Raw genomic sequence first — 475,456 nt, forward strand, 5'->3', positions numbered from 1 at the left:
ACGTGGAGCCAGGTCGCCCTCTGCTGGAAGAAAAGGCCGGCAGCGGACCTGTGCCGACCGCGCAGGCGCAGTCCCAAGTGCCCGCGCGAACCGCCCGGTGCCCGGTGGGCACTCGCTGGCATCACGCATGGGATACCTAACAAGCTGGTAACCAGGTAGTCATTCAGACTAACCTGGTTGTTCGGAGACAACAAGGCGCTGTCAAAGCAAACTGTTACATCTAACGCACGTTATTTCACACTTAGCAGTAGTTCAGTGAAAACAACTGGGAATAACACTTGAATGGAAGTAGGTAAAGAGTGTTAAGAGTAGAGGGGAAAGTGAAGGACAGGTCTTTGGGAATATTAAATATGTCCGGAGGTGATAAAAGACAGAAGTCGTCGCCTTTAGCTGCTCATGCTGCACCGGAATACGTAAAGCTATCAACTGTTGAAATGCGAAGGGTTTAAAAAATTTTTAAATAATACATGTGCAATTTGGGAAAGATAACAGTAGGGGAAGAAAACTGGACTCAGTGGGTGGGAACTGCCTCAATGGGAGGCCTCCAGGGCTTCTGGGCTACCTGGGGCCTGCTGGGGGCCTCCCAGGACCCACAGCACCGGCCCCCCCACCTTCTCCTCCCATCCCTTAGGGGCCTTCCCCTGCCCCCTCAGCTCGAGCCGCACGGCCTCCTTGCTGTTCCTCGAACATTTCAGGACTCAGGATGGTCCAGCTCTTCCTTCCACTGGGAAAGCTTTGCCCTGACGCATAAGCAGTGTTCCCTTCGCTTCCAGCCGTGGCGCAGACATCATGCTCTCAAAGTGGTCTCCTGCACATTTAAAACTGCCCACGACATTGCTCCCCACCCCACGCCCACACCCACACCCATACTCCGTTCTCTTTCCATGCCTCATTTTCCCCACAGGCCCTCATCACCTTAAAATATTACATTTTATAGCAGCAGATTCAGAGACTCCAAGAAGGGACTAGCAGTTACAAAGGGGAGGCGGGTGTGGGAGGGCGGGTGGGGAGGGAGGGAGAAGGGGACTGAGGGGTGTTATGATTGGCACACATAGTGTGGGGGGTCATGGGGAAGACAGTGTAGCACAGAGAAGGCACACAGTGGATCTGCGGCATCTTGCTGCACTGATGGACAGTGACTGCAATGGGGTATGGGTGGGGACTTGATAATATGGGTAAATGCAGTAACCACATTGTTTTTTCATGTGAAACCTCCATAAGAGTGTATATCAATCATACCTTAATAAAAAATTTAAAAAATACATATTACATTTTACTTGCTACCTGTTCCCCCATCCCCAGGATGTAGGGGCCTAGAGGACATGGATTTTGTTTTGAGGTTTTGGTTTCTGTCTGCTGCTCTAGCCCCCACACCAAGAACACTGCTTGGCATCAGGCAGAAAATAAACCTTCGATGGGTCACAACGGGTCCTCGGCTCTGCGGTGACTGTGGTGGGCCTCAGGCTGGCTGGGCTGGGCGCGAGCTGGGGACCCTCTGCCGCCGTTAGCTTCCTCCCCTGATGGCTCCTGCTTTCCTCCTGGCCTGGGGAGTCGAGTGAGGGGGAGAGGGGAACGTCCTTTGCTTTTCACCTAGACAGGAATTTTAGATGGAAAACCAAGAGTTGGCTTCCTTGGGTTTTAGGTTTTGAAAACAGCTGAGGGAGGTGCCTGCCAGCTGTCGGCCTGGGGAGATGCAATCTGGGCGCAAGTAAAACTCCAGAGAGTGTGCTGAGCTGGACCAGGAGGAGGTCAAGAGCAGATGGATGGTTGCCCTTCCTCCGGGGTTGTCCCCTGACTGCCAGGTTCTGTCTCTTGCTGCCATTATGACTGTCTTAACCGAATCGCTGGATCCCTCCTGCACATCGCACATCAGATGCTTTCTCATCTGTACGTTTTCTTCACCTGTAAAAGCAGGTTAATGGTAGCAGTCTGGGGCAAATCGACTAAGATCTGACCTCTTTGGATTTCAAAGCATCAGGAAACAGCTGCCAAGGATGGCTGCTAGCACAGGGGAAAACGTAATATTCTGTCCAAATGGGTGGCACAGGCACTGTGTTTTGAAGGACCAACAAGACAACAGGAAGAGCTGGTAATGAAGTCATGACATTTGTCCTTTTCCTTTCTAACTGGAAAAAGAGAACCAGTTCTGTATTGGTTATGGAAAAACAAACAAGGCTGGAAGAAATGTAGGAAGGGAGCATTTGTAGCATCAGCAGGTCAGATTCTGGCTTCCTAATTTATAGAAAGGTGTTGCTGTGAAAACATATCCAACTAGGAATTGCCCGGTAGTATTAGCACTGGCTCAGGGCCAGGCTTAGGCAAACCTGGGAAATGGCTCCACTGAGTCTGCACTGTCTTCACCCCCTGCACCCACACTGTGCCCACCCCACTCCCAGAAGCCCAGGGACTGGAGTTTGCTACAGGCCATACATCCCAGGGAACATCTTAAGCCGAGAGGAGTAAATTTCTAGAACTTGGCTCTCTCCTCACCAAACCAGGCAGCCTCGTTCCCTTGGGCCAGTTTTCTAACCTGCGTGAATTCAGCAGCTGAAGGAACCTCCCCAGTTCCCCTCCCTGGGAGCTCAGACCTCCTCCTCTGCTGTTTCACCCACAGCAGCTCACCATGGCTGTCAGTCACCTAAAACTCAAGCCACCTTTAGGAACCTTTCCAGGGCTCTCCTTTGCTTATGGAAGGGAGTCTCAGCCTTGAAGCAGAGCTTTTTGTGCACACAAGTGAACAGTATCACTCAGCGCCCACTAATTCAGAGTGTCTGCTTCTGCGTCCTCCCTCAAGTGCACTGGCAGTTGGGACGCCAGCTCACAAGCCCCAGCCGCTCCCCCAGCAGACAAGGATCCCACCGGCACTTCCTCCTGCCTCGTCTTTCGCCGCTATCTGCACCAGCACCCCTGAACACACCTGATCATTCTGTGCCTTGATGGTTTTATTCATCCTCCTAAGGGTCTGGGACCTAACTACTCAAAGTGTGGTCTACAGACAGGCAGCATCCACCTCGCCTGGGAACCCAGAACCTCAGTTCGAGTCTGCCTTCAGCTAGATCCCCGACTGATCTGTATGAACATTCAAGTTTGAGTAATACTCCAGCTTCTTCCCCAGCTTGCACCTTATGACACCGAGCGAGTCACCAAGTCCAACCCACACTCAAGGAGAGGGGAATGAGGCTCCACCTTTCGAAAGATTGTCAATCTCTGGACATACTTTAAACCACCATATTTCTCCCTCATGTAAAATACTCGCATCCCTCCCGACATCCCCCCAAAGTCTCAGCCCCATAGAGCATCAGCTCAAAGTCCAGGATGTCAGCATTGAAATCAGGTCGCAGGGCAGGTGACTGACTCAGAAGCTTGTTCAAACTGCAGCGTGCTCAGAGGAGTGAGCTGAGGGGAGGGGAGGGAAGGAAGTAGCGCAGGCCAGTGGCTGTTCAGCAAGGCTGTGTCACTATCAGCTGAAGTTCTGAGAAGCAGAGGTCTGAGGGCATCAAACACGAGGGGGAGCAGAAGGAAATGCTGAGAGATCCTGAAGGCTGTGGTCAGGGAGAGGGTGAAAGGTGCTGAACCAATCTGTTTCAGTCCTACTTCCATAAATCAGATATGTCACACGCACACTCCTTTATAGGGCTGCTAGGAGGGTTAGTCCAATTAGTGTACGCGAAGTGCCCAGCGCACAAGAAAGATGTTACTATTAGCATGGCAAGATTTCACGGCTCAGGATCTAGAATTTCCCCAAAAGCGTTTAGCGGTGTAGGAATTCTTGATAGCTTTTAACATTCCATCTTAAACAATTCTTAAACATAGAACGTATGCCTTAACATTTCATGACTAATTTACATAATATAGGGAAGTCCGTCTGGACATCAGGTCAGAGTGGGGTTCATCATGAACGGAAAGCACTGGTAACAAACCCCAATGCCTTCAGGACCTAAGCGGGTAACCCCGGGAGAAGCGTGCAACCTGGAGAGCACAGCCCCACCTCCAGGGGGCAGCAGATGCCAGGCTCTCGGCTGCTCCTGAGGGACTGCACGCACACAAGGGCTGCCAGGGGATAGCTAGAGAGCGTTGTTTCAATGCTCATCAGATTGAATACCTATCCTGTTTCAGCAGGGTGATGCTCATAGGATGCTTTTGGAAATTTACGCACACACAAACAACAGTGGTTAGGTGACAGGGTTCCTACCTTAGGGAGAAGAGCACACTTTCCAGCCTGTCCCCAGCTATTGGGGGTTATTTGATTTTCATATTAAAATATTTTTCATTTGTAAATTAAGTAGAAAGTACGCATTGACATACAAAACGTTTCAAGAAGTCCTACTCTAGAGCCAAGAAACCCATTTAACTTTACTCAGCCCAGTGATTCGCATACTATGATCACCCATAATATGTATGGACACCCGTGCAGAGCAGACTTTGGGAAGTGTGCTGCCCAGCTTCAAAGGGAAGACCCGCACGGACCAATCAACAAAAAATCCATCTAATAGAAAGCCGTTCCCATGCCATGCCTGGGGCACCCCAGGCTGTTCATGCAAAGCATGCCGGTACCACCAGCCACCCTCACATCAGCAGCTGGGACATGGAGTTGCCCTTGAGTGCCTGACTCTACCTCTCTTCTGCACAAAAGAGCTCTGGGCACCACATCAGAGCTTAACAAACGTGAGCTTCCCCCTGAGTCCTTGGAAAATGCATTTTTAAAAACAACATCTAACGATCACCTTATGACAGCAGCTTAATGAGTATGTTAAAGATTGAGAAGTATCTGCTCTCTTGTGGCTTGAATACATCTGGCATTGTGGGACATGGCAAACTGCACTGCGCTGCACTCCACACTGCCCACGGTGTTAGGATGAATTACGATGCCAATAGTGTATGTCTCACGTGCTTCTCTTTTATCTACCTTACTAGTTTGTGAACACAGAGAGCAGGATGTAGTATGAGATTCCTTATCTGTAACATGAGTGTAATGATATTCACCTGGAAGAGTTTGGTCCGTCAGAATTTTTTTAAAGACTAAATAAAAAAAGCAAATGTGTGTAAAGTTCCTAAAACGATACCAGGGATACAGTGGTAACCAATAAGTGACAAGTATTGGTATTATTTCCACATCTCCTGTTAATAGGACACTCTGGGACGATGGAAAGAATCATGGATCCCAAGTATGAATAATCATAAGAATAAAGCACAGAAGGTTAAATTTGCAGCTGGTTGAAAGTTTTTAAAGGGTCAGAAGGGTTCTTATAAATTATTTTTTACAGATGAGGAAAAGAGAAACTGAGCCAGAGAACGATTAAGCAACTTGCTCACGTTTTTCAGAGGAGCATAAACAACACCCAGCGTGCGGATACTGTACTAGGATCACAAAAACCTCACTGGAAAGTTAAAAACTGAACCTGAGGCGTGTCTCAAGGGAACACACCCATCAATCTTCACTCTGCATGGCCCCAGGGATTCTGTCGTTTACATACTTTTGCATGGTTAATAACAAATTTGAACTTTAGGTATACTAAGTGATCTGCTGTCCATGCTCCCGGTATTTTAAATTCCGGTTTGCCTCTATTTCAGTCAACAGGTTTTTTCCATCAAGCCCTGCCGGCATCAGGCAGCAGGCATTAGCCCGTCTCATCACTAGATGGCGCTCGCCCCGCTCCGCAGGCTCCGGGAGGCCCGCCCAGGGTGGGTCAGCCTGTGCTTCAGGAAAACACGAGACGTTTAACGTCCTGGTTCCATTGTCAGTGTTCAAACTCGGACATGAAAGCAGATGAACTAAATTTGCCATTACCCTGCATACTAAATCTAATTGAATTTAATAAAAATAGAGCAGAGCTGGAGAAGTGGCAGCCAGCCCAGCGTCTGTGGGCTATATTACCGGCTGAGGGGAGGATCCTGACAAAATCCATCTCCAAGCCCCAGACAGCCCCCCAGCAGAACAGGAAGCCAACACATTCTGGATCTTCTTTCTAAGAAAAAGTCGACGGTTTGTCATACTATTTTAGGGACAATGGTAGCTGAACAGTAAGGGCTGGTGAAGGAGGACGACCATTTCTTGAAGAGCTTAAATATAAGAGGCTATAATGTAGGGATGATAAAGGGAGATAAAAGGCATCAAAGGACAAGTGGAAAGTAAAACCAGAAGAAAGAAAAACAAACGTTTCAGAACAACAAAAGGTGGGAAGTTGGAAAGTGAGACTTTGAGTAGAGCTCCGAGTCACAACATTTCAGAGCGGGAAGGAGCCTTATCAAGAGGCAGGACTGGACCTGAGAACTGAATGATTTTCTGAGAATTACACTGACAATTAGGGGCAGACAAGCACTGAACTTGCACTGGTGTTAACCACTAGTCCTTCCACAAAAACATGTGGCCCTCTGACTGTCCAGCTGAAAAGCCAAGGAACTCCATGTGAAAATATACCCCCCACCCTGTCTCTGCGTGCACATGTGCGCACACTACTGTCCAACAGGCCAGGAAATTGAAGGAAGCCATCTGAGACTTCAATGTCGGGCACGGCTGCCACAGATAACATATCAAACGACAAGCTGGCTGTTCGTATTCACACAGGAAGCCCAGCTCAAGCTGTTTGACCCTGTTTAGTAATCAGTTCCATGTTTACAAAAGAACCGTACAACGCAAACCAAAGGTGGCGGGGTGGGGGTGGGGAAACACAGCCTTTTTGCTTAGGAACAAGAATTATTCTAAAAAGTTTAAAGAGAGGCCCAGCTAGTTTATAGAGTTTTGAAGGAAATTTGGGAACTATTCTGTGATGTCATTATCTTTGCCAGCACAGGGGAGTGACGAGCCTATGCAGTCACTGGGACAATTTATATTTTACCCTTAGGTGTGCTTAGCATTTTAGGTGAAAGTATTTTGGACCTAAGTATTTCCGATAATTATTAGATGTACTGTGGTCTGATGGGACGTGCCAGGCAGACCTGTGAGATTTTGGGCAAGATACCTGACCTCTGAGCTTCCTCCTTCTTCTGTCAAAATGGGATCGAATAACTATGACCTTGCAGGATAGTTCTGAGGACACATGAGAGATGATGCCCTAGGACGCAAAGAAGCATCTGTAAGTATTAGCCTCCTCCTTTCAGTTTAAGTTTCTAATTCGCTTCCTTGGTGTGGATCTGGCTTCAAATGAAGAGAAACGTTGAGAACAACATGCCTCATTTTCTTTCAGGAGTGCCTACTGAGTCTTGTTCAGCCTAATCGAGGCTAGTGGCTGGCCAAGTACTTGGGTCTCAAAATTCACTTACACTCTTAAAAACTGGGGATCCTAAATGGCTTTTAAAAAAAAATGTGGGTTATCAATATTGACCGTGCTAGCAATTAATATTAAGAAATTTAAAAAATATTGAGAAGTGACAATAATAGCACATTATGTTAACACAGATCATGACAAATAACTATTTTTTAAAACAAAAGTTTACTGAGAAGAGTGATGTCACTTACGTTGTACAAACCTCTTTAGTGTCTGGCTTAATAGAAAACAGACAGATTCTCATATCTACTCTGCTTCTACATTCAGTGCTGTAATATTTTGTTTTGGTTGAAGTTCATGGGGAAAAATCAGCCTCTGTGTATGTGTGTGTGTGTGGCAGGGAGTATTTTGATAGTTTTTTAGTGGTAGTTGTACATATTCTTTGATATTACACCCAAATTCAATTAAGTGCTACTTTCTCAAAAGTTAATTTCAATGTGGAATCTGCAACCTTATCAGTAAACCTCGTAGACTTTCTTACATGAACTCCATCAATTTATTTTGTACTTTGAATGGCTCTTTTACCCATGGGTCATTTTGTAGCATTTGGAAAATAGTGGTCCCAAATTTTGCAATATTTCACTACAAGGCATCCAAAAATAACCTTCTTCATATGTTGCTTGTAGTGTCATCAGAATGGTCCAGAGGCTGTTCAGCTCACTATGATGCGCACGAGTTTTCCACCATCCTCATTTTCCCTTGAAAGTTAAAACGTTATCACTGGCAACTGATACCGCCAGCTGTTTGACTTGAGATGATCAAGTAACTATTCATTTTTGAGAAATTACCTGTCAAACTATCCAAGTCTAAGTAACTATAGTTCACCTTTCATTCTTTAAAGTAAAAAGCAGTGTTCCATGGGGTTAAAAAAAAAGGCTGGGTTAGCTCACAATTCAATTGCCAACTGCTTTTCCTCAGGAAAACCAACATCTTTCACCATTCAGCAGAAATGCTTTCTTGTGTATTTTCCATTGTATCACATGGAACATCAAAGGGATGTGTGCTCACAGGTAGAGATTTAATAAAATTAGTAATTTCTACTGATTTATCAAAGACGTTCTCAAATGGAACTGGAATCTGTTTTACTGTGAGTACGTGGAGGCAGTTTGGTACCACTACCTTGGTACATGTTGAGGGGTAGAAATGTCACTAGAGTGAAAAAGATAACATCTCGATATTACTACAAAAATATTTTGACCTTACAGACTCTCGTAAGGGCCTAAGACCCAGCCTGGCCCCAGACTTTCGTGGGCCACGCTCTGAGAACCAGTGCTCTAGGCCCCTCTCCCTATCTTAATGCTCCTCTCTCCTCAGTCCTCCAGCCCCACCTTGACCTCTGACTATAAATTCTCCTGCTGCAGCATTCCGTAGATTGTCCTATTTCCCCAACTCCTCTGATTTATAATTGGCTATATTCTACTTTCAACAATTCAAAAAAAAAATTATTACATACTTACTATATGCCAAACTCTGTTCTAAATACTGAAAATACAGGAGTCGACAGGACAAGTGGCATCCACGTTCTCATGGCCCTTACATTCTAGAGTGAAGCACGGACCATAAACTTGTAAATAAATTCACATGTAAGATCAGTTCAGACGAGTCCTGTGATAATCATAAAAAATAGGCCATGTGACCAACACTGACAAGCTGAGCCTGTAGTGAGATGTCCCCAGAATGAGTGTCACCTTCGTGCACCCAGGGTGAACACAAATTCAAGGGTGGAAATGGGCAGGGCAAGCCTCCTGCGGACGGCTGGGGAGGCTGTGATACTGCTGGGAAGGGGCCAGAGGAACAGGGGAGAAGGTGTGGCTTTTTCACTTGAAAGGAGTGCTACCTTCTCCCTTCTGGGGGGGACTGTGTCTCAGCAGCCTTCCCCAGCCAAGGGGAAGACATGGGAAATTACTGAAGACCATCAGCAGGCCGCAAGAAGCAGGGCCAAGAAGCCGCCCGCCCCACAAGGGCCAGTGTGCGAGAGCCAATGTTGCCAGTGGCTGTTTGTCCTGCCTGCACGCTGGTGGGAGGCTCAAAATGTGAACCATCTGCCTGTTCTAGAAATGCTCACCCAAGGCACTCCATTCAATCCCCCTGACCCATTAAATCAGAGAATATTCCTCTTCCATTCAATGGTAAAATTCGGGAGGGCAGGGGTTTTTCTTTATCATTAAATCCCTATGTCCCAGTCCTTGCACATGGTTGACAGCTTTTATTGTCAGGATGTTAGAAAGTGTGGTTCACTCTGCTACTAATTTTCTCTAAGATGTTCCCAGAGGCAGATGGCCAGGGGCCAGGGGGACATGGTGCGGAAAGGGTAGGGGGAGGTGGGTTCTTCTCTAATCTCTATTCCAAGAACGACAGTCCTTCTGCTCGAACCACCTGTTTCCCAATCATGTAGCTGATTGCACGGTCCCCTTTGGGGCGGGTTCTCAAATGTTTAAAGCCACATTTATATGCTACATTTAGCAACTCTCCAGGATCTTATCATAAGCATCCAAAGAATCAGATACAAGCTTCGTCTCGTGTTTCTCTGCTCGGTGACCCGGTGTCCCCACTACCGCATCTCCACCACTGTTGCTCCTTCTTCTCTTCTGACCTCTGACATGTGTCCTGGCTACCTTTTGTCTACTGAAAGCAGACCCCCACATAAACTTTAACAAGCAGGTTGCATTTCTCAGGCAGGGACATTTTTCACACTTCCAACATTGCATGAATCATAGTGAACCTTCACTTGGCCCTGGGGAACTTTGCAGGGGAACAACAGGTTTTAATAAGGAAAAGACCAGTCTGTCACCAGGGGGTCAGTAGGTTTTCACAGCTGCTTAAATCAGTTCTGTGCCACCAGCGTGCACTCTGACACATGAGAAACCAGCCTTGCCTGCCTACGGACTGGATTAGAAGGGGTTAGGTGGTAACTATCAGAGGGTGGTGGTAGCCAAGAGTGGGGGAAGCTAGCAGGAAATCATAAAGAAGGTCAGGAAAGCTGAAGAACTGTCCAGATTTCCTTTGTCCAATCTTCTGAAAGCCCTATACTTTCTAGCATAGATTCACACACTATAAAGGGAAGCTAAGAAGACCCGGGTACATTCTAGCCAGTCACTTTATCCCTGTTCATCCCAGATTCTTAGTTTTATATCCAGCTTTAATTCTCACCTCCGGCTCTTTGGTTTCTGCAAACATTTGATTCACCTCTGAGCTTCCTGAACTGGACTTTCTTTCTGTCTCCTTGAATCTGCTCAATTCTTGCTTTGAGAGACTCCTTTTCAGCCTGTGAGCATCCTGTTCAGCCACTGGCTCCATCGCCTCTGGCCTGGAGAAAGAGAAAAGACTGCAGTCAGCAAAATCTGCTCCACAACCTGCTGTTGCTTAAAATGAATATTAAGTGAATACAAGTTGTGTTTGTGGCCCCAATCTTAATTGTTCAAATATTTTCCTTCACCTTTCCCATTTAATTTTTTTCAATAAAACTAAGCTCATAGAGAAGAGAAATAAAAGGAGCTAAAACTATAACCAATTAATGATTTGCATTATGTAATATCAGCTCACTTATTTTTCAATAAAAACCTACCCTGTTTTGTAACCGACTACAGAACAAATACTCTGCGGTGTCCTCCCTCATCCATGGGGGATGCATCCCAAGGCCCTACTTGGGTGCCTGAAACCACAGATGGTACCAAACTCCATAATACTATGTATTTTTCTACACATACACGCCGATGATAATAGTTTAACTCACAAATTTAGGCACAGTAAGAGGTTATATATGTGAATATGGTCTCTCTCTCTCTTTAATATCTTACTGTATGTCCTCACATGATGATGTGAGATGATGAAATGCCCATGTGGGGAGACGCAGTGAAGTGCATGACATAGCTGTTGTGACATGGTGTTAGGCTACTTCTGATCTCCAATGATAAGTCAGAGGAGGATCATCTGTTTCTGGACCACGGGTGATGGAGGTAACTGAAAAATGCAGAAAGTTAGCCCGAGGATAAGGGGGGTGGGTATTGTATAAAGTTCTTCAAACCAATGTACCATCTTCACGCTATTCTGATTTCCTCTGGCCAATTCACACAAAGGGGCTGCACTCACCAAGCTGCTTATGGTGTCCAAGTCCCCAGCTCTCCACTGGAGAAGGCCTCCTACTCTAACAGTGAGCAGGCAGCTCAGGAATTTGGAATCCAGGAGTGAAGGAAATGCCTGTGAAATTGCAGGGAGCTCACAGAGAAGCTTCTAGAAAATGGACTCTAGTTCTATCTTTTACTCCTGGTTCTTTGTTGTTGTTGTTTTAATCAGTCCAAGAAGGAAACAATGCCATCTTTGGAAGATGCTCAGAAAAGGGTCACTGAGGAAGAATGAGAGGTGATACTTAGACCCTAGAGCAGTGTGTCCATAACACTAAATATTCATGGAATGGACCAGCTATCCTCTTTCCATCTCAATACATTTTCCTGAATCCCCACCCAGGGGATTTCCTTTGCTTTGTTCAATCTCAAGGCCTCAAGCAGACAAAACTCCTATGTAGGCAACTCTCAACACCCTGGCGATCCCTCAGCTCTGAATCCTTACATCAAACATATGGGTCTTTCTTTCAGCCAGTGTTCCGCAGGGAGAAAAAAGACAGATATTTAGTTCAGTTCTGATAACAGACAGATCTATTTCAATTTTCTGACTCCATGTATATGAGGACTTTCGACACAAGGAAGGCAATCTGCAATTGAAATATTTTCTTTCACTGAGGTCTTGTTTATTTTCTGCATTTGTAGCTCACTGGCTGAGCCAAAGAATTAAACATGAATCTGGCATTTTAGGCATCTAGATAACATCTTTTTAAAGTTGTTTTTATATGTGGAGTTTATTTGAAACAAATGCACAGTCAAGGATAAGTCCTTGGATTTACAGCCAATAGAACTGGGTTCTTATGAAATGCCAGATGTAATGTAATTTGTTTCTACCAATGTAGACTAGATGGATTCTTTTCTATGAGTCTTTGAGGGGTTCTGTGCCTTGATGACGTTAACATGGATATAGGTCTAGAAACTTTAAAGATTAATTCTGTTATGTTGGATCAAGGCCAGGAAAAACTGGCTTCCAAGTTGGGTAACTTTGAGAATTATATTCAGTGTCCTTCAGAGTTCAGAGTCATCCTTTTCTAACAAAGGGACATAACTCTCAAGCAAAAGAGATAATCACTTCCTGAGTAATATTAGGAAGTGATACTGTTTCCTAGGAAGCAAAGAAACTGGTATGTGGAGAGAGAATAAAGGGATGGAGGGCCCTTCACTGGTTGTGTAGAGGCAGATTTTTTAAGAAGGTAACTCATTTAAACTGACGTCCAAATAGTAAGAAGATGCCAGAATTTACAGACTTAGTGACAGATAAGATGGAGGCAGGGGTGGGTGCAGATGGAGAAGTCACGTGCGACTCCCAGACATCTGCTTTGCGCCCCTGGCCTGCTGATGCTAATCTTCACAGAGACAGCAGAGCGTGGGGAGAAGGAGAGGTATGCGGCCAAGCCGAGAGCTGTTTCAGACATGGCATGTTTGGGATAACTGCAGAATTCCAAGGGGAGATGTCAAGTAGGTATGTATGAGTCAGAGCCCTGGCAGGAAACCAGGGTGATATGAGGAGAGTTTAAGGAAAGAACTAGGTGTGGGCAGAGTTGAGGAAACGGTAAGAGAGATGGTGCAGTACCCTGAGGCTGGTAACATGGGGAGGCATTACCATGCCTGGGCCTGAAAGTGGCAATAATGAGTTGGAGAGCAGCTGGAGGTGGATGGAGAGAGTCTCCTGATAGGGTCTGTGGCCTTCAGTAGAGAGCCAGGGTCAACCTGAGGGAACGCCAGAGAGGGAGATAGGGTAGTAAATTCACTGGCCTTACTCGCCTCCTGTCTTTCAGGCTTCTGCTGTAAACTTCTATTGGCCAAGCCCCCCTGGAGCCAGAGAGCCTGTTGATGTCACTGACAAAGGTCAATGTACCAGGGCAGAGAGGAGAGTCAATAAAAGTAGAAAGTGGATTTAGAAGGACAGAGAACACATAGCACAACACAGTTGGGTATACAAGTCTGGAGCTCTAAGGAGACACACGGGCCTGTAAGAAATAGTTGGTATACAGGTAGGAATTAAAGCTTTGGAAATAAATGAGGTCACAGAAGGAGAGAGAATGAGAAGGGACTGTGTACTAAAGATATTAGAGCTTAGCTAAAGGATAAAGAGGACTTTGCAAAGGAGATTACAAAGGAGTAGCCAGAGAAAAAACAAGATAAGAGTGGTGCCCCAGAAAGATGCCCACAGAAAGCAGTGGCCGGTGGATTGCCTTGAGTCACATATTCCTGAGAAGTTGAGTGACAGAAATGTGGCTTTGGATCTGGCAACGTTATTCAAAAAGTATGCCAAGCACCGGGCTCGTGGGCATTACAAAGATGAGTAAGCCCTTGATTTTGAGGACTTCTCGATCTAGATGGTACCAGACTCCACATTGTGGCATGACCACTCCAGCAGAAATAGGAACAAGTACCTTTTGAGAGAGAGAAGGAGAGAGGCCTGGGGAGTTTCCTAAGGATCACCAGTTCTACACATGCTGTGTAAATTCTTCAGAGTACAGAATGCCAGTCTTGAAAAGTCTTGCATTTTAAAGAAGAGGGAAATGAAACGCAGAAAAGTAACACAATTCGGCCCTCCTTGACTCAGTGCTCCAGTGGGAGCATGCTGACAATCTGAACACTCCCTTGATGTCAGACTTTCTTGATCAGACCTTCAGAAAAGAGATCTGTAACCTATGCTTTATCAGAATGACCATGTTATTCATTAAAAAATTTTCTCTGGAAGTCTGTTTGTGCCAGAAAAATTTAACAATATAAGATAAATAATAAAATTAAAACCACTCATAATTTCCTAATCCATACGCCTAGTTTTGTAGTGCTTCTCCAATTTTTTCCCAAGTGCATCTATGTATGTATAAATGTTTCTCTTTAAAAAAATGTTGTACACACAATCCAGAGTGAAAAGGCAACTGTGGAATGGGATAAAATACTCTCAAATCTTGTATCTGATGAGGGTTTAATATCCAGAATACATAAAGGCCTCCTACAACTTCCCTGGCCATCCTCTGGGGGGAATGCTCCTGCCCCCACACGACACACATTCCCTAGCCCCCTTCCCCGCTCTCTTTGGGGCTGATCCCTCTAAAGGCCAGGTCTTCTACTTGTTTCTCTCGCCCACTGCGTCTCCCCTTCTCTAGCATGGCGATTCCATGAGGCTAGTGCATCTCTCAGTTCCATCCCCGGAACCTAGCACTCAAGAACAAGGGACTCCTGACCCCGTGGCAGGAGCTGACCCCAAACGACAAAGTGACAGGGCTTCACTGGAGGCGCACACATCAAGTGCTGGAGAAAGTGCCCCTGGGGAAGGGACAGCCAGGAGGTAAGATCTGAACAGAGAATCCAGAGCAGGGGAAGTGGACCCCGGAAAGGGACATCATATCCTGGTGAAGTCTGCACGGTGGGATGGGGGTGAAGCGGGGGACGGTTGACTCAGGAGGTAACAAAGGAGAGCATACTCACGAGCTGTAACTGGCACCTGTAGGACAGTGGTTTACAAACTGTGCCCTGAAGAGCCCCAGCCAGCTGCCCGAGGGGGTAGGGTGGGAGGAGGCCAAGTGGAGTCTAGTCTCCCCATCCTCCCTCTGCCTCACACAGGGCAGGCCAGACTGCTTTGCTTCTGTTCATCTTTCTTTGGAAGAGTGTGTGTATTCCAAGGCCAGAATTTTGACAACCGTCTCTATTGGCAGTGGAATCCGTGGCCTTAAGAACCACCAAGTCCTGGTAGAATCGGTCCTTTCCTTTCACTACACGGAGGGCAGGCAAGGCCCCGGGGGGGCTCCTGTAAAGACGCGCAGGTGTTCTGGGTCGTGCAGTAGCAGCGGGGATAGAAACCTACCTTGGGCTCATCCTTATGGAGGCCCAGCAAGGCCTGCAGAACAGCCCTGCTGCTCTCCACCGGGACAGCCAGGCCGCGTCCTCGCGGCACCACACCCGTGATTAGATCCCATTGCAATCCCGGGCTTCCCAACAGATAAGGAGCGCGCTGGAGACACACCTTCCCCTGGAGGGGGGCGTGAGGTGAGCTCCACTGACTCTGCAGTTTCCGGTGCTTTGTTTCAAGTCCTAAACCAGCAGTTAAAGGAGTGGAACCGCAGGGCCGTGCGAGGCCACCGCACAGAGCGGGGTGCAGGGCCGAGGCGCGCAGGCAGCCCCGCCAGGTCCCTTCGGGCTAAATCTGTTTCGCCTCCGCGAGACCAGAGGCGCTCGCGCTCCCCGAGCCCCCTGCCCAGCCCTTCCTAGGGAGGCAGCCTGCGGCCCGGCAGGGGAGCGCGCCTTAGGCGCAGCGCTACGTGCCTGCGCGCTCGTGCTCCGACGGGCCGCGCGCCGACCCCAGCGGGCGGGGGCGCCCCGGGCTGGCCGGGTCGGGGCCGCCGCTCCTCCCGCCGTCCTGCAGCCGCCCTGTCTTCGCTCCGGGACCTCGGCCGTGGGAGGCCCTTCGCCCTCTGGGCTCTGAGGCTGTGGTTTCCTGGACGTCGCTCTTCAACTCTGCAAAAATGAATGAGGCCTTTCTTCTAAAGGGTCGTGAGTTCTTTGGGATAAAAGTGCCGACTTAATTTTGTCACCCATCGCTTATAAACTCCACTAAGATGGCATTTTTAAAATCACTTTTTATCCAGACGTAATAATCATTCCTGTACAATCGCGATCACTTTGAACATTAGGCTGGGCTCGAAGCATTACTTCCATTTTACAGATGAGGGAAAATAACAGCGTTTCTTGTAATAGTAATCATTATTACTAAAAGTTCTATCTTTTCAATGAAAAGCATATATTGATATATATAGACAGATATTCTGAGAATATTCCCAAGACACAAATATTCGAGAAACTCCTTCTGGACCTACTTTTAAGGAATGCTCCTGATCTGACCTTAAACAAAAGGAAAGGGCAAGGCGATGTTATCTTCTAGGTCAGGAAAACAAACAGAGTTTTCTGTTTTCTTCCCTCTTTGGTAAGCAGTGACATTTGAGAGGTTTCTCACCAGCAGGTTTCTGCCGGTTCCTGAAAATTATCTGACTGACAGGGGCCTAAACAAGGTGGGGGCGATCCTGGGGCACCTCTCTTGTGCTCTAAACCGTATGTTGTCAGACAACAGAAATAGGGGCTACGGGGAAATAATCTTCCTGCTCATTTATTGGTTGCACGGTCGTCTTGCCCCCTGGGAATGGAGAGGAAGGTAAACAGGAATGAGGTTGTAGGCAGCAGCTTGAGAGGCTTGGATGATGTCTGAGGAACCCCAGCGCTGGCGTGGAGCTGCTTAGCTGGCCTGGGTGGGAGGATGGGTGGTGTAGGAGTTGCATGTGCAGCGCTTGCTGTGCACTTGACCCGGTGTTGCAAACCTAGGGGACTGACACAGTTCTCCCTGTCTACGTAAGGCTCAGAAAAGTTGCCTCAAGTGAAAGAGTTTGGAAGTGATACAACTTGGCTTTCCGTGCCAGCTGTCTGAACGTCATCTTTAGCGCGTCCCCTTCTGTTCCAAAGACGCGGACATCATGCATGTTCTCAGGCTCCGTCAGAGTCGGGGTCCTGGGATGGCAGAGACTTCCAGGGGAAAGAGATTGTGGGTTTCTCTAATCTACCACGACCTGGCTCCGCAGTGGTGGGATTCGTAGGAAACAAGTCACCCAGTAAGAGCTGGCAATTCCCGTGGTCTGAGGGCATAATCAAGCCCATGGAAGGCCAGCAAGTTAAGACTGGTTTTATATTTTTAAACAGTTGAGGAAAAAATTTCGAAAAGTTGTTTCATGACATAAAAATTTATGAAATTCAAGCTTCCATATCTGTAAGTGGAGGTTCATTGGAACTCAGCCATGCTCACTGCTGACATATTGTCTAAGGCTGCTTTCACATGACGAATGCAGAATTGAATGCACATGATTATCATTATTTGCAGTAATTGTGTTCTATAAAGTCACGGGGAATACTAAATTAGCAAATCCTGAACTATAATTGCTCCAAGGCAAATGCAGGCTTAGGTTCCTGCAAGCCTTGGGTCACAACCCATTTTTGCCAACAGATCAATACATAACCTTATTTTATGTGTGTTCCTGTTTCAAGAAACTTTGCACGATTTTATCTTGTTTATTCATTAATATTGAACTCGTGGTCAACTGCACTGTAACTCATGCTTGGGGAAAACTTACACGAAGTTTCCCCTTTTAAGATCCATCACAGCCTTTGGGTGTGTAGGAACATTAGCACTTCAGCACTATGCTTGGGGGCCATTGTGAACAGCAAACCACTCATAAAATGCGAAAAACATGACACCAAAGAGATGACAAAAGGACACTGTGTACAGTATGAGGGCTGAAACGAGGCACACTGTCTCCTTGTTCCTCCTCACAACTGGAAACACAGGCTGATGTCAGCTGACTCACAATTTCTGCTGCTCTGCACATGTCCATGAATGACCTCAAAGGCACAAGTATTGCTTTTAATAAATTTTAGTGAATAGGTGAATTTGTAAATACAGAACCCAAGAAAAGTGAAGATCGACTGCGCTTGTAATGGAGACCATGTGGACTGCAAAACCTAAAATATTTACCATGCAGCCCTTTAAAAACTGTTTGCCAGCCCCTCCTGTACAATATTCTCAGTGCTCCCCCAAGGACAGTGGAACAGTCACGAAGGGGCTGACCTCTCCATAACAGTGTCCCAATTAGAAGGAACGTATCTAAAAGCACAAAACTACGTCAACTATGAAGTCGGGAGACTGGGAGCTTGTGTAATTCAATGTGGACAGACTTTCCAACCTGTAGAGGTAACTTCTGGTTTTCATTCAACAAACATTTATTCTGTTTCTTCTGATTTGCAAGGGGCTGTGCTGAGCTTCACCAGCCATTCTGAGTTACTGTTGACCGGTGTGCTGAGAAGTGAAGCAGTGAAGGGTAGGTAGAAGATGTGAAACAAGATTCACAACTTGGATTATCGGTCTTGGAGACGGATTATTTAAAACACATTGTTTGCTTGTTATGACTTTTCTCATTTCCAGGAAAGGGTTGAGACAGTTCACACCCCAAGCACATGCTGAAGTCAGGAGGAGGGAGAATACTGGGGTAGAGCAGGCAGCCATGGGGCCATGGAATTGTTACATGGAGTTTCAGATTAGATTCTGAGGTTTCCATCTCACCAAGCAAGGTCGGGGGAGCAGATACAGTCAATTCTGAGAGCAAACTTGGCGGCTGGGGGGAAGGCTTTCTGCAGCCTGGAGGAGTAACAGGTTTCCTGATGTGAGGTTTCTAGGTGGACACAGGAGGCGGAGGGGCCCCGGCTCCACAGCTAAGCAGATCCAAGCCAAACCCTCATCTGCCTCTTACCCTGGCTCTGTGGAGCATCCCCAATGAAAATGCAACTCTGTATTTTCTTTGGAAGTAAATATTCCATGTGGAATTGTTTACTTTTCTGATGTCTGGCTGTACCCAAAGAAAGATCCTAAACTACCATGAAGAGTGGCGAACTGAATAATTTTGAAATAGCCCTTTACCAGGAACTCTTTCTCAGCAGCCTTCGGATAAGGGTAGGAAGCCCTCAGCTCAAGGGCTTACAGAGACCGTATTTTGTGTTGTTAACTGATGGGCACTCCATAGGTTTCAGAAATCTGAGATTGCTGTGGAGAATTACATCCAGGGAATGGCAGGCAAAAGCCAGGAATTTTCTTCAGGAAACAGTTTGGGGTCCACCCTAGCCATGAACAAGTCACAGCTTTAGTCTACAGAGAGGGCTAGAGGTGATTTCATCCTGGAAGATTTTCAAAGTCCACCACCCTGTGAAAAAATTCCAGCAATGCTTACACTTGTATGGACAGAAAAATCGTGTTTTTCCTAAGCCCTGCGTGGAGAAAACCTGGTGTACTTGTAAGTCCCTTTATGCTCACCTTGACCCTTAGTCTAGGTGACATGCTTCTATTTCTTGGCAAAGAGGCAGAGGCTCAGACAGATTAAGAGCTAGAGCCCTAGAATTCTGATCCCACTTGATTTTTCCATTAATCACACTGTACTACTCCCAGCTACCAGCGCTCAGTGATATCAGAAAGGCAGCCATGTGTGCAATATTAAGTTACAGGCTGCGAGCTGGAGAATAGCGGCAGAAGCTCGCTCACCCTGCACGTCACAAACACACCCACCACAGACCTGTCAGCTCAGCCTGCACATAAGCTCAAGTAATTCTCACGCGCTGTAGTATGGGCTTGAAAATCCTTGCAGGGGATCAGAATTCACCCTAGCCAAGGAAGAGCTAACAGTCCACCTCAGCGTTTGATCTCAGGAAGCGGATTTCACTCGAGGGGTCTCATACAGTGAGCCACAGAACTGGTCAGCTGTGCATTGAAATCCACACCTCCCTGCTTCCTTTCCACCCCACACTCCATCAGGAGGCTCTGCATGTTTCTAAATGGCTCCATATACCTGAGACCAACCAGTTGCTAAAGAGAATGCTAAGAAAACAGTCAGATGGGTAGACTGCAAGCCCTTTTGTGGCGAAGATTCATTTGAAGGCATTTGTCAAGCGCAGAGGTCTGGCTTGGAGGCATCCCAGACACCCCCTCTGGGGAATGCTAGTCAGAAATCACATCTTTGAACCAAGGTGCAGCCGCCCTCCCATGGTCCTCGCAGTTTACATTTCGAAGCACTTAAAAGGTGTACGCAGCAGCTCAGAGCCTGGAAGTAAAGCCTCAGCCTTTAGCCTCACTTATATCTTTTTTTTTTTCTCCCCAGATTGTTGCAACCCAGTTGTCTCTCTTCTTGGTTCCTAGTTGCTTCTCCCAGAGGTGAGGCTTTAGGCGAAGATAAGAGGTATAAGGAGAGGCTCTTTATCTGGGAAGAGAAATGGAGGCTGGAAAACAGAGAGTGGTGATTAAATTACATACAGTGTGTTTCTATCCACGACAGACGGTTCTCTGACAGTTCAAAGATTTCAAAGGTAGCCTTCCCCCACCAATGCTCTTTTAAGCCTGGATTTCTATTTGTGAGCTCTTTGTGCTGAGTGAAAGGAATATCTTTTAAGATTTTGTTGCTTGTCAGTTTTTAAAAGGTAGGGTGTTTGGATCTGTGAGCAGGGAAATTAATTGGGGAGTCAGCTGAGATCCAATCACACTCCCCCATGACACATGTAAAACAGAGTCAGTCCCAAAGAAAGTGTCAGAGTAATTTGAAGCCAAGGTGTGGAATGCACTCTCATACAGCTCTGGTGAAGCCGCAGACAGTTGAGATCTTAATTCCAAAGGGGGAGAAACATACCTTGTGATCATTTGGACTTGAATGGTACTCATGCCATTTTCTGGAAAGAGAGGGAAGGTATTGCACCCAATACAAATGCTTTTGTCCACCCTCACTCTCATTGGAATTTCCTCCTTGCCCCGCTAGTCCTCCCTCTGAGGATACATGCTTTAGATCGATTGTGTCACACAATTCCAACCGATAATGAGGACAAGAAAGATACCGCACTCCAGGTCCCCCTCCCCTTCCGGCACGTCTCAGGAAGGGGGCATTCACAGGGCCCTGCAGATATGACCCATGGATTGTTAGATTTCTGATTCCCCAACCAGATGGAGGCTCCAGGTCAGCAGGAACCACGGCTGGTATGTATTGTGTTGCCCTAGAGCCTTGCTGCTGTCAGGCACTGGGGAATGTCTGCTGGGCGCTGCATGCATGTTCCAGAGGACGATTTCAATCCAGCAGACCCAGACACAAGGTGGCCCTCCTTCCCCACCATTTTCCTGAGCCTGAAGCAGGGGCTTTCATGGTAGGAAATACATGTTCTTCATCCTCTGTCTTCAAAGGAATGTCTTGTAAAGCAGACCGTTCTGTTCCATATGGTTTCGGAGCTCTGGAAATATGCCTGGCACTGCGTTAGGAGGTGGAGACAGAGTAGGGAGTTTGGTGCTGTTTCTCCCCAAAAGAGGCTAGTAGCAGACACAGGGCAAAACCACAACAGATCAAAACAAAACAGACCCAGACAAGGACAAAACGGAAGCCAGAGGAAGGACCCTGTGCACACCCGCGGGGAGTTTCTTAGGGTCCAGCGAAGGATGAAATAGGGTTCGCTAGGTGGAATCTAAAGTTTTCCACTCATCTCTTCCATGGAAGGGTTTGGGAATATAACCAGGTGGAACCCTTTGGCCACCTCCCGGGATGCCTGTGGCACTGCGGGTGGCACTTAGCTCACTAACAAGGCTGGCAAGGAAGGGGCACAACACTAGCTGTAGGCTCCCATGCTCTCCACCTGCCAGGATATCATTTTACTTTGTTTTGTTCATTCTTTCATCCCCAGAGACTTCACATTTTAAAAATCAGTGCCTGTCAATTGAAGTACACCGATTAAGCAAGCCTAATTAATTTTCTCATTATAATTTATCAAAAACCTATGTAACTGCCAATTGAAGCTTTTGATTATCACCAGACAGCAAATACCACCATATTGGGGAGGATGGAATTCCTGAGAAAATCACACAAGTGTTCAATTAGTTGCATAGGCTAATTGTGCTAAAACATGATTGCATTAGCCTTTATTGGCATTTTCTTTTTTTGTTTTTTAAAGAGATTAAAGCAGCAAGCAGTTCTCAGTAGTAAACACTAACAGTGTGAATCAGGGACTCTGTCTGAATGTCAGATAGTCTAGGGCAATTTCTGACCTTTTCATTGGTGTGCACCCTTACTCTATGTAATTAAGGTTTTGGTTGGTGACAGTTGCTCTCCATTCTACCTCTCCAAGAAGCCTCCAGCCCCTACAGAAGGCACTCATAAACAAACTCATTGTCTCCAATAAGCTGGGGTATTCAGGAACCTAAAACAAGTTGAGAAAAAACAAACAAACCCTTAGGTTCCTGCTGATTATTGAGAAACCTATCTGCCTACCCCGTGGCCCTGGATACTTTTATAAGGTGACCCCCAGGCAGGTGGCCAGCATTCCAGGGCAGGGACAGGTGGGCGGGGCCTCTCAGTTTTTCCTGAGGCCAGGGCTTCTGCGTATCATCCACGGATGCGGCTACTATTTACCTTTCTAAATCCACGCTTTAGGCCAGGCTTCCCTCCAGATCTCCTGTCCGGTATTCCCGGGGCCCATGGGACAATGCCCCTCAGATGCCCTGCAGGCCGCCGGCACCCAGTTTCTCTCACCACACCTTTCCATCCCATCTCAGATCTGCCATTGCTCCCGAGGGGCTCTCTCAGCAGCCGCTGCCCCCTCCACCCAGGCTGTAGGGCTGGTCCTTCTCTGTCATCTCTCATTCCAAAAAGCCTGTCACTGCATCCTGCTGATCCCACCTCCTCCTGAACTGTCTCCAGTGGCTCTCCGTGTGCCCAGGGCCTTCTCAGGTCTGGTGCATGTGGCCCTCCGTGGGTCCCACTGGCAGTGACTCGGCGTGCTCTCCCTCAGGCCTCCCTACCGAATCTGCCCAAATCACCACCTGCAGACTTTTCCTCAGAACAGTCAGTTCTAATTCTATCGCTCACTTCCTTAACAGCTTTCCCATGCTTCCCATGGCCCACAGGGAGCCCTTCAAACCCCTTAGAACGCCAGGCAAGGTGCTTCTCAATCTCACAGCGGCCAGCCCCACCAGGCCCTGCTCCTGCCACCCCATCCCCAACAGAACACCTTCTCCGACCTCGGCCAATGTTCCCCGCCCACCGGGAGCTGGGCTCAGGTGTCATCGCCTTCTCTGGGCCTCTGGGCCGAGTCTCCACTATAGCTCGTTTTATTGAAATGATTTCTCCACCCCCTTGAAAAGATTCTAAGCACCTGCAAGTCTGAAGGGGTGACATACTTCTGTGGCTTCCCTTTGCTGGTTCATAGCAGGGATCCATCAAATATTTATGGATTAATGACCCAAGTAAAAATCTAGGTCAATGCTGCTCAATTCTGGAGACTCCATAAGGAAAGGAAGGCCTTTGCCACCTTGTGATGGGTCTGGCCACCCAGGCTGGATGGTATTACTCTTAGTTAATATTAGTCTTATGAGTGTGTAGTTTATTTTATGCACATGTATAAAGAACAGGAAACAGACATTTACAAGTGATAATACTTACATAATGGTGACTGTGCGTTGGGCACGGTCCCAGTTTCTTTCCTGTGATCATCTTTGTTTTACAGATATGAAGGCTGGGATTAAGTGCCGATTTCCCTGAGATGGTACAGTTAGTGTAAATGGTGGTTTGACCTCTGAGAATCTGTCCAGAGACAGTGCTCCCACCTGCTACATAATGGGACCTCTTGTAAATAATAAAAAGGTCAAGAGCGGGCAGACCTTGAGGACTTGCCACGTATCAGGGTCTGTTCCCAAGTGCATTATATGGCTTATCTGATGGGAACCCTGACAGCTGCACCTGGTGATGCCTTTTTCCCTCATCTATGTCAAGTGGGATAATAATGCCTCCCCACCTCATAGGTTTGTGGAGAGGATTAAATGAGATAATACATGGAAAAATGAGAATGGTACAGACCTACCTGCTTAAATGAACAATTTCTCATGCAGCTCAGTGGTGACTCACAGCTTGAGGGGATAATGATGACCAGGTGGACATGACACCACTGGCTGGCAGGGGACAGTGCCCCAGCTCCCAGGGAGTCAGAGGTGGGATGCAAGTCCCGCCAGGCCACCTGCATGGAGGTAAGTTCAGAGAAATGGCTACTGCGGGGCTGCTCATCTGCCCTTTCACTGGGGAAGAAAACCTACGCCCCTCCATGGGGACAGCTCTCATCCCAATGTGGGGGTCTAGGCCATTCATTGCTGTCATTTAAAGTCCAACTCTGCTTCTGCTTCTGGAAAATTAAATATGTGGGTTTGGCCATCTCGAAAATCCCACCCAGTTCAGCCTTCTCTCTGTGGCCCGGAGGCTCTGGTTCACCAAGATACGTATTAGCCTGTCCTTCTTCGTGTCCCCGAGGAGGGCATACTCCTTCCTTTTTGAAAGCCACGCTTCCTCCTGTGAGCCCATTCTTTCCCTATCACAGAGGGCCTTTGATGCTGTGTGCATCCTCTCCATCCCACCAGCAAATTTCCTTTGTCTTCAAACGTATGCCTGCGTGCACCCAGAGTTAAGCAAATTTGGCCCAAATCTGCTTTCTCTGACTACCACCTTGCAGCTGTGTCCTTAACCTATCTAACCTACCGAGTGACCATTAGCTCTCCCCAGGGCCTGACCACCTCCCATAATATTCCTCTTGTAACAACTTTAGAGAGCTGTCCTTGCCCAAAGGGGGAAAAGGATAAAGAATCCCTCAATTATCTAGCAGAGATAGGCCAAACACATGTAACCCAATAGAAGCAAAATAAACACACAGTGAATTCAAACAGCTATACCTTTATCATGACGTACCAGCCAGGTTGCTTTGCGTCTGGAAATTTCGCTTCTCCTTTCCTCTCCTAGGGTGGCAGGAAAACATAGTCCATTTTCAGTATTCTGGGTCTCAAGGTGAGATATGCTTGAGCTCTTTGAGATACTGCAGCATTTCACATGGTCCCAGGGGATTCACACTTCTTCCTGCTCTAATAATCTCTACAAAGTGTGCGAACTTTTAGTTTCCTGCCTTCTTGGAATGAGGTTAGTCATCTATTCATATTTTTACATTTTGAAATGCTGCAACAAAATAGAGCGCAGCTTATCTTTGTTATTGGAAAAAAATACATCCTTTCAGCCTGGCCTAGAATTAAGGAAAACTAGTTTCTTTGGAGCATGACATAAGTCCCTCATTTCCTTGATTAATTATCTCCTGTATTAAGTGCTTGAGTGAGGAACCTTCAGTGAACCCCAGACTAGGGATTCTTTCTGAGTTTCCATGGGTGGAGCTGATGGCCTTGGGCTTCAGCTTTAAAAGCCTTTCTAGGCTGCTTTTCACCGAGAACACTTTCAAATCATGTTCCAACACAAGTTATTTCACACTTCTTTCTAAGAGGCTTATAGCCTTGATTAGCAGTCTTAAAGCACATGTGCCAACGGAAAATAAGAAATGCATTACTTCTTAGTAATTTATAGTGTTTAATATGATAAATCTTTAACAACTTTGAAAAAGGATGGAGCATGTTAAAAGAGAGCAAATGCTTTGGAGCAAAAAGCAAGGAACCTCTGCTGAAGACACGTTGGTCTTAGAGAGTGGTCACCACTGACCTCTGGGTTGGGGTGTCTCACTGTCAGCAAACCCAGATTGAGAACCCCTAGCCGTGAAAGTCAAGCATTCGCTTGATAGTTGGTGCCCAGTGGCCAGTCTCAGCAACATGAAAGGAAGCCTGGGCACGAGAGTCAAAGACACTGAAGGCACAGGTACAGATCTGGAAGGGACAACTGTGGTTTAGAGCAGCAACATCTGTGAGGGGCCCTCTCACAGCAAGCGGAGAACATTCTGAGTCATTGCACATTCTTTCAGATCAGCTACATTGTTACCTCTGGTTTGCTGATGTGCAAATACTCGTTGAAAGAGGAAGAGGTCACCCAGCTGGAGCTTGAGATACGCAGAAGCTGGCCATAGGCTCAGGGAGATGCAGGCTGCATCTTGCCGTGGGTAGAATGTTGAGTGAGTTATCTGACCTGAAATGCAGCCAGTTTGATTTTTATAAATATTTACCATATTTCTTTCTTCTTTTTCTTTTTTGTATTTTTTTTAAAAGTACTATCATAGGTGAAGAGAGAGCTAGGAATTGGACTGCTTGGAAATATTCTTTGATTCTTGAAAGAAAACTTATACTAATACAGTAGCCAATAGCTACATGCAGATATTTAAATGTAAACTAATCTAGATGAAATAAAACTGAACATTCAGTTCCTCAGTCTGAAGGAGGACACATTCTGAATTAGGGACATTTTGAGCACCCCATGGCCACATATGCTAATGGCCACCCTAGTAGAGCAGAGACGGAACATTTCCATTGGGGCGGAATGTGTTGCTCTAGACTTTGAGTCCCTTTGCAAATGTTACATAGCTACTTTTTTTTTCTTTAAGCCTCCCCACCTCTTTAAAGTTTACATTTATAAAAGGAGGCAATAAGGTCTTCTTCAGAGGACTGTTATGAAATTCAAATGCAGCATTAATTGTATGTAAAGCATACATCCCAGGACCTTGCATAGTTTAAATGGTAGCTCAATGAGTCCATTCCAACTTGAGCCAAACACATTTATATTTTAAAATACCTGTAACCTACAAAGCTTCTGGAAACAATTTCCTTAGGAATTAAACTATTTTTTCAGGAACAAGTCACTCATGGTTGATGAGAGCCATTCTTACGAGTCATACGGGGAGTAAGCCTTTCACTTTCCACAGCGTTTTGTATCTTAATAGGAAAGAGAAAGAAATGAAAATTCCCTGTGAGGAGCAACATTTCTAGCTCTGAACTCATCTTTCTTTTTAAGTACAATGAGATGAAAAATCTCTGCAAAGGGGTGTTTACACTATAGGTGTCAATACAGCCTTGGGCGCAGACAGGCAAACCGGCTGCTCTAATGCGACCTGTGTATACACAGCAAGGGTAATTACTTTCGGGCTACAGCTGCCAACATGATTTAGCAAACTCCCTGCTTGCAAAGGACTGAGAATGGGCCTAGATTCATTGCAACTGTACAGACCTACCTGAGCTTCGCCTGCCACAGGCTCTTTGAGGTCTTCTGTAATTTGCATTCCTTAGGCAAATGGAATTTAAATTCCTTAGGCAAATTTCATCCTGATGGAACACCAAAGTGACATGCATGCATGATCTCATGGTTCAGGATTTCGGCTTTATAATCATTAATGTATGCTTCAACAGGCAGGCCAGGTAAAGCATCCGGGCTACGTTCCCCTTGGCCTGCGTGAATGCTGCTTCACCTTTCGGGAGCCCTTGCTTTTCAAAGCACCTTCACAAGTCTCTCAGTTGTACTTTGTGCTATTCCTGTGGGGTGGGAAGGGCATGAGGTATTGTTGAAAGTCACAAGCCCAGCGTCCTGGTCCTGGGCTGCAAGGTAAGAGGCTTCTAAACAGATGTCCCCCCTTGTACCCATGAAGCAATGCAGCTGGATCAGAGGTGTTGGGTGGATTATAATTAGACCGCATGTCTAATGGTTCTGTGCTTGCAAATGTGAAGAATCATGTTCTGTTTCATGGGAGGCCTAAGGAGTGTCTTTCCACATTTCAAGTCTGTATATATTCAACTTGCAAACAGAATTAAACGTTCTTTCAACCCTTATTCTGAGCAAAACTTTTGCCTCATATTAATTTTGACCCATTTAATTTGTCCTTAAGCATCTCAGTCCTGGGGTGGCACAATAATTTGAGACTTTGCCTAATGTGGTTATTTTGCTATGGACCTTCATTTCCCTAGAGTTCTTCTCAATTCTGATGCTGAGGCCGTGTGGATTGGTTGTTACTATGAGAAATCTTCCCAGTTAGGGAAAGATCAGCAAAAAGGAGATAGTCAGAGGTAGTGGACCTGGGCTGGAATCTCAACTCCTTCTGACTCCGGGTACCTTAATTCCTTACTACCTCGCTAAGCCACATCCTCACCTTAGAACAATAATACCTAGGCTTCTCGAGGTATGTGTGAGGCTTAAATGTGTGTGCAAAATGCTTAGAACTAGAATAAGGACCCATGAATGTAGCTATAGAATCCCACACACTTGTATAGCCTTTGTCCGCTGCACACACCACCCAACTGGTGATGTTAGAATGCATCCATTTGGATCACCTGAATTTTTCCTCAGATTTTACTTTCCAAAAATCTCACTTGTCTATGTCAGTCCTGGAAAAAAAACTTCTTAAAGAACCATTTAATTTTACTAGAATTTCCCAAGTTATTCCATCTACAACTTGGCAGGCAGGAGGATGCATTGAGTCTAGCAGTAGCCTTGAGTTTTGTTAAGATCTTAGCTACCCCTCCTGGATGCACAGGAACCTGTCCTAATGGTCATTACAGGGCATTATCATTTTTATTTTAACATCTGTGAGAATAGATCTTAATTCCATGAGGGTAGGGTGATGTCAGCCTTATTCACCATTGTATCTTCAGTAGTGAGCATGTTGTGAAGTAAATAGGTGTTGAAAAACTGAGTTGGATGTGCAAATGGGTGGTGTGAAAAGCTATGTAGACCCACAGTAGGTGTCTGTGAGAACCTCCCCTCCACGGTGGTGACCTTTCACATAGCCTGGTAGTAACGCACGACTTCAGAACGATGTGAGCAACTAAAGTAGTAACTATTCAGGCCTAGGACATTTTGATCTTTATTTCATACAGCTCTGAGGAAACCAGATCTGGAGGCAAATAAAAAAGCCTTTGGTCTGTGTGTGTCCTAAAAAATTATAAAGGGGTTAGGCTTTTCCTCTTTCTCTGCCCAGAGAGTGAATAATGTTCTGAAATAAAAACCTATTTTGAGATCAATATCATGTTGTATCCAAGAAATGAGATGGGTTAAGTTCCATCACAAAGAACTCTTCAATTATCATCAGCATCCATAGCGTCTACATAGAACATCTACCTAAGCATTTCTACCAGTTTAAACTTTAAGATTCCAGTAGGTTTGACCATTTCTAGTTTCCACAATCTCAAAATGGGCAGTGGTGAGACAAAGGGAGGTGTAAGACAGATGGCATCCTAGATTCTCATCCTTTCAAATAACAGAAGCTAATTCAACCAAGTCCTTTCGGCAAATTATAAATTTATTAGGTGCCTACAAGTATAAAACACTGAAAGCAGCTGGAGGGGATTATAAAGATGTGTAGGAAAGAAGCCCTGCCCTCAAAGAGCTTACAATGTAGGCAATTAGTCACAATTAGTAAATTGCAGCAAAATCATGTTAGATGACTTGAGCAGAGTTTTTGAAAATGTTCACATCCTTTGACCTCTCCTCTTGTCAAATATGTAAGGAATCCTTTCCACAGGAAGGCTGAGCAGTGGGAAAGAGACCTTTTGTGGAATTCATCGGTGACCTCGGCTTTGCTTATGAGCATCCTTCTGCTGCTTATTCTTGTAACTTTCTCAGCATCGTTTCCTAACGACCTTTGTTAGGAGAATCTCTGTGCTTCCTGAACCTTCACCAGGGTTTCCTGTTTGTGAGTAAGTGGCTCAGTTGCAGTTGGGCCTTGGAATGATTTGTAGTCTGCTTTTTCCTTCGGCAAATCTGCATTTTCATTTCAGCTGAGGCAAGCTGTGGTCCTCGGGGTGCGGGTGAGAGGCGCAGCAAGGGAAAGCAGGCCAGACTTTTCCTAACGTTTAATAGTGCACTTACGGATTATATTCTGTACAGATACAGAGCAAGTTATAAACCTCTTCTTTCATTTTAATTTTTTCACTTAGGCTGTATTCATGTAAAGTGTATTTACATTAGGAAAAAAAAAAAGGTTGAGGTACAAAACCCAAAAGAATATCTGAGGTATAAATACAAGTATATTTTAAATAACAATCTTTATCATGCTTAATCTATATTTGAAAGCACAGTGAACACGTGGACATGTTTTATCTTAATAGTAATGTATATACAACATACAATCTTACAAATCTGAAAGCCATTCAAACTGAATATATAAGTGTATCTCCACGAGGAACACTAATATGCAAAATACTCAAATTTTAAAACTCTAATCTGCCCCCCACAAATTCTTCAAAGAACCTTTGAAATAACACTGAAAATGGTAACTAAATATGTTATAACAAAATAAAAATCCTTCTTACAATTCTCATTCATACATTATTCACTTTTGATCCATACAAAATAGATTCGCTAATACTGTCTCTTGAGTTGATCTTTAACTATTACAGTAAAACCTGTATAAAGACTTTCCTTCCAAAAAATCATGCTGGTGTTTTTTCTTTTTGGCTTTTACTACAATATTTTCATTACCACTAAAATACATTCCAAGGGCATCTTTATAAAGGAGAAGAAAAAGAAATGTAGGAAAAACAAACCAAAAAAAAAAAAGCCACAAAACCAGAAAACCTTCGTGTTGATAAGGACAAATCCAATGAACAAACGTGTATTTCAGAAATGCTGTTAATAACAACAAGAAACCACTTGTGCAGCTGGGTTAAATCTACAGGGATTTCTTGGGCCACACATAGTTCCATGTTCCCACACATAGTATCTTAATGACATTGTTTCTGTTATAAACATGAAAATGCAAATACTTCTAAAAGGCAAAAAGTTTTGATGTTTGTTTCAGGAGTAAATGTTAGGGAGAGTGTTCAGGTTTTACATCTCTGCTTAAAATGAAACAAAACAATGCTTTGGAGCTAGTAAGGGATGGGGTTTCATTTTTGAGCTAATCTACACTGGTCAAAAACCATATTGCTATTTGCAATCAGGTCTAAAGGCAAACTGCACTTCGCGTGGGACACCACAGTACATTTACTACAGTTACTTTTAAGGTAAAGAAGAGGTTTTCAAGAAGGAATACACTTAATAACTTGGAAAAAATTAAGAAATGGACAAGGGTGTTGGTTGGGTTCCCTTTCTGGATGGATCCATAGGTAGTCAGATATTCCAGGTTAAACTGGATCACAAGCATTGCTATCCATCTTGGAGGCATCTCAGTGTGCCAGACACTGTGTATCCCTACCTACACATCTAAGCCATTCAGCCGACAACAAACACACGTACACACACTCCTCTGTGCAAACCTTTCTGTGCTCATCTCAGTGAGGAAACATGTCAGAGTACCAACTATTCCAGTGGCTACACCAGTCCCTTAACACACTGCAAATAAAATGACACAGGTACACATACACCAACATCTTCATTATCTTCCCTACTGTATTTTATAGAGTTTTGCTTCTCAGAAGCAATTCGAATAAGAATACCTTTTTCTGCACAGTCTTATATTCCAGTCAAGGTCTACAATATAGGCCTTAAACAAACAGGAAGCAGCTTTAAAAATGTGTCAAATTGCTACAGTCAATTCCTACACTCCAACTTGTTAGTTTTGTTTCAGCATTAGACGCACAACTCCCACGGACTGGCAAGGTTCTAAAAACAAGTGCCTGGATGGTGAACACAGTTATTTTGTTTCATAATCACCTAGATTTGGTGTCTTTGGTTTCAGTGTTCTGATTACTGAAAGAGTCTCGGATCTTCACAACTTCAGCTGCACACAAATGTCCAAAAGATTTTGTGTACCACTCTGGCATGTGGCCTCTGTAACAGAAAAGAAGCGCAGATGAATTATTCAAGTTGGAAGGGCTCTGAGGTATCTAAGGGAGCTCTGAATGCACTTCTGCTTAGCAAAATGAGGAATTAAAGGTTACTGTCCCTATCCCCAGGTAATCTCTGGGCACACCCATTACACTTCTGGAATCAGAAGTTTGTCAAGGAATAACATACTGAGTACAGAACTGAGTGAAATTGTTCAGAGAAAACTTTGGCACATTTAACAAAAACAGATTGCACAGATAGTAGAAAAAGTACCAAGATGTAGACATTGCAGATGAGAATTTATTTGACATGAGAGCCACTTTGGAAAGTTTTCAAAGGTTCATGTTTTTGGTCTGTATTGCTGCATTTCACTAATTTTCCTTTATAAATACACATTCATGTATGGCACGGAGTCTAGGCCTAATTAATGAAAGGGCATGTCACATTATTCAAACACCTTTGAGTATAAAATGGGAAACATCTGCTTGCCAGGTCAAACTCCCACTTCCTATGGCTTTATATTTGTGGCGGAACTGCTACACCCACATTGCTTTAGTACCACATTCTCTAAGGGATCAGCATTGGAAGCAGTACCCAAAAGCCCAAGAAACATGAAGGTGTTACTTTGTGAGTACCGCTCTCCATAAAGAATAAAAGACACAACAGTGTAGTCTTTTAAGCTACTCTTTGTATCAGACAAAAAGTCTCAATATTCTTTGGGACCATCACCATGTCAAGAAATCACTTTCAGCACATACCTTAGGTCGGCTCTGCACATGTAGGTGAGTTTGGACTTCCCTGACCCGCAGGGTTCGATCAGGTACCTGCACAGGAGCACATTGACCCTCACACCCACCACAGGGGCCCGGTCATGATCCACGGAGGTGAGTAAAAGGGCACACGCCCCCTTGGGCAGATTAGTCCTCCATGTCCTGTAGACACAAAACCAGAGGGGAAAAAGATGGAATTTCCTGGAAGCCAAGTTTACAATGGGGCCTCACTCTGCGAGGAGACAGCTGTGGAGCAGGGTCAGTGGCTATGGGAGGCCCTGCCCTGTGCAGACAGCATCCTCTGAGCTTTGTGCAAGGCCTCCTGAATGAATAGTTCTGTACAGAGCCACTTTTGCAGCCGGTACATAGACTCTCAAAGTCAGTTCTGTGACAGAGAACGAATTTGAAGTGTGACTGAAAACCATTTTTATATGTCACAAATGTATTAGAATATGGACATCCAAATGAATGTTGCTCTGTTGGAAAAGTTCTGGACAAATGATGTGACATTTACTCAAACATTTTTGGAATTCCTCTTTCAATAACGTCTCCAGAGAGAATTTGTGAATTATATCTGAATAAGCTTTACACAGAGCTCACACGTGGGCCCCGAATGTTATTTCCTGGCTTAGGTGCTCACTAGCTGTTTCTAACGAGAAAATCTATCCTAAATGGGGCAAGAATACACTATGCCTGAGCATATTCCATCGATGGTGCCTCTATTTCTGAGTTCAATTCCAAAAGAATTCAAACTTTTGGGGTTGAACACACTGTTTGAGTAAACATAGATATATTCTCCGTATTTGGAAAGGTTAAACCCTTTTCCAGAGGCACCCGCTCCACTTTAAATGACAGTCACCATCTTATAACTGTCAGTGACAGACACACGCCTCCCTGCCTCGGTGGAGCTCTCACCTCAGAACGACGCAGTCCCGGGCAGGGTGGGGCGCCATGCTGTTCTGGACGTACTGGTAAATGTCAGTTTGGCTGTCCAGGATTTCAATCACTTTTGAATCCAGCAAGTCTACGTCCCAGAGGTGCTGCTCTTTAAGTAGGCGCTTTAAGACTTCCTCAGGCAGAGCAGGGACTTCGATGGTTGACCTCCAGAGCCTCAGAGGGGGTCCCTCACTAACCTGAAAAGAGCATGTCTTTTCAGTGCTCAGATAATTCACACACACCGAGGCTTTGAAGGCAAATTGCTGAGTACATGGGCCTATGTTTAGAGGTCAGTGATTGGCTCTAGACTTAATAGCCTGCTGTCCCCAAGGACATTCAAGAGCAGGCCAGAATGCCTGGCCTTTGGCTGATTTTTCTGGTCAAAATGATTACATCTGTTTTCCTGGGATCGATATTAGGGCCCATGCAATAAAGTAAGATTATTTATTTGTACCCCAAAGCCTGCATGGGCATCCAGATGCTCTGTTTCTTCCCTTCCACAATGGGAAAGGTAGTATCAAACAAACACCGCCTCTGGCCTGTCATGCTAAGCCACATTAGATGCCTTCAAGAGGTTTCAGGTTAATTTTCCCCCCAAACACTCCCTGCTCACGACAGGGCCAAAAGAAGAGTGATGAGAACAGAGGTGAGTACAGGAGGATTCTGATCAACTTATGAAAAAATGTAAGCACATCATAAAATGCCCTAAAACTCAACACCTCTAGTAAAGCATCCCAAGAACTCAGGTGCGAGTCCGTGGCACCAAGATCCACTAGCTAGTTGGACTCCTCTGGGGAGTGTTAGATGAGTGTCACTTTCCGCTGGATGGCTTTCCTCTCCTACTTGGGGAATGTGGACCACCTGTCTGCCCAGCTCGATAAGGAAATGAGCGGGTGACAGATCCCCATGGACAGCTGTGTTGGCAAAAGGCTCTCGTCCCTGCTGAAGCCAAGTCCTGGCCACTGGAACTCATGCGGCTGACGACAGGGAGAAGACGTACCTTCTTGTAGGAGAGCTCGGCTTGCTCAGATGTAGAGTAGCTGACCCAGCCTTTAAACTTGTCTTTGACCTCTTTATACAGGCTATCCACGCAGTCCCGGAGGAAGTGCTGATAGTCAGCTGGTTCGTCATTATGCAGGCGTCCCAACGCTTCTAGCGTGAGGGGCTTCAGCTCCTGTTCGGTATAGGAGTTCCGACATCGGCTCATTTCCTCCGGAACCTGGAAGGGACAGGAGAGGCCACAAGGAGGTTTGCTTGCCTGTATTCATTCTCGCTGACTGTCAAAGGACGTGGGGGCAGAAACAACAGACAGGGTTCTCGAAGCAGGGTGGGCAATGCAATGCCTATTCCCAACAGAAGGAGGGGCATCCCTGTCCACTGCGAATGGCAGTGTGAGGACACACACATCACCTTCATAAAAGCCTCTATAAAGCTTATTCTTGTGTAACATGTTCATCACTGGGAAGTCACAGTAGGAGGGCAAATGACTATTTACCCTTAACAAATAACCAGTTTTCCAAATTCCTTACCTGGAAAAGCTTCTTGCACTCAGCAATCATATGGGCCAGTCCTTGAGTGGCAGCAAGATTTTCATTCAAATCCTTCTGATCTGGTTTGCCCAGACTTTGTTTTCTTTGCATTACCCTAGATGGAAGAAGCACGGGAGGAAAAATATTCAAATATTTATACATTTTTAACCAATGCGTTGAGGAAACCCGAAGGAGAGAAAAAACTGTTTCAAGGGAGCCTATTTGTCATAATGGTTCAAGAAAGCTTTACTTAGGTCACTAGAATTTCTCAGGTTTAACAACGATGCACAAAAAACATGAAAGAGATTGTTTTCAGTGAAATCCAGCTATTTAAAGTCATCAGTTAAACAGACTCCTGTTTAAATAGGATGGCTTGTAAAGTCTACGCACGTGTGGTGGAGAGGAAGACAGCTTCAAGGGGGTGTGGGTGGGAAGCCCTGGATGGTGGGATAAACAGTGTCACTATTCTCTCGTTTAAATAAATAGGAGCCCCTCCTGAAGGTGAGGGAGAAATCTATTGTCTCCTAGAGGTTTTGTCTTAATCTTATCTGATCTCTCTCTTCTGCTCACCCTTAGTTCTCTACCCATTAAAGCTGGAATGCACCAGCCAATGACTAGAACTAGTTAAAAAGGATATTTAAGCATTGTATGGTTGTTAGAAGCAAAGCTAACTTCACCTAGTACCACTAGGCCCCATGCCTCTAGCTAAAAAATATTGGTACGGTCCCTTTATTGCTCAGGAAAGGAGTCGGCTGGATGGATCTGGTACGTGGGGTGAAGTACAGTTAATGACACCTCTTACACGCACTCCACGAGGTGGTCTTGTGAATGTTCACAGAGGTAAGAGGCTCCAGCTGGCTCTGCCGTTTCCTCCTATCAGACATGTACTTAGTATAACTGACCTTCCCTGCAGCCTCACTTTCATCCTGTGGTGCAAAATCGATACTATCTTCCCCTCTCACGATTTTTATGAAGATTAAAAGAGATACTGAATGTCAAGGGTGTAGTCCTGTGCTTGGGACGGACTTAAGGGCAGAGCAAACATTAGCCTTTGCTATCTTACACATTCCTTGATTTCTTTTGCAACCACTCCCATCTTGTCTACATCTAAGGAGAAACTGCGGACAACTGGCTTAGGCCAGGTCCTAACTTTGAGGCTCAACGTTATACCCACCTACTTCCTCTCACCTTCTGGCGAGGCCAAGGGCATGGCTTCGCTGACTGCTGCGCAGAAGCCAAGGCAGCAGGGCCCTTGTCCCCAGCCCAGTGTTTTAGGTGAGCAAATCCACTGAGTCTCGGCTGGCAGCAAGTGTAATCATGACAGTGTTGCCAAGGGCATGGGGAGGATGGGGGTAAACACTTTTTTTTACAATCATGCCATGGCAAAGCATGATTCTAAATCTCTCTCTCAAAACCTGGTGACTACAGACTATCTAGGAAGTCACACCCCAGGGCTGTGAAGGGAGGAGGTCAAACTGCTTTCTGCTGGATTCAGGAATGGATAGCTGGAAAGGCAGGCTGCCTGGGTCCGAAGGAGAGAACATGCATGTGCACATCTCAGCGGACCGCACCTTGGAGAAGAATTCTCTCTCTTCAGGGTGTTGAGGTGGAAGAGGGAAGGTGCTAAGCACACGGCCAGGTTGGTGGGAGTCATCTGGTTTTCCTTCACAGCTGCTGTGACATCGCTCAAGAAGTAAAGGAGCGTCTGTAGGACTTCGCGGTTCTCATCAGGCAGGAGCATAATGGCGGCCTTGATCGCCTGGAGGCGCTGGTCCTTGGGCACATCTACACAAAACCAGAATTTCCCCCATCAACTCAGTGATTTTCCACGTACATTGCAGGGAAGGGACCCAAAGCAAATATCAACATTAAAGACCTCAGCCCATACTGAACAAGCACTTGGAGAAAGTGTACTTGAGGTTAATGGAAGAAATCAGGGATTGCTACCAGCGTCACTACCCTCAAGTATTTCCTGCCTGTGGAAGAGGTAAAAATTGTTAAACACCTACAATGCCAGTATACTCCTAAATCCCACTCAGGGTTCCACTCCCGAGGATGCCTGCTCTTTTGGTTTACAGAACAGTGTTTCTTTCCTAAGCACTTTTTAGAAATCCCTGGCTGACTGTTCTCAATTACTGAAAAGATTATACACTTAAGTTTTTAAGTTTCAATGAAACATCTTATTTAAAATATGTACAAGAGGATACGGATGGAGATTTCTTAGCCTTCCTATAAAATATCCAGTATCTCTGGGGAATTCCATAATTTTAACTGTGCACTCCATTCTTAAAACGGGAAAAACAAGCTGCTAAAATATTCAACTTTCACAGCAGATATATTTAATGTGTAATTTAAGTTTCAGAAAACATACTGAGGGGTAGTATAAAACTGCATGCTTGAGAAATAAGTCCATAGAATAATTTACGTGTAGAGAATGCTGACCCGAACCTGCAGGTCTCTTCACTAGGCAAATCTTTCTTTTAAGAGGCAACGTGGTGGAAAAATCATGTCACTCAGATGCAGCTCCATAGGACAAACTGATTAAACAGCTCTGTGGTTACAATACATAACAAATACCTTGGTAGGGGAAAAAGTGACCTGTGTTTTCATAAAATCTGAAAGGATGAAACAAATACTGAAATAATCCAGACCAGCTCCACTTCTCATAAAACAAAGTCCAATGTGCCAGTTCTAAAGACAATTTGAGCACGAAGAGAAGCTGCTGTTATATTCCTCTGCGGTAATACCGCACGGGGCCAAGAAAAACACAGGCTGTAAAAGCCTTAATCCTGATCTTGATCATTAATTTAGACAACTGTTTGCTTTAAGCTTTACTTAAAAGTGAGAAGGGCCTGGGCATTGTTTTCCCAAGTATTTCTGGCAGAAGCTGAGATGAACAACAGAAAAAGATGATTTATTCATTTTACAGAGAGATAAAACACACAGGCACCTGTGACATTTTAAACACAACAGTCCCTGCTGGAAAGCTGCGGGGCAACTGAAATCTCCATAGAAGAGGTGGAGAGAGATCTTGGTACCGGCTCTTTTAAGCATCTTAAGTAACACTGTTCTAGAAACGTACGTACGAAGGAGCTCCTGGGTCAGAAGATAAAAACATACAACTGCTTCAGTAATTAGAGAATGATGAAAGGGAAACGTATTTTTGTGTTCTTCAACAGATACACAGAAACCTGTTCCACAAATAAGGAGTCAGGAAGAAATTTAGGACATGAGTTTCCAAGAGGTTGTCCTGTGGGTCCTGAAGGCAGAGGTCAGAGGAAGCTACAGTCTTCAGTTGGCACCCCTTTTCCCCACCACCAATGATAAGATCAAAGAGCACTTACACTGGTAGATCTGGAGAAAGGTTTCTGAGAGTTTGTTTGTCATTAATGGCTCAGGAAGGTCTCTGAAGTACTGCTTCAGCATGTCTGCCACATCATAAGCAGACTGCCCTTCATAGTTGACACAGTCTATGGCACTTTCATTCATATGGCGCAGAGCCTGGATCCGGGATTTGACGCCTGATTTTCTGAAGAGCCCAACCTGTCAGAAGAAAAACGCTAAGTGTCAAGATGGAATAGACATTTTCCCTATAGAACTGTAGGAAGCAGCATGCATCTGAGTTCCCATGACTAAGTGGGACTCTTACCTGGTCCAAACAATGGTTGCGAAGGTAGCGCATGGCCTGCTGGATGCTTTGGGGCAAGGGCTGTCCGGTGCGCTGCACATTGACCGTCAGAGGGACCCCAAACACATTTCGGTCCTTGTAGTCTGGAACCTTGATCCTTTTCATGAACTTGGGCACAGCCCTATTTAAAGATATTGAGAGTGGGAGATACATTTACTTGTCTGTAGGTCAACCCTTCAGGCTCTAGTTCCATGCTAATAAGGTGGTTATTTAAATTAAATTAAATACAATTGCAAATTTAGTCCCTCAGTTGTATTAGCCACAGTTCAAGATCTTACTAGCCACCTGTGGCCAGCAGCTACCATCTTGGACTGTTCAAATACAAACCACTTCCGTGATCACAGACCGTTCCACTCTACCACACTATTCTAGATCTCCCAGGCTGGAGATTCTCCTTCCACTGTGAACTCTGAGAATTGCGTCTGTATGCTTAAGGGAGCTGATGCGTTTTCTTATAAAATGATGATATAGGAAGGAAGAGACACAGAATACAAGATTCAAGACCCTAACTAAGTGTTTCATGACAGAGTTCGAAAAACAAGTCCCTATTTGAACTGAAAATGGACATGAATCATTTCTGAGTTCTCCATGAGATCCCAAGTATTTAGGGTAAAAAGCTCAGGTCGTGCTGGATGAGAAAACAGCAAATACATGATGTCAGCCTAGCACAATGAGAACCACCCCCAGGACCCAATGGTGGGGGCCATGCTAATGACCTCAAGTCAAAAAAAAAAAATTCTCCTGCTGGTGACCCTGGAGAATGAAACAATCTTTAAGTTTCTAAAGGGAGATGGAAAGAACAATGACGGTTTTGTGAGCCTACCCAGGCTCCCTGGAGTCCTAAAACCAGGTCCAGACCCAGCAGTATACGCAGCAGCAGGAAACCAATGTCAGGCGCTGAACGCTGTCAAGCAGAAATTTCAGCTCTGCAAGTGACCTCTGAATGTGACAAGAAAGGGCAAGGCCGAACAGGAAAAGAACTTTGTGCAGAATTGCCCCTTACTCCATGGATCCCACAATGAGAGGCTTTTATGTTTGGTTTTGACTCACTGGAAAAACTGACCAGAACTCAAGAAGTATTATGGACTTTCAGATTCTTGAGAGTTTGGTGGCAAGGGGGAAGGCAACTCAGAAAAGGGAATTCAAAATATGTACTTTTAAATAGCCATCAGGGAAAATATGATGCTAAGCACAGAGGAACACTGCAGAAGACAGACCATCTTGACCTTTGAGAGCTTACCAACAGCCATGAAATGTTACTGTTTATAGCTCCAGGAAAGGTAAAACTGAAGTGCAGAGCCAAATTTGTATTTCTATACAGTTAAGTATATGGTATTACGGCTGTAAGTGTGCATAATACTTGCTTTGTTGGGGGAGAGAGCCCAGTGGTGGAATATGCAAAGAACACATTACGACCTCCACCGAGAATCTGAAGCATGTGGGATAAACCGGTCAATACTTATTTCTGTCATCCAGAACAAACAACTTCTGTATTTAGCAGGGATCACATAATAACAGCTTTGAACAGGAGGTGCTTTGATGCTGAAGTTAAACTCACTCTGAGTCCTGAGCAGAGGAGCTAAAGAGAGGATGCTACGCTGCTTTGCTGATGACGTCGAGCATCTCTGGTTGGCTAGCGCACTCCTAATGAAATGGGCTGCTTTTGTAAAAGGCACTAGTTGTACAACTGGATAATTAACACTCAGATTAGTGAAAAGACCTAAGGATACCCACTGCAAAATGGGCAGGATGTCAATCTGTAGACATGTTTCTGCTGTGCGGAGACAGTAGACAAACCAAGGTCATGTCCATGACCCAGGCCGCCCAGTTGTCTACATCTTATGTTACACACATCAAGGGCTGTATTTTCTAAAGTAATTGTGAACAGTTCATCCAATGAGTGTTTTCTTTACATATATTTTAGCATAGTGAATTCCTTAGGTTTATTATTCACTGCTTAAGTCTGTTGGAAAAAAACATAATCGAAACTCTCTATCTAGCACAGGTAGATTTTTAAGTGATGCTGAAAATATGCACATCAAACATGATTTCCAAAACATACTTGGAGAGGGTTATGAGGCCAGATGCTGTACATCAAGCACTTTGGAGTTGTTCTCCTAACATCGTAGGATCTAAACATTTTCCCTCCTTCCTTCCTTCCATATATATGACCTGAGACGGTACACACATTTACCTATGGTGGGCTGTTCCTGCCGCTGCAAGGAGGTGCCTGTATGATGCACTGGGAGAGTGATGCATTATCCCCACTGTGATGCATTATCCCCACTGACCAGCAACTTGTCACTCGGTGAGCTGAAAACTCACTCAACCAATCCTGCTGGTTGTTCCCTAAAACTAGATTGGCTTATTTAATGAATAGGCGGGATTCAATATGGCTCCAAGAATGCAGGGATGGACTGCATTAGGATGACAGACTACAGATACTCATAAAGGATAGAACTGTCCTATTCTCCATGCTGGGACAGCCTCTGGAGCTGACCGAAACCGTTTTCATTTAGTTCACCAAGCGGCGTGACCCCTCACCAGCTAAAGCCATGCTTGTTGGATGGCGTGTGCTTCTCCAGTAGGGCAGTCAGCTTGAGCAGTGAGTACTTCTGCAGCAGGTTCATCTGAGCCACAGACTGGCAGCTGGTCTGCAGGGACACCGAGTTCAGGCTTGGCCGATGGGAGCTCTGGAAACTGTGCCATCGCAGCCTGTGCCTGCGGGGGAAGAGAGGGGAAGAGCGTGGGTACAAAAGCTTTGCAGGAAGTACTCGCAAAATCGGCAGCAGGCTGCCCACTGGCTTCTTAGCAGAAGCACTGGAGGACTCAACTTCCATTCCACGCTATTTTCTCTCCCTGTGGTAAATATACATACCATAAAATTTACCGTCTTACCCATCTTTAAGCGTACAGTGGAGCGGCATTAAGTATGTTCGTGTTGTACAACCATCACCACCATCTATCCACGGAACTTATTTCATCTTCCCAAACTATTACTCTGTTCCCATTAATCAATATCCATTCTTGTTTGTATGGTAGGATTTTCCTGGTTTGTCACTTAGGAACTCACATGGCGCTGAATGCCGGACTTCATCTGGCTTCCCCCGCACTTTCTGGCCCCCACTCCCACCCCCCAGTCTGGAGGTGGAAGACCAGCTCTTACCTATTGGGCCTTGTCAGGGAGGCCCCGACCCCAGAATCCCTCCGTTCCGGGATGTCCGAGGGCTCTTCGGGTTCGTTCAGCGAGTTGCCCGTGCTGTCCAGGTCACTGGGTGTGGCTCGGTCATTGTCCACATCCAGGTGGATGTGTTTGGGAGAAGATGGGCACGGAGAGACCGAGTCCAGGGCTGAGTCGGAGTCCCCCTCGTCGGAAAACTTCTCCGACCACTGGTTGACGATCCTCTGCATCCCCTTCACGTGGTCGAGGATGTCATCCAGCTCAGGGAAGATGTCCTCGTTCTCTAGGTCGGCCAGGTCACCCGAGCTGGAGTAGAGGATGGAGCCCGGCACGTTGTCGTAGATGCTCAGGCGGCTGCTTACGGAGCTGGACGAATTGCGTCTCTGAAGCTCCTTGGGGCTGCCGCTGCTATTGTCCCTGCTCAGGCTGATACGGCTGGGGCCGTGGAAGCTTCCAGTCCTCCAGTTCACAGAGCTGTTGTTCCCTGCGGGGGAGAAACTGCCGTTGGAGAGGGCCTTGGGGAACGTGCCGGGCTTGTGATCTTCCGGGATGTAGAACACAGTGTCCTCCGGGCAGCTCTCGCGGTTTTTAAAGTTCTGTTCCATGACACTGCTGATAGTCGACTGACTGAATGGGTCAAAGCCCTCTAGGTACATGCCCACCCGCTTGTTGCAGGCACTGAGGCTGCGGGTCCTCGTCACGGGGCTGGGCGTGCTGACGGCACTGCTGGTCTCAGACTGGCTGCTGCTGCTGGTCTGCGTGGAGTTGGACACACTCCTCTTTCGTACCATGGGGACGTTAATGTGATTGCCGTTGAGGGCGGAGATCTCCACGCAGTTCAGCTGCTTCAGCCTCTCCTCGTCCATCCCCTCCTGCAGGATGGGCCCGCTGATGATCAGCCCCAGCTTGGACGGCGCCGTGTGCTTGCTGCGGTGCGAGCCCTTGAGCTTCAAGCTCTCCATGCGCTTCAGCAGACTGCGCGCTTTGGACTTGGGGTTCTTCTCGTGCCCTTTCATGCTGAAGCTGAAGCTGGACAGCTCCTTGGGAGAGGGCAGGCTGCAGAAGGAGTCCTCGGCACCCACGAAGTTGCTGGAGGAGCAGACGCTGATGACTGAGTTAGTCCGGGGCGTGGCAGCATCCCCGCCATGGGGCGCGTGGCTGGGCAGGCTGCCGGTGCTGCTGAGGCTGCGGACGGAAGCCACCTCCTGGCGCTCGCTGAGATCCGTCAGCATGCTTTCGTGGCTCGTGGCGTTCTGCAGGTGGGCATCATCTGGGGACCCGGGCACTGGGTCTTGCTTTGGAAAAAAGACATCAAACTCTTCAAGGCGGGACCACCTCTTGCTGTCCCTCTGGAAAGTCCATTTGCCGCTTATTGCACAAGGCTCATCCTCATCTGAATCCTCACTCTGCAAAGACAGAACGGAGGCATTAATCCATTGGTCTGGGCAGAGGGCAGTGAGTGGGGCAGCACTGAGGGCCAGAGGCCCAGGGCATTGCTCATAATATGCCATGGATGGTGCGCATTTGCCCTTTACATCTCTATTTTATTATTTTTTTAAATTACAAAGATGTATGTACAGACTTCAACAAGAAGCCTGACCAAGTGTTTTGAGCTAAAAAAGAGTTATTTTCTGAAAACTCTGGGATCTATAGGCTGCCCTTTAATTGCTCACAGAGGGATCCTCTGCAATCTGTGAAAATTCCAGGCATGCAAAATATTCCAAACTGGACTCAGCAATAGGTAGGACTCTCTCTGGTCTGCCTCTGACTCTGCTGTCTGTTGATAGAATGTGTTTGTATTCCTTTTTGCAATTAGAAAGGTAATTTTCAAACACTAGGTAGTGTGGTAACTAAAATCTCTAGCTGCCCTAAAGGTTTATAAGACCTAACAGCCTAATGGGGAAGCAAGCCAGGTAAGCCCTCCCATCTCTTCAGCCAGATACTCTTTAGCCGCTTACCTGCTCTATTTCAATGGCTCCCCTACCAGACATGACGTCTAGAGTGAAGGCCACAAATGTCCTGTGAAGTTTCAACCTGAGACACGCTCCAGGCAATTTAACAAGGCTTCACGGATACCTAGTCCTGGCAGCAAACAGCATTTGCAGATGCTACGGATCATCTTTGCTGATTGTGCATGAGTTACGGGCAGGACACAAACTACTGCATCTGAGCCTTTTAGGCAGGATATCAAAAGACATGATTCAGTACGATGCATATGTTTCCCAGTGGTGTGGAAAATATCATATGACCCGTGTTTCACAGGACAATGAGTTGAGAGCTTTGGTGCTGACTGGTGGACTCCTCTCCACAGCTCAGTGGGTGCTGAGGTTCCAGTTCATTTGTTTAAAAGGTTTAACTCCCCCAAGAAGGCAACTTGTTGCAGGCCAGGGACTGTAGGATAATTAAAATTGGTACTCTGAACAGTCAGAAATATGTTCTTTGACCAAACTTATTCCTGTTTACTCTAATTTGTGACACTCACTCCCAGCACTACACCCACCTCTTCTCCTAAGGTCTCATAAAAAGGTCTTTGCATTTCATACACAGAAGAAAACACCATCCAATTCAGTTATGTGCCACCATTTCACTAGAATGTGTGGGATTTCTTGCCCTCCCCCTTCTCTCCCCCAATTCCTTTCCTCCCTCCAAATCTCTTATTATTCTTCAATATCTCACAAAAGCCAGCCTTCCCTGCCATCTCTGCAGCTTGGAAACATAGTTACTGCTATATATGGGAAGGCAGAGAGCTCCTACAATTTCAGCTTTAATTTCTATAGGGAGCAATGCAAAATCCCCTAGGATTCCCCAAACCTCATCTTTTCGTTATGTAGTAGGCAAAATAATAGATGATTTGTTCAGATTGAAAACAGTAGGAAAACTCATAGATACAGAGAACAGACTGGTGGTTGCCAGAAGCAGGCGTGAGGGGTGGATAAAATGGTGAAGGGGTCAAAAGGTACAAAAGTCCAGTTATAAAATAAGTAAGTCTGGGGATGTAATGTACAGCAGGGTGACTACAGTTAATACTGATTTGTATATGTGACAGTTGCTAAGAGAGAGATTTTAGAAGTTCTCAGCACACAAGAAAAAAGATTTTGTAACTATGTAAGTGGTGGATGTTACTAGATTTACTGTGGTGATCATTTTGCAATATATACAAATATTGAATCATGCTGTATATCTGAAACTAATATTATGTTAATGTCATTTCTATCTCAGTTAATAAAACCAGGGAAAACACAATTTATTACCTGGCTGAAACTTTTGGTTTCAACTATATAAGGCTACATGGGCTTTGGTAAATTTGACTGGATTATAGCATTAAAAATTCAGATGTTTTTCGAATAATCATATCTGACTTGATTGTTTATAGTTCATATGTGTGATCAAAACCGAAAGTTTCTGTAATATGACCGCCCTTGCACTGTTCACCATGTAAGAACTTATTCACTATGTAAGAACTTGTTCACCATGTAAGAACTTGTTCGTTACGCTTCAGAAGATTGGAGACTGATGAGAATTAGGCTTGGGGTTGATTAATGATTGTGCATTGAGTCCCCTATACAGAATTTTATTGTTGTTAACAACCATTTGATCAGTAAATATGAGAGATGCCCTCTCAAAAAGAAAAAAAAAAAAGAATAAACAAGATTGGTAGGAAAAAAAAAAATTCAGATGTTTTTGGAACAAGCACTGAGCATTTGGGAAACAAAACCTCTTCCAAAACACACGGCCCAGCTTTCGTTCTGCCCCTTTCTCCCCCATCCCTCTCATGCATTATATACTCACTCTCTTCCGATGAGGACTAATTTCCAGCTTCATTACCGCACATTTGTTCAAAGTATTTAGACGCCTACAGAGCAAAGGAATAACATTAGCAAAGTACGGAACCACTGCTGGATGGATAAATATTTTTTTCCAAACAGCTGACACGTTTAATGAGTTTCTCGGAATCCATTAACATAGGTAATTGAGAAGAGTATTAGAAACCTCTTTAAAACATGAATAGCTTAAAAATATCTTTATATTTCTTAAGTTTTTTCAATTAATTTAGTATAACTATTTTATAGTAACATGACACATGGCCCTGGCACGGCCAGGTGCCTGTTCTTCAGAGAACAAACAACTCCCAGTGCGGACATGTCTTGTGCCAACAGTCCTAGGATGAGCCGCTAGGTAACTGCGCACAGTACCAAGAAATAAAAGCTGGTGACCTCTCCTTTCACAGAAAAAGAAACAGCGACAAGGAGCCAGAGTGGTTGGTGAAATACACTGTATTTGATCTCAAATCACAATTCAAATACCAAAAGAAAACAAATTTTAGTTGTCTCCTACAAATAATACACAGCCTTCTAAAAAACTGAGGTTGTTCTTGTACAGAAAGGAAATTAAGAGCTTTAATACACAGTTCTTTTTACAACTTTCTGTACAGGACAGAATAATGTTTGGTAAAGTCACAGCAGTAATGCAAATGAACGTTTTAAAAAAGTGTATACTGTAGCTCCAAGGGTCGAGATCTTTAGGCTTCAAACACAAGCATGAAAATCAGATTCTTTTTTGGAACAGGAGTCAAATTTTCACTCCCCCGCCCCACCCCTGTGAAAAAGTAATGTGAATTTTAAATCAGGGAAATAATTTAGTTTTGTTGAACATGAAATACTTAAAAAAACAAAAACAGAAAAACAATCTCTCTGGGAAATAAATAACTGAAAAAAGAAACCCTTTATACATGCAGGAATATATATAAAAATATACAAAAGTGGGAATTGATAGCCCTTCAGGCCCTGGGTCTTTCTAACATCTTCTAAGTGATTATCTCTCAGTCTTCTGCTAGTGAACCTTTAGCGTATCTACTGTCTTCCGCCATCGGTGTTCTGGTTTTTCCTGTAAGTGTAATTCTTCCTTTCTTATAGGATAAGCACATTTAATTCACACAAATTCAAACTGACGGTGAGACCTCCTCCAGGCTTTATCTTTCTGATCCTGTTTCTTGTGACTTGTCTATCAACTCTGATGCATAGGGATAGAAAGTATTTTTGCCTGTTGATAAGCCTGCCTTTGATTTCATAGATTATGTGGTAGCCTGTTTATAGAATAAACAAAGATAACCCAGAGCGCCTATGTTCAGGAAAATTCTCCCTGTGGATGGGGTGGGGAAGAAAACAAATAACTAAGAAAAAGTTCAGACTTTAAAATGAGTGGGTGTCAGTCCCCCTCTGAGAGGCATACTTGAGTCATTACTTTAATGACTTATACCCACAGTGTTTTAGTTCTCAAATCTTCTCAATATTCAAAGACTGTTAGTCTTAGGTCTGGGTTTCATGAATCAAACCTGTAATCAAATACCCACTGGGCTTCATTTGGGCTGTAATGGTTGAATGGTGTTTATAACCAAGTTTACTAGGCAGGAGGCCTACGGAGGAGGGGGAGGGGCTTACCTTACAGACTCTAGATTTGAGTCAAACACAAAAGACCCAGGAGACCAGTTTTATGAAGGTCAGTGTTATCTTTTTATGTCGGCAGCACCAAGCTAAAGGCATTTCTATTTTAAAGCCCTAAAGTTGCTCCCTGGGGTTTCCGTGGGACTCATTTGTCCTCAGGACCTCCAAAGCATGCCTGCCAGTGGGACCTTACTCACTTAGAGAGGGACAGTACTGAAATGGAGTAATAAATGCTCCTCGCCAGACCTCACATGTATTATTTCACCGTAGTGTGGCTATTGCTCCCAGCAACCCTATGGTGTAGGGATCACTATTTACCTTTATTTTGTAGATGAAGAAATGGGGGCTTAAAAAGGTCACTGATCCTGTCCAAGCCCACATGAGTAAACCATGGGGGACCTGGTATTCAAACACAAGTATCTTCTGCCCTCTTTCCTAAAATACATGGTAATGATGTAATAAATAGGAGCAGCTAATGTCCTGAGTAAGGCTTGTCCAGTGACAGGCAAAACCCTGGTATCATACGCCATCTGCCCAGAAGCCACAGACATCCCACCCCCCCAGGCCCCTCACAGGGCTCAGCTCCACAGGAGCTTATCTGTGGGCAACTTGTACCCGGCTTAGGTGGGGGACGGAGCCCAAGGGTGGGCCATCAGCAATCCAAGGTTTGCTGCAGGGAGTCAGAGGTGCCCTGTTAAACGCAAAGTGGGCAGGCCTCTGGGCCTATATTCAAGATGAAAACAGGGAAGAAGTATGAGGGGGTGACGAGAAAAAGGAACAATTTCCAAGTAAGTCAAAAACTGTCTCAATTCTAATGATATTTTCTTGAAATTAGTTCAATTGCTTTAAAACATCACTTGCTTCCCTTTTACTAGAACAGACATAGTAACAAAGCCGAAATCTTACTATATACTGTAGGTGCTTGACATGGCTTAGACATTTCACGGGCTGTCTGACAATAGGCGTAGACTGGAAAGGATAGCATGGATACATATTTATCACTATACGATTATCACCTTATTTATGTAATACTTTGGTGTGTTTATAGGGAGAGTCAGTTGTAATCCCAAAGGAAAACAGCAACACAGAATATTTTTCAGAAGCTACAGGGAGACCAAGAACATTTTAGAAGAGGCATTCTATCTGCAGATGAGGTCACAGTTGGCAGTATTATCTGTATATCCTTCAAGACAAGCAGATCACTCCTGCAGCATTAATACTGAATGTGACTATCATCTTGGCCTTCTCGTCAGGGCTGGATTACATAGCAAAGCCAGCAAGACTGGGACAAAAGCCAACCTCTCCAAGGAAACGAATACATAAACCCCTTATGAATGTGCGTGTAGGAATGTTGGTTAGCAATCCGAATCCCAAAAACCTGGTAGTCCCATAATTGTAACTTTGGGTCATTACCAAACCTCCTGTTTAAGATAGCAGCATGACCATTCCCAAGGGAACATTAGCCCTAGAAGTCTCCCGCCTCAAGCAGACTATGTTCAAAGATCTGTTCCTACCCGATTTCTGACCGAAGGAGCTATAAATAAGATCTGCAAAGGTTATAGGTATACGAACATTTAATAAATCTTCAAGCAGAACACTAGTGTGTACATGGGGGTATCTGTAACATCTGTGTGTGTGTTTGGGGAGGGGGGGCACAGGGAGGAAAGAGCAACCATGTAAGAATTATTTTATTTAAAATAAATTCATTAAAGTTTTATTTTTAGTAAAAATATTAAGTATTTAATAATACTTCACTGAAGTGAAAGTCCTTTCAACTGAGTTTTTGTAACTATATTATCATATATATATTTAAAATCAGCTGCTTAAAATATTTCAACAGAACAAAAGACGGAATTCTACAAGAAGTCTGTCAGTCTGGAGAGAATCTGACAAATCACAAGGCAAGATTTCAAACAACATTTCAGCTTCATGATTTCCTGGCCCTTCCTGGGAAGAGGCCAGACAAGCAGATGAGAGGAACATCCCATAATCAGTAAACCACACAGCCCCAGCTACTCTGCTGACAGTCCGGGGCCCATAGAGCATTTCAAAGGAAGATGCTTCCAATATACTGTAGATGCCCCCATCTTTTCCTTCAGGAATTTGTTTGGGCCTCTCAAAAGGAGAATCATTTGCCATGAGAACTGGATATGAAGATGTGGATGATGTGGACAAGAACCTTCGGGTTTCCTGTGACCACTGAGTTGATAACCATTAGTGTGATTTCAGAAGAATTTCTCTTTTGAAAAGAAAACGCACTCGAAGCCTTTCTTCACATACGCCAATCTGGGAGTCACATTTGGGCCTCATAATTTTTAAAGCACACTGACGTCTAACCCCTGCGTTTCCTGCTCCGACCGCACCTGTGAGATGTCATTCTGTGCTTCAGAGAGCATTGAAGCTCAGTGAGCAAACACTGCAGGGTCCACACACAGATCACGGTCTAGTTGTTCCTGAGGCTTTTGTTTTTCACAAAAGATTCAAGAGCACACATTTATTACCTTTAAAGGGAGGTAGCTTCTCAAACTAAGTTTTGAACTGATATTATTAAAAAAACCAAAGTGTTCAAGAATCTAATAATGACCTCCTGGGCTGCAGTGTTGCAGTGATGTTCCTATGACCCAGGAATTCCTAAGCTGTAGCTGCTGTCCCGACAGCCCACTCACTAAGTGGCTTAAGATGTGTGAAATGGATCATCTGAGGCAATGCATCAAAAGTTCCTAGGACACATCTTATGAGTGAGCTCATTTATATGCATTATCACCAGAGAAGGATTGAAAAATAAATTAATTCTGCAATGCAGTTAAGCATTCAAGCATTTAAAAAATGTCTGGAGCAGTTTATATCCCAGATGCTGACTTCTTCCCTTCCTAAACTGCATTCGTGACATTTTTTCACTCCAGATGACATAGTTATGATATTACGCATGCAGTGAGGGGCTTGGAATTAGGTTTCTTTTCAGAAAACGTGGACATACCCTGGGCATGTCTAAGCAGCCATTTAAGTGGGTTTGAAAAGTGACAGTGTTTCTGTGGCTAATATGGCTTTTATTTCTCCTTACACCACGCGAACTCATCTATTTCAGACTCCATTCTAAACATCCTACGTACCTTTCCCTACAACTATTACTTAACTTAGTTGATTCAAAAAAACACTGTAGTCCATAAGAAAGGCAAAAAAGCAGTACTTTCACAGAGCTACCACTGTTTTCTTTGTCTAAAACTGTGTCATTCTACCTTAACGATGTTTTTCCAAGTTACAATAAATGCTGAAATTAAAATGAAATTTATTTCAACTTTGCAATTAAATCAACATATGAATGTTGTTTCTGTATACTTTTCCCCCCAGCATGTAGCCTTTATGGCTTACAGGTGTTGAGAGAAATTACAATGGATGAATAACTTAAAGATGAATAAAATGTCATGAAGAATTTGGAAGGATTATCAGTGTTCCATTACTGTCTGCCACATGTTTTATTATTTTTGCTTCACAAAAAACCTACCAGCTACTCCTAAGCCCAAAGACCTACTAGCACAGTGAACAAGAAATTCTGACAGTTTATTCACATGCCACACCAATGCTCATTTACCGCATGTCCACGGTATGTTAGTGGCTGTGCTGAGTTATTTTATAACCTTATTTAAGCATACTGTTACTATTTTGTACCTGGAGAAGTGAAGAGGTTGAGAGAAACTTTTCTGAGTTCAAACAATGGTCTCCTGACTCCAGAATGCTGGGACTCCTCTGCACCCCACTTAGTCCTCCGAACGTGTCGTTTGCATTTAATGGAACAGCAGCTTTGACTCTGTTAGGGGACCTGGCTAGGGCTGTGCAATTACAACGTCTTTAAAAATAAAAACCCGGTTCCAAGTTCCCAAACCATCTGAATGTTATCTGTTTCACAGGCATATGGCATAAAATACAGAATGTTACTCCTTGAGTACCTCCTAGGACAGTGCTATTTTAATGGCAATACTAAATATCAGGATTTTACCTTTTTTAATTAAAAGGCTTAAATCACTATGCCCATTTGTTAACAAAGACCTGACATAATTAGTTTGAACAAAAGTAAATAAAACCATCTTGGTGATAAGTACTGTTCTCTTAAAAAAGGACAGAGAAAAAAAAAGAAAACACTCAAAATATTTCCACTTACCTGCATAAGGCCTCAATGGCATCTCTGTCCAAAAAATCATGTTCTCTCTTGACCAAAGAAATATCAATGGGGAACAGGAGATCTATAAGAAAAATAAGAACAATGACATTTATTGAGTACCTAAGTTTTTTTGGTCGATCTAGCCTAGTTTAGCAGAGGGAAACAAAGTAATGTGTTGAATACCTACTGTGTGCAGGACACCTCATTCCCTATCAAGTGCTACGGGAGAATGAAGTAGCTGAAGACAATTCCATTGGAGTCTTAAAGGAACTTAGATTTAAAGTAGTCTGCAGACTCAAATATTTGTTCCTGTCAAAGATAAGTGGTTCAAAACACCGTTCTACCTTTAAACAAAGTAATAGACCTCTGCTATAAATTATAATTTAAACATGAATGAATATCAGAAGGTGCTCCCTTTTAATGTGACTGGTTTTTCCCCCCTCCCGTGCATGTCTTTGCCTACATTTAATCAGAGAAGAAGGTCATGGAAAACTGGGCGAGGAAAGATCCACAGAACAATGCCAAGTGGTAGTGAAGAGAATCTAACCGTCTGCATGACATGAAGTGCTGAAGAGAATTCAGGATACATTATTTTAAAACAAATATTAGCACTTGCATATGGCTTTTCAGGAGTTTATATAACTCCCCCTAGCACAAAAGGCCAGCTATCAAGCCACTGTGGAACAATAGAATCCCAAATCCCCTATCAGTAGAAGAGGTCAAGACTCTTAGAACACTTAAGAGTTATATCAGAACAGAGAAGAGGTGGGTGGGGAAAGTCAATTCACTGGAAGAATTCCCTTTTCTATCTATTGTTGATAAATACATCCAAGAAGAGTAGGGAGGCGGGCAGCCAGCGCTACCACTGTGGAGGTTTACAGCAGCTCTGGAATGGCCACCAGATAAAGCAAGTTGTTCCCCTTTGGAGTTCCAGCTATTAGGGTAAATAATGGACCTTTTCACAGAATACTTATATGAGTAAGAGTCCTTCCGTGCAACTCTGTGGGTCATGAATGGGTGAGATAAAACAGCACAGAAGGAAACGAATGTTACCATAACCAAAACAAACAAACAAAAAGACATCTCTTTGGCTTTTGAATTGGCTAACATTGCATCCTGGAAGAGACAGTAGTTATTGGTAGTTCTGGAAATCTGAGTAATTAGTAATGCTCTGGTTCTCTGGTTGACAAGGGAGTACATGGATGTTTGTTCTTATTTTTTAGTAGTAATCTATTTCTAGAGATAATACTTATGAGCACTTTTTTTTTTACAGTGTTGAAAACTAACATGAGCATTGTAGTCTGTTCATTTTTCTGAAGACCAGAGGTAGGTTACTGATACTGTTCCCTGAAGGAGAACACAGGCAGACCAGTAAAGTAGCAGCAACCCAAGGATTTATGAAGAAATACAGGAAATTCAGTACTGCGGGATCACATCTCTTTATCAAGTTATAGACCAGTTTCCTAGGCAAATGATTAGTGGAAATCCATTAGTGCAGATGAGAGGCTTAAGGTGAACGTAGACTATTAATACAAACAAGGCAAGCTGTAAGGCTGTTTGAAGGTGGTGGCGCTGTATTTCACTGTAACAGACATCAAGAACTCCAAGTATTCAGTAATAGAGTTGACCATTTTCTCATACTTGCCTAGACTCTTTCTGAAGGGACTGGCTTTTAAAAGATGATGGTTTATTGATGTATAGAAGTTCTCAGCATTCTTCAGGATAGGATTTAAATTTCCAGCTTGTGTTTAAGGGCAGGAAGTATAAACTGCCAGGGACCAAAATAATACTAAACAGGAAGACAAGGAAATGTGTGGGTTGGTGTGGTGTGTACGCTCACACTGCATGGAGTGGCGGATGAAAGGGGGGAAATCATAGCCAGAACAATATACAGCATACCTCAAAAGCAGGCTTACGCTTTGAAATACTTAATAAATGTGAAGAGATCCTCAAACATGATGTATGAAAATGCAACCTGCATTTTAGGATTTGGAAAGAAGTAAGACAGAGACAGGAACTGGCTCTAAGCAAACATAGCATCCCAAGAAAGGGCTGCTTGGCAGCAAGCGAACACCAAAAATGGACATAATTGAAGGAAACTTAATTCCTAAACAGGAGAACAAAGGGAACAAAAGAACAGCCATGTTACTGCCACTGCAAAAGCAATTATCTCTCCCCATCTCCAGGAGAGCTGTAAATTGAAAATTCAACAGAATGCTGGTCTCTCATCTCCTGCCTCCTGCCCCCACCACAGTCCTACTGAAAGACAGAGATACACTAAATGTTAATAGGTCAAAATTCTCTCCTTAGAGAAGATAAGCAACTCTACCATAGTAAGTATGCAAATTAACCAAATGCCTGTAAAAAAAAAAAAAAGAAAGAAAAAGGAACTGGAGATGTTCTCTGAAATGGAAGAATAGTAAAATATTTTTCATAGTCTACCAATAAAGTAATTCTGAATCCATCTTCATGGGAAAATATCACAACAGTCAATCTGGGCTGCAATAAGGAAGATCAGATATAGTAAAGGAGGTAATGAATTAATTAAGCTCAGTGACCTAGGGAAATTAAAAGACCTCTATGATTTCTGGGGAGCCCAGTTTGCTTTGGGGCGTATCCCCCCATTGGCTTCATATCCTTCAAGGCTACCTGCTGGTCACGTCTAGCACCTCCAGGCTTACATATGTAAACATTCTTAGCATGGGCTCATGAGATTTCACTCACGTTTTATAAGGTTGGTAATGACCTCTAGCTACAACAGAGAGCCTAGTGCCATTGCTTCAGGACACAGTCTGATGGTCATTATCCTAGAAGGACCGAAGAGTAAAAGACATGTCTTAAAATCTTTATTTGCTGTGAAAAATGTTGAACATCCATGGTAAAAATATTTAAGTGCTATCATTTCAACTGGATCTTCTAGAGATTTAGTCATATGGTGGCTAGCCATCTCTTAGCATCTCCTTTCTTCTTAAGTGATGAAAAGATGTATTTTTAAAATGTACATCAACCAAAATTATGCTTGCTTTTCAGATTTTGGCAATCCCTTAAAGGTCTTCTTTGAGGTTTGAACTAGGTTTTATTTTATAAACTATGAAGTGGCTACTATACTGTGGGGCGTCCTGTTGGTACAGATTTAACAGTGGCTTGTTTTGAATTGGATGGATGAATGAATGAATTAGTGAGAGACACCATGTAGAGCCCACATCTCAGTAGAGTTGAAGAAAGAAAAAATGCTCAGGTGTGAGGAAGCCCTGGAAGTAATTTAGTTTATCCAAATTTAGGAATCACTTCACTATTCACCCAACCTTTGCTTGAAAAAATTACCCATAAAATGGAGTTCACTGGCTCATAACTGTAACTTTTTTATAAATGATTTCAGGTGGCATATAATGAAACTCCTGTGTAAACAAACAGCCTGTTCATCTCACGGTGCACGGCCAAGCCCGACCCACACCCAGCCAAGGCACAGAGAAGGAGCAAGACCCCAGGAGCTCTTCATCTTTGGCCTCGGCATCCAAGCGGATCCTGGGGCACTGATGATAAATGATGGAGTAAAAATTCAGCCTGGATCTTGATTTTTTTAAAAAGGTCCATTTTCCTTAACTAAAAAATTGTTTGCCACAGAAAACATAATATTCATCAAATGACAACCTAAACAAAGTGGGAAGCCTAATTACAAACCCAAAGAAGGTATCTGTAACGCATGGCCAACAAGGGCTTCGTACTTAGAATAAAGAGCTCTTACAGATCATTATGAAAAGCACTGTCAACTCAGGAGAAAAATGGGCATGAGACATGTCACAGAAGGGCAAACACATATGGCCAGATGATAGGAAGAAACGTGCATTATCATTAATGATTAGGGAAATGGAAGTCAAAATCTGTAAGATACCATTTTATAACCATTTGGCAAAAACTAAAGTCTGACAATATCAAGTTTTAAGAGCCTGTGGACAGACAGGATCTTTATATATTACTGGTAGGAGTGAAAAGTGGTACAGACACTTGAAAAATTTGCATTGTAAAATGGAAAAAATATATATATTTTTTGTTACCCAGTAATTCTACTCCTAGGTATACATTCAAGATAAAATTATTGCACATGGACCACAAAAGTACAAGAATGTACAAGAATGTCTGTAAAGCTCAGTGTACAAAAAACAGCCAAAGAACCCCCAGTCAGGTGTGGATGTGAATAAACTGGTTTATCCACACAATGCGGAATCACGCAGCAGTGAAAGTGGGTGAACTACAAGGACACACAGTGTAGAAGAATCTTAGTAACATAACCAGTGAAAAAGTAAAATCATACAAGACTACATAGGGCATAATACCTTTTCACATAAAGGTAAAAACAGTTTTATAAAAATACGTATTTTAGGACAATGCAATAAAACTATAGACTGGAAAAGCAAGGAAATGATAAGCAGAGGTTTCAGGATGACAATTACTTTGGGCAGGGGTGACAGAGGGCACCGAATGTGAGAGCTCGTGGGTGCACTGTCATCAAGGTCCTGGCCTTGGTTCTGGTGGGGGGTCTCAGCACCTTGCTATGCTGCTTCTTTAATGAGATATTCAGATAAATAATAAAATGTCTGAAAATGAATCATAGATCAATAATATCATGAGCCAAGGATATAATTAATTATGCCATCTAATCTACCAACCAATCGAATGGCCTTCTAGGCTCACCTTCGTAAAGCTGTGCGTACTGAGGGAAACCTGTTGCCCGTAGCCAATCGCAAGCTTCTTTGGCTTCAATTTCTAGAACAGACCAGAAGAAAGACAGGAGTGTTAGTAATATGTACCTCAGCATGTTTCTTCTTTTGTAATAAACCCTGGTTTTGTTATACAGGGAAAGCATGATGTCTGTCGAAAACAGGTAAGTCAGAAAAACAAAACAAAACTAAAAAGCTCTAAAAAACCCCACTTAACCCAAATGCTTTAAAGTGGTGTGCACTTTTCCTGCCTTTTAAAAATGCAAATAATTATCCACGTTTCCTTTAGAGGACAAAACAAACAAGGGGTCCCAGCAGTAAGTTACTCTGTCTTCTGGTTCTGGTTACAAGTGATTACGAAAACAGGGTATAATGAGAAAGCTGAAGAGGGATTAAATAATTAATTTTAAGCCTGGATGGTCTAACTTGGTTTACTTTTCACATCAATAAAAGGCCATGAAGTACATCTGCCCCCATGGAGGAGAACTAACCTGACCCACGGAACAGGCCCCCTGCCACTCAGGAATGCGGGAAAAAGCCCCAGGGCCTGAGACCCTGGGCCCTTAGGTGCACCCAGCAGCGGAGAGGCCAGGCTGTCAGGTGACCTGGAGGGCATTAAGTCAATAAAGCCCACAATCTTGGCAGGCTGAAACGCCTGATAAAGCTCTACTTCCCTGTGGTTAACATTTTGTAGATGGTATTGATAAACAGAAAGGCCAAGGGCAACTGGACTCACTGTGTTCAAACTCACTCAAGCACATATTTACAATCCCGTTAAAACTGCCTCCCAGAGGAGGTGGGGCCCATTCATTACTTTCTCTGTTTGCCCAAAGAATATCCTTTCAACTGTCTTCCCACCTCCCTCAGGCTCTTAGAGTACTGAGGCAGGTAAGGCTATTCACTCATTTACAAATGTCTCAAGATTGCCTAATTTATTCCAGATTAAAACCTTCCTTAAACATCTCTCCTCTGAGCCAGACGGGAGGCAGATAATCCACAATGTAAGTATACATATCTTACTTTTGTCTAGTAACTTTATGGTATCAATGCTTTTTTTTTTTTTGTACCTATTAGTTCATGAGTTTCTTGGCCTTGGAGAAAAGGTGGTTAAGAACACAAACTCATTAAAGCAAGTGGGTATGTCCTTATGCAGTGTGCCAAAGAGAAAACAGCGTGCTATCTCCCCAGGAGCCCGTTAATACCCCCACTAATGAGAGCGCAAATAAACAGCATGGCGAAGTTTATTTCCATGAATTTTTTTCAGTGTCACAATACAAGTAGCCCTATTAAATAGAAGTATACAAGGTGCAGGACTGAATTCAGGGCTGAAAGATCAAGTTGACATCAATGTGTAGAATCTCAATGTTAGCACTGAATAAAAGAATATGTAGAATTGTCCAATGTGAATTATTTGTGTTTAACCTTTTTTCATGTAGTTATATTCAAACCTTGTCTCAGAAAGGAACTAAGGAAACTAAATAAAATCATAAAAGAAACATTATTAGAGAAAAAAATATCTAAAAGCTCAACATGTTAAAGAACTATTTTTCTTCTAAGCTCTGTGGCCCCTGCTCAAAGAGAGATAGGGAAAGAAAAAGGCTGTGTGTTTTCAAAAAATATTATAAACAACTCACTTCTGTCTATTTAGAGGTTATTTCCACTGAACAGACTGTTAGACAATGAAAAGCAGATTGTTAAAAGCACATGTGCCTGCTTTCCTAGTATCTCACTTAACAAGTGGTGACTAACTAACTACTCACAGTCCACCCTTTTTGGACACCTTTTTTTGACCCCATTCAGACATAACAGGTCAGCACAGGCACAAAAGCTGCAATCAGAGACACCTCACTAGCCAGGGCCACCTTTTTACAGCATGTTCCAGATTTTCTTATTGCCATGGCTTCATGCCAGGAGGCACAAAGGTGGTAGGGTATCATTTTTTGAAAAAAAACCTTTACATTTATTTACAAAATACAAAGGGTGGTCACATACATTACCCGCTTAAGGCCACATGGGACTTCACGGACACTCAAATGCCTGCTTTTGTCACTCTCTTACTCACTTTCCACCACTAAGAAAGTGAAATGCCCCCAAATGACCAAAAGTTGATCTAAGAAGCTGTGACCCAGCAGTCACTCTTCTTAGGGCCACTTGGTTGGAAAGAAATGACATAAGCATGTGAAGTCTTGCTTCATCAGCAGGTAATTTACTTAAAGGTTTACTGGCTCCAAAGCTCTACCTAAGGACTGCAGAGATCCAGTAATTTACCCTTCCTCTCCCTTACCCTAAAATAGATGAGGATTACTTTCATTTAGGAATGAAACCATGGGAAACAGACAAGCCTGTATCTATTTTACATTTAAAAATGCCCACTCATGGAAACTTAGGTTCACAAAAACTGATGTTTCTGTAGAAATTAGAAAATTGCAAAACCTTTAAAAAAGTCGTTGGTCACTGATTTTTTAATAAATGGAATAGTTACTGATTTCATTCCCACCCCTTTCTAATCACCAAGAGAAAATGGTAACAATGTGACAGAGGTACTGGTTTAAAAAAATCAGTATTTCCATTTTCTTTAATATGAAATGCACCTGAGAACCTACATCTACAACCAAGTCCTGGTGGGAATCCCCTTTCTAGTTTCATCCCCTGGTCCAAGCCACTCCTTCCACCCTTAACCTCTTACTTCTGAGCTAACACTCTGCGTCTCCTATTTTCTCCTTCCTCAGAATCCATCTGCCACCTGCTCATCAATCTTCCAGAGTTACAGTTGAGATCTTGTCTCTGCCTCTCCAATTCCACTGGTGTTCTGCTGCTTAGAAAATCAAGTCTGAACACTTCTGCATGGTTTCTAAGGCCTTCATGTGGCACCAACCTCCCATTCCAGCTCCCTGTATGCCTGCTATGTCCCAGCCAAAGTAAACTTGCTGCTCATCTCCCCATGTAGATGGCCATGACTTTGCTAGCCTGAAATGCTCCCCCATCCTCTCACTTTTGAATTTCACTCATCCTTTAAGTCCTAGCACCATGCCACCTCCGCTAGGCAGTCTTCCCTGATGCCTCCCAACAATCCTATCCACAACTTCCGTTCATTGTGTGTGCCACATGTGTAAGCTCTGTCTAAGCTCTTACTGCCTTTCAGTTCACTTATTCCCTATACCAATCCTGGAACATGGACTACTAATATCATTCCCAAGATACACAAATAAGGAAACATGCAGAGAAATAACCACTTCTCTTGAAAAATGAGCCTTCTTTACATTCAAATGTCACAGGAAGGTGAGAGAGAAAACTAAGACTCATGGCGATGAGCAAGGTAGGTTCTTCCCTTAAAATAAGTATGTAACAATGGACATTTAAAATATTAAAGAACACCATGTACACAGGGCAATACTCCAGTCACTGCCTGCCCATGACCATTTTTGGAGGCCTCTCACTGGCTCAGGGGTACGACTTTTCCTTCAGTGTAGGTGAGGGGTAACGTGAAAACTGGGAGCACAGTTGTCAAAAAACAGTCCCCACTGGGCAAAAAATGCCATCAGAAACTAAAAATACAATGGAAATACAATGACACCTTTTATACTTGGGTTTTCTCTAAGCAAACAACAGACATATGTATTAAGGAGGAAACAGGAAATTTTTATTGGAAAGAGCTGTAAGGGTTGGTGGTAGTAGATGAATGAGGTCCAGGAGACCCTTTGTGTCTGGCTGGGAACCATTAGGCCATATCTGCATGTTTCCTGGCACGAAGTGATGACTCCTATCTTCCCCTTTCCCCTCAAGAGGGAGTTAAGCAGAAATTCCCCATCAAGTCACATTCTGTTGAACTTGCTGATCTTAGCTGGTTGAGCAAGAGTAATTTGGGTGAAAGCCGGAGGTGGTGACTTCCGCCTTCTGTTTGCACTGTGTGCACACTGGAAACCCTCAGGTTCCCTGTCTTCTGGGATAACATGCTACCCAAAGCAGGACTCGGATGGATGCTACAGCTACACGGAATTACCTCTTAAATAGAATTCTAAGGAAAGGGAGCCATGTAAGAAAATTCAAGCCATCTTCTAGATTCCTTGGATTCCCACAAACACGACAGCCTTGTGGCCAAAGATTCATGGAACTGTTGATGGTTTTACAGCCACCGAGAGGCACGCTAGCTGTGTGAAAGGCAGGCAGTCTTTCTGATCCAAATCAAGATTCATTCCCCTTCCCTGAACACTCAGATTCCTTCACAAGCAAGAAGATCCTCTTGGGTTCTCCTGCCTCCATCAAGGTGGCCAATTTTACAGGACTGTGGGCAGCTGGCCACCAACAGCCCATCTTTACCTGGCAGGTGGGTTTCACAGGGCAGCCACTGGAGAAGCAAACCCGAGCCTTAAAAGCTTGATCTCAGCAGGCTCTCAGCCCTGATGCAGGGAGGGGAGTTTTCTAAAACCATCAACACCACCCACTCCCAAGGACTCTGATTTTTTCAGTCTAGACAGCTTATTTTTAAAGAGGCTTCCCAAGTATATTTAAGGGAAGCCAGGATTGAGAGCCACTGAGCCAGACAACATTCTTCATATCCATTTTCCTGGGCTCTTCCCCGGATGACCCTAACAGCCTCCCAACTGAACTCTGGTTAGTCTTGTCCTCCCCTGAGCCCCTAGATTCATTTTTATAAATCACATCATTCATTAAGTCACTCTTGTGCTTACAATTCTTCAGTGACTCTCTACTGCCCTTCAGACATGATCCAAACTCTTCAGCAGACCCATATATTTAAGGAAAAGAAAGAATTCACTAATATTTTTCTTTTTTAAAAAACAAACTAAGCACAATGACTTGATCCCTTTCTCTCTACAATTAATAAAAATAAGTGTTAAACCCACACAACTGCTGAAGACTGGTTGCCAGGAGTTACCTATGTAAAATGACGATTCCTAATTGGGCTCAGTCAGATAGCAGAAGGTATATATTGGTATTTATTAAGCTCTTATGTTATCTGTTCATAGCAAAGATTTTGACTAGCAACATTCATTCCTTCAGGTGCTTAAAAAAATTCTAAACATCTGCTGTGCATATTCTGAAAGAAACCAGTTAGGAGCCTTCTGGAAGAGCAGTCCATGATATTTCAATTTCTAAGGATGTTTGGCCGAACAGTAGCTGGCCCAAACCCATCCTTAGGTATATTCTAGTACAGTCATGCATTTAAGTGAAGCTGATCATCCTTCAATTTTCCCTTCACTCAATATTTATTTATTGAACATCTACTCCGTGTGTTGCCAGTGTGCTCAGGGATGGTCAAAGACACGGGTTCCTGCACAGAATCAGGAGGCCACACGGAAGGGTACTTGGTGTCCGATGGTCCTCTACTTAGGAAACATCCGGTTCCCTACGGGCTAGTCTAAGGTCCTCAGGTTGAGTTCCCAGTGACCTGGGCCGGCCAGCACTGATGAGTCCCTGTTTCTTAGGTGAGAACCAAGGGCAACACACCGCAGCTCCCAGCTGCACCCCGTCTGCCACCCCCACTCCCTCAGGCTGACCAATCCAGTCCTGCAGGTCCCCTTTCACTGCTCCAGACCCCTTTTCCTGCTTTGTTTTCTCATCTTTCAAAACACTTATTTATTACGTGTACTTTCTGTCTCTGCCCTCTGGAGGCTCCCAAAGGGCAAGTTTCTTCGTCTCTTCTGCTCTCTGATACATCATCCCAAGCACCTACCATAGAGTGGGGTATACAGCTTTTCAGTAAATAAAATTACATAAAGACATAAACCACAATGTGATTTCTGTTCTGGTGAAGTGGTCTTAATTTTTCTGACCAGGATCCACAATAAGAAATACATTTTACATTGTAACCTGGTACACACATGAATGTATGCACGTATAAATGTGTGTATATATGCACACATTCATGTACACAAATACGTGTATATATTAGCATGTGCCTTAGCATATGAAACATTTCACCAAATTAACACTTACAGGAGGGAATTCAGGCTTACAGTTTTCTGTTCCATTGTAAAAATGTTACTCGTTACCTACCAAAGCCACCAGTTTAAAATGCATTATTATCACACATAGCTTTTTCTTGGAGAGAGAGAAAGAGAGAGAAAGAGAAAGGAAGGAAGGAAGAAAGAAAAGGAAAGGAAATTAAGAATTTCTGCACAGTACAGAGGAAATGTGATGCATGAATTCAGAGGTAGGAGTGGGAGGGAGGGAGGAGGTGCTTGAGCACGTTTTATGCTTGGTGTTTGTTTAAAGAGGAGTTATAATCTTTATAATTTTGTATAAGACTGGATGACGGGAGAGGAGGTTTGGAATAAAAAAGACAGAAATGCTAGGTGGAGAGATGCCAGAGCACATGTGTTTTTGAGAGCGAGGCAAACAGTCTGCATTCGCTGTAACTTGAAATAAAGGAAGGGAAGTCAGGAAGTGGAAAGCAGGTAACCCCACCAAGCCACCAATGAGCAGCCACGTCATTTCCTCAGATGTAAAATAGCTTTCCATCTGAGTGTCCCCACTCTTCCCAAGGATCCTTGCCAGAAAGGGGGCAAAGTGTCCCCTGTGACAGGTCAGGAAAACAGTTCCAGAAAGAACCCACTGCTTACTTAAGTAGTAGTAAGAATATGCATGTTCCTGGACCTATTTCCTCATCCATAAAAGCTGGGATTTCCACAGGCTTTGTAATTCCACAAGTTTCTGACTCAGATTTCCTTTATGCCCATTCGCCCTTCTTCCTAAAATGACTGTTAAGAATAGGTTCCATTTCTATTCTTATTTTTCCACATTTGTCATCAGTTATATGAGGACATTCTTCTTCCCTCAAACAATCAGAACAACAGTAACTGCTTTGAATTCCCAATTCTATAAACTCACAGACATTTATTGTTAAAATTTCTAATTTGTTTTTTAACGGATCAGTTCCTTAATTTGTCCTTTGACGCCTATGTTCCTATTACAGGGAATTCAAAACGCGAAATGTTTTTGCTTATGTGTGGGTTTACATCCCTCAAAGCAAAATTAATCTTTATAGGAAGAAAACACTGCAAATCCAAAGAAAACTCTTGGCTTACTGACCTTTTATACTTCTGGTTTGGTTATGGCCACTGCCTCCTACAGCATCGGTGAGCTAGCTGGGGGCTGAAATGCATCCTGGAGCAACCTCTTTACCCTTTACAAAGGAGAAAGCTGCTGAAAGTTCCGGGTAATCTGTTTAGCGTTCCAGAGCTATTCTGCTCTATCAGGTTAGAGCACTTCCTGTAAACCTCTGTAGTATTACCTCCCTTTTAGAGGTTTGAAAGTTACCCTCCCTTTTAAGGCACCAGACGCTTTTCAGTACAAGGTGAGAAACTGGAAGATTTGGGGAATTTTCTTTTTTAAGTGTTTTTTTTTTTCTTTTTCTCCTGCTTGAGTTTTGGGGGAAGATAGGTTGCTTTCTAGTAAAGAACATTCCTAGAAATAATATAAAGGGGGAAAAAAGGAGCTATTTTCCCCAGTGATGTGATGACAACTTAATAAATGGCCTTTGCTTTGAAAGAAGGAAACCTTGGGAGACACACCCTGCAGGCCTGTACTGGGATCACGTGCATGACAATCGGGCAGGGCAGAAATGAAACCAACTGAAATTCCCTTTGGGGTCATTTAGATCTCATCTTCGCAAAATACTGTTATTTCACCTAAAAAAAAAAGTGTGTTCTTTCCTTGCAGAGGCAAAGAGCTCTGTATTAATTTGAGCCCACAGCTGTCATGGCTCTATCAGGCACTCCAGACTTAAACTGAAACACTAATTTCCAGGAACAGAAACTATCTCCCAACTAATCAAAAATCAGCACTCATTACACCCAGCACCAAGTAGCAAACAGAAATGAAAATAGACTATTAAGGAAATGGATACTGCATCATCATATTTTTCTATTTCATTTCAATCTGGGGTGTGTACGATAAAAAACCTTGGTTTACACCCATATACACACATAATTCTAGTATCCTATACCAAATATTTATGCATTTCAAACCACGCATGGCTAAGAAACATGATTTGAAATAGCTCTTAAAATACCAAGCCCTTTAAAGATGACAATTGCATAGGTGAAGAAAACAATTTCAAGAAAGGAAACAATCTAAATGTACTTTTAAGGGACCTTATTTGTCTGAGTCCCATTTTTTCACAAAGTGAAGCAGATGTTTTAAGATTATATAATCCACTTCCTTTATAACTTATTATTCAAGGCAAAATACCTTGGTCACAAACCTAAAATAACTCCCCCCCCCCATAATTAAATATTGGCAGGCACCTCAGTTCTTTCTTTTCTGTATGTTAGCAAAGCTTATTAGACTAAGCCCCCTCCCTGCCCTCAAGTTTGTTTGTCTCTTGCTGTAAGTCCTACGGTGCTATAGCAAAGAAAACAAAAATACTGGGCAAATTGTAGTGCTACAAAACCTTAGATTAGAAATGAAGGGAATAGTGAGGAATTCTAAAGAAACTCTTCACTCAAATTTTAGTCCATTCTGACAGAGAAAAGAAAATCAATATAGAGTGAAATACCAGGTTGCCTTATCAAAGATCAAAGAAAATAAAACGTGACAGATACTGGTTCATATAAGTTGCCTCCAGCTATTCCAATGTTTAACCTCAAACAGGAAACACTATTCAATTTGATTTTCTCAGTTTTGTGCCAGGAAGTGTAAGAAAAAATAAGGTTTATTGTCTTCCCGGTGAGCTAAAGAATTATTTTCATGGAAATTGCTTGTGGCACCCAGCCCCCCAAAAACACATACAATCTGATGGTCAAAATTTGATTCACGTGTATCTATTTAGTTTTGGAAGGTTTCTCATTTTAAAACTGATAAATTTTTCCTACCAACACATTAAGATCCTCATTTTGTTTACACATGTGGGCAGGAAGGGGTCTGAGGTTCCATTCAACTCACATATGACCTTGGGCTAGTCACTGAACTTCCAGGCATCTCAGCTGTTCCTCAGCAGGGAAGAGGCGATGTTTTTCCAGGCTTCCTTTGCCAAGTTCTGGAATTTCCTATGAAATTACTTTTACAAATGTACAAGTGTTACATAAGATCCTTTTTCATGCTATACAGTTTGAAAAAGGGAGCTCTATAGAGATGGTCTCTTACAAGTCTGTGCTTTCTCTAGACTCAGGAGGTGAAGATGATTTCAGAATTTCAGCATCTTCTATCTACTTTGTCACCAGAGTGTGACAAAGGGCTAGGCATGGCTATAGTTGCCGCCCAGTGCACGGGCCACAGGCCATTTCACCTCCAAGGTCCCTTGCTCTATGGCTCTCTAAGTGCTGCAGCCTGGGAAATGCTCCAACCTTAGGGTGTGGAAAACTTTTGTCCCTCAGACATCCTCCAGAGGCTCCTGCCAGGAGGAGGAAGGCGCCTTTCTGACAAGCTCCAGGAAGCAGCCTCCAATCCTCTCTGCAGGACACTCAAAGGTGGGGCAGGGAACAGAACAAAATGTGGATGGGAGGTGTCAAAGGCATCTGAGGACTCGGGCTTCACTGACCTCAGCCTCCAGTTAGTTTTTGATTTTTCTCTTGGGGATGGGCAGGGGTAAGACAGGAAAGGCCCCCAAGCGGAAGGACGTGTGAATAGAGAAGGAGCATATACTTTCCACTATGAAACTCAGTCTAGTAGCGGAATAAAAAAACAACGATGAATGATGGATAGAGAGTGATTTCCACTTCAGCAATGTATACTATTGACTTTTGCAAGGTATAATTTTCTTCCTTTTGGAAAATAATTTTCCACCTTTTAGGAAATAATGTCCTAATAGGCAGGCATTTTCAAGATGCCGTTTCAATATTTTCAGGGACATTGGGAGAACACTTTCCCTTAGAAATACTATTTTAATATACTTACACTGAAGAAGGCATTATTTGGCACGGTCAAAAGAAGCTAGAATACGTAAAGACAGCCCCCTCCCCCAAATGTTAAAGACAGAGGCTCCAGAGAGGGGATACAGAAACCATGAATTTGTCAATCCTGGACTCTAACATTATAGCTACTCAGTGAGCATGAGCTTCCTGGGAAACCACGATGTAAGTATAAGGCTCTATCTGGCCACCAGATAGTGTTTCCTAAATTGAATCAACTGCCAGATTAATCTCCATAAACTGTATTCTATAGCCACACACGCCAGGCTGAGATCCTTGCTCCTGCACCTATAGTGGGTGATGTTAGGCAGGGATTCAACCCCCTAAGCCTGAGATTCCTCATCTGTAAAATGGGAACACTTACATCTGCTTTGAGGAGTTGCTGTGAAGATGAAATGTGACAAAGAAAGCAGATTACATGAAAGATTTTATCTTCTGCAGTATTATTACTATGCCACTAATAGCTTCTGGATTTTTTATAAAAATAAAAAAAAAGGTATCTTAAAGAGAAGACTTAACTTGCTTGTGACGGACTCTAAAACTACAGAGGACAGGCTTTCTTCCTGTCCACCATTAATTATGATAGCAAGGAGGGAATAGCTAGTGAGAAAAAAGTTAAGACCCAGGAGCCTTAATTAAAAAGTCCTCAGCAGGACTATTCCCAACTCCTTATCACTGATCATGAATAATCCTTAACAATAACACCGGATCCCACAAGGAAAGAACAGGGAGAGCCCTTCTCAGCTGGGAATCTTACCCCTTTTACATTAATTAGGTTTCTGACTAATTTGAGGTTGAAAGAAAACACCACTGACCACACTCATACCAGAGACCCATCCCTACGAAACACTTTTTAGTCCTACAGCACTTTCTTTCTTAGAGGAATTACCCTCGAGTCTCCAAATTCCTTCATATGCAATGGACACAGGGCCAGATAAAAAGACAGTCGTGAAGTCTGCTCCATACAAGGTTTTTCCTTCTCATTTCACGGTCATGGAAAAGAGGAACTTGAAACTTCACTTTTTAGGACACAGTGTTTTATCTACCCTTTCTGTGGTTGGGCATTAATTCACTTTGACCATCACAGCGAGGAAAATTTTTTATGTCCTGAATGCTGTACAGATCATTCCTTTGTATTACAGCCCTACAACTTCAAAGTTACATATCTTAGGGGTAAATTCTGCTACAACAAGCACTCACAGACACCGAGAGGAATGACTAAGTTTAGAAATTAAATTCTCTCTCCTCCACTTGATCCCAACTCTTATCATTCTAATCACTGGACTCTGCAAACATTAAAAATGAAAGGCTGGTTTGCTTTGTAATGTCAAGAACAGGCTTGGCATGATGGGAGCCTCAGGCCAGTCACCCAATGGGGCCGGGTTTTGCTATAATGTTCTGAAGCACTGAGAGCTCGGTCTTTAGTGCTTTGCAATACCCAGGGCGGAAGGGGAAACATCTGAAGTTATTTTTATTTTTGCAAGTCTTCTGGTTGTACAGGGTAAATGCAGGGTGGGTCAAGTATTGTCTGCAGCCCTTCAGGGGTCTGTTTTTTTTTCTTTTTTGGAATGGTCTCATTTCCGTCTTCCTGTTGCTAGGAAGGAGAGTTAAGCATGAGGAACTTGTGTTTAGAATACTGGACCATCCTGTCCAGCACAAGGCTCTCTTAAAAAAATGTACAATTCGCTTCACCCACTGTACTTTGGATGCCCCCATTCTTCTGGACCAAATCACCCTTCCCTGAATATTTTCAAGTTGCATATTTACTTGCCTAAGTCATAAAAATACCACTCTCATTTGAACATTGCATCACAGCTTAAAATCTCCATGGGGATACCAAGGGAAACCCAAGTACTTATTTTTGTATTTGAAACCACCTCTTGGAATCCCACCAAGCCTCTGACTGGAGGGCATCTCATGAGGGCCTCCCATAGCCCCTTCAAATTGCATGCTAGTTCGACAAATAAAGAGTTTCCGTAACATACACATTTTTCACTCACTTCACAGTAACTTGTTTAAAATCATAACATGGTTTTCTCTTCATCTGGTATATTTTCCAGAAGCAACCAGACACCCCTTTGTAATGTGAAAACAGTCTTAAACTTTGCTTGGTCTTTGCTCTTTGAACTATAGTATAGAACAACTACATCAAAATAAACAAACCAAAAAAGACCTTAGGTTAAAGCGCCACTGGCCTTTCACCTTTGCTCTACAGGAAAACAGTTTGGTGGGTCCAGTGTATTAAAACCTGGAACACTGCCTTCAATTAGCGATGGTCAATTGCTTAACTGTTCAACCTTTTCACTCTTTAAGGAGTAAGTGGTGTTTCTCATAAGATCTACAGTTGGGAAGTTAAGACACAGGTAAGGAACTGAGCTCCTCATTCATTCTAGGGGAAGATTTAAGTGGGAAGCTACTTGTTCTGACTTTTCAGAGTCAGGAAACCAAGTCAGTCCTTGTTCTTGACCTCCTAACAGGTTTGGTGTAAAGGTGTCACTCTGCTTGAATTAAAATCTGTTTTTGTCAACAGCAAACTTTTAAAAGCAGCTGGGAGACAAAGTCAGTCTGCTGTGCTTCATATTTAACTCTAAACAGTAGTGCTAATGAAAAAAATATGCACCCAGTCTTGGGCCACGCTGTAAATCTGGCATGCCACAGTAACAGTCAACACACACAATCGCCAATATTTTCTCAAAAAAAAAAGTCTCGAAATAACTTCTGAATGCACATCTGCTAACTATTTGACACTCATTCCTTAAGACTTTAGTTCTTCTATTAGGGGGGCTGTTGACTTACAGGGTACCCCTCCAGCCATCTGCAGCAGTCTGCAAGCCAAGATGGCACTGGGTGCCTCCATTAATTCCACACTTATGGTCTGCAAATGATCTCTGCTGAGGACCAGCCTGCAGTCCAGATGGATGCTGAATTCGTCAACCTCTTGGAGCTGCTGATAGATTTACATTCAGAGTTCTACTGGGCTATTATTTTCCCTCATCCCTTCAGCAAACAGAGTTGGAAAAAAAAATGTAATCTGAGACTCAATTTTCTGCTTTCTCCAGAGCTGTGATTTTTTTTCTATCCAAATGCATCATATAAGCTACCCTCATGAATCTTTCCGTACTAGAGGCTGTGCCTCCGCTGTATTCCTCCACTTCACCAACAGTGTCTCAAACAGCCTCTGAACCCTGAGCAGAAGCCCATGTGCCTACATGGTGGTTGTAAAGAGCCTCACTCAAGCTGGGCTAAGGCAAGCTTTTCTTCTTTGCACTTCAATGACGACATGCAGGGGTTTCCTTCTACGGTAATTAGCATAAATTGGGCTTTTGTGGAACGTCAGTACTAGACACTGTGCTAAGCACTTGTATTAACTCCTTTGATCCTCAACCTCCCCACGCGGTGGATACAGTCATTAACCCCGCGTTGCAGGTGAAGGAGGTACAGAGAGGTCTTAGCACTTCCCAGATTCGCCCAACTAGCAGGCTGCAGCCCCAGGAATCTGAGCCCTCCAGCCTCACCCGGGTCCCCACTTGTGCCTCTTTCAACAAGCGCTGTGAGCTGGAAAGACCCGCGGAGACTCGGTAAATTACACGTGGCAGGGCTGGTGTGCTGCGGCCAGGCGGTAGCTCCTGCCCAAGGATCAAAGGCTCAGTCCGTGACATTGGGATGGGGACAGGGACACAGAGCGGGGCAGGCTTCCAAGAGACTGTTGCCTCGCTACGAAAAAGGTCGGGCTGGGCGGCGTGCGTCCTTCCTTTTGCCCGCCCAAGGACTTGCGCCACCTGGGCGTTCCCTAGGAGCCAAGGGCATCTCCACGGGGCATTTTAGGGAACCCCACTCAGCACCCCAGCACGTGAAGGCACATTGCAGCGCCCCCAGCAGAGCCCATCACGTGCAAGCCACAGGCTTGCTAAATAGCCAGCAGCCACCACACGGAGGGCTTAGATTTAAATCAGAGTTATTTTTCCAACATTTAAAATATTGGTGGTGGTGGGGAATGGTTTGAAATTAAAATGATTCTTTCGGTGAATTTACTTTCAAGCAGTTCTAAAAACACAAGTGTCACTATGGTCTAAACGCCCCTAAATAATAAATTCTCAGGGAGTCCGTGCTGATTGTGGACTTGTATGGTAAAGGCCAGCAAGTCCGAGCGCTGCACTCTCTCTAAGTGCAGAGACGCAGAGGGGCGGTCGCGCCGCGCCCCTGGGAGCCAGAGGCCACCGCCTGGGATTCAGGGTAAGAAGAGCAGGGCCTCCTGTGCAGCGGGCTGGAAGCCGCCAGGCCCAGCGCCCCACGCCCCACCCCGCACCCCCAGCTCCAGCGGCACGTTACCGTGGGCTTCACTTAGCTCGTTGCTGTCATCCCCCAGCCCACAGCCCTTCCCGCACCCCGAGCAATGAGTAGCCAGGGGTCATTACCCAGGATTAAGTCCTCCCTCCCCAGACTGTCCCATTTTCCCCAAACTCCACCTCCTCCACTCCGAGAAACTTGGGCGACTCGGTCCCGAGCCTCCTCGGAAAGGCTTTCAAAAGCACAGAACGCCAGGCACCGACTTGACAAGGCAGGGTGACATTTCCTCCGCGGCGGGTCCCCTCCGCAGCTGGCTCCCGCTGCTGGCCTGACGGCAAGGCACAAGTCTAGCTTACGTGTTAGGATCATGATGTCCGGCTTCTCTCTGCACATCAAGTGCGGCGGGGGGCGCCAGGCGCGCAGCGGGGAAGTCGAGGCAGCCCGAGGCAGCTCGCCTCCTGCGCGGGGACCCACGGCGGCACCCGAGACACGCGCCCTCGCGGTCCTCAGCGCATCCTTGCTCGCCGTTCCGAGTGCCTGGCCAGGGCCCCAGAAAGAACGCGGTGTTTCCAGCGGTCGAAAAGGGAGCGCGCTCAGGGAGAAGGGAGGAAAGCCCGGGCGCGGAGGCTCCTGCTGCGGAGAAGTTCGGCCATGGCCCGGACGGGAGCTAAGCGCCCTCGCTCGGGCGGCGGGACCCCACTGCCTGCCGCGCGCTCCGCCGGCCGCGCCCTCCCGCAGGACCCGCCCCCCGGGGGAGGACCCGGCCGGGCGCACCGGCCCCTTCCCGCCGCCGGGGGCCTCCGGCCCCGCCCCGCGCCGCGGGCGCCCAGCCTCCTCCGCCCGGGGCTGGCGGGTTCGCCTCTGGCCTCCTTGTCCGCCGCGGGAAGCGCCCCGAGGTCTCCAACATTGGCCTCGGGGGCGAGGGCAGAAACTGTGCGCGCACGAGACGTCTCAGCCGGACTCCAGGACACCGCACATTTCCCTCTTATCTTTTTCTAGGAAGCCTGGCACACTTCTCTTTCTTAAATCTCTGATTCTTCCCTTCATCCTGGTGGGGACCGCATACATTCGGGGGACCGGAAGGAAGAGGGGATGAATCAGTGTATCCTCATAGGGGAACACGGTACCTGTCCCTTGGACACTCATCCTTCATTGCTAAAGCCCACAGGGTACAGAACGCAGGCAAATAATAGCACTGCCTTAGAGCGGGATGGACCCTTTACTCTGCAGGAGTTGAGGTTCACCTCTCCGCACAGTGACAGCGTGTGTTTTCCTATGGCCTGAGCCACAACCCAATGAATGCAGTTCCTGCAACTGGCAGGACCCGCCCCTAGAGTGCAGAATTAGAAGCTCTGCTAGTGAGAGAATCTGCATGTTTACAAGCCTTCAGGTGATTCTGATATTGTGCAATTTGAGGGCCCCTCATATAATAGGAAGACTCATTTTTAAATATCACAATGCAGTACAATCTCTGTAAGATTTTTAAAAACCTGGACTGGAGGTTCCAACGAAATTTATTTTGGGGCTAACTGATGCTTTCTGCCTATTACTTCTGGGCAGAGAAAACTACTCAAACCTATTTGTTCAACAAGAGCATTTACTATGTGTCCAAAACTGTTTTAAGCTCTAGAGAGATGCAGCAGTGAGAAGAAAGGACAAACGTCCCTCCCCTCCTAGTGGGGACGAGGTACAATAAACAAAATAGACAAGCGAAATACATTTGGTCGTGTCTTAGATGGAGATACCTGAAGTGGGGCAGGTGACAGGGAAGATGAGGGCAGAATCCGTTTTAAAATAGTGTTATGCAAACAGAAGAATTTAGCCTCTCTTAATGATCGTGTAAAATGTATTGATTTCATAGCCATGTGTTAGTTTACATACACCAGACTCTTGGTCACCTCAGTTTTCCAAAAAGAAAATAAAAATGCTAACTCCACCACTGGCTCTCTAATTTACCCAAAACAGAATTTGACTCTCAAGAGTGGCATCTCACACCTGGGGCTCTGCTATTTAACAGATGTTCCCGGTGCTTTTACCTACTTACAAGTGCTGGGGGCACCCAGGTAAGAAGGGCACGTCAGCCTCTGCCTGCATGATGTTTAGTTTGGTGAGGAGGCAACACGGTGCAGATGGAACGGGGATGCTGTGAGCACCCAGGAAGTGGTGGCCTGACCTGGCCCAAGAGGATAGGAGGCCTGGGCCCTCTGAAGTCTGGATCCTGGAGGAACTGTCAAAATGCTCGCAGTTGCCAGCAAGGAGAAGTGTGATTCAAAGGGAGGCTGGAAAAGGGCGGGCAAGGACTCTCACTTCCCTCCCTGCCTGACTGTGTTAAGGACTGTTTTATCCTTAACAGTGATGAAACAGTGAGAAGCCATTTTCATGGACAAAGGTATTGCGTGAACAGATCTGCATTTTGAAAAGATCACTCAGGTTGCAGTGTGTACTTCAAACTTAGAAAATAGGAATATACCTCCTACACATTCTGATTTCCCTTATTTATTAAAAATGCAAACTTAAAAATATAGATATTCTTAGCATTTCCTCCAAAGCATATAGATTCTGAGAATAAGTTCTTAATGTGTATTATTAGCTGGGTGAAGCTATATTTTAATTAGGCTTCCAGGAGTCTGTGTAATCCTGAGATATTACCCCCCCACCCCCCACAGTATTCATTTTTCCAGAATAATACATGCTAATCTTGTTGTCTCTTCTTGTTCCAGCCCCATTCCTGTCTCCTTCATTATTGATGTTGTCATCTCTGGATCCTAAGTTCATTACATCTCCCTGGAGATTTCTGTTGTGTGGATTGCTCATCATCTAATCAGACTAACTACTCTAACAGCATTTTCCTTGGTGATGTATTGGTTTGCATTTCACTGAATCTCATCGTCTTCCTCCATTCTTTGGCTTACTGACACAGCCTGTGTCCTTGGCCAAACCTCAGTTTTCAGTTTTAATTCTTACGCCTGTTAGCAATGGCTGTGCTACATTTTGAAGGTTGCTGTACTTGCAGAATATTGGTTAGAGCAGGACTTTGGAGCAGGCCACTTACTAGCTGTGATGAGCACATGATGTAGACCCTCAAACTTCGGTTTCTTCATCTTTAAAAAAGGCGGTTTAAATAATGCATATCTCATGGGGTTTTTAATGAGGATTGAACAAGCTAATGCACACAAGTGCCCAGCCCATAATAAGCACTCATTAAAAGTAGCCATTACTGCTATATATTACTAAGTGGGTGCATCAACAGAAGCATTCGATTCCTATTTAAATAATTATCCAGGAGAAGATTAAAACAAAACAAAACAAGACTTTGACCTTAACCTTTGTGAGTCTGGGGAGCCTTTACAAATGGGGGCAGAAAGGAGTGAAGTCATCAAAAGTATCAACCAACATGGTGCATTAGCAGATGAAAGAGGGTCCCCGAGACAGCCCGGAGTCCTTCCTCTTCATTTAACCTTCAACTCGTCATCTAGGGCTTCATCTTTCTGTCATAGGCAGGTGACGTTAGCCTGGGCTTGTTAGCTGCTGTGCATTAAGTGAGATCTGGGTATCGAAACGCTGGACTCTAAGAGGCAGTGATCAATGTGGCCCTTTTCCCCGCCAGCAGTCTTTGGTCCCCCAAAACCCCTTCAGTACGGAGAATAAAAACCACCCCAAATTATATCAGGTCTTGTTGCTATGTAAAGATCTGACACATGCCCTGTGCTGTTTACTTCCTGCCACGCACTTGACGGTTTCCACGCTCTTCCTGGAAGCTTTGCGCAGGGGTATCCAAAGCCTGTCTATTTGGATGTTTTCATATTCAACTGTGGTACTTACTAAGGCAAAAAAGATCACATAGCTAACTCCCCAACCGCACAACAGAAGGCAGAGTGGTTAAGCTCAGAAAGGCTACTCTCTGGTTCCTACTCTATTTTAATGACTGCTATTACATATCAGTGATACTGGCCAAGGATATCAATGTGCATTTTTTTTCCCCCACACACAAAAGAGTAAAATTCCAGTGTCTACAAGCACTCAAGCAGGTGATGCTGATGAGGAAAGCAAGGCGCAGTGGGATGGCGAGGACTGGGGAGCCAGGACCCCTCCAAGCGGGAAGTCAAGTCAGGCTCACCTGATTATAGGCATGTGTTAAAACACAGCAAGCTGTTGTTCTGGGTTCAAAGATTTTTCAAAGGACCCTAGATTACTATATTTTTACATTGACCCTCCCAATTTTTAGATGCTGGCAACTACTTAAAAAAAAATTTAAACCCATTCCAAGTAATTTCAACTTTGGGCCCTATTTAGCCCCAGGGCAGTGAGTTGAAACCTCTGCTCTAGTGATGTGAGCCAAGCAATTTCTTTGGAAATTTATTTCTCTCCCACAGGAACCAAAAGACTCCTGCACCAGGAAAATGTTGTAATATGATTTGTGGTCAATGGCGCATTGTGAAATCACTGCGGCAAATAATTTTTATTTGTAATGTTTAGAAGAAATAGGACAAATAGAAAGTTTTGAGAACAATTTTTAAACAATATTCAATTAAGAGAAATAATTAAATTTGAAATGTAATGGTTGGCCTCAAAACATTAGTTTATGTTTAAGCTCCAGTGACTCAAATCTGGATTCTTCCCTCTTTGTCTGTCATGGTATCTAGTCTTTTCAGAAATGTTTAAAACCTAAATGTTGGGGGCGTGGGATGGGAAAAGAGGAGAAAAAGAGAGGCCTTAAGCCATAAAATAAATCTGCCCCCTTTTCATTTTACCTAGGTTAGCTTTCTTGTTTGGTGTGAACTTTTCTGATTACATCTTTTAAGTTTAAAATATGAGAAAGGTTAATTAGTCTTCCAGTGATATTTTTAGTTAAGAGGGGAGGAGTCCCTTGTTGCTGTATAAATGTGATATAAATTGGCTTTTTGGATAATCACTTATGCCCCAAATATGAACCTGCCTGGCATAGAACTTTTATCATTCAACAGTTATTCATCAAGCACTAGAAAAGGCAGTGTGCTGGTGAAACAAAAATGAACAAGAATAAATAAGTCCTGGGAATATAATGTACAGAGGGGTGACTACAGTTCATCAAACTGTATTGTATAATTGAAAGCTGCTAAGAAAGCAGATCTTAAAAGTTCTCACACAAGAAAAAAATATGTAACTATGTGTGGGGATGGATGTTAACTAGACTTACTGTGGTGGTCATTTTGCAATATATACATATATTGAACCATTGCATTTTATACTTGAAACTAATGCAATGTTACATATCAACTATATGTCAATAAAAAAGTACTTCAGTAAATGACAAAAAAAAAATGCAGAGAGAACTTGGAAGAAAAAGCTCTTAGATGGAAAGCAGCCACAGACACAGTTTTGGAATATTTAGTAGAGGGTTTGAACATACTGAAATCTCAGTCTTGATTTACTTAATCAATGATCTTGCTTTCATGAGATAATTACAGTATGTGTGGTAGTCTTCTTTTAAGGGCTATTTGATTTAACAGCTTGGACAGCTGATTAGCCCCAGGCCTTACTGCTCAAAATGACAGAGAAGTGACCTCAGGCGAGCTGGCCCCTAAGCCTTGGTTCTGCAGCCCTCACTTCCGTCTCATCTCCACCAGTGACCGCTCTGCTTCTTTCCTGTGGCCTCTGATGACACACAAATAAAGCCGGTGAAAAGTAAAAATTGCGATCATTTTTCACTCTAAGAAAGCCTGGGCCCCTTTCCCGCTGGATCAGCCACTTTTAATGGCATGCTTTGATTCGTTGTCTCTTAGGACATTTTCTATATATAAAACATATATAGGTAAAATAGTTATTTTTTGAGCTTGTAGCACACAATTCATTGAAAGCTGAGAGTGGATAACATTATTTTACAAGTTCTAGTAATATTTAATCTCTTGCTTTTTTATTTAAATTTTTGACTATAAACTACGTGTTGTACACAAAAGACAAATACGACATGATTTCACTTATATGTGGAATCCAACAAAACAAAACAAAACAAAACAAAACAGAAACAGACCCATAAAAACAGAGAACAAACTGACAGTTGCCAGAGGGGAGGGAGGTGGAGGGATGGACAAAGTAGGTGTAGGGGATTAAGAAGTAAGATCTTCCAGTTATAAAATAAATAGATTATGGAGATATAATGTACAGAATAAGGAATATAGCCAATAATATTGCAGCAATTTTATGGTGACAAATGGTAATTAAACTTACTATACTGAGCATTTCATAATGTATACAAATAATAATCACTATGCTGTACACCTGAAACTAATACAATATTATTTTTCTCCAATTAAAAAAAATATTCACTGTTAAAAGTTTAGAAAATCTGGAAAAAGCATAAAGAAAAAAATAAAACCTTTTCATAAGCACACTGCCAGAGATGATTGTAGATATATTTTCATGTCTATCCTTCCCATTCAGTTTTTTTAATCACAGACACTTTATTGCATAAAACTGGAATCGTAGTGTATGTATTCTTTTGTAAATCTTATTTCACTTAATATACCTGAAGAATATGATTTTTTATAGTTGCCTCATATTCCATCTTACAGATACACCATGATTTATTTAATCAGTGTTGAACTTTGGTTAAAAATTTTCACCATTCTCTATAATAAGCATTCTTATATAATAAATTTTAAAGATTTAGTTTGATTTAAGAGGTCAAAGGGTATGAGGACATATGATATACTTATTTCTAAACTGTCATCTAGGAAGTTTGTACTTATTCTACATTTTCACAGTGTTTGAATGTACTCATTTCTCTTCACATTAAGTATTGCCAGCATTATAATTTCCATTTCTATTGCTAATATAATAAGCAAAAAATATTCTCATTACTGCTGAAGTCTACATTTGTTTGCATACTATACTGGTTGAATTTTTTTTTATTGTAGTAAAATACACAAAACAAAATTTACCATTTCACCAATTTTTAAATGTATGATTCAGTGGCATTAAGTATATTCACACTGTTGTGCAACCATCACCACTATCCATCTCCAGAATGTTTCCATCTTCCCCAACTTAAGCCCTGTGTTTACCAGTAATTCCCCCTCCCCCCCTCAGCACCTTGTAACCACTGTTCTTACTGTCTCTAGGAATTTGACTATTCCAAGTGCCTCATATACGTGGAATCATACAGTATTTGTTCTTTTGTGTGGGTCCTTTTGTTATACTGGTTGAATATTTTCATCTTATTAATATTAACCAGTTGTATTTTTAAAAACTGCCTACTTAATCTGATAGCTCTTTTTTTTAAATGATGCATTTTGTCTTTTCTTAGTGATTTTTAATATACTAGGGATATTAACTGTTTGTCACTTATTATGAAAATATTTTTTACTAGTTTGTCATCTGCCTTATGAACTAGTTTACTTATGCTATTAAAAATTAGTAAGATTCAAACACGATTCAAAGGTCTTACTTATTTGTTCTTTTCAATTATTAACTAGGAGTTTACGTAAGTAGTTTTCCCTATACAGTTTGAAGCCAGAAATGCTAAGACACAAAATCAATTTACAAAACAAGGTCACTTAACTGTGTGGGATGTTTTGCCTTATTTTAGCTAGAGGTCCCATTAATTACTCAAAGAAATATTCTATCTGTCTTACTTGATTTTTTTCTCCCCTACCAATGCATATAGGTGCCTTTCGCCTTGCGGCAAAACACTTTTTTTTGGAATTGCTCTCCACCACTCGTTTAAAAGAGCCATTTATGTGATTTCTCTTAAACTCTGACATTTAATTCAATATCCAGATGTTGTTCTAAAGCATCTGCTCAAAGAAAATTTTCTACCATTGCTTTGAAAATCTGAGTGAAATCACTCAATGAGTTTGTTTTTACTAAAGGAGATGTTTTATATTCATTTGTGTTGTAACGTGTTGCTGTTCTTCATAGTAGATTGGGTCCCAACACAAAGGTACTAGGGCATGGGTTAGGACAAATGCCTGAAGAGATACATAGTTCTTTTTCTTAGCTGCTAACTACAGCATGTTGGCCATTAGAGTGTTATTTCTGGAAACCCCTCCACGGCTCCAGATCATTAACTTGCTTTAATAGCCAAGAGGAGAAGGGAGTTGCAGTGTGTCAAGCTTGGCTTCTCATGCATAACCAACTTAGTCAATTATCTCTTACAGGTTCAGTTGAATTAAACTGTATTTTGGGAAACTGCAAGGCAACATATTATATATTTTTAATAGTGTACTTGGCAATTAGAATCAAGACTGATGTTGGAAGATTTCTCGGGGGTGAACAGACTAGATGGATCTCTCCTATACAAACATTCTGTTGTTGAACAAAAAACGATTTCTGTACTAATTGTTGTCATCTTTTTGATGGGTCAATAAAACAAATATATAAAAAAGGAGAAAAAATAATTAGAAAATCCCGCTGATTTTCCTGAGTTCTGTGATTCTGAATAAGAAAAATGAATCTGTGAAGGTCCGTAAGTCCATGCATGTGTAGACGAAACAGATCTGATATAAATCGAGTTTCTGATTTTTAGAATGGACTGCTTCTTTCATTATTTGTGTGATTTCTTCACACTCTCACTAAGAGTAGTTTTCTACTTTTCATACACTTAATCTCCCTTCTAAGTTTATTCTCTTATTTATATATCCCTCCCAAGAAACTCTCCATGATTATTAGAAAAGAATACTCAACCGTCTTCCCAAAGTATTACTGACAGAACACTTTGGACCCAAGCCTTTCCTTGCATTCACACAAACACTTTTAAAAACAACTACCAAACTAATAAAAAGATGACAATATGCATGCTGGCTGTCTTGTCTTCCTGTACGACAACCTTCTATATCTGAACCATTATGTAGTCTGTCTGGCATGTACCAATACTCTACTTTAGATAGGGCTCTTAAATATAAATTTTATTTCCCATAACATTAAATAATTGAACAAAATATTTTATTTTCTTCTTATCTTTTTATTTTCTCACCTCCCTTCTCCTACCTCCTAAATGGATTTTTTTGCCTCTTATATTAAAACAATTTTATATTCTAGAAAAGGTGAAACTGTAGAGATAGTAAAAAGATAAATGATTTCTAGGGGTTAGGAGGGAGGGAGGAATGAATATGTGGAGCACAGTGAAAATACTCTGTATGATAGTATAATGGTGGATATATGCCATTATTCATTTGTCCAGACCCATAGAATGTACAGCACCAAGATGAGCCCTAATGCAAACTGTGGACTGGGTGACAATGATATGTCAATGTATGTCCATCAACTGTAATAAATGTGCCACTCTGGTGGGTGATGTTTATAATGGAGGAGGCTGTGCATATGTGGGGTCAAGGGCTAAATGGGAAACACCTGTACCTTCCTCTTAATTTTGCTGTTCCCTTAAATCTCCTAGAAAATATAAAGGCTACTTAAAAAAATGTGAGAGAGGGTTTAGAACTTGGAATATCAGATGGTAAGATCAAACATAAATGTTCTTGTGTCCCAGAAGGAGTTAATATAGAATAAGGAGCAAAGAGGCAACATGTGAGTTCGTGGTGGCTGAGGAGGTTTCAGAACTGATGAAAGACATGAATCCACAAGCATAGGCAGCACGGAGTATACCAAGCAGAATAAACAGAAAGAAATCCACACCTAGGTATTCGGCTTACCTGCAGAGTACTTTAAAAAGAAAAGGAATCCTAAAATCACTAGAGCAAGAAGAGAGGTCAACAGCAAAAAGTAGCATTTTGATTAATGGCATAATTCTCAAGAGCAAAAATACAAACCAGAGAACACTGAGATATCTGCAAATTGAGAGTGAGAGAGAGTGAGAGAAATTTTGAATATGTGTCCAGAAAAACAAATGTTTGAGAGTGAAGGTGAAAGATATTTTCAGATAAATAAGAATAGAGGGAGCTAACAAACAATACCATTATACAGCTGGAGATTTTGAAGAATGTACTTAAAGAAAAGGGAACATGACCTCAAAGGTCTCAGATTCAAGAATGAATGGAGAGCAAAGAAACTGTGAAATGCAGGTAAGTTGCAGGGAAAAAAGTCTATGGAAAACAAAAATATTAAGAACGGGTCTAATTTGCTGGGTTTAAACCACAGAGACAATAATTAGGAGTGAGTAATTGGAGTAGAGTATTCTAAGGCCTTTATATTTATTTGTTGAGTATGCATAACAAAATTTCAATAATAATTTCCAAAAGAACAGAAGTAACGTATTACTTCTAAATTAGCATGGGGAAAACTGGAATAAGAAAACAAAGAGATTGAAAATTTTGGGTGCAAAAAGGGAAGAGGTTAAAGGCATAGCAGAGAGCAGGTCAAATAAAAAAACACAGAATAAAGGGACATACAAGTCAAAATAGATCAGTATTTATCATTAATAATAATACATATAAATGGTCACAAGTTGCCACTTAATAGCTGGAACTGATAGATTCTATTGGTCTCCAATAAAAATAAAAATAGAAATCCAGCTATATATTGTTTACTTGTGCTACATAAAAACATTTGGATCTGGAAAGGTAGAAAGTAAAAGGTGAGAGAAGATACACTAGGTAAATATTAAGCAAAAGAAAATTAGGGTAGCTACAGAGATAGAAATAAAAGGCTTTAATTCAGAGAGGACTGTAAGTGGTGAGAAGGTTTACTCCATATAACACTAAACAGTTCATTTTATGAGGAAAACAAAACAATTCTGAAGCCTATCCTTTTCCTTTAATTTTCCCGCAATTCTAAAATAGTGCAACTCAGCTGCCTCGTTATATTCTGAGCACTAATAACATGCTCATTTCTTATTCCCAGAACTCTCTCTGAGACAGTCGCTTTCCTAGGGACTGTCTGCTTAACTCTCTTGTCATGCTCAGCCCTGTACTGAGGCAATGCCCTGCTCACTGTCAATTCACCTAATCTTAACATGTGTCCTCTCTCCGTCTGCTCCTCACCTCATTCAGCAAGTCTGATCCAGGTCCTTCTTGCTGGCTGTACACAGGCCCACCTGAACCTTCACTCTTCCCAGACAATCAGAGACAACATTAATATTTCTCAATCTCTCTTTAAGCCCTGATTACTTCTCCCTCCTTTCAGAAAGGCAAAGAGATTCCATATGCGCAGCCAGCCTTTCCACCAGTCGGAAGAACATCTGTACATCGGAAGGAATGAGATATAAGCAAACCTAAGTCCCAGCTCCCTGGGGCTGCAAGAAAACAGGTGATATGGAAACAAAAGACACCATTAACAGCCACCAGGGTCTCCAGGCCTCTTGTTTGCACTTGGTTCGGCAAGTCTTGTCTAGGTGAATTACTCTCCAAGTCTGACATGGAGACTTCATTCTGCTGGTAACCTCAACACTTGTTTATAGAGCTCTGCCAGAGCATATAACAGGCATTTCCCAAGACCTGCCAGCTCTGGGCCCGTGTTAAATCAGCCATTTGTCTCTGAAGGGTGTAGTATTGCCCATAAAACCAACCCCACCTGAATGTCTTCTGTGGTCTGGGATGTACAGACGTATGTGTGTGTGAATGCAGACACCCCCTCTGCCCCCCGGGCAGCTGAAGAGGAACATGGGAGACCCAGGAAGACAGGAGGACTATGGGTTGGGTTGGGGAAGCTTTTATATATATAATACTTCTTTTATTACATGCGTCTATTTTTTAATAACCTTTTTGTAATTAGAAAAAGTTTATGAGTGTTTTCTTCTCAAATTTGTCTCACCTTTACTATAGTCAAGGAGTCAAAACGCAGGCGAGCTGACAGAATAAGAATTGTGATGGCTTGCCCAGAAGGCTCAGCCCTTCCTCTAAAGGCATTTTTTTTTCTCCTTACTACATTAGGCAGTGATTGGGAGGATGGTCACTAATAATAAGGGTTTCATTGTCTCTTTTTTTCCTCATCACTGATCCTCTAATTACTCACTATACTGCACTTCACAAGGAGCTCTGGAGGAGCCGTGGGGTGGAGCCCCGATCACGGGGCTTGCTGGGACAGACGAGGGGTTGTGAGACACAGGACTGGCTGTAAAAGAAAGGGGCCCGGATGGCTTTAATATCCTGTTAGACAGAAGCATGACAGATTCGTGGGGGACTCCTTCCTTCTCAGGAAACCAGGCCTCTGGCTACAGTTTTGTCTTTAGCTCAGTCTTAGGTTAGATCTTTATAAACACCTTCCCCCTGAACTTTGAAGGACCCATGCTTTTCAGCAATAGCTTAATATGCATGAAATAAAAACTCAGATAAAGGGTTCAAACTTACAATCTCACTGAAGGGTCTGATTTCTCAAGATGCTTTCTACAAACTCCAACTTCACAACCAAGGAAATATTTCAACAGAGGACTTTTTTTTTTGCCAGAGAAAACAGCAGCCTTAAAAAAATGCATGAGTCTTTAGACATAGTATTGAATCTCACTGTTTTGAAGAAATACAACTACTGGCTACACTCCATTAGCAACTACAGGTTGTAGTCAAGGCTCTCAGTAAGGGCCTTGGGTAAGAGATGTCTAAGTGCAGAAGGGTGGTCGGGAGGCAATAACTCAGAATTACAGGGATTGAACCATACGATAGTGAAATATTTGCAGAAGATGAATTATAGAGAGGGGAATGTGGATCCTTATAAAACATGGATAAAGGTCTATGGCAGATAGATGTCTAAAGAAAGTGGACACAAAAGAAGACTCAGATACATAAGAATGCATGTGATATTTACTTGGGAAGACTCCATATTTACATGTCAGTTCTCTCTTAATTAATCTGTCCATTTAACAAAATACCAATAAAAGCAACCACAGTATGCTTTAAGAGAAATGACCACTAATATGTATTGAGTGCTACTTATGTCATGTCATACACTTTGAGTGTTTTCATCTCTTAATTCCCACAATAATATTATGATTATTCATATCCCCACATTATAAATGAGGAATTTGGGCAGAGTTGAAGCAAATTGCCTAAGGTCACACAGCTAGTAAACCGCAGAAGAGAGATTCGAACCCAAGGACTTAGATTCTAGAGCTTAAGCATTATCTGTATTTTCAAGTCAGTGGAACTGAATAGTGAGTCTAGACATTGACTCAAATAAAGGAACTAAGATCTTATTAAATGTAGCACTGCATATCTGGGGAGGAAGAGAGAGATGATTACTCAATACTTAGTAGCCATCTGGAAATGATGAACCCTAGCCCACTCTGCACTAAAGTATTTTTCATGTGTATCAAAGATTAAAAAGTATAAAATGAAACAAACACCATCTAAAGAAACCCTGGGTAACTGAATGACAGGTGTTGGAAAGACACTTAATTTTTATACTATTTGTATTTACTGTCTCTTAAAATTATTTTAAAAGAAGAAGAAAAGAAGGTGGTAGAGCTGCCTATACTGTGTGGTGTGTTTGTGTGTGTGTGTGGTGTGTGTATGTGCATGTGTGTGTTATGAACATATGTTCATGCCATTCAGACCTGTTCCTGAAGGACTAGATCTCAGGGGTTAACTAACCCAGAAAAGTGTGGCTGTCCATTTCTATGTGATATTATTGATGGTTCACTTTTTATAGTCTCTTATTAACTGAGCAGTATGAACGTTCCCACCAGGTTCATAAATATTGTGGCTGAGTTGTTTTGAGTGAAAAGACTATGCTAGAATCTGAGGTATGCTTCGTGGGGCAGAGGCTGAGCTTTTGGAGAAGTTCAGTGCCTCTAAAAAGTGGCAATTATGCCAGATTTTCTGCAGTTTACATATCCTGGTCCTTAAGAAGTGTTCTGAAATGGCATAGAAGATAGTAGACAATCATCATCAAGATTGACAAGTTTGTATCCTTTTCCTGACAGGTACAAATCATTCACTCAGGTTCACTGCGAGTTTTTGGATAGAACCCAGTAATTCTGAGTTTATAAATATGTATCCAAAAGAAAGGATTCAATATATTCGATTAGTTTCAACAATATCTCCAGTAAGCTTTAACTAAAGTATCTTCGTTCAGTGAAGTTTCAGATTATTCTTACTAAATAAAGCAAGGGTTTTAGGTTCAATGGACTGTTGAGGCAACTGTTGGAAATAAGTCAAACTATATCTAGTCATATGTATATCAGGGTTTAGAAATCTGACTGATTTGATATGAATATTCTATTTTCATAATGTTTAAGAAATGGCCATATGCAACCACCTGGCACTTCATCAATTATCTGAGAAGCTGATGCCATTTTTGCCTTGGGGAATTAGCTGGTGAGAGGAATTCATTTTAAGCTTATGATTTAATAAAGCTTGGTAATATTTTGCCCTATACAGTTTTAGGCATATTGCTTCCCTGTATGTCACCTCTGTACAATTTTCCCGCTCTAGACAATGTTCTATTCTCTGCTTTAAATTTTTAAAATTCATTCTTTCTGTTACAGAGTATGTTACACAGTAAGCTATCTAGTGTAGAAAAAATAGATAATACAGATGCTCAAGGAAGAAAAAAAGAGAAACCATTTTACCTTCCATCAAGAAAAAAGCACTATTAATATTTTGATATGTAGATAGGGAACCTTATTATATTAATCACTGTTTTTTACAAATTTAAAAATATATACATAGAATATCCATACTTACATTTAGAAAATGAAACAGAGAATTTAGTGAACTCAAAAGTGAAACTCCCTCACCCATTCAGATAGCTAGTTTGATTATTCAAATTATTTATATCTATGTAAACTGTTCTACAACTTGCTTTAAAAATATATATAATGTAATGTCTTCATGTCAATGTAAATAGATGTACGCAATTTTTAAAAAAGCTTGAACAGAATTCTGTTTTATGGCTAAATACCCAAATTTATTGAATGAACCCTCTGCTGCGGGACATCTATAATGTATCCAGGCTTTACCGCTATAACCGCTTCAGTGAATATCCTGGCACCTGCAGGCTTTACAGAATAAGCACATGATAAAACCACCTCCTTCAAAAAACAAACTAAAAGAAAAGGAGTTTATTTTTGTTGGGCATCAACATTTTGAGTCTTTGAATCTTAAATACTGTAATTACAGGGAATGTTCTAGTTTGTCATTTTTTTTAGATTTTAAACTTTTAACTTACTTATCCTTTATAGTAAAAGCATATTCACCAAAATCAAATGTTTTCAATGCCTCGGGAAGTTCACTAATAAAACACTAAGATATATACTTCAAGTTAAATAAAACTTAAACATTCTAACAGCTGTTTTCTAAGTTCTCATATATTATAAATTACATTTTTACTATATTAATTTTTAATTTGAAGGCCCTTATTGTGACTTTGTCAAAAACCTTGCTACTTCAGAGTCACCCCCAAATTGAGGTGTCCTGGTAAATAATACTTATTGATGGAAACACAATAAAGATATCATTGAAGAGTTCACATGACAGATAAAAGAACCCAGGGCTTCAGGTCAATAGTAACTTTAACTGAATATATTAACTATAAGCCAAAATCCTATCCAATGGGATAAGAAACGTTCTAACTAGTTTTTATTTTATAAAATTGAAACATTTTAAAGTGTATTTTAAAATTATAGTTGCTATACAATATTATATTGGCTTCAAGTATACTACACAGTGATTCAACAGTAAAAATACATGAAATAGAGACTAGTTCTATTTAATTTTTCATTCTGACTCCTAATTTTTTAGATGTTTTAAACAATGTGCTCTTTAGATTTATTCTGAATATGGCATCCCCCTTTTTCTGACTTAAAAAAATTGAAGTATAGTTGACATACTATATTAGTTTCAAGTGTATAACTTGGTGACTCAACATTTATATACACTATGGAGTGATCATCACAATAAATCTAGTTACTATCTGTCACCATACAAAGTTGTTACATATTATTAACTATGCATGATACCCTTGACTTTGGTAGTTTATAACTGGAAGTTTGTAACTTTTAATCCCTTTACCCTATTTTGCCATCCCTCCACCTCCCTGCCCTCTGGCAACCATCAGATTGTTCTCCGTATCTATGGGTCCATTTCTGTTTTGTTATTTTGTTCGTTTGTTTTAATATTCCACATATAAGTAAAATCATATGGTATTGTTCTTCTCTGACTTATTTCAGTTAGCATTAACACTCTCTAGGTCCATCTACTTTGTTGCAAATTGCAAGATCTCATTCTTTCTTATGGCTGAGCAATACTCCATTGTATATACAAAACATACCTTTTATCCATTCATCTAGCAATGGACACTGATTACGCTCATTCTTGGCTACTGTAAATAATATTGCGATGAACATAGGGGTGCATATATCTTTTTGAATTAGTGTCCTCCTTTTATGGCTTTTAAAATTTGTGAAAATGTGATCATTTCTTTTGTTGCTTTGCTTAATGGGCAAGGAGAATCAACCCAGCAATCTAGCAAAGATGTGGCTACAGTATTCAGGATTAATAATTTATAAAATGCAATACTATTCTTTTCTACTGGGAAGTTAGTTTCTATTAACTTATTATTAAGCTCATTGTTAACCAGCTGCTCCAACCCTTACCTCAAGCTGTGTCCTAGAGCAATTTCCTATCATCAGTATAAATGGCCATAATGCTCTTCTAAAAGATACAAGTTAGAGTCACATAACTTGTCACATATGAGTACATAGTTTTGCCCTGTTTAGAATTCCTTCCCCATTGAAAAGGTCACAAGGTTATGAGGTTCGAGTGTGTGCTGGATGCACAGATGTGTTTTATATATTAGCTCTAACTTTGCCTTACATTGTTCTGTCTCGTGAACCGCCCTGAGGAAAACTCTGCTCTTCCTTCCCACCAAAGCCTAGAGAAACTCATTAAATATTTTCTCTCGGAAATTCTGATTATTGAGTCATTGGTGGGCTATGTATGCACATGCTTCCCATCCCTTCCTTCCAGGGCTTAATCATGGTTGTTGGTAAGGAGAAGGAAAGGGTGGGTTCCTACATTTATAAACTCTAGAATGAAAGGTTATGAAAAGTCCAAATGTTCCTGTATCTGATCTGGCTAAAGAGAATGTGTGCAACTCAGAGGTCTGGGATCTTAGGGGAAAGGCTTGCTGAGAGCATCCCCAGGTATGAGGCAGCCACCATGTAGTAAGTGTTGCAAAATCAACTCCGGAGTAACCTGATGCCTCAGCCCCTCTGAAAGTGGAAACCACACTGAAGTCAATGTGTATTTTCTGAGAATTCATTAGGGATAGAAAGAATTGCTGCCTTCTATTGCTTTTGTGAGGGAATATGCTCTCTCTTCAGGTACGAAGGTTAGACGAAAATGTCAGCCTTCACTGCAGTGACTGGAATCTGATCCCCAGGCAGGAAGTGTAAACACTTGTGTGAATGGTGTTCACAGAGAACCTTCAGACTGATTTACCGGGAGCCCTGTGGAACTTGTCATGTGTGTTGCACTGACCTTGCAAACTCAATTACCTAAGTCAGAGAAGGCAAGATATTTCTCCGTTCCATACTTACAAATCAAGTCCAGGTACCCAATGTCACTATCCTTTTCCCTTTTTGGTAGAAATGATCAACTAAGTTTGCAAAATCTGAGACATTCAAAACTCAGAGACATTAAGGATCTTTGGTGGTAAAAGAAAAACAAAACTTACATGCAATTTGAGGAGGTGGATTTGGAGAAAATGCAAGAATGGAAAATGAAATTGAGTCTGGAGGAGTGTGGGAAGAGAAGAAAACCTACCACAGAGAAGAGAAGACGGGCTTTTGCAAGAGAGAGGCTGCTGGCAGTTAGCTCCTGAGGGAATAGGAGTTAGTAGGGCGATGAATAAAAACAACAACAGAAAAAGAAGGGAACAGCGATTAAAGGTAATTTAGCATTTGGAAAATAACAAAGCTTCAGTAATCACCAGGTAGCTATTTATTGGCTTCCAAATCACAGACTAATTGAGCTTAATCTCACCAGATTGAGTGAAGAAAGGTCCGACAGTCTGTCCCCTCTCAAAAATAATACATGTACTATGGGTGCAGTCATCTAAAGGGGTAATTCTTCAAAGATGCTGTTCCGGGTTCTTGAATTTAAATGTGTGACAATGTGAACATACTTAAATTCTATTGAAATATACAGCTCCTTAGAGATTCTCTGGTATACTTTTGCTAAGTGGGAACTCGGTTTTTATAATTCTTCTTACATTTGGATCACAATTATGTTATTTTTCCATTCCCACCAGATCAATTTACATTTTTCCTCTGAATTTTTATTTATCACACATAATACTTGATAACAAAAATAAGCAAAATTTAAAAAGAGAAAACATCTCTTACCAGTTTCATTTACTCACTAGTTTATAGTAGTAGAATTCTTTGAAACTAGATATCTTGGGAATATTTCAGTTTGGAACTTGGGCATATAAACCAGCTGGGCTTTGTTTAAAATTTTAAAGCCTTCAAATATTTCACTGAAAGAAACCCAAGATATCTTTTTTTTAATAGATGCCAAGAGGTCACATTTTTATTGGTTCATCTGTGTGTCATATAAAAAGTCCTTAATCTTTTTAACCATAGTAGGTCTTTAGATTCCCCAGCCCATCACCTCATGCCATCAGGAGGGGTTAATTTGAGCCTAATTTTTGTAAAGTACGGCACTTATTTATGGGAGCCATGTTTAGACAAACTTGTTCACCTTTCTTTGAAAAGGAATGAAATAAACAAAAGAAGCAAGATTTTACAATGCACTTGCTCTTCATGGCGTAGCCAGGTTATTAAGTTTTAATTGAGAAACAGCTGCGCTGAAATAATTTGTGTATTTGGGGAAAATTCTTGATTACTCTGCTGTATCTTTCCTCTAATTTCTTTATTCTCAATGAAAGCAGAGGTAAAAGTTGTCAGACAAGGGTGGTGAGGTTCTGGGACCGGTAAGAGAGGGGGAAACGCAGCCCATAACATCTGCTTGTTCTTCCCCAGGACAAACACTGTCTCAGGGGGATATCTGTGAAGGTTGAGGATTCTTTCCAGAGTGAAATCTGGAACATCCTATCCTTATTTGCTGCTATAGGCTTGTTGGTCTCCCAGTGATCTCTCCATAAGGTCTCTGCACATAATCTCTATTAACTAATTAGTGTTCACAACCAGCATGCACACGTGCACACACACACACACCCCTGTCTTTCCATGTCTCATCTTTCTTTGGCCTCTCTCCTTCACAGCGCAGTTGTTTAGCTGCATTTGGTGAAGGTATGACATAAATCCAGGGTCACCCAGCATGGTCAACAGAAACAGGACTAGCACTTAAAAGAGTCTGAGTTCCAGACCAGGCACCAGTGCCCAGACCCCTGTGTGGAGAGGTGCCACTTCTGGGAACCAGAGAACTGTGTTCATATAAACAGCTGCAGAATCTAGCAAGGAAATTTATGTAATTAGCGAAGCAGGCAGAGATAGGATTTTTGGCTTCAGATTCAAATTCCAGTCCATGATTCCAAGGTGGAGAGTGTTTTGTTATCTACCCACGTGGGGCTGATTTCCCTCTTAGGCCTCTAAATCAAATACCAGGACTGTGGCAGGAGCCCAAGAAACTTGAAGAGATTGAGGCAGAAAATTCTAATGTGTCCACTCCCCACAGCTCTGGGTCCCCAGTTCCTAGTGAAATTCGAACAGGAGAAGCAAAGCTGGGTGCTTCATGTTACTCCCCCTGTTAGGTAGTGGTGTCAGCCACCCCAGAGGCCCAGCACTGGGTCGCTCAGACTGACTCCGGAGCACTGTCTTTATCAAGGGATCGGGAGACAGCTGCACATTCCTGCTCTGAGGTCTTTCTCTGGGTGGAGAAGGGACTTAGCTGGCTCTCCTCACTCTGTGCCCCAGCATGAAGCTTTAGATCCATCTCCCTTGCTTGAGGCACTGTCTCATTCAACAGCCCTTTTGTTTACTTATTGTGCAACCTGTAGGTGTATCACCTCAATTACAAACCCAGACAGGGGCTTCACCTCCGCAACCCCCATCCCTGTGGTCTAATGACTCCCCTCGGGTGAGCGGGCACTGCTCTTATGGCATGGGTCGCACACGGCCACTGTCACTGCAGGCAGCATCTAGGGCAACGTTTACCTCCCACCCGGAGTCTGGTGGCTCAGCTTGCGCACGGTCTTCTAGTTGTTGTGTGAATCTCAAGGGCAAATGGCAAAGAGGGAGGAAGGAGGGGACAGAGGGCAGGAGTGGGAACCTAGCACAAAAAGGGGAGGGTGGACTGCAAGCCTTCTAGCACCAGCTTTACGCTTTAAACCTTGAGTCATAAAGGATGGCTCTGATGAGCACCGAATGCTGTTTGGCTCAGACAGCATTGGCTGTTTGGCTCCAGTGCCTGTCCTGGCTTGATTTAAACCCGGGACATGTTCCTCATCATCTGCAAGGTGCTGCCCTCCTGGATTTGGCAGCTAGGTGATCCCGTTTCCATGGCACCTCACTCAGAGGGCAAGGGCCTTGGAAATGTCCCCCTTTGTCCCTCTATCCCTCTCTCACTTGACATCAGTTAAACCTCCAGAATGATTTGACTCTGAAACCACAGAAAGCTTAATGCTAACTCTGTTAAAGGAAGAGGTTTTTAACCAGGGAGGGAGAAGAACAGGGAATAATAGTCAATGTCCTATAATGTTTTGGGGAAATACCACGCAGAGGAGGAATGTTTGGTAGATATAGAGAAAGGATGAGGGGTTGGGCAGTGGGGGAGATGCATCACTCCATAACAAAAGGTTATTCTATATCTAACTACTCTGGCCTCTTTCCTCACACAAAAAATACCACCTCCATGTGCATGAGACAGAACTGAAACCTAGATGAACACATTTATTAACAGTGCTAGCATAAAAGCTGCAACAATAGAGGTACAAATTCTAAGAGTAGTTTTCGGTGGAGTGAAAAAATGGGTGATCTTGCAGCATAATCTCAGAGGGCTTTTGCAAAAAATTCTTCCCTCTGATTCTGATGCCAACTTAACCCACATGCCCCGCCCCTGCCCCTCCTGGAACGAGACTGACTGGTTTACGGGCCTCTGTTGCTTATGGACATGTACTGCAGCCCTGAGAGAGAACACCCCCTGGCCAGCACCCCTTCTGAGACAGAGGACATGTAGAACAGATTGAGCGATACAGTGCTATTTAACCTGTGGACTGTGTTAGGAGCTTTGCACTTCTTGTAAAAGATCCATGTATCAGTATCTGTAGTATCTGCGGACTGGAGGAGCAAACTAGTTCACTCAGCTATGCACTGTTATGAAAAGAGAGGTATGAATAAAACACAAATTCACCTCAAAGGGTACTAAACTTAGAGGGGCTTTTTTGGTACCCTATTTCAATCAATCAAGAATAAAAGTACATACAGTTCTGTGGGGATTTATAAGAGGTTTTTCCTTTAATAAAGAATTTACCCCTGAAAGGTGGAGAACCGCTGCTGAAGGCCTGCCTAGGGATGGACACGTTTGATTAGCACTGCAGTTATTGTGGCTGGAACAGCTTTACTACTTGACAGAAACAGTATCAGAAAGCATTCAGGAAAAGATAAACAGGTGTGTGACTCTGGCAGAGGAACTGAAACAATTTTGGAGCTTGAAGAATATCAAAGTAAAAGCGATTACTGTCTTGGCAGCTAAATGGTGGTAGGCTATAGTTTTAATCAACTGGGTTGGGGGATTCTTAGATACTTATCAAATCTCTCCCTAAGTCATCATCTGCATTCCTGTATGAGATTGACACCATGCGGCCTCCTTAAACAAGACTTTGAGATTCCTCATGCAATAATCAGATCTTATTTTTATTTCAGGCATACCTCCCACATGAATGCATGAATAGCTGAAGGACAGCCACATAGCCTGTGTTTTTAGCATCAACCCTATATGCTACCTGGCTAGTAGTCAGCTAGAGCCCAGCCCTGTATTGTATCATCACACTTTAATATAAGTTAAAATTGCAATGTAAGACAAATATTATCTCATACATTTATGGCACATTTCCCCCGCATTCCGTCACTACTGGATTGATTGGTAAATTGCATGGTTAGCTGATTGGAGCTGGGAGAAAGGAACAGAATTCATTTAGTGTTGAGCATGGCCTTTAAGAACTGTGAAAGAGTACTCAGGACAAGAAATGACTTTGAAAATGGACAGCCATCTCCTGCTCTAGGGTTGGAGGACATGAAGGTGGAGGGGGGATGGCTCCTCCAAACCTCCCTGGAGGGATGAATTGGCTAGATGAACTTGGTGTGAGTGGCAGCACCCGCTGGGGTGGCTGGCCCCTTGGGGCTGTGAGTGGGTCAGGGATGGCGGGCAGCAATGCACTGTGGTGGGTGAAACGGTGGGAGACAGGAGGGAGGGTGCTTACTGCTGCTAGAGCAAGGGGACAAAAGCTATTTGCTAGGCAGTCTGGGGAGAAGGAGCTGGCGGGGCTGAGATGGCCTCCTGGCCCAAAGTGGTGCAATGTTATTCACCCGGTCAAAGGAAGCGGGCTGGTTGTCAGGCAGCAGGGCCTGGTTTCTTTCCTTGGTTTCCTAACGTCTGTCTGTGACCTTCCACCTCTTGGTGCTTCCTTGGAAGGCTTCCTGTGACACTGACTTTAACTGGGTCTTATCTATATGAAAATATTAACTGGGGACCATCAGTATGGGGCACAGACTGCGACTTGGTCTGGACACTTCTTCCCTCTGGAGCCAGCAAGGTGTAACCAGAGCAGATGGTCACCCCTGTACATCAGGAGAAAACTCTTGTCGTAATTATATTTTAATCCAGACACTTGTCCTTCAGAGCTTTAGCAAATGTTCCTCACAGGTCTTGAGCATTTTGCAGATGTAAGTGCACGTGCGTGTGACAGGCCTGGAGGCCAGTGCGGGGAGCACCATCAGAACAGCAGGGTCGCAGAGTGAATATGGATCTGGCTCTGCGACTGGTTCTCAGCCGTTTCCTCTTCGTGCTTGGGTTGCCAGATAAAATGCAGGGTGCCCGGTGATTTCTGAATCTCAAATGACAAGTACTATTTCAGTGTGAGTATGTCCCATGTGATATCTGGGACATATTTATACTAAAAAAAAGTTATTGTTTATCTGACACCCAAATTTATTGGGTGCTTTGTATTTTTAATTGCTAGATCTAGCGACCCTACATTATACTGTGATCTTAATGGATTCTTACTGTTATGTTAAAAAAAAAAAGCAGATGAAAGAAAGATAGGTGGCTTACTTCAAAAAGGGAGTAAGTAGGCAGAGAGTTTGGGGGCTTTGGGCCTGATGCACTGAAAGTGTAGCTGGGAGATGAATGGCACATGGACTCAGGAGCAGTGATGCTGTATCTCCAGGGATAGTCTGACCTCGTCACAAAGTGCTCCAAGTCCTGAGCACTTAGTTTCCATGGCCAGCTGGTGGTCTCTACTTGAAGGGTCTGTTGGACCCTCTAATGCAGCACCGATGGTGGTAAAGGGGGATGCATGGCCAGGATATCTGTTTGCCGTGGGTCTTTTGGAAAGAGAAGATTTGACCAGGATCCTTGAAACTTAAACAGCTGCTACTTCAGCAACGCTTTCTTGACGAGGACAGCCAATGTAGTGGAGGCTCCGAGAAAAATATTAGCCTCCACCTTCACATGTTCCCCTATTGTGGGGAAACGGGCTGCCCACACACGAGTGACAATGATTCTCTTCCCACTCACTTTTGTGGCCTCCTTGGATCCATTTCCTTAAGAAGGCATGGTTATCCCGGCTTATCTGGGTCACCCAGATGGCCAGATTAGCCTAGAAAGAAACCCAGGAAAGAGCCTGACCTATGGGCCCACTGATGCTATGCTCCCCAGCCGCAGAGCCTGACGCTCTCACAGGTTATGCCCCGGAGTCAAGGCCAATTTCCTCAGAGGTGGGAGGGAGGCCATGGTGGTAGGGGAGGGGCTGTATCTCTGCATCTCAAAGTACACGGCCAAAAAACATATTCTCAACTAATCTCACCGTCTTCTCTGACATCCTGCCCTTAATGGCATGATGGCGTCTCGTCACGCAGGCTCAGAACCCTGGCACCTTCTTTGACAACCCCCTCCCTCATGTTACTCTCTCCTGCAGCTGATGAGTTATGAAGCCCAACACATCTTACCTCTGCAGTGTTTCTCCCACTTCCCTTGCTACTACCTTCATCCAAGCCATCAGGACTTTTCATCCAGACTCTGGACCATTACCCAGTCTCCCTGTACTTGATTTCTCTGCTCTTTAAAGCCATCACATTTAAACTGATTAAATAAGCCAATTTACTGAGATGGCTGACTCACTTTTCTCAAACACATCTCTGATTGTGTACTTGGCTATTTAAAATCCTCCAAAGAAGTATCATAATTCCTCCAGGTGGTAAAGATACCTCGAGACAAGTGCTGGGCATAGAAGCCACAGGGCATAAATCTGCAAAGAAGTAAAAAGCTAACCTTTGCAAACAATATGGCTTCTCTCTCACTTACCAACTTTACATTTCCCTGTATGGCCCCGGAAGATGACTGGTTAGCCAGAGACGGGTAAGATTCCTCAAGGGAGGAACAACCTAAGACAGGCACAGTTGCAGGGGGGCCATCAGGTGAGAAATTGGGGATCAACAGAGGTGAGGTTCTGAGCCTGCTTTGAGAGAAATCGTCTGCATCCGTGGATGTCTTGCTGCCCTTGTCTAGCCTGGATTAATACTTGGTCCATAGGCACACACCTCATCATCTGATCATCTACATTTGCCCTCTTACAGCACTAAACTATGTTTTCTACCTTTATCTTGCATCTACCTACCACTTCAGCATTTTATTAAAAATAAAAATAATAATAATAATAAAGGGAGAAATGTGGTATCCACATATAAATCAAGTATAAAAATCAAATGAATATTCATATTTGACCTGATTGTTTATAGTTCATAATGCGTGATCAAAAACAAAAGTTTCTGTGATGACTGCCCCTGTACTGTTCACCATGTAAGAATTTATTCACTATGTAAGAATTCGTTCACCATGTAAGAATTTGTTCGTTATACTTCAGAAGATTGGAGACTGACGAGAATTAGGCTTGAGATGGATTAATGATTGTGCATTGAGCATTGACCCCCCTATACAGAATTTTATTGTTGTTAACAACCATTTGATCAATAAATATGAGAGATACCCTCTCAAAAAAAAAAATCCTCCAAAGACTCCCCATGTCATCCCACATCCAGCTAGGGGAGCCAGGTGGGGGCTGACGGGTGAGTCTGGGGGCTTCTAGAAACCTGCTGCCCTGTGGCCCTGGAGAAAACTGCTTATTTGTTGAGCTGGTGGGAAAGCAGGCAGGCTTCCTGAGCCATGAACCCACTTCCATAGGATGAAAATGAACAAGTGAGAGAAATTTTGTTCAATTCATCCCCTTTCAGAGGAAACAAACCCCTGCAAGTGGACTGAATTCTCAACGAACAATAAAACGTCTCCAAGAGGGCCGAACTCCACGCCTCAGGAAACGAACAAAAGGCCTTTCCTAGTGGAAGGAATCTGTGTACATTCTAGGGCAAACACTCGGAAAGAAGATAATTCAAGAAATGGTTACAAAGGGAGTTAAGGGGTAAAAGGTACAAAGCTAACTGAAGGAGACTGCTAAGCCTCTGTTTGTCTTAACATTTTCTATATTCTTAAATCTAATTGATCAAGACTTTTTCTGAAAGGTTGTGAGGGAATTTAATCTTTACGTTAGGGATTTGGGGACTCTTTAGTAAGCAACTCTGATTACAGAGAATTACATACATTATGTGTGTGATCTGGACCATCCTTCCCCTTGGTTTTATCGGAGGTTCTTAGACTCATTCCCCGGAGGATTATAGATTAAAGCTGAATGGCTCCCCAGTAGGGCAAGGTGGGTATTTTATCTCCTGGGTCTTGACACTGTTATTTCTTACTGGATTGATGATGCCTGAAATCAGAGTCCAGCTCCCAGGGGAGCATAGCTTTTCCCATGAGTCTTGCTATGTGTTAAGTTACCCTGGCAGCTCTGAAATGAATTTCTAATAACAGCTGCCATTGGATCCGTGACTTAACTCCAGGAAGAGCCCCATAAAGGCAGTATTTATTTGATCCATACAATCCTGCAAATGGCATCACCTGCATGGATTATTTTAGCCATAAAGTCTGCCACTGGGTAGTCTACCTTACATTTATCATTTCATGAAACCATGACTTAAAACAAAGGCAAAAAGGAAACCTTTTAGTTTTACACCAATCAACCAATTTGGCTTTCCATGACTGACAGTATACACCGACTACCGTTTACCTAGTCTGTGTAGAAGGTTACTTTGTTTCCTAAGAAAAATGACAAATACACATGTTCTCTTCATTTTCTGAGCTCTAAGGGAAATTCAGGTTTTGAAAATGAGGAGGAGGCTAGAGGTTGACTCCTGTAAGGTCTGTCTAGGCCACACGACAACATCTCTAATAATGCCGTCACACCGAACACACTCTCCAGTTCTTATTTCTTTATCTTTCTTAGAAGGCTGCTTCTAAGACCAAAAAGGAAAAAAAGAAAATGAAAGTGTCTTTAACGCTTTTCGGGAATGAACAAAGCAGCATAGTTTCTAGATTAGAGTTGCCTCTCTGAAAAGAAATTTATTCATTTGAATATTAGATAGCTTTCCAACATTTTAATGCTTGGATGAGCCAGTATTATTTCCTAGAAGGAGTCCTTCCCAGAGCTCCAGGGCTGCATCCAGATTTATCCCAGTACGTCTCAGTTCATCCTAACATTAGGTGTCAGAAAGGAAACCTAATAAAAGGGTCTTTTAAATCTCTTTTACCCGAATGGCAATTTGATGCTATTTCTATTGCTCCTGTCATGAAAATAAATGAGCCACGTCCCAGAAATTGATTTTTATGCTTAAAATACATAGATTAATGGTCAGGATATTATTGCCAATCAGGAAAGGGAGTGGAAAGGAACAGACACAGGAAACCTCAAAGGAAAGGAAAAGACACAGTATTTTTTGTCTTTTGTTCTGAGTTGGAAATAAACTGTCTCCAGTCCTGGTAAGCCCCTTTTTGATCTTCCTTGGAATAAGGAGAGATAAACAACTGGCTGTTTTACATTTGCTTTCAAAATTCAGTGTGAAGTCCACACCAAACCAATTATTGATGGACATCATTTCGGTCAGAGAACCACATAAGTGATCCCCTTGTTATTTTACCCATCTGCTTTCCTACGGAGGCCCCGAAATCCCCCGCAGCAGTCAGGAAATGACCTTGATGGTTAGAGTTCTGTGTTTCCTGATGGTGACCCTGTGGTTATGACTGTTGGTTAGAAGAGTCTGATTTATTATCATAATGTTGTGGGCGGTGGGGGGGGGCACATACTCCTCTTTGCATTGTAGAGAAGGTCATGGGTATAGGAAATGGGATTTAGAATTTTCTGTGAAGTTTATTTTTAGTCCATAAATAGTATATAGGCATGTATCTTTATCTTCACTATGTTATGGGTTAAGGAAATGTGTAATATTTGGAAATTTGGGGGCTTTACTACTAGATAGCTCAAGGTTAGGGCCTAACTCAGCACTATTCATTTTTAAGTTTTGATCTGTTTGTGTCTCATAGATTGACTATGTCTGAAAAAACACTATTTTCAGAATGTTTATATTTTAATACCTGAGAAGTAAAAAGAAGCAATGGACTGTAACACCTTTTTTTGTGGGGGAAATTCAGGGATTTAATTAAACCTTTGCTCTATTATTGAATTATCTATGAGAATTTGGGCAAATTACTTAATCCCTTAAACTTGAATGTTTTGTAAAATGGAGAAATAATTCCTACCTTGTAGGGTTTTATTGCTTTTAAACTTAAAGCTAATATGTGTAAAATATCTTAAAATATTGCCTGGCTTTTAGAAGAAACTCAGTAAAGAACAGCTCTTCTTACTAATAAAAGTCAACACTGGTCAGGTGTTAGGGGACCTGAGGTTCAGCACACAGTTGGGTCCCAGAAGTTGCTTTGTGGCTGCAGCCAACTCTTAATCTTTGGAACCTCACTTGCCTTCTCTGAACGATTAAAGAGGTGGTGTAAATCAGGTTAACAACAGCAAAAAAGCCTGATGTTTTTACTACCTTTCACCAAATTCTCCGAGCATTAAGAATATGGAAGATCGTTTCATGAGTCAGGTCCTTAAAGCTCTAAAATTCGATCATTTATGAAATAAAGCTGACTTACAGCTTATTTAGCATAAAAATTTTATTTTTTGCTAATTGTTACTAGAACATGCTATGCTAGAGAAAGCAACTGATGTGTACTAAAATTCTTTAGGGATAAAGGATAGGATGGATACATTTTTAAATGTTCTTTAATATTTGAAGAACCAAAAGTCCTTGTACGATGAGACAAACACAGTAGAATGTCTCATTTAAAATGCAGTCATAGTCACTGAGAAGAAAATTCATCAAACAGTCTTGCACACTAATTAGAAATTAATAGAAGTCTTATGAATTGAGTTAGTAAGACGGAGATGGACACTCATTATTGATTCTAGACTGCTTAAAAAATACACTTCTATACATCACAGAAAGTATGAGCTAACATTATTTTGCAGGCATCTAATGCTGGAGGAGTAAGAGTCACATAGGGTGCCTGGAGAGAAAAATGAAAGAGGTGGTCTCAATCTTGGGTGTCACTGGGGGGTGTAGTGTAAGGATCTAACCTTCCATATGCTGCTCAAAATGATAAAGATCCGCGGGCACCGCTCTGTGGCTGAGGGCTCCCAAAGCGCTGAGGTTCAGTGGCTTATGAAACAGGACGCATTGCACATTTATTAAATACATTAATTTCACTTTTATTTACTGGTTATTAGAACATGCTATGGTGGCATCTCAGAGGCTGCTGAAGCAGGGAGAGGAAGTAGTAAATTGCTAAGATTATCAAAGATTTCAAAACACTTCAAAGATGCAGGAGAAAAACGAGAACCCCCCCACCCCCAGTTACAACTGGGGACTTGGGCAAGAAAGAGACCTCAGGAGCTGCCAGTAAGTTAGTGTCTCCTCCCAATAAAGTGTCAAGGTGTTTTACAAGGGACAAAGTAAAACTTTCAGGAGTGGTACAATTCATGCCATTTAGGCAAAACAATAATTTTGTTATTATACAAAAGGATAAACTGATCTGTTTATTCTTATTCTCAATTTAAAAAATTTCTTACAGATTTGTAAAGTCAGTGACGAATGAAAGAGTTTGCTGAACTTCCACAGATGGTCCACTTCCTTTTAAATAGTAGTTTACACACAGGAGAATGTAAATTTCTATGTGAGGTTTCTAACTTATATTATTAATTAAGGCATTGCAAAGGGTACTGCTAAAGACCACTCTGCCATTCGTGCCCCTTAGGGGAGGTCACTGAGGCTAGTGTGGGGGATGTCTCGGGTGAGGGCCTGTTTGGGGGGAAGTTTGGGTCCAACTGCCACAGACACAAGAATGCCTGCTCCTGGGAGCAGGCTTACGTCCACGGGAGGGCAGAACTCAGGATTAGTTCACAGGCTTAGAAGTCAGTCCAAGAAGATCAGCCAAGTCTACATGTGATCACCCCCATAAAAACGTTGATCATAGTAACATCAACTCAACAGGAACAACAATTATGCTTCATCAATATGGCGCCATCCTCTTGAGAAAAATGTATTTTTATAGACATCATTTGCTATCTTTTATAGACATCATTTTTATAACAAATTTATAGAGCCTAGGAAGTTAACGAGGCAATTATTTATTTTAAGAGTAAGGTTCCTAGCCTCGTACAGTGCTTAGGCAAATATTTCAGTGATACCCTTTCATTCTCCCCAGCAGAGACCCCTGACAGGGTGTGGCCAGCGGATCCCCAAACCACAGTCACTGCTGGGGCCACATTTGAACATGAGAAACTGGAGGAAGGAAATTGATAGCCGCTTAGTACCTGGTGTGTTCCAAACACACAGTGCTGGGAATGTTAACGCTTTTCAGCTCTTTTATTCCTTACGTTTAACTATTTCCTGTGAGATAAGTGGTAGTATATTTCAGTAAGGGCTCTTGTTGAGGCCATATGTCTAAAGCATCTAGATCAGAGCTTGGAAAACAGCCCTCCCTCCATAAATATCAGTCATTAGAATAATTCCCTTTTACAGATGATGCAATTTAGACTGTTTTTTTAAAAGAGACTTCCCCAACCTATAGTTAGCAAGTGACAAAAATAAAGATTTGAACTTGCCAGACTTCCGTTTGTCAGGAACATGCATTCTTTTTTTAAAAATTGAAGTTTTGTTGATATACAATCTTATGTTGATTTCAAATATACAACACAGTGGTTCAACAGTTGCCCATATTATTAAATCCTCACCCCCTCAAGTGTGGCCACTATCTATCAATGTAGTAAGATGTTACAGAATCATTTACTGTATTCTCCATGCTGTACTACCATCCCCATGACGAACTTGTATTGTGATTGTGAATTATTGTGCCCTTTTATCCTCTTATCCCCACCCTCACCCAGCCTCTCCCACTTACAACCACTAGTCCCTTCTTGGTGTCTATGGGTCTAGCGCTATTTTGAGGAACGCATATTCTTTTGAGTAAACTTCTGATATAGATTTGTATGGTTGTTGAAATATCAGAAAATGGAAGTTCTATTCCTCAGCAGCTTAACTGATGCAGTAAGAGCTTACTAAATCCCATGTCAAAAGGAACACAGGAATCAGCCGCCAGAATCTTCCAGATACTGCAAGATGCAATTTAACAAACCCCAGATTACTCTCATCCTGAGCTCCTGTCCCTTGGTAATTTTTTTCTTTTTCTCCAACTTTCTCAAATTCACTGTTGCTGCTTCTCTGATTTCAGTCCCCAACTAAGTAACAAAAATATGTTAGTAGTTCATACAAAATGGTTTCTTTTCTCTGTATGTTTAATGGTTATTAATACTACAGTTCTTCTTAGCAGTTATGATGATTGTTTTGAAATGTCTTGAATTTGGAGTAAACACATTTAAAAAATCAACACAGTTTTGAAAGGGGCTTTCTGGGATTGTCTTTTGAGTATGTAGAAGTGAATAAATAAATTTGAGCCCTATTTGTAAAGTTCACCGACAGAGGTCTGGCTGCTTGCAAACCGGTGGAGGAGAGCCTCTGAGACATAGTCCAGGTCTCCCCAGAGCTGACGCGGGATGCGAAGTCAAGCTCTCCATGTGTTCTGCTTTTTCAGACCAATCTTTTCTTAACTTTCGGTGCTTTTAAAGACACCAAATGACATTTCTTCATTTGTTCTGCCTCTTTTTCTCAGCTACTAGAGTAAGGCTAAAACTATTAGACTTATTAAATTTAAAGTACATATGAGACTAGAGATTTGGAATAGTTTGAGAATTAGGATGCATTTTTGGAACTGGTATTAATGTAGCTGGTCCATATCTCCACCAAATGTTAAGTAAGCTATAAATAAAATCCACTTTTTCTACCTCAAACATTGCTGACAGCTGTATAAGTGCTCAACTCCAACTTCTGACCATCTGCCCACATTCTCATTTTCCCCTTGTTTTTTTAAACAGACATTAAAAAGCAACATATTTTTAAAATAATTATAGACTCACAAGAAGTTCCCAAAATAGTCACACCCACCCATCATTCTCCTTTTCCCAGTGTGCATTATCAAAACCAGGAAATTGACTAGCATAATACAACTATCTAGATGATAAACTTTAGTTAGGTTTTACAATTTTTGCATGCCCTTATTTTTTAAAATGTGTTTGTGGATAATTCTATGACCCTTCATTACATGCATGTATAGATTTCTATAACCTCACCACAATCAAGATACAGACATGTCTGTCTCTTTCCTAACTCCTGCAATCGCTTATCTGTTCTCCATTTCTTTAATTTTGTCTTTCACAGACTGTTATACAAATGGAGGCATACAATATGTATTGCTTTTTTATTGTGAATGGAGAATAAACATCCACTTAGTAGACATGAATCTCTAAAATTCAAACTTCATAACATCTTGTTTTGTTCAATTATATGTCTAGTTTCCCACTTTGCTTTTCTGGATATACACTTTCTTACGTTGTTTCATAAAAATAAAATAGGTGACAATCAGGACAGCACACCTGGTTTGGTTTTATGGCTTCTGAAGCAAACTTTTAATATGCTTCTCATTTGTTCTCCATTTCCTCTAGGGAAAACAATTAACCAAGAAGTTTTAAATGGCTAACAGAGGGATGAAAATTGCCTACAAATAACTTTCTTCCTTGTAGAAAAGATGGTTGTAGCAGGCAGACTAATAGCCCCCTCTCCCCTAATGTCCATGTCCTCATCCCAGGAACCCGGGAACATGTTGTGTTCCAGGGCAGTGGAGTAGACAGAATCGTTTGCTATTCAGCTGACCTGCAAATCAGGAGATTCTCCTGGATTATCCAGGAGGCCCCACTGTAACCACAGGGCTCTTACAGGTAGATGAGGGAGAGAGAAGAGGAGGCTGGCATGATCACCGCACGAGAAGCACTGGATGACTGTTGCTGGTTTTGAAGAGGGAGAAAGGGGCCTGGAGCTAAAGACTGTGGGCAGCCTCTAGACGCCGGGAAGGGCGAGCAATCCGTTCTCTGCTGGAGCCTCCAGAAGGAATGCAGCCTGCTGACACCCGGGTCACACCCAGGGAGACTTGTTTTGGACTTCTGACTTCCAGAACGGTAAGGTATACATTTGTGTTTTTAAAACTGTGTGGTAATATTTTACACAGATAATAAATTCATGCAGTTTTAAGTCACAGAAACATGAAGTCAGGTGAAGTCATAGAAAATGAACACAAAGGTCAACACTAAAGCAATTAGAGGAGACATTTTGTAGGAATATTTTTCCATGATCTTTAAGAACAGAACTAATTTCTCCTGTCTAGACTGGTGGTGAGTTGGCAGGAGGATCTGATAGGAGGTAGATATATTATTTTAAAATCAAATTGTTCAGTTAGATGAAGGGGCCTACTTTGAAAAGAGGTTTTGTTGCAAATGATACTTTCACAATGTAAACTATTTCCATAATCACCTTTCCTGTACACAAATGATACAGAATGCCAAGTAGTAGGAAACACAGTTTTAAATAATCTCTATTAAATGCAAAATAAAGAATATGTCATGCTGTTTTCATTAAAATTTAAAATATATCATAAACTTAGTTTTGGCATATCATCCATTAATAAGGTTTTGTTTAGCAACCAATACTTTGTATATGAATTAGCTGTGCACTAGGCCTGTGAGAGATACAGAAAAACTTTGCATGCAGTTTACATTCTGTTTCCAAAGGTAATATTCACTTGCAGAACATGCCATAATTAACGATTCCTCCAGTAAATAGGTAAGGATTCTAGTTTATGATCACCTAAACTCTGTAGCAGTGATGGGGCTGATCTGAGAAGGCAGGGAGATCATGGAGGGCTTCATGGAGATGGAGGACATACACTGGGCCAAGAAGGACTAATAGGACTCGTACCCAGCAGCAGCAGAAACAGTATCCTTGCAGAGTGCTTACTTTGGCTCCTGGCACTGTTCTGAGTACATTACATTACGTAATCTCATAGGAGGCAGGTATTGGGAATTATTATTCCCATTTTACAGATGAAGGAACAGAGGCCCTGAGAATGAGTTAATAGCCAGTTTAAATTAAGTGGTCTTGAGGACGTCACTGGGTTCTACATGGCCCGAGATGGTTTCAAGCAAAGCCGTTAGCTTGTTTCTCGGGGACCCCTGGCTCTCTGACTGACACGGGTTTTCTGCGTGTCCACCTGATCATCGAGTACCTCTTGACTAACAGCTGCCAGTGACCATGCCTGAGCCAGCAGCCGAGAAACAGGGAACACAGGCAACTCCACACTGTGTGCTCTTGAGAGGAGATAAAACCCTGTAAAGTCAAAATTGTGTGGTAGAAGAAACAATGCTTTTTTGCTTTTATTAAAGAAGTAAAGGCAACCAGCTTTGCTAAAGGTTTAAAGATTTGTGGTAACACGAAGAAAACAGAGTAAGATGGAGAGCTTACTTGTGAAGAAAACCTATGGGTAACAGTAAGAGTGAATTGTGTTCAGAGGCTAATGGTGGCGACCCCTAAGAACAAAAGATCATACTAGAAAGAGGATCAGTTATTGGTCATGGAGAGAAAGAAGAGTGTCAGGAGGGTGGTGAGTCCTGAAATGTGTCCAGGAACCCTGGCCTTCCTTACCTTGGGTCCCCAGGCTTTTGAAAGAATGCTTACAATGAATGCTCAATAAGGTGTTCCCCAGAGGGGTATAATTGCGTATGCATACAAACTACGCTTATGTATCTCCTGTAGTATGCATTTACCTCATTACCTGGATCATGCTTCTTTAAAGACATAGTTTAAATTAAACTGTATCTTCAAAATGGAAAGAATCCTCTTTGAATAAGTAAAGTGGCTTTTCTCTGAACCATTAGAGTGATGAGTGCCCTCAACGAAAGTGGACCAGATAAAGACAAGTAAATGGGGAACCATCCTGAAATGTTACTGAACGAGGTGTTTTTGTTTTGTTCCCCCCTTGGAGTAGAAGTAGGCCTCACATAAGTATGGCAAATAAGACTCTTTGTAGCACGTATGTATTTACTTACTCGATCTGTATGTTCAAAGGACGTATGCACAATGCTCTCAAAACTGAAAAAACAAACCCTATTTGAACCACTAAAGTCATTAACGTTTCCACTGTTCATGAGTCTCAGTTGTGTTTGTGCATGCATATATAATGAGTATGTGATTTCAATATGTAATATATGCATACATGTATAAGTAATGCATACATTGTTTATATTTTTAAATTAGATAGAAGAAAAAATTTCCAAGGGGAAACAACTCAGGCAATTTTAAGTATGTACACGAGAGCCACTGAAAGAGCTCAGGAGCAGCAGTAAATGGTAGCTCAACAAAGATGCAAAAAAACGGGGAAGTGTTACTGCCCCATAATATGCATATTAATATGTATCTGAAATGAGATATTTTTGACATTTTTGTTCAGGAGAATTTCAAACATACACAAAAACAGAGAAAAGTAATGTAATCAGTTTCCATGTACCAACTACTCAATCTCAAGAATGCTCAGTTCATTGTGAACATTGTTTTGTCCATATTCTACATTTCACCCGTTCCATCCCAACCTGAGTGGCTTATTATGAAGTCAACCACAGACACCATATCATTTCATCTGTAAATGCTTCAGAATGTATCTCTAAAAGCTAAATTTAAATTTAAAAAAATCAACAACCACACAGAAAAAATTGGTAGTTTCTTATAGTAACTACCAAGCATCCAAATTTCTTAACTCTCCCACAGTTTTTGAATTTTTGCTTTTTTATAATACCAGAGTATTTTTATGTGACAATAATATATCAACCATTGAGTCTACTGACTGAGGGATGTGAAGTTAAATTTTGTTTTAGGGACAAATTTTGCTGGTTATTTGCATTGCGTAAAACTTCATAATGTAATATTTCTCATCATTATCTAAAAGTGTTTTTTAAAATAAAAGCTGGATATTGGATGATATGCCAACAGTCTTCCATATGTCATCTATTCACTTTGAGAAATGAAAATTCTCATTGTTTTCATAATTACAGGAACTGGAAAGAACTAAAGAGCACATTTAAATTATTTAAACACAGCAGCTTTCCATAAACAGAGTGTATTTATAGAAATGTTATAAATGCAACAGTCTCCGACTGCCCTCAGATTCCTGCATAAGAGAGGGGGAAACACATTCAAGGCCTAGCGGCTGACTGGTACATAAGTCATTAAGCAATCACTCTTCAAATGGAACTTGGAGGAAGTAAGGGGTAGTGACAGCAAGGGCAGCCAGTGAAATCGCAGCAACCTTGGGTAAGAGTGCCAACATTCCTACCCATTCGCTATTTGATGTTTCAGATGCTGTTTCAATCGTTAGTGTAACCAGGAGCAACGTGGGTTCTTGGACTGGGAGTCACGGAGAAACCAGCATTATTTCTGGACAGAATAGAAAATGCTGAATCACAGTGAAACTGCTCCAATCTAGTATCTGTAGAATAGATTTGTAGTAATGAAATTAACATTTCTTCTCTAATTTCCTACTATTTGCTAGAAATTTGAGTAAGTCACACACACACACACACACACACACACACACACACACAAATAGTGCTGACAATTTAGGATTTCAGATAGAATGTATTAAGGATGATGATATATTTGATTCTTATTTTAGTGGATATGTTTTAACTGAATTAAAATCAATAAAATAGATTTCTGTATAGGAAAAAACTGCTAACCTTGTATGAGATTTAGAACAACAGATTTCATGAACTGCAGCTCTAGATGTGAAAAGTAAAAGATAACAGCTTTTAGAGAAAAAGTAGAAGTCCTTCCTGACCAAGAAGTGGACAAGAACTTCACAGATAACCCCAGAAAGCCCTAAGAATAATAGAAAAATGATAGATGTTCTGTGTTATAATTAAGAACTTTCATTGATTGGAAGACACCATTAAGAGAGTGGGAGAAAATTTTTATCCAATGGTGGTTATGAATCCAGAATATATAAAGAATATATAAAGAATGCCTAAAAACCAATAAAAGACAGACAATATTCTACACATTCACCAGAATGGCAAATGAAACTCTCATAAACTGCTGGTAGGAGCATAAATTGCTAAGTGTGGAAAACTATTCAGAAGTGTTTATCAACTGTGATACAACAATTCTACCAAATATGCACCAAATAAAAATAGCAAATAGAAATGTATATGTTTGTCCATTAAAATACAAGCATTGGAATGTTCATAGCAGCATTATCTGTAATAGCTCCAACCTGGAAACCTTCCAAACACATGTCAACAGTAGACTGGATAAATAAATTGCAGCCTGTCGATACAATAGAAAGCTCCAGAGCAATGAGAAGCAACTCTACAACTACACACAGCAATGATGGATGAATCTCATGAGCATTATTCTGAGAGAAGCCAGACACAAAATGGGGCATCCTGTGTGACTGTATTTATGTGGAAGCAGAACGAAGCCCTACTGTTAGAAATTAGGAACCTTGGGGGTGTTCAGGGGGGCTGCCTGGAAGGGGGCAAGAGGGGACTCCTACAAATCTGGCAATGTTCTGTTTCTTGATGTGGGTTCCGGTTAAACAGGTGTTCTCAGTTTTTAAATTTTACCAAGCTGTACACTTATACATGCACTTTTCTGTATGTATTCTATTTTTTGTTAAAAAGTTAAAAAGGCAATTACTTAGCAAGCATGCTTGGTATGCCTATGTGGTCAGTTCTCTTTAAACTATGAATACATCATTGGCTTTGCAACACTGGATTTGCTGTGGCTTACTGAGTATTAGTGGCAGCCCTAGATGCAAACCTTGAATGTGCAGTGAATCCATATTGCTTATTAGGATTATTAGTAATCAGGTACTTATCAAATATAGTTTGTGTTTGTAGACATCCCTTCACTTCCTTAATTCATATTTCAAGGTTCCCACTAAAAGTTATCTTTCCTGAAGCCCACCCATGGTATAACTTAGTCCAAATTCCTTGCCTGTTTTTCTGCACTTCTGTAGTGTTTTGTACCTCTGTCTTAGCATTTACTCCATTACCTATGAAGTTTTACTCAGTTGTTTATGTATCTATCTTATCCACGAGGTTGTTAGCCCCACCAAGGGCAAGCATCTTTTCTGTGCCATAGAGCACGATGGCTAATAAATACCGTTTATGAAATAAATGTTAAGTTGTCTTTAGTACTCGAGAATGTGTAGCCTTTGGAAGCCAAATATTGCTAAACACCAAACCTAAGCATACCATCAGGTATGTTGCACTGTACTTTTTTACACACTCAACTGCCTTCAAGTTCATTCCTTCCTTCCTCTTTTGAACCCACTCCAATCAGGCTTTTCACTTCAGCCACTCCCCCAGAACTATTCACCTGGGTCACTACTGACTCACGTTACCAAATCCAGCGCTGCTTCTCAAGCCTTCATCTTCTTGGCCTGGCAGCAGTATTTGATGTTAATCACTGTCTATCATCCCTGAAAAGCTTTTTTTCTTAGGTTCCAGAGCATTACACTCCCCTAGTTTTCCTCTTATCTCATTGGCCATGCCTTTTGGGTCTCTAGCTGGGTTCTACTGTCCTCTAGACCTTCCGTGTTGGAGTGCCCGAGGGCTCAGACACTGTGACATCCTCTCTGGAGCTCCCTCTTTGGTGAGCTCATCTAGTCTCGGGGCCTTAATACTATCTGGATGCTGATACTTTCAAATTTATATCACTGCTGCAAACTTCTCCCCTGAATTCTACTCAATGGCACATACACTCAGAGGCCCAACAGGCATTTAAAACTTAATCACTGAGCCAGAAATGAACTCCTGATCTCCTCCTCAAAACCTGCTTCTCCCTCAGTCTTGTCCATATTGTCCATTTTTTTCAAAATATCTTCTCATCATCCTTATTTCCTCTCGCTCATGCCCCACACCTGACCCGTAGCAAGTCCTATTGGCTCAGTCTTCAAAATATACCTGCAGCTGACCCCGTTCTCATCACCTCCACTGCTATCAACCATTCTAACCTAGTTCATCTCTTGCCTGAATTATTCCAGTAGCTTCCCAGTTTCCTTGCTCTGTTCTTGTCTCTTTTGAATCTAATTTCAGTGTAGCAGTCAGAACGATCCTATTAAAACATAAGTCAACTAGTATCACTCCTCCACTGGCTTTCTTACTCAAAGTAAAAATCCAAGTCTTTCCAAAATCCTACCAGCTCCTGCCTTCCCTCACCTCTCTGACCTTTTTGTCCACTGTCCTTCCCTTATTCACTCCTGCTCCCATATTGACCTTCTTAGTGTTTCTTGAAAAGGAACCACAGCACTTATTACCTTCCAACAGACTAATAAATACATCACCTATAATTTAACTTCCTTATTTTCTCTATTGTTTGCCTCTCCCCAGTACAGTGTAAGCTCCATTACACCAGGTTTGTCTGTTTTAGTCATTGCTGTGTCCCTGGAGCCTTAGGGTATTTGGCACGTATAATAGGTGCTCAATAAATATTTGCTGAGTGAGAGAGCCTCTTTAACATCTCTGCTTTTCTCACTAGAATATAAATGCCTTTGGGGCAAGTCAAATTCATCTTTCTGTCTTAAGAGTTTAATATGGTACTTGGCAAAGAGTAGGTGGTCATTAATATTTGTTGAAGTAAACTATTGAAGAAAAACACTCCATGATTCTTTGAGTATTGCATTCCAAGATGGACAGAAGGATGGTACAGGACTGGAGAGATGATACAGAGGAGAGTCAGAGAAAGTCGGTTAACCAACAAACACACAGGCATTGAATTTTATGTTATGTAAAGATGTAGACAGAATTTGGGAGATAAATTGAGGCTAGGGAGATTCTGGACTTTTACTATAGAGAGGAGTGAAGATGTTCATCATAATTGCCTGGGAATATTTGAGGCATTCAACATTGCTACCTCTTCAGGAAAGCCACTAACATTTGTTATTATGTGTCAGAGTTTTTGATGCAATTTCCAGCAGTGTCTCATAGTGTTTTCTTGGCTCCTAAACCCTCTAGCTCCAGCTTGAATAATTGTGTTTCTCTACGCGGTGACACTTTCTTATATAAGAAGTAAAGTCATACCACTTAATAATAATCTTTTCTCTTGCTCTCCTTCTCCTTAATGGAGACATTATTTGCAAATATAAAACAGCTGCTTTGGGACTTTAAGTTGCTATAAAGAATCCAGGATAATTATTTTTAGTAGGTCTATATAACAGAGGCAGTTTTAAATGGCTAAACCAGCTTTTAAAGCAGTTCCTTTGGTAGTAAAATTCTTACTAGAAGGAAGGTAATGATAAGCATGAAGTTTAGACCAGTGGTTACCTCTGGGAGGAGGGCGGGACTTTCTAAGGTATCAGAGATGCTTAATTTCTTAAACTAGATGGTAAGTACAATGGTTGTGCTCATTTTGTTACTTTTTATATGTTTCTGTGAAATATATTTTTATGAAATATAAAAAAAGAAACTGCTCCTTTGGACCAAGACTCTTCTTAAACGATTATTTAAAGAACTTTAAAGTACATTAGACTTACACTCACCATAGTCACTTCAAGAGCAGAAACATTTCCCATGATAAAATAATCGTGAGCATTTCAGCTATCCCTGTGGAAAGCTTACATGTAAGAGTCATTCAACAATAGCAGCTAAAATGGCCTCTTCCTGTGAATGTCTATATACACAGATTCATTTTGTTTTGTTTTTGTCATTGCTGTTGTTTATAAGTCCTTTGTTTTAAACTCTGAATATTCTTCCCTGAGTACCAACATAATTGGGATTCCAGCCGAGAAAGAAAAAGCCTACTTAGCTCAAGAAACGTGAGTATGATATTCGGGCCCTAACCACTAAATGAAACTATAATTAAATAGAAATGCATTCAGATCCAAATGAGGAACACGATTAGCCTGGAGTCAAAGGAAGACGGGCCTCGTGGCCTTTGCTTCCCTACAAGCTCTGGGCTTCAACAGGGCAGGAGGGAAGCACTTGGCCTGGAACAGGGGTGTTAAAGAGAGTTTGGAGCAATGGCTGTACAAAAGAAATGTGATATAACCTTACCTTTGCAATTTCAAATTTTCTATAAGTCACTTTCACAAAGAAGCGGGTGCAATAATCCTAATAATATAGTTTATTTAGCCCAATATATCCAAAGTATCATTTTAATAGGTAATCAATACGAAGAGTATCGATGAGAGATTTTATCATCTTTATCTCACAATAAGTTTGAAACCTGGTATGTACTTTATACTCAAGGAATGTTTGATCCAGGTTTTGTGAAACATAATGCTATGAATTTGTGGGTGATGCCCTCTTTAAGAAAAAGACACCAACATTATGAATACAAAATTGGGTATGAAAGTGAATACTGGGTGATGGTTATAGGAGTGCAGACACATGTCAAAACTCATTAAGCATCACTCGAAGATTTATGCATTTTATTGTATGTACCTCAATATAAAAAAATCTAAAAAAGTATTTAAAAAAAAGATGAATACTGATTTAGAATGAAAAAAGCACAAGGAAATTAGAGTTTTGGAGATTCAAGTCTTTCTTTTGACATATCTCGGCAGTTTACCAGATACGCTGCCGTAGAAGTGTTTCCTGATTCCAAACTAGCTTTCTTCCTTGTCTTGAGCACTACTCCCCTGGCACTGTACGGGGCCCATCTAAGTGAGGCTCCCAGAAGTGTAAGTCTCACTAATGTTACCGGGCCGAATTGTGTCTCCCCGAACTGATATATTGAAGTCCCAAACCCTAGCACTCCAGAATGTCACCATATTTGGAGATAAGGCTTTAAAGAGGAGGCTAAGTAAAATGAGCAGATACAGGTGGGGCCCTAATCCGATATGACTGATGTCCCTGTAAGAACAAGAAGAGAGTCCAGGGGCACAGTGCAGAGAGGTGATAAGGCCACGGGAGGACAAAGCAGTGGGAAGGCAGCTGCGAGCTCAGGAGAGAGACTTCAGGAGACATCAGCTCTGCCAGCTCCTTGATCTTGGATTCCCAGCCTCCAGAATCATGAGAAAATAAATTTCTATTGTTCAAGCCACCCAGTCTGTGTCGTTCTGTTACGGCAGCCCAGGCAAACTAATACAGTTAGCTTCTTGACAAAAACCAAGTTCCTCTGCTTATGGACTTTGCTCTTTCCTGCCTCCTAACACCCTCCTCTTCTCTGTCTGCTCCAATCCAACCCAACGAGAGCCTTCCCTCCTTCTTCAGGGCTCCCTGGGGGACACACCCCTTGGCTCAGAGCGCTTTAACACTTACTGACCATCAGTCACTTGGTGCGTGGGTCTGAGTCTCCTTGTCACTACTTATATCATTATCATTTAGTATTGACTTCTCAACAGATGGCATCTTTCCTCCCTCAGTAGGTGGAGTCCTTGGAAGACAACATCTTATATCAAATTTGAGCATTAGAAACATTTCTTGAGTGATTTTTTTTTTGAATTAGAAAGGAGGAGGCCATTTAGAGGTGTGGGTGGGGTGGGAAAAAAGAAAAGAAAGGCTTTCAAAAAATGTTATTTCCAAAGTTATTTCCAAAGTATTTACAGATACAGACACACCAGATAGAAACAGCTCCATAGTTTTGGGTGAAGTCCCCTACTCCCTCCCTCGGCTTCCTACTAAGCTGTGGGTCAAAGGCATTTCTCTTTGTTTCTGCTGTTGCAACCCAATCCTGGTTGTTGCTTTCTGGTTTTCTACAGCTTACACCAGCAGAGGAAGTACACAAGAATATCTTCCAAAAAGCTTTGGCCACAACTGAAGGAAGTGAGTACATGCGAGGGTGAAAGGATGATTCAATCTCTTTAATTCTTGGTATCCCTTCTGAAGTTGCCGAAAAGAATGCCAACAAGTTGTAATTTCCCAGGTGCACCCTGGGAGGTGGAAGTCTGCCAGTACTCATTGGATTCCCACCAACAACCCATTTTAAGTAAGTCATCGAAGGAAATGAGCATCTATTTTGGTCACTTATAGGGAATATGTGCAGCTCCTAAAAGTCCACCAGCAAAGCTTGATCCACAGTTTCATAAAACTATGCTTTTTAGCAGCATTTTTTGGGCAGACTTTCATATGCACTAAATATAATATGGTCATTCATTAGAGGGTTGATGACAGAGCCTGGCCAACACTTGATATCAAAATAAGAGTAAACTTCTTAGCTCACAAAAATCAGCACTAGTTACCCACAGAGGAATGCACACTTACTCTCTGAGTACAAAAGCATACCTGGATTCAAAATATTTATCAAGAGCCATATTTTTCCAGTGAACCAAGGTTCTCTAGGGGAACACCCATCACCATCCTCAGGAAAGTGAGAGGGTTGCTTTTGCAATCAGAGCAGCTTCCAAGGAGCTCCTGCCAGTGGCTGTGTGGAATGATTCAACATTAACTTTGGAGACTTCCTTGGGAGCTGAGTGGGCAGCCATGAATCATCTCTTGCCCTTTGCACATATTGTGACTGATCTCCTTGGAATATTGCTATGAAAATAATACCTTGCATTTTTTGTAAAGAATGCTTTCCCTGATGGCATCAGACAGTCCTGGAGTAAAAGCAGGCCTCGGTGAGCTGTGTACACTGGAATTGGGTATGTACCAAAAATGTTGGCAATTGCTGTTTAGAGTCTGAGTCAACACACCTGATCTGGAAGGCTGTCCTGGGTAGAGACCACAGTGTTGGCAAAATCACAAAGACTCCATTTTGGGGATGAAAAAAACCCAGTGATTTTATCCCCTTCGTCGTCAACTTGAAGGAGCATTATGATCTTGAATTACTCTGTTTTCTTTTGGATAAGAAAGTAAACCTAAGAGAATCAACCTCTCCTTTAAAAAAATGCTACACATACCACATGCTGAGAAAAATACGGGGTGTGGTTTTCCCCTTTGATAAACTATTTCTCATTTGGTCAAAGCTGATACTGTAGTATTCTATCATGTGGTTAGGAATAGCTGGAACCTCAAAGTCTTTGGTTTCTAATCCCAAACTTATTATCAATCTGCCAGGTAGTTCTGGAGTTGCCCAGACACCCCAGGACACCGGGTGAAGTTGACTAACATATTTTTGTCAGCAACTAGAGATGGCAATCATTGTGTTGCAAGATCAAAAGCAGATGAGTCGTCTCATCAAACACGTTCTTACAAGTAGCAACAGCTGCAATGGCATTTTTGAGCCTTCATATGTAAATAAATAGCTCCTGTCAATGGTGAACAATCAAGCTGAGGTGACTGTGAAGGCAGCTTGTTGTTACTAGAACCACATTCCATGAAGAATAGATGATGGCAATGAGGATACTTAATTTGTAGGAAAGAAGAAAAAAATTTAGTAGTTTCTCTGTGTGACTTAAGGACTCTGTGACAGAGAATTAGATGTGTTACTGCTTATGTGACCCCAAAGAATAGAATATGGCTAATAGAAGAAGCCACTGGGAAAGAGATTTCAGACCAACTCAGGGGGTGATTCTGTAACAAAGCTCCTTAAAGGTGATGCCACAGTACTAAATATCACCCTTACCCAGAGCTGTCCAGTGGGCTGCCTGATGGCCATGGGGCAGAAACGCTGACTTGACTATGGCAGTATCCCCCTTACCCTAGATTTCAAGGATTGCTAAAAGAAGTTAGCAAGGGGATCATAGTAGAAATATAGGATGTGACTTTAAAATTTTTCCAGTAAAGGATATTTTAACTGCCATTTATTATTACCATCACTTAACAAAATAAAGGATATCTGAAGGCAAGAAGAATAGAAGTAATGCAAGAATGAAGGATTAATTCTTGAATAGTAAATAAATTCTGCTCTACGAAAGATACATCATTTATGTAAACTAAGACATACAGAAACCAATATTTTACCTCCTACATTGATACACACAAAGGCGCACAAGTATCAACTTATGAGAAGAAGAAATATCACCTTACAAGAGTGGTCACCTCTGAATAGGGAGAGTAGAATGGGATGACAGTGGAGTTTAAAAAGGACTCCAACTTCATCCACAATGTATTATTGCTTTATGTAAAACATGATAATGCAAACGTGATAAAATGTCCACATTTGTCAATTCTGGGTACAGAAAGCAAGGATGTTTATTACTATTTTGTACTTTTCTGTATATCATTGCCCTCTCATTTCAAACAAAACAAAACACCAAGGCACTGTTGTTTGTTTCCCATTTTAACAACCACTAATGTCAACTATATTGCTCATTCCGGCTGATCCATTCTTTGGGAGATAGGAGACTCTTTTTTATCCACTGTATTTCCTAGGCTTCCTATGGGCCATGTATCATGTTTGTGCTTCTTTCCGTCCTGTGATTGTGTGGTTCTATGATCCTTAATTTTCAGCAGATAGGCGTTTTACAGTTTCTTTCAGATCTTACATTACCTCTAAGGCCAGAAAGAAATTCTTCTCCAGGGAGCCTTTGATAATCTGTGCTGATTATCCTTTGGGGCTCAGAGCCCCCCCCCCCCACTTGGCAGTCGTGGCATACTGCTGCGTGGATCAGCAGTTGATGTCAAAGCATCTTAAACACTTCTGTGAAGCCACTTAGAACCATGGCTTGAAATGAGACGGAACTATTTCTAGTAGTGGGTGTTTGGGAGTGAGGGTACAGGTGAAGCTTTATCCACTACTTCAGAGAAATTACAAACCATTCTAGAATTTTCTGCAGTTTTTTTTTCTCAACTTACTCTTTTTTTTGTCTCCTTGCAAAGTACCTGGCCTATGATATGTACTCAGAAGTTATTTTCTTGATGAATGGATGAGTACTTATAAAATACTTCAGTCCTAGTTCTTATCTGTTTCACACTTTTTGTCTAATCCAGGAAAGAGTTTCCAACCTAGGGTCCAAGGATATCTAGCGGAGTAACAAGGTCACTGAGTCATTTTCAGAAAGCGTCAAGAGATCTAACTACAAATGCCCAGCTTACTTGCTCTTGGATGCAATTATATCAACACAGTTTGCTAATGGTTGCTAAACTAAGCTGACCAGACTCCTTAATTGGTAGCTATTTAAGCCCTTGATTTATTATAAAAAGAGGAAGTGAGATTGAACAAAAAATTCTTTTCAAGAAAACAAAGATCTCTTGGAAGCATATATCAGTCTTGGAAGAAATTCACAATCAGGAATAGGATCTAAGTTAATTAATCTAAGATCTAAGATAATTTTTAAAATAGTGTTGGCAAAATACGGATGGTGCTAGAGGGTATTATGCTCAGTGAAATAAGCCAGGCAGAGAAAGACAAGTACCAAATGATTTCCCTGATTTGTGGAGTATAACAATGAAGCAAAACTGAAGGAACAAAACAGCAGCAGACTCACAGACTCCAAGAAGGGACTAGCGGTTACCAAAGAGGAGGGGTGTGGGAGGGTGGGCGGGGAGGGAAAGAGAAGGGGATTACGGGGTACCATCATTGGTGCACACGGTGTGTGTGGGGTCACAGGGAAGACAGTGTAGCTCAGAGAAGATGAATAGGGACTTTGTGGCATCTTACTTCACTGATGGACAGTGACTGCAATGGGGCATGGGGGAGACCTGATAATATGGGTGAATGTAGTAACCACATTGTTTTTCATGTGAAACCTTCATAAGAGTGTGTATCAATGATACCTTAATTAAAAAAATAGTGTTGGCAAGGGGACAAAGCAAAAAAAAGTTCACTCTCCAAATAAACAACAGCAATTCTTGCTTTCAAGTCTCTGCCATTTGTTTTGAATTGGTATTCTGAAAAGCAGAATAGAGATATTGTGCTGGTTTTAGATGTTACCTCCCAATATATCAAACACCCAGATAAAGCTGCAGATAAAGCTGCAATCCTTGGCATGGCACTTAGGTATGAAGTTCAACCAACATTTACACCTAAGGGTGATTTATCGCTGATGACATAATTTCACATATAATCTCATTTCTAGCCACTGATATATAAAACACGCCTTTTTTATGCCTCTGAAGAGAGGCATAAACATTTCCCCTCATTCTCCAGAACACCCCTGAAATATCACTTCTCCTGGGAGCTCCTCTTCTTGCTCCACTAACCCAGAGTTATTCCTGTCTTGTCTGCCTTCTCATGGCATTTTATATATGCCTTTATAAAATATTTCTTATTTTATGTTACAAATAGTTCTTGATTTACATTAAATTTATTTTTATATATGTCTTACACCCAAGACAGTGGGGAAGATATAGTTTCTATGTATTTACGGCTAACACCACAGAGGTTAGGGATATGGGTAAACTCATAGGGTTGGTCAATTTAAGAGCTTTTTTGGGGACCAGGTCTTCTGTCTTCAGCTGATGCTCTTTCTACTCGGCAGCACTACTTCACAGCATGTTGTGATGCTCAGTTTTTGCTAAATATGACAGGAGTCACCATTGTTCTAGTGACTAAAATTATGGTAACTGAAAATTTTAAGAGATGTAACACGGATTCTCACAGCTTGCATCTACTGAGTGTTTATAGTACAGCAGGCAATGCTCTCTGAGGTTTAGATGTATTAATTCATTTACTGCTCAGAGCAATCCCGTCAGTGCTGTTATTATCTTTATTTGACAGGTAAGGAAATTGAGGTGCTGAATGGTCACATAACTTACTTGCAGTCACCCAGCTGACTCGCAGCACTGAGATCCATACCCATGTGGTTGCAAGATTTATACCTTGCAACGATTCATGAAAGTGGGTGTAAATACTGATGTTTTCTTCCTCAGTGGAAATCTGGACATGAACACTGTCTGCACAATTGGTTTCAATTTTGCCACCTTACGTACTATGGAACCAGAATTAGGCTCTGGGTCTCCATGTGTAGCCTCGAGTATAATTACATAGTGCAAAAGAGAGATGGAGTTGATTCAGATACAGACTACACTGGGTTTCATGTGCATAGTTATTATGCATCAGGTAGGGTATTTATTTTTGGGTTTTCTCCCCATCCTACACATCATATAATAAAGCAAACTGATAATTGAGAGAGCAAAAGAGAAAAAGAAGCCAAACAACCTGTTTCTGATTTGTTTGGGACGGCATTCAAGGCTTTAGGAAGCATTCAGGGCTGCATTTCACAGGATTCACAGAAGCCATTCTCTTTTGAAATCAGTGAGATGAAAAAACAAAACTGTAAAATATGTTACATCAGACTCCTATGTTAAGGACTTTTCAAGTATAAAACAAACAAAAAAACCCAAAACATTCACTACAGTTTGCATTGTAAAGATCACCCAAGTATAAAACTCAACAAAGTATGAATAAGAACAAATACTTTATAAGTATTTTCTGTCTTGTGATAATAATCAATCAAGAACTTACTTTATTAAAATAAGAAAGCAAATTTAAGAAGGCAGTATTTAACAACTACAAGAACCTTAAATACAGCTGAGAATGTATCCAAGAAGAAAAATGTCTGATTTCTAACATATTACAATGAAATTCACTGTCACTATTATAGTTAGTTAAATAGTATTATAGTTCAGTAATTGAAAAGAAAAAGGAATTTATGTCATTGAGATTTTTGGACTCTCCAAAGTCCCTAGAATAGATTCTGGGCATTTTTCCCTATCTTCTTATGATGCTAACTCCTCGTGGCTGATAGGTTCCCTTAAATACATCTTGATCGTTACATGTAAAGTTTTTATTCCTGGACACTTAGGCCAAGTGACCTATGTCATTATTATCCAGACTTCCTTAAATTAGCCTTCTTTGTGGACTTCTTTATCTTTTCACCCCTTTTTAATTCATGAATTCATTCATTCAATATTGATTCCACTTCTCTCACCATAACTTCCCTCTTACCAAACTTGAAGTTTCCTCCTTTTAACACATTACATTTCCTCTCTTTATCAAGGAGAGCTTGAGATAGCTTTGGAGTCAGTCATTCATGAAAAGTCAATATTAGGAGAGTGAGATTCACTCATAGGCAGCACACTTCACACACTGTACCCCTCTTTACCCTTTTGTAAACTTGAGACGGTGTTGACTTCATGGTGATTCGGTGGTGTTCACTCACATACTGTTCAATGACTAGTTTCTGTATTTTCTATTTTAGGTTGTAGGATACCAGAGGGAACTGAGCATCAGGTGTCAATAATCACCATACTTCTTTTTAAATTTTTATTTGGATTTTTTTTCTTTTTTCAAATACTACCTGGGCTCTCCTTAGCCAAGATAATCAATAGGGAATTTCACTAGGAACTTAGAAACAGGGGAGGGAAATAAGAGGTGACCGGAAGCGTCCAGATTCCTTCTATCATTGTGGATTACTATTTCTAACTTTGGATAATTCCTGAAAGTGACATGAAGATTGAATTTTCTATGAAAAGGAAGAAGCTGAGCAAAGCTGGGGGTTGTGCACATTCCTGTGTAAGTGATGAGTCAGCTGTTCGTAGGCGAACAACAGCAGCTTGAGAGAGCAGAGTGGGATCCCACCCTCTCCTGGCCAGTTCTACACTAAGAGTATCTTTCCCTTGCTTCTGTACTAGTTGTAAACACAGGCTTCTACTTTTTAAGGCAAGTGTTCCTCAGGGTTATGGACAGAAGAGGAAATTCCTTTCAAAATAGCTTTGCGATAGGACTCTTGTCCCTTACATGAAATAAACCTTCTGGGAAACAAAACAGAATGGATGGGAAATAACATGATAAGAAAACAGCTCTGGAGCTGTGTGTTAATTTTAAATGCCGTCTCTTTGCTCGGGGAGTCGTTAACGGCTTGGGCTGACTCACTTCCCTGCTGCTGCTGCTATTACCCTGGAGGGAGACACCATTACAGTCTTGCACATACTTAGAAGTGTTAGTAACGTGTTGGGTCTTTGATGTGTTTTGGGTCAACAGGATCACTGTAGCATGCCTATCACGGGAATGGTTTTGAAGACAGTCTTGAGGCTCCGAGAGACAAAAATGCTTAGGGGAAAGGACTCCTGTTAAAGAAAATACTGCTGGGAAGCCAGAAATATTTCTGAAGTCTTCATTTGGCCCAGTGAATGTAAGGATGATTACAAATGGGTCTGTAGACTAATAAACTCTGCCGAGTGTGCTAACATACAGTGTCTGTTTGGGCTGGGAGACTGGAAAACAGAAGCCTGTGGCCAGTGCTAACGCGGATGGGAGTGACTGTCCTTACTGGCCTCACTTACTCTGTTATTTCAAAGTCAAAGTAATGAGAACCCCCAGCACAGGTGAAGGTTAAGTACACTATTTCCCTCAGACTTTAAAGATAGCTTTGGTATTCTGTTGATAACTGTTGACATGGGTAAAGCTCAAATTCCAGATTTTTAAAAAACTTTTCACCTAGCAATAAAGAAATTACCGTAGAAGCAGACAGTTTCAGAATAATTTTAACTCTTTTACTCAGTCTTGCATATATGTGTATATGGACACATATAGATGCACAGGTTTTAGAAGCAATGAAATATCTTAAGCTGAAGTCATGGTTATGTCATTTCATTATGCATAGGATACTTTACAGACGAAATAAATCATTGGCAAACAAAATGCTGCACTTGAATAATCCAAAAATGTAACATCTTCTAAAATGGTCCCTGGATATTTTGCCTATTTCACCAATTACTTGTCTCACACACTGGTTGGAAATTCTGAACCATTCTGTTCATTTATTAACTGAGGCAGGGAACTGTTTTTAAAAATTTATGAGAATGCTTGCGGTCAAATTCCTTCACTGCCTGTACATCTGACTAAGTGGAGAGGTGGCTTTTCCTTCGGTTCATGGCACAAGCACCTGTCCTGTGTTTTGCACCATAACTATAACTATGATGCTAATTGGATTACTCCTCAGCACCTTCTGCATCACACTGCCTGAATTCAGCCAGTTTTGCAATGGAACATTCTGTGATCACGTGTTAAAATGAAGCTGCTTAGAGCAGATGGCATGATTGGGTGGTCACATAGGAAAAAATCAAACTGCACTGCAAGGTACTGATTTCAGGTAGGAAAATAAGAGTTCATTTCAGTCTGCAATGCAATCTAACATGCATCAGTTGCACCTCGAAGAATAGCTAGTACCTACCATAAGGCAGAAGCCCTGAAAGTGGGGTCTTGCAACCCCAGCCAGTGTGCAAGATGATCTTTTGGGGTCTGGGAAGATGATGTGATTTTAACTTCTATTTATAGGTTATTTATTTATTAACAGATAATGAAATTAGGTTTTGCTAATATTTAATATGTAGATGGATGTTGACATACACATCCACTGCCATGTGTCACAGACCTGGGTCCACTGAGGGTAGAAGTGGATCCCAGGGCGTGGATGCATCGGCAGGCTCCTCTACTTGGCTTTCAGGGGACACGTGTCTGTTTTAGTTTGCCTGTGGATGGACACAGGTGAACTGAAGAAATCTAAGAGATACATTATCTCATTTGCAAAGAAATTTGACTGAAGATCATGCTGATAAGTAGCTACAAAGTGAAGGGCAAGAGAAAGCTGGTATTTTTTCTGCTTCTAATTATGAACTCTTGTTGTGTGGACAACCTTATCAGATTTGGCAAAACGTCTGCCTTTGTCCGCCTCTGCCATGAAATAATCAAGAAGATATCGATGTACATTTGCTATTTTTCAGAGGGAAGCTTGGCCTAGGGGGATACTGTGCCTTGAAATGTCAGATAAGGATAGAACAAAGTCAGCATGATTAGCAAGAAATTTTTAACTTGTGCATCCAAAACACATATTCTGTTGATTTCTTCCCATGACGTTTGGCTATGTGATCTTGAAGCTAATGTTTAATGATAAATGTGTGGAAGCCATACTTGAAAAATTTCACTTAATAGCCAATGACTTAAAGACACAATAAGGAGACACTTGGTCTCCTTGCTGTGATAAAATTCATTAAAAGAATCCTTGAACCACAGTAGGATGTCAAGCTAGAATACATTCCTTTGATAGTAAACACTGATAGAAAATGCTCAGCAAACACTATTAAAAATTTGAAGAAGAAATTTTATAACAAATTATGTAGTATGAGAGGTTTGGTATATACAATTAAGAGAAAGTTCAGATGTTTCTAATAGGTCTTGTGGGATTTGCTAAATTTTGTTTCAATGATGGAGTAAGAATGTTTACCTTCCCTCTTTTACTATAAGTCACAAAAGGAAACAAAAAACAATGAGCTGATATTCTCAATAATAAATGACTCCTGTAATAGAAATAATAGTTTTCAGAAAAACTATTAACAGATGAGCTATTTTAGCAAAGGTTTCAATTCAACAGCAAGGTTACAGCTGTTGACCACAAAAATGTGTAAGTTTACTGGTTATCTCATAGCCAAGGACTTGAACCTGAAGATGAGTTACTTATTTACCTTTAAAAAAACCAAATGTTTCAAATTTACTGACATTTCTGTGATGACACATAGCTGTCACTTATGTTAGCTGAACATGTATTTTTAAAAGACCTACATAATTTTTTTTCTTCAAGATAAAGATGACATTGAAACAATGAGTGAGGAAGTAACTGATTTATAAAACAAATAAACAACAATTTGTGTTATGTACAAAGTATTCTGAAAATATTTTGGAAATGTGTGCATTGTTATGTGAATTTATTATGGGAAATGATGTGTATGTATTACCTGTTAAAACTCACATAAGCAACATTAAAAAAAACCAAATACAGTTTTCTCACCAGCTAAACATTTTTCTAAATGAAGGGTTGTAGTAATTTCAAACATACATGTTAAAAGTATAAACATGCAATTCTTGTTTTCAAGACATCAAAGCAGAAATATTTATTAGCAAAATTTCAGCAAAGTCTCTTGGGTAAATGTTAGACTGGATGGAAAATTCTATACCATGATTTAGTAAAAAAGTTGCATTTTGTCCATCTGGCATGACATCTTTTTCTATCCTCATGGACATTAAAATCAAGGATTGAAAGGAAATGAAGTTTGAATCAAGATGCCAACTCTTGTTAAATCAAGATTTAAGAAAATACTTTAAGTATATTCTACCTCATATCTTCTCTTAAAAATTATTAATGACAGTATTTATAGAGAAAGCAAAAATTTTTTTTGGCACTACTAAAATGTAAAATAAACTCAACCTCAAAAATATACATTTTCATGTTTGCTTTATATAATATGTTAGTATAGTATTACATGTAAATGGTTTAGAGGAGTGGTTCTCAAATGGGGCCATTTTGCTCCCTGGCAGTGTCTAGAGATATTTTGGGCAAGGTACTGCTGATCTAATCAGTAGAGGCCAGCAATGCCCCCCAGTATTCTATAATGCATAGAACAGCCCCCCTTGACAAACAATGATCTGACTCCAAATACCAATAGGGCAGAGATTGAAAAATTCTGCTTTAGAGATATAAAAAAATACATGTATATATAGTGTGTGTAACTCAAAAAAATTTTACTCTTGTGTGTACATAGTTTTAAAAGTTTAGAGACTGCTATAAAGTTATGATTTCTAATTATCAGTGTTACTTGGTTCAAAGTATAAAACTGGTATTTTTTTCAACTTATCCTAGCATTTTTGTTCAAAATTCACCTCATTTTTACCCCTGTGAATTATAAATCGTGGGTTGACAAGAGGACTTCTCAGTAATCAAGGCCACATTTGTGTAATACCTTTAGAGCTGTTTCGTTATTGCTGTTTTTCTAAAGCACCAAAATGTTTAAAGCAAAGATTTCATGAGGCTAAATAAACATCTGCATACAGAATTCAAGAAAGTTAATTTCAGAGTATGGGCACTAAAATGGAGTTCATAAAACTTACTCTATCTTATCACCTATGAGTTTCTAGGCAGAGAAGAACTGAATTTACAAATATAGCTAAACATTTTTTGTTATTAGGCTCCTTCTCTCTATTTTGGTCATTTTGGTCAGTTTTCAAAAGAACAGTATAAGGATAAGCACAATTTTTAGTATTTATCAACCACTTTTTTCAGTAAAAAAGTAAATCTTGCAAAAAAGTTGTAGATTCACAGTTTCAGTTGATACTATTAGTTTACCGTCTTTGGTGCAGGGTTTTGGGATTACATGTTGCCTAAAGGTATAATAATTATTCCCCAACTTTAAATTCTTATCTGATATTCTATCAAACTTCTCTTTCCTTTCTGCAATGGCCAGACTTTCAGATCAGTCATGAGTTATGACTTTGGAATAGAGATACAGGGACTGGGTTATAAACTGAAAAGGCATTTGAATATAGAAACACACACACACACACACACACACACACACACACACACACACACACACACACACACACACTGTTTAGTATGCCTAATAAATGCAAAGAAGCAAGCTAGTTTTACAAGTTATTCCTGATCAGTCATGAGTTATGACTTTGGAATAGAGATACAGGGACTGGGTTATAAACTGAAAAGGCATTTGAATATAGAAACACACACACACACAAACACACACACACACTGTTTAGTATGCCTAATAAATGCAAAGAAGCAAGATAGTTTTACAGGTTTTCCTGAAAAGCTGGAGGAATTGATGATGGGGGGAAGGAGATCATAAAAACCTTCTATCAAAAAAGAAAAAAATTAATTGTCCAATATTCATTATTTGCAGCTCAAGTTGTAAGAAGTCATTTATTTTGTCTGAGTTACTTATAGCCCATATATTATTTTAGTTGATGTTAAAGGATATGAGGAATGTTAAAGCATAAGAAAATAAAAGGAGTGTTAAGGCTTTGACTGATGGCTTGGATTTATGTCCTTATATTTCTTAAAGACTGTAAATTCTAGAAAGAAATAATACTCTGTTGAAAAAAAAATTGGATAGTAGTTGGGGAAGGGGGGGACCTGCCTACTTAGAAAGGCTGTAAGTTTAGTAGATATATTTGATGTATATTGCTGTATGCATGTGTATCTGTGAATATCAGTCAGTCTTTCTAGATACAAATGTAGACGTATTTATAAAGAGCATCTAAAGATTTCTGAGAGTCCAGGCAGTCTTACTTTGTATAATTGTATAATTTTCCCCATTAAACAGCATAGTTCTTCATGAAAGTTACCGCATATGCAACTCTAAGTAGAGAACAATAAACTCATGATGAGGCAGACATGGAGGGTGCACAGTTGGCTAATTCACAGGCTGGATAATTTCTGCTCTGACAACAAAATTAGAGGTTATTTGAAATTATAGAATATGCTATTGCTCATAGAAATACCATTAGAGAAGATAGAAAAAATAATAAAATCCTGTAAATGTTAAATATGTATATGGCAAATGTAGGCAATAAACTAAAATCAATTATGGGTTTTCAAATGCAAAGATGATAGCTGATAAATTTCAGTGTCTTCTGGGGGTGGAGGGTAGAGAAAAAATGTTTTTTATCTTCCTTTCAAGTTTCTATAGTTCAATGCCACAGGAAGGGCAGGGGAGGAATGACTTGTTCCCTATTTGCCCTTATTGACTGCTTGATAATTTCTTACTTTTATTTTTTCTTTACATATATTTAACAAAACACAGCACATTCATATAGTTTTCTCCTGTCTTTTGAGCTAAGTAAATGTTTTTTTCCCCTAATTCTGGCTATTTTTAAATACTGTTTTAGTAATACAAAAGTAGTCATTAAAGGAGAAGATCAAAGTTACATCACTGAAATATATCAAGGATTACAGTATTTATTGGAGGCAAAACTTCAGAAGAAGAAATCAATCAAAATACACTAAGCCTGCTAATAAATTATAAAATTAGGACACAAAGTGAATAGCAACAATAGGATTTGATCTGCAATAAAGATCCATTATATCAAAAACTTTTTTGCAAATTCATTTACCATATTAAATCAGTTTTGGAAATACTCTTTCTCTGACTTTCGGAAAGAAGGAAATTGAGACCGTGGTATTGTAAGGCAGGTGGTCCTCATTTGTTATTTGGTACCATCTCTGTTGAATAACAAAATGGCATTCTTTTTTTTTGGTCATATGAGATGACCAGCCATGCTGGCCTTCCAGGCTTCCAGAGTTGCCTCTACCCTGGTCTGTATTCCTGATCCTCCCCTGGACTACGTTAGGTCACTCTGTTCATACACAATTCAATAACCCTTTGCTTTCCTTTGGAACACTCTGGAATTGTTGTTTCTTCTGTTGTGCTCTCAGTCCCATGAGGGCAGGGAGATGTCTGCATTGCTTGTTATGTCTCTAGTGCCTAGCACAATGTGGGACATGAATGAAGACTGACTGACTGACTGAATGAATGAATGAATGAATGAATCGCTGTTTGTTCCTTCCAAAGATCATATGTTCTGCTTTTCTTGGTTTATGAGGGTTTGGTTTTGGTATTGATTTTTGCACTCATTTTACCAAAGAAGACTGATTTAGAAAATGTTCATTATAATGTGATATTTTAATGTCCAAGAACATGAGAGAAAGATTGGATGAAAAGTGATTGCCTGGTTTTAGTGATGGTCTGCGTGGTATTATTGACAGCACTTGTGTTTTCTCTAGTAGCTTTCTCAGAATAGTTCCAAGAACTTCAAACATGCCTTTCATCCTCGGTTTATCTCTGTGATACGTGAAGTATTTTCAATATCACCATATAACAGCTTGGGAGGCAGGCAGGTCTGATCTGAAAGGCAGAAGTCCAGAAATGTTTTCCATTTGACTAAATATTTGTTTCTAGTTCTGGACTTGACTCATTTTTGTCTGACCTAATCAAAGTTTGCTTTACTACAGGGCACTGTTTTAATTTTTATTTGTCTAACTTTTCTGTTTGCTATCATAGAGATAAAAAATGGCTTTTTCTTTCTTTTTGAATCTTTAAGTTTCAAGAAGAAATGTTTTATGTAGTGGGAGTTTAACAACTACAAGTTACTTTTAATTTCATGATTACAAATAACATTTATTTACATTAATTTGATTAATTTATTGCCCTTCTCTGTAGTCACACTCAGAGAAAAAGTAAAAGACTTTTAATCAAAATTCTGCATGATAATACCAACATTAAAAATACCCCCAGAAGGAATTTAAAAGCACTGAGAAAACAGAATTTTCCTTGGGAATTATTACTGCTTACTGGTAGTTCAAGAAGGCAAAATAACCACACATACACACGTGTGTTCACTCATACCCACTGTGTATAGGCTTACAGTTGTGCACTGCATACTTTCAAAGATACCATTCCAATCTATGATACATTTCATATTCTTGAAATATGCAGACCTAACAACATATATGTCTGTATTTCTATATACAGACTGAAAAAAAAGTCTCACTGAATTTATCAGAAGTCTACAGATTTTCAGAAAACATGTTAAGTTACAATTGGGAAGATAACGGGAAATTATTGTTTTTAAAACCCAAGGAGATCCTGTTTCAAAGAACATGATATTAACAAAGAAAACTAATAAAGTTGGCTTTTCCCAGGAATCAAATCTGAAACTAGAGAGACTTCCATGTCCACTGAAGAAAAAGGCCGTGAGAGATGCCTTTCTCCACCCTAGCTCCTTTCCAATAATGAAATTTCATCCTTTAGGAGTCTCAGCTATGTCTGCAGTAAGGCTTCGACGGCACAACAAAATCTCAGATCACTGTTTAATGAGAATTTACTCATTTAATGCATTTCAGAGTAAGTACCTTTTTGTTTACTGGTTTTCCTTTATAAGTAGATACATTCTGAGTAAGATATCCTTGGGTGTTCCACCCCCCCACCCCCCAACCAAATGAAGATTTCAAGTATCTTCAAGAGCAACTTGGAAGCTGGTGTGGAAACCAAGGAAACATTATTAATGACTGCGGGGGATTCAAAATGGTGGAAGAGAATGGAAACTACGCAAATAAGAATCCTAACTGTGGAGAGCATCCTTAAAAGATCAGTCTAGTGTCTTGCGTTGGTTTAATGGTTCTCTAGGAAAGCCACTTTTTACCCTTGCGGAACTCCGCTGGCAAGCCCTGGAGGTAGCTCCGTGTGCTCTGTCTGATGGCCTTGCACCACTGCGCTGGGAAACGTGGACTGTGGCCGTGGTCATGGCTGGTGTGCAGGCTTCTCCTATCACTGTGGAACTGGCACACTGTCAAGTCTTGTTGAAGAGCCCTGATTTCTGCAGCAGCTGAGGAGACTGGAGTGTAACGGCCCTGCCAGGCGCACACCCGCCCAGGCGATGTTTTCTTCTTCAGGAACATGGGAAGGCCACTCGTGGGGAAAGGTGTAAGGAGACAAACCAATTGCCACTTCCGAGGGGGGGAATCTGATCCCTTTGTGCTCTTATCTTTATACACTTCCAACTTCACTGACTTAACCTCTGCTGGGATCCAGAGGAGGAAAAAGGAGGAGAAAACTCTTGATTTGAGTGCTTGTGGCAATGAATGAGTGACGACAGATGAGTCTCAGGGAGACGACATTGATAACAGCCTTAGCTCATGACAGGGGTCAGACACTGTCACACCCAGCACTACAGATGCACGCAGCACCTGATGGATCCCACAGCCCTCTGGGAGGAGGGCACAAACAGCCTATGCTCGTTCATTCCTGTGTTCTCTCATTCATCCGACAAATCATTTATTGAGCACTACCATGTGCTGGGCACTGTTTTAAGCACTATGGTTGTACAATTAACAAAACAGCCCCAAATCCATGCCCTTTGGAAGCCTGCATCCTAATGAAGCCTACATTCTACATTTTCTACACTCTTTTGACATAGTAAAGCTGCTAGGCCATTTCTCAAATAAAAAATAAGTTATTTTAACTAAAAAGAATTCTTATGGGAAATTTTCTGTCTTAGTGCCTTGCTGGGAGAACTTGAATTTATGTATTAAATGTAGGAAAATTAACCCTTGAAGAGCTATAAAAATACACTGCATCATGTATGCTTCAAGAAATATTACCATTATAGGGCTGTTGAAGGTGGGACACAATTCAAGGAATATTCAGAATTCACATTTTCTTAGAATTCTGTGTTGGTTACAAAACATTACTCGGGCTTAGAAACCACATGCAGTTTTCCACTTGTACTCTCGCATTGCATAGGACTAGTGTGCAAGCTTATGGAGTAATCGGCCTATTTTTCTGTGCCCCCTCTCTGCAGGGCTGTAACTCATCCCCGAGTATGTCCCCAGAAGAGCTGCTTGGGCCAGTTTTCTGCCAGCGGGTCGCTGATGTGCATCCTCAGGGCAGGGCAGGGGCTCACCCAGCTGCCCCCAGTGGGGCCCCTCTCATTCACTCACCATGTTTCCGTGGGAGTAGAGGTGCCTAGAGGATTTTCCTCGCTGCACTCTCTCCTCCCACCCATATTTTCTCCACACTGCCAGGGAGACCTCCCCACAGCATCATTCCCCTCCAGTGGCTTCCTGCTCCAGAGGGTCCCACCGAACCCCACCTCCTCTCCCTGCTGGGCTTCAAGGCCCTCACACTTCAGAACCAATGCAATCCAGTAACAACCACAATGATAAGGTTAATGACGGTACTTTCTATTTCCACTTATAGGAAGGGGATCTCATTTGATTAAAATGATGCTCACTGACAGAGGGTTACACTGAATTTCAGGGAAGTCAAGTGATCTGCTCAAAGCTGCCTCGCTAAGGAGGAGGAGAAGCAGGGCTGGAGCCCAATTCTCCTGACGTCCACACCACTTCTCGGGGCGCTGCTTCTCCTTTTCACAACACTCTTTGTTGCAGTTGGCTCAGATCCATCTCCAGTCCCCAACTCTGGCTATGCTCCTCCCGACTGGCCATGCCCTCCTGCTTGCTTCACCCCACTCCTGGACCCAGCGGGACCTTCCAGGATGCCCAGGCCCACCTCAGGGCCCCTCCCTTCCTGTCGGCTGCCTCAGAGCTCCAGCGGGGTTACCTTGTCTTTCTCTGAAATATTTTCCCCAGTAAAGGTTCAGCCTAGGGTTTCTCAACCTCAGAATTGCGGACCTATTGAACTGAGCCATTCTTTATTGTGTCTGTGTGTGTGGGGCTATCCTGTGCAATGTACAATATTATCAGCATCTCTGCCCCCTACCCACTAGATGGTAGTAGCATCTCCAGCTGTGACAACCAAAGATGTTTCCAGACATTGCCAAATGTCCCCTGAAGACCCAAATTACCCCAGCTGAGAATCACTGGCTTAGCCCACAGTTATTCTCTAGCTGAATGGTGTGGGTCACGTGTGTCTCCCTGTGAAATCTGCAGTGTGGGCGGAATGTCTGTATTTTGTTTGTATTCCTTAAAGATGTTCGGTGCTCAGTATGTCTTAATGGATCCTTGCCTCACTTTACAGTTTCAAGTTTGAGCCACCAGTCAGATCTTCACACTCCTGGTTGATCTGGGGTTGTTACAGCACAGTAATTAGGAGCCTAAGTTATAGAATTTTAAGAAATGGATATAAATACAATTTCTATCACTGCTTAGATGTGTATCCATGAGTCATTTTAAGCTTGATTTTCTATTTGTCTATGTCAGTATTTTCCAATGGAAATAAACATCATGCAAACCACATTAAAAGAGTAAAAAAGTAAGTGAAATTAATTTTAGAATATATTTTATGTAATCCAATATACCAAAAATAGTTATTTCAAAATGTAATTAATGTCAGAGGCATTCATGAGACATTTGACACTCTTCTTTTTGTACTAAGCCTTTGAAATCCAGCATATATTTTACTCTTTCAGCAAATCTCAACTAAAATTAGCCACATTTCAGGCACTCAGTAGTCATGTGCATCCACTGGCTATGGGACAGCTTCCCCCAATAGGCTGTGAACATCGTGAAGGCAGAGACTGATTTTCAATCCTATGTTTAAAAACATTACAAACTGACTTTTAAATAAATTATCCTGATTTTCTTGGTCACAAACTGATTCCTCTTTGGCTGCTTCTCCCCCCATCTCCCCCCACCCCCACTTTGGAAACTATTTTAGCCCTTAGGTAAAATATAGGAAACATTTAAGAAGTAAGTCTCCTTCCTCCTGTCTACGTACAGAGAGAAAATATACATGTATGAACAACTAAAAAAAAAACCCCAAAATACAATTATTAAGTAAAATGCTTCCAATCAGACACTTTCACAGTTGGATGGCTGATAGAAAGAAAAGTCTGTACAACAAATGTTACTGGGATAACTGTATATCCACATGCAAAAGAATGAAGTTGGATCCTTACCTCATGCGATATACAAAAATTAACTAAAAATGGGTCAACGATGCATATTTACAAGTAAAAACTATAAAATTCTTAGAAGAAAACATAGGCTTAAATGTCCATGATTTTGGATTTGGCAATGGATTCTTAGACCTGACACATGACATCAAAAGCATGAGCAACAAAGAAAAGCTAGATAAACTGCACTTAGTCAAAGTTAAAACTTTGGTGCACTATTGTGAGAGGAAAAAGGACAACCCAGACAATGGGAAAAAATACTTGCAAATCAATAGACATTTCACCAAAGCAGATAAACACATAGCAGCAAATATATGAAAAGATGCACCAGGTCACTAGCTATCAGGGAAATGCAAATCAAAACCACAGTGAGATACCATGTCACACTGACTAGGGTAACTGTAATAGCAAAATGGAAAATAAAAAATGTCAGCAAGGATGGGAGAGAAATTGGAACCCTCGTACATTTTTGGTGGAAATGGAAAATGCTTCAGCCTTTGTGGAAAAGTTTTGCAGTTCCTTATTGAGCTAAAAAGATATTATCACATGACTCATCAATTCAACTCCATATATATATACAAAAGAACTGAAAATGAGTGTTCAAATAGATACTTTTATAAGAATGTTCACAACAGCTGAACAATAGCTAACTATTAAATCTATTTTACAATAGATCTATTTTCACAATAGCTGAAAAATGTAAATAATGCAAATGTCCGTCAATGGATAGATGCATAAATAAAATGTAGTATAATCACACAATGGAATATTATTCAGCCCTAGGAAGGAATGAAATGCTGATACATGCTACACCATGGATTAACCTTGAAAACAGGATAAACGAAAGAAGCCAGATGCAAAAGGCCATGTATTATTTAATTCCACTTACATGAAATACCCAGAATAGGCACACCCATGAGAGAGAGAGTGGTATCCAGGTGGCCTGTTGGTGGGTATGTGGGTTTCCTTTTTGGGTGATTAAAAAGTTTTGGAACTAGATACTGATGATGGTTGCATAACATAGTGAATATACTAAATGCTCCTGAATTGTACACTTTAAATCGGTTAAAATGATGAATTTTATGTTTTTCATATTTTACCACAATAAATAAAATGGAATGGTTGTTAATGGTTCAGAAGTTGTACCAATGAGGACTTTTTTGACCAAGGTGAGCTTCTGAGCAGAAAGTAGATGCAAAATTTGCATTTTTAGCAAAGAAGGATGAGGGTGACTCACAGATAACGATGGAAGCTTTACTTTCTACAGTGTTTATCCAAACAGGAACTGCTTTAAAGTATAAGTGTATTTTCATCAGAGATGAAATGTTCCCAAACTGTTAAATACCATGATCAATAAGTGAACACATAAAACAGGATGGTATATTCACTGGACTTCATAATCAGATATTATTTCCTTATTAGTCTTAACAAAAGAGTCAAACATTCCTTGGAATCACTCACAGTTCATCAATTTTTATAACATTTGTTTTACAAATAATGTGTTCTTATGGAGGAGAGAGGCTAGGACACACAGAGCATTATTATTTATTTATTTATTATTTATTTATTATTTATTTATTTATTTATTCATTCATTCATTCATTCATTCATTCATTCACTCATTTATTTACTTACTTACTTACTTACTTACTTATTTATTTATTTATTTATTTATTTATTTATTTATTTATTTATTTATTTATTATATCCAGAGTGACTCCAAGTGTCACTGGGTTAGGAACTAAATATAGGCAACTGGTCTTTGATGTACGATTGCATTAAAGGGCACCCTGCAGTATACAGAGTTTAAAACAGTTTGTTAACTGTTCACATGGAGAGCAACAGTCTCTGGAAATACGACTGTGTGCTCTGCATGGGAAGCTCAGGGATGGCCGTGCAGTCACAGCCGACAACGCCAGCAAGACAGGCTGCGTGCTGAGTGATGAAAGGCTGCCCCACATGAGGAGGTGTTAGGTGATCACTTCAAACCTCACGGTGTAGACTCGGGCCCCAGCAGCCCTGGAAGTTATTCCCATGTGCCGGATGGGGAAGGGAATATCTTCTGAGTCTTTAGTTCTTAGCCACTTACAACTCACTGGATTTTCTCAGCCCTCAAGTAAGTTCATCACCTTTCACACGTTTTCCCTACAAACTAAACAAGCACTGTTGTGTCGCCACCTCTGTCTCTCTGTTGGGGATGTTGGACCCCCCGGACTGGGATGACAGCTGCTGGCAGCACACCCAAACAGAGACATCTAGACTGGAAAGAGGACTCGGACCCTGGCTGGCAACCAGAATCCTGACTCAGGCACCCATTCTGCTCCCTGGGAAACACTGCCTCCGAAGGCCCTCCGTTTCATCATGTCAAGGAAAGCACTGCCAAGTAGAAGCTAAACGTAGCTTCTAAGAGAAAACAAAGAAGGTTGTAATTCTGGTATCCAAGAAGGCCTTTTTGTTATTTTCATCAATTACTATTTATTTGGCAATCTTTGGAATTCATGGTATGTGCAGCAGAATATATCACAGAGGGTTGTATTACATCAAGAAATTTAGGGACACCCTCCAAAACACATATTTTATTAAATCTTTTAATCACCTTTGCTATCATAAATAACAGGGAGACAGAGGAAGTCCCTCATCTTAAACTCCATCAGTTTATAGAGGAAAAGTAAACCTTAAAAGGTGGTTGGTGTAAATTATCCTACAATGGATTTTGAGCTATTATACTAAAAGTGTTTTGAGAAAGGAAACTCACATTCTGCATCAGTATTTTGTTGAGTATACCAATGATGTTTTATGTAGGCTAGGCACACCTTTTAAAGGCAAATAAGATATTAAATTTTCTTCTCTTTATTATCCCTTTGGACCCTGCCATCCGATTGCTCCTTCATCAGAAGAACCTAAATTCTTCCTGCTAAATTTTCAAACTGTGTCTGAAATCTGCACACTGCCTGATGACCCTACAACTCTTGCTTCTCACCATGATTTCCCTCCAGATTCTGTCGCTTTATTTCCTGCGAGGCTGTTCTTCCACACCATTCTGTGTTCTAGGAACTGATTCTTCTTTCCCCATTAGGAGAAAAGCTCAGGATTTGGAATCAAACAGTACCGCTTGAAACCCTCCTTCTGTCAGTTACTGGTTGTGTGATCTGAAGTCTTCCCAAGTCTTTTCCTCAATTTCTTCATTTGCAGAATGGGAGAGTGCATGTTTGTTAAAGGATAATATGAAAGACTATATATAAACCACTTCTTACAGAGAAGCACACCTCGCAGGAATGCAATGATCCCTTCCCCCGCCCATCAGACTAGAACTGTCCCTGTCACCCACCCCCCAGTCCTTCAGTTAGTGCCTGATACTTTGTAGCATCTCTTCATATAAACCAGCTGTGCTTTCTTTAAGTAACAGCAAATGCTCATGTAAAATAACACAATAATCTGTTTTACCTCTGTAAAGTCTTGCTTTTTTGTGATGTCTATTTCTGATCATCCCTCTCCTATTTTTCTGCAATGCAATAGACATTAAAAATTCTAGAAGAAAAACATTGGCTGCCAAATGATATTCATTAAATACGGTAAAAAGAACATAAAACTAACTTCAGTTTAAAGTAATGTTCCCAACAAAAGTATCAACATTAATTGGTATAGAAACATTCTTTGTACACATTTTTTGCACAGGAAACTTTAAAAAAGAATTATTTGGTTGGCTAACACCAATGGAATGTCAATTTCCAATAAACAACAAGCATGCCGTTTTATTGGTCTGCTAGGAATACATACATATGAAAGTAGAGCATTATAATTTGAAAAATTTATTATAGTCTGAAAGTCTTTAAAATGGGCTTCAATGGTTCCTACTTTTATTTTGCTTTTATTTTTTCAGTGGTTAATACATTTCAGTAAAAGGTGGAGAATTTTAAATTACACAGTAAAATAGAAACAAATCAGAAGATTTCCTAAAAAATGTGAAGAATGTCTGAAAACAGCTCTAGTAAAAAGAAAAATGTACTGGAGAGTATGTTTAAGAAGCTGTTTCTTTTTGCATTTATTTTGCCCTCAATTGCCATGATCAGATTTTGTAATTTTTGGAATTGACTGTAAGCACTGAGAGCATATAAAAAATCTGACACACAGAAATAGTTTTTCTTTTTGGATAGCAACATTTGCATCTTTTGATAAGAAGTTGCTTAGTGTTTCTCATAAAACATTTCTATATAATACCTGACGATTTTAGACAGTGGTGGCCATCAGAGATGCTCACCTGTCTCCAGTTGTCCTTTTATTGGACATCAAATTTGTCCTTCATATCTCCTTGAAGAGAGATGTGTCCATATGGCTTATTTTGGCTAAGAGAATATTTCTAAGCAGAAGTCTGTAAGGGCTAGTGGCCAATTCACCTGTCTCCTTGCCCCATCACCATGGAAAAATTGTAGCAAAAAATATGTGTGTGCCAGGATAAGTGGAATGTAGTGTATAAGAAATGTGAGGAGACCTGGAAAAGTAGTGGTCAAAATTATGGAGTCATTCAGTGCCAAGCAAAAGTGTTTGAACTTTATTTCAAAAGCAATGGAGGGACTTCTGAAGGTCTGTGAGCAGAGGAATGAAGTGCGCAGAGCCGGGTTACACTAGAGGCTAGAAAACATTTGAGATGCATGTTGGAAAAAGCCCAAGGAAGTCGTGGATGGACCGTTAAGGGCGATTCTGGTGAGAGACCAGAAAGAAGGGTGGAGAAATGGGGTCACACCACACAGTGAATCTACCATCATCTTGATCTTGGACTGTCCAGCCTTTAGGACTGTGAAAAATAAATGTCGTTTAAGCCAAAAAAAATAAGTCACTTACATCTAGGTGAACATAAAGAGAACTACTCATTTATTCTTCCAGGGCTGCTGAGAGTCTTTGGGGAAATAAATCTGTTTGCTCTACAAAGCAACTGTAAAACTTTTATGAAACAGTGAACCTTCTATAAAAATAGTGAATCTATTGGTTGTTCGAGACATGTACACTGAACTGGAGTCGATTTTCCAGAGGATCTCATTGCCTGTGAGAAGATTTCAGTCTCATTGGTCAAAAGGGCTTATCCATGAAATAAATGGCCACTAAATCTCATCAAGGTTTTGCTTCTTGGCTGCAAATGTGAAATTCTTTGCAAAGTGAGAACAAATGGCAGAGACTCATCTGTTTAGGAAGGACTTTAGAGCTTAAGTAGTATCTGAGAGCTACGAATGCCAGTGACATTAATTTCAGAAGAGTATTTGACTGTTTAGGGGCAAGGGCAGGCTTAGACAGGTTTTGATACGTGTATTCCTGTCAGGCAGGACAAGGACATGGGGTGGGAGCTTTGAGTGGTGGTCAAAGGCCAGTTCTATTCTGGGAAGGTTCTGATTTGTTTTTCCTGCACTGCCCACTTCCTTCCTCAAGGAGCTACTTCCTCCTAAACAATATTCCTCAGGGCCTGATATTAGCCTAGGACAAGGTGCACGTAAGGACGGGACAGGGCAGTCCCACAGCAGTGAGCACTGCCCGATCTTCTCTCTCTACTACCTCTACTGGGGTCGCTCCTCTGGAGGCCAAAGGCCAAGTTTCTCATCCCACCACAGTTTTATACATTAAGTTAACAGCCAAGGACAAAGCCAAAACACGGAAAGTTGGAAGCTCCTTTAGGAATTTCTAGGCAATTGCAGAAGATAGGCTCTGGGGTTAGGGGCTCTGTCGTTCTTTGCTCTTGTTAGGTTTTCAGTGGGTTTTTCTATGTACATCAGGAAATGAAAGGCCAGTCGGAAGAATTCTAGGAGAGCTCAGTCACTTAATCTCCACAAAAATACATAGCACAGGGCGGAAATACCTGTTTCTTCTATACCTCAGTGTGATTTTCAACAGAAAGCAATGCTTATGTGAAGGCGAGAGTTTGGTCTTTAAGAATATCATACTTATTTTGCAAAGTGGCTCTTGACTGAGAGCAAGGTTCCCTGGATTGCAGGAGCGGTCTCAGGCTGCTCTCAGAGGTTTAGTTTTCCAGGTACTCCAACCAATGTCATCATCCCAGTCACTTCTGAAGACTTCCCCAACTGGGCAAGTCCGGAGACTGTCTGACAGAGTTCAGGAAGGAATGCGAACATGCAGGCTGCCACTTAGACCCAGAGAGGGCGCACATCTCTTTGCCTCCCTTTCCCCTGCCCAGGAAATTTCTGACCTCACCCCTGGGAAGAAAGGAGCTAAGAACTCTAAACTGAATGCACAGAACTGGAGGTGCCCATGTTCAAGAGTCCATTTTTGGCAAGAAGACAGTAGAGATTTTTCTTTCTTTCCGCAGTTGGAATTTCTGTCCCCTCCCCCTCAAGTTGATTCATCAATTTACATGTAACACTCTTGATTAGTATTATTTTTGATTTATATTTTGAGTTTGCTCCAGGAAATTAATACTTTCCCAGATGCTTCCATATTCTCATAGAAACAGAGAAATTAGTGCTGCTTACATGATAGTGAATAACATGAGCATTTATACAGCACTTTGCAATCTGTAGAAGCCTGTTTCATTTAAAATTAACAAATGCTGATGGACTGACTAAAATTGACTCAGAGAGCAGTTACCCTTTCCCAGAGTTGACCCCATGGGCAACTTGCAAGATCCAAGCTTGGAACTTAAATTCTAGAAGTGTGAACTTCTCTTTCCAGGCCAATAGTCTTTCCTTGGGGGAAGGATGCTAATGGCATCTCCTGGCAGTCACAAGAAAAAGGAAATCGTAGGTCTTAGACTTTCCAGAATGACCTGTATATACAGTATTCTCTATTGTTAGACCATATGACTGGGATTTTGCTTCAAAAAATATTTTTCTCAGTGTAGGGATAGATGCTACTCTGATTTTCTGTCACTAATGTAACTTTAAGTCTCCCTGAGTCTTTGTAGCTTTGGGAACCTTGGAAAATGCTTAGACTTTGATCTGAGAAGATGCTGGTCTACTTTAGTTGATTTTTCTGGATATAGACTTGATGCTCCTGAGCTTAAAGTGATTTGAATCAAAGCTGGGGTACAGACTAAACAGGAACCTCATGGACTAATACTGTGAGGTGGTAGTCTCCTTGAACAACTGTGGCAAATAATTGGGTATAAATGAGAAATAATCTATCAGTACTCTGGGTTTGGGGAACTACTGACCTTACTTGGAAGTCCCTGCTTGCTTAGTGATAGTATTAATAAAACCCATCATCCTAGTCCTACATAAATTCTCACATGGTGATTAGCCAACGAGACCTACATGCACCACCACATCGTTACTGCTGCTTCTCTCCTGTTCAGATACCAGGAGGCCACACCTTCTCTGATGCCCCCCACTCCCTTTTACTTAAGCCCTAACCCATACTGTCTCAGAGACCATGCAGCAGAAACCTACAGGTGTGGGAAGCCAGGAACAGGAATCTTAGCAGATTTGCTAGATGCTGAAGTTGAAGCTGGGAGAGGTTTACCTGATGTTCCACAGTGAGTTAATGGCAGGGTGGCGTGTACCAGTCTCTCAAGTACACACGTCATTGTTAGACTAAAAACGCAAGATACAGACTCGACAGTCATACTGGATTCCTCAACTGTCATGGATACTCTTGGGAGGATAGACTTATGTATTACAAGACACAGCAAAAGAGAAGTTTTTTGGGTGTTTCCTATCTTGTGGTTGTAACTACAGCTAATTTATTGTGACATAGGCAATTATTGTGCTTCTTATCTCACATGTAGGCATCACATACAATGGATAAATTGTAAAAAAAAAAAATCATTTTACACAACTGGTTTGATGGTTTTGGTGTTTCACTGAATGAACTTTGGCCTGAGTATTGTGGTATTTATGCAGCTGACATTTAGGCTGAACTTAGTCTTAAGTGTGACAATGTTTCCACCCCTGTTCCATCCTCCCGTTTTTTCATAAGTAAATGAGATAATTGTAGTATTTCATAAAGCTGGTTAAGGAGATCATGTTTAGCACGGTACTCTGTAAACTCTATAAACTGAAGCGCCCATGATAACTTTACTTATTAAGCTTTGTTTCAATATTATTATTAGTTTTTTTCTCTTAGAGTTTGCGTATTTGGCAAGAAGAGGGTTCTGAAACAGGCTTGTTTCCTTTATTGTAACTCATGATTCTTTTTTCAGGAGTTGCCTGCTCACATAAATAGGAGATGCACAACTGCCAGAGACCATCTAAATAATATCAAAAAGAAAAGTTTTGAAAATTATGTGTTTGGTAGAGGATATGTATCTAGAATATATGAAGGACTCCTAACTCAATAACAGAAAGACAAATAGCTCTATTAAAAATGGGCAAAGGATGTGGATGGATGTTTCTTCAGGGAAGACATACAAATGGCCAGTGATCATGAAAAGCTGGTCAACGCACGAGTCACGAATACAGATGGGGATGCAAATAAAAACCACAAAAATATACTGCTTCATGCCTGCTGGACAGACAGTAACAAGTGTTGGGGAGGACTTGGAGTAACTGGAACTCTCATGCATTGCAGGCGGGAATATAAAATGGTGCAATTCCTTTGGTAAATGGCCAGGCAGCCCCTCAGAGGGTTGAAGAGTAAAGTTACCATATGACCCTGCAACTCCCCATTTAGGCACATACTGAACAGGATGACAAACATACACACATAGCAACTTGTACATGAATGTCCACAGCAGCATTATTCATAACAGCTAAAGAGTGGAAACAGCCTAAATGCTCATCAACTGACAAATGGATAAATAAAATGTGGTCTATATATACAATGGGAAATTATTTGGCAATAAAAATAATAAAGTACTGACACATGCTATGACAATATGAACCTAGAAAACATCATACTGAATGGTAGATGCCAGTCATAAAGGACCATATATTGCATATTCCATTTATATGAAATATTCAAAAGAGGCAAATCCACAGAAACAGAAAGTATGTTAGTGGTTGCCTAGGACTAGAGTGGGGGAGTGTGGGGATAGGGAGGGTGACAGCTGATGGCTATGGTGTTTCTTCTCTTCTTTTTCTCTATTGCTTTTCTATCTGTTCTTCTCTTCCACCCTCCCCACCAGCTTTACCTAGATATAATTCACTTGTAACATTGTGTAAGCTTAAGGCATTGATGTAAGGTTTTTTTGAGGAGTGATGAAATGTGCTAAAATCGCACAACTCTGTGAATATACTGAAAAATGTTAAATTTACACTTTAAATGGGTGAATTGTATTGTACATGAGTTATATCTCAATGAAGATGTTGAGAGGATGAGAGATGGGGAAAGAGAGAGAGCAACAGAGAGAATTCTTTTTTCCACATTCTAAATTTTACATGACATTCCCTCAGTGAAAAGGGGTAACTTCCCAAAAGGCATGAGTTAAGCAGCTCTCTACTTGCAAATGATGAAGGCGACTCTGGCTCCTAAAAACAAGTGATAAATTCTGAAAGTGTTCATTTCAGTCAAATTGGTGACCTCCAGTTATTGGGAACCTTTATATCTTAGCAGATGGATTAGTCAAATGAATTTGGTCCCACGTGGACCAAAAAACCTAATGGCCAAAAGCTTTGATGTTGTCAAACAAGTGACCAAATAACACGCTGGATGAAAAGAAAACAGATGTACAGACCGCGCCGACTGGGGCTTTGATCTCTTCTGTGGTGGCCGCGCGGTCACAGAGGACATTGGGAGACTTTGTTGCCCTTCCTAACGAGCCTTCCTGCTTTATTAGGTCCACTGATTTCATGCACACCAAACAGGCGGGAAACGGCACTGCTTTCTAAGGAAGGACTTTGATGTTTTACTAATATTAGCCAATAAACCATTTCTTGCATTCTCAGCCAGCAAACAGTGATTATAGGACATATTTAAAAATACTACAGTCAGTCTCTGATGGTGTGAACAGACAGCACACCAGAAAGGGTTGCAGCCAAGAGTCAGGAACGCCTTGGAAGTCCTAATCAGACTCATGCAGCAATTTGCATTTTCTAGTTTATACATTTTTTTTTTAACTGAAAAGTCACTGTTTATCTCATGATTCTGGTCATTTAAAGGGTAAACTGTAAGGTAAGATTAGGTTGCAATGCATGTAGGAGAACTAATGTCAGTCTTCAGTTTGGACACTTGGGAGCAGAGAGGAGATAGGCTGCTCACATGGAGGATGTGTATAGGTGTACAGGTGGCCTCAATCTAGAAAGAGAAAGCATTTTGAAGATTACTCTGTGAAGAAATACCATGCCAAAGGGTTTTAGGCATTGCCACTTTGCTGTGGTATGGAGAAGGGCACGGTGGGTCACTGTGTCACAAACAGGCATGGGTAACTGGGAAAAGGGACCTGCAGAATCTGGGCCAGTACAGGAGCAAGTGGGGTTCCCTGTTGCAGATATATGTGCTTTACAAGTGAGTGCCTGGTCTTCAAGTCCTTTAAATTCTAAATAAAAAATAAAATAAGTTTTATTGCTAGTCCTCAGTGTCTTTTAAATCCTGATAGGAAATGAAAAAAATCAAGTGGAGGATTTTATTCTTGTTAACTGATGGAGATGACTGCCATTTTATGTTTTATGTTGATCACCAAAAACCACCAGCCTTGGGGTAAAAGGAATTATTTGGTCAGGGTCCTAGATTCATCACTGACCGCTGTGCACATTTGTGCATATTACGTAACCACCTTACTCTTCCGTGACCTCATTTATCAAATGTTTCTATTAGTTTCTATAACGTTTCTAGAGTTTCTATTCCTATATATGTTAAATAAAAAAGATATCAATCAGTTATTCCTTCTTTATTTACAAAAGGACTCTGTGTTCCTTGTAGAACATTATCACAGATAAGTAAGGAGTTGGAAATTTCACGATTCTTCATAATCCTGTACAAGTCTGATCCCCTTAGTGAACAGAAAGGAGACTAACGTATGACTTGTTCAGTGTCGTATAACATACTTCATCGAGTGCATCGCTGAGCTCCAATTAGTTTAAATTGTCTTGACCTCTAGTTGTTTGCGAATGGGATTTTTTGATCTTCACTTTGAAAGCTCTTAAAAAATGTGACCTTTGAACCATGATTTTAAATATGCAGATACGCTTGGTTCTATTTTCTTTAACAAAGTGTATCTTTGTGGATCTTTTTAATAGGTTTGCTGTGTTCAGCTGTTGGTGTCTTCAGAAAACAAAAATAACTCAAGAATCCCTGCAGATCTGGCATGTCCAATTTAGCCTGCTGTTTGCTCTTGCTCATTCTAAGACTGTCTCAATGGCCCTTCATGGGTGCTTAGCTCTTTGGTCCATCTGGTGTCAGCTGTTCGCCTAAATAAAGAGGTGGTCCCCTTTCACTGGGTCATTGGCATCTGCAGCAGACACAGTACTGGGTCAGGGGCAAAGCAATATCATGAGAGGAAACAGCTAAGTGTACGGGGTGGGGCAACACAGATAGTTGTGGGCCAGTGATTGCTGACGCCATGGTGGGGGCTGATGTGTGGACAGCTTAGGACAGTCAGTCTCACATGCACAATGTAAACATGTGCCATTCCAACCTGATGATGCAACTATAGTCTTGGAGTGTGAAGAGAGCCACGGCTGAAAGCTGTCCTTCAGTACCCACATTCATCTCAAGTGACACGATGTTGCCTTGGCATTTGCAAGAGACATGTCTCCCTCATCGTTTCTGGAATTTGCGATTCAAGTGCAAGTTAGTACTTGCATCAGATACCATACTGTATTAAACAGAGTTCTTGGAAATAGCTATTTGTATCATAATGTTCTCTTATTCTATAATAGGTGGAAATTTTTTTAATGTAAAGGAGATGAAGATTTTTCATTTATTGGTTCTGTTTACTTGTTTGCTTTTCCTGAAGGTGCAACAGTATTTTTGAAAAAAATAATGGCATATTAAGCAAAATGAAATAGTAAAAATATAGCCTTTATTCACACTTTCAACTACTGCTACATAGATGTTTTACGACTCTGGTTTATATTTGTTTATGGCCCTTGGCTACTGTTACCCTCATTTCAGACAGATGCTTAAGTTTATCTGAGATAAATTTCAATACCTTCTTAGTATGTTTTTTTTCCTGACAGTTAAGTTTTTTTTTCTCAAAAATTAAGATATTTTAAAGACTAAAAATGATTTTAATATTTTATTTGGGTCATGGAATATATTCTATAGAGGTAAACTTGCAAAGGAATGTATAAAAATGTAAACTTGCATAAGAATGTACATCATAGGAATTTCAAATACATCATAGGAAAGTCAAATACAAGCTCACAATGGGTATGTACCTCATTTGTATCACATTGTTTCAGTTCCAATAACATATTTAAACACATGAGTGAAAGTGGAATAATTTGGCCTGTTGTTAGATATTTTGTCCACACAATGTTCTGATACTTGGATATGCCTGAATTGTTCATTTTCATCCAGTTATTTGGTATTAAATAAATATAACCTTCATAAGCTATAAATCCTTAAAGCGTCTTGAGTTGAAGATCTGGTTGCAGGGAGATGAATTCTACTGGTTTATCTTCTCTCTGAAGCTAGCATAATAACAACGAATACTTCAGAAATCTTAACCACTCACACGCTTTAACAAGTAAACATTTACATCATTCCTTTTTACTTTACAAAATAATAGGTTGTATTCAAATCAGTGGAAAATCTTGGATCATGCTGTAATTATTTTTCATATAACAGTTCATATTAAAAAAAATATGATAACATGCTGTTAACTCTCAACATGATACTGGGCCCTCATCCATTCTGTGGAGGTAACTGCGGGTTCCAATAAGACATTTAGTAAGCGGCTGGGTAATTCGGGACAGGTCTATTTCAAGCCTATTTCCTGTAAACATGAGCATTCTAGTCTAATTCTAATCAGCATCCTGATCAGCTCTAATTAGTACTTATATTTTGACTATGTAGTTAATTTAAGACAACATACTTAGCCTATGAAGAAAAGTTCTGTATATTTGGAAATCTGGAGACAGTATCAAAAATGAAAATTGTTTCTTAGCGCTACCATCTTAGAGCAAAGAAGTCTAGCGGGGAGAACATCTGTTGAGTGGTAGAATGCCGCCGCTCAGTTTCTTTTCTAAACATGTCTCAGGTTCCACTTAAAACAACAGTGCAACACAGGTTACACTTGTCAAATGAACGCTGGGGAGGTGTATGGATTAAGGTCTGAAGCCACACTAAATCCGATAAGGCACACAGTGCTTGAAGTGAAAAGCTGAACTTTGTGGGGCTGTTTTGACATGGGATTCTGGCAAAGAAAAGAGAGATTTGTCTTAAGAAATAAAACCCTAAACAATTGGCTTGTAAATAATATTATTTTAAAAGAAGACAAAATAGAAAAACCTTGAGCCCCTCGACAAAGGTGTGGGTAATCAGGACTGAATTTGGGATTTGTGGCCTTAACTTGCCTTCTCTGCTGAGTCTTATTCTTATGCTGCTTCTTTCAGAAAAGAAGACAAGGAAAAAAGTGGATTTCCGGCTTGTGACTGTGTTACAGCCACTATAGTCAGTAGTTTACTGAGTTGTCTCATTTAAATATCGTTACCGTTCTATAAATAGACATTATTGTGCCTGTGAGGTGAGCAACGAAGTTAAGATTCTGAAAAGTTAAGCACCTTGCCTAGGCTACTCATCCATTAAACTACTGAGAATTTGAACCCCACTCTTTTTTATTCCAAAGCCCACAGTCTTTGCCCTACAGCAAGATGCCTTTACACATTTTTCAGCTCCTGGAAGTTAGTCTGAATCCATAAGGTAAAGGTTGAAATATAAGGTTCTGAGTGGAGGTCAGGAGCTTGTGAGACAGTGAGGCAAGACCACAGGGAGGGGCCGTCACGGAGGGCAAGTGGGGTGGTGTCTGTCCCCCACAGGCCCCGGGCTGCAGGGGTGCCACTGTCATGCTCCTGCTACTGAGGATCACCGACCTGGAACACTCTGAGTCGTGTGCTCTACTCAAAGTGCCAATTACCAAGGTATATTCATTTAAAGGGAAGGGAAGGTTTAGACAATTTATGGCAATCAAAAGAGCCATGGAGGGATATGAAGACTTCTAACATTTACTGTATCATATCAGCCCGATGTTTCCCCAAAGACAAACCAAGTTGTTTAGAGCATGTAAGTTGTGTAGAGATGGATAATATATCTCATCCACAGCCAGTTTATTGATGACAGCTGCTATCTTCTGGTCATTTGTATTATGAAAGAGTCTTACTCAGTTATTTAATAATGAGAGCATGTTCGAATTTGCTTGCACTTTTATAACATACCCATTTAGTAATGAAAAGCTGGGAGGGAGTCAGTAAAAGGAACAGGTATATTTTATCTTTTACTCCAGTTTTACGGATGAAACAAAGTGTGTAATTTCTTTTTTCTATGGAATGCCATTCAATAGGCCAAGACAGTGGCCTTATTTACGCTTACAATGTAATTTACTTACAGCTAAAAGCTGGGTCTAAAGCTGGGACCGTTTTTTCATTTGGAATACACAAAGAAAATGTGGAGAGAAAGCACTGCATTCCCCTCAAGGCTTAAGGCCCAAGGAAATATTTCTTTTCTCAGTATCTCTAACTCATCATATTTCATCTTTGCAGACTGACAGATTTCTTCAATGTGTGATATTCTAAGTCTGTGTAAAAGTAGCTATTCTGGGGCTAATTTGTATCATTTTTTTTTTTTTGCAGAAGACAGAGATGTTAAAGGACAGACTCTCTTAAAATTTAACAATAATTAATGTATAGGTTTAATCCATAGGCTAGACTATTGTAGGTGACAGATAAGTAAATATCCTTCCAGAAATCACTCTCATGGAGGATATTTCCTAGGAAATGGAGCCAGCTGGCCGCTCAGCAGCCTGGTGCACCAGGCCATGGTAATAAGTTAATTTGGACAAATTGCCACATACACATTCTGCCTTGGCAACCTTTAATTTCTAACAGCTTTAAAAGCACCCATTAGAGCAAAATGGAGGAGAAAGGCCTATAAGTACCTGACAGTTTTCAGAAGGATTGTTTGAAGATGAACCTTCAATACTTACACAAAGCACTAATAGAAGGAAGCAGGAAACAGCAGTAAAAGGCCAAGAGAAAGTAAAAAAAAAAACAAACCCTGCTACTATGGTATTACCCATTTTTTAACGTTAATATGGAGTCAGCCCACTTTTGAAATTCTGGATAATTCACTTATGGTAAGTCTCAAATATATTCTGTGAACATAAAATATTTAAAACCATGTAAAATAGAAGAAATTTTTAATTTACTTAAGGATTAAAATAATGCTAAAAGCAGAATCTATTGTTTCCAGCAGTGTGAAATGTTACAAGGTGTATCAATCTTTCTTTGGGTATAATCTTTTTAAGTTTCATTCATTTTTCCAACATTTATTGTTACAGATTCATGATTTTATGTATATTTCAAGGATTGTTACTGGTTTAATTCTTTTTAAAAATCTTAGAGTTACTTGTTTCACATCATGAATGGTGTTACTATACCTTAACTAACAGGAGATGTAATTAAAAGATTCTGTCTGCTCTTCTTTGTAAATTGATATTAAAAACAGAATTAAAACTTAAAATCCCTAACCCACTAATTAGCCTGTCAACCTCGTCATACAGTCATTTTTCCCGTTATCAATAGAATTCCCTACAATAACGTCTACAGTGAACAAAAGAAAAACAGGAATTCACTTGAGTGTGTTAAACCAGAGATTCTTGGATTCTTAAAAAAAGTTAAACTCTGACAATATTTCTGTACAACTGAGACAGATAAATCTTACTATACTTGCTTTGGACATGATCCAAAAGAATAAATTAGGCATAATTAGGGTAAATGGTATTCAGGGCAATAATTATCACTTTTATTATAAGGTTATTGAAATAAATACAACTTGAGATCAATAGTATGAGATCATCTCTGTCTAAAAGGGTTTTTACTACTTGCCCAGGTGAACTGTCTGGATGTCCCTGGCTTCTAGGAGTCAGGGGGAAAGAGGGGACATGCTTGCTCTGAAAAATAATTTGACATTTCTAACATAAGAAATGAAATACAAAAATCATTGAACCTTTTGTAATTCCAATTGCAGATTTCAAAGAGACTGGTGGCTTAGAGGCTTCAAGGTCCCTGGCAATCCTCATCTTTTGGGATTATATAAAAATTATTCTCACATACAAGGCCTCCCTTTAGGTGTTTTGCTTGTTCTTCTGAAGACCAGCCATGCAGAGGACAAACCCACATGCAGTGATCCAGGCCTGGATCCCAGGGTGGATCTACAAGGACGGGACACAGCTTTCTGTGGCTCAGTTTTTCTACTAATTTGCTGGCCTTTCTGACTGCAATGGAGAAATATTTGTACAGCATACAAAGTTGCACATTTCTTCCCAATTTTCCCCAAAGCTAGATATTAATCTCTATATGTAGACTCTGGGATAATATAAGACTAAGATCTATCAGCTCACAAGACTAATTCTGATCATCTTTCCTCCCCCTACATTATACTGGAACCTTTGCTCACCCACATGAAACCCTGAGGTAAACTAGGAAAAGGGGCCCTCTCAGAAGACCCTGCGCCACAGGAGTGTGGTGTGGGTATCAGTACCTTCTAGCAAACTAGGATATGGCCTCCCTTCACCCCGGGGGAGCTGCTCCCCTGCAGGGCACGGAGACCTGAGGACAGGCTGGACTTCAGCTCCCAGGTGTCCTCTTGGCCCGGAGCCCTTGTTCAGGGCAGACCCTGCCCATCAGGGCCCTGGGTCACCCAGTCAGCAACTGAAATCAGCCATTCCAGGAAGCTCATAAAAGTCATTTCTTCCCAGTGATGTGTATGCTCTTTGAGATGTACTTCCAGAAGGGCATGCACTCCCCTTAGAACAATCAGAAGCTGGATGCGCATTCGCTGAGCCCACTGTGCGCCCTGAGCTCTGCTGGGTGGTGTGGGGTGCACGGTGAGGTGGATGGGTCCCTGTTTCAGGGCACACAGTCTAGTTGGAACGTCAAAACAAACCAGGCAATGTGGTGTGAATTGGAAGTCAGATTCTGAATCTACAGCCACTGGATTTTTTTTCTTTCTTGTTTTACACAAAAAGGAAATTAGGTGGGGGAATTTTGAGTATATCTACCTAGGGTAATAGGCTTCTTATCTCTCATCTACAAAGAACAACTTGCACAATGTTAGAGCTAGTGCCCACTGGGAAGAAATGGACTTAAAAGGCTTCTTGATTCAGGACTGAATGTCACTTCACATGGCAGTAAAAATCACTGGAGAAGACCAGGGTGAATAATCTGTTAGAAGGACGCTGTGTAGGCAAAGGCACAAAGATGGGAGTGCTGTAAGATGTGTGCAATAGTGAGAAGCCCAAGGTTACTGGTAAGGGTGAATTATACTGAGGGAGGGAAGCGAGGAAGACCAGATTGGGGTCTGTCACTCCATCCTCTCCACCTAATCACAGGCACGCAATTACCAAACAATCTGATGGCATCTGGGGACCCAAGTTGGACCTGAAGCTCCAGAGCAGCCTTCCTCAGTATGGAATCCAGGAACCCGGCCAACATTATGCCATACTCTAAGCATGAAACAATTAGCCAGCTCAACCACGCACGCACACACTCGCACATGGCACAGACCTCAAGAGGGAAACAACCCTGATATGTAATCTCAGGCCTGTGCCGCGTTCTCCTACTTCAAAGGAAAACGCAACGAGGTAAGTATTAGAAATGGGCAGTTTTCCAGAAGAAGAGTGTTAAAAATATTGACTCCTGCAGAATGGTAACCCAGAGAGAAATGTTCTCAAACGACAACACAATTTACAAAGCGGCCTAAGTCGGTCGGAGAGAAAGCAGAGCGTGCGGGGTGAGCCAAGGAGCCTGCATGTCTGTGATGCTTGTTTCGGTGCCAGTGATAAACACTGGTGCAGCCCTGCAGCCCTGCAGCCCTCTGTGCGCGGCAGAGCTCTCCGAGCGGCCACAGCGCTCCCTAAACACAAACAGTCTTAATCTTCAAATGAACAGTAGATATGTGGGAACAAGATTCAGGAGACTTTTTTTTTTTTCCTCAGCCCTTTATGGGCTCTCCCAAAGGAACAAACTTCAGCTGACTATGGAGTTTCACGTTAAAGAGTGACTCTGAAGACCCGGGCCCTTCTCCGTGCAGTTTACTAGACTGGCTTTGCTCTTCTCCCGTAATAATGTTCTCTAAGCTTTAGAAGGAAAAGGCTGCACCAGATTCAGAGGTGCGGAAAGGACTGGTAGCTCAAAGGAACATGAAAACGACCTTCCTCTGAGTCATGTGATGGTCACATGGACTGTTCATGTACTCGTCCTTGAGATGCTTTTAATTTTGGTGGAGGAAAAAGGATGCAATAATCACTGGGATATATATATATATATATATATATATATATATATATATATGTATGTTTTTTCTTTAGCAACTTTGGATAACCAAGCCAATAATGACCAGTTCTCTTCATTTTGAAAACATCTTCAATCTGCATGGGGTCAATCCCTAAATGTGTAAGATCTGAAACCTTCCCGGAGACACAGGTTACCAGCGCAGATAAGGCCGCTGAACACCGTCACACTGGCAACAGAGTGTGGTGCGGCATGCTACACGTTAAATTATGAATAGTTTTGAATGGTATGAGACTCTCCTAAGCAGATTCAGGAGGCTGAGAAAGAGAGGACACGAAGGGTCAAAGAACAGGCTGAGAGAAAAGGGAAATAAATCCCTGATGAGAGAGGGAGGGGGCAGCTAGGCAGGAAAGGAGAGAAGCAGAGGTTTTCTACATTTGAGTTATTCTTGCATAGGTTCAGTGTCTAGTCGAGAAATATTGCCCTTCAATATCGAGGCTTTGGGAGGTCAGACTGTGGATTTATATTATCCCTTCGTGCACACCTTAAACTGCTCTTCACCTGACCTAGAAGTAGATGCTTAGAAATTATCCAAAAAGGGGAGAAGTGCTTTCAATTAAGAGTTAAGAAAAGGCCACTTTGGAAGGTATTATCATGCAAATAGCTACTGTAAACACCTTCAGTGTGACCGAGAGCCAATATCACACATGCACACAAGTTTTCCTGTGCTAAAATTCCCAACCTGACTTGGGGCACATCGCTCTTTTTTTCTGTGGTGTCGTTTTTCTCAGTTTCTGGGTTTCAAACTCATGATAACTCATGTATGTTTTTATATTCTAGATCAATTGCAACTGTGGAGCATTAAAGGAAGATACCTCAACAATTAATATTCTAGTAAGCATCTCTATGAATGCAGCAGAGGAAACACAAAGAGAGCTTTTCCCCTTTTCTTCTTCTCCAGCCACCTCCTCCCAAGTCCTGTAAGTGGCAGATAACACTGAAGAGAAGTTTGTGGTTCTTTCAACAGGGACAAAGGACACTGGTGGCCCGTCTCCCGTTTGTGGAGCCCCCAGGTGGTATTCTTGCTGGGGGACCCTGCCGAGCTGTTAGGAAGTCAGGCATTAGCACACCACTCAGTATCTTTCAGGAGCCAATTAGCCAGTTTGGAATATCCAGACCCTGGGATCCTTTCATTTCTCTTTTTACAACTTGCCTTTTGGTCATTTACTGTGCTTCATTACGAGGGGCAAACTGCAGCTCTGTCTATTTGGCTGACCCTTAGGAGCTCTGATGGGAGCTTTCCTGGGAAGGGCAATTGAAGCCATTTATGGGAGATGTGGGGCGCACCGTGGATTAGGATTGTCTAAACCAGTGGTTTTCAACCCACTGAACTAAGAGTCCTTTCACAGGTAAAAAAAAAAAAAAATGCATTCCCTGACATGACAGTAATTACACTGTTAGTATCTGTGGAGTAAGGCAAGTATGTGCTCCTGTGAGGGAAAGGCTTGGTCATCTTGTCTACTTGGTCTTTAAGCACGTTCTGTTCTCCTGTCAGTTTCTCTTGGGAAGACTTCTTTCCTAAGGCATCCATACTCTGAATTCCTTGCAGTTTAGACTCAAGGAATGAAGGTTCACAGAAGAAACCTGGTATCTATCATCTGTAGGAAACTCTTACAGATACACACATACAGATTGTTGAGATGTTTTGGAGTAATGCGTGCTAAACACCAAGAGAAAAGAAAAAAAAATCCCTTTCCATTTAATTATAGGTGCGGCCCATTTGTGAAGGCTTAAATTTGAAGACGGCTAATCATTTTCTTCCTTAGCGATCATTTCATATGTGTGTGCATCAGAAGAATTGCAATCGACTGTGAGGGTGTGGGGACTATGAAGAGTATGACCCTAACAAGTTTAGTGACACTTTCGGCTATTTAGTGTACGGGCTCACGGTCAGAACACCAGAGTGCATGTACAGGGCATGCTAAATTCGGGGATGACTGCAAGGACCAGCACGCTACTAATAGAGCAAACTTATTTTTTCCTGTGCTGTGATGCACATTTGTTGTTTCTTTATGTTCATTGTGTTAAAAACTGTCCTATTTGGGCTCCACTTTCTCTCAGCAGCAAACTTTGTTTTAATCATCAAGAAAATTGAGGTGATCAGGTCTGAACTAGATTAGGTTGCCAGCAACATCTGCTTTCTTGGAGCCAGAAAAGCTACTCCTGTCTTTCCATGCATTCTTCTTAGGCGTCCTCATTCTTCTCCACTCACTGAGGACTCCAAATTGGTGTCTGCTTTTTTCTCCAAGTTTTGACTCAGATGCACAGATGACCACAGGCCATATGCACCTGCCCGGCCACGGGTGACTCATGCTCACCATTTTCTCCCTCTAACCCACTTCTCTTCCAAAATTCATCTCAGTGGAGCCACAATTCCTCCAAGTATCCAGGGTAGGCAGCCGGTTAATCTCTAGGCATTCATTATTTCACTTTCTAAATATTTCTCAGATCCATCCCCTACCATTTAGCTCAGCTCTACTTCCTTCATTCAAGCTCTCAAAGCCTCTCCCCTGGATGCTTACAATTACTCTTAATGACTCTCCACTGCCTAAATGTAAAGTCCCTGCCTGTCAAGATGCCTTTCAAGCCTTTGCATGGCCTCCCGTTTCCACTTTCATCTGCACTCTCCATGTTCCCCTTCACTGAGCCGCACATACCGGGCCACAGCTTGGCCTCCTTCTCCTTGAGATGCCCCGGCCTTTCCTCAGCTGACTGACTTGAATCCACCTTCTCTGGACCTTGTGGCCAAGCGGAGTGCCTCTCCTCCGTGATCCTTCTACCTGGCACATACCTGTTTCTCATCACCTGTATGTCACATCATATTGTTATTATCTGTTAATTCACATTTCTTTCCACATCTTTGCCCTCCCTTTGAGGCCTCCATTCAAGAAGGAAGACGGCTGCTTACACTGTGATGGATTTGTTTTTGTTTTAAGAAGAAGTGCAGGAAACTCTTTGACATACTTCCGTTGAGAGCTTACCTTCCTTCTTCCTCTCCCTTGAATTAGGGCCGGATTATTCCTCGCTTATAGCCAGAAGCATGTGGGTATGTGACTCCTAAGGAGAGACGAGGTGATGCCACTTTGCTCTGCTTTCTGGGGCATTCCTGCCCTGCCTTGTAAGCAGACTGACGGCCCTAAGGTTGCCAGGCTGGGGGGAGCCCGGCCGCATGAAGAGACCATGGGTAGATGCTACATGGAGCCCCCGACAAGATACCAGCTGACGGCTGGCATCCACTGCTAGACCCAGATGAAGAAGGTTCTAGGTGATTCCAGCCCCAGCTGCCGGGTCACCCCAGCCTTTGGGGAGCAGAGGATGCTGAGCCCACTCTCTGTTCAGACCTACACACTCTGTGACCATCATGAATGGTTGCTCTGCACCTCAGAGTTTTGCAACAGCGGGAATCAGAGCACACGCCCAGGGCAGTAAGCTGCCCATAAAGCCTTGATTGGCTTTCCTCCCATACTGGTCTCTCCCCCTCGTTCTTTCATTGTGCTTTTGGTAGGGGTCACATCCTAAGTAAGCTACCTGCACCCAGATCATTCTCTTGGGGACTTTTTAAAAAAGAGAAATCCAAGTTCAAATACTGTCCTGCCCCCGTCACCAGAAGTTATTCAGGTATGGGTAAAACATTATACATGCTTTAAATAACACTTTAAGCAGGCTGCAGAAGGGGCTAGAACTTGGAGCAGGGATGGTGTCCTGAGAAAGCATGACTCTTAGAGAAGGCAGCTGGCAGGCTTGCAGAGTCCTTTTGCCTGGAACTGACGAGAGTTTTAGAGGCCACTTATAATGATGGCAAATTAATGGAAGAACTGAGGCTGAGGACATGTTTTCACTGATGGAAAAGGTTTCATTTGGAGAAAAAAAAAACACTTGTTTCCAAAAATCTGAAAGCTCGCCTTTTAATTATATTACACTTGCTTCTTGTATAGAATTTCCAAGTAACTATTTAGAAAGGACTGATTGGACCAGAAGATAATTAGGAATTAAGAGGGCAATAGGGGTACCATTAGTGTAAAGTTACTGGTGTTTTAACATGTACTGTGCTCTTCCTTCCGTTGGGTAGATTCAGTCCCACGGCAGCATTCTGAATTGTGTACGTACGTGTGTGTGTCTCATCTGAAATAGAAGAATCTGATGCTCCAAATTTGAAATTTGAAAATGAAAACCACTCAGAAATCTCACTGACCAAAGAGTACAGGCATAGTAGTCCACCTCAATTTAGTTTCCAACTGTGTTTGCAATAAAAATACCTGCAAAGTACAGTAAGCCAAAAGACTTCAGTTTCTCACATGACCACCTTCCATCACGCACTGGCATACCTCTACCTCACTCGTTTCTCCATCACATCTATCTGAGTTTGTATTTAGATATCTGGAGAGAGTCTAGGGAGCAGGGCTATGTGCCAAGGTCCAGCACAGTGCCTGAGACATATTTACGGTATTTGTTAAATGCATAAAGCAGTGTGGAAAGCCAACGCAGCCCGTCATGGAGATCGTAAATACTCTTCATTCCTGCTTTGTCAGTACAGTGCCCCACCTAGAAGTGACCTGTGATTGCAAAACTCTAATGAACAAAACCCAGACTGAGTGTCTCTCCTAAATACAGGCAGAAACAGACTCCTCTGCTAACAAGCATACCGTCCTGATAGCCCATGTCCTTAACCGTGCATAAGGAGTTTCACCTATTGCCCCCACGAAGTAAGTTGCTTTTTACAGGTACTTGATGCATGACCACTGAAAACAGAAAGACAAGAGGCAAACCGCCTGCTGAAATGATGGCAAGGAGGTTGGTGCCAAGAAAATGTCAGCTCCAGTTGTTCCATTAACAGTCAAAACTTCAGGCATTGCCAGACATTACTATCTGCTTGTGCAATTTGGCACAGTTGTTACTAGGTCAGGATTACAACTGGGAAGGTAGTACAGCCAATGCTTTACCCAGCAGGATTGACTAGAGAAGATACCATACCTTGCAAAGAGTGACACATTATAAGCAATTCTGGTAATGGTGAACACTTAGTTAGCATTTACAAGGTGCCAGAGTTTCTAAGTGCTTTGCTTATAGGGACTCATTTGTTCTTCACAGCAGCCTGATGTGGTAGATGTGTTAACATCATGCCCATTTTCAAAGGAGGATACCGAGGTTCAGAGAGGTGAAGGGACCTGCCCACAGTCGCCCACACTGTAGGGGGCAGAATGGGAACTCATACCGCAGGAGTTTGTTGTCAAGCTCCACGTGCTTAACTGCCACCCGGTGCTGCTTCTCACAACTGCTCTGCCTGACAGCTCCAGAGCGGTGCGAATGCCTGACTTTGAAGACATGTTACAGGTATGTGCAAAGGAGCAAAAAGGAGAGACCTCACCAGTGTAAGGCTAACAGTGGTGCTAGAAAAACTTTCCAACCAAACTGTGCACAATTTTACTGCTATTGTAACTGGTCCCATACTACCACCTGGAACTGCTCAGCGCTAAAAGCACTTTCTGGTCAGCATTCACTTTAGCGGGGTATTGTTAATGGCAAATCTGGTAAATAACAAGGCATGAGCATGCTTAGCTGCAGCTCTGCAGTCACTCTGGCAGTCTCTATAAAGACCATGCCTCGGCTCTCTATCATTTTTAACTGTGGAATGAAAAGGCAGACCGTCTGATCCCAAAGCTCCAGGAAGGCAGGGCACCTGGTGCGTCTTGGGCGCCGGTTGTATCTGCGCACAGCAGGAGCTCAGAGGTAACTGAGACCCTCTTCCCTCGTGCTGCCTGGCACTTGCTCCTGCCTCCGGGTTCTCTTTCCTGGATCATCGGGCTCCTCCCTGGATTTCTCATATACTCTTCTCTCCCCACCTGCAGCAGGTTCCACTCCTCCTGTCTTGAGGGGGACCTGGGCCTCCCTGTAGCCCCCCTCTTCTCTTGCCTCCATCTCCATCCCATTACCCAAGTTGAGGGAAGAAAAGTTCCCTCTGGGGTGCTGTGTGCCAATTCTTATTCTCCCATCTCTTGTGAAGTCAAGATCATCGGTTCTGTGATGGTACCGATCGGACCTCCTGCTGCCCGTCCTTCACTGAAGACGCTGAACCCTGGGTCACACGCTCCCCTTTCACTCCGGCTCTGACAGCCACGCCCATGGAGACAGGGTCCCTGCAGACAGCATGTACACTGTCACCGGGCAGCTCCAAGGCCATGGCCAGGCTGCAGTCTGTGTCATTTCAGTCACTGGAAATCCTTCACTCTGACAACTGCCTCGTGATCTCAGCCTCCCATCTTATCTCGCCTCCACGGCTGGTCTCTGGTTCTGCCAGTCATTCATTCCTGACGCGCTCCCTCAGTTCCCTGGAATCCTGACTTCTCATTGCCTTCAAAGAGGAAAACCTCCACGCTGAATTAGAGCTGCAATTCTCCCTTTCTTTTTCCTGAACTGGCACCAATCTGTAGGCCAGGACCTGGGAGATACAGTCTTAAACACTGTAAATGCCACATGCACGGCCTCTATAGAAATGACCTATTTTCTTTATTTACAGGTTTAGTTCTTGTGTTGCTGTACTTGGTGGTAGTAGAGTACTTAACTTGTGTTCTTGCAGAAATTTGCCATCATTGTAAAATGGAAAAATGTTTTGAGACAAAGTCCTTGCATACAAGGACCTTTTGGGCAAATTTACATCCATTCAAAAATATCCACTGAGCAGCCAACTTTGGAATACAATCGACTCCTATCAGCTTTGCTGTCATGGAAAGAAAACTATGCTTAAAATAATAAGATCTGGATTCTAGCCACCTCGTTGGACTTGTTTCTTTATTTTTAAAATGGAGATAATCACATATGTTTTGTTAATCTGTTAGAAAAGATTTCATGAGGGTGATTTACGTTGAAGTTTTCTCTTTGATGTGTAAAGCACTATACAAATAAAGGTACATAATAATTAAAAGACAGGACATACTTGTGTCAAAAATATGGAAACATGCAAGAATCAGATGAAACTGAAATTCCTCATAATACACAGTTCAATTTTTAAAGGAATTAGACTAGTAGATGAGGGAAATGACATGTATTAGCAAAACAGTTTACAACGATTCGGGGATGTTCCTTCAGACGGACAGGTGCTGGAACAGCCGGAGAGAGTTGCAGTTAGGCTGAACCACTGCCTTTTAAGAATACTGATAAAGGGATGAGTGTGGAGAGAGATGTCTGTTTGGTCACTGATCTTGTAACGTTTTCAGTAAATTAAGTTAAAAGTCCTTGATTGAAAGTTCCGAGTGGCATGCTTGTAAAGTCTATGGGTGTCAAAAGGCTGAAATAAAGAGCTTACAGAGTAAGGGGCAGAGACTCAGATTCAACTCAGTACTGGGAATGGTGAATAAGGAGAGGTCTGTGTAAGAAAAATGGACAAGAGCAGATTTAACTGGGACATAAGCCAACCCTATATTCAGGCTTTAAACAAAAAAACCACTCCCCCAAACAAACAAAAAACCCCGAAATCCGTGCTGCACAAGAGAAAAGGCCCGAGGATTCTAGTTCACTAAAAAGACCTTTTGCTTATAGGTGGTCATAAGCTTAATATGAATCATCAATATGGTATAAGTGATAAACAAAGACTAAATGGACTGCAATCAGAGATGACATTTATATAGTCATATGGCCTACAGTAAGGGGGGAAGGAGCCCTCCGCACCCTAGGCCACCTTGCTCAGAGCAGGCGCAGGGTATCCTGTTTACTAAAGAAGGCTATTAAAACTAGAAAACATCTAGAAGAGACTCTTTAAAGACCTTGAAACCTTTCCCAGTGAGAAAATGCTGAAATAACTAAGGAGATATGTTCTGGAGATAAGAGGATCTCTTTCTCGCTTGCCTTTAAATATCTGAAGGTTTGTTATGCAGAAAAGAGGGCAAACATTTCATGTGATGCTCCAAGAACATTCCCATTGCAACGGTCCTGTTAAGGTCTCTAACTAAACGGTAGCAGCACCAGAAGCAGAGGAAGAAGAGTGCCTTGACCTGCAGACGCACTTCTGAGACTGTGGAGTTATTTATAGGAAATGCTAAGTGGATCAAGAACTGAAAGAAAGGCAATCGCACTCGGGTATAGACCACATACGTTCACTGTTAAACTACCATGTATATCTGAAAGTACATTACAATGGAGCTGTAAAATGTTCCCACAAAGTCATCCAGAGGACTGAAGGAAATGGGGAGCTATCATGGGATCTGTTCCCCAAACCTTGAAACAACAGGACAGAACTTGGGGTGACTCAGGTTAAACCAAACCCGGGCTTCTAACACCAAGTAAGAAACTGTTCGGAATGCACATGGAATTCATTAGTGTAAGAGGTGAAGTCAGTTAAAATGGCCATGTGAGTGAGTTAGATAAATTAATGGATATGGGACTAAAATCGGTTTTGAAGGAAGGAATTGTTAATGGGGTTTTTCCTAACTTCTTGGCATGGATGTCAGAGAGTAGCAATGCCCTTTTCTCAAGCTGTCCTGGGATGTTCACTGCGACACGGACTTGTTCCTGTGTGGCTGCTCTTGTGTGAGTGGTGTTCTCCTCCCTAGAACAATAAATAGTGTGTGTGTGTGTGTGTGTGTGTGTGTGTGTGTGGTGTTTATATAGATATATGTGTATGTATGTGTATCTATATAACTAAAATCAGATAAAAAGAAAACAAGTATGAAAAATTTGGACTATTATCAATTTTTTTTCCTTTTCCTGTTTCCTTACTACATGATATTAAATCTAAAAAGACTTTTAGTACATCACATGGTCTGTTTTAACTGAAAAAAGCACCTGAATGGAATCAGCCTTTTCTGAGCAGGCCCTGGAGCCCGCCTTCCCACAGGCTGCACATCCTGAGATGGCCTGAAACGGTGTTTAGAAAGAGGAAGAATTCAGTTACTCTGGGTCCCTGCCATATGCTAATTTGATCTTCCCCTCTTCTCTAATACCTTCATGTATTAAGAAGTTAGAGGCTGAAACACAGAAAAACCAAAGGCAGCAAATGCTTAGGAGTAACAAAAACATTGCTAAGTTCTAACATCTGGACTCCATCCCTACAACTCTGACGTCAGGACATAGCCCAGATGTTAACTATAGTAACCATCCAAAGTTTGCGTGAATGTGGTCTTCCCTTTAATTTGCAAAATCCTTTTTGTGAAAATCCTTGAAAACCTAACAGCTTAGGGATATAAAGTAGTCTACCAAATATTTAGGAGACCAGTTTTGGGATTGAACACATACACCAGCTTTCTAGGTGAAATTCCTCTCCTCGGAATATTGTGGCCACCTACTCCCTCCCCTAAAAGAAAGAGAAAAAAAAAAAAGCACTTGGAAAGAATAGCAAGAAAAGAAAAGTGTGACCACAAACATGAGAACAAGCCCTGAGCCTTAACATACATGTGGCCATAGGATGCTCTTCTCATCCATTCAGAAGCAGAAGATGATGGATAAACATCCAGATCTCTACATTTTACACGCCTCCCACCACATTGTCCAGGCAGCTGAAGAACAAGACTTATCAGAATGTAGGTGGAAAATAAAACTATATACTGTATCTTAAATTTCTTTCCACTTTCAATCAGTACACTGAACTAATAATGGGTAACTGTACAGCTTTCACAGTCAGTCAATGAGGCTATGCTACATGGACTTGGCTTTAGGAAAATGCAACAAATTTTCATTCGCTGTCTCCCAATCCACCCACACCCCCAATTATCAAATATTGGAAAAACTACTGACTGGAGAAAGACCAAACTACAGCTAAGAAAAACTGGGTCTCTGGGAGGATGGAAAGGGATATAGATGGAAGTTCTGAATAGGATATATATTCCTTTTTGTGATTTCATATGCGGGGGTTGTGACATGACTAAACATCACTTCACATTTCACAAACTATTTAGAGTTCATTCAACAAATAACTTAGAAGGCAGACAGTGCCGGCCAAGGGCACAGGACCTGGAGACAGATGGTCTGGATTCAAATGCTGACGCCCTCACTTACTATCATCTTGGAAAAGTTACAGCCTGCTGGATGAGTTTAAAATATCATCATGTGCCAGTTTTGTTTATTATAAAATGGGGAAAGTGACACCTAACTCATTTTATATATATATATATATATATATATACACATATATTTTTTTAACTCATTATATTTTTGTGAGAATTAGTGATTAAAGTATGAAAAGCCTACATCAGTAGCTGCTCTGTAGAAGCTCAGTAAATGACTATTAATTATACTAAAGGCAAAGGTGAGTTCTGTCCATCTTTGCATCCCAATACACAGTGACTTAATAAGTATTCAGCAAATATATGGATATATGATGAATGAAAAAGGAAATAGGAAATGAACAGATTTGGGGGTTGAAACTGCAGCCTTCGATGTTAGCCAAGTGAGTTTACTCACGGTTTCCTGAACTGGTCTGGCCTTGTTTCATCATCTCTGTGCCGTTCACCAGGTTTCACAATGTTCTGGTCTCTCCTTGCACCTTGCCTGCCTTTGCCTGAATTGATTAACCCAGTCCCATCCTCCCCTGTCACGACCATGTTCCAGACAGCTCCAGCACTGGGCATTAATGCCATCCACGTCATCTCTGTAGAATGCCTAACCTACAGGAAGTAATTAATACTCATTAATGAAAAAATACTGCATTTTGTTGTTTAGTGTCTGATGTGCCTGTCTTGAGAGAGAGCCTGAGTCCTGCACCTTTTCACAACATCACAGCACAGCAATGAACAAACACTTACACACATAGCATATTCTGGGTTTGAAGGACATTTAGAGAGAACATAATTTAACCTCATCTCTCCAGACAAACATGAGGGCCACCTAGGTCATAGAGTGGGTTTAGTCCTAGAGAGGAGAATATATATCAGACTCTTGACTCATCTTGTTGGGTTGAATGGATAGGGAAAAAAAGTAGTGAAGGAGGTGTTTAAGTGATCACATGTATTTATTACCATGTCACTCGAGCTTTCAAACTTCGTAAGAACTCGAAGTCTTAGACTGAATTTGTGATGCCAATGGCTTTTCTTGTCACAGAGTTCTAAAATAGTTTAGACAGGAGACAAGGGCAGGCTCTTTGGAGATGGCAATAGGTGACTTGGGATAAACAGGGATCACCACTAACACGCGGATTCCGGTGCAGAACACAGGAAGTTCTTTAAGCATCCTTTACAGCCTCTGACCCTCCTTATTTGTGGCCTATGCACTGGCTTGCCTGTCTTGAAAACATGATCAGGCATCAAGTCACGCCCTAAACTTCTGTAGCACTGCCATCGCGATGTCACAGGACAACTGTCCACGGAGGTCATCATCTGTGACACAAAGCCAAGTTCTCTGATGAGAGTTTTCAATCTCATCTTGCCATGTAGTTCCCAGGCCTGCAAGTGCTGACCTTAAAAAAATAAAAATAAAAGCAAAAGCAAAATGTCTGACATGCCCATGGAGCAAGTGAATAGCATTTATGCTATTGGTAGGGATGATCTTGTGTGATAAAATCTTCTGTATGTTTTCATCATCATGTGAATGCATGCTCTGGTTAAAACACAGATTCCTGAATAATGGAATGTTTGCATTAAAAATTGTTTAGTGGAATATCCTGATTATATAAAAAATGTTAACTGTATACAGGATATGATGCTGACTTTGTTTATGTCAGCTACATAAAAAAAGGAAAAAGGACTAGACACTGTGGGAAAGCTGTGTGCTGAAAGTAGAATGCTCTCCTAATCCTAACCAGCTGTCCTTGCTTGAATGCATGAGAACTTAACAGCAATCTCTCTCTCTTTCTCTCTCTCTCTCTCTCATAATGCGTTCAGTGAGTGGCAAGCTCTGAAGTAATGACAAAGCTGTTTCCTAGCTTCAAAAGTGTCTAAAAACATACAAGAGGGAAATAAAAAACAAAGTCAACTTGAACTAAAATGTGTGTTACGTACTCACAATAGATTTCTTCCCAAGGCTGTGAAATGGCAGGGAGCCAAAATCAAGTCATTACTTAAATACAACAAATTTCAATTTACTTATATTGCCTGGGAGCAGCTACCATCTCAACTTGATTGCCCAGTGAACTCCAAGTGCGAGCGCAGTAAGACCGCAGCCTTCCAGCACCTGAAGATAAACAGCCTGTGCGTCACACGCCAAATCCTTCAGATCTTTCAACTCCTCCTCCACATTTTTCTTTAGGGACTGACAAATTATAAATCCTTGACTTCACAGAGGAAACTGAAGCTTTACTCCGAATCTCTTGAAGTAATAGATCAAGAGGACACAGAGAAGTGCAGGAAAGAAAGAACATTTGTATAGTTGTTTACAAAAATCTGCTATGGAAAAAAATAGCTAGGAGGCGATTTAGATTTTTGTTAGTTTCTAAAAGATGGCTGCCCATTTATGTCCTCTGTTACTGAAAATATCTACTTCCTTGTTTTTGCTTCAGTCCTAAAAGGTTCCAGGAACATCATGGATTCTGGATTCAGGAGAACTGAGTTCACATCCAAATTTAAACTCTTAATAGTTACGTGACTTTTGATAAGGTACCTAGCATGTTGAGTTGAGTTTTCTCCATTGTCAATGGGGGAAATGGTATCATCCTTACAAGGCTGTTGCAGCACTGAAAGAAGTCACTGACTTATGTAAACTGTTGGAATATAGCAGATCCTCAATGAAAATTAGTTTCCATCTCTTCTGATGTTTCATTTTCTGTTTGCCCAGGGTTCTGTCATTTCTCATATGGTCAGGAGACAGTCTAGAGCTAGCCTTTGCCAATACTCAATTATATTTTGCAACTAAAGAAACAACAAAAAAAATATAGTTAAAAAATGCCCACTCAGTCACTTCAGTGGTACTTGGCAGGAAAAAATATGGATACAAAAGGTCTTGGCTACCTCAGTCCGCCCACCATGAGAAATTATGAATAAATACATAATGCTCACAGACAATCCAGTATGTGGATCATAATGAGCCAAGAAGATCTCAGTTAAGTGCAGTTAGAATATCTTAATTTTATGAATTTACAAGAACATGTGAACACAGAGCTAGGGTTCCCTTAGGGCCTTAGAAGGGCATGGGGAAGGAAGTGAGGAACTCGGAAAATTCATTAGCTTCATCATAAATATGCCTCCCTGCAATCTAAGGAATCGGTGCTTTATTATTATTTAAAAAGTACAGACACTACATTTTTTGAAAATTTCACATTTTTCCAAACCCATGACATTTCCTTAATTTTCTTTCCCACCTGCCCTGCTTGAACTGGCATGTAAATTTGTTTCTTCTGGGTTAGTGATGAAAATGTTGACTTACTTGAACTGGTATGTGTGTCTATGCTGCCTGAAAAAAAAAAAAAAGAACTGGTATGCTATGTGGGTTCAGACCAGTGATATGCACAAGTACGAGGGATGTTTCTTCTGTTCAACTAGATTCCTACCTAACTGGGTGGAGAAGACTAACATATGAAATAGCAACAAAGAGATGAAATAAATAAGGCATATAATTAATTACATTCGTTTTAACAGTTGGTACATGCTACAAGACCTCAGACAAACTGGATATCAACAAAGCTTAACATTGTTCTAAATGTCATAAAAGCAAGATAACTGAAAGGCAGAGAAGATTTGGATTAAGGGGGTCATACTACATTTGTTCAAGAACAGGACAAATGATAGAGGAGGAATGAACACAGTGCTTTAGCGCAACAGCAAGAAGACTAATATGATACAAAGCAGCCAGATGGCAGAGGGTATTCACCAACAGGCAAAGACGTTTTGATTCTATGTGCCTGGAGATTGCATGACACTGAAGATATCTGAGCAAAAATAGTGATGCAATGAAGATGGCAGGGGCACATGTGATGCACTGAAGTGGCAGATGCTGGAGTCATAGACGCAAGCTTAGAAGCCCTTGGCTTTATCCACGTAAGAATAATGGCAGTCTGCGCCATGGTGAATGGGGGGCAGGAAAGGAAGGGACAGACATGGAGGTACACAGAAGGCAGAACTGACAGGATTTGGTGATTGACTTGGTATGAGAGATGGAGGGGAAGGGAGGCAACCTGTAGAACAGGAATGGACTCTGAGGAATAGACAGTGAAGTTACCCTTAGAACTGGTGACATTAATTTGATGTTACAAGATGTCCAATGTTTACTGAGCATGTCCAGTAGATGGCGGGAGAAATAGAATTGGAGTTCAAAGGTGAGGATAGGACAGAGAAAGATAGATAGATAGATAGATAGATAGATAGATAGATAGATAGATAGATAGATAGATAGATGTATAATTAGGTGAGTAGGTAATTAGATGAAGGAGACAGACACAGTGCAGATACAAGTAAAACTATCATATCATTTGAGCTTTAGGAATTATCAACATCGAAGCAAGAATATAACCTGGAAATAATTAATGAAAAGCAATATTTGTGATGTATAAGGCAGCGGTTACAGATTCAAGTAACTTCTAACTATTTTGATTGATTCAGAATGAATGTCAAGTAGACATTTGCCTCAACTTGCTTGCATCTATTTTTTCTCTTAGTCCTATACAAACATACTTCTTTATTCTAAGATACAATATACTCATTTTTTCATTTGACAGTATTATGCATGTGTATCTTGGTTTATACAACTATCTCTTGATAAATCGTACTACAGATGCTGTGTGTCAGGCACTGTTCTAAGCACTAAGACTACCTAGATATGCAATAGTAGGTTCCTGATCTCAAAGAAGAACTTAGATTCCAGAGGGGAAGAGAGAGAGGGAAACAATAAACAAGCATATGTAACATTCTGGGATAAAAGGATTGCAACTGGTTGATAGGAGAATGTGATTTTAATAGAGTGATTCCAAATGGCCTCTTGGTAGAGGTAACATTTTAGCAGAGAGCTGAATGAAGGAAGGCAGAGAGCCATGTGACTCTCTGTGAACGGAGTTTTTCAGGATCAGGAACAGCAAAGAGAGCGGAGTGCATGGAGTGGAGTAAACTGGGGACAGAATGCAGGGAAGGGAAGTAGGAAGGCAGGCAGGCCCCAGGTGAGGGAAGGGCTTCTTGGCCATTGAAGGGATTTGACTGTAGGTGTAAGGGAAAGACACTGGAGTGTGAGGAGTGAAAGGACAAGATCTATGTTTAAACCTATCACTCTGGGTGCATGTTCGGAATGAATTACGGGAGTGGGGCGAGGGTAGAAGTAGGGAGGCCAGTCAAGAGGTGAGGGTAGGAACACAGGTTCGGGATGGCGGTGGCTTGGCCCGGGGTGCTATCAGTGGGGTGGTGACAAGTGGTTGGATTCTCCATGCGTTCTGCAGGTAGCGCTGATATGACTGGCTGATGGAAAGAATGTACGGTATGAAAGGGGAGAGGAGTCAAAAAGGACTGCCATGAACTGAGATGAAGAAGTCGGGGTTTGTGGGAAAGTGGAGAAGCTCAAATCTTATACATGTTAAGTGATTTCTGGCAAGTTACTAACCCCTCTGGACACGTTTCCTCATTTGTAAAACAGTGGTAATAACAGAATCTACTTCATAGGGTTATGCAAGCTTTAAATAACCATGCTAGAAAAGCTCTGAGCAGAGGCTAGCAGTGAGTGTTAGGTGTCTTCCTAAAATTAGACATCAGGAAGTGGAGGAAAAACTTCATTCTCATATTCTTGCTGGAACATAACAAAAAGACTTAAAAACACTTGCTACAGGGCCTAGAGACTCCTGTTGTCACAGGAGAGTGTTAGTTTGACATGTCAGTTATATCACGTGTGCTAAAAATAATAATAAAGTTGATGGTGATTGTGATTAAGTAAGTAACTGAAGTATAAAAAATGATGGTTATTTGAGGGGAGTTCTAATTGAAATTAGGAGACTTCAAAAAAGAACTAGGGGTTTATATAGTTTGAAAAAAAGAAGAGAAAAAATTTAAAGATTGCTTGAGGGGAGCAATTATTGAGAAATGATAAAAGGCAGTAAGTTAGGAGGAAAACGGATAACCATGTGGTTATGAAGAAAATCAACACATTTTACAGAATATGGCTTGTTTCCTTTTGGATTTTTACATTTTAAAGAATTGACTTATAATCAACTTCGTAAGATGGAAAGAGATCATTTAGCTACAGAAACTATAAATCCACCAATACTGCCAGGCAACTATGAGAACTGGATGATGTGCCCATTTTTATTTATTTATTTGTTTGTTTGTTTGTTTACAACAATAAAATTCTGTATAGGGGACTCAATGCACAATCATTAATCAATCCCAAGCCTAATTCTCAACAGTCTCCAATCTTCTGAAGCATAACGAACAAGTTCTTACATAGTGAATAAGGTCTTACATGGTGAACAGTGCAAGGGCGGTCATATCACACAAATTTTCAGTTTTGATCATGCATTATGAACTATAAACAATCAAGTCAGATATGATTATTCATTTCATTTTTATACTTGATTTATATGTGAATCCCACATTTCTCCCTTATTATTATTTTTATTTTTAAATAAAATGCTGAAGTGGTAGGTAGACGCAAGATAAAGATAGAAAGCATAGATGTGCCCATTTTTAAGATGACATCTGAGACTTTCACAGCACAATGTAGTCCATTGCTCCCAACTTACCAATATGAGAAGAAGCAAGATTTCTAAATAAGTAAATCTCAAAAATATAATTCTGAGCAAAAGTGACTTGCAGAAGGATATCTGCCATATGGCAACACTTTAAAAAGAAATTTAAAGACAAAACAGTAATTAATATTGTTTTGGGGTAATTAAATTTGTAATGAGAGTATAAAACCAGTGTGAGAATGATTCAAGTGCAAGTTCATGACTGGAGAACTTCAGGGGCAGTTGGGGAAGAGGAGGGAAGGAGATGTGATTCAGGAGGGGCACACAGTAATTTAAAATTTTTAAATGTTCATTTTAATGTGTTATTATTTAACTTAATGCTTTATGCATGGGTTTCTGATATGACTAAAATAAGTAATGAAGATAATCTTGCTATTAGTTACTAATAATTGTATGAAGATATTTTTGGGGAAGGGGTTTTAGGAAAGTAAAGATACCAATTTCAAATGTTACCCAAATGTTACGACTGAATAGAATCAGAAAACAATGAGTATGTTATGGAAACAGAAACTTAGGCCCCATGACACTGGGATCAAGTGTCCCAGGGTACGGCTGCATGGCCCATTAGCTACGGCAACATTGCCTTCATTTTACAAAAGCAATTAGTACATGCTTCAGTCTTCAAAGTGGGCAAGGATTACTTACTTTAAAAAGTTATTAAAAGTACTTGGCTTTTGACCCTTAGGACTCAACTGGTACAAGGTACTGGGGTCAGCTTTTTGTTATCATAATAAAAGTTGCCAAATGTCATTTTATTAGACTCCATTTAAAAATGGAGACATTACATCAGTTATGATTTAAAAACATGGGTTTTTATGTAGAGACAAGTGGATAGCTCCAGTCATCGTCTTTTATTAATCAGTTAAAATATTTAAAGTCCAAATAGGGAGGGAAACATGGAACAAAGGAAATAAAGCATATATACACAAGGAAAAAAATTATGCATTAGCAACTTATTAAACTCAGTATCTCAATTTACATACAAAATAGGTAAAGCAAAGGAGCAGACAATTGCAAAAGAAATTTGGGAGTCAGTGTATGTGTGGGTTGGTGGTTCACTCAGGGAATACTTAATGCAGCAAAGTGGGAGTCAGGCTCAGGGTCACAGAAATAAAAACATTTTCTGCGAACTGGCCTCACAGAATGAGAGCTCAGAATATGTGTGGTGGTGGCTGAGAGGTGGGTGCCTGGTTTCGACCCATTTGCCCTAGTCTCTGGGAGGGTAGCATCAGCTAGCGGTGGCTTACCTGCACCTCCCTGCTAATGCCCTTCCCAGACTACATTTTCTTTTTCTTTCTCTTTTTAAATTAAATGTTTATTTTATTCCCCTTTCCCAGCCTATTTACACCTGGCTCTGATGCATGGCTAATCCTTGGGGTATGCATGGAGGGGCTGGTCATAGACTGTTGTTATTGTCTTAAATGGTACAAAGGGCATTTAGAATGGATTTTCAGGCACTGCTTTAAAATAATTTTTCTGGAGTTTACCCTCTGTGTTTATCTTCAGTTGTGCAATAACTACGCTGTGCCAAAGAGCTTCGGCTGGAAACACAGTCTTGGATTTTAAGTCATCAATTACCCAAATGATCATTGAAGGATAGAAGGAAACCTTTCTCTATCTTCCTTTCTCACCCTAACAGAACGAAAAAACAAAAAAACAAACAAAGAAAGGAAGATGGAAAGCAGCTTATATTATGCACGAACTGTTACACAGAAATTGGAATTAATTACTGAATGTACATTTTATAAATTTATAATATCCTAAATGTAAAATATCCAGCGGTATTTTCACAGTATTGCTGTATGTGCCATTTGCAAACAAAAGACATGAGGGAGGCATCCCTCTACATTCTCCAACCTGGAGCTCCTGGATACGAACGTGTTTTGTTGGTGTCTAGCTAGATGTGGTCTGTAGCCCCAGCATAAAGCAAAAGACCTCAGTTTCCCCCTGAGACCCAGTGGCACTCTACTTTGCTGGGTTCTGCTTTTTTAATAAGCTTTCCACACAGTTCCAATACAATTAGTAACTCTTAGACTATGAAAATCAACCCATGTAAAATAACACTGGTGTCACACTCACCCCCACATTGCTGTGGGCTTGGACCCATCATCTCCCTTCCCTGCCCTCACTGGTTGTTATCCCATTTGTCCCTCCATGAGCTACACATGAGTCAATATGTACATGCTAATTTCATTTGGCTGGAAGTCACTAGATGAAATTCTAGCTTGTAATAGCATAAAAGGAAGATATTTCTATTGCAGTCTGAAATTACATGTTCAAACTTGTTTTCATCAGCAAAATATTATAGTCCAAAGACCGTCTTATCAGTTGAAAAACAGTAAGTTTGATGGAATCGTTTTCAACCTAAGATGGGGCTTCATTGTAAAACATTTTATTTTAAATATTGCATATTGTAAAGGTAAATAAGGAATGTTCTTACTCATCTAGTTTAGTTTTTTTTTTTTTTTGCCAGATGTTTATGTTGGTGAGAAACCAATAATACTGTCTAGACCTCTAGGATATAGTAATCAAGTATGAATGGAAAACATTCAGAGGTCACACTTCAATCTGGACCTACAACATCCTGCTATTCAAAACCAGATTAGAGATCATGGATCATGATAAACTGAACCGCACCGAATGCTGAGTCAGTGATTTGAGAGTTGTTGGCGGAAAGCTAAATATGTCACGAAGAATCTACAAGATGAAACAAAGTCTAGACATCATTAAATGTGCTGAACCCCTCCCCCACTCCAAGTTGTCAACAACCAGATGTTACTTTTGACTTTCACATCAGCATCCCCTAAATCAGGAATCCTCAATCTTTGATGAAGAGAGGTTCCTTGAAGCATGTGTGCATGTGCATGTGTGTGTGTGTGTGTGTGTGTGTGTGTGTGTGTGTGTGTGTGTGCACAACTGCCTAGATACGCTTGTGCTAATGATAAATACCTTAAAGGGACAGAGAAAATAGAGAGAAAAGTGACATAGTGACATGTGGTGCCAGGACGTTCAGAGATCACCAACGAAGACTTCACTGTGGAACAAATACCATGTACTTTTTCTGTGGCTTGGAGATTTTGTCTGCAAGTCATAATTTGTTTTTATTAAAGTTCTTCACTGAAATAATTTACTGATTGGAGATTACTGCTATGAAGGTCAGTACTGACCCCCTCTGTCATGACACTGAATTCAACACGAAGACATTTGGCTTGCTTCTCACTCGGTACTTCTTGGAAGGGAGTCAGGAAGGGGCATATATTGGTTGGCTCAGCAAGTAGCTATGGTACCTGTCGGATCAGGCCTCAGAATCTTATTTCCTCTGCATATTACTTTTTCTTGCCAAATAGACTCTAAACAACAGAAGTCCAGAGACGATTTTTAATTTATCTCTGTATCCTTTCTACTACCTACCAGTGTGTCTTTCTCATAGTTGGGACACAATCAATACTAGTTAATTTATAGTTAATAAAAGATTATGCTCACCCAGTACAAAACCTGTCTTTGTTACTCTTTGCTTCAGTGGAAGTTCCGTCTGCCTCCTTGACTGTACAGTTCTGAGCCATGTCCCAACTGTCCCCTGTTTCAAAGCCCCATATTTGAAGGTGTAATGTTACTTTAAAAACTTCCCTGATTTCTTCTGTCCTATAGTCTCGCCTACCTGGTCAGAGTAAGAAGCCATAATTAAGTAGAGTCCTTGGAATTACTAGTGAAATCACTTCTAAGAGAAAGTGAGGCCATGATACATGAACATACTGTCAATATTCAACACTTTCACTGAAAATGTGAAAACTGATACAAGGAATATCAATACAAACTAATATCTTCTTTGGCAAGTTTCTTGTTTATTTCACTGATCTCTGTATTGGGTATATGATACTTTTCAAACTATTAAAAGTAATCCAAACTATTAAAAGGATGTCCTTGATCTGAACAGCCTGGAATATTCTGAGATCATTTTATCTATGGAGCTGTAGTTCTGCTTCACTATGATTGTATATGTAATTCTTAAATTCTATTATTGCAGATATTTTTCTGTTCAGAGTATGACATAACTTGGTGATTGGCGAACAATTAGTAAATAAAAATTATGCCACAATTTTTAAATTGAGATGTAATAATTAAATACAACTCACCCATCATTATTTTTCTTATCTTTCAGAAATACAAAATAAGAATTTCTCTCTTAATTTTTATGGGAAGAAAGGATGTCCCGATTTCCAGTTCGGTTCCATATGAAATTCCGTGGAATCACAGAAGACTTAGGACAATCTACTTCAGTTTTATAGCCCATGTATGCTGAAATCTGAGAGTAATCTCACCTATAAATTGAAATTTTTAAAGGGTAACTTACAATTTTAGTTCATTCTAATTTCTGAATCAGTCAAGAGCACCATATTTTAGACCTTAGGTCACTTAAGCTTTGAAAAAAAGGTCAGCATCTCATATTTAAAAAATGATGAAAGATATGACTTCACAGCTCTTAGGAAGTATGAGTCTCTGTCCCCTGGAGAGGGGAACGGCCAGTTCACTAGGGAACACACACTAATTTGCCTGACTGTTCTTTGTAGAGAGGCTCTCCCTTGGCTCTTAGGGGGCATCCCGCTGATGGCCTGATTTATTTATTTAGTTCACAGGTTACTCTCTGCTCATGAGGGGAGTTGGGCCCACAAGGATCTACAGAGCAATTTAAACTGGTGTTTCTCAACCTCTGCATTCACATCCCATCCCTTTCACATGCCCATGTTCTTTCTCTGACTTCAGCATTTTGTAAGAAGCTGTTTGTGCTGTAAAACAATACATGGATCAGGTTCAAAAATCTATATATGTTCTTTCTGATAATGCCTCTACAAACGCGTCTTCTCCCATCTTCTTGAGCATCATGGGTTTAAAGAACAGATCAGTGATGAGTTTCAGACATCCCTCCATGTCCAGGAGACACTGTATACAGTTCTTCCTTAATAAAATGGAGCTCACTTTACCCATGCCGGTCCCCTGTTGAGTTCAAAGGCAGAATTTAGGTGTCATATTCATGGCTGGCAGGCAAGGACTGTGTCCGTCTTGTTTGTCATTCAATGCCTTGCATGGTGTTTTGCACATAATAGGTTTTCAATAAATATTTGTGGAATTAATGAATAATGACTGTCAGATTTGAATGTTTCTGAATTTTGTCCCTTGATATTCACTAATGAACTTTTAAGATATTACTAAAAAATACCCTACCTTAAATGAGAATAGAAATAGTAGTATATACCTCTCAGTATCACTTTGAAAATTAAATAGAGCTCTGACCACAGGTTTTGGAACTTAGTAGGCACTCAAACAACACCTTAATTACTGTTTTTTGTCATAAAGAATACACCCACATGATGATAACCATCTTTTACTAGGTGTCATATTTAATTCATATTACAAAAAATTTAGTTTATATTACATGTCTAGCCTTTGGCTGAGCCTGAGAACAATAGCATTACTGTCATGAATTCGCTTATTAAGGTGATAGATAACTTTGGCCTTTGCTTAACTTTCATAAGACTTCATCAATAATTCCAAGCAAATGCTTCAAACATATCAGTGGTTGTTCACAAGCAATGGGGGAAGGGCACAGAAAGATCAATGCAAACTCATCATCCTCACAAAGAAACTAGCACATGCCCTCTGGATGGTGTGTCCTCTTTCTTCAGGAATGACAGATCACGGAAGACATACAGATGGCCAACAGGTACATGAATAAAAGATGCTCAACATCACTACTCATCAGGGGAATGCAACTCAAAACGACGATGAGACCACCTGACACCTGCCAGGTTGGTTATTATCAAAAAGATGTTGAGGATGTGGAGAAAAGTGAACCCTTGTGAACTGCTGGTGGGAATGTAAATTGGTGCACCTATGGTAGAAAACAGTATGGAGGTTCCACAAGAAATTAGAAATAAAACCATATGATCCAGCAATTCCACTTTAGGGTATTTGAAAAAGATGAAAACACTAACTTGAAAAGATTATATGTGTGTATATATATATATATATATATATATGCCTTTATAACACACACACACACACACACACACATACACACATATACCTTATATACCTTATACCTTAATAATTTCTCCAAAACAGAGAACTTAGAATGTTTTTTTTAGATCTAGCTTTGGCTTTATAATATAGTTTTAGACCCTTAAGCAGACCTGTGACTAATGTTCATTGCAGCATTATTATAATAGCCAAGGTATGGAAACAACCTAAGTGACCATCTATGCATAAATGGACAAAGAAAATGGGGTGTGTATATAATATATATATATATATACACACACACACACATACACACATACATACATACACAATGGAATATCATTCAGCTATACAAAAGAATGAAATTTTGTCATTTGTGATTACTGGGTGGACCCTCAGGGAATTTTACTAAGTGAAGTAAGTCAGAGAAAGACAAATACCACATGATATCATTTATAAGTGGAATCTAAAAAAAACAAGAACGAAAACAAAAATCCAAGCTCATAGATACAGAGAATAGATTGGTAGTTATCAGAAACAAGAGTAAGGGAGTTAAAAGGCACAAACTTCCAGTTATGAACTAAATAAATCATGTGGATATAATGTCCAGTATGGTGGCTATAGTTAACAACACTGTATTGCACATCTGAAAGTTGCTAAGAGTACATCTTAAAAATTCTCATCACAAGAAAAAAAAGTCTGTAACTATGTATGGTGATGCGTTAACTGGACTCATAGTGGTGATCATTTTGCAAGATACAGACACTGAATGATTATGCTGTTTACCCAGAACTGATGTAAACTTGCTTGTGAAATATACCTCACTTATAAAATGACAGACTATTACTGAAAATAAGTGACTAGAATCAGAGACCGAAAAACACACACAATGACAAGTTAAAGCTTAACTTGCCTATATATCTGGATACTTCCTTTGAAATAGAGAACTTCCAGTGGAATGTTCTTCCAGATCCAGTTTTGGCTTTACAATAGAATGTCAGATCCTTAAGCAGACCTGTGACTAATTAATATACCCTTCCTACCATGCTTTAACTTTGGATACATCTTGTTATTGCAATTATAATGACCTCTGGCAAAACATGCCGACTGCTCATACATCCTATTTTAAATGAAGAAAGTTACAGAAGTCTTGCTCCAGAGAGGGAGGCACAAAATATCCCTTTCAAGTGACAGCCTTGACATTTAACATACTTCATCCCATACCAGAGCTGGGCCATGTGCTGTCCTGTTGCTCTTTCCCATGTTTAGCTCCATCTATATAGCAATTTTCAAAGCAGGTTCCAACTCGCTTTGAAGACTTTCAGATACAGTATATCTAGCCTAACAAACTCATATGCAGGGATTGATTTCCTCATCAATATGTGAAAACAGTTATTCTCAAGTCATTTCATTTTGGGATTTACAAGGTCTGCATAATAAAAGTTGCCTCCATTAGACTTTTCTTTGTTTCTCTCCAGAGGTACAGAAATAAATTCCATTTGCCAATGTGATTTTACATTTTTGTTTCTACTTGTGGACTGGTTGAACTACTTTTGCCCAAAAGGCTCAGACAAATCATAGTGGTGCCATGCGAATAGGGTGAAGCCTTTAGGGAAGCAGGACATAAGGAAAAGAGAAGAGGGATAATAATAACCCAAACTGATAGCGAGCCTTACCAAATGACATGACTTCTCTAAGCACATTGCTCAGGAGCTCCCTGAATCCTTAAAAAAATGTTATGACATAGGTACTATTATCATCCTCTTTATTAGTGAGAAGCTAACCGATTTGCCCAAAGCTATCCAGTACAAGAGCCAAGGGGCAAACCCAGTCTGATGTCACAGCCAACATTCTTAGCTACTATATTATATTTTCTCTCATCAAAGCTTGACATCAGCATGCTCCTCTTTTATTGAAACAGTAATATGTAATTGAACAGATACATGCTTACATCTCCCCGCCAGAAATGTGGCAGTGTCTCATGAAGCATCATTTATGGTTGCCTCCCAGACCCTTTAAAATGTTGCACAGTGTTGCATATGTCCAGGGAAGTCTTTGTTTACAGAGGCGCCTGCATAGTTTGAGGCATACATCACTCTTGGTTAAAAGGCATTATATATGCCCTTACTTGCTTTTCGCTGTGAGCCAATGAGCAGAGGACAGTTCTCAGGAGTCAGTGTGTGTGGTTGCCAGTCACGGGAAGGGGGCCAGAATTCTCGTTGCCCCACCAAGCTGAGAGCCAGCGCGCTGCAGGACATGCCAAGCATTCGTTTTGCTAGTGAACTGGAGACCTGCTCAGCTGAAATGTAAGCCTCGATTTCGCAAGAGACAGACAATGCTAGACACCCCACAAACCTCCCCCAGGGCAGCCAACCTAATGTAGATAATTGAAGAATTTATTTTATGCCCATTGAATCTCATCTAGATTGAAATTTGTCTACATTTCTTTGCCTTCTTCACAGGGAATTCAGTTTTCCTTCCTTCTTTTTAATATTTAGAGATGGAAGGTGGGCCGCATGTCTCATAACAGGTTGAGGCATTTAGATTTTTTTCCCTTTGATATGTCATGTCTCTCTAATAGAAAAAATAGATTGAGTATTTAAAAAAAAATTTTTTTTGGTAATCAGTGTGTTTTTCCCTATACAAGTTGTTCTTATTTCATTAGATGTTAAATTAAGACTGACATCTAATTTCCTTTTAGTTTATTTATTCATTCCACTTGCCAAATTGCTGAAAGCTACTCTACCTGTGTATCTGGATCTCACCTTACTTTCAGTCTGTTTCTTTCTAGTCTGAATTTTATTTTCCTTTATTTTTCCTTAGAGGGAGCGTTATCGGCGCATCAGTCCAAACTTGTCTATGGAGCTTTTGTCAAATATACATCCAGGAATTCCAGCCATCTCATGTATGAGAGCCCAGGATCTGTCTCTGAGAATTTCTGACTATAAATATTTGAAAGGCGCAGTAAGTATTAAGCAGTGACTCTTAATCTATGGTCTGTGGATAGAATTCAAGGTGTCCACCAACCAGGATGAAGAAAAATTTCATGTATTTTTTTTCATTAAACTAGCTGAAATTTAGCATTTCTCCTATTGAATGTTGACAAACTGCCATCCCTCCCTCAACACACAATGGTATTCGCTGCCCCTGTGTCTTGGTCACCGACAGAAGTCAGACTTTTCCATATTGTATTACAGTTGTTGCAGATATCACAACATCCGCTGTGATGGCAGGCATCAAACCCGCTCCAGATCACACAGGACTGCAGTTTTTCTGGCCCCAGATGTTCACGTGACATTGCTTGTCCCATTCAGCCACCAAACAGTAAAGTTGAAGGTTTGCACATTGGTGACCTAGATATAGATGTTCCCCCCTGTATCTATAATGGTTGGTGACAAGGGGGTAAATAGAAGACTACTATATAGTTTAATGCTCTTTATTCTAGCCAAGCAGGAATAATATGCACAATGCTATTTTTAGGAAATAATTTATGTTTACTCCCCTATATTTGAAACACATTAGTCTATTATACAATTCATTCATGTTTTATTACTACATTGCGATTTTATGTTTTGCATACCTTGATAACTATTTCACTGTAACTGGCTTCCTTTATAATTCTATGTATTTTATTCACACATTAAAAAAAATACTGTTCTGAGAAGTGATCCACAGGCTTCGCCAGAATGCTGAAGGGATCAATTAGCACAAAAAAGACTAAGAAGCCCTATATAAAAGGGGACCAGGTTTTCAGGAATGAAATGTTCCCTGAAGCCAAGGTGCCCACGTACCCAAGGGGAGAAGGAGGCGGTAAGGAGGGGTGAGGGCATAGAAGAGATTTGAGAGGGGTGCACAGTTCATCCAGAGAAGGGCTGCCTACCCGCTCCGTCACCCACTGTGAACCTCCAAGTCTGAACTCCCTGCAAACTCGATGCCATCCTCTGCTCTCAGGAGCACGACAGTATGCGTGTGGGCTGGGGACATGAGTCATAGAGAGGACAGGGGCAAGGGAACCCGTGCGCTGTGGTTGGGCAGAAAATGGTGCTCAGGCATTAGGAGGCCACCAGCAAGACAGCCTGTTCTGTCACTCCTCGTGACATGAAAGCCTTTTCCTAGCAGCCAATTCTGGGTTTTATATAAGGCTGTGAATCTTCAAAAATAACAGGCAGAAGTCCTGTTTTATATATAAGGGAGTTCAGGGCAAGGATGGCTGGATGAAGGCTTTTGTACATGACATCATTTGGAGTAGGAGAACTAGGAACTGTTACATTATGGGGTGGGGGGGAGAGAGAAGGAGAGTGAGAGGGTGGGTTGGGTAAGAGAAAGAAAGAGAAAGAGAGAGAAAATACCTAATGTGTAAATGTAAAACTTTGTCCCAGGGCCACCTCTGGGGGGACCTGAAATCTCACATTAGTTTTTGAGAAACTTGATGAAATCGAGACAATGATTGTCATGGGAATAACATTTCAGATACAATAACAGAAGTATTTTCCTCCAGAGGCGCCCAAACGCTTTTTCACTGTCACCTCATTAATTTCACAACGTAAAAGTGAATTGGCAGGTCTGCACTTTCTACCGCCCTGCATTCCTGCGATGGAGGGCAAAGCAGTGTGGTGCATAATGAAGACTGCAACTGGTGTTCAGAGAAGTGACTTGTGGTGGATAATTAAAAGCTATTATTTAGCCTTCAGTCAGTGGGAGGGTTGGGCACAGAGAAGTTTGAGAGGAAGGATAGAAGTCAGTGCTCTTGGGGTTCGGATGTTCACCCACTTGGTGGCCACTGGACTGACCCTGAGCAGTGAGCCCCGGGCGAGCACACAGGAGGCGCCAGAAGGATCTAAGTCCACAGTAATCAGTCAGTCATGGTAGCCAAAGTCCTTTGTTTTCAAGTAGAGCACCTGGATTCTCTACTGTGTGAATTACCTAAGAGGTCATTCATACTCATCTGAGAAAAACCAGGCAATATAAAGAATTTCTTCCTTCAGTGGACCTGGAGCAGCTAAAATCCTATTTGCTATTGTAGCTATGGAAATGTTTAATTTGTCATCACACAGAAAGAAACTGTTTTTCTCAAAGTGCTTTTAACTTGATGCTGTATTTTGACTCCATATAGACCAGTGATAAATAACAGAGAATTACCAAGGCACAGCAGCAACTTTCCAGGTATAATGTTCTCAGTCTAAGAGGTCAACAACTGTCAAAAGCTCTACACTTATGAAACCATATGAGGAATTCTCAGAAGCAGGAATGTTTGATTCAGTCTTGCTTTCAAATTAAAACACTAAACCACAATAAGGTATTTTTGAGTTACCTTTAATAAGACATTATTTGTGGAACCTTCCCATTTATGCCAACAGATCAGTGGATTTGTCAAGACAATAATAAAGGAACTACCCCCTTTTATTTTTACAAATGTCAACCAATCCAGACGTGGATTTTATACTCCAATATCTTATTTCTTAAACTTCCTCTGGCCAATTGCAAATTGTTATTACTAGATAATTCAGCTTAAAATAACTTATGGGAAAGTTGGATTTCTATAAGGTATCACATTTTACTCTAAAGCCACGTAAAATGGTGAAATTTAAAATATTTCTCTCTCTCTGCTACCTTATGGTTAGACTTGACATCGTTTACTCTCTTCCAGTCTTGGGCAATTTTGTTTAGTTTAACAGAGAGAAGAATTTTCATGAGCACTTTGGACAAACTTACAGCCTGTGATCAGAATGCAATTAGCATGCTGTCTTCAGAATCTCCTTTATCACCAGCACAAACGGTACATTTCCCCTCTTCAAGTCATGTCAGGACAATCATGTGAAAGTCAAATGACTTTTTATCAAGAACACACAGCACAGAAATATAGAATGACACTTGGAGGCCTCTTCTAATATTTTTAACAATTCAGAACTTCATTCAGTATTTGAAAAACAGCTAGATTAGCCAAAAAGGCTAAGAAAACATAATCTTTGACCCTTCCACGTAGATGACATAAGTGTAGAGCCTTAAAGAGCAAACAAGGAGGAGCCATTAAACACTACTGGGATACCTTCCCCGGATGTGGAGAGGCTGTTTTACTACGAGGTTCTATTTTATGTCAGGTTATGAATATTTTTAATACCAGAATCAGACAGAAGTTTCTGTTTCCTTAGTGCACCCCTTGAAACACAGCCTGCACTGGGTGGCTGGCACTTGAGTCCCAGAACGTTTCAATTGTACCACTGTATTTATGTTTTATTGTATTTCAAATGCCTGCCTCTAGCATACCTGACTCTCTCTTGGAACTCAGAGCAACCCAGGCAGCCAGAGGAAATACCAGCAGCTTTCCGTGGCCAGCACAGATTACTCCACTGACACACAGCCCTTCCAGGCCCCTCTCCTGCACCCAGGCCAGGCCGCCTCAGGCCAGATCAGCCCCACAGCTGCCCATCCCCTCCCCCCACTCCAGCAGCAGCAGATGGTAGGTCGGCCTGCAGTCATTTGTCACCACTGATTTCCTGATACCCAAAAGGACCGTGCTTCTCTTCTCAAGGTTAAAAAAAAAAAAACTCTCATAAAACCGTATCTAGAAATAACTAGATCAGAAACCAGAGAGGCAATAAAGAAAATTATAAAAAAAACCAGCAACGTTAAACACCAGAGGAAGGAAGACTGAAATCACTGCCGCGACAGTGATGACCTTTGCCCAGCCGATGAGATCAGTAATTATCCGAGTTAATAGCTGCGCCCGTGCATTTAACTGTTTTCCTTGTCGCGCCTCTCGCCCCTCCCTCCCCGCTCGCCCCTCACCTGCCAGCCGTCTGTCTCTGGTGTTCTTCCAGATCACGTCCAGGGCTCTGGCCGTGGAGTCTCGGATGTGATCGCTGAAGGACCTCCGCAGAGGCGCTCGCAGGGGCCGAGCCATCGCGGGGGCCTCGGGGTCCCCCATGCACCCGCCCGGACTCAGCGCGGCCCTGGCGCCGCGACCATCGTGCTGCGCTCCCCCTGCGGCCGGCCTTCCCGGCGGCGGCGGCTCGGCCGGCCCTGCGCCGTCAGGACCCCGGCATCGCCGCCCGCACTGCGGCCCGGGAAGCGCCGGCTGCAGGCGGCCTCCTGGACAGCCGCCAGCTCGCGGGCTGCCACATCTGGAAAGGCTTACAAATGAGCCAGCGACAGCTCGCGCTGCCTTCCTAGCTCCCTGGGTGATTCTAGCTGCCCGGGTAATCCAATAACTTCACTGGGTACATGCCTGGCTGCTTGTCTATAAAACAGATATCTCTCCTCTCCTGGCATGTCAGGTTACCTTGATTTTTGAAGGAAAGGCAGGGCAGGAGGCAAATAAGAGAAGGAGGGGGGCGGGGGTTGCAGGTACGCATCCCTTTAATTTCAAGGTTAATTCCCCTTCACATTTGCATTGGATTAACTCTTGGTCACAGATAGGCTGTTTCTGAAATAGTTCAACCTTTAGTTGTAGTTGTGGGAAGAAGGATACAGCTGTAATGAGCACCCTACAGCTCAGGCTGGATCTTCTAGGAACCAGATAACAGGTTTAAATGAAACATGAATCATCTCCTCATATTGCCTCTCTACTTACCTAACATTCCCTCCTACATTGCCCCTCTAAGCTTCTACTTAACATTCAGGGGTTTAATAAAATAATTCAAGGTTTTGCCTCTAAAGAAGGTTCAACTGTTCCCTGGTTTTATGAATCTGCCAGTTTCAAATAAGCAAACTTCATCATTATAATTACATATCACAAACTCTCCCCTAAACAATAAGAAAAGTGCCAAGCACTGTGAAATCAAAATTTGGGCCAACTGTTTCTCTTACATGTTTTTGAGTTTCTAAAATGCCAAGTAAATCTGTTCCTCAGCCAATGAATTTGGCCTTTCTGCCTTTTAGTGCATTTGTTAATCCTCTCCTTTCTTACTGTGCCCTAAATTTCATCTTACAATTTTCACGGTTTGGCATGGAGGTTTAATACTGGCATCAGATAGAATCTAAGGGCCAGCTCATAACCTTTGCGAAATTAGATAATGCTGTAAAAGCACTTTGTAAATGGTGAGGTACCATGCAAATGCTAATTATTATCCTAATGACTTTTATATATGAAATCATTTTCAACCCACAATGATTTCCTGAGTCTCCAAATTTCTATAGCATGCATCTTCTTTCCCAGCAACTTTGACAACTTAATTATTCAAAGGATGGTAATTAAAATAGTGCAATTGTGCTCCTGAGTTATAACTAACACTGGTACCACTGCTTATTAGGAACCCACGTGTCCTAAACTGTATTGTTCCCACATTGTCAAAGCTCATAAGTCTCTCTGACTGAGAATGTGCTTCTTGGTAGATATTTACTTCTTTGCCTTATCATTGGGCTGGGCATAGATCGGGAGGCAATAAACACTAACTGCTGAGGTATGTAGGCCTCCTGTCGGTGGGAGCCAATTTCAAGGGAAAATTCTCCATTAAAAAAAGATGAAAACATAATATCGGTAAATGTAGTGACCACATTGTTTTTTCATGTGAAACTGACCACATTGTTTTTTCATGTGAAACCTTCATAAGAGTGTATATCAATAATACCTTAATAAAAAATTTTAAAAAAAAGAAAAGATCAAAACATTTCATTGCTTAATTCCTGGATTCATTTTAAAACAAAGTGTGGGTGTGCGAGGGTGTGCGTGTGTGTGTTTCTCCTTCAATGAGGTCTGGGTACCCTGATGCACGCTAACTCATTTCCTGGTCAGGTTAAACAAGACAGGTCTATGTGGACCCGTTTTGCAGAGGAGCAGCATGATGTAACCACAGCACAGGCAGCGGGCCACAACCGGTGCGAGCATCGGGGAGCTGAGGATGACAAGACATCTACTCTCTCTTTGAGGAAGAGAAAGCACTTTGATCCCAAGTAATTTCAAAATCGTATCATAAGTTCTATGATAGATGCATGTGCAAAGGGTTATGGGAGCACAAAGGAGGAAATGGTAGTATACGTCTTCTTAGGCATTGACCTCACCTAAGTTTCCGTCTAGATCAATGACACACAATCATTCCCAGCATGAACCACAGCAGCTGACTGTCTGACTCATGCAAAGGGACTGACTATAATGGCATGAAGGTTCCTAATACCTGAAGGAAGTGGGAGCAATCCAGGAGAAATTGCATTTATTGAGGACCCATGTTGTACCACATATCCTCCCAGCACGTCATATGGACCCATGTGTACAGACCACTATAGGCAATATTATCTCCTCTTTAAAGATGAGGAAGTGGAAGCACAGACAGGAGAGATTTGAGAAGGGTCAGACAGTAAGTGACAGATGTAGGATTCACACCCCGAGCTGCCTGCATCCTTGCTCATTAGCCCCCCAATCAACTTGATTGGTTGTGAATTCATGTTAATGGTGATAATGACCCATTTATGTTATCCAGGCTCAGGTGATACTGGCCAAACCTCAATAATCTCAGCTAAGAAAAAAAAATTTGCCACTGGTCTCACCATACAGAAGAAGCCTGAGTCTCAGGTGGGTTTTAGCTGACCCCAGCTAAGGAAGCAGGACAGTGGGTCCAGAGCACCAGGCCTAGTTCTTGCAAGGCCTAGAGAATGCATACTGTTTAAGGATAGGGTGCTCAGGTCTGGTCTTCAAAGTATTCCAAAATGACCCCCCTCTTCTATAACACTCTCTTTCCAGCACAATACCCCTAGTGCTTTGTTGTAGCTCATGTTATTGGAAAAACCTGCTTATAAGGACAGGTCCCATTAGGTGGAACAATCCAGACACCTCACTTATATAAGAGGTTTTTATGTTTGGAAAAAAAAAAAAAGGAAATTTACCAACATAAATGGAACTTTTACTGACAAGACTATTGGAGAGGGAGAGCAGTTAAATGTTTTCAGACAAGGTGGGCTTTAATTATTGATTTTTATCATAGTCCAATGTAGGGCTGGCAACTTGACCCCTTATTTCTGAAAACTGATTAAATCCAAATTTCATTGTGAGGATATTTCAACTCATTATGGAGGAATCTCAGCCACATATCATGGGTCTGGGGTAAAAAGCATTCTAACACAAAGGCAATTTTAGATTATTTTTATTTTTTGCTTTCTGTCTCCATTTATTGGCCATGAGACCTGTTCCACACAGAAAAAGGGCTTTTCCCAATCAACTGTTTATAGAATAACTTCTCAAGTTTTAGTTCTACAGATTTCAAATGATCCAACTCTCTTGTGACTGAGAAGTGAGGACAGTATGTGATAATTAGTGTTGTCTCAGCTTGGCAGATGGGCAAAGTGGGAATATGATAAGTCCATTGGTTTTTTTTCAAGATCCCACTGGGAATTATGAGAAAAATGAGAATAGCGACATTCTGCTTTGATTGCTTCTCAGTCCCTTATTTTTATGATAACAGGCTAGTTTCAGCCACTGGTGGAGCTGCTCTCTGAACTGAGAAAGCTTTGCAAACTCTTGCACATCCCTGGAGAGTACAGATTCTTGTCTGTATATTAAGCTAGAGATTCTGGCTCAAGTACACCCCTAATAGTTTCCATCTAAAAAAACCATCCCATTTTGGTAAATGCACTATAGAGGTTTATCTGATTTTGTCTAATTAATAAATTTTGCCTTCCTCCTGCAAACAAAAAATGTAATTTTATAGAGTTTCCAGTTCCCATGTGCTTTGATATGTTAGGGATATCTATCTTCTTTCCCAAGGCCAGAGGGGGAGATGGAAGTGGACGGTATCAGAATCACACGGGGTCAGGGGGGCTCTCCTACTGAAGTGGAACACAAAGCTTAAAAGATTCTGCTGGGCTAGATGGTCTCATTCCATTTCTAAAAAATACTTCAACGGAATCTGAACTATAGTAAATTAACTGGCTATTTTCATACTTCCCTAAAGCTACTTTCAAGTTGCTTTGAATATGTTTCCTTGGAGTTGTTCACTTGTTTTGGTTTACGCCTCCCTCAATTATTTCGTTTCTATTTTCTGTAGTTGGATCTAGTTTCTGAACTGGAATTTTTGGCAGAGAGACAGGAAATAAAAGATACTAGAGGAAGTAGTGATATCCCCAGGATTTGTTTTTAATGTAATAATTTCAGATTTTTTCTATGTCATGACTTCAGAAAGTTAAAATATTTTTAATTTCTACAAAAAAATCAACAAGGGCACCTCACCCTTACTAGTGCTAAAGAAATAATATATTGATACTCTATATTGCCTTAGCAAAGACAAGGATATCTAATGGTAAAGTAAATTTTAGATACAGTTATAACCTTAGGAACAAATAATTTTCTTTCTCTTCATTTTCTTTGATTCCTTTTATCCTTTCATTCTGCTATCCTTTATTCTTCACAGTGAAAAATTCCAGCATATTAAGGAGTCCATCTTATAATAGATTACAGTGATGTAATTTTTCTGCTCACTCAGATTTAGTATATGACCACTAGAATTGTTTTGAAATTGTTTCAATTCATACTAGCTATTTTATGTATGTTTATATCAATATTGGCACCAAAAATAATCAACCTCTTACTGATTTTGAATTATAGACTTCCTTCTGAGAAACAAACAAAACATTCAAATGCTTTATTTTACCTTCATGTAGTCACTGCCACAAATCTCTGTAAAGAGTGCCAGATGTGATTATCCTTTGGATTATAACAATTATCAATAACCTCAAGTAACATACTACAGTAATAATAGAATTAAAAACAACTTTTGGATAATGGCTGAATGGTATATATACTCAAGCATACATATTCAGGGGTGATTTCAAGTTCAGACCAAACAAGAGCCCAGATATTTTTCTATGTTAATATGACCTATTTGTTAGACCTTTTCAACCATACTGTTAATATATGTCATATACTGTGACAAAACCCAGACACTGCCAGTACCAACAGGCTTGAATGTTTGTGAAAAGCTATTTTACAGGTTGACTTAGCTTTTGTCTATGAAGAGATCCTGCTGATATACCCCCACAAACATACAAAAAATACATAACCATGTTTTTCAGATTGCACAATAGGTAATGCAGGATTGTGATTTCTGGAAGGAGGTTGAAAAAAAGAAAAATAGATGAGCTCCACCACCGCCCCATTTACTGTCGTGGAATAGCTTGTGGGCCACAGAGCAGAGAAAGGAAAACCAAACATAACCTGGCTATCCTGAGGTGACAGAGAGCTGAGTTTACGGAGACTGAGACCGCTAGAATCCGCAGGCCCGATTAGCAAAGAGGAGGGGGCAGCTTGGCGAGCAGCCTACAGAGGGCGCTCTTCCCAGCCTTCGACTGAACACTGACCTGCGCAGGTGTGAGAAAGAGCTCTCCTAAATTGGGGAAAGAAGTACTGGAGGTCAAGGGGCGGATAATTTCTAGCGCTCATACAGGGCTGGGATTAACTTCTGTTCCCAACAGCCAGCAGGAAGAGACCTCATGCAATACAGGGCATTGGGGAGAATTCCTAGGACAGTCATGCCTCAGTAGTGGGGCTAAATTATTCCTAGAATAATAGCTGTTCTCAACCTGCCAGTAGAAGAAAGGAAATCATAAAGAGCAGAAATCATTAATATTGTAAACAGACAAACAACAGAGAAGATCAAAACCTGGTTCTTAACAACCACATCCACTCCTAGATGTTACTCAAGAGAAATAATAACATACGTTCATACAAACACTTGTTTGAGAATACTTGTAGCACTTTTTCCCACTTATAGATAATTTTACAAAAGGCACAACTGTTGTGACAGAAACTAGCTCAGTGCCTGCTAGAGGCTGGGGTTGAGGGGTGAGAATCACTATAAAGTGCAAGAGGGATTTTTTTTGAGGGTGATGAGAAAAGCAAAATGGGAAATGGGAATATGTTTGCAACATAAATAGCCAACATAGGGTATAAATATTGGTAATAAATAAAGCACTTCTACAAATCAAGCAAAATAGAAACATCCCAATTGAAAAAAAATCAATGGATTTTATGAATAAGCATTTTATAGAACACATGGAGGTAACATAATTGGGAAACAGAAGCCAGTGTTCAAATTTTGATATCACTGAAAAACCTATGATAAAAGCAAATCATCAAAACTCTGAATCTCTGAGAATCAGACAGATGTCTTCACAGAGAAGTGGGAGGCACTGTTGCTCACAGAATGACCACTGGCTTGGAGTATGTTTATATGGAAGTGACACATACAGTCCTGTGTTACTGGATCGACTAAGCACTTCAGATATGATCAATTATACAATTTTGAATGACATCATGACTCATTCTACATTGAATAATTACTAGTATCATTTCATGCAATGTTATTAGAATTGGCATGCTATTAAGCAAGACAATAAAAACATTTACCTCAATAAATGATAGGTTATTATTGGATTGGATTATTATATTAGGATACATTATTTATGTGGAAATATATTCTTTTTCAGGGCACCTAATGAAACCTTAAACAAATTCTTATATAAGTGAACAGGCATCTTGCTAATATTAGCAGTAAAGAAGTCCCTTCCCATGTATTTTTAAAAAGAAAAAAAGTGAAACTTTTACTATTCTGACCAGCATACAAAAAGCTGAAGAAAGACAAGTGAGGAGAAGAAAGTGAAAAAGATTCTGACCCTAATTTTCCCTCCCACTCATTACTGACTTGGGCTTCCTGGCTTCTGAGACTATTTAAGGTGAGGCCAACGGCCGCTCAGGGTCCGGAGGGGGGATCAGAGATGAGCATAGAAATCAAGAGGGGGCATTTAGAAACTTCTTGTACTAGTTTGACAATGTAATTTTGTATCTGTTGAATCTAATGATATAGGAAACCGTCCTCTAAATGTATGTATAAAACACCTAGAGAGAATGACTGCTTGAGTATTTCAATGCGGGGTACTTAGCTCCCCTGTGCCTAGTTGGAGAGAAAAGGTAAAATGCTGCTTTTTGTGAAGTACAGTTGAACAATGTGGGGGTTAGGAGCACTGGTCTCTGCACAAAAATCCATGTGTGACTTTTGGCTTCCCCAAAACTTAATTACTAATAGCCTACTGTTGACCGGAAGCCTTACCTATAACATGAACCATTGATTAACACATATTTTGTATGTCGTATGTATTAGATACTGTATTCTTACAATAAAGTAAGTTAGAGAAAAGAAAATTTTATTAATAAAATTGTAAGAGAAGAGAAAATTTATTTACAGGACTTTATAGTGTTTATTGAAAAACACCTGAATGTAAGTGGACCTATGCCATTCAAACCCTTGTTTGAGGGTCAGCTGTATTTAATCAGCCTCTGAATTAAACAGTTGCTGGTATTTGGACATTTGTCGATACTTGCTATTTATGTGTAAGAGCAACATAGTAAGCATTTTAATATCATGAATAGGAAATTGAGAAAAAACATCTTTAAAGGTAATGAAAGTGTTTCTGCTTTTGGAATTTCATGTACAATGAGTGGTTCACATCTGGCTCCAAGACTAGAGATAATCAGTGATGCAAGAACATTGAAAACAACTATTTGAAGAAAAGCAAACGATGGATGGTGACAGGAAACAGATTGGGCAATTCTGTCATTTTAGTGAAAAATACGATTATTCTAAAGTAAACCTTTTTATCTATCTAGTTTTAAGGAAATGGTAGGCATTTCTTAGGAGAATGATTTGCTCTCATGCCATTCTAAAAAATTTGAGATCTTTAGAAGGCATTATTTTCTGTAGCTCTCTAAATTTATATGTTATTTCTTTTTTTTCTTAATGGTGTCACTTGTTATTTTTTATGAGTAATGGCTGAATTATAATGAAGCTGAAGTCAGTTTTTAAAACTGTATCACTAAAAGCCAAAGCTTAACTCAAGAGTCTTTTGACTTTTTTCTAAGTCCTTTGTGATGTGTGCCTATTAAAAGTCCTTTACCAATAGTGATTATAGCTGCTGTCTAATGGATTTCGGTATTGTAGTTCCTCATTAAAAAAATGCTTATCCCTCTTTTTTCACTACTACTGCATAAAGAGTTAAGAATAAGGATGTTTATATCTTTGCAGATAGGGTAATATCACTGATTGATTTAATATGATTTCCTATTCGCAGTAAAAATTATAATCACGCTCCAAGTCCTGGTGGAGTCCAGACACAACCCATTTTTCCAATTGTCTCTCCTCCCAAACAAGCGCCATGTTCCAGCTGGCTGGGCTGCCAAATTGCATCACCATGCCTTGTACATTCCCACTGTCCTAACTTTGCCAACACCATTTGCCTTGCCTAGAAATATCTCAGATGTTCCCTTACAGTTTTTCAAGGCCTTCCTTTTCCCCAGATCCTTTCTGGACCACCCTGGCCCAGGTGCCCTCTCTCAGCTCAGTGTCTAGTCTTGAGCATCTTACTGCTCATCTTGCTCCACGGCTGGAAACATTCTCAGGAATGTGTTCTCGAGGTCCAGAATGGGGACCTCCTGAGACAACTATCAGGAAGGCAGGAAAAGCAGCACAAACAACCTCATTCGTTCCCAGTCCCCTTCCCCTTGTCACTGGCCCTCAGCTCTCTAGCAGGGGAGAGAGGAAGTGGGAGAGAAGGTGGGAGAACTGGGTGGGCTCACATTTGGCTGGACTTGGATTAATGTGGAGTTGGAATAATACGTTCCGCTGAGGGGAAGCTGAAGGTTGTAGTCTCACTAGAGAATGGTGACATTCATATTCATTTTCAGCAATACATGGTAGTAATATTTCGGCGTCACTTGGGTTTCCTGTTTCTAGTGTTATAAAATTACAAATTACATAATGTCTGTGTGGCTCCCGCACTGCCCTCTCTGAACACCTTCACTTATGAGGGCTCCTCCTTTTCTCTAAGGCAGTCTGTCTGTCTGCCACCCGACTGTCCAGAGTCCATTGCACAGTGGTTCACTCTTCCCCAAGATGTCCCCCATCTTACAGAAACCAGGACTCCTGCGACATGGGTGCTGGATAATGCTTGCTGGGCTATTCCAGGGGGAAGTTCAGCCCTGGGAGAGGAAGAGGGGGTGTAGGCTGTAGAGAAATTGATATCAAGCAAGAACCTGGTCCAAATAAACATCTATTTATTGAATGTGAGTGGATCTGCTTACTGCCATTATGATTGCATGGTCTCTGTTGTCTTTTTCTCTCCCTAGCATGTCTGCATATGGAATCATTTAAGCTGCTTTATTTTTTAAAAATTCAATTTACTTAAACTAAAAAAATCTCCAAAACAATTCAATGATTTCTCCTCCTTTCCAATTCAGCATGTCTGGAGGCGTCCAAGGATCTGAATTTTAAAACAGGTACTCTAGAAAATTACAAGCTACATTTAAACAAACCATGCATTAAAAGGGTATGGATTTATTTTGAATTAAAAATGCCACTTTTCCTTTAATCAAAAATTATTGCATCCTTTATGTACAAGATATTCAAAGATAAACTAGACAAGGATTTTAGTATTTAATAGGGAAAATAAACCTTCACAATAATAATAGAGGGCATAAAGGGATAATAATCTTATGAAAACTTCAATTAGGGTATTCAAGTGTTCTGGAGAAAAGGGCTGGTTTCAGAGTAGTGGAGATTATGGCAGGCTTCAAAGAGGAGGTAAATATGGAAATGTGGAGATAGTATGAAAGGAAATTTTAGGAAAAGGTCACGGTATTGGCAAAGACACTGAGGCAGAAGGTGCGGAATGTGGGGAATGCAGGCATTCCTGTGATGGAGTCTCAGGGTCGGTTCGAAATGAGGTAGGTAGCTTGGCTGAGTGATCACAGCTGGAGATTATGTAGACATATCTTTAGCTGGGTGAGATTCCCAAGAGAAAGGACAGAGAAGAAAAGAAAACCTAAACATCAATGCCATGTAACATATTTAAGGCTTGAGGAGGGGATTCAGTGGGATAAAGATTCACAGTAAACATATTCCTTAATTATATTAAATGTGATCTAAATAGATAACTTTATGTGTTCTATGATACTCTTATTATTTGAGACAAACAAAATAAGACTCTTAAACTGGAAGATGAAGACCAATATGAAATCCATTACAATAAAAACCAAAGCATTATCTAAGGTATTGCTGAAATATAATTCCATAGAATAGATTGGATACATATATTTTTACTGTCTACATCACCTATGTAGACACTTAAAGAAAGACCAATAAGGCTAAGTTCTAGAGGGTCATACAAGCACTGTGATGTGTTCCCTTGCTTTCTTTCCTTTTAAAAACAAAACAAAATAGAACACTCAACCCCCTCAGAGTTACCTAATTTCACTAGAGAAAACAAAAGCGAGGTAAGCTGAAGTCATGGGAAATGGTAGAGAAAGAGCAAGAGGCTGAAGAGCTACCCCGGATGGAGCAAAGATTTTCCAGATGTGGAATTCCTTCTGCGGATCAGTGCTGTTGGTTTGGCCCCCTTAGGTTCTACCAGGAAAAAAAACCAAAAACTTGAGAACTATGGATTCTTCTAACTTCTATCTGTAATCTAACTAAACCTGCTTTGCTGCAATTTTATATTTTGTTTCCTTTAGGAAAGTATCTTGGTATCTGTGATCTGCAGTTATTTTTCAAAAACTGTCTTATATTCTAGAGGGGAATATTCTTGGAACTCTTGGAGATATTTGTATGTGTGTTGTAATATCTCCATGTGGAAAGACGTGCCTAACATCCCTGTGTCACGGTGCTCTTGTCTGCCTCACAGGAAGGCCAGCGTGCTCCCTGAATGTGAGGGTGACGGAGGTCACTTCTCTGTTTACAGTCGCTGTCATGGACCATCTGGGAGAACGGCTCCTGATTAGCTGCAGAACGATGAGCACCATCTCCGAGTTAGGGTTACAAGACAGACTGAGATGACGTTTTTTTTTTTTGCAGACCCCCAAATTTGGTGCTCAAAAATATTACAAACGAATGGAAGTTTTCATGATATAATAAATTAACTAGTTTACTGCTTGACTAAAGTCATAAAATAAGAAAAGCCTATGTCCCCCTTTGTACCACCTGGCTGCTTTTTGTTTTGCATAGATTTGAAAGTTACTGTCTTCATCTTTACAGCTGGAATGCAGCCATTAAAGGTTTTAGGGGAAAAAAAATCATGCAAATGCCCCCACATATGTCATTTTTTAAAGTAAAAAAAATAATGCTAAGTCATAGAACACAGATAAGTCCTTTTAGGTATGGAAGTTAAGATGCACAATGGAATCTACTTGATTCAAAGGAAGAGTTCACTGAAGACTAAAGCAGTTGGAAGAGGGTTTGTACAAAAAAGGTGGCACTCCAGTAAATTCTTGAAGGAAGAGTGTGATGTGGGGGGAAAAGAAAGCAGAATTTGGGGGACAGGAAACTTCAGGAGCAAAGGCATAAGGACAGAAATAAACCATATAAACTGTACTAACACTTAGTTATACTGATTTTGGCCATACTTTTATTAGAACACTTGGAGGTGACGAGAAATGGTGATTTTAGGCATGAAGAAGTAGAAAAATCATCTGCTCTGGAGCAAGAGAGATTCAGGTACTGTGTAGCTTAGTGTGTATTAAAGATAATGTAGAGGAAGCACTTAGCTCTCTTCTCAGAGACTACATGGTAGGTACACAATAAATAATAGCTGCTGCTAATATATTTTGCTAATTTTTTTTTGAAAACTTGAAATTCCAAAGGAGAGAAATGAAGTCATCAAAATTAATGGCCAAGAGAGTTATTTTGCCCAAAGAAGAAAGGATAAAAGTTACATAAATGGAGTACGTGATGTATTGTATGATCAATGAGTTTTTAAAAAATTTCCATTAAAATGTACTAATAATCTCTTTTAACCATGGAATACCCAAATAATAGGGCATTATTCAGCACTAAAAAGAAATGAGCTATCAAGTCATGAAAAGACATAGAGGACCTTAAATACATATTGCCAAGTAAAGACACCAGTCTGAAAAGCCTGCACGCTGCACCACTACCACACCACACAGAAGAGTTTCCCTGTCCTGAAAATCCTCTGTGTTCCACCAATTCATGCTTCATTTTCCCAATCTATGGCAACCCCTGACCTTTTTACTATATCCACAGTTTAGCATTTAAAAGAATGTCATATAGTTTGATCTGTACTTTCCATGCAGTTTTTCTATGAATCTAAAACAACTCTAAAAAACAACTTATTAAATAAATAAACTCCTGTTAGGTGCATAGCACCATGCTAAGCGACTATGGGGAGGCAAGGCTGAGACAAAACGCTCAACAGACAGTGGGATCCACATACGGTTAACATATGAAAATGACCAGGACACATTCTATATGGACACAGATGTATCATATGTACACAGATCTGTATGATACACAGATGTATCATTTCAAAAAGTATGAAGTTAATCTGAGCAAGAGCTGTCATGAAGATCGCAAGGAGAAGGTGGGAGCCGAGTGAGACCTTGGGGGCTGGGAGATTAATTTTTGGAAGGGAAATAGGAGGAGCAAAGGTCAAGTTGTGCAGAAGCAAATTCAGGAGAAAAGTGAGGCTGCTACCATGGCTAAGTGGGAGGGGTGAGCCAGAGGAGGATGGGAGACAAGGTTGGAAAGGAAGGGAATTCAGATTACGGAAGAATTTGTCAGCTTGCCGAGTCTTAGTATTTAACCATCTCATACAGCTTAGTGAGTAAGACCATGCATTTTATCTATATTGCTTGTTTTGAATCCCACAGTATGACTTTGGGATTTAGGACACATCTCTGAGTCTCAGTTCCTCATCTCTATAATGTGGAAAACAATAACCCCTGCCTTATAGGGTTGCTAGAGGACTACGTGAGTTCATATCTATAAAGTGCTTATAAAAGTGCAGGCACAGAGTAAATGCTTGCTATTATTATCCATTCAATCCACAAAAATCAAGTCAAAAACCTTCAAGGAGGCTGGCATTACACAGGTGCAAGGAAAACAACTGCCTTTCAGGAAATCACAGCACAGCAGGAAAAGTATTTGGATAAATGTATCCGAGAAGACCATAGACTCACATTAAGGGAGGTAAATTAAAGATGTGATGATTTATTACTGTTATCTTCCATTTATTTATTTCCTTAAATCCTCAGGAGAGAACTGATCGAACATTAAGAAGAAGTTTATAATATTCACATTCAGGAGCCACTGCAATGTGTTTTCTGGGAGGCCCAATGGTTAGAAAATTCTATGAGATATTTACAGTTTTTAGGACAAATAGCTTCTTAAATCCACGTTCCACTCCCCTGAAACAGCCAGACTGGTGTTCTTTACAGCCTTTACACAACAAGATGGGCACTGGCCTTTTCTTGAGCATCAGTACATTTGTTATGGTTGGTAATATCTGTCTGAGACTTCCCATTTAGATAAGCCATATCTCAAAATGATATTTTAATTCTATAATAGAAATGTTTATGGATCCATGTGGAAGAGTTACTGCTCTCAAGTTTTTGCCTATAGAAAAATAAGTCAAAGTCTTTCAAATCAGTGGAAGCAAAAAAGTGTAATTATCCCAGCAGAGTTGTAGGTCACTTCATACTCAGACAAGTCAAAGAAATACCTTGTTTTATGTACCTTTCCGAGGTAAATGCACATCTCCACAGAAATTAGATTCAACGTACAATTATCTTGTGGGTACATACTTATGTATATCTTCATATTACTAAGAAAAGTAACTGAGCTGCAAACTGCACTGGGAAATCATGATTTATGTACTTATTTTTAAAATATCTCTGTCCAGCCATTTCATATAGGAGGAAGACAAATAAATCCTCCCTCTTCAGATCTTGGCAATTTTCATTTATCCTATAAGCATTGCCATTACAATCTATTATTAGAAGAAAATGTGGTAGTCAAATGGGAACTCTTTAAAGGCAAATATGTGAAGGCATCTAAGAAATGATCAGATATGATTTTCATCCTACCGGAAAGTTCTCCTATTGCTTTGTAAATCAAATTGGTAGAAAGGAACCTTTTAATAAACCATCTTTCTTTCAGGAAGACTGAAAGTGACTAATTTTTCTACTGACAAGAGGTCAATGTCAAGTAAAATACTGAAATGCAAAACTGTCTCCTTTAACCTTCACTGGCAGTTCATAGCCACCTCTTCATATGCAAAGTATGCACAAGACTTTTTGGAGGAAGAAATTTCAAGTTTGTCAAATATTGTGAAAAATTATGTCCATTGTTAGACTGGAGATTAAATAGGTGCCTGTATGAGTTGTTTGGTATGTCAAACAAATGGATTGATTCATAACTATGTCTTGGGTATCTGCTTATGTAACATACCACACTGAGTGTGGGCTGACAAAGACGAAATGGGAGGTTCACACTTTCAAGGGGCTCAGAGCCTGATACGGAAGATAATTCATGAACAGAGACACATCATGAGTGTCACTAAATGCCTCAGAAAGGTACAGCCACCTTCAGCGATTCAGACCTGGGAAGGACACTACAAGCGTAGGAGGTAACATTTGAGTTGGAGGTTGTTAAAAGAGAACTTATCACGTACCCATGTTGCTTGAAATATAACTGAGAAGAAAAGGAAATATGTTTGCTTGGTTCTGGTGGTAGAGTAGATTTGCTTTACGAACTTGGTTATAAATGAAATCCCAATCGAATACTTAGAAATAGATTAAAAAATTATCTGTATTGAAAAATGTCCTACGAAGTCAAGATCTTTGGCATTTAATAGCTTACTTATATTTTTCATGAATTCCTTGTTACCTGAAAGCTAATGTATTTCGTCCCAAAAGCCCAGTCAACCACAGCCAGCTTTTCATGGATTAGTTTACATTAGGTTTCGGAGAAACTGAGAGGTTATATGTGGGCATACCCCAAATTCCTTTCTTATAAAAAAGCAGGCAAATTGGAGACCATAATATGAAGAAAAGTGAAGCAAGTGAGTATTTACAAGTCATTAATATAAAAATAATGAAATTCATTTTCTGAGACTGAAAGGGAATAAGAATTTGGAATGTTGGCCAAAGCCCAGCCTGGCCAGATAAAGACAAAATTTTCAGATCCTGCTGGACCCTGTAGAACAGCTGGGGGTCTTTGCAGTTACAGAAAGTGTTGCACTTAGAAGACAATGATAAGATTCTACATTTGGCTTTGGGAGTATTATATGTATAGAGTAAAGCATTTGCCGAGTTTTAAAAGATTGCATTTCTTCATTCATTTACCAAACATCAAACAACTACCATAATGTTGGCCTCAGGAGTGGTGCTGAACGAAATAAAATTCTATCTTTTAAAGTGCTTCCAGTCTAGGCAGTGAGCAGACTAAATCTGGTCTGATCTGTACTAAAAAGGAAACATAACAGGGCAGAGTCTTTCAAAGGAGAACTCTGAAAGAAAATACAGCAGCCTTATTTTTGTTTTTCTTTTTCATTCAATCTTCTTGGATCCATCGATATTGGAACATGACTCAGAGTGGAATAGATTTCAACTGTATTGAAGCAATAGTGATCACTCTGGAAAAGAGGAGAGTTTCTTTGCAACACAGTTTTATTTTTTTCATCTGTATTTCACTTCCCAGTGATCAAAGGCAGCCAAGAAAATGAATACCAAAAGGCAGCACGTCTGGGCTTTGTTATTTAGTGTGTTTACAAGGGGCTTGGAATGAAATTATGAAAACCCTGATTTTTCCCCTCACACATTTGTCACAAAGGAGTGTTTGATTTCTAGGTTCTGCCTTTAGCTACAACACAAAGCTGCAGAGACTGTGAGTCTGTTATATGCTTCTGAAAGCTATCTTTCACAAGCATTTCAGGCTATAATTATTCATTATCTTGATTTTTAACATTTTCTGCCAACTAAATAACCTAGAGGCAGGACAACAAACATTTAAGGAAATGACCAAGGAATGCAACCAAAGACAGATTCTAAATCATCTTTCTCAATGGTGTCCTTTAAGCATTTGCACGGGATGGTTTCCCAAATAACACCATTAATTAATTATCTAACTGGGATATTTGGCAGTCATGGGGAAAGCAGGAGTGATGGAGGGAGTTTGGGAGGTGGGGGGAAGTTGAATAAAGTTTTAGAACCATATAAACTCTAAATCATTAAGATTGAAGCCAAAGCATCTGTGTAATTATAATTTATTGGTTAACATGTATTTATAGAACACTTACTATGTGCTAATAACTGTTTTAATTATAGGGCGTACAAAGACAGTATTCCTGATCTAGAAAAGCTTACGGACACAGAGCAAAAGAGGATAGTAAGACTATAATGGAAACACAAAGAATCTTCCAGGAGCACAGAAAAATCTACGCCTAACACTGCCTGGAAAGTAATTCATTAAGGAGGCAGTACTGGGGGATCTAATAAAACACGGAAATGGCAAAACAAAGCCATTTTTGGCTAATGATAATGGTCTATTTTCCATGCACTGCCACCTAGCCTGGGAAAATTTGCAGGGCGTTCTATGACTTAATTTTAGAATGAGCTATTTCATATGACTATATCACTTTTTAAATATGCTCTGGGAGTCACATTTTCATGCCTGATACGCAATGCTCATTTTCTAATTTACATGCTTCTATGCAATGGAGAACACATTCTAAATCATAAGGGTAGACAGCTTTCTCCCCCATGCAATTAAATGAAGTTATATTCATTAAAGAGGAAGAAAAACATGGTTCATATATTTTTTGTCCTGAATAAGCCATTTCTTTCTTTCTTCTCCTATCTGTGTCTGTATCATCTATATTTTTAAAAAGGCAGTTGCCTAATCTAGATAGAAGTAGAAAGATATAGAGTTAGAAGGGGTTTTGGGTTAAGGCTGCCCAAATCAAAACACAAAGGAACAGAAAGAAGAAAAAATATTGATAGGTATTTATCAGAGAGAATCCTAACAGGAAACAAATGGCACCCTGGGTAAATTGAGGGGACTTTAGTAACAGAATTATCTGTAAAGGTGTAGGGAAATTACAAGGGTAAGAGGGGAGAGTGACTGTCCGAACCTGAAAACTTGTGTGGACCTAGCCAGGGTCAACAGTGACTCCTAGGATGGTGGCGGGTGGCACAAATCACCCCTCGCAGCCCACCCGCTCTCCCCAACCCCCCCGTGCCCCAGGATCCTGCTTGGCTCCTCTCGGAGAGACAGGGAAGACAGGAGGGTGGCCCACTGATTCTGCCCATACTGGTCAGCCTCCAGGACACACTGCTGGGGAGGAGTAGGGAGGAGGGTGGATCTGAGAGGTAATAGGGACATACCCAGTACAGAAAGTTCTACCACATCTAGACTACAAATGTCCAGGTATGTCAGGCAGGAAGGTTTGACCCCATCTCATAGACAGTAGGGAGACAAAGAAAATGCTGAAGCAGGCATTGATAGGATCGCGTGGTCCTTTCAAAGATAACTCTGGTGACAGCGCAGAACGCGGATGGATGTAATGATAAGTTAAGGCAGGCAAACCAGTTCTGGGCACTGTTGGGAAAGTGCAGTGGAAAGTGGAGGGCTGCACTGCAGCGAAGGCAGGGAGTGTATAAGGGACAGTTACAAGGCGGTGGTGACAGGGTGTGCAGGAGGGGAGGGAGGCAGGCTGGGAGCTGGGTGGACAGGATCCAGTTCCCCAGGGACTAGGGATATAGGGCATAATGGAGTTCTAGGAAAATGGGATGCAAGGTATACATTGCTCAGGGATCAATCTTTTGGAGAAATATCTCAGAGAATTTCACCCCGAGACAAGCATTTCTAATGAGAGGTTAAAATATGACAATCTCTGCCTATCCTGTGATGACCTCCATCTGAATTAACTCACTCGGAGGCTTATGGGGAGAGCAATCTGTTTCCTCCACATGGGCAGCTGCTCAGCTGTTACTTGGTGCCCTGAGGAAGCACGGAGGAGCCCTCGGAGCAGACAAGGTGGCTCTAACATGCTCGCTTCTATGTGGCTTGTACCTGTGGTGGGTACAGGCACCAGTAATTAACGGTAAAAGACAGCTACTATTTTTAGGGCCTGCTCTGTGCCGAGCACAGCTGCCTTGCGACCTTCATTATTTATTCTCTAGAAATGGGAAAATGAGGAGCTGAAGTGACTTGCTCAAGGCTGCACAGTTAGGAAGCACAGCTGTGGGAGAATGTACTGTGCACATCCGGCCCACTCGTCTGAGGCCTGCACACGCTGGTGGCGTGAGGGATGAGATGTGAAAATACTCTGTGTTGGATATAATTACACAAATTGAAACTTGGGCGACTAATTTCAATTTTTAAGAAAAACAAGTTAATGGGATTCTATTTAAGATCTTGAGAATGCACCTGCTTGATACAGAGGCTCTTGGAAATAATAGTTTTTATTTGATTCTTTTTCTGGAAAGCTTTCTGAGTATGGTGGTTAAGAAATCCTCAGTTGAGAGGAGGAGAAAGAGGATGCTTGCCTAATGGAATATTCTCAGCTGGAGTCTGGGTCCCGTCTGGGCGAGGACAATGACCTCTTCTTAACTGCCTTCTTGGCAGGACCTAGGATGATGCCTAGGGTATGCTGCTGGGGAGGAAGCATTTGGGATGAATGAGCCGACGGGGGGCTGTTTGAGAAGGGCCTCCCCTTGGAGTTTCTGTCATCACAAGTGGGGAGAACAGCAGCAGAACTGATTCCGCCCAGCTGTGCTCATACACCAACCTGGATCGGAATAGAAAGGGGCTACTTAAAGCCCACACAGGACAACCACACAATGGCGACTCAAGAATTATTAATGGAATGTGTCCCACATGATTTTGTTTGGAGCTTCACAGCCTGCTGGACTTGGTTCCAGTTGGCTTGGATGAGAGGTCACACAGATTAAAAATAGACTTTCTTAATAAGGAACAATAGGCTACTTCACTTAGCAAGACAGAAAAAAAATGACAGGCCTTAGGGGTGGGACTGAAGCTTAATCCTATTTAAGAGGTCAATTAACCCCCAGAAGATTGAGTCGGGTCCCTGATCTTCCTTGTCAGTCCTTTGTCTAGCAGAGTTTAAAAATAGAGATTCAAAAAGAAGAATAAAGAGATTCCTATTTGTATATAAAACTCAAAATACTTCTTATATTTTAAATAGGGTATATTAAAGCTTAGAAATATAAGAATTAGACTGCTTGGACTATTATGGTCCCTGAAAACTTTGGAAATGAATCATATTCTTTTATGAATTTTCAAATCTGTTACCATTACTCATAAAATATTCAATATAGGCTTTATCTCAATATATAAATTCACTGATTTAAAAAGAAAGTATTTGTCTCTTGTATTTATTTTATCAAACAAAATTATATTTCCTCCTGAACAAATCAAAACATTCAAGAAATCTAAATTAAAATCCATTCTGGAGTAAATTCCTATGATTCTAATATTTTAATATACAGAAGCCAGGTTCTGCTCAGATCAGGGCATCCTGAGTTAAGCAGAGGGGATGGCGCTCTCCGGGGCCTGGGTAGGTCATCTGTCCATTGGTGGATCCTACTTCATGGATCATCCTGCAAAACCTCTATGAATGGAATTGATCAACTCTTTTCATTTGTGCTCCAGCTATAGAGATACGATCCAAAGAGATCATTACACAGTCACAATTATTTTCATGGTTTTTTGTTTTGTTTTCTCCAGATGGAAAATTCCCAAGAGTATGATAACAAGTGGTGGTTACATTATACCCATGCTCTCTCTTTAATTTGTTTTTTAAAATAATAATATCTTTAAAATCTTTGAGAGGCCTGATAAACCGATGGGATTTTCCCTATCAAAGTCAAGTCACTGAAGCGGCCAAGGGAGAAGAGAACTCGGTCTCTCAATTCCCTTACACGCTGGCATTTCCAGGCTTTCTTACACTTTCCCACCAGCTAAGAATTCACATCCTGTTTTCTCATTGGGGTATGTGAGAATTTGCTGATATTCTAGAATAAGATGACAACTTTGCTCTGTTATATACTTTGTTTAAATTGCAGATAATCTTGGGAATGACGGAAAATGTCACAACCCAAGATAAAAGCATGAGTTTGGCTAAGTTTCTTTTTCTTTGTGATGCAAATGTTCACTTAACTATTTACTTCTTGTCCTAACTAGACAGTAAACACAACCATTTATGGCATTAGAGCTATGGGACTATAACTTGGATTCCATTAGTACCTGCTATTAATCCATGTCTTACTACTGCATTGTTAAACTGAGCGGGTGTTCTCTTTAACTGATACATGATGCTTGTTCAATACTTTCCTTCACTTCTAAAGGGTTACCTTTCAACATATTAGAGTGAGAAAATCAGACACAGCATAAACACAACAGAAAAGTTTAGCTCATGGAAGAATACAAGCTATGAAAACCTTTCTGTGAAAAAAATCTAGCAGCAAAATTAAGATAACTAACTTAGAAAGAGAACATCTCCCATATAAAAATCGTGTCAAACTTTAATGCTTTTGTGTCAAATCAGCTGAAGTCAGGATATCACCTTTAGATGATACTATAAACTTTTAATATGGCTCTTAAAAATCACAAATGTCTAAGAGCTAAGTGATGTGCTTCCAGTTTGTTAATGCACCCTTAAACTGTTTTTTAAAATATTAATATTATTACCTAGAAAGTATAAAAAGATGTTGAGCAAGATCAGAAGATATTTTAGAAGCACATATAATCTCTCAATCCAAGTCTAATTTTTCATATTCCCAGGTTTCTCTTCAGTCCTAGCTCATTTCTCATGATACTGTTATGTAGTTATAGCACAGAGCATAAAAATATGACTTTTTTCTCCAATACAATTATTCATATTGGTTCATGACTATATTTTTGATGACATAGTGTCAGTTTTAAACAAAGACATCTTTTTCTATGCCTGCTAAATATGCTACATAAGATTAAAAATTCAATCTTGATAATTATCAACAACTGATTTCCAAAGACCCCATCCTGATACACTGAATCGCACAGTTTTCTTCCTCAAGATAAAAGGTGTGGTTACTGTTATATGTGAGGCTACAAGCAGCACACTTGTTATTCGGACACAATGTCATCTTATGTCAGAAAACCATTTTTTCTTATATTTTGAGCAAAACACTTTTTTTCAGGGAGTCAACATTTGTCCAAAGTAACGAGATTTATGCATTTTAGGTATTTCATGAAGTGTCTACATGAAGATGGAATTTTATTCTAAACTAGATAGGAAGGAAAACACAATCAAATGCCAACTTACCAGCCTTTTCCTTCTCTGAAATACCTGGAACAGCCTGAAAAAGAAAGCAAAAGCCTCAAAATTCTGCTATTACTGGAAAGAAATCTCAAACAACATTATTGGGAATAAAATGAAGTACTATAATTGGAGCAAAAGTTAAATGGAACCTGACAAATAGAAAAATGAGAGCTCAGAGGACCTGAAGAGACATCTTTCCAAGGAGACATACAGATGGCCGACAGACACATGAAAAGATGCTCCACATCACCAATCACCAGGGAAATGCAAAGCTAAACCACAGTGAGATAGTACCTCATACCTGTTAGAATGGCTATCATCAAAAAGATAAGAGATAACAAACGAGGTGGAGGAAAGGGAGCCCTTGTGCACTGTTGGTGGGAATGTAAACTGGTGCAGCCACTGTGGGAAAGACTATGGAGGCTCCTCAAAAAAAGTAAAAGTATGATCCACCAACCCCACTTCTGGACATATATTCAAAGGAAATGAAAAGAGGATCTCAAGGGGTATCTGTAGTCTCATGCTCACTGCAGCATTATTCACAATAGCCAGGGTATGGCAATGACTTGTGTGCCCATCAACAGATAAATGAGGAAAAATGTGAGACACACACACACACACACACACACACACACACACACACACACACACACACTGGAATATTATTATTCAGGCATCAGAAAAAAGGAAATCCTGCCATTTGCAATAATATTTAGGAACTTGAAGGTATTTGCCAAGTGAAATAAGCCAAAGACAAATATTGCATTGGTATCATTTTTATGTGCAAATCCAAAAAAAAAGAAGGTGCAACTCAGAATCAGAGCAGAGAAGTGGTTGCTAGGGATGGGAGAGTAGGGGAAAAGGGAGAGATTGATAAAAGGGCACAAACTTTCAGCTGTAAGATGGAAGATGAAAGACAATCACAATGACCCCATTGCTAACACTGTATTATATAACTGCTATTTGCTAAGAGAGTAGAACTTAAATATTCTTGCTTAAAATGATAAATATGAGATGATGGATATGTTAATTAACTAGATGGTGGGAATGCTTTCATAATGTACATCACATACATATATCAAATCATCACAATGTACACTTCAAATGTCTTACAACTTTATTTACTAATTATACCTCAATGAAGCTGAAAAAAAAAAAAAAAGAAAAATCAGAGTGTGGAACTCTCGGGAAAGTTACTAGTTCCAGCTGTCATAACTGTAAATCATCAAGTAATTGTTTTCTTCTCTGAAGACAGACTCCTATTATCCTTAAAACACACTGGCAATAAATAAGACAAAAACCACTCTGGATTGGGGTAGAATTTTTGTAGTTCAATTTCTTTGTCCTGATTTAGAAGGTAGGACAAGTAAATTGTGCGGTCTGTTTCTGGACATTCCCAATCTCTACCCGGTCCCTTCAAGTCTCAGATTCCCATTTTGTAAGAGCTCAGAATGAGATGCCAAGAGACTTTAAAGTGTGAATGCCTTGTTCTACTCTTCATGGACACTCCCAAATAATTAAGGATGTTGAATTTCTGGTTCCCATTTACTTCAGTTATTCATGTGTTACATGGTTAGCAGGAGGGTACTGATACTGACTTGTACTGACTGCAGGCCTTAAATCCATCTGACCCAAAGATTTGTGACACCTTCTGTCCCACAGCCAGTGACCAAACAAGATATCTACTAGGGATGACTTTCCCCTCTTCTGGGGACAAAGTCTGCAGAGTTTGGATAAGAGACATGGGCTCGAATGGGTAGTTGATTTTGTTGGGTGAGTGTGTGTGTGTGTGACAGAGGGGGCAGGGGAGAGGAGAGCTTATGTGTACCTCCACTGTTGGTCACCCTAAGGAAGTAGCTTCAGTCTTCATTTCCACAAATATCAAATATCAAGATAACTGATCACTTTGTGACTTACTGATTCCAGCCGAGACCCATGCCTTTGGATTTTACAGGATTTGGAGATTGATACAGTTTTCAAATAGGAAAAAATCTTCTTATGGATAAAAAATAGAGGGGTTTTGTTTTGGCAAGATTGGTCTATAGTAGAAGCACAGTTTGACTTAATCTCTACCTACATTAAGTTGTTCACTTCTTGGCCTCTGGGTATGAACATTGACTCTGCACCCTGGAAAAGATGCAGTGTGAAGAGACTACCAGGTGGCAGGGCGGAGCATCATGCCCAGAGACCAGGCTGCAGAGGGATTGTGTGGGCTTAGCCAGGTTCCTAAGCATCTTTTCATGTAAAGCAGGGGCATCCAATTTTCCCTTTGCTTCAAGAAGAGCTCTGATTCTACAGGAAAGCCATCTCCTCCCTTTATAAGTTATACAGTTTTGGAGATGTTTGTTTACTTTCTATGTGTCTTTTCTTGGAAAGACCTTAAAAATGGAATGAAATCCATACTATGTATTATATGTTAAGCCTAGCCCCTGGATTTTCCCCCCTGACTGGAGATCACGGCTTTTAAATCAAATTTTCTGTTTTGTGACAAGCATACAAAACAACAAAACAAATCAAAACAGAAACCCTTTCATTGATAAGATTGTAAAGGTTGGTGATAGTCAATTCAAAGATGTTCATGGAGAAAATACCTCAGTACAAGAATAGCTAACACATACTAAGTTCTCAGTATTTACAAGGTATTGTTATAAGCTTTTTCCTGCATAAACTCACTCAGTTGTTAGAATAACCTCATGACATCCTGGAGAGTCAAGTAACTCTTGCAAGGCCACGGTTGGTAACGGAAGCCAGAACACAGCCACTGCCATGTTGGCCTCTGGGGTCACTAACACTCACTTCAAAATACTAATCAGTTTTGAAACGAAGGAGAAGAAGGGTTTGGAGAGGTCCCAGGATGAGACATGGATTTACGCCATTAAGTTTCAGTGTGGCAGTATCTGCTCAGGATATTTAAAAGGTACCTAAGTAAGGTCTCTCTTCTTTTAGCTAGGGCATTTAAGACAAACTGCATGTCTTGCCCCAAATCACAAGGTGACCAGTGACAGGCCTTTTCCATATTTGTTCTATTTGATTGCAAAGTGTATAAACAACCATGCACACGAATCCATGAGCTGTACTAGGAAGCAGACATGTTTTAGCCTCCATACAGCCAACGTCAAGACTTTATGTACCCAATGCCGATTACTTTAGAATCTCACCATATTCTGCATGATTCTTTAAGCTTCCAAAGCTCACTTCCATCAGATAACTTCAATAGCCATGTTATGATGTACAGAAAGGAAAGTCAAAGTTTAATACACCCATAATTCTATAACTTCTTTTTTAAAGTAAAACCACACAGTAATAACCGCTGGACATCCCTCAGCTGATTTACCTTTGAATTTGAGGGAGAAGTGTCTCTCTACAAATGGTTTATGAATACATTTTCTAAAATGCTGATACTTCATTTTCAATTAAATAAAGTTATTTGTTGACTCTTCATTACATGCCTCTCATTATCCTACATTCAAAAACCCTTGGCAAGGTTTCCTTTGTGGAATTCACAATCCAGCTGAAGAAGATATGGGAAAGACAAAGGCTAGTTCCACGCAGTGGATGCTAGATGACAACGATTAGCACCGCCACTGGGGTGGCATCAAAAGGAGCAGGGAAGATGGTAGATAGTCAAGTATCACCCAGGTGGAAATGGAATGGTTTTCTTGGGCACTGAATGCTGGGGAAGGAGGTATTGGTCAGGAGATTCTCCTGGCTTTTGACTTCTGAGAAGAGGCATGGCTACATACGGGGTCCCACAGTGTTATATCTGTTCCTGGGCTCAGAAGAAAACATTCCATGCAGGCTGGCTGCATGGTCTGGTACAGAATAGGTGTTCACGAAATCTTTGCAGAATTAAAACACCAAATGCATACAGTTTAAATAACATGTATGACTGTTGCTTTTGAGAAAGCTCCCATAAAAAGCATATTTTTGAATTCATTAGGGGTTTTTGTTAATAGCTGCCATGTGTTTCATTTGAACTGTATCCTCAGGAAGTGATTGAACATTTCTGGCAATAAAGCAATTAAATAGGATTTTCCGGCTGGCCATATGGGTTCGCTGTAACCTCATATTTTCTTCTCTCATTTCTCAATGCAACAAAGGGAAGTCTACTAATAATTTCCAAATGAGAGAAAAAAAAATCATTCATAGTCTTGTTATTCTTCTCTGTGATATTCAAATGATAGGATAACAACCTTTTCTATGGCTAAACTGACCCTCCGATAATTCCCCACATGTAAAGATTTCCATTTGAGTTGATTTGTTAAGGCGTTTTAGGATTGAATTTAAAAAGCCGTTAAAGAGAAACTCTTATAGTAAAAGTCTTATAGTAAAAGGGGAGGGAACAATTTACTCTCTCTTAATGAGATCTTTTAAAGCTGTGTGTGTGTCTGTTTATGTTTTTGATGTGAAACGTGGTTGGGGAAGTACTGACTTTGACATGCCTTGTGGAAATGTTGTAGACGTATGTTGATGCTTTGGTCTGCTGCTAGAATGGCTTTATACACTTACAGGAGGACACCTTTTAGGAACTTACACCAACTACACAGAAGCTGCTGACATAATGGTTAACATGATGAATCGATGTCATATCTCAATCTATTTTAGTGCGATGACAGCTGAAACATTCTAATCAATTCAATTTCCTATTGATAATTTGAGGTGAAAATGGAGTATGATTTTTTCCTCTTTAATGTGTTATTTTTTTATTAATACTCCATGTCTCTCAGCTATATAAGTTATTTTCTTCTTAGTTCTTTAGAATCAGAACCAAGAACACGACCATTAAGAAGACCCTTGGAAAGCCAACCCTTTCAAACAATGGGCAGCTGTGAGGCCCTGCAAGATGACAGTCATAGGTTTAATGAAGGGATTGCTTTTGTCCTGCAGTAAACAACATAGTGCTACCACTTATTTTATTCTTTCTCTTTATAGGTCGTGCTCGTTTCATATGTTTTCAAATATTAGAGTTGTTCACACAGAAATGTCTGGAATATTGTTTTGTTCTATAGAAATTTCTTCCATTTGCCTTTTTAAAAGTGGCAAGAATCAGTGGCAGAGTTATTTATCCTTTTCCCTTAAAAAATACTCACTTTTGTTCCCACAAGAATATTTTACAGGGGAATTTCAAAGTGGGCAATTATGTCCTTAGAAAATGCAAGAAAACTCCCCTGCGTGGTGGATCAGCCTCTGTCTTACAAGAGGGTACAAGAGCCCACTGTGGGCACAACGTGAAACAGGAAGAGCTGGGGGATTCACATTTTTTTGGGAAGACATGAAAGACGACATAAAAGAAAAGAAGGTGCATGGGAAAATGGGTTTGTTTCCACCACTATTAAAAGATTCTTTTGAAATCATTCCAGTCTGTGATTTTGTTAGCCACTCAATGATTTCTGTTTGCTCTCACTTGAAAGAAGTTCATTGAAAAGCTGGGTCTGATTGGCAGTCTGCGATCATCTATTTTGGTTTACAAAGTATTTCTCTGGTGTAGATAGTCATCATTCTTTCATTAAAAGTATAGACTCTTCACGGGAGAGGGGGCTTAGATATATCAGTTAGCTGTGTTTCCCAAACTAAGTACTTTGAATACCACCCTTTACAATTTTTCACTCTATACATGGATCACATATAAATTAATATTTTAAGTATGAAATTTAAATAAATTTCCTTTTTTTTACTTGATTTGTCCTAAATAATAAATATAAAATGCATGAATTTATGGGGTTGAATTTTTGGGTATGTTATTCATTACACACATTAAAATAAAAAACTTCTAAGAAGTTTAAAATGTTTATCACTGGATCAGGTGATGTACACCAGTAGTTGATGTACCTGTACTTTGGAAAACACTGATTCAGTTTTCTATTCCATTTTGTCTGTGAGGATGTTGAGATCCAGATGTTAAGCAACTTGCCCAATGTTACAGAACTTTTTTTCTAGTCACAGTTTTTTGCTGGCGTGAGACTTTCCTTCTAGCTTTCTGATGGGCATTACAAAGGCAACCAGTCCTGCTGACATTTATTTGTTAATGGTTTAACAGAATTAAATATGATATCGAGCTTGTAACAGAATAACTTGCATTGTGAATTCATTTGTTCTCTGTATTTTCCCTTTGTCTCTTAGAAGGCTGAGAGATTAAGTATTTCATTCACACCCACCTTGACCAGGTTAATTATTACCAACTACATTCAAATATAAGCTTAGACTGTTATCGATAATTCAAAGCCTGCATGTTCATCTCTATTACATTACCAAAAATGCACTCATATTCTCATAGTTTCGTAACTTTCAATTTAAAAACTTTTGGCAGAACAAAGTTTGTGGTAGAAACTTAGAACCAACACCACTAAGAACTGCAGAAAGAATATAGAAAAGTGACTACTTAAAGGATGCACATAAATCTTTTTATGACAAACATAACCTTGTTCACTTGAATTGGAATTTACTCTTATCAAATATTACTTCACGTAAGTGGGTTCTTGGCTGGAGCCCAGAAAATTTTTGTTACTGGGAGATAATCATTGTAGTGGTACTAACAAATATGATTTGAAATATGAACCACGTTGCCTTACTCACACCATGACACGAGGCTCAGTTAAAATATAGCTTCTATTTTACTAGAAGGCAAAAGTGTTTGAATGCTCCAGAGCTCTAAGGCAGCTTATCACTTCAGACCCAGAGTGACAGAACCACTATCTGCAATTGGGAACTATGGAAAAATTTGCAAAGGCAGAGTGTTAATAGAATCTGATATAAAAAAAAATTACAAAGACTTTCAGGAATGAGGGATATTAACCAGATAATAACCAAATGTTTGATGCTTTCAAAGCTGTAAATCTCAGGAACATTGAGGTATTTTTTAAAGTGCTGCTCTTTGAGTCAGGACACACAGGCAAAGGAGGGGGGTACATGCCTGAATCAGTCCAGGAAGTGTGAGTGGTGTCTGCCAGGTGACGAAGGAAGATGCGTAAATTTATCGGTGAACTTGACATTGGGGCCTTTCAATAGCCGGCCCCGGACAGCATGATAGATGCCGAGGACTCTCTCTCCAAGTCACAAGGTCACGGAGCCCAACTCAATTTTTTTTTTTTTAAATGTTACCAGTGACCCAGATCTTTTCCTTTACTGTCTGGTTTCCATTTGCCCTTCCAGACTTTCTTTCAGCTCTGCTCTCTGTGTGGGACATGGGACCTGGATGGAAAGGGGTGCCAAATGCCCTGGTTTGAAGGGGATACTCCTAGTGTACATGGGCCTCGTGCTCAGTAAGATTTGTCTCAGAATGCTCAGTTTTTAAAAAAGTAGACTATTTTTTTTTTGGTTCACAATAAAATTGAGCGAAGGGTACAATTTCCTCTATACCTCCTGTCCCAACGCACCTGCAGCCTCCCCCAGTATTAACGTTCCCCACCAGAGTGACACATTTGTTACACTTGATGGACCTGCGATGACCTGTCATTATCACTCAAAGTCCGTGTTTCACATTAGGGTTCACTCCTGCTGCTACACGGTGTATGGATTTGGAAAAATGTATAGTGGCACACATGTACCATCATACTGTCATACAGAAGGGTTTCATTGCTCTGTGAATCTTCTGCACTCTGATTATTCATCCCTTCCTTCCCCTTGATCCCTAGCATCACTGATTTTTCTGCTGTCCCCACAGTTTTGCCTTTTCCAGAAAGTCATATATTTAGAATCATACAGTGCATAGAGTATTCAGATTGGCTTCTTTCACATAATAATATTCACTTAAAGTTTCTCTATGTCTCTTCGTGACTTGATAGTGCTGGATAGTATTCCGTTGTCTGGACATACCACATTTTATTTATCCATGGATATGGATAATAAAGGATTTCCTGGTTCTTCCAGATTTTGGTAACTGATTATGAAGAAAGCTCCTATAAACATCTGTGTGCAGGTTTCTTTGTGTGGACACAAATTTTCAACTCCTTTTGGTAAATATCAAAGAGTGCAATTGCTAAATTATATGGTAAGAGTATGATTAGTTTTGTAATGTTCATCTTCTGTTCATTTTGTTCTTAAAACTATGAATAGTTATATTAAGTCGGTCTGTTTGGGCTTTAAATAATCAAATTGGCACTATATCAGATGATTTCTAGTTCTAAATAACAGCAAGATGCTACTTCATTATCTGAAACCACTTCGTGATCACCAGTTGAGGTGTTTGTCCTCATTGTGATTTCTGCTCTCCATGAAACGGGTTACAAACGTGCCCCATAAATTCTGTACTTTGAGAAATAAGGCTTATCTTACGGTGACTCTAACCTTTGTATTGGGTGTAATTTCCAATGGTCTATTTTCTGTAATTAACAGAAGATAATACTTGGTAGCCCATTTTGAATAAAAATATGAAAACAACGTCACAATTTCCCCTGTTAAGGATGACAATATAACAGGATCCTAAACTCACAATACTGATATCATCTCAATAGCTTCAAGGGCAAAAATCTAGTACTAGGAAACAGCAATTCATTTTTTGGAATATTCTGGTTTATTAATCTATGTGCTAAAAGGAGAAATAGACTATGAAGTGATTCCAAAGTGAGACAGATACGTAAGCAGTAAAGTGTATTTTAGCAACAAAGAGAATGTTCCCTCTGTAATGAGGCCCTTCCCTCTTTCCAAATAGCCACTGTCTTTTCTATGAGAAGTTGTTATTATATGATCCTTGAGTTAAGATGATAATTAATGCAGCTCTCAGGAAACTGGAAGGTTTTCTGAAATTTCTTTCTTTTGATAAGAAACAAACATATTTTCTTTTAATTGGCTATTATTTTTGCAAGCTCTCCTGATAATGATTCACACCAGACCCAGATGACCCAGATTAAAAAAGTGACTTACTTTTAAATGTCTTTGATAGAATTTTAGTAAATATGCTACATTTTCTGGTAAACTTATTTTTAACTCCCATCAACCCTTTTTGGGTCAAAATACCACTAACAAATGCTATTTTTCAACATCTTCTCTACTTCCAGAAACTTGAGTATTTGTAAAGATTATTTGAAGTAGGCCTGAAAAAGATTTCTATTCAAATGCATTGTTTACGTTGGGGTCTTACACATGCATTCTTTTTCAAGAACTATAGTAAATTATCCTTTATAATGAGCAAAATTCTGAATATAAAAAATAAAGATTGCTTTTATTAAATGCTTTGATTTCTTATTCCAAACATATACAGTATTATTTATTGGCTATTTTAACTGGTACGTACTGCTGTTGAATACGCGATCATTTAGGCTTTGAAGCACAGCCATATGTCAGTTGCTAAAATAAACAAATAATGAAGTCTTAATCGCTGGGCTTATATGTTTGGGAACTTTTTGTTCTACTTAGAGTGCAACCTCCTTGAGGATAAGGACTATAGTATTTTTATCTATTGTATCCCCTATAAAACTTCTCACTTTGGTTGGACACAAACTGTTGTGTTGAGTTTGTATTCTCACCTCGGCTTTCACACAGATCTGACAGTCTAACACAACAAAACCCCAAAGAATTTAAACTGGGTATCTAGAGACCTCAGGTCTAGCCCTACAGACTGAAGAAGGGTAAGCACTTTAGAACACTGCTTTCTTAGTTATAAAGTTGTAGCTTATCTTTAAAGTTCCAAATTTTGAATAATTCATAATTTGTGCTAACATGTCTGAGTTTCTCTTGGCAGTATCTGTTAGCAAAATACTTAGCCAAACCAAAACCATATGAGTCCTGGGAAGTAATGTTTCTTGACTGAATACAGATGGCATTAGCCATTGAGTTTACTGTAATGGTTTTAATGTATGTCTGCAAAGTCTTTGACCCTCCTCCCTTTAAAAAGTAGAGCCTCGGTGTCCTCCCTTATTGAGTATGGCAGAAGTGACACTGTATGACTTCTGATGTGTCACAAAGGCGCCACAGCTCGCTCCTTGCCCTCTCTTTTGGAGGCTTACACTGGGATAAGCTGGGTCCCACATCATGAGGACACTCAGTTAGCCTGGCATGGTTCACACAGAAAGGAACTGAGGTCTCCTACCGACAGCCAGGTGAGTGAGCAATACCGGAGACTGATTCTTCCGTCCCAGTCACGCCTTTGGAATCTTGATGCCCACATCCTGAGAGATGCTGAGGCAGAACCCGGCTAGGCTGAGGGGCATGCGGTAGACACGTCTACTACAAATGGCTTTTGACAATACTTTGATGATGCTGTGTAAAGATTATTGACCATAAAATAATCCAAGTGATTGATTTGTTCAAACCCTAAATGCTAACAAACATCTTGACTTTCTTGAAATTACACATGTACATAAATGAATAAAGTGGACAACAGGTAGTGGGAGTGAGGATCACAACAGGGAAATTTTTTTTAGAATCCTATAGCAGTCATTTTATAAAACAACTGGAAGAAAACAACACTAAAAAGAGAATTCTAGAAGTTGGTGAGTGTTGGATTTTTGCTTGTCCAGTTTGTCTAGAGCCCTGAAAGGCTGGGAAGGAGGTAGGAGTGAGGCTAATGAGCTTCTGGCCTTCAGACCAGAGCCAGTCCCTTGAGGAGACTGTTGGATTATTTCAAGTATGGCAAAGGGATAACGTGATACACAGAAAGGCTGTTTTCTTGCTTCTCATAGTTATACCGAATTGCACAATACTTTGGCAACCCTTTCCAACACTTATACATGTTCTGGGACAATAATTTTATACACACAGAGAAAAAAATCTCAGAAGGCCATAAATGTTGCTCTGCAACATAAAAAGAGGTTGATGAGTGGGTGGTTTCTGAGGCCTGATCATAAGGTAGAGACAGAAACGAAGCAAGCTGTCAGTGAACAATGTGCAGTAAATCATTGGTCATTCATGTGAAGACAAACAGCTGCTGGAACTCTTTGGGAAATGCTATAGAGGTTTAAGAATTCATAGAAAAAGAACTACGTGCTATCAAGGACGAAGGTCAGGACTGAATATTCTCCAGGAGAAGCACACACTCCGGAAAGACTGCCTTCTTGCATTACATTTTAAACCATGCAGTGGATTATATTTATTCCAAATTAAAGTAAGAAAAAGAGCCTTTCAACCACCCAATCAACATATAGTAAAGACATATTGCAAAGCAATGAGGATATTAAAAATTGTGAAGTCTCAGTGAACTTGAGACTTAAAAGACAGAAAAAAACATCCACAAGCAACTTTCAAGAAACTGAGAGGGGAGGTCTGAAGTGAGAGATTCCAGCTCTTTACTTACGGGAGGCTTGCTTGCATTTAGAGACTACAGTTCTGCATCAGCTGGCCTCTTCCTAAGAGTTCAAGATGTGGTCTAGCAAAACATCATGAAAATGTGCACATAATTGGGTAAATTTCTTGCCACTCATAACACAAAAGCCACCAACTTAAGTTAAGCAAGCAACATTGGCCCCAGTGTCTTTACTCTAATAAGCCCCCTAAAACAGCCTGACCAATCAGGTATAGCTCAACAATAAAGAAGGTAGCGTCTGGGACTCCAGGCATTGACGTCTCAGATTAGCTAACTCAGGGTCTCCAACATCGACGTGTGTCAGAATCACCTGCTGGGCCCTGCTGCCAGAGCTTTGGGATTTAGGAGGTCAGTAGGTGTAGGGCCGGGCTTCAGAGTTTACATTTACTCTAGGTTCCCAGGTAAAACCACTGCTTCTCCGGGGACCATACTCTGAGAACTGACTGGCGAGCTAGGAGAATATACTGATTTGGGTCTAGTTCTGAACATAGAATCTGTAGCTGGAGTCTAGTTAGTGATGGAAAGGAGGGCACGATGCGCTGCTCCAGAACTTGGCAGGGGTGAGGTTCCATGAGACCTTTGTGGTTTCTGTTAAGCCCTGGGCATCTATACATGGGTTTTAAGTAGATGAATGACGTGATCCAGTTTGCAGCTTTCGAAGGTCACCCTGGCTGCTCAGAGGGGGATGTGTCGGGAGGAGGAGGGCCAGAGATGAGCTAACAGGCAAGACCTAACTGCTGCTTGGGCTGCTGTGAAGATGAGATGGGAAGCAGGTGGGAGACGTAGCCAGACCTAACTTACATTTAGCGGGGAGGATCACCAGAGGACACTTGGTAATGGATTGCTTGTGGGAGTGTGGGAGAGGTAGCTGCCAAAGACGACTCAGCCTCCGTCACGTAAAGCTGAGTGGGTGGAGTCCTGGAGGCAGAGAACACCGTGTGTGGGGGGCTGGGTTAGGTGACAGCAGGAGCCGACTTGCTTTTTGGACAAGCTTAGCTGGACACTCCTGCTGGTTACAGGAGTATGGAGGTCAGAATAGAGATCTGGGAGGAATATAAATTTGGTGGGAGCTGAAGCTAGGGAGATGAGGCTTCATGGTGAGTGTGCCATGGGAAGGGTGTGGGCCTGGGCCTGGCATTTAAAGACTACGTCAAGAAGAAGCCAGCAGAGCAAACAGACCAGGACCAGTCAGAGAGAAAAGAGAAACACCAGAAGAGTGTGATTTCACTGAAGCTGAAAGAAGAGAGAGAGACAGTCTGGGGACAGGAGTGATGCTGAGGTCGGTAAGATGAGAATGAAAATGTGACCATTTGACCTAGCAACATGGAAGTAAGGAAGTTGCTGGAAAAAATTAGCAATGGTAGATGTAGAAACCCACTGGGGACAGGAAACTGCATTGGGGTGAGCTCAAGAGTGAGTGGGAGGGGACGAGTGAAGACATTTATTGACTGAATCAGTGGTCCAGACATCAAATTCATCCAGTTCCGTTTTAAGCAAATATTACATGCAGCTCAGTCCTGGGGAAAGATGAAGAATCAGGCTCAGTAGAGTCTCGAGGAGGAGACAAAAGAAGTCAACACCTACTCCCTTCCTCCCTTGCCCCACTTTCCTCAAACAAGTATACCTTTCTGGAATTGTGACCATCTGCTGATCTCACAGAACTTCCCTATTTTTTTCAAGGCAAGACACATAGAAAATGCTTATATTAGAACAGATCATTGAGTTGTCTGGCAGGGCTTCTCAAGGCTGTAGCTACGTCCTAGACAAATACATCCCTGTCCTCAGCTCCCGCCTGTGGGATAAATGGAATCCTAGTCATCCCCAGATTGGCCCCATCTGCCACCACCTCAACCTAGGTATGGTCAGTTCTGATCAGATCTAGGTTCCTCCCACCAAGATTATAGGTGATGAGGCTGAGAGGAAAGAAAAGACTTGCAGAAATAATGATTTTCTACTGAATTTTGGGGTGGCCCACTTTGGGGTATTTTTTAATGATTAGGAAATAGTTCCATGACTAATGTAAAATTTATCTGACATATATTATCTAAAACTCTTTGTACATATTCGTATTGTATATTTGTAATACCATGCCTTACTTCTCCAACTAGCCTCTGAGACCCTTCAAGACAGGAGCTGTGAATGCATTTTCTTCCTTTCTGTGCCTCTGTGCCCATGCACTGCCTTCCATGTGATGAGTAATGCCTACGGCCCGATCCATACACAGGTGTGTGAGGCCACATTCGATGCTTTTCACACAGGGTATGTGAAGTCCGCATTTGCTTGTCGTACAAGAGGAAGGAACACTGCTTTATTATCCAACGTTTAAATCAAGATTGATTCTTGCCTTTGGCTAGCAGACTCTTCTCATACTCAAAAGAGCCTGGTAAACTGGCTGAAGTGGAGCATTAGCGGACTCTGTTCACATTACATTTTTGTTTTTATTGACTACTAGATATTGAAATCAATACTCATGAACTTTGAACGCAAAGGTCTACCTTACTGAAATAGGTGTCAGGTCTGTGCCTCTTTCCACATCCCACCCCCCTTCTTTAGTAGAATGTTGCATATTCTGGGAGCAAATATTCATTCTAGCTAATAGTTTTGAGGTTGACACATTCAAACCGGTCACCAGCCACCCTTCTCCACATCTTCTTGGGGGGCCTGGGGGACCTTCCTGTGAACGTGGCTGTGATGTTTCTGCTTGTGTTGCCAGGCCCCAGACCCCAGGTGTGAGATGAAACCTGGGGAGAGGGTATGAAGTGGCCTACCAGGCAGGGTTTAGGATTACAGACATTTTTCCTTCCTATTTGCCGTTATATTTTTGTTTTCCTTGCTTGACCAACTTTTCTCCAGACTCTATTTGGTACAATGCATGAAAATACTATTCAAAATAACTTTCCTCACAAGTAAATTATCCTGAACACAGAACAAAGTCAGCCTGGCAGGTAGGGTTTCATTTCTCTGACAAATGTTTACACATTTGCAATTAGGGAAAGAATGAGCATAAATGATAGATATGAGAAGGAAAAAAGGATAAAGCAAAGAATATGCCCCAAAAGGTTTAAAATAAGTCTCAAGGATACAGGAGTCCGTAGCAGAAGAGCTCAGTCCCTGCCCACAGAGGTTGCATGGCTTCCTGGCTTCTGTTATACCAGCTTCCTAGGAAACAGCTTCTCATACTGATTATGCTGGAAAATTATATGCATTGGTGGTTTGTAAATGAGCCCAAACTTTTAAGTAAATTTTTAACTTTCATCATTTTGTAAGTACTATATTGACCCCCGTGGTTTCTCTACAGCAGTTTCCTCTCCATCGGAGCCATGGCTGGCCCCACGGAAATGGGGAGCTTACCAAATGCCCAATAAGGGCAATGCCTCTGGTACCCCACCACCTAGGCCCTGGCATGCACACCCATGCTTCAGTTTTAGAGTCTTTTTAAACATTACAAACAACACAAGATAACTCAAGGGGCATTAACCTCTCTAAATCAACCCTAATACTGAGGCAGATTTTTCATTTTTTACTTTGTAAAATAGTTTTATTTATTTCTATTTAATTTTTTTTGGTTGGGGGGGGGAAAAGGGTTTATTTATTTATTTAATTTACTTTTGTAATATATATATATTTATTAAGGTATCATTGATATATAATCTTATGCCCAGGTTTCACATGAGCAACATTGTGGTTACTACATTACCCCCTATTATCAAGTCCCTACCACATACCCCATAACAGTCACTGTCCATCAGTGTAGTAAGATGCTATCGAGTCACTATTTGTCTTCTCTGTGATACACTACCTGCCCCACGCCCCCCCTATATTATGTGTGATAATCATAATACTCCTTAATTTCCTTCTCCTTCCCTTCCCACCCATCCTCCCCAACCCCTTTTCTTTTGGTAACCACTAGTCCCTTCTTGGAGGCTGTAAATCTGCTGCTGTTTTGTTCCTTCAGTTTTGCTTCGTTGTTATACTCCACAAATGAGGGAAATCATTTGTACTTGTCCTTCTCTGCCTGGCTTATTTCACTGAGCTTAATACCCTCCAGCTCCATCCATGTTGTTGCAAATGGTAGGATTTGTTTTCTTCTTATGGCTGAATAATATTCCACTGTGTATGTGTACCACATCTTCTTTATCCATTCATCTACTGATGGACACGTAGGTTGCTTCCATGTCTTGGCTACTGTAAATAGTGTGAAGCACAAATTTTAACAATAATGCCTTTTTATTGCAGTACAAAAGTTAACTCCCTATCTCTACAGTCAAACTGAAGCCTTTTGAGAAGTGATTACTTTGTTAAAAAGATACTTTCTTTGATTTCAGTGAAATATTACAATAAGAGAAAATATGGCTTTCTTTGGGGTGGCAGTTCCAGTATGGAGGCATCTTTCTGCTCAGAGCTCACTGACGATGGGAAGCCATGGCTTAGTGTATAAAAAATGAAGCTGAGCCTAATAGTGCTTGTGTAAGTCTGACTCAGTAAAAGATACCACTCCAAAGAATCCTGAGAATGAATAATGTCTAGATGGAGGACTTGGGAGGATTCATATCGTTTCGTGAAGACAACTATTGTCTTAGAGAATCAAGGAGGGGAATTAAATCAATATGCTTGATTTTGTCTCTTAGCTGAATTCTGTTCACTATAGAATGTCCTCAGAGTTTAAATGTCTTTGCTCTAATTCAGAAATAATGTGGATAGAAACATCAACAAGAAAACGGCCAGACCCCCTCACCCAAATAAACTGTATATAAACTCTAAAACTCGGGATGTTCCACTTTCTGTTTGAAAATATATTTTTTGATTTCAGAAGCACAGATGTTTTTATAAACCAGAAAGAGTAAAATATTGATATTGGCATCAAGTCAGACCCTGGTCCTCACTGCAAGTGGCTTTAACATTACCCTTTCTGTGCCTTATGCCTTCTCGTTGGTTTGTTCTTGATATAACACGAGGCGAATGTGATCACAGTGCACCATGGGTAACTTCTGAGAAGGAAGTCTCAAACCATGTTAGGTTGACTTCAGGTTCCATAAAACAACAAAAATCATTTGAAACCAGTGACCTAGCTTCAGCATTTTTTAATGACCTCCAAATCACACATAAATAAACCTTGACTGAGGAGAATATTTTGGAAATGGAATGTGAATTTTTTTCCTTAATGCAGCTTTACCATTAAAGGAGAGAAAGCTAATAACAGCCATTGTTGAAAAATCGCTGTAAAGTGAATTAGGGCATTTTCCTACCATAGCAAACAAAGCATAAAGAACACAATGCACTCTTTCTTTGAAGACTAGGGTTCATGCAGTACCTTCAGCTTCTAATCATCTGCGCTGTGCACCTGCCTCCCTTCTAGTTGCAAGAAGCACAGAGGCAAGAGCAGGCAGGGTAAGCGCCGCTCGCCCTGGAAGCAGTTTGAAACGGTAAATCTGGGCTGCAGGTGATGTCCTGGGTTTGCCTTTTCTCTGAGAACTAAATCATGGGTTACTTAATTAACTCATTAATTAACCCAGGTTAACTGCTATTTTAGAGAATAAAGATAGTTTTTTTTTAGGGAAATACTTTTAAATGTTTCTGAATTATACTGAGTCTCTACTGAAATGGATGCAGAAGGTGACTAATAACACGATGTTCTAGCCGAATCTAGGTCTATGGGTCCACAGAACCACACAGCACCAGGTCACTTACCCACGCTGTATAAAGTCTGCCAATATAAAGAAGCACAATTCATCGATCGCTGTTCATCGCTCCTATACTAAGACATGTATAATTATGACTTTATTAATTTCAAAATAACCTGTTTCTTTTGACGAGAATAGGTTTCATACACTAACTGCAAACTATGAAAAAACTTCCTTTGTCTTTCATTTGTGAAGGTAAAGTTTCTTCTATTTTGTAGTTGAATTTTAGCTGGGAGAGGAAAAGATAGGATATTCAGAATCTTTGTAAAAATTGGAAAGAGTACGTATCTCCAAAGGCTCATCTCTTTTGAAAATACAGCTGAATGAGTCATTTTCCTTCTAGAACTTCCAATATGAGCTGGAGGCCATTCATCCAAACCTATGCACATATTCCATTATTTGATAAAATCCAGGGAAGCATACTAAAGTTAATTATTACTAGTATATTCTTATTATTTTATTATTTTTATAATGATACAGTTTTTCTAACAAATACCCAATCCTAAGGTGAAGCTGCTTGACTATGAGATAGTATGGTTTCTTATTAATGGGCTGGAGGTAGAATTACAATAAAAGAAATCACAATGTATCCATATATGTTATATTTGCTAAATTATTCTAATATTTCAAACTAGAAAATATAACAGTTTCAGGCTTTTTAACCCTCAGAAAGAGAAGTCTTCTTTTTCTCAGTACATGAGATTATCTCGTGCTTTGCAGTTAAGTTTATAGCTACTGAGACCTCACAAAGATAAAGCAGTCAAGATCAAGCGATTGTGCTGGCCACACTGCTAAACTATGTGTTCTATCCTGTGTGGTTAGAAAGATCTGGACGTATCAGAACACTTGGGTTCAATACGAGCCCTGTCACTTGCTGGCTGCATGCTCTTGGCTATCCCCACATCCCCTGTATCTGTAAGATAAGAATAACAACAGTGCTTGCAAGGTGGCTGTGATGATTAATTAATTAAAATATTTGAAAACACTATGTAGCACACCACCCAAATGCAAACTGGTATTGTTGCCATGGGACATTAATGGTGCCTCAAGAAGGCAAAATCAAAACTGGTAAGACTGGTCTCAAATTTTTCATTTTCTCCAGTATGCTTTAGATACATAAATAATTGAATACAAATGAGGTGAATGATTTATTAAATAACCCACTAAAGGAGACACAATGGAAAATATAAGCAAAGTAAAAACAAAATCAATGGTCTCTGGCCAAAGGCAAATGGGAATCTATAACCCGCCTCCAGGAAAAAAACATGAATAGAATGAAGACTTGTTCATATGCTTGCTGGTCAATACCTTTAATGTGGAACTGGATTCCAGAATACTATAAGAACATTTCATTTCTTTGTATTTCTATTATCCCTTACACAAAAGAAGGTCTGTATTAAAGAGTATAGTATATGGATATTATTTTCATAACACACCTTAGATACTGGCAATATGGTTTTTGAGTTTAAGTAAAGATACTTCTGATTAAATTAGGGTTATTTTTAAATTACTCATTATCTGCTACATTTCAGAATAATAAATTTCCTCATTTGAAATAAAAGAGGAATTTACTCAGTTATGTAAAATAATTGGCCCAATATGTTCAAAGGTCATGATGCAGGGTAATAACATACTCTAGAAAATTTGTGTTACGTAATTATTTTCAATGTCTTGATTTGATTTGATAATCATATTAGCACCATAGATTGTACACAGATGGACAAATAACAGGGAGGATTCTGATTGTTCACCTTTGCTGCATAGATATCAGAGAATTTAGGAGCATAAGACAAATTCATGTAAACTGAAATTCCAAGATAATGTATATGTTATAATATGTATGTACATAATTGTATCTACAAAACAACTTTCCCATAAATTTAGGTAAAATGAGACCATAAAGCGTATCATTACTGATATTTGACAGAGAAAGATTCAGAGCAATAAGGAAAAAAATAGAGTATTGACTGAATTATTGAATTAAACAAGAGTTCCTTTGTGTCAAGAAGTTCCATTCTTTCAACTTTTATTGTTATAAATTACATGAAAAATATTTTCTCATAATATTAACAGTTTATGCAATTTTGACCAATTAGTCTTCAGTCATTTATTCTTTCATCCAATGAATATTTATTGATCCTTTACCCTCTGTTGAGTAGTAACCTTCAATGTTAACCAGCCTAACTATATAGCTAGAGGAACTTCATATCTTGGTTAAACTGCTGTAAAATTACTTTTGTGGATGGTTTCATGCAATTCACAGAACATGGCTGCAGTTTGCCCCACCATGCTTTTGACCTTAGTCAAGTCACTGGCCCATCTGCCCCCCAGAATCCACCTCATGGGACCTGGGATGGTCCTTTGATCCAATCAGAGGACCTGGGATGGTCTTCTCATCCAGTCAGAGGCTTGCTGGAAGATTAAGTGAGATAGTATATATTTTGAAATGGTTAAAAGTAAATTAGGGTAATAATGTCACAGTTTTAAGAATTATTATTTTAGTTTACCAGGAAATAATTGTGGTTGGCTGTGTAGCCACCACCTCAGAGGAACTCAAATCCTGAAGTTAAGGACTGGTACATGGGAGTGGGGTCACTGATTTTGTTAGAAAGGAGGAATCACATGGCAAATACTGCTATAAAAGAGAGAAACTATCCTTGAGGTAGTCCCTCATATTCCATACTACAGCAACAACCAGGTTTGGATACTAAAAAATATGAGTATTTAGTGAGCATTTATTCTTTGCCATGACCTCCTTTTTGTGAAGACACAAAGATGAATAAATCCTGATTCCTGACCTCAAGAAGTTCATTCTTACGAAATCCATTTCACTGTAAGGTGCTTGATCCAGATGACTGACCTCAGAGGAGTCATCCCCTCCGACCATGCTATGGCCCTACACCCAGATCACAGAAGATGAGTTACCTGTCTAACTGGCCACTGACGAGCGTCAGCTTACTCGAGATTCTTGAAACAGTGGAGTGACAGTAAGTAGCCTTGCCTGCCGTTTGGTGGAAATCAAATAATTCCACAGAACCAGCAATTCTCATGAACATCTAGCATTTTACTTTTGTATACCTGGTTAACTTGTTTTCTCCACACAAAATGTTTATAAGGTAACCAAGCAATTAAACCAAACACATTTACTGATTTGGATTTTTTTTTTTTTTACCAGAAACTTTCATATCAACAATGTGTATGTTTGGGAACAGATAGAGAGAAATTTCTGTAAGAGCTGGAGCTCAGTAAATATTTGTGGAATGATGGATAATGAATTAATTCACTGAATCATCCTCTTGCTGGTCAAATAGGAACTTTACAGACTGAACTACCTTTATTATAGAGTGTGAGGTTAAAAAGACAAAGAGATGATGCATGTAAGAACAATTTTCAACGTTAAAATGTCTGTACAAAGGGATGAACATAGCTGAAATGACAGCGTGATTGGCCTCTGTGTCAGAGAGGGCAAGGAGTGGTATGTGACAATCGTGGCCTCTGATGATGACCTTCCTGGAGTATTTATAAGGAAGAGATGCATGTGAAGCAGTTAGCATGGTGCCAGGCCCCTAAGAAGTGCTCAAGAAATAAAGTAATATCTTCTGAATTCTTGAGCTTCAGTTTACCAATTTTTTCTTTTAGAGGGGGTACATCTTTAGGAGTCATTACATCAAACCGCAGATTATGCTTAAGTATTTTAATTTTGTTGATATTTGTGTGTGTTTTTAGATCACACTTGATTGCTGACTTGATGCAGGGTAGATATGCCTTATCATTGTTTCACTGTTTTGAAATAAGGAGAGTGGATGACTCTGTCCTGTCTAGAACATTTTCTTAAGAATCAGAGATTATTTCTGATTTAAGTGTAAGAGCCCATTTCTACAAAAGTGAATCTGTAAGCACATAAAGCAGGGTATCTTAACCTGGGGTTTTCGAACCCCTAAAACTGCATGTGTACATTTCATAAGAAAGCAATCCCTAGCTTTCATTAAGTACACAAAGGGATTGTGATTCTTTCCAAATTAAGAATAACTGGCATGGAAAGTCAAAAATAATTAAATAGCTTATAACGTGTTTCATTTGGAGTGGCTCCATGGTTCGCATTCATTTCTTCCTTCTTTTCCTTTCCATTCATTTAACAAAAATTGATAGGATGTCTACTATGTGCTAGAGCGGCAGGAGGACAGCAGTGAGTAAAACATACAAAATCTCTGCTGTTCTCATTGGACTTAGGTGCAGACTTATGGACAAAACACAATAAAGTACAACATGAAGAGAGGGAACAGCAAGTGTTAGGAAAGAATATAAAGCAGAGTTGGGAGGGGGCCTGATGGGGGGTGCGTGGGGTGTTAGGATCTCAGTTGGGGCTCAAGGAAACCTCCTTGGTGAGGTGTCCTCAGAGGCCTGAGTGAAGGGGTGAAAGCCGGCCACTGGGCAGAAGCACTGCAGGTGTCCTTTCAGGCTGGCTTTCATCTTCACTGATTCACGCTGACTTTTCTCCTGCCCATATATGGTCCTGCTTACCTTTGGTTGCTACCTTTTTTTTTTGGTTTTCCTTTCAGAGGCCCAATGGATGCACACTGCTTCTCTCAGTCTCATCTGTAACACGAAGGTGTCTGACTAGCTGTTCTTTAAAATGCTAACATGTTGTGGTGCTTATTGTTGTTTTATTGTTATGAGGTTCCTATGTCCCAAAGTTCTCCCAAACTTGGCAATGATCTGGCCTGAGCTATAAATGCTGTAATTAATTCATCCACTAAAGGTTCACAAAGAAGTAAAATGTATGTCTTTGCCTCTGAGGAGCTCAGAATGTGACAATGATCTATTTCTTGGAAAGTTAAATTGTGCTCTTCAGCTCCTCCAAGTACAGTGAGTTATTCTTGCTCCTCAGGGTGATTTTACAGCATAAACATCTGCCTGAAGTTTTAGGGCTCCCCATGTCATGGCTCTGACAATGGCGTTTCACAAAGCCACAGGGACATCTGGGGTCAGGACTATTCTTTTGAGACTGATGTTGGGGGAAATACTGTGTTTGGTAGGACTTGAGTAAAAACATTTGCCATGACCTCATAGAAGCACTGTTTTTCCTGCCATTTCTCTAGCTTATAATTACAACACTCTACGAAAGACCCTAGTAACAAACAAACAGTGGAAAAGAAAGTCCTCATGAAATCAGACAGCTTGATGCATGCCACCATATTAACAGAACCACTGGGAACTGTCCAGTCTCTACTTTCTTCTGCAATCAGACCAGCCCATGGACAGGAACGGAGTCGGTGAACCTGTAACACAGCTGTTTACTGACACCTTGGGTGTGTGCACATGCTGTGCCTTTTGATTAGAGCTGGTTCTTGAAGGCAGCAGGCCTTGGGATCCCCTGAAGGGCTTGTTGAAGCACGGGCTACCAGGCCCCAGGCATCGTGTCTGCAGCCTCGGAAGTTTCATTTCTAACAGCTCCTCTGCGATGGGATTTCTGTGAGGCCACAGTTTGAGACCTTCGGCTGAGAGAATTCCTGCTTGGAGAACCCTCGCTGGGCTGCCCAGGGTATCCTGCAGTCGGGATGCTGTTAGGAATTCTTGCCGGCCTTGCAGCAGGGCAGCCAAAAGGGTGACTTCAGAAACTGAAACAGGCACGCTTATCTTCCTGGCATGCAGCTGCTGAGATGCAAGATGCTTGTCAAACAATGTGTGGGTCTTAGGTTGGTGCCCCAGGGAGGAACGGGCCCCATCACAGCCAGCCAAGGGCAGGCTGACCACACTGTACCCAAAGTGTAAAGGACCAAAAGTCACGAATCAAATGCTCTCATCACATGTGAACATGACATCAGGCAAGTTGTCAGCTGAACAGTTTTTCAATAAGTAAAACAATAAAATACTTAAAGTATTCAACATTCTATAAGCCAGGCAGCAGTTGTTTTATCAACAAAGAGACTCTTTAATTTGAAAAGTACAAGATCAAGAACACAGACTTGCTAAGTGTGAATTAAGAGAGTTCATTTGCTTTCACTCTGAGAATTCCTAACTGAAAACCATTTCTGATTGTGAAGATGACTGATTAAGAAGATATTGACAAAACTTAAGTAAAGGCCTATCTCTTCCTCTCTGCAATAAATATGAACTAATACATGACAGGTAATAGAAACTACCCTGTTTACAAAATATTTTATGCTTAAACTAAGAAACTATTCATAGTTCAGGAAAAAAAATGCTTAAAAATACATAGCAAATCTGGAGGAAGCTCTAGAAACTTCTATACTATAGGATAGCAGGAAAAGCAAATAGTTCGGTCGGTCAAAAGATATGTGATAGTTATTTTATGTGTCAACTTTGCTAGTTTATGGTGTCCAGGTTTTGGTCAAACACAATCTAGATATTGCTGTGAAGATATTTTTAAAGATGGGATTAACATTTAAATCAGTTGACTTTGAGTAAAGCCGATTACACTCCACTATTTGAAGCCACACCCAATCATGTGGAGGCCTGAAGAACAAAGCCTGACATATCCCAAAGAAGGAATTCTGCCTCAATGCTGCAACATAGAAAATTTGCCTAATTTTCCAACCTGCTGCCCCATGGAATTTGGACTTAAGACTGTAACATCAACCCTTTCCTAAATTTCAGCCTGCTAAACCGCTTTACAGATTTCAGAATTGCCAGCCCCCTAATCACATGAGCCAGTTCTTTAACATAAATCTCTCTCTGTCTCTGTCTCTGCCTGTGCCTGTCTCTATGTCTCTGTCTCGTTCTGTCTCTCTCTCTCATAGATATGTAATACTACGGGTTCTGTTACCTCTGGATGACACTGATTGATAGAGTATATATCAAAGACAAGACCAATCAGGCTGGAGTTGTTGGACTTCAGATGATCAACTCAACAATAATTTTTTACTTTGATTCTTCAGAGTGATTTAATTTTCTTCATCATCTCCATTGTTTCCACTCTGCCCATTGGAAACAGACATATTTATTTGCTACGCATTGCTGACACTTCTGTGAAACAGGTTCACCAGTGCTTTCTTTAATTTCTTTTGCTTGGAAGATGTAATGAGAGGTACATTTATGATTCCTCGGTGATTTGATCAGTTTGAGACAGTGGATCATTCTCCACCATATTTCCTCCAGTTATTTCATGGCATTTGCAGCCTCTGTGTAGCTATGCTAAGTAATTATTCTGGCCAGAAAGTGATGGTTCATTGCCTGAGACAGGAACATCACGTGCAAGGCTGCTGTTTTGCACAATTCTTGGGATTGTGCAATGTGGTGTCCCACATCAATTATGATCGCTGAATGGAAAAAAGCATTAAAACGACATGTCTCTGTATATTTAGAGCTAAAATGTTCTCAAAAGTCACAAGATGTCAAGGAATTTGTCTATTATGCACAAGGCACTATGCTCGGTGATTCAGCGTATATTCTTATTTGATTCTTTGACATGTCTGTAAAGTAGATGGTGGTGGTGATGATGATTCCTATTGTCTGGGTAAGAAAATGAGGGTCAGAGATAATAAGTGACCTAACAAAGTCAGACTGTGACTGAATGAAGGGACATGGACTTAGGTCACATCTGATTCCAAAGCACGTACTCTTTCCTTCCATTGGACTTCTCAAGAGCAAGATTGCAAGCTGGAAGACCATCAAGTCATGATAAAAAAATTTTAAGTGAAAATGACTTCCAACCTAGAATTCTATACCTAACTAAATTATCAAGAAGTGTCAGCTCCGATTAAAAGCATTTTCAGACCTGGAAATTGATTTCATAGGTGACATTGCATGCACAGTCTCTTAGGAATCCATTGGAGAATCTGCTCAGTCAGAACAAGGAAGTAAACCAAGAAAGGAAAAGATAAGTGAATTCTAGGGAACAGGGATCCAACCCAGGATAAACCAAAGAGATTACCCTGGATGACGTGACAGGTTGACGGCTGGAAGGAGGGATGTGTAATAGACAGCCCACAGAGACCCAGACAAATGCAAAGCTCTTTGAGAAATATCTTCAAGACAAATATAAAGACAAAATAAACCAACAAAAATAAACCTGACAGATTACCAGAGTAGGATATCAACATACGGAAAGAAGTTTTATAGTTCTGGCAGAGAGTTTAGAAATGAATAAGCAAAAGGAATGCAGAAAATAAGCCCTGTCTCTCTCAAAGGAAGTAGCTAAGGGGGGAAAAAATTGTTTCAAATAAGGGAATATAATCATATAATATTATGGTGTGTGTGTGTGTGTGTGTGTGTGTGTAGTGTAGTAAAGCTAAATTGTTATCTTTTATAACTAAATAGCTAAAAGGCAAAATCAAGAAATAGTAGTTAAGCATGTAATTTAGAAATACAGAAATATCAGGAGAAGCATAAAAACCAAAACACAAAACAGTGACAAGAACAAACAATGAAAATAATTGCTTTGGGGAGCAGAATCAGGAGAGAGGAGAGATGGAGTAGGGATTAATTAATTTTTATTACACACAGATACAATTTAAAAATAAACATTACTAAGGGAAGCAAGCAAAATCATTTGGATTTGATGTTGACTGGGTAGGTGAGGGGAGGAGGTTTGAGGAAACCTGAGTAACTTCTTGTTTTCTAGGTGCATGACTAGATTGGGCGATGTGAAGCTGATTCTTGGAAAGGAGCAGGTATCTGGTGGTAAGAGATATGAAGAAGAAAAGGAAGATAAGCTGCATGTTAGATACTCTGAGTTGGAAGGTGGATGTGGCCTCAGGATAAATGGATCTAACTGTATGAAGATTCTGTCTCTCTTCTTGGCCTGTCTTTTGTTTGCTGACTTAGTCTCTGAGACCAGCTTCTCCATGACGTCGGCAATATGGCTGTAAGCATACTGGGAATGACATTTTTTTGTATGTGACCAGAAACTGAAACAAGCAGTCTTGTCTGACAGTTCTGAAAAATTCTGGAGATACTTTGATAATCCAGGCTGGATCACATGCTCCCCTCTGTGGCCAGACACTGGATCTGTCACTAGGACAAGTTGTCTGGGAGGCAAAAGCACTGCCCACCGCAACTACAGCTTTTCTTAAAAATTGTACTTCCTTCTCTCAAGACCCACCTGCAAATGTGCCCTAATGACAGATGGTGTAACTACCTCCTGGAACTCATTTAGCCTTCACTGCTTTATTACTTGGATGTCCTTTAGCATTTACTGCATTTTTTCATGTGTGCATGTTATATCTCCTCTGCCAAGTCTATAAGCTCCCTCTGTGAAAGTATGAATTGTAACGATAAAGAAAAATACCAGAAGGTTTATATCTAAATGAGAATTGTCCATGTTACAAAGTAAACATGGAAGGCTGCAGACTTTAATGGTTCCCTTATCACACCTTACCTAGAAGGCCCTCTTTGTAATTTTTTTTCAAACTTCATACTTACTGTTTGATATTTTCTTTAGAAATATTTGTCCTTTTCAAGATAATTATATTTTTAAGCAGTCAAATCTAGTGATAAGATTTCATGTAGTAGAGTTTTTGAAGTAGGTTTTTGATATAGATGTTTAATTTTGATTTACATTTTTGCAATGGACACATTCGGGACAGTTTCATGAATACGGTAGGTGACTATTATAATGCAGTAACAGTTTTCTTCCTGATGTGTAAAGTGCTTTGGGAGTCTTTTTATAGGATCCCAAATGTTTTCAAGCAATGAGGTTATTCAGTAAACATAATTGTAGTATTTAGTGTATACCAAGCACCTAAGTGCTTTACATATATTAATTCATTACCTCCACACACAAAAAAAATTAGAAAAGCATTATTATTATTAGCCCCACTGAAAAGATGAAGAAATTGAGCATATAGAATAAGAAACTCATGTCACAAACTAGGAAACAGAGTTAGAATTCAGTCCCAGATTCATGTAGTTCTCCTCTGATGATATGCTACACTATCACTGTAACGTCAATTTTCCCAATATAGTCATGAAGAAGGGGTTGCATGTTAAGCCTTCAAGCCAGATCAGTTTGCCCCCAGTGTTTGTACAGCTTGTAAGCTCCATTTTTTGCTGTTTGAAAAACAATAAAGGGATATATTTGGCTCATGAAAATGATACGGAACTGAAATTTTACTGTCCACAAATAAAATGTTATTGGAACTCACCTAGGCTCATTGGCTTATGTATTGTCCACGCCAGTTCTGCAGTATAACAGCCAGCAGAACTGAGGGGCTGCAACTGAGACTGAATGGCCCACCAAGCCTAAAATATTTCCTCTCTGACCATTTACAGAAAATGCTTGCAGACCCCTGACTGAGAAAATTAAAAATTTTCTGGATGTCTGTGTTCTGATACATTTCTTGAAAGAAATTCCCAAAAGAAACCAGTTTTAGTAGTTTATATTATAGTTGATTTAACTTTGTTTTAAATTAAATTCATTTCATGCATATAGCATATATCCATTCATTCAACAAATGTTTCATTCATACTTACCAGACATTGCTTATAGAAAAAATTTAAAACACAGGAAAGTATAAAGAATAAAATAAAAACTTTAGTATCATTACAGTCCTCATGCTACCAAAAAGATCTATATAGTGCTTTGTATGCCGTTAAGAGATCAATAAATCTTTTTTAGTAATTAATTTTGTTGTGTTTGACATGTAGAATGTGTTTCACATTATGTGCTGAATGGCTCCATATGCTTATAAAGAGATAAAAGGAAATCATGTAGAGACAGCTTAATGATGAAAAAAAGTGTAAAACACTAAATGCAACTAGAAAAAGGTCCTGGAGACAAACTGTCTGCCTTCAAATATTGCTACAGTACTTCCTTGCTGTCCATGTTACTTACAGAAGCACTCAGTTGGATGGATTACCTCCTTCCCCTGGCTTCAGTTTCCTCACCTGTAGACTTACGTGTTTGAGACAAAAAAGATCTGTAAGGTTTCAAGGATTTTATGACCCTACAAGTTTACGGTAAAGGACAGATAGAATGGCTTTCAATTCTTAGTATTTCTATTAAGACACATTTGGTGGGATGGAAGATACCAAGCAGATAAGAACGAGGTCAAATAAATATTTACATTGACTAAACATTAAGCATTGCTTTGTGCTGTTAGATGAATTATTTTATCCTTCTTTTAAAAATAAAATGCTTACTCATGTGTGGATAAACATATTGGCCCTTTTATTTTTCAAAGTTAAGTGATAAATATGTAATAGAAGAGGTAAGTTTGATACCTAAGGAAATTGTTCAGAGCTACAGTTGAAGTTGAGTAATTTTTTACTAAATCAAAATATCTGGAAATTCCCCCTTTATTCTTCAATTTAGAACACGATTCATTTAGAGATATGCAGAGAAGGGTAATAGCTGATTTTGGATAACTATTTTGCATCTAGAGATTTAACTTTGATTATATCAATTAGACAGTGATAGGAAAATATATTAATAAACACAGATTTTTGAAATATATCAAAGAGATTATCAAGACACTGCATGAAAAAATATTGTCTTCTTTATAGTAAAGTTTATGTCCTGTTAAACACTGATTTATTTGTAAATTTTAGCTTCTTGGGGTACTGGGTTAAGGCAATTGTTAGAAAACACTTTTCAATTAAGGGGCAAATCAGTCGTATCCATGTCAGCTACTGAATAGTGTGTATTGTGTATGTGTGTGTATGTGTGCGCTCATGCAACACACATACGCTGTGGACATAGGCTCATGTAAAAACACTTAGAAAGTCACCAGATGGAAAAGGAAGTAAAGGGGGATCCTTTCACCCAGTAAGCTTCCTATGTGAATTTACTTTAAGGGTACAGGAATAATTTATTAACCGAGTCATTATTATGTCATTAATATGTATATCATATGTTGGGGAAGAAGAATCATTAGGTGATTGTGGTAACTGTGATTGAATGAAAAATAAAATAAATTGAACTTGTGGCTAGGATATTTACAAGACTGATCACACACTTACCAATAATACCAGTATTCTTATTCATTCAAAGGAATCAGCTCATTCCATAGAGAGGAAAAACAAAAGCCAATATGTGCAGAAATCTACTTTAAAAAAACTATCTTAGCAAAACAATAGCAAACAAAGAATAAACCCATTTTATTAGAAAATAAAGCTTTTTAAAAAAGATTCTATACAGTTTTCATGTTCCAGATAATATTCCTCTGTCTTCTTAGTTGTCTTTCTTAACATAGATCACTTTGCCCTGAAATTATTGTATCAGTGGCTGGAGGTGGCTTTGCTCTTTGAGGCTTCAGCCCAGACAAGTTACAGAAGTTAAGCCCTCCTCACACGAGTCAGAATGACCACTACCCAAAAGATAAGAAATAACAAGTGATGGCAAGGATGTGAAGAAAAGGGGACCCTCCTACACTGTTGGTGGGAATGTAAACTGGCGCAGACAATGTGGAAAGCAATATGGAGGTTCCTCAAAAAACTAATATAGAAATACCATATAGAAATACCCAGTAATTGTACTTCTAGGAATTGACCTGAAGAAAACAAAATTCCTGATTTGAAAAGATATATGCCCCCTATGTTTATCACTGCATTATTTACAATAGCTAAAATATGGAAGCAACCTAAGTGTCCATCAGTAGATGAATGGATAAAGAGGAGGTGGTACATATACACAATGGAGTATCATTCAGCCATGAAAAATAAAGAAATCTTGCCATTTGAGACAGCATGGATGGAGCTAGAGGGTATTATGCTCAGTGAAATAAGCCAGGCAGAGAAAGACAAATACCATATGATTTCACTTATTTGTGGAATATAAAAACAAAACAAAATAAAATGAACAAAATAGCAGTAGCCTCATAGACACTGAGAAGTAACTGGTGGTTACCATGGTGGGGGAGTGGCATTGGAGTTGGTGACTGGGGAGGGTGAGGAAGATAAAAGGGAACAAAAACCTGAATCAAAAATATAAATTGGTCACAGGAGTACAGCATGGAGAATATAGTCAATTATTCTGTAACATCTTCCTGTGTTGGCAGGTAGTAACTGCATTAGTTGGGGGTAAGGATTTAATAATATGGGTAACTGCTGAACCACTGTGTTCTATACTTGAAACCAATATAAGATCGTGTATCAACCATACATCAATTAAAAAAATAAAAAGAAAGTAAGCCAATATGATGAGGCTTGCCCTGCCCAGTTCTAGAAAGAGGAACTCCCAGGACAGGAAGTGGAGATGGGCATTCAGACCATCTAAAGAATTTTTTTTTCTCAACTACACATTTGGCATTTCTTCTGAGTCAGATGGAGAAAATGTTTGTATTCATATATGTAAGTGAATATATATCCGTAAAAGATACCATAAACCTGTTACTGCTTGTTTTCGTAAAACAACAAAAGATTATTTTTCTAAAGCCCCTTCCAACTCTGGTTTTCTATACTACGTAGTCAGTGGCACAGTTCTCCATTTATTCAATGACAGTTGGGTATAAACTAGGCTAATGGCTTTGTCCATGGGCACATGCTTCTCCACATTTCAGTGTCTTGGGATTCTGCTCTCCAGCCATATTGAACTTATTTTTGTTTCAACAACAAAACAAATTATTACTTATTTGTTATCTGTATTAGCATGGGCTGCCATAACAAAATATCATAGACTGGGTGGCTTAAACAAGAGAAGTTTATTAGTAAGGCTAGAAGTCCAAGACCAAGGTCCTGCAGATCTGATTCCTGGTAAGGTCCCCCTTCCTGGCTTACAGATGGCTGCCTTCTTTCTGCACTCTCCTAGGCCTTTCCTTTGAGTACCTAGGGAGAGAGGGAGAGCACGCAAGCAAGCAAGCTCCCTGGGGTCTCCTCTTATAGAAACACAAATCCTATTGGGTTAAGGCCCACCCTTATGACTTCTTTTAATCTTAATTACTTCCTTACTCTAATTATAGTCGTATTGGGGATTAGGACTACATATATGAATTTTGAGGGGGCCCAATTCTATCCAAAGCTTTATCATTCTAGAATAACAGTTTAAGTAATTCAACTTGAAGCCCTGGAAATATTCTTTGGCATGTGTAACACAGAGTAGGATTGATTCATTACAAAGCTTTTCTTCAGATAAAAACTTTTATGATGATGCAAGGGAAGTTGTTTTTTGGGTGTTTGGAGTAACAGTCCCTGACTTGGCACTATCTTTATAGGGATTGATATCATCTGGCCAGATGTCATACAAAGTATTTCCTCTCAAACTTCTAATGTAATCATATTTAGACATTTAGACCTGATCTTGAACTCAGAAACCATCCAATCCAACTCCCTTATTTAAAGATGAGGAAATTTAGTCCCAAAGAGCCCAAGTTGCCCAAATTCCTCAGCGAGTTATTTAAAGCCTTTCACAGTTTGCCTCAATTTACATTTTATCTAAAATGTCCTTCCTTTTCCTGCATTGTTTCACCTCTTTTCACCATACAAGATTACTTGTCAGTTACTTTTCAAGGTCCTGACTGAAACCCCTCCACATGGTTTTGCCTGCATTCCTCAAACAATTGATTATTCATTTCTCTCTCTATCTCTTGAGAATTTTTCGAAATGCTTTTATATCACTTCTTGAATTATAGCATAGTAATGTGTGTTAACTTACATTCTCCATTAAATTATGAGCTCCTCAACATCAGCATCTGGGCCTTATTTATATTCACTAATCCTAACCTATAGTTTAGGATCTTAATAAATGATTTTTCAAACTTCATTTCTGAAAGCTATGTGCTAATACATGTTCATCAGTAATGGAATCTGGTTCCCTGACTTCCTGGCCAGTGCTTTTTTTCACTCCTAGACCACAATTCCCTCCTAAGATGCGAGTTCTAGAGTTCTAGAAGCCTTCTAGGACAAAACACTTCATAAGGATAAATCAGAAAAGCCTCAGAAAAATTCTTTCCTGAGTCAGATTACATCCTAATTCATAGGTAGGTCTGATGCCTACATGTTTCAAACACACCATGCCAGAGAAAGCTGATGTATTTCTTATTAGGCAAATCTACCCTAACTATTCAGCACCAAATGTCAAGTTTGACTTTTATGTCAAGACTCTGGCTTGGGGAAGCACTGTGCGAGGCCTGGGCATGGTCACGTTGTCGGATGCCTTACAGAAAGGTCCCTGATGTCCCAGAGAGATTAAAGGTCAGTGAAGTTAAGCCTCGGGCAATTGTTCTCTGAACTCTGGCACATTCTTACTGGTTTTCTGCTGTTTTATTGCTTTTGGCCCTTCCCTTACGGTTTAGCAAGGATTGTGCAATTCTGAAAAAAGTTACGAGGAGGCAGGTTGATTCTCCTTTCATGAGTCAAATTCTTTTCATCTTCAGAATTTTCTTTCTTGAGGCTTACAATAGCTGAGATATTTTTGCGACAGATGTGTTGAGCTCTTACAAAAATGGAGATAGATGAAAAACACTTATTTTTTTCAATGCTGTATGAACATCCTGACTTGATAACATTAGAAGTTCTGCAATGTCCAGAAGATGTAAAAATGTTTGGAATAAATTAAAAAAGGGCCATTGATAATAAAAAATATAAATTGCACTTAGGTTACACATTTTATTAAACCTATATCCATTTTCATCAATTAGGTACTATCTTAAAAGAGAGAAGAACCTTTTGAAAATCCCCAGGTAAATCTTTAAAGGCTAATCTTGCTATAACATTTTACTTTCTAACAAACATTACCCTATCCACCTGAAGTTTTTCTGGAACCAACAGCTATGAGAAGATTCTAACTTACTAATTAACTAAAACCAATGATATCAGAACAAATCTCTTTTCTCCATATGCAAAATACACATATAAACTACACCCTATATAGAAATACACATCTATAAATGTTCTTATTGATGAATAATAAAATAACCTGTGGAGCGTCAATAAAGCTCTAATCAGACTTTGATCTTAAAATATCAGTTTTTCCTCTAGATTAGTAAAACTGCAAAGGATATGTGTTGTCTTGGTAGAAGAGTGGGAGGAGACTTTTGATTTGCATTTAGTCCAAACAATGTTTGCTTTGTCTGGTCAGTATTTTTTCTTACATACTCACCAGCACAGACTATTATTCAGTTGTCTCTTACGTCTTTGCTGGTGTACAGGAGAAGCAAGCAATGTAATAAGAACTTATTTCCTTTAAAAAGTAAACACTAAAATATTTTCCTATTTTATTCATCATAGTTCATCTTCCCCAAATAACCCGATCACAAAGCAGAGGGCTATAATACTCTTGAAAGCACAACATAAAATCCTTGCCAAAGAAGGAGCCAAATCAAATTGCTTAATGTTGAGGGGAAATACAGAAGAGGTGGTAAGCAGAAAAGATTTCCCTTCCTTTCAAGCACCCAAGCTGGACATTGCCTTTTTATTTTCTTTCTTTTCTCTTTTGAATATACTCACTGGCAAAGTTACTCAAACTTCAGACTATGTTACGTTGCAAGTTTATGGAAAATACAGTTTTGCTAAATGATTTGAAAGGTAATGCCTATTTTATCCCACATTAAAAGCAAAATGGAAACAAGTGATATATTTCAATAGGATTTGTTCTCTGTCCTCATAAAACCTGTCCCTTGAGCTGATTTGGAATTCCTGGTAATTGAAATGGCTTAATTTGTGTATCCTGAACCCATTGATATGGCTTTTTGGGGTATGTTATGCTCAATGTTATGCTCAGGTAACGCTCTACAAATCTGGGCATATGAGTTTAATCTCAAAGACCTAGGACTCAAGATTATAAGCTAAAAGGACCTGGTTCTGCTGGCAATGTGCACCTGCAGGCTCTGCTTGAGGTCAGGGGGAATCTGACTATCAGAGGTCAAGTTTACTTTCATCCAGGTCAGCAAAAGACAACTCATCCTAAATGAAGCATCAGAGAGGAAATCTCAGCAAATACAGAGATGTTCAAATTTTTCTGGAACAGCAATCCTAAAACTGGTTTTGTCACATTCAAGTGTCCCTTCTAAAGACTTTTGCAAAATTCTTGAAGGAATTAGCAAAATATACGTAACTGTTTATTACCAGAAAACTGATATAAAATAAAATAGAAATATGAACCATACCATGATTTTAGGAGAGACGTTATACAATGTCATAAAGTTAAGCCATGAGACACTATTTTAACTTTTAACAAGCTGGAAGTTTAAGTTCTAAAGCATTACTGCGATATGTACCACGACACAAAGAAGGTTGAACGAATGCTATTCAGGTTGTTAAGGAATAAATAAACAGAAATGCCCAGCAAACTGCTGATGCATTTACATTTGGTGGAGTTCAGCAGGAATGGGACAATTGCTAATTGAAAGACTTTTGAAGAGTCCCTACATCAACATTTCAAAAGTGGATATGCCAGATTCTCCATTAGGGAGAACTGGGGAGAATTCTTTCTTTGCCTATCTCCCCGGGAGACAGCGACAACCTGGGTTCAAATAAGCTGGGCTGCCTTGAGCAATTCACTTCATGTTTATGAGTCCTAGTTTCCTCTTCTGTAAGATGAGGATAATAGCCATATTGTTAGATTATTTTGATAATTAAATGCATGTAATACACTCAGTGTGGGGCCCTGTCCATAGTGAATACTCAACACATGGGAGCTTACCTGAGACAGTGGGAGGCAACCCTGTCTGTACAACAGAATCTCCTGAAAAAATGCAAATTGTACTAGTGCCAGGGCCCAACCACAAACCAATTTTAGGGACCGTATGTTGGTCTTGTAAAAGCTCCCTAGGAGATTCTAATTGCAGCCAAGGTTGCAAATCGGTGGTTCTTAACCTTGGCTGCACATTGAAATCACCTGGGGAACTTAAAAATATTGATGCCTGGGTTTGTTTCTGATTTAACTGGTATGTGGCTTGGTTTGGGAATCTAGAGTGTTAAAAGTTCTCCAATTAATTTTTTTTAAACCTAGCTTATCGACCTATGATTGGCATACAAAGAGCTGTACACATGATTGGCATACAAAGAGCTGCACACATTTAATGCATACAACTTGATAAGTTAGAGGAGATAAATATGCACCTGTAAAACCAGCACCACAATCAACACCATAGACATAGCCCTCACCTCCCCAAATTTCCTTCGTTCTTTTAATTTTTTAAGTTTATTTTTCCTCAGTTAATTCTAACATGCCCCAGGTTGAGAAGCAAAGAATCAAGAGGAAAACACTTATATTCTGTGTGTTCGGTTACATAATGTGATTTCTTTTCTCTTATAAACAGTGAAATTTTTTTTGACCGTGCAAGCAATCTATATCCTAGAAAATTATTCAATGCAGGAAACCACAGAAAAATCCATAATCTCACTGCCCAGATATTAACATCATCAACACTTCGGTTTGCTTCCTTCTTTGCTTACTGTTTTGTATAGTTGGGCTCATGCTGCCTATACAGTATTATATTCCTTTTCTTTTCAGTTTTACATTATAATACAACTATCTTTAATGTCACTTAACATACATTTCAGATATTTTAAAGAAGTAAGTAATGCATAAAAAGTCTCCCTTGTATATCATTATTTCGCATAATTCAAAGAAAGTTCAGACACAGTATCTAGACACTTGCTGGCAAACTTTCCCTACAAAATCAAATGTTCTTTCTGGTAGGTAGGAAGGCAGAGACTCAAGCTCCTTGCTTAAGACAGAACACAAAGGGCTGACAATAGGTAGTGTGGTCCAAATTCTCCTGATCAATCACATTTGTCACTACTCTTCCAGAAGGACATAATGGCGTTAGATGCCGGGCATTGGGCCAGGTAATGATCTGACTGCTAGGCCAAAGTAAGGTAGATATCCAACAGTCAACGGAGGAGGAGGGAAGAACAGAGAATGCCTTCAAACCAAAGAAAGAGATCCAGATTCAGAGCCAAAGAGCCACAAGACGCAAGAGATTCCAACCACTAAACTCTTAAGAAATCAGAACTTCCCAGTTTCCTGCCCTAAGGGAGGAACGTTTTGAGCAGTGGCCTCAGTTGATTCTGCTTACAGGGCAGAGTTGAATTCGCACGTACTTAGCGTAGACACTGAAGACACAATCTGCAGAGAAGGTGAACCCTGACCCCAGAGCACATGCAAACTGCACAGCAGACTTCACATGACTTGCTGGAAGTCAACTAGTACAAGCGGAGAAAGAGTCCATGTTTCGGGGCATTGTGAAGTCTGGCTTGGCACAATGTCCGTGACATCCTCCAGAGCGGAGGCAGCAAAGTGTGAAATTACTACACCTGTCTTGGTGCTGTCAGATCTCTGGTCACTTGGAAGAGCAGGGAGGCAAGTGACTCGGAACGTAAGACTTTCAAGGGCAAGCCTCAAGTGAGAAGTACACTCTGATGTAGGTTAACCTCTTCCGGATTCACGAGCTCACACCCCTTTTGCTTCTGAACATCTGTTTCTCATAATCTATGATTAATTACCTGCCATTGAGTATTGTTGCCTAATTTTTAAACAAATGTTAATGTTGTTGCTAGAATAAAACTATAAACAAGAGGCGTGTGGAAGAGGGAAGGGGACTTTCACAACGTTTAGAATAAAATGCAAACATACCCTCATCTACGGGCCTGTGTGAACTAAGGAGCTGCTCATCCTGCAACCACCACAGGGACCCCTTCCTGTCCTTAGGCATTCCACGCTCTTCCTGCCTCAGGGCCTTTGCCCTGGATATTTCCTGTCTAGAATTTTCTTTTCCTGGCTCTTTTCATGCACATGGCAGGCTCCTTTTCAAATGTAAGTGTTCCAGGTTCCTAGAGAGGCCTTTCTAGACTTATTCTATCTAAAGACTTACTCCCTCCTATCCTTGTTTTCTGTATTATACTTTTGTTTATTTTCTTATCACAACACATCCATTCATTTATTCTGTACTTACATGCATTTGCCTACTCTGCATGGAACGGGCATGCAATGGACGGTTTCTACTGACACAGCACCTACACTTCAGGGGGGTGGATATAAACATTCATAACACAATCACACCAGTAATTGCAAAATCCTAATTCTCTTACAATCTACAAGTGAGCCCATGGAACTAACCTGTAAGTATTTCACTTGGGATTTCTTTGTGGTCTGTATCCATCTCCCACTTGAACATTTGCTCTCTGAGGAAAGAGCCTTTGCCTTCTGTCTGGTTCTGCACTGTAGCCCCAGGGCACACACACAGTGGACACTGAATAGATGGCATCCAACCAATGAATGCTAAGCTTTTACATTTATTCTTTCTTTTAAACTTCACTGTAGCTATGGGAACCAAGAACAACTGTCCCTATATTGTGCATTAAAAGCACTGAAGCTCAAATAAGAAATTAGTCCAAGGTCATAAAGCTGGTGACAAAACTAGGAATTTAATCTAGTCATTGCTCTTTCCATTACACAAATGAAGGGACAGGCAGTTCACTGTAAACTGCTTAACTATGGTGTAGATCCTAATGGTTCAATTATTTTCACGTGTTCTCTGCATAAAATCAAAAGCCAAAAAAAAAAAAACACAACGCACTAACACACAAAACAATCCTGCAACTTCATTTTTCAATAGCATTACAGAATCAACAAAATCTAACCTTGCCAAGTATGCTCGAATATTTCTCAGTGTTTGGTGATTGCAAAATTGGATTTCATTGGGATCTCTTTATATTTGGCACCAAATGATAGCTTGAGAATCAAGAAAAAGCCATGTGCATGTGTGGCACTTGCTTTACTTGGTTAAAGGGAACCAGGTACAAAGGTACAGACTGTCTAACACTTTCTGTAGCTGAAGAAGTTCTCTGAAATCTGAAAGGAATTCCTACAGAGGTTTCTCTGCTGCTTGAATTTGAGGAGGAGGGGTCTACGTGCATGTGTGTTTGTATGTACAAGGTGTGTATTATGCTCACATTTATGCATTTATCTCTTCTTTTTCCTGGGACCTCTTCTACCAGATCTTGGATAATAAAGTGCTAGACTCCAGCTTTAGACAAAAGGCAGGAGCATGGGGGAAGCCAGAGAACAACTAAGGTGGTCTGTGGTCCACATTGTCAGGAGACACTGCGCTCTGCGGGGAGCCTTAGCCCAGCGCCTTTCTCTTAGATACACACCACCCTCCTTGGACAATTTGCTCCTCCCTCGTAGCCAGGCATTATTTCTGTTTCCAAGTCTCTGAGTAATGCCACTCCTTGCTCCCCTTTTGTTTGGTGACCCTCAGCACCGGCACATAAGCCTCTAAGCTTACATGGCTTTTCTTTTTTGGGGGATAATTTATAAATTCATCACATACTAGAGACTTCTTTCTAAACTTCTCAAACATCAAAACTAAACACCTTTCCACTAATTATATAAAAACGTGTATATTTTAAGGAAAATTGTCATATTATGCATTTACCTGCAAATCATCTGAACAATAAAACCAACTGTTGTCTAGGAAATTCTTTTGAGATTGTTAAAAAGTAATTGCAAAATTTTCTCTTCGTATTTTAACGAGCCTCATATTTTGTCAAGGGTGAAGCTCCTGGTACGTGTGAGATTGCATGACAAATCTGTGCCGAAGACTTTCAAACCTTTCTTCAATTAGGACAAATGCTTTCCTGTTCTCACTCTTAATTTATATTTAATCCAATCAGCATTCCTTTAGTATGATCCTGAGTAATCTAATTCCATTTCTAATTTCCATTTCACAACCTCTATCCTTGTATTAGCCTTCACGTAGGTCAAGAGACTGCCCAGTAGGGGTACGTTAATTGACGTAAATTGAGAGCAAAATACTGACTCAAATTGGTTTCCTCTTTCCTTTGGAACAGGAGCACACTAGGCCATTGAGTGCAGTCAGTCAAGTGCCCACGTGGCTTGCTAATATCTGAGGAATGTCTCAGGACCTGATCCATCACCTTTTGTGGTTTGTTAGCCTCCCTTCTGGGTGGAATTACTCGCCTCTATTCACCTCAAGATAATGTGAAATTCCAGAATGCTCTGGAAGGTCAGGTGATTCTGTGCCATCATCCTGCTACAGGTGTGATCAGCCCTCAAACGTAAGACACCTTTGGGTACACTGGAGGGACAAATGCCAGAGGCCTAAAGTGTCAGAGACTTCTCTTTTGAAAATCTTAAAGTCTGCTTTCCTCAATTAACCACTTACAACACCTTCATTGTATACCCCTGAGCAAGCAGTTGAGAGATGGTGCTGCTTCTAGATTTCCAGACATGTGTCATTTCCACTGCATATTTAGTAGCGCATAACTGCCTGAAGTGGGGAGACCGGAATGTGAGGCATGTCTCACTGAGGAGTAGGGTTTTTATTTAAAATAAAAAAAAAAAAATCACTCAACTGCTAATGGAAAAGTCAACCTCCCAGCCCTATTCTTAAAAATAAATAAATACAGGGAGTTCCTTGGGTGAGAGGCACATTAGAGACGCAAGATACTCATTTCCATGAAGTCACTCACAGCAGGCCTGTCTGGAAAAATGCTTTCATCTTCCGCAAGGGGAAGGGAAAACGCACCAGCAAGAAGGTTTAAAGATCAAGACTTTGAAGTAGAGGGTGAAGTGGGAAAAGTGATCCTTCAGTCTGGTGAATTTGGGTCAAACCAGACTAATTTCTCCAGTTTAACTCAACATGCGGGGCATGGAGGCTATAGTTATGATTTGCAGAGCAGAAGCCTCTACATCTAGTCCAATGGGGTTCAAAGTGGGTTTTGCACAGTCCTGGTGTTCCCGTGGGACCCAGGGCCAGAGAGGGCAGTGGCCACAGTAGGCTGCACATGGCTTCAGCCACGGCGCTCTGCCTTTCCTGCTGCGTGGACTGTGGTCTACTTAATGCACTTAACACACATTCACTGAGCATCTACAACAACGTGCTGGCACGACTCCAGTGTCATGGTGTGAAAGTGATCAAGAAAGACGTAGCCTGATGGAGCCTGCAGTCTAAGCAAGAATCTTTGTGGGCTGCTGGGAGGTGAGGGAGGTGGGGGTTTCTACTGCCAAAACCACTAGTGGTGTTCTAACACACTCATGCTGAGAATGAATGAACTGAGGCTCAGAGATGAAGTCCCGCAGCTCGTGAAGAACTGGAGATAGAATCAGGGGTCTTGACTTAGACGTCAGAGTCCTTCCTCCCAAGCTTAGGCTGGAAGGGAAGGAATACAGAAATTTAGACATTGGCTCAGCTAGAGAGGATGTGTATGTCTATGATCTCCCCCAGACTAGGTCTCATTTGTGTTTCTATCATTTTGAGGGCTGTCTCTAGATAAAATCAAGGTGGTACGCCCATCCCTGGACATGGTGAAGCGCATATGCACGGGCCTTGTTCTTTCCGGAGCAGCGTCTTTGTTTCTGCCCTGCTGGGAGGTCAGTGCCTCCCCGGTCACACGGCCGCTCCCACACAGTCATGCCTGTGGAATTGCTGGGCTCCCCTGCATTCTCTGCTGCATTGCGCCACTTCCTGCCTGCTTTCCTTTCCGGGATGCTCGGGGAACACTCTCCCGCCACCCCCATTCCTGTCCGCCCGCCCTCCCAGCCACGAACTCTGCCTCTTTTCCTCCCCGTGTCCCCCTGGAGGCCCTGTTAACTGTATTTCATAAGCTGAAAACTAGAACACAAGCAAGATAACATTCAGGTTCTTTCCCTTTTGGTTCTGCGTTTTTTTGCCTTGTGCTCTCATTCTGTTCCGATTTGGGGTTTCACCTTTAACCCTGGTCCCTCACTCGTCCTACCCCCCCCCCCCCCCCACACACACACCATCTGTGCTCCTGTTTCCTGTCGGCCTTTACAAGGTTGGATCCGATCAGGCTTATGCACAGAAGGGCGACCTGCGATGTTTGTGCCTCAGGATGGGGAATGTTCCTTAGTCAGTCCATCCAGACCTTGATCTGCTAGGAAACGTGGAGAGAATTGCCGGCCATGACCCTACACTGCCCTTAAAAACCCTGCAGCAGATTCGGCGTCCTGTTCTTAGGAGCTGCCTGCACGCTAGCTCATGCATCTCAATCCTGATGAGGGGGCCTGGTGGAAGAAAAGCAAAAAGCAGACTCCACCTACCAAAGATCCTTTCCTGAACTGTTTCTTGTACATTGTTTATTACTGCAACAAAACAAAAGAAGACATGTTTATTTGAGGGAAGGATTTGTTTTCTTTACATAGCCTAGTACAGAGAATCTTTTTCCCCTATCCTGTGAAATCCTACAATCAGATTTTTAGTTATAACAGTTTGTACTATAAGTGAAACACTCTGTTTCATCTCCTCGGCTGTGTGCTTTCCTTCATCTGAACCCGGCTACCTGAGGATGAATTCAGGAGGGCTGGCCAATCTGCCAGCACCAGTGTACAGTGTAAAGAAGGCAGGATAGGAGGGAGTTTCAAGAGATTTTTGAGTTAAATTTGCAAATAAGAATGATAAGACATTATTGGTACAAGAGCGTTGGGAAGGTTTTCAATCTAGAAAGAGATTTCTACAGAAATAAGCATACATTGTTTTCCAGCCCCAATTACGATTAATAATTGTGTGGAGTTTGAATAGTGTTTATGGTTTTAGAGCTGTTCTCTGGGTGTAAAGTTAGTAAGTTTATAAATCTTTGACGCTGGCTTCAAGTGACCACTGTTTCAAACAGCTGAATTGATCCCAGTAATAAACTTCGAGTGGGAAATAAAATTGGACAGGGTTCTTGGAAGAAATGACAGGGAATTTGCAAGCAGATTAGGTTTCAATCCCCACTTTATTGCTGAGAGGTTAGCATCCCACAGTGAGGAAGGGTCCTTAACTACCATGCCCCCCACCTCCTCGGGCAGGATATCCTCCACGGTCTTGTGTCCCCTAGTCTGTTCCCCTCCCACCTCCTCGTCTTTCCTTCCACAGAGCCTGCGCACCTTCTCCCTCATGGTAAAGGGGCATCCATGGACGCTGAAGTGTTGTTTTTGCATTTCATGTGGAAGCAGGATGATAAAGTCAAGTTCTTATTCCCTGGAGGCAAATCATGAAGGGCCTGAGATATTACAGTGGGTTATTACCCATTTGAAAATGCAAGGCAGTTTCTCCCAGTGCAAAAACAAATTCTCAGAAAATATTAGTGTTCTCACAGAGGCCATGTGCCATTCAAGATACACTCGTTTGTGTACTGAGTTGGCACATGTCAGTCCTGGGAGGTGAACCAGGTGGTCTGGTATGAACACATATGCTCTGAGCTTTTAGGCTAAACAGCCCTCGCAGATGGTCAGGTGAGGGCTGGATGCTAATCGTTTGCAGTTCCTAAAACAAACAGAAGTTTTTCCTGAGTAAAGAGAACTGGTTCTGATATTAGCAGGGCTCTTCCTTCTCTCACGGTGCTTAGGGAATGGGGTGCTCAGGCAGCGCTGTGCCTGACTGCCTTACTCCCGTGCACACGCACATCAGGAGTCACCAGTGCCTAGAGACCAGGCGTCTAGAATTCCGACCTCCCAGGTGCTGCACAGGCAGCCCACTTGTTGAATCTGGTTGAGCTTCCAATAGGCTCATTCTTTCTATTCAATCTATTGGTATACCTCCTTTTGCAGTCTAGCAGGTTCAGTATTATTGACTTTGGCCAAAAAAAAAAAAAAAGATGACAATCGTTCTCCTTCAAGTCTTAAAAGATCTGCTTTTTCTGTTGTTAAATCACGTAAGCAATGTTGAGTCCCTGTCTTACTCCCTGGGCTCTTCCGCACCATTTAAATGTTAAGCACACTGTCCTTCTTGAGACTGTGTCCTTTCCTTCCTGCCACAGCCCCTTCTTGTGATTCCCTGGGTACCCAGATCACTTCTTCTGAGGGCTTCTTATTGTCCCAGAAGCTCAGGCAGAAACCCTGAAGTCACCCTTAACTTCTTTCTTTTACAGACGACTTGCAGTCCATTAGAGTTTCTGTCTTCTCTCCCTTAAAACATATCTAAAGTACGACCATTTTTACCACCACCCTTGCTGCTAGGTTGGCCACGCGGGCATCCTCTCTTGCCCGGACTGTTACCCCTGCCTCCCGACTTACCTCCTGGACTCCTGCCTTGCTATTCTCAGCACAGCAGCCAGAGCGGTCCCAGGAAAGCCTGTGTCGGATCGTGTCACAGCTCTACTCAGAGCCGCCCCTGGGCTTCTCACTTCCCTAGTCGGGACTAGGGCTGTGGGTGCCCTGGTGCCCCTTCCCTGCACACTTAGCTCCAGCCCAGGGACCCCTTCCCGGGCCCCCCAGCACCCCTGGCGTGCTCCTGCCCCAAGCCTTCTGACCTGGGGCTCCCTCACTAGACTGCTCTTCCTCAAGTACCTACATGGTTCGCTTTCTCACTTGCTTCTGATGTTTACTCAGTAACTTCTTAGTGAGGCCCGCCCCGGTCACTGCCTGAAAGCCCACACCCCAGCCATCCTTCCTTTTCTCTTTCTCCTTTGAACGTACCATTATTAAACAAGCATTTCTCGACTAACTGGCCGACTGAATGCTGCTGGGTTCTTTCAGGTCACCTGGGTGATCATCTCGTGTTTAAAGCCACCTATCCGTGGCTGATACTTCATGCCGGATCACTGCTTGGAGCTCCAGACATCTGTACTCAAACTGCCTCCCGGCCATTGCCCTTGACCTTTTTTATTTGCTGGGACTCTTTCTTCTACAGGTGTCTTAAGCATATTGATATGCATGATGCGAAGTCCGGTCATACGGGCCGAGAGTAGGGCCCACACAGTGTGCCCGGGGCCTGCCCATTCTCGCTCCCTCGCTCAGCTCCTCTTTTCTACATGGCTGTGTTCTAAGTTTCTCTTTCTGGGGTGGCGAGATGGCTACAGTGGCCCAAGCCTCATATTCTCGTGACTCTGACTTCAGCACAGGAGGGGACCTGTCTTCCAGTAGGTCCCACAAAATCCCTGATCTTTACCCGCTAACTGGACTAGGCTAGGACTCCCAGCCTCCTCCCAGCAGGCATCGGCCACACACACACACTCACAACATGCCCACCTGCGGTGGCCGGGGGAACTGCAGCATGACTAGAGGCTCTGATCTGGGCCACATGCCGTCCTGCCGGAGGTAGCCTTGCCATCCCCGGGAACTTGGTGTTGGGGATCCGCAAATGAAAACTGGAGGTTCTTTCAGGAGAAGGGAACATGGATGCCGAAGATAACCCCTGCCTTGCTGTTATCACCTTCCTAGTTGCTCAGTCATTAAGAGGCCTTGCTTCCTCTCTCCTCTTTACATTCAACAAGTTACTTGATTATACAGATTACAATTCCTTGATCTACCTTAGATTCATCCATGCCTCTTCCTCAGCATTCCTCCTGTGGAGGCCTCCTCATTCTGCTTTATACCTGGACTGCTATAAAGCCTTCAAGATAGTATCCCTCCTTAGAGCCATTTCATCATATTCCCCTGCACTCAGAAGAGATTTTTCCAAAGCACACCTATGACCTCTTTGTTCCCCACCTCCCCAGTGTGCTCTGATGCTGTTCCCTCACCTTCCTCGTCATGCAGGAGACACTCGCGATCTGTCTGCAAATAGCCTCTGTAGCCTCCACTCTGAGCTCAAAGTCCCTGCTCTTCTGCTCGTCCCCAGACAGGCTGTGGGCTTTCTCATCTCCATGCCTTTGCCAGGAAGTTTCTCCTGCTGGCTCTCTACCCTTCACCAGGGTAGATCCACCTGTCCTTAAATATTTAAGAAATATGTGAGAGCATCTACGGTCGCCACTTCCCCCGATGGATTCACGCAGTTCAGGCGTCCTGCCCCAGCTCCCCTGGAGTTCCGACTGCTCAGTCAATGTGTTTATCTGGGTGTCTCCCTGAGGACGCCCATCACATCTCCAGTATCTAGCACAATGCTTGGCATCCAGGGGGCCCTCAATAAAATAATAGTGAATAAGCCAATAAGATGTAAATAATCAGAAGGTAGCATTTGGTATTAAAAACATCTTCACTGACTCAGCAAGTACATTATAAAAGGATCAGATAAAAGCTCATTCTTCTCATTCATTCATTCTCCAGAGACAAATCCTCTTGAAAATACATTCAGCAATGAGCAACGGAGGCAGGTGACAAATGTATTAACACAAATTGGGAGACCATTCATTTGACCTGTAATTTGAGATTTTGCTTACTGAGAAATAGTTAAATATTAAAGTTTTAACTACCATTTATATTTTATTGTTACTTCTTAAGCTGTTGGCACATGTAGTGTTGATAATGGGAAAAAGGATATTAAATAACTGAAAAAATGAGGCTACAGAGAATTGACCTTTCTCTGGGATCATTTTAAAAGCCCATGAAAATTCCAAGTCAAAGGTTCAAAATCATGCTTTCCTTAATAATTGCTAATAAAGATTAAACATTTATAAAGAGAGCTGCAATCAATATAAAGCATTGTTTCTGGAGGCAGCCTGTTTACAACCATTTTGTACACAAACAGCGGCATTGTTCTGGCATGGTAATCGGTTCACCAGCATTCCAAGAAAATGTCCAAACAAATTCTTCTCCAGTGACGTGGGAGGAACATCACTTCTTCAGAGGCGCCAATACAATGCAGCAACCCTCCCTTCAAGTGTTTGCATTCATCACTGATGAAAACTGATGCCTATTTGCTGGCATTTGAATCATTACCATTGTAAGACAAACACAGTTCATGAACTTTCTCTTGTATTTTGACCAACTGCTAGAGTATTTCCTCATCTTTTCTAGTACAAAGGTGCATGACATTGATAGACCCAGGAAAGTTCATCGAGTTACACAAGATACTTCATTTTGAAAGAAACAGTCCTCTTAACTGAATATTCTGTTCAGCACAAGATTTTTGCTCATAGAGAAAGAGGCCTATGCATTATGCTTTCAGGAAGCCAGAAAAAAATTTTTCTAGAAAGACATGTATTTCTAATTTATAATATATATTCTTTGGAATATTCCCAAGGAGGCACCATGAGTGGGATGCCATAGGTGGGGTCAGAGAACAGCAGCGAAGCAGCACAGCCACAGAAAGCCACAGAGGTGCCTAGGGCCGAAGCCACGACAGTTATTAAGGCAGATGCAAAGGAGAGCTGACTGAATTATTAATCTTTTTCATAATCCTTGTCTTCCCAGATAATGACCACATTCATCAATGTCATTCTGAATACAAAAGTGCGCTCTGGTTTTCCCCTGATGATGAAAAGCCTCCTTCATCCTTTACTTTCCTCTCTGGCTGAATATTCCAATCTTCCTGTGAACTTGACTCTGGAAATCACTCCTTCTCTTACGCAAGGTTGTGCAGGACAAGGATGTCCTTTCTGGCCTCTGATCTTCTTAGTTAACCCAACTGTCTTGGTCCCTTTCTCAATTATACACGTGTCTGTCTTTCATAAGCTCTGGTACAGCAAATACCACAATTGGGTTCAGCTCAAAGAACAACTTGCCATAGAATGTAGCCAAACTGAAAATGTGCTATTAAAAATATTATTCAATTCGCCAAAAATAATGTCACGTATTCCTTTTGAAGATGTGTCTATTGTATAAACTGAAATATAACAATGGCTATCATTTGGACTCTGTGATTTACTGCCATAAATCACTGCATCTTCAAAAGTGCTCTTTAAAAGGGACTGGCTAAATTACTTAATTATAATGAAAATACTTTTAAATTAGCTTAATAAAAATACTAAAAAGGAGAAAAGGTAAAATGTATAGGTGTGTATTCACATGTGAAGTGTGTCCATCGTTATAAAATGTTAGGAATAATTTCACAGATCTGTATGGCTTAGTTTCTTGGAAATTTTACCATCTTTCCCAGGTTTAGGTTGCTTTATCAAAATTCAGTCTAAATCTAATCAATTTCCAAAAGAATTAGGAAAAAATAGAAAAAGCATTAATGATGGACAGATATTATGTATTTATAATGTGATATTTTGTTTGATTAAGAGGTATGTATGGAAATGCCATAATGGAAAGAACCATATCTCTTCATGTGTGATTTTTAATATTCAAAATTTTGCTTCTTGGAATAGGTTTCAATGAAATAGAAATGCAGTGTCAATGGTCATGTAGTTTGTCAGGGATTTAGATTCTCCAAAGCTGTTTCAACTTAACCTCTGACCCAGGAGGCAAAAGGGCAGGCCAACTCAATCCTGAATTCTTTCAATCTGTGCTCTCAACTGAAAACTTTAATGGCTATTTATTTATTTATGCTATATGATGAGAATTTTAAAAATCACTAATATACTTAGAAGCTTGGCTTCTATTTTAAATTCAAAGAACAACATTAAGCACATGTAACTATGGAGTAATGTATTAAATGTGGATTTAAACACACACACACACACACACACACACACACACTATGCATATAAGATACCTATATATAAGATATGTCAGCTCCAAAATGCAGGAAATACTGACATTTAGGATGCTTGTTAGAGTAACTTGTAGATTTTCTTTCACCAACATGAAACCTGTAAAAGCTTACATTGTGTTCTATTTACTGCTCAAGGATAAGCATCGAATGAAGAAAAGCCATTCCCATGTAGTCTGAGCTGTGTTCGAGGTTAAGTGAATGGTTTGACCATGAGGAACTCATCACGGGAGTTCATACTTAAGGTCTGTGCAGAGGCTCACATAGTCTCTTACAGAGCATATGGAGCGCATTTTCACATAATTCGGTTAATACCATTCAACAATACATGTAATCATTTACCTGTTTTCTTTCAATAACGGGGAAAACCATGGAGTGCCGGGAGTGACCTCAGGCTCCCTCCCCGCCTCTAAGGCTGCCCCTCAGGGAGCCATCCTCTTTTTGGCTTGGTGCCTGGAGGAAATTGGTTGAGCGGCTGATCATGCCCTGCCCTGAAGTATGACACCCCTTTCCTTCTCCTCGCCCTCCACCAACCCTTTTTAATCAGTCAATTTTTGCATATCGTCAAAGCAATATAGTTAGAAGAGAAGGTGTGATGTTGTGATAATAGAGAGTTGGAAATGTTAAGAAATGGGGCAGGTGGGCGTGTGGGAGAGATGAGTGCTTTGTTTATGGATTCAAGGTCAGCACAGGGTGGGTGGGAATTCAGAGCTGTCGGTACACCTTTCATCCTTGAGGTTTCTGCCTCAGATCACCCCAAAGCCCTGGCAAAGTCACCACCTGCTTTCACCTGCGCAGGCCTTTATGATGACAAGGCAAGACAGACTGCTCTTTTCAGCGGATACTTGATCCTAGTTCTTGTCAAGTGACTCGAGTCGGTGGGTCTCACTGTGTCAAGATTCTTCACCTGTTAAATATTGATTGCTGTGCTGATTTTATGGCTACTTAGGGTGGATTACATTGTCAGCAAATTGTAAATATGAGAGGGAAAGAAAGAAAATCTGATAGAAACAATCAGGGACAAAAAGCGGTAGCTAAAAAGTCTTTTATATGCTTTGCGCCCTGGCACTGTGATTTACCGGTTATGGGTTAGTTATGGGTTTTGGTAGACTAAAATGTTTTTGGTGGATTAGTTAACGAAGTGGTACAGTGAAGATTTCTAGGAGTTAGCTGAAGTAATCCACTAAATTGCATGCTTTTAAGTCCAGGCATGGCCCTTTCTTTTTGAACTTGTAGTGCTTACTATAGAGATTGGTACATAGTAAGAGCACCAGTATTTGTTCAATGAATCAATGAAAAGGAATAAAAACTAGCATGTGGGGATAGCAAATAATTATATTTATATAGATCAAGGCTAGTCCTTTAAATGATACACCCTTTAACGAATAATTCTAAGAGAAGTTACAAGTGTGAACAAGTCTATGAAAGAAGACAGTTGTCAGCCAGCTATAAGAGTCCTCTTTGTTGTAAGGAGGACATTTATTAAGGGTTTTTGCAAAATACTATAAAATACTAACTACATAAAATACTATAAAAATATTCTGTCAAGGTGAACCACTTTGAAAATTAAAGTTTATAGAAATGAAAATAGCAAATACATGTCTAAATTGCTTAATTACACTTAGACATAGAGTCTTACAGAAATAGAGCAAAGCCAAATATTCCCCAGGGAACCTTTGCCGCATCTGTACTTCCATGTGCGTTTACTGTACAATATACATTTTGATAGCATTACCAGTCCTGAAACATCCTCTGTGAATATAACTTCTTAAAGTACCAGAGAAGTCACTTATTGCTCTCTAGTTTTGGAACATTGGAGGCACAAATCTTAAATAGGTGACACCTAATGACAAAAGGTGAATTTATATAAACCTTGAATTGCCTCCTGTGGCGGATCTATTGTGTCTGTGAAGTGATATACAATTTGACCAGAAGATGGCAGCATTCTGAAAGAAAAGAAAAAACGAAACAAGAAAGCAAAACCTGAAGACAAAAAGCAGGATACAGCACTTGGCCAGGTGTATGGTTCTTCAAAGTTTTAATAACGACACAATTTTAATTAGTGCTAATCTTTTTTGTATATTATCCTTTTCAAGGTGTGAGACATCCTCATTCTAAGAAAAATAACAGTAATGCTAAGAGACTGTTGGTACTATTTTTCATCTGTACTTCTTTCATTAAAGAAGATCCTTGGAAAGGTACAACAGTTATCTGAAGACTACAAAATTTTGAAGTCAGTAATATATTAATCTCGTCTTGGAATAAAATAAAATTTCTAAAAATAACATATATGATAATCACATTTGTGGTACAAACTAATGAGATTAAATGTTAGAACTTTTCTCTAAAATAACTGTTTGGGGTGGAGGGAGTTTCTTGTGCACTGTAAAATGCATTATATATAGAAACACAATTTAAAAAGTATGAAAATATTCTTCTATGGATTATTATTACATACAAATTATTATATATAAAATTTTATTTGCAAACCTTTCAAAACTGTGCTCTTTTCTTAAATTTATTTCTTTCTATTTTAAATCAAGTCTATTTTAATTTCAGACATTTGTTTACATATGTTTCTTTTGTTTATATCAATATTGAAAGCCCTTCATCAGCCTGAAAGAGTAACAAAACTTCCCTTACGTGCCTAGCTCACCAGGAACTTATTTGAATTGAAAAGATGCATAGGAGAGCATCTAGTCATATCCTTGTGATTTCCCTTCCAATTTATACCAAATGGAATCACATATAATCTGCTATGATAATATTATTTAAACCAATTAATGAGTAATGTTTACTCTGTGTAACTCAGAAAAAAAAATGGGTTTTAATTTTGTACCTCCTGCTTTTAAGTGGCATCATATGTTCTTTGCCATATATGCAGTAATTATTTTCTGGTTTGATGGCAATATTTTAATGAAAGTTTTCAAGTGTTTTGTGAGAAATGTATTACACTTAGTATTCTATTGTTTCAAAAAGTTTGAGAAAAATAGTCCTTCAGCCTGAGTCTGCCTATAAGCAGGTGCCCTTGGGACCTATTCTTGCCGTTCTTGCCACTCCATGCAGCAATTAAGTCAGAATATAAATCTTTATTCCCCTGGAATCAGCCTGACCTAATTCCTTCCACTCATGCCTGATCTGACTATTTGTGAACCATTAGGAGTACTTATTTCTGAAATCCATCCTTCTTAATTCCAAGAAGCTGCTGAAGCATCTAAATCTCAGCCCTAAACAGAACTTCTAGAAACTTTGGCCGGGCAAAATCAATCCCTGGTCATTGGATCTCTTCCTCATTACAGTTTCCAAGAAAGTCTGACTCACATGGAAGGATGTTTCTATAGCACTGCTGGAAAAGAAGAAACCAGGCCCCATAATAGATGATAGAATTATGTTACGTAGGAAAGAGAGAACGTCTAGGCAAGCTGATAAGCATACTTTATTCTCCCTGCAAAAACACTGTAATTGTTTTAAACTTGTCATCATTTTAAAAAATTGTGTGCGAATTTATCACTCAATCGTAAGTTAACATACAAACTATTCTGCAATGTCTAACGTGATCAGCTTGTGTTTGACAATGTATTTAAAGAGAACTCACTTTTATTGCCAATTTACAAATGGATCTTGTAGCCTTTGTGGAGCTTTTAGACTGCACCCCAGCAGACATCAGACTGCAGCCTCATGAAAGACACTGAGCTAGAACCACATGATGAGAGTTTAAGTATGATTTGTTATGAAGCAAAATATAACCGATACAACAGGTGAGAGACAGATCCAGAAATATCTTGCAGACTCATAAAGCATTCATGTTCATTCAGGGAGGACTTTTTTGTTCCCTCTGCATCCCACCTCCAATTACACAGCTGCCAGCAAGTGAGTGACGTATGCAGTGAGCTGGAAAATGAGCTCTTGATTAAAAAATATACTAGAACATAAAATATTCATTAAATACTCAGAATAGTCAAAATATTGATATTTTTTAAGTATGGCAACTTAGTGTGCCATGACAATAGAGAACAATTCCCTCAGTTTCAAATTTTTGTTCTATGACTCCAAACGTTTGGATGTATGGTATTTAGAATATTCCTACTTGGTTGCATTTTTTTTTGTTTTTACTTAGATATCTGGTATGTGGTAGACAGCTCAAAACTACAGTCAAGAAGGCTCTCTCTGTGAACTCTGTATAACTGCCATTGAATATTCACATGGAATCCTTGGTTAAACATGCCAACTGACTTCAACTGCCCTTAAGGAGTGGGTGTTCAGGCCATCAATGCCAGGGGTAGAATTAATTATCAATAAAAGAATCAAAATAAAAAAGAAGAAAGAAATGGGAACATATTAAATATGTAATTAGAATTTTGGGACTAGTTTTGAAAAGAAAGTGAGGGCTCTGTGAAAATGGCTTACTGGTTATTATTATTGCTCAGTGCTGTGAATTATATTTTTGGTTGCTGTGATGTGGCATGCTGTTGGCTTGCCATTTTACATTGCCCAGAAATAACTGGAAGTACTTATTTGTCTTGGATGAAAATATGAGCTGGATTTGAGAAGTAACATCAGTGCATGGAAAAAACTAAATTTTTCTCATTGTAGTGATGATAACATACAAAAGTACTATTCATATGACCAACTCTTGGGTTGATTTTTTCTTACTGTATCCTGCCTTAATGGAATCTATTCAATTCTAACTCTCCTGTCATTCATCTGTGTTCCATTTTTTCCCCTGCCTTTAAGAATTCTGCTTCAGAAATCTAATTAACTAGATTATTTTGAACTGAACACAAACAAGATAGAAAACAATTTTGCCAACTCCAAGAATGATTTAAATAACATGTGCTCAGAGTTTAGTATTAAGAATCAGCGTAGCTGGATATAAGTTATATTGATTCTTGGCAAAATGAAATTCCTACATTCAAAGTGAAAAAGCTTACGTGAGGAGGTCATTGTGGAGATCAAATAACCCATCCCCAACTAGACTGTCATGAATTAATGTGTAAGGGGATTAGAAACAGATGTATCTTCAAACACAAGAAATGAGATGATTTTGAATTTATTTTAAATATGTAAGCAAATGGCTATGAAACTGTTTCTATTTTTCAAAGCCCAAGTTTAATGAATTATATATTTACTATTTCAAAATCCAGAGTATGTAAATGGAATCCTCTATGCTTCAAAATCATAGAATTCTAAGGCATATCTCATTTTAATAATCACAGAATGATTTCATTTTTAAAAACATTTTTCCATCTCTCTTGTGGCTCAGCTTTCCCTTAAAAAGCTATAAATTTTGTCTGATTTTTCTTTTTCATAAACAGTGAGGATCTTAGCAAACAAAGACAAATGTTTCCTTAAAAATCCACAGACTTCAATGTTATTGCTCAACTATATCAAAGTTAAAATGCCAAATTCAAAATCATTAAAATCAAAGGCATTTTTCTAAGACCATTATATTTTTTGTTTGTGTTTATTAATGGTAAACTGTACTCTTCCAATTTTTTGATGTTTCGGAAGAGGCTGACTAAACTTAAAATTCTTTGTGTGCCATTTTTCCTTTACTATGCTATTTTACTTATTATATGTGACATTATGGAATACTACCTAAATTTGAGACAGTTTTACAAATTACCTTATAATTTCTTCTCAAGACTGTAGTAAAAAGGAGTATTTGCAGTTCTTATTTGTAAAATAGACAGTGATTTGTCTCTCTATTTTGTTTTAAATAGTGGACAGCATTAGGGGAAATTACCAGTTTTGTTAAAAAAAAACTAATCTGATGACACAAATGTAGTGTATAATATCCTGGCAAAACAAAATAGAGATATTACTAAAATTCTGCATATGAAGTAGATTTAAAGTGATACCTAAAAATAATGTGATTTGGACTCCAGAACTCCCATGCTTTTTTTTCAATTTTAGTGCTTACCACTTAAGATAACACAATCATAATGATTTTAGCTTGATGATCATATGTATAAGACATGTAATTGCATTTAGATATAAGATTTGGTTTAGATTGAAACAATTATGGGGAAAAGCTGGTTTTAAAAAAAATTTCTTTCTTGGACCAGTTTTAGTTTTGTTAATATGCTGTATAATTAGGACAAATGCTAGTGCTATTTTCTAGTTCCATAGAAGAACTAGTTTTCACATACCCATGAAGCATGGCCTTATTTATTGCCAAGGAGAGACTGGAATTCCCCAGGAGAAAGTAAACGAAGTAGCTCCTGTCAATGTGCCTGAAGTGTGACAAAGATGTTCTCATGTGCATCAGATCTTTTCACTGGGTGCCTGACCAAATCATCAAAACTTGAATAAGCACTTCTTTATGGGTGGCCTGTAGAGTCTTTTGAGAGTCAGATGAGGATATTGACAATCTTCCCCTGTGTGTACACATAATTTAAAATATGATTTCAGGGGTTCAGGCGTCCTCTTAAACGTATCCATGAAAATTCCAGGTTAAGAATTCTTTTTCTAATTTTGTGTGGTTAATTCACCATGGATTAATGTCACACTCGCTATTAGACTGTCCCTGACATCTTCAATATCTCCATCAAAACAGTGTATTTTTGTGAGCTTTGTAATTTTTAAGCGGCCTTACAGGAGGTCTTCCTTTTACAGAAGCAACAATTAACAAGTTGATTATTGGTTATAAAAGGTGCCATTAACCTCTGTTTGTCAACCTTGCCAGCTTTCCTCTGTTGAAGCCCCTTCTCAAATATTTGAAAATATTTGCAACCCTCAAATCTCCTATCCCAGATTCAGACACCACCATACTCTTTATCTGGTGACCATCAATAAATCTGCATTTGTAGTATTTGTGTTTATTATGTGTTAAATATAGTATTATTAAAGTTTATATTGGGTAATACATAGATGACTATTTAAGAACTTCATAATTACTAATTTGGTTTCATTAAAAATGTAACCATATAGTTAATTATGCAACACAGGCTTTTGGAGAGCAAATATCAGAGAGTGGATATATGTGCATACGTATGTATAATATGAATATATATATGTATACAAATACATACACAATATGATTTCTATAATACATATAATACATATGTGTATACAAAGAAATACATATAAAAATCTTCAGCAGCTGGCTGCTTCATAAAATGATGTTACAACAATATAATCTATGCTATGCTTTGAAGAAGCAGCCATTGTTGTTCATTGTTCAATGAAAGTGTTCTTGTGCAATCTGAGAATTTGAACATTAATTATATTTTGTTTCTGATATAATAATATCTCAAACCAATTTGTGTTGGTTCTGAAGCCAGGTGGCTAGCATGTGAATCTTTGTATACAGTAGTGTTTAAGAGCATAGAAGATCTGGTTGCCATTCCTTACTAACAGCGAAACCAAAGGCGATTCAGATTAGCCATTATAAATCCCAGTGTCCTCATCTATGAATTCTACGTAATGTAAAGCATCTACCTCAAAGGCTCTTTCTGATGGTGATGTCCGTGATATGGTATCTGCCATATAGAGTGTACTCCACCAATGCTTGTTCTTTGATGATCTTTGATATTATCATATGAACAGAAAACTTTTCTTCATAATTAAATTCTCAACCATAATATAAGTTTGTCACAGGGATGGGAGAAGACAGCCAATGATTCTGTCACATCTTCCTATGCTCACAAATAGTAACTGCACTGGTTGGGGTGGGGATTTAATAATGTGGGTAACTGGTGAACAACTGTGTTGTATACTTGAAACCAACATGAGATTGTATATCAACTATACTCTAAAAAAAACCAAACTTCTGGATCTTCCCTAAAGTTCGTATTTCTGTAGTTTCTGCTTTTACTAGTATAGATATAGATTCATCAAAATACTAATGGAGTTTATGGTTCTTTTGTGCACATGGGCTAAAACATAAAGTGATAATTTTAAGAAATATGTGGATTAGACCATACTCCACTGGGTGAAAAAAATGTAAAATAAGATCCTATTTCTAAATGACTTAAATTTTAATAACATTGATTAAAAATAACAATGTCAAAATTCTTACAGTGTCATCACCTTCCTTTTCTCTGCACTTCAGAACATTTATACTCTGTAGGGGGGACAGTGCTATTGATAAATAAATGCCAGATCAGAAAATTATTGTTCGTTTCTATCATGCCAAAGGGAAGAAAAATAATAGGTTATATGTGAATGCCTCACTAAGTTGACTATAGCATAAGCAGTTGTTTTGGGGGACATTTTGAGAGGCTGTTTTCTTCAACGATAGGGTAAACTGACCAGGCACTTCTTGGAATTGCCAGTAAAAGTGGCTAGAATATCAGGTTGACTATGGATGACACTGGAGTCTTTTCTTTTTTAAAGCCATCTGGAAATGATCATGAACTTGCAGCCAGGACATACTCCCAACGCTTTACTTGGGTTACACTACAGCAGCCGTCAGGCAGGGTTTATTTTGAACTGCACTTGGAAGGAGTTGGCGCTATCTGACTGGTGTCATGCTGCCTGCCCCCCAGCTCCCATCCCTCCATGAGCTGATGAATCCCCCCTCATCCATCATTTCCATTTTGGTATTAATGCTGAAAAGATTAAGGGTGTGTGCAATCCGTGGAATTAGACCTATCCTTGCCACCTTGAGCTGGAATAAGATGTCTGTTGTTTTTTACTCTGTAGCAATTATAATGAAGGTTAGTACTTTCTGCTGTTTTTGATGCCTTTAATAAAGTTATTTTTAATAACTCTAGTATGCAGTACATTCTGATATGAATGCCAGTATATTCTCAAATTCCTTTAGATAGTTTAGGATAAACTCAAAGTGGCTCTGTCCAGCTGTGGTTCCAACATGCCCAAATGACTGAGAGTCTCATCACTGCTACTAGACTTCTCACTATCACAAAGCAATTGAAGGAGCTTCTGGCGGGCAGAAGGGAAAGGGGAATTTGGGCTAAACTGCAAACATGTCCTTGCATTGCTCTTCATGTTGCTCCTGGTTATTCTACAGGATGCTAGATTCTCTCTGTTCCTCCAGTTACTTATTTATACAAATGAAACGTTTTCTTTGTTATGTAGGAGTGACCTCTTTCTTCATAAATGTATGATTAATGTGCTTTAACAAACACCTACACTCGTAAGTAGCTTTTGGAAAAACAACAACAAAGCCTCTGAGGTTTTAGTGTTTGGCTTTAAAATCTTACCTGTGACAACCCTATATTTAATATAGGAACTACTCACGCAACTGAATGCCATGGCCAGAGGGATGTCAGTTTATTGTTCTACAGTGATTCAAAGCACTTTATATAAAACTGTATGACTACTCATGTCTGCGCAAGTGTCTAGGCATTATGAACTGTTGCAAAAGAACAAAAAGATTTTAGGAGACAAATTGATGAGTTTTTGGACAAGAAACATTAGACCTCTTTTTTTTTCCTAATGTGTTTTTTGGTAGTAGATAGCCTACCTTTTAACTTTTCATTTTTGTGTGAAAAACATTCCAGAAATCTACTTGAATGCTTAATTGTCAGCATGCTATATACATATATAAGAGCAGGAGGCTAGTTCATTATGGGTGGGTGTTAGATGTAGGTGTTCTTAGAATTTAACGTTTCCACTTAATATTAAAATTGAAATTTCAGTTCGTGCTGAAATGAATGGCTTTGTAGGAAACCAGAGTTTTCCTTTTTCACAAAATAGCCAGACTGCCACGACACATCAGCTATTCCTCAAGCTACAAACTGAGGGGAAAAGTATCCATTTCATCTGTCAAAAACAGGTAGAGTTCTTCCTTCTCAATATTCTAATCCAGGAACAATTAAAAACAAAACTGATCCATGGCTGAAGAATAATTTTCAAGCTGTAGTAAAAGGGAGTACTCAAAAGAATCACACCACTAATAAAAAACAAAAAATAAAACACACACACATAAATTCAAAAGTCCCCAAAACAAAAGCCTGTGTTTCCAGCTACTTCAGTATTGGCCATTTTCTTGAAGAAATCTCCTGAAAACCAGCTGTCTCTGGTAGTGGAGTGTCTCTTCCTGGGTATTTCTGTTGGCCTGCTACAGCATCTTCCTAAATCATGGTCAGGTCAGATGGGCAGAGTAGTGTGCCCAGTTGTCTGCCTCTGCCTGTGGTGTTGGTCAAGACCACGCTCAGCAGATTTCGGCCGTCCTGAGGTGGAGCTGTGCTTGGAGGCTGAGTCACTGTCCGATGACGCTCACTGCTCACTGACTACAGAGTTGTGCTGTCACTTCGAAGCTGTGATCCAGATAACTCACACCTCAACAGTGGGATACATATTCACTTCTGGTATCATTGAACATTGACAACTTTTCAGTACGTATTTGATGAGGGGTGCCTGAAAAATATGTTTCTGCTCCATAACTGACTATCTCTTAATTTTTGTCTGTGGAGTGAACAGTGTGGTCAACTGCTGTGGCAAAACATGAAAAATTTGCAGAAGAACCTATCCAAAAATACACTGAAAGATTAAAGTCCTGGGAAAACTGATGGTTTTCAGTGTCTCATTCTAAAACTACCAAAGATGGTCACCATAGAACATACACACATATCTCAATGGAAATAAACTGACCACATTTATAAACATGGGGGTACTGAAGAAAGATTAAGGACTCTGCTGCAGACTGTAAACTGCTACAAATTATAAGGCGACTACACACCAAAATACATATGCTGCGAGGGGGAAATAGTGGTACCAATGTTAGTTGTTAAAAGACGAACATGGGATAAATACCAGAGTGAAAAGATTGCTTTTCCGGATAATAGCAAGTGCTTTAAAAGGTGAATTAGCATAAATACCTTTACAAAAGGAATTCACCTTCCTTTCTACTCTTTCTTAGACACCAGCCTCACACCTGTCCCCGTGTTCAAGAAGCCAGCGCTCTGAGGGTTCCCAAACCTTCAAGTTAAATCTGTTGAGCGGCTTTTTATCTTTTTTCTTAGTAAGAATGGGGCAAAATGAGATCAATGGGTTTCATATTTTAATTTTGCTTTTGAACCTTCTTTACCCATTATAAAAAGGAAGAGCGCCATTTCACGGCAGTCTGCCCTTTGGCACACATTATTGCTGACCGTTTTTTCAGTGTCGCAAAATAGCATAGGGTAGTATGTCTTCAACTCCTCCCACTTTCCACACATACAGCATGGATTGCATGTCACTATTTACATGCCCGCCTCCCTTTGCTAGACTGAGCTGTTGAAAGACAGAAAATACATTTTATTGCTCTCCACATCTTTTTCACCTAGCGTGATGCATGGCACATAGCAGTGTTTAATAAATATTTATCTCATCTATAAATGTTCTAGATATTCTTATAACTGAACATATCTACCATACTTTAAAGTCAGAGTATTCTCTTTTGAATCCTATTTCAGACTTGCCTTGTATTTAAAAGGCAGGCAAATAAGCTATCCAAATTCGTTTCTCTGTGTTAAACTAACACAGGCATTAAAAAAAAAATAGTATGACACTATGATTTTCACTAAACTAGGAAAGGTTATTTTGGAGCTTTTGGGACTTTAGATGTTTGAAGTAGTAATTACTTCCTCTATAAATGTTACCTTTTAGAATCAAATACTGCTTTCCTGTTGCAGTTCAACTTTTTACTTAAATGAAAATGTTTTATTCACAATTCACCATGCTATGTGATTATTTGTGGTTCATTTTCCTTTTCATTTGTTTTGCTAGCACTGTAAAGTTGGTGAAGCATCAAAATAATAATGATAGTAGCTTATATTTATTCAGTACGTATTCTCTGCCAAGGCTTTCACTGGGAATTTTATATGTGCTATGTAATATCTACATAAAATTTATGATGTGTGATTTTATATATATATCCATCTCTTCTACCTACCTATCTATTTATCTATCTATCTTCTATCTGTCTGTCTGTCTGTCTGTCTAGGCTTAGAGAGGCAGTTTTCCAACTGGTAAGCAGTGTGGTCAGGACACTAAAACAGGGAGAAACACCTCCACAGTCTGCATTCTTGGTTCTTCAAAGCTCTGAGTATCCAGCAACAGAAGCTAATACCACATTGTGCATAATTATGGAACCATGGCCTGTTTGGTGAAGTCCTTATGTTGTCATTCATAAAACAAACGAACGGCATCTGTTGGGCTATACTTCATTAAATGCTATCACGTCACTACAACTAAGACTCTGAGAGTATTTCTTCTATATTGAGTGGATGAGGCATTAAATCTTCTTACCTGACGCTCATCAACTTTTCTCACTGAAACTGACTGTTAGGTTTCACGACTTACCGCAGACTTGGGTTTGGTTCCAGAATTGGCCACTGGGGTGGAAGACGGTAGGTCAGTGGACTCGGTGTTGGATGACAGATTTGTTTGTGTCAGATTTACTGAAATGGTGTCTGCTCCACTCTCAGATCCTGACTCCAGATCCTATTAAGAAAGCAAAACACTGGTAAGGAAGGGCATGCACATACTCTCTGCATGCGTTCCTCCCTGTCACCAACATCTTTCCACCTTCTCCTTCTTCCATCACACTAGACACACTGAGGACTTGCTGACAAATGACATTGACATGTCACCTGTAGCCATGCATTATTTTGTAGTAACAACTGTACTCTTCAGAAGATCTGATTTCATAAGGCAACTACTGGAGAAAGAAGTAATATACTTCTTCAGTAATTGCACAGCTTATTTTGAACTGGAAGGGCAATGTTGAGAGCCAGCTAGAGTATTGCAGTGAGTCAGGAGGTACAAGCCCATACACACCCCTTGATGACTGTGTGACCCCGAGTAACTCACTGAACACCCCTCGTGCAACAGGGTTATTGTGGGTGTCAATGAAAAGACAGTTTTCATTTCTCCTCACTGTTCTTCCCTATATGTTCCCCTTAGACCTCCCTGGTGACACCTACCACAGTGGCCTGGAATGGTTTAGTTCCAGCTTCTGTCTGTCTAATGAACTATGATTATTGGAGGGCAGGAATTACACTTTATGTGTGGATTGATTCCCTCATTTGAAAATGGGTATAATGACAAATGCATTCATAGAGTTTCATGAGTATTAAGCAAGATATACCTAATGTGTAAGTGACACTTAATGTTTCATTACTATATTGTTATTATTGATATTATATGTCTTCTTAAATCTAATACAGATTATGTGGATAAGACATGTGTGCTGAGTGAAGGCAATTACTCAGTAATCTTGCCAAAGGCAGTATATTTAATTTATCAAATGCTCTCTGTGTTATACGGTGGCCTGAGAGTAGAGGAAAAGTGGGGGTGAGGAGAGTACAGAGGGGAGGGAACAAAGGCACAGGTCACTCTACAGTTTTAACCCGAGGAGATTATGAGATGAGTATCTCTGTGGCTCCTCTTTCTACACCTCAACTTCAGCATGGGCCTCAGTCAAATACCATGTACCCTGCATCCCAAATCTCTGGCCTTATATCCTACCATTCTCATTTCTTAGTGTGCTCCAGCCACAGGGGCATTTATCTGTCCTTCAAAAATACCAAGCTGGCTTCTACTGCATGGACTATGTCCTCTTTTGTTCCTTGTCCCAGAATTTCCCTTTGTTGGCCTGTTCTTGTCAACTTAGGTCTTGGCTTGAATATCACTACTTAGAGAAGGACAGTTGATATTTTAAGCTAAAGTAGTTTCCTCTTTTCAACCTCCACAGCAATTCTTTATTTTACAATCCTGTTACCTTGTTTGTCTACTATGTATTAGTAATATCCACCCATCATGCTGTCTATCTGTCTACCCACACTTCTATCTATCTACCCTCCATTCATCTTTTTCTAATCCTTGTCTACCTCTAATAGAATCTATTGTGTATCATGACAGCAGGGACCTCACTGGTCTTGTTCACTGGTCTATCCCTAGATCTTAGACTAGTGCCCTGCATAAAGAACATGATCACTAAGTATTGCTTTATGAAAGAGTGACTAGACTCAAAAATATTAATATCTCTTCTTTCTTAGTCTTCACATTAAAAATAGTTTTAGAGTTTCTTCTATGTAATTATAAATCACCAGTAACACTGAGATAATTTTTCTCTATTTGAAAGGATGGGGCAAAAGGTTGGTAAAGGGTACAAAATTTCAGCTATAAGATGAAAAGTTCTGACTTAATGCAAAACATGGTGATGATAGTTGATAAGACCGAATTATACAATCGATATTTGTTAAGAGAAAAGAACTAAAATGTTCTCACCAGAATGAATGAGTAAATGAGGTAATGCATGTGTCAATTAACTAGATGATGGGAATCCTTTCACATGTATATGTATATTAGAGCACTATAATGTACACTTTAAATATCTTACAATTCTATCAACTACAGCTCAATAAAGCTAAAAGAAAAAGGGTACAAAAGCAAGACTGAATCATGAAAAAATAGAAAATTTCAACATACCAATAACAACTAAAGAGACTGAAGTAGTAAAAAAAAAATCTTTTAACAAAGAAAATGTCAGGAACAGATGGTTTCAGTTCTATGAAACATTTAAAGAATTAATGAATTAATGCCAATCCTTAAACTCTACCAAAAAATTAAAGAGGAAGGACTACTCCCAAACTCATTTTACAAAGCCAGCATAACCCCAATACCAGAGCCAGATGATGACTCCGTGAGAAAAGAAAACTATAGGTCAACGTCCCTGGTGAATATAAATGCAAAAAGTCTCAATAAAATACTAGAAACCAAATTCAGCAGCATATGAAAAGCGTCATTCACCAATGTCCCATGGGATTTATCCCTGGCGGGTAAGGATGGTTCAACACACACTAATTAATTAATGTGATATATCACATTAATAGAATGCAAGCAAAGAATCATATGATTCTCCCAATAAATGAAGAAAAGACGTCTGGCGGAACTCAACACCGATTCATGAGAAAAACTCTTAACAAACTAGGCATAAGAGAACTTATCTCAACATACAAAGTTCATATATGATAAGCCATGGCTGGCATCATACTCAGTGATGAGAGGCTGAAGGTTTAGGCTCTACGATGAGGAACAAGACCAGGGCACCCATTCTCATCACTCCTGGTCAACACAGTGCTGGAAGTCCTGAACAGAGCGATCAGGTAAGAAAGAGAAATAAAAGGTATTTGAAGTGGAAGTAAAATTATCTCCATTTGTAGATGACCTGACTTCATATATAGAAATCCTAAAGACTTAAGCAAAAAACAGATCTAATAAGTAAATTCAGTAATGCTGTAGGATCACAATCAACATATAAAAATCTGCAGAATTTTTATACACTACCAACAAATTTTCTGAAAAAGAAATACATCAATCCCAATTACAACAGCATCAAAAACAATAAAATATTTAGGAATACATTTAGGTAAGAAGTGAAAGATTCTCTACTCTGAAAACCACAAGACACTGATGAAAGAAACTGAAGAAAACACAAATAAATGGAAAGATACCTTGTATTTGTGGATCAGAAGAATTAATACTATTAAGATATCTATATTACACAAAGTGATCTACAAATCCAATGCAATCTCTATCAAAATCCCATGGCATTTTCCACAGAAATAGAAGAAAAAAACAATCTAATAATTTACATGGACCCAGAAAAGATCCTGAAGAGCCAATATCATCTGGAAAAAGAAGAACAAAGCTGAGGTAAACAGAACAGGATAGCAGTGCCATAAAAACAGACGTGTAGATCAATGGACTAGAATAGAGACCAGCAATAAGCCCATGCAGGTTTTTCAGATATTTAAAAATAGAACTGCCACATGATCCAGCAATCCCACTTCTGCATATATATCTGAAAGAAATGCATCAGTATTTTGAAGAGACACCTGTAATCCCATGTCTGCTGCAGCACTGTTGACAACAGCCGAGACATGGAGATCACTGGGCACCTGGATCTGGGTAACACGGACGGTCCCAGTGGTGACTCCCAACATGAAGGAGGCCATGGAAGCCATGGTAACTTGTAAGGAGCACATTCGAAGTCAGGCAGTGGGGAGAATTCAATCTCAAATCTGAAATAAGATTTAAGGGGCAAAAGTAGGAAGAGGAGCCACTGAGGTGTATTTTAGTGACTGTTGTGGACATAGAAGAAAAGGCAAGACAGGAGCCAGACACCAAGGGGGGAGGGAACGCCAGGAAGGAGGGGGCGCTCCACTGCCTCAAATGCTACGGCTGGAGGTCTGAGGAGTTACTACTAGATTTTTCAGCTAGGAGAAGAGTTGTAGAGAAATGATAGAACAATAGCCAAGAATTAAATTAAGTATAAACACTAGGTGAAGAGAAGAATACAGTTTGGCTCATAAAGGAAGAAATGAGTTAGGGTGATACCTGGAGGAAGGCCAGGGGAAGTTTTTTTATTAATTTTTTTAATTGTCCGTAATGAGAAAGTAAAATTAACTCTCTTAGGCACCCACCTCCCTTCTCTCTGTACACTAACATGGTAGGCTCAAACAATGGAAGGGTTTATTTAATAGGTAGGTTGTAGAGAAAATGCAGCATGTATATGTGCTAAAGAGAGAGAGGATAAACACTCCCAGGAATAAAGCAGTGGATGCTGAATCTATGACAGAAGGCAAATAATTTCTGGAGCCAAGCCAGGAGGTGGGCGGGAAGGGAAGCGAGGGCACAGACAGTAAGATCAACATTAGATCACGGGAGCAACACCCCTTCAATTGACACGGGAGGAAAGAAAGAAGAGACGGGGCAGTTCTGGGTCTTTGGACAAAAGGCCAAGGAGAAAACCAGACCACGGGGTCGGGGTGAATCCCCCAAGGCACAGCCTACTTGTAAGGCTCTGTCAAAGCCGGCTCCTATATATCTTTATTCTCTACTCTTAGTTTTAAAATGTTTTTCATCTTCAAGTCATTCTTAAGGACTCCAGCCTATATTCTTCTTTACACTCTTTATTCTAGGGAGAACTTGCTCCAGTGCTTTCTCATAAGTAATATCAAATGAATCACTATTTCATTTTATGCATTTTCCTCCTGCTAAGCTGTAAAGTCACAGCGGAGCGTGAGGGTGCCGTAGAAGGGGCTGCTCCTGTGGACTTGGGACAGTGCTCCTGGGTGGGTGAGCAAGGTCATGATCATGCGGTTATAATCCCATTATTCCATGGTGCAGTTAGTAAAAGAAATGGAAAGTGCCTGTGGGAAAAATCTGATGACAAGAGAATGTAAAATTAGCTTTTAGTACCAAGGAACAGAAATAAAGAACAAGGGATGACCTAGAAAAATATAAAGACCAAAAGACATTTTGAGGGCTGCAGGAAATGTCTTATTCATCCTTCTCCCAGTGCCTGGTGTGAGTGACTACATGGGAGAAGGAAAGGCAATTAACCAATTCTAGCCCGATCTGTGCAACAAGAATAAAGGCTCATTTTTGTCCTATTTATTGTATTTAACTGAGCTAGTTCTGTTTTCAAGGTAGCCTCATCTAAACTTTTTTTTTGTAGTTTGTTGGGTTAGTCTGTCAGTCCATCCATCTATACATCCATCCATCCATCCATCCATCCATCCATCCATCCATCCATGCACACAGCAAATATTTAAGCATCTTCTACATACAATATACATTCTTTACGTACATTCTTTCATTTACTCCTCCCCACAACCTAGGTAGGAAACAACATTTCCTTTTTTACATGAAACTGACATTGAGAAATTAAATAATTTTCCTGTGTTCTGAGGCCAATTCAGTTGCAGAGCAGGCCTTTCACCTAGGCCTGAAGACTCCAGATTTCATAATGTTTCTACTGTACTATTTTGCCTATTTCAACTATCTAATTAATTGAAAACTTAGATGTCTTTATTTACAGATTAAACCATTGTTCAGCAATGGTGGTGATATTTCATGAGATAGTGCATGTAATATAAAATCCCATTTATACTTTAAATGCAGGCAGAAGGTGTAGATGTAGGCAAATCCTAAAATCGTCATCCACCTGAGCTCCTGTTTTTATTTTGCTTTTACCATTCAACAGAGAACACTGTCAGCAGGAAAGGGCTATCCTGCTTTCTGAAATGGAGACAACAATATGGAATTATATTTAGGAGACCTCAGGGCTGGGTTTTCCCCTGTAGATATATAGGGATTGAGAAAATGTTAATGTAGATGGAAAAAAGATTAAAAAGATAGGGAGATACTGACAATTCACACCCAACAACTTTTGAAGAGAAAAATGAATCCCATGCCTACATTCATGATAAAGAAGTACTAAGAAATAACACTACTGAAAAGATGGTTATTTCTGGTTTTAAAAGTGTTGATGACAATGAGTATGAAGCTTCTCTGCACCCTTTATATGTAAACAAGGTTCAAATATCCCTGGTCTTCAGGAGGCTACTTTGATTGCACTGCCTCCGTAAGGATGCCCGGCCCACTAAAGCATGTGCGAGACGCTATGGCAGAGCGCCAGGGAAGGCGTAACTCATGCGTCAGGCAGACAGAAGAGATACAGAGAAGACCGCGGTGTAAGGGAAATATTTCAGACCAATTCTGAGAAGTAAGAAAAAATTATCCAGAAGATTACCACCAAAAACAAGTTTCAGTCTACAAGCTTTTAGGCTGAAGTATTCAATTCCAGAGTTATGAATTTATGTGTATTTATGTATGTTGCTTAAGTATGAGATCCCTGTTACAGAGAAGGCAGTATGACACAGTGGTTAGACGACATGACTGGATCAAGCCTGGCTAGGTCTGTATCCAGCTCTGCTGCAGAAACTTACTAAGTTCTCTAGGTCCTTGGCTCATCTGAAAAGTGCTGTGAGGAATGTTTGTGTTAACATGTGCACCACACTTAGAACAGTACCTGCATATACTAAGGCTAGCCATCATTTTAATTTTTTTGCTTACTTTGAAATATTCTGTCCCACAGTTAGAGTGAGTCTTACATAACTTCAGAATCAACAATAGAACTATATACCAATTAAAGAATTTGATACAGAATAGTTCTACTTTGGTCAGTGTTCGGATTTACTTAGAGAATTTTCCACCTCTTTGGTCTTAGGGAAACACAGAATTTCTTGACTTAATGTGCTGTTTATTGCACAACAAAAGTAACAGATGAATTGAAAAGGGATTCAGGACTTCATTATTAGTGAATCCTACCATTACATTTGCTAGATCTGTACAAATTATTTAATATGAACCTTCTATTAGATATATCAAGTGCACACACAGTCAGTCCTGGAATTGGGGTCCTCCAAATTTTATTTAGGATGTTAGAATCTCAAGAGGAGAGTCAATCTTATATGAAATTAATGCACAGTAGAATAAAGGCTCATTTTTGTCCTATTTATTGTATTTAACTGAGCTAGTTCTGTTTTCAAGGTAGCCTCATCTAAACTTTTTTTTTGTAGTTTGCTGGGTTAGTCTGTCAGTCCATCCATCTATCCATCTATCCATCCATCCATCCATCCATCCATCCATCCATCCATCCATCCATCCATCCATGCACACAGCAAATATTTAAGCATCTTCTACATACAATATACATTTGCGAGATATTGGAGATATAATACTAAACAAGAAGAACACAGTCTTGCTAGTGGCGCTCACAGCGAATCAGAGAGGACTGCCGACTAGGGAAATGACGACAGTGAGGAGGCTTTGATCACTAGGAAGATCATTTCCCAAAATGAACCTCTTTCCTGCCCAACAATAACCATTTTCTTTTGGGTCACATACTTCTCCTGTGGACCCTGCATATGAAACATATAATTATCTGAGTGATCTTTATGAAATGCTGTCAGGGTCACATATGGGGTAGATGCTGCCATCCAAGAGGTTTCACTCGCCAGAAGGGGCGCACCCTCCCGCGGGAAGGGCAGCGGAGAGCCAGGGACTCACGGGCGCCCGGCGCCGCAGGTTCGCGGGCGTGCTGCACGGCGAGGGGCCGCTGCTGAGGGCGTCCTCGATGTCCTGATCAAGTTGGTCCAGTTTCATAATGAGCAGCACCATGGAGTCCAGCCGCGCCCGATCGCGGTCGTCTCTTATTTCCTGAGGAACAGAACATGTTGTAACTGAATCTTGAAAGGCCATTTCTTGGAAAGAATAAAAGTTCCCTGTTCTTCAGTGTGACAAAGAGGACACTGAATAATAGGCAGTCTTCTACTCAAAGGGGAAAGGAAGTTCTGTTCTGTATGGTCAATGGGCTCTTCACTGGGAAGACAGTGACCCACTGACTGACAAGAAAGCATTTTACATGAATATCAAATACATAGCTTCTGTGCTGAGCACAGCAAAAAAGCAGCAAAGCATTAATCAACACTGAGGCGTATTTACCACTGTCCAATTATTTAGTCTTGGGAAAAGTTATATATTACTTTTTTGTCACAGTATGAATCAACTATAATATATGAATAATTGTTTGTAGTTAGATATTTAAGGATGCATATAAGATAATATTTTGGGGACACTATTTCTGAGTATGGTAAAAAAGAGGAAAGGAATCATACAGGACAGGTTTTCAGTCTGTGCAGTGGAGAGGTGGTATTTGCATGGGGCTATGATCTTGTCGGTATTTCTTTTCAAGTTTCTTTTACTTTCATATACTTTTGAAGAAAAACACTCCACAACTGGCTACTTATTCTGAATTCTTTATAACATAGACATACATCTATGGAAATACTGTTGCTTGTAGGAAGAGTAAAGCTTCTCATGGACCATATAGAGGTATCTGGACATGACTGTTTACTATTCTTGCTTGCTCATATAGAGTCAATTAGTATTAGCAAATCTTCCAAATTTCCTGTGTGTTGTTTAAGGTATCAGGGCTGGGTGGGGTATTGGCTTTAAAAAATAAAAAAAGAAGACCACGGAAAGCACAGTAAGATTCTTTGGAGGCCAATCTATCGAGGGATGTGCGGACTCAAGACCAGCCCTTGGGAGGCAGACCATCGCTGTGACTCATGCTGTCAGCTCCTCTGTCTGCGGTGTTTACCGGGGTGGAATCAGCTTTGACAAAACACCAGTGGTGGACCTCAAAGGGAAAACATATCACAACAGAGACCTGAGGGGTGTGGGTACAAGGAGAAGGTTGTGGGCTTTGCTTAGAGGATGGTATTAGCAGTAGGGATGAATGTGGTGACTGCCTGAATCAGATCTTTTGTTTTTGGCATTTTTCTTAATCTCTCTAAATTCCATAGTCACCACTAAGAGGGACCCCCAAAGAACAGGGGCTAGGGTAATTTCATGGATTAATTTATTTCTATAGAGGTCTCTATCTCAGAGAGCTAGAGCAGATTATTAATATTACAGAGCATTATCTTTCAGATCTCAAATAATTGATTTATTACATTAAGTTGGCCAAGGAATCATTAATGAAGTTAATGCTGATAAGTTATTTGGATAAACTGAACTTGTGCTTGGTTTAACAGATTAATATCAAACTGAAAGAGCTAGTCTTGTTTCCACAAAGACATTAATTTTGAGACCAAATGAAGAACTGTTTTGAGTTGTGTTCCTCCCTCCAGAATATGCTGTGATTCATAATTCAATCTCCTCCTGTTGTCCCTGCTGTCCAAAACACGCAATGAGGCTCTGACAATTACAGAACTTTGCCATCATAAAGTTTTATTGTGCTTAAGGGAATTCAGCGTTTTTTTGCAAACACACAGACCTGAACCTTACCATCCATCGCAGCCCTCAAAGCTATCGAACTTTGTTATATCCAAAAGAGCATTATTTAGAGTAAAATCCTGCTTGTACCTTAAAATAGAGTCCCAGAAATATTGGAGATTATTCAGTTTAATTCTCCTCTACATACGCAAACTGAAGAATCTGACACTGAATAGAAGATTCAAAAGTCTCCTTGCTTACTCCTCCCCTGAGTTTGCCTGCATAATTTCCTTCTCTTTTAAGCCAAGTTGTGTTTGGCAAGATAATGCTCTTTTGCATCTCTACGTCCACATCTGCTTTTCTGTGATTGTCTTTCATTCCCCAGTTATTACATCCTCAAGCACAAAGATCATGTTCTTCTACCTGGCAGACACAGAGGCAAGTTATGCACTGCACATGCAACATGCTGTCAGGAATGATAATGAAATCTGTAGGTGCCGGTGAAACACCTCCCAAAGCCTTAGAAAATATATCCTGATATTTCTCCAGCTACTAAGTTAATCTTCGAAAAAGCACTCTATCCTGCAGCTACCCTAGACCTATCAGCAGCAGTCTCAGAAACAATTTGTCTGAATCAACTGGATGCTCAGACAGGGCTTCGAAAACATTTTCACATCCATGGGCTGAGCATCAAATTATTCCAAATGATCAGCCACAGGGAATAAAACCAAACAGTGTCGGTCTATAACATTCCTTTAGCAAAATAAGCCTCTTGCGTTTCCCTTACTTTCATGGGTGCCTCCATATTCACCACCCATCGCATTCGGCCTGAAATGCCAGGTACACAGGCCAGTATCTTATGTTAGAAATACATTTGTAAAACTTTGCTGAATAGAGTCGACCACAAATCAGATGTTTTGGAGAAACATTATTGCCCTTGTTTTTAAAGCCCGAGTGCTAGTATTTCTCAAAGATCTAATCTTTCATATGTTGATGGCTGACCTCCAGCAAATGGCTCATACCTGAAAGGCAGCTGCGTCTTTGCCCATCTTGGCTGGGCTCACTCAGAGAGCGGAGCTTTCCTTTCATGCTGTTGACTATATGTCCGCGCAGAGGACCTTCCTAATAATTGAAGCTGCCTAGTCATCAAGTTCTTGGTATTGCAGTAACTTAATCCCCTAAATCAAGGCCAAGATGCTAAATTCTCTCTCCTCCCCTTTCCTTCTTTCTGAAATCACAGCTGTTTGGGTCAAGCATTAGTAAAGGCACACAATATTCATTAGTGAACCAGGAATATAAAATCCCTGCTTTCCTGAATATTATTAGAAGGTAGATAACAAAAGCTAAGAAATTCATAAGTAAGATAGTTTCGGATAGGAACAAGTGTAGGAAGAAAATACATGGGGTAATATAATAACAGCAGGAGGAGTGTCCCACTTTGTACAAAGTGATCAGAGAAGAGCTTTCATGGAGGTGAGTCACATCATGATGGAGAGAAAAAGAATGAGGCAGGGAGAAGAGAGAGAGAGACAAAGACAGAGAGAGACAGAGAGAGGGAGAGAGACCAGTGGCAGGGTATAAGTGAATGGGTGATGTATTGTGTTTATTAAACTTTCAGCTTTTCTACCACAGATTGACAACCACACATTTTTGGAACCTTACCTTACTTTATATCCAGTAATGCTTCATGGCTAATACATGAAAAAGAGTCAGTTTATCCCAAGATTATTCTTCTAGTTCTAAACCACAGTGCTGGAGTCTGAATTGGACCCACATTGCAGTGATTATAAAGAAATAACATACTTTCATAACAAGGTCCTACATATTCTGAGATCAAAGCGAAAAAGAAGAGGGCACTGATTCGGGAACCTGTCTGCTGGAAGTAGGGAGTCGGTTGGCACTGGTATGATGGTAGATGTTTCACAACTATATTGCCAAGTAAAAAGAAAGTTCTGATTTGTAGCATGTCCTGGTTTTTCTGTGGTGTAAATATTCACATGGCCGATGTCAAGCTACCAACTAGACATTACTGAATGCACAGCTGGAAGAAATGCACACAACTGGCTCTTGTGAGCTGGTGTGAGCTGGTGCATAGTGGTTCCCACACACACTAGCATGGGGACCAGGAGGATGTAGAATCATTCTTAGAATCTGACTTGAATAGAAACGTTGAGAGTTAAGTAATTGTGATTATGGTTGAGTTGACATAATAACATTAAACTAATGTGTTTTATTTAATACATTTACTTTAACTTTTGCTCTTGTTGTCCACACAGAATTCAGCATAAATTGCACATCCAGTGTTCCCAGATAATTCTCTTTTTTTCCTAGTAGTGGTTCATTTATCTGCCTTCCTTCCATTGTCCATAATTTATGTTTGCAAACTTCCCTAACATTCATTATAATGAATGTATCTTTACATTTGTATTTTTACCTAAGTCAAAACCCATTTCTGCAAGTTACTCATTGTGCCACTTGGATAAGTCATTCAATGCTTCAGACTTAAGAAATCTGGAAGTCCAGGTTGGCCGCTGCTGGTTCTGCAGAGTCGAGACTTTGCAGAGGAGGACAGGAAGTTCAAAGTCCAGATCACTCCTCTATCGGTCAGCTGAGCAGACTAGAGCCTGGCTTCCCGTGACTTCCCAGTTTCTCCCATCAGAACCAGACAGCATAAGTAGTGTCTATGCCATGACACTTGCAAATAGATGAAGGACTATGTTGTGCCCATTTTCTTCCTTTTCTAGGTGAATCACACTCAGTTCCTTTAATTATCTCTCATATGACATTTTCAAATCCTTATTAGTTCTGTTTTCTCCTCTCTGGATCTGACACAATTTTGTCAATGACCCAATTAATGGTTAGTGTCCAGAATTAAATATCTTAACTGTACATGTTCTTTGACCAGAGTAGAGTAGGTAAATAGGTAAATATTTCCCAATGTTCTATATACCCTCTCTAATGCAGCTTAATAATTAAGTGCTGCTTAGAACATGCATGAGCTATTCTTAATGGGATTGCCACAATCTACTGTTTTAATGAGGAAAAAGTATTTGGCTGTGAGCTGACTTTGAGTCAGTGGTGTGATATGTCTCCTTTTCCTGCTCTGTGCCTGTGTAATGCAAAGAACAGAAATATCTTGTTGTCTTGAGACTAGCCAGCTGTTGTCAAGGTACAGATACTATATGTAGCTGTTGCGGAAGCAATTTCCAATTGCATCTCTTGCAGACACAAGTCAGTGTTCACTTAAGCAAATGAGAAGAGAAACTTCAATTTCATTGGTGGTCAAAAACTTAATGTGGCCAAGTTGTATGGTGTCCACTGGGAAATCCAAAAGATGCTCCTGATTTACTCCCAAGAGCTATTTAGTCCCTGCGCAGTGAGGTCATTTTGATCGCAATGGTGTCTGGGGGAGATAAATAAGGTTTTAGGGGATTGGTCTCTCCAGGAAGCCTCTGAAATGAAGCCTCCACTACCCTTCTTTCCTTCCATCTAGGGAAGATAATTTCAACCCTCCTCCTCCTCCAGATGCTCTTGACTGAACAACACAGAACACGACACACACATAGGGAGTTGGAAGGAGGTGCGTGCTACATTTCACAAACTGGGCAAATAGTAAGTCCAGAGAAAACGGTGCCTCCCCTAGAGGTCCACAGGCTCTGCTATGCTGGTGCCCAGGATATGGAAGAAAACCAGAAAACTCAGTGAAATACCTGGATGCATCTCAAGAGTGGCCATTTGGCCAACAACTATAGCATTGCCTGAAGGTTCTGCCTGGCAGCGAGCTGTGGCATCCCATAGTGCAGCCGTAATAAATAATAAATTAAAGGTTAGGCCAGGAATAGAACTGAGACTTCCTGATTCATAATCCAAGATTCTGCCCTGACACCGTCTTTGATTCCATATGCATCTTACTGGCTATTCTGGGCTGGTGATACTCTTTGCTACCCGTAAAAGAAACGGACCTTTCAGCAAAAGGCTTGGCTCAACTTCATTCTGAATTATTTGATCTGCAGCCAGCTGGACCAGTATGAAATCTCACATTAGTGGTATACGTTTCATTTGACAATAAATTCCTCATTCTAGACTCCCTTTCTTAAAATAATACCCTGTTTAAAGAACCAGAAAGTTATTAAATCTTTTTTTCTTCAGAAGCGGTGAAGATTTTCATCTGAATTGACAGAAGCTAAAGATAATGCAATTATTATCTGACGTCAAAGTTTCTAGGCAAGTTAAATAAGTCAGCCTTAACTTTTTTTCTGGTGCATTTCAAGATGAAACTTAGGCAGATGGGAAGGTAATAGAACAAACCAACAACTCTCTCTCATTTGCCAGGCACAGTCTGTTCAACAATAAAATCTTTGTATATTATATTTAATAAATAATAGCACCTATCTATACTATTTTAATATTAGATGGTAGTGAGTGATAAGTAATATCCTCATTTAAAGTTGCTACAAGGAATCTTTTAACTGATATGTAAATTGTGGCTTTACATTAAGTGTTTATGTTCACTTCCTATTTATCTCCTTCCATTCATAGGTCATGTGAAGATAACTGGTATTCCCTTTGCTTGATTTTTAAATGCCATTGAGGCTTCAAATGGAGCATTTCTTAGCTGGGACTTTTGTATATGGCCTACACAGTTTCCTGAATAGTTTCAAAGCACATTTATGCAGCTGGTCCTAAGGAGTGTTCAGAAGCGGCAGATGTGAACCAGGGAGAGGACTGTGTGGGCAGTGGTTCCTCTCTCTCCCAGGGAACTCTGAGGGGGACATCCTCCACTGCCCTTAAAAGCCCATTTTGGAGACTGGGATATAATTTCTATCTATAATTCTGAAAGCTGTCTTCCTGAATTTGGAGATTGACATTTAGGGTCACTTAATACATTTACAGGTACAAAGTCTGCCTTCCTGGTCGAAGTGATATCTGCAAATCCCTGCAGTTTTTTTTTTCTTTTCTTTCCTAAGGGTTTTTATTTACAATTCTCAGTAGCTCTTTGCTTGAACTCAGGTACCAAAGGAGACAGGACTTTCCTTGGTTTGAAAATATAAGAAAAAATCTGTTTGACATCAAAATTCCACAAGCTGGTCTGGGAATATTGTGATGGTCCAACCTTAGGTGTGGATAATAAAGAAAGGGATAAGTAAGAATTTCTTCCTGTTACATAAAAATATATAACTTAATTTAGAAAAAAGTCCTGTATTCACCTGGCTTCTGTACTTTTCGAGTTCTATCTGTTATCATTCTTGCTGATCCTGCCCAGGGTTCCTCACCTGTCATCATGCTGAGGATCAGCACAATATATTTCTCAATTTTCTTTACTTAGATTCACCTTTTTGAAGTAAAATGCATTTTTAATATACAAATACTGTATAATATATGTGATAACTCATTTTTTTTCTAATGCATATTACAAAATTATCAAAATAAAAAATTCATACACTATCTCATGTAACCTTACATAAACCATAGTATGTTTTCAGGTATGCTGTGCTAGAAGTACAGGACTTCTTCTGGTTTCTCAGACATGCCATGCGCTCTCTCCTTTGCAACTAAGATTACCAGGCTTAGCACATAAAAATGTGGGATGCCCAATATATTTGAATTTCAGATAAACAATAACTTTTTGGGGGGACAATATTACATGGGACATACTTATACTAAAACATTTTTTGTTGCTTATCTAAAACTCAGATGAAACTGAGAACCTGGGTTTTACCTGGTAACTCTATTTCTGACCCATGTTATAATTCTCCTTTGGTAGAACACACTTCTCCCCTACCTGCGTACATAGAAGGAAGCTTTTGATTTCGAGTACAATGCCACTCCCATAAGGTGATCACTGACTGTTTTGCTCACTGATGTAGCCCAAGAATCTAAAAGAGTGGTTGACACATAATCATCCCACAGTAAATGATTTTTGATAGCATGCATGAATGAAATGCTGTCTTTGAATTAATTTATAAATCCAAAGTAGTCTAACCCCAGACTCTCATGGGATATTTTTTAATGGAATTAGCAAAGCTGATTCTAAAACAAAAACAAAGAATTTTTTTGTATGAATATCTTCTAACCTATATCAAAATAGAGAAATATAATAAACTTTGATGTCTTACGTACCTACCAGCTTCAAAATTTTCAATAGTTTGCAACTTTATCTTTTTCATCTCATTTTTTAGAAAACAGCAGCATATTAGGTAAATCCCTGACATCATATTTCACCCACAAATGCTTAAGGGTGATAAATTGATCTGAGAATTCTCTTGCAAGAGGAAAGGAATGTTAATAACAAACATCCTAAAAATAAAACAAAATAATCCAAGCATTCTATGAAATGTGACACCATATAAAAATCCACAAATTAGAGACTGCTAAAAATTACAAGGCAATTGGCAGACTGAGAGTAAATATTTGGAGCCTATGTAACAAAGAATTAATAAATTATAAAAAGACAATCTAATCAAAATGCTCAAAGCATACTAAAAGTCTCTTCACTGAAGAATTACTGATGATTTAAAACCCTAAGCTTCATTGGTATTCAAAATAACACAAATTAAATAAAGAATGGGAATTATTATTTTTCATCTATCAGATTGTTAACAAAGAAAAAAGAATTTTGACCATACTCAGGCTTGACAGTTTTGGAAATGTAAATGTCTGCCTTTTTTGAAGGGCAGTTTGGTAGTATCTGTTAAAAGTAAAGTAGGACATATTCTTCAACTTGGCATTTTAATTTTAGATACCTATCCTAGAGAATTACTTGCATACATGGAAAATTAGTACGCCCAGTACTATTCACTGAAGCATTTTTTTTCCTAGGGGCCAAAGAACTAGAAATGACCCATGCTGTCTATAGGAAACTGCTTATTGAAATAAATTATGGTACCATTATTCCCTGTGTCACTACACAATAGTTACGAACATGAAGGAGATACACATGCACTTACTTAGCCACAAGTAACTTATTTACCTTTTCTGTGTGAGAAAATTGTGCCCCTTTAGAGGGCTACAGCCCTGTGCCCAGTTTCACTGCTTATGAGTAGACAGATTGGCCCCAGTTCCCACTCAGCACTTTAGTCTGGTGTCCTTGCGCAGGGAACAACCTGTACAACTGTACTTAGTGCCCTGCTACTCATAGAAAAGTGCTCCAAGTGGGTTTAAGTGGAGAAAGGAAGGTGAAGAACATTCCCTACAGCATGAAATGCTTTAGATACCAAATGAGCCTGTACACATGCATAAACATACACCTAAACACATGCACACAGCACAATTCTGTATTTCTGTATGCATATAGATGCACACACACCCACACAAAATTTGGGAGAATACCTATCCCTGAGAGTCGAGGTGGAATTGGGAAGGGCAAAGGGGATCTATACATTTTTCTGTGGATTTTGAAATTCACACAGTGAATATGTGGCTGTGAATTACATCAGTGATGATTTTTTTTTAATTAGGGAAAAAAGTAAGTATTTGTTAAAAACAAGAAAACAAAGCACTGCAAATCACAATTTTGAAAAGTTGACAAACATCAAAGTCATGAAAAAGCCCAGGAGAAATGTTTTTAGTTGACTGTGTAATACTTTTTTCCTACCTTTTTTAAATCATGAGTTGATTTTAAAAGATTCTTTGGTATGTCCATATGTTGACATACTCTGAAGCATTTAGCATAATGATTGAAATATTTATTATTGATGGACAAGATGTCCACACATTCAGTAAATAAGGTTACTGAATTGTACCGAAGGTAAATTTCCATTTTCACATGTGGGAGGACAGCTTCTCTTTCTCAGGTGTTCTAGCTCCCTCCCCAAGTGTCACTCTTCACAGCTGGGTTGGTTGAAATGCCGTGACCATCTATCTCTTTCTGTGACCAGCACTTTCAATCGGCTGAATCACAGAGGGGTCAGTTTGAGGTGTAACCTGGTCTTCCTGGTTATTCATCAGAATGAATTGCACTTCTCTTCTCATAGACCAGTTTCGTGCTCAAATAGTTGCACTGTTGCTTTTAGCCCAACGGGAAAAAAATGGAATACCTTTATGACCTTGGTTCTCTATAAAGCCAAACTGACATTTGGAGACATGTGATATGATGAGGAGAGCAAAAATTTACAGAGATCTAGTGAGCATATAAAACATAATGTAGATGATTCTATATTCAAGACTTTTAAGGCCAAATTTCAATGGATTAGCTACACTTGCAATGAACTAAGAAAAATATTATTTGACAAAATTGTATTTTTTAAGTCAAATTAAAACCAGTGCTAAGCAATGTAGCTGGATGGAATTTAACTGCTGATGCTACTGATAAACACTTAACCCAAATAGTGATTTAAGCAATATGTGTCAAAATTTTTAAGATATTATTAGGCACTCTGTTATGAAAAGGCAACTTACAGAATGGGACAAAATATTTGCAAGCTGTATATATACGATAAAGGGCTAATATCCAAAAGGGATAAAGAACTCATACAACTCAATAGCAAAAAAGCAAGTAATCTGATTAAAATGAGGACCCAGAAAAGACATTTTTCCAAGAAGACATATGAATGGCCAATGGGCATATGAAAAGGTGCTCAAAATCACTACCATCAGAGAAATGCAAATCAAAACCACAATGAAATACCACCTCACACCTGTTAGACTGGCTGTTATCAAAAAGACAAGAGATAACAAATGTCGGTAAGGATGTGGAGAAAAGGAGCCCTTATACACTGTTGGTGGGCATGTAAACTGGTGCAGCCATTCTGAAAAATAGTATGGAGGTTCCTCAAAAAACTAAAAATAGAACGACCATACGATCCAACAATTCTGGTTCTGGGTGTTTATCAAAGAAAAGGAAATCACTGTTTCACAAAGATATATGCACCCGGTGTTCACTGCAGCATTATTCACATTAGCCACGATATGAAAACAACCTGAATGCCCACCAAAAGATGACTGCATCAGCCCTGAAGAGAACATGGCACAGACATAGAATGGAATATAAGTCAGATGGAAATTCTGCCATTTGTAATATGGATGAAGCTGGAAGACATCATGCTAACTGAAAAGCCAGACAAAAAAAGACAAATACCGCACTGTGTCACTTATATGTAGATTCTAACAGATTCAGAGACTAGAATAGTAGTTGCCAGGTGCTGCAGGGCAGTGGGGGAATGACAAAATGTAGGGTACAGTGAACAGACTTTCAGTTATAAGAAGTTCTAAGAATCTCATGCACAACCAGTGACTATGATTAATAATATGGTATTGTGTATGTGAAAGTTGAAAATGGATCTTAAGCATGTTCACGACACACATACACATACACAGATGCACGTGTGTGCAAGTTATCTATGTGAGGTGATGGATGTGTGAACTATCTCGAGCTTGGTAATCATTCCACAATGTGTATGTATATCAAATCATCACATTGTACATTTTAAATATATACAAATATATTTGTCCATTATGCCTCAGTAAAGTTGGGAAAAAGTGGGAGAAAACCAGTGACAATTAAATTCCAGGACATATTTCATTGTATTTAGCATAAATATTTGTTTCATTGATCTCTTTTTACAATTACTAATTTTGAAAGGAATAACTAGTCAGTAGTAGCTCCCTTATATCATTAAGCATTTAATGCACAATTATTTTTTGAAGTCCATATGAGAAGAGACAGGGCTTCATGCTTTCCTGTATCCACTGAAGTACCTAGCAGAGGGAATGAACACTGTAGGACTCAAATGTACTTTTTGATTAACAATTAATTATCTGATAAGTCCCCATCTTTAATGAGCTCTAGGTAATACCATCAATCTCTAAAAGGCAAAGATCCATAGTAAGAAAGCATGGACAGCTGCTATGAGAATTTTCCTTTTTCTTTTTAACTGAAGAGAACTTTTAGATGCACTGATTAGAAAATGTGTTAGCAGTAAAGTGGCTCATTGTTTGTGTCCTTAGGAGACTTAGTCAAAACTCAAAAATGTCGTCTTTGGGGTATAATATTTCTGAGGGAAACAGCATTTGAAACATAGCATTTAGCTTCCAAAATACTGAGGTTCTGCATCCTCCAAGTCCCTGAGATCATTAAGACCTGTTTGTTAGCCTTTCTCTTTTGTGTAAGGAAACAGAGCAATGCCTTTTTCTTTCCCAATATGGGAATAACTCTTCACCCAAATTTCTGCCTGGGGAATTTCTCCAGCACAATGAAGAAAAAGATTTTTTTTTTATCTATGTACTTTGTTTGTTCTCCATATAAATTATGTGCCCATGAAAGAAACCTACAAGTTTTGACGGTTTTCAATTCAAATGGTCAGATTCAGTAATACCTGAGTCTCCTATGGAGCTGATGTGCACCTATTTCCTATTGTATCAACAGAAGATATGCACAAATAAAAATGTGACTGAGAAAGCTTGTGAGTTTAAGAAAAATATTAAATAGCATTTTAAAATGAGATACAGATTTCCTTAAAATATGGTTTGGAGTGTATACATAAAGTACATATTTAATGAGGATTGGCCAGATGATTAAAAGTAACTTTTTGTGTTTTCAAAAGGTAAGGTTAAGGTGAATGCAATATCAGTCTTCTCAGAAGTCCAAGGTAGATGGAATAGCATTTAGTAATAAATTATATTATTTTCACAGTAAAATTATAAAGCAAACAGATTAAAAAGTAGCATTTAAGACCTGAAAAGGGCTTTAGATGTTGCGTAGCATTTGTACCAGTAAAAAAAGTAGCTTAAGATTAGTAATATCAAGAAATAATTGGCTTGCTACGTTTTGACTCCAGGCGATGGTAGCTGGAGCAAAGGTTAAAAATATAACCTGAAAAGAACTATAAGAGGTTATTGCATGTGTTAGTTGACAAATGGGTATTTTGGCCACTGTTAATCTCTTCTTTTTGAATGTTTAAGCAGCTCTTAGGGGCAAATTTGGCCTACCTCTCTTTCTTTAGCCCTGGCTTCAGGGAAGAGGTTGTATACATTTGTTCCATATTTATTGAGCAACTATTAGGTTGGTAACATTGTGTTGTGTATGAGATAAAATAAATCGCTTTTCTTTCAAGTTTATATTACATCTAGTAGAGTGCCATGCAAACAAACAGCTGTAACAATGAAATAACTGTAGTGCTGTGCCAAAGGGCTGGTAAAGCTAAAAAAAAAAAGAGAGAAAAAAGAGTAAGACTAGGAAGGATGGAAGTACAAAGTATGCTAGAAATGGGACAAAAACATACCTGTTAAAAAAGCAGGTGTGCATTCCGATTGAGTTGAGGGGTGGTGTGAGACTAGCTCTGGCTGAAGTCTTGTGTAAAGCACAATGACTGATAGAAGCTGAACACACATACAGTGGTTGACTTGATTAACTGCATAGGTTTGCCCTGTCCCCCAAGCTTCCCAGGCATGTCTCTATTTTTTCTCTTCACACACCATCTCTCCCCTTTTCAGGTCTTCATTATGATATTTTCATGAGGAAAATAATTGTATTTTTGTAAAAATAATTTGAAACTGGAAAAAGGAGCCTTTTCTGTTCTTTCTGCCATCGGTCCTGCCTCACGCGGTCACCTTGTGTCTTGCCTCTGGCGGCACGTTTCCCCCGTGTGTTTGAGGGTGAACGTATGTTGCCATTCAAGTGATTTTCAGAAGAGGACATGCTTTACAAGCTGGTGAGGAGAGTCCTCGGCTAGGCTGGTAAAGGTTTACCTCACTGTTCTTTGTGGCTAACAGTTGAGTCCTAGTATAAAGTATTAAGGAAAATATTATTTTTACATATATCAAATTTCAAGGCATTTCTTAAATATTCTGTGACTATTTAATCAGAAATGGCATTTCCACATGATTTCTGCTTTTTCATGTGCCATTACTTGATTTGATAAAATTCTATTCAGATTTTACTTAACCACAGTTATTTGCTGATGACTAAAAGGTCAAAAGCCCAAGAAGGCGCAGATCTTTTCGTAGAACCTGTCACCATTATTGATAAAGTAATTTGAAGTACATGTTCTTCAACTAAGAGCAAGTTAAAGAAAGGACTGGTTATTTTTATTCTAAATGTCTCCGTGTGGATTGAAAGCATTGATCCATTACAGATTTAAAAAGTCCGACCAAGGGGAAGATAAGAATTATGATCTCATTACTCTTAAGATTCTGTTATTTGCTAAGCAAAATGTAACCCAAATGTGAATTTTACTGTGGCTATAAAAATAGGAAGTAAATAATCCTAAGAAATGTCTTCACTTTAATAGGATTTTAAGGGGATATTTCCATATGTTATTGAAAATAGAAACACAACAGTACTCTTCTGGCGTACAGTTCTCATCAACTTCAGAAATTAAAATAAACAAATAAAATAAAACAACCCATTGTCCTACTTGGAAAAAAACAAAATAAAACCAGATCTCTATTATTTGCCCTAAGATATTTCTTGGGCTTTGAGTCAGAAATTAGTTATTTAATAGACTTGACCTGCTTTGAGCAAGTATTTATAACAAACTGTGCAGTTAGTAAATACAAGACACCAAATCGCATTGAATATAAATTGCTATAAATGTGGTAAGATGCATGAATTGCTAAATTTTGTGAGGTAGTGAGTTGTGAGAACTCTACAATTTTTCTCAGACACCATGTCTCTAGGAATGTTGCCTGAAAAGCCCTCGGAACACCTAGGATATGCTTCCCTTTCCGAATTCCTAGAACACAATGTGCAGTAAAGGAAGAAGCCTGGAAGAAAGGGTCACTATCTCAAAGGGAAACATGCAAGCCCCACAGATGTGCGAACCAAGCGGCTGTTTCCCACAAACTCAGTGGCTCCTCTTGAGCACAGGAAGGGGAAAGAAAAATCCTCTAAAAAACTAACCACATGTTAGTATTGAAACGTTGCCAGGAATACAGACGGCCCTTGAGGGTTTGTTTCAAATCAATACTGATGGAGCCTGTGGTGGGTCAAGAAAATGGCCCATCTTGCTCTCAAAGTTCGCGGGACTGAGTATTTTTTATTCAGCCAAAGAGCCAACTCAGAAAACAAACAAACAGCAGTAAGAATGATATCAATAACACTAACAGTCCGACATGTTCAGATTAGCGTAGAGCCAGAAAGTGGCTCACTATCTCAGCCCATGGCTCCCTGAACAAAATCCTTGGGAGGCTGAGGGGCTGGGGTCCAGCAGAAGGTGATGTGGGGGTGTGACAAAGACCTCCGGGTGAGTGAGAAGTTGGATTTTGCTGACATTCTTGAAACCCTGGGTCATTATCATTATTATACAGTGTTGTAGCAAAAATATGTCACATTGTACCACAAATTGATTGTAGTTTTCTGCATATAAATAAAAAACTACTACCCCCCCAATCTCCCAAAAATAAACCTAAACACCGTTTCTCTCCCATTTTGTTGAATGGACCACTGTGGTTGTATACATACTGAATGGCTGTCCGTGCTTAATATTCCAAGTAACTGTTAAGTAATAGTCAACTTTTTTCTGTAAAGAAATGACAGAAGTAGGTGAAAGGGAAAAATAGTGAGAATGGTTGATATCTTGATCTGGGCAATAGTTACATACGTGTATACACAGGTCAAGATTCAGCAAGCTGTACACTAAGGTTTGCACATTTTAATGTATATATTTCAATATAAAGATTTAAAAATAAGTAGACAAGGAAGGATCATAAAAAATTACAGCTACACATGCTTATGTACATAAACCTCTAACATAAAGCCAGCAAGTGGCACTCAACAAACTTCTTTTCCTTTCTTTTCTGAGCCTCAATAGCATTTTCTAAATTGCATTTTGCTTGCCTCAGTCTATATATTTTTTCTGCTCTTTCGAAGTTGCCTACATCTGTCTCTTAACCTAGCATTTCCTCCCATTCTGCCTTCAGTCTTTAGAGCTGACCTCCAGATAACTCACAAGGAGACTCCACTGAAAAGTTTCTTGTCATATCATGGGATTTTCTTATTTTTGTCCAGGGCTAGCCTACAACTCGCCACTTCAATGTATCTCTTTCCCTGGCTTTTGCCTGAAGCAGATGTGGCCCAAACTGTAATCTCTGCTGTGGGACTTCTTCTCCTTCTATGAGTCCACACTCCTTGCTCTGTTCTTTTATGGTGGTGCAGGTGTGGTCAATGGCATTCAGTTTCTTTCCCCTTCTATTCAGCCCAACGCCCTTTCCAGGCAGAGCCCCGGCTTCCAGCTGGTTTTCCAAACATTCATCAGCCAGCTAATGCATTACCCTCTCCCTTCAAGCTTTTCCACAGCTCTCTCTCAACTCCTGGCCCCCAGGGGCCCTGTCTGGACCCTGGATTGTTCTGGTCTGTGCTCGTGGCTTCCCACATGAGGACCACAGGTCAGCTCCTGAGGACCACTGTGTTCTTCACTCATTTCTCCTGTCTTTGAACTTGCAGTGAGGTCAATATAATTTCACACCAGTTGGTTCTAACTGCACAGAAGCCAATTTTCTTAACATATGGAAGATTAAACAAGTCTTTCTTGACCTGTTTCTGCCTCTATCAGCTTAAAATCTATGCTACACTTCAGCTCAGAATTCACTGCTTTTTCACTCCATGTGGAAAGACCTCCGTCATTTTCCAGGGCATAATTTATTAGTCATCTCTATGACTCCTTTCCTATTCCCTTTTCCCCCAGAATTAATCGACCCTTGCACCCTACACTCATAGGCCCCTTGTTCTCTTATGGGCATTTTTTTGTCTATTTTCTTCAAAAAAAAAAAAAAGATGAGTTCCTTGGGGTTAGAAATAAATCTTGTTCTTTTAAATGGTATGCTCTTCTCTTGAGTTTTTCACAATTTCTGCCCTTACAAGAAAGAAACTCCTAATCCTTTATCAGACGGAACTCTGAGAAGGCAGGGGTTACGTCTCTTGCTTTTGCACTCCTCGCAGGTACCTAATAAAATCAAACAGATTCTAAAAAGAAATTTCAAAGTAAATGCTGGCAGAAGAAGTAAAAAATGAGATCTATATTTCCAATGTTGCTTAATTACCTTTTACCAGTGAATATGATCACTAGAGACCTTTAATTTATGCTAGATGCTATGTGATGATTACACATGAACACCCAAGAAGCTTCCCCCTCACTCACAGGAGTGTAGCCAGAGACACACTTGAGGGGACAGACCGCTGACACACCACAGGCAGTCTTTTGAAGGATGACTTTTAGGTTACATTTTGAGGAGGTGTTCATTTTGCCCCACTTTTGAAGGTGAAAAGTAGAGGTTCAACTTGATAACACACTTTCTCCATTGAGCAAAAAATTGGGAAAATTACTCGCAATATTTTGGTCTATGAATTTGGTGACTGATTTAATATTTCTCTACAATGGCAAAGCCGAGACGAGCAAACGTTAGGTTTCTCAGAAATTCTCCATCTGAAAACGAAATGTTATGAAACTAAATGTTATGATTCTAAGCCATCGATTCAAACTAATAAACCACTAGATTATCAGCCACTAGATTTTTTTTGTAAAATGTATTGCTACCAAATTGCCAATAATGGGTTGTATTATACATAAATATTTGAGATAGAAAAATATTCACAATATGCTTTGAAGCTTAAAGGCATTATAATATGGTATGTGTAGTTAATTGCTCCCATATTTAGTTGCATGTAGAATATTGATAAATGAAAAAAAGGAGAATAAATGATAATAAATGAGGATAAGCTATAAAATTCACAGTTGCTTCATCTATGTCAGTCATGTGAGGGTTTATTAGGCTATGGCATTAGCTTGAGTTTTTCAGTTATTTCTCACAGAAACATTATTCAAACTAGTTTAGGGAAAATCAAATGTACTGCAGATACAGCTGAGAAATCTAGGGATAGATTCAGACACACACTCATTTAGGAATCAAACAAAATTATCACAACACTGTCTCTCTGGTCTCTGTTGGTTTCCAGGTAAGCATTCTCAGTGTGGCAGAGATGCCAGCTGGGATTCAAGACTTGATGCTGAGCCCAAGATAATCTCAAGACAATCTTTCTTAGGAAAAGTGCTCTCAGGGAAAAAAACACAGAAAAAAACAAGAAACACAACTGGGTGGTTGTGACCAGGGGAAAAGATCTGACTGACCAGACTGGGTGACATGCTTACCCCCCGCTAGGGCTTGGGAGAGGTAGTTATGGGTGGAAAAGAGGGATGCAGAGTAGAGAGAAGGGGTTATGTAACTGACAGTCTCTTAAGGCCTAGAGCATATACAGAAATAAAAAGATCCTGGGCAGATAAAAGGTAATGCTTTCCATAATAGTTAGTATAGAAAAAGAGTCCAAAGAAAGAATATTTTTGAGCAGATTTTAGAAACTCATATGTAACATTCTATCACACCTCTTATATTTGTCCATATTTAATTTAGTAGTTTTCTGCCTCCCTATCAAAATTTCCTTGTTAAAACCTTTTAAAAAATCTATTCATTGGAAAGCATTCTTGGATTGATATTTGAAAATGGTGGAACAAATTAAACTTGAGATCTATCATCACACGATTTCAACAAACTACTAATTGGACCAAAATAAATCCACTTTCATACCAATTACTGTAATCAACTCCAAAGTATGCTGTGTTGAAAATAAGATCTGAATAACTATAGGCAGCTTCAAAACAGATATTTATTTCATTTTTTTGGCTATAAGCAAATGCTGATGAGATATATCCTTAAAAAATCGTGTACATGGGAATTGTGATGTAATTTGGGAGCGAAACACAAGAAAAATTAATGTGAAGGATTATAAGGCAATGTATCACCAATCGCTAAGTGATCTAATAATCCCATGTGTACTCATGCTGATGGGAACGTTAGAATTCTCAGTTTAATCCTACAGTTTTATAACTCTTATACACACAGGTTTATTTACATTCTGCTAAATGTTGCTGGAGAAGTGTTTGATTCTTTTCACTAAGAAAGGAAATACCCTAAATCAGTTCTAAGGTTCGTGCTCGCATCATTCACGACTGGAAATTCTCTTTAACCTGCGGGAAGAGATATTGATAATGAAGAATGGTAAGTGCCTCTGGGTAAATGCAGGAAAAAGATTTCCATGTTTTTTAATTTGGGCAATGAGGAGATGGATAATGACATTAGTAAGAGTAGTGCCAGTAGAGTGGTGAGTTGTAAGAGTCACATGAAGTGTCAACAGGTGAGGAAATGAAGACAGTGACGTTAGATCGGCCTTATGAAAGCTGGCCTCTGAAGAAGAAGAAACATGATGGTTACGTAGACTTGGTACAGGTTCCTTTCCTTTCCTCAGTCTTCCCCACCCTATGTGCCTCTCCTTTTTACAAGACAGGAGAGACTAAATCTAATTTGTAAGCTGAAGAGAAAGAGCCAGTAAAAGGAAAAACTGTTGATAGCAGAGAAACAGGAAATTTGATGCAGCCAGCCACGAAGGGGGTTGAAGGGACAGGATCCAGAAAACAGGTGAAGGCGTTGGCTGCAGGAGGAAAGAGGGATTCCTGTTCTATTAAGGCTGAAGGGAAGACTTCATGAACAGCCATGTACATTTGTGGGGAGAGGGCAGGAACTTGAAGGGATTATTTGCCCCTTCATTGCTTCAAGAGGCAAGCTTCACTGCTGAGTATGTGTGAGGGTGTTCGGGGCAAAGTCACCCCATAAGGCTTGAGGGATGTGATAAATTTTTCGAATTGCCACGTCTGGAGTGGAAAGTGTCACATTTCGACAAAGGTAGCCGCAGGTCAGGAAAAAGCACGGATTAAGAGCTATTCTTATATAAACCAATCACAAATGCCTGTCCCATATGTGAGTTAACAACCACATCTGTTTTCTGATTAATTGTCCAGTACTTAAATGATAAATCCAGTTATAAGTTGCACACCTTCTGAGCTTTCTTCCCTCAAAATGGCAAGTAACTGATTTTTGTTTTATCTCTAAGACTGACAGAATGAGATTATGCAACTATATGCAGGCTGTTATCTTCAATTATGTATGATGTCAGGGTACTTCGGTCCTATAAATTTTACAAACCATGCTCTGTTGACTCAAAAAAGAAATCTCTCTTCTGGGAACAAATACAAAAACTGACACAAGTTTTCCCCAATTACTCTTGTGTTCCTTGGAGGAAGAAATAAAAAAGTGGATGTTCCTATAGAATCATGGATTTGATGACAAACTCTAATTCAATTTTGTGGCTTTATAAATAAGGATGATAGCCCAGATAGTACTCTCATAATTAGCCAGCAATGGAGTCGAGGTATAAAAACGACTTTAAAGTCTCTGTTCTTTTTACAAAATATATCTCCATAATCGAAGACGTCACTGCTGTAGATTTTAAATATACATATACCTACACACACACACACACACACACACATATATGAAACCAGTAATTTTACCATAAAATTAAAAATTTATTGGCATTTTCTTTAGAGTTGTAAAAATGTAAATAATGAGACTACTTAGTGGACGTATGTACATGAGTGTGTGAGCTCATGTTCATGCATGTACATGTAAGAGACAATGACAGACACAGATGGAGGCATGATCTGGCTGAGGATGTGGGTGGGTGTTGGCCGGATGACACTGAATATTGTGATAATCTATCAAGTCGTTATGAAGCATCTGTGGTATGAAAGAAACTACTAGACTTGGGGGAAATATAAGCTATAATATATGATATAAATCCTCAAGCATTTAGTACCAATATAAAGCAATATATGAGAAACTGTCAAGTGGGAGCTGGAGTGGACTGAGGTTGGTTTAAGAAAAAATGAGGTGAGCTTTCTTTCTGCCTTTTCTCTGTCAGTAAATGTAACTATTTCTTGGATTTATACTTGAATTTTTAGGCTGTATTGGAGATATGAACAATAGATGCTATAGAGATCACAGAATAAATATTCCATTATTTTACACTTAAGCATAGTCTTAGATCACCGAAAGATTTAATGCATGCTGTCATCATGGGTTGGATTGTGTTCCCAAAAAGTCTTAATCCCTGGTCCCTGTGACTGTGATTTTATTTGGAAATAGGGTCTTTGCAGATGGAATCAAGTTAAAGGGTGGCCCTAATCTAATGACTGGTGTCCTTATAAGGAGAGGGAAATTTGGACACAGATGCAGACACATAGAAGGCTATGTGATGACAGAGGCAGAGATGAGAAAGATTGGAATGATGCATCTTTAAGATAAGGAACACCAAGGCTTACTGACAACCCCCAGAAGCTAGGAAGGGACAAGAAGGGACTCTTCCCTGGCGTCTCTGGAGGGAGAATGGCCCTTCTGATACCTTGATTCTAGGCTGCTAGCCTCCAGAAGTGTAAGGAAAGTAATTTCTGTTGTCTCAGCCATCCAGTTTGTGCCACTTTGTTATGCACACCTAGGAAATGTATACACACATTTTCTGATAAACCCATCAAAGAAGTACAAATGTGAAGTTCAGTAAGAATGAGACATAGATAAGAAATTTTAGGGCTTTGGTACAATATTCTCAATTACAAATGAGAAAATTTAGCACTCCAGAGCTAACAATTACCTTTCTAAAGCTGATAATGGGCAGCAGGGATCATTAGCCAGGTATCTTGCTTCCTATTCTATTTTTTTTCACTGTTTTTTATTATTAAAGTGTCATTGATATACAATCTCATGTTGGTTTCAAATATACAATACAGTTGTTCAGCAGTTACCCATATTACTAAGTCCTCACCCCCCTCTAGTGTGCTTACTATCTATCAGTGCAGTAAGATGTTACAGAATCATTGACTATACGCTCCATGCTGTACTACTACTGTCCCTGTGACCAGTTTATACTGCGATTGCAGATTATTGTGCCCCTTTATATCCTTCACCCTCCTCACCCAGCCTCCCAAAACCCTCCCCCTTGGTAATCACTAGTCACTTCTCAGTGTCTGAGTCTACTGCTATTTTGTTCCTTCTGATTTTGCTTTGCTATTATTCTCTACAAATAAGTGTAGTCATTTGGTATTTGTCTTTCTCGGCCTGGCTTATTTCACTGAGCATAATACCCTCTAGATCCATCCATGTTGTTGCAAATGGCAGGATTTCTTTTCTTTTTATGACTGAATAATATTCCATTGTGTATATGTACCACATCTTCTTTATCCATTCATCTACTGATGGACACTTAGGTTGCTTCCATATCTCGGCTATTGTAAACAGTCCGGCGATAAACACAGATTCTTTTCAAATCAGAGACTTTGTTTTTTTCGGGTAAATCACTAGAAGTGGAATTACTGTATCAAATTGTATTTCAAGTTTTAGTTTTTTGAGGAACCTCTGTACTGCTTTCCACAGCAGTTGCAACAATTTACATTCCCACCAACAGTGTAGGAGGGTTCCCATTTCTCCACATCCTCACCAGCATTTGTTGTTTCTTGTCTTTTGGATAATGGGGATCCTAACTGGTGTGATGTGATATCTCACTGTGAGTTTAATTTGCATTTCCCTGATGATTAGTGATGTGGAGCATCTTTTCACCTGCCTGTTAGCCATTTGTATTTCTCCTTTGGAGAAGTGTCTATTCAGGCCCTCTGCCCATTTTTTAAATCAAGTTATTTGTTTTTTGGGTGTCGAGGTGTATGAGTTCTTTATATATCTTGGATGTTAACCCTTTATCAGATGAGTCATTTATAAATATATTCTCCCACACTGTGGGATGCCTTTTTGTTCTAATGGTGTCCTTTGCTGTTTGGAAATCTATAGTTATTTTTTATATCATCCAAATGTATATAGGAAACAAGCTGTGCTCTGTAGAGATAAGTTGGAAAGAGACCACTTCCTTCTGATTCTGATTTTGCCTTATTCTATTAGTTCAGCAGATTTTGTGCTTTTCTTGAAAATAACATCATATCAAATTTTATTGTCCAGTATTCAATTACCTATCAAGGCTAATCCTTGGAATGAGAAACTGTGGTCGTGCACCAGAAGGACTCACTCTTTTGCAACTCCATTATTTCCACTTTTCCCGACTCTCCCATAAAAACAGATTCTTAGATTTTTTTGGAAAAAGATCATTATCTGGACAAAAATTGGGGCTTCACAAATTTAAAAGTTCCTTGAGGAGTAACTAAAAGTCCTTTTCTTTAAAGCAGCTTTTTAACACACAGCAACTGGGCAATGCAGAAAACAGACAAGCTGAGGAGGAAATCGTATTTTCCCAGAGCTCTGCTTCATGGCTCTATCTTGTAAGATCTACTGCCATGTAAAAGATGCTTGATGCTATAGTGCCTTATTTATCTGACACACTGCCAAAATGCATAGAATAATAAAGAATATATATACTACTAGAAATGCAAGAGTGTATTTGGTCAATGGATGCTCACAGATTTAAGGCTCTAAAGAGGAGTTTTCCCTATATCTTTGTACATTTTTTTTGGGAAAATCTATGGCTATGTGATCCCCACCCCCCACCCCACAGACCTCTTGTATTAAAGAAGACTGAGGATTTCTTGCATAGTCTATAAAAATCTGCATTTCTAAAGATACACATTAAAATAGAAACTTCAAGAGTATATATGTCAATTTCTAGTCACACAGTTTTTGAGTTGGTTATCTTGAGGAATGTGCCCTAGAACATTAAAATATTTTTCAGTCACCTCAAAGATTTTCCAAAAGCTCTGATCATCTACTGAACTTCACCTGTGTCTTCACTATAGACACAGCTCCCACCTCTTTATGCTCTCTTCTTCTCCTCACTGCCATTTCTGTTTCTCAAGATGACAAGTTGAGAACTGAAGGTCTAGCAGACAGACTCAATTTTCCCTTGAAGAAAACATCAGTCAAGGTGAAGCAAAGCAAGATGAAGGAGCCGTAGTGTGCTTTCCCAAGTGCCTCATCTCTCTTAAAGAGATGCTGTTGGCTTTCTTTAGGTTCTATGCTAATTTCTTATATTTCCATGTTATGCTGGTGACTATCTTAGTCCATTGAGCCTCTTGTGAATGTTAAAATATGTCTTTCATTTTCTAACAGTCAAAACGCAGAACTCTATCTTACACATGATCTAAGCTGAGTGAATCATTTTCACATTAAGTAACGAGGTCTCCTTTTGTGTGATTCCGTGTTTATCTCTTTCAACAAATCACATCAGCACATGGGACCTCATGTAATGACTATGCCTGAGACGTAGAAGGTCCACATGCTTATGTATAGCAAATAATATTGTTGCACTACTCTGGTAAGTAGTAATTAGGGACCACTGTGATCTTTAGGGGCCTCTGAGGCTCTTTTAGGGGACGGTCAGGGTGCAGATGACTGTACTTAAAACTTCCAACCTATGAAATTCTCTGCCAGCAACACCATCAGGTCATAAATGTAGTACAGACTGATTCAAATAGCAGAATCAGGAGGCTGCTAAAGGCCATTTGATACTGACACAGTTCATATGCAGAGCTATGCCTGCTTCAGACAAATAGGTCCCTGATCTGATTTTATAACTGTCTAGGGTGCTAAATAATTTTGAGACTCTTATAAAGCCCAGGAGGAATGAACTCCTGGTTGCGTGTATGTTGCATGTTGATCTGGCTCTTTTATGGCACCATCCACTCAGCTACGATACAACTGATGTTTTTTCTGTCTTCAACGTTTTTCTCTAAGGCAATGGTTCTCAATCCTGATTTCACATTAGAAAGATCTGGAGAGCTGTAAACAAATGAAAAACTGATGCTCAAACACTACCCCTGTCAACTTAAATCAGATGTCTTTGTGGACTGCAGCACTGGTATTTTTAAAAGCTGCCAAGTTGATTTTAATGGGCCACCAGAGCTGAAGTGAAACCACTGTTGCAGTAAATGGCCTTCGCTGGGGACAGGTGTTTAATGAGGAGCGTCTTTATAGTTTGAGGTAGAATAAGCATCATAGTCTTGTGTGCTTGTTTTTCAAATCTGGAATTGCCCTACTTTTTTCTTGGTTGTCTCTCTGGAGTTAGTTTTCAACAAAACAGGCTGAACTATTGTTTTAAAACAAATCAGTTTGTGTTACTTCTCTAACTCAAAACTAGTTCAAAGCCTTCTTACCAAGTCAAAATCCAAATTTACCGTGGCTAGGAAGTTGTGATCTGGCTTCTCCCCTAAGTGTACATCCCTATCACTCATGCGTCTCACATCTCTCTCGTCCCACTGGATTTCCAGCTGTTTTCCAAGCATGCCAAGTGAGTACCTTTGCCAAGAAGACTCCCAGATTTCCATGGGCTGGCTTCCCCACTTCTTTCAGGTCTCCCTAAGCTCAAATGTCAACTCTGTACAGAGATGATCCCAGTCCAAAAACAGCTACTTCCTCCCTTGATTACTCTCCAGCCATTTATACTGATTTGTGGCACTTATTAATACACACAATGCCCTTTGCAAACTAGGATCAGCAGGCTTTTCCTATAAAGGGCTGGAGAGTAAATGCATCAAGTTTTGCATGTCTTATAGTTTCTGTCACACCTACTCAATTCTGCTGTTACAGCGCTAAAGTAGTCATAGACAGTATGTAAGCAAATGAATGAGACTGTATTCCAGTAAATCTTTCTTAACAGAAAAAGGCAGTAGAGTCAGATTTGGCCTGAGGCAATAGTTTGCTGACCCTTGCTGTTTAAGTGAAGTTCTTCCACCTATTTAGGGTTAGTTTAGCTCTTGCAGTTTCTGTTACTGATATAACCTTCTCCTTTTTAAAAAAAATCCGAATTAGTAATGCACCAAGGGGCAAATTAGCAAACTTTAAATGTAATTAGTATTTGGATCAATCCTGGTATTTTCTTTCAAATTCTAATGGGAACATACATAGCTTGTACGTTCTTTCAGAGTCCAAAATCGTCGGAGGGGTAAAACCTAATCTAGCTCTTGTTTTCTAGTATTTTGGGGGATTTGCAGCAAGATCTGCCAACAGAAGACTAGAGTGGGTGGTTTGTGATCTCACAGGAAGATGTGCTATGTCACCTTCTGAGCACTGCTAACCGGCTGGCAGGCACTTGGTGCCTCTGTCTTTCTTAAACCTGCTGGTATAGGAAAGAATGCCTCTCCCTTTATAATTCCTTTAGATGAGAAAGACTACGATAGCTCTAAACACAGTCATCTGGTAGAAGTGTTTTTTCTCTGAGCCATCAGCTTTCTGAACTTTTCTAAGAGTATCCTTCCCAGCAGGAAGATGGAAAGACTATACAAACAGTTAAGTGTTTCTTGAAGTATATCCTACTGGATGTTGGATCTGTGAGATGATGATAGGTGTTAAGATGTAAAAAGTCTTTGGGCAAATAAATTTGGGAAATACTAGTTTCTTTACTGCAGGATTTTCAGAATATCTTGGATAAAATTATCAACAAATATTTTTCCCATTATGGATTTTTCAAGAAAATTCATAAATAGTCTAGTGGAAGCTAGAGTATGGACAGGTTTCTCTATTATAGAAACCTGTTTTACTTACAGCATATCTTAAAGAAATACAATTCTGTGGAATCCATCTTGAATCAACAATTAAATTCTATGTTCAGGAAGTTAAATAATCTCAGAGGTTTCCTTGGTATTACTGAGTTTCACAAATGTTATTGACACAAACTGCTTTATCATTATTATTATTATTTGAAAACATGTTAATAAAGATAAATTGATATATAGTTTGCCTATAAAAAATTTCAAGGTTCCTGTCTTGGCTCATGCTGATTAGCTACATATCTCAATGTAATGTCTACAAAGACTGGTATTGCTTTTATATATTGAACATTTCAGTAATAAGTTAAAGGAATCATGCCCATTTTTTTTTCCTGAGATGAAGCATCTTGTCTTTTCATATAACATAACAATATTTCAAAGTAGGCTATGGCAGTAAATCCTAAAAAATAGCTGCCCAATAAGAGTAAGTCTCATGGGTCTCCAGATCAGTACAGCAAAGGAATATCCCAACTGGCAGAAGGAAGCACGTCAATCTAAAAGAAAGGACAAGCAATCACTATTCCTTTCAGCAGTAATTCCTCTTCACTTCACTACCTAGCACTTTGTGTTGAACTACTGTTACTCCCCATTTACTCTCTACATATATGTTTAGGAACATTTTGCAAGAACACACTGTTTTATTCCTACTTCCTTGGAAAGTGCATTCTAATTATGATATATGAACAACAGTCGAACAGTTCAAACTTGAAATATATCTTGGGATAATTCTACCAGAACACTGTTTATCAAGAATTTCATACATCTTCAATATATTTAAAATCCTTAACTGGACAAATGTACCTGATTTGAAAGCCAGGAGAAAAATGATATTCTGTATACATTTCCTTCATCTCCATTTTGTTCTATTACCCAATATGAGTTGAAACCAAAGAAGAACATGAGGGGAATTTCAGGAGCAGAGAGAGACCAGCTTTGCTTCCCCCTTAATACTCATTATCAACAGTCCCTTCAGTATCTTTCAAAAACAAACTAGATAATAATATATAGATGTAATTCAAATGTCTTGAATTTGCCTGTTAGGCACACTGGTCCCTTATGATTTGTTAAATTATGCGGACTTGATATGCAATCACCACTCCTGGCCACTGGGAGCTCCAAGGGCAGCTGAAGTTCTAGGCCACTTAGTCACTTTATTAAAGCCGTCCGTCAACTGCTGATCTCAAAGAATATTAATAGGTCTTTCATGAAAAGAGGATTCTGGGGGCCAGTTAGGGAAACACTCTGTTAAACAGAGACAAACAGATTTCAGAAAAGTGGTAGTACTTCTCCCAGCCTTTGTTTGATAATAACTATTAATGAATACTCAAAATAGCCCTTTTTATTGCATTTTTAGCTAAGGAGTGTCTTTGCTAATGAGTGGCTCTGATTCTTAAGCTAATGGCTGATGTTTGGCATTTCCTTATCCCTTTTACCCAAGATCTACTGTTCTTACTGAGGTGCAAGCTTAACTAGCAACATCCTGCAGGATCTGTAAAGCATCGTATTAGACATGTCCATGTTGAAAACACACCAATATATTTTTTAAGCTTTATAGTAGATCCATAATGCACAAATTCTTCTTACAAAGTAAAGCAAAGAAATAAAAATTCAGACTCATAAGCTCAGAGGACAGGTTTAGAAGTCCCAGTATTAAATTGTATTGAAAGAGTGACAGAGGAGTTTTCAATGATTGATGAGGTAAGTTTAGGTGCATTCTATACTTCCAAAAGAATGAAGAAAATGACTGTGAGAAACTTCAATGCATTATTTTTAAAAACAAAATAATGTTGAGTTTTTGATTAATACAAGCTGCAGTTCTCTCCTCAAAAATGTGGCTTGATCCAGTTATTTTCTATTATAAAATATTATTCCACTGTACTGTCTCTTAAAATTACAAGAATATAAGCAAATATAATTCCATATTCAAAGAGATTCAGGGTGATTACCTGAAGCATTTAGTGACAATGATGGTTCATGGAAACTTGAAAAACAGTCATTTTATTTTAGTAGTTATTTTGTGCTTTCTGTAATTACATTTCTTATTGGTTTGTACACTTTCACTTTCTTCCTTTTTCTAATTGGAGGTTTTTTAAGATCTAGTCCCACTTTCTTCATTGATAAGGCATTAATAAACTAATAGTCACAATACTCACACATGGTTCTAGCCATTTCCCTTATTTCTCCCCAAATGTGAACTCCATGATATCTGACTAATACAGTGCAGAAAACCATATATTTACTCATTGATGAACCATTTGTTCTTTTAGGTATCATTGTTGGTTTTTTGAATGTATGGCCATTTTTTTCTCTACTTGTTTTTAAGATTACTGTTTTGAATTTTTTGTTTGTTTTACTCTAACTTCCCTAAAAGTGGATATAATTGCATATATTCTTAATTCTATTGGTAGTACTCATGACTGATAACTAATAACTAGGTCATTTGTGGGTCTACTTCTATTATCTATTTTTCTTTGTTCCTGTTTCTCAGTATGCCTGGATATTTCTGATCACCTGTTAGAAATTCTGAATGGAGTATTGCAGAGACTGGATAATACTTTCTTCTTCCAGAAAGAGTTCAGCTTATTTCCTGGTAAACAGGAACATCACATTAATTCGATAAGGAACTGAGTTACCTTCTGACTGGGCTGAAGTCTTGGTAAGCTTTATTCCCCGTTTTATACTCATTCCAAGTGTGTTGCCCTCCAGTGGTCCCTCTGGCCGAGAGACTGAGGAGCTTATGGAACAGTTTCTCTTGGTTAAACCTGATTTCGTTTTTCTCTTCCCAACATGTGAGTGCTAAAAGCTCTTCTTAGCCTCTCAGCCTTCAGTCCCGTGCAGCCTTAGAATTCACTAATGTGTTAAATGAAAAACCTCTAAGTCCCAAGCCCATTTTTCTGTGTCTCCTTCTCACATCCTGGCCGCTGTTTGACAGCTCTCAGAGTCAGTATTTGCCTGTTTTCATGTGGCTGCTGCAAGTTCTGCTGTGTTCCTGCCTCTCGGCAGTGGCTCTCTGCCTTGTTCTCTTGCCAAATGTTCTAGAGGATGAGGAAGTGGCCTAGAAGAATGTCAGTTCATTGCATGTGGGGCCACCCCCCTGCATTTCCTTTCTTTCTGACATTTTGGATCCTAATTCCTATCGGCTTCCATAGGTCTCTGATGCTTTCATATATACTTTTTTGGGGCTATTTATTTTCCAGCATTACTGTTATTTTTGGTGGGAGCATTGGTTTGCTATAAGTTATTCCATCATAGCCAAAACCTGAAGTCTGTATTTGATTTTAACTTGGCAGATTCTCACAGACTCCATCAAAATTTGAATGATTAAACTCTCTGTCATAGTTTTTTGGGGAAAAAAAGACCCATTTATAGATAAACTGATTTTCAAAAGAACATATGCATATTGAATCCAAAAATGTAGTTAAAAAGGACACTTAAAACATAAATATATTTAGGAAAAATTTACCAGAAGAACTCTGAAACTAAGTAGGACAGAAGAAAGATTTAGAAAATACATGGAAATACAATTAGAGAAGAACATTATTTGCTTCACATTTCCTAAGATAATATTCGTGTAACTGGTGATTTTTCAATACCTGTATTTTGGATTGCTTTTATTGGGATTTGGCTGAATCAACAGCATTAAAAGTTGGAGGGAAAAAGGAAGAAACTATAATATTTAAAATGAATGGAAGTCAAGGCCTATCTCTAAGATGGCCAAGTGATAAGGGACTTAACTAACTGACTTATAGAAGCCCTGAGGTCGGACGAATGAAGATACCCTGCAACACATCTTACTTGTCTTGAATGCAACATAAAGCAAATGTGGAGGGAAACTTCATTTAAGGCTATGATTCGTGCAGGTGATTACAAAATTGTCAAATGTAAAACACTCCCCAAATTAATCACTCAGTCCAGGAATTCCACACAAAAAAGTGAAAGGGATAGGCATTATTTATAAAGTCCTGTATTCTCCAAACTGTATTTAAAGGAATGAAGAGGGCAGGAAGGATGGAAGGAAGGGAGGGAGAGACAAAGCAGAAAGGAGGAAGAAAAGAGAGAGATGACAGAGAGGGAGGGAATCAGCGGGAGAGGGAGACAGGAAGACAGACAGACAGACAGGGACAGAGACAAAGAGTTCGCTAGTTAACAGCTTCACGGTTTGATCTTATCGAAAGCTCTTGGTGTCTTTCCATTTCGGTCCAAGTCAGCAGGCAACTGGCCACGGATTGCTTTATTCATTGTGTCTTTTCTGACCAGGAACAGAAAGCAGAATTGTTCTGGAGGAGAGGCAGGAGGAAAAATGAGTGAAGAAGGAAGCAGGAAGCTCTAGGAACTGACAGACACAAGCCTGTACTTCAGAGAAAAAACTATAAATACAGTCTAGATATTCACCCCACTTTTAAGCCAGAGATTGGAACAGCTGCACAACTTGTGGCATCTGACTTTCTACTCTAAATCCAAAGATATAAACATAGGCACAAAGTAAGGAACCACTACCAATTATTAAAGCTATCACCTAGAACAACCCAAAAGAGCAGAACATCTGGTTAATTCCACAAAAGCCACAGTAATGAGTGGGGACAGAATTAGTATCTGTGACATGCCAGTGATGATAGACCTAACTAGACATTATGTAGGGAGGTCTCTTTTTTGAGTGATAGCATCCTACCCTAAGGTGCAACAGCTGTACAAGAAGGGAAAACAAAACAAACATAACTCAGACGTTTCTCCTTTTCTAGATTAAAAATCTGAGGAATCTGCATAATCAGCACCTAAGAGTTTTCCAAGGAGTTAACCTCTATTCAGCATATCTATGTATTACCGGGAGATACAAAAAAATGCCAAAAAAAACACCAAATTCCAAATCCCTGTGACCATATTTAGTCGACTTCTTTTTTAAATAAGACTTGAAGAACTCAATGAAAAAAGTTAGGGGAATTGATTTAAGTCATTACTGAATCATATGGTTGTTGACTGAATGAGTTATCAGCCTACTGGTAAAAATTGCAGATACATGTTCACTATCTGAAATGCCTTGGGAAAAGACTTAGTGGTATATCAATTACCAATTAGAAAAATCAGATCAAAACAAATAACTTTTTGTTTCTTTTCTAAAAATTAAAGAAGAAAAAGAACCCCAGCAGATAATTATCCCTAAATTAGCTTTACAATATTCAGTGAAAGAAAGGTAAAATACCCTCTGGGAAGAATAAGAACATAACACAAACAAATGTTCCATTACTGAGAATAAACAAATATGAAAAATGAAGACAGAAAATAATATTCACCCTCAATATCATGAAATTTCTACCTTGTTCATCTTAACTGTCCTGGTACCCCTCAGGCAAAACAACCCTCAGGAATGTGAGATTTGTGGCATAATGTAGTTCAGCAGAACTATAACAGAATTTAATCTCATGCAATAATATATAACTTCTGGGCATTTAATTCTATTCATTTTCTTTATCTTTTATTTTCAAATTGAAAGAAATGAAAAAATTTACAGTCACTTCTTGTTTTCATCTCCTGATTTCCATAAGCTTTTTCCAATGAGGAAAAATGTTATTGGGAAGCATGCCTGGGACATGTTCACTTAGCTATGACTATGTTTTAAATCATCTTACACTGGAGGCAGAAACTTCGGCCCTACATAAATTAAAAAAAAAACACCCAATAAAACAGCAAGCAAAAGCAAAACTAGGATTCAGTTCCCATGTCTCCTGTGATTTTAAAACTCTCTCTTACATTTTTACTGTGTGTAGGTCTCTAGGCTTTACTGCATTAGCTAGCATGTACACTGAGTCTTGGCTTATGAGCACCATTTTTTACAAATGTTGATTTTTGGAATCAGAATACAGTCAATTTTCAATAGAAAAAAGAAAGATCACCCTGGAAGTCTACTTATCTTCAATATAGAGATTAAAATATATGTTGTTTCTTAATACACATTTCGTATATTCATTGTTCATATCATGTATAGGCACCCCTTGAACAATGCAAGGGTTAGTGGTGTCGACCTCCCCACCCAATCAAAAATCTAAAAATAAATTTCAACTCCCCCAAAACTTAACAACTAGAAGCCTACCACTAACCAGAAGCCATACTGATAATATAAACAGTCAATTAACACATATTTTGTATGTTGTACGTATCACATACTGTATTCTTACCATAAAGTAAGCTAGAGTATAGAAAATGCTCTTTTTAAATTGTTGCAAATCTCCAAAAAAAAAAAATTCTGATATATTTATTGAAAAAAAAATCCATCTGTAAGGGGGCCCATGCAGTTCAAACCCATGTTGTTCAAGAGTTCACCATAGCAGTTATATGATTTATGATACTAACTCTTTTTGTAACATTGAGTAATATCTATTTTGCGTAAATTAGATTTGGTTCTGGTGACTGTGTAGTTGCAGAGAACTGTTTTGCCATACATTTTCAAATATTTCATCCTTTGAACAGATTCTCTCAACTAGTAAGTGGTGGAATTGGTATTTTTGTCCAGGCAATCTGCCTCCAGAACCTCTCCTTTTTCCTACTTCTCAATGTTATTTTAGAAAAGAAAAAAAGAAAGTTGCTTACTAAGATATTAGGTCTTTATTTCTTCTGGGTGATAAATATTACAATCAAATCTTTTCCCTAGATATTTTTCAATTTTGGTTTATGCAGAGGATAGGTTTTGATATAAGGTACAATATCGTAAAATAAATCTTTATCTAATATTTGCTGTCATTCTGGAGTGGAAGGTGTTGTATTTGGCCCTCATTTTTTTACTTTTCATTTTTTTTTCATTCAGACCACTAAATTGGTATTCCTGATTCTTTGAGAACACCTTGCAAACCAATCTCAAACATTAAAATGTCCTGCATATGTGTAGAGTCTCATATGGCAAGACTCAGAGTAGTTAGAATGGTATATGTATAAATCTTCTTAAATTTTGTCCTTGGTAAAGTGAAATATATGAAAGATTCAAGGTCTAGGATTTTGGCAGCATGGTAACTAAATGTCAATAGTTTTTTTTACTCTAAAGTGTACAGTTTTTTTAATATCATTAATGTACAATTACTTGAACAACACTGTGGTTACCAGACTCCCCCATTATCAAGTCCTGCCCACATACCCCATTACAGTCACTGTCCATAAGCATAATAAGATGCTGTAGAATCACTACTTGTCTTCTCTGTATATACTGCCTTTCCCATGTCCTTCCTGCCCTACATTATGTGTGCTAATCGTAATGCCCCATTTTCCCCCTTATCTCTCCCTTCCCACCCAACCTCCCCAGTCCCTTTCCCTTTGGTAACTGTTAGTCCATTCTTGGGTTCTGTGAGTCTGCTGCAGTTTTTGCTTTGTTGTTATACTCCACAGATAAGTGAAACCATTTGATACTTGTATTTCTCTGCCTGGCTTATTTCACTGAGCATAATATCCTCTAGCTCCATCCATGTTGTTGCAAATGGGAGGATTTGTTTTCTTCTTATGGCTGAATAATATTCCATTGTGTATATGTACCACATCTTCTTTATCCATTCATCTACTGATGGACACTTAGGTTGCTTCCATTTCTTGGCTATTGTAAATAGTGCTGTGATAAACATAGGGCTGCATATATCTTTTTCAAACTGGGCTGCTGCATTCTTAGGGAAAATTTCTAGGAGTGGAATTACTGGGTCAAATGGTATTTCTATTTTGAGTTTTTTTGAGGAACCTCCATACTGTTTTCCACAATGGTTGAACTAGTTTACATTCTCACCAGCAGTGTGGGAGGGTTCCCCTTTCTCCACATCCTCGCCAACATTTGTTGTTGTTTGTCTTTTGGATGTTGGCCATCCTAACTGGTGTAAGGTAATATCTCATTGTGATTTTAATTTGCATTTATCTGATGATTTGTGATGTGGAGCATCTTTTCATGTGCCTGTTGGCCATCTGAATTTCTTCTTTGGAGAACTGTCTGTTCAGATCCTTTGCCCATTTTTTAATTGGATTATTTGCTTTTTGTTTGTTGAGGTGCATGAGCTCTTTATATAATTTGGATGTCAACCCCTTATCAGGTATGTCATTTATAAATATATTCTCCCATATTATAGGATGTCTTTTTGTTCTACTGATGGCATCCTTTGCTGTACAGAAGCTTTTCAGCTTGATGTAGTCCCACTTGTTCATTTTTGCTTTTGTTTCCCTTGCCTGGGGAGATATGTTCATGAAGAAGTTGTTCATGTTTATGTCCAATAGATTATTGCCTATATTTTTTTCTAAGAGTTTTATGGTTTCATGACTTACATTCAGGCCTTTGATCCACTTTGAGTTTACTTTTGTGTATGGGGTTAGACAATAATCCAGTTTCATTCTCTTACATGTAGCTGTCCAGTTTTACCAACACCAGTTATTGAAGAGGCTGTCATTTCTCCATTGTATATCCATGGCTCCTTTTTCATATATTAATTGACCATATATGTTTGAGTTTATATCTGGACTCTCTATTCTGTTCCACTGGTCTATGGGTCTGTTCTTGTGCCAGTATCAAATTGTCTTGATTACTGTGGCTTTGTAGTAGAACTTGAAGTCAGGGAGCTTAATTCCCCCTGCTTTATTCTTCCTTCTCAGGATTGCTTTGGCTATTCAGGGTCTTTTGTCATTCCATATGAATTTTTGAACTATTTGTTCTAGTTCATTGAAGAATGCTATAGGTAATTTGATAGGGATTGCATTGAATCTATAGATTGCTTTAGGCAGGATGGCCATTTTGACAATATTAATTCTTCCTAGCCAAGAACATGGAATGAATTTCCATTTATTAGTGTCCTCTTTAATTTCTCTTAAGAGTGTTCCGTAGTTTTCAGGGTATAGGTCTTTCACTTCCTTGGTTAGGTTTATTTGTAAGTATTTTATTGTTTTTAATGTAATTGTGAATGAAATTGTTTTCCTGATTTCTCTTTCTGCTAGTTCATCATTAGTGTATAGAAAAGAAACTAATTTCTCAGAGAGTACAATTTTTGAAACAAAACTCATCTTGGAAACCACTTCTGGTTGACTTACTCAACATCAGTGATTATGGCTGGGCAGGCGTCACACCAGGTGACTCACTCCTTCTGCAGTTGCCCAGTCCATGGTATACCACTGTGGGTATCTGCAACACTCACACGGAAAAAAGGTTGGTAATGAATCATGAAACCCTGGAACAGAGGAGTATTTTTAAGCAATATTCATGGGATTTCCCAGGGTGGAAAGAATAGTTCCTCTCCTGTATCTCCTAAAATGTCTTTTGGGATAGGGTCTACATTATCCTTTAAAATTAATCCCACCCCCTCCTGCCTCCATACAGTTTTTAATTTTTCCTTTTAATTTCAGAAACATTGTATCTTGCTTTAGAGCACTTTCTAGGGGCAGATGATGTAGTTTCTAACATACTGCCACAAATGTATAATAATAGACTTGGCAACAAGGGAAATAACATTTTTTGTTTATTTTTTACAACATTGTTTTTTGATCATTTTCTGGGAGCTGCAGGCGTTTTAGGGGCATCTGTGCTTTCCCACTATGGATCCCTTTAGCCATTTTGTTTTGAGATGAGGATGGGCTCAGGCAATTGAGGCTGGTTTGCAGGCATTTTTCATGGATTACTGAAGAAGCCAATTTAATGAGCATCTTATACCTTATAAACCACAATCATTCCAGAGGTTAACCTTACAAAGCAATTAAGAAAAATCATCCCAGTATTGTGAAATGACCTAGAATCAGAGATCACTGCGCTTGACAAAGACTCTTTTTATGTAGAAAGTTAAGTACACAGTTGGACTTAAGTTAATAACAGTCTTCAGAGATGTGGAGATTGGCACACAACTCAGAGCCAATACAGTGGATATAATAGAAACAAAGGTAAGCTTTGCCTTTGTAAGAGGAAGAACAAGGCAAGGCCATTTTGGAATTCATGAGACAGTATTTCCAGTGTCAGATGAGGGATAATTGTCTCCTTCAAAGAGATTATGTTGATATTTGGTTTAATTAACCCGCAAAGTGCAGTTTTCAAACATTATCTGTTATTAACTGGCTTTTGTATGGATTACTGGGAAAAACACTACAGGATTTAGGAATCTGACACAGGAGAAGTGAATCCTATGTGAAGAAAAATAAAAATCTTGATAAGATGACTATTATCTGACTGAGGAAAACTTATCAACTTGGTGACAGCTGTAACTCTGTAATACCAGATTACAAGTTCCCTTGACTCTGTTATTGTGGAAGTCTCAATAATTATATGTGCCATTGGGACTGTCAGATTTTAGTCTCTAACTTTATCATTATGCATAACTCTTTTGATATTTTCTTATACATTTAGGAAAACATGTTTTGAATGAATCAAGGAGAAATTGTACAACAAAACATATTAAGATTAGAGGTAATGAAACTTAAAAGGTTTAGTTTGAAAATAGAGTTAGAAGAAGAATTTGAAGAGTTATCTAATGAAAAAACTTAAAGTGAACTTAAGATTAAAAATATTTTTTCTTCATAAACATATATGCTATTTCTTTATAAACACATTCAACTTTAAATGTTCATTTAAAATAATTGTACCAGAAGATCACAGTTACATCTATATCTGCCCATATCTTGACTGACCTCACTAGTTATATCTGTTGTGGACATTAAACATCACACAGAAAAAGTAAAAGTGTTTTTCAATTCTGGTTAGCCTATATATAGCTAGAGGCGATATGGAAACATTTTTTACTTGATATTAAAATATCTAGGTATCATCATGCCAAATTGATGATGTGATTGCCATAGTTTATAAGGTTTTTCTTTTTCAATCCTTTGCTGAAGCACTGCAAACAACTATCATATAATAACCAGAAGAAAATTAAGTGGCTAATGAAATTAGTGCTTTGTTCTCCAACTGAAGGTGCTACTCATCTTAAATGATCTTAGAAATAAACACACTTGCCTAGGTCTCTAGCGTATAGCAACAATCGTAACTGAGAACTGAGAATGTTGACTTTGCCATACATCTGATGAGCTGGACCCATGCTGATCTCACCTGACCAGATCTTGATTCTCTGGGTCAGTGCAGGCCCACAGTCACATGTGCTTGGTGGTGCTGGCACTGCTAGGTCCCCTCACTGGGACACTAGCATCAAGATAGTCACCAAAGCTATGCTTGCTCAGCTGCCACCATCTCTGAGTTGACCGTAGCTGCTACATGAGAATGGTTATGCAAGAGTAATAATAAGGAAATAACTGTGGCTTGCAGTTTCTTGCTTTTGTCCTTTCAGAATGAATTCACAGTCATTTCCTTGCTTGTTCTTTGCAATGACCTATCAGGCAATTCAATCCTTACTTTGCAGAGGAATTGAGGAAGAGGTGACTAGCCCAGGTCACTCTGAGTCTCCAGTTGTTTTCAATGGAATAAAAAATGAAATTTAAATATGTAATTATAAAAATAAACAGGAATGGAATTATATATATAATGTTAAATATATATATAACTAAAATATTCATTTTACCAAAAAAGATAACAAGACAGTGAGTCTTTTATATATATTCCTGTTTTTGTTACAATTAAGAAAATAGCAAGCTTCCTTATGTGTTTAGTAATGAAATCCAGGGTATTTTGGATTTTTCAGATAGAAATGTTTACTGAGTCTAAACTGAGCAACCAGTGCATTTGCCTGGTTTAGGGAAATTAATCTCATTGGAAATCTCATGACGATCCTCAAAAGAATTGATAGAAATGCCACTTGACTGGCTAGGTTTTTTTTTTATTCAACTTCCTATGATTTAAATAAAACTTAGTAGGACTTAGTTACCATTGTAGAAATGTTACCACTTTATACTTAAATTTCATTACAAAGACACCTTCCTTGTGTGCTAAAATACTTATTAGACTGTAAAAGATACTGATTTCTGCTCATTGCTTAAGCAAATAAAAACATTCTGAGGTTGCAAAACATGACTACTGTCTTTTTTTTTTCTTCAGGTCCACTCAGCTGACAACCAAAAATTGAGAACACACTGCAAAGCCTTTCTCAGAATGTTAAAAAATTATTTTATGTGCCAAGGTTTAAAATCTTCCTCATGGCTAAATTATAAGATCAAAATGTTTTAATTGCCACTATACTAGTATTCTTTGAACATGGCTTTAAAAAGAAAAGTGTGGGGAAAAGGCGGAATTATTTTTTTGGACTACGTGCAATTTGGCTTGTTCATGTAGTTACAAAAAACAAATGTTTGTCCAACAAAATGCTGAGAATCATGTCTCCTGGGAAACTTATACAAGGTCATAGTTTTGCGAGCATTAAAAAAAATCTTGTAAAAGCAAACTAGCTTGCAGTATGAGAAAGTAAGAGAGCGGCTGGGGAAAAGTTTTGATTCTGCTGGTTGAAACATCTATTAAGAGAAAAACGTTACTGTCTTCTGAAAATACTGTATTTCAAATGCAAAACACATTCACAACGTACATTATTTTCTTTAAAAGATTATTCCTGCCAAGTTCCTGAGAAGGCAGAGCAAGGATCAAATTCCAGCAGAGAAGGGAGTTTACATCTTCGGAAAAAAACTGTCTAGTAGGTGCACAGAGGACAAGGGGGTGTGAGCAGGTTAGTGTCTGTGGAATGTGCAGTATTGGGACAGTCTGGTGGGGCCATGGTGGTGATGATGATGCGGGAGTATAGAGAAAGTGTGGTTGTGACTTCCATCAACTCTGAGATCCTGTTGGTTTTGTTCACTGCAGAATCCGCACATGCCAAGTGCCTGGCACCTGGGGGACTTGCAACAAATACTTATTGAGTGATTCAGTGAGTAGACAGTAAACAATCTAGTAACACAAAGGTGTGAGAACAGATCTGATATCAGAATCTGTGGACAGTTCACCACAAATTAGGTGAAGTATCTCCTTTGCTTGTAAACAAAACTTAATAGCTCCTCAGTTAATAAGAGCAAATATAAAGAAATATCACAGCATGAAAATATTTGCCTTTAGTATAGAAAAGGGAGGAGAGGAAGTGTTGTACAAACATAATCATTTGTGTTCAGATGGACGCACTGTACATGCAGAAATGTACTTGACTGGCCGGCTAAAATGTCCATATCAGATCGCACTATTCTTCTTCTGAAAGTCTTCCAAAAGCTCACATGACATTTGGGGTAAGAACCTAATGTCCCCAGAGATCCTCACTCTTGGACCTTCTCTCTTGCAGGCTTTCTCTGCTTCACTCTGCTCAGCCACACTGCCCCCCACCCAGCTCCTGTCTGCACCCCTTCCTGCTAGCTGTAGCTGCGGACCCCACACCCCACCCTGCAGAGCTAGCTCCCTCCCTCATCTGCTTCAGGTCTTTCCTCCAATATCATCTGCTCAGCAGGGCATTCTCCAGTCATCCTGTCTAAAATTGCACTTCCTATCTCTTTTTTTTCTTTAATTGGACCATCCCCACATATTTTACTTATATGTGTTTTATATTGTCTGCCTCCCTTGTTACAGTGTAAGCTTCCTGAGGTAGGAGATTTTGTCTCTTTTGTAGTTGTTTTGTCTACTTTTTGTATCCCAAGCCTTTAGAACATTATTTAGGAGACATTTGCTGAATTAATGAATGAGAAAAATAAATAACAGAATTAACAAAATTTGAGGGCTTTCAGGTTGAACTATTTTCCTTCATTTCCAAAATTTAAAAGGATGTAAACTGATTGATGACAACTATTAAAAGAAGGAAAAAAAACTTTGTGTCTAAAAAAGGAAAAACATCAATTATTTTCCACATTTCATGTAACAGAGTTCCATGTAACAGTAAAAATCTTAGATTAGGGATTCTTAATCTGGGGTTCACGGATCCTGAACAATTGCAGAAGGGGGTCTCTTAACCTTCCACGTATTTCTAGGCTAATTTGCATTATGTAAAGTATGAATTTTTCTGATAAGATGGACTATAGCCCTTTTCACATATTCAAAGACAATGTTTCCAAAAGTATGGTCTCTTTATCACAGGGGTTGGAGTGCGGTGCTTATAAAAATTGTATATTCCTGGGTCCCCTTTCCAGACATATTAAAACCAAAGTCTCTGGGGTATGGATTCCGGATATTATGTTTTGAAACACATCTTCCAGTGGATATTTATCAAGATGTTATTTTGGGATTCACTGCCTCTAGTAGACTGTAGTCCCTAAAATGTGATAACCATTCACATGATTGTTTTCAAGGTTACATAGTATCCCTCACATTCAATCATCTGCACAGGCCAGAGAGGTCTACAGGATGCACAGCTATTCTCCTTGTTTGCTTGGCAAGAAAATATGCCCACGAAGAAGTGATCTGACCCAGTTCCCAAAGCTTAGTCCAAGGCTCTTCCACTCTCCATGTTTACTGTTTGAAGATGAGCTTCTTCCACAGAGAATTCACCAGGATGTTCCTAATATGGTAGCCGCAACATTTCTAGTAGCGCTCAGGACATTTACTGAATTCTTCAATGTTATCAAGTAAATATGTAGGACAGTGAAGGCAAAAAACAACCCAAGCACTGCAGAAATTTTGAAAGCACTGCTTGACACCTCTACAGAGTCCATAAGCTTTTTGGCTTTTTCATCTATAGGTGGTTCCTTTATGTTACATTCCTTTACTGATTCTGTTCACACTGCCCTTTTTCTTAATTATCTTTGCTTTCAGGTCCAAACATCACAGTGTAGTCCTTGTAGGCCAATAATTTCATGTATGATAGTTTTCAGCCCTGCCTGCCTTGGCCTTGAATGTTAGGCATTAGGTGCTTACACTCCTCTTATATACAGCTACTTACCCAGCTGCAGAAAATCAATTCAAGATAACATAATTAAATCTGCAGTGTTATCATCAATGGATTTAGATGGCTGCACTGCTTATTTTATTTTGTAGCTGTCATAACTGAAAACACTGTATTTAGAATGCATTTTGATTGTGGCCTAGATGATCTATGTTACACTCAAATTGGATTTAGAATCTTTGTTTTTCATATATTTCTATTTCTGTGCATGACTCTTTAGTTGCACTTGACATTTTTAAGGTATGTCTCTCTCAGTATTGTGAATTTTTTTCTTGAGTCTAGGCCCCATACACACTGACTGATAAATGTTTACTTAATGAAAGAATTATGGCAAAATTACTTTAAAGTTACCATTCCCAGGTTTATTTTATTGGATTATTTAAATATATCCTGTTATGATGATTATATATTATAAAATATGTTCCTTTATTATTATAATAATAACTAGAAGGTTCTTAGATGTTAAATTAGGAGAGATGAAGCTAGAAGTAAGATATATCTTACAAAGATATCAAGTGAAGTGGAAACTAATTTTATAAATACATAAGTCATAAGATAAAAAAGGGAGAAGTAATATAACATTTATTTATTTTTAAGAGAGCAAGGCAAGTGTAAGTTAATTAACTTGGTGTTTTAGGAAATTCGAAGAATACTAAGAAGAATAGAACATGAACAGTAGTTTTCTAAAGAAACCAATGTATAAGCAAATAATGCGAAATGTGACTATGAAAGTAACAACAGAGTTTACATAGATCCTCACTGAGAGGCTGGTGCTTTTAGTCAAATTCACTCCTCCTCCACCACCAAGTAATTAATCCTTTACTTTTGCCTCTGTGTCACCATGTAGTGTGACAACAGTTGAAAGGATGAATTATTTATCATTACCACTTCTTCAAATTATCATCATTTATCTCTAAAACCCTTTATTAAAGTATAGAATAAGTTCAAGGAGAACCACCACAGACCACAATTATCCTAATGAGAATTAGAAGCCTTAGAGCAAGTCTCTAATGACCAGCAGACACTAGAAAAATCCTCTAATGTTAGGAAAAGGCTACTATAAATCCCTTTAAAAAGAAAGCAGATTGGTGTAGTCCCACTTGTTCATTTTTTATTTTGTTTCCCTTGCCTGAGCAGATATGTCCAGGAAAAAATTGCTCATGCTTATATTCAAGAGATTATTGCCTATGTTTTCTTCTAAGAGTTTTATGGTTTCATGACTTACATTCAAATCTCTGATCCATTTTGAGTTTACTTTTGTGTATTAGACAATAATCCAGTTTCATTCTCTTACATGTAGCTGTCCAGTTTTACCAACACCAGTTGTTGAAGAGGCTGTCATTTCCCCATTGTATATCCACGGCTCCTTTATCATATGTTAATTGACCATATATGCTTGGGTTTATACTGGGCTCACTATTCTGTTCCATTGGTCTATGGGTCTGTTCATGTGACAGTAACATACTGTTTTGATTAGTGTAGCTTTGTAGTAGAGCTTGAAGTCAGGGAGCGTAATAGCCCCAGCTTTGTTCTTCTTCCTCAGTATTGCTTTGGCTACTTGGGGTCTTTAGTGGATCCATATGAATTTTAGAACTATTTGTTCTAGTTCATTGAAGAATGCTGTTGGTACTTTGATAGGGATTGCATGAATCTGCAAATTGCTTTGGGCAGGATGACCATTTTGACAATATTAATTCTTCCTATCCATGAGCACAGTATAGATTTCCATCTATTGGTGTCTTCCTTAATTTCCCTCATAAGGGTCAAACTAAAAAGCAAGGACACAATCAGCAGAACAAAAGGCATCCCACAGTATGGGAGAATATATTCATACTGACTCATCTGATAAAGAGTTAACACCCAAAATATATAAAGAGCTCATATACTTCAACGCCCAAAAAAACAAATAACTTGATTAAAAAAGGGTGGAGGACCTGAACAGACACTTCTCCAAAGAAGAAATACAAATGGCCAACAGGCACATGAAAAGATTTTCCACATTGCAAATCATCATGGAAATGCAAATTAAAACCACAATGAGATGTCACCTTACACCAGTTAGGATGTCCACTACCCAAAAGACAAGAAATAACAAATGCCAGTGAGGATATGGAGAAATGGGAACCCTCCTACACTGTTGGTGGTAATGTAAATTGGTGCAACTTCTGTGTAAAGAAGTATGGAGGTTCCTCAAAAAACTAAAAATAGAAATATCATTTGACCCGGTAATTCCATTCCTAGGAATTTACCTGAAGAAACAAAATCTCTGATTGGAAAAGACACATGCACCCCTGTGTTTACTGCTGCACTATTTGCAATAGCCAAGATACGGAAGCACCCTAAGTGTCCATCAGTGGATGAATAGATGAAGAAAGGTGGTACATATACACAATGGAATATTATTCAGCCACAAAAGGAAAAGAGATCCTACCATGTGTAACAACATGGATGGAGCTAGAGGGTATTATGCTCAGTGAAGTAATCCAAAATGGAGAAAGACAAATACCGTATGACTTCACTTACTTGGGGAGTATAAAACAAAGCAAACAAAAGGAACAAAATAGCAGTAAACTCATAGACACCAAGAAGGGACTAGTGGTTACTAAGGGGCAGGGGTTGGAGCAGGTTCAGGGGGATGATAAAGGGAATAAAAGGGCACAATAATTCATAATCACAATATAATCACAATATAAGCTGGTCATGGAGATGGCAATACAGCATGGAGAATACAGTCAATGATTCTGTAACATCTTACTCCATTTATGGTAATTGCAGTAGAGGGAGTGAAGATTTAATAATATGGGTAACTGTTGAACCACTGTGTTACATATTTGAAACCAACATAACATGGCATATCAATGATAACTTTAAAAAACAAAAGCAAAAAACACATGAGGACATAGATTTTTAAAAAAAAGCAGAATGATTTTAGAAACTACAGAACACAAAGTTTAAGTCATAAATGGACATACAACAGTCAAATATTATCAAAGTGAAGAATTTGAATACTAGCCAAAATCTGAGCATTATTAAGTATATTACCATTAGGTCTGCAACTTCAGTGGGGCAATTTTGGCAAGATTTGTAATTTTAGAGTGGGAGGGAACCTTAACTATCATCTAGTATAACTCTCTTATTTTACAGATAAGGGACATGAGGACCCGAAAGATAAAGGGGGCTTACCAGGGTCAAAGTGAGTAATTATTAAGACACAGAACTCCTAACTCCCACAACTCTGCTAGTTTTTTTACTAAGTGAAGTTTTGATTTTGGAGCCCTGATAAAATATAACCAATAAAACGTTCCAACATGGGATGAACCCATTAAACTTCCCTTGTTATCTAAAATGCTAAGCTGGCATTTGACCAAACTCCAAAAGAAAAACAGAGCTCATACTGTATAATACATGAAAACAGTGACCTGATATTAGGTCACTGCTACAATTTTGAAATCACAGATGCTGCTGACGCTTCATGTGTCAGAAGTTGAAAGTACTTCAAATTACCTTTTAAAATATGGGCTTAATCTATAGCTACAATTTTTCCCCCCTCGAACCAGATTGGGTGACATTTCCACCACTATCCTACCCGTCACATGTAATGAGCGCTAAAAACTAAGCCCGTAGCTTTTTTTCACTTAGAAAACAAGGTGTGCTTATTCTTTTTGGTAAAAAAATCTCCCCGAAGTTTATTTATTGTTAATTTGGTAACCAATTTTGTAAAAGAGCATATTAAAGATAAGCCTCATACATTATAAAAATATAGAGTGTTCTTTTATAAAATAAAATCCAACCACCTACACCAGCTACAAACGCCAGCCTTCAATGTTGTTCCTTTTCCATGGCTCAATATATTTCTTGTGTCCAGCTAATGAATAAGAATTTCTTCCTAAAAGAATATGATTTTAAACAACCAATGAACTATGGTTTGATTTTCTAAATGTGGCACTTCTTTTAAAAGTTCTCTAAAAAGCAGTTCTCTTGAGAGCTCTTTTTTTAATTCTTCTGTCTTTGGAGAACTTCTAAGTTCTGTGAAACTCTCTGTTTTTCACATTCCTTCTTTCCCTCCTTCTCTTTCATTCCCTGTCTCTTTTTCCTCTTTCTGTGGGACAGGAAGTTGAGGGTGTTGACCTCATCTGGATCTTTCCCAATGTCAGAAGGTGGTCTTTTAAAAAAGATTCCTAGTCGTGGATTTCTTCCTAATTTTATTTTTCAGGTAAGTATGTCAACAAATAGGTTCTAAATGCTTTTTTCTCCTTTTCTTTTCATAGCTGTAAAATGACCAAGTGATTCCTTTGAGGCTAATTACCGGGCTCTTAGAAAAATAAGTACTATCTCTTTGTTCACTAAACTGCACTGGGTTTTCCTGGCGGGGCAGGGGTGGGGGCTGGGAGTGCACGGTGGCAGCCCCCCTGTCCCTGGGACCCTCAGCTCACTGGCATGGGGGTGCTCCAGGCTACCTCTGTGGCTCTACTTCTCCAGGGCTGTAGTTTCTCAAGTGCTGCTATTATGATTCCCTTTCCCATCCGGTCTAAATAGTGACCCCTTTGATTTTTTTTAAAAAGGGAAATGTTATGGAAAAACTGCTTCCTGTAAATAAGCATAATAAAACTACAAGGACACAAATGTCACATAACATACTCTATAAAAAGATTATTGTGCACAATTCTTTTTATAAGCTTGTGAGTAGGAGGATGGCCTGGGGAATACCCCTCCACTCACCCACCAGTGCTCAGTGCACATGTGCCTGCAATGCCATCCGGATTCCTCAGCCTATTCCTGAAGCTACTACCCCTTCTTCAGTCGGCATTACTTCATACCGCCCCCTCTGCAACTTCCCCGAGACGCTGCTGCTCACTGCTCCAGGGTTAGCATCCAGGACAATGCCTGGAACATAGTGAGCCTTCAATAAAGAATTGATGCACACATGATCAAAGGAATGCCAGCAGTCAGGGAGGCAGCCTTACCCAGATATGTATTGTCTGTACCCCTTGCAGGTTTTGAAAATGTGCCGTCTTGTACTCATTTATATCTGAAAAGGCCTAATTGCCTCACAGCATTTAAGGGGTGGTGTTTCTTCTCTTCATAACAAATTTTTATCTCCGTGGGTCCTTGCAAAGTGTCCTGCTTGTTCATGATAAAAGCTCAGCCAATGTTGGTTGCCTAATTAAAAGACTTGCCACGATTTTTGTCAAGTTCACTGTAAATGTTCCGAGCATTTATTCCATTGGTCATGACACAGTTGTTCGGATCTGATTATGTGCTGGAGTGGAAAATACACACTAGGTCCTTGGAGGACCTGACCTTCTTGGGGGAGGCTCAAAGAAATAACCCTGAGTGTTCAAGAAGTGAGTGTCGCTCCACAGGTCTGAGAGTGTAGGGCTCTGAGAAGGGACCACAGGGATGGGGGGTCCTGGCAGAGGGGCTCTGCAGACCAGAATGAAGAGGCACAGGAGAGACTCCTCCTGTGTGTTCTGACAGTGCACCCCTGCTCTCTGAAGGGTTAAAGGGATTCCCATATGAGGAGATGGCTGGTACTGAAGCCTGGAATATCTGGGAATTGCATTACACCAGTATCATGTGGGCCGATTCTGAAGACAGATTCTTTCTGTGGAATACGGTGGTTTATGTGTCACAGGGTGAGGGAAAGACAGAGCCCAGTGGATGCACAAATATGTGTAGAAATAATGTGATAATGACGGAAACTATCATGCCAGTGAAAGAACGTCTCACAACCAATGCGTCTTGGGATGATTTCACCATCTCTTCATGTGAAAATTCAGCACATCGGTCCACACAGTATTTCTCAATATTTAAATACATGTATAATCACATTCCTCCACCCGTTTAACCCACATTCATATCTTCAGCCTCTTCCTGCCCTTCCCCCTCAACCCCTGCCCTGCCCAGGGCCTGTCTCCACCTCTGAACTTGATGAAATATAATATCTACAGTTATGTTTATTACTGATTCCAAACGACTCACGGTCCTTTGGGCAGGGGTATTCCCCCAGCCCCCTGCTCATCCTCCTTGCACAGTGTAGCACCCAGTCCCCTTTCTCTGTAGGTTAAGGAGCAGGTTCACTGACCCACCCAAGGTCACAGAGCTAGTTAGCAGTAGAGTGGTAGGAGCCTCATCTCTCTGCTCCGATGCCAGTGCTCTTCCTGTCACCCCACACCACCATCCTTATTGATACAAAGGTCAGTATACATGGTGTGCAGGGATGCTGCCTGATCCACAGTGCGATGCTTCTCTGAGGCTAGCAGCCTCCGTGTCAGTGGGGCATCTGCCCCCGCTAATGCCTAGCTCATCGGACCTGAGCAGTAGCGGGAACGAAAGTCCAGTTCTAGGAGCTCTCTTCTTATTTCCACCCTGCTCCATATCTGCACCACAAGGGCACCAAGGCACATTACAGGGACAGATGGGGCACAATGAGCCTCTTACTGACTCCAGCCCTTTCTCCAGGAGGGCACAGAACTACTGCTCCAAGATTATGGAGTTCATAGGCCTTATTGTTCTGCAAATATATTTTCAATATAGTCCATACAAATTCTACCCAAATCTATTCAAGATACTTTTTACTAAAAACCAAACTATTTTTCCAGCTGTCATTTCATCCTGTCATCTATAATAACATATACCATACATGCCAAGAAGAATTGAAAAACTGAGTCCACTTGGGAAGTTTTCTTTTGCAATGTAGTTGACAATCTACCCTGCACAAGCAAACCCCTGCCATCCTTGTTTTTAGCCACCGGTTTTTATTGCAGATGTGCCTGTCCTTTATGTCTCAGTATCATTCCCTTTGGAAAGCAGAAGAAATGAACAGGGATATAATCAAAGTAATGTTACAAGGTGTTGACGCTCACTTTCTACCCACAACCTTTAGAGAAGAGCATTGAACACATGGCTTATTAGTTGCAGTAGCTGCTTTTGAAGCTCCCATAACTCTGTGGTTTTAGGGTGCATAGGTGTCATTAGTGCAAAGAATAAAAATAAACTGGAAGTAACTGGACTTTCTCTTTGTCATCACAGACAACATACATCTGGCAATTTTCAATGGAAATATCCAGACTGTCCAAGAGAGCCTCTCACATAGTCTTAGAAAAACAAGTAAAGGAGTTCAGGAGATGCTTTTCATCTGGTTATCAGCATTCAAGGAGTTTCACCAAAGACTACTATCTAGCATGGTGACTTGGTGTGGCTGAGCATGTATCAGGTTTGCCATTTTGCGGGAATATGATTGCTGGAATTTGGACCTTGATGATAACAAAAGTTTCAGATGCTATTACGTGCCATGAGTATCTGCTTGGGGGTGATTCTGACCCCTTTGCTATAAGGTAACAGAAAGTAATCATGGAAAAGGAATGTTTTTCCTGATAGGCATATGACCTGATAGGACACAGATTAGTTTCTTCAGATCTATTCAAGGAATAAAATATAATGATGTGTAATCTGATTTTAATTATAATAGAATTGTAATCTGATACATAACCAGACTAGGTGACTATTCACTATTCTGTTTTTCACATTGATTTGTTACAGATATTTGTTTATAAAAATAAGCTTTATTTCTGTTTAGCTTTGGAGTGGGCCTGCTGCAATGAGTGAATTTGGTAATGATTTCATGTAGATCAGATACAAGAGCTTTTTGTGTTTGATTGTCTCCAGCTTGGGACTGGTCATTTCTGGTCATGAGGAAGCAACATTGTTCTAATAGCTGTTTAGAGTTATTATTTTTGGCTTATTATTCTCTGATGAGGAAACAGAAACCTGACATTTTGCTGGATTCCCAGGACCTATGCCTTTAAAGACGAGGACTATCACCCTTCCCCAGAGAGTTGTCTGTCAGGGAAGAAGGGCCGTATGGGACTAGAGCAGCTGTTCTATTTGTGGGGACCTAAAACAACTCAGAAGAGCCGGAAGGAGATGGCAAAGCTTCTTTCTTCCTTGCAGTCCAAGGGATGCAATAAACGAAAGAGATAGACTGAAATAAAAGGCAGAGGGGAAAAAAGATGAAATTTGAATATAGTTTAGTTTTTCCCAGAGTCACGAAAGACTCAAGTTCAATCAAGGCTAAAAGTGAGTAAAAACTGCAGCCTCCTTGATGTGGGCTGAGGCCTTGGGACAACTTAATAGAGGAAGAAAGTTTCCTAAAGCACTGGGTGACTGGGAAAAGGGGCCTTTACCTTCTTATTCTGGGGAGCTACATGTTGTGACCAAGTGCAGAGGGTCAGATGTAATCTAGACTCATTCGAGCAAAAATGCAGCACATACAGACAAAAGGCAACAGCAGACGCTGTTTTTCTTCACCAACTTAATGCATTCATACCTTATCATATACCAAGTGTTATTCAGAAGTCTAAGTCACAATCCTTGCCTTTGAGCTGTTTACAATGTAATTAGGGAAAACAACTCAAACACAAGAACTTAAAACATGACAAAAAATCCTCTCGAAAAAGTGTTACAAAATTATATTTTTTTCTTGGCTAAATTACATTTTCTTAGCAATCTCTACATTTCATCTAATTTTTCAAGTTTATTGACAATTGTTTATACTGTATTGTCTAATTAGTCTTTATCAGTGATTCTAGTCACTTTTTATTTCTAATATTTTTGTGCCTTCTCTCTTGACTTGATAGAGAGGTTGGTATACTTATTTTCAGGTCTTCCAAATAATCGGTTCTTTTTGTTGTTGAGTCTCCCAATTTTATGTTTGCTTTTTTTTTCCTTTTTATTCTTAATCATTTCTTTTTTTTTCCTTTAATTGGGTTTATGTCATTTTTTTCTTAATCCTTAAGACGCTTGCCTGATTATCTTTCAGCTTTTCTTCTTTTGTAATATAAGCACTTCAGATTTTCACATTTCCCTACAAGCACCTCTTCAGTTGTGTCCCACATGTTTAGATGTACATTCTTTTTTATCATTCAGTTATTATTTAAAAAATTTTAATTATGAGTGTTTCTTTACTTCTTGAAATACTAGCTGAATATGTTTTACTTTCTAAGTGTATAGGAATTTTTATTATTAAATTCTTACCTAATTGTCTACTTAATTGCATTGTGATTTGCATATGTGGTCTCTGTGAAAGCAATTTTTTGAAATTTATTGAGACATACTTCATGGTCTACAGGATCAATGTTCAAAATGCTCCATGTGTGACTGAGAACAATATGTATGTTCTATTTATTGTGTGCTGAGTTATACGTGCATCAGATTAAGCTTGATTATTGTGTTGTTTAAATCATCTCGTTTATTAATTTTAGAGATCTGATAGCTTCCCATCAAAATTTTGTTAGCTAATATTTTCTTTATGCATTTTTAGTCTATTTTATTTGTTGCATACAGTTTTAAATTGTTGTATCTTCATGGTGAGTTGAAATTTTCATCATATAAGTGATTTAAAATTTTATGTGGTGATTTTAAAACTCGGTTTGTTTTAAATATCATGTCTTTACTTTTTGCCTTTTTTTAACCTTTGTATTTCAACGTTTCCAAGTCTTACACTTTATACATCTTTGCAAAAAGCATGTAGCTGGAGGTATTTTTCCCCCATATAATAAGCTTTTAACAGATTATTGAAATCCATTTATACTTATTGTGACTATTGATACACCTAGGTTCTGTTATACCATTTTAACATTTTTCTATTTTATTTTTATCCCATTTTTAATACCCTATGCTTTTGATTTGACTTTTTACATTTGCTTGTATCACATTTTGTTCTGTAACTTACTACCTGATTTCTATTCCTTTAGTGATTATCCTTGTACCTTATCATTCATTTTTAGTATGGCAAATTTACATCAAAATCTAAAGTTAAAAAATAAGTCTTATTTCAACCCCCACTTTCTAGAAAGGTATAAGGAACTTAGAGCTTTTACACTTGGAAGAGCCCTCTCCTGACTTTACTTACTGTCAGATGCAGTGGCCACCTTCTCTGGTCTGGAATCTGAAACTGAATCCCACTGCTTCATTTAATAGGGAGGAACTCTGTGGGTCTAAATCAGGGATGAGGGAACTGTTTTGCAGAGAGGCTCTGCTTGTGTGAGTAGCTCGCTAGGAGACACTACCAAACGTGAGAGGCGTAGCTCAGCTAGGGCTCACCTCCCATCCTGAAGCTGGCTCACCGCTCCATGTCCCAGTTGCAGTTGATCAGGCGACCCTGTTCTTCCTGTCTGCCCACCACCCAGGTTCCTATCAAGGTTCCAGGTCTTCCTTTTATCCCCAGCTCATGTTGTTGTAATGTTCCTAGAAAAGAGTTTCACTGGTGATCTTCCCTACCCTTTGTAAGACCAGTGCCATCTGAACTCAGCTGACTGAGTTCCTTTGGGGCAATACTGCTGTAAGGGGAGGTCTCCCTTTCAGTTACTCTAATAATGAAGAAAAGCAGGAGTTACTATCACCCTTTTACCCTGACGAAACTTTGACACAGAATGGCTAACTCACGCAAGATAAACAGCATTTTAAGTACGAGACTGGACCCCTGATTTTGCTTTTTACTTCAATTCCATACTCTTTTCACCTTAACACTATTAAAACACATAAAATAATGTTCAAAGCAGTAACATACTAATGTGGAGGAGAGGTGGAATAAGGATGTGATCAGAGACTTTTTTCGTGTGGAAGCACTGTTGTTTTTAAGGAATTTGGTGGATTCTGGTCACACATGTACTGCGTTTTCCTGGCACTCCCTGCCCCGCCCACCGCCAGTTCCCAAGCCTGAGTCAGGCTATCGCCACCTTGGCTACCATTCATTGGCCTCCTTTGTGACAGATTTCGTGATAGCCATTTTCCATCCTTATGTCTCATTATTCTTCCAACTCGGCAGATGACTGAGATTGTCATGTTAAATAACTTCATCAGTGTCATCATCAATTTGGTGGTGAGATCCAGGAATCCAGTGGAATCTTGTCTGTTCCCAGAACCCACACCCCCACACTTTCTTTCATGAATTTTGTGCAGCAGCCCAGTTTTCTAAGTCAGAAAGAACTGAACCGTAATTATTGTCACAACTAGCAGCACTGCTCTTTAGATTTTCAGAGGCCCACTTTCCGAATAGATCAAAGGGTAAAAGTTCCTCTTTTCAATTATGTAGATAAATAATAGTCTTGGAAGTTCTGAAGTTGTCTATATTTTAAATAAAGACTTAAGAGCTGCGATCACTGTTGCTTTTCTAAAATATCCTATGTATTCCATTAGTATTGGGTTTTCACATTAATGCCTAGTCCTAAAGCCTGTCCTATGGCCAGTCTAATGGGCTTTAGGGCCCTGATTCACCAAGTTAGAATAGGAGCTCAACACTTAATTGTTCTGTGACCTGGAAGTATGTTATTTATTTGTTAAGCCCTCAGTTTTTAATCTACCAGTTTGTACGTAGTTTGTATCTTTCTGTGACAATTAACAAAGGCAATGCATATAGAGTCCAGGTCTGATGGTAGCAGTGTTTGTGCTCAAATAGTAGGAATTATAGGTATTTGCAAAGGTAGATTATAGATGGGTTCTGGCATTTTCCATATCCTAAAAATTATATTGAAATTTATTTTGAATGTTAAGATTAACATCAAAATTTGCAATAAGAAATGACTGGAACATATTTTTGAAATACGTAACCTGCATATTTGGACATGATTCTGACCTTGCAATAGCTGTTAAAACTGCACATCTAGAGACGTGATATTGCTTTGCTAAAGTCTCTACAGATATTCAAATGGCCCAAACTCTTAAGTTCTACGGAAGGGAAAGCATAAGTTGTAAAGGGTATTAAATATATAAACAACTCCAGTTTCTGTCCCCAGAATAATGCTATGATAGATCGGCACTGTAAAGAAACATCTGGGCAAGGCAGCTTATTTTGTAAAAAAAAGTGGCAATTGGATTTCCCTTGATTTTTCTGCAGTTTATATAAAGCACTGCCTAACAATAAATTCACTTGTGTTCAGCCACCCATTCAACCTTTTTTTTTTCCCCTCAGTGAACAAAGTTACTTCCTCTTGTGGAAGAATTTAATAAAACATTTGAATAATATAATCCTTTGATACAGCTGAGAAAGAGGAAAACACATTTGTCTTATCCGACTTCATAACTTAAAAGTAATTCAGAAAAAAAGTAATTTGTTGCCCTAGGGACTTTTATTTTTATTTTACTAGTTGAGCATAATGTGCTAGGTAACTATTCTATTCTAACGGCCATTTAAAATAAAGACTGCAAGAATGCCTTTCAGCAAAGTCCCTGGAATGCTCCCTGGCAGACCCCCAACCCTTTGCACCTCCCACTTCTACCCCACCCTGATGTCACTCCCACCCTGATGGGTGCCTGGCGCCCTTCCCCAAATGGAGAGCTGGGGCCTGGGGGGGTGGTCCCGGAGCTGTCCCACTCTGGGACCACAAAAATCCTGAAAGTTCCTTAGCTAACACTCTTTAAAACATTGAGGCCTGTGGAAAACCTACGCATGGAAAGTCTGTTTCTATTTCAGTTGTGTATCAGTTAAGATGGAAAAATTTTAAAGTCCACACAGATGGTAAATAAATTTCTGCTACATGAGGCAGTTCCTGGAATAAAGCAATTTTCTCAAATAACAAATGCCAACTTATTTTTTCAGCGGGACTTATTTTTAACTTTCCCAGGGAATGGTTGAGAGGCTGGGAGCGGTGTCCTTCACTGTAGGAATCCGAGCCTCCTTCTAGAAGAAACGAACACAGTTCCCATTACAGGCTTACGTGTATGTATACATTCATACATACAGAGAGTGAAGAGAGTGGTTGTTCATTTCCTTGCGGGGAGGGGAAGGAGTGACGGACTGGGAAGATAGAAGTTTTGCAGAAATATTTATGTTTTCACTCAGTGTTTAGTTTTCTATAACTTATTCTAAACAGTATATGATTAACTCATATTCTTGCTTAGGAATTCATTAAATATCTTGAACAAATGACCATTAATCCTTGGGAGTTCTTTACACACTCTTAGACTTGGCGTGCGCTGCCAGAAGTCTATAGCATTAGTCTCTTGGGACAGAGTTGAACCCCCTAATGGTTTGCTGGGTCAGGCTTCATTGGGGAGAACCATCTGAAGGCTGCAGTTGGCAGGGAATGCTAGTGTGTTAAACAAAGCTATGTCGTTGGCCAAACCAGGATAATTCAAACATTTTTTTCTAGTAATAGTTTCCTTATTCAGAAGAAACACAACCATTAACTGTTAAATGAATGAATTGTGTTATAACACATGGATAGTTTTAATGAAGGTATTACAGCTGTGTGCTAAGTACATAGCCCTTACAGATTTATTAACTTTGTTGTAAAATATTATTCAGCACTACAGAAGGTCTACCAGACTATCAGTAAATGTTTACTAATGGCCTAGATACAACTCACCGTAGGAGTGAGGCGAAGAGAGAAATATGCCTTTGCCTCAAAGAGATTATAGTTGAAGAGACAAATGTGAAGGAATTAGAGAACCACCAAGAGCCGTCACACGTTCCGCTGAAGCCCTAACCCCTAAAGGTGGTGTTAGGAGGTGTGTCTCTGGGGAGCTAATTAGGTTTAGACGTGTTTATGAGGGAGAACCCCCCCAATGGGATTAGTGTCCCTATAATGAGAGGAGGAGAGAGCAGAGCTTCCTCTCTCCGCCCGGCAAGGACACAGGGAAAAGGTGGCCTGTCTGTGGGCCCGGAGGCCCATTGGCCCCGAAGCTCAGACTTCCAGCCTCCAGAACTGGGAGAGAACAAGCATCCACTGTTTAAGGCCCCGAGTCTATGGTATTTTGTTACAGCAGCCTGAGGAGACTAAGACCGATGCCCAGTGCTCAGGGGGAATCTGTGGGTAAACCATCCTCATGGGACAGGAAGACAGATTTTCAGAAGGATATTTTTAAGTCCTTTTTTAAATAACACTGTTAAAACCTTACAATTGCAGTGACGGCTGTGTATGTCACGTTCTAATGTCTGAGAGTAAACACTGATAAATCAATGATTATTACACTGAAACAGAGACATAACTTGTCAACAAGTATGTGGGAATTTAAACGTGGGGAGATGGGAAGGACAGAAAGGTCCTAACTCAACACCCTGCCTTGAATAATGAGACAAACTTGAGGGGACAAGAGACTTCCTCTGGGTCACAGGTGCTGTCAGGGCTGGGATGAAATGACATTCTCCCGAGAGCTAATTCTGTGTACCCTCCCTTATCACAGAAGAAACAATAACAAATTCAGCTTTATCGTTCTTTAGTAAGTAGAAAATGTGTGAAATGTGGCTTATTGAGAATAAAAGGCCTCTGAGATTAATTCCCTAATTTTCTCTCTTGGTTTTCTCTTACTTGGTCACTAGATTTCTTGTGATTTAGTGTAGGCATTAACAACTGAATGAGAATATATTTTGATAGTGATATAATTATAATGGCATTTTTTTTATAGCCAAAGAAGACTGAACTATAATTTCAGTTTTAAAAAGTAGTAAATTTCTAAATATTTGTAGCTGGTTTTCCTTTTTTACCTAAATGTGGTATACTATGGTTGAATTCGTTGTATCAGAAAAAACAGTCTTTGAAAAAAGGTGTTTCCTTTAATACAGTTCAGATACCTTAATAATTAAAGTTTATTTCTGAAAATCTTTACTCTGGAGAAAACCTTAATTTTGATTTTGGTTCAAAAGGACATCAGTCTTCTGATTTTGATGGCCCAGAAAAAGATCATCTTTTCTATCAGGCCTTTGAGTTAAAAAAAAAAAAAAAGTAGCATTAAAATAATGAATTTCCTGTTATTCTTAGCATGTGCCCAGAAGCCATGGAGATTTTTGGACTTAGTGAATTAAAGAAAAAAGTGAATAAAAGATCCTATTATGAATAGCAACCATAGAAAATAAATTATAAATAGTACTAGTTTCACAGTGAAAAGAAAGACATAGCTGTATCCACAAAATCTCTTCCAGGGATGGGGAGACTCCTTGGTATGTTAGCTCTGGGATTTATCGGAGGAAATACAGACCCTGGGGCTGCTACTCCGAAGTATAGAAGAACATACTATGGACTGAGGTCAGGGATTGCTAAGTGTGCGTATGTGGCAATAAGAATTGAGTCTGAATGTGAAAGAGACCTGAAGGTCATCTCAGAGAACTAACTAGCAATGAGTGAAATTACGTGGACTCTAAAAAAATGAACCTAAACTCTCATTGCCTTCAACCTGGTCTTTTCTGTAGTTCGCACTTGCTTGGGTCATTACTTCAAAAACCACTGAATTCTCAGGTGGGTAGTGTAGAAACTCCTACAAGATGACCAGGTCCTTGTATAATTAGCATTACCCAGGGAATAAGAAGAATGGGTAGATTGCCTCTTGGAAGAAAAAAGAATCTATAGGGGTGAAGTGTGATGGGGAAAAATGTATCCATTTAAAAGTAATAAGTATTTTATCCTTTTTAAACTCAAAATAGAATAAGAAATTATTTATTGCTTCAGAAACCTAATTAGAATCATTTATTGCTTTGTGAGTGACTACTAGCTTTTCCATGGCTTTGAACAAACAGAAATATGAGCTTTATTTTTCATGATGTTTTAAAAGCATTTTAATACCACTTATCTAAAGCCTAATCTCTATTGAAAAGACTGGATTGAGGTTTTCAAAATACTAAGAAAATTAAAAACAAAAGTAAATGTATTCTGATAGTTTCAATAGATTTTTCTTATGCCTCTAAGAATTTTAAATTTGATAGGAAACATGGCACATTTTCATTTTTACATCTGCATACAGAGTGTAACTTTACCCCTATTATCAAACTTACTGAAAATGGAGATAGTTTGGGAGTCAACTTTGGCTGCAGGAGTACAGACTCACCCATTCATCCATCCATCAGCCCATCGACCCATCCATTCATCTACTAGATGGACAACTTCCTGTCGCTCACTGTGCTGGACTGGTCACAGAGGTTACACAGGGGAAGCACAGAACCCCTGCCCTCAGTGTATATAGTACCACAAACTCAGGGCATTTATTATTATTTCAGGTTCATCCCCAAACAAGTTGAAAAAAAGTACTAACCTTTTAATCATTAACATTTTACTTCTCTCAGTGGAGACATTTTCTGGGAGAGGGAGGAAGATGTAGCTTTGGGAACTCAAAGAAAGTGGAATGAGTTTGAAACAGTTAAGCAGGAGATGCTGGAGTGAAGCCAGTACCGGGTGACTCCTAAGAGACTCTAAAACCCGTGGTGGCCAGAAAGCATGGATTTAAAGTGCACTTAAGCCTAAGATTTTTAACGATGACTTAAATATAGAGGACTTGAAAACATAAACTGGGGGATATAATCTTCATCTGATAAAAATCCAAGAAATTGAGTTAGCTTTTTGATGAAGGGAAATAACTTAATGATGTTTTCTTAGGAAGGTTAAATCTGGTTATAGTGTGTAGAATGAGCTAGAATAAGAGAGAAAGCTGAAGCCACAGAGAGAGCAAGGAATTTATTACAGTGCCTCCTCATGCTGAGATGAGCATGTAGATAGGGTAGAAACATGAGAAATGGAGACACATAAATGATTCCTACAAGAATCCCAAAGAGATCACATACCACTCACCTATGCTAACCAATTTTCCTTAGTCATAACCAGTAAAGGCCAACAAAACCACTAAATGTTTAAGAAAAATCAATAGCAGAAAACAGACTGCTGCATAACAGGAAATAATTCAGGGAATTCCAAAAACACATTAAAACCCTCTAAACTTCACATTAAATTATCCCTATAATTAGTATTCTCAAAGAGGTTTAAGAGAATGTTGCATCTATAAAACAGGAACACATTGCTAGCTAAGACAAGCACAGAACGTGCTCCATGCCCTCTTGTTACACTTGCCCTCCTTACAGGAATGAATTCTTGGCCCCATCCCTCTACTAGGCACAGGATACCGTCCTGTCTCATCAGTACAAGGACATTAACTCCTGGAGCTCTCTCCTCTCTTGTAGCATAATATTTCCTCTACCGAGTCATTTTTAACCAGCTTCCAAATATGACTGGCAAATATTTCCCATTAAAAACTTTAAAAAAAATTTCTCTCTTGACTCCACATCTTCCTCTGGATTTCACCCTCTTCCTTCATTTTCTTTTATAGCAAATATTAAATAATTATTTAATGGTTGCATTGCTCACTGTCTTCAGGTCCTGTCCTCCCTTTTGCTCTTTTTATTTACCAAAACTGCTATCGACAAGCTGCCAGTGGACCTTACCAGGTGAAATGCCAAGTGTCTTTTCCATCTGCCCACAGCAGTGGGAACTCTTGATTTAACTCTTCTTTTAAAAACAGCTTCTTCACATGGCTTCTAGGATCCTAGAGTTTGACTCCTTTCCTTTGTTTGTCAATTTCATGCCTTATAGGCTTACTATTCATTTGTTGGTTTACTTCCTGTTTCCCTCCACTAGAAAGTAAATCCTTGAGAGCAAAGGTGTTTGTTTACATTCCTCACATCCAGAAGAGTGTTTAGTACAAAGCAAGTGCTCAGTGACTCTTTACTGACCAGGTATTTGAGCCAAAAAGAAAGAGTTAGCTATATAGATTAAAAATATGACTAAAACAATACATTTTTTAATGGACAGTGAATAATAAGATGGATATATCTGAAGACCAAGGTGCTGATCTCATCCAGTTAGTCAAGGAAATCTCACAGAAAATCAAGCAAAAATACAAAGAAAAAAAAATAATAGAAGTTAAGAGACACAGATTAGGTTTTTCAAAACCATCTAATAGGAATTCTGGGCAGAAATAGCAGAAACAACAAAAAGTGTTAATATCATAAAGCAAAGGAAGAAATATTTCCTAAGCTGATGAAAGACATGGCTTTTCAGACTGAAAGATCCTAGTAAACACTGGGTTGCACTCAAAAGAAGCAAAGTTATTCCTGATCACCTCCAGATAAGTTTTATAACCCAAAGGACAAAGAAAATATCTTAAGAATATCCAGAGATTTAAAAATAAGTTACAAAAAACAAATGATTAGTGTGACATATATCTTCATATTCTAAATATTGGGTTATAGGAATATTAAGGAATGTTATCAAATTTCTCAAGAAAAAAAGGTTAGAGTTCTAAACTTATTTAATCATTAATTAAAATAAGGCAAAATAGTGCTCACATAGGTGGCACATATACTAAAATACAGGCAAAACAATGATCCTTGTAGGTATAAAAGAGCTTAAAAATATGCACAACTATGTGATAAAGTCATTCCAGGAGATATGTCAACCAAATAAGATTACAAGAAAGATAAAGAACATGAATACAAGAAAGATGTGTTACAGAAAATGGGAACAAAGTAGAAGGAATTTAAAAGAAAATCTATTAGACTTTCATGCCTGGGTGTAATAGATTTTTAATGACATGCATTATATCAGTGTCCCTGTGGGTCCAATTTCACTGCTTTTTTTTTTTTTCTGGAGTGGATATTTACTTTTTGTAAAGCTTTTTGTGGATTTTGAACTTATATAATTAACTGATAGATGAAGCATGGAACATCATAGTTTTAAGAGAGAATGTATTTTGATAAAATCTTGAAACCATAAAAAATTATCAGTAAATATTAGAAGACAGAGCCGGGTTGAAGAGATAGATCAATGAGTAAGTGTTAAATTTTCTAAACTTCTGAAAGGGAAATATAATATTATTTAAAAGGGAAAAATCAATAAATACAGGAATAAGCAAGCATTTTGTTTAGCAGACATACTCATGAAGGCAAAAGCCAGAAGAACAAAAATATATAAATAATAGAAATCGGTAGGTATAGGGGAGAAGCTTGGAGCTAGTATGAGAATACTAAATTCCATTGGAATGTTAGTTTCTGATGATAGAAAATTTGTCAGCCCATTACTCTAGTCTGTTACATGGGTTGTGCTTGGCACAATATAAGCATTTGTTATGGGTTGAATTGCCTCTCCCTCTACCCCACAAATTCATATGTTGAAAATCTATAAAGTCATACCGGCATTAGGGTGGGCCGCCACTCCAATGTGACTAGCATCCTTATAAAAGGGGGAATTCTGGACACACACACACAGCACGAAATGTGAATACAAAGGCAGAGATCAGGGTGATGTGCCTCCAAGCCAGGGAATGACCAGCAAACCACCAGAATATAGGGAAGCAGTGTGAAGCAGGTTCTCCATCACAGCCAACAGAAGGAACTACGCCCTCCTTGTACTCTGATCTCAGTCTTTGAGCCTTCAGAGCTGTGACTGCTGTTAAAGCATGCAATTTGAGGTGCTCTGTTACAGCAGCTCTGGCCAACTGATCCAGCAAAGAGTATTTGTTAAATATACAAATTAAATACCTTGTCTCTCACAAATGGACACATACATTCTATGTAATGTCCTAAAGCCTGTATTTATAGTTATGCAGATAATGTGAACTGGAATTGGAGATAGTGGATAACTGTAGTCTTTTGAAGGATGGGACTAGTCAGAGAGGAAATTTAAATTTTCACTTCAGACATTTCTTTTTGGTTGTACACATGTATCACATACATAACAAAAGATATAAATAGATAGTTGATAAATAAATAAATGCTATCTTCAGGTGTTTTTTTTTTTTGAGTTGAACAGTGAGGTAATTTAAAATTTGGAATCAATTCAGGAATTCACTTTATATAATTACTTCTAACTACAGAGAGCATGCTCTCAAAGTGCATCTTATGTAGAAATGTCCTTATTTGCTATAGTTTACAGTTATTTTTTATTATAATCATAAATTCTATATGTAGAATTAAAAACAGGGAATTATAGCATGAAGTGATAAGGTGATTTTATAGGAACAAGAAGACAGTAGAACTATTAATTATTCTGGTGCACTAAGGTAATACTTGAAATGCTGTGCTTGTCTCACTTGAACGCTCATTGTCCAGATTTGTAGGAAGTGCACACTGTATGCCAGGCATGTGCTGGGCATCACGGAAGAAGGGTGAATACATTTTAAGGATGCTAGTCCCTGCCTTCAAGGAATTTAGTCTGAAGTGTAGGTATGTATATACTACAGTAGTCTCCCTATATCTGTGGAGGATACATTCCAAAATCCCCAGTGGATGCCCAAAACCGTGGCTAGCCCTGAACCCATTACATACTGTTTTTTCCTATACATACACACTTATGATAAAGCTTAACTTATAAATTAAGGCACAGGAAGAGATTAACAACAGTAATAGTAAAAATGAAGAATTACGACAATATACTGTACTATAAGTTATGTGAATGTGGTTTTTCTCTCAAAATACCTTATTGTGAGGGACTCACCCTTCTCCCTGTGACGTTGTGTGCTGATAGACCGCCTGTAGGAGAGGAAGTGAAGCTGATGACGCATGTGCTGTGACGAAGCGCTGTTACTGCTGACGTCACGCTGCGTCAGGAGGATGACCATCTGCTTCCGGGCTGAGGCTGGCCCCGGATAACTGAAAGCTCAGAAAGTAAAACCGCGGATAAGAGGGGACTGCCATAGTTCACGGAGGCTGCGGTAACAGATTTACTACTTTGGCGCCTTAAAACGATGGAATTTTTTTCTCCTGGTTTTTGGGGTCAGAAATCCAAGTGTATCCGCAGGGCACGTTCTCCAAGGCTCTCGAGGAGGATCTTCCTTGCCTGTGGCAGCCTCTGGTGGCTCCAGGGGCTCCTAGGCTGGTTGCTGTGTAATTCCAGTCTCTGCTCCGCTTTCACACAGCCTTCTCCTCTGTATCGTCTGCTCTTCTGTCTTTTGTAAAACTCTTGGCATTGGGTTTAGGTCATCCTGGCAATCTCGGGTGATCTCAAGTTGAGATCCTTTATGTGGTTGTATCTGCAAAGCCCCCTCTTCCCAAATGAGGTCACATTCAGAGGTTCCAGGAGTTAGGGCAATTTGACCACTACAGTATGCATCTGGAATAGGTAATTCTAACAGCGTGGGAATGCTGCGCTAGGGTAGCTACAGGGGACTACCAAACCCGGGGAGCACCTGCAAGGAGGCCCCAGTGCAGTCTGAGGGCAGAGAAGACTTTCTGAATGTAGTGAACTGTGAGATGAAACCTGAAGGACAGCAAGGGCAGGCAGGAAGGCTCGGGAGAGACTTCTGGGTGGGAGAAAGCATGATGAGCTTAGGTCACTGAGAGAAGTTCTATGCGGCTGCAAAATGTGCGATGAGGAGAAGCACAGAATGAGACTACATGGTTAAGTAGGGCCCAGATTGTGACTCTCTTTGAAAACCCTGTCTATCACAGTGGAATTGGAAAGCTGTGGAGGGCATGGAGACAGATTTGCATTGTATAAAGAAAATTTTGACTGCAGTGTGGAGACTGAGTTGGTGGGTTATTGGACTGGAACCAAGAAACCAGTAAGGATGATGTTGCAGCAATTCAAGCAAGAGACGGTGGGAGAATTAAGGGAATGGAGACGAGAAATATGCAGGATATAGAATTATTATTTTCATAACAATTGTTCATTACAGCTAAACTCACAGGCGCATTTCTACGCTGTTTCTTAAAGTGTAGACAGATTCCAAAGTTCTTTCATCTGAACTTTCTGAACTATGACTAGCACACACATCTATTGATCTATCGATCCATCAATCTGTATAGCTATAAGCTACATAGAAATAGGTACCAATATGAATCTAGCAATAGTTTCAATAAATATTTTGAATTTCTGAAACATACCTTTTATGCATGGATTAATTTCCTTTAATTTTTAGAACTATGGATATACTTTAGTTTGCATTGCTTCAAAGTAAATTGTTCTTTTTAAACTCCCTCCTACGTGAAGGGATGGGCCTGTACATTTGGGTGGTGGATATTGTTTATGAGGGACAAATCCTAGAGGGACAAATACTGGGCAGCAACTCACATTTCACAAATTTTCATGAGAAGGGAGTTAGGAATGCAGAAGGGTGTTATCAAAGTGGCAATGGAATTCTGTGCAGAAGGAACTAAGGCAGCAGCAGTGGGAGAAGGTAAATATGTCACTTTGAACATAAGCAGTCCTTCAGGGCGAACAGGAGTGCATGTTGGGAGAATCCGTCTGCTCCCTCTCCCATAGGTGCCCACTGACCACAGCAGGAGCCACGTAACGCCTAACATGCAGGAGAGAGATTCCCAGGCATCTGAAGTGGCCTGGTCAGCACCCTCAGGGTGAAATATCTGTTAATTTGCTAATAATTCTTCCAGGATGAAGTTTTATTGTTAAGTGGTTGAAATGGAGACAACTGAAAGCACTGTGTCAGGTATAACTCCCCTGGATTTGAAATGAGGAACAACAAACATACCTAGATGAGGTTATTATTCACCTTAAAGAGTGTCGGCTACACTGCTTTGGTATTTTAAGTATGACTTTGTATCCCCTTCCAACAACAGGGATTTCTGTGTTCTACTAACACTTCTATTTTCTCCTTAGTAGAGGCTGAATTATTTTTCTTCCACGAGCCCCTATATGGTGTTGGAAACACAGTGTTTCCACTTATATTATTCACAATATTCTGTCTTAGTCGCTCATCATAACTAATAGTTTTTAAATGAATGCTCCTGCTTTGAGCCTGCCACTCCCCTTGTTCTTACACACCTCTCCACCCAGCGCCTCCACCTCAAACAACTTTATGTGTGCAAGTTTTGCTAAGATGATCTGTACATAACTGGAGCTTCAGCTTGGTTATATGGCCCTCTTACTTCAGAAGGGAATCCTAGAGGGACAATACTGGGCAGCAGCTCACATATGTCCCTCCCCACATCAATGTCAAACAGACTCACCTACTGACATCTCCTGAGTAAATTCAGTCCCTTTAAAAATGGAAAGATTTACGTGGAAGTTAAACATTAAATTTTATCATCAACTGGCTTCAGGTAAGCAATACAACTATTGTCCATTTATTCTCTATCAAGAAAACAAATGATCTCAGTGGTCAGGTTTGGAAATTTAGGATTATAGTAATATAAGGTATTTCACCTGAAAAATAGATTTATTTCTATTGTAAGTTGCCCAGGATAGGATGATGTAGTATGCTTTTTGTTTCTAGTCTAGGCAGAATTTTAAGTATAAAACTTTAGCACTTTACACAATTACTAATATGTTTAAAAAGAAAAATTTGCATGAAGATTATACCGAAATCTCTGGCTTATTTCCCTTCTCTCTTTGCCCTCTTAATGATTGCTCACAGTATGGAACTTGTTTGAAATACTTTTTAGCTTGTTTAAAATTTATCATGCCTCAACCCAAACACTGCAGACGTCTGAGAGAAAGCACTTTGTAACTTCTAAGTGGATAGAGATAATATTTATGATAAAAGTCTATGTTGATCACAGGGAAAGAGTACAGAATAATCGAATTAAATGAAAATTCATGCCTCAGGAAAGAGCAACTTTTTGTTACAAAACTAGGAACCAGGAGAAGCTGAGAAAAACCAACTTCACTTTAGACTCTATTTCAGTTTTTAAAAATTTGCATTTTCATCAGCATATACCTGAAATGGTAGTTGAATTCTCAAAGCTGTTTTATTTTCTGCACACAAAGTGGACAAATGTCTGAACTACAGGGATAGCACATTTTTCTTTCATCGTTCAAAAAAACCTTAATATTAGGTTTGCGTTACTTTCCATGTTGGTCAATTCTTTTTGATTACTTTTAAATTACAGCTTTTCCATGATAATATGCAACTCAGCATCTTCTCCGTGGGACAGCAACTTTGCATTAGTAACAGGACAGTCTGCTATTAACACTGTAAATTACAGCTCCTTGGCCTTGTCAGTGCACACCCACTATTCCAGTTAAAGTAAAATGCAAAGATGTGTAAAGTCTCTTCCATCTGGAACATGGAATGAACCTATGGAAAGCAAATTCTCTGTCTCCCGTTGAGTGTTTGTAGGGTGCTGCTTACCCCCATCTAGTTAAGTGAGCACTGCTTTGTGGGATAAACACGTGACAGGGCATTAAACATCACGTCATCATCTTACCCCAAAATGAAGGCAAAACACAAGGGATGTTGCTGAGGAATGGACTGAAAATTAAAGTCCCATCTACACAATGACAAATACATACTGTGAGATGTAACTAGTTCGCATCCTGGAGCTCAGCTGTCGGTTTTGCAGGGCAGGCGCACGGGTTGGCTGTGTTGATTCAAACCCGTGGAGGAGCGTCTTGGTGGGACGAGGGTGGGTGAGGAAATGAGCCCGAGGTGTCCCCGGTGATGTTTCCCACAGAGGCTCAGCCTGCTTCTAGTTTCCTTTTGCACCTTCTTTGGAAACATGGGAGCAGAGTACCATCATCCACTCGTTAATGTCCCTGGGGGAGTGACCGCTGAGTGCCTGCGTCTTTGCCACCTCCTCTCTTCCAAGTCTCAGCGAAGACTACTTGTTGCAGGAAACCAAGTACTGCATCTCAGATTGTGCTTGATTATTGCAGATAGTGAAAATTAATTTAAGTATGTATATAATTTATATGTGCATATATATTAATTAATATATATGTGTCATTTGTTTTATATATATATATGTATAGACAGTATTTTTGTTAAGTGGCCTTATTTTATTCTTAGTATTCCTGCTATAGGTTGGGGCTTCATACACTTCATAATTCTAAGAAAAAGTTTAACTCATTAAAAAATTCAGTAATGGATTTTGTGGCATAAATTGACATTTAATGTAAATAATATTTAAATAATGTTGAAAACAAAGGCTGTTATCCAGCGCACTGAGCTTGAACACTAATCTTTCCACCCGGAGTTTCCTGTGTGACAAGAGCATGGTTTTCATTCACCAGAAAATTCACGTCACCCATACAGGCTATGGGCTCATATTACTAAAGAGTTTCTTGATTTAAACTTAAGAAAGAGGAAAATTGAAGTTTTACCTTTTATCAGACATTTATGAAGTACAATTCTCATCTGTTACACTCTGACTGAAGTATCTTTGGGTACCTCTTCAAAGTGCCTCTAAAGAAAATTTCCAATTATGCATTAAAACAAAATGTCAGTGGAACTTGAAACATCATAATCAGGATTGAATTTTTAACAAGGAATTATTCTTCTGCTTTTTATTTATCATGCTTTTAGTCAATGATGTTGCTAAATCGCTTTGTCATGATGCCCATAATTATAAAAAATTAGTAGCATTCCATTGATGATTCTTACATATCTATGAGGGTATGAAAGTTAGTGGGAATCACTGTCTTATTTCCTCAATTATTTAATAGTTGAACCATTTTGTTAGTATATCTCCTGATAATGTTTTAGTCATCAAGCAAATCCATGATCTTCATTTCTCTTCTCTGCTAACTAATCAAATACTAGCTGGGAGCAACTTGACATGGCTAACAGTTTTTTCATGTTGCAATCGGATTATTTGTTTATTTATTTACTTTAGATAAAGTGAGCCCAGAAATTACTGAGCTAAAAACCTAAGTTTGAGAATAGAAAGGTACTGTGCCTAAGCTAAAGTATAGCATATGAACTACTGTCATCCTCATTTGATTTTCATATCACTATAAAATCATTTGCAAGAAAAACCTTAGCATTTAAAAGTGTCTGTTTACAAAATAGTCTCTTTGAAGTATTTGCTTTCTTGCTTACAACCTATGATTTAAGTCTGTGTATTAAAAAATTATATTTCTCAAGAGCAGTTAAAGTAAACAGAGAGATCCCTCTCCTCATTCTCACAAATGTGAAGTCTGCATTCTTCAAAGCTCAACTCAGGTACCACGTGGCGAGGCTTTTCTGACCTCCTCATGGGGACAGATCCGTCTGATAGCCTGTAAAGTTCTAGCTCCATCGATCTTGACACTTTCTGCTTTAAATTAGGTTGAGCCATGATGTGACTATACTTGTGGTTCAAAACCTAATATTAGCTTCTAGTAGTAATCATTACTAATGTGACTTTAACTGAATATTTTGTTATTTGTGTCACATTGTCCCTACTAACCCATAATCTCCTTTAGTTAAGAATGCTTATACGATTCCTGTTCAGATTATACAGCATACATGCAAAGTGCATGGGAAAGAGAAAATACTTAGTATTTAGTTAATGAGTGCATAGCTCAGGCTTTACTATATAATGGTAAATAGATAGCAGAGATTGTCCATATTGGTTGACTCACTTTCTACATTCTCTTTCAATTTTTGTCAGTCTTTTCCCATAATTATTCCCATATTTTCAGCTTACTCTCAGGTCTATAACTAGAGCAATTTAGTAAAACAAACAAAAAACAGCAATTACTACTAATAGCTAAAGTCACATTTTGTTTACAATGTGTCAGGCACTGTTGTAATTACTTTATATATAAACTTATTTAATCTTTCTCACAGCAAAGTGAAGTATCAGATGAATCATGCAGATGAAAATCCTGTGGCACAGAGAGAAAAACATTGAACTTTGGTAACAAAATGGATTGTTCTAGTGGTTGTACTGTGTAGCTGTTTAACCACATTTTCTATCTCATTTAAAGTTCCTAACAACCGTGTGACTTAGGGGTGTTGTCTCTGTGTTGCAGGGACGCATAAGGCTCGCAAAGGTTAAATAACATCCCTCAATTTAGATTGTGCTCTTTCTCATCACAGCTTCAAACTCAAACCAAGCTATTCATTTTCTAGACCAAATAATGATGCTATGTCAACTTGAAAAAAGAAAACCTGTGGGTTAACTTTTGATACATATAAAAAGCAGTCAACCCTTTAGAAGTTTCACTGGTTCAAAAAATAGAACCAAAAATTAAAGAGGTTCATTAATCACTAGTTTTATTCTTATGCCAATATAGAAATAGAACTGGAAAAAAAAGTGTACCTCTCTGCTTGCTTACATTGCCTTTGAAAATTGTGAGGTTATCGCTGAAGTAGCACTCTAATTTTCCTGACAGCTAGAAAATTATCTGTGGAATAGAGATCTTGTTGGCAGCAGGATAAGTACTTTATTTCTAAGAACACAAGCCAGAAAAGGAACAGGGTCTGTTGGCACCGTTGTGTTTAGGGGGCAGATAACAGAGGCAGCGACCTGTGACGTAGGTTATGCCAGTGATTTGGACTTTGGTGGATACTGGCTTCTCTTCACAAGAGGCAGCCAAGACCTATGGTGGTTTTCTTGGTATTAAAAGATTAAGAAGTTGCTCCTGGTTTATAGTAACAGAAACCCATGAGGAAGAAACTAAATCAGCTTTACTATGACGAACGTTTCTAGTGGCCAACTGGCTCTGAAATACCCATTAATTATTTAAAATAAAATAAAGTTATATTAATTCTTGCTCCAATAAAAGCTGATATTGGGTTAATGTGAACTTATTAATGATTTTGTTATTAATAATGTCATTTTGAAGTTTTAGTCCAAGCTGCTTGGATGAGAGGTCCATCACACAACATTACTAATTTTTTCAAAAAGATATCTGGAACAAGTAATGCTCAGATCTAATTGCTCTCATTCAGAGTATATTTTTCTGCCTTAAGGGCACCTGGCAGCATATCTCCCTACTTTATGTGTTTTTTCACACTAGAAATTAAAAATAAATTTACTATTGTTTGACAGTCTGTAAACACAAGTCCCTCAGTCCCTCCTACTCATTTGTATTTCAGTCTCTGACGATATTTTCCTGTCATTTCCACTCTGCCCAACTTCCTCAAATGACATTAACCATAAAAGCTAGAGAATTTCTACATCAATGGCCTCCCGACACTTTTTATTACATATGTTATATACGTATAAACTGTGACACATGTACTTTTGTATCAATATGTCCTCTTATAAAATATAAACAGAATTAAATGGTAAATTAAAAATAAATGTGAATGGATACTCTTAACATTTTTCTTCCTCTACACTCACCCCCATCAGCTTCTCTCCAGAGACAGCTGAGTAGACTGTAAATAACATTTAGTGCTCAGATTGCTATGTAAGTAGTTAAAATTAATTAGCTGTTTTGTGGAAAAGGGTAATAATAATCTTAAACTTGAAAGTTGCCTCAGAGACCCAGGTTTCACATAATTCCTTTCTTCTTCTTGTTCCCTCACACTGTGTTTTAGCGTGGAGCTGGCAGGGAGAACGGAGAGGACGTTATAGTACAAATTATGGCTGTCTGGTCTCGGGTTTGGGTTGTATCACTTCATTTCTTCTGCATCTTTATAACTTAGGCTATTGACACCTGATACTGTATTCTGAAGATAAACCCTTTACCTCGACAGGGATATTCTCACACAACGCTCATGAACAGGTTTCTGAGCAGTGAGCTGGATGCTCTAGACACACAATTGAACTGCCACAGACATAAACCCGTCCCCAGGGAGCCTGTGTTTAGTCAGCAGTGGTTGGACCAAACGAGTTTGTAGTAAACATTATCATAGGAGTAAGTCCTTCATGGGCGAGGGGAGAATCAAGCAACTAACTTGGCCGAGGAAATTGGGGAAAGGCCCCTCACAGTGAAAATATTTGGGTATCTTGATGTTTAACCCTCTCAGGGCTTCCGCTTAGCCTGGGGGACATGCAGCGTAGGAGGGCGCGCAGGGTTCCGCACGTGGAATGCTGAGGGCGACGATGTATCGCCAGCTCTGTGACCACTGGAGTCAAAGTCATGTTCTCTGTGTCCTTGTTAAACTCTGCCAGTGATGGCCATCCCTTCATCATGCGGAAGTAGAATCTGATTCCAGTGTCTACGCATCCACCTTCTGTCAAGGATTTCTATTGTTTTTTTTTTCCTGCAACTGACGGGTGCTCGCTGGGTATCCTATTTCAGCCTGTCCTCTGTCGGTCTGTCCCTCTGTCTCTCTCTCCATGTCTCTTTCTGTTTTCCTTCTTCTCCCCCCACCTCCTCCTCGTGCCGCGCCCCACCCATCTCTCTTTCTCTCACTACTGTTTCTTCCTTTCAGTGTTGGCCTTTTGTGTCACTCAAACACAGGGCTTATGTGGGGGCGCCTGCAGCGCCTCAGGGACTGGATGCCGCACAGGGTGAGGGACTCTCCCCCCCTCCTCTTGGTCGCATGCCAAGTACCGAGGGCAGGGTCTGGGGTATTGAAAATGATCAATATTTATCCTGATTGCTTTTACCAGACACTATATTTAATGGTATGCTTTATCATATAATTAAATGTTTTCACATTTACATTTAGGGAAGAATTATATTTGCTAGGAGGTGAAATATTTGAGCCCCAAATAGCTGCAGATAATGTTTGTGGCTTTCTAGATGTTTAAATGGTAAAAATCAGTATAAGTGGCATGGAATAATTTGATGGTTTATAGTGGTCTAATGACATAAAATGAGCTACTCACAAAGCTGCCAGCTTTACATGGGGGACAAACCCAACTAAAAATATGGCTGAGAAGACCTGGTGTTATCCATCTACACACCAACGTTCCATCTGGTAGCAACTTGGCTCTGCCAGGCCTAATCCTTAACCTAAGGAAACAAAATTTAAAAATAATGCAATCTGCTCAACAGGCCAGTGTCCTTAAAATCAGTGTAAAATTATAGTGTCATTATTAATCTATGTGCAGAGACATATACACTTACCCTGCTTCCATTCCTCTCCTCTTTGTCAACTGATACTAGGTTTATTAGCAAAAGAATTCTTCCACTAGTCCTTGCTGTCATTCAATATATCCTGGGGACATGGATATATATATACTTTCTGTTTTTTATTTCTCAGACAACTTTTCCTTCCCTTGTATATTATTTCAGTTGGCCTCCTACCTTGATCTTCTTCTTAGCATGATTTATTATGTTCCTTTTGTCGACTATCAGCCAATGTTAGCTTCCTCACGCTATCAGATAACCATACAGGCATTCAGGAGATAGAGAGGAACAAGAAGCTCATAGAAAAAGGAGTGAAAAGATGACTGCAGATATAGGTGTACTTTTACCATATTTACATATACTTTAAAGTAAGAAGAGAACTTATTTTGATCAATCTTTGTGAATTAATGCATTATATTAATCCAGAGATAGGTATAGTATGTATGGTATAGTCTTTTGCTCCCAGGCAGTTTTTCCATAAGAAAAAGTGTAGCATTTGAACAACATCACTTCAACATATACAATACTTTCCTAACATGGAAAGGTATTCTGGAGTGTGAGATTAAAGCATGAAGTGTTTATACTGAATACCACAGAACATACTTGCAGCCTGTTTATTCCTTGCACAACATGTCGTGATATACTGGAATAGATTTATGAGGCCGTGTTGTTCCTCAGGATTCTTATTACAAGTTATCCCACAATATAAAACGTCTCCCTACTTCCTTAAGAATCAGTGCATACTTGCCCAGAATGCCAACTCCATTCCTCAGCCCTTATTGCTAGGTGTGGTCACACAACCAAGTTCTAGCACATGAAATATGAGAGAAAAAGAATTGTGTACCCTCTGGATCCTGCCTTAGCACTGGAATGTGGCCATCCCTGTAGCCTTTCTTCCTGCCTTGAATATAGATAAGAGCCCAAGATGGCAGAGCAGTTAGATAAAAGGAGCCTGGGGTTTTGAAAACACAGAGCCTATAGAATGGTCCAGAACTGCTGATACCCAATTATGTGTGTGTGACATAAAGATGTTGTTTAAGCTGCATTTTTGCTGGTCTTTTGTGATAGACAAATTTATAGCATAAATGATACAGCTTAGTTTGTTGCTGGAATGTGAGGTTTTTGTTTCAGTGTGGAATTAGGTGTCTTCTCAAAGTTCAGATCATTCTGTGTTATCTTTTGGCATTTATTTTGCTTTGCAGTATGGATTATGTCTTATGTGAGCAAAGAAAAATACGTCCACACATTTATATAACTATTATAGTTATGTAAAAATTTGGTAACTATTGAGGTCATCTTTAGGGAAGACTGAATTTTGGACTCTCTTTCATTAGTAAACCACCATCAAGAACAGATACACTAGTGCTTTAAAAATGTCTAACCTCAAGTTTTTTCTACATATTTTCCGTCTTCACATCTCATTTGGTTTAAAGAGACCACTTCTTAGATTCTCTCCCTCTCCCAGATTTTTTTGGAATTTGTCTCTGAGAATTGCTCTTAACCAGTTGTCTTCCCCCAAAGACCCACCCAGGCCCTATAAGTGCAGGTCATATGCCACATGATCTTCTGACTCATCCGAATGTCTGCTCATCATCTACTTGGTTTTCCTTTGACTTCAGTGGCTTCAATCTAATGACATATTTCATCACATTTAGGGGAAGTATTAGCTTAAAAGGCTAATATTTACAAATACTACAAATGCAGTCCTCTTCTATTGTGACTCCTAATAAATACATGTGTGGCCATTTTTGATGGCCAGAAATATCAGAAAAGAAGAAAAAAACTACATCATATAAAATAATGAATGCTTTCTAAGATTTATAAGTTTCAAGGAATGATAATTTAAATCTAAAGTACAATGATATCCCTAGAGTACTATTTCAGTACACCTGAGAATCACTCTTAAGAGCTCTTTTTCTTTCTATTTCAAGTCTTAGAATCTTAATTATATCCTGACCCCCCTAAAAAAAAATAATGCTCATAAATTCAAGGATGCATTTGGTTCACTCACACCACCATCAGGTAATGAAATGATTAAAGTTCTCTAACTAAAATTTTATAATCTTATATTCTATCTCACCTTTCCAAGCACTAATCTTAATTCTGTCACATGGCTGATAGTTTTAAAGATACAGACCATTAAACAAACTGCTTTCAGAATCTGACACCTAATGCCTTAGACATGAAAATACGGCCTGTGTGTCTCTCTAAAGGGCTTATCTATTTTAAAGCTAAGTGCACTGGCATTAAGGACTGAGTAGTTGATTGGAACCCTTGCTTGATATTTTGAAAATTTTTAAAAATATTTGTCTCCATTTCATATCATAATCCTAATAACTTCACAAATAAAGGGTTATCTTGTGCCATGCCCAAAATGCTTCAAATGCTTTATGTATGTAATGTTATTTTGTTTTTGTACTTCTGTTCATTGTATACATTTCACCCATAATCCCATAATTCTATCACCTTTTATAAAAATTAAATAGGGTCAAAAGTGAAAAATCCCCTACCTTCACCGTTTTAATTCCATTATCCCAAAGTAATTGCTGTTAAGAATTTTGTGCCTTGTTAGCCAGAATTTTACATATTCTTTTTAATCATATAGAGAGGTTTACACCCTTGTCTATCTCTATCTCTATCATTGAGATGCACATTCAGTTAGGGCACAATGATCTCACTCCATCTTTTTAATGGCTGCATAACATTCCAAACTATAAACAATAATTAAACATTCTTTTTTTGATGGACATTTAGGGGTTTTTTTGTCAGTAATATCTAATACAATGATGAGCATCTCTGACATATTTTTATGAATTTTTTAATAATTTCTTTTGGTGAAGTCCTGTAAAATGGTTAATTGCCAAACTCAAAGGTATTTAATGCTCAATTAATATCAAACAGAACAAAAATTCCTACATGTTTTGATTCTAGAGGTTTCTCCCATAACCATATTCTAGAGTAAATTCCAAACCAAAAATTTTGCATTTAATCTGTTTATTACAAAGCATGCCAAGTGAGTTGTAGAGTCAAAGCAAATATTCCCCCAAACAATGCCATAACACTTTAGAATGATGGAATGCTTCAAATAGAATATAAGTTAGAACTTGTAAATGAGATAATTACAGCTCTCATAATGCAACCATGCTATAGTGGCATGTCCAAGAGCAAATTCTTTCCAGCATTCTTGGTATTGATATAAATGTCCAAGTGGTGAGCATATGTTTCTGGAATGTTTAATGTTTCTGTTGACAGTTGGACAGGGTTTGCCTTATTTTAAGGGAACTATGTCATAGGTCAGTTAATACTGTCTTATGTCTTTATTGCATTCTCTCCAATAGATTTGATAGGATATACGGAAATTTCTGAAAAAGTGACCTGAGCATTCCAATCATAACAAGTTTATGGAGCACTAACATTTTAGTACAGTTTATATAAGGGAGGAAGAGTTTGCCAGAAGCACAGAATGCTCTGTTGGCACATGGTTGGAGCACATTGATCTTTGTTATAAAGTCTTTGATTTCACTTAAATGAACTTAGGACACATTATTGGTCTAGTTCATTAGCAAAACCACAGTTTATGGAAACACAATTTCTTTACTACAAAGAGAGCTGGAGAAGTTTTTTTCTCATGATAGATTGCCTGAGTTGAACAGAACTAAGAACACTGTGTTAGAAGGAAAACTGCAACTATGGATTATTATTATCTTAAGAGAGGAGCAAGGATGTTACACAAAAGTATCCAGTCTGCAGGTTTTTTTCAATACCTATGGCCATTTTGGATTTATGGAAGAAATTGTACATCTTTGTGCATTGGGATTCTAGAGCACTCTACTGCTGGAAGATTGTGGGGGAAATCCTAAAGATCAGGCAAATTTTGGTCAAAAGTTCACTAGATAAACCATGCTACATGTAGCTCCACTCCAATCTTTGCTTCTCTCACTTGGAACCTTCTTAGAGGAACATGGCATCTATAGGATTAGTCCAAGAGACCTCAGCATGAAAAAATAACTTCAGTTATTGGTCCACTTTTGGTCAAGGGTTAAGGGAAAGTTGATATTGACAGTAAATATACCTGCATCAGCGTATGTTGTGGGAGGAAGGACTACTGCCTCTATATATATGTAGAGGGGTCATTTTTAATAGGTGATTTATACCACTGCTATTATGATGAAATATACTTTTTAAAGGGAAAAAAAACAAGCTCAAATAAATGATATTAAATAAAAAATACCAACTATGAGCTAGCTATCTGGTTGTTAGTAAATTCCCACAAAAGAAAGCGAAACCAACTCTGTCTTCAAGACAATTCCAAAATACAATGTTCCTAAACCACTTAAAATATTAGTAAAATGAATGTGCTATCATATTTTAATGTTTACATACTTTTATGGTCTCCCCAAGAAGATACTCTTTAGTTATACTACTGCACTACAAGGCAAAAGAAACATCTACATACCTCTTTAATCCTGGCACAATAATAAATCATGGAAACAAGGGTGTTTACAAAATTGCAAAATTCCAAACAGATAATTTGTGCATGTGCCTTACCTTTCTTTTGCGAAGCCTGACTTGGTTGTCTGTGGGTTCCTGGGTGGCCAGAGTCTCTTTTAAGTGTAAACACTGCATGCCATCTCCTGAGTTGACCTTTGGAAAACTTTTGTTTTGATGTTCTGAGAAACCACTCTTCTCCAGGCCATTTTCAGCTGACATTCCACTAGAGCAGGAAGAAGGCAGCAGAAGGCAGTTTCCAGGATCTGCTTTTAATAATGGCACTCCTGTGTCTGTACAAGGACTAGCCAAGAACTCATCTTGTACTACACTGCAGGTGTCTCTTTCATGTTCATCTTTAGGGAAGTCAGGTTTCCTTCGTTGCTGAGCAATTACAGCAGAATTAAGCAGTTGCTTCTCAGACACAGTATCTTTCACATTCAGAGAATTGCATGCACTTATTTTGGAGGCATCTTTTATTTCACTTAAGCTTATATCATTACAAAACTCCAGGCTTTTACTTATAATGTCAACAACTTTTCTCTCCCCCCTTTCTTCTACCAGCACTAAATTGGCTTCACCAGTCATTTCCCAGGAGTTACAGGAATCTTGGTTACCTTCCATGATGGGCAGCGTCTTTACTAAGGAGCCTGCTCCCTTGATGCTCTGCTGATCTGATGTTTTATGCTCTTGGGTAGTTAAAATCTGTTTGTCATCTGTAACATATAGATCAGAATTGGTATCCTCATCAGAAACAGGCACTAGTGTTTCTGTGCTGGCCTCCAGAGAAAGAAACTGATCTTCACTTTCGTAGCTGTCGTTTCCATCCACTTCCTTTGAAGTGTGACCCATTGGCCTCCCAGGAAAATCTCTCAGCTCTGACCCATGACAGCAGTCAGGTAGCGAAACACACTTTTCTTTGCGGCCCACATTTACAGTTGCATCTTTTTCCATACTTGCCTGCAAGCTGTCAGCTACTAGTCCATGATGACATGATGTGTTATAACCATCAGAATTAAAAGGCTGTCCCATCCATTGGGTCACATGTTCTTCCCAGCTTCTCTTCCTGATAGCTACAGACATGTCATCATAGTTTAACAACAGACAGGGAGATACGTTCCATATGAGACTAAAGGAGATGAAACTGGATGAAAGATCACTTCAGATTCACTGATTGAAGAAGAGAGTGAGTTTTGTCATTTCACCACCTATTAAAAAAATTTTAAAACACATAGTTCAGGAAATAGTCAGTTCTAAACATATCAGGATATATCCAGTTCTAAAGACAAAATATACCTTGGAAAAAGAGAGCATTTAATCTGTGCTATGAAAGATTAAGACAGAGATTTTGTAAAGCTTCTGCACCATAGCATTAATAGTGTTACTTCTTTAAGAAGTAATGTAATGTTAGATGAAAATTTCACATTGAATAGTTCTGGCCAGAAATCACTGATAATGCTTTTAAATGAAGCTGAAGTGATTTATCATTAATGAACAAAGATAGAAATAGTGAACATTTAAAATACCATTAAGAAAATATTTGGATTGCAGTATTTAATAAAATTCACAGGAAGAAACTTGGTACTCTAGCTTACACGTTTTCCTGATTTTCTTTTGTGAACCTAAGTTGTCATAGAGATCTACTTGCTGTTTGGTTTGCAATGCAACAAAGGCCACCAGGGACCTGTTCATGCAAAACGTGGGCTATAATGACAGCACGTGTAATGTATGAGTGTGTGAAAGAGATTCTACAGATCCCAAACTACTGGGATGCATTTACTCCAGGGAGTGACTAAGAAACATGGAAAATAATCTAGTTTGGCCCATATTACCACATAATTCATGGAAAGGAGAGTATAACACAGCACCCTTTACAATGCTTGAGGATAAATGCATTTACGTGCATTCTGTGATTACTACTAGATGGCAAGCCAGGATTGTTAAACCTCAGAAAAATTAAATATCTTGTCCAAAGTTAGACATCAAGGAAGTAAGCCAGGATTCAAATGAGACCCTGGTTCTAGGGCCCAGGCTTAGATAGCCAACAAATTTTCTTGTCTATGTGGAATGAGAGTCTACCTTCCCTGCACATATATTTAGTATGCATAAAATGTAAACTCAGGCAGGAATTCGGATGAACCAAAAAGAAGAAACGAGCATGGTTAGACGACTGGGACAGTTCTTCAGAAACTTTAGTCTCTGCCTTCTAAGGGGTGTCATTTGTGTACTTCTTTTAGAATTTGGCCATAAAAATTTAAGTAAATAAGAAAACCAGGCATAAGATAAGGTCTGAATATAAACACATTCCAGTTGTCCATCTTTTGTGCCTTGGCTTATTCAAACCCTTAGGTGAAAGGAAATGAATTATATCAATGTAAACTCAACCTTATAAAAATGACTAATCCAAATGTTGTCTCATAATGAAACCAAATTATTGGACTATAAAAGAAAAATCCTATTCAATGAGCAGATACTTCTGGTTTTTCCTCCACATAAGAACTGTCAGCACAGAACATGGATCGGCTCATTGGTTTCAGCCATAAACAAGATTAACTGCTGTGCTGGCTTTGGGTCACTTCAGTCTATTGAAAAGCATTCTGACTCTCGACCAAAAATTTCAAGTTATTCTGACTAAGCATATGCCAGAAAGATAAATATTCCCATCCTGTAAACCAGTGAAGTTAAGGAATGTACTAGAATTTGGTACCCCAACCTGACCAATTATCTTTCTGGATGCTATTTGGTCCCCTCAAAGGTCTGTGACCATCTTTGAAAATGGTCAGCGTTCACATTTTCCATATTGGCACTCATTCTGCACTCAAAAGAAAATATAAAGTTCCTGAATTCCATGCATAAGTCATTATAGTGTGGGAGGCTGCGGAAAGTGGAAAAAACGCATAGACACAGGCCAGAAAATTTCTGCTTTCATGGGGAAACTTGGTTTGTAATAGGGTGGTTCTGTTTTAGATGCTTTCTTTTCTTTATTTTTATCCAGTGTAGAAAGAACAGCCTAACTTGAGAAGTGCCAAGTGGTATTTCTGTGTCATTCCTAAACCACATTTACATTTAAGTTGAGATTGAATTCTGGTTTCATTTCTTTGACTAAGGAGAATAGAATTTTACTCCCCTTGGGAAACAGAGTACATAAAATTTTTCACTTTAAGACTGTAATAGTTACCGTAACATTGAGTAACTTATTTTACTCATCTTTGACAAATAGAGGAGTATTTTTATAATGTAAAAGGTAGACAGTTCAACAAGTTCTGAGACAATTTAGCTGCAAAAAGAGATTGTAAATTAGGTAGATTCAACGCAACATTAACTCCTCCTGTCCTAACTAGTAACTAATCTAGGTTCTTGGGACGTTCCCAAATCATTCCTGTGAACATACAATGTCTTTTTTTTTAAGACATAACATTTGCTAATATCATTATGAAGATTATCACTACATTTTGAGCGCTATTCCATACCCCACAGTCTGATAGATTTAAAAGAATATTATCTCTAAAGCTTTCTTATTCACACTTCCTATTTAAATTCTGATTTTAAGATTCACAGTTAAAATCTGCCTTTGTGATCTGTAGGTTGAATGGAGTATTTTCAAAAAGGAGCACTGGATTATTGTCAATCAGATCTGAAGATACTGGCCTTATTTTTCTAGATCATCTGAATCTAGTAGAATCCATCCTTTAAGACTGTTGTAAGACCTGACTTTCCTTCTGAGCCTACTGACCAGGCCACCTACTTAAAATCATATTTTGAACTACTGACTACTTAGTTTGCATATTTCTATTACACTTTTTTGGTAATCCTTTTTCTAAAGTTTCATTCCCAATGAGCTCAGCTGCTGAGGATTTGGATGAGGGATCTGGAAAAGTGTAGGTCATTCCAGGGTGTCGATTTTATTAAGTGAATTTCCATGGGGATATTTCACTTCTTCAAGGCATGTGCTCAACACCACTGTATTAATATTACAAAAGACTCTATGTACCTCTAATTACGTAGCGATTCTGGAAAACATCTGTGAAACATCCTAATTTGTTTTTGCGATATTAGTGCGTAGGATGATTAGACACAGTGATTTCAAATTATTTGCTTGAGTTGATCCTTTAACACTTACTCCTCCTTAATATAATCATCTTCTACATACAATGTATGTTTTTTTTAATTAATCAAAATTGAATGCTATGAAAAATGACAATTGGGGACAGTTTGAGAATCGTTAATCTATATTTGATATCAAATGGTCATGCTTTCCTGTGCGTTTGCTTCTGAAATAAATGTGCCCCTTATATTCTGGCCTTAGGGAAGAAGAGCCTGATGAAAGGACTACGGCTGATTCTAGAGCCTGGGAAAACCCGGTGCAGATGGAGGACTTGTGGCTGGAATCCGGGGGGCAGCGCTACAGAAGCGACAGCAGTATGGCCTGACACTGACCATTCGTTCAACAAGTGGGCCACAGCCACTCTGCTACAAACACTGGGAATTCAAGCCTACGTAATATATTCTACCTTTTCAAAAGGAACTTCGTTTTATGGAAGAGACTCATATAAACAAAGATAATAAGTCTCATGCCATAAATACCATGAAAAGTTTAATACAGTGCAAGGGGTCATCGATTTTTCCTCTCTCCCTCCTTCCCTTTTCCCTTCCCCTCCCCTCCCCTCCCCTCCCCTCTTTCCTTTCCCTGCCCCCCCCCACTGCCTTCCCTCCCTCCTTCCTGCTGAGTGGTGTTGGGGGTGGTGAAATGGCCACAGGGCTTCCAGAGGGGGAAACTCCTGAATGAGGCCCTTTGTGATGAAAGTTCCTGCCCTCACAACATCCTGGCCAGATGGAGGTGGAGGAAGAGTTTCCTCCTCTGATTCAGATTCTTACTATTGTGGAATCACCTACTTTGGGAAGGGCAACAGAGGCAATAATAAACTCCAGAGAATTACTGACAACCTGAAAACTTATTTGGCACCTTGGAGGGGAACCATGTTTTTCAGGAGCATTTTAGATAGAACTGAGGGAAGAGATTTCTCAGAAAAATGTTTCAGAAAATTTCCCAGAAGTAATGACCCAAGTCTTCAGATTGAAGGGAACCCACGGAGTATCCAGTGACACAGGGGATGACAACAGAGCTTACCAAGGGGCAGCATGAAACTTCAGAACTGCAGAGGTGAGCAAATTACCACGAATGTTGTCAGGAAGAGAAAGAAGAGATTACATATTAGGCACTGGGAATCTGTATTACGGTATTAGATTTCTTGACAGCAACGTTGGAAATAAGACCGGAAATTTACCTTCAAAATTCCGATGGGAAATTATTTCTACCTTAAAATTATTTTTGCCTTAAAAATTTTCCCCTCTTCTCAAGAAGCTACTGGAGGGACGGTTCCACCAAACGAAAGAACAAAGTGGGAATGACACGAGAAGGAAGCCAGGAATTCAACCCAGCAATCAGGGCATGGAATTTCCAGGATGGAATTCAATAGTAGGTCTAGCTGGCAATCACACCCCATAATCCCAAAGTTCTCTATAAGGGAAGTCTCTGAGGAAAAAACACGGAAATAATGGATTATATGATATATGTGATCACACTGAGAGGAATTTCATACTGAAGTCAGATAATATATGTGGAAAGATTAGTAATAATTATATAGAAGACTAGGGAAATCAATTATTAACTCCAGGAAAAACAAAAAATTTTAAAAGAAAGGAAATATAACCATAGTCACTACCTGGCTTAGTTTGAAATTGTTTATGTGGCCATTAAAATGTAAATAGTACCAACTTAATAAAAATTTATGAAACAATTATTTTTGGAGCATGGGATTTTGTGTGGGATGGGGTTAGGGATAGTTGGGAGAATAGTTCAGAGTGCTAATCCCTCATTTTTCTAGAGTAGAAAGTTAACTAATAATGTCCAAAATGAGGAAAAATAGTATAATCATGTTGTTTAGAAATATGGAGGTAAATATCAGGAGAGATAGCTAAAAACAATACAAACAATTTTAAGTATTATGATACCGTGTAATGGAAAACTTCTGAATCTCAGAAAGCACATTGAATTGCAATCTAAGTTGTAACATGTTCCAGAGCAGTCATTTTAAGATTGAGTTGATACATAAATAGGCGTGTAGTTCTTACAATACACCCCTGGGATCAAGCTATTCCTGCTATCCCTTCCCCACTCCATCGCCTCACAATCACACATGTATCTGCCTCACACCTTTAGCCAAACAAAGGTGCTAGTTTGAGTATTTCTTTTGGGCTAACAATGTCCATATAGTTTTCCATGGATTTCCTTTAGGGCTTCCTTTCCTCCCTAAACCCTCTGGGAACTCCTGGAATCTAGGACAGATGTTCTTGGGAATCCTCTTAGGTACAGCTCTTCTAAAATGCTATCAAATAGAAGTCTAAGATACAGAAAATAATATGTAAATAACCTTAACTGAGTAGATACATAGGAAAAGAGGAATTTTCCATTGCATTATTTCCCAACTTCTCTTGGACATTTCACTCACAGTACTTGGAAAGATGGCAACTTTTCTGATTCAACCCCTCAAATGCTGGTATCAATACAGGTGACATAAACAGTAGGCATATACATACTCATATATAATCATAAATACAAACACACACACATGATTGGCACCTTCACACAGATCCTGAATATTTAATAGAAGGGGAAATAAAGACATACTAGTACTGTGACTTTTTTGTCATTTTCCTTTTTTTCTTAGATGGCCAGAGTTACTTCCAGTTTCCCTTAAAGTCTTCTTAATTACCAATCCCAAGCTAAATTTTTAGGTCCTTTTTTCCTCCTATTACTGCTGTAAAGCATGTGTATGTGCAATATCTACCATACAGCATGTTCTCAGGCACTGTGGGAAGAAGACAAGATAGAAAGGAAATAACCCCTTTTAATTACAAGTAGGTTACACTCTCTCAAGTACACTCCTGCAAGAAGAGAGAAGGCATCTGAACCAAGAAAAGAACATTGCTGCATTGGTCCACTTTGTTGCTAATATGATAAGGATAAAGTCAGTGAGATGGAGAGACGGGGAATCTGAACATCTTTAAGGGATGTGAATCTTAAGGCACCTTAGCCTACTCTTAGGGAGTTACGTTGGTGTCCTGCAAAACACTGAGTTTCTCAATAGGAACAGAACTGACAACATAGCAACAAACATGATCAGAGCTTAATACAACTCTTCAAATGTGTGTTCACTGATGTTGAAGTAAGTGTTCATTACAGTAAGCATTTCTGGAAGCCAAAATGAAACTCATTTTCTTAATGGAATTATTGAAGAGCAAATTATCTAGCAAACTAAACTGTGCATGATTGGGATCTTCCCACACTCCCAATTCAACGATAATATGAGGAGGAATGTGCTTCATTTTGCCAACCTGATGTCGCATGTGCAAGATGCTTAGGAGAAGCAGGAAAGCCTAGGACAGAGAGGATTTTTTTCTTAATGCTTTTCTGTAAATGCATAAACGAATAGCAAAACAAGATAACACATTTTAAAAAAGCATTTCTTTGAGTCTAGTCAGGGTAGCCAACTTTTATTAGAAAACCGTTAGTGATTTTTCTTTAAAATACTCCTGCTATCTAATCTAAATTAGACAGGGCTAGAATTAGGCTGTGGGAGAAAGAAACGTTGAATAACATCATGTAAGAACTTATCTCCATATGATTTTATTCAGATTTCCTTTCTTGAGCAGCAATCTGTGTCTTAACTCATGACAAAATCATTATCCATCTACTTGTACATACTTAGTCAAATGGTGGAATTTACTCATTATGTATAATTGGCTATAGAAAAAAACTCATGCTAAAATTCTGTATTGATAAATTGCTAATGAAGCTTAAAATATTATATATGAAATAGCTTCTATGTCTTTAGGCTGTCTGGAAATCATCAAACATTTTATAAATTACAGAACAAACTGTCTATAATGAACTATGTCAGTGGAATACGTAGCATATCACTTTTTCCAAGAGATACATCCAAGCTTCCAACATTTTTGGTCTTTAGCAGAAAAGTGAAGAAGTAGGTGCCCAGTTAAAAATACTCTCTTAATATTTACCTATTTTTATGTATATCTCAGTTTTACTGAGCTTGGAAAACTTTTCGATTTCTTAGCTTTCACAGTCAAAGGTATTCCAGGAATCAGGCAAATTTGAAAATTAACTGTCAATCCCCTAGAAGCCAGCTCATCGGAAAAGAGCAGGGTGTTCTAAAATTGCAAGTTATTATTTCTATGGTGCCCTGTTTTTACCTTCAACTTCCTGCTATTTAATGGAGCTTCAGTAGTTTCTCATTTTCTTACAGGAGGGGCCCAGAACCTGGCAGTATTTGACTTAACCACTGCTTTAAGGCTTAGGTCAGCCAAGTTTGAAGATTCTCTTAATGTTTTCTTAAGTAACCCATATTTAATTTGAGGAAATCTTGGAACATTTCATATTTGCCTGATATCCCTAAGACCTTTCTGGTTTCCAAAGATCTCAGAGTTAACATAGTCTTGGGGGGCAACATTGCAACCTGCATGCGGTCATTTCCTTTGGGTTTCTTGTTTTATTTTTTAAAAGTACACAGTTTTCCCAATAATAGTGCTCCATCCTATTGAGAATTACATTGTATCTTAGATATTTCTGCAAATACATTCATTAATAAATAATCATTTGCTTTTTTCCCTTGATCTCTTTTCTGCAGAATCCTTTAAAACCAAAAAGAGGTATTGCTTTTGCTCTGAATTTGTTTCCCTTGGAATTTCTCATGCAACAGGAAAGAGCTTAGAGTTAAATTTGATATCAGGAGTTTGGCAGTCTTTTTTTTTTGGTGGCATGGACTATGATTGAAATGTAGTTTTGTCTTATTATAAAAAGATATTTCTATTCAGCAAGGGACACAGATTATAATGCTTTATCATCAGTGTGGTGAGAGGTGTCTTTGCTTTAAGTGGCTACTTTCTATTTTTAGCTTGGCTATCATTTCTAAGAACACTCTAACGGTAGACACAGTAATCACTAAATGTAAATAAAAGCTACATCAGCACAGGTGCTCAGATGGCTAGGTGACAACAGGAATGAGCTTTCTGGCATTCAATAAGAACAACTTTTCCTGAAAGCAGAAACATGAATCATTGGGAACTTAGCTACTTCTGTATTTCGTATCTGTGATTCTCACCTTATTTTGTCATCTACCTATGTACATTCGAGGTTGTTTTTATTAGCAAGTGTTCTGCTATATATTCAGGTAAAGTAGGTGCCTTAGAAACTTTTGATGAACATGTACCAGGAAACAGTAAAAGTAAAAGACCTCCATTTATTAAGCATTTACTGTGGGTCAGGTGCTATATTTGGTGTTTTACTTACACCATCTCCTTTCCTAATAGTACTCACAAACACTCTTATGAATGAGGTACTATTGCTGCCCTAGTTTTTATAGGGTGGAATTTTGGCAGGACTCAGTAACTAGCTCAATGTCAGACACCTATTAGTGGGCAAGTGTTATCTCCATTCTTTGTTTTGTTTTTTTCTCTATTATTTTGTTTTATTTGTATTTTCTCCACTTTTATGAAAACTCTGTAAGTATTGTGTCCCTCAGTTTTTTCACTTCTACCATGGATACAATGAGAAACTGTTGAGGGGAAAATAATAATATTAAACTAAATAAATAATGAGCCAGTAATATAGGTAGAATGACTTAATCCACGGCATATGGCAAGAGTTCTAGATGCGAAGTGCCATGATGATTAGATGATGACGGTAACAATGTGTCTTTCAGTTTCTGGTGGATGTTAGCACCAGAATCTATGGCGGAGTACGAGCTAGAACTATTCCTTGTATGCTGGTGTTACTTCAATACAGATGAATGATTTGACCAAAATGTGAAAAACCAGGATTCTTTCTTTCTAGACTAATTAATCTGTGCCTTTTTAAACAAAGATGCGTTTGTTATACTGTATGCAAATCAATTTGCACATACACAATCTCATGTGATGCGCAAAATGACCTGATGATATAAATATTTTCAGCATCTTCCAGACTTTGCCAATAAAGGCTCCAAGGAGTGATGGGGCATGCTTCAAATCACCGAGCATCAAATGGCAGAGGCGAATCAGAGCCAGCTTTCTGAGCTTTCCAGCACACCAGCCTATTTAAGTGGTGGCAAGTCTGCTAGTGCTGTGCTCTCACTGGTGTCAAGTCACTTCGAATATCAAACTATTTCTGGATGCTCATGCTTCCTTCTGGTCCTTAATGAACCTGCAATGTCAAACGATGAGAGTGTTGTCGACATCTGGCCTTGGGCTCTGGCGGCCCCTGCCCATCTCCCATTCTCTTTCCCTCCCCTTACTTGCCTCTCTCCCTCCTATTTGGTCCACAAATATTTATTGAGAAACGTGTATTGACAGCACCTAACATGCTAGGTATTTTGTTATTTGCTGAGAATAAAAAGAAACACTGAAGTTCTAAACTTGTTCTCTGATCTTCCTACGCCTTTCTGTCTCATTTCATGAACAGCAATGATTTTCTCTTTGAATCATTGGAATTTTATGGCCAAAACACTTCATTAATTCAATGTCATACAAAACAAGCACTTTACACATTTAACGAGCTGCTGTAGTTTTTCTACCCATCTATTTTACTTAATGAGCAAGTTCATGTGCACAGTTCACATTGCCTTTCAGCTTTATTTTTGCATCAGAGTTCCTATTTCATCTTTTCAGATTCACTTATGTACGATATAATCCAGTCAATCTAAATCAACAACCTCTTTTTAAACCAGGTCTCAGGGGCCACACATCACCTGTACTCTGTTTAACTTCATTAAATCTAAGCCTACCTCCTTCTCAAAATTCTGTGAACTAGCTAACAGTTTAATGCCAAACAGAACCATGGACATGAGTGCTGAATTTCTACATCCACCCCAAAGTCAGTGTGGAGCTTCTCTGTTGAATTGTGAACATATCATTCCTGTCAGAGAAGAAGGCACAATATTCATGTCACTTCCTTCAAGTTTGGAGGTTTTTGCTTTTCCCTCATCCTCTTTAAATTCCCATGTCCAATTCTTCATATTTCTCTATTTTCATAATGAAAATCTCTTATCCAGGTATATGTCATCTCTCCTTTGGAACTTTACTGTACTGATTTCTACAGAGAGATTCTCATTGTAAGATAATAGCATTCATTCATTCTCCAAGAAGAAACAAATAAGACAAAAACAAAAATTAAAAAAATTTAATTTAAAATGTCTCAATTTAGATGTGTTTAAAGTCTGTAAGACCCAATCCTTGATAAGTAAGATTAGATCATGCCTAGTTTTAGTAGTGAGATTTGGATAGAGCCAGAAAGATTGTCCTTTTTAATTAAGATGTCCTTGAGAAAAGGACATGCACTCTCTTTTGCTAGGCCCTGTAGTAACCATGCTGGCGGTTCTATAGGCTGTGCTGCTTTCATTCCTCATTGCAATAACGTGAAGTGTGGTGATGCTGGGAGTGTTGCATAGTGTGTCATTTAAGTGTTAATAACATCAGGAAATTCAATCTGGTTCATAAAAATGGAAAAAAAAATTTATCATGATACACATTCTCACTTCCAGAAATGACATATATGAGTTTTATGAGAAAGGCTCTTGCCTTGGAAAGTGCAGTGTTCAGTGTGTACAGCAACATGTACTGTCATATATGAGGTCTGATACAGATTAAGCAGCCAAGTTCTCATTTTACACCACCCTGGTCATTCATTTATATACTGTAACAAATTCTGTATTCTACAGCTAAAGGACATTGTAGATGGCTCAGAGCAGATATATGAACCAATTAAAGGATTGAAAATAATTTGTAGAAGGAAAGATGAAAGCAAGTGCGTTTATTTGGCTTAGAAATGTATGCTTATGTTTTCATATGTCTATTTAGGCTTTTTATATTTCCACTGAGGAGGAAACCTGTAGAACTGGAAACAGGCTGCAGCAGCAGAGATTTAGGCTAGATAAAAGAAAGAATGTCTGGGCACAAAGGATTCTTAAACTGATTCCAAGGTGGGGTAGTAAAATCTCTTCTGAGTGTCACTGGTTAGGACTGTTTCATTACACCATTTGAATACAAGGATATGAATCAGATAAGTGCCTTTTTAGCCCTATGTTTTTAAGAAACATCAGTTTAAAATTTATATAATTGTTAGCATATGGTTTGATCTTCTTGGCAAAAACATAAAATGTAACAAAGTGGTCACAAATAAATTACTCCTTTAAGTGTTTGTTGCAGGCCTAAGAAAGCTTTTGCATTTGAAAAAATTTTGTTTCTGAGTAAATTTGACTCTTTGTACAAACCATGATTTCTCTATCCACACTGTAACACTGGTGGCACTTTAAGCCCCCCCCCCCCTTATTTTTTTCAGAGGCACTCCAATTTTCTGTGTTAAACTAGCCTCCTACTGGATACGTTCATACTTCATTCTGCATAATTATTATTTGAGAGCAAGATGGTGCAGTATAAAGATATCTGAACTATGAAACAGGGTGCTGTCATGTCTTCTACCAGCTAGTAGTGTGACCTTGGACGGGCCACTTTTGAATGTCATTCCTCAGCTCTCTGGTGGCAACCTGTGCACAGCGTTAGAAGAGGTGGTCTCTCATGTTCTTTCCTTCCCTGACATTCTATTCAGGGACTTTATTAAATCATGACTTAGATAAGTATTTTAATATGCTGAAAATAGATTTTTAAAGTCATATTTTAAAGTCTTGATACAACTTAAATTGTTAGTGAATAGTTAAAATTTATCAAGATAAGCTATTCTAGCACAGAATTTAAGAATAAATTAGCTAATACAGCAAATAGTCACCTTGTACTAAATAAAAACTTAGAATTAAAATATTTGATTTCTTGTGATCCAACAGTCAAAATGCTCTCCTCTTTCATTTAGTGTATTCTGTGTTAATCTGCTAGATTAGGAACTATGTATGAACTTGCTTCCCTTCAGATACTATTCTGTATTATTTCTATAAAGTAATGATTTTCATTCTAAATATTCAGAATTATAAATATACAGTATGTTATACATTATAAAGACACCTTGTTTTGGTCATTAAATTTGTTTCCTCATAATATTGCATGCGCAAATATTTAAGAAACTTTAAAGAGACTAGAACCAAGCACAAATGTAATTTTACGACCATATGAACTATGAACACATGACCAGCTTTTTATATGATTGTAATGACTTCCAGCTACCTTAAAATTGTGATAATGACTGCTGTTGTCACTGATATCTTTCAATTATTGAAAAACATTTACACAAAAAAACAACCTGAGCAGTAAATCCCGGTAAGTTAATAAGTTAGATCCAGTTCTGATACTTAACTTTTTTGAGAATCAGATTAAATACTACTTAGGATAGAGATTATTTTGGAAATTCCATGTGTTTACTTGTCTTTTTGAAAGAAGCATTTAAGCTGTACATTAGCAGCTTGACCTGTGGTTGAAATTGGTCTGGGGAAATATTGAGGAATCCACTCTTCATACTTAAAATGAGACACAAAATATTCCTCAGAACTTCATTAATTGCAAAAGTCACTCTAGCATTATCTACTTTCCCTGTTGGCAAAGGAAGGGGCTAAAAGCATTCATTTACACCTCCCTCTTATATGTGCAAATATGTATTTGTTTCATATTATGCCATGTAATAGGAAGCCTGGCCTTAGAGCTCTAGTCACAAGTAAGTTAAGGATAAAAAGGGATTAAAAGAAAGTCTTCATTTAGAGGAAAAGGGTAAAATCTCCATGGTGCCTATTTTAGATTTGACATATTGCTAAAACAATTTGACTCAGGTTTTCTACTCACACATTTTCTACTTCTGATTTCATGGCTTAGCTCTAAAACCTAGGAAATCACCCCTCAGCACAAGATGTTAACATTTCTCTCAATCCTTCCGCCTCTTCAAAGATTGCCTCCGAGTATAAAGGTAGAGTCCACAGCGTCTTACCTATAGACAGCGAGGAGCTGAAAACACCCAGCATGAGATTGTTCAAGGCTCAGAAGTCCGTCCCCGTTAGTTTCTCCAAAATATAAGTTCACATTTCGTGGTTGAGATCATGGCTCTATTCTAAGCAGTTTTACGCAGTGTGTGATTCTAACAAAAACACCCTCTGCAGCTGGAGGGAGCCTTAGCTGAGGCAGGAGTCTGTCAAGGCGTTCCTAGTGACTTCTGTCTACTAAATTCAGACTGATGTTTTGCGAAAGGGGCCTCCACAAGCAGGCCCAGATTGCCTGGGAAGCATTTCCTGCCTCTGAGAAGTGTGCATGTGAGAAAGGCTGCACCAAGGGAGGGAGGGGAGAGCAGAGGCTGACCGGGCGTTTTAGGAGTTCTGATTTTACACAGAACTGAAGTGAGTTTGTCAAAGCTCTTGAGGTGATTAGCTGGAGAGTCATAAAGTCGTACAGCTTTTTCTATCCCACACTGCTTATGGAAAAAAAAAAAAAAAGAAAACATGGTTCCTTTCCTCATTTATAACTTTTCCACTGTATTAAATGTATATGCACAATGTAATCAAAATAACCTTGCAGTTTTCCTTTCAAAAGATGTTTTAAGAGAGCACTATGAGTTTAGTTTTCATACCGTGATCCTTGTAAATTTGAAACCCTTTCTTATACTAGTTACAATTTAAAAGGCTGCAGCCTTACATACTGTACCTGAGAGGATCTGTAAGTAAATGCCAAGAATCCAGTAAATAAGAAGTTTTTTTCAAGATCCTTTCAATCCCAAGAACCCTTCACAGAACTGCAGTAGTTTGTGTCATGGCATATGCAGCATTACCTCTGGTTCAGATTCCTCCAGTTACACAAGTCCAGGGCTGGGAAAGCAGAAGACAGACTCCATCTTGATCTTATTACAGTCTTGCTGACATTAACCACTTGCAATTGTTTCCATCTCGCGTGACAGAGTCCCTGAATCCCATCTCTAAAGCAGCTTACAGTATCTGCATCCTTCGTCCGACACAAATTTTCTGAACTATCATCTATTTATCTTTTCTGCTTTCTTGTGCCTCCACTGAATGACTTCCTCCTAGCTGCTCCAGGCTGGGAACTTGGACTACCATTTGGTTTTGATTAAAACCAGACAGCCAACTCTGGAGAATTTAGAGAATAAGCTAATGGAAACTGCAAGTATGGCTTTAATTAGCACATCAATTAATAATAGATGTTAGCTCGTCTTATAATAAGATGACACAAATATAAACGCAGAGGGAGCTCAGCTCCTCTCAGGAAAGAAGTTACACCAATTCTCACTCTTTTATGACCCAGAGTTCTCCTTAGGGAATGTGGAAGGAAAGAAGAGGCATGGCCTTGGGACATCCAGGTTGTGGAAAGGCCAGTGGAGTGGCTTCATTGTTTATACCACAGAAACAGGAAACAGCATCTTTGAGTTTAACGATCTTGCTCAGTTGAAATTGCTCTGTAATTTCTCCCTTCTACTTTATTTACCTTCAATGAGTTCTCTTGCTATTTATGACTTAAGCTTTTTTTTTTCCATTAATGATCAGATTAAATGATTGGGTCTAGGTGTATCTTGCCAATTTCTAGGGACTTTGCAGTAATGGGAGGCACAAGAACAATTCCAATTCAATATGATAAATGGGTAACATATAAAGAGGCACAAGAAATATTAAACTTATGAGCCCTAAGATCCATTGTGTATATCTCTGAAACTGTAAGTAGTTCTCATTATTCACTTTTATTTTTCAGTTCGCTCTAATTTTTGTAAAGGCTATCACAATGGCCATCTTTTTAGTAGTCCCTCAGAATATTGGGTAAGTGGATAACCCAAAGAAGTATAATATTACAGCCACTATTTCTTCCCTCATTGGATTGCTAAAATCTCTCAAATGAATGCAAAGCGTGAAAGTTAAAGAACTGTTAAGTGGCAAGGGTCACTTATATTGCACATGGATTTGAAGATGAGAAGAAATCAAATAAAAACATGGTAGAAGCATTTTGTAAAAGTTTATATCAAACCATCACTGATTTAAAAATGAACATTTAGATTCCTTTAATGTAACCTTTAACCATATAGCCAGAAGGAAGTCCATATTTTCATAAATTTTTTAAGAGTTGTTTGTAATCATAGTCAAACTACTTCCACTACGACTATGCCCATTCAATCTTCCCAACAATCCTTCTGTGTATTCTTATTTTTATTGTACAGATAAGTATTAGTAATTTGTGGAAATAACTTTCTCACAATCAAGTAATGGAAGCTAGCCAACTCCACACTGGAGCCCAGATTTTCTAACTCTAAACTGTGTGTTTTTTGTCTCCCTAAGAGTTCAACTACCTCTCTTGATGCCCACTTAATTGCTGTGCGAAATTGGGAAGACTTCTTAAACTCTCTGAGTTTCAGATTTCTCTTTAAAAATAATTCTATATAGCTCAAAGATTAGAAAGTAGGATTAACTTTATATACACATATATTTATAAGTTTATATTTATTTCCCTTAGGAAAACACTGAAGCAGAATGGAATGAGAATTCATCTAAGTTCTTTCCTAAAATAACTTTTGTATCTCTCTTGCCCTCTCTCTGCCTCTAGTCCTGCCTCCAGGATGCAGTGGGTGCTCAATAAATATTATCACTCAGAATTTTTCTTAGCTAGATTCTCTTCATGAATTCTATAATCCCAACCCCTCATATAATTTAGCTTTGTTTCTGTTTATATTGGCCTGAGGAAACAACAAAACCCCATTCATGTATGTTACAAATGCCTTTTTAGATAGCTAGATACTCTTATTAGTAATTTTCTCTTTCATGTTTCCTCTCTAAATAAATAAAACTTTATGCTTTATTCTATTATTGGAAGGATTACTTCCCAAATCTTTACTCACTCTTATTTATTTTTCATCCTTCAGTTGCCTGACTCCAAACAAATTTCAGAATTTATATTCCTTTAAAGGCTTTACCAATTAATATTATAAAGATAAATGATAATGCAAGTTCCTAAATGTTTAACATAGTGTTAGGCACACAGAATGGGTCCAAAATATTTGCCCCTTTCTCCTTTCTGTTTAAAAATCTAAATACATAATTTCCTTAAATGTTTGCCTATTACTCCCTACTAGACCAGCTAATAAAAAAGGATACAGATGCAGAGAAAAAGTTGAAAACAGAGTATCAGGTTAGGAGTCAGGCTCCAAAACTAACAACTATGATGACCTAGAGCAAGTTATTTAATCTGTGTAAGCTTGCCTTTTAGCCTCTGGATCTAAGGGTTTTTCAAAATTATGATGATAGTCCATATACAGCCATCAGACTTCATGACTGGTGTGGTACGTGGTTAACTACATTTACTTTTACCATTGAAATTACTGTTCTTTTCATCCCCCTACCTTTCTTCTGTGATGATTTTTCAAGAATGTGCCTATTTTTGGAACTTTGAGTTGAATGTGTGCATTTGGAACAATTTTATTGGTGGAGCAATTCTGTACTTTTTTGCTCTTTAAGAAAAGAGAGTAGCGGAATGAATATTAAAAGTTATTTTGAAGATCAGCTTTCTTCCCATGTACTACAATCTAAATAACAAACACGGGCTATGATTGACTAGTCCATCCTCGGTCATCTTCAGGACATTTGAGTCTGGACTTCTACAGAATTGCTCAATGAGTCCATTGTGGTCTGGCAACCTTTTGACTGCAGAATGAGACCTGTCCTTTGAAAACTATGTTCTACTATTTATGAATTGAATAGCTAACATCCTTAATTCAGCACATCCACTTAACATTTACAATATTGTAAGTGTAAGTAGGCTTTCATTCTTTCCTTTTTCATGAAGGAATAGTATGATAATACTAATGAACTTGAAATTAATATGTAGAGAGAACGAATGCCTTTAGAGCACATAAGAAGTACCCACATATGTACAGTTCAAATAAATGTAGGAGTGCTTTATGAAAACTGATCATCCAAAACATGTATTTAACAAGTTTGTTTGAAACTTATTGGAATTAGCACATGTATGTCAAGGCAGTAAAAATGGAATGCATTTGACCAGACTTCTGGTTAATTTTTTCAGTACACTAGTATTTGCTAATATTTTTCAGTACTAGTTAATTTTTACATGCACTTCTTTCTAGTAGTACATACAGTGTTAGTATTCTTCCAATATTTTCTTCCTACCCATGTAGGAAAAACTGGTTTTATAATTTCTATTTAATAATCCTCATGTACATTTATAGTTCTTTTGAGCAACTTTGTCCAACTTTTGACACCCACTTTTACTAAACATTTAGTATTCATCCAGAAATACTCATCAAAGGAATGCAACACAGTTAAGTTTGGTGTTAAGCTAGCAAAAGATCAAAACCATATAAATTGTACAAAACCAATGGTCTCTGCTTCTTGGATGATTATGTTCATTGCTTCCCTTCATTGAAGATTATTACAACCCCAAATTATAATGGCAAAAAAAGTATTTTGATAAATTTCAAAGAGCTTTGAAGTCAATAGTATTAAAAAAAAAAACCCACACACAATACCGGCACAAACCCTAGAGTGTATATGATTTCTACTAGAGAGTAGAAACTGATGACTCTCCCTGCCTGTCCAGTAAGCCCAGGAGACTCCCAGAAGCATGAAGATTTCAAGTGGTGCAAAGCTTGTTTTAGAGAAGTCAGGGTGTGCCCAGGCAGCAGAGGCTGAGGTTCTTTCTATGTCACACAAAGATTTGTTCTATATGAAAACTTAAGCTAATATCACCATAAGGCACACTTCAGCATTCTTGCTAAGTATTACAAGAATAGTCTTTGAAATTCTTATTTCATGGCCAAAAAATGTCCTTGTATCTTCAGTCTAGTCAAAAAAGCTTCCCTGTTCACGTTTGGCTTAGACCTCATGCTCTCTCTAGCTTCTCTTACAGTTCTTTCAATTGGGGCTGAGCATTGTCTCTTATACCCTCTGTTCACCTGGTAAAAGAGGTAAAACTGCCCATGTCCAGAGTCCTCAATTCTAGAATTAGATCCCTTCTCCTCTGCTCCAATTACATCTCTGCCCCTTGAGAGTCACTCTACCTGGCTCCTTATCCCACAGTCTGCTACAGAGAATACAGGGCTGTATTCTCAGCTCACCTTCGCTGGGCAGGGGCGGGGGTCATGAAGCTGTTGCAAAGGCTGGTGCCTTTGAAGGAGTATCTGTTCAATTCCTGTTAAAATCCAAATATAGTTTTTGTCCCTTTAAAATGGAACCATTTGAGAGCCTCAACATATACCCCAAATAAAGACACTTACTATCCATCTACACATTTGAGTAATATTTACTGTGTACTTATTATATTCATGATACTGTTCTATGCACTTTGCACTTAGGATATATCATTAAGCATGACCAGACAGAAAAAATGAAAGAACTTTGCTCTCAAGGAACTTAAATAGGGGGAATGGGGGTGGTAATCAACAATAAACATAGTAAATAAGTAAATTATCTAGTGTATGGATAATTACTAGGGAAACAGATCCTGTGGACATGATAAAGAGTATGGGGAGTGAAGGCTGATGGACAACTGTGTTACAGAATTAAACAAGAGATGTCAGGGTAGGTCTCACGGAGGGACTTTTTAGCAAAGACTTCTGAAAGGTGCAGGAAGATGGCCAGATAGACATTTGGGGGTCACAGAGTTCCAGGCAGAATAAACAAGTCCTAAGGAAGAGTGTACCTGGAAATTTCCAAAAGTAGCAAGGGAATCAATGCAGTTGGAACTGTAGGAGAATGAGGCAGAGAACTAGAACGTGTGCTCAGGGAGGTTAGGAGGACTACCCTGGGTAGTGTCTTGTGAGGACCTTGGCTTTGACTCTTGAAAACTGGAGCTCTTGGAAAGTTTTTGAGTAGAGGAATGGTAAGGTTTGCTTTATGTCTTAGTGAGGCTACTCTGGCTGCTGTGTGAAAATAGGCTGAAAGGAATTAAAGGCCAAAGAAGTAAGACCAGTTAGGAGGTCACTGTGCTCATCGAGGTGAGGGACATATATGGACGGTGGCTCAGGTGGAAGTGAGGAGAAAGGTCAGACGTGAACTTCTTGTTTGGTATTTAGTGCCCAGAGTGTCTCTTGAGGAGGTAAATTTGCTACATAGGAGGAAAAGGGGAGTTGAAAAAGCTTCTTGAGCAACTCAAGGATGGAGCTGCCATCGTTGGAAAAAGAGAAGCAGAGAGGTTGGGTGAATGTTGTGTGGTTGAGAGCAGAATGTTAGTTTTAGACACATGACATCTGAGATGCCTATTAAACAATTCAAAAAGAAATGTCAAGGAAGCAGTTGGACGTATGAATCACACTGGAAGGGAGGTCTAACTGGTGAAATAAATTTGGGGATCTTGAGCACAGAGTTGGAATTTAAAGAAAAAGATTGAATGAGATCACTAAGGGAGGGAATATTAAAAAAACGTCAGAGGAGGAAGAACTAATTGGCCACTGGATTTAATAATGTTGAAGTCACTGTTGGTAATAACAGGAACAAGTCCAGAGAATCACCCGGACAAAAGCCCTGATGAACACAGTTTAAAAGGGAATTTGAGGAATGCTCCAAGCAGAATCAGCTCCTCAGAAGTGTTGTTGCAAAGGAACGGGTAAATGGCATTGTCACTGTCCAGGGCCATGAGACACTTTTAATAGGACGGTAGAATAATAGTATGTTTGCGAGTGTTTTGTTTTCTTCATCAGTATGGTATCCTCCTAAAGGGAGGGAAAACAATAAAGACAGAATGGAGAAATGTGGGGGTGGGTATTTGAGTAGGAAAGAGAACTTGGGACCTACTGTGCAGAGCCTGATTTTCGGTGAGTACGATGCATATGAAACTTTAGTGGATATTAGACATCATGATTCAGTCAGTCACTCAGCAAATCCCAGATAGCCACTATTATAGTTTTTATTGCTATTCAATTTAAAATTATTTTTGTTGGTTTTAGACCTATAAAATCATATCTATAATAGATGGTTAAAGAGATGGTATCTATGAAACAAAAATGTAAAAATCGTGCAACTATGCTTGTGTGTGTAATTCTTTGTATAATCCTGCCTTTGTACTTCTGTGACAGAACCTGGTCCAACCAAGTGCAGAAGACTTTTCTCTCTGGCACTGCGCAGTCCAGTTCCACCCCAATTGCAAATAAAGGTATCGCTTTTGTGTTTCTCTCATTTTCAGAGTGTGTTTGTTCTTTTCTAGTTTTGTCATTTTGTTAGTTTCTTCATTTTTATTTTCCGATTCATTTCCCAATCCCTTTAGATTCCAGCTGCTTTTGACATTTCATGTATACTTTTAATACCTTCAAGATATAATTGATACACAATAAACTGCACATATTTAAAGTGTGCAGCTTGACTGGTTTTGACAAATGCATGTACCTGTGACACCATCACCTCCAGGTTTCCTCAGGCCTCTTTCTCATCCCTCCCTTTTGCCCCTTTCATCTCCTCTACTGCCAAGAAACCCCTGACCTATTTTCTGTCCCTGTAGATTACTTTAAATTTCCTATTCATTTACTGTAGGTTTCCTTGCCTAATCTAAGGTCATAAAGGTTTTCTCCTAGAAGTTTATGGTTTTACATTTAGAGTTGATTCATTTAGAGTTAATTTAGTGTTGATTTTTTTTATATGGAAAAAGTACGGATCAAGGTTATTATTTTTTTTTAATATGGGTATCCAATTGTTCCAGCACCGTTCCAGCACCAATCCTTTCTCCATGGAATTGTCTTTGCCTTCTTAATAAGAATCAATTGACCAAATGTGTGTGGTTCTATTTCTAGACTCTCTATTCTGTTCCTTTGATCTATTTGTCTATATCTGTGTTGTACCACATTGTACTGATGATTATTGTAGTTTTACAACAAGTTTTGAAATTAAGTATAATAAACATTCCAACTTTTTTTTTCACAGTTGTTTTGGATAATCTAAGGCCATTGCATTTCCACATCAATTTTAAAAGCAGCATGTCCTCTTCTACAAAGAAACCTATTGGGAGGGAATTAACATCTTAATAATACTGAGTCTTCTATTTCATGAACACAATGTATCTCAAAAGTTTTTAGTTTCTCTTAGCAATGTTTTATACTTTTACTGTAATAGGCTTGCACATTTATTTGTCAGATTTGCCTCCAAGTATTTCGTTTTGATGCTATTGTAAATGGTATTTTTTTAAATTTCTACTTCCAATTGTTTAGTCCTATTCTATAGAACACAATTCATTTTTATACATTAATTAGTATCCTGCAAACTTGCAAAACTCACTGACTAGTTCTAGTAGATTCTTGAGGACCCCTAAGATTTTATACATAGGTGATCATGTTGTATGTAAATATAATCATGCTGGTTCTTTTCTAATCTGAATGCTTTTTATTTCTGTTTTGTTGCTTTATTCCACAGAATCTGTATTATATTATATAACAACATTGGCACAAGTGGACATTCTTGCCTTGTCTTGGATTTAAGGGAAAAAGCATTTGGTCTTTTATCATTAATTATGATACTAGCTGCAAGATTTCTCATAGATGCCTTCACCAGGTTAAGAAAGCTCTCCTCTGTTCCAGTGGGTCTCAAATGGAAGTGCTTTTGTTTCCCAGGGACATTGGGAAAAGTTTGGAGGTATCTTTGGTTATCACTATTGGGGCAGAGTGGTGCTTCGGCTGCAAAACAATGTAATACCCATGACCACTTTCCACAACAAATACTTATCTCAACAAATTAAAATTTCATACTTACCTGGCCCAAAAGTGAACAAACCTGAGGTTGGAAAACCGTGCCCTGCTCTATTTCTAGTTTGCTGAGAGTATTTTTTATTGTTTTAAAATTTTTGATGAGCAAAGGAATTAGAATCTAAAAAACTATTTTTCTACATAGGATTTTTCTTTCTTTTAGTATCTTAGTAATGGCACATTTCATCAACTGTTTTTCAAATGTTAAACAAATCATGCATTCCTGGGATAAACCATATGTCACGATGCATTATTATCTTTTATATATTATTGAATCTTATTTGCTAAAATTTGGTTAGGAATTTTTACACCTATGTTCAAAAGGGATAATGGGTTGCCATTTTCTTATTCTCTTTGTTACTGATTTCTAATTTAATTACATTATGGTTGGAGAACATACTATGGAAATTTGATATTTTAATTTGTTGGACTTGTTTTACAGATGAACATATGGTCCATTTTGGTAAATACATTTGAAAAGATTGCGTGTTATTTTTTTCTTGTAATGTTTTAAGTATCTGATCAAGGTCCATAGAATTGAAAAATTTTCACCACTATTCTGCCAAGCAGGAATAAAATAATATCTATTATATATAAGCTGGAGTCACGTTTTTAGATAGCCCTTAGTTAAAGATTCCCCCTGAGCAACTTAATATTTTCTTGGAACAAATGTTACTCTGCGCCTGGAATTTTTAAGCATTATCCAGTTTAAACTCTCTACCAGTAGAGTAATCATGTATATTTTAAGTGAGTATTAACTGGTATTACCAAAGTTTGACAGTTGAATACGGCCAATTTTTAAGAATAAACATATCTGTGCATGTACTTGTTTAGGCACCCAATAGAGATCAGTATATTACTTAATAGTCTATTAGTCTTAATAGAAGTGGTATGTCAACCATTATAAATAAAGGACAAAATTAGAACTGAAAAGACATAAGCAATTATTTCTCACAGTCTTGAAAAATGTTAATCTTCTATTCAGTATCCAATAGAATATATTCACATTTATGTAGTATCACTTCTATAGCCCAGTGTTATTTTCTTGGATAAAACAACATACAATAGAGTTTTCTTTAATAAATTCCAATGACCAGGCTTCCATTTAGTATGAAAAATGAAAATTTTTTAAATCTTTAAAATTAAAATTTTTGTGAAATTATATATCTCCTTCTAAGCTGGAGAAAAATATGTTGGGTGGAATGTAGCAAGAACTTTGCCAAAATTCAAATGTTAGAAAAATAGTTTGAAAGAGTTTGCAAAGCATGTGTCATAATAGGTTTTTCTATCCTTATTTTGGAAGGTTGTATTTTACTACTAAAATAATCTTATTGTGGAATAAAATATAGCAGAGTTTCCTCTACTTATATTAGTTATTCATGGGCCAAAGGAGAGTGTTGACTGTAGTTGCCAAATTCCTATGTAGACAAATGAATCACAGAAACACAGTAGCTATTTTACTTGGGGCTTGCTGAGCTGTAAGATTTTTAATGAGTTAAAATAATATTTTGGGTTTAGAGTAGAAAGTGTGAACTATCAAAAACAGAGACATTTGACTTTAAAGTTTAGGACAAAAACAACTCCACATGCAAAGTCATTATGAGCAGCAGACCCACTAAACCTGGAGACAGAATCCTGAGTGATGGTCCCTATGCCAGTTTTCTTCGGGCTATGTGCCAGTGAAGTTAGCCTGATGATACTGAAACTCTTGAGGGAAGATCATTGTATCACTATTATGTATGCTCAAAAATGTGCATTTAAGAAAAACTGTTATCGCGTATGTCTGAATAGCCATGCCAAGATGATTATTTGCTTCTCTTCTGGATGGGAAGATAATAATAATTATTGCTGTTATTATAATAATAACACTGAGAAGATAGAAAGCAATATGTGCAAGATACATAAGCAAATAAAATAACTGAATCAAAAGAAATATTTTTCTTAAAGTGGGTCAAGTAGTTGTTAGCATTAATCTATTTTTTTGAAATGGTAATTAGAAAAAATATATATCCATTAAGCACAAGTATTTTTAAACACCCACAGCAAGACCCAGTATTGTTAAGGATTTTAAAGAAAATTGTGACAATTTAAAGGTAACTGCAACAATTATTTTATAAACTGATGATTTTTATAAATATTTAGACATGCATGATGCTCTATAAGCATTTGGTATTGCTTTCCCATTTTAACTGAAATTTGTTCCAACACTTCGCTCCAAATCTTTGTTATCCCAAAGCCTAACTCTAATATCTGCTTTTCTGTGCCTGCTTTCCCAGATGACCCACAAATTACCCTTGGTTACTCCCCCCTTGGTTTTCTCTTAACACTTTACTCACATCTGTATTGAAACACGCATCATGTCCGGGGAATACTGTGCAGGGGTGATTGTGAGAGGGGCCTAAACTAAACAGTGACCTCTTGCGTTTAGGAAGACCACTCTCTGCGACTGAATTTCAGGATGGAGAAAGGCAAGTAGACGAGGAAAAAGGGGACACCTATCCTTCCAGGAAAATGCAGCAGCCAAATCCTGCAAATCAATCAGGAACGTCATGCCAGAATCCTAGGTTCTCCTATATTGTGAATGTATGTTATTGCTCTGCATACTAAGATGAATCACGTCTGACTCTCCTACTGTGAGTTCAAGGCCATGTCTTATTTATAATTCTATTCCTAACACTACAGAATTCAGAGCTAAGGAAAGAAGGGACAAAGGCTATCAGGGAATCACATTTGCCAGTAAGTTTAATTAGATTGTTTTCCTTCTATCCACACGTTGGAAAAAAGAGGAATTTTGATTAGTTTGGACAGTGGGGAAGGAGAGTTGAGGTAAAGCAGGAGGTGAGGAACAGGGAGAACCAGCAGAATACATCTCTGCATAGAGGGACTGAGAAGTAAGTCTGTAAAGACACTTTGGGGGCTTATGGGAAATGAGCAAAACAGGATGGTACCCGAGGGATTGGAGGAAAAAGCCAAAAAACGAGGGCTGCTCTGCAGCCTTCTCTGGAGTTGACCTGTGTGTTATTTTCCTTTTCCAGTGCTGTGTTTACATGCTTTCTCCAAATTCTCTGTGCCTACCTACCAACCTGCTGGCATCACAAAGTTAACACATCTGTTTCCTAAGAAAAGTACAATTGTGAGATAATACAAAAAGAAACTTACTTACTGCTGGGTTTTTACAATTCCTTGAAGGGCAAACCACAAAGGGAAATAACCTAGTTGCCTCTCTAAGAGATGGCAGAACTTGGTAGGACAAGATACTCGGTTTCTGGTTTTTGCTTTCATTCTCTAAGACATTTCTGTGTTTCTTGGCTCTAGGTATGTGTGTGTGTGTGTTTCCAGAAACATGTAACATATCCTTGAGCCAGACCACATGCCTGTGAGTCAAAATTTCAGCCTGCATTTGTCTTAAACCGTGAAGGTCTGGGTGTAACCTAACAGAACCTGGCAGGTTGTCTGAATAGTTCTTTCACCACTTGACCCAAAATATAGTAAATCAGATGACATATTGTTCCAATTTTACATTAGTACTCATATTTTAATAAGGAAAGGAAGAGTGTGTTCTATCAAGATCTTCAAATACAAACAAAATCTAGTTTCAGATCCAAGCTATTACAGAATTAAATATTGGAGTTACCAAATACAGTTTGCTTAAAAAAAGAACAACTGGATATGTAAGTATTTTGGCATTTGTTTTGGACTGAATTGTGGTCTCATCCAAATTCATGTATTGAAGCCCTGACTTCCAGTGTGATGGTATTTGGAGATGGGGCTTTGAGAGAGAATTAGGTTTAGGTGAGGCCATAAAGGTTGGGCCCTTCATGGGCATAAGGATAGGGATTGGTGCCTTATAAGAAGAGGAAAAGACACAAGAGCTTTCTCTCTGTCATGAGGACATGGGACATGCAGGTGGTTATTTGCATGTTAGAAAGCGGTTCTCGATACAAACCAGACCATCCAGTATTTTGATCTTGGACTTACCAGACTCCAAACCATAAGAAATAAAAGTCTGTTGTTTGAGCCACCATCTATGGTATTGTTTTATAGCTGGCCAAGCGGACTGCTACAGCATTTTACAATGTTGAGTTGCATTTAGTAAAACTTGATACTAGAAACTCAAATATCTATAAGTAGTAGTAACAGTGTGGAAATAATAATGTTAGTAATGATGGTGATGATACGAAGAACGGAATTTAACAAATTATCCCTTCTCTTTTCTTTCTTGGGGGAAAGTCAGTTAATATGGGGATGAAATTTTATCCTTCCTTCTAAATAAATATTGGTGCCATACAGAGTGACTGCACAAGCCATTCTGAGCTCTGCTGTATCTAAGGAAGATGAATAAAAGCATTTTGTATTCTTATTTTTAGAAAGACTTATCATAAGTCACAAAGGGGAAAAACACTATGTATTTCTGCTGCTGTAAAAAACAGATCCATTTATAGAACTTCATTTAGCTTAGACGACTGGCCTAGACCTTCAGTTAGTGAGCCACAAATTTCCACTCCTGGCTCAAGAAAAGTTCACCTCATCTCAGGGCAGAAACCTATGGTATTTTTCTCCAAAATTTTTGTCTATGCTCTAAATGCATTGAGGCCTGATTAGAGCCGAAAGAGGCAATGAAGTGAAGAAAGAGTTACATGCTTCTTTCAAAGGCCAGAAGAGACTGTGTTTCATTTCTCCCAATACCTCTTCCTATGAGGCAATAGGCACTGGACCACTTAGCTAACTGCGGGGGGATGGGGATAAGAAAATGAAAGGGAATGGGGATACTGGAAAAATATTTCTCTGAATATTATTTTGGAAAGACTCTAAAGGATATTTCCAGGCTAACTTATCTCTCAGCATTCCTTTCCATCTGCTTTTTTCTTTCTATCCTTACACACACTTCAACTTTTCCTAAAATAAGAAAGCTTTCATTAGATCCTGTTTCCACTTGTAACTGTAATTCCTGACTCGTTTGTTGTTTAAACTTTGGGAATCATCACAGATATGCCCTGAGCATTTACTAATTGGCAGGCCCTCTTCTCAGGGACCCTATGGGACTGCTCTTTAAACCTGACAACAAGCCTAGGAACTAGGATCTATTAATATGCTCTTTGTGCTGATAAGGTAATTGAGGCTAAGAGGCTTCACTAATGTGTCAAAGTTCTCATGTTGGGAAATGTGTCAGACATCAAAGCACAATACCTTCTGCTTTTCCCTGTGATTGTGTTGTACTCCTCTGTACCCTCCCACCCTGTCGACCCCCATCCCTCCATCTCTAAACTCCTGTAGGGATCATTTGCAAACTTCACTTCAATACTAACCTGAACTCTCCCACATGTATCAGCTGGAGGGCATACAGTGAGTAAGAGGAGTGAATGCTTTAAATTCCAGTTACTTTCAAATCATACTCAATGCCATTTATGACAGCACAATTCCATGTGAATTTAGAAACAGCCTGTTGAATAACTGTGCAACAAATTGAATTATTTATTAGTTGGAATGCCATGTACCTTTAACAATGCTTTTATTGGAATACTGATGAATATAAGATGGAGGCACTTCACTACAAAAACAAAAACTCACAAAAATCTACCCATAGAAACACCTGAAAAATATATCAAAACATAACAGTGATTGCCTTTGAGTAATAGAATCTTAATGATATGCTGCTATGTTCTCTAATTTTTAGATTTTCTATAGTGAGCATGTATCACTTCAATAATGAAAGGACGAAATATATTTGAAGTTAAGTAGAAATCATGTATCATATGACATGATACTCCCATGTATTACATTATAATTTCATTTACATCAACTTATTTTAATCTCACAAATAATCAGGAGAAGTGGACATTAGCCCACTCTTCCTGGAGAAGGAATTTGAGCTTCTGAACACTTAAGAAAAAAAGAGGCAGTGAGGACCAAGAATCAAAACCATGGATTTCCAAAGGGGATGTTTAAAATCTCCCTCATCGCAAATATTTTACATACTCTGTTCCTAAGGTTCTGATTATTTATGACATATTAATGTCATCTCTTAATGTCATCCTTTTGAGCAGTATCTTCAAATTCCTCCCAAGCTTTTTAGGTTTCATCAATGGACCCTTTCTCGTTTATGCTTGTACTCCTGTTAATATCGTATCCGTTTCATTAAAGCCTTTCCTTGATCAGCCTAGCTGAGTGTATCTCCTCATCATTTTTGATAGGCACAAAGAGGATGTTAAGAACTTAGATGTTTGTGCCCATTTTACTCCATTAACGATAAGGACCGTATCTTCTCTGGGTATTGTGTTTTTCTCTTAAACACACACCCACCCATCCTCGCCAGCTGTAATTCAACAGAGGGCTAAGCACGTTATAACCTGGGGTTTGCAGACTAGATCATTTGGGGATAAAACTGGAACATACTGTTCTGGAAGTCCCCAGATAACGCTGTGTGTGTTTTGTTAATGCTCAGCTCCCATTTGGCAAGCAACATTTACCTCCTTTCCTGCTTCAAATGCCCTAGAGATCTTAAGTGGAAGTTACAGTACGATTCCCAGGAAAGGTGCCACCACGCCTGCTGACCAGCATGGCAAATGCTCACAGGGACGTGTACCTGTCACTGTCACAGCCAGAGCCAGTCTGAGTCAACCCTGGAGCCACTGTCTTTTCTCTTAGCCGCAAAAACTGCAGGACTGATGCCACCAATATTTTGTTCTCTTAGTCTTCTATAGAGAATTTAGAGTTTATTGAAATAGTTTTGTTATTGCACCCATTACAAAGCTCTGGGGATTGTAATGGAGGAAAATCAAAGTGACTTCATCCTGAGCATCTCATTGCTGCAACACTGGACCACACTCTGCATGTGGACCTGGTCCGTCCGACTCTCACTCACCTTCTGATAAGTTATAGGAGATGCCTTATCTCTTCATAATCACTCATTCGATCACTCAACACATATTTACTGAAAGTTCATTACATGCCAGTTACTGACCAAGGTTTTGGTCACGACCAAGAGCAAAACAAAGCCCCTCCCCTTTAGGAGTTTATATTCTAAAGAGGAATATGGACATTAAGAAAGCAAGTGTATGTTAATTATAACTATAGCTGCTATAAAGAAAAATAAATCAGACCAAGGGACTAAATAGAGATATGTCAGTGTGTGCATTCGTGTGTGGGTGTCTGCACGTGCACGTATGTGTGTGTGCATGTGTGTGCACTATTTAGACATGTACCAGGGAGGAAGCCCTCTATGAGAAAGTGACGTTTGAATGAAAGTGTGGGGAGAGGGGTTTCATGATAAGGGAGAGGCAAATGTAAATGCCAGGAGGCAGGGGCATCCAGATCTCCCTGCAGCTCAGGGTGGGCGGATCTTAGGCACAAACTGAGTCTCCTGCTCTACACTGCTTCCTGCTTTACAAAGAAATGCAGTAGACTATCTCAAGAAAATGTTTGGAAGGGCAAATCTCAACATTTAAAAATTAAGCTATACATCTAAATAATTATTTCCTCCGTAATATAAGCCCTAGGGACACAGCTGTCAGCTGTTGAAAAGACCCATTTGTTCCCTGAAACCATCCAAGCAAGCTTTAAATGAGGTAGTGAGTAGGACTGCTCATAAAATAAACAAAGGAACCCCCCTACCCCCAACAAAGCTGTATGTTGTGATACAAAGACTGGGGATTATTACATAAAATAGTGTGCTGCCTTTGAACAAACTATATAAATATTTATAAAATGCCTATTTTATATATATATATATATATATATACACACATACATATACTCTGCTTAGCTGATTAATAGATCTGACCCCCAACATTCTCTATAGTTCCTTATCAGCCTAATAGAACCAGCCATATGTTTACTCGTGGGTGAAGATGTAGATTCACATCACTGTTAGCAAGACCTGTGTGAGCACCTAACACAGGCAGGATGCTATGTCCTTGCTGGATGCTGTAGAGAGGTAACACGCCTCATCCTGGCCCTCAGGTAGCTTATAAAGTAATTACGGATAAAGGAGATTCATTTCGCCACCAGTGAATTAACAGCAAAGAACAGTAAACAGCATTGCCCTCTCTATACACCAGTGATGTCAAGCTGATTACAGAAGAATGAGAGGTACACATCACACATAACACGGTTGGCAGGAGGGTCTGATTCCAGAGGCAAATGAAGTCGGGAGGTTCCATTATGAGAGGTGTGAAGACGCAACTGGAGGGAGGGAGGAATTCTAGGGAGTGTAGGTTATAATCACAGTGGAATTACAGAGTCCAAAGTAGTTTGATGTACAGAAAAATAGGTAAAAGATATGAGTATTTTTAGGAGTGACTACACTGAAGGTGGATTGAAAGTCTTCAGCTTCCTCAAGCTACTTAACGGGAACTTGTCACAGTGTCAAGCAACAAGGCAGTTACTCTCATCCCCTGTTTTGCAAGTGATCAGACTGAGGCTTTGAGAGGTTAAATGCTTTGCACCTTAGCGGTCAGTTAGTGAGTCACAGGGCAGGATTAACCCAGGTTACATTACCCGTGGTCACAGGCTTCTTCTGCTGTCCCTGGTGGCCTCTTGCTTTCAAAATCACAGGCAAGTCTTACCCAATGACATACAGCCATAGGCCAATGACAGCTTTTGGAGAAGGGATATCGCATATCCATATGACATGAAATAAGTCATGCCTTTGCAGAATCTGCAATCTTCTTCCTATTTGTCCTTTGTAGCTATGAAGTACTAGGCTATCTGCACATCAAAAACTGTTTCAAAAACCTATTTCAAGGTTACCTTTTTTTTTTGAAAACACATTATTGGATATTATTAGTTATAAGAGGATTTTATGTTCAAATTCCAAAATTATTAACATCTTTCTTGTATATCAGCCAATACGCTTGACAGGACCTGTACAAACTGGCAGTGATGTAATTGACAAGGCAGTATATTGATGAATCTTTAAGTTGGCATCTTAAGCATATTAAGTATTTAGTTAGAAATTGTAATAGTAAATAAACACACACTAGTTTGTTATACATGAGTACAAGCTCACGCTAGAAAGGTCTCACTTGTTTTTAACCATAATGTTGCTCATGTAATTGTAGATTAATGATACCAAAAAACAATAGATTGAGAAAACAAAATCATGGAATATACACGCTCTGCCTTCATTAAATATCAAGAATCACTTTTTGTCACTGTGTTCTGGTTCTGCTATTACATGTTCCACAAAAAAACTGTTGTCACATGGTATGTTTAATGTTTGCTGGTTTACTCATTCTAACACATATTGTTGTAAAATAGTATGAATGGCAACAATGAATCTCACTGGTTGTTCTTTTGTCATCCTCTGGAGCAATCAAACATTGAAAATGTTTGAAATGCAAGCTGAGAATCTCACACAGTTGCCTTGTCAAGAACGGTAGAAGTGCTTTATGCTGTGAAGCCACCTCAAGTCCTGAGTCAAGGTTTCAGTGAAATGGTGCACACAGGCCAGGAGACGGAGGCTTTTGCAGGTGGAGGATCAGTACAGAGTGAGGGCGACTATCAGTGGTGATAACAGTAATAATAGAGACAAGAACACGAACAGTGATAGTAGTAAGAGCTAACTCTTGACAGTTCAGTACATTCCAGGCTCTGACCCGGGCATAGTATAACAATGACCTCATGTAAATCTCATAAAGACTATGATATCATAACAAAAATAATTAATGTTATTTTTAAATAATTTAAAATTACTGAATATTTATATTATTTATATCAATGTATAATATTAACTTATGTTACATTCTATGTAGTATTAATTATATATTAACATCTATCTTTCTTCTTTTTTCTGATTATATCATAAATTACATGGATATAAACCAGCTTTGCATGCGAATAAACCTCCTTGGCAATGACGTTATAAATTAAAGAGAAAGAAGCTAATGTTGCTTGTTCTAATGATTCCTCTACCTTGCATATGACTGGTGTTTAGTGAGCACTTATTTTTAAATATAGTCAATCAACATAAATGAATGCAAAGCAAGGAAAACATTTGTGAAAGGTTAGACTTAGAAAAAATATGACTTCAGAGTCTTTCCTCAAGGAGGATCTTGTAGAATTGATATTTTGTTTTGCAAATTTCCTTAACTTCAGAAATAGATAATTGAGATCTAACAGTTAATGCAGTCATCAATGGATAGGCAATCTTAGAATGGAAAAAATAATTATTTCATTATTATTTTACATCATTTGCAACCCATTTATAATAATACATAAATTGTATATATGCATACAAATTAATTTTTACTCTCCTCTATTACTGTCTCTCTCACTCACACACACACACACACACACACACACACACACACACACACACACACAGGTACAAATAGGAAAAATAGCTAAATACACTGATCACTTAACTGATAAACCCAACAAACTGCAATCCAGAGGCCAAACTAGGTCTCAACAGCCAAACGGAACAGTTTTTATCAGTGATTTTCCTCTTCTATTTCCTCATGATCTTAAGAACCAAATTTAAACACACATACACACCACACACACACACACACACGGCATAATTGTTTAGAGCAAGTCTGATTATGTGGCTAATCTGTACAGAGTAGATTAAACACAGTATTTCAGCATGAGAAAATGAATTTAGTAATAGGTGTAGAGATGGGAGGATCTGAGAGCTGACAGTGTGGAGGGAGGGTTTACAAAAAGCAGACAAAAGAACTGAAAAGCATAGCAGCTGGGGCTGCTCAGTGACTGCATGTTATTGTGCATGATTCATGCCCCTGAGAATAATCACAGAAGTTTAGCACATCTAATAGCCTATGTTCAAGATGATGAAATGGAGTCATTAAGCATAAGTTAAGTCTGATCAGTATATTCTGTTTAACAAGGCATGGAAGTGCCCAGTCCATTTAAAAAAACTGTCCATTGAAATAGTTGAAAATATTTTGGCACTTTTTGTAGTAAGTCTTACTTATTTTGGGAAATTCACTTGGACAACATGCTTCAACATCTCGCTCAATGATACTACTAAAATCAGAAACTTGATATATCACGAGCAGTCACCACGTAAGGGTCACACACTGCCAACTTGAGGGGACGCTGTTCACATATTTTTCAAGTTCAACAGCACTACTCTGGAATTGTGTGGTACTGCAGCCCTACCGACAGGGGCCAGGATTTTAAGTTTCTGTTTCATTCACTATTGTATCCCCAGTGACAGGACAGTGCATGACACCTAGTAGGCACTTAATAACACTTAAAACTAACTACAAATAATGCTTATGCAACTAAATTCATGCTGCAACAGTTAGAAACAAAATATCTGAGTTCTCATAAGACCTAGTATGTCATTAAATGCCCATGTATAATATGAATAAAACTTTATGGCTATTTTATTTAAGTCAGAGTAGAACATTTGACTGAAAGGCATTAGGGGAGTGTCTACAAAGGAAAGGAAAGACTTGGGAAAACTTCAACTTTATTAATGTCATGGAAGAAAGCATAGGGTTTCTCCAAGTCACCTTTGTTGCCAGAGTTCACCCTTTTTTCCTGGCCGAAGTACAGCCCACAGTGGCCTCCTGCATTCCCAGGATTGGATCAAGGTGCATTGCATATGTAAGGTTTACTGTTCTTACCCTCTGCTCTTATAACCTCAGTCTATTGTACATTGATTTTGTGGTGGTGTTGGATTCTATATATTTAATATACTTTGTCAGTTTTGCTTTCATACCATCTATAGAGAGCATTTATCTGGAGGATGGTACTAATAATGACAAGGCAATGCATTTGTAATCTGCAGATTAAAATTCTACATCTGGGCTAAACCATTTATGTGAATATAAATGATAACATTTGGGAGAACAGACTTTTCTATTTGCCTGATATCTTTTGTTTGTCTAGGAGGTCTTATGAGATGCAAAAAAAACCCTTTGGAATTATTATACTATTATGACAGTAATTAACTTAGGATCCAAAGTTCCTATACTTTATTATGAATAAAATGCTACAAAACCCTATTAAACATATTAAAAATTAACCATTTTTGCAACCTTAAGGTTATTAATATCTTTAAAGGCACATTAGGATACCCTCCAAACACAATAGTTCATATACAGTCATTAGATGTGTGCAGTGGCCTCAAAGATATGTTGAGGAGAATAGGGGAGGGGACTAAGAAAACAATTTTTTATGCCATCTTGGAATTCTTATCTTTTGTAAAGTCAAAAATAGTTTAGAAAAATCTTGTAAAGAATATGCTATTTATAGGGCTCAGCTTGTCAGATGTAATGGTTTTCTCATATTGGTCATTAATCTTTGTTTCAGCAATAATCATAGGCCACCATAAATTCTAAATACCCATGGAATTTCATGGTCTGAAATTATTCTGCAGTTTAATGCCCAAACATTAAAAATAGGCCAAGAATTTGAGAATTTGTTTTCTTTTAATCAGTTTCAATATAAAATGTTTATGAATCTCAATCTTGAAAAACTATTTTAAAATGATGAAATATTTTGGAACACTTTAAAAAGCCATAACAGGATTGAATTACATCTTTTATACTGGAATCAACACAGGAACTTTTTAAAAAGCCATATTTAGCTGCAAAGTTTTACAAGATCATGTTTAAGGTGCAACTTTAAATCACCTTCCAGATGGCTTATTTATGGAATATGACTGGCTTATCCATGAATCACCAGCATGTCATTCTGCTTCTGCATTGAAGTTTCATGCAAACTAAAGAAATACCAGAGCCCTCTGTTCTCTTGAGGCTTTTATTATAGGATCCACTCAGTACATAATGCCTTTTAATAATGAAAGCCAGCATTAGAAGACAGGCCACACTTTCTTCTAGTAATTGGCCTTAATTACCCTGGAATTAAGGTTAGGCTTCTTCCCAGGTTTAGGCTTCTTTCTATCTCCCATATTTTATTCCTCAATCATGGCTTCTGCCATTAAATTGGCAGAAGTCTCTAGAATGCTATATACTAAAATAACCCTACATTTCCTGAAATAGACACTCAGTGTATCCTAGAGTGACCAAATCTTCAGAGAAGTGCTGCTTTCTTTTTGAATTAGGTTGTATATAAAAAATGTACTTTTAGTTTAATAATAATCATATGGTAAATATTTATAACAATTAATTTCTTAAAGTCTTTTTGGTGAATCAGCTTCTTTTATAGCATCTGACCACTCCAAATAAATGAGGAGGAAAAATTCACATTATCTGACAGAAGCTGATGATAAAGTGGAAACATAACCTTGTATCAAAAGCAGTTTAATTGGAAAATTAAATAAAAGCAGTTTAGTTGGGTTTTCAATGAAAAACTTATGATAAACAACTAAACATATTTTTAATGACCTTCTGGATATTCTTAATAGTTTTCATTGATCAATTATTGATCTTCCCATGGATTTACAAATAAAACTCAAATTCCTCAGCATTATATGAAATGATCTTCATGTAGGTTTAGATGAGAGGAAATCTCTTGTCATGGACTCAAAACTTAGAGGATAGCTCACATCACAAGTCACATTTACTACATCGATTAAAAAGAAAATGGGTGATTCTGTAAGTAACATAGCACAACCTATAACCAAAGATACCACTTTCTTGACTAATACTCTGAAGGCCCCAGGGAAGTAAGTACTTCTCTTTATCTTTTGTTCTCCATCCTCCAAAGAATGATGGGTGCATCTTACTGCTCTGAATGTTGTGCAGGTGTATGGCTCATGCATTAGGCGGACATATATGTTGAGGCTGGAAAATGCAACATACTTGGTCTCTATGTTCGTAGCCTGACTTCTGTCTTGTAAATGGTTAGCCTCTGTTTGTACTCTTGCCTCAGGGCCTCCTTCAGATGCCTGACTGTTCTCTTGCTCACCATTTCTCCTAGCACCTGTCTGGACAGACACTTTAGTCATTTCAACATTCTTGCCATTTCCTAAAACACCCCTATCTCTCGCTCAGTTCTCACTGGTGGTTTTCTTTCTTGGAATCTCTCTTCCTTTCTCATCTTCTAGATGAATTTTTTCATCTTCAGGATACTATTCAAGTGTTAACACCTCTTTGAAAATTTCTCATGTGCCCATACTTCAACATAGATTGATTTAAAATAACATTTGAAATATGAAATGCTGATATAAGTTCTAAAATATTAAGTGCTAATATACGTGGTGCCTAGCACACAGTAAGAGATCAGTACGTTTACTGCTGCTATTATTATTAATTTTTCATGTTAAGCTTAACTCTCTTCTGTTCATCCTCATCTCACCACCCACCACACTAGATTAGCTAATTCTGTCTTCAGAGCATTCTATACTCCCAAAATGGCCATTTTTAATACTCAAACACTTGACTAATATTTGACTTTCTGTGTATGTGTCATCCATTCTTGTAAACTAAGTATCCAATGTTAAACCAAATTAAAAAATTCCTTTCCAGAGGGAAACACTGGAGGTGAGATTTGAGGAGATATATGAGAGTTTGGAATATGGAAATAGGCATGGAAATGGTAGATAACATTAAGGAATTTTTTAAAAAGAAATTTAAAAAGCTATAAGAAAAATAAATACTTAGAAAAAGAAGACACATTTGATGCATTTACTTAGATGGCCCCAAGGGGTTATTCACCTGAAAATGGCAGATAATTGTTAAATTAATGAGTTTACCCTCCATTTTACTCTACTTCCTTTAGAGCTCTTCAAATGCCTTACATCAGTTGCTAAGACATTTTCTATTTTTCACAGTTAATGTGTCCTGCTTGTATCTTATTTATGAAAAATTGTCTGTTAAAACTGAGATAATTCTTATTGTCATCACCTGGCATGAAATAGGTGCTAACAGTGTCAAATATTTGCCTTTAGAACAATAATGTAATTGTAAAAATATGAATACATATTTTCACTTCTGGAAAGAAAAAGATGTTTGATATAAAAATCATGTTGGAGGTTTAGGAAACTATTCCTACCCTGATCAGCTCTCATGTGCATTTAACAGAACTGTGGCATTAGGTTGACAAATCTTAAGGGAGCGCGTCACTTCTTGATAGCTCAGAAATATGATTTTTTTCTATGATGACATATCAATAAACAATAAGATATCTGGTAATCAACACAATCTGATTTCTTTGGTTTAGTATTATTATTCATTTTTCAGCTGACTCATAGGGATTATCTCGTATATTTCTGACAACAGAATTTCTCTTCTAAGAAAATTTTTGGGGCTCCAGAAAAACACTGGAATGTACAGAGTGAAGGGACAATTATAATTATTGAATTTTAGTGAAAGAATTCTGTTATATTTTATCCCCTCAATTTATAAAATAGAAGCAATCTATCTTGTTTTTGAAATTTTCCCCTTCTCTTCTGTTACATTTAGTCATAATTGACCAACTACATTAAATATCAAGAAATGAGTCTCCACCTACAGAAAAAAGACTTACTTTCTTGCTCTAAGGCTGGCAAAAATGAGCAGTGAAAACACAGCAAGAAAATAAGCAATAGAAATTACTTTTAAGTCAAATCATCTAAAGTAAGATAGGTCTATTAGTAATAGGAGAAAACACTGAAGGGCAGGTAAAATAATTGTGTTTCAAGAAAGTAGCTTTTTTACAAAGTCTTTTCTTTAGTAGCTCATTATCCTGAAGGAAAATTACAAACTGTATTAGAAAGTACTTCCATCTGAGTTGAAAATTGTTTCAAAACACTCTGTAAAGCACCAGGTAAGGTAAGCAAATCTAACTGCCTTAACCCTACAATTACATTTCCACTCTCTGTACTTCCACATTTCCGTGAACTATCCCAGTGAAATTACACAGAAACACTGCTGTGTAGCTAACACACATAACTCTTGTATGTGACACAACTAGTCTAAAATAGGTTGATACATTGAACAGCAGAGGAATTAGATCTTTAAACCATATTAAAGGATGTGGTAGAAAAAACATCTGGAAAAGAACAGGTTGATCGAAATAGGCCTGCATAGCTTCAGGAATGGGAGGTCATATTAAACTAATTTCCAAAGGAACTCTGAGAGTATTGCTGCCAAAATAGACAAAGGCAATTCAGGGGTGTAATACACTTGGATTTTCGAGGATCACAGGAAAATGCTAGGGCTTAAAGAGTCAGTCTAGCAAGGTCTTTTATTTTTATCCTTTCCTTTGTTTTAAAGATGACTATCTGGCTTGTTTTCAAGATATATATGGATAGGCAGAAACATTTATATTCATTTAGGAAATATGCATTGTACTCCCTATGTGCCAGGCAGGTTCTGAGATGAGAGAAACAAACCATGTATCACCATATTTGAGACTCCAGAGTCTAACTGAAAGCCAAGTAACTATACTGATGAAACCATAGAGAGACACGAACCCAGACTGAGGTTTTGCATGATCTGCTTGAGATGCTGAAGGGCAATTGGAATTTTAATACTAAGAGGAGACTGATCCTCATTCCCATCTGGTGGTGAAGAAATATATATATGGAGGCACACGGTTTTTCTGGACTAGCACTTCACAGAACTAGAAAAGAAATAACAGAATATTAAAGCAAAACATCATTATATACTTTCTTTTAGTTATTTCTGGACTAGCTTTGCCCATCTTAAAATAAGCTTAAGCCCTATCGAATAGATGAGTAACTTAATCAGATTGGTGACTGCAATTATCACTAGAATTAGCTATATGCTTCATGTTTAATCATGGACAACTCCAGCTCAGAGATTCTTGAAGTGTGCTCTATCATAAAAAATGAAAAATTTTTAAGAGTCAAATAGTCTATAAATCAACAGGCTAAATAAAGTTTTTCTCTACAGGAATTCTCACTGAATTTACTCTAGTGATGTGCATTTTCCACAAAAAGCACAGTTTACTAGTATTTCCCAAACTTATTTGACTGTGTGTGTGTGTGTGTGTGTGTGTGTGTGTGTATGTGTGTGTATGTGTGTGTATTTCCATTTCACATTCACAGGGAATATTCCTTTGAAAGGTCTTAGGAAAATAGTACCTTAGTCCAAATCCTTTACTTTACAAAGTTAGAATTCAGATTCAGTGGGTTACATTTTCAAGAATAGATCATATACTAGGCCATAAAAAGAGCCTCAGTAAATTAAAAAAGATTGAAATACTACCAATCAGCTTCTCAGACCACAAAGGTCTGAAACTAGAAAATGAAAAGCCCACAAACACATGGAGGTTTAACAACATGCTTGTAAATAATCAATGGATCAATGCCAAATAAAAACATAGATGAAACAATAAATGGAGACAATGATAACAAAATTCAACACCGCAAAATCTGTGGGATGCAGCAAAGGTGTGCTAAGAGGGAACTATATTGCAATACAGGCCTACCTCAGGAAAGAACAATTGCATATGAACAGTCTAAACTCACAATTAACAAAACTAGAAAAAAATGAACAAATGAGGCCCATAGTCAGTAGAGGAAGGGACATAATAAAGATTAGAGCAGAAATAAATAATATCGAGAATAAAACAATAGAAAGAGTCAATGAAAGGAGGTGCTGGTTCTTCGAGGAAATAAACAAAATAGATGAACCCCTAGCCAGACTTATCAAGGAAAAAAGAGAGTCTACACATAGAAACAGAATCAGAAATGAGAAAGGAAAAATTACTATGGATACCACAGAAATACAAATTATTAGAGAATACTATGAAAAATTATATGTTAAAAAACTGGATAACCTAGGAGAAATGGACAACTTTCTAGAAAAATACAGCCTTCCAAGGCTGATCCAGGAAGAAACAGAAAATCTGAACAGACCAATTACCAGCAACAAAATTAAACTGGTAATCAAAAAACTACCTAAGAACAAAACCCCTGGACGAGATGGCCTCACAGCTGAATTTTATCAAATATTTAGTGAGGATCTAATACCTATCCTTCTTAAAGTTTTCCAAATTATACAAGAGGGGGGAAATACTCCCAAACTCATCCTATGAGGCCAGCAACACTTTAATACCAAAACCAGGCAGAGACACCACAAGAAAAGAATATTACAGACCAATATTCCTGATGAACATAGATGCAAAAATCCTCAACAAAATATTAGCAAACTGAATTCAAAAATATATCAAAAAGATCATCCATCACAATCAAGTAGGATTTATTCCAGGGATGCAAGGATGGTATAATACTCAAAAATCCATCAACATCACACACCATATCAACAAAAAGAAGGACAAAAACCACATGATCATCTCCATAGATGCTGAAAATGCATTTGACAAAATTCAACATCTATGCATGATAAAAACTTTCAACAAAATGGGTATAGAGGGCAAGTACCTCAACATAATAAAAGCCATATATGACATACCCACAGCCAACATGATGCTAAAAAATCAAGAAGCTGAAAGCTTTTCCTTTAAGATTGGGGACAAGACAAGGATGCCCACTCTCCCCACTTTTATTCAACATAGTTCTGGAGGTCCTAGCCACGGCAATTAGAAAACACAAAGAAATAAAAGGCATCCAGAGTGGTAAGGAAGAAGTTAAACTGTCCCTGTTTGCAGATGACATGATATTATACATAAAAAATCCTAAAGAATCCACTCCAAAACTACTAGATCTAATATCTGAATTCAGCAAAATTGCAGGATACAAAATTATTACACAGAAGTCTGCTGCATTCCTATACACTAACAATGAACTATCAGAAAGGTAAGTCAGGAAAACAATTCCATTCACAATTGCATCAAAAAGAATAAAATACCTAGGAATAAACCTAACCAAGGAGGTGAATGTCCTATACTCTGAAAACTACAAAACACTCATGAGAGAAATTAAAGATGACATCAATAAATGGAAATATATCTCATGTTCATGGAAAGGAAGAATTAACATTGTCAAAATGGCCATCATGCCCAAAGCAATCTACAGACTCAATGCAATCCCTATCAAAATAACAACAGCATTCTTCAGTGAACTAGAGCAAATTGTTCTAAAATTCATATGGAACCACAAAAGACCCTGAATAGCCAAAGCAATCCTGAGAAGGAAGAATAAAGCAGGGGGGAATACACTCCCTGACTTCAAGCTCTACTACAAAGCCACAGTAATCAAGACAATTTGGTACTGGCACAAGAACAGACCCATACATCAGTGGAATAGACTAGAGAGCCCAGATATAAACCCAAGCATATATAGTCAATTAATATATGTTAAAGGGGCCATGAACATACAGTGGGGTAATAACAGCCTTTTCAACAACTAATGTTGGCAAAACTGGATAGCTACATGCAAGAGAATGAAACTAGATTATTGTCTAACCCCATACACAAAAGTACACAAAAATGAACTCAAAATGGATCAAAGACCTGAATGCAAGTCATGAAATCATAAAACTCTTAGAAGAAAAAATAGGCAAAAATCTCTTGAACATAAATATGAGCAACTTTTCCCTGAATGCATCTCCTTGAACAAGGGAAACAAAGGCACAAATAAACAAATGAGACTACATCAAACTAAAAAGCTTCTGTACAGCAAAGGACACCATCAGTAGAACAAGGAGGCATCCTAGAGTATGGGAGAATATATTTGTAAATGACATATCTGACAAGGAATCAACATCTAAAATATATAAAGAGCTCATATGCTTCAACACTCAAAAAGCAAATAACCTGATTAAAAAATGGGTGGATGATATGAAAAGACAATTCTCCAAAGAAGAAATTCAGATGACCAACAGGCACATGAAAAGATGCTCCACATTGCTAATTATCAGGGAAATGCAAATTAAAACCACAATGAGATATCACCTCACACCAGTGAGGATGGCCAACATAGAAAAGACTAAGAACAACAAATGCTGGCAAGGATGTGGAGAAAGGGGAACCCTCCTACACTGCTGGTGGGAAGGTAAATTAGTTCAACCATTGTGGAAAGCAATGTAGAACTTCCTCAAAAAACTAAAAATAGAAATACTATTTGACCTGGGAACTCCACTCCTAGGAATTTACCCAAAGAAAACAACTTCTCAGATTCAAAAAGACGTATGCACCCCTATGTTTATTGCAGCACTATTTACAATAGCCAAGATATGGAAGCAACCTAAATGTCCATCAGTAGATGAATGTATAAAGAAGATGTGGTATATATACACAATGGAATACTATTCACCCATAAGACAGAAACAAATCCTACCATTTGCAACAACATGGATGGAGCTGGAGGATATTATGCTCAGTGAAATAAGTCACGCAGAGAAAGACAAGTACCAAATGATTTCCCTCATTTGTGCAGTATTATGACAAAGCAAATCTGAAGAAACAAAACAGCAACAGACTCACAGACTCTAAGAAGGGACTAGCGGTTACCAAAGAGGAGGGGTGGGGAAGGGTAGGTGGGAGGGAGGGGTAAGGGGATTGAAGGTATTATGATTAGTACACATGGTTTGGGGGGGATCATGGGGAAAACACAGTAGCACAGAGAAGACAAGTAGTGACTCTGTGACATCTTACTACACTGATGGACAGTGACTTCAATGGGTTATGGGGGACTCGATAATATGAGTGAATGTAGTAACCACATTGTTTTCCATGTGAAACCTTCATAAGAGTGTATATCAATGATACCTTAAAAAAAATTCAGTGAATTAGGTGATTCACACAGTCAAAAGTCAGTTATTGTAAGCCAAGTTTAGAACCCAGCTTCCATATTTTCAGTTTACCAGTCATTCCTCTGAACCATGGTCTTCAATTTGTGTGCACATCTCTCTGCAAGCATAGTTCCCAGACATAAGGAGGCACAGAGAGTTTTAAGGGGATTTAGTTCCATATCTGTTCCTTGAAACTGATTTGCCTAATAACAAGTCTGTGTGTTGATTATGAGGGCAGGGTTACTCTTTCCTTTCCTGCATACTCTTCCAGAATGGCCTTTCTTTTTTACTTGGTACATTGGAGGAAATGATTTACTTCTTTGGAAAAGCAGTATGTTCTTAAGGAAATTAGCTTGCTGTCATTGGTTAACAGATGAAGGAATAGGAACATTAAACTAAAAGCTTTTTTTTTAATTAAAGAAGAATTTTTTTAATTTTGTTATCATTAATCTACAATTACATGAAGAACATTATGTTTACTAGGCTCTCCCCTACACCAAGTCCCCCCCACAAACTTACAGTCACTGTCCATCAGCATAGCAAGATGTTGTAGAATCACCACTTGTTTCTCTGTGTTGCACAGCCCTCCCCTTTCCCCCAACCCCCACATTGTACATGCTAATCATAATATCCCCTTTCTTCTTCCCTGCCCTTATCCCTCCCTTCCCTCCCATTCCCCTCAGTCTCTTTCCCTTTGGTAACTATTAGTCCTTTATTGGGTTCTGTGATTCTGCTGCTGTTTTGTTCTTTCAGTTTTTCCTTTGTTCTTATACTCCACAGATGAGTGAAATCATTTGGCATTTGTCTTTCTCCGCTTGGCTTATTTCATTGAGCATAATATCCTCTAGCTCCATCCATGTTGTTGCAAATGGTAGGATTTGTTTTCTTCTTATGGCTGAATAATATTCCATTGTGTATATGTACCACGTCTTCTTTATCCATTTATCTACTGATGGACACTTAGGTTGCTTCCATTTCTTGGCTATTGTAAATAGTGCTGCGATAAACATAGGGGTGCATCTGTCTTTTTCAAACTGGAGTGCTGCATTCTTGGGGTAAATTCCTAGAAGTGGAATTCCTGGGGCAAATGGTAAGTCTATTTTGAGCTTTTTGAGGAACCTCCACACTGCTTTCCACAATGGTTGAACTAGTTTACATTCCCACCAGCAGTGTAGGAGGGTTCCCCTTTCTCCACAGCCTCGCCAACATTTGTTGTTGTTTGTGTTTTGGATGGTAGCCATCCTTACTGGTGTGAGGTGATATCTCATTGTGGTTTTAATTTGCATTTCTCTGATAACTAGCGATGTGAAGCATCTTTTCATGTGTCTGTTGGCCATCTGAATTTCTTCTTTGGAGAACTGTCTGTTCAGCTCTCCTGCCCATTTTTGAATTGGATTATTTGCTTTTTGTTTGTTGAGGTGCATGAGCTCTTTATATATTTTGGATGTCAAGCCTTTATCGGATCTGTCATTTACGAATATATTCTCCCATACTATAGAGTACCTTTTTGTTCTATTGATGGTGTCCTTTGCTGTACAGAAGCTTTTCAGCTTGATGTAGTTACACTTCTTCATTTTTTTGCTTTTTTTTCCCTTGCCCAGGGAGATATGTTCATGAAGAAGTAGCTAATGTTTATATCCAAGAGATTTTTGCCTATGTTTTTTTCTAAGAGTTTTATGGTTTCATGACTTACCTTCAGGTCTTTGATCCATTTTGAATTTACTTTTGTGTATGGGGTTAGACAGTGATCCAGTTTCATTCTCCTACATGTAGCTGTCCAGTTTTGCCAGCACCATCTATTGAAGAGACTGTCATTTCCTCATTGTGTGTCCATGGCTCCTTTATCGAATATTAATTGACCATATATGTTTGGGTTAATGTCTGGTGTCTCTAATCTGTTCCACTGGTCTGTGGCTCTGTTCTTGTGCCAGTACCAAACTGTCTTGATTACTATGGCTTTGTAGTAGAGCATGAAGTTGGGGAGTGAGATCCCCCCACTTTATTCTTCCTTCTCAGGATTGCTTTAGCTATTTGGGGTCTTTGGTGTTTCCATATGAAGTTTTGAACTATTTGTTCCAGTTCGTTGAAGAATGTTGTTGGTAATTTGAGAGGGATTGCATCAAATCTGTATATTGCTTTGGGCAGGATGGCCATTTTGATGATACTAATTCTTCCTAGCCAAGAGCATGGGATGAGTTTCCATTTGTTAGTGTCCTCTTTAATTTCTCTTAAGAGTATCTTGTAGTTTTCAGAGTATAGGTCTTTCACTTCTTTGGTTAGGTTTATTCCTAGGTATTTTATTCTTTTTGATGCAATTGTGAATGGAATTGTTTTCCTGATTTCTCTTTCTATTGGTTCATTGTTAGTGTATAGGAAAGCCACAGATTTCTGTGTGTTATTTTTGTATCCTGCAACTTTGCTGTATTCCGATATCAGTTCTAGCAGTTTTGGAGTGGAGTCTTTAGGGTTTTTTATGTACAATATCATGTCATCTGCAAATAGTGACAGTTTAACTTCTTCTTTACCAATCTGGATTCCTTGTATTTCTTTGTTTTGTCTGATTGCCATGGCTAGGACCTCCAGAACTATGTTGAATAAAAGTAAGGAGAGCGGGCATCCCTGTCTTGTTCCCGATCTCAGAGAAAAGCGTTCAGCTTCTCGCTGTTCAGTATGATGTTGGCTGTGGGTTTATCATATATGGCCTTTATTATGTTGAGGTACTTGCCCTCTGTACCCATTTTGCTGAGAGTTTTTATCACGAATGGATGTTGAATTTTGTCGAATGCTTTTTCAGCATCTACGGAGATGATCATGTGGTTTTTGGCTTTCTTTTTGTTGATGTGGTGGATGATGTTGATGGATTTTTGAATGTTGTACCATCCTTGCATCTCTGGGATGAATCCCACTTGGTCGTGGTGTATGATCCTTTTGATATATTTTTGAATTCGGTTTGCTAATATTTTATTGAGTATTTTTGCATCTATGTTCATCAGGGATATTGGTCTGTAATTTTCTTTTTTGGTGGAGTCTTTGCCTGGTTTTGGTTAAACTAAAAGCTTTTTATTTCAGCTTAGAAATTATTGGTCTCATTAATTCAGTATTTAGCAGCACTCAGGACATTACTATGTTTAAATTTTGATAACCTTACCCACTAATGGTCACTGATTGTTAATTATCAATGATGTAACCTTTGTAAATCTTTACATTGCAAATTAAATACCTATCACATTTGTTCTTGTCCACACCACCTTCCTTCCCACTATTTTAGATGCACTATCTGTGCAGGTCTCTAAGGCCAATCTTTCCATGCATTTACTAAATTCCTTCCCCTCCCACCTGCTCTAGGACCTCACCTTGGCCTTTCTCTTCCTGTCTCTTGCATTTTCATATTTTCCCATTTGATAGGATTTCTCTTCAGCATACACACAGACGATTTTTCTCTCATATTAATAACAATCCTCTCTTGATTCCACTTGTTCCTCCAGCTATTTCTCCATTTTCTGTTCCCCTTTATAGCAAAGCATTTCAAGAGAATTATCTACACTCATTGTCTCTGTTTTCTCTCTCACAATTCTTTATAAAAGTAATTCTGAGGAGTCTGTTATAGCTATCACTTCAAAGCTACTCTGGCGAAGGTCACCAAAGCTGTCCACATAAACAAATCTGGTGGTTAATTCTCAGCCCTTTCCTTGTTGAGGGCATTTGATATAGTTGATCACTTCCTTCTCTTTGAAATGCTTTCTCTGCTGGGATTCTGGAACTCACATTCTCCTGGTTTCCTGTGTATTTATTTTGCTACTCCTTCTCAACTACTCCCTTTTTTTTTTCTATAACTGATATAAAAGGAAAAAATACTGTGGAATGTTTAAAGGCCATTGATTTTAAAAAGAAAAGAAGACCGTTATGGATTGAAAAGCTAGGTTGGGTGCTTCATTGCAAAAGTGACCAGGTAAACCCCACACAAGTACACTGTAGTTACTAGGCAGGCGTCGAGATGGAGAGCTGGCCTGTCTCTGAGCAAACTGCCTTGCCTTTTGAGAAAAGCAGGGTGAAACATAAGCATATACAAGCTCGAATGTTAAAAATACTTCTGTTTATAATATTTTATGACTGTGATCTTTGAAATTGGTGGCCTTCCTTTGCTGGGTCCTCCTCACAGTGCCAAACCTCTGTGATACCAAAATGCACAGCCTACAACATTCATCTTTTCATCTGTAAATACTCCTCTTGTGATCTCCTCCAATGGCTTTAAGTACTGTCTATATGTACATGACTGAAATTTCTATAGTCCCACCCAGATTCTTCCCTTGGTCCCCAGACTTATATACTGGTACCTTGATTGCTCCACTTAGGTATCTAAAGGGCATCTCAGAGCTCAAATTTTCAGACATTGCACTTCTGATCTTCCCCTCCAATGGTCTGTCTTTCGGTCGACCCCGTTTCCATTAATGATGATGTAGTATTTTCAGGCTCCCATTCCTGCCTCTTCTCTTTCTCACACCTCATGTCCAATGCCACTGAGAAAGCTTTTTAGCTCAAGTTTCAAAGTATCTCCAAAATATAACCAAGTCTTAGCCCCACCCCACCCCCACGGCTACCATTCTGGTTCAGGAAACTATTACGACTTGCTTAGACATCTGCTTCTTTCTTTGTCCTCCAACCCCTAACCCCCTTCCCCACCCTACATGTGATGTCTGTCATAGCAGCCAGGGATATCCTGCTAAAATGTCTGCTCCAAATATTCCAATGGTTATTTATCTTACTCAGAGAAAAACCCAAAGAGTTTGCGATAGCCTACGGGGCCCTACGTGATTGGGGTCTCATTAACTTTCCACTATTAACCCCCCAGTGCCATTCATCTGCTCCAGTCCGCCCACAAAGGCCTTGCTGTTCTATATACATATACATGCTGGGCTGCTTTCAGCGGAGGTCATTTGCTCTTGCTGTTCTTCATTCTGTAACACTTTCCCTCAAAGACCTCATGACTCCTTCCCTTGCTCCCTTCAAGTCTGTTCAAATGTCATTTCTTTGGTGAGATCTTCATTGACCACTATATTTAAAATTACAACAGTCCTCAGAGCTTCCTCAAAACTGTTTGCTGTTTTATTTTTCTCCACGTCACATACCACCTTCTAATTTCCTGATTTATTATGCTTATTATCTGTCTCCACACACTAGAATATAAGCTCCGTGAGGACAGGCTTTCCTGTGTGTTTTATTTGCAATGGTATTCCTAATGGAAAAGCCAGTCATGTTTGGAAAGATACAAAATACACATACCAAGTTTGGGATACTGAGGGCATTTGGGGAAGGATGGTATAGGATAGAACTGCATAGGGATGAACAGGTGGCTTTCCTTTTGTGATTTGTAACATGTTTTTGTTACTAGTCCTTTTAATAATAAAGGACCCAGTTATGGCAAGAGTTTATTTTTGTTACATATTAATGATAGGTAAAAAGGTTTTAGTTGTATTTTTCCTCTGAACTTTCTGAATGTTTAAAATATTTTATAATGTTAAAAAAATTTTTACTGATAAAGAAAGATGATCACATGTCAGGTAACTATAGTTCTGAATGGCTGGAGCGTAGATCGGGTAGAGGGACGGATGGCAGAAGGAGAGGAGAGGAAGACGCTGTCCAGGCATAAGGTAGTCATGGCAAGTGTGGGTATGATATAAAAGAATAGCAGGACAGGTGTCATAGAACAGTGCTTCTCAAATTCGATGTGCATAGGAATCCTGGGGGATTGAATACGCCAATTCCAGTTCATTTGGTCTGGGAGCCGCTATGCTTCTGTCTGTCTGAGACTCTCCCAGGTAGTCAAAGCTCCTGGGCCTGTAGTGCGGGTAACAAGGCTCTATAGTGTGGCTTTCTGATTTGGTTACACACTGGATCCCGGGGAGAGTTATAAGAAATACTAAATGTCTGGATCCAACCCTGAAAGATCCTGATTTAAATGGCATTGGGCATTGTGGCCACCATCTGATATTTTTTAAGTGCAGCAGAAACTGAATATGCTGCAGATGGTCCAGGCCAGGGGCCTGCCTGGTGCACGGCCCGTTATGAGAACTCCTTGTGAGGAGTCTGGGGGCGGAGGTCACTGGGCTGAGCCTACTGGTGCTGCTGCTCAGGCCAGGCCATGTGCCAGGGATCAGGACCCAAGTACGGACACAGGCTGGACACTTGGCAGGAGTGGTTTTAACTGAATAAATCCTGGCTGGCCAATTACTTCAGGAACCTGAATCAACATTACATGCAGTGCGAAAATAGGGGAAACATAAGCTTACTTCTGAGGAGGAAGCTCTCAGAGTTGCCGCCGACCTGCCAGAGTGGTTGCTAGACTATCAATTATTTAATCATTTAATTCACTTATTATTTTCCGAATGTACTGATGGTCTGATATGCGCAAGACACGTCCTTTAAGGGTGGAGAAGAGACTTTTCCCAGCCCTGTAAGGCTTACATTCTAACAGTGAATGTCTGCTTACACAATTGTTATTTGCATGTTCCAGGAACCAAAAGCGTGAGCAGTAGGCGTGTGAGGGAAAGGCCCATCTGAGGAAGTGACTGATAAGCTGAGACTGAAGGATGAGTAGTAACCAGCTAGGAGAGCTGGGAAGGAGGCAGGGGAACTGCTGTTGAACACTGAGTGGGTTAGTCTATGTCTCAGGGGGATTTTCAGCTACTTAAAATTTTTCCTTTCTCTTCTTCCTCAAATATTTTTACATCAAACTTTCAGTAACTGTATTAACCTAAATGTTTCTTTTTTTTCAATAAGAAAGAGTCGATTTAAATCAGCTGTGGTTTCAGACAAGAAAAAAATGATGAGAAGCAGTAAGAAACATGAAGCAGGTGTGCTGTACTGCCTTCTGGTTGCAGGGTGCATAATTATTTAGGAAGGAGCTGGAGTGGAAGGAAGAATGGAAGAAAGCAAAGGGTGTGGGGAGAGTCTACAGGCTGTGAGCACAATTTGAAGGCTGGTGCATTAGATCCAGTGAAAAACCATGGTGTCCAATACTCGGGGAGTTGAGATGGGGCTGAAGAGAAGCAGTCAGTTTGGAGAGGCATCATTACAGGATTTTATGACTGACTGGAGGTATATGGCAGAGGAGGGGAAGGACTCATGGGTGACTCGTTGGCTCATTTGCAAGTTTCTGTCCTATGTTTCATGAGTTTCTAACCTCGTAAATTGACCATGTTCTAATTACCCAATTTGTGTTATTGTCTGATTACTTTTAGTATCTAATAATTCTAGGTTCTCAGTGGCATCAGTAGCTTTAAATACTTAGTAGCAGTAGGAAAACATTAGTAAATCAAATTACTTAAAAAGAGGTTTTTTTAGTGTGCTGTCTTTCTTGGAATACAGAGTACTACATAAGTGGAAATTACGCCGCTGGACATTCCTTTGGAATTCCTTTTGCTCCACATGCCTTAGAACATGATGTCCCAGAGTCACTGTGCTGTGGCAGAACTGGTTGTGAGATACAGTTGTATGCTGTGGTGCGGACATGCCAAATAGATGGAAAGAACAGTACCTACCCTGAGAAACATCTAATCGACATGAGAATTTGCAAGTCAAACATAAATTGCCACAAAAATACTGACAAAATTTCATCAGTGTCAAGGAATTTGTCTTTACTTTGGTTAATCATTTTGATCAGATATAGTTGTCAAGTTTAAATAGATACTTAGATACATTTTCTTGAGAGAGAGTGGAATTTAGAAATGAAGACCTACGCACTGAGGATGGAAGGACAGCATGGAGAATGCAGCCAATGATTCTGTAACATTCCTATGTTGACAGATAGTAACTGCATGTGTGGGGGTGAGCAATTAATAAGGTGGGTCACTGCTGAACCACTGTGTTGTATACCTGAAAGCAACATAATATTGTGTCTCAACTATATTTCAATTAAAAAAAAGAAAAGAAAAACCACTTCCACTGGAAAATAAATGAGCTTCAAAATTGAAATGAAGACCTACATACAATCTCTAAAACGTTGACAGAAACCGTATTTGTAGTTTTCAACTCCAACTCCAAACAATTTCTCCTCCAATATTGGTCTTGATCTTTAACATACTTCTAAGCAATACCAGTATTAGCTGAGGAATGGGGAAGAGGGACAGAAATATATTTTAGATATTTTTGTTAGAATTCAATAGGGCTTTTTTTTACTTAAAAAAATGTCTTATTAGGCAGTAAGGAGAGGTGATGCAGCAATTACTGAAAATACTATAGGCCTGACACAGTACATTAATATTATTATTAATATTATGATCATAGTATATGAATATATTATGCTATTACATATGTTCTAACATGAAATAAAAATCGGAAGCTAATTCAGATTGTACCTTTGTTCAATAACAGCATTTTCTTACAGCAAAGATTAGAAAATTTGGCAGAAAATGTTTTTTACTCTAAAAACATGAAGAGAGGAGTAAGGCAAAATAAATTCTATGTAGGGATATGCATTTGCACTCAAAGAGTTGAACAAGTTTGGTGCATGCATTTCTGCAAAGTGGAGGTCAGAACTTAACTTCTATTATCTAGAACAAAGGCTGGCATTGTGACATTTACTTTACTGGCATTTATATTCTGTTGACCTGAAAATGCTGAAAATTTCACTAAAATTGGGAGATAAGAGTAACAAAAAAAATGAAGATGCTAGAAATATTGATAAAGTAGGGTCTAAGGAGCTCTTACGCTCTGATGACTTCATTTTTTTTTTCATTTGAATTGGTAATTTGTGTTTGCAGTTATGTGCTTTTCAAGGTCTTTTTACACATTTAATTTTAACAGTGCTTTGGATAAATCTTATTGGTTAGGTAGGACACAAATGCAAAACTTAGGAATTAAAAAGGTTAAATGCTTATTACAACTTAGGTAACTTATAATGGAGAAGCCAGTATGAGAAGGATCTCAGTGTTCAGGTTCTGTATTAAATCTGCCCTGGAATTGCAAGGATGGGGTACACACAGCCACCTGTAGTGGGTAACAAGCTCTCATTCAGCACTTACCACCCCCCTAAGAGACAGGCGCTGCTCTCCATCCCGTATTATAAGGAACAAAATTGAAGACGCTGACACAAGTTGGAGGAGGATTCCTAATATTTTCTTTAAAAATTTTTTAAGTTCTGAGAAATATTTTTAAGATTTCTTTTTTGTATTTACGTCGATTGAAGCCCATATTTTTTAGAGAGCTGTGCCAATCACTCTGATTGCTCTTGGGATCACTTTAGCAAAGCCTGCCTTACGACAGATCAATGTAACAGTAGTTTAGAGAAGAAGATAACTAGTCAGTTAACACAGCATGAGAAGGAGATGGGAAAATATGCCGAGTGTGTGCTTTTTATTCTTCTCAGTTGCATTTAGGACTAGGCAGTCCAGTTAATTTTGATCCATTTGATGCCATTCTTTTTATTCTGGATGAACTTAGTCTTGTTCTCATTCTTGCTATTTTACCGTTATCACTATATTTAATAAGGAGTATGGCAGGAGGATCGGTGGCTTTCACGTCCAAGCCTTTTTCTCCAAGTGATGTCAAAATTAAAAGTGCTTGGCTCTTGCGGGACGCCATAATAACAAGGGGGCAAAAAGAAAACCAAGCCAAGCAAACAACAACAACTTTGAAAGCAGCAGAAATTAGTTTAATGGCATACAGCCACACTTATTAGTAAAGGGCCTAATGAGTTTGATGCATGAAATTTCGCCACAGAAAAGACAAGAAACAGCCTCTGCTAGCCAGAACAAAGGCTGACATTGTGAGATTTCAGTGGCAGAATATACAGGCTTCAAATATGAGTTCTGGTCAGTGCGGCATGAAGGAAGTGCTTCATTAGCTATCATACTGCATACCTCTCAGGCTTGTACCACGGGTCTGCACGCAGCAAGGGCACGGGTGCAAAGAATGAGCTATTCACTCAGGTTTCATAATCTTGCTTTGTTTCAGCCTCCTGGCTTGACAGCTTTCAAGTTAAGCATGGAAGGCTCTAAAGAAACAGTCTTACATTCTTCAGTGATAGAGTTTGTTTTTGGAAAATGCCTATCTAAAATAAGGAGATACAATAATTTGAGCCTGTGAGCTCAATTCACCATGTTAGATGTCTTTCCTGAGCACAGTGATATTTTTATGATTGCTTTGAACATTTCAATAAAATACTCCTACAGAAAGATTGGTCTCAAATGAAATTATTTGCCTTTTCTGTGTCATTCAACCCTATGCAATCATATGAATATTCATTTTACAGTGAAAGCTTACTTTGTAAGTAGGAAAATTACAGTAAAATGCTTTGCAAAGATACTGAGTAGAAGAAAAATAATTGTATGTAGTAATTTTCAGGAAAACCACTGTGAATTCTAGTATTTTTTCCCATCATCCAGGACTACAGATCTCTGTCCCTCAAGAAAAACACAAACTACACAAAGCTAAATAACTTCTGAATTCATACATCCTCTGTGCTTTGAAGAGACATACATTAATATTAGGTTCTGATTTATATTAATTTCCTAGCTGCCAACGTCAGTCTTAAATAGTATTCCCTAAAGGCTCAGGGACCTGACTGCATAAAATTGCTTTCACAAGGCCTCTACAAGCCTTGGTCTAAGACAACAGTACTTCTTAACTGACATAAAATTGCATAAAGATGCTGAGAACAGTTTTGAATTGAACCACAGTGAAGGGGAAATTAGTAAGGCAAGAAAATCTATATATGTGCTGTTATAGAATTTTCAAGACAAAATAGCAAAAGAGATCATATAATTCAAATTCATTATTTAATGTTGTGAAGAATATCACCATTGATGCCCTTAAGTATATTGGAGATATTTACTTCTAAAATAACTGAGTTATTTATGACCTACACTTGCTTAGAATTCTACCAGATACTCAGATGGAATAGTGGGAAGTCACTGCTTAATGCCCAAACACTTTAAAAATCCTGAAATACACCAATCAAAATAACTTAAAAGAACTGTTTAAAATTAAAGTTTTACATTTTACTTATTTTCCAATAAGAATAATAATTTCTTATTTAGAACACTAAATGTGAGCAATTACTCTAGTCTGACCAGTCAAGATGGTGAGAGTGTCAGAGAATTGGGGTTGCTTTCACAAGGCCTCTACAGGCCTTGGTCTAAGACAGCAGTACTTCTTAACTGACAGACAAGTAAAATCAAAATTACTTCCCAGAATGCAGCTCTAGGAACACTTACAAAGCATTTGGTCTTTTCTTAAGTTCCTGTATTAACAAGTCTGCTTTTCTCACCTAGCAAATCACAAGTTTTATATTAAAAGTGTATCCCAGAGGCAGACTGTCTAATTCACCTTTAATCTGTTTTTCATAAAAACCACATGCTATGGGTTGAATTGTATACCGGCACATTCTTATCAGGACCTCAGAATGTGACTCCTTTTGGAGACCGGGTCTTTACAGAGGTTAAAACACTTCCTTTATCAAGTGAAAATGAGATCATTGGTGGGGTGGGGGATGCTGATATTGGACACCAATATGGCTGGTGTCCTTATAAGAAGGTGAAGTTTGGACATGGAGACACAAATACAGGGAAAAGTTGTGGAAGACAACCATCTGCCAGCCTAGAGCAGGCCCTTCCCTCTTAGCCTCAGAAGGAACCAACTGACAATATGCCTTGATTTCAGACCTCCAGCTTCTAGACTGTGAGACAACTTCTGCTATTTAAACCACTTAGTTTGTGGTACTTTTTTATAGCAACCCCAGAAAATTAATATACCACACAAAGGAAAATGAATGTTCCACATCTCTGGTAATTTCCTGTAAAAAAGTGATAACTGAGATTATGTTCATGTTTTCTTAATTCTAAAAAATACGTTGGTTAAACTTGTGACATTTGGAATGCCCAGACTCAAACTGTGTTGCTAGTTTATATTGTAATGGTTGTGTGTAAATCAGTTTGTTTATAATTATTTACAAAAATCAGATAAATATCACATATTTGGAAATTATTTAAAAATAAAAGCATACTACATTTACAGGATTTAGCTCTGTTGAAACTTAAGTTTCTAAAACACAAATCTGGGTAAGTGAATGGGATGTTGGAAGAATGGCGATGGAAAATTTATTTAAAATTCTTAATTGGAATGTTTATTCTCTATTTATTTATGAATTTCTCATCCATTAGATTTGCAGAAATCCATGAATGTGAGTACATATTTTGTTGGCCAGGCTTTTGAGAACAGGTATGGCAGGAATGCAAAATGTATACCCCTGACAGACAGAAATTTGGAAATACGTTGAAAAAAAAATACATATGCCTTTATCTTTTGATCTTTTAATCTCACTCCTAGGTGTGAGATATATCTTCTTGGAGGTATACCTTCACAAATACAAAGAAAAATTTGATTTCTTATAAGAGCAAAATGCTCATCAATATGTGGGAATGATTGTGGAGCATTTCACAAAGAAAAACACTGCAGTCATAAAGAGAAGCCAGAACAATATCTATATGCTGATGTGAAGTTTTATCCAGTATGTATTTGAAACAGAACAAGATGTAGCAATGTTTGCATACATACATATCAGACTATGCTGAATATTTTTTGTGTATGGAAGAGGATTCAAATGTATAGAGATTTATAATTTCCAAAAGAAACTTGGAAGGATAAGTAAAAAATCTGAAAATAATGATTTTCTATAGGGGACCTAATGGTACATACAGAGAAGAAAGCTAAAACTCGGCCTGTTCCTTTTTTTTCTTTTCTGTTTTTTAAATTGCTTGTACTTTGAAAGTATTGTGGAGCCAAAGAGGGTTGAGCACCATATAAGACAAATGCAGAGAATGGACCTGGATTCAAACACTACAATTTGCAAAAAAGGCTTTGAGACAATCAGGGAAATTTGAATGTAGAGTGGTTATTAGATGATAGAAAGCAATTATTATGTTTTAGATGTGATAATCCTAATAAGGGAGTTAGGTTTTTAAAAAGGCCTTATCTACTAGAGATATAAACTAAAGTATTTATGGATATAATGATATTATATATTGCATTCTTGAATACTGCAGTAGGGGGTGTAAAGTGAGGAGGGGGAATAGGAAGGAACCCTGCTCTCCAGGAGTCCTATAGGAGGGTTTCCGTATTTCTATTTTTATCCTAACATAGGGTCTGTGATAGGTGATTTCCCGGCTATGTGATTGGCCAACATGATTTTGCTCCTGCAAGCCTCGCACACGTACACTTATTTGAGCCCTGAGGAAGGGGGGTTTGCAACCTTGTCTCAGTAAATATTAGCTTTTGTACTTAAAACAGCCCTAAAGAAGAAGCGGCTGGGGAGCTAACGAAGAGGATGCGGCGCAAACGCCGCACCCATTGCGCAGGCGGAGTCGGCACTGGGAAGGGCGGGGGCAGGGAAGGGGTGCCGCCGCAGCGACCCACTGCGCATGACCGCTCTGCGTTGTCAAGGCAGCAGGAAGGCGTCACCCGGAAGAGAAGGCAGGCTAAGCGATCCGCCGCCAGACCTGTCGCCTCGCAGCTGAGGCTTGACTAGCTAGCTCCTGAGCAACTCTTGACCTGGACAAAACAGCTGAGGCGCCGTGTCTGATGCAATGTGATGGCCACCCGCCTAGAAGCCTGGGGATTCAGAAGAGCAAGAGAGGAAGTGGCCCAAACAGACACGAGGGCTATGGCCGACCTTACTAACGAGGCCTCTAAGTCCTTTACTGATGAGGTACAGAGTTTGGGTTCGTTCAGCAACTCTGGAGGACCGCAGCCCCCGCCGCATGCCTCTGGGAGCAAACCTGAGAGTGGAAGACTAACTACATGCTTGGAATATCAAGACAAACAATCTGAGCTTTCAGACTTCAGAAATAATGAAACAGAGTTGAGCAGAAAATGGATCAACCACCTCAAGGGCAAAGAGACTAACTCTGGACAGCAGCAATTAGACACTGCAGTTCACACAGAAATCACTCGTGTATCCGATGAAGAACTGAATGCCCTGCGCTCTTTTTGCACCGCTAAGATAAACCTGCTCCGTCACAGAGCAAACTCCAAGGAGAAAAAAAGCAACAGACATCAAACGCTGCAACTTAGATGGAATGCAGATGCTTCAAAGACAGACGCCTTAAACTGTAATGTCCCTGATGAGCTTTTGAACAGAATCTATTTAAAAAACATGAGGACAACAAAAGTGGTGGCAACAGTGAAGCAGCACATTTCTTCTCAGTGTCCCAGTTGTAACAGAAAAAGAGCAGAACTGGCCCAGTCTGCTTTTCTGACACGAAAGAAGACTTTACTGGAAACATTTCTACTCCAAAAGAAAATCGATGAACATCTTCATACTAAAGACTTTCTTACCTTTATTGGAGAGGCACATCAGGGCCTTCCTAGGCTTTCAGATGACCCCCAAATTATCTGGGAAAGAATAAAAGAGAAAAGTCAGATCAGATACTCTGGTTTTGAAAAGTCAGATACAAAGCAGAAGATGTGATAGAATGGAAATAGCACTTGTATTCACCTTTTTCTCTACCATTTCTTGAACCACTTACTCTAACCAAACATGAGATGGTATTTATTAATGACAATGTATAATGTGGATAATGTTTCTATTGTGTATTTGAGTAATTATTATCATCTCTACAGGCACTTTTTGGAAACTAATTTAGGATTTTACTTCCCTCTCAGATTGGACTAAAAATTTCCATTTAATGCATTTTTCAAAATGTAAAGGGCCACGCTGTTGGAATAATTAATGTTTTTACAACAATCCAGGAGGAAAATGTTGGCAGTTTGAACTAGTTTTGACAGTACACATAGGAAAAAGTACAAACATGTAAGAGATATTTAGGAGGTAATGAGTGTCAGTCTCTGATGAAGAAATGGATATGGGGATTTAATGAAAGGTGAATGTTAAGAATGTTACTAAGCTGCTGACTGTATACTTGGAGGTGTAATAATTTCATTAAGACAGGAACTTCAGAAGAGGATTGTGTTTGGTGGGAATGATGTAGGAGTATGATTATTTGGATGATTATATGTCATTATATGGTTACTTTGAGGTGTATCTGAGACTCGAGAAAATTTGTTTATTTGTGCTTGCTGTCTAGAGAAAATATCTAGCCTAGAGATTTGAAATAAAGGAGTGGGCTGGGGGAGATCATTGGCATATAGTTGGAAATTGAAGTCATAGATGTGGTGAGCTCTTCTGAAAGAGAGTAGAGTGAGAACAGAAGAAGGGCTGTTACCCACCCCTGAGAAATTCAACAATTAATGGCAGGGTGTCAGAGAATAAGCCAGGAAAGGAGGTTGAGAAGAAATTATCGTAGAAGGGTAAAGGAAGCCAGGCGTGTGCAGTGACACTGAGACCAGCGAAAGGCTGGGTTGTCTCAGTCTGTGTAACGGAATTCACATGACATAGCTTAGTCATGTGTCAGGCTCTGCTGATCTTAGCAAAAACCACTTCATTTACAGGAACTGGACAGAGTGGATGGAGGTGTAAATGTGAAGTAAGGAGGTGAAGAGTATGAATGTAGACTACCCCCTAAAATTTAGCTGTGGAGACAGAGAGAGGGGAAGCTGGAGATAGATGCAGAATTTGAGGGAAGCCTGCTTGAACAAATGATCTAAAAAGCCATTTTTTGACATAAAGACTTCATGAAATGTCTCTTGTTCATCCCAATTTCCATTCTGATGAAACAAGATTGCCCTCTGAATACCAGGGCATTCTGAAAATAAATTTATTGGGGAAAATGTCAGATGGTATTCTGAGAAATCATATTTATTACTTATTTTCTCTATAAAAATATAAATCCTGGAACTAGTGACAATACCTGGAGGTCACTTATATACATGTCTAACACCTCAGCTATTAGAGTAAAAAAAATGTATTTGTAAAAATCCTCCCATAACAGTTTTGTATCATACTCCCATAATGGTCTTTGAATTTAGACTTTCATTTATGTATAAAGATAGTCTTGTGTCCTGTAAAATGTAGCATATCTTCTCATAGCAAGTCATTCCTAAATAAAATGGAAAACCATTACCACTTTCATAGTAACTTTTTATTTGAAATCCACATTATGTCATGCTTTACCTTTGGCATCTTAATACATTTCACATAATCAAAATTCTGAGTAATTTCCCACTTAGAATTCCCCAAATAAAGGTAAAAATCTACCCCTTTATTCAACTAAGCCAGAAATCTTAGAGTTATCTTTTGTTCCTTCTTTTTACTAATGCAGCCATCAAGCTATTTTTCAGAAAGACTGTTAAACAGTTCTTCTTCAGTATCTTCTGACCATGACTTCTCATTGTCATTACCAAAGCCCACATCATCTCAGCCCTCCCACTCCTAGCCTCTCTCCTCTTCAATCCATTCTCCACAGTTGTCAGAATTATTTTTCCAGACACAGATCTGTTCAAGTTATTCCCTTGATTAAGAAAAAAGAAAACAAATAATGGCTTATCACTGCTATTCAAATAGTTCAAATTAGTGCCACATAGAGGTTCTTTAACATCGGGTCCACATTTACCTTTTGTCATCTTTTATCTTTTATCTCCCCCATCCCCTCTATATTTAAGACTCTCTGTAGGACTTGCAATTCCCTGAGCTCTCTTTCTTTTGTGCCACTATGGTTTACAAGTACACATTTGTTAGTCTCAGATTTTCTTAACTGCCATTTCCAGCTGGTATACTTTAAAAATTTTATATTCTATAATCATAGTATACAGGTACTGTATTTATGCTATGTTTATGTAGTTCAAAAATCAAAAGGATGCTAAGTGAAATAAATCAGAGAAAGACAAATGCCATGTGCTTTCACTTACATGTGGAATCTGTAAAACAGAATAAATGAGCAAACAAACAAAAACCCAGAAACAAGACTCATAAATACAGAGGACAAACTGATGGTGGACAGAGGAGAGGGGTGTGGGGGGTAGGTGAGATAAGTGAAGGGGATCAAGAGGTATAAACTTACAGTTAAAAAATAAATAAGCCCTGGGGATGAAAGGTACAGAATGGGGGAATATAGTCAATCATATTGTAATAACTTTGTAGGGTGACAGATGGTAACTACACTTACCGTGGTGAGCATTCTGTAACGTATATAAATGTCAAATCACTTTGTTGTACACCTGAAGCTTATGTCAACTATACTTCAATAAAGAAAGAAAATTCAAAAGGTTTTGAAAAGGTTTGGTAGGAAGTCTACCTTCTACCCTGTTACCATCCCACTTCATTCTACGCTGGCCAGCCAGCCCCCTGCCCTGCTAGGGGTAACTCTCTGCTTGCTGGATCGTGGGTCACTCAGGTAACTCAGAATGACAGCAGAGGAAGAGGGGATCCGGGGAACTGGGAAGTGGGCACTTACCAACCAGGACAGTATTTCTATATTTAAACCAGTATACCACCTGATTAATGTATATGGGCTGAATATCCATGTTACCTGTAAGTAGTTACTTATGCCAGTTTCTTACATATACCTCTAGCATTTCCTTATGCAAATACAAACACCATATAAAATCTACTATATACTACTCTCTTCTATACTTTTTTTGCTATTTTTCTTATGATCTCATATACACACACTTACATATATATATATATATATATATATATATATATATATATATATATGAAGCTTTGCTGAATTAACTTATTTGCTCTAGCAGTTTTTACAAATTTCATACATATACGAAAAATAAAATTTGCTATTTTAACCATGGGTAATTGTATCGTTTAGTGGCATTACTTACATTTACAATGTAGCACAACTGTCACCACTTTCCAAATTTTTCATCACCTCAACAGAAATTCTGTACCTATTAAGCAATAACTCCCCATTTTCCCCTCCCCCCAGTCCCTGGTAACCTCTAACGTGCTTTCCATCTCTATGAATTTACTTATTCTAGATAGTTCATACAAGCAGGATCATCATATTTGTCTGGCTGTTTTTACCGCATACTGTTTTCAAGTTTCACCCATGGTGTAGCACATACCCTAATTTCATTCCTCTTTATGGCTGAGTAAGATAAGATACCATTATATGCATATACATTAGGTGTATGTTTATTCATTTATTGGCTGATTGACACTGGGGTAGTTTTTGCTTTGTTTATTTTGAATAATGCTGCTAGAAACATTGGTATACAAGTATCTATATGAATACCTGCTTTCAATTCTTTGGGGTCTACACCTAAAAAGTCAGTTGCTGGAGCACATGGCAACTTTACATCATTTAAATTTTCGAGGAACAGACTAATTGTTTCCACAGCTGCTTCAGCACTTTACATTTCCACCAGCAATGTGCAAGGGTTCGTTTCTCCACACCCTTGTCAACACTTATTTTCCTTTTTTAAGGAATATAACCACTCTAGTAGGTGTGAAGTGGTATCACATATTGCTTTGGACTTGAATTTGACTAAGGATGTTGACCATCTTTTCATGTGCATATTGGTCATTTGTGTATCTTCTTTGGAAAAAGTCTATTTAAAGTCTTTGATCATTTTAAAAACTGGGTTGTATGACTATTTCGTTGAGTTGCAGGACTTATTTACAAATTATGGATATGAAACCCTTATCAGATATATGAGCTGAAAATATTTTCTCCCATTCTGTGGGGTGTGTTTTCAGTTTCTTGATAGTGTTCTTCGGCATTCAAAAGGTTCTAATTTTAATTAAGTCAACTTTGGTTATATTTTCTTTTGTTATCTGTGCTTTTTGTGTCAGATTTAAGAATCCAATGTGAAAACTAAGTTCATGCAGATTTGTCCTTATGGTTTCTAAGAGTTCTACAGTCTTAGGTCTTATGTTAAGGTCTGCAATCCATTTTAAGATTTTGTGTATGGTGAAAGAAACATTTCATTCTTTTGCATGTGGATATTCAGTTCAACGAGCACCGCTGTTGAGGAACCCACCCTTTTCCCACTAAATGGTCTTGGTGCCCTTGTCAAAAATCAGTTCACCATAAATATGAGAGTTTATTTCTAGACACTAAGTTCTATTCTATTGATCTATATGTCAATCTTGATGATGCCAGTACTGCAGTGTTTCATTACTATGCTTTGTAGTTAGTTTTGAAATCAGTAAGTGTGCCATCTCCATTTCTGTTTTTTTTTTCAAGAGTGTTTTGGCAATTCAGGGCCTCTTGAGATTCCATATGAATTTTAGGATGGGTTTTTCCACTTAAGCAAAAAATGTCACTGAGATTTTGATAAGGGATTGCACTGAATCTGTATATTGCTTTGATAGTATTGTCATTTTAGCAATATTAGTCTTCTAGTCCATGCACAAAGGGTATCATTTCATTTATTTAGATCTTTAGTTTCTTTCAACAGTGTTTTGTAGTTTTCACTGCATAACTCACATGCCTCACTGTTGAATTTTATTCCTAAGTACTGTATTTTATCCCCTTGCTTACTATTATACACGGATTCATTTTTCCACTCCAATTTCTTTTTCGATGTTCATTGCTAGTGCATAGAAACACAACTGATTTTTGTATGTTTAGATTTTGTATTCTGAAGCTTTGCTGAATTAACTTATTTGCTCTAGCAGTTTTTACAAATGGATTCTTTGGGGGTTTCTAGCTATAAGATCATGGCATCTGAGAACAGAGATAATTTTACTGTTTTCTCTGTTGGATACCTTTTTCTTGCTGAATTGCCCTAACTCTAACTTCCATTATTTTAAAGAATAGAAGTGGCAAAAGCAGGCATCCTTGTCTTGTTCCTGGTCTGAGGGGTAAAAGCTTTCAGTCTTTTACCATTGAATGTGGTGTTATTTGTGGGTTTTTCACACACAGCTTTTCTCATGTTGAGGAAGTTCCTTTCTATTCTTAACTTACTGCATGTTTTTTTAATCATAAAAGAATGTTGGATTTTGTCAGTTTTTTCTGCATTAGTTGAGATGATCACATGGTTTGGTGTACTCTTTAACCCAGCCTAACCCTCACCTTCACTGCACTCATCCCAAAACCCTTAAACAATGACTAATCAGAATTAAAGGTTGTAGCCTGCTGTCATTAATATACTTCATATTATAATATTTGTGTCCTCATTAATATGCTATTCTCTCTTACTTGATTGTGAGCAGCTCAAGGATAGAAACTCTATTTTATATCTACAAGGGCGTCTGCCAATGGTTTTCAGCCCCAGGAAACTTGACTATAGATTCCATGAGACCAGGGAATGACTCTGGAACATTCTTGGGATAAAAGGGTTTATTACCTGGCTTTATTCTCCTGGCAATAGGTTGAGCAGTAGAATCACGTCTGCATCCTGCAGGTCTGTAGTCCTCCTTCATCCCTGCCTCTGTCCAGAGCACTTGTCAGAGCTCTTTACATAGTGACTCAGTGAGTAACAGCTTATTGCCTATGGGTGTGGCAGCCTAGCAGTGGGCCAATTACATCATCAAGTTGTTTAGGGTCAGGTGAGGACCCTGGCCACAGGAGCTCCCATTTTCCCTACGGTGAGCACAGTGCCTTGCCCATGAAAATGAGAGTCTCATGGATGAAAATTAAGTGTATCCAAACAATGAGATTGAATGTCTTTTGCACTAAAAGAAGAAAATAATCTCCTGGCATACTCCTTTCTGTCAGTGTTTTGCCTTTGTGCATAGAAACACAACTGATTTTTGTGTTTAGATTTTTCTCTTTCTCTTTCCATGGATTGGACTCCCTTTTAACACACACACACACACACACACACACACTTTCTCAAGTGGCAAGTTAGCAGAATGTCTTTTTATAAGCCATCTTTCCAGAAAGTATGCAATGAATTAATACAGTATTCATTTTAAAGAATATGAAATATTTATCTGGAACCCACACATATCAGACAGAAAAATTCATCCAGACTGTTAGTTTTAAAGATAATTCATAACTTTCTGCAATTTTGAAATGGAAAAAATTCTTGATGATAAAACTTGAACATAATTTTTTATTGCCTGCTTTTGAATAAATTCAAAAGGAATGAGTATCTTTCCTCCAAACTCTTTAGAGCTATACTCAAGAGATTCCAGTATAGCTGGTAAGGAAAGTCTATCAGATTGGATGTTAAGAAACCACAAATTTCCCCCATGTACTAAAAATGTATCCAGCAGCTTTGTACAGGATTATACAAACATGCAATTTATATAATCATAATATAAAAGTTATATAAAAATGCATCCATTTAGTTTATGTTTTGTCATCTAGGTTTTTTTTATCAAAAACAAAATATTCTGCACCCAGAAACAAATCTATGCATTTAACAAACATCATATAACGAAACTCTTAAAAACAGAAGTAAGCGATGTACCAGAAGGAGTGAAAAAACTTCAGTCCTGAACATCTGAGTCATTCAAATTCCAATCTCAGAACTGTTTAGGAATGTTTGGGACACCCAGCTCAGAATACCTCCAATTTTAAACATGTTAGTTTACTTCATGATGAAGCCTAGTAAAGTAACTTAGTTGTTTCTGCAGCAACATAGCTACATAGGTTGCAGAGAAATAGGAATATGGCCTCTTCTCAAGTTTTGTCTGGAATTGACAGATAAAAAGTACATGCACAAGTAAGCTGAGAAACAGAAAAGGAAAAGATAGCTGATAATACCCTTTAGAATAGAGAATTCAGAAATTTTCCAATTTGCAGCAGAATCAAATCATACTGAAAACTGCAAACTTTTATCAGGTCACTCAACTAATCCTAAGGCCTAGCTGCAATGAGTCCAATATTTGTTGAGGTATTGACTGAAATTTAGGAGAAAGTATGCTGTGGTCATCCCACCCAAGATTTGTTCTGGATGTCAAAACTGATGACCCCACACAGTGCCTGAGAGGGTACAGAAAGGTTTTACTCCTCACATAGTGAGGGTTTCGTGGGCGCGTAAGGCAGACTCCAAAGCAGATTGGAAAATGGCTTGAGAGAGGAGAGGAGACTTGCCTGGCTTTTATTGTGACTAGGCAGTGGGGCTGAGGTGAGGATGCCCACCTGTGCACTGGGGCACACGTGGTTTGAACTTCCTGCCAATACCAAAGGAGGGAGCACCACGGTTTCTTATCAGCTAGCCCAAATGTGGGGCAGAAGGGTGGGGCTTGAAAGTATTTGTCACACATCAAAAATGGAATCAATGTCTATCATAATTCACCCAGGATGCTTGGCTAATGATGGAAACACACTATGTTTCATTTCATTCCATTTTAACTTGCTTCGGATGTCATACTGCTGCACCTTGATGCCGAAGCCTGAGACTACTGGTACGGAGTCGTCAGAACTCACTTGTTCAAGAGCCCAGGGTTGCCTATTCGTAGAAGTGAAACTGCCTCTCTTAACAGTGTCTGGGACTCCAGAGTGGATAAAGTGAGGCCGGTACTGTGGCTTTAATATGTAACCTTGATTTATATTTAGGTATCTATGAGGCAAGAGATTCCAAATCCTGGGATAAGTACTGGCTGTTGTTACCATGGTGAAACCACGTGACTGCAATGGCTCAGGAGTTTGTAAAAATGCAGATGGAGACAGTTGGTGTCCAAGGTAGGCTGACTGCCTAAATTCAGCTAATTTTCTGAGCGTGGATCCCATTCTTTATCAAGGATGCCTGGATAAAGCAATGAAAAGTAGCAGCTCTGCAGTCAAATCCAGCATGTGTAGTTTTGCTGTTTCAATGCTCCCACTGATGTTCACTCATGTGACCCCAAAGGGCTCTCCTTGTGGCTAAGGGTTGGCTGAAGGGTGATCTCTTTTAGCACCTTGCCAATGAGCAAAGGACTGAGAACAAAGGAGGCCACCCTTCTGCGGGTGGATATTCCAGAAGGCCCAGACTTAGCTCTATCATGTTGGTAACATGTCTGTCTTAGCAAGGAGGCCTTGGTGGCTCTGCTGAGCTTCTTGGATGCGGCCTCCATGACCTACCAGAAAGTACAGAGCTTCACAGGCTCGGGGCCTGTGGAGCACCCATTTCCAGGGGAGCTCAGCTGCAGTCCGCAATAGCCACACTAAGGTTGTAGAGCATGGGGCTGAGGAGGACAGGTTCCTACACCAGAAATCTATAAGAAAGTTATGATCATGGGTGGTCCAGAGATTGCAGAAGGTAGTGAATGATTCTGTGGGTCAGGGAGAGGGGGCACTAATGGGTGAGGCTGCGGTACTGCAATCCGGATAGATCCTGGAGCTCTTTGAATAGGGGTAGGGAAGAGCAAAAAGTGATGCCTATGTTCTCATTGGGTTCATGCCTCTGCTGTCAGCAGATATAAAAGACAAAAAAAGTGTGATCTCTTGGGAGAGAACATAACAATTGCTTGAATTTTTAACAAACTTGTTATTTTGAGGTAATTGTGATTCACATATAGTTCTAAGAAATAATACCGAGAGATCCCATGCATTATTTACTATTTATCTCAATGGTAACGTCTTAAAAATCTGTCACATAGTAGTCACAACAGGATGTAGACACTGATAGAGTTGAGATACAGATGAGTTCCATCACTACAGGGATATACTGAGTTTGAGGTGCGTCTAGACAGGGGTCAACAAACACTTGGTAAGGTGGCCTTCTGTACGAAGTGCTCCTTGCCTGGTCTGATCTCTCTGAGGATTCTTTAAACGTAGGATGTTATGAAAAGAATGTCCAGTAGGGCGCTGGAAATGCACCTAGGTAGCCATTCCACTTCTGCACTGATCAGAATCTGCCCAGTTTGCATGTGTATCTGTTTATACACGACGGAAACTCACACATGATACACACATACAGATATGCAACTATACACCACAACCTTGTACAGGGACTGATGCAATTCTCACAAGAAGAGACACAATTTTCTGAGTGGGCACTATATGAACCCCCCCACAAAGAGTGATGATTCCATCTTTTCAAGGGTGTGTTTTCATTTCAACCATAGCAAAAAAAAAAAAAAAAAGATTAAAAACAGCTGGAACATATGTCTGTTTTCACCTCCTCCATCTGGAACTTTGTTTTTGGATATCACAGACAGTTTCCAAACAAAACTCTGCCAAACAAAATGATAAATGTGGAAGAGATATGCATGATTCTCTTCTTGTTTAAAGAGTTTTATAGAATTCAAAGCATTTATGTGTTTTTCAAACATAAAATGAAACCTTCGAACCCCACAAATACAGTTAGCTTTCAATGGGTGGTGTGACATTTAATTTATATTTGAAATTGGACAGTGTTGCTAACTGCAATGCTGGTCCTTTAATCAGTAGGTGCTATTTACCCAGGACATAGAAGTGAAATATTTTACTATATATTGATATTTTAATAGAATAATTGGACAACAAAAATAATGTGCTAGCTAATCTTTCAAGTTTGTTCATAATTTATCATTTTCTTTACATTTCTCCCACCAAAACTACTGTAGACAGATCTTTATGATGTCATGCCTCAACCACTGTAACTTTTCACTCTTTCTCTGACTGCAGTGTGCCTTTATACCAATACACTCTATATAACAATTCCAGGTTAATCTTTTAAAACTGTTTTGGGAACATCACTTCCACTGAGTAGGCTAAAGAAATCCCAAATCTTTGACCTACTTCAGTTTTCACCAGTGTGTTAAAAGCCCAGATTTTAAAAGTCTTTGGTTCAAATTCCATTTCCTCCAATGAGTGCATTTTGCAAAGATCCATTGTCCTAGTGTATGGATCCGTTTTCAGAGTCTGAAATTAGATCGTGGCAGAGAAAATACATGAAAAATGAAAAAATAATGGGGATAACAGAATGAATATACCTTTCTGAGCAGGTGATTAAAGGAGAGAAAATAGTATCAAGAATGATGTTCACAATGAGCTGCTGTCTGAGTTCCCGGAGAGAGACAATCCAGAGAAGAGCGAGGGTTGGCAGATTGAGGAGGAAATCAGTCTGAATTCAGTGTCTGACATTTAGGTCAATATATTCACTCTACAGTATTTGAGAGCCAGAGAAAGAAGGAAGAGGCAAAGATAAAAATTTTGGAGGCAGTAGAAAATTATAATCGCCATGTTCATTCAATTTAAGACCTTTAAATATAAATTCACTCTGCTACAGGAAAAATACAGCCAGGGGGTGTAGCATATTTAAAACCCCCAAATTTACTGGGTAATAAAGCAATAAAATTAAAGGGTATTCCATAAAAATGACAGATACAGTATTTTTTAAAAAGTTCAAATAAAAATCTTTACCATTTACCTTGAACTTTTGGCCCCAGTATAAGATGATTCAGAAATTATGGCTACTTGACTATCTCAGCAGCTGTTTTCACAAGGAGTAGAGATCTAGATCGGGATTCATGGCTAAGTGATATTTATTAGATTGGAGAAGTATGGGGGCAGGGAAGGGTCATAGCTACTTTTTTGCTCCACATTAGGGAAATTCTTTTTCTTTTTTTGTGACTAAGCACATAGTTTTGAGATAAGTAAGAAAGGAGAGGGTCACCTGTCTAACAAGCTAGATTACCCCAGGGCAGCTGACCAAGTGACAGATGGAGTCAGGTGGCTCTCACATTCCTAAAAAAGGAGATATTTTTCACAGTTCTGGACCATATCCACTCAACATAAAACAGAATCTGATAACAATTACGGTTGCTAGTGCATAGTGAGAAGTCAAATACCAAAGACGGTCCTTGCCAAGTGTTTCTTTGTATGTTAACCATGTGATCCATATTCTTCATGAGGCTATCCTTCATCTGTCTAAACAAAAGGCTGTTGTTAGTTTAAAAAACTTAACCACTTTTAGCCCAGATGTTTATACATGCTTGTTTAAAGTGTTAATATAATGAACATTTTTATAATTCATGTAATTACAGAAAAAGCTAGTCAGGAAAAAAAAACACTCAAATTCTTCTAAGAATGTTGGGAAAATCTAACTGTTACAACAGTCAGAGCAATGATTCTCCATTTCTTCTAGGAAAATTTTAGCAGATCTTTCTGACAACTTTTTTATTGGATAGGTTGCATGTGTGATATTCAGCTGAATATTGACTTGTGTTGAGCTGATTTTGTACTCCTCAGAATCTGTTATTGGATCATGGAGAATCATTTTTAATTTGCACTTATTTTAGTGACCTTGAGGATTTTTTTTCCATGTTGACTAGCTATTTGCATGTTCCTTACTTCATGGGTTGTTCTTTTCATCCTTTCTGCCCAATTCTATATGAAATGTTCTATTTTTTCCTGTAAATAGAAGGACCTCTTCATACACCTGTGGGATCAATTATATTTTTTCCATCAGGTATTGTATAAATATATTTTATTTTCAAGGGATATTAAAACAGAAATGGTAAAAGGAAATATTTTAAAAATATGGATAAAAAATTAAATGCACTTTAAATTCTAAAAATATATGAACACAGTAATTTTGAAAAAAATAACAAACTATAACCAAATGTATTAATTGTCACTATCTGTGTATAATATGATTAATAATGTTTTGTACATCTATGTTCTTTTCAGATCAGCAGCAAACATGTATTATCTTAAAATGTTGTGGAAAACAACAAAATTTTTGAAAAAGAAATCTAACATTACATTTCTGATCTCTTAACATCCTTGAATATCTTTCTTATATTCTAGCAATTTCTCACATTATGAGTCCTGACTTTCCGAGGTAGAAGCTATAAAACTCACATCCCAGACTCCTTTGCAGCTAGAGAACAGACATGGCACCTGGGCTCCACCACACTGAATCTCCAGCACGAGATTAGTATGTAGAGGTGCACAGACTGAGGAGGCGGCCACGTATGCAGCAACCACTATTCTGATAAGCATGGTCGTGGAAGCAGCTGTCCTTTGTATATGGCAATGGTGGTATCCAGTCCTGAGCATCTTAGTGCTCAGGGTAGGTGACACTGGTGTTTACACAGGCAAAGCTCTCACAGTATGGCTGGGTGATGCATTTGTCTGTTTATAGTTTTACTTTCTAGTCTTCCAAAAGACTCTGGGACCTTCAAAGTATTCTTTAGTATATGCCTTTTCTTATTAGCCAGAGTGGACTTTGTATTTCCAACAAGAAGCACTGTCCAGTGACTTACAGTTTATATTTGTTTTTTCTTTCTTTAAATATTGCATTTGTTTTAAATAGTTTCATGCATGTCTTCATTATTTAATTGTGTCATACTTTATTTATTGCTTCACCATCCATAGAATAGTTTTCATTTTACCAATATATAAAAACTGTTATACTCAACATTTACATGGAAATATTAAACTGTTTATGCTTTCTTCCAAAGCAGATATTCCCAGGAAAGGAATTACCAAAATGTTTTATACTTTCCAATGCTTTTTTTTTTTTTTACAAATATTTCCAATATTTTCTTCATTAGAAACCCACAGACAGCAATGAAATGGGTCTTGAAAGCATTCAAACATCAGTGTGGCTGAGTATAATGGATAAAAGAAATCTACATATGAGATCAGAGTAAAAGGAACAGGTCATATTGTGTGGGGTTTCTAAGTAATGACATGAAGCTAAGTTTTTATTTAAAGTGTGATGGTAAGTCCTAGGAATATTTTAAAGAGAGAACTGAAATCATTTAAAATACATTATTATAAATGACCACCCTCAGTGTTGTATTGCAAGGAGGGAGGTTCTTGCTGGAATCTAAGCTAGAAATGATGGTGGCTTGGACTTGATTGATAACAGTGAAATTAGAAAGACTTGCAAGATTTGATATACGTTTTAGAGGTATGAGTGATAGAATTTAGGAATATATTGGATATGAGATTTGAGAGAAAGTGGTAATAGAGTGATAAATAGGTTTTTGACTTGGACTGCTTGGGATGAATGGTGGTGAAACACACTGGGATGGAGAAAACTACGCAAGGATTAGGTTTTTGGGATGGGGAGAGAAACCCAGGGTCTGTTTGACATTGTTAATTGCAGTATACCTTTTGAATATTCTTGTGGAGATTTAAAATCAGTAGTTTGATATAAATACCTGGAGTTTGGGGCTAGATATCAGATATCGATTCACTGACATATGAGGATTAAAGGCTTAGAGTTTGATGAGGTTGCCTAGGAAGCGCCTGTTGATTAAGAGGCCAAGGAGAAGGCCCCCATGTAACCCAACATATGAAGCCAAAGGGCAAGACTGAGCAAGTAGAATGAAATAGTTACATGGGGCAAAAGGCCTTACATACATTGAGTTTTAGAATGACTTAGAAATTTTTAATTGAATTATTCTTCCTCTTTCTCCTGGTTTTTCTATTGGGATATTTATGACTTTTTCTTGAATTATAAAACTCTTCATTCATCAGTGACACAGAGTCTTCGCTATAGTGTTTGAATCCCTCCACCTCCCCCTCATTTGTCATTTGTTTGTTTCATCTATATTTTTTTATCTCCCTCATTTTGGGGAGCCAAACCTATTGATTTTTTAATGCACTATAAAAACTGCTAAAATGTTTTTTTCAATTTTTATAAATTCTTTATTAAAAAAACAAAGTTTAGCTCTTTCATTCAACTAGAATGCATTTTGGTAACTGAACTGATATCTGTCCTTTGGCTTGATATATACATATATATATGGATAGATGGATAGATGATTGATAGATAGATAGATAGATTGATTGATTGATTGAATCTGATTAACTAAAGATTAATCTCTGTTAACTAGGTTTGGTCATGTTAGCTTCCTAACTATTCTATTGAATCTGTTGCTTGTACTTAATCCCAGAAATCTTAATTGAGTCATGTTCTTTAAACATGGTCACACCCTCATGCCCTCCTCCCTTTTCCCCCCAAATATTCCAAGCCTGAGTGCCAGTTCTCTTTTGTTTCTGTTTAGAAGATTTAGCTTCAATGCACAAATAAGATGTCATGACCTGAGGCTGCAAGGCTGTTCAGATTTCTTCTGAATCTGATCTGCACTATTTTCAATTGCCCCTCACCCAATCTGTGTTCCAGTTGGATGCGATTTTTATTAAGAGTCATCATCAATTTTATTAGCAGCAGACTGAGAGGATGTGTTTTGGAAAGGGAATCCAAATGCCTTGATCCCTCAGTTGTTTTTTTCAGCGCACCAAGTTTCGGAGCATCAGAGAATTTAACTGCTTCAGTTCACCTGGGAACATGTGGCAGCGGTTAGTTCTGTCCATCAAATATTTCCAGTTCGCCCTCTGGGCATATGGTAGAATTGCAATTATTTGCTCCACAGAAGCTGAATGTGACAATCTGATTTGCACTGGTCGCTGAAATGTTAAGTGGAAGTGGTGTGTGTCACTTCTGGATAGAAGCTTTCAGTGTCAATTCACTTTACCAGCCTGCCAGTTCTAGATTGTGGCTGCCCCGTCAGCTCGGATGCTGGAGACAAGCCAGCGTAAAAGACAACAACAGACATGGTGCCTCCAAGGAGAAATAAACTGGTGTTGTTTTCGGTCAATTTCCTTATGGGGTTGTTTATATTAATAGAGTAGAACGGAACACCTCCTGATACATTAGTCCCTTAAAGTGAGTTTCTATGGGACTAACCTGATTTGAAAATTTATTTTAAAAAAGAAGACATGTTGTTATTATACTCAGAAGTGATACAGTGAAAACTGATGAAAAAAATCAGCTCTGCCCATGCTTGAAGGAAGGGAGTGTGGTGGGCAAAGAACTTCACCCATGTGGGGATGCTCATAATGATTATATGGTCGCACACCAGGGTAACACTGTCACACTGTGACCAAGCACATGCCTGAGAAACAGAGAGAACACTCATAATAAAGATCCTCTCGCCACACCATGATAACAAAACTAGAATAAAAATAAACGTGAAGCCCAAATATAAGATGTCCTGATTTAAAAAAAAAAAAACTCATGACCTTCTGAAATTAGGGCCCCTATTGGTTTAGCCTAGGACAACTGGGCATACTTAGCTCTTTATTCAGTTTAGATGAGTTTTCTGTAATTGCTGATTCTATGGCAATTGTTTCATTTCCATTTTTTAGAAACAATCTAAATCCTTGTTTCTATCACTACTACTTATCCTAACACTGTATCAGATTCTCCCCAATTATTTTCATCTCTTGGTTTGCATTCTGAAAGAATTTCATAGATCTATGCTTCATGTCAATTCTTTAATTTTCTGCCTATGTTTTTTCATTAGGGTCTGTAACCTTTATTTCCATTGTATATTATTCATTTCATTTTCTTCTAAACTGAGTATCTTTTCCTCTCCTATTGTTGTCTTTTCCAAACTATATTCTGACCACCTTCAAGACATAAAACTTGCCATGGAGAGATTATAATAGGTTTTCAAGCAAACCAGGAGCAATAGCCTAATTTCTGCTTGCTTTTATTTAAAAGTTTCATACAAAGCTTGTATAAGTTAACAATTTATTTCCCCATCCCTTTTGAGCAGTCTTGTAGATTGTGGGAATTACTCTTAGATTTGATGATTGATGGATTCTAAATCTTTGATTCCTAATTAATTGTGATTTTTTAAATATATTTCAATAGAAATATATTTGTTGGGAGAAAATGGTATAGTCTGAATAACAAACATATTTTTCTCTGCAGACATCTAGAGAATCTGACTGGAATGACTAAAGGGCACTGGTGAAATTGTACTCATTATTGTTCTGAACAGTCACAGCATTAGATCATTTAGAAAGAAATGACAGAGATGCTGCCTGCCCTTCGTCCCATATCAAAGGCACATTTAGTTACTTTACAATTTTTTTTGCTAATACAAATCACAAGCATGTTCTTTTTGAATGAGAGTAGTGTTATAGGTGTCAGATGACAATCCTCCTGTTTTCCTATTAATGTGTTCATTTTCATGAAAGCATATTAACTAATAAGTCCACATCAGTGAATACAGTGTCTTGGAATAATGGAAATAACAAATTAGGTAAACAGAAATAACAAACACATCTGTCAGTATCTCAACACCCATTTTTGTATTTGGAATTCTGAAACAGAGAAATGCATCAAAATGCCCTACTTTGGGTGTTTTGAATATACTGGCCATGAATGAGATGAATATAAAAATATATATACATTCACCTTTAAGCTTGAAGTCTTCCAAGACATTTTACAGACATCCAAGCAGCAATGAAGGGGGAAAAGTAAGAAACATACACTGAATTTGTTGAACAGCTTTGACTCTTGTTGAGTTAAAGAAATCTGGCTGAAAGATATGCCGGTAACTACTGGAGATACATATGTAAACATAAACATGTATGAAAGATGACTAATTGTTAAAATATGTATGAAAGATGACTAATTGTTAAAATATGTATCATTAATACAGTGCCAGGAATTGCTTGTGGTTTATTGTATTACAATATCTTAAAGATCTTCAAGTAGAATGGCGCTTTTTTCCCATAGACTCACAAATGCTAAATCAACTAAATAAAAGGACTTCAGTAAATCTTGTGGGAAACCTATAATCATTGCACGTTGCAGCAGTGGAATGATTTTTTGTTTCTAAATATGTCACTCTAAAATGGATCTAGAAACAGTAAGATACTAAGAAGTCTCTTCCTCTTATATATGCATTCCCCACATGTGTACATGTGTATATCTTCTACAAGTATCTCTGATGAGTATAATGATTGACTGAATTAAATTATCTCTAAATATAGCTATAGCAAATGGTCCATTTTGGATAGGTTCTTTTGAGATGGAAATGATAAAAAGTCCAGTGGAGAGAGTTAAAATGATGAATAAATTCCAATGGTATCACAACTTGTTGGGTGGGTGCTTCAGCACAAAACTTTGTTCTTTGTAGAGAAGAGAAGGCATTAGAAAATACTCATATACAGCTTCCTATTTCATTATTGCTTGTCCTCTGGAAGTACTGGGATGGTGAGTTGGAGACAATTTGAGGACAAAAGAGTAGCCTTTCTTGGCAGAGCTCCTCAGCTGCTGTGCCTCACAAAGTCTTGGAGAAAACAGCCATTAAACAGCCTTGTCTCTCTTATTTCAGGTTCAGCTACCAAGGCTCTGTGGAACTTCCCAACCATGGTGAAACATTTGGATAACTGGATTCCCAGAGGTGTTTCTTAAATGTAGTTGATACTTTCATGGCAAAGATAAACCTTTAAGTCCTTAGGAGGTTAGCAGAACAGCAGTGCTGGGATTTTCAGGAGCAGTCATGACTGGTAGACGTGTGATGTTAGGGAGGAGGCAGAAGGAACAGGGACACTTATTTAGATACATATGGGAGTCTTTCAAATGAAACTTTTACTTCTTTTATAAATTTTTCCAGCAATCTTCAGATTCCTTTCAAACCCCTGGTTTCATGGCACTAAAAGTAATCACCTTGAACACTCCACACCAATCATGACTGTGCTAAAAATGTTAAGCTCAAGAAATCCTTCTTACCAAACATTTGTTATAACCAATGTCTTCGTGATGCATATCCTGAGAGAGGTAATTATTTTATAATCATATGGTCTTTCTGTCATGTTAAATGCCTGTGTACCCACTATGGGCATGAGGTACAGATCAGAAGCATGCATTTAGAACTCCAAACTCTAAATGATTATAATGTAGATACACTCTCTTCTTTTTTCCAATGCTCAGTTGTTTGAAGGAGAGATGAGAACAGTGATGCCTTCTCATTCTTCAGAAGAAGTCCATCAAGGACAAGGGAAATTTAGATTGTCATCTTGCTATGCCTACTTGGACTTTTATTGGCCATGTATTTAAAACTGTTGTACTTGCACTATTGAAGCCAAAGTTTTTATCAAATTTATTGATATCATTTTAACGTTCTAAAACAGATTATCCACAATTTGGAAAAACATTCAGATGAAAGATGAATGTATTTCCAGCTTATATCTCACATTTTTATTATAGATGACATTGCACAATTTTCAAACTAGAAGAATGACATATGAAGGGACTGGGTCATCTGCTTTGCCTCTCATTTCTTACAACAAATAACCATCTAATCTTTGTTAAGACTGCTAATTTTGGGCATTTGAATGAGTTGTAATATCATGCTAAAACTAACAAAAAATTGAAACACCATCCCATTTGTTGGGCTGAACTTCTCAGCATATTGATAAATGGAGATAAACAAATTTGTAAATTCTAAGGTATAAAATTCACTTTATACATCTACAATGGGAAAAAGATCACTGTGTGTGTGTGCTGGGTGTGAGTGCCGCGATGAAGGATAAAGCTCAAGTGGACTTGCAATACGCATAAATATAAGAGGCACAAACCGAGCTATACTAAATGATACTATGATATACAATGTGTATATACATTTAACGAAGGTATTTTTATTCCAAGACAACATGTCACCCTCTTGCAGGCCCCCACTCAAAATACATTTCATAACTGCACAGAAGGGCTGAGTAAGAAAAACAAAAACATAACTTGTAGACACATTCTGATCTACTTTTGATTTGAATTGCTGCTTTAAGATTTGAAATGACTGAGTATATAGGAAAAGAGAGCCACGAGACAACTAAATTTAGCCACGTGTGTGTGGAATGCAGACTTGCATAAATTATTGGGAATTAAAGAAGTTTATATAGAAAAAGAAATGAGGCCTCGAGGGTCTGATCACTGACTTTACTCTGCCTTGAGTAGTGGTTTGCCCTTTGTTTAAATAAACCTCACTAGGCTTCAGGGTTCTCATCCTATAAAGCAGCTTACTTTCTAGGGTTTTGGGGTTGTTCAGATTTTTAAGTGTAAATGGAATTATTAAAATGTCAATTAAAAAATAATTCAGAGGGTTATAACACAGTAAGTGAAATACAATTAAGATTTCCACGCGTGTCATTTTTTAAAATACAGGAATAGTGTTGGTGCCTGCTAATCAGCGCCCTTCCACAGGCTGCCCCACGCTGAGCAGGTGGAGGGAAGAATGGCGCAAGCAAATGCCTCCCCGCCTCTGCTGAGCCCGTAAGAGTGGTTCTGCCGTGGTCACTCCTATTATTTACACCCCCTCAAGAAATACTTTCTTTGAAAAAAGAGTGACTAGCTAATTAAGAGACAGAAGTGACTGACAAATGGTTTCTAATATCTCTTTTAAAACTAATCTATTTTAGTAACCTATCTTTTATGAACCTGAAAATATAAATTTCCCAAATGTAGTTACAAGCTTCAGTTTATAAGCTGATATTAACATATTGCATTTGCATACACTGGATTTTTCTTTAAATGACCCCAAGTAAAATTTATTTTTATTGCAGTTTTACTTTTGTTAATTTGCTTTAATATTCAGTATTAGATAAATCAGTTTATGCAGTGGCATTAGAATATGGCAAATCAACCCCACATCAACTCCCTAGGATATATAGTTACATCAACTTTGCTGCATTCCATGAATGAGCTAAATTTTTCAAACATAATTAGGGAGTAACTTTTTGTCATTTGGAATACTGTAATTGCAAAACTAACATTTTAATTATCCTGAATAAGAAAATATGAGATTCTGTATACATAAGCATAAAAATGATCTGTATTGATAGCTATACTCTGTGAAAAATGAGGACCTTAATTGTTTCTATAACTGAAATATAATTGAAGGTGAATCAAACTAAACATGCAAGTACCAAAAATAAGGTGAAAGAATGTAAATTAACACAGGTGAAACCTGAAAATTGTGAATTAAAAAAGACTACTGATTGAAGCCTCTTTCTATGGAAAGATCAATAATACCTCTGTCATGTGTGTAATTAAAACAAAAATATGTGACATTAGAAGTGATAAAACATATTAACAATAGCAGGAGAGAGTCAATAATTATAACAATCATGTCAGTCTCATGTCAGTAATTTTGGACATTCAGATAGGGAGGATAATGTCCTAGAACACTAGTGAATCACTAAAGATGATTTGAATAGAAGAAAACTAGGCAAATCAAAATCTATGGGAAAATTTTTGTTAATATTTTTATCACTAAAATAGAAGCTAGGTTCTGGTGCTTTTTCTAACATTTTTCTATTAGTCAAAGTATTCCAGATGACAAAAAGATGGAGAGTATCTTAACTTCTTTGATAATTTTATTACCAAATACTGATGAAGAAAGCAAAGGATAAAACAGGAACATAAACATCTAGAAATGAACTGCAGATGTTGTAGAAATCATTTGCCCAGAAAATGATAAAGCATGATTGAGAGATATTATCAAAGATCTACATAAGTGGATGCTTATACCAAGTATGTGGACTGGAAAATTCAATAATGTAATGTCAATTCTAGTCAAATTTACATATAAATTTAATTCCCATAAAAATCTCTTTTTTCCTGGTAGAAATTGACAAGTTGATTTGAAAAATGGGAAATGTAAAATCCTTGGTAGCCAGGACAATTTCAAACAAAGGAAAAGCATTACAAAGTATTATCTAACAAGCAAAACATACAGTTGAGAAAGGAAAACAAATTTCAGACTTACTATGTATTGTTTGTATGAGGTATGGACCTATTGGACAACTTGGTTCAGATTTAGTGTCCTCTTTGTGTTCACCACTCTCATATGAGCCTGGCCTGAATCAGAGGCACTGTGCAGTCTTTTTTTCAGTTGGAGAAATGGACACAGATGGCAGTATCTCACAAACCCTAAACCCTGTCATTAGAAGGCAGTAGAAAATAGTTTTCTCTTCTTTTAGGAGTAGGGCCAGAAGTTCAGATGATGAGGGGCCTCAAATTATGTAATTCCCAATTCCTTCTTTATAGGTTTGTATTTAAGTAAGTACACTATGAAAACACATACCTGTTTCTCTGATAACTTGTAATTTATAAACTCAAGGCAATGGGTTGCATAGAATTCACTCATTGAAACCTTAGGTAAGAGGAAGTGAATTAAAGAATTCCTAGGGGAAATAAAGGCCTAAAGTAATTAAAATGTCTCAGTGAGGCTCAATAGTCAATAATTCCATTAAACAGATATACAGACATACTTCAGAGATATTGTGGGTTCCGTTCCAGCCACCACGATAAACTGGATATTGCAATAAAGTGAGGCAAATGAATTTTTTGGTTTCCTAGTGCCTATAAAAGTTGTATTTATACAACACTGTAGTCTTTTAAATCTGCAATTGCATTATGTCTAAAGAATGTACATATCTTACTTAAAAAATATTTTATTGCTATAAAATGCTAACCATCATCTGAGCTTTCAGGGAGTCATAATCTTTTGCTGGCGGAGGGTCTTGCCTTGATGTTGGTGGCTGCTGACTGATCACAGTGGCGGTTGCTGAAAGATGGGATGGCTGTGGCAATTTCTTAAAATAAGACAGTGAAGTTTGCCACATCATTGACTCTTGCTTTCACAAACCATTTCTCTGTAGTGTGCAATGCTGTTTGATTGTGTTTTACCCACAGTAGAACTTCTTTCAAAATTGGAGTCAATCCTCTCAAACCCTGGGCCTGCTTTATAAACTAAGTTTATGGAATATTTTAAATCCTTTGTTGTCATTTTAACAATCTTCACAGCATCTTCACCAGGACTAAATTCCACCTTGAGAACCCACTTTCGTTGTGCATCCATAAGAAGCAGCTCCTCATCTATTCCTAGTTTTATCATCAAGATTGCAGTGATTCAGTCCCATCTTCAGACTCTAGTTCTAGTTCTAGTTCTCTTGCTCTTCCCACCACATCTGCAGGGATGTCCTCCACTGATGTCTTGAACCCTTCAAGGTCATGCATGAGGGCTGATAAATACTTTATTTATATATATTTGCCTATTCAAGGGTAAAATCACTTCAACTACTCCAAATGGAGTATACTCATTTTGCATGTAATATTCATTTTATAAAATCCTCATGGATATTTTTCCAATTTCAATTATATCTCATTCTTTACATGTTCCTAATGACTACAGATTTATTATTTTGGGTCCCATATACCCTTAGAAATGGGCCTCCACTTTCATACAATCTTTTAAGATAAAGTCATGTGCATGCCTCCTCAAGGCAAACTCCTGCCTTGTTTAATGTTACTTTCATGTAGTAGTACTAAGCAGATCTAATATAAAGCTCAGCTATCCACCAATAATTTAGCTTTGCTCTAGGTCAGACTTCTCATATTTTAGTTCCAGTAATCAGGTTTCTGACTAGTTCTTGAGCTCAGATTCCCACATTCCAATAAGCAGATGTTATCTTATATGTTAATGTGTATGTTCCTGTCTGAGAAAATTATCATTTAAAATATTCTGTCCATTTGATTCCATAAATAACAGAACTTTGAAAAAATGCTAACCATATTTAGCATGCAACCATATTTCTCAGATTGTTAGAATTGGGACAAATATTATTTTTTAGGCTATGTGACCTATTTTTGATCCCTGGAAACTTCATTGCTATAGGCAAGTTAATATTCATAGGAAAGCATTTATTAGAAAAATCAGGCTAACAATATGAAGCTGGTATATGATACGGAAACTTGGATAATTTGGATAAATGCCCAGTGAAGACCTAGAACAACAGGATTAAGAAATAAGAAAATAGAGAAAAAAGGGAATAGAGGAATGAACTGAGTGTGCATTTTCTAAGAAATTGGAGACATTTAATTTTTACTATTTATAATTTTAAGTTTGACAAACTATAGATATATGTAAGAAAAAAGTATGCTTTGGTGATCTTGCTAGCCAAATAACCTGAATTAATATTCATATTTCAAGTAAAGATATGGAAACAACCCAAGTGCCCATTGATATAAGAATGGATAAACATGTGGCACATACACAAAATGGAATATTACTCAGCCATAAAAAGGATGATATCTTGCCATTTGCAACAGCATGGACCTAGAGGGTATCATGCTAGGTCCAATAGGCCAGGCAGAGGAAGACAACTACCATATGATTTCACTTATATGTGGAATGTAAAACACCAAAAAACAAACAAAAAAAGACATAGACCAATAAATATTGACAACTGACTGTTAATTACCATGAGGAAGGGAGTGAGCGATGAGTGAAATGGGTGAAGGGGATAAAGAGGTGAAAGCTGAAACTGTAAAATGAATTAGTTATAGGAAAGGAAGTACAACATAGAGAATATAACCAATAGTATTATAACATCTTGGTATGGTAACAGGGAAGCCACATTTGCCAATGCAAGCATCTAATAGTGTACATAATTGTTGAATCACTATATTGTACATATAAAACCAATATAACATTGTATATCACCTTTATTCCAATAAAAAATTTATATTTCATATTGGGCTATTTTCTGCAAGTATTTTCAGCATGCCACTATTTTTCAGAATTAACCATATGTTATTACATTTCAAATTAAAATATATGAAACTGAGTGCCAATGGCTGCTGACATCACACAAAGGAAAATAACCACACATTAAGCACCTCCTGATGGAGGAATACAAGACCAACTCTGAAATTCCTGGCCAAAAAATAGAACCTGAATCTGAGAAATTCTCTTGGCTCAAATACCAACTTAAAGACAATACAAAAGGCACAGAAACTTGTTCGACTACACATGGTACTGCAATTGGCAAGATCCAGACTGGAACATTCTACAAGACAAAAACCAGGGTTTTTCCAACACACTAAGTGAAAGGAAAAAAAAGAGATAGGAGAATTTGTAAATTTAAAAAAATACATATTTAAAAAAGTCAATTGTCATATTTGAGCTTTATTTGTATCCTGATTTTAATAAGTGTAAAAATATGTTTAAGGGACTGCAGGATAGTTCTACACTCACTATCTGCTTGGTAATATTAGAATGTTTCATTTTTTAACTTGTGATTGTAGTATGATAGTATTTTAAAGAAGAGAGCTTATTTGTTAGAAATGCATGGTGAGACAGCTACAGATGAAATGATACAATGTCTAGGATTTACATCAAAATACCATAGAAACTAGGACAAATAAGGGCTTTCTATGACATAAGAATGACCACATATGCCAATTGTTAATGGGTAGTCCTGGGTTCTTAGAAGTTCATTACATCACACTGTTTGTACAAACAGTGTAATGTACAAACAGTATCAGTGAATTGTGTATACTAATTACTTACGTAATAAGTAATTGTTCATAGATTTTTTTTTTAACATCATGGTAAAATAAAGGCCTTTCCAGGCTGTTGAAAAAACAAAAACAAAATAAAAAATTCAAACTCCTACTATTTTCCAGAATTTTGGCTTTCTATACTTTCCAATTCTGTGAAGGTTTCAAGGGAAGAACTTTGTATTCTCCTTTATTTTTAAAATTTGTTTAGGTAAAAGCTTCTATAGTTAATATAATTTTGTTTGTCATCAGACTATATCCATGTGTACTGATGACATAATTGAATTTTAAGGTCAGGTCTTTTGCTAGGTTGAAGACTTAGTTTAAGATACTAGAAATTAAGATTTCTTAAGATTTTTAGGTGGCAATACCTTACATAACAGAGCCATCAATATAACGAAGAGAACATGCTAAATTTTAAGATAATTAAAGACAGTAATCAAACTGTTCAAAGAATGGGCAGTTCTGTTTAATAGAATACAAATATTTATTTTGCTCTGCAAACTGTCATAAGAATCCTGAAAACATCCAGACTAATACTTGTAATAATTTATTCTTGTGCAATGAGACACTATTGAAAATATGGGCTTGGTTTTTCTAATGAAGGCATTAGGATGCTGAGTTTCCTGTCTCATTGAATGTAATGTTTCTAACGTCATTGGCTTATGAATCTTAGTAGTATTACATAAGTAATTTGTATACACAATTCACTGACACAGAGTTTCTTTACTGGGAGCCACCACATTTTTCTTTAATATTTTATTCAAAATTTCCTACATGATGTGGAAAGAGAAGTCACTGAATCAACAGAGAAGTAATAAAATCATAGGATTTTGTAAGATTAATTTCTAGAAATACTACCTTTCTCACAAACTATAATAGCATACTCAACGTAACATAAAAAATGATGCACAGTAAATTTTTAATTACTTATACTGAATGGTCCTACACTCCGCATCATATGGATGATTTAAATCTCCCAATATAAATGTTCAGGACCTTTGCCCTGTTTGAGAACAACCAAGAAAATGCAAGTGATTTTAAATTAAGGATGACTGTGCAATTACTTTAGGGAAGTAAAAAATAGCTTACCCATTAGTGTTATAGGTTGCTGTAAGGGAAAAAAACATTGTCTGCTAATTCAATTAACTCTCAAACCTCAAGGCAACTGGTCATTTCATTCTGACATTGTTGATTAAGCAGCTCTGAATTTTTAAAAAGCTATGCCTTTAGCCAATATAACCTTGGTAACTTGTGTCTCTGGTACTGCTTGGGTCTATTTGGTACTTTAGTTAATTGTCAGAAGAAGTAAAGGACTTATTTAATTTAAATCTATGAAATTAGTGAAATTCTATAAAAAATTCATGACAAAAAGAACACTATGAAGTTACTTTTTCTAATCAAAAAACTATAAACATACATAAACACTCTTTAAAAATGCAATAATAATCTTATGATACCTCTACTGAAATCATGCAATAAATGGAGATGGAAACAAAAATGCAAATGCAAGCCCCAAATAGTATCATCTGCTTTAAATTGAACAAGTATTTTCACTTTGAACTATGTGGCAGAAATCATCTTTCCAAACAATTACATGATAGAGCATTGCAATGATCAGTTTTTGGCAAAAATTCATACTTCCACGAGAAAGCATTACACCTTTTTAGATGAACACGATGATTCCTGTCCATGTCAGAAAGGGACACTAAGCAAATCAAGGATTTTTTAATGAATATTTAATCAGAGGCATTTTTCTCTACCTGTAGAATATCATTTCATGAGTAAAGTATTTTTTACATTTTCACAAGCACTTTAAAAGGCAAATCTCTCACAGAATATGCATATACACATATATAAAGAGCTATATATGATATTAAATATAAAAGGAGGAGTTTTACCTGGTTAATCACCTACGTTGGTCTAAGGCTGAGCTGAACAAATGGATTCACTGGCAATGTCTTGTCTAATATTCATGAGGAAGGGTGGCCGCAGTTTCAAGGGGTGGGGCTTGTCTTTAGCAATGAATTCCCAAGGGATTGTTTCCAATCAGGGAAATGCTATTGCAGACAATGAAACCATTCTCCATTTGTTGACCCTGGTTTTGCATGTACAATCTGCTGTGGGTGTATTCATCATTGGTGGAGAAACTGACATATATTTCACTGAAGTTTGTGCTATGAAGAATCTTTTGAAATGAGGATTACATGAAAATAAGATTGATTTTTCACTTATTTGAGGTTTTTCCACTGTATATTCTTTTCTTTTAATTGTTCTCTAATTGGGATGAAAATCATAAAAAGGCTTAGCTCCAAGCAGTATAATCCTTCACATAATGATACAGGGAAGCCCTCTGAAACAACACTATGGATGCAAACATGCCATCTCTCAGATTTTTCATTATGGGAGTGGCTTCCTATTTTGGGGGCCACCTTATTCAAATCAGGACAGTATCACCAGTTAAACATCTCTCTCTATTATGGTCTTATGCATAGTATTTTCAACAAAATTGTATACAAAATCATACCTCTCATTTATGCATTATAAATCAGATAGCTTTGTTTGATTACTTGACAGCTGCATTTTCCAGGATTTTCCCCTTTGCACAGTTCTCCGAACCTATTGTGACACATTCCCAATCCTGTCAATTTCTTTCAGGTCTGTATCTAGAATGCGACAACTTCTCTCCACTTTGCCCACTACTGTCCAAGCACAGCTGACCACTGGCTCACCTTCCTAACCAGCTTCCCCTTGTCTACACTGCTGTCCCACAGCTTATTCTCCATACAGCATGCAGCCTGGCTGATTGTTCTAAAACACCAGTGAGATCATGTCATGCTCCTGACCCTCCAGCAATGTCCTACTTCACTAAGTGATCTTGAAAATTCTCTAGTAATTTCCAACCTAATTCAGAGTAAAATAAAAATGCCTGTCAGTGGCCTGCAATAGCTTGGCTCCTCTTCCAGCTTTCTCTCCTTCCTTAACACCCCTTCTCTTCCATTTAACCCCCTGCTTTCTGCACTCTCTAGGTACCCTGGTCTTCCTGTCACTCCTCAAAGGTGTCTAGGGCATTACTGCCCCAGGAGCTTGGACCTGCTGGTTATTCTCCTGGAATACATGGCCCCAGATATTTTTTTTCTGCATTTAGGTCTCAGTGCAAATGTCAGCGTAACTGTGGATCTTCCTTGACTACTTATGGAAATAACAAAGACGCCCTTCATCATGCCCTCATCACCTTGCCTTACTTTTTTCTTCATAGCATTTAGCTATAACTGCTGAAGGTAAATGAGTCAGGAGACTCTTTATTTTCTGCATTTGCAGAAGGCTTATCCTCACAATTTAATTCTGGTACTGAAGAAGGCATTCAATTACTAAGACAGATGAAGTTATTAAGACAAACAAAAACTATTTTGGTTAAAAATGGATACTTAATATGTTTCTTTTTTCTTTTAAATAACATTATAAAAATGTTCTTTACAAGTTTTCTTCAAATGGAGACACTGTGTATATAAATGTTTTAAAGAACATCTCATTTGCCTAAAGATAAGGTCTCACTATTTTGAGTATTTGGGCTTCAGGAGTCAAATTTGGATATCTACACAGCAGTATTACAATGCTTCTGCAACTAGAACTTGACCTGTTTTCTTGTCAGCTTTACCACCCAGGACATGCTGCTGTTACTGTTGAGCTGTGAATGAAGCAGCAGCAAGGACACAGAGAAATGCCACTGCAGCTTAGAACAGCTCCTGAACAGACACTACGTCTAAAAGGGCCTCTGAACATGAAACACACACACACAGAGTCAACTTTTATAAATGGACGTATGAGTCGTTTTGGGAACATCAGATTTATGAGGATGACACATATGTTTTCTGAAAAGACAGAGATTAAATATAAATACGTAAATATGCAAAAAACCTATTTAGAGACATTCTATCCTGGGATCTAGCATCTTAGTATGTTGTACACAGACATTTGATTTTTAGTAAGGGTTTCTTTAGCTTACTCACTAGGCTTTTTTTTTTCTGTAAATATAGAAGTTGAGGCAATAATCTATTGATTTTTATAATCACTAAAGAGGAGTTATGTCCTTTATACTCGTTTTGAAAAGTACTTCTCAATTATCTGTGAAGTAGTGTTCCTAAAATTACTATATTCCAGGCTTTGGAAATCATTTCTCAGATCAAATACAAACCTAAGATACCATTTAACTGTTCTTCAGTAAAGGAATAAATTTGCTTATTTCTGAGTTCTGTGTTGTGCTTATATTAAATTACTGTCTAACTGGTTTCCATCCACTTTCGAGATTACCTTAATAGAAAATAACATTACTGCCCCAGGTCATTTCTCCTGATATAAGTGGATTAGATACCTATATTTTCTTATTGCTCCTTTAGGGAGGTTTAATCTGGCAGCAGCATTTTCTGAATTTAGCACTGGTTAAGGAACACTGCATCCATTACTGGCCAAGGTATAGTTAGATGTTAATTAGATTATTTTACTCCATTTTGTAGGTAGATTATCTTTTCTGTTAGAGAAAATTAAATTCATAAAGTAATCCTTTTTCCTTGAAAATGGAAAACCTTTTTGCATGGCTAGCAGCTGTCATTCTAACTTCTGATGCAGTGGTACAATGTGACAGAAAAAAATGAACTATTTTTGTAATCAAGACTGTCTCTCAGAAGAGACTGCAATCACTTAAATACCTGGGAAGAAGCTCATTTTATATTTAGCCAATGAACATTCCTTGGGGGTCTGAAATCAAACCCTTTTTTCTGAGTGCTAAGAAATTAGAAATGATGATTTATATTTCACATTATCTTAATTTAAAAGCGCTTCCAGGATTGTAAGCATGTTATTGTATCGTTAGCTTTTCTTCTTGAGAAAGAATATCTGAGCATTTTTCACATGGTGCTAGTTTGTTAGAAGCCCTCTGTGTCTAAAGGTTGGAATAAAGCCTATTATCCTCGTGATCTCTGCCCCTTCTGGACTAAGCCACAGGATTAATGATTTTTAAAAAATTGGATTAAAAGAGTTATCTGGATGTTAAGAATATGGTAAAGAGTTCCATTACCCTAATTCCCATATTCTCTATCTGCTAAATCCCCTCTTTTCTTTACTCCTCATTATTCTATTATTCTTCTCATTCCTAATGTTAGTCTGGCTCCCTAGGTAGAGGGGTCCAGTTTGGGAATGGGAGGGAGAGAAGTGACATCAGCATTGGCCTGATAGTTAGCAAGGCAGAAAGGAGCTCTTAGGTGTGCAAGCAGCTTACATTGTATTGATTGAGACCCTAGAGGGACATATTTAGAAAGCCCTAGTGTAGAAGAGTGATTTTACTGATCTTTTTCACTGAAATATTAAATCATGAACATTTATTTCATTATTTTTGAACATGCATTTCTGGTTTTCCAACTATGCTAGTGTATCATTTTCTAATTTTATCTTCTGACTAGCTCTATGTGTCTATAGTCTCTTTATATTTAGGATGATTAAATACTGCCATTTTTTACCTATTTATCTGAAAACTGGAGGTGAAGAAGATTAAACAATCTTATCAAGCAGATTTAAGCTGTTCTTTCCACCTTCTGTGCAGCCATCCTTAGCATGTTGACCAACCTTCCACCCATAATATGACACAGCATCTCAAGGAACCACATCTACGTTAGGAAAGCAAAGGTTTTCTAGAAGTTCCATCCAGAAGACTTTACTGAATTCCACTTGTTCAAAGGGGAAAGAAGTTACTAGTACTGGTTTACAGTACCCCTGATTCACCCAGGGGCACAGGTAATAACCACTTCTATCTCTAAAATTAAGAAATCTCCACCATTGGTACTTTGAGCAGTAAAAGAAAACTGACATTGGGCTGGCAATAGCCAGGGTCAGAGGCTGCCACTTCAGGTGGGACCCCCCGCTTAGGATTCTTTCTGTTAGGAAGTAGCTTCATATATATATAATTTTTGCCATAGTTTAATATATATATCATTTTTGCCATAGTTTAATATATAATTCCCCAGAAAACTATTGTCACAAGCCTCTGGAAACAGTAATAGTAATAATATTTTCCTTTTCCATTGATCTGGGATAGGATTGGTGCATTCACAAAAAGTAATTAAATTCTGTGTAAATAAAACATAAAATATGCAATTTATAATAGAAATTTGTTAAACAGTTGAGAAATCAGGCTGTGTATTTTTGTGGAAAATATGCTAGCTTTGGAAGCAGTATTCAAATTTTAGTTGTGCCATTAACTAATCATATTACCTTGGGCAACTTTCTTATTCTTTGAGATATTCAGTTTACTCATATAAAATTAGAATTCAACTTGTAGGATGCTATGAACATTAACTGAGATTATGCATATAAAGCACTTATCACAATGCCTGGCACATACCAACTGCCTTAGAAATAGCAGTAACTACTATAATTTATTTCCTAGAACATTCATTTTGTCATAAGAAAAACCTATGATCTAATATGTTTTTAAGAATGTGTGTGTTCTATCTGGAAAATGTATGGGCTTCCATTGTAGTAATCTTATTAATACAGACAAATCATCACTTAGATGGGGTTAACAACCTGGTCAATTATTGGCTAACTAATTCTTTACTTGTTTGCTATTAAAAGCAGGATTTCTTTGGATGGCATATCATCCTTGCAGGTTCACTTACAAAGTATCATGGAATTTAGTGGTATGGATATTATATCCTGATATTGTAAAATAGAGCTCAAATTTGGAAGGAAAATACAGCTTCTTATCATGACCTAGGGAGAGGTAAACAGTTCCATTTTGAGTAATATGTGGGGTAAGATGCACCCTTACTTAGTCTAAGACTGGAGAGAATCTCACTTTCCCTTTAAGAATATCAGTTGCTCCCAGAGGAAAGGTTCTCATTAGTAGTTTAATGGACTAAATTATTATTTCAAAAAAATATCTTTATTTCCATAAAATCCTAATTGTAGAATAATTAGAATATAACTAGACAACTGGGTGAATTTTCACCCATTTAAAGGTGAAATTAATTTTTATCTAGCTGTTAAGAAGTGAAATTACAGTTATTAGACTAAATGTTTCAAAGCTGATTTCTTACACAGCCTTCCCTTTTATAAGAATTCACAGAAAAAAAGAACTACCTTTCATCTAATGCTTTCAGAAGATGATTGAAGACTTAGAAGCATTTTAAGTACCACTTAAAATAATGACATTGGCTCTCCTTATCATAACACTGAACAATAATTTAATTTACTCTATTGAAAGTCAGAGCAAATTTAATGCAAATAAATTTACTTTCCTAGATATCCAAATACATTACAAAATATTTCTAAATCCAAACACTGTTTTTTCCAAAAACTATATGTTTATAGTTAAACGTTTAGCTTGAAGGTATTTTACTAAAAAGATAAAAATTAAAAAGCTAAATAATATAAAATATTTCATTGAAAACACATCTCCACTATTATACATATTGTGTGGGGACTGGGGATATTTACCATAAAAGCAATCATAAATGACAATGAGTTTCAGAGGTTCAAGGTATACAATGTACTTTTTGAAAGAGGGTGTCACAGTAGAAGCTAGATTAGGCAGATGATACTATAAACAATTTCTAAATCTCAATGGATTCATATAAAAATATTTGTTCATTCACATAAAAAATGTTTGTTCTTTGCTCATTTCACAGTCAAGAGTGAGTTAAGTGGCTCCCCTTCAAGCAATGATTCAGAACTTATTCTTGTGATCCTATCATCTATAGCTTCAAGATAACCTTGGCACCTTCGGGCTTTGAGAAGATAACTACTTCAGCCTGTAAGGTGAAATACATCACTTTCACTCATATTCCATTGGCAAGAATTAGACACACGATCTGACCTACATGCAAAGGAGAGGATACTTGGAAATGCAGATCCCCACTGCTCAGCCAGTCGGAGACCTTACTCTATACTATGAAAGGGGAACATGACAGTTTGGTGGTCAGCTAACTATGCCACCACCAGCCACCCTCCAAGCACAAGACAGTAGGGAGGCTGACATATGGTAGGTGGCTGCAAAGAGGAGAAAACAGCATCCATCTATGTCCTAGAATCTAACGATCTAATCTAACAACTTCTAAAGATAATTTTTCAGAGAAATCCATACCATCATTCCATCTTTGTTTTTTGACAACATAACCGAGAGATAACCAACTTTTAAATGCAATGTAGGCATTCTTCTATTCCTAGAGAGGGTCTACAAGAAGGTATTGTGACCAACTTTATTGGCAGAAGTTGAACAAAACATGTCATAGAGAACCGCTTCACCATATAAACTTTGATAACTGACTTCAGTATGTGTGATCAGAAAGGAGGAAAAAGCAGGTTTCTCCCTAATAGCTTTTCAAAGTCATTAAAAATTTTCATTATCCCTAGATGGGAACTACCTTCCTCATTATTCATACCCTCAGTTTGAAGGGGATGTTAAAAGGAAAGTGGGGATTTTTGTTTCTGTTAACATTATGGATTGGTATGGATGGAAAGCCCTCTGAACAGAAAAACAACCTAAATATGGTTGATAACATAAAATTTTAAGAATTCAAACGCATAACAGTTCACATGCACATGCATACATATATTTTTTAAAAAAGAAGATAAATCTGTATGAGCTATAAATGAAGTGGGTATAGCTTCTAAGGCTAAAAGAGCAGTGTGGGTGGGAAAAAGATGGAACATGTGACTTCTGTGTGACCAAAGGAAATGCAATAAAAAACCCAATCAACAAAAATATGTCAAGAAAGATAAAGGAAAACAGAGAGCAAAAAAACTTAGCTAGAGGTAATGACACTAGAAATGAACCCAAAACTAACAATAATCTCCATAAATGTAACTGAACTAAAATTTGTCAGTTTTGAGAGAGAGGTTGTTAGACTGACTACATAAGGTCATATACAAGCTCAGGTATATCTAAAACTAAAGGGTGAAGAAAGGTTGATAGTAGAAGGGTAAAGATAAGCCAGGTAAATACTAACAAATGACAGCCAAGTGACTGTAGTAGGGTAAGGAAAAGAGACAGACTTCAGCGCAGAAAAAGAAAAATCGGTATTGAAAGAGTTATTGCATGTGATACAAAGTTCAATCTCACTAAGAAATGTAGCACTCTTAAACTAGAATGTAGCTATCATATAATAAAGATTTATGTGCAAAAACTGTTACAACTGTAAGAAAAAAATTTAATAATTCTTTCTGGAGGAAATTTTAATATACATCTCTCAATAATTGTAGACTGCAGATAAAAATTCATGGATTTGAACAACATAATTAACAAGCTTACATAGAAAAAAGAAAGGAATAGTCCCCTATTCATCAATAAAATATCATTATGTAAATATATTTATTTATATTATCTAAGATATATTACATAACATACTTATGATTAAATAATAAATTACTGTATATTAAATGTAGTAATACTTGCAACAATACATTTTATAAATGCAAATATTAGAAATGAAGAATATCTAAAAATTAGGGACATTAGAATTCAAGCCAAGAAATTTCAGAAGAAACAAAATAACCTGAAGTAGAAGAAAAGAGATAATAATGAACAAGTGTGAAATTAATTAAACAGATAAAGCTACAATAGAAAGTATCAACAAAGGCAAAGTTGATTCTTTGAAGACACTAATAAAATAGTCAAATCTAGAAGACATTTAAAGAAAGAGGAACTGAATACACAAATAACATTAGAAAGTAAAATGTATACATATATATCTATGTATATAAATTTGTTGGATACACAATCTATAAAAATAATTTACAACATCCCAGAAGAAAATAATTTTTTTTATTAATTTTATTTTGGTACATTAACCTACAGTTACATGAAGGACATTATGTATACTAGGTTACTCCCTTCACCAAGTCCCCCCCACATGCCCCTTCACAGTCACTGTCCATCTGCGTAGTAAGATGCTATAAAATCACTACTTGTCTTCTCTATGTTGCACAGCCCTTCCTGTGCCCCCCACCACACTATACATGTTAATCGTAATGCCCCTTTCTTTTTCCCTGCCCTTATCCCTCCCTTCCCACCTGTCCTTCCCAGTCCCTTTCCCTTTGGTAACTGTTAGTCCATTCTTGGGTTCTGTGCTTCTGCTGCTGTTTTGTTCCTTCAGTTTTCCTTTGTTCTTATACTCCACATACAAGTGAAATCATTTGGTACTTGTCTTTCTCCACCTGGCTTATTTCACTGAGCATAATACCCTCTAGCTCCATTCATGTTGTTGCAAATGGTAGGATCTGTTTTTTTTCTTACAGCTGAGTAATATTCCATTGTGTATATGTACCACATCTTCTTTATCCATTCATCTACTGATGGACATTTAGGTTGCTTCCATATCTTGGCTATTGTAAATAGTGCAGTGATAAACAAAGGGGTGCATCTGTCTTTTTCAAACTGGAGTGCTGCATTCTTAGGGTAAATTCCTAGAAGTGGAATTCCTGGGTCAAATGGTATTTCTATTTTGAGCATTTTGAGGAACTTTCTGCTTTCCACAACCTCGCCAACATTTGTTGTTGTTTGTCTTTTGGATGGTAGCCATCCTTACCGGTGTGAGATGATATCTCATTGTGGTTTTAATTTGCATTTCTCTGATGACAAGTGATGTGGAGCATCTTTTCATGTGTCTGTTGGCCATCTGAATTTCTTCTTTGGAGAACTGTCTATTCAGCTACTCTGCCCATTTTTTAATTGGATTATTTGCTTTTTGTTTGTTGAGGTGTGTGAGCTCTTTATATATTTTGGATGTCAACCCTTTATCGGATCTGTCATTTATGAATATATTCTCCCATACTGTAGGATACCTTTTTGTTCTATTGATGGTGTCCTTTGATGTACAGAAGCTTTACAGCTTCATATAGTCCCATTGGTTCATTTTTGCTTTTGTTCCCCTTGCCCAGGGAGATATGTTCAAGAAGAGGTCACTCATGTTTATGTCTAAGAGATTTTTGCCTATGTTTTTTTCTAAGAGTTTTATGGTTTCATGACTTACATTTAAGTCTTTGATCCATTTCGAATTTACTTTGTGTATGGGGTTAGACAGTGATCCAGTTTCATTCTCTTACATGTAGCTGTCCAGTTTTGCCAGCACCATCTGCTGAAGAGACTGTCATTTCCCCATTGTATGTCCATGACCCCTTTATCGAATATTAGTTGACCATATAAGTTTGGGTTAATGTTTGGAGTCTCTAATCTGTTCCATTGGTCTGTGGCTCTGTTTTTGTGCCAGTACTGAATTGTCTTGATTACTGTGGCTTTGTAGTAGAGCTTGAAGTTGGGGAGTGAGATCCCCCCCAACTTTATTCTTCCTTCTCAGGATTGCTTTAGCTATTCGGGGTCTTTGGTGTTTCCATATGAATTTTTGAACTATTTGTTCCAGTTCATTGAAGAATGCTGCTGGTAGTTTATTGATAGGGATTGCATCGAATCTGTATATTGCTTTGGGCAGGATGGCCACTTTGATGATATTAATTCTTCCTAGCCAGAAGCATGGGATGAGTTTCCATTTGTTAGTGACCTCTTTAATTTTTCTTAAGAGTGTCTTATAGTTTTCAGGGTATAGGTCTTTCACTTCCTTGGTTAGGTTTATTCCTAGGTATTTTATTCTTTTTTATGCTATTGTGAATGGAATTGTCTTCCTGATTTCTCTTTCTATTAGTTCATTGTTAGTGTATAGGAAAGCCACAGATTTCTGTGTGTTAATTTTGTATCCTGCAACTTTGCTGAATTCCGATATTGGCTCTAGTAGTTTTGGAGTGGAATCTTTAGGGTTTTTTATGTACAATATCATGTCATCTGCAAATAGTGACAGTTTAACTTCTTCTTTACCAATCTGGATTCCTTGTATTTCGTTGTTTTGTCTAATTGCCATGGCTAGGACCTCCAGTACTATGTTGAATAAGACTGGGGAGAGTGGACATCCCTGTCTTGTTCCCAATCACAGAAGAAAAGCTTTCAGCTTCTTGCTGTTCAGTATGATGTTGGCTGTGGGTTTATCATATATGGCCTTTATTATGTTGAGGTACTTGCCCTCCATACCCATTTTGTTGAGAGTTTTTATCATGAATGGATGTTGAATTTTGTCGAATGCTTTTTTAGCATCTATGGAGATGATCATGTGGTTTTTGTCTTTCTTTTTGTTGATGTGGTGGATGATGTTGATGGATTTTTGAATGTTGTACCATCCTTGCATCTCTGGGATGAATCCCACTTGGTCATGGTGTATGATCCTTTTGATGTATTTTTGAATTCGGTTTGCTAACATTTTGTTGAGTATTTTTGCATCTATGTTCATCAGGGATATTGGTCTGTAATTTCCTTTTTTGGTGAGGTCTTTGCCTGGTTTTGGTATTAGGGTGATGCTTGCTTCATGGAATGAGTTTGGGAGTATTCTCTCCTCTTCTATTTTTTGGAAAACTTTAAGGAGAATGGGTATTATGTCTTCTCTGTATGTCTGATAAAATTCTGAGGTAAATCCATCTGGCCTGGGGGTTTTGTTCTTTGATAGTTTTTTGATTACCGCTTCAATTTCATTGCTGGTATTTGGTCTGTTCAGATTTTCTGTTTCTTTCTGGGTCAGTCTTGGAAGGTTGCATTTTTCTAGGAAGTTGTCCATTTCTCCTAGGTTCCCAGCTTGTTAGCATATAGGTTTTCATAGCACTCTCTAATAATTCTTTGTATTTGTGGGGTCTGTAGTGATTTTTCCTTTCTCGTTTCTGATTCTGTTGATGTGTGTTGACTCTCTTTTCCTCTTAATAAGTCTGGCTAGAGGCTTATCTATTTTGTTTATTTTCTCGAAGAGGCTTATCTATTTTGTTTATTTTCTCGAAGAACCAGCTCTTGGTTTCATTGATTTTTGCTATTGTTTTATTCTTCTCAATTTTATTTATTTCTTCTCTGATCTTTATTATGTCCCTCCTTCTGCTGACCTTAGGCCTCATTTGTTCTTCTTTTTCCAATTTCGATAATTGTGACATTAGACCATTCATTTGGGATTGTTCTTCCTTCTTCAAATATGCCTGGACTGCTATATGCTTTCCTCTTAAGACTGCTTTTGCTGCATCCCACAGTAGTTGGGGCTTTGTGTCGTTGTTGTCATTTGTTTCCATATATTGGTGGATCTCCATTTTAATTTGGTCATTGATCCATTGATTATTTAGGAGCGTGTTGTTAAGCCTCCAGGTGTTTGTGAGCCTTTTTGCTTTCTTTGTACTATTTATTTCTAGTTTTATACCTTGTGGTCTGAAAAGTTGATTGGTAGTATTTCAATCTTCTGGAACTTACTGAGGCTCTTTTTGTGACCTAGTATGTGGTCTATTCTGGAGAATGTTCCTTGTTCACTTGAGAAGAATGTGTATCCTGTTGCTTTTGGATGTAGAGTTCTGTAGATGTCTATTAGATCCATCTGTTCTAGTGTGTTGTTCAGTGCCTCTGTGTCCTTACTTATTTTCTGTCTGGTAGATCTGTCCTTTGGAGTGAGTGGTGTGTTGAACTCTCCCAAAATGGATGCATTGCATTCTATTTCCTCCTTTAATTCTGTTAGTATTTGTTTCACATATGCTGGTGCTCCTGTATTGGGTGCATATATATTTATAATGGTTATATCCTCTTGTTAACGGAGCCCTATATCATTATGTAATGTCCGTCTTTATCTTTTGTTACCTTCTTTATTTTGAAGTCTATTTTGTCTGATACTAGTATTGCAACACCTGCTTTTTTCTCTCTATTGTTTGCATGAAATATCTTTTTCCATCCCTTGACTTTAAGTCAGTGCATGTCTTTGGGTTTGAGGTGAGTTTCTTGTAAGCAGCATATGGATGGGTCTTGCTTTTTTATCCATTCTATTACTCTGTGTCTTTTGATTGGTGCATTCAGTCCATATACATTTAGGGTGATTATTGAAAGGTATGTACTTATTGCCATTGCAGGCTTTAAGTTTGTGGTTACCAAAAGTTCAAGGTTAGCTTCTTTACTATCTTACTGTCTAACTTCACTTCCTTATTGAGCTATTAGAAACATGGTCTGATGATTCTTTATTTCTCTCCCTTCTTATTCCTCCTCCTCCCTTCTTCATATGTTGGGTGTTTTGTTCTGTGCTCTTTTTAGGAGTGCTCCCATCTAGAGCAGTCCCTGTAAGATGCCCTGTAGAGGTGGTTTGTGGGAGGCAAATTCCCTCACCTTTTGCTTGTCTGGGAATTGTTTAATCCCTCCTTCATATTTAAATGATAACCGTGCTGGATACAGTATTCTTGGTTCGAGGCCCTTCTGTTTCATTGCATTAAGTATATCATGCCATTCTCTTCCGGCCTGTAGGGTTTCTGTTGAGAAGTCTGATGATAGCCTGATGGGTTTCCCTTTGTAGGTGACCTGTTTTTTCTCTCTGGCTGCCTTTAATACTTTGTCCTTGTCTTTGATCTTTGCCATTTTAATTATTATGTATCTTGGTGTTGCCCTCCTTGGATCCCTTGTCATGGGAGTTCTGTGTACCTCTGTGGTCTGAGAGGCCATTTCCTCCCCAAGTTTGGGGAAGTTTTCAGCAATTATTTCTTCAAAGACACTTTCTATCCCTTTTTCTCTCTCTTCTTCTTCTGGTACCCCTATAATGCGGATATTGTTCTGTTTCAATTGGTCACACAGTTCTCTTAAAATTCTTTCATTCCTGGAGATCCTTTTATCTCTCTCTGCATCAGCTTCTCTGCGTTCCTGTTCTCTGTTTTCTAGTCCATTGATGGTCTCTTGCATCTCGTCTATTCTGCTTTGAAGTCCTTCCAGAGATTGTTTTATTTCTGTATTCTCCCTCCTTAGTTCTTGCATATTTCTCTGCAAGTCAATCAGCATGGTTATGATTTTTGTTTTGAATTCTTTTTCAGGAAGACTGGTTAAATCTATCTCCCCAGGTTCCTTCTCAGGGGAAGATGTAGAAGATGTCGAAGCTGTCTGGGTTAGTCTTGTCTGGATCAAATTTTTTTGCCTTTTCATGTTGATAGGTACAGTGGTATGCTATTGACGTATCTGTCAGCTGGGAGAGCCTAGACTTTTCCCAAATGCTCCTGGCCTTTCTTTCTTGGGACAACTGCGACACCTAGTGGCTTGTGTTGGGCACTTGCATGTAGATTGGGTCTCTGTATCTTGCCCTGCCAGTATGGAGGAAGCTCCCTTGCTGTGGGCGTGGCCAGCCTCAGGCTGCTGCTGTGCTATGGTGGGGTCCTGGAGGGGTAATGGATGGGGGGCTGTTTGGCTGTTTTACCTCCGTGAGGGGTCTCAGAGCTGTTGTCCAGGGGGTTAGTGTGCCCGGAGTTCCCTGTAATTTCCAGTTGCTGGACTGTGACCCAGGATGCTTCCGTCCAGCTGTGGGGTCCCTGTCTCTTTAAGACTTTCAAAAAGCACTTGCTTTTCTTTGTCCCAGGAGTGCCAGCTTCGGGACCCGCTCACAGGTCTTACTGTCCTGTTTCCCTAGTTTCCAGCACCCCACGCATGCACTGTGTCTGCACTCTGGTGAGGATGGCTGGGGCTGGGTGTTTAGCAGTCCTGGACTCCCTCTCCCTCTCCGCTCCAACTCCTCTCCTCCCGCTGGGAGCTGGGGGGAGGGGCCTCGGGTCCCACCCGGCTGCGGCTTGGATCTTACCCCTTTCACCAGGCACTGGGTTCTCACAGGTATGGATGTAGTCTGGCTGTTGTCCTGTGTCTTCTGGTCTCTCTTTTAGGGATAGTTGTATTTGTTGTATTTTCAAAAGTATATATGTTTTTGGGAGGAGATTCCCACTGTCCTACTCATGCTGCCATCTTGGCTCTGCCCCCTCCCCAGAAGAAAATATTTTTGAAAGTATCTGATACCCAATAGCAACAAAAAAAAGAAAGTGCCTAGTAATATATTATTCATAAAATCAGAAAAACTATCTGGATAAAAGTATAATATTTGACTAAAAGATATTGAGGAATAAAGATATATACATAAAGAACTTAAAATTAATGCAGATTTATTCTATGTTCATGGAGAATAATCAATATAACAATGTCAATTCTTTACCAATTACCATAAAAGGTAATAAAATTCAAAAAGTATGTTAATAGGTATTTGATCGGTATTTGAAAGGATGATTGTAAAAACGCATAGGAAAGGCCTAGGAGTCCAAAAGAGGTAAGATAATTTTAAAGGAGAAAAACGTAATGAGGGAACTGTCCTATGATACCAAGGCTTATAAAGTTTTATTAAGAATGTAGAGACAAAAGCAGAGAGAAATAGGCTAATGTATGAATAAGAAGCCCAAGAACCGACTTTGACATATATAGAAACCTTACAAATACAAGCTTGGCATTATAGATAAGAAAAGGAAGAAGAAAAGGAAGCTTTTAAATCATTTAGAATAAAAGAAAATGGAATACTTATAAAATTTTGAATTGAGGAGAAGGATCTCTTAAATAAGATAAACAAAGCAAGAATGCTAAAGGAAATGATGAATAAATTTGACCGTTAAAACTAAAACTGTGTGGGTAGCAAAAGACACAATAAAAAATGAAAAGACTGAGACAGTCTGGGGGAAGATTTGGAATGTAAAAAACTGAAAAAGATTAGTATTCAAAATAGATTTTTGAAACTACAAATCAAAAAGAAAATGAAAACAACCAAGAAGACAAACAGAAAAAGATATAAAAAGGCAATTCACAGAAGAGGAAACACAAATGGCCAATAAACACATAAAAAATGTTCAACCTCACTAGAAATCAACAAGATGTAAATTAGTTACACACAAAAAAAATAGCGTTTCTCATCTTTCAGACTGGGAAAAATCTAAATAGTCCAACAATAACAAATGTTACTGAGGATATGGAGTGACAGGATTTCTTTTCACTGAAAAGGAAATATAAATAATTTTAACCATGCTGGAGAGCAGTTTTTTATTATCTGGTGGATCTGAGATGTATGTAATTTTTGTCTCAGCAATTCTATTCCCAAACATATATCCTACAGAGTAAGAAGACATATTACAATGATTATAGAAGCATTGTGAGTTACAGTAAATAACCAGAAAAACGATGTTATCAGTATGAGAATGAGTGGATTAATCGTGGTATGTCCACCAAAAGTAGTGCCATTGTCAGTGGAAAATGAGTCAACAAGAGTTAATATATACTCTTGGATGGATCTCAAAAAATGTTGAGAGGGACACAGCCAGTGTTCAAGGGATTTACCAGTACGCTGTGATTCACAGGAAGTTTAACGGCCTTAAGGAGTATGTCTGAGGGTACGTACATATGTAGCAAAGGACAAAAAAATGCTTAGGAATGATAGAAACTAAATCCATCATAGGCAGAACTCTGTGATAGAGATTTGGGAATGTATTTGAGGAAGGTTTATGGAGGTCTCAACTGTATTTGTAACATGGGTGTGGAGCACACAGTTGTTTGTAATATTATTTATGCCTTTTTTGTATGTCAGAATGTTTGCATACCTTTCTTCTCAAAAGGATACAGGCTGTGAAATGAGTCATAAAAAGTCTAGTCTGATGCTTTTACATATATATATGTTTATTCATTCCTTGAGGCAAGGAACAAGGCCCAGAGGGAGGGAATAAGTTAATCAATGCTATCTAACTGGTTAATGACACAATTAAGACTAAAAATCATGTATCTGATTCAAACTCCAGTGCTTTAATAATGCCTACCACTAAACAACATTAGAGAATAGAATGTTTAGCTCCTTTTGCAATTAGAATTGACTATGAGAGAAGTTCCCTTGTTTTGAATTAGGTCATGGAGAGAGAGAGAGAGACAGAATTTTTGTTTTGAGTGTGTATGTGTGCAAGTGGTAGCAGGAGCGACGGCCATAGTAGTGGTGAGCGGTGGTTGTAAGAGAAGTAAATGGGTTTGAAGGTGGAGATGTAGGGCAGAATTCAATTACGAAGAGGTTGATACCATTGTAAACAGTCTGACAGAATTTAACTAGTGATAAAATTAAATTCATGAAATTTGCAAAAATCATTTTGGTAGCAGAGTGGAGATGAGATAGCAGGAAGAAAAGCTAGAGTCCGGCAGACCATTAGCAGTTAATTGTGATAATCCTTATAGCACATGATGAAGAGCTAAACCAAGGCAGATTAAAGAAAGGGTGATGATTTCAAAGAGAACTCATAGCCCCTGGGAACTGGGAGGAAGAAAATAAGGAAGAAGGGGTCATTAAGACCGGCACTGAGTTCTTGCCATCTAAGGTTGGACCTCCTGAGAAAGACTCTGAGGTAGAGAGTTTGTGTCAGGAGTTTCTTGTGGGGGGCTGGGGAAAGCCAGACTGCGTGGAGTGAGAAGTTGACCGGGGATGTACTTGCAGTGGAGGGGTTTGCTGATCTTTCATGGGGATCTGGAGCTGGGATAGCCAGTCAGAGTTGTTCCCAACAAGGACAAGGAGGGTGAGCTTTTGTTCCGTCCCCCAATGCAACAGTCACTGGCTGTGCACCGTCCCCAAGAGAGGTATCACCTTGAGCAAAGGAGTTTTCTTTAGCTAAGAGCACTTTCTGGAGAGGGATTCATCCGTAAACTGTCAGTATTCCAGTGGCAGTTGGGAAAATACATGCCTTGGTTGTAAAGGGCAGATCTGAGTGGTACACCCCAGAATCCATTATCCTTAACTCCTGTGCCCAGGCAGATGGTTTTAGTACTGATTAAAGCAAGAGAATTCAGGAGAGGAGATAGGTTGGAGCTATGGATGGGTTAATAAACAGACATGCTTGTTTAGAGGCATCCAAGGAACCTCAAATTAGAACTGATAATGAACTGTTGATTATATGGGTCCCAAACTAGCAAAGAGATCTGGAATTACAGATTTAGGAAGCATCAGCACAGAAGTGGCAGTTGAATTAGAGCAGTGAATTAGAATTAGAACAGTGAATACAGAAACCTGGGGACAGCCCAGGAGTATCAAACAAGAGCTTTTAAGGCGATAGAAGAAGAAAGTGATATGGCAGAAGCTGAACCAAAAATATTTGAAAAAACAAAGCATGAATAATATTCTCCAGGGCTTTGAAGGGCACCGATAGTCTAAGGAAGGCTATTTTTAAAGGATTAGGCTTGTGGATGCCAGCCAGTAACTTCAGAGATTGCAGGCTTAGTGGAGGGATGGGCAGGGAGAACTTGTAGGCAGATGAGGCCAATTAGTTTTCAGTAAGTAAACTGCTCTTACTAGTTGTTGGGGCCAGGGAGAAGGGTAGTTGTTGGAGAACTAGGGAAGAGGGAGATGTAGAAGAGGTCTACTTTGAAAGATATAAGCCAGGTGTATGGAAACCAGGAGGGAGGATGCAAGGATATCAGGTCTACTATGATATTAAGATTATGGCATGGGGAGAGAGAGGGAATTTTTTGAAGAGGGTGACTTGATGTGAACAATGACCCCTTTAGTTGAAGGAAGTTGCTAGTCTCCATGGTGATGGAGGGAAAAGGGGGATTAAATCCCTGATCCCATTTTTCTCCCTCCCCTTCTTCTCTGGTTCTCCATTTAAACAGAACTGAAGTCAGAAGAGAGGGGGTCTTTGATGAAGTCCACGCTGAGACTCAGGAGAAGAATGGAGAATGACTGTAGTTTAATGCCACGGAGGGACCCATTCTCTTTCCCCCTCTCACGTGTAAAGAGAATTTTCTCCATGCAGGAAAAACAGCTAGCAGACAACAGGAATGAATAATTAAACCTGCAAGACTAGAAATGTGTTCCCACGACAACGAAAAACATAAACATATTTCAATTTATATTAGAAAAGTTCAAGGCAGTGAAAACTCCATGATACATAGTAAAATATGCCATAGACACCGTACATTAATAATATCTAGACTAAGATGAAGATCCTAGATTGTAGCAAAAAGCATGATGTCAGAGTTTTTAAATTCATCACTTTCAAAAAAGAAATTTTGTTCTGAAGAAAAGGAAAGCAGAGAAGCTTGGAGATTTACCAGGACTGAGTCCTATACAGTCAACAATTGGCTCTTAAACTTGCAAAATATTTGGAGCATGTGTTTTTCTTTGCTTGTTAGTTTTCCCACACTACAGATTTTCTAGATTTTGCTAAACTAATCCAAGTGCCTGGCTCATTTTCCCCTCAGCATCCGTATGCATTTCCTCTGTGGATCAAATTCCCTGTCTAAATGAGTACACATTTTTCTTGAAGGACCAAATGAAAAGTAATAAAAACAGACCAACATTTCTTAGCATTACTTAAGACAAACAATTCTAATGTTATTGATTTCAGTTTGTTCACTTAAAAATTACAACAGAGCTGTCTGAAAGAATTAATACTAACCAGTTATTTTTTTGTGTGGTAAGAACACTGAACTTAAGATGCACACTTCTATCAAATTTGCAAGTATACAACACAGTGTTGTTAACTATTAAGCGCTATGCTGTCCAGTAGATACCTAGGACTTACTCATCTTGCCTAACAGAAACTTTGTAGTAATAATTGACTAGTAATTCCCTGCATGTCCCTGCCCCCAGTCCCTGGCAACTACCATTCTACGCTGTTCACAAAATAATAAATAAAGAAGGTGGGAGGAAACCTTTGGGGGTGATGGAGATGTTTATGGCAAAGACTGTGGTGATGATTTCACAGGTGTCCACTTATCTCCAAACTCATCAAGTTGTAACATTAAATATGTATAACTTTCTGTATGCCAATCATACCTCAGTAGAGTGGTATAAACATCACAGGTGTGTTGAGTTTGAGTTTAAAAATCTTAGAGTCACTACTTTGTTGGTTTTTTGGTAGTGGAGGTACTTGGCTTGGGGCCATCTAGGGATGAACTGAGAATAGAGTAAGTAACAGGTAAATTCTCTCAAAGGAGTTTTCCTGTTTTGCCCTCTTCTAGCCTGTGTTTACTTAGACAAGTAAAAGTAGACAGGAAAGGCTGGATTGTTGGGGCAGGGAAAGGTGGGGAAGTGAGGTGTGGAGAGAGAATCCTGGGGAAGTCTACTGGGTCTTTACCAGCTGTGGGTCACTTAACATCACGGGAGACCAGAGCCCTTCAGGAGGCAACGCTAAGGACATGTGGAGTCTGGACCAGAGGCTGATGAACAGAGGGAAGAGGAGGTGTTCAGGGGCTTTTATTTTGAAGTGAAGCTGCTCCACCCAGAAGCATGGTTTAGAGGTATAAAGAGATTTCTAGAAGCACTGACTTCTGCCCTAACCTGTATGTTTATGAGAATTTTCTCTAGGCAGTCTTAACCCTCACGGTATACTTAACATTGCTTTAATGAAATAACAATTATAGGATGTACTTACATTCATCGAGCCTCTTTAATCGCGCCCATGTACAGACTGAGTCAGTAGAGGTTAGGCAGCATTGTTATCAAACAGATAAAAAGGCTTTGATTTGTTTTACTTCTAATCAATAACAATGTAAAAGGGCTTTGAAAATATTTTTCTTGGTGGTGGAATAGATTAGGAATAAAGGTTAATTGATTTCAAAATTAAATACAAATCCTATCTCCAAAAGGTCCTATTCTGGATGCTTTAGACCTTTGTCTCAAATCAGTATCTATGAAATCATAGCACACATCTAAATGGGAACTTTGCATTTGTAATAGAATCACTGATTTTATAGGGAATAAACATCTAAAATCTGTAATCAATTCATTCAGTTATTTTATTGTGCCCAAACTATTTGCCAAGAGGGTTTTGGGTCTTGCTTATAGAGAAGTGAACATGCAAATTCCCTGCCTTCCGGGAACTTAACCATTTACTGGTTTAGTAATACAAGTGGACAAGCCCACCTTTCCAGTTTTCCTCAGGAAACTCACACCCAAGGATGCCTAACATAATGGCATATTAATAAACATTAGACTCGTCCTTTCTTGTCTGAAGAGCCAAAGTGAATTCTGTTGAAGAGTCTGGACTTGTTCTGATTTATGGTTGGATGTAGAAGTTCTTTGCAGTTCTTAGATCCCTCTTTGGAAGTCTCTTCCTTCTAGTAATCTGGAATCTATTCTGAACCAGCATAGTAACTTAAGTATTAACTCTTATTCTATAGAAAGCTTCAGGGACAGATCTTTCTGGAGCCATTAAAGTTTTAAAGTAATATTTCAAAACAACCACCAAAAAATTTTAAAGCCTTTCAAAATCATGAGTTAAAAAGTAAGATAATGAATTGATAGGGAAATTGGTGGTTGATATTTTTGGTTTAAGGACCTGCCTTAGTTAATTTGTCATGAAACAGCTCCAGGGCCTTTTTACAATGTTCGGTTTGTTTTGATATTACTGGGTCTATAACATCAAATTGACACATTTTTATCATACAACGGACCAATGTCATTGCTATTTTTGAAAGGCTGATAGAAACTCCGGACAGGCAACAAAAATGAGCTAATGACCCTTCATTGAAATTGAACACGTTGTTATGTTCTACTTTGATTTTCAGCGCCTCAGTCTCATCAGTCACTCTATTCCTTCTCAAGTTTTTCCCTAGAAACTTCCTTGAATATTAGGATTTGGTAAGGACTTTGGAAAAAGAAATCCAAAGCAGGATTTCTCTGTGGCATTCCAAGTCAAGAGTATTTATCAACAGTAATTTCTATTTTTATAAATGAATGCCTGAGATCATGTGAGTTTACAAGAAAGAGTTTTCTATTTATTATAGTGAGGCCCTCCATGTTCTCCCATGAGAAAAGCAGGCACAAGACTAATAATTTATTTTTTCACTCTCTGTATTTACTTTGAGAACAGGTAGCACTTCTGATTTATATATGTGTCAAAAATGATTTCTGTTAAACATTTACATGTTATGTACACAGAAGCTTCAATTTTCAGAATACTGGGGTAATTTATTAAAATATTGATATTTTTGTAATGCAAAATTCAATTAAGTCTACATTAATTAAAACAAAAGCCAGACTGAATTTAGATGTAGCAATTCCAGGAAATGTTTAAAGGAAGCCAGTCTTACTACTTTAACGTGCATATCTACAGAAGGAATACAATTGTTATTGATCAGACTTGAGATAATATAGTTAAACAACAGTTAAGGATGAACTATAGCTAATATCCATCCAGAATATAAAAATAATTTTTAAAAAATCTAAAATGTGCTGCTAGCATTTCAGATCTTTCTTTGAAAATGGATGTTCTCTCACACACAAAAGTACAGTTTATCATAGCTATAGCAGCTTTGAGTTTGAATACATGTCATCCCAGAATATCATGCATTGTAAAATGTGGACTCTTAAGATTTTTTGCAATTTGAGTTTGTCAATTTTCAAATGGATGATATTATAATATACTCATAACTATTGTGTGAGACTCTTAAATTTCATATAATTCTATTTTATTTATTTTCTTGCATTTCTTTGATGGCTTCATGAACTCATATATGTATGATACATTATATTATAGTAGGTTATTATTTCATCTCAAGGTTGTATTTATGCTCAGTGTAAACTTGAACAGCCATTTATGCATACTTCACTGTGTAGCAAAAGAAAAGCGAGCACGGGGATAAGTATCTTGCTAGAAATAGAATATACTGCCCCATTTCCATTGTACATAAATTCTAAAAATGCCCTTGTATTAGCATATCCGCAGACCCATGTTTCCTGAATAAAATTCATGACTCACTACTCATTTTCAGTCTCGAGCATTTTCAGTACCTTTTGAGGTTGATTGCAGTACGGCCTCGGTTTTTCACCTCTCCCTGTATCCATATCCTTTGTCTGGTTACATTGCAGTTCCTCCTGCTAAGGAGTCAGAGATTTTTCTAGCCTGTCCCTCTGAGTTTGACAGTGTGACTTGCTTTATCCAATAGATTTAAGTGGAAGTGGCAGCAATCTGTTTTGAGCCGAGACCTCTGGAGACCTACAGTGCTTCTGCTTGCTCTTCCGCACCTCTGCCTTCACCGTGGGGACACATCTGAGCTAGTCTGCTGGAGGATGGGATGGGCACAGTCATGTCCCTGAGGCCAGTCTGGATGAGCAGCCTGGCCAGCCCACCCTCAGCCTATAAGCAAGTCTGGCCTTTATACACACAGCTGCCTAGAAACACCTGATTTCAGCCATTTAAACAATAGAAGCTATTGTTACATGCAACTGAGATTTGTGTTCTGTCACTGAACAGCAAAAATTAACTAATAGAACCAGATAGGAAAATTAATCACATCGGGAGCAGGAAGGTTTATGAAGCGGTTTTTCAAAACAGAGGACTTCTACCTTCTATGCCAGAATCATTTTAGTGTACTTGTTAGAATACAGATGCCTAAGTCACATCTCAGACACCAAACCAGAATTTGTAGAGGGGGGTTTCTTAAAATAGACATATAACCCAGTAATTATTATAGACATTAAGATTTCAAGACTGCTTGTCTATATGGTCAATCTCTGGAGAAGATATTTCTTTTTTCTTCCCTAAGCAGTGGCTGCAGTTTCCCCAGAGAAGTATCACTGGGACATTTTTTGGAGATCCCCCTTAAGTTATCCCTTTTTGCTAGATTCCCACAGCAGAGAAAGAAGAGTCACAGAGGAAAATAATCACATGCAGACTTCCATGATCATGTCTGTTTTATGTTCTGTAAATAAAGAATTTTAAAGTCACAATGTGTTTTTGCAACTACAGACAGGTTTATTGGCAAAAGCACAGAAACCAGATGGATTAAGTCCTAGGCTAAAACTCAGGGATCTAAGTTTCTTGATAACTTTATGTAGGGAAAATGGAAGTTCCATGGCCAGGATCCTCACCTGATTCTAATCTACCCATTGTATCTGTGCAATGACGTAATACTTAGCCTACTGCTCAGGCGCATGCTTGTATACCCGTTGGCGATAAGCCATTTGCCTGTGTTGCTGTAAAAAGAGCTCCCCTGGTGCCAAGAGCAGAGCCTAGAGAAGAGAGCAAGAGAGCAGGTGAGAGGAGAGCAGAGGCTGGAGGTGAGGGCAGAGCCTGGGGCAGAGGCTGAGCCCGAGGCAGAGACCAAGGAGGATGGGAGTCTAGGGCTCAGCCTACTGCCATGAGACTAAAGCTTGGTATAAGCCCCTGTTTACCCCCAACATCCCATTATTGTTATTCAGTCTCTCAGAATCCAGAGTGAAGTTGCCAGGGGCTGAAACCCTCAGGCGAGACGCTTTATTTCATAAGAAAGTTTTTTTTTTTATATGGAAGTATAGTTGGTAAACAATCTTATATTGATTTCAAGTATACAACACAGTGGTTCAACAGTTACCCATGTTATTAAATCTTCACCCCCACTAAGTACAGTTACTATCAGTCAACACAGGAAGATGTTACAGAATCACTGGATATATTCTCCGTGCTGTACTACTATCCCTGTGACCAACTTACATTTTGATTGAGAATTTTTGTGCCTTTTATCTCCCTCACCCTCTCCACCCACCCACGCCAACCCCTCCCCCACAGTAACTACCAGTCACTTCACAGTGTCTGTGAGTTTACTGTTGCTTTTGTTCATTTTGTTTTTTCAGTCTTTTTTACCCCCTGCATACAAAGGATAAGGGAAGTTCTAGATTTTATAACCATACAAATAACCTCAAAATAGTCTTAGGTAAATTAACTTTTTTTTTTCCTTTTGGGATTAGTAAAAACCTTTTGAAATGACTTGCAGTAAATGTTCATATGACAGACATGGACATAAAATCACACATTTTTAGCCTAGTTTTGGACTAAGTAGTGATCTGGATTCAGTTGTGGAAAATAGCATACATTATTGCTTCTTTATATCCTGAAATTTTAGCAAAACCTTTTCCACCCCTTTAGTTTTTTAACTCATTTTGATGTGATTACTGAAATACAAATGCAAATAACTGGTCATTGTTTTTTTATCTTAGGGTTCTCCAGAAAAATAGAACTAAAAGGAGGTGTGTAAATATATATATATAACATGGAATTGGTTCATGGGATCATGCAGGCTAAAAAGTCCCAAGACCCAGGAAAACTGATAATATAGTTCCAGTCCTAGTTCAAGTCCAAAGGCAGGAGAAGACTGATGTCCCAGCTCAAAGACAGTCAGTCAGGCAGAGAGACAGAATTCTCTTACTCAGTCTTTTGGTTCTAGTCAGGCCTTCAACAGATTGGACGAGGCTCACCCACATTAGGGAGGACCATCTGCTTTACTCAGTCTACTGATTCATACATTAATCTCATCTAGAAACACCTCCACAGCCACAGCCGGAACAATGTTTCATCAAGTATCTAGGCGCTCTGTGGCCCTGTCAAGTTGACACGTAAAATTAACCACCACACTGTTGAACATACATGTTCATTTTGTCATGTTGAAGCTACAAATATGATTGCTAGAAGTCAATAACTGAAAAGAAGTATTTTGTACGTATACAGTCTAATGGTTTTATGTGAATGACTGGACACATGGCTTCCAAACCTGACTACACATAAAACAAATCATTGGGAGAAGCAAATGAGAAAAAAAACCAGTTAAGTTTCTTATTTATATTTCTTAATTGCAAATGCTCTTTGTTTGTTTAATAATAAAGATAAAATGTTGGCTAGCAAACAATGGAGGTGACAGGATTGCAAAGAAACCTCTGGTATAATGATTGTACTAGCCATAGAAATTTTTTAAATTTAATTATTATTATTATTATTTTCTTTATGTAGTCATGGATTTAACTTTACATGTTACCTGTCAGTTTAATAATTCCTAAAAGTTGGTAAAATATAAATAAAAAATAGAATTCTTCAAGTAAGTTTAGGTGAGATATGCTTTTTTAACAAATGCAAAGATAAAACTTACTCGGTCATGCTTTACTCTTCAGTTAGAGGTAAGCACTGAAACGTTTTGTTTGTTCCTCTTTCCGTATTTTCCATCCTCATATAGGTAGCATAGCAATAATGCCTGCAAAAATGACCAGGAGGAAGATTTTTAAAAATTTGAATACTTTGTTGCTTTCTGTGTCAGTTAAGATGACACTAATTCTCAAGAAATCCAAAAGTGCAGAATGGGTCAAGGATGAGAAAGTTTAATTATCTCATACACAGTTTAAAATGATGACTCCTAATCTGAACAACTCTCCTCCAAATAGGGAGTTAAAAGAGTTCAGGCTCCTTGCACCTTATGCTTGTGCCTTGTTCAAGAAGGTGCCTGCAAGATCACTTCACCCATTCTGCAGCCAACTGGTAGAAGGGGACAATCACACATGTCAGAGGGATTTATAGACCAGTCCAGAAGTGCAAACCATGTCTGCTCACATTTCATTACCCTTTCTGCAATGGGGGCTGGGAGATAGTCTGTGTGTCCAGGATGAAGATACCCACAAGTGAAGAGCTATCTAGACTGCACCTAATTTCCTTTTCCATTGGCTGGCACTAAATGTTCAAATGACAGATTGGAACACTATAAACACTCACATTGTCAGCATAGCTTTGGACTCCAGAGCTCAGACAAATGCTGCTTGTGGGCTTATAAAGACCGTATCTGATCACTTTTATGGTGTAAATTTTAATTGGTGATTGACTGGTAGTGGTGTCTGCAAACTTTTTCTGTAAAGGGCCCTACAGTAAATATCATACATTTTTTAGGTGTTAGAGACTCTGTTTCTACTTCCATTGTGGCACAGAAACAGCTAATATGGGCAGGTGAGACTGTGTTCCAATAGAACTACTTACAAAAGCAGGTGGTGAGCTAGATTTGTTCAATGGACCATAGTTTTCTGACCACTGCTCTAATTGACATATTCATTTACAATTTACTTACATTGTCTCCTTCTGAGGACAGTAGCTTGTTCTAATCGTTATTGTAATTGATTTAATATAGTTAAATTGGTACTTATCTTGATATATTTAAACTATCTGTTTTCTTGGACAGCAGATGTTATAAGCTACATATAACTATCATGGCATTCTTGTTGTTTGTCCTGGAAATGTCTGCCCAGTGTGGGGCAGGGCTTGGGGAAAACTGAGAAAGCTGAAGAACTGCAATGTGTTTTAGCCAGGACCTTTTCACTTCAAATGGTTGGAATCCCAATTTAAAAATGGTTTAAGGAAAAAAGAGCCTTTATTGGCTCACATTAACTGAAGGGCCCAGAAACAGATCTTCAGGTATAGAAAGATACATATATCTCTGTCTCTCAGCTATATTTTTCTGTATGTGGTCTTTCACTTTCAGGTATTTCTAAGCAATTTCAAAACCTGTAATATCCTACTTGCTTGGTAATGTCAGTGACCACCTGGATCTTCCTTCCCTATTGCAGCAGAAGTTGTAGGGATAATGCTTATTGTTCCAACATAAACCAAATGCTCTTTTCTTATACCTGATTGCTAAAAGGATGGGATAAAGTCTTTGGCCAGGCATGCATCATCCCATTCCCACACTTTGAAGATAAGTGATGGGTTTGGTCCCAACAAAACAGTGTGGATTAACACTGAAGTAGATGAGGTAAACTGAGGGAAATGAAGCTGTTATTCTAGAAACTGAAAGAATGCATAATAGGTGAACAGCAACAGCTGTCAACTTATACCATCATTTAATGAATTTATTTTTCACAGTTTTCCGAATAAGCTGTAGGTGGATATATTTTAAAAGCCTCATATATGACTGCTTTATGTGTGGTGGGGGGATAAGGAAAACCACACACACAAAATTATAAAGTTGAGCTCAATCCCTAGGGATACTTACTATCAATACAAAATTTGATTCAGTTAAGAAGTAGCACAATGGTCCTATGCTCAAAGGCTGCTTATCAAACACCTCAGAGAAAATGCTGTTCTTCAAGACACTGAATGAAAATAATCAATTTGGAATGTAGAACTATCCTGATAAATGAATACTCTGAATATGTAATATGAACATAAAATACAACATTATACTGCAAAGATATCAACTTTAATGTAAATAAGGATGTATTTAAGAATTAGTTTTAAATTTGTTCCAGTGGTTACATGTTCCAGATGTTTACATTTATTACTTGCTTGTTAATAAATACAGATTTGGAATGGACTGATGACTAATTTCTTCTTTTGATTTTGTTCTATATTTATGACTATTTATGTGCCAAACTTGCCTTCTTAGAATACTATGTAATTCTTTTACTCCAGAGGAAATAATGTCCACCAGATGGTACAAGTACACACGCATAAAGCCCAGATGTCAATATTTTCAAAGTTCACTTTTAATGTGTGGGAATGATCAGATATGTACATTACCTAATGGTTAGCATTCAACATTATTTAAATTTTGGGGGGAGAAGTTGAGAATTGTCTATTATTATACTCATTGCCCATGTAAAATCATGGAAAATTAGATAGGATAGAATATAGGTAAAATCCTTTTGCCTGAAATGCATTAAGGAAATTGTAAATCTTGAATTAGGGTATAAAAAGTCATCTGCAAAAGTACAACATTAAGATAACACTATTTAACAGAAACACATGTGGAAACACTTGACAGCTTCAACGTGAGACTTCCATCATATGATGCCACTTGAAAAAATAAAAGTTAATGTGATGACGAGTAAAATAAATTGAGGAGATGACAGTCTTGTTCCAGTATGCCCTAGTGCAAAAACACATGGGGAATTTTCTGAAGTTCTAGGCAATAAGCACTACATGGAAAAATGACAAACAGGAATTCACCCAGAAAATAGCAGCTGTGTCATATGGGGAATGGTTATTACAAATGGAAATATTTAAGCTGGAGCAAAGACAACTCGGAAGACACAAAGCATTGTCACAAGCCTGCCATCTGGAAGAACCTGTGAAGAAAATAGAGGGAAACTTTTCCATTAACATAAACTAAAATATCCTAACACTACTGTTGATTCAGAATGGGATGGGTTTTATTGGAGGTTTGTAAGGTTCCTGGACTAGGGAAATTCATGGAGACCCAGCACTTTAAAAGCAGATAGCAGGTGTTCTATCAATATTTTTAGAATGAGTAAGTGAAGACAGGGAAGATGATTTAAATTTATTGAGCACCTAGCATTTTCCATATAGGAAAGTAGGCATGTAATTCCTTTAAATAATCCCTTCCACAGCAAATATCTTTATTTTACTGATTAGAAAACTGAAGCTCAGGGGCTAATTCATCAAAGATAATAAAATAACTGGAGACCCAGAACTCCCCCAAAGATGTTTATGGCTCCAAAACTATGCATGTTCTATCTAGGATCTTCTTAAAGATCAAGATTGTATAACCCGGGGGTGGGTCTGGGGGCTGATGAAATGCATATACATGAGCATGTTACAAAATATTAGATATGTGTAAATAAAGACAACCCTATCAATCATGAAGCTTTCTTCTGCTGAGGGGAGAGAGAAAAAAAGTATTTTACATAATGCTCAGTGCTACAAAGAAAATGGAAATGTAGAGTGGTAAATGGAGGATATCTTTACACAAGGTGATCAGGTAAGGCCTCTTTGAGGAAGTAAGATATAAATTTATGAGACCTAAATGATGAGACAGTGCCAGGTGTGCAGACAACCAGAGGGAATGTGTTTCAGGCCAAAGTAACAAAAAGTTATGAGGCAGGAATCAGCTTGGCATTTTCAAAAACCTCCAAAAATAAAATAAAATTAGAAATAGCTCTATTATTGGAACTTCGTGAATAAGAGAGATAACTCATGAAATGAGGTCAGAGAAAAGGGCAAGCAATAGTAGACCTTCTGGTCTATGCCAAACTGTGTAGATATAACTCTGTGTCCATGGAAAGCTTAAAATGATCTGGGTCATGTGCTTAAAGTTGTTTATTACCGGATGGGGAGGATACTTTTCACTATTGACAAGAGTGGAAGCAGAGATAAACAAGAAAAATATTTCAGAAGAATAAGAGAGGTTAACTGTTGAAATGGAGATAAATGGATAGTTTCCAGCTTTCTCATTGAAGTGTAAGTTATATACATACAATAAAGTGCACACATTTGAAGTACAATGAGTTTTTGAGGGACTACAATCAAGACAAAAGAAAGCTCTTGGATAATAAACATATATTATTTTACAAAATAAATGAAAATGGGAAATAAATTGAGGTAAATTTCCAGAGTGTAGGACAAAGAGACCAGAAATCTTCACAGGAAAGATAAGAGGATCCCTGCAATCTCAAATGATTAAAAACGTTTAAAAAGTGAAGAATAGAAATGATATAAAATGTTGTTCCTTAGAGTTTCATGAGGGAAAATGCAGATAACTTTGAAAGGAATAAAACTCAGGCAACATTAGTGCCATGAGCAGCACTGTTTATTAACTGACCATGCAACAGTGTCTTTAAAATTCTGAGGGGAAAATAATTTCCAGCCTAGAATTCTATACCCAGCCAAACTACCAATCAAATATGAGAGGGAAACAAAAACTTCCAGATATGCATCTCAGAAAATGTACTTTACACATACCATTTCTTTGAGGTTTTTGAGAGTGAGTTTCAGCACAACATGGGAAAGAAATTTAAGGAATTTAGGAAATAGTAAGTAGTGCAACCCAAAGCAATAATAAAGGGACTTCCCAGATGGTCAGTTAGTTCATAGGCCCAGAAAGACAAAATGAGAAGGTAATACAATTACCTAGAGTCATCATTCTGGGGAAAAAAGGATGGTCTTATACATGATTGAAAACTTAGAAAACTTGAAAATATGATTAAGATAAATGGAGATTTAAAATATTTTGTTGTTGTTAAACTCCACTACTTGACACATTTCAGAGATGAACTAGATACAACAGAATATACATATTATCAACTCTGATGATATAAAAGTAAATGCATAGCAGACATTTTATGTGGAAGGGGTAGGAAGAGTTGGAGTAGTAAGTTCCTCATCATACAAAGAAAGGAGTGAACTAGTTCTATCATTAATGAATCAAGAGAAGGTAGTTTATATTGATTATTTAAAATTGCAGCAGTAATAAGGAAAGCATCTGCAGGCAATGAAATCACCATTGGGAGAAAAGAGCAGGGAAAATGTGGCTTAAGTGAACTAAATTCTCTCCTATCATAAAGTCAATAAACAATGTCTATAGTCCATAAATCAAAAACATCAATATGAACACATGATCCAGAAATGAAGAGATAACTAGCAGAAGAATCCAAATAAAATGTTTTTGTCTCTGAAAACAGAGAAAAACAGCGACTAGGCAGATAATTGCTGTTTTCATCCTGAGATTTTCAAACCACAATTTCATGATTTCTTGGATAAACATTTTTTTAATTAAAGATCTGTTACTGCTAATTAGCAACAGAATTTCTGAAACATTAGACATATTGAAAAACTTTTGTTATGAGTTGCTTTTCTTAATATATCTTTCTATTATGTGCATCTAGTAACTTCTCAGTAATATTAAAAAAATATGAACATGATAAAAAGTATATCTGTATCCAGATAGAAATAGTGCTATTACCATTGCTGAAATAAATCAATAGATTTAGAAATGATAAAAGAAAACCACTGTGATAATCTTGCCTCAGTGGATAATTATCTTGTTTGTATGTTCTTTCTAATTGCTAGGCAATTGAGATATTTACACAGTTACATCACAGATTTTTATTATTATGTGCTGGAAACTTTGATAATAAAATGAGAACTCATCTTGCTCACTAAACTCAGAACAAATTTAGTTAAAAAAAATTTTTTGGAAGAATTATGGAAGCAACAAGCCAAGCACTAATAAAAATCACATGTGCTATAAATTGCATAATATCTGAATATAATCTGTTCTTTGTTAACATCAAATAATTATTCAGTAGCATGAGTTTTTGATTCACTATATATTAGGGGTACCCAATCTTCATTAGTGATAAATCACTTAGTAACATAAATTGTTATCATCAATTATGTTTGATGTGTTGCCATTTCTTGATGTCAGATTATCCTTTAACCTCTGAATGATTTTTAATTGGAATAGCTTGCATAAAAGTTAAAAGAATATGATCTTTATTATTCAAGGTTACTTGTAGCAATATGTTCATATGGTTGGCACTCTTTATATTCTAGAGCACTAATATTGCACAAACTGGACTGGCACATTCTTATTTGTTGGCTGTGACTGTGGAAACATGAGCTTGAAAGCAACCCAAGAACTTTAACATCTCTGAGGGACGAAGGAAAGGGACATGCAGGATCCCACCAGAGATTTACTTTTGTAAAAATAAAAGTAGGTTTTTTAATTACATTTTTGCTTTTTCCCATTTCTAGATATTTAAAACATGCCCTTGAGTTAGGATGTTATAGTTTAAAATTGATTTTGGTTAATGCCTAGGAAGACGTTATGAAATCCTCATTTTTTGTCTGATTTGTCACACAATTTCCATTTTTTTATCTCTCTCCATACAAAGTCTCTATTATGCAAATCTCAAATAATTTTCATATTGGTTAACTATAAAATGCATACCACCCAATGTTTCTGCAAAGGTACTTTCTGATTAAGTTATCCTTCTAATTTGTCTTAGCATTTTAATATGTCCCACTTTTATGACATAGAAGATAACTGTATATTATCCAAAAGTTTGTGAATATCACATTAACACCAGATAGTTGAGGCATGGGGACAGGAATGGCTTGCTCTAGGAAGCTGACCTACACTAACATTTATTACCTGTCTTCTTGTATCTCTTTTATTTAAGTTGTACCAACTTCCCAATTTCTGTGTGTTAGGGAGAAGCACCATTTGAAATGATATTAGTTAGAGCCAATTACTGTGGAATGTGCTGTCTTTCCCACATAACTACATCCTAGTAACCTTCAAAACATTATATGTAGGAGAGAACGAACTGAGAATCGGAAAAGGAGAAGGAATGGTAGAGAGAGAGGTGAAGATTATGCAGATGAAGGTATTTCCCATAAATCATCTAAATCTGGTCCAAAGAAACCTGAAATCTGAAAGTACACTTACTTTCTGAAGTCCTAAGACAATGACCTTAGAAGTGACTGTTTATTTGAAGATGTTTGTCCTTCCCAAGAATTTTTTCCACACGTATGTATATGAGGGTAGCTTAGAATGTGTTGGCAAGTATGTAGGTTAATGGGAAGGTGCCTCTGAAGCTCTTTAAATCAATTTAAAAAATGATAATCTTTAAAAGATTAAATATTGCTCCTCTGGTGCATCCATCTGCAGGCACCCCCTGAGACAATGGCTGGCTGTCACTAGGTTTTTGCCTAGGCCATGATGACCTGCAGTCAGGTCCCCTTCCCTGCAGAAATTGCAGAAATGAAGCTGGCCACCAACCCCTTTGCACTTGAAGCATGTTAGGGACTGAGGATATTTTATTATGTCTTATTGTGCTACTCTTTAAATTTCTTTTCCACTTAGTAATTAATCCCAATTTATGAAATGTCCTATAATGAGTTATTTTTTTCAAGCCTTTTAGACATTGAAAATTCCTGTGAAACTGCTCCAGTATCTCCAAGCCACTGTAAAATTTTGGCCAAGATGTACGATAGTGTGACCCATTCCATTAGGTAAACGGATTTGGTTTTCAATCAGTACAGGTATGAGATGTAAGAGGCAATTGACATCTCAGTCAGTTAAAAAGGTATTACTAAAGCTCTTATTTAAACATAATAAGATAGACTGCATTTTTCTCCTTCGCCAAATAAAACACTTTACATCTGCTACTCCTTAGCAGATAAAACACAACTTCCAAATAAAAAGTGGAAACAAACAAATGAAAGAGTTAACTGGTCTGTTTCTTAGTCTCCAAAATACCATGTAACGGCCATATTTTTAAGAATACATTATTGGTCGGAATATTTTAGATAGACTAGAAAATAGATTTTAATAGAGCAGTGGGACTTTAATTAACTTTTTTTTGTTTCTTAATTGTAAAACATTAAATCACACCATAAAAAGCTCAATTACCCATAATGCCAGAACTCTAATAAGAGTATTTTAATTTAGTCTATTCATTTCTTATCTTTGGCAGCAGTACTTAGTGGGCACAGAAACATAGCTTACATCCTTTTTAGCCTGATATGACAAAGGGAGTTTGAAAAGGGAAATCAAGAAAAAAAAAAAAGAGTAAAAGGTTTACTGTTTTCAAGCAGGGCTATCTTACCCAAAGTAATTCCTTCTGGCTCCAAATCAAAGGGACTAGATAAGCAATTCCTCCCACCATCCTGGGAAAAGTGCAAATCAGGCTGATTTTGCAATCTACTCAGAAAGGACTGTGGGAATTATGGGCTTTGAAATGTGGTCAAGGTCAGGTCTGTGAAAGGTCATTCATTCAATCACCCATTGATGCAAACCTTTACTGAGAACCTACTATGTGCTGTATTTGTCCTGTACACTGGGGAGGCAAAGATGAATAAAATACAACAGGCAACATGCTGACATTGTAACAGAACTATCAACAGAGTTTGGTGAGAGCAAGAGGAATGGACAATTCAATTTGATTATGGAACTGGGAAATTTTTCAACAGAAAAACTGTAGCTGGCTCTTCAAGAATGAATGGAGACTGCAAAGTGACAGATAAAATGATGGGGGAAGGGAGGCACATTCCAATTTATTCAGTTAGATTAGCTCCTGGGTGTCAACTTGGCATTGCTCATCCTGAAAATCAGACATAATAATAGTTACCAGTTAGCCTCTAATGTATCAGGTACCGTGCTTACAGTTTACATGATCTCACTTATTTTCACCACAACCATTTCAGGTTAGATATTATCTTCATTTTACTAATAAGGTAACCAAACTTAGAGAAGTGAAGTGACTACTTTAAGGTTACAGAGATTCAAATTCATTTTTGTCCTGTGTCCTGTTATCAATGAGGTCATGCAGTTTAGCTCAGTCCTCAGAATACCAAAAATCCCACAACCTGTCATGGGTAGCCAAAGAGAAATACAACCTTGGCAATGGACATCCAACGTGTACTGAAAAGAAGACAACATGAAGAAATCTGAACTCAGAGCTGGGTGAGTCCAAGAGTGGCCAGACCAATGACTTTGAGAATTCACTAAAGTCAAACCACGCACAGCTGGTCAGTCTGGGCTCAGAGGGAGCATTCCATTCTGACCTTGCTGGCTAGGTAAAATCTACCATTTGTTTCAGTCTTTTAAGAGACAAGTTATAGGGACAGAGGTTATATACCTGGCATTTTAATTCAATAGGATTTGCTTGACAGAGTCTACTGCAAAGAGACTTGAAGTGACTAAAACTGTAATTTTAATGAGGTGTTGCCATCTAGAGGTGATCTAGAGAGCTGATCTGACATTCCCATGGCACAAGATTCAGTTTCAAAGTAGGCATTTCATAGTCAAATGTTAGTAAATGAAAAATACATACTTCAAGAACATTACTGTACTTTACGCCAGATAAATTGCTTGTAGGTGTCACTTAGTAACTCTTTAAATCCACTATTATAAAAAAGGTTGAAATATTTTTAAAATATTCTGGTCACATATACATTAAAAAATTTATCAGGTTGTTTTCTTTCTCATAAAAAATATTCGTTCTTTGATTTATGTTGTTTTTAACCTATGATTAGTAGTCCATATATTTAGGCCAATCAGTTTTGCATTTCTTAAGCAAAAGCAGGTATCTATAGATCAATTTTCAACTATTCAGTTATTGGTGGTGTTCCAAAAATTATTTCAGTTATTGTTGGAGCATACTTTTCTTTTGAAAGACAGCTATTCTTGATAGGAAGTCAGAGGCCAATTTATTTCCCATACAATCGTGTTGAAACACTTAATATTTCCAGTGAGGAAAAAGGAATACAGTCTTGATGGGTAGATGGTGCACTAAAGGTAAGGTTGGATGTGAATTAGAAACAGGTTTTGATTGAACATCAAATCTAGTATTTGACTTCAAAACTCTCTCTCTCATTTCTTTGAAGCTAGATTTTTTTTCTTGCTTTATATCATAGTCCTCATTGCTCATTCAGAACCTTGTCCATATCACACTGTCATTCTCTAACATTTCAAGGTGATTCTTAAAGAATGATTCTTAAAGAGAGTAGAATGGTACAGGAGGACAGGGCATATATCCAAATCTTGAAGTGAAGATTATCAGTTAAATATGAATAGTTCCATCTCCATCCCCCTGCTAAATTGACAACAAAGGAGCTAAAGATTAAATTTTTAAATTCATTCAATCATCATTAATTCATCCATTTGTCCATTCATACATTTACTCACACAACACATCATTCAGCATCTATTATGTGCCAGACAGGATGCTGAGATGAGTATTAAATCTGACAGCTGGGATTCTTACCTCATGAATGCTACTAATATTACTAATCTAGTGCAATTTAGTATAATCTGATGTAATATAGTATCTGAAATACTTCCCCCTCCAATGTTCCTCTCACATCTTTCTTGCTCTTTCCTCCAACTAATCCATTTTTCCTTAACATGTTAGACCATTAGTGAAAATCTCCAGTATATTCAGAAGCTTCAGTCTAGGCCCTTTAAGACTAGGACAGACACCTTTTAGCAGGAATAGGTGGGAAACCTGGGGCATCTTTTTAATAATCTCAATCCTTATCTATGACACTCAGGATTATTTCCCTTACTCAGCTCAGTTTGTGGTAAAATGCTAGGAATCTTCAGGGAATGATTGCACTGTATTCCTAGATTCTTAGCTGCTTGCTCCATGTCCTTACTGAATATTTGACTCAATATTGGTTTTCCTGATTTGAACAGCTCTTTCAAAAAGAGAATGTCCACCCCAGTTTTGAAATCTTTGGTAACTTCTTGATTCTCCTTACCTGACCTCCTTCTTTAACAGTTTTAGGGGATACATCCCAGAAAAATTGGTGGGATTTCTTTCTGTCCCGGAATCCTCTGTAACTTGTCAGTCAGGTTTAATTATTTATTCCTTGACAAGCAGGAAGAAGACACATGACAGGGATAGTTTTTGGTCCCTAAGCTGCACAAATGTCATTTAATGAATATAAGAGCTGGGTGTAGGAGAAATCCCTTAGGTAAAATGAGTACTAAACTCTTAGATCCTCACCACCCCCACCTCTCCACGGGAAGAAAGAGAGGAAAATGGTTCTGTGAGATGATGTGCAGAAAACACAAGAAATCTGAGATTTGACAGAGTAGATGGTCTGGAGCAGTGACTCACTGAGGATGCTAGTTACCTTGCTGGGATGAATAGCACTTCATGGAAGAAAAATATCTTTAGAGTAGCGAGGAGAGAATAGGGAAGTGGAGTAAAGGAACAGCCTAATAAGGGTATTTGTCTGGGCTACTTTCTTCGACCCAGTAATCCAAGGAACTGAGTCTTTCCATTTTAAAGCCCCTTCCGCCCCTCAGGTCTAGTTTGTTTTCTGGTGGAAGAGGGGGAAAGACAAAATGGAGAAATCTCACTACCTTCCTAAAGGCCCTAGGCCAGAAAAGCAAAGTCACTTCTGCTCACATTCTTTGGTGAGTACAGTACCTGTCACTTGGCTACACCTGGATTCAAGGTGGGCTGAGCAAAGACCCCTAACTAACTCCACCTTCTGGAATGGAATACAAATTTGTAGGGAACAGCTAGTAGTATCTTTGAGGCAGGAGAAATAAACACACACACAGACACACATCTATTATTACATGGTTATTAATGCCATTGAGAAATAATTCCAATGTTTTCATTGTGGTCTGAAAATTGTTCCCTTATAAGCAACTCTTAAATTATGTTGAAACCAGAGAATCAAATGCTTATTCTTCTTAAATTTTCAGAAAGTATGATGCTTTTGGTTATAAACAAGCTCTATTTTCAGGATCATTAAACACTATAACTAAGCAATGCAATCCATCATTTATTGTTTGCATGTTTATGAATTTGAAATTTACATGAAATAACACGATTAAGTTACTTTTCAGAGGAAAATTCCAGACATCTCATCTCAGAATGAAATCTAAGGTACCTTCAGGGCCTTCAAAGACCTGCATGATCTAATCCCTACCCTCATTTCCAACTTTTCTCCCCCCGCTGTCCCACTGATTCCTCGCATTTCTGTCATGCCAGCTGTCTTTTCTGCCTTCAGTCGATTCAAGAGAGCTGCGCTGCCAGGACCTTTGATGCTCCTTGCTTTTGCCATTCTCTTCCCTCAGATCTGAGCAAGCCAGGTTTTCTCAACACTGCAGTTTAACTTAAATACCACCTCTTCAAGAAGCCTTCTTGACCACTCTACACCACCTCATTGGCTCCCACACTACCTTATCTTCTCTATGTACATATTTATTGTCTGATTCCTAGTCAGGCGGGCATTCTTCTCTGTTCACTGCTATTTCTAAGTACATGGACTATAGGTGTGTGGCTTGTAGTAGACATGGGGAATGTCTGACTAGGTATGATACAGATTTCCCTAATATCTGTAATATGCCACAGATTTTTCCTTGCCTTGATGATCCAGTGAAAAGGTGTTGATTTAGAAAGTTTTAAGCTTCTATTCCATAATTTAATTTCAGAGAAAAAACAAAGGAGACTATGAAATAGAGATGAGTTAGGCACATGTTAGTATCTAAGGGTATGTGTGCATGAGGATGCACTTTAAAAAAGCCTATTGTGTGTGTTTATGTAAATTATCCAACTTAATAATCAAAGCAAACAAATGAAGAATGTATTATGATGATGAAATTCTGACTCATTAACTTTAACAAGTTATTGATTTATTTAGGGTATAAATCAATTGAGGCAGAATCCAAACCCACGTCTCCTTGCTCCAGATCCCATGTTCCTCCTACTGAGGCGAGGCACTTATTTAATGTCCTCTGTATTCACAAATACCTCTTTACAATAGCATCATTTCCATGGAAAACATTTATTAAAACTTGTGGTAAATTGCTTTTGTCACTTAAAAATGAGTCAGCCAATCTATCAAAACACCAAACTAATGAAATTACTGGTGATATGGTATAATAAAGTGAATTCTCCAGTCCAGCGCTCTGTAAAGTCTAACACTTTAGAATAATCTAGATTTTTAAAGAGGTTAACATTAAGAGAGAGTGCCATCTTGTGCTCATTTTTATACCACAGGCACCGCGGCTTCTCAGAAAGGTTTTTACAAATGTGCTAATGTATTTGCATTTTATCTATCACATATCTTGGATATTTGTAGACACACAAAATAAAATTCTATTGAAGATAGAACAATAATGTTCTTGGAATGCTCGTCGAAATTTGTATTTCAGGGCAAGAAATACCTAATTTGTACCTCATTCATTTTTTGGGTTTAATTTAACGGGAAGGGAAGGCAGATAAATTTTAGCACTCTACCTTATCTACTGTTTGAAAATGTTGGAATCCAAGTGGAAACTTTAGAGAGAGGCTGGATGCGTAAGAAAATGACAATCGAGTTAGAGGCTTTATCCCCATTGCTCATTCTTTTTCTGTCTCAAAGAACATGGCATGACCTTCATATTGAATAGAAATAAGAATCTAATTACAAAGTGACTTTCTAATTTATTAAAGTAAGCCTCAGGATTTTTCTAAAGTCCAACAAGAATTTGTATTTAAGTTTGGAATTAGGACATACTCAATCTAATCTCCTCTTACAGAAATGAACACGCTGGCACTTAGTGATTATTTTTTCTTTCTTGTGGAAAAGTTGGAATTATCTAATTATGATGTTGTCTATTATTCTTAAGTAAGATGCATTGAGATCTGTGAAGATCATTCCCAGGAATGTAGATAATACTGAAAAGGGGGAAACTGGTATACCTGGATAATCTCCTGCTCCAAGCATCTTCATCTGCAAATTACTCTGGCTTGTTTTATGGATCTACAAAGATAATTCTGCCTATTTACCGTTTCAAATTAGTGTTTGAATGTCACCATTTAATCTACCTTGGGGTGAACTAAAGTTGGTGGTAGCGACTTAAACTTAATATTTCTGGAATCAGAAAACCATTTTGTTTTGAAGCAGTCACCTTATTTCCTATACAGAACTTAACTATTATCTATGCCACCTACTCCTACCACTCCCATGACAAAATGAGCCTTGGAAACTTGGGGGTCCCAGACAGTGAAAATTCCCACCCTAGGCAGAGTACTGGACACTGTGCTGGCAATATTAATACCCATCCTGACATCACATTGATGGAGATGAACTGATCACTTTGTTGGAATCCTGTAATTTCCAACACAATGAAAGCAAGCTAAGTAACACCTGGTCTATAGAGCGAGGTGGTTATCTAGTTTTGGCTTATCTTTGGTAGGCAGAAAATTTATTTCTTCATTAGCTATTGGAGATACTGCCACACTGACATGTCTGCATTAATTTTGCATGGTTTAACTGAATATCTGCAACACACTAGGCTCTGAGCCGAGTACTTCATGACAGGGGTGAACCTTGCTGTTTACATGCTAGTGGGAACATGAGACCAAAAAAAAGGATGAAAAATGTTTTGAAGAGGGAAAGAACAAAGTGAAGTAAAAACACACACAAAACAAAATAAAACAAACAAAAACCAGGAAAGACATTGTCATTGCTCTGATTGAAGAGAAAGAGAAAGAAGAGCCTGGGACAAGGTAAGGCTGGGGAAATGAACATGGATCAGACCACGCAGACTGAGGGCTTCAGTGCCAAAACGCACAGGCAAGCCGGGTCAGCTAAGATGCAATTAACACTTATGCACCTGCTAGGTGACAGTTTCATTTAAGGCTCACGATACTCTCTATTTTCAAATTCTCAGCTTTGTATCAGCAGTAGAGCGTGTAATCAATGTTTGGGACTAACACCGACTGCGTCTCCATCTCCTTTTCTCATCCCTCCTGTCCGTCCATCTGCTTGTCTCTGCCAGCTTCACTCTCTTTCCCTATACTCCCTTCTGAGATTCCTTTATCTTTCCTTTTTCATTTTCCTTCCTGTTCTCTCAACTGGGTGTGATTCAATATTGGGCATACTGACTGCGTACTAACATGCTATCTCATCTTAAAAATGTTACATAATGTTTACTTCTTACGCACAAACAAGGAAGAAGAACCACCACAAATAACAAAATAATAGATCCAGCAAATGAACTGGTGGGGTAGCTCAATATTTTGAAGTCTCAAGACTCACATTTGAAGCCTGTTTCGGGACGAAAACTTTGCAAAGTAACTTCAGTTTTCTTACCTGTACGACAAATATAACTTTTTACTTTCTGACCCCACAGGGTCATTGTGAGGACCAACTGGGATATTGTATATGGCAGTAATTTTTTCACTAGTAATGAGCCATTAAAAAATCCTATTACTTTCATACAGGTGCTCAAATCCTTTATCTGACCCCATTTCCTACTGTTGCTGCCTTTGGCAAGGCTTTTACATGAATACTTCAACTATTGAAGTACAGATTACCTTATGCTATTTTGTCTGAAACTGCCCTTAAATCACGGAAGCATGGCATTTGTGAAATTGATTTTTTCACTTTGGAAAGGAGAAAGTCCTTTTGACTTTTAAACAGCTTGGATGGTTATTAGCCGAGTCACACTCCCTGGTATGTTGTCACATCGCCATCTGCTGGAACTTTAGAGAATTAACACAAAAGACTGAAAGAAGCATATCAAACATGAAGTCCTGTGAGCTACAAATAACCATAAACTGTGTTAGAAATGATTCATTTCCTTCATATATTATGACATACCCATGCAACAAAACACTATGCAGTATTTAAAACAATGAAGTAACTCTGAAATAACAATACTTTTAGATTTATTAGAAAATCTAAGAAACAGGGTGCATTTTTGTATATTGCTTTTAACATACAGAATAGGTAGGTTAATGTATATATTCACACAATTTCAATAGAAGATATTATACATGTTGACATTTTAACCCTTAAAAGTTTTTACTTTGGAGCAAAAGGCTTAGGGGAGGTGAAGTTCTATTTTAAAAATCATTATTGTTTGGATTTCTATCTTGCACATATACTACTTTATTTTTATTAAAACAATTGGGGTCCTCTGGATAGTGAGGGTGAGGGTCTTGAGTCATTTATTTTACTTTTATATTTGCCTATATTAAAAATTATGTTAATAAGTATGCTTCTTAATCCTTTATGCCACTATAACGTTTTGTCGATTTTGTTTTTACAGTACTTATGTTAATTTTGTTCCAGCATAGTTACTATAACAATATATCCTAAATATTGCAGAGCAGAAGTGATTTGAAATATTCTGACCTTTTGTCCCCAACACTTGTATATTTTATAGACTATTAAGTCACTTTCTTGTGATTATAGTATACAGCTCATAGTAACAGGCTTTGCAACTAGCTGTGTGACATTTGGAAAAATTACTTGCTGTCTGGGTGCCTCAATTTACCTGTATAATGAATATAATATTATCTATCTTCAAGGGTGTTTATGAAATTTATAGAGCAGGAAGCACATAGGAAGTATCAGTATTCATAGTTATTAAGATTGTGTGAGTGTGAGTGTGCATGTATGTCTATTATGTGTTTGTCTCCACTAGTCTGAGAACTCTCTGAAAGCTCATAGTATTATTCACTTCCATATCCTCAGAAACTAGCAGACTAATATAATTATTTTACTAATACTACTAAAATATATAGCTAATATATATTACTCATACATGTTTGTAATAGTAACTCTTTATGAATTAATTTCCTAAGACCTTGGGGGGTAGTTGTAAGAAAAATAAGATATAAGTATTAAGAAAGACTAAGTACAGTGACATGTACTTTCAGAAAGGTTTATAAAACACCCTTTTTTCTTTTTCAAGATACACTGAAAATCTAACTTGGAACGAAGGGGCAAAAGAGGTCATGAGAAAATAAAGCAAGAACTGGGTTAGTGCTAATCCATGAATCAGGGAACAAAATTCTGAAAGTAAAAGAGGGAAAAATCTTCCCATGAAACATTAAAAATGTATATGTTGGCTGTAACTTGAAATATATTTAGAAATTACAGTGATACAACCCAGGGGCCTTGTGAAGTAATATTAAGAGTGCTATTATGAAATAAAAACCTTTTAAAATAGTATTTTTGTGGTAGCTGACATATAATACATTGCACACTTTTAAGGTAATACAAGTTGATAAATTTTAACATACACATACACCCATGAAATCATCATCAAAATCAAGAGGTTGAGCCCATCTGTCAACACTTCCCCATTGCCTCCAGCAACCACTGATTGGCATTTGTCACTATAGCTTAGCGCACATAGCTACAATTTTTTATGCATGGAACCATACAGTAAGTACTCTTGTTTTTGTCTGCTTTCTTTCATCACCATACTTATTTTTAAATCCATCCATATTGTTACACACATCAAGAGTATCTCCTTTTATTACTGAGCAAGAGGGGAGTGTGTGGATATACCATGGTTTGCTCATCCCCTCATCTATGCATGGACATTTGGGCAGTCTGTTAGTTACCAGGAACATCTATGGATGATCCTATTTTGGCATTTGTTTTCCTGTGTGATTAATAATTTTCTTTGGCTGTAATAGAAACACATATGTATAAATTTATTTTGGATTATTCACTTGAAAATGACTTATCTTTGACTGTAAACATAAGAATCATCCTTCCTAAGTCATGCTATTCCTACTACCAGATTAATCATCCTTAAAATGCTACTGACTTGCTTAAAAGTTTTGGTGACTCCCCATTACCTGGGTGTGACTTGAGAACTTTTTAAGAAGTTAGGGTATGTTTTTTCTTTGTTCTGTATAATCTTTCACCAATTCCCTCAGCTCAAGAAGGTAACCAAAGTTTTCCTTGCCCTCTGTTTTAGGTGACTTTATGTTGTAGAGCCAAAATGAGAAGTTGTTAGGTAAGCTACATGTTATCAAGATTCAAGTCTTCAAAGCTCCCACATATTGGGGGGATTTTAGGGACAGTCATTTCAGAAGGGATGGGTTGGAGGCAAGGATTGTTTGGCTACAGATCTGAAATAGTTGGGCCTAGAGGTATTCAGAGATCTAATCTTGGCCTAGAAACCAGATGGCGTGTCTATGGATTTTGTGAAAATATTTCAGTATAACTACCTAATCCCATTCAGAGTCTTCCATGACAATACTTGTGGTGTTGTTGAAAGATGTCTGAGGGGACTAAAGAGTAGGACCTGTGGCCTTGGAAGCTACAACAGACAACTTCAAGGCCAATGTTGCCAGTGAAGTATGGACGTGAAGCATATCATTGACAACTTTGTTGGAAAGAATATGTAGGATTATTTCCTCTAACTTTTATAACTATTCAAAACACCTAAAAGTCGAAGTTGGCAAGTCCCAAACACAAATGACATTGAATTTTCTACCAGTCAGGCATCTGACAAGGTGAAGTTATATTGGAAACATAAAGAGAAAGTGACATTTCTTTCCCAGTTGTGCTGCAGATAAGTCATCCTCTCTAAATTCATAAAGTATAATTTGGGACTGTGTCTGGTTCACACGTGAGGGTGTGCTTTTCTCACATGCTACTAAGCTCAGAGACCAACTGCCAGCACTGGTGTGGCTGATCGACAATGTCCACCCACCAAAATTAGCATGGTGGCTCTAACCTCATGTTAATTTTTTTTAAATCGTGTGATCACAAGGTGGGCCATAAGATACAGGCTGTATGTCCATGTTTGGGGCAAGAAGAAGAGGGAAAGGTAGCTGCACCATCTTCCTTTTTTCCTTTCATAGGAGAGCAAAAGACCTTGTTGGGACTCCTCATTGACGTCCACTTACGTCCCTTTGCCAGGCACTGTTTGGCACCCAATGACCACATCTAAATGTGGTTCTGGGAAGTGAGTATTGAGAATGATATCAAAGAAGGGATCAGAAGTATGCAGCAGAAGCAAAAAGAGTAATCCAGCATCTAAAGAGCAGTGAAGGATCCCAGCTGGAGCAAATCAGCTCTGTTAGGTTACACAGAAGAGAAGTCAGGGCTAGACGAGGGAGGACCTTGTATATTCGCTGAATCGCTTTGGAATTTCAGTGTATGGAAGATCTGCAGATTAGCTGAACCACCCCCGATCTTGCCCAAACTATTCCTCACTTACTGTTTTTTATTCTTCAAGTCCTACTCACTTAATGAAATCTTTCCTGATCTACCTTACACTGACTTTTTATATTTTTAAAAGGCACTGATAGGGTATCATAGAAAATAAGTGATATTTTTACAGTTTTTTAATTTTAGACTGTGAACAATATCCATATTTTTTAGAGAAAAAGGTAAATCTGGAACTGTTCTTACTGAGTCATTAACCATTTTGCACAGGTCTTTCAGCAGTTCTTACTTACTATAAGAAGTCACGATTGTATCTGCCCAACACTATTTAAACCCTTTTCCAAGGGACCTAATAGGAAAGAGAATGAAGGTGCTTACATAAAATTCTTATCATACAATTCAGTGACTCTTCTTGATTGTAGAGAGGCTGAATTAATATGAAGATTTCTGGACCCACTCCTAAACATAGTGATTCATGTAAGCCTTTGGGCCCTGAATTGTCATTCTGTAAGGGCCCTTGATGATTTGGAACCAAATGGTCTCCCGATCTTGTTTTGATCCACAGCTGCAGCCCTTAAAAAAGCCATGACCACAGGCAGTGTACACAAGTGAGAAAAGTAGTAGCATCCTTGTGACTGGCGTTAATAAGTAATGAGTGTGACCATCTGTGATTCATTATCAGCATAGTACAGCCATCATGGGATAAGGTCAACATGAGAAACAAAGAAGGAGCTATGGACTGAAAAATAATTTTCCCTTGGCCACTATATACACTAAAGTATATAATTCTCATACAGAGATGGGTGTTTAGTCATTTCTATTTTATTTTTTCCAAAGATATAGATTTATCAAGTATTTACCAAGTTTCAAAAGGTGAATATGGACTTTCCTTTCAAACAGCATGGCAGACTGGGTGTACAGAGAACTCCTAGACTACAGAGTCCCTAAACATGTTGAATACAGATATAAAAAAAAGAAGAAAACAAAACAAAATAAATGCACAGGTGAAAAGGGCAGGAATGTAAGAGAATTCCTTGTGAGATAGAGATGAGAAGAATGTACAAATTCTGACAGGTCACCAAGTATTGAGTTCAGGAGGCCAAGAGCAGAGCATCGTAACTATACTCAACAATACTGTAGTGTGTACTTGAAATCGGCTAAGAGGGTGGATCAAAAGCATTCTAACCATGCACACATGCATGCATGTATACACACAAATGGTAACTGTATGTGGCAATGCATGCTAACTAGATTGTGCTAGGAATCATTTCACAATGTGTACATATGTCACAAGGTCAAGCTGTGTATCTTCAATATATCTCTATTTGTCAATTACACACCAATAAAGGTGAAAAAGAAAACAGAAAAGAAAGGGAAAGCAGCTTTAGCCTTTAAAATATCTTTTAAACCTTGCTGGCTTCATTGAGTTGTGCAGAGAAGGCAGAGGGGACCAAGCCTGAGCTGTAACAGAGTGGAATGAGGGATCAGGGGTGTGCAAATAAAGCTGGAGGCCCCCAGAGGGAACATAATCATACGGTGAACTAGGAGAGAGATCTGTCCTACAGGGGAAGATGGGATGAATATTTGCATGTTGAGGTCTAGTCTCAGAATGGTGAAGACAAAAGAAGGAAATATCCCCTGAAAACTCCCAGCCATATGCATATAGGGGTCAAATTTCAGAACTACTATATGGCTCAAACAATCTCAGGGTAGATTGATTAGTCCGCTTGGGCTGCTAGAACAAAATGCCACCGACTGGGTGGCTTTTAAACAGAAATTTAATTCTCACAGTTGTGGAGGCTGGAAAGCTCAAGATCACGGTGTCAGGATGGCTGCTCTCAAATGAGGGCCCTCTTACTGGTCCTTGCTGGCATCTCTTGCTATATCATCGCCTGACAGAAGGGCTAGGGTTCTTTCTGAAGCCTCTTTTAAGACACTAATACCATCCAGACGTGTTCCAGCCTCATGGATTAACAGTTCCCAAAGGCCGCACCTACTAATATCAGCATACCTGGCATTAGGATTTCAACACAAGAATTTTAGAGAGACACACACATTCAGACCATAGCTTTACTGCCTCTGACCGCCGAAAATATATGTCCTTCTCACATGCAAAATACATTAATTTCATCCCAAGAGCCCCACACATTTCAACTTGCTCCAGTATCAGCTCAAAAGTCTAAGTCCAGTCTCTTCTAAACACCATCTAAATCAGATATGAGGAAGGCTCAAAACTCAGCCAAAGACAAATTGCTCTCCAGCTCTGAACCTGTGAAACCAAAACACAAGGGTAGGTAGGGCGTGGGAGAGACACGAGAGCTTCCAAAAGGGAGAAATAGAAGAGAAAAAAGGGGTAGAGCAGTCGCCCCTTCTCCTGGGAGATACATTGCAAGGCCGCAGTGGATGCCTGACTCCTACACACAGTGTTTTCCTTTACATACACCCCTACGCTAACGCTTAACTGGTCAATTAGGCCCAGGGAGAGAGTAACAATAACTAATCATAAAATGCAGCAATTATAACAACATACCTTAATAAAAGCTATGTGGACGTGGTCTCTCCTTGTCTCTGCAAAAATACCTTACTGTGCGGACTCCCCTGTGCGTCTGGTGCTGACGTCCGACGATGTGACGCCTCCACGGAGAGGTGACGTGCGCGGATGACACAGCGTGGTGACGTAACGCTCCGCGACCACTGACCTCCTGACAGTTCGTCAGGAGGAGCCTCTGCTTGCGGCCTGGTGTTGGGCCGGGAATTGGAGAGCAAACGCCAAAGCCCAGAGAAGCGGGGGATCCCCTAACGGGTCCCAGGTAAGGCCAGACCCTGACCCGGCAAACAGCACTCAAGCCCGAGGCTTGGGAACAGTCCTCCTTGGCTCAGCGCCCCGCACTCTGGGCCCGCGGGGCTGGGCTGGGGACAGGCTTCCTGCTTCCCCCTCGCCCCGCTCTGCAGGTCAGGCCCAGGCTGCAGCTCCCATGGTTTGGCTGAGCATCTCTGAAATGCCCCTGGGGTCGTTCTTTTGCCGTGGACAATGGGTCCTGGTAATGTTTAGATAGCTGGCCAATCTCTCCACTGTCAGGATGCCAGCTTCTAGCTTTTGTTAAGGTAGTTAGTTGATCTACACCAGTCTATCCAATTCAGCCACTACCTTTGTATCCTTTCCTGAGCATGGTTCGTTATCTTTCAACATGGATATCCTTAGAATTTTCCAAACTTTAAGTTCTGTTTCCTTTCTGATTAACTATTCTGTCCTTAAATCATTTCTTTCTTTTCTCATTTTACTGTAAGCATTCAAGAAAAGCCAGTCTGTTCCTTCAGTACCTTGCTTAGAAATAGCTTCAGCCCAATTCCCAATTTCATTGCTCAGAAGTTCTACTTTGCAAGAGCACTAGGACACAAACATTTCAGCCAAGCTCTCTTCTGCTTTAATAAGGATCTCCTTTCCTCCAATTTCCAGTAACACGTTCCTTATTACTATCGGAGACCTCATCAGAATAGCAGTTACCATTCATATTTCTACCAACATTCTATTAACAGCCACTTACGTATTTTCTACAAGACTGAGGCTTTCTTTAGAGCTCCCCTCTTCTGAGCCCTCAGATTTGCCTTTAACAGCTCACTCCCCACAATGAAGGCTTTTTCAAACATGCATCTCCAAACTCTTCTGGCCTCTGCCTGTTAGCCAGTGCCAAAGCCACCACCACATTTTTAGGGATTTGTTACAGAAGCACCCTGCTCTCAGTACCAGTTTTCTTAATCTGTTCAAGCTGCTGTAGCAATACAACAAACTGGGTGGCTTATAAAAAAAAAAAAAAAAAACCCTAGCAATTTATTGCTTACATCTGTGGAAGCTGGCGTCCGCGATCAGAGCACCAGCCTGATCAGGTGAGGGCCCTTTTCTGGATCACAGATGTCTTGCATCCTCACATGGCCAAAGGCGGCAAGGTATGTCTTGGAGCCTCTTTAATAAGGCACAGTTCCCATTTATGAGGGTTCTGTCCTCCTGACTTAAACACCTCCCAACAGGCCCCATCTACTCATACTGTCCCCTCTGGGGGTCAGGATTTCAACATGTGGGTGTTGGTGAGCTACACAAACCTTCAGCCCACAGTGGTTCCCTAAAAACTGGTTTCCAAACCCATTCAATGAAAGACACTGACAGTCACCTAGGTAAAGCAACCGCATACATCATCTAGAAGAAAAATAACTTAAACATAGGCTTAAGCAACTGTTAACAGTTAACATTTCAAGGAACACAAACCCACAATGAGAAAAGAAGGGATAGTCACAAGAGTGTTAGGCCAAACCCCACCCCTGGGTGTGTTCCGGGCTGAGTGGAGTGGGAACATCTCAGCCGTCTGCTTTCACCTGGAGCCAGTCAGGCTGGAGCCCTGGCCGAGGACTGAGGGAGGAAGATGAATGCGGGGAGGGTAGTTAAGCCTCTGATTAACTCCCTGTAAACTGCTTTTATCTAGCTTGATCCTTCCGCAGCACGTCATCGCTTATCTCAAGGTGGCCTGCAATCCACAGCTCTTTATGAGTTCTGGTAACCACTGCATGCCCTTGTTGCTCAGGACTTAGGACGTTAACAGAATCACACCTGTGAGACTTGGTTGCTCCATGTGTCATGGTTCCTCTGAATCTGTCCATCTTTTAAACAGACATTTTATATACAACCACTTTCTCTTTGAATTTTTCTAATTTGAGTGTGCCATTTATTTCTTGTTTCCTATGAGTATAAAGAGATCTGGAAGTTAGAGGGAGACAGGCTAATATGGATGTAATCTGAATTGAATGAATAAAAGAGAGAAGAAATAATGAAAAACAAACATATAAATTCATATGAAAACTGATAAGTACCCAGAACTGATTAAAGATAATAATCCTTAGATATAGGAAGCAAAATGTCTACCAAGTAAAATAAAGATAAATTCAATCTCTGTAGAACATACTGCAGAAAAAGAATCAAAGAAAACAAAGATCTTAAGAGCTGTCAGAATGAAAAATAGGTTACACATAAATGAGTGGTAGTTAAACTGAATGCCGTCTTGATAGCCACAAAGAAACCCAGAAGACTGTGGGATAATAAATTTAAAAGAGTAAGAGAAAATAACTGTCAATCTAGAATTATAGACTTGGGAAAAATGTTTCAAGGATCAGGATGAAATAAAAACAGTTTCAGACAAATAAAAGTTGAGAAAGTTTACCACCAACAGACTATATTAAAGGAATTTTTAACAAATGTGGTCCAGGAAGAAGAAAAGTAATCCCTAAAGGAAGATCTGAAAAGCAAGAACAGCCAGGCCAGATGATCGTAGACACATGGGTGAGTCCAAACATCAGCCATGTAAGCTGATACTGATACATCTAATTTGTGGAGTTAAACAAAGTTAGGCTGAAAATCCTGAGCAATGGCATATAATTTGGGAGGTATACACTGCAGTGCACTACAGCTCCACTTACCGGAAGAATGGCAGGTGGTATTTATGAGCTTGCATGCTTAGCCTAGGCTTGTATTTCCATAGTGGAGATTGAACACAATTGTCTAGGGATAATTCAGGGTCAGGGCAGAATCTCTTGAAATTTGCTATATCCAGGAAATACATGACATTGTGGTGAGTTTCCTCTTCCCAGCACCCCTAAAGCAGAGTATAACCATATCTTGCCTTCAGACAGGAAGATGCAAGACCCGAATGGGCTGAGATATGGAGGAGGTTCCCTTTGCTGATGATGTGGAGGGGTCCCAAGAGGAGCTGCTGTTTCCAATTATATATCCTTTCTTTCCTGAGAAAGCTGGTAGGTGAGGCAGCTTCTAAATTGGAGAAAGGTTCACCTGTTGACTGGCCAGCATGATATTAAGAATGGAATCACCGGCTGGAGCAAGGGTTCCTGCATCCCAGTGCAGGGTTTACTTGAACTGAAATAGACTTCTCTTTATATTTTATGCAGTTCTGTACCACAATGGACTACATTTTATAGGTAAAAAGAAAGATCAAGGAATCTCTTCTTTGATTGAGTACTTTGGTTGTGGCTCACCCTGAAAGATATAATAAATTCTGTTTCTTTGCAATGCGGGGCAATGCAAGGTAGTCAATTTGGTTTCAGTTCTGTTTGAAGGCTTCCTATGGACAGAAACTGATTTCTTCCTAAAGCCGTCTTGGCTTATGCTCAAAGACTGGCTGACTCTTCACTTACTTTGTTATTTATTAAAGC

General features: G+C 39.1%; 2 protein-coding genes and 1 non-coding gene across 18 annotated transcripts; 1 reads left to right on the plus strand and 2 right to left on the minus strand.

The window, feature by feature from the left end:
- Window positions 1–28,954: 28,954 nt before the first annotated feature.
- On the minus strand, window positions 28,955–398,899 carry DLC1 (DLC1 Rho GTPase activating protein). Of its 16 annotated transcripts, none has more exons than XM_073219078.1 (19): window positions 398,882–398,899; window positions 341,318–342,465; window positions 266,468–266,617; window positions 258,908–259,048; window positions 199,557–199,590; window positions 55,837–55,908; window positions 51,145–51,226; window positions 45,337–45,400; window positions 41,533–42,953; window positions 40,911–41,087; window positions 38,328–38,487; window positions 38,023–38,221; window positions 36,250–36,463; window positions 34,679–34,793; window positions 34,150–34,368; window positions 33,129–33,346; window positions 32,202–32,375; window positions 31,330–31,446; window positions 28,955–29,554 (listed from the first exon to the last, which is right to left on the minus strand). In XM_073219078.1, exons 2-19 carry the CDS (start codon window positions 342,338–342,340, stop codon window positions 29,548–29,550), a joined length of 4,587 nt encoding a protein of 1,528 aa, XP_073075179.1. In that variant the 5' UTR covers window positions 342,341–342,465; window positions 398,882–398,899; the 3' UTR covers window positions 28,955–29,547. The 16 variants fall into 16 exon arrangements, 15 of the variants coding, with proteins under 15 accessions (XP_073075179.1, XP_073075177.1, XP_073075178.1 ...); XM_073219076.1 differs by lacking the exon at window positions 398,882–398,899 and adding an exon at window positions 356,064–356,280; XM_073219077.1 differs by lacking the exon at window positions 398,882–398,899 and adding an exon at window positions 355,940–355,958.
- Window positions 192,118–192,255, minus strand: LOC118968247 (small nucleolar RNA SNORA29). Its single transcript, XR_005055806.1, has one exon. It is a non-coding gene; the product is annotated as a small nucleolar RNA SNORA29 (small nucleolar RNA).
- C12H8orf48 (chromosome 12 C8orf48 homolog) lies at window positions 398,012–401,647 on the plus strand. The gene has a single exon (XM_017673189.3). It carries the CDS (start codon window positions 398,136–398,138, stop codon window positions 399,012–399,014), a length of 879 nt encoding a protein of 292 aa, XP_017528678.1. The 5' UTR covers window positions 398,012–398,135; the 3' UTR covers window positions 399,015–401,647.
- The last annotated feature ends 73,809 nt before the right edge of the window (window positions 401,648–475,456 follow it).

This window comes from Manis javanica, chromosome 12, assembly GCF_040802235.1.
Source record: "Manis javanica isolate MJ-LG chromosome 12, MJ_LKY, whole genome shotgun sequence".
Taxonomy (NCBI): Eukaryota; Metazoa; Chordata; class Mammalia; order Pholidota; family Manidae; genus Manis; species Manis javanica.

Bases quoted from the DNA above. Each gene is read 5' to 3' on its own strand.
- DLC1 (XM_073219078.1), bottom strand. From the start codon at position 342,340: ATGTCTGTAGCTATCAGGAAGAGAAGCTGGGAAGAACATGTGACCCAA. The intron at 55,909-199,556 runs GTAAGTTGGCAT...GGTCTGTTCTAG, and splicing joins TTCAGAGAAGGAAAAGGCTG to AAATTGAAGCCAAAGAAGCT. The intron at 45,401-51,144 runs GTAAGTGGAAAT...TTTGCTCTGTAG, and splicing joins GCCATTGAGGCCTTATGCAG to GCGTCTAAATACTTTGAACA.
- C12H8orf48 (XM_017673189.3), top strand. From the start codon at position 398,136: ATGGCCACCCGCCTAGAAGCCTGGGGATTCAGAAGAGCAAGAGAGGAA.